General features: G+C 35.5%; 2 protein-coding genes across 5 annotated transcripts; one reads left to right on the plus strand and one right to left on the minus strand.

Moving 5' to 3' along the window:
* The first annotated feature begins 104,889 nt into the window (after window positions 1-104,889).
* LOC307188513 (uncharacterized protein) lies at window positions 104,890-368,741 on the plus strand. Of its 4 annotated transcripts, XR_013828959.1 has the most exons (11): window positions 104,890-105,008; window positions 118,640-118,739; window positions 225,512-225,633; window positions 301,143-301,241; window positions 319,871-319,899; window positions 334,684-334,735; window positions 340,133-340,266; window positions 342,806-342,890; window positions 352,488-352,632; window positions 364,861-364,962; window positions 368,566-368,741. XR_013828959.1 is itself a non-coding variant. In XM_079925746.1 (8 exons), exons 3-8 carry the CDS (start codon window positions 301,211-301,213, stop codon window positions 352,523-352,525), a joined length of 369 nt encoding a protein of 122 aa, XP_079781872.1. In that variant the 5' UTR covers window positions 104,890-105,008; window positions 118,640-118,739; window positions 301,143-301,210; the 3' UTR covers window positions 352,526-352,696. The 4 variants fall into 4 exon arrangements, 1 of the variants encoding a protein (XP_079781872.1); XR_013828960.1 differs by lacking the exon at window positions 225,512-225,633; XR_013828961.1 differs by lacking the exon at window positions 118,640-118,739 and having other exon boundaries at window positions 104,951-105,008.
* Window positions 368,742-369,383: 642 nt separating this feature from the next.
* On the minus strand, window positions 369,384-370,390 carry LOC307189173 (putative ATP-dependent RNA helicase DDX27). Its single transcript, XM_079926973.1, has one exon. It carries the CDS (start codon window positions 370,286-370,288, stop codon window positions 369,488-369,490), a length of 801 nt encoding a protein of 266 aa, XP_079783099.1. The 5' UTR covers window positions 370,289-370,390; the 3' UTR covers window positions 369,384-369,487.
* Window positions 370,391-576,071: the final 205,681 nt, after the last annotated feature.

A 576,071-nucleotide genomic window follows, 5' to 3' on the forward strand; every position in this document is an offset into this window, starting at 1 on the left:
AAATACATTTGGTATTTTATTATGAAATACAGAAACTTGATTAAAATAATAATGTTGAGGGCCAGAAATGGAAAAGAAAACCCGAGTAAAGCCTATGGGCTAGAGATCTGTAGGTCTTCTAGGTGCCAGGTGCCTGGAAGCCATTCCAAGCCTTCCAAGCCATTAATGCTAAATTAGCTGATTGTATACACTGAGGAGCCTAAGATGAGAATGAGAAGAGAAAATATATCCCCAGGAATCTTGAGCATTAAAACATAGTTACAAAATATTAGAGAAAAGTGTCATGATGTAAAAGACACACACAAAAGACAAAAATGCAAAGATTTGTATATGAGTATTTAAAATAATAGATCAATGTTTCAAAGGTTCAGATAATTATGTTTAAAATGATCAAAGATAAAGGCAGGAATAACACTCATAAAGTAAGCATAAGAGATCATAAAGCAGTAAAACAAAAATCATGTGGGTAAGTCCCATTAATTGTTCAGTATGAAAAGAATTTGAAATCATAGAAATAAAATGTATTTCTATATGCATATGGTGAAGTAGGAGGGAAAACTTTAGTTAATAGAGATTAAAGAAAATGCCCCTCTTGGGCTTCTAATACAATATATTTTTCCTTTAAAAAGATGACCCATGATTATTTGCTAATCAACTTTAATTTTCCACATCACTTATTTTTTATTTTATCCAATCAATATTGTCATTTACTTATGCCAAGGCTTAAAATAATTTAATGATGTCATATACTCTCTAATAGCACGTGTAGAAAATAAACAACTTAAAAGTACATATATACCATTAAGTCTTTGTTTTTAATGTTTTATTTTGAAATAATTATAGACTAAAGACAGTTGCAGAAAGAGTACATAAGAGTTCTATGAACCCTTCACTAAGTTTCTCCCCAATGGTGACATGTTGTATATGACTATAGTACAGTATCAGAACCAGGAAACTGCCATTGGTACAATACTGTTAACTAGACTACATCTTATTCAGTTTTCACTGGTTTTTGCATACAATCATTCCTGAGTGTGTGTGTGTGTGTGTGTGTGTGTGTGTGTGTGTGTGTGTGTAGTTGTATGCAATTTCATCCCATGCATAGACCCACGCAGTCCTCACTAGAATCAAAATGCAGAACAATTCCATCACCACAAAGGAACTTCTTCATGCTATCTGCCAATAGTCTCAAAACCCCATCCCCATCCTCATCCTCATTCTCTGGTACACATGAATCATTCAATCTATTTTCTTCTATTTTTCAATATTATTTTACAATATTTAAGAGGTAGATAAAAACAAATATCCATCTTATATAAGTGTGTATCACTTAAGTTTTCAATATCCATTTATATGCACATTTTACATTTTTAAGACAACGGATAATACATACTCATTTTTCTGTGTTTGATTTTTTTAAACCAACAATGTGTTTGGGAGATCTCTCTATTTCTATTTAATATTTTTATTTCTATTTTCTATATAATATTGTGCTTCTTTGTGTTTCTAAAAGTTTTCATTTAGTTTTAACTTTTATGTGGCATACATAAGAAATGTGCACAGATACAAATTCAGAATTCAATCATCATGATGTCAGTTTGTCATCACAAAGTGTTTAAGAAATGAAGCACCCCTCATCCCACTCAGAATCACAGTGTCCATACTTCTCTAAAGTGACAAAAACCCTGGCTTCCAGCCCATATTCTCTTGTTTTTTCTATTTTTGAATTTTTATAAATGGAATTATGCAGTATACTTTCTTGAATCCTGTTTTTTTCCATTAAAATGTCTTAAAAATTACTCTATGTTGTTAAGTGTATCTGTAATCATTTCATTGCTCTTACTGTATCAAGATTTCATTGTATGAATATATCAAAATGTGCTCATTCATTCTATTGTTGATTGAATTTGAATGGATTACAATTTTTAACTATAAGATGAAGCTCCTATGAGCATTTCTGTTCCTCTCGCTTAGGGCATGTACATATAAATTTTTACTGAATATATGACTGAGGATAAAATTATTCAGTCATAGGTTATAGACATGTTTAATTTTAATAGAAAATGTTTCTACTTCCTCTGATGGCAGACAGGCCCAAATTAGACCAACCCTCTCACAAATAATAACTAGTTATGTATTAAAAACAACAACAAAAGCCAACAAAAAAACTACACGTCTGTGAAACACGTAGTATGACCAAAACCAAGCAGATATTAATAGAAATGTTTTCTTGAAATAAGAAGTACACATTGAATGTGCTTCATGTTTTTATGGCTTTTTAATATGAGGGCAGACGTCAGTCAGCATCATACATGGCCCTCAACACCTAAACAGAAGTATGTTGGATTGAGTTACTAGAGAACAAAGATTAGGGTGGGCCCACAATTAGAGAGTAAGAAGAAAAATACTGGAATGTAAAAAGCCAGAAAGAGTGAGCATCAAATTCTATATATATATAGAAATATAAATTGGTGGAAACCAGTATAGAGGTTCCTCAAAAAATTAATAATAGAACTACCATATGATCCAGCAGTTCTATGTCTGGGTGTATCCAAAGGAAACAAAAACACTAACTCAAAAATTATCTGCACCCCATGTTCACTGCAGCAATATTCACAATAGCCAAGACATAAAAACAACCTAAGTGTCCAGTGAAAGATGAGTGGATAAAGAAAATGTGTGTGCCTCATGCACACATGTGCACATGCATGCACGCACGCACGTGCACACACACAATGGAATGTTACTCGGCCATATAAAAGCAGAAAATTCTGCCATTGTGACAGTATAGATGGACCTTGAGTGCATCAGTCTAAGTGAAATGAGTCAGATAGAGAAAGACAAATACTGTAAGATCTCGCTTACATATGTAGAGTCAAAACACACACACAAAAATAATGAACTTATAGATACAGAGAGCAGATTGGTGGTTGCCAGAGGCAGGGGGTAGGGAATAGAAAAAATGATTGAAGGTCGTCAAAATGTACAGCTTTCCAGTTATAAAATAAGTAAGTCCTTGGGATGTAATACACAGCATGTGATTATATTTAATAATACTATATTGTATATTTGAAATTTGCTAAGGAAGTAGATCTTGAAAGTTCTCATCAAAAGAAAAAAATGTAACTATATGTAGTAACGGATATTAACTAGACTATTGCAGTGATCATTTCACAATATATACATATATATTAGATAATAATGCTTTACACCTGAAACTAATACAATGTTATGTCAATTATATTTCAATGAAAAAATCTGCATATAAACTCTCCCTAATTCTCTGATTGACCATGGATCCATGCATGTACAGAGTAGATCCAAGCAGTTCATCTAAGAATAAAAGAACTAAAGATTTCAGCTGCCACCCCCCACAGGAGAGAAAGAGTGTATAGTTTAATTTCTGCCAAGTCAATTTCTGTTAAATCAAAACTATTATAAAGAATACAACAGAATTGGAAATATTTACAACATCTTATTTGCTATTTCCAGGATAAAATCCAAAATTACTAGAATACAAAACAGGAAAACAGAAAAAATTACTAGAATACAAAGAAACGTGAAAATAATCTTCATCTTGTTTGTTGCTGATATACAGGGATATATTTTTTTCTATATTGACTTTGTATACACTGAATTAATTATATTTACTTTATTCAAAAACACCATCCTGATATTTTTGCACACACATAATAATCATATACAAATATGATACTCATATCCTTTTCCCAATCATTATACCTTATTTCTTTTTTTTTCATTATACACTGTCTAGAATCACTAGCATAATGTTGAACATCAGTTGCATTACAGGCATATTTTTTTGCTTTTCAGATATTAATGGGAAAGTTTCAATAATATACCATTAAACATACTGTCCACTGTAAGTTCTTTTTAGATATTCCTTATCAAATTAAGGTAGGTCCTTTATATTCCTAATTGGCTAAGAGTTTAAAATGAATGTATTATAATTTGTCACTCTTTTTCTAAATCTACCTATATGTTCATATAATATTTCTGTTTTTCCTTAAAGTGTTGAGCTATAGTGTTATAAATTCTATTGTCATACTGCAATTGCATTTCTAAAATAAGACACTTCTGTGATAATTTTATTATATGTATGTGTGTGTATATATATAAACACACACATGCATACACACCTTTATATAAACGTAATTTACTGTTGGATGAATTTGATTTTCTAATACATTTTTAGGACTTTTGAACCTTATGTTCATGAGTGAGATTTGCTTATAAATTTCCTTTCTTATAATTTTATTGAGCTTTTGGTTTCCAGATTTTGCTGGCTTTATAGAATTACTCAGGAATTCTTTCTTTTTTTTCCTCTAGTTTTGGAAAGGTCTCTATAGTATTTCTACCTTAAATTTTAAATAGTTTTATCACTGAAAGCACTTTGGCCTAGAGTTTTCTTTGCTGGACTCTTTTTAAGTAAACTTTATTGAGACTCTTTATAAGTAAACGTTATTGATATATATTTTACATATAATTAAATGAAACCATTTTGAATATGTATTTTGATGAATTTTTACAAATGTATATACCTATATTTAATGACCCCAAAATTACCATATAGAACACTTCCATCAGCCCACGATGTTCTTCCATGACCCTTTCCATATGATAAGAAAAAGATTCTAGCTGCGAAAGAATACATACAGTACAAGCTTATTTTTTTTTGAAATTCCAGTAAAGTCAAACATAATCAAGTATTGAAAAGCCAATCAATGGCTGCCTAGGTCAGAGAGGAGAAATTGACTTAAAATACTTTAATGATGATTTCCAGTTGGAAAATATCCTCAACAACCCACTGCTAAGAAAGAATACCAAATAAAATTTGATTATATTTCAATGAGTAACTTTCAAAAGTTTACATTATAGATAAATAATTGGAAATAAATAAATGTATTGAATACTTGAGAATTCACTTCATTCCAAGCAATGTACAAGGAACTTTCATGTATAATTACTCTTAATTCTCAAAATGATTATACAACATTGATGGTATGATTTTCTCAGTAATGCATTTAATAAAAATGAGGGATTGGTAAATGACTTTTTCAAACCACACACCTAGTAAATTCCAGGACTGTGACTGAAGCCAGGGCTGTTCTGACACCTGAGCCCATGCCTTTACATGTTTACAGTAAAGTTGAATACAAATAGATATGAACCCTTGATAGCTTCTATCAGCATTCCTCCTTGGGTGAGATCCATTTTGTCTAGGAATATATTTTGATTATATTATTCCACAGAGATTCTAGAGTAACAATCTGAAAGCTTGTGCTAAATTATAATGCTAACAAGAGAGAAAAAGTGATGTGTGTGTGAGAGGGAGAGGGAAAAAGGGAGAGAGGAAGAGAAGGGAGGGAGGAAGGGAGGGAGAGAGAGAACACTAAATTACTCTGAAAGTAAGAGCTTGAGGAGATCTTGGTAGAGGGAAGAGGGAGATGGTGAGAGGACAGTATTTATTTCATCCTGAACCATGACCCACAACTATGAATCCAGATTTGGGCAGGGATCTGTGATTTGGCAGCATGGCATACATGGCCAGACAAACAGATTCTGTCTCTCTGGCTGATACCTCTCTCCCTTCTCATAGCAGGCACTGGTTAATAACTGATCTAATGAGCAAAGCCCCTACAGAAGGAAACGGTGGCAATTAGTGTAGAAACTCTTCTAACCTAACCCAGGCAAATGGCTCAAGGCAGGCACCTAGGAGAATCCCTGGCCATACTGATAACTCAAAGCATATGCCTGAGTTAGCAACTGAATTCACTGGAATTTAATTACTCAACATGATTATATACTGATGGCAAACTTGTTATTGGAAGAACTGATTATTATTAGGCAAACACTTCCATTATTCATTTATTAAAATATTGGGCTTACTTCCCAGACTAGAAGTGAATCCTCCACTTATTTTCACTTCATTACCTTTTTACTTGAATATGTTTAACTTTCTGAGGTGGTTATTTTGACTCATGTCATTCTTTAGCATGATTAAGCCATTAAAGTTCATTCAGAAAATGGATTTTTCTTCAGATCAAAAAGCAGCACTACGATGATAAAATACAGGATAGTTGTCAGTTTTGTTCTGACAGCTCAGACCATAGTGTCTTATTTGTTTGCTTATAGACCTTTACATGACTCCCAAACCGATAATTTCATATAATAGATTGGCTGCTAAAATGTTAGTCATTAGGCTTAGCCTATAAACATTTATTGAGTGAATGGATGGGTGAGGGAAATGGACTATAAGTTGTCCTCTTTATCGAATGTTTTAAACTTGAGGAGATGACACTGACCTTATCACTCATTTACTAAGAGAATAGTGTTTGCCTTAAAGCAAATATCAATAAATACCTTATCCAAAGAGAATTCTATTAAACTTTTATGAACATTTCACACCATTTTATGTCCATGTAGGTACATGAAGAAGAAAATCTTTCCTATACTAATAAACTTCCCATCTCAGCATTATTCATTCTAAACAGTAAATTCACAGTACAAGTTTCAGATACTGCAGTTCATTAGTAAATTTTAAAAAATAATATTAAAAAGGTTGCTTTTCAATTATTCCACATATTATGGTCTGTTTGGTCCACACCTATGGATTCAGGATATTTTTAAAGTTTAAAATTGTTGGGGTTGGAGTAGCACTGTACATTTAGGGATTATCAATTTTTGTTTTTATCTTACCAATGCATCATTTTTTAAAAATTTTAATATTTATTTATTTATTTACCTACTTACTTACTTACTTTTACTTACTTACTTACTTGGCTGTGCCAGGTCTTAGTTGCAGCATGCAGGATCTAGTTCCCTGACCAAGGATGAACCCCCACCCCAGGCCCCCTGCATTGGGAGTGCACAGTCTTAACCGCTGGACCACCAGGGAAGTCCCTGTATCATCAGTTTTGAAGGATCATCATTTCCTGGATAAGCCTACATGGTAACTTCTGAATCCTTTACAAGAATTAATTCAGATTTCAAAGGCAATGAAAGTCATTATGATAAAGCATTTCATGCCTTTCTGCATGTTTATTTATTTATTTATTTTTTTATTTTATTTTTTTTTGCCGTACGCGGGCCTCTCACTGCTGGGGCCCCTCCCGCCGCGGAGCACAGGCTCCGGACGCGCAGGCTCAGCGGCCATGGCCCACGGGCCCAGCCACTCCGCGGCATGTGGGATCTTCCCGGACCGGGGCACGAACCCGTGTCCCCTGCATCAGCAGGCGGACTCGCAACCACTGCGCCACCAGGGAAGTCCTCTGCATGTTTATTTTTTATGGAAAGTCACAAGGGCTTACTTTCTAAACAAGATCTAAAAAACAAAATAAATAAACAAGCAAAATATACAGTTGTAAAGATAAGAGCTCTTTACAACAAAGAGCTGTAAAAACAAAATAAATAAACAAGCAAAATATATAGTTGTAAAGATAAGAGCTCAATATGCTCTAGATTCATTAGAGATCCCTATGTGTTCATTTCAGAGTAAGGTGAAACCTGTGAAAGTTATTCAAATAAATCCATAAAAAATGGTTTGTACTGTAACATATATAAAATGTACATTTTCTCAGAATTTCCCTTGCTTTTCCCATTACTGCTCCTAATCCTGATGGAATATTAGACATAAGACATGTCTCAAGCCAGAAACATGAAATATAAACTTGTATTTATAAGATCTATACAAAATGTACCATGGAGAACTCAATCTATAAGATGAGCTATATGAAGGTATATATACACTGGTGGCAAAGCAGATGTACCTTAAAAGGGAGAGTGAGCAAATGGGGCAGACATAATAATTGAAGAGAGTTTTTGCAAAATGACAAAAATCTAAGACTATGAATTACAAAATTCTATGAAACCAAATTTGGAGTGGTGTCAAAACAAAGAAATCCACATTTAAACTCATAAAATTAAAACTGCTGAAAAGTAAAGAGAAAATCTTTAAAACAGTGAAAGGAAAAACAGACAGATTTATAGAGACACATAATAGATCAGTGACTGCCTAGATTAGAGGAGGTAGGGTGTGGGGGAATGGGGAGCAACTGCTAGTGGGTAGAGGAAATTTCATTTTCAGGGGACAAAACTACTTTAAAATTAGATTGTGGTAATAATCACACAACCCCATAAATATATTAAAAACACTATTGTACACTTTCAAATGTTGAATTATATGGTATGTGAACTACATCTCAATAAAGTTGTTAAATATAGTCTAACAGGCATAGCAGAATCTTAATTCATAGTAACTATGGATGCTATCATAAATTCATTGATACATATACACATAGATATTTGTTTTTTAATGTTTAAATTTGGTAAAAATAGACCCAGGTCCACAACTATACATATATTTGCAGGCATCTCCCTTTAATATGTTATTGTCAGCTTTAAAACCTATATATTGCATGTGAGGGCTTATATGAGCCAAAGGTGATTTGCTAAAAAACACAGGTGCTAGAACTACAGTGATAACAGCATCAAGCATTGCTGACAATGATACAGGTCTCAAATTAAAGCGAAGGTGTGAAGACAATTCATATACATACTCTTACAGAAAAAATGAGATAAGAATGGATAGAAGAAAATACTACAAAGTCAGCTTCCAGGGATATGATACTAGTATGTCACTATGTGGTTGCAGTGTCAAGTATAGGTGAAACATTTCCAACACCTACATTAAGTTGAGGCCCTGCTAAGCAAGTTGAAATGTGAAACTAGAAGGTCCTTTGAGCATTGTGAGGATGTTTATGGTGTATTAGCACCAGGTCATTTAGCACAGGTGTTCCAGTAATTGTGGAATACTGGGAATGCACAGTACACCATTTATCTTCATCATATCCCAAGGTGATACACTAGTAGCAATTTAGTACCTGCTAGAGTAATTTGGCATCTGTGGTATTTACCGAAGTGTTTGGTCTTAAAGGTTGGAAGTGTTATTTTGTACTTCCACATGTGCTGGGGAATTACTGAGTATTTGCCAATACCAAACGCACTGTAAAACCCTCTTAGTGAAAGTTGTAAAAGTAAACTTAATAAAACTTAGTGAATAAAAATATTTTATAAATGTGGTATATTAGATATTTTACACCTCTTCTCCCCATCAAAAACAGCCTTTTCTCTGAACAACAGAGAGAAGAATCATTATGGTACTTGCTTAACAATTTAACTTAAACACTTTTAAAGAAAGAAAACTTAGAATGTAACTTTTAAAAATATTTTCTTCAATGGACATTTTAGCTGTGCTGCTGACCCTGTAGGGAATCAGGTATGGTAAGATAAATAGTTCCTTCCCCTCTCTGTTTCAAAATGATCCTGAAATATGAGCAAATTATTATTCACCATAAAAGAGAACCAAATATTTCTCATCCAAAAATAAATAATAGATAGATATAGACAGTCAAATTAAATTTTTCTTTATCCTAAAATCCCTGGCAAATATGGGAGTTATGTCCTTGAGAAGGAGATCCATTGTATACCAAGTAACAAGGAATTGATGTTTCCAAAATTTTCCACAAACTACTTATAGAATGATCCTTAATTTAGTATTTCACTTAGAGATCCCTGTACTCAAAATATCTTCAACAACTTGAGATAGGATGATATAAGTATAGAAAATCAAGAAAAAATTAACAAAATTATTCAGAAGGAAGAATTAGAGAAAAATAAAACATTAGGAAATACTGGAAAGAGGAAAATAAAATTGTGATTTAGGCATATTTTGGATCCAGAAGTTCCTGACATTACTTTTACAAAAAGATTATATTAATGTACTACATACTTTCTTCCTCCTTAACACAATAATATTTTAGAGCATCAACTACATGACAAATCCACAACTTGGATGGCAATCCTCACCATCCCAAAAGGATTAAAATACACTATATGAAGGGAAGAGACACTCTAGGTTGTAGTTAAGATTAGTATGTGGCTGTAGTTTAACAAACATTTGTAAAGTAAATCATTTTTCTTTGTAAATACATGCTGAGTGTGTAACAGGTACATTTGTTGTTGTTCAGATGGACATGAAGCTACTCTAAAAAATTTAAAACTGAATATACCAAACAATATATTAGGCAAACATTAAGTAAAACATGCCATAAATACAAATCATTCTTGATTTAAAAATAATTAGGATGAAATATGTCAATTTCTCTTGACCAGAATCAATCAAATCTAATAAATAAATGTAAGTTTTGATAAAGGAAACTTACCAATATAATCAATGAGCCAATCATATATATTTCCATGTATAAACCACTCACATCCTCCTGTACTAGAGAGTAAACTAAACAATCTTTACTATGCATATAGAAAATATGCAAAAATGTTCAAAGTAGATCTAAGGAAAACATAAAACACATTTAATAAGGATTTATATATTCAGGCAACATTCCCTGATTATAAACTTGTTGTTATATAGACATTCTCCCAAAGAGGAAATCAGAACTAAACATTACAAACTACTGGGTATATAGTGAGAAATGGGTAACAGTAAAAGCTATACTCAGAGGAAAATGTATAGCCATAACACTTTAGTTATTAAAAGGCATATACTAAAAAATTAATGAATAAAAATGGTCATACTTCTTTTTATGCATAATCTGTTTTTAGATGATCTGATAAATACTCCCAATATCTTCAAGCTTTACAAATGTTTAGCATACTTGAAAAGAAATCAAGAAACACAAGTAGAAACCAAAATGAACTGCAGAAAATTGACAGAGGTAATGAATCACTGAGGCAAGTGATTATTTGAAAGTATAAAGAGGGATATTGTATAATAAGAAGAGGTCAATTTATTTTAAAAAGATAGACCGCTTCTAAATATAGATGCATTCAGTGAGAGTGATAAAAATATCCAGTAACCTAGGAATCAGTGATATGCAGGAGCTAGCCCAAGAGAGCTGACTCTTAAACTTTCAGTAATTCTGCATTTCAATTAATATCATATTGATAACATGGAAACTGGCAAGTGTTACAAATCATGGCCTCCTCCCTACTTCCCGAAAATTGATTGCTGAACATTTTCCATCACATCACCCCCAAAAAGGAAGCTCAAGGGCATCTGTGAAAAACCTACAATTGTAGTTACAAGAAATTATTTTTTAAATGGTCTTTGTTTCAAGACTGAGGGGAAAGGAGACATTCAAAAGAGTTTCGTGTTCATTAAATATAGATTTATAGATCACATGGAATAGAATGTTTACTTCAAAATAGATTTTTGACAAACCACCAAGTTAATCCAACAGAGAACAAATAGTCTCCTGGCAATGGAATTTAAACAAATGGATGCTCATATTATAAAAAAAAATTTCCATTATGAAAAAAATTAACTTGAAATGAAACTTATATGAAATGAAAAAAATAAATACTGGTCAAAAGTGACATAAAGCAGACCCATGGTGTCTTGTTTTTAGGGATGGGGAGATTTACTACAAAGGGGTATTATAGGTGAAGAAAAATATTTATTACTTAAATAGTTAACTGGTTACATGAGTGTTAGTATTGTTAATACTAACCAGGTTGTACCCTTAAAATGAAAGTATTTTACTGCATGTAATTTAGACCTTAAAGTTAACTTAAAAATTATCAAGGAGGACCATTTCTTCTGACTTGGATTAAGTAACTTGTGACAGATAAACATTCCCACTCAATAACTAGAAAAGCCAGACACAAAACATACATATTTTGTGATTCCACTCTTGTGAAACTCTGCAAAAAACCCCAAATCGATAGTGACAGGTCAGTAGTTGCCTGAGGTCAGATGTGTTGATAAAGAAACTGTCTTGGAGGGAGCTCACACAAACAGCAAGATAAACATGATTAAAAAATGGTTTAAATGTTGGTGTGCTTTCTATCTTCAATGCAAATATATTGGGGATAATATCCAAAAGATAACTAGAAAGTCATCATATGTTTGGAAAATGAAAATTACAATCATAAGTAACCTATGGACTGACAAAACATATTGGATTTTAGAAAATATTTTAACCAAATAAAAATATTATGAATTCACACTTTTAATGAAACTAAAATAGCAAAGAAAGCAAAATGTATAGCTTAACATGCATATATTAGAAAGAACACTGAAAATTTACAGGGTAATTATCCACCTCAGGAAATTTAAAAAATAAAAAAAACATACAGCTAAACATATTAGGAAGCATGAAATATAAATATGAGAACAAACTCACAGAAGAGAAAAATAAAGAAGTTCAATATAATCCAAACATGATTCTTTGAAAATTGTTAAAAATACATCAATCTCTGGCAAGAGTGAAATAAAAAAGAAAAAAAAGAGAAGAAAAGAAAAGAAAAAAACAAACACATACACACACACAAAAATCCTCTACCTGGCAAGGTTATCATTCAGAATTGGAGAAGAGATCAACAGTTTTCCAGATGAGCAAAAGCTAAAGGATTTCATCACCACTAAACTGGCCTTATAAGAAATGTTACAGGGACTTCTTTAAACTGAAAAGAAATGGCACTAAATAATAGAAGACAACTTACCAAAGTAAAATCTCATTGGAAAGGTAATGTATAATAAAGACAATGGATCAATCACTTATAAACCAAGTATTAAAGTTAAAAGATAAACATAAAATTAATTAAAACCAAAATAACTATTTAAAGAATGCATAAAATAAAAATATGTAAAAGGTAACGTGAGATAGGGAGGGTGGGAGGGAGGGAGATGCAAGAGGAAAGAGATATGGGAACATATGTATATGAATAACTGATTCACTTTGTTATAAAGCAGAAACTAACACACCATTATAAAGCAATTGTACTCCAGTAAAGATGTAAAAAAAAATATATATATATTATATATATATATAATATATATATATATAAAATATTTGGGGAGGAGTAAAAATATAAAGTTCTGTTATTTGTTCAAATTTACATTGCTATCAACCTAAAACACATCAATATATACATAGGATGTTACATGTGAACCTCACAGTAACCAAAAAGTAAAAACATATAGTAAATACCCAAAAGAAAATGAGACAGAAACCTAAATATAACAGTGAAAAAAGCCATCAAACCACAAGGGAAGAAAGAAAAAGTAAAAAGCCATCAGAAACTACAAAAATGGCCAGAAAACAATGAACAAAATCACAAAAAGAACATACCTATCGATAGTTACTTTAAATGTGTATGAACTAAATTCTCCAATCAAATGACATAGAGTGGCTGAATGAAAAAAAAAATCAGGACATCTACATGTGCCTACCAGAGACCCATTTCAGAAATAAGAACACACACAGACTGAAGAAAGGGAAAAGATAATCTATGCAAATACAAACAAACAGAAAGCTGGTGTAGCTATGCTCAATGAGACAAAATATACTGTAAAACAAAAACTGTAATAAAGACAAAGAAGGTCACTATATATTAAAAAAGAAGTCAAACCAGGAGGAATATGTAAGAGTTACAGATATATATGCATTCAACGTGGGGGCACCGAAATACATAAAGCAAAAATAAAAAGACTTAAAGGGAGAAATTGACAGCAAAATAATACTAGTAGGGAAATTTAACACCCCACTTAAACCTACAGATAGATCATCCACAGAAAATCCATAAGGAAGCATTAGCCTTAAATGATAATTTAGATCAGAAAGACTTGATATACACAAAATATTTTATCCCAAAGCAACAGAGTATACATTCTTCTCAAATGCACAAGGAACATTCTCTGGGATAGATCACATGTTAGGCCACAAAACAAGTCTCAATAAATACAAGGCTGAAATTATATCAAGTGTCTTTTCCAACCACAATGGTATAAACTAGAAATCAATTACATGAAGAAAACAGGAAAAATCACGAAAATGTGGAGATTAAATAACATGCTACTGAATAACCAATGGGTCACCAAAGAAATCAAAGGAGAAATTAAAAAATACTAAAGAAAACTGAAAATGAAAATACAACATACCAAAATCTATGGGATGCAGCAACAGCAGTGCAAAGACGAAAATTCATAGCAATAAATAAATGCCTACCTCAAAAAACAAGAAAAATGTCATGTAAACAACCTAACTGTACTCCTCAAGGAACTAGAAATAGAATAACAAAGCTTAAAGTTAGTAGAAGGAAGGAAATAACAAAGATCAGAGTGTAAGTAAATAAATAGAGACTAAAAAGACAAAAGAAAAAAAAATCAAACTAAGAGCTGGTTCTTTGACAAGATAAACAAAATTGGCAAAGCTTTAGCTAGATTCACCAAGGAATGAACAGAGAGGGTTCAAATAAATAAAACTGAAATTAAAGAGGAAAAATTACAACTCATACCACAGAAATATAAAGGATCAAAAGGACTATTATGAACAATAATACACCAATAAACAGGAGGACCTAGAAGAAAGGTACAAATACCTAGAAGAATACCATCTTCCAACACTGAACCATGAAAAAGTAGAAAATCTGAATAGATGAATTATTAGTAAGGAGATTGACTTAGTAATCACAACCTCCCAACAAACAAAAGTGTGGCAACAGACAGCTTTACTGGTGAATTCTGCCAAACATTCAAATATTTAAGATCTATCCTCAAATTTTTCCAAACATTACCCTGATACTAAAATGAAACAAGGACAACACACACACACACACAACACACACACAAAGAAAAAAGAAAAAGAATGTTACAGGCAAATAACCTTGATGAACATAAGTACAAATATCCTCAATAAAATAGTAGCAAACCAAATTCAACAACACATTAAAAGTATCATATACCATGATCAAATGGGATTTATTCCAGTGATGCAAGGGTGGTTTAACAACTAAAAATTGAAAAACGTAATACACTACATTAAAAAAATAAAAGATTAAAATCATATAATCATCTCAATAGATGGAAAAAATCATTTAAGAATATTCAAAATCCATTTATGATGAAAAATGACTCTCAACAAAGTGGGTACAGAGGGAACATACCTCAACATAAAAGAGGCCACCTACGACAAACCCACAGCTAACATACTCAACAGTGAAAAGCTGAAATATTTCCCCTAAGATCAGGAGCAAGACAAGGATGCCCACTCTTGCCACTATTAGTCAGCACAGCTTTGTAAGTCCTAACCAGAATGATTAGGCAGAAAAAAGAAATAAAATGTATCCAAATCAGAAAGATGTAAAACTGTCAGCATTAGCAGATGGCATGATACTATATATATAAAAAAAACCCTGAAGACTCCAACAAAAACCATTTGAACTAATTAGTGAAATCAGTAAAGCAGCAAGATACAAAATTAATATACAGATATCTGTGGCATTTCTCTACATTAATAACAAACTACCAGAAAGTGAAAGTAAGAAAATAAGCCTGTTTACAATTTAATCAAAAAGAACAAAATACCTAGAAATAAATTTAACCAAGGAAGTGAAAGAACTATACACTGCAAATTACAAGACACTGATGAAAAATACTGAAGATGACACAAATAAATGGAAAGCTATCCTATGGTCATGGATAGGAAGAAATAACATTGTTAACCTGTCCATAATACCCAAAGCAATCTACAAATTCAATGAAATCCCTATAAAATTGATATTGACATTTTTCACAGAAAAAGAACAAACAATCCTAAAAGTTCTATGGAAACAGAAAAGATCCTGAATAGCCAAAGCATTCTTGAGAAAAAGAACAAAGCTGGAGGTATAATGCTCCCTAATTTCAAACTTTACTAGAAAGCTATAGTAATCAAAAGAGTATGGTACTGGCATAAAAACAGATGCACAGATGCATAGAACAGAAAAGAGAGCCCAGAAATAAACCCACACACACATTCCACTTAGTTTTGGAAGTCCTAGCCACGACAATTAGAGCAGAAAAAGAAATAAAAGGAATCCTAATTGGAAAAGAAGTAAAAATGTCACTGTTTGCAGATAAGATGATACTATACATAGAAAATCCTAAAGATGCCACCAGAAAACTACTAGAGCTAATCAATGAATTTTGTAAAGTCACAGGATACAAAAGTAATGCACAAAATCTCTTGCATTCCTATACACTAACAACAAAAGATGAGAAAGAGAAACTAAGGAAACAATCCCATTTACCATTGCAATAAAAAGAAAAAGATAAAATACCTAGGAATAAACCTACCTAAAAGGCAAAAAACCTGTACACAAAAAACTGTAGATACTGATGAAAGAAATCAAAGACAACACAAACGAATGGAGAGATATACCATGCTCTTGGATTGGAAGAATCAATATTCTGAAAATGACTATACTACCCAAAGCAATCTACAGATTCAATGTAATCCCTATCAAATCACCAATGGCATTTTTCACAGAACTAGAACAAAAAATTTCACAACCTGTATGGAAACACAAAAGACCTCAAATAGCCAAAGCAATATTGAGAAAAAAAAAAACGGAGCTGGAGGAATTAGATTCCTGGATTTCACACTATACTACAAACTACAGTAATAAAGACAGTATAGTACTGGCACAAAAACAGAAATATAGATCAGTGGAACAGGATAGAAAGCCTAGAGATAAACCCACGCACATATAGTCACCTTATCTTTGATAAAGGAGGCAAGAATACACAATGGAGAAAAGACAGCCTCTTCAATAAGTGGTGTTGGGAAAACTGGACAGCTGCATGTAAAAGAATGAAATTAGAACACTGCCTAACACCATACACTCAAAATACATTAAAGACCTAAATGTAAGGCCAGACACTATAAAAATCCTAGAGGAACACATAGGCAGAACACTCTGACATAAATCGAAGCAAGACCTTTTCTGACCCACTGCTAGGTGGTCAAAAATAAACAAATGGGACCTAATGAAACTTAAAAGCTTTTGCACAGCAAAGGAAACTCTAAACAAGATGAAAAGACAACCCTCAGAATGGGAGAAAGTATCTGCAAATGAAGCAACTGACAAAGGATTAATTTCCAAAATATACAAGCAGCTCATGCAGCTCAATATCAAAAAAAACAAACAACCCAATCAACAAATGGGCAGAAGACCTAAATAGACAAATCTCTGAAGACATACAGATGGCCGACAAACACATGAAAAGATGCTCAACATCATTATTAGAGAAATGCAAATCAAAACTAGAATGAGAGGGCTTCCCTGGTGGCGCAGTGGTTGAGAGTCCGTCTGCCGATGCAGGGGACACGGGTTCATGCCCTGGTCTGGGAGGATCCCACATGCAGCGGAGCAGTTGGGCCCGTGAGCTATGGCCACTGCTCGTCCAGAGGCTGTGCTCCACAACGGGAGAGGCCACAGCAGTGAGAGGCCCGCGTACCACAAAAAAAAAAACACAAACCACCCCCCCCCCCAAAAACTAGAATGAGATATCACCTCACACCAGTCAGAATGGCCATCATCAAAAAATCTACAAACAATAAAGGCTGGAGAGGGGGTGGAGAAAAGGGAACACTCATGCACTGTTGGTGGGAATGTAAATTCATACAGCCACTATGAAAAACATTATTGAGGTTCTATTTTTAGTTTTTTAAGGAACCTCAATATGGTTTTTAAGGAACCATATGACCCAGCAATCCCACTACTGGGCATACACCTGTAGAAAACCGTAATTCAAAAAGACACATGCATCCTAATGTTCATAGCAACACTATTTACAAGAGCCAGGACATGGAATCCACCTTAATGTCCATCAACAGAGGAATGGATAAAGATGTGGTACATATATACAATGGAATATTACTCATCCATAAAAAGGAACAAAATTGGGTTATTTGTAGAGATGTGGATGGATCTAGAGAGTGTCATACAGAGTGAAGTAAGTCAGAAAGAGAAAAACAAGTATCATATATTAACACATAAATGCGGAATTTAGAAAAATGGTATATGTGATCTTATTTGGAAAGCAGAAATGGAGACACAGTCATAGAGAACAAATATATGGATACCACGGGAAAGGGGGGTGGGTGGGAGGAATTGGGGGATTGGGACTGACGCATATACACTATTGATACTATGTATAAAATAGATAACTAACAAGAACTTACTGTATAGCACAGGGAACTCTACTTAATGCACCTAAATGGGAAGAAAATCCAAAAAAGAGGGGATATATGTATATGTATAGCTGATTCATTTTGCTGCACAATAGAAACTAACACAACATTGTAAAGCAACCATACTCCAATAAAATTTAAAAAATAAAAAGCCTTGATATTAAACCAGCAAGGACAATATAAGGAAGGAAAACCCTAAGGCAAACAACTAAGTGTTGTTGCAAAAATTAAAACTAAAATATTATCAAATCAAGTCTAAAGTATGCTAAAGAAAATAAAAAAGATAAAAATCATGTGTAGGCTTGATTTATAAGAAGAACATAAGCTTTTTTAACCTTAGAAAATCAATCAATGCAAGCCACCATATTAACATCTTAAAGTGAAAATTTTAAGAAAACCTAAATAAATACAAAAAGAGAAGTTTCAGTGATGTAAGTTTCATTCACAATTTTAAAAGTAATATCATTGCCAACTAGGAATATAGTAAACACTATTTTTCTTTCCTTAATTTATTCTCGAACTTGCTATTTATTATTATTTTGATTAATTTAGGAACTGTAAAATGTATATATGCTTCCATTTTCTAATGATAACCATTAAAAATTCAGTTTGTGTGCATGTATCTGTGTGTGCCTTTGTTTGCAAACATGAAGCAAGTTATGGGATACACTGATGTTTATGATATTCCAGTAAGTGATTAAAAGGCAACTTAGATTTTAATGTATACTTATTATTAGAATTTTTACCAGTAAAAAACCAATAATATAAGCCATAATATATTTGAATATATGCTTATATGTTTAAATGAACATGAAAATATATGTGCAACAATATACACTAAGCCATTAAAAACTGGTTACAAGAGAGATTTAGTTTGAAAGTTATTTAGATGGGAAATAATTAGATTTCTCTTTACATGCATTTATATAGGCATATTGATATATGCACAGAAAACAAATATACAGCAATATATTGATATTTAGGCAATCTTGTATATTACTGCACATTAGTGCAGGACCACAAAAATAACCATGCAAAGTTAAGTCATGTGAAGAGATCTTAATAGCCAATGGAAAAAATTATAATTGTTTCATGATCTTTAAAATTGCTTGCCAACACATTAAAAACTCTTTTATTGTCAGTTATAAATGTATAGAAAAATTACAAGTAGTAACACAAATATTTATCTTATACATTGCAATTTCAAATATTAATCTTATACATTGCAATTTCAAATATTAGGAACATTGATAATTCAAGTTTTATTTCTTTGTAAAAACTTATTAAGAATAATTTGAGTAGTGCTTGCCTCCTTCTTCTCATTGTATAACTTGTGATAAAAGTGAGCATCTTTTTTAGGTCTTGGGGAATTGTGATATTCTTTCTAACTTTCTATGAGCTTCCAACATTTTATTCTTTGCACTTTGAATGTCAAGAAATGTCTCCAAGAATTATTTTAATATGAAGTTTTTCTATTGATATCACTTCCTCTGTGACGTTGTCTTCCTTTGTCACAGAAGCGCTTTCTCATTTATTCCCTTTATTAAGTTCCTCTAGCTGCATATCCAGAGCCTCTCAAATTATGGCAGGGCCAATATTTTCATGGTCACCTATTTCATCGATTGAATCCATTTACGTTCAATTCCAACTTCACTTCCAGCTTTATCCCTTTTTGTTTCTTGCTGCACTTTCACATTTGTCGGCCAATCCTTCTTTCAGTTACCCACCTCTGTAAAATGTCACATGGGTTTATCACTGAATGCAAGGAGGCAGCATGATTTGCTGTCTGTGTGTGAACTGAATAGGTGTACAGTGACCAATAACTGACAGACTTTGGAATAAGTAAGATGACTGGTCACTGGCCAAGGTGCACATCTGTTATCTATACAGTGATTTTTAGACTGAAGAGCTAGCAGCAAAATTTGTACTAAAGCATGGCTAATATGCCATAGTAACTAAACTTTTGCATATCAGAACCATGCAAGTAGTGATGACTTACAAATATATGTCTATTTATTAAGGTATAATTTTGATGTATTATATTACTTGTTTCAGCAATTACTGATAGTATTGATTTTATTTTTGATCTGTGAAATTTCAAAACGACTGAATGTTTAATAAAAAAGATGCATAATGTTTGCAAGTACAGGAAATACTGAGAGTACCTTACCCAGATCATCTCATCATTCACCTCTACATAGTCCTGAGGCTTATTATAAAACCTGAGACTCTCCAACTGAGGATTATTTTCTTGTTGTAGGAGCACACTAAGCCAGAGCAGGGCAACCTGGAAGTACAGGAATATTAATTTTTTTTTTGGAAGCATGTCTCAACAAATGACAGAAAGAGAGTTGTCCGATACACACAAATTCCCAAATGTTCTATATTCCTGGTAACTTCAGGACATGTTCTTCACTGTTTCTCAGAATTTCAAAGTGGAACTGATTTTTTTCTCTAGTGGTAACTGACTTGATAGTCACCCTCTATTGACTTCTTTCCTGTTCCTGTCTTACTTGCCCATATCTCTAACAGTGTACCTGGAATCAAATATGTAACTTGCACTCTCATCTTTGTCTTGAGGATCTCCTTCTGGAGAAACTAAGTGCAGTCAAAAAATAGAAATTAATTCTAACTAACTGCAAGGTAAGTGGGAAATATGCCCCCCAGATCATATTGAATACCAAAAAACAGTATAGTGATAAAAGACTTGTTTTGTAAAACACATTTGTAAATGCAACTGTTCTTCGTTTAAAATGATACATATATTTTTTCACCACACTGTTTATGGTGAGTTGAGCATTCTTACTTGTAAAAGAAGCTTTTATTCATTAGTATAAAAGTTCTTCAGTTGGAAGCTGATAAGTAGAGGAAGTTCTGTGAAAATATGTGAATAGTTAAGGCTCACAAAGGGTAGATGCAAGGAAAATCTGGAGATTACAGCAGAAGGCAACTTTTACACTTTTATCCTAAAGTATCCTCCAGGCAATACTGCAAATAAATTGTACCAGAAAAACATATGTTATAAGAGAAACCCTTGATATTTCTCTCTGAATTAGGTCACCATCTACTGTTTTATCATAACTTTATAAGATTTACTTCATTTCATAGCTTCAATGTTCTCTGAATACTATTTCTAGTGAATTATGGATGGGGAAGATGCTTTCAAAGTATTTTTAGCACTTGGATGAATTATTCCACTTCTTGTCCACAATCTCCAGTAATTCTGTATCACGGAATTCATAACAAGCATGGTCAAAGTGCTTCTGTGAAAAACGTCCTTCATTTAGTGTGTTTTTTTTCTTTTGATTGGAGATACATGTTGAATATAACTGTCCATAGAAACGCACAATTTAATTTCACTGTGAGAAAAAGAACCGAGCATTTGAGTAACGAGGTAGAATACATTTCCAAAAGATTGTTTAGGTTTAAAATGTTCTTGAGGGAGATCAGGTTGCAACTTTTAAAACCCACAACCTCAGGTTTTTCCAGGAAGTGCAGTAAGATTTTTTGAAACTAACTTTTGGAATGTGTTTTTATTCAATTAATAATGGCATAGCAATATAGGGAATTAACAGAGTCTTTCCTTTATCATCAGTGGCGTTTAGAAAAGAGAAACAGGTAGGCAGAAATGAAATGAACATATTATTGAAAGTTCTCATTTTCCCCAGGTCAAATCCCTGTTCTGTAATACAACAATTAACTGTCCTGACCCATGGTGTGCCCCTTCTCTGTTTGCTGTCAACTCTGCCTGTTCAATATCACCCAGTAATAAAGCTAAGTTTTTCTACTTGTTGATATTTCTTTAAAAATACATATATCTCTGCCTGTCATCTCTCTTTTGAACTTCAAATCAGTAATGCCGAATGTCTAGTGGGACAGTTTTGTCTCCATATAATCAATCTCAAAGCATTCATACTAAAATAGTTACTTTTGTGCTACTACCATCCCTCAATCTACCGCTCCCTTTTCTGATTCCTTTCTGGGTTGGTTAGCAATAACTCTATCAAAACTTTAATGCAAGTAATAAATTGTTTAAAAACTAACCTCATTCTTTTTTGTTACCCTTTAAGTCCAACAATTTACAAATTCTTTTTGAGCTTACCACTAGAGATTCTCCTGCATCTTCCTTTCTTTTCTATCTAAAATAGAAACTTACTTCAACTTACTTCAACACATCCTTCAACTTACTCCTCACACTACCGACTGTGTGACTTAAAAAATGTAAATGTTGACAGTCTTCATTGCTTCTGCATCACCTACCTTACAAACCAAATGGCATTCAAGACCTCTTCTGCTCATATATTTGCTCAGAAAACTGTATACCTTGAAAAACTCTCCATGTGGAAACAACACAAAGTTACTGAAACAATATTTTAGAAAATCACTTTTGTAAAATTATTACAGAGCTGCCAAGAAAATAAGTGACTTCCTCAGACACCAAAAATGAATATTAAGACAGATTTGTAGAGGCATATAGCAGGAAGGATGGAGCTGCCTTATGGACATCTACAAATCTCTACTGATCTGATTCATTTCTTTTGGCTGTAAAATGAACAATAAACAAAACCTTGGAAATGAGCATGAAACTAAGTTCAGTGTGGAAACTTCCCTTCCTTTATTAAGCCAGGATTTAGAGACAATACAGCTCTTTAGTTATGTTGTGACTGAGGAATTCCCAAGCTGAAGTGTAAAAATGCCAAAGGAAGGGAAGGAGGGAAGGTAGGAAGGGAAGGGGAGGGAAGGGAGGGGAGAAAGAAAGAAAGAAAAAAAGGAAGGGAGGGAGGGATGGATGGAGGGAGGGAGGGAGGGAGGAAGGAAGGAAGGAAGGAAGGAAGGAAGGAAGGAAGGAAGGAAAGTCCACACTTAAACATACTGTTGTGTTTTAAAGAGTTTTTAAAAGAGTTTAAGTTTTTTAAACAGGACTATTAAGCAGCTAAGAAAAAAAAAAAAGATTATTTATAAAGAATCCAAAATTAAGTCCGGGCAAGCAATCAAGATGACGGAGTAGTAGGAAGTGAAGCTCACCTTCTCCCACAAATACATCAAAAATATACTACATGTGGAACAAATCTGGCAGAGGACCTCAGACTGCTGAAAAGGCAAGAAAATCTCCACATAACCAGGTAGGACAAAAGAGGAAAAAAAGGGAGAAAGGAATTGGGACAGGACCGGTGCCCCTGGGAGGGAGCTGTGAAAGACGAAAGGTTCCTGCATCCTGGATGCCCCCACACCTGTGAGGAGATTGGCTGGGACAGAGGGGGGCTTCAGAGCCTTGGAGGAGAACACAGCTGCCAGTTTGTGGCAGCCAAAGTGGAGGGAAAACTGCACAGATGGTCAGTGCCACCACCCTGCACTCCTCAACCTGAGACACACGACCACCTGTGCTGGCGGGGGCTGGCAGCTGGAACTCAGGCTTCAGAGCTCAGAACTGGGGAGAGGACTGGGACTGGCTGTGTGGAAACAGCCTGAGGGGGGCTGGAATCCAATGCGACCACAGCTGAGGTTGTACATGGAGGAAAGCTGGACTGCCTTAGAGGCCAGTCACCATTTTTGGGGGGATGCACGAAGGGACAGACAGGACCTGGACTGTAGCCTTTTTCCCTGAGCCAGTACTGCCTACATGGGTCCAGGGGCAGTCATGAACCATCACTACTGCCCTGCGGTCACTAGCCACCGCAGCTGCCCACCCAGGCTCCAGGAGTGGTTGCAAGCTGCCTTGGCTCCCACTGAGTGCTCCAGGGATGTGCCTGAGCTGCCACCGCCACATGAACTGCCACCACCACCAAGAACCCCAGGACTAGGCACCAGCCGCTGCATCTGCACACCCCCATCAAGGGGATAACAACCAGCACACGCTGAGGAAAGAAGCGACAGGTATCCATACTAAAAACAGCCCTCACACCAAATATATTAAATCCACACAAGCTACATGGGGACACCCCCACATATAAATAGTCCTCTAAGACCACAGTAGATAACTGTTTCTCCTAAACTCACAGAATAAGAGAAATATAAGTAAAATGAAGCAGAGGAACCACTCCCAGTTAAAAAACCAAGAGAATTCCCCCAAAAGTACAATGAAACAGACCTCTTCAGTCTAACAGACATGGATTTCAAAAAGGAGATAATGAAAATACTGAAGGAATTAAGAAAGGCTATCTACAGAAATGCAGAGTACTGTAAAAAGAAACTAGACAGAGGAACAAAGAAAAATTAGAAAATTCATTTGCAGAGGTGAAAGCTGAGCTAAAGGCAATGAATAGCAGAATAAATAATGCAGAATAATGAATAAGTGACCTGGAAGACAGAATAATGGAAATCACCCAATCAGGACAGCAGACAGAAAGCCAAATAAAACAAAACAAAACAAAAAAAAAAATGAAAGCAATATAAGAGACCTATCAAATTATATAAAGAGTGCCAACCTATGCATAATAGGGATTCCAGAAGGGGAAGAAAGAGAAAAGGGGATCAAAAATGTATTTGAAGAAATTATGGCTGAAAACTTCCCAAACCTAAAGAAGGAATCAGATATACAGGTACAAGGAAGCAAAGAGGGTCCCAAACAGACCTACAACAAGACATATTATAATAAAAATGGCAAAAGTTAAAGAGAAGATTCTAAAGACAGCAAGAGAAAAACAAAAGAGTTAATTATAAGGGAATCCCCATAAGGCCATCTGCTTATTTTTCTGCTCTACAGAAACGCTGCAGGCCAGAAGAGAGTGGAAAGATATACTGAAAGCCCTGAAATGGAAAAATCTGCAACCTAGGATACTCTATCCAGCAAGATTATCATTTAGAATAGAAGGAGAGAGAAAGAAGTTCTCGGACAAGCAAAAACTAAAACAATACAGCAATACTAAACCTATCCTAAAAGAAATATTGAAAGGTCTTCTCTAAATAGAAAAGAAGAATCTTATAGGAAAGAGAAAATCACAATTGGAAAGCAAATCATTTAAATAAGCGAGTACATACATTTTAAAAGATCAAAAAATGTCTGTGAAAGTGATGATAACCACAATGAACAGCAAAAGGATGAGCATGAAGATATAAAAGAGGACACCAAATCATAAGATCATGTCAATAAAATCATACACATCATGAAAAAAAAACTTAAGTCCAAACTCACCTCTTAAAACAGAAGGCAAATGAAGAAACTCCTCCCCTCAAAAATCAAAACACAAAATGAAATGACATCTTCAAAATTTAGAGGAAAATAATTATCTGAAGATAAGTACAGGAAAGCTGAGAATTTAACACTAACAGAACCTCACTAAAACTTTGTTAGTTTTCTCTTGATTCATGATAAATTACCACAAAGGTAGATGTTGAAAACAACCCCTATTTATTATCTCATAGCATGGCAGGGCAGAAGTACAAGCAGGCTTGAGTGATTTCTCTGCCTGGGTCTATCAAGTTGAAATCAAGGTGTCAGAGCAGGGCTAGGCTCTATGGGAGAATCCACTTCCATGCCCATTTCTATTACTAGCAGAATTCAATTCTTTGCTATTTTAGCATTGAAGTCCCTGTTTTCTGTTGATCAGGGACCACTCTCCGCTCCTAGGCCCTTGCTTTACGGCATCCTCCTGATCAAAGCCTCCAGTGGAGAACCTCCTTCTCATATATCCCGCTCATAATTTGAATCTGAATTCCTCTCCTGCAACCAACTAAAGAAATCTCTCTGTTTTTAAAGGGCTTAAGAGTGTATAGCATAAATCACAGCAAGATCCTTTTTGACCCACCTCCTAGAGAAATGGAAATATAAACAAAAATAAACAAATGGGACCTAATGAAACTTAAAAGCTTTTGCACAGAAAAGGAAACCATAAACAAGACCAAAAGACAACCCTCAGAAAGGGAGAAAATATTTGCAAATGAAGCAACTGACAAAGGATTAATCTCCAAAATTTACAAGGAGCTCATACAGCTCAATAACAAAAAAACAAACAATCCAATCCAAAAATGGGCAGAAGACCTAAATAGACATTTCTCCAAAGAAGATATACAGACTGCCAACAAGCACATGAAAGAATGCTCAACATCATTAATCATTAGAGAAAATGCAAATCAAAACTACAATGAGATATCATCTCACACCAGTCAGAATGGCCATCATCAAAAAATCTAGAAACAATAAATGCTGGAGAGGGTGTGGAGAAAAGGGAACACTCTTGCACTGCTGGTGGGAATGTGAATTGGTACAGCCACTATGGAGAACAGTATGGAGGTTCCTTAAAAAAACTACAAATAGAACTACCATATGACCCAGCAATCCCACTACTGGGCATATACACTGAGAAAACCATAATTCAAAAAGAGTCATGTACCAAAATGTTCATTGCAGCTCTATTTACAATAGCCAGGAGATGGAAACAACCTAAGTGTCCATCATCAGATGAATGGATAAAGAAGATGTGGCACATATATACAATGGAGTATTACTCAGCCATAAAAAGAAACAAAATTGACTTATTTGTAATGAGTTATTTGTAATTGAGTTATTTGTAATGAATATTACTCAGCCATAAAAAGAAACAAAATTGTGTTATTTGTAATGAGTTATTTGTAATTGAGTTATTTGTAATGAATATTACTCAGCAATAAAAAGAAACGAAATCGAGTTATTTGTAATGAGGTGGATGGACCTAGAGTCTGTCATACAGAGTGAAGTAAGTCAGAAAGAGAAAGACAAATACCGGATGCTAACACATATATATGGAATTTAAGAACAAAAAAAAATGTCATGAAGAACCTAGGGGTAAGACAGGAATAAAGACACAGACCTACTAGAGCATGGACTTGAGGATATGGGGAGGGGGAAGGGGAGGCTGTGACAAAGTGAGAGAGCGGTATGGACAAATATACACTACCAAACGTAAAATAGATAGCTAGTGGGAAGCAGCCGCATAGCAGAGGGAGATCAGCTAGGTGGTTTGTGACCACCTAGAGGGGTGGGATAGGGAGGGTGGGAGGGAGGGCGAATGCAAGAGGGAAGAGATATGGGAACATATGTATATGTATAACTGATTCACTTTGTTATAAAGCAGAAACTAACACACCATTGTAAAGGAATTATACTCCAATAAAGATGTAAAAAAAGAAAAAAAAGGGCTTAAGAGATTATAATAGGCCTACTTGGACCACAGTAAGTCAGAGACTTAACAAACATTGTTTTATTTAATATAACACAAAATCTTCACAACCATTATATTCATAGTACTAGTGATAAAAAGCACAAGTTTAGAAAAAAAGTAAATGAACATGGTCAAGGTCACAAAGGAAGATAGTGCATGGTGGGTGTTTGAACCTAGTTAACTCCTGAACCCAGGCACACTTCCTAGAATCACACCACTTTACTCCCTTTCAATCTACAATACTTGCTTCAGACTACTTATTTACCTAATAAATAAAATAAACAGTTTACCTGAATTATTCCATAACATTGTTGCCTCAGCACACCCATTTTGTGTGGACAAGAAGTCTGCAGGGGCCTTGAAATGGCACTAGCCTCCCCTGCAAGCACATGCTCTAGATAATAGTCCTCAGTCACAATTAATCTAAGTTCCTGATAAGGACTCCAGCAATAGTCCTTGTGATAATCAGTCTCCCCCACCTCCCAGGGTCTTCCTCTTGTATGTCCCTTTGTAGCTTAGCAAAACCTGCTCTTTGGTTTGTATTGACCAATCCAGCCTTAGCCTAGGAACCCAAAGGACTCTACCCACGGACCTTAATAAAGTCCACAGGTCCTGCTGCTCTCTCTGCTTATATTCTGCCTTAACCTTCCCATGTGACCCTTCAGGCTGTGCTGTGTGTACCTCTTCCAGGACCTGTGAGTAATAAACTGCTCTGTTTCAATTCCCTGGTCTTTTGCTGAACTGCAGACACCTGGAGGCTCTACTTAACAAATGTTAATTTAACAAACTCACAATACTACAAAAGCTGCATTTTTACTCTGTATACTGAATTTTTTTTCCCCCAACACAATATCTTCCTACCTTGCTCCCCAAATTTTGTGATGCTTCTTTTCTGTCATTATCATTTTCAAGACTTGCTGAACACTTCCTTTGAGTGTTTTATGCTTCCCAAACACACGGGGCAATGCCAAGGCAACAACTGGTCTCAAAACAAGTTTGTGATGACACATTTAATCAAAAAGAACTGCCAGCTAAGAATCTTGACAACACTTACGGAGCACAGGTGTAGCATTTCTTCAAGTTTATTTACCAAAAAATATGTAGTCTCATAAAAATCTATATCCAGATGCAAAACGATTTGCCTGCACAGCTGTCTCAAACTCTAAGTCGACTAATCAGCTAAGGATTGTGTAGGGCCTCACAGACTACTTATTGTTCTTGTTCAGGTATGGGCACTTTTCAAAATGCAGGAACAGTGCAACATTCTGAGTTTCCGTAAGACAATTATATTCAGCTACTAATTAAAGTGGAATGTTGCTGATTTTTCTTTCATAACTCCACAGGTATGACATGTGCCAAGAAGGAATGAGGAAGAATAGCTCCACCATCACTGGATACCGGTTGCTGAACATTTTGAAGTATATAAACAAAGCTATTTTTAACACCGTTGGCATAGAAACCTTATGCGTATATAAAAGTGATACTTTTCTGCTTTTTCAAGGATCTTCTCAAAAATTAAAACATAATTGTTGTGAATTCTATTCTTGTCCCTGAGACATTCTAGTTTTTTTTTACTTTATATTTATGCATTTATTGAAAAATAACTGAGCAACTATTATGAGACATGCATAATAAACAACTGAAAAACAAAGTCTCTGCACTCAAACAGTTTATGATTTGGGTAATGGAGAAAAATTCCATAGTCCTCAGATTTATTGTAGAGTAGAAAATAATGCTTGTCCATCTTTGTTATGTTCAATTTATATTTAATGACTTATTTTTGGTTTTCATATCCAACTCATTGAAAGTCCCTTGCCATATTTTGAGCATCCATATCCATTTCTGGACAGCCTCTCTAGTCTAGATCCTCTTCATCTAGCATTTACATTATTTCAAGAGCCTCCTTGATGTCTTAATCTCATTGATTTCCCCCTACTACAATTCCACTCTCATAAAATTCCCACAAAGAAAATGTTATCAAACTATTTAATTGTTGTGCTTCTCAACTATAGGTAAATAAAAATCATGTTCCTATATCCCATCACACATTGAACAAATTGTTATTGAGAATCTACACTTGTAAACACATTTGCAAACATATGCTACATATTACAGTCCCAGAGACGGATAAGATGTCCAAACATGTCTCTCTGTAGCAAACTTATATCAAGTTACAGCATTATTACTTTGAAAATAAGTTGGCACAATTTGCAAATACATGAAAATATATTTCTCATTTAAAAGATAAAATATGTCCAGAAGACTCATGCATGGCAACCAAAGAGAACTGTTTATCATCCAATCCCTGTTTGGAAGTGACCAGTTTCTCTTTCTTACACAAAAATTACATCATAACTTCAGCATGACTTTAATATTGCATTTATGAAACATATACAATGAAGTTACAATGCATATGTAATACACTTCTGCCCAGAAAAGGAAATCTGATTCATATTTTTCATACCATTTAAATAATTCTGGCAACGAGAATAACTTGTTAACATGAAAACTTTTTTTTATCCAGTTCCATCAACTACTTTATTTTGTTATTGTCATGAATTACAGCTTTATACACTGTGTGCTCATTAACATAGGTTTATAATTCTCACTATTTTTTTAACATCTTTATTGGAGTATAATGGCTTTACAATGTTGTGTTAGTTTCTGCTGTATAACAAAGTGAATCAGCTTTATGTACACATATATCCCCGTTATCACCTCCCTCTTGCGTCTCCCTCCCACATTCCCTATACCACCCATCTAGGTGGTCACAAAGCACTGAGCTGATCTCCCAGTTATATGCAGCTGTTTCCCACTAGCTATTTTACAATTGGTAGTGTATATATGTCAATGCTACTCTCTCACTTCGTCTCAGCTTACCCTTCCCCCTCCCACGTCCTCAAGTTGATTCTCTACGTTTCAGTCTTTATTCCTGTCCCACCCCTAGGTTCATCAGAACCATTTTTTTGTTTTGTTTTTAGATTCCATATATATGTGTTAGCATACGGTATTTTTCTTCTGCATTTTGATTTAACTTCACTCCGTATGACAGATTCTAGGTCCATCCACCTCACTACAAATAACTCAAATTTTGTTTCTTTTTATGGCTGAATAATATTCCATTGTATATATGTGCCACATCTTCTTTATCCATTCATCTGTTGATGAACATTTAGGTTGCTTCCATGTCCTGGCTATGGTAAATAGTGATGTAATAAACACTGTGGTACATGACTCTTTGAATTATCATTTTCTCAAGGTATTCACCAAGTATTGGGATTGCTGGGTCATATGGCAGTTCTATTCTTAGTGTTTTAAGGAAACTCCATACTGTTCTCCATAGTGGTTGTATCAATTTACATTCCCACCAACAGTGCAAGAGGGTTCCCTTTTCTCCATACCCTCTCCAGCATTTATTGTTTCTACATTTTTTGATGATGGCCATTCTGACTGGTGTGAGGTGATACCTCACTGAAGTTTTGATTTGCATTTCTCTAATAATTAGTGATGTTGAGCATCCTTTCATGTGTTTGTTAGCCATCTGTGTATCTTCTTTGAAGAAATGTCTATTTAAGTCTTCTGCCCATTTTTAGATGGGGTTGTTTGTTTTTTTGATATGGAGCTGTATGAGCTGCCTGTATATTTTGGAGATTAATTATTTCTCAGCTGCTTTGTTTGCAGATATTTTCTCTCATTCTTAGGGTTGTCTCTTCATCTTGTTTATGGTTTCCTTTGTTGTGCAAAAGCTTCTAAGTTTCATTAGGTCCCATTTCTTTATTTTTGTTTTGATTTCCATCTCTCTAGGAGGTGAATTAAAAAGGATCTTGCTGTGATTTATGTAAAAGAGAGTTCTTCCTATGTTTTCCTCTAAGATTTTTATAGTGTCTGGCCTTACATTTAGGTCTTTAATCCACTTGTAGTTTACTATTGTGTATGGTGTTAGGGAGTGTTCTAATTTCATTCTTTTACATGTAGCTGTCCAGTTTACCCAGCACCATTTATTGAAGAGGCTGTCTTTTCTCCATTGTATATTCTGGTCTCCTTTATCAAAGATAAAGTAATGATATCTGTGTGGGTTTATCTCTGGGCTTTCTATGCTGTTCCATTGATCCATATTTCTGTTTTTGTGCCAGTACCATACTGTCTTGATTACTGTAGTTGTACTATAGTATGAAGTCAAGGAGCCTTGATTCCACCAGCTCTGTTTTTCTTTCTCAAGATTGCTTTGGGCATTCCAGGTCTTTTGTGTTTCCATACAAATTGTGAAATTCTTTATTCTAGTTCTGTGAAAAATGCCACTGACAGTTTCATAGCGATGGCACTGAATCTGTAGACTGCTTTGGGTAGTATAGTCATTTTCACAATGTTGATTCTTCCAGTCCAAGAACATGGTATATCTCTCCATCTGTTTGTATCATCTTTAATTTCTTCCATCAGTTCTTATAGCGTTCTGCATTTAGGTCTTTTGTCTCCTTAGGTAGGTTTATTCCTAGATATTTTATTCTTTTTGTTGCAATGGTAAATGGAAATGTTTCCTTAATTTCTCTTTCAGATTTTTCATCATTAGTGTATAGCAATGCAAGAGATTTCTGTGCATTAATTTTGTATCCTGCTACTCTACCAAATTCACCGACTAGTTCTAGTAGTCTTCTGTTAGCATCTTTAAGTTCTTCTATGTATAGTATCATGTCATCTGCGAACAGTGACAGCTTTACTTCTTCTTTTCCGATGTACCACTGTACATATATAGATCCTAAAGTAATGGCTCTTAGAAGTCTTTTAGACAATGCCAAATATGAGAAATATATTTTGTATCATGATTCAGTAAAAACATATACATATATATCCACCCAAGAGAAATTTTAAGAAAAAATAATTATGTTTACACTATTTCAGTATATTCTATTTTATTAAAAACATGATATCTGCAACAAATAAATTGATTTTATGATCTACTAATGGTAGATTAGTAGTGATATGTTAAAAAAGGTAAGTTAAAAACCTCCATAAATAGAATCTTAGTTGAGCTACTGAAATGTCACAATAAAATCAAGACTGTACCCCTGAACCAGTACTTTAGTCACAGACTTTAGTGGTTAGCTAGGGTTGCCTATATTCCTGCCAAAGTACACCCCACTATATCCTTGGACCATCAAGTACTTTCCCACATCAAGCCACTGTACATCCTGTTCCCTCGTTCCCTCTACTTGGAAGGCATTTCCCTCCTCTCTAGACTGACAGGTTCCTGCTGTTCCCTCTGGTTTCACCTCAGCTATAAACCTCTCAGAAAATATTTATTTATTACTTGGTGGCGGGGGAGGGATAAATAAAGTAATCCCTTTAATCCCACTTCCCCTAAGGAATTGTCAAAAGATGCAGTAAAATGTCACTTAAGGGAAATGTCTATGCCTGATTTTCTCTGTATTCCCAGATAAATTTGTGTTCCAATAAATAGAAAAGAATGATGAAGTAATGTACTTTGTTTTTTCTTTATTGTTTTCTACATTTACGTGTTTTACCTAACTAGGAGAAATTTTAAGACGTAGGTTTTATTCAACTTTGAAAATATCACAACACCAACACAGTGTGATATATATAGTGGGAGATCAATTAAATTTTACAGAATTTAATTGAGTTGAACTAACACAGCAGTCAGATTGTCTTACTCCATGTTCTTAAAGAACGTGAATTTCATTTTCTTTAATTTTATAAAAGCATTCTTCCCAATGCTTGTTATTCATATCCTTATAAAAGGCTCATCTTCAACATAATTATTTTTCTCCATCAGATTTATTCCCAAAATGGACAGTCATTTAACATAGGTGATCCATTTTCTGTATATTTTTTCTTTTGTCACTCTAAATGCATTATTAATTCCTTTATTTTTTGAGCGAACATTTATTGAATAATCAGCTGTGTTCCAGGTGCTTAGCTGAACACTGGAAATAAAGACTGACATTAAGAGGTCACAGTAGAGTAGGGGAGATAGATCTTTTAACAATGTAGTAATGGGAAAGTACCATAGTAGAGAATACAAAAGATAATTGTCATTATTATGACCTGCTATTTGCTAGACACTGCACATGTCTCATTACAGTCAAAGAAGTTAAGTACAAAGCCTTTTGAGAATAAAAAGGAGAAAATGATTAATTCAACTGATGAAGTTAGGAAAAGATTGAAAGTAGATTTTATTTGAGCAGAGTCTTGAAGAAAATCTTGAAATTCAGCACACAGAAAATGAATAGAGAAATCCCAAGAAGAAAGCAAAATATTCTGTAAAGACTCTGATACCCTGTGTGAGAGCCTACAAAGTAATGTCTTTGATTTCAGAAATAGTATTAAGAACCTAGGTGAAAAGACGTTCTGTACAAAAGAATATCATATTGAATCATTAAACAGTATTTATGTGTTAAATACTGGTGATTATGTATATTCTCCCTTTATAATCTGATATGTATTACAGAATTGTTTTTTTCCTCCCAATTCAGAGATGTGCAGATAACCATCCAAAAGTACAGAAATTTAAAATTAAAGATACAAACAGATTATTTTAACATAAATCATTCAGATGCCCTTGCACCAATTATTATTTTCATGACTAATTTAAATAAACATGTACACATATATGTATGTACATACATATGTATATGTATTTTTAAGAGACTGAGCAAAAGTTCAATAAAGGTATATAAGCTAAGACATCTCTTTATACTCATATACAGACAGAAGAATAAATAGACATTTTAAAATCAGGGGCCATACTGTACATGTCAATTTTTATGTACAAAAGTACTGTTAAATGTAATTGAATTTTATAGATAAAAATAACACTCAACTGAAATAGGGAAATTTGTTCCACTTCATACAAATGTTTTCATCACAATTAGGGATATTAGTAAAAGAAAATCCTCTAAGGTTAAGAAATTTGACTACAAAGAACTTACAGATATTCGAGTCTTTTTGTTTTGCTTTTCCTTTATTCCATCTTTCATTTTTAGACAGCATTGATTGATATCCTGTTACTTCAGTTGCATAAATTAGCAGTAACACCTCATTACACCTCACTTTCTATGATTTTTCAGTTATATCATATTTTTAAATGGTGGTTAAACAAACCTAAATAAATAAAACAAGAACCTTCTCTTTAGTCAGTTCAGGGTGATATAACAAAAATTACAGGCAGTGTGGTTTAAACAATAAACATTTATTTCTCACAGTTCTAGAGGCTGAAAGTCTGAAAGCAGGGTGCCAACATTAGTAGATTTCTTGGTGAAGACTCTCTTCATGGTTTACAGGAATAAACTTAGGAATAAACTCAGCCAAGAAAGCAAGAGACTTGTACAATGAAAATTACAAAACAGTGCTGAAATAAATTAAAGAAGACAAACACAAAATGGAAAGACATCTGTGTTCATGGATAAGAAGACTTAATATTGTTAAAATGTCCATACTACCCAAAGTGACCTACAGATTCAATGCTATCCCCAACAAAATCCCAATGACATTTTCTGCAGAAATAGAAAAAAAAAAATCCGAAAATTCAAATGGTACCACAAAACACCCAGAATAGCCAAAACAATCTTGAGAAGAACAACAAAGCTAGAGGCATCACACTTCCTGAATTCAAAATATATTACAAAGTTACAATAATCAAAACAATACAGTACTGGCATAAAGACAGACACAGTGACCAATAAAACAATGGAGAGTCCAGAAATAAAGCCACACATATGCAGTCAGGTGATCTTCAACAAGGCTGACAAGAATACATAATGGAGAAAGTAGAATCTCTTCAACAAATGGTGCTGGAAAAACTGAATAGCCATACACAAAAGGAAGAAGGTGGACCCTTATCTTACACCATACACAAAATTCAACTCAAAATGGATGACTGAAACTTTAGATGTAAAACTATAAAACTCCTAGAAGAAAGCATAGGGGGAAATCCTCATTGTTCTTGGTAATGATTTCCTAGATATGACATGGAAAGAACAGGCAACAAAAGCAAAAATAGACAAATGGTATTGTTTCAAACTAAAAAGCATCTGTAGAGTCCCCACCCTGCCCAGTGCAGCAGGAAACAATAGAGTGAAAAGACAACCTATATAATGGGAGAAAATATGTGCAAACCATATATCTGGTAAGGGGTTACTTTCTAAAATAAACTAGGTACTCATATAACTCAATAGCAAAAAAGTAAATAACCTAATTTTTTAAATGGGCACAATATTAAATAGGCGTTTCTTTTTTAAAAAGATATACAAATGGCCAATAGGTACATAAAAAGATGTTCAACAACACTAATCATGAAGGAAAAACAAATTTTAAAAAAAGAAATGATGTATCACTTCATACCTCTTAAGATGGTCATTATTTTAAAAATAATGTTGACAAGAGTGTGTGAAAACTACAGCCCTTGTGCATCGCTGGTGGAAATGTAAAGTGGTATAGCTGCTATGGAAACCAGTATGGGGATTCCTCAAACAATTAAAAATAGAACTACCATATGATCCAGCAATCCCACTTTGGGCTATTTACCCACAAGAATTGAAAGCAGGAGTCCAAAGAGATATTTGCACTCCCATGTTTATCTCAGCAATTATTCACAATAGCCAAGAGGTGAAAAAAAACTTAAATGTCCATTGACAGATAAATTAATAAAGAAAATGTGGCATATACATACAATGGAATATTACTGAGTCTTTGAAAGGGAGATCCTATTATATACTATAGAATGCACAAATCTTGAGGCCACATGCTAGGTGAAATAAGCCAGTCATAGAAGCACAAATATTACATGATTCCACTTATGTAAGATATGAAAAGTAGTCAAATTCTATGTGAGTAGAAAGTAGAATGGTGGTTGTCAAGGCCTGGAGAGAAGAGAAAGTGGGAGTTGCCCTGCAATGGGCATAGAGTTTCACTCATGCAAGATGAAAAAGTTCTAGAGAACTGTTATACAACAATGTGCATATAGTTAACAATATTGTACACTTGAATTTATGAATAGGTAGATTTCATGCTCGGTGTTTTATAACACAATGAAAAAAGAAAAGTTCCCTTATTGCTTATCCTTAAAAATGGTATTCATTCTCTGTCATTCTCATAGGTGTGTACTATTATATTTATTTTAGTTAAAATTTTTGAACAACCTTGCTTTATCTCTTCACTAATTGGATAAAAAATAGCTACTTGTAGTTTTTAGTACATGCTCAATTTTTCTGTTTACCTCCACCCTAGGTATTATATGTGTACTGTAGTTCATATCATTATGTGTGATACATAGTTCATACATATCATAATACAATTTTAATAATCTTAATAGTAGTAATAATACAATTTACCAACAACCCACCTTAAGAAATGGAGGTCAAACATAATTTTAAAATCACTATTTTCTCTGATCCCATCTTCCTTCCATTCCTCACATCAGTGACTATCATGATAAATATGTGCTTATCCTCTTGTTTTATAGTTTTATTACAATCCCCATGCTTCCTGAATATTGTATTTTTTAGTTGTTTTTTAAAGCATTTTATTTATTCTATTTATTTAATTAATTTATTATTATTTTTTTTTTATTTTGGTCATGTCACGTGGCATGCAGAATCTTAGTTCCCCGAACAGAGATCCAACCCGGTGCCCCTTGCAGTGGAAGCGCCAAATCTTAACCACTGGACTGCAAGGGAAGTCCCTTTAGTTGTTTTCCTTAATGTCAGGTTTATTTAAATATACAATTCTTTAAATTTAGAAAATGTATATTTTTCATGTACCCAATACAAAAAAACAACATATGGAACATTTCCATCCCCATAGAAAGTTCCATTTAGTTCTTCTGTGGTCAGTCCTCTTCTTTCCTGCAGTCTCTAGCAATTTCTTAGTTTCTTTGTGTTTTGAGATTCTAAAGCAGATTCATACTGCATAAATTTGTGACTTGCTTTGTTACCCATTATTATGCATGGGCCATTCAACCACACTGATGTATTTATCTTCATTATTGAATAATATTTCATTGTGTGAAAACACCATAATTTTGTTGCTATTCTTTAGTAAACGGATACTTGGATTTTTTCCAGTTTTTCTTCTATCAAAAGAAAATGTTCACATGAACATTATTAATTCTAGAAAAAATTTCTGTGTCATAGATTACGCGTGCCCCATATTATTCATATAAGAAAGCACATGCCTAAAGGACTATAATAATCCTATAGTCTAAGCCTTGTAAACAGTCTTTTTTGTTTCTTTTTGGTGTGGGGACACGGTATGTATCATGAATAGTGGTGTTAACACTCCCCGATTGGAAATGGGTATAGGCATTCATTTATTCACTGGTCTGTCATTTTTTTCCTTCAATGAAATGTCTAGGAGTGCCTATTGTACAAATATCACTTTTATGCATTTTTGCTTTTTTTTTGGTTTCGGTCTTTCTTTTTAGTATCAGGAATCATATTTTTATTCTCGATATTAACCTTTTGTTAGTTTGATGGATTGCAAATATGTCCTTTCAGTTTATGTCATTTCATTTTCTTTATGGCTTCTTTTAATAAACAGAAGTCAATTTTAAACTAGTCAAATCTAACAAAAATTTTCCTTCATAGTTTGCTGTTGTATGTTTTGTTTGAAAACATTTTCCTACTCCAGTTTCGTAGACAGTACTAATATCTAACATTGTTTCAAAGTTTTTTCTTTATACTAAAGCCCCTCATTTTTATGGAGTTGATACCAGTTTATTATACAGACATCCACTTTCACTTTTCCCTGTGAAAAAATATTTTCTCTACACCATTACACCATTTTAAAGTAGCTTTTTCTCCTTTCTGCAATGACACCTCTAACATTTACAAAGTGTCCCTCTATATGTGGAATATACAGTTGAATAGTCTAACCTCTCTTTGCACCGATACCACATTCCCTTAATTACTGTTGCTTTATAACAAGCCTTAAAATCTAAAGGAAAAAGTCTCATTTGCTTCTGCTTAGTTTTAGGAAGATAATGGCTATCCTTACCCCTTTACCTTCAAATAAAACTTTTATGTGTAAAAATTAGCTTGTCAAATCATGTTGTGAATATGCTTAGAACTGCTGTCAATCTATAAGAGCATCTGGAATTAGAAATTAGAATTTATAATTTGTTAACCCTCTATTTATAATACACTTCCTCCTTTAGGAGTTTTTTTAGGTGTTTCCATAAAGCTTTATATTTTCTCCATAAAATTTTGAAATTATATTTGTTATCTATATCGTGAATTATTTTATATTTAACTTGTCCTCTAGGAATTCTACCTGAATTACTAAGGTATTAAAGTCTAAAGTTATTAGTAAGTGTGTTTATTCTCCTCCTGAAGTACAGAAACATTTAAATCACATTTCGTCAGTTAACTGCCACCCTTCCAAATTCATATTTATGTCATTACTATTTATTTTTTTTATTTTTTTAAACTACACAAATTTGTTTTTTGTACCAGTATCTTGAAATATTTCTGGCATTATTTTCACTATCTATCTATGGTTTTAAAATAATTTAGCGAGAGACGCTGGGCTGGCACTGCGAGCTGGAGTGTGAGTGGCATGCCTGCACCAGGCCCACCAGAACTCTGCTCCCTCTCCACTGATGAGATCCCTATGAAGCAGTCCTGCTGACTGAAGCTCTGTCAGGGAGAGCATTGTTTCTAGAATGCAAGCTCCCACCTCTCAATTCTCTGACCAAAGATAACACTTTCCTTTGCTTCTGAACTGGACTCTGCTTCTTCTGTTGGCTTGAATGACACCAGGCAGAAGGACCCTTGTTGGGGAACAACTTGGAAAGGTTTTAGTAAATAAACAATCAAACCCAACTTAAAGAAAATTTTGGTCTCCAGCAAAACCATATCTATATAATTACACTACAACATAGACTGTGAGGACAGTCCCCAAGTTGTCAGCATCACAAGACACTCATAAGTTCCCCGTGACAGAATCTGGACCACTGAAAATCCAGAGATATGGTAGTAAAATAGATAGCTTCCTTCAAAACCTCCTCACATTTTAGAATTAAGAAGAATCAACTCAAAGACCTTCAAGATGGCGGAGGAGTAACACGTGGAAATCACCTTCCTCCCCACAAATACATCAAAAATACATCTACATGTAGAACAACTCCTACAGAACACTTACTGAACGCTGGCAGAAAACCTGACTTCCCAAAAGGCAAGAAACTCCCCACGTACCTGGGTAGGGCAAAAGAAAAAACAGAGTCAAAAGAATAGGGACGGGACCTGCACCTCTGAGAAGGAGCTGTGAAGGAGGAAAAGTTTCCACACATTAAGTAGTCCCTTCACTGGTAGAAATAGGGGGTGGGCTGGGGGGAAGCTTCAGACCCACAGGGGAGAGCACAGCAAAAGGGATGCAGAGGGCAAAGCACAGAGATTCCCACACAGAGGATTGGAGCTGACCAGCACTCACCAGCCCCAGAGGCTTGTCTGCTCACCCACCAGGGAAGGTGGGGGCTGGGAGCTGAGGCTCAGGCTTCAGAGCTCAGATACCAGGGAGAGGACTGGGGTTGGCTGCGTGAACACAGCCTGAAGGGGGCTAATGCGCCACAGCTAGCTGGGAGGGAGTCCGGGAAAAACTCTGGAACTGCCTAAGAGTCAAGAGACCACTGCTTTGGGGTGCACTAGGAGAGGGGATTCCTTCCCTGTCTGCACACAGAAGGCAGAGCACCGCCTAACCAAGCTCCAGAGACGGGTCTGAGCCAGAGCTATCAGTGCGGACACCAGAAACGAGTATAAAACGCTAATGCTGTTGCTGCAGCCACCAAGAAGCCTGTGTGCAAGCATAGGTCACGATCCACCACCCACCCCCACACCAGCCTGTGCAGCCCGCCACTGCCAGGGTCCTGTGATCCAGGGAAAACTTTCCCGGAGGAAAACACGCAGTGTGCCTCAGGCTTTTGCAACGTCATGCTGGCCTCTGCTGCCACAGGCTCGCCCCACATTTCGTACCCCTCCCTCCCCAGGGCCTGAGTGAGACTGAGCCCGCTAATCAGCCGCTACTTTAACCCCCTCCTGTCTGGGAGAAAAACAGATGCCAGAGGGCTACCTACATGCAGAGGCAGGGCCAAATCCAAAGATGAATTACAGGAGCTGTGCGACCAAAGAAGAGAAAGGGAAAGTTCTCCGTGTAGCCTCAGGAGCAGTGGATTAAATCTCCACAATCAACTTGATAGACCCTGAATCTGTGGAATACCTGAATAGACAACGATTCATCCCAAAATTGAGGCGGTTGACTTTGGGAGCAACTGTAGACTTGGGGTTTGCTGTATGCAACTGACTAGTTTCTGATTTATAAGTTTATCTTAGTTTAGTTTTTAGCACTTGTCATCATTGGTGGATTTATTTATTGGTTTCGTTGCTCACTTTTTTCTTTTTTTAATTTTCATATTAAAAATACTTTTTTATTATAATAACTTTATTTTATTTATTTCTTTTTCCCTTCTTTCTTTTTTCCCCCCCTTTTCTCTGAGCCATATGGCTGACAGGGTCCTGGTGCTCTGGCTGGCTGTCAGGCCTGTGCCTCTGAGGTGGGAGAGCCGAGTTCAGGACACTGGACCACCAGAGAACCACGTAACATCAATTGGCAAGAGCTCTCCCAGAGATCTCCGTCTCAACATTAAAACCCAGCTCCACTCAATGACCAGCAAACTCCAGGGCTGGACACCCCATGTCAAAAAACTAGCAAGAAGGAACACAACCCCACCCACTAGCAGAGAGGCTGCCTAAAATCCTAACAAGTTCAGAGACACCCCAAAACACACCATTGGACATGGTCCAGAAAGACAATATACAGCCCCACCCACCAGAACACAGGCACCAGTCCACTCCACCAGGAAGCCTACACAGCCAAACGAACCAACATTACCCACTGGGGGCAGACACCAAGAACAATGGAAACTACAAACCTGCAGCCTGAGAAAAGGAGACCCCAAACACAGTAAGTTAAATAAAATGAGAAGACAGAGAAATATGCAGAAGATAAAGGAGCAAGGTAAAAAACCTCTGGACCAAACAAATGAAGAGGAAATAGGCAGTGTACCTGAAAAAGAATTCTGAATAATGATACTAAAGAAGATCTAAAATCTTCAAAATAGAAAGGAGAAAATACAAGAAACGTTTTACAAGGACCTAGAAGAACTAAAGAGCAAATGAACAATGATGAACAAGACAATAAATGAAATTTTAAAATCTCTAAAAGGAATCAATAGCAGAATAACTGAGGCAGAAGAATGCATAAGTGACCTGAAAGATAAAATAGTGGAAATAACTATGGCAGAGCACAATAAAGAAAAAAGAATGAAAAGAACTGAGGACAGTCTCAGAGACCTCTGGGACAACATTAAATGCACCAACATTCAAATTATATGGGCCCCATAAGAAGAAGAGAAAAAGAAAGGGACTGAGAAAATATTTGAAGAGATTATAGTTGAAAACTTCCCTAATATGGGAAAGGAAATAGTTAATCAAGTCCAGGAAGCACAGAGAGTCCCATACAGGATAAATCCAAGGAGAAACACTCCAAGATACATATTAATCAAACTATCAAAAATTAAATACAAAGAAAAAATATTAAAAGCAGCAAGGGAAAAGCAAAAAATAACATACAAGGGAATCTCCATAAGGTTAACAGCTGACCTTTCAGCAGAAGCTCCGCAAGCCAGAAGGAAGTGGCAGGACATATTTAAAGTGATGAAAGGGGAAAACCGACAACCAAGATTACTCTACTCAGCAAGGATTTCATTCACATTCCACGGAGAAATTAAAACCTTTAGAGAGGTTTTAAGAGCTAAGAGAATTAGCTAAGAGAATTCAGAGCTAAGAGAGCTAAGAGAATTCAGCACTACCAAACCAGCTTTACAACAAATGCTAAAGGAACCTGGAAGCAGGAAACACAAGAGAAAGAAAAGACCTACAATAACAAACACAAAACAATTAGGAAAATGGTAATAGGAACATACGTATTGATAATTACCTTAAATGTAAATGGATTAAACGCTCTAAGCAAAAAATATACACTGGCTGGATGGATACAAAAATAAGACCCATATATATGCTGTCTACAAGAGACTGACTTCAGACCTAGGGACATACAGACTGAAAATGAGGGGATGGAAAAAGATACTCCATGCAAATGGAAATCAAAAGAAAGCTGGAGTAGCAATTCTCATGTTAGACAAAATAGATTTTAAAATAAACACTATTACAAGAGACAAAGAAGGACACTACATAGTGATCAAGGGAATATCCAAGAAGAGGATATAACAATTGTAAATATTTATGCACCCAATCAGGAGCACCTCAATACATAAGGCAAATGCTAACAGCCAAAAAAGGGGGAATTGACAGTAACAATAATACTAGGGGACTTAAACGCCCCATTTTCACCAATGGACAGATCAACCAAAATGAAAATAAATAAGGAAACACAAGCTTTAAGTGACACATAAACAAGATGGACTTAATTGATATTTATAGGACATTCCATGCAAAAACAACAGAATACACTTCCTTCTCAAGTGTTCATGGAACATTCTCCAGGATAGATCATATCTTGGGTCATGAATCAAGGCTTGGTAAATTTAAGAAAATTGAAATCATATCAAGTATCTTTTCCAAACACAATGCTATGAGACTAGATATCAATTACAGGAAAAAACTGTAAAAAATACAAACACATGGAGGCTAAAAAATACACTACTAAATAACCAAGATATCACTGAAGAAATCAAAGAGAAAATCAAAAAATACCTAGAAAAAAATGACAATGAAAACACGATGGCCCAAAACCTATGGGATGCAGCTGGGATGTAGCAAAAGCAGTTCTAAGAAGGAAGTTTATTATAGCAATACAGTCGTACCTCAAGAAACGAGAAAAATCTCAAATAAACAACCTAACCTTACACCTAAAGCAATTAGAGAATGAAGAACAAAAAAACCCCAATGTTGGCAGAAGGAAAGAAAACATAAAGATCAGATCAGAAATAAATGAAAAAGAAATAAAGGAAACTATAGCAAATATCAATAAAACTACAGCTGGTTCTTTGAGAAGATAAACAAAATTGATAAACCATTAGCCAGACCCATTAAGAAAAAAAGGGAGAAGACTCAAATCAACAGAATTAGAAATGAAAAAGGAGAAGTAACAACTGAATCTGCAGAAATACAGAGAATCATGAGAGATTAATGCAAGCAACTATATGCCAATAAAATGGACAACCTGGAAGAAATGGATAAATTCTTAGAAAAGCACTACCTTCCGAAATTGAACCAGGAAGATACAGAAAATATAAACAGACCAATCACAAGCACTGAAATTGAAACTGTGATTAAAAATCTTCCAACAAACAAAAGCCCAGGAACAGATGGCTTCACAGGAGAATTTTATCAAACATTTACAAAAGAGCCAATACCTATCCTTTTCAAACTCTTCAAAAATATAGCAGAGGGAGGAACACTCCCAAACTCATTCTACAAGGCCAAAATCACCCTGATACCGAAACCAGACAAAAATGTCACAAAAAAAGTAAACTGCAGGCCAATTATCACTGATGAACATAGATGCAAAAATTCTAAGCAAAATACTAGCAAACAGAATCCAGCAGCACATTAAAAAGATCATACGCCATGATCAAGAGGGGTTTATCCCAGGAATGCAAGGATTCTTCAACGTATACAAATCAATCATTATGATACGCCATAATAACAAACTGAAGACTAAAAACCATATGATCATCTCAATAGATGCAGAAAAAGCTTTGGAAAAACTTCAACACCCATTTATGATAAAAACTCTCCAGAAAGTAGCCATAGAGGAACCTTACCTCAACATAATAAAGGCCATATATGACAAACCCACAGCCAACATTGTTCTTAATGGTGAAAAACTGAAACACCATTTCCACTAAAATCAGGAAAAAGACAAGGTTGCCCACTCTCACCACTATTATTCAACACAGTTTTGGAAGTCCTAGACACAGCAATCAGAGAAGAAAGAGAAATAAAGGAATTCAAATAGGAAAAGAAGAAGTAAAACTGTCACTGTTTGCAGATGACATGATACTATACATAGAGAATCCTAAAGATGCTACCAAAAGACTACTAGAGCTAATCAATGAATTTGGTATAGTACCAGGATGCAAAATTAACACACAGAAATCTCTTGCATTCCTATACACTAATGATGAAAAATCTGAAAGATAAATTAAGGAAACACTCCCATTAACCACTGCAACAAAAATAATAAAATATCTAGGAATAAACCTACCTAAGGAGACAAAAGACCTGTATGCAGAAATCTATAAGACACTGATGAAAGAAATTAAAGATGATACAAACAGATAGGGAGATATACCATGTTCTTGGATTGGAAGAATCAACATCGTGAAAATGACTATACTACCCAAAGCAATCTACAGATTCAATGAAATGCCTATCAAACAACTAATGGCATTTTTCACAGAACTAGAACAAAAAATTTTCACCACTTGTATGGAAACACAAAAGACCCCAAATAGCCAAAGCTATCTTGAGAAAGAAAAAGAGAGCTGGAAAAATCAAGGCTCCCTGATACAAAGCTACAGTAATCAAGACAGTATGGTACTGGCACAAAAACAGAAATATAGATCAATGGAACAGGATAGAAAGCCCACAGATAAACCCACACACATATGGTCACCTAATCTTTGATAAAGGAGACAAGAAAATACAATGAAGTAAAGACAGCCTCTTCAATAAGTTGTGCTGGGAAAACTGGACAGCTACATGTAAAAGAATGAAATTAGAACACTCCCTAACACCATACAAAAAAATAAACTCCAAGTGGATTTAAGACCTAAATGTAAGGCCAGGCACTATAAAACTCTTAGAGGAAAACATAGGCAGAACATTTTTTTGACATAAATCACAGCAAGATACTTTTTGAGCCACCTCCTAGAGAAATGGAAATAAAAACAAAAATAAACAAAGGGGGCCTAATGAAACTTAAAAGCTTTTGCACAAGAAAGGAAACCATAAACAAGACGAAAAGACAACCCTCAGAATGGGAGAAAATATTTGCAAATGAAGCAACTGACAAAGGATAATCTCCAAAATATACAAGCAGCTCATGCTGCTCAGTATCAAAAAAACAAACAACCCAATCCAAAAATGGGCCGAAGACCTAAATAGACATTTCTCCAAAGAAGACATATAGAATGCCAACAAACACATGAAAGGATGCTCAACATCACTAATCATTAGAGAAATGCAAATCAAAACTACAATAAGGTATAACTTCACACCAGTCAGAGTGGCCATCATCAAGAAATCTACAAACAATAAATGCTGGAGAGGGTGTGGAGAAAAGGGAACCCTCTTGCACTGTTGGTGGTAATGTAAATTGATACAGCCACTACGGAGAACAGTATGGAGGTTCCTTAAGAAACTAAAAGTAGAACTACCACACGACCCAGCAATCCCACTACTGGGCATATACCCTGAGGAAACCATAGTTCAAAAAGAGTAATGTACCACAATGTTCATTGCAGCTCTATTTACAATGGCCAGGACACGGAAGCGACATAAGTGTCCATTGACAGATGAATGGATAAAGAAAATGTGGCATGTATATACAATGGAATATTACTCAGCCATAAAAAGAAACAAAATTGAGTTGTTTGTAGTGAAACATGTAAGACACATGTAATGAGGTGGATGGACCTAGAATCTGTTATACAGAGTGAAGTTAAATCAAAAAGCGAAAAAAAAAATACTGTATGCTAACACATATATGTGGAATCTTAAAAAAAAAATTGATTCTGAAGAACCTAGGAGCAGGACAGGAATAAAGATGCAGACGTAGAGAATGGACTTGAGGACACGGGGAGGGGGAAGGGTAAGCTGGGACGAAGTGAGACAGTGGCATGGACATATATACACTACCAACTGTAAAATAGATAGCTAGTGGGAAGCAGCTGCATAGCACAGGGAGATCAGCTTGGTACTTTGTGACCATCTAGAGGGGTTGGATAGGGAGGGTGGGAGGGAGGGGTATGGGCATATAAGTATACGTATAACTGATTCACTTTGTTATACAGCAGAAACTAACACACCATTGTAAAGCAATTATACTCCAATACAGATGTTTAAAAAATTAAAATAAAAATTAAAAAATAAAATAAAATAATTCAGCGACTACTGCCTAGACCTTTTATCTCATTAGAGGTTTCAAAATGGTTTTGAATCAGTCACCTATTGCTGCTTAACAAGTTACCTCAAAACCAAATGGCTTAAAACAATAACCATTTATTATTGCTCATAAGCCTCTGGTCAGTTTTAGTGATTCTGTTGAGATATGCACAACTGATCTTTGCTGGGCTAGCTCGTGTATTTGAACTCAGCTGGCAGCTTAGCTACAGCTGGCTGCTCTAAAATCACATCCAACAGGGTAGCCAGGGCTTGATCACAAGGCAGTTACAGAAGTGAGAAGGGTTACAGAAGAGAGAAGAAAAGCATGCAAAGCCTCTTGAGCTTTAGGTTTAGAACTGGCACAACATCATATTCTTTGAACTCTTATTATTCAAAGCAAGTTATATAGCTTGATTCAAAGAGTGCGGAAACAGACTCCACTTCTTGAGATGAAAGCCTGTAAGGTATCACTGCAAGTGACATGGTAGATGATTGTGGAAATGTCTGTAGCCCATCACAGTTATTATCCTTATTTTACCATTTCCTCTGAATTTATTAGTTGGAATACTTTTATTCTTTCCCTTATCAATTTGTTATTAACTTGACATACAGATGATACTGGAAAGTCAAGAAATAATGTCTAATTCTATGTGTGTGCATGTGTCTTGTTTTTGTTTGTACTTTTTTTTGTAAATGATTTAAAAAACTGAATTCGTGTCATAGCAATTTCCAATGTTGACTATAATTTCTTATCCTTCTCCTAGATTCAAAATTATTGTCAAATCCATTCCTGAAGATTCCACTCACAGCACGGTCTTCTCTTTTAAGTGTATGGTTTTTTGGTGATTTCTAGCAATATTTCCTTTTTTAATACATTCCTCACAGTGTATTTAGACAGTTATATGTTAATCTACAAATGTTTCATGCAACCCATAAGAATAGACTATACGAAAAATTCACTTGGTCAAGAAACTGAAAATTAATAAAGGGAAACCTAAATGGAGTTGGGAGGTCAGAAGGGAAAGCTGTTATGCAGATATCACTCAACATCAATACAGATTTCAACAGGAAGAGATGTACGTTGCATCTCCTGTACGAAGTGACACTATTTTATTCCCACTAGCAGAAGAAAAAGATCTTCCCTTTGCTTGGCAACAGCTTAACCAATGAGAGACTGTCACAACTCAGCCAACAAAAAGCTACTACACTTTGAACTCTCAGTTTGCTCCAATGGACATTTTGTTTATAACAGCCCCTCCCAACTTCACCTTCTCCTCTATGAAAGAGTTCCTCTTCTTGGCTTTACCAGACATGCATGTGGTTCACCATAGTGGTATGCCCTGATCTGCAGTTCTTTGCTGCTCACAAATAAATCCACTTTGCTAGTAAAAATAACTGGCCGTTTTATTGTTTTAGGTTAACGAAACACATCCTCGGGCCATTTCTGATAATAATTTAAATATGCTATTCACATAACTGCATGTGACCTGCAGCATCAATTCTATACATAAGAAGCATGTTTTATTCATATATCTTACAGATTTTAAACATTTAGTTTTTTAGTTGGTATCCCACAGATGCTACAGACTAAACCCTGTAAATAAGCTATATATATACACACACATAAATCATGAGTATCACCACATATATAATTTTAATTTTTCTGGAAGCCGCATTTTAAAAAGTAAATAGAAATGGGCAAAACTCATTTTAATAACATTTTTTATTTACCTGAAATATTATGGCATAAACAGAAAATCATTTGAGATATTTTTAACCATTTTTTAATAATAGATCCTTGAAATCAAGTGTGTTACTTTTAAACTAATATCACATCTCAATTTGTATCTACATGTTAAGTGCTCAATGGTCAGATATAGCTAGTGATGAGTGTCTTTTACAGCACAATGAAATCTAGAATAAGCATGCATTTTATATTACCATAAGGCAATAATTTCCTTCTTCACTACTGTCCCACCTTGAGAGTAGAATTACAACAGATTTGCTAAAACGCACATACACAGGCACACAAAACAAAAACAACAACAAAAAAACACTATACTTTATCCTGAAACAGAACAACTGGTCTTTTCATTTGACCTGCTGCAAAGCCACATCCTTAGGATAGGACAAGAGTTCGGGAGGGTAAGTACGTGTACTCTGCCTCAGAAGAAAGAGTGGGTAGCTTTCACATGGCTACTCATGCATAACTTCATGCTGCAGCCAGAGGAAAATTATATAGTGGAACCGTGAATGCAGACCTAAAGCTATACAATATCATCACAGCAAAGGGTTGATAAAAATCCTTAGATATTTCTGATTATTTTATCCCAAGACTATGGTAACCATGTATCTAATATAAGTTTATTTATTTCTGAGAATTACACTCAATACTATAATTTCCAGGTTTTCCTGACCATCAAGTAAACTTAAAACACTTCATAAAATTGCCTTCATTACACTGAATAATCCAGCACAGAAGTAGATGCACTTTGCTCTCCATTCAAAGGAAAGGATTTCGTTATCGACTTGGAAACATTTTAAAACATACTCTTCCATAAAATAGTTCCATAGTACGGATCATTGAAAATAGCAATGAAGTAAAGATGCCACTGTGTAACTGTAAACATTTTAGATGCAGTAGTAGGGTTAAAATCATATTTATTCAACTTGTGTGCCCAATAAAATATAAGTTTTACTATAAAAGCAAAGGGCTCTGTCTGCAGAACACTATGAACTCCTTAGCCCTGAATAGATATACCATTAACCTGTTAATACTTTTAGGAGAAAAAATGTGAATTCGAGAAAATAGTTATCCTTTACAGAGAATAAATAACATTGTACTATTGCAGACTGGACAATTTTATTCCATAATAAGTTAATAAAATAATACTAATACATGCAGTTGCCTAACATGGGATCATTCATTTGACTAAAGTCCTCTGTATATTATGAAGGATGAGAGGCAGAAGTAGGAAAAACCAACATTTATGATTATTACAGGTCAAAACTATTCTAGGTACATTAAGTGTATCTTCACTAAACTTCACTACAATATATAAAGAAATTATCCATCTTCAATGTATACATAGGGAAATATGCTGTAATTAGTTAATTCTCAAAGGTCACATAGCAAAATGTGGTGGAGCTGGGTTTCCAGGCAGATAAGTTTGCCCCTGATGCCCAGGCACTTCTATTACCACTTAATATATTTTCTTCTACATTAACTGACCTTACACTTCAACTGAACACTGGAAAAAAACTTGCAAATGGAAAGCACAGTTGGTGTTTTGGAACTGACAGTCAGCAATTTGCAGGCTAATAAATCTAAGGATCCAATTGTTTCTCTTATTGGCAGTAATGGAGCAGCCACTTTAGCTTCTGCAGTTTTGGTTAATTAGAACACTTCTCAGGTGGTAAAATTGATAGCCTTCAGCTTGGTATGCTTTAATGCCACCTGAGGCATGCTGTTATCATTCAAAAATGCAGTGCCTGCCAAGTACTACTGCTAATCCAAATAATTAGTTTAGCACTATAATCATTGGACAGTTTCTCAAATAGGATATGGAAGAAAAAAAACTTTATATACATATATATATATATACTATATATATACATATATGGGCACATTTTAAATTATTTTTACATCTGGTATTAAAGATTCACCTTTTTATCACTTTACAGATCCACAGAATTTACCAATTGTCTTTAAAGTGAGAGTTAATAATACAAATATAATAATAAAAATCAGGAAAAAATGACTACTTATGTTCTAGTCACTCTGGTCAGATACCTGGTTTATTCCTTGAGCATACTCTGGGTTGTGGTAGCCAAGGTTATTCCAGTTTTCCAGATGGGCAATCTGAACTTAAAGGTGAAAAACAACTTGCCCCCAAATCATACAAATATTAAATGTTTGGCTGAGATTCAAAACAGACAGTCTTACCCTAGACCTTACACTCTTAATAACCATATATTTTTAAGTTGTTAAAGGTTTTAAATATAGTAATTTCTCTACATAACTACCAATACATTCATTACTGATTCAAGATAAATTTTAAAAATATTATATTACGAAGTTTAAATGAACATATATTAACATTGCAAAAGAAGTAACATTTTAGATCATCTTAATAACATGTTTTAAGCCAGTTTTGATGGCATCTCATATTACACGAAGTATTTTATTTTGAAAAGCATCTTCTGTGAAGTGTCCCAATGTGTACGTTTTGTCCACCTTGAGAAAGATAACTAAATTGAGAGCTTCTTCCGTGAAGTAAGGCATTAAATATCTAAAACATACTTTACTGAATTTATAAAACTTTGAATAGTTACTACTTTTATTTAATTATGTTCTGGGATTAATTAAAACTGTAATCCTGTTGGAGTCCCTTTGGCCTGAGAAGTATTCATAAGATTTCAACATTTGTTCTCTAAAGTGGCAGCAGAAGGGTGAATTTTCAGTGCATAGAGAAAATCCTGAGAAGATGGATAAACATAGAGATGTAAACTTACAAAGTTAATTTTATTGATCAAAACTAAAATGCTACAATGGTAGATATATATATATATAAAATGTCATGATACAGATCATATATATATATATCTCATATATATGTACCATATATTTATCATATATATATATGATGTCAAACTCATAAAATGTACAAGACTAACAGTGAACCCTAATGTAAACTATGGACTTTGGGTGATAATGATGTGTCAATGTAGGTTTATTGATTGTAACAAATGTACCAGTGTGGTGTAGGATGTTAATCGTGTGTGTGTGGACAGGGGGTATATGGAAACTCTTTGTACTTTCTGCTTAATTCTGCTATCAACCTAAAACGCCTATAAAGTTTATTAGTTTAAGAAAAACTAAAATAGGAATCACAACAATAAGAATCACTTGTGTTTGGTTATGCCTCTTAATACATACATAAAGATTCAATTTCAAATGTAAATTAGTAGTGTTGCATGTCAGAACTTAACCAGGTTTAAATGTACTATACCCCTTAATGAATATTGCTAAATGTGATAATTACTTTTGTTTGGTACTGCACACTAGAGAATTCACAAAATATTCACTGACACCCAAAAAGAAAAATGACATGCACTGCTGCTTATACATGAACACACAGATAACCTGAGGGAAACATTTCATTAGTGAACAGCTCTATATATGCCAATGAACTATAGCTGTGGAAAGAAAACTGTAAATTAAAAACTCACTTGAAAAAATACTTAATTATTTCAGTACTTATTTCCCTTGATAATATTTAGAAGAGGTGAGAAGGGAGAAAGATATACAGGAAATGTGTGTGTGTGTGTGTGTGTGTGTGTGTGTGTGTGCACGTGCGCGCACACGCGTGAGCATATGAGCTTTCTCAGAGAGAGCGAGACTGTGTTAAGTGTAATAGTTGTGCTTAATTGTATTCCTAGCTACTGCTGTTCATTTTAAATTGCATACCTGGAGTTCTACAGCACTGAAAATACTGAAAGGCTCTATCTTCACAGTCACAGAATTTTTAATTAAGATAAATTATTAAACATGATCTAAATTTTTTTTGTTTTGCTTCCACTGCACATGTGAAATGATCCTTTCACTATTTGTAACTGGTAAAGGTGGGATATAAAAATTAAAAACATTTTATGGATACTCAGTAACATGACAACAGCAATTGTAAAGTGTAAATTTTTAAATAAAATTTAAGAAAAATCTTAGTAAGCCATAGAGTTTAATCAATATTCACTCTGCTATGGCTCCTTAAATTTTATTACAGGGCAATGAGATAATTGTGAAAAGTATTTAATGTCACTTCATGAGAATTTTGTCCTTTTGATTGCCAACATGATAATGCTATCAAATATTTGTTGTATGCATATTATGTGCCAGGCATTCTTCTAGTCAGTTTACAATAATATCCCATTTAATCCTCATAAGAACCATTTGAAGTAGATACCCAACTTTACAGTTTAGAAAACAGAGGCACAGAGAAAAGAAATAATTCAATTAAGGCCTCATAGCTAGTACATATTGGAGATGGAATTTAAACAAAGTAAGTTTAACACCAGAACTTGAAGTCTTAAATACAGGGGCTAAAAGAAAAATTACAATGTGAGAAGCTGGAAGCATATCATATTTTATATATTTTTTACCTCTAATGTTTTCAGTGAAAAACAAAGACATTTTGATCAACATTAAAAAATAATTTTTGTCACAAATGACATAAAAATTAACACTGCCCCGCTAGGCCTGCCTCCAAAAGGCACTTCCTACCCTAGGATATTTATCAGTTGAACGTATGAAATAAAACTGCATGTTAATATAGTTTAGTAAAACAAGCAATGATAGTTAAATCAATGTAGAATCCATGAATTACTATAAAGAAGTCACGAGGGAATTTTAAAATGCAGATTGAGAAACTTAAATAGCCTCTATCTTCATATTAAAAGAATCAGATATATGTCCCATGGGGATTGCATACAGGGAATCAAATTTTAACTTCAGAAATGCATGTTCTTTACTAAGACTGTTACTGTTACAGTACCTAACATGCTGGAAATTATAGTATGGTCATATTAATTTTTCTCATGAAAGAATTTCTATGTTGTGATATATCTTCCCAAATTTTCACTTCTAAACTTATGACTCATATTTTCACACTTGTCCTATTTACTGTCCTTTTAACTGCCCCATGATATTGTCACCTTTAGACTCTAGACTCTCCACTACTATATGATACCTAGGGCTTATTGATGTTTTTCCTTTTTTTTTTGGATTATTTCTATGCTAGCTTTTTCCAAGCTTAAAGCCTCAGAATTTCCCACAGAAGTAAAAACAAAACTTTAATTATTTGCTTACTCTAATACTCTTGTGAGACTTAAGCTGTTCCTACTGGCTTTGGTTTACACTGCAGCCTTCTTTCTATAGAAAATATTATTCCCTCATTCTCATTCTCACTCACATGTTCAAATACACACCATATCCTGATCCATCACATTGTTTTCTCTCTCCCAAGTAAGGCAACATCTTCCTCTTAAGATAAGTCTAATCTATTTCATGCTCAACCATATGTTTACATTCTATCTCAGGGCCCATAAGTATATAAGATTCTTCCCAAAGAGTAAACCATACTTCATCTGAGTTCAAAGTAGGTCTCAAAACTTTTTTTTTTTTTTTTTTCAGTGCGCGGGCCTCTCACTGTTGTGGCCTCTCCTGTTGCGGAGCACAGGCTCTGGATGCGCAGGCTCAGTAGCCATGGCTCGCGGGCCCAGCCGCTCCGTGGCATGTGGGATCTTCCCGGACCGGGGCACGAATCCATGTCCCCTGCATCGGCAGGCAGACTCTCAACCACTGCGCCACCAGGGAAGCCTTCAAATCTTTTTTAATTCTAGCCTCTTGGATGCTAAAAGCCTTAGTCTTCATTGACCTTCAGCAAGTCTCTTCGATTTATTGTCTCTTCCTGTGGAATATATTTCTTGACTTTGGAGGAGACTACTGATGACAATATGATTCATAAGAGATCTGGAGTTTCAAGATGAAGATTAACGGTGGTATTTCATTTTTACAGCTCCCTGAACCCATTACATCATTTTCCCTCTGATATCATTACAGAGCTGAATTAAAGACTGCGGCTGGAAACCAGGTGCATAATAGAACATATCTTAAAGAAATAAAACTATTTCCGAGTTCATTTCCATGTAATATTTTAATTCTTTAGTGAAAGACCTGAGAAAACTACAGCACAACAACAAAGCAACTTATATTCCTATTCTTATTCTGTAGTTGCACAAAGACACAGAGAAATTAAGTAACATGTCCTAGGCCACACAGGTATATAGATGGCCTGGCCAAGCCAAGATTTACTCCAGAGCTTCGGGAACACACACACAGTTTGACAGTGCATTCTTCAAAAGATCTCTGAATGACTAAGTCAACTTTTATCTTTTTTCAGTAGCAACTGCTTACATTGGTCTCTTTCTATATTTGTTACAATTAAAATCTGTAGCAATTTATTTAACATAAATAGCATTCTCATTGTTCTGTATGCCTTACCCTCCTCTTCCATACAAGGACAGGAACAATGTGATACTAGATAAGCAAAGTCACTGATTTCTTTAATCCATATTCCTGTATTCTATAAAGGCATAGTTCACAACTAAACCAGGTGTGCCCATATTTAGAATCTAAATGTTGATCTCTATGTATTGCTGCTTAAAACCTGATTTCCTGGCTACTAACCCTGATCCCAATTCAACTGTAGATCTTAATCCATACATTAGCCTGTCTGAGCCTCCTTTTTTCATTCCTTTGAGTCTTTGCTATTAGATTTACAGGTCTCCGAATCCATCTAAAATGACCATTAATAATAAACTGTCTACCTGAAACTTCTATTACTACATTGTTTTATGTTATCTCTTAAGATTATAATTTCGATTCTTTCTCTGGATCTCCGATTCTTAGCTTATTCTGCTCTTTTTGTCCCTGTCCTGGAGGATCTACATCACAGGCTTTAACTTCATTAAGCTGGAAATAACTGTTTCATTTTGTGACCATTTGAGACCTCAATAATATTCTCACTGTCTGAGTATATAGAAGTGGCTTGGCTACCATGTATTGGTTAGTTGATTTTAGTTTACACCCAAGTATATTTGAAGTTCTCAGCTACTTCTCCAATCCTTGACTTTCTTATATCATGTCTAAATATTTGAAATTTTTCTATTTATTTATATACACACTTGAATTTATATTTTCCAAGCACTGATGTCTTCATTTTGACAGAGTACAATGATATAATCCTCAATAACACGAGGCTTCAAGATAATATTTTGGAATATTTGCCATAGGTACAAGAGACAGTACAGTATACTTGAAACATCTTTAAGTTTATAATTTGAATTCATGTAAAATAAATGACATTCTAAATTTATCAATTTTGCAAAATATAGGAGAGTTTAATAAAATATTTTAAAAACTTCTAAAAATTAGTTTAAATGACCTATCCCTGTAGATCCACTTGGAAAATAACTCCAGGTGCACACAAAGTTTTCCACAACACTACCTTTAATATGAAAAGTTTGATGCATTTAAATTAATTCTTTTAATGAGACTAACTGCACATCTACTGACTAAGGTACATTGACAGTATTAAACGGGCTTTGGAAACACATTTTTTATTATCTGGCTACCTTTGTAGTTTCTCCAGATTCAAATCAAATTTTCTGCAGGTATTTTCAATTACCATTTAACTCATTTTACAGTGTAGTTTCTATGCGCCTCTCATTTAACCAGCAGTCATTGATTTTGTCTATTCAAACACTTCAGATGAGTTTTCTTCAGCTTAATTCTTTCAACTCTTTACAGCTCTGAAATCCTCAGAATATCCTTTGAGATATGAAGAGGAAAACAGTCTCTCCTGTGCCTCTCTAATTCGTGTCTCTCTCTTTCAAAAGAGACACTAACACATTTATGCTTGATAACAGTACTGTGGTCACAAAGATGAACGGTCTGGATAAATGAATCCCAGGGAAGATATCTGAAAAATGTGAGTGTGGTTAGCATGTAGAAGAAATAAGGTGTTGGGCACTTGAGCTTAGGATATCATAACAGACAGCTTCAAATATTGATGGGCTGCTTTTTACATAAGAACATAGGCTTATTGTGTAAAAGTTTCAGAGGGTGAAATGAAGATTAATTTGTAGAAGATCCAGAGAGGTAGGCTTAGTATAATTACATTGGAGAACAAAATGAATAAATAATGAAATAATCCACACAACAAGAAGCTTTTATTCACTGTATTTCAATTTAATTCAACAAATATTTATCCAGTTCCAACCACTGGCACAGTGTAGAATCAATTCAGATAGCTGTCTGTGCCACTACCTCTGGATCTCAAGAGCTTTTCTTTCTTTTTTTTTTTTTTTTTGCGGTACGCGGGCCTCTCACTGTTGTGGCCTCTCCCGTTGCGGAGCACAGGCTCCGGACGCACAGGCTCAGTGGCCATGGCTCACAGGCCCAGCCGCCCCGCGGCATGTGGGATCTTCCTGGACCGGGGCACGAACCCATGTCCCCTGCATCGGCAGGCGGACTCTCAACCACTGCGCCACCAGGGAAGCCCTCAAGAGCTATTTTATCTATAGGCTACTGACTGTGCAGCTTCTCAATATCTTCTGCAGGTTGGAATACTTAACATCTAACGTGAAGTTCATGTTTCTTACCACAGTGACCTCTGAGGACACTTATCTCTATTTTGTCACTCTGACCCAAAGCAGATGCACATGCATGACTCAATTTTCTTTAGTACTGAAACTAGGTTGAAATAGTTTAATAGCTCTTTACCAGAGATTCAAGGATAATAAATGGCCAGTATTAAATAGATTATGCAAATAATTAAAACTAGTAGACATGACAGAAATTAAAATACACAGCCCTGACACATCTTATTCAATTCATTACAACAGGGCTTCTCAAACTTGAATGTTCATTATAAATCATCTGGGGACCTTATTTAAATGCAGATTGCACAGTAAGTCTGAGGTAGGGCACATGGTCCTGGTCCTGGTGATGCTACAGTATAGAAAGAAAGAACACTAACAGAACATATTCAAGCCATTCCATTATTATGCAAAGCACTTTAACTCCTTACAATCATAGTCCCTCATCCCCTTTCAATTATAGTCTCTGTTATATTTGCATACCAGTCCTTTACTTATCCTTCAAGTATTAGAAAACAGTCCCCTCCACAGGAGTTCTTAAGCTTTATCTCATATTACACAGAAAATGGCTTACAGTTTCTTCAGACTCCATGATCTATCAAAATGTTTATAGACATCCCTCCCCTTTTTCTCCTACTATCATCACTGTAAACACATACGTATTTAAATCATAAATTAAAGGTAAAAAATTTAACCCACAATTGTGTTTGGGAAGGAAAAAAAAGGACATCTCAAGTTACCATAAATGAAGAGAGCTGAAAGGCAGTGGTAAACATATAATTTGATTCTGTGGTGGCCCAGGAAGCTCAAACAATGACAGTAGGAGCTAGACCATAATTTCCATTAGAACAGGGGTCCCCAACCCCCGGGCTGGACAGCAGGGTGTGAGCAGCAGGCGAGCAAGCGAAGCTTCATCTGTATTTACAGCCACTCCCCATCGCTCGCATTACCGCCTGAGCTCCACCTCCTGTCAGATCAGTGGTGGCATTGGATTCTCATAGGAGTGCGAACCCTATTGTGAACCCTACTGGCAGGGATCTAGGTGTGTGCTCCTTATGAGCATCTAATGCCTGATGATCTGAGGTGGAGCTGAGGGGTGATGCTAGCGCTGGGGAGCGGCTGCAAATACAGATTATCATCAGCAGAGAGGTTTTACTGTACAGACATCATAATAAATCAACTGCTTGCAGACTCATATCAAAACCCTATCAGTGAGTGGCAAGTGAAAACAAGCTCAGGGATCCCACTGACTCTGCATTATGATGAGTTGTAGAATTATTTCATTATACATTACAATGCAAAAATAACAGAAATAAAGTGCACAATAAATGTAATGTGCTTGAATCATCCGGAAACCACCCCCACCCCGCCCCAGTCTGTGGAAAAACTGTCTTCCATGAAACTGGTCCTTGGTACCAAAAAGGTTGGGGATCACTGCATTAGAAGATAGAAAAGATGGAATTAAACTCATGTGAAGTATATTGCTGTAACTGAAGATCCTCAACTAAAGCATTTTTAAAAGGCTGACTTGACTTTGGAAAGGAATAATTTAAAAAAAACAAAAACAAAAACAAAAACAAACACCTCCACTGGCTTAGAAAATATTGGGGAAACTTGTCACAGCTCAGAAATCCAGTGTGTCTTCAGTGTGGAATGTAAACCTGAGACTCACATAGTATGGGTCTGAATTTATATTTCTGATGAAGCAAGAGATATAGATAAATGAAACTGAATTGTTTTGGGGGTAACTAAAACTCTGGGACCACAAGAGGAATCACTGCAACAGAAAAAAAAACATTCTGTGGCTACATCTTCTCCACTTGTGTTGAAGGTATGGAGATGAAAGAAACTTTGCAATTCTAAATAAACCAAAAATGGATTAAAGGCCTAAATATAAGACTAGAAACGATAAAACTCCTAGAAAAACACAGATGAAACCCTCTTTGATATAAATCGTAGTTTATTTTCTTGGATTTGTCTCCTAAAGCAAAGGAATAAAAGCAAAACCAAACAAATGGGACTTAACTAAACTTAAAAACTTTGGCACAGCAAAGGAAACCATCAACAAAATGAAAAGACAACCTACTGAATGAGAGAAAATATTTGCAAATGATATGAAATGATATGACCAATAAGGAGTTAATATCCAACATATATAAACATCTCATACAACTCAACATCAAAAAAAATAAACCCAATAAAAAATGAGAAGACCTGAATAAGACATTTTTCAAAGAGGATATACAGATGGCAACAGACACATGAAAAAATGCTCAACATCAGAGAAGTGCAATGCTCTTAATCATCAGAGAAGTGCAAATTAAAACCACAATGAGAGATCAGCTCACACCTGTCACAATAGCTATAATCAAAAGGACCACAAATAACAAATGTTGGCGAGGATGTAAAGAAAAGGGAACCCTTGTACACTGTTGGTGGGAATGTAAATTGGTGCAGCCACTGTGCAAACAGTATGGACGTTCCTCAAAAAACTAAGAATTGCACTATCTTATGATCCAACAATTCCACTCCTGGGTATACAACTGAAAAATACAAAAACACTCATTTGAAAAGATGCATGCACCCCAATGTTCACAGCAGCATTATTTACAACTGCCAAGATATGGAAGCAACCTAAGCATCCATTGCCAGATGAATGGAAAAGAAGATACATAAATACACACAATGGAATACCACTCAGCCATAAAAATGAATGAAACTTTGCCATTTGTAACAACATTGATGCACTTGGAGGGTATTATGCTTAGTGAATAAGTCAGACAGAGAAAGACAAATACTGTATGATATCACTTACATGTGGAATCTAAAAAGTAAAACTAGTGAATATAACAAAAAAGAAACAGACTCACAGATATAGAGAACAAACTAGTGGTTATCAGTGGGGAGAGGGAAGGAGGGAAGGACAAGATAGGAGTAGGAGATTAAAAGGTACAAGCTACTATGCATTAAAAAAATAAGCTACAGGATATATTATACAGCACAGAGAATATAGCCAATATTTTACAGTAACTATAAATGGAATATCTTTAAAAATTTTGAATCACTACGTTGTACACCTGAAATATATAATATTGTACATCAACTATACCTCAATAAAAGAATTTTTTTAAAGGAACAAGCATGGAATATCATCTTTTAAATTTGTGTGTGGCAGGCCTATGAATTTGGGTCTGAGACCTGATTTAGATGAATCCTCTCATAATCATGTTCAATACTTAAAAGGGCTTCTCTCTTCCCTGGAAACTCTGAGACATAAAACATAATAAGAACCTGGAAGGACCTTCCAGAAGAAGTCTGCTACCTCAAATAACCAAAAGATTTCATCTACATAAAAGTGATGTGCAGGAAGGACAGGCTGTCACTGCACTGGGAGAGACCCCTTCAAGTGCTGCTGATCACCCACATGGCTATCAAAGTGGAAAAAACATCTGGCTTCATGCTCCTCATGTGAAGTAAGCACCTCAGGAGAACTCGACTGTGTTTCCTACTAAGGTCTTAAATCTAAGTTTCCTAGAGTAACTAAAATTGGTAGTAAACTAAACTAAAAGGAGGTATTCTACAGGCTCTTTACTATTCTCATAGACACACTGCTGTCCTATTCACAGTAGGGTTATTTTAATCGCTTTAAAAATAAAATTTTATTAGAAAATAAACATAATTTTTGCTACCTTATTTTTTGGTTCTGTGCTCCCACTTACAGCTCCCATAACCTCATCTCCAATTAACTCTAAATTATACTTCCAGTTCAAACACGGTCTGGACTAAATCCAACAGATTAATTACTGACAGAGTAAAGGTGGGAAAATATTCATTAGTAATTTTTGATAATTACAAAGTAAAAGTAATTGATATGCATATCCAAGTACTTATGCCCTAAATATGACACAAAAACATTTGACTGGAAGGATGATATAGAAAAGAAAACGGCATCCATGTAATAGACAAACAGAAATCTGGCATTTACAGATAGAGACTGAAAAAAAAAAACAGGTCTAATGTCACTAGATGAACTTTGGGATGCAAGTTTTCTCTGGACCCAGTAAAAACAGATAAACAAAGATGAACTGTGTTATTTATGGAGATTTAGTTGACCATTATAAAAGTACAACTATTGATTTATACCTGATGCAAGATTTGAAACAGAGCAATATGCATTAAACAAATTTCACTGGGTACCACATAATAACATTTTGACACTAGATGATGGCCATGAATGTCTGTGTATCACATCTGGGAAAAATTACTGGTAAGAGAACAGTTATTAAGTGACAGTACAAACTGTCACATAAATGTTACGGTACTTATGTTACTGACTGACTCTCAGGTGAAATTTATTGAGCTTCCCCCTGCCCCAAAAAAAAAACTGAACTAAAAATGTAGATTATCAGTCTTCAGAGTTAAGCTACTCCTTAGGTTTGAATTGCATAAGATTTCACAAGGAATTGCCAAATAATATTCAGAGAGTTAATCATTTGAAAACACAAGCAACAGAGCATCACAGCAATTTGTAAAATTAATGTATGACTAAGAAAAATGCTGCACAATGCTAATCAAGAATCTGATTTAACTTTTCACCACTGGTATGCCATACTCAAAGGTTATTCCACCAGGCAAATAACTACTGACTTTTAAAATTTTCAGTAATTCTACGGTAATTCTGATAGTTGCTTTTCTTTATTATGGACTTGCTGGATATTTACACGACTGAGAATTACCCAGAGGAAGGTAGAAACATCAATGGAGACGGCAATAAAATTGCCGTCGTTTACACTGATGTGTAAAATTTTACACTAATGCAGGGAGGATATCTTAAGGGCAAATACAATTTAAAAATAAGAAGCTAGGGCTTCCCTGGTGGCGCAGTGGTTGAGAATCTGCCTGCTAATGCAGGGGACACGGGTACGAGCCCTGGTCTGGGAGAATCCCACATGCCACGGAGCAACTAGGCCCTTGAGCCACAACTACTGAGCCTGCGCGTCTGGAGCCTGTGCTACGCAAAAAGAGAGGCCGCGATAGTGAGAGGCCCGCGCACCGCTTGCCACAGCTAGAGAAAGCCCTCGCACAGAAACGAAGACCCAACACAGCAAAAATAAGTAAATAAATTAATAAACTCCTACCCCCAACATCTTCTTAAAAAAAAAAAAGTCTAAAAAAATAAAAATAAAAATAAGAAGCTAATTTCTCCCTTGAATACAAGGGAAGAGATTCACCTCCTCCCCCATTTACCCCCTGCCTTTCTTACAGCAGTTACTTCAGAAAACTTAAGTTCTTCCTCTGTCTTTTTGAAATGTTATAAATCTTTTAAAAAGCCAAATAAGCCTCTTGCTAGCTATGAGACCCAGTATTATTTTTCTTAATAATCTAGGAACCATCTTTGAAATGCAATCATCAAGGATACTGCTCCTATCTCCCAGTTCCTATGGGAGTTCAGGAGCCTAACTTCAGTGGGTCCCATTCCAAGTTGCAAAAACACCTCTTTCTTGGATAAAGAAAATTGGCTTACCACCAAGTATATTTAGGATGAATTATATGTGACACACAGTGCTATTAAGTCCTCTCTCTTACTTGTGAGCTATTTATTGTTTGAGAACATGTGTGTAATGAGTTATATCTGCTTGACTATATAAAGGGGTGAAATTTCTGTCTTTGCCTCTCTTGGTGGGTTGCCTGTGATGCATACTACATTCTGATACAATACTTATTCAACAATAAAATTGTGTTTTCTCTTCTACCTTTGTGAAGAGGTTTTCTGGGTTGGGAGGAGGTCTGGGTTTTAATTGTATTTCTGCAACAGGCTTAAGCACATAATATTCAAACAAAAAAAAAATCAAAATATATCAGTGACCAGAGAAAATAGAGTAAATTTACTTGGAGTTTGATGTAATTGCAATGAATTTATGTTATCAACTGGGGGGAAATTACCTTTACAATATTGATTCTTCCAATTCATGCACATTGCTTTATTCATGTCTAAATTATAATTCTGTATTGAATGTCTAAATTATAATTCTGTACTGAAAATCATCCTTTTTTCCTATTGTCATCGTATTTTTCTCTTTTTTCAACATTCATATTGCTTATTTTTAAATTCTTTGCTAGCTCAAACATCTAGATCATCTGTGCTTCTTCATCTATTGCTTTTTGTTCTCGTGACTATCAGTCATATTTCTAATTGCTTTTGTAAAAAAATATGTTTAGGATGAATATTGATCTATAGATCAGGGTCTTTACCCTATTGATGTGATGGATTACATTACTTGGTTTTTGAGAGTTGAACTCATCCTTCATGCATGGAGTAAGTTCCACCAGCCCATGATGTATAATTATTTTTATACCTTGTTGGATATGACTTGCTAATATTTGAGGATTTTTGCATCTTACATTCAGAGATATTGGCCTGTAGTTTCTTGTGGTGCCTCTGTCTGATTTTGGAATCGGTGTTGCTGGCCTAATAAAATGAGCTAGGGAGTACTCTCTATTTTCTATTTCTGGAAGAAATCATAAGGAATTGGTAACATTCTTTCCTTAAATGTTTGGTATACTTCACCAGTATACCAAACATCTGGGTCTTCATGCTTTCTGTTTGGGAAAAGTTACTAGTTAATGATTCTTTTTTTTTTTAGTAATATAGGCCTATTGAGAGTACCTTATTTCTCCTTGTGTGAGTTGTGGTGCTGTATCTATCAAGGAATTAGTACATTTCAACTGAGATATCAAGTTTGTGGGCATAGAGATGGTCATATTATTCTTGTATTACCCTTTAGTGTCCATCAGATCAGTAGTGATGGGCCCCTTTTCATTTCCAATATTACTAATTTATGTCTTTCCTCTTTTTTTTCTTGGTTAGCTTCATTGGAGGTTTATTAGTTTTATTGATCTTTTCAAAGAACCACTGTTTGGTTTTGTTGATTTTCTCTAATGATTTCCTATTATCAATTTCCTTGATTTCTTCTTTTTGGTTTTTCTTTTCTTCTGCTTACTTTCAATTTAATTTGCTCTTCTTTTATAAAGTGGAGGCACAAATTATTTTAGAACCTTTTCTTCCTCTAATAAATTAATTGAATGCTCTAATTTTTCATCTAAGCACTGATTTTGTTTAATCTTACAAATCTTGATAAATTAACTTTTCATTTTTATTTAGTTAAAAATGTTTTAAATTTCTCTTAAGGCTTCTTCCTTATCCCATGTGTTATTTTAAAGGTTTTTACTTATTCTTTAAATATTTTGAGGTTTTCTATCTTCCTGTTCTTGATTTCTAGTATAATTCCATTGTAGTCTGAGGGCATACTTTGCAATGCTTTCTAGTCCTTTAAATTTGTTAGTGTGTTTTGTGTTCCAGATTGTGGTTTATCTTGGCAAGCGTTTTCTGTGACCTTAAGAAGCATGTGTATTCTGCTGCTTTTAGATAAAGTATTCTACAAATGTCAATAATATCCAGTAAATTCATGGTGCTGTTTAGCTCAACTATATCCTGAATTAGTACTGCCTGATGGATCTATCAATTGCTGATGTAGTGAAGTCACGAATAATAATAGTGAATTCTTCTGTTTCTCCTTACTTCTCCTTCTCTAACGGTTTTTGTCTTATGTATTTTGACACTTTCTTGTTAGACCTATACACATTAGGGATTGATATGTTTTCATGGAAAGTACCCTTTATCATTATTTAATGTCATCTTCATCCCTGATAATTTGTCTTATTCTGAAATCAGTTTTACCTGAAACTAATAGTCCAGTTTACTTTTGATTAGTGTTAGAATGGTGTATCTTTATCCCTTTGCTTTTAATCTTTGTGTCTTTATATTTTAAATGAGTTTCTTATAGACATAATTGAGTTTGTTTTTTTATCCATCCAGACAGTGACTTGTAATTTTTATATTTAGACCATTCACATTTAAAGTGATTACTGATACAGCTGAATTAATACTTATTATGTTTGTAACTGTTTTCTATTCACTGCTCTTATTTTTTATTTCTTTTTGTTTTGGCTCTTTATATGCATTCTCTGGTTTTAATTGAACACTTTACATAATTCCATTTTTTTCCTCTGTTAGCACATAATTTTTCTCCAACTCTTTTTTTTTTTCCCCTTAGTGGTACCATAGAGTTTATAATATACACCTAAAATTTAATAGTATATCACTTCACAGGTAATGCAGGTATCTTATAAAAAATTATTCTTGATTCCTTTCTCCTATGCCTTTGTAACACTGTCATACATTTCACTTATCAATAGGTTATAAAAACCAAATACATCATTGCTATTATTATTTTCAACTTAATTGTAGATAAATTAAGAATAAGAAAATAAAAGATTTTATTTTACCTTCACATATTCCTTCTCTAACACCTTCCTTTTGTTTATGTAGCTTTCAGTTTCTAAGCTATGTCATTTTCTTTCTCTCTGAGTAAGCTCTTAATATTTCTTGCAAGGCAAGTCTGCTGAAAACAAATTCTCTCAAGTTTTATTTTTCTAATATAGTCTTTATTTCTTCTTCTTTATTTCTTTCTTCTTTATTTCTTTATTTCTTCTTGAAGGATAATTTCACCTAGAACTCTAGGTTGATTTTTTTCTTTCAATACTTAAATATTTCACTCCATTCTTTTCTTGCTGGCATGGTTTCTCAGGAGAAATTTGGCAATTCTTATCTTTGTTTCTAAATAGGGTAAGGTGTTTCTTTTTACTGCCTTCCTTCAACATTTTTTGTCTTTGATTATCTACAGTTAGAATATGATATGCCTAGCTTTAGATTTTTTTGAAATTTATCTTACTTTGGGTTCTTTCAGCTTCTTGCATCTGTGGCTTGTTGTCTGTCATTGTCAAAGAAAATGATTAAGAATTAATTCTGTCAACCATTAAAAGTTCAAATATTTCTTCTGTTTCTTTCTTCCCCATGTGTTCTCACTATGCACATGTTACACATTTTGTAACTGTCCCATAGCTCCTGAATATTCTGTTGCGGTTTTTTTTCATACTTTTTTCTCTTCTCTTTTCAGTTTGGAAGTTTCTGTTGACAAATGTTCAAGCTCTATGAGTCTTGGTCATGTCCAGTCTACTGATGAAACCATCCAAGGCATTTGTCATCTTTGTTACAGCTTTCTGATTCCTAGTATTACGATTTGATTCTGCTTTTCTTTTCTTTTTTTCCCTCTTTACAGGTTATTAGCATCAAATGACATAACACATGAAGAGTTCTCAGAATAACACACAGTACAGAGTATTGTACACACTACTGTTTTCTCTTTACTTATATCACTAAACATGTTATTCCAGAATCTAGTCCAAAATTTATTTATTTTTCATCCTGTTTTGTTTTTGGATGTTTTTATCCCATAAGTTGATTTTCTCACTTAAAGTTAACATCCCAGTTGGATTCCTGAAGGGACTATTAACATTTTTTTTAACATCTTTATTGGGGTATAATTGCTTTACATTGTTGTGTTAGTTTCTACTGTATAAAAAAGTGAATTAGCTATACGTATACTTATATCCCCATATCCCCTCCCACTGGCATCTCCCTCCCGCCCTCCCTATCCCACCCATCTAGGTGGTCACAAAGCACCGAGCTGATCTCCCTGTGCTATGCAACAGCTTCCCACTAGCTATCTATTTTACATTTGGTAGTGTATATATGTCAATGCCACTCTCTCACTTCATCCCAGCTGACCCTTCCCCCCCCATGTCCTCAAGTCCATTCTCTACATCTGCGTCTTTATTCCTGTCCTGCCCCTAGGTTCCTCAGAACCAATTTTTTTTTTTAGGTTCCATGTATATGTGTTAGCATACAGTATTTGTTTTTCTCTTTCTGACTGACTTACTTCACTCCATACGACAGACTCTAGGTCCATCCACCTCACTACAAATAACTCAATTTTGTTTCCTTTTATGGCTGAGTAAATACCATTGTATATATGTGCCACATCTTTATCTGTTCATCTGTCGATGGACACTTAGGTTGCCTCCATGTCCTGGCTATTGTAAATAGTGCTGCAATGAACACTGGGGTGCATAACTCTTTTTGAATTATGGTTTTCTCAGGGTATATGCCCAGTAGTGGGATTGCTGGGTCATATGGTATTTCTATTTTTAAATTTTTAAGGAACCTCCATACTGTTCTCCATAGTGGCTGTATGAATTTACATTCCCACCAACAGTGTAGGAGGGTTCCCTTTCCTCCACACCCTCTCCAGCATTTATTGTTTGTAGATTTTTCGATGATGGCCATTCTGACCAGTGTGAGGTGATACCTCATTGTAGTTTTGATTTGCATTTCTCTAATGATTAGTGATGTTGAGCATCCTTTCATGTGTTTGTTGGCAATCTGTATATCTTCTCTGGAGAAATGTCTATTTAGGTCTTCTGCCCATTTTTGGAGTAGGTTGTTTGCTTTTTGGTATTAAGCTGTATGACCTGCTTGTAAATTTTGGAGATTAACCCTTTGTCAGTTGCTTTGCTTGCAAATATTTTCTCCCATTCTGAGGGTTGTCTTCTCATCTTGTTTATGGTTTCCTTTGTTGTGCAAAAGCTTTTAAATTTCATTAGGTCCCATTTGTTTATTTTTGTTTTTATTTCCATTTCTCTAGGAGGTGGGTCAAAAAGGATCTTGCTGTGATTTCTGTCATAGAGTGTTCTGCCTATGTTTTCCTCTAAGAGTTTGATAGTGTCTGGCCTTACATTTAGGTCTTTAATCCGTTTTGAGTTTATTTTTTTGTACGGTGTTAGGACGTGTTCTAAGTTCATTCTTTTACATATACCTGTCCAGTTTTCCCAGCACCACTTATTGAAGAGGCTGTCTTTTCTCCATTGTATATTCTTGCCTCCTTTATCAAAGATAAGGTGACCATATGGCGGAGCTCTCGCCGATTGATATTACATGGGGCCGGGAGGTCTCTGGTGGTCCAATGTCCTGAACTCGGCTCTCCTACCTCAGAAGCTCAGGTCTGACAGCTGACCACAGCACCAAGACCCCGTCAGCCACACGGCTCAGAAAAAAAGGAAAAAAAAAAAACAAAGAAAGAAAAAAATAAAATGTTATTAAAATTAAAAATTAAAAAATTATTAAAATTAAAAATGATAAAAATACAAAAGAAAAGAGCAACCAAACCCATAAACAAATCCACCAATGATAACAAGTGCTAAAAACTAAACTAAGATAAACATAAAAATCAGAAGCTGGCAAGTCACATACAGGAAACCCCAAGTCTACAGTTGCTCCCAAAGTCCACTGCCTCAATTTTGGGATGATTCGTTGTCTATTCATGTATTCCACACATGCAGGGTACATCAAGTTGACTGTGGAGATTTAATCCACTGCTCCTAAGGCTGCACGGCTAAATTTCCCTTTCTCTTCTTTGTTCGCACAGCTCCAGGGGTTCAGCTTTGGATTTGGCCCCGCCTCTGCATGTAGGTCGCCCTCTGGTGTCTGCTCTTCGCCCAGACAGGAGCAGGTTAAAGGAGCGGCTATTAGAGGGCTCTGGCCGGGCGGAAAGGAGGGGTATGGAATGTGGGGCGAGCCTGCAGCAGCAGGGGCCAGAATGATGTTGCAACAGCCTGAGGCGTGCCGTGTGTTCTCCCGGGGAAGTTGTCCCTAGATCATGGGACCCTGGCAGTGGCGGGCTGCACAGGCTCCCAGTTAGGGGGGTGCAGGGGTGTGGATAGTGACCTGTGCTTGCACACAGGCTTCCTGATGGCTGCAGCAGCAGCCATAGTGTTTTATGCCTGTCTCTGGTGTCTGCGCTGATAGCCATGGCTCATGCCCATCTCTGGAGCTTATTTAGGTGGTGCTCTGCCTTCTGTGTGCAGACAGGGAAGGAATCCCCTCTCCTCGTGCACCCCAAAACAATGTACTCTTGCCACTTCGGCCAGTGCAGAGTTTTTCCCGGACTCCCTCCCGACTAGCTGTGGCACACTATCACCCTTCAGGCTTTCTTCATGCAGCCAACCCCAGTCCTCTCCCTGGGATCTGACCTCTGAAGCCCGAGCCTCAGCTCCCAGCCCCCACCCATCCCAGCAGATGAACAAAGAAGCCTCTCAGGCTGGTGAGTGTTGGTCATCACCCATCCTCTGTGCAGAAGTCTCTCCACTTTGCCCTCTGTACCCCTATTGCTGCACTCTCCTCTGTGGCTCCGAAGCTTCCCCTCCCGCCCCCCCCCCCCCCCCCCCCCGCCGTGTCTGCCAGTGAAGGGGCTTCCTAGTGTATGGAAGTTTTCCCTCCTTCACAGCTCCCTTCCAGAGGTGCAGGTCCACTCCCTATTCTTTTGTCTGTTTTTTTTTTTCTTTTGCCCCACCCAGGTACATGGGTGGTTTCTTGCCTTTTGGGAAGTCTCAGGTCTTCTGCCAGCATTCAGTACATGTTCTGTAGCAGCTGTTCCACATGTATTCTTGATGTATTTGTGGGGAGGAAGGTGATCTCCACATCTTACTCCTCCACCTTTTTTTTTTTTTTTTTTTTTTTTTTGCGGTACGCGGGCCTTTCACTGCTGTGGCCTCTCCCGTTGCAGAGCACAGGCTCCGGACACGCAGGCTCAGTGGCCATGGCTCACGGGCCCAGCCGCTCCATGGCATTTGGGATCCTCCTGGACTGGGGCACAAACCCGTGACCCCTGCATCGGCAGGTGGACTCTCAACCACTGCGCCACCAGGGAAGCCCTCCTCCGCCATCTTGAAGGTCTTCTCACGATTTGATTCTTTCTTTAGAGTTTTCATCTCTCTGCTTACATTACCTATTTGTTCTTGTACATCTACTTTTTCCATTATAGCCCTTCACATTTTAATCACAGTTGCTTTAAATTCCTGTTGTGATAATTCCAAAATTTCTGCCATATATGTATTCAGCGCTATTGCTTATTTTGTTTCTTCAGACTGTGCCTTTTAGTATGTCTTGTAATTTTTCATTGAAAGCTGGACATGATGTATTGGTTTTAAAAAAAACTTAGGTAAATAGGTCTTTAAGTGTGATGTTTTATGTTTATCTGCCTAGAAGTTAGGCCGTGTCTAGTGTTTGCTGTAGCTATAGTAACAGACCCTAAAATTTCTCTAGTGTCCTTATTTTTGTCTTCCCTATGGTCTTTGATTTTCCAAGAGACTCCTGGTTAAATAAGGTCTGAGCTTTGCAGTTATTTCCTTTGTAATCTCTGTTATTATAAAGGAGCATTATTGATGTGATGGTAAGGTATGGAACAGGTGAAGCATTCTAAAATTCTATAATTAAATCTTAGTCTTCTAATGAGTTTATGCCACTGGGCTATGACCTTCACAAATGCTTCTCAGCTTTTTTTTATCCTCCCTTCAGTTGTAACAGGAATGTTTGGTGAAGTTGGAGCTGGGTTTTCCCTTTCCCTATATTGAAAGCAAGATGAAGCTGTAGTTGGCTATTTCCTTTCTCCCACGATAGTTGGGCCCTGGTAACAGTTTCTCTTAATGGCAGTCTGTTAGTGTTTAGGAGAACAGAAGAATCTGGGTGTATTTCAAAAGTTTATCTTTCTCCTTCTTTTCTTGAAGGATAGAGAGGATTTTTCTCCAGTCTTTACTCTGAGAGCCTGGTGGGGCTTTGGGAGGTAAAACTCATGAAAAGTGTTGGACTCCTCCTAAAGTTGGGCTTTCAGGAGTTTTCTCTTTCGAACTTCACAGGGCTCAGTTTCTAGCCATTAGTAATTACCTTTAAGTGTTCCTGCCAGTTGCTGGATCCAGCAGCTGCTCAACTTAAGATGTGATTTTCTGTATTCATCTATCTTTTCAGTTTGGGGGATAGCGATTTTCCTTGTGACTTCAATTCTCTGATGGATCCAAGAAGAGTTTTTGATTTTCAGTTTGTTCAGCTCTTTCTTGTGATGAAGGGAGTGCTGAAGTCTACATTATTTATGTGTCAGACTGAAACTGGAAGTCCTACTACATTTTAAATGCAAACTATTCAAATTATTTATCAAGTCTATTGCTAATAATAAAAGTGCTCAGCTTGTAAACCTGATTTTAATCTGTACCTGGATGTACACTACAACTTTGACTGTCTAATGGCGTTCTTTGCATCTCTCTTTCCTCTCACTGGAGTGCAGAGAGATGTTTTGATCCCCTAAACACCAAAAAGTGACATCTATAACCCAATTTCCCTCTTCTGCTGTTGCTCTCTTATGACCCTTCATCAATATTATGTAGGGAAGAGACTTCCTTGTGCAGTGGTTTCCTTCTCAGCATTCCAAACAGGAACAAGGGAAAATCGTCCCTACTTTCAGTTTTCCTCCTAACGTTTCTAATGTATTTCCCACGTTGGACTTTGGCTTAAAGACATGGGTATATACATCCATGCTCTATTTCTTTGCCCCAGCTCTGTTTCCTTTCCTTCTTGTCCATTCTTATTGGATCAGAAAAATAATGGAATTTCTCCTTCCTCTTTTGGTTTGAATGGGATATCTTATGTCCTATATTGTTTTCCCTATCCTATAGTTTATAATGACAGTGGTTTTTCAAGTATGCAAGAATGAGAAGAAGGGCTCAGGCTCAAATGAGCTAAAGTAATTAAAAACCTCTTATCTCAAAAAAAGGACATTTATTTTTTGCTGGAAACTAAAAAATAATTTTAAATGACAGCCAAAGCTAAATGGTTACATCTTTATTCTGGTATACATCAATCCATCTCTGGAAGGATTAACCATTGTTTTAACAAGTGGAAAGACCAAAGAAAAAAATTTGTAGGGTATATAATTAAATATTGAATGTATTTCATGAAAAAAAAAATATATATGCTTAGTGAATAGTCATACTTAATAGCACATTTTTCACAAATTTTCTTCTTAGTTTCTTTTTAAATTTTTTCTCTTATGAATGAACAAAGTTACATAAGGCTCAAAAATGTCAAAAATAATAAAGTTAAACAAGTCCTCATTTTAGAAGTGAGACAGCTTATTTAGAGTCAACAAGTATGGAAATAAAATAGAACGAGCCAGCCAGCTTTTAACTTCAAGTTTTAGCATTCCACTCTGAGCCATATTTTAAGAGAGGCAGAAAAAAATATTCTTTTAAAATGAATAACAGTAATCCAATGCAATCAATGGCAACAATAAAACATAATTGGCTGATCTGCAAAGTGTAAAAACCTTTGATTGCATATATGCAAGATCAGATGTAGCAAATCCATATGCCTGCAAACCAAGCAACAATTTCAACAAAGATGTTGTCTCAGTTCAAAATGAGTGTGATGTGGCTAACTGAGACATCAGTGCAAAAGTTTTTAGCAGAAGCAAGTTTTGGTCTGACTGCTTCTAGAGGCAATGGTTGAAGTAAAATCTACTTATTCCTATTCAACAAGGAACTTCTGTACACCAGGCATTGTCCTATTGACTGAGGATATAATGGTCACCAAAAGTAGACATAAGTCATGCTCTCAAGAATTTACATTTTCATATAAAGTAGAAGTAGTAACAAAATACATAAATAGATATACATTTTCAAGTGCTATAGGTACTACAAAACCAAAGTGTAATGAGAGAGTATGATATAGTTTGACCTGGTCGAAAAAATATGAAATATTTTTTGAGAAAGGGATAATTGACCTGAGATCTGAACAGCAGCAAAGAGTTAACTAGAAAAAACAAAAACTGGATAAATATGCCAGTCAGGAGAAACAGCATGGGTACAATTCCAACGCCAGGAAAACACAAGTGTAAAGGAACCAAACAAAGTCAGTTTGATTGAAGTAAAGGGGATGGGGCAGCATGGAAGAAAATGAGACCAACAAGCCCAATTATAAAAGGCTTTTGAAAATTTTGTCTCTTTTATTAAAAGGAAAGAACACCATTTGAAGTGTGTAAGTATAAAGGAGTGTTAGAAGAAAATGAAGGTATTTTGATCAAATTCATATCTCCAAAGCATGGCGCTGGGAACAATGTTGAGAAAATACATAATGAGACAATAAACACAGGTAGAGTCATTATGCAATTATGTCAGTATTTAAGAGATAATAGTAACTCTGATTAGAGGAAAGAAATGCAGAAAAGTGAATCAGTTCAAGAGATATTGAAGAGGTACAATTAATAAGACTGATTATCTTAATCACCAGGTTCTGTGGCATATTAAAAAGCTCGACAATCCTTCTGGCTTACAACAATAAATATTTTCATGCTCACAGGTTACAGATGTGCAGGTGTGCAAATCAACTACCGTTTATTTTATCCTGACTGGACTTCTCTGAGACTTAAGGGACCACAGGCTACTGGTTGGGTTCAGGTCTGCTCCATGTGCCTTTCCTCTGAGGCTTGTGATAATGATGCCTATATTTGCATAATTTCTATACATTACTGGTTGGATGACAGTGCCAGTAATGAACTTTGGGAACAATAAAAATAACTCTATTAATTGGATGGAAAACTCAAAAATTCAGTTTTGGACATGTCAAATTTTAGTTGCCTTTTAAGGAATTAAAAAGAGAACGCAAGAAAACAACTAAATATAACACTTAAGCTCAGAGAAGAGATAGATGCTTGGAATGAAAGTTAGGATGTCTTCTTTGTACAAGAGGCAATTTCATCTTAGATATGAATAAGATTTCCCAGGGATATCACATAAGGAAAAAGGGATAGAACAGAAAACTGGTATTGAGGAACTCAAGTATTTTATATTTGAAAAAGAACTGCACACCTCTAAAAAGACAGCAAATGATTTGCTAGAGAGATGAGGGAAAGTAGGAGATTGCTTTGTTATTTAAGTCAAGGAAGAAAGAGTTTCAAGTATCAAGGCTGTATCAAGATAAATAATAAAGCATGTCTACTGTATTTCCTTACATAAGAGTTTACTGCTGACTTGGGATGAACAATTTGGGTAGATAATAGGGTTTAGAATTATAGCTGTTTTAAGAGTGACTAAATAGCAAATAAATGAAGGTAATGCTTAAAGTACTTTTTAAAAGTTTTGCTAGAAGGGAAAATATATAAAAAATAGGATATCATCTTGAGATATAAGGATGGTAGAAGAAAAAATCTTTTTCTTATTTTTAAATTTTTTCAAAAGTCAAAAATCCAATGGGAAATATTCATTTCAGATAGAGTAGTTGAATATTCAGAAGACTGAGGAGGGGGTAACGTTCATGCTGGAGGCACTATGTTCCCAGGCACATGATATGATTTAGCCTTAGATAAGAGAAGTTAATTGAGGAAGAAAGATAAGATAGGAGTTAGATGAGACAGAAGAATTAGGATATTAGGAATCCCCAATTCAAACAAATTAACAAGATTAATACAGTGAGGGTAAAGAGAATTTAGTCTTGACAAGATCATGATTAACTTGATGGATCATGAAATATATGCTGGATATCAAATAATAATAGTAACAATTATTATTATTATTTTTACAGACAACGTGGATGTAGAACATCCAAGGTAATCTATAAAATAACCTGTTAAAACTAATAATTGAACTAGGTTACAGGGCCATTTTTCTCATGCTTTTAAAAGCCACCCTAGTAGCATGCTCATACAATCTTCTAGGGTTCTTTTAGCATATTAAATCTTGTATCTCAGAAGACATCCAAAGACTAAATCATCTCTAATCTAATTTTGGTTCAACATCCCTTGATCAAACACACTCAGAAATATATCCCTTGCATACTTTCCCAGCTTCTGCTGGTATCCACTAGCTAAGTCTAATTTTGGGGGGGGTTATAGTTCCTTTCATTTCTTATCACATCCTGCTTATCCTTAAATAGGACAGCTGTAACTTAACCCTGTTCACTGGGATTTGGGCAGGGAGGGAAATTGAGTACATGTTCTGAGAGATACATGTTGTCTTGGGGAGAAGTTTCTTCATCCTCTTCAACCAAGCCTTAGTGACAGCATTTAACCGGAAATATTGGGCCATTTATACAGGATCAGAGGGTTCTGAAGAACACGGACTTCTGAGACTTTTCAGTGCACCAATACAAATTTCTCATCTCCTGGATCAAGGTCCCATTCTTTCCTAAACAGGACCCTGAACTTGGCATATCAGACCTACCTCCCTGGGAGCTCAGCTAATCTATCTGATGGTTTATTCCTGGGCCAAGTCCTCAGTTTTCTCTGCTCTCCCTTGAAAGGGATGATGGACTTATAAAATGCAACTAAGGAGACTCTCTGGCTTTTGCACTTAGATTTCACTTGCCTATTAATTTCTCTCATCATTTGATCACTGTACAGGAGTGCTTACTAATAGGTACCCCAACCATCAACAGTGCTTAGTAATAGCTACCCAATACCACTGACGTTATAGTTACTATTTTTCTCATATTTTCAAATGCTGCCTACTTCATAACAACTAGCACATTTCTTCCCAGCAGTATACCATCCCAGTTCACCAAAAGTAAAAATTTTAACAATTGCACTTTTATCTTGGGTCAAGATCTGTGTTCCACCAACAGGAATCATCAGTGAGAGGTCCTTACTGCCAGTCAGGCAGCAAGTAATCCAGCCATAACACAGCACCCTATCATCTACTTTCTTGGTCCACTTCTGATATCAATTATCTTAGGTTGAGTTTCCTTGGAAGCAGACACTGATAGGAAGATTAACTTTCAAGAGGCTTATTATGGCATGTGACTAATTCCTATCTTCCTTCTTAAAGAAAAACTTTAAATAAAGTAAAGTTTAAGTAAATTCTCAGGACCACACTGATCAATACTATCAATGTAAAATCAACTTTGCCATCATGCTAAAATTAGTAGGGTGACATTACATATACCAACTTCAAAATTTTGGTTATAGAAAAGGCTTGAGTGATCTGCTCATATAATTATCTTTACAGGAAAATAAAATGCTTTTTAAGTGTCATAAATAAAATAAAATGTTCTCTGAGTAGTGTTTCACACTCTTAAAACTGTAGCTTAAGAAAAGAAATCAGAGGTGATTGTCTGTAACTATGATTTTAAATACATGAAGTATTTTTGCTGGCAAATTTTCACAAGTTGAGGGTTATAATGGCTACAATAGTGAAACTGAGAACCCTAATGTACTTTTAAGATGTTCAGCACCATTCCTGTCAACACTATAGTTTACTCTTTAAACCTGGAAAATTCATATAAGTTAATTTTTTACTTTGAATGCATTTTCTCGGTAGTTTTATTGATTTAGATTACTTATATTGTTCTTCACCTTTTGATTTTTCAGAAGTCATTTTATTCCTAAAGTAAGAGCAAACCTTGACAACTTCATATCCAAGAGAGAGCAAAAAAAAGAAACTTCTGCTGTTTAATTATTTAACCAAATTTTCACTGTTGCTACCCTCAAATCCAATAAAACTGCACTCACTATATTCATTATATACTTCCCAATTTTCAAAGGCATTTCACACTTTTACTCCTTAACATCTTTGACTTATAAACAGTGTTACATCACTTCTTTAAAAAAATCTCTTTCCTCTCTTGGATTTGATGATCCCACTCTCATTACCTCATTTGTTAGTATTTCTGTGATGTCCCTTCATCTACCCTGTCCTGTGAAGGATTATACTGCCCCAGAGGTCTGTGGCTGACCCTCCTATTCTTTTCATAATCTCTGCCTTTGAAATTTTCTGCATTCTTATGGCTTGACTGTAATAATCTGCTGCCTTAATTCTTACTCTTAATTCTGTATTGCTAAAATCTCAGCACTTATTCCAAATTTCTTTTTAGATATGTAATTTTCAGCTTGTTTAAAATATAACATATCTTCTCTTCCCAAATTTGTTCTTTCTTCTGTATTCTGTAACCAAGATAATTGCATCATCCAACTATATATGATTATATTGACTCCACTGTTTCCCACAAAATTCACATCAATTCCTATGTCATGTTCATTCTATTTATCAAAATGGGTCCAAACTATAATTTTTATACCATCAAGACTAGTTAAAAAAAATTAGAATAAATTACCCTTAGTCTAAGCTGTTATCATCTCTTACTTGGATACCTGCAAAGGGCTTCCCATTTTCTCCTTTCTCTTTCTACCACTCATTTTCTATTCTCTCTCCAGAGTGACGTTTCTAAAATGTGGAACTAATACATTAATTTCATATCACCAGTGCCTGGTACACACCAGGGGCTCAACAAATATATGTTGAATTCATTGAGACCACCACCTTCTCTTCCAGAACTCTCCAATCTATAACAGAGTAACTTCAACAGCACACAAGATAATGGTAATGAAACTGCTATCTACATGTTGTCAGGAGCTTCTGTCTTTTGGAAAGGCTAGACATCACCTTGAAGCAGACTGTATGTATTCTGCAAATATCCACTTGAATGACCCCCTTTAATTATGTAAATGTTGGGTGAGTCAGCATCCACTGACCTACAGAGAAAGATGTAGAAGAAACTTTGATGGCTTCATCAAGGACATACTGAGAGATAAAAATATTCCTGACATTCAAAGCTGGCTGTGGAGCCTGGGGGCAGGAGTGTAAAATCTGTAACATCTTTCACAGACACAGGCCTTTCTAGAGCTAAGGAAAAAAGCTCCAGAATCTGCACTCCAGGTTTGAAGATAGGGAGGCCTATCATGGTGGACCAAAGTGTCCCTGACCAGAGCGCAAAGGCAGAGAAGAGCAATAGTTGCCTGAAATAAAGCTACCCTAAAAAACTGAATCTAGACTCATGGCTGAAGTTCAACATGGAGGTCTTAAAATAGATAAGGACATTTTGTCCTCTTTTTTGTAAGCCTTGCTCAAAATTTCGATTTAGAAACTAGAATGCCTTGTGTTCTTAACTCTGTGCGGTTCAGAGCAGGCTGCCCCAAAATATGCCACTTTGATCTATAGATTATTTTATTTTGAATGAAAGTTACTTAGGAAACAGCCAGTGCAAGAAGGACATTCTGAACTTCCTTTGTCCCCCTGAAAGCAGGAAATAAATTTCCCATGTGAAAGATACCACCCCACTCCCCCACCCCCATACCAGGAGGTAGAGAGTCATCCTCATCACCAGAGATAGAGAACTTTGGGCTGAGAAGGCTATATAAACAAACCTTGTTATTCTTCACCAACTTACCACCCCAAGCCCAAACACCTTTGTCTTGTCAATTCTTCACAAATGTATTGTTTCCTCATCTTAAAGGTATATAAACAGCTTGCTTTGGTCACTTCATGGGTTCCATATCTGTCAGACCTCTGTACATACAATATTAATTTTTTGTCTATTAAACTGCATGTGTCAATTTAATTATTAGACCAGCCAAAAGAACAGAGAGGTAGGAGATATTTTCCCCTCCTGGATGGTTCCTAAGATACCCAATTAAATATCATATTACCAATAAAACATCCAAAATAATCACATAGTTTTTAATATTTTACTTTATGTTTATGGAAAATTATATGGCTTTATTTTCAAATATTAATCTTGTATTCCTGGCATAAACTGTGCATTGACATAATTATTATTTTTTCTCCATACTGCTGGATTAAAGTTTGTATAATTTTATTGAGCATCCATTTACTTATGTTCTTCTTAAGGTTACTGATTCTTCTATAAGGTTCTTCTGATTTCTTCCTAGGGTTTTGGTACTAATGATGGCATTAATTTTTTATAGTTAACATAAAATATTAATTTTACATTATTTCCTCTTCTATTTTCTGAAAGAGGGTTTCTCAATGTGATATAATAGAAAATATATATATTGGTCTCTGCCCCCAGTTCCTGGCACAGAATTCCACAAACCTTTATAAATTCCCAAGTGATAAGAGCATTAGGTACATCTTTTGTTCCTAGAAGGTGACTCTGAGTGGCTCCTGGGTGGTTCCTGGATGGAGTCTGGTCACCAAGAAGACCAAGCGTGGAACTTTCAGGCCCAACCCCCACCCTCCAGAGAGAGGAGAGGGGTTGGGAATGAAGTTTATAATTGATCATGCCTGCACAAGGAAGCCTCCATAAAATCCCAAGAGTTGGCAGTTCAGAGAGGTTTAGGGTTAATGAACACATGGGGGTGCTGGAAGAATGACACTCCTAGAGAGGATACAGAAGCTCTGTGCCCCTTAACTCATACCTTGCCCTACACATCTCTTCAACCTGGATGTTCATCTGTATCATTCATTGTATCTTTTTAATAAAGTGGTAAATGTAAGTAAATGTTTGAGTTCTATGAGATACTCTAGCAAATTAAGCAAACCCAAGGAGAAGGTCATTGGAACCCCTAATCTAGAGCTGGATGGTCAAAAGCACAAGACGATAACCTGGGTTTGCTACTGGTATCTGAAGAGAGGTGGGGCTGGAGGAGGGACAGGCAGTCTTATGGGACTTAGCCCTTACCTGTGAGATCAGATGCTATCTCTGGGTAGATAATGCCAGAATTGAGCTGAATTCTTGGATGCCCTGCTGGTGTCCCAGAATTACTCAGTGATGTAGGGAAAAACCTCCATATATTAAGTGAGCAGAAATGTCAGAAGTGAAGTGTTTTGTGTGAATAGTAACTGAGACTCTCAGGAAAGAAACACATAGTAGGGAAGAGCTGGGATTTCCCCTACTCAGGAAGGAAAAAATCTGAGTGTTTCCATTATACCCAACCTCAGCACTGATTACATTTTGGGATAAATAATTGTTGTGGGGAACTATCTTAACCTGTGGTTATTAGAAACATGAGTTTTATTTCCAAATAATTAAGGATTTTCCAGATAAGAGAGATGTAGCCAAGATGGCAAAGTACAAAATCCTGAGTTCACTTCCTCCCATACGCACACCAAATACAACTCTTTACACAGCAATTTGAGAACACCTGAAGACTAGCAGAAAATATTTTCCATAAATAAACATATAAAGGATACGTAATGAGAAGCCTAGGAAAGGTGGAGACATAGTATAGACAAGGCCCACACCCACAGTCAGACAACCCACAAAACGGGAGGATAATCACAACTGCAGAGGTTCCTTCTACCCAAAAAGTGATGGGTTTGAGCCCCACATCAGGCATCCCAGCCCAGGGTTCCTGCACCAGGAAGACAAGTCTCCAGAATGTCTGGCTTTGAAGGTCAGCAGGGCTTGCATACAGGAAAGCCAGAGGACTGGAAAAATAGAGACTTGGCACTTAAAGGGCAAGCACAAAATCTCACATGCTCTGAGTCCCAATGCCCAGGCAGTAATTTGAAAGAAGCCTGGTTCAGGCTCACTTGCTGATCTTGGAGAGCCTTCTGGAGAAGCAGGAGGAAACTGGCTCTCCTCCAGGGGACACAGATGCTGGCAGCATCAATATTTGGGAGCTCATTCTAACAAAAGTACACTGGTGCTGGAAGCACCATTTTGTAGTACTCCCTATAGCATATAATAGCCAAGGCCTTACCTACACACCAGTGGGTTGGCACCAGTCACAAGCCCCCTGACCTTGGCCCCAGAGACTGTCACACCATGACCAGGCCATGCTCACCAGCAGGCCAGGACTCTCAGCACAAGGCAGGGCCTGGCAGCCAACCAGACCAAGGGACAGTTCTGCTTAACAGAATGCCCACATTAGTCAGCCCCACCACAACAGAAGGGCCCTTACAGCCCACATAGAGGGCATCCTAGAGCATATGACTCTGGCAACCAGAGAGCATTGTGCTGTTGGGCCCCACAGAACACCTACTACATAAGGCTACTTATTCATGATCAGGAAATGTAACTGACCTAATTAATACATAGAAATAAAACAGAGAACTGAAGCAAAATGAGGCAACAGAGGAATACGCTCCAAATGAAGGAACAAAAAACCCCAGAGAAGAAATAAGTGAAGTGAAGACAAGCAATCTATTTGAAAAAGAGTTCAAGGTTTAGATCATGAACATACTCAATGAACTTGGGAAAGGAATGAATGAACATAAAGAGAAGTTTAATTAAGAGGTATAAAATATAAAGAACAAAATAGAGCTGATGAATACAATAATGAAAATTTTAAAATACAATAAAAGGAATCAACAGTAAACTAGATGATACAAAGAAACAGATCAGTGAACTAGAAGACGTAGCAGTGTGAATCATCCAAATCTATCCAGCACAGAGCTGGAGAAATCACACCCCGTGAACTTGACTATGCTACAAAGCTACAGTATTCAAAACATAATGGTTCTGGCACAAAAACAGACACATAGATCAATGGAACAGAACAGAGCACCCAGAAATAAACCTGCACACTTACGGTCAATTAATGTACATAAAAAGGAGGCAAGTCTATACAATGGAGAAAAGACAGTCTCTTCATTTAAGTGGTATTGCAAAAACTGGACAGCCACAATGTAAAAGAATGAAAGTGAAACTCAGCCATAAAAAACAAAGAAATACTGCCATTTGCAGAGACGTGGATGGACCTAGAGATTGTCATACAGAGTGAAGTAAGTCAGAAAGAGAAAAACAAATATCGTATAATATCACTTATATGTGAAATTTAGAAAAATGATACAGATGAACTTATTGGCAAAGCATAAATAGAATCATAGATGTAGAGAACAAACATATGGTTACTAAAGGGGGAAGGGCGGGGTGGGACGAACTAGGAGATTGGGATTAACATACATATACTATGTATAAAACAGATAACTAATGAGAACCTACTGTATAGCACAGGAAACTCTACTCAATGATCTGTGGTGACCTAAATGAGAAGGAAATTGAAAAAAGAGTGGATATATGTATATGTATAACTGATTCACTTTGCTGTACAGCAGAAACTAACACAACATTGTAAAGCAACTATACTCCAATAAAAATTAATTTAAAGAAAAGCAGAACACTGATATAAATCTTAGCAATTTTTGGATATGTCACCTCAGGCAAGGGGAAAAAAAGCAAAAATAAACAAATGGAATTACATCAAACTAAAAAGCTTTTTAACAGAAAAGGAAACCACCAACAAACACAGAGGTAGCCTACTAAGTGGGAGAAGATATTTTCAAATGATATATATGATAAGGGATTAATATAAAAAATATACAAAGAGCTCATACAACTCAGCGTCGAAACAGTGACAACAACAACAACTGGATTAAAAATGGGCAGAGGACCTAAATAGACATTTTTCTAAGGAAGACATATGGATGACCAACCGATGCATGAAAGGAAGCATTACTAACCATGAAGGAAATGCAAATCAAAACCACGATGAGCGACCACTTCACACCTGCTGGAATGGCTATAATCAAGACAACAAATAAGTGTTGGTGATTATGTGAAGGAAAGGAAACGTGCAGTGTTCATAGGAATATAAATTGGTGCAGCCATTAGGGAAAATAGAATGAAGGTTCCTCAAAAAATTAAAAACTGAACTGTTATAATCCAGCAATTTTACTCCTGGTTATTTATTCAAAGGAAGCCAAAATACTAATTCAAAAAAATTATATGCACTCCAATGTTCATTACAGCATTATTTACAGTAGCCAAGGTATGGGAGCAATCTAAATGTCCATCAGTAGACAAAATGAATTAAAAATTTTGCAGTGTATATATACACCGTGGAATATTACTCAGCCATAAAAAATGAAATATTGCCATTTGCCACAATATAGATGGATCTAGACAGTATTATGCTAAGTGAAATAAGTCAAAGACAGACAAATACCACATGATCTCACTTATATGCAGAATCAAAAAAGTAAAACAAAATGAAAACAGACTCAGACTCATCTTCTGAACACTGTATTTAATAAAGCTACTCCAGCTTTAAGTAACGTTTATGTAATATATTTTGGTATATTCTTTTACTTTTAACCTATATATGTCTTATGTTATTAAAAGTGGGTTACGTGTAGACAGCATACAGTTGGGTTTGCTTTTTTTAAAATATCCAATCTCATTATCACTGCCTTTATATGGTGCATTCAGACCATTTCCCTATATAATACTCATTAATACGGATGGATTAATATATATGATCTTGCTTATTTTCTACTTGTTTCACTTGTTGTTTCTTATTTACTCTTTCCTCTTTTTCTTGCCTTTCAATTATTTTGGGTTTTGTGGTTTCATTTTATGTCCACTATTAGGTTTATATGTATACCTTTGTTCATATATCTTTGTTCAAAAATAGTGGTTTCCCCAGGGTTTAAAACATGCATTTTAACTAGTGTCTTTTATTTATCTATTTATTTTTATTTTTGGCTGTGTTGGGTCTTCGTTGCTGCGGGCAGGCTTTCTCTAGTTGCAGCGAGCGGAGGCTACTCTTCATTGTGGTGCACGGGCTTCTCATGGCGGTGGCTTCTCTTGTTGTGGAGCATGGGCTCTAGGCACGTGGGCTTCAGTAGTTGTGGCTTGAGGGCTCTAGAGCACAGGCTCAGTAGTTGTGACACATAGGCTTAGCTGCTCCACGGCATGTGGGATCTTCCTGGACCAGGGCTCGAACCTGTGTCCCCTGCATTGGCAGGCGGATTCTTTTTTTTTTTTTTTTTAAATTAATTTTATTTATTTATTTTTGCTGTGTTGGGTCTTCGTTTCTGTGCGAGGGCTTTCTCCAGTTGTGGCAAGCGGGGGCCACTCTTCATTGCGGTGCGCGGGCCTCTCACTATCGTGGCCTCTCTTGTTGCAGAGCACAGGTTCCAGACGCGCAGGCTCAGTAGTTGTGGCTCACGGGCCTAGTTGCTCTGCGGCATGTGGGATCCTCCCAGACCAGGGCTCGAACCCATGTCCCCTGCATTAGCAGGCAGATTCTCAACCACTGCGCCACCAGGGAAGCCCCAATCAGTGTCTTCTTATACATACTATTATACTGCTTTACATACAGTTAAAGAAACTTCTAGCAGTATGTTTTTAATTCTTTTATCCCATCTTCTGTGCTAATATTGCCTTACTTTTTTAAACATATGATGTAAACCCACAATATATCAAAACTAGTTTTACTTTAGATAAGAAGGTGGCAAATTATGATCTATAAGCCAAATATGGCCACCCACCAGAGTTAAATAAAGTTTTATTGGAATAGAGCCATATCCATTTGTTTACCTATTTTCTATAACTGGTTTCACACTAAAGCAGTAAAGCCGAGTAGTTGCAACAGAAATCAAAGTCTAAAATATTTACTCACTATTCCTTGACAAAAACGTTTGCCAATCCCTGATTTAGACAATATAATCACTTCTAGAGTGATTAAAACTAATCACTCAGAATTTCTTTGAATTGCATCATTTCCCAGACATCTTCATTTCTTTGTGTTGATTTAAGTTCTATCCTGAACTATATTACTCTGTCTGAAATACTTTTTAAAATATTTCTTGTAGTCCTGACCTAGTATTAATGAATTTTCTCAGCTGTTTCTATTCTATTTTAAATTCCTTATTTTATCTTTGAGTTTGAAAGATATTTTCACTGGTTATAGCATTCTGGGATAATAATTTTGTTTCTTTTCTTGCAGTATTCTATGGTCATCCCATTGGCACATATTCTGACACTATGAAGACATTATCTTTCTTCTTTTTATGTACTCTCTTATTTTTTCTAGTTGCCTTCAAGTTTTCCCTTGCTTTGCTTCTTAGCAATTTGAATAAATCTTGTTTATTTTCAAGTATTTATCCTTCTTGGGTTTCTGCAAGGTTATCAGCTCTTTGGTATACTGTCTTTTATTGACTTTGCAAATTCTGAGCCATTATCTCTTTAAATATTTCTCTACACCATTATCTTTCTCTTCTCTTCCCAAGATTCCAGTGACACACACATTAAATGTTTTGATCTTTTCTCACATCTCTTGGATGCTCTGTTCTGTTTTTCACCATTGTTTTCTACTTTTGTTTCATTATGGGTAATTGTTATTGGGCTATATTTTAGCCCAATCATACATTTTTTTAAATCAAATCATACATTGATTTAAAAAAAATTTTTTATACATCTTTATTTGAGTATAGTTGCTTCACAATGCTGTTAGTTTCTGTTGTACAAAAAGTGAATCAGCCATATGCATACATATATCCCCATATCTCCTCCCTCTGGAGCCTCCCTCCCACCCTCCCTATCCCACCCCTCTAGGTGGTCACAAAGCACCCAGCTGATCTCCCTGTGCTATGCAGCTGCTTCCCACTAGCTATCTATTTTACATTTGGTAGTGTATATATGTCAATGCTACTCTCTCACTTCATCCCAGGTTCCTCCTCCTCCCACCATGTCCTCAAGTCCATTCTCTATGTCTGTGTCTTTATTCCTGCCCTGCCACTAGGTTCATCAGTACCATTTTTCTTTTTTTTAGATTCCATATATATATGTTAGCTTATGGTATTTGTTTTTCTCTTTCTGACTTACTTCACTCTGTATGACAGGCTCTAGGTCCATCCACCTCACTACAAATAACTCAATTTTGTTTCTTTATATGGCTGAGTAATATTCCATTGTATATATGTGCCACATCTTCTTTATCCATTCATCTGTCGATGGACATTTAGGTTGCTTTCATGTCCTGGCTATTGTAAATAGTGTTGTAATGAACACTGTGGTACATGACTCTTTTTGAATTATGGTTTTCTCAGGGTATATGCCCAGTAGTGGAATTGCTAGGTCATATGGTAGTTCTATTTTAGTTTCTTAAGGAACCTCCATACTGTTCTCCATAGTGGTTGTATCAATTTACATTCCCACCAACAGTGCAGGAGGGTTCCCTTTTCACCACACCCTCTCCAGCATTTATTGTTTGTAGATTTTTTGATAATGGCCATTCTGACCAGTGTGAGGTTATACCTCATTGTAGTTTTGATTTGCATTTCTCTAATAATTAGTGATGTTGAGCATCTTTTCATGTGCCTCTTGGGCATCTTTATGTCTTCTTTGGTGAAATGTCTATTTAGGTCTTCTTCCCATTTTTTAATTGGGTTGATTGTTTTTTTGATGTTGAGCTCCATGAGCTTTTGGTATATTTTGGAGATTAATCCCTTGTCTGTTGTTTCATTTGCAAATATCTTCTCCCATTGTGATGAACAGTATGATTGATGGACTCATCAGTAGACTTGATACAGCCAAGTAAAGAATTAATGTACCATAAACAAGATGAAAAGTACACTGATTCTTTACTTGGCTGTGTCAAGTCTACTGAAGAGTCCATCAAACATACTCATCATCTTTTTGTCCTGTTCTTTATAACATCTCCAATTGTATGTTTCTTATGGTCTTCCCCTCTCTGCTGAGGTTCCCCACTTGTTAGTGCAGGCTGTCTTCCTATTTTAGCAGATTTTTTAAGATAACAGTCATGGATATTTAATATTCTCTGTCTGCTAGTATTAACATACGGGTTACCTCAGTTTCATTCTGTTCATTGCTTTGTCTATTGACAGTGGATTGCTTTTTCTTGCTTTATTTCATTTGCCTTATTTTTAATTAGAGGTCAAACATGATGATTAATACAGTAAAAACGTAAATAGTAATTACCTCTGAAAATGGGCATGCCTGTTCTTGTGCTAGGTCATTAGTATGTAGGCTGGTAAAACTAGTCAGAAGCTGGGCTACATTTGGGTTTTGTTGTTGCTCTGGTTATCATTATTGCACCAATGTCTTCAAATTCTTCTAGTTTTACCTTGTGTTTAAGGCAAGGGCTAGGTTCCTAGAGAGTTTTTCTCATATTTTTGCTCCACATTCAGCTTTCACTTTGTACATGTGTCTCAGAAGAGGTCTCTCTTCACACGATTGTCCTTCTACTAGTAGTAGACTGCCATTTCTTGTTAGTGAGGAGTTTGTCTCCCAGCCAAAAAGCCTATGAGTGATTTTTCAAGCTCAGTCATAGGCATTTACAAAGGCTTTACCTGCAGGCCTCATGGGGGAAAGCTGCCCTCCCCACACAAGACACAGCCAATGCCCTGTAATGTCTGAAGGAAGTTACAGTCAACGATTCAGGACCTCCTTGTCGACCAGGCTCTTACACAAAGCTGCATTCCTAGCTCAGGGGTCTCCATTTAGAAACCTCTTTAACTGGGCCATTTGGCAAATGCCTTCCTCAGGCCTCTGTCGAGACCTCTACATTGGGGAAAGAAGGGAGATGTTAAAGACACTACTCTGACTCAGTACTTGTCCACTTCTAGCCCTTCTCTCTAGCCCTCTTCCAGCATCTAGGTTCATTAAACTCAGGCAGTGTTTGTTCAGGTTCCCCCCACCACCACAGTGAGATGACCACCATATCTGTGCTGATTCATCTTATCAGCAAGTGAGCCATTCCATATGGGGACATGGAACAGGGAGGTTTTGATGTTTTCTCCAGTTTAACCTCTTTCTATACTATTGCAGTAACTGATTAAGGACTTCACTATTACTTTCATTCTGGCTTGTTGTCTCAGTTGCCCACTCTGACTCTTGGCAGTTCAACTCTACCAGGCTCAGCTAAGCTCCTGACAGTTGCTTCAGATTTGCTAAGATGGTAATGGCAAACAGGTTTAAAAAACATTATCTCCCTGGGTCTCAGGGATTGGGCTTTTTCACAGATCCTAACCTTTCCCCAATTGTAGGAGATGTCTAATGATATGAACACAGATGGTTTCCTTCTTCTCTCCATTGAATAGAGAGGTTATTTTTAATCCTCCCTCTAGGTACAATGTGTCTTCACCTGTATACTGGAGTTTACAGGTCTTACTGCCCTTTTCCCAGTGGTTTCATTAAAAGAAAAATATATATAGTATAATTATTCTTTCCAAAAGAAATTATTTTCTTATGTATCACTTCCCTCACTGACTGGTACATTGATATTTCAGTAAATTCTGGATTTGATCTGCTTTGTGGTTATAATCATATTCCACATATCCTCATACAGGTTTTACAGGTACCAGCTTCCAAGTGACATTATGTAATATTGTAACAGTGAAACGTGCCATTCTTTGATCTACCCAATCCCAATCAACTCATCATAGAGAAGAAAAATTCCATGTTATTTTGTGACCCAGGGCATTAAAGAACAATATTTGCCACATTTTCCATGGACAATATGTCTTAATTTAGACTTGCAACAGATCCCATCAATACAACCTCCTGTTTCCCTTTCTAGCACTCTCAACCACTGACCTTTAAAAATACTGAATTCTAATAAATATTAGAATATCCACTAGTCCTTTCTATGAAAGTACAAGACTTCTCCCAACATTGGTAATGACTTTCCATGAGAATTATCATTCAATTTGTCCATTTGCTTATACCTTTATTAAATCTTCCAGGTTGATTCCAGCCATGGTCATTCTCCTTCGATAGAGATCCCTCTGGTTCTCGCTAGTATTCCTAATTTGGGTTAGCAAGTCTTTGGCATCTAATGACAAAGCTTTAGTAGTGTTATTTTGGCCACACTCAGAATTCCAAGACCAACTCCCTAAATCTTTCACAGATTATCTTAGGCTGCATGGCCAGTTCTGATTAAGCCACAATATACATTACTGCTATTGATATTTTATTGTTTTTGTGCAATTTTGGAAACTACTTGCACCCTAAAACATTATGTGCCCCATGAAACTGTCACTTAGGTATATTCAGTCCCCTAGTATATCCCCATCTGGGTGTGATATAAGGTCTCACATAAATATTCCTTACATATCTCCAGAGGGGTATTATTGGTAAAATTAGGACACCATATCACACGCAAACTCCCTTGAGGCTCTTCAGGTTCCATTTGTACCTTCTTTAAATGCATTCTGTTGACACTGACATTCTATATATTCAAAGTAGCGAATAAATTTCTGACATGCTGGGATGATAGAAGCAATCTGCTTTCTGTCACACCCAGGCAGCTGTCTTAGCAATGCATCACTCTGATTAACAGCCACACAGAGTGACAGAAGCTCTGCTGTTCAGCATTCTTCACACTCTATGATTCATTGGTAGTATTTTTCTCAGGTAATCAGAAAAATAACCAGAATGGTAAATATAGACTATAAACCATGAATCAAATGGTAGTAGGTGGCTAGTGATAAGTTGAGTTATCAAGGGTACTGTGTCACAGCTTTTCACCAAATTATCTAGGCGGAGTTTTGGGGCAAAGCCCATAAATCATCAAGAGTCCAATTCTGCTTTTCTGGAGAAAACATATCCAGAGGTTTCTCCGAGCCATCTGCCGCTACTGAACGCTAGATTTGACAGAGATAGCTAATGGTCTTCTTTTCTTGCTCTGAGGTACTCCTGTGGAAATAATTTGATTGTATTCTTTTTTTTTGGTTTGTTTTTTTTTGTTTTTTTGCTTTTTGTTTTTTTACCGGTATGCGGGCCTCTCACTGCTGTGGCCTCTCCCGTTGCGGAGCACAGGCTCCGGACGCGCAGGCTCAGCGGCCATGGCTCACGGGCCCAGCCACTCCGTGGCATGTGAGATCTTCCCGGACCGGGGCACAAACCCGTGTCCCCTGCATCGGCAAGCGAACTCTCAACCACTGTGCCACCAGGGAAGCCCTTGATTGTATTCTTACTTGAGATCATGATTCACTAATGAGCATCCTTTGTTTGCCACAATTTCCCCTATTTCTATGTATCACTTCTTTGGACCCACATACTTCCCACCATGGTGGGGTTTCTCTAGCTCAGATATATGGGTCACCCACAGGCTGAGCAATAACAGCATACTTGCTAATGCTTCTTCTCCTTCCTAACCCAGAAGGATTTCAAAGTTTGACAGGTAACAAATATGCAGACAGGTGCATACTGCTAAGAGCATTTCATAGGAAAGGTCATTCCTTCTACTAAGCCCCATTAGTGTGTTTATCAGAATTTTGGTAATCAGAATGATTCAGGTGGATTTTAGAACTCATTTATCTCTCTTTTCTGGGAATTCCAAATAGAAGATAAAGAGATTACAGGCCTAATGCTAACTCCTTCCTTTCCAGTAATGAATGGTCACAGGCATAGACAAGAATGCATGATGAATAAATAATTATTTTAATGGAATTTGTACTATTAATGTGATTGGGTTTATATCTTTGTACTTGTTATTAATAGATAAAGAGAAAAATGAGCCATATGTATGAAATACATATGCCCTTCCACAGACCAATATAATGTTCCAACAACCAATGTGAAAGAACAATTATAAATGGTTTTGAATGCAGCTAAGTGTAAGTGTTTAGTCAAGATTTATAAAGAAAACACCTATACAGTAAGGAATATTTACCCTGTTGAATTATGTGTAAAATATACATATATATGCATAATAGATATAACATAAATATATGATTATGTGTATATGTGTGCATCGATTGCTAAACATGCTTTGTGTATCTTCCATGTCTGACATTGTCTGGGAAATTGATGCCATACACATTGATACATCTGAAAATCCATTTGTTTGGAGAGATGGGGAACTTCTTAAATCAACTGATCAACTGGAAATATATGGAAAACTGGAACTAAAGACAGTAGAGTTACTGAAGGAAAGTTTTCAATCTCACTCATGACAAGGAAAACATAAATTACTAAAATGTTAGCAAAGCCATGTGCAGATGGAGAACAAGAACCAAAAATGTTTTTTACCTTTGAGTACACATCTAGAGAAATAATGTGTAATGAAGGCAAATACTTCTGAAAAATATTAATTAACTTCTTGAATATAAAAATTGTACTTTCTTATACTATCTTAAAATCCTCCTTTCTAAAACATATATTTTTCAGGCCACCTTTACCACAGCTGGAACATTCTATGTGGCCACAAGTTAAAGAAATAACTACTCAAACTTTTTCAAGGGAAACTGTAGGGTTTTTTCTATTTGTTCATTCCAACCAATATTATGTTCTCAGTATCTCAGAAAGTTTTCTTAAAGATTCACAGACCTCTTGCTACAGTGTCAATGTCAGAGATAAGATTACAGCAAGACAGACAGACTTCTCTTTATTAAAACTATCAAAATTTGGAAGAAGAAGATTAAACACTATATATAAACCTAGACAACCTGGTCACCCCCATCCACAGAATACTGGAATGCTGTTCTCTGCCCTACTTATGTCTCACTTTAATTCATAAGAGGAACATACAAAGTTCACAGAGTTCTGTATGTCATAGTTAAAAATTTACCAGAACTCTGAATAATATCACTAAAGTATTTGATCTGGTCACTAGAGAAGGAATCAAAATTGGGAAAATCATAAATCAATAGATAGGAATACAAGGTATTTTCTTGAACTCTAGAGGAGGTACATGTGCAACTCTCAGAGAAAATCCATTGTACCCACGTCCCTAGAGATCTCTCTGGAATTTTTAGAGAAAATATCTGAAAAATAAATTAACTGTTAAACCAACCCACAACTAGAACAAAGATTTTTTTGTTCTGGAAACTCAGGGTTAAGAACTCTTCATGTACAATTCTGTTTTTTATAATTTGAGATTCCCTACTGAGTTCTGCTTAACTTTAATTATTTTCTTTATTGTAACTCTTCTTCATTCACCTAGGTTCTTCTATACTGCTCCTTAAGCTGGGAATTTCCTGAACAGTTGCAGACAGTAGCTCTAATGTCCTTTCCCCAAAACTACCGAAGTTGCAAAGGTTCAGTCCTAATCCAAGTATTGCCACAGAACTTAATGTACTATGAATTTTGGTTATCACTGCAATGCACCCAAGAAATAAAGCTTCAAGGCCACTTTGCAGCTGCAGCTGAAAAAAGCCACAACTGTGATTATGACTGCATTCTAAACACTGAAGTCTGTAATCCCCCTTATTCATTTTCAAATTCAACTAACTGTGCTAATCTTTATTCTATAGATTTAAGATCAACTATATCACTTTCTATTTCTCTAGCTACATCATAATGAGAATCAGTGTTTGAGTACCATGTTGAGTAATCATTTTCTTATTAATTTCCCAATTAATAATTGCTCATCTTTGGGTGACATTTGAAGACAACCAATATTAAACATACACAGGAAAATCTTTAATATTTACTGTGTAATGGTCCTCACATAATTTCTTTTATAGCTATATTCTAAATCTAGACTTTGTTCCATTTTTCAGTTATCAATAAACATGCAATTTATGTTTCCTACTTTTGATTTACTGACAGAAAGCTGAGGTCTAGATTTAATCCTTAATTATAATTTTTCTTATTCCTTTTTTCCTGGAACTAATTTTGTTCACTTCCTATATAACTTCATCATTTATCCTTTGTCTTAAAAGACCATGTAAACCCACTGGCAACCTTTATTCTTCATCCAAGTATTGATTCCATACTTTAAAAAGGATTAGTAATAATGATGATATTAATAACAGCTAACATTTATATAGCACTTACTGTGTGTCAGGCCCTATGCTAAATATTTTAAACATATTGGTTCATGTAACCTACAAAGCAACTGTCTAAGATTGGTAAAATTATTACTTCCTTTTTTTCCTTTTTTTTTTTTTTTTTTTTTTAGATGGGAAAACTGAGACTGAGCTGTTAAGTAACATGTTCAAGGTCATGTAGCTAGTAAGTGGCAAAATAAAAAAGGTGAATCTTTTAAAAAATAATTTCACATTTACAAGTGATCATTTGATATAATTCCAACTGGTTTGCAGAACATGTATAAATTCAACCATAAATTGATTGCTTGAACACAGTACTGAGAAATTTGTCTTCTAAAATAAAAACTAATTCCTAGTAATAGACAAAGTATGTTTTGCTAGGAAAGACATACATACCATTTGATGTCATAAGACCTATGTTTTATTTATAGCCTACCAACATTTTAGATTTATGCTAGTGGGCTAGTAAGATAATCTTTGCTCATATTAAATGTAGAAATAATATTACTGGCCTACCTGGATCATAGGGTTCCTATGATGATGAAATAGAGAATAGTAAAATGTTATAATCATTCAACTCTTACATACAGTGAGTTTTACTAACAAAATAGGTTAAATGACAAACAAAGCAGTAATTAAAGCTTCAACTGTGGAAATAACATTGACCCTATTCCAGAGGATTTTTCAGGAACTGACAGTTTCTCTGTACATAGTTAGAATCTACTTTCTATTCTAAGGTAATATTAAAAATGAAAGTCTTTCCTCTAAGCACTAGATATCCTAAAGCTACCCACTTATTAAAATATGGAGATAAAACTGAATTTGTATGGGATGAATGAACTCAAGAATTTACTAGCGGGCTTCCCTGGTGGCGCAGTGGTTGAGAGTCCGCCTGCCTATGCAGGGCATACGGATTCGTGCCCCGGTCTGGGAAGATCCCACATGCCGCAGAGCGGCTGGGCCCGTGAGCCATGGCCGCTGAGCCTGTGCGTCCGGAGCCTGTGCTCCGCAACGGGAGAGGCCACAACGGTGAGAGTCCCGCGTACCGAAAAAAAAAAAAAAGAATTTACTAGCTAAAGTGGATAGGTAAGCTCAGTTTCATGATAATATCTTACTGTTAGTTAAATATTTATTGACTCTCAATTACTCATTTAAATTATTTGGGAGTAAAAAAAACAGAAAATTTTTTTTATCTTTAATCATGATATTAGTTTAAACAAATATAAAAGTACTGCTCACTGCTTACCTGAATTCTGGATATTCTTCAAATAATTATAGAACCAACTGTGCCATTGGTGAATAGTGATGGCACATATTTAACCACTGGAGGAAAATATCAGTTGAAAGACCATAGAGACCTCCCTTCACCACTGCCTTTTTCCTGAGTTACATACCCTAGGGTTTCTACCAAACATGGAACTGAGAATTTTTTTCCTTATGTGTCTACTGTAACCCAAATCATTTTTCTCAATTCACCACCACCCCATGAAATTCCTCTCATTCTGTTTGCATACCAAGTTGCCATTTCAAGAAAACAAGAAAAAAGGAATAATACTGAAGCATCACCTGAAGGGAAATGTAATCCTAACAAGAAAAATGCAGTAAGAAGAAAATATAAGAAGAAATGTAAGTGTATGCTGGAAAAAAATAGATGAACTAAAACACCTAGGGAAATAAAAGGAGGGGAAAGTATATCATAATTATATTTTGCCACCAGTGAACTTTGAACCCTGTCCTGCTCTTCAGAATACCAACCCATTTTTCCCTCCCATTCCACTTACTAGCCATTTTAGGCATTTCTGTCACTGAACTCAAATAATGTATAAATATTAATGAGATTATGATTAGTCTTATTGGTTAGTAACTTACATACATAAGGTTTCTTTAAATAATGAAAATATTTTTGTCAAGAAAACTTCAAACAGGCTTTCATTTTGTACTCTGCGACTCTGAGCAATAAATCTTGTGTAATTTATATAATAGCAGTCCTGCTTACCATGCATATGTCACAATATAATTCTCAACAAGACAAATACATGTAATTACATTCACTAAGTAACACTGAAGAGCTCCAAATCATTCACGGTGAAAGCTGTAACTGCTTAAGTAAAATTAGTTTGGCTTTTCATTGAGTTTCTATTTCCTTTCATTCAGAGACTTAGCTTTCAATACTTAGAAGGAAAAGAAAAGGGAATTTTTGCCTTATTCAAGTTTAGAGAGCAGAGGGATCAGGGAAGGCTTGGATGCTGAGCTAAATAACTGATCTCCGATGTTTTTATCTGAAATTAGGAACATTAATATAGGGAGGGTAAAAGAGAAATGACTAACTTTACTTAAAATTATGAGTAACATCAAAGTGAAGGAAATAAAATCATTGTAACATTGAGTTTATTTATTCATTTATGTCCTATCTAATTCTTGAAAATAGGGGTTTTTACACAAAAATAAGTATACGGATATAAAGTAACAGGTCACTAAAATATATATAATTATTGTATATAAGCACAAAGCTAGCCCAAAACTGGCCCCATCCTGTTTCTAACAAGATAATGAGTTGATTTTCAGAGGCAACAGAATGAAACCACAAGTCATGCAGCCAAAGCACGCTCAGAGGAGAAAATTTTGACCTCATACAACACCCTGAACCAACGTTTCTCCCCTCCATGGAACAAAAGGACCATGACATGACTGGAAACTGAACGCAGGGAATCCTTTCACAAGGGAAGGGTCTGTTGTCCAGAAAGATCCAGTATTGAAGCCCTATTACCATACTTTACCATAAATGGCCGAGTTCCCAAGCCCTGCAATGGAAACCTGCCCTGCCAGTGCTTCCGCATCTCAACCCTCTTGCCCTAAATCATGAAAGTTTGACCGAAAGTCAGATAAGGGAGACAGATTTCAGCCCTACCTCCCCATCTCCTTGCTGGTTGACCTCAAAATAAAGCTTTTCCTTTTCTCAAAAGCTGGTGCCATGGTATTGGCTTCCGTGCCTGTTGAGCAGCAAACCTTTGCTTGGTTACAGTAATAATTACCTAATTATTGAGGACTTTCTAGACACTTTACCATGTACTCTGTATGCATCATATATTTTAATCCTGACAAATCTCTTCAAGTAGGTATTGTTAACCCTATTTTACCACGTAGAAAATTCAGACCTACGGAAATGAGGTAACAAGTTCACACAGCTGCTAAATGGCACAGCTGAATTGGAGCAGAGTCTGTGTGACGTAAAATCCCACCACCACAGAAGATCAGCAGATGATGCCAGGAGTGAAGCTTCAGGCATAAACCTGCCTGGCTTATTAGGTTATAAACCATAACCTAATATCCTTTATAGCTGCCAGAAGTGAGTGACAGATTTGGCTCAGATTTTCCAAAAGGGAAGCATGGAAGCCTAGGAAGTTAGTTGCACTATTTACAGTAGATTTTTCTTTTCGTGACAAGAGTCCCATCTAAACAAATACAAGTTAACTAACTCCACAAAAGCTTTTAAAATGCTCCAGGAGGGAACAAGTAATTAGTACCAATTATCTATAAATACTTTCTTTTTTTAACGTCTAAAAGTACATTTTTTCTCAGTGGATTTGGCCTTGCTCTATAATTGAAGCATCTGTAATACTACTAATTCATTCTCCTAATCACTTTATTTTTAATGTTTTTAATCAATACAACAGCATATTCAGAAAGGTACTCTTCACAAATAAGAAAGCTAAAGGTCAGAGAAGTAAAATAACTTTAAATCACAGTTTGCCTAGCTCCTGACACATGCTCTTACTACAACACATCCGTAGCCAGAATGCTGAAACAGTACTGTGATATTGTGATTTACAGTAAGAAAAATATACTTGGTTTTCAGCCCCATTTCTGGCACAGAGCACCTAAAACTCCTGTTTCCTAAGTGATGAGAGCCAGAAAGGTGTCTTTAGTTATGTTAATGAGGATGGGGCTGGTTGCCAGGACAGAAGACCACGTGGTCAGAGGGCTTGGACTTTCAGTCTCCCCACCACCACCCCCATCTCTTGGGAGGGGAAAGGGGCTGGAGGTTTAATCAATTGCCAATGGCCAGTGATTTAATAAAAAATGTCTATGTAATGAAGTCTCCATAAAAACCCAAAAGGACTGGGTTTTGAGAATCTCAGGGTTGGTGAACACTTGGAGATTTGGGGAGAATGATGCTCTCTGAGAGGGCACAGAAGCTCTGCATTCTTTCCCACATACCTTGCCCTATGCATCTCTTTCATCTATCTGCTTCTGAATTATATTCTTCTATAATAAACCAAAGACCTAGTAAGTAAAATGTTTCTGAGTTCCACGTGCCACTCTAGCAAATTAATCGCTCCAAGGAGGGAGTTGTGGGAACCTCTGATTTATAGTTGATTGGTCAGGATGGGTGACAACCTGGGGGGCAGTCTTTAACCATTGGGATCTGATGCTATCTCTGGGACACAATGTCAGAATTGAGCTGTATTGTAGGACACCCAGCTGGTGTCAGAGCATTGCTTGTTGTGGGGAGACATTCCCACAACAGAAATTGGGGTTCAGAACATCCATTCAAGTACTATATATCATTTTTTAATAGTTTGTTTTTCATTGAATTCTAGTCGGCATACATATTTTATCTTAACTATCTGGCTTAATGTATTAGGGACAAAGAAAGCATCTAGGTTTATATTCATCATACACTTTAATGTGATTTCTTACATAAACTGATGATAACAAATGATTAAAGAAATGAGAAAAATGTATAAAGTAATAAACACGTGCATTTGCATTATATTCTGAGTTATTACTACCAATAAGATGATACTTCTGGGACATCCCTGGTGGCGCAGTAGTTAAGAATCCACCTGCCAATGCAGGGGACACAGGTTTGATCCCTGGCCTGAGAAGATCCTGCATGCCACGGAGCAATAAGCCCGCAAGCCACAACTACTGAGCTCAGGCGCTGCAACTACTGCAGCCCACATGCCTAGAGCCCGTGCTCTGCAACAAGAGAAGCCACCGCAATGAGAAGCCCACGCACTGCAATGAAGACTAGCCCCTGCTCATGGCAACTAGAGAAAGCCCACGCACAGGAACGAAGACCCAACGCAGCCATAAATAAATAAATAAATAAAATGTAAAAAAAAAAAAAAAGATGATACTTCTGCCTACGTATAAACAATAGCATCTTGTAAGAAGACCAGGTTACTATGACTAGATTGAGGACCTAAAATAAGAAAAGAAGAAAATATTTCCTCCTTTCCTTCCCTCTCCTCTTTTTATAGGAGAATTTATTCTGAAGGAAGAAGCTTTTAATATATACATTCCTCCTCTATAGCATTATGTGAAAATTTATTTCAGTTTAAAAAAATTAAAATAACACATACATCATTTTTCTTTATTCTCAACCAAAAATATAGATCACTTAGATTATAGAAATTAACCTAAATCATTAATTGAGGCATACAAATAAAAATCACTAGTGAGTTCTATAGTAGGTAAATGGATTATATGGATTTCCTATGAAGAATCTTTTGCTTGGGGAATATTAAAGTTAAAATAGTATTTGAGACATGCAAACAACTGCTCATTTCAAGCAAATGACAATCCCTCCTCTAGGCATCCATAATTCTTTTTTTTTTTCCCTGTACGCGGGCCTCTCGCTGTTGTGGCCTCTCCCGTTGCGGAGCACAGGCTCCGGATGCGCAGGCCCAGCGGCCATGGCTCACAGGTCCAGCCGCTCCGCGGCATGTGGGATCTTCCCAGACCAGGGCACGAACCCGTGTCCCCTGCATCGGCAGGCGGACTCTCAACCACTGCGCCACCAGGCAAGCCCCATAATTCTTTACTTGCACCTCTGTTAAAAACTTACTATTAAATCTCGGCCCACCTTCTATTCCTCTCTCACTTTGAATCACCAAAGATTCAGCTAATGTCTCTCAATACCACAATTCCTGATGTATTTTAAAATATTTTTACATTTTCATTTATTTTAAATTAGATGATGTATGCATGAATAGGTACACAAATAGATTAATTAAGAACAATGCTCTAGAGATATTTAAAATGATTTGGTATAATTCCTGATTATCAACAACTTTCTATTTGGGACAAAGTGCAAAGAATCCATATGTTAACTGCAAACAATTTAATTTCAGAAAGGTCTGTGTTACTTAATTTAGTTTTCTTTGTTTTGGAGGGGTTTTTTTGGCCATGCCACATGGCTTGTGGGATCTTAGTTCCCTGACCAGACCAGGAATCGAACCCGGGCCCTCGGCAGTGAAAATGCAGATTCCTAACCACTGGACCACCAGGGAATTCCCTGTTTTACTTAATTTAATACACATATGTTAGATACCTCTATTAGTGTGCACAAATTACGGCAGAATCCTTGAAGACAAACTGCAAGACTGTCCTGGGCTTGGAAGACAAAATTTCAGTTTCAGTTTCAGTTTCAGATATCAAGGTTACTGAATAAAGATGTACACATAGTAAACAAAACAAGGATATAAATGTTGCTATATATCAAGGAATTTTAAAACAATATTTTTTGTGGGCTTTTTGTTTAGAGGGATGATTTTATGGCAGAACTCTAAATGCAAGAAAAGAATGTATCCACTTGCACTTGAGCACCAATTGAAACTTGTCCTGAAATTTATGAGGGCTTAATACAAGCGCTAGAATCTTAAGGAGAAATGAGGGCAAAATCAATAAAACAAATAAACACAAGAAAAAAAACAAAACAAAAAAAACAAAGCAAGGTCGGGACTTCTCTTCGTGGTCCAGTGGTTAAGACTCCCTGCTCCCAATGCAGGGGGCCCGGGTTTGATCCCTGGCCAGAGAACTAGATCCCACTTGCCAAAACTAAAAGAGCTCACGTGCTGCAACTAAGACTCGTGAAGGCAAAAAAATAAATAAATAGTAAAAAAAAAAAAAAAAAAGACCAAAAAAACCCCACAAAGCAAACAACCAAACAACCAACAGTATCACTAAAGATGTCCTAACAAGTCATAAGCAAAAAAACAACAGCTGTTAAACTGGCTTCAGAATTTGCCTCTATAACATTAAATTCAACACTAAAGTCAAAAATAAGATGAAATAAATAAATAATGTTAATAAAATTTGATATGAATATATTACAAACCAATAATGTAAATCCAACTATATTTTTCCTGCATGAAGAAAACAAAGTTTTCTCAAATATTCAAAGGATTAGAAATAACATCACCTGCTCACTGCAGATGACAAAATTATCTTATGAATATTAAAGCCCTCTGTCAGGATATATATAAAAATTATGAATTCAAGCCTGGAAGGGACATATACCTTAACTCCTAATCAAGGACCACCCAACCTAACACTGCAAGTGCATTATAAGGGAGTGGAAAGCAGACAAAGGTCAGAAACTCTCAATATGAATCCTGGATAAGTGTGTGACCTGGGACAAATCAATCTCTCTTAGAGTGCATAAATAGACACATCTGCATATACATAAAATATGAAAAATCACTGATAATTTTTAAATTATCTAGCAGCAGTAACAGAAGTTTGTACTGCTTCTAGCAGAATCCATATAAAAATACAGGTAAGCTTCTTCCTTACACATAAATAAAAAATCTGTGTCTGGTATAGTATTGATATATTCCACTAATTGGAAAATTCTTCATTGCTTATGACAAAAATTAATCCTAAATTTACCCAGAAAGTAAAATAATTTGTCTTTGCTAAAGGAAATAAGTCTTTAACCTGAATACAATGCCCAGAATCTCACCCTTTTTTCTAGTCAAACTCTTTTTCTCTATCTCCCATCATGAACCAGTTAAGCTTGCCCCCTTGCATATCATAATCCCTTTCTTGAGCTAACTGCTCAGAACATGTTCAGTTTTGTCTTATGTTTTCTTCCCATTGTGTTCCCTGCTCCAACAGTGTGACATTCTCTGTCCTCCACTAATTTCAATTTGCTTATTCTGTACGGTACTGCTGATGATTTTAGCTATTATTGCTGTTCTATAACTCACCATTTAGCTTATTCTGTGAATGGCAAATTATATTTTATTATAATCATGATTCTAGATTTACGTACTATGCATGCTAGTAATACACAATTTTAAGCTTTATATATCTTGTATATATTTTTTACATGAACTTCAATGTCACTGAATTAAAGAACAAGGGATAGAATGATGAATTTAAATAGCAACACTAAATATTATCTCAACTAGTTTGGACGTGTTCACTAATATAAAAGTTATTTGAAAGTTCAGGCTTGCTGCTCAATGCCCAGAGAAAAATCTGTCCTTACATGCCTAATCTAACAAATATAAAACTAATAGATGTATACAATACCAGAGTAGACGACAGAAATTCAATTTATTAACTTATACAAAGCTATTGAACTTAAACGCACTGCCATTAGCATTCAAAGAGATAATGCATGTGAAGCCTGAAACGTAGTGAGCACTTAATATACACATATCAGTTATTATCTGCTTTACATCTTATTGCCCAGTTACATAAGAATCAAAGCGATTATAGTTTCTTTGAATTTCTGATTGCACATTGACCATGTTCAATATGCACTGAACACTGCAATTTCAATGCATTTAAAAACATTTATTTTCAATATTTATTAGAATATTTCAATATTTATTAAATAGACTCCTTTTCCTTTGGGTTATTTTATCTTCTCTGGCTATCTTTAATTTTCCCTCTGTGAGTACTAATGTCATTTTTTGTGGCCTAAATTTGTCTTGCTTCTACAGAGCAATCTGGCCTTAAGCTACACTCAGATAACTTGACTAGGAGAAATCCGTAAACTTTTCTTAAAACTTACTGTAAAAGTCTGTGATTTAAGAATTTACCAAATTCCCCTATTAAATGTTTGTTCTCTGTTTAAGGTCAGAGGTCAGTAAAAATTAATTCCCTCATTTTCAAATTTTAGGGAGTTGCCTCACTGTATCACCCAAGAATTGAAAACGAGCATGTATCTAGAATATTTAATGCCCCAATAAGCATGCTGGAATCTGAACCAGTATTTTTTTTATGATAGCTATGAATTTTTTCCTAATGACATACCCATGGCAATATATTTAGCAAAATTTATTTGGTTCACCTATTCATCTTTGATTCATTGCAAGTAATTAATTAAAACAGATATGTGCTTTAATTTGTGCTAGTCAATCAAGCACCATGGAAACTGACACCCAGACTGTATTTTCCCTTACAAACAAGTTTAAGGTGTCTACTTTATCTTAAATTAGTAAGCATATGGTATTTCTGAAGAATAAAATGGCAATATAAAGATTATATATAGATTTTAATTCCCTTCAAATACTTATAAAAGCAATTTTGAATTTTCTGTTGATGATTCTACACATCTAAATTAATCCAGGCTATTGTTTCTGAACATATCCAGAATATGCTGTCACTGAAGATATTTGCAGAGCTTAGTGAAGTTTGAAAATTACATAATGCAACAGTAACATTAATTTCAATAAAGGTAACCATTAACTTATTATCAATTGTTGTAATGGAAATAAAATATGAGACAAAGAACATGACTGATTTGAAGCCTTGCTATTTCCTGAGCATTTAAATATATTCAAGTTACAACCCTTCTATGAATCCTGCTTAGAATAGGAGGTAATATATATTGAGGATAAAAAGCTATAAAGAGATGTTGTAAGATATGATTCAGAACTCCTATATATATATATATATATATATATATATATACACACACATAATGCAAATTGTGACATCTGTGCAAATGTATCTTAGCATTGCCTAAAATTGAAGACACATATCATTCACTGGGGAGCAGGAAACCCATGCCAGCCCCAGCCCTGCAGCTTCTGGCTCCTCTTCTCCTGCTTCCTTGCATGGAGGTACAAAATAAGAAAGAATAAAAGAAAAGGACAAGGACTATCACTTCCAGCATGATCAAGTAGCTCCTACTGGACCCAATTCTCCTGTGTAAAGCAACTATAAACTCCAGACAAACTACAAAAAAGGAATGACTAGAAGGCAATGGAGAATAATCAAATGAAGGTACATTCAGGAGCTGAATTGACACTTGTTAATAAAGAATGGTACTGTGTGAGTATGTGGTTTTTTTCTCCTGGCTTTTAGTTTGAAGTTAGACCAACATTTTCGATGTGTGAAGTGACTATAATTCTTAGAGAAATCCTGCAGACTTCCTGACCTGAAAAACCAGAAGACATATCTCAAAGCAACTGTATTTCTAAAAACTGAGAGGAGACTTCCAGAAAGGAGAAAGCCACAGAGGAGGAGACCCAAATTATAAGCTCTACCCAAGTCTCTGGCTTGCTCCTGACCCATAAATGCATAGGGCAGACTCAAGGTAGCCTCCAATGGTTCTAAAATAACTGAACAGAGATTTGAGATGTAATAAAAGGTTTGAAATTTAAATGTAACCAAATCGATTGCCTATTAAAACAAAACCAAAAAAATCACCATTCTTAAGAATATAACCAAATGCAAATATATCAGAATCAGTGGGATACAGTCAAAATTAATCTTGTATGAGGAACCAGAAAAAATTGTTACTCATTCTTAAAGGAAAAATTATCAACAGATTTGAACCCTTAAATTATCCAGATGTTGGAATCATCATAGAAGGACTTTTAAATCAGCTTGTGTGTGTGTGTGTGTGTGTGTGTGTGTGTGTGTGTGTGTGTGTGTTGAGGGAGTGTGAAGAAGAAACACTCATACAAAAATCTAGGAAATCTCAGCAAAATAAAAAAATAAATAGAAACTCAATAGAAATTCAAGAAAAATACATATCTAAACAAAACATTCTTTGGATATGCAGAATGCAGATCATAGAGGACAGAATCAGTAATCTTAAAGGTAGATCAACAGAAATAATGCAGTCTTCAGAACACCATGACATAAGTTTGGAAGAAAAATTAATAGAGCTTCAGGAACCTGTGGGACATGTCAAAAGTATAAAGTACACGTAATATGAACTCAAGAAGGTTTGGCAAGAGAGAATGAGACAAAAAAAATTTGAAGAAATAAAGGCCAAAAAACTTTCCAAATGTATGGAAGACGTATTTTTACACTAACAAGAGGCTCAGTAAACCTGGACTAGGAATAATATAAATAAAACTAAATCCCAGCAAAGAAAAGTTAACTTGCTAAAAATCAAAGAGCAAAAGAAAATCTTAAAATTAGCTAGAGAAAATGGAATATTATACACAGGGAAAGAATAGTTCATATCACCATAGACTCCATATCAGAAACTATGGAGGCAATAATAAAGACATTTTCAGATAAAAGAGTAAGAAAATTTGTCACCAGCACTGCACCTAAAAGAAATGCTAAAACAATTTCTTGCAGTCGGAAAAAAAGAAATAGTACCAGAGGAAAATACATACCATCTGGAAAGAACAGATTAAATAATAAATATATTGATAAATATAAATTTTTCTCTTACTGTAGTTAACACACACATGACTAAAGCAAAAAATATAATGGTGTCTTTTTGGTGTATAACATTTTTAGCACGAGATAATAATTAACATACATAGAATGATGAGGTTATGGTAACACATGGATGGATCCACATGGTTGCAGGTTTTCTATATATCATGTGAGGTAGTAAAATATTAATCCTATATAGACTGTAAAGACTTAATCCCAGAGCAACTACTAACAAAAAAAATCCAATAGATAATTTCTAATGGAATTCGAAAATTCATTCAAAGAAGAACCAGAAAATCAGAAAAGGGTAGAAATAGAGGGGATATTCACAATAAAATGGTGAACCTAAATCAAATGATACCAATAATGACAGAATGTTTATGGATGAAACCCTCTAACTAAAAGGCAGAGATTAACAGAATAATTAATAAAAGCAGGACCTAACTGTATGTTAAATATGAGATGAAATTTAAATGTAAAGCTCAGATAGATTGAGAGCAGATGTATAGAAATTATATATAATACAAACCCTAAGAATAAGAAGCCTGGATTACCTATTTTAATACGAGATAAGGTAAGCGTCAAGAAAAGTCTACTGCCAGAGATAAAGCAGGATATTTAACAAAGGTAAAAGGCTAAATTCATCAGGATGATCTAACAATCATAAGTGTGTATGACCTGAGAACCAACGTTCAAAACACATGATGCAAAAACTACAGTATTAAAGAAAGAATTAGACAAAATCTCCTACTATGATTGTGGAATTAACAGTCCCCTTGAACAACTGATTGAGCTAGACAAAAAAACTAATGGAATCAGCATGCACAACCTAGATCTAATGGATAATTACAAAATACTACATATGATAATGTCAGAATACATTCTTTAAGCACTCATATTATATTCACCAAGATGGCCCAAAAACTGCGCTAGAAGTCTAAATCAACTTAATAGAATTGAAATCATATGGAATAAACTCTGTCTGATCACACTATAATTAAATTAGACATCAATAACCGTATCTAGGAAAACTAAGTATTTTCAATCAAACCCACTTCGAAAACATCCATCAAACAAACAAAAAATCAAAGTAGAAATTATAGAATAATTTCAACTTTATGGTACACAAAATACAGCATACAAAATCTGGATAGGCAGGGGAGTTCCCCAGCAGCCCAGTGGCTGGAATTCCCCAGCTTCCACTGCAGGGGACACGAGTTCGATCCCTGGTGGGGGAACTATGATGCCTTGCTGTGTGGGCAAAAAAAATTAAAAATTTGAGAGGCCACTGAAAATTATTAGAGGGAAATTTTTAAAGTGCTCATATTAAAAAAAAATTTAAAGGTCTAAAATTAATGACCCCAAATTCTGCATTGAATAAGTAACAAAAATAAAAAACGCAAAGGAAACTAAAAGTAGAAATGAGAAAAAGATAAAAGTATATATCAATAAAACAGAAATGAGGCAAGCACTGTACAAAATTAACAAAGGGGAAAGCTGTCTTTATGACTCAGAAAATCTGAGGCAGGGCTACATAAGACGCTGCGCGTCCTCCCCACCCCCACACGGCAGCTGACTGAGCTGCTGACTGCGGAGCGGTCTCCTCAAGGCGCAGGCAGACCAGCCACGAGCGGGCCGCACCGGCCCTCTGCTCCAAGCCTCCTCCAGTACCTCCACAGGGCTTACCTCAGGACGTGGGGCCCGTCAGCTGGGGATACCATTCCCAGGCGCCGAGATGCTGCGCTTGAGCCACGTGGAAGTTGCTCCCACTCCGTCAGAGGCCCTGAGGCAGAGCTGAGGCTCCGAGCCCACCGAGCCTCACACCGTCGCGGGTGGGCACTGACGGCAGGCAGGCTCCGAGGCAGGTGAGCAGAAGGGAACACGCCCTGGCGTGGAGAGCGAGGCGGGCCTCTCCAAGGAGCACGGGCCAGCCTCCGAGGGGCTCGCAGCCCGGCCAGAGGTGGGCTCTCTGGGGAAGAGGGAAGGAACGTTTCTTCCCGAAGCCTGTGTCTCCTAAGGCTTCCGGGTCACGGGTGTGTGTGTGGGGGGGGGGGGCGCGGAGGGGCCGAGGCCTGCAGCCTCACAGAAGCCCCAAGGCAGCTGTGCCAACCGAGGCCGCTGCCAGAAGCCAGAATTGGCTTTGCTTTCCTTACGTTTGGCCTCGGTGAAGGCGATGTCGAGGGCTGGAGGCTGAAGGGCAGAGGCTGGCGCCTTTCAGGGGCCTGAGTGGGCAGGACGCCAGAGTTGTTGCTGAGGCGGCCGTGGAAGCCAGGCGGCGGCTTGTGATGCGTGAGGCTCTTCAGAGGGTCGTTGGCCGGGATCTGGCTGGCCGGCTTGGACTGGAAGTAGTTACCGGCAGTATTTTCTCTGTCTCTCTGACTGAGCATCCCTTGCAGCGGTCTTCCTCCTGCACGCCTGGTTCGCTGCTCTCGGCTGCCGAGATTTGGGGGGCTGGTTTGTTTTGTGGCCCTTTTGAAACTACTGGGAGACTGGTTTTTACGATGATGGGCTCGGGAATCTTCCAGAAGTTGGTTTCCTCACCCCAGCAAGACTTGCGCCTAATCGTCTCCAGGTTGCTGTAGGACAGTCCCAGCGAATCAGTGGATGCACCTGCTCCAGGAGCTGCTGGAAAAGCAGTTATGTTCTCGCCAACAGACAGTTACGAAGCCATCGATCTTCTCTAGCTCAAATTCTGACTGTTGCAGATCTTTGACCTACGCACACACCTCCCTCTCTCTCTTTTCTCTCTCTCTCTCCCTCTCCCTCCTCTCTCTGCCCCCTCTCTCGCTCCTCCCCATATATATATATCACAAATCAAAAAGGAATTAATTATCAAAAAAACTCACAAAAAACTCTTCATGGTTAGATGTATTCACTGAGAGTTCCATCAAACATTCAATCCTGAAGTTTTTCAGATAAAGCAGAGGAGGATGGAACTCTCCCTCTCTGAGACACCTTTTGAGACCAGTTAACTCTAAATATGTATCCTGACAAAGAAATTAGAAAAAAAAAAATGCAGACATATATCCACCATGAACATAAACATAAACACAAAATCGTTAACAGTATTGTCAAATTGAATACAACAATATTTAAGAGGGTAGTACCTTATGAACAAATAGGTTCAATTCCTGGAATAGAAGGATATTTGAACGTGCTTAAATTAATCAGTTTAATTCATCATATTAACAAAGGAGGTAAAACATATTTTGATAGATGCAGAAAAAGAATTTGGTAAAATTCAACACTCCTTATTCATTAAAAAAAAAAAAATCTCAGCAAACAAGAAAGAGACTTTCAATTTGTAAGTCACCTAGGAGAAACATAAGGCTAATATATACTTGATGTTGAAATATTTAATGCTTTTCCTGTAAGATTAAAAACAAGACAATAATGCCTGCTCTCACAGTTATTTAACACTGTACTCAAGTATTTACATTTGAACCATTTGCATAAAAAATATGCAATTTTATTACCTGTGTAGGTTCTTTTAACCACCAGTGTAATCAAAATGCAAAACCCTCGGACAGTTGTCTTTCTTTTATTGATTTTAACTTGATTTGATTATGGTTAGAGAACACATTTTGTATGATTTCAGTTCTTTTAAATGCATTGAAATTTATTTTATGGCCTGGGATATGGCCAATCTTGTTGAATGTCCCAAGGGCACTTGAAAAAATTTGCAATCTTATGTTGTTAAGTGTAATATTCTATATGTGTAAAATATATTCTTTTGGATGATGGCATTGTTCAGATCCTATATGTGTCTGCTGATTTTCTAAGAGTTCCTTCCATTTTTGAGGGGGGTAGGTGGGTTGAAGTACCCAACTATAAGTTCAGATTTGTCTCTTTTTTCTTTCAGCTCTATCAGTTTTCGCTTCATGCAGTTTGAGTCTCTGTTGTTTGGTGTGTATACATTTAAAATCATTATATCATCCTTTTGGGTCTTTTAACATTGTGTATTTGAGGAGAGGGGGCTGTGTTTCCAATGGCAGTTTAATTTGGAAAGCCTTTGCAATCTTATTTTGGTCTGCTCACTTTATCTGGTACTGCTTGGACTCCTTCTGGTCTCTGTTGATGTTGCATGAGTAGGCAGAACAGGTTTTCCAGAACCGCCAGGAGTGTCTCTTGGTGGGGAAAGCATGTGTGGAAATGGTCTGTCTTATCAGTGCCCCCTGGTTGCCCTCATTCCCCAGCTGGGAGAGCTGGAGGTGGGAAACCTCTGTATGGCTTTCCTCTATTGGTTGGGAGGATACCAGACCCCTGACATAATGCTATTCCTCCATTCCTGTGGTCAACTCCCTACCTTTCTCTTACTACCTTTAGAATTCTCTTATGTTTGTTTCTTGTGTCATTTCTAGGATTTATAGTTGTGCTTGATGATGAGCAGAGGGAAAAAAATGGTTCTGCACTGTATTGTCCAGACTAGAAGTCTCTCAAAGAAATTTTTAGAAAGAAGAAAAGGGTGGAGAACTTGTATTACATGATTTCAAGTTTTATTATAAAGCTACAGTATATAAGAGGAGGTGGTGTTGGCAAAATGATAGATACTAGATCAAAAGAACAGAATGAAAAGTAAAGCAATAGAATCACCATGTAGCTTTCGTTGATTTTCCCTAAAGGTTCCAAGGTAACTAAATGGAGAATGGAAAGATTTATAAACAGTTAGTGCCTGAAGAATTGGAAAGCTGTATGAATAAAAAAGAACCTCAAACTTTACCTCATACCATACACAAAAATAAACTTAAAATGAGCCATGGATCTAAATATAAAGGCTAAAATTATAAAATTTCTATAAAAAGTTTATGATTTTAACATTGTCAAATATTTATTAGGTAGTAGTATAAAGGAAGAAGCATAAAATAACAGTAAGTTATAAATTGGAATTTATCATAGTTGAAAACATTTGATCTTTGAAGGATACCATGAAGAAAATAAATAGCAAGACACAGATTGGAACAAAATATTCTTAATAAATCTGACAAAGACTGGACCTGTATCCATAATATATAAAGAACTCTTAAAACGCAACAATAAGAAAAGAATCAATCCCATAGAAAAATTGGCAAATGATATGAACAGATGATTAACAAAAGAGTATATACAAATGTCTAATAAGCACACATACTCAGCATCATTAATCATGAGGGAATTACAATCTAAGAACACAATGTGATGCTAAGGCACAACTCTTAGAATGGTTGAAATTAAAAGGATTTAAGTTCACAGTTGGTGAAATGGGGAGCAACTTCTCATACCCTGCTGGTGGGAATATGAAATGGTACAACCACTTTGGAAATCTGTCTAGTGATTTCTTTAAAAGTTAAATATTCACGTATCACGAAATTCAGCCTTTCCACTCGTAGGTATACCCCAAAGAAATGAAAACAGTCTGCGCAAAGAACTGTATAAGAATATTCATAGTAGCTTTTATTCATACTAGTGAAAAACTGAAAACAACACATGCTCATCAACTGGTGAATGGCTAAGCAAAACGTGAAATATCCATGCAAAAGATTGTGACTCAGCAGTAAAGATGAACATACCGCTGATAAAAAATAATAAAAAAATGATGAATCTTAAAATCATTATGCCAAGTTAAAGAAGCCAAGAAATAAAAGTGTCTATGATGGCTGATTCTATTTATATATATTTTAGAAAAAGAAAACCAATCTATAGTGACAGTAACAGTGTGCAAAGATTGCAAAGTGGTACAAAGAAACACTTGGTGATGAAAATATTCTGTACCTTCATATCAGCAGTGATTTTACAAGTGTATACACATGTCAAAATGCATCAAATTGCACACTTTAGCCAAGAGTTTCTTGCCCTTCTTCCCTCCTTTTGGGACCTAGAGGAAAAAGAAGAAACTGATCACACATCACACATCACACATATAAAGATAGTACTAAATTATTTCTCTGCCTCTCAGGATATAGGCAGCTTGTCATTCTTTCCCCTACAACTATGTATGTGAAGGTATAGGACAATCAAACTGTTAAAAAAGTGTGTTTTAATTGAAAGAAGAATCACATTGGGATTGAGTACAGAGATACAAGTGTTAGTATAAATATTTTTAATTTCTACTCTATGCACGCTATGTTGTTTAAACTGTTTTCATAGGGTATATACTCAAATTATAATTTTAAATTGCAAGAATAAAAATAGAAAACAACACTTTTCATTTTCCCATCAATCAAAGATAATCACTGTCAATATTTTAGTATATATTTTCTCACAATTTCCCTTCTATTTTTTCACAGGGAACTGCTTTGATTATAAAATAATGTATGATTTACTGTAAATAATTTGAACTTTACATACTGTCATTTGGAAGAAAATAAAAATCACCAAAAATCTCATTATACTGATAAGCATCAGCAACAGTTTGGTGTTCATTCAGAGATCTCTTTTATTCATGTATATGCATACACACACCCTTCTATAATTTTTCATAAACTGAATTATACATAATTTTAATAGCTACTTCTTTTTAAAATGCATTACATATGTTTTATACAGTGAAGTTCACTAAAACACTTTATAGTAAAAAAGTCTATGCTATTAAAATGTTAGAGAAACACCAACCTTACCCAGATTGAGAGTAATTGTCAATACCTATCGTACAAAATAGAAAATTTCTTGATTTTGCAATAGAGAAAACTATGTAATAGGACTAGCATTACATAATATAGTTGTATAGGTCAGAATGATAAGTTTCAAGAAGATTATGGAAGATCAGTGACATGAAATCATCAGAAAAGGCTTTTGAGTGGGGGAAAATAGGAGAAACCTAACAGTAGGTATAAAATGGCCATTTTTTATACAGATAGTAGATAATGCCAAAAAACAGTTGAATTTGTAAAAGGGCTTCAAAAAAGCAAACTTGAATATAGGATGTATTGGCTTTTTATTTGCTGAATATCAAATTACCACACATTTAGCATCTTAAAAGAACACAGTTTTATTACCATATAATTTCTGTGGGTCAGGAGTCTGAGCACAGTTTAGCTGGATCCTTCATTCAGGGTCTCACAAGGCTGACATCAGAGTGTCAGCCTTCTCATCAGAAGGCATTACTGGGGAAAGATCTGTTTGCAAGCTGACCTTGTTTGTTAGCAGAATTCATTTCCTTGCAGTTAAAGGTCTGAAGTCAACATTTTCTTACAGGTTGTTAGCTGGAGCTCACTCTCAGAGCCTGGAGATTGCCCTTGGATTCTAGTCACATGGTTTTCTCAAAACCTGGCAGGTTATTTATTCAAATCCAGCAGGAGAATCTCTCATTTGAATTCTCCCTGACTCTTTCCATTGCTAACCTCTAGATTATCTTTATTTTATTTTATTTTATTTTTATTTATTTATTTATTTTTTGCGGTACATGGGCCTCTCACCGCTGCGGCCCTTCCCGCTGCGGAGCACAGGTTCCGAACGCGCAGACCCAGCGGCCATGGCTCACGGGCCTAGCCGGTCCGCGGCATGTGGGATTCTCCTGGACCGGGGCACGAACCCGCGTCCCCCGCATCGGCAGGCAGACTCCCAACCACTGTGCCACCAGGGAAGCCCTAGATTATCTTTTAAAGGACTCACCTGATTAGGTCAGGCCCACTCAGGAAACGCCCCTTTTGATTAACCTAAAGTCAGTATATTAGGAACTTTAATTATATCTGCAATATTGATACACCTTTAATATATAAGGTTACCAAATCACAGACGCAATATCCCATAATATTTTCAGTTTCTTCCTGAACTCAAGGGAAAGAGATTATCAGAGTTTGTACATCAGAGGATGGGAGTTTTAGTGTTCAATTTAGAATTCTATCTACCACATAGGGGAAACGTAGAAAGGAATGGAAGCCTACCTCTTCTATATTACAGAGAGAAGGAAATTAGAGATGTTTTGGGGTCACATTCTGAAATGTGTCAAAATTTGAGAGAAAAACAAAGTTTAGTTTTTCATAAATATGAAATATAGTTGTTTTATTAGTTTAACCTAATAGAGTAGTTTAATAGATAGGGAAGCTTATACTATGTCAACTACATTTATAAAGAAGTAAATAAATGTGTAAAATCTATGTTAAAAAAACTGCAAAAAATTCCTCTTTTTCTACTTTATAATTTGCAAATTCCTGAGTAAGTATTAAAAATCTCTTTATATAATGGCTCAAAACACAGGATCCAGGTCCAGAATGCCTGGTCCTGAATATTGCCTCTGCCACTTTAATGCCCTGTGACTTTGAGCAAAAAACTTAACATTTCTGTACCAGAGTTTTCATTACCTGCAAAATAGTCAATAATAATACTACATACCTTACAGTACTGTTTCCAGGATGAAATAAGTTAATTATATGAATTACTTAGAACAGTAGTTGCTGCTTATTAAGTGACATTTTAAACTTATAATTATCATCTTTTACAGCATTTTGAAAGTCCCTTTCACACTGAAATAGGATTTGGAAGAGTTGGTACAGTCATCCCTCAGTATCAGAGGTTATTGGTTTCAGGACCCCCATGGATATCAAAGTTGGTGGGGGATAAAGTCCCTTATATAAAATGGAGTAGTGCAGTTGGCCCTCTGTATCCACCTAGGTTCACCATCCATGGATTCAGTTCAATTCAAGATAGGTTGAACCTGTGAATGCACAACCTATGGATACAGAGGGCTGACTGTACTGATATACTGATTGCATAAATCATTAAATTAAGTGAAGATAAGTAACTTGTTCAAAATTACAGAGTTGAAATCAATTCTTTGACTTATGTTAATTGTGATATACTGTTTATACTTGGCAGTATTTGATACTGGTTTAAGAGATTACCAAATATTTTATATTATGACTCTCACAGACTAGATTTTCTTTTTCAATTAATAACTCACTCTGCTGAATGACAACAATTTAAGAGGAATAAGCTGGTTTATATCCAAAACTATCAATCTGCTGCTCTTACAGAGAAAAGACAATTGGCTAATATAAAATTCTAGATGTGCAGTATTTCTCCCTCATAATCCATTGGAAATTTCCCTTTTATTCAGTAATTTAGAATTACAGAAGAAAAGTCTTAGCCTAGCTTTTGGTGATAAAACTTTGCAGGCTAGGTTCTTAAAGGATATTTTCTTTAAATTTATACTTAGAATTTTGTTCACCCATGTAAAGTGTGATTTTTTTAATTCCATCTTTTTTTTTTCTGGTATAAGTTTACTGCTTTTTCTTTTTTTGACTTCAGTAATAATTTGAAGCAAATTTAATACAGAAAGACTTGTGGTTACAAGCCAGTTTCATTTTTAGATTAAAAGGCCTTTATTTAGACCTGAAACCATAAAACTCCTATAAGAAAACATAGGTAGTAATCTCTTGGACATCAGTCTAAGCAATGTGTTTTTTCTTTTTTTTTTTGGCTCTGTCTCCTCAGGCAAGGGCAAAACGAGCAAAAATAAACAATGGGAATACATTAAGCTAAAAAAATCTTTTGCACAGTGAAGGAAACCACAAACAAAATGAATTGGAGAATATATTTGCAAATTATATATCTGATAAGGGGTTAATATCCAAAATGTATAAAGAACTCATACAACTCAATGTAAAAAAAAAAAGTCTGATTAAAAAAGTCAAAGGACCTGAATAGACGTTTTTCTAAGGAAGTGATACGAAAAAAAAAAGAAGTGATACGGATGGCCAACAGACACATAGAAAGATGCTCAATATCAGTAATCAAATGCAAATGCAAATCAAAGCCATAGTGACATACACTGGTCAGAATGTCTATTATCTAAAAGACAAGAAACAATAAATGTTGGCTAGGATGTGGAGAAAAGGGAACCCTTTTGCACTGTTGGTAGGAATGTAAATTGGTGCAGCCACTATAGAAAACAGTACAGAGATTCCTCAAAAAACTAAAAATAAAAGTATCATACAATCCCGCAATTCCACTTCTGGGTATTTATCCAAAGAAAATGAAAATACTGTTCAAAAAGATATATGTACCCCTATGTTCATTGCAGCATTATTTACAATAGCCAAGATATGGAAACAACCTAAGTGTCTTTCAATAGATGAATGGATGAAGAAGATGTGACATACATATATATATATATACACACACACACACACACGCCCACATATATACATATAACGGAATATTAATACATGTATAATGGAATGTTAATCAGCCATAAATGAGAAGGAAATCTTGCTATTTGCAGCATCATGATTGGATCTAGAGGGTGTTATACTAAGTGAAATTAGAGAAAAAACACTGTATGATTTCACTTACATGTTTCACTAAAATACAAAAGAAACAAAACAGGAATAGGCTTATAGAGAGAACATACTGGTGGTTGCCAGAGTGGAGAGGGGTGCAGGACTGAAGAAATAGGTGACAGGGATTAAGAGGTACAAACTTCCCACTATAAAATAAAGTCACGAAGAAGTACAGCATAGGGAATATAGTCAATAATATTGTAACAGCTTTGTATGGTGACAGATGGTAACTAGACTTATTGTGGTAGTCATTTCATAATGTATAAAAATATCAAATATTGTACATCTGAAACTAATATAACATTATGTCAATTATAATTTATTTTAAAAATAAATAAAATGCCTTTATATTAATCAGTATGTTTCATTACTTTGAATTCACAAATGTTTAATGTGGACAGTTTTGAGAAATGCATAAATATTTAAGTCAGAAAATAAAAATAAATATTGGACTTTATAATAAATCATACCATAATCCATTTGTAATATTAAAAAACAAAATTAAACCGAATAAATTTGAAGATCTAATTGGCTTTATTCAAAGATTCATGAATTGGCAGCATCTCATGTAGTAAATAGGTCCGCAGAGAAGCTGTACAAAATGGGAGGTTTTATAGGCAGAAGGAGGGTGGGACAAGAAAGTATTGGCAAAAGAAAAGTTTGTTTCCAGCCAGGCTGTTCTTTTGGTGGAAGCGAATGTCAGGGGTCTTTATCTTGCAGATTACCTCACTAGTGTTGATCAAGAAATTTCAGATTGACTGTTTTAAAGGTCACATTTCTGGATATGCGATTAGGTCTTGGTTTGCTGTTGTGGGGAGCAAATGACTCCATTTTGTTAATTCTAACAGTAGTAAGTAATGAAAGCCACATTTATTTAACCAAAATGTTAACATATCAAATAGCAAATAATATAGAATATGATTTTACTCCTCCCTCACTGGGAAATAGTGAAACCATCTTTCACTTATGACCAAAAATAAGTGTTTGATCGAACCTGGAACCAGTTCTTACTTTGTGTGCTTCTTGTTGTCAGGAAGGAAGAAATTTTCTTCTACTCTTCTAGTTTCTTCTGGCTGGCCTAAGAACTTGGTTGACCTGAGACAGATTAACAAGAGAAAGTCAAACCAAAGTTTAATAACATTTAAACCTGGGAGAGATCCAGGAAAACTGAATAACTCACCAAAATGGCTGAAACCCTCACATTAAATATCCTATTCAGCTAAAGACAAAAGAGTATGTTGGGGTAGTGTTTTGTGACTTGAGAGGAAGGCAATTCACACGGAGATGGAGAAGCAAATGTTTGCTAGGCCATGCAGAGACAGTGACACAGAGTAGACTGATCTCTAGGGCCTGCTGAGTTTCCATCACCACACCTAGTTCCTATCTTTGCAGATATCTTTGGTGATAGCTCTATTCCAGGAACAGGCCCTTTATTTAAATTCTTTAGACAGCTAACAGGGAGGTTAAAAGAAAAACTTCCTGAGTCCTCTATTTTTTAAAATAACCTAAATTCTCATGCCAAAGAGACAGAAGTTGGGGTGGCAAATTTTGCTCCCCTACAGTATCAATATATTCTGTAGGTCCTACTATGAAAGCCATCTAGTTTAGAGTTCATAGATATAAATTGGAATGGCTGTTTCCCTGTGTTTAGGGTTTGACATCAAGCCCTCTGGTTGAAATTGCTCAAATATAAGACTTTAAATATAGCACCTGCACTGATTGTATTTCTTTGTGTTATATGTTCCTTCCATGGCTGGCCTTTAATCTAGTCTTATTCCTTCACTTGTCATCCTTGAACTACTCCAAAATTACACAATTAAGTAAAAATGGTATTTCCTGATATAAGCAATTTTTTGACCCCTCCATAGTCAATTAACTTTCTAAGTACTGGTATTTATTTTGAACTACTACAATGGTAATTGGATGAATATTAAAAAAAAATATGGAGGCCACCGATGAATGTTGCTGTTTTCCTTGCAGGTACTCAGTAATTATTTCTTGACTAAAAAATGAAGCTATTTTGCCCATCAGGATTTGCTTCATCTAAAGCCCAGTAACAAAAGTCAGTAGTATATATTTCCAAGCTTTTACTTTGAACTGATGTCTCATTAAAACTATCAGTCACAAAGGATTGCTTAATTGCATAGTAGGGCGGTCCTCAAGGTATCCAATTACATTTTCTTCAATTAACTTTTACTAGCTGATGTTTAAACTAATTTAGTGAAATTAGGTGAAGGTTAAATTACTGTAACAATCAGAGGTGTATTTAAGTGGTAAAATATAGAGAAGGAAGTTCTTGTTCTTATAAATATGCATATTAACACCACTGCCCTTAGGATGTAACATGTACCTTACCCACTTAATGCTAGTAATAAATCTCCTCCTGCCACTGCTTCAGAATGTAAAACTCCATGATGTATACTCAGCCATTTAAACAAATTAGCTTTCCGTAAACAGATTTTTAAACTATGCCCTTTATAGCTATATTGCATTTATCTGCTGATATTCCCCAATCCATATTTCTAGCTGTAACATTTTTGAAATTCATAACTAAACTTCCAGCTTCCAGTTAATTATTACTAGTTTCTAAGTCCAAAGTTTCCCTCACTATTTTCTAAGTTGAGCTTATCAGTTTCCAATACAACTTTCCTTTCTCATGAATTCTTCAGAACATGTAGTGTTGCCATTTTCTAAAACAAATTTTCCTCATTCCCGTTACTCCCCCCTCATGCAACTTACTTAATTGATACTTAAAAGCTTTAACCACAAAAAAAATGTTTCTCCATTTTATCTCTCAAAGCATTTATTAAAAATTATTTCAGGAGTAATTCAGTAATGCTCATTTTAGAATTTTACATTTTAGAAAATGTAAAAAAAAACAACAAAAAAAAGCACCAGGAAAATAAAATGGTCTCTAATCCCATAACTTGGAATTTTTTGTCTTTAAAATTTTCATATATAAACTCTGGTTTCTTACACAGTCATAAACATATTTAACAATGTATCATTAAACATGCTATACATATCATTAAACATCCAGATTTAATATTTCATATTGCCTTGTTTCCCCTGGATCACTGACCTAACCCCCAATGGATACCCTACACTCAGGAGCTTGCAATCTATTCAGGCACTGTTTGATTTCGGGACCAGGGATGGGCAAATCACTCTCTGAATGCACAGTCATGTGCCAGCCCAGGGTGGAGACAGCCACTATACTCCCCAACAGAGACACCCTAGAGCCATATATCCTAGAGCCATACACCCAGACTCTCCAGCCCCAGCTGGAGCACAGAGTTGCAGTGGTCACTGGACAGGAGGGGGAGATGGAGTGGGTTCCAGGGCACCAGGTGGCAGAGGAATGGGAGACAGAGAACCCATTCAGGGAGGTAGAAGGCAATAGGAGGTCAGATACCTGTTAACCAAGGCTCCAAGCCCCCTCTCCACCACACACTCTCTCTCTCTCTCTCTCTCTCTCCATTGTCCTATGAGACTTCATTTATGAAACACAAATTCAAGATGAAATTATTAAAAATTTCAAGACAGTGACTGTATATCATTGAAACCCAAGTGTGGAACCCTTCAGAGAATTGGGCACTATACAACTGCACTAATCATATTCCTGTGAAGCAAGCAGGAGAGCGCAAATAGATAATTAAAATGTGTTGTGATAAGCCAGTGGCAGAGTATTATGGAGACCCAGAAGAGGAATACCCATCTCAATAAGGGTATGCCTTTGTGTGTGTGTGTATTCAGATGGGCAGTGAGGGCAATTTTCTTAAGAAGTGTGACTTCTGAGCTGAATCTTAAAAATGAAAAAGAATGGGCCAACTGAAGAAGCAAGACAAAAATATTCCAAGTAGAAAGAGAAAAATCAGCAAAGACAAATTCAATAAAAGATTGTGTCTTTAGCTTGGAACAGTTCAATGTTTCTGGATAGAAATTGAAGCAGGGAGATAAAGAAAATGAGAAGGTAGAAGAAAGCAGGTCAGTGTTGGGTCTTGTGTGTCTTACGAAGGAGCTTAGATGTAATTGTGTAGAAAATTGGGAGTCACTAAAGGTTATGAAATATGGGCCTATCATGGCCCAAAATGATGACATGCATTTCATCTGACGACAGCCTAGCGGAAGAATACAAACTAGTACTCTACAGTCCTTTCCCAGTGGTACTTTAGTATTGGAATACAGAATCAGTCTGAACAAAAGTGGGGTAAGGAGAGGGAGTAAGTTAGATTCATACCTTAAATAACTAAGACATACATCCATAATGTAACAGATGTAACTGAGATTAACTGGAATTACAATGATTAAATTTATTTAAGTGTATGTGTGTGAGAGAGTAAGTGTGTGTGTTTGTGTGTGTGTGTGTGTGTGTGTATTGTGAGTTTGTCCCAAGTCTGAAGTTGAAAGTTATGGCATAAGTAAGTTTCAAATTTATATATTCCATTTATTTAGTCAGAATAAAAATCTGAAATATTCCTTATCTAATCCAAATTTTTGCATTTGTGGGCTTAATAATATTATAGTTGCTACTTAATATTTTTAACAAACATCACAAGTAATTTGGAGACAGGACCATGAACCGTATTTGAACAAACTAGCTTGGTTGTACCATGTGAGGTCAAACAGCTCTCCACCATATGGAGTGGTGGGACTGTTTGGGGCTATTTCTTGCTTGTATGTAGACCTGTCCTAAAAATGGCTGGAGAATGGTATTTTATTTCATCTGTGCTCAAGTCTTAAGTCTTGGGCCTTTTTTTTTTTAGGTTTTCTATTTCTACTTTTATTCTGCTATTGAAATACTAAGAGCTCATGAACTCATAAAAATGAAAATGATAATAACAAGTATTATTATTGAATCCTAATTCTGTGTCTTGCTCTGTGGTTGGCACTTCCTAAGCCTTATCTCCTTAAACCTTGACATCAAATCCTTGAGTTATATACATCAAACAGAAATGTAGAGAAGTTTGTAGCAGGCTCAAGGCCATAGAGCCAGGAAGTATCTGAGGTAGGATTTGAACACAGACAATCTGCCTTCAGAATACTTACCCTTAAACTCTACTATGGCCTCAAGGGAGAAGGACAAAGTGAATAGCCTGTTTTTGTCAAGATGAATCTTAAAATCAGTTATTGTGCTTATATGTAATTTGGCCCAATATACCATGATTATGAGTTCCCAGAGCCTTATAGAAGTAAAAAGGCCCTTTGCCCTGAGTCTCTCTTCCACATGTTTCTTTCAGGAACCTGGGGAGGCTGGACAAACTGGTTGGGATTTGATGATTCAGAATCACAGAAATTTCTCTTGCTTTCTATGAAGCAGCAAGAACAGAAGATTCTAAGGTAATGAAAATTTTACTGACAAATTCAGAAAACTATTTACTCATTTATGAAATAGTGTCTTGCTCTTTTGGGTTCCTGAAATTCCAGTGTGTGTATTAGGAGGCAGGGAGTGTCCCCACACCAATAAGCAATTCTCAGATACCAGCAGAGTGCCATACTATTAAACTCAATTCTGAAACTATCTAACCAGAGATAACATCAAATTCCACAGGTTGAGGGCTCAGTCCTACAAGACTTCTGCCTCTCCGACCCCAACTTCCACTGCCAGTCACAAGTCCAGGTATTACTAGTGCTTCTGACTGACCAGCTACAGATTGGAGGTTCCAAGACCTTGGGTTAGATTAATTTGCTAGAGTGGCTCACAGAACTCAGAGAAACATTTTACTTTCTAGATCACCAGTTTATTGTAAAAGTATATATGAATAACTCAGGAACAGCCAGATGGAAGAGATGCATGGAGCATGGTATATGGAAAAGAGCACGGAGCTTCCATGTTCTAATTCTGCCACTCTTCCCAAATCTCCACATGTTTACCAACCCAGAAGTTCTCTGAACCCAGTTCTTTTGGGTATCTGTAGGCTTCATTACATAGGAATCATTGATTAAATCATTGTCAATTGGCAACAGATTCAACCTCCAGCTCCTCTCCCCTCCCTGAAAGGTCAGGGTGGGTGGGACTGGAAAGTCTAACCCTCTGACCATTAGATTTGTTCTCCTGGCAACCAACCTTCAACCTTAAGTGCTGTTCAAGTGTCGTCTCATTAACATAACAAAAGACAACTTTATTGCTGTCATCACTTAGGAAATTTCAAATTTCAATTTAGGAACTCTATGCCAGAGAAGGAACAAAGACCAGCTATATATTTATTATGAATCATGATATCATACCTGCACGTATCATAGTAACGATCAGATTGGATATTATTTATCAAGGCACGTTTAAAACACTTTTTACAGAAAAATATGGAACTCAGTCAGAATTACAAATAATTTAATAATGTTAATACAGATAGGAAGTATAAAGAAAATGGTTGGATGCCTTAGGAAGGAAGCAGTTAAGAGATAACGAAGTCATCTGGGCTCTTGTCTCTGAGAATTTAGTTTCTAGTAAATATATCCAAAATATTTATCATCTATAAATTCCTGAATTTATTATTTTAAATTTGAGGTATAAAGAGTTATATCACTACTCTTATCTTAATTATTTCACTTTTCCAGTGCTTCAAAAATGTTCAAATGGATTGTATAATAATTTCAGAAATAAGCACCATATTTTTGTCTCCAGGGAACAATTATTAATATTCTGTAATATTTATGAAGTTTGAAAACATAAATATGAACACACTTCAAATTCCACAGCTGAACAATTTCTTAGTATAAGCTGGGTAACAATCAATTGCAAAAGAATAAAGGTCTGTAGTAGTAATGCATGGTGGTGAGTATATTTTGTATACACATTTTATATCTGTGAAACTCAGATCCAGGAAGGATTTTGCATGTCAGGGATGTTGCAGCTAGTTAATTTAAAATACATTATTTATAGAAACCCAGTCCATTTTTACTCATGGAGAATGCTATAACTGCTATTCTTAGCATCCCTCATTCTAATGCTTGGAAAAAGAATGGAAGCAGACAATATAAAATGAGTAATTCTGAAAGAATCAAACACAGTTCTATATGTATTTCAGCATTTCCAGTAATAGCACTTATACTGTAGTTCCCTTTTTTCAGCTACTTATAACTTTCCTGCCTAAGGAAGGCATTAAGTTAAAACTTAGGAAGCAATAGATTAGAAAAGCTGTTTTGGTTTTATATGTTTTATTTAACAGTATAGCTCAAAAATATCTACTAATATTAAGAGACCCAGGGAAGAACATTTCTATCCAAGGTAATATGCTAGTTAAGCATGTATCGTATAAACCAGGATAAATGGATAGAAAAAACACTGTACTCTGAGCATGATTTTTGAAGTGTCACCTTACATTCAAATCCATTTATACATTGAAATGCATTCAGATAGGAAATCTGAAGGAATCTTCCTTATCTAAAGAATGTTCCTTATCTAAATTCAGAGTGTATAGCCTTATTACAGCAGAGAGATTTGAGTCATAGAATCTTAGACTATTACAAAGAGCTCTGGTATTGTTGAATGCTATGAAGCAGAGATCCTGGGTTATACTTTTGATGTTGCCACCTTCTTGCTGATGTAGTTAATCAGATCACTTCACCTCTTTTTGCTTTTCCTTCCTATATGTAAATGAGGGAATGGTCTATTGATTTCACTGGTCTCCTCAATGCTATAAATATTTATCAATTTATTCATTGTAACTCACGTGCTACGTGGGTCTTAGATTCTTCTTCCCACTTGAGGTCTAGATATGATTGGCTAAAATGGAAATTTTCATGCTCTGGAATTCCAGAATTGTCCCCAAGTATTTTGAAGTGTCTTGGAAGACGGTAAAAATGATTCATATTCTCATGGTTCACTTACTTCCTTGGTTGATATGCTTTCTTGCCATTCTATATGTGCAACATCTGACCTACATAATGTCAACGTAGACTTGAAAATGAGCCAAGCCCTTGCTTTTGAGGAAAAATAAAACATAACACCACCTGTCCCCCCCACAACACGCACATAAACACACACACCACTTTAACCCAAGAAATGCAATTGTTTGTTAGATGTTATTGAAGATTTGGGAAAAGATGGGAAGGGGAATGTGATATCAGAGCAATATAAACACCTTCAAATTGAATATTAGCAACCCTGTTTCGTAAAGAGCCTTTGGCCACTGAGGACTTTTAATACCCACTTAAACTTCTGTAGCCTGGAATTCTCTGGACATTTTCATGCTTCTCTTTTCTCTCCTTTTCAGTTCTTCTTTATCTTTCTCATGAGGAAACCAAATCTCTCATTTTGTCTTGCTGAGAATTGTGACTGTTTTTTCTTGGCTCCAGCACACATACCCACCCCATGTCTCATGGCCCACCTTCCTTACTGTTACCCCATTAAAAAAATTTGCTACTGGCTTTAAATGCTCATACTTTTTTGCCACTACTATAAAAATGCCAAACACCACACTGGATGTGGGACATACCATTTTCAAAGTACAAACAATGAATTTTTGAACATGTCAAGTACTAGGAAGAAGTAGATAGGTGATTAACTGCACCTTTACTCATTGTGCTAAGAGAAGGGAATGTAGTGGAGTTATAAAGTTTTTCTCTTGGGAACCAGCACCTTGGAACATGTCTTATTGGAAAGTATGTATGACTTAAAAGTAATTATTAAAACTAATAAATAGTTTTTGTAGAAAGTGTGACTAACACTTGAAAACTTTTAAGCTGCATTCAACAAGAGATGTGTTCCTAATTTCAACCCTACCTAAATGATATACTTGTTAGAACTACACGTCACTGTGCATGAGCAACTTAGGATCCACCTTGCTCCCTTTGGTTCTTTCATTCACTTTCTGTGCAGTTGTTTCCTAAGAACTTCAGGCAGTAAATTAATGTAGAAATAGAGGTATTTGTTAGGATATAGGGACAAAGCTCTAGCACTAGAGGAATCAATGGTTGAGAAATCGATGGTTGACTGCCCAGTTATCTCTTTGGTACAGACTCTGAGTGCCTGAACTAGATACAGGTAGAGGCAGAAAGATAAAGAGGCACCCATTTTCTTTTCAGTCTAGCAGACTTTTATGGTGGTAAAACCTGTGTTCATCACTGAGAATTCTGACTTCAATACCATTGTCCTGTAGTTACTGAAAATACCACTCATATTCAGGCATTATGTCGGTTTTCAGACTTCCCTTTTGGAGTTACTAATTTGTTTCTTATTTTCAAATAGTTTGCTAAGAATTTGAGAGACAATGCCATAATTTCCTAGCAAGATGATGTTTTAGACTAGAAATAGTTTTAAACAACTTAAAAGATTATGTATTATGTTAATGGTGAAGTCAGTAATGTAGGGATAGATGATGAAATATAATAGTCATAATAATTTAAAAGGATAATGACAATAAAATACTTTAAATATCTGGGAGATATTTTTGAGATGCATTTCCAAGCCTCCATTTCTTCAGAAGAAAAAGAGGATGAGTCTTTAATAGGCTGGTGACATTATATGTTACAGGACAAAAGAAAAGTTCTTTGTTTAAAAAAATGTTTGTTTTTTAAGTATTGCTAGGGTCTGAATATTTTTCCTTAAAATTCATATGTTGAAATCCTAATCCCCAAAGATGATAGTATTAGTAGGTGGGACCTTTGGGGATGATTAGGTCATGAGAGCAAAGTTCTGGTGATTGGGATTAGTGCCCTTATAAAAGAGACCCCAGAGAGTTAGCTTGCCCTTCTGTCACTTGAGGGTACAATGAGAAGTGTGCAACCCAGAAGCGGTCCCTCACACAGCCATGTAGGTGCCTTGATATTGGACTTCCACCCTGCAAAACTGTGAGAAATAAATTTCTTTGTTTATAAGCCACCCAATCTATGATATTTCTGTTCTAACAGCCAAAATAGGTGAGATAAGTGTTATTGGATTATTAATGAATTCATTCATTCATCAATTCACTCATTCAACTTGAGTTCACCATTTGCTTCTAAGTGAAATTTTGCAAAATTAGGTCAAACTTAATGGCGTGTCAGTATTGTCAATTTTCTTGAAGCCACAAAAAGGCTATCTAAAAATTAGTTGAAGGCTGAAGGAGGCTGATCACATTCCTTGAGCTTTATAATAGTATGTGGGCACCATTTATAATTATGAATTAATGCTACTATATAGTGATAATTATAGATACAGTATGAATCAGAATGCTTTTTCACTAATTTATAGAATATTCTTCTTCTCCTGCATGGTGCTTTACTTAGTTAGGCTCAGATTTAGTGGGTGTGGATGATTTCATAGATCAGGGACCTCTACTGTTGTCAGATACCTTTTAGCAGAGAGTATTTAATTGGAAGGAAATCTTTCACTGGAATTAATACATATTTTCTGCCTGTTTTGCTTAATACTTATCTAGATGACACTTGGAATATTTTTACTGTTTCTTCTAGAATGATGATTTTCATTTTCACATAAGCATTCTAGTAGTCCCAAAGCTCATTCACATATATTATTTGAATCTATAAATAACTTATTTTACAGGTTTACTTCCTGCTTCCCAGATAAGCAAAAGCAGTGTTTTAGAAAACACTACCAAGTGACTAAAAGATGTGCATACCCTAATAATGTGTGGAAATATGCCAACATGATATGAACCTCTCAAACAGTTTGACAGATTCAAACATATTTGTAAATCAGGTCTTGGTAGGTGGCTAGAATATTGCAGTAGGCAAATTTATACTACAATATTCCAAATGTCCAACTTCCCTTTGATGTCATCATTCATACGTTCCTGTTTTGCAACTAAACCAAATAGTTCGTTCCTCAGAGGTCTAATTTAGTCAGCCATAGAGTCCTTTGTAGGTAATCAAATTACTCTTGAACACAGCATCTATTTTTCATAGGAACTAATGGTGGCCTCCATTCACAGAAATATACTAAAAGATGAATAGAGTACCTCTGAAGGGTCTCTTGGGAAGGAAGTATCTTCATGGCCCACAGGTACATACATACACACCCAAATATATATATATATATATATATATATATATATATATATATATATATGTGAACATACGAACATATTAAAAATAAATATAACATTCATGGGTATTTCCTTTAATTTTTTTTTTTTTTTTTTTGCGGTACGCGGGCCTCTCACTGTTGTGGCCTCTCCCATTGCGGAGCACAGGCTCCGGACGCGCAGGCTCAGCGGCCATGGCTCACGGGCCTAGCTGCTCCGCGGCATGTGGGATCTTCTCGGACCGGGGCACGAACCCATGTCCCCTGCATCGGCAGGCGGACCCTCAAACACTAGGCCGCCAAGGAAGCCCTCCTTTAAATTTTAAAAGAAGTAATATTAAGTATTGAGTGAGAATTTTGGCCATCTTAAAACTGTTTTTATGTTTGTCCAATTTGCCCTCAAAAAATATACCATTTAGCATTGTCTCAAGTAGTATAAAGAGACCTGTTTCACTTTCCTTTGCTAACCCATTTGCAATTATATATGTTTCTGAATTTGATAATTGATAAAATGGATGCTTATCATTTAACTTTATTTTGTTTCAATTATTAGTGATAAACATTTTCATATGTGTTCTGGATAGGCAGATAGTGGTATTTGGATCTAATGGTTAAGCACCAATGACTTGTTATATAGTTAAGCACCAATGACTTGTTTCCTTCCTTCCTTCCTTCACTCATTCATTGAACAAGAATTTATTAAATGTTCAGTGTGAGCCAGGTTGTGCTCTCTTTGCTGGATTTATAACATTGAACAATCAGGTGAAAAATCCTTGCACTCAGGAAGCATTTATTCCTGTGGAAGAGACAAGAAATAAGCACAGTAAATAACTGGAATATATATGTTAGATGGTAAAAACTGCTAAGAAATGAAGATGGAAAGAATTTAGGGTATGATGGTGACAGTGTACTTTGCAGAAGAGTAGTCAGGGAAGACCACATAGAGAAAGTGATGTATGAGATAATGTCTGTTGTAGATAATGGAGGTGGCCTCTCAGATAACTGGTGTTCCAACCTGAGAGAACAGGAAATGCAAAGGCCCTGAGTCATACACTTGCTTAGTCAATTGATTCAACAGGTTAGGAGATCAAATTGGAGAGAGTGGAGTGAAGAAAGTAAAAGTGCTAGGAGTCAATGGGATAGCAAGGAGTCTGTGGCAGCTGCCCAATCCTGGATGAAGGCAGAATGGGTGTATTTTCTGCAGAAAATTTATAACTTGTAATAAAGTTATATAAATGTAATAAAGTTATATAAAACTGACTAAAAGTAATTTTGCTTTCAGTTGTCACCATGTATCTGGCGATTATATGCAATGTCAGTGGTAAAACTTAACCTCTCCCCAGGGCAGACCATTTCCATCATTCTTACTTTGATTTGACCTTGGTGAGATCAAAAAGTTAATGGGGAAATCAGATCATGTATGTTCTTAAAAACTATGTAAAGAACCATATAAAATAGACAGTCACTGGAAGGTTTCAAGCAGAAGAGTAACATGATCTGTCTTACATTTTAAAAGGCTGGTGCTAGATATTGTATGGAGAATAGAATGAAGTGGACAAGGATAGGAATAGAAAAATCAATTTGGGACAATTGCAAAATTTTGTATTAAAGATGATAGTGGCTTGGAGTAAGGTGGCAAATGATGAAACAGGGAGAGGTGGTGTTTTTAGATCTGTTTTGTAGAATGGAATTCATAAGGTGGCTTTGAGGGGGCAATTATTTTGTGGTAACATATACATAACACAAAAATTACCATTTTAAGTATTTCTAAGTGTACAATTTATTACCATTACTACATTCTCAGTGTTTTGCAATCATCACCGCTATCCATTTCCAGAACTTTTTCATCATCAGACAGAAGTTCTGTAACCATTAAATAGTGATTCCCATCCCCCCCGACCAGTCCCTGATAATATCTACTGTGCTACATACCTCTATGAATTCGCTATTCTTGGCAGCTTATGTAAGTGGAACCATACAGTATTTGTCCTTCTGTGTCTGGTTTATTTTAGTTAGCATAATGTTTTCAAGGTTCGTTCATATTGTAGTAATACTGGAAGAGCTTTATCAGAAGTCCAGGCTCTTGTTCAACTTATCCGAAAGGCACCAAGGAAAAATAAAGACACACACACGCACACTGAGGCTGAGGAACATAGAGAACAAAGAAGCAGTTTATTTAGGGCAGAAATGAAAGTTACACACTCCATAGGAGAAAAGTGTAGGAGGGAGTGAGGAGCGCCCCCTGCAGGGTTGTTGATCCCCACTTTTTATCTTATTTTTAGCCCTTTGAATGGGTAGGGGTCTTTTTGATTAGGGGCAGAATATTCATTGGGGCTTGGGTTGAGGTATGGCCTGGATTGCACCAGGTTGCATCAACTTCTGGTCCTGTGCATTTATCTCCTGAAGCCACTGTACATGAGCTCTAAGAGCTGTTTTCCCTTAAATTTTCCCTTACTAGTCGAGGGCCACACTTGGAAGGTCGTAAAGCGTCATCAGCAACCTGTACATTTTTATATGCTGTGCACTCCAGAGTTTTCATGGTCAATTTCTTGCTCAGCTGTTACAAAGTTTCTGTTTTAGATGCCATTCCTACATGCATCATGGCCTCATTAAGTGCAAAACAAGGAGGTGGCTTTGCCTTCTGCCTAATGCCTATACATGAGGAGACTGTCCTTGGACCCAGCCCTGTCTTTCCTGCCTCAGTAACACAAATCAGAATTTATTTTTATGGCTAAATAATATCCCATTATATGTACATACCACATTTTAATTATACATTCATCTGTTGAGGGATGTTTGAGTTGTTACCACCTTTTGTCTATTGTAAATAATGTTGCTGTGGTCATTAATATAGAAGCATCTGTTTGAGTTCCTCCTTTCAATTCTTTTCTGTATATATATCCAGAAGTGGAGTTGCTGGATTATATGGTAATTCTATTTTTAACTTCTTGAAGAACTGCCAAACTGTATTCTGTGGCAGCTGTATCACTTTGCATTCCTACCAGCAATGCACAAGTGTTCTTATTTCTCTACATCCTTGCCAACACTTACTATTTTCTGTTTGTTTGTTTATTGTTTTATAATAGCTAGCATAATAGGTATGAAGTGATATCTCCCTGTGGTTTTGATCGTCACTTCACTAATGACTAATGACGTTGAGCATCTTTTCACATGCTTATTGGCCATTTATATATCTTGTTTGGGTAGATGTCTATGCATTTATTTTTCTAGGACCATAGCCCAATTTTTAAAGGAAAGAATCAGCAAAATGTAACTAATAAAACAGTATCTTCTTAAATTGTAAAAAAATAAAAATAAAAAGTGAGGTAGCTGTCATGACTATCTAATTCAGCAATGCAAATGTTTATTAAAGGGATTGAGTGGTAAAGAGATCATGTTCTCACTCAAACTTCCTAACTTTGAAGTACAACTAACACCTACAACCCTTGACTTTTGGCAATGTATTGACCTCTCTGTTTCATTGTCCTCATCTCTTATTATTAATTGTGAAGACTAAAGGAGTTAAGGTAGCTTAGAGGAGTGACCAGTACATAATAAGTAGTCAATAGTCACTATTTTTATTTCCTAGACGCTGTGCTTTTCAAACTTATTTGTTGAAGGTTTCACATCTAATATGTGACCTAGTTAACATTTTCAATAAGGTCTATTTGAACCTCAGAATTTATGCTCGGTTTGAGCTGCATTCTAAGGTTAGTAGCATAGCTATTGAGCAACCTGAAAGGCAAGAAAAGCTGAAAGAGGAAAGAAGTCAAACACCTAGAAAACCCATAAACTAGGTAATCCGTTTCTGAATAATCAGTGTGGATATAAATTGTGTTTGAGAAAAGACTTTAGCTCAGTAGATTTAGTGCTACAGCCAAGAAAAAACTTTTTGTGAAAGGCTCATTTTGGGCTTATTTGTGGAATTATATTTAAAATATGCAGTCTGAATTGTGGCAGCATTTTGCTGTTGGAGCTTGGTACGGGAAATAAATATAGTTTTCTAAGAATATCTTTGAAGGTAAAATAGTGACATGGAGGATTTAAACATCTTTGCTATAAACCACAAGTACCCTATAGCTATTCTGTTTAACAGAAATATATATATATACACACATATGTGTGTGTGTGTGTGTGTGTGTTCTTTTGGATAATCAGTTTTTCCCAACAGATTTAAATGTAATACCTGTCAAACAGCATTTAAAGCAGCTGCAGATGTTAAATTAAATGCTCTGATCTGTTCTTCTATTTATCTTGTCAGTTTCCCAGTGAGACACCTACTTAGTATTTTCTCTGTCTTCCCTATTTGAAAATTAACATATAGCTTGAGAAAAAGCTGCTCTTAGATTTAAGGTTCTGCTCTGTGTTTTGAAAAGATAATTGTTAACATTGTGGCATTTCTGTTCCAATCTTGTTTATTTAACATCAAATAAAAGATAAAAGTTTCAAAAGGGTTATCTTAATCAGAATTCTCATTAAAAAGTATTTTTATACTTTTGCAATTAAAATTAATAAATTTTATTTTCCTCTGTAGTTATAGAAACTGTCCAAAACTTACTTTAAAATGAATATTTTCATAGTAAGCATGTCTGGATTCTCCAAGCGAAGTCTTTGGTTTAATACAAACATTTATGATTTGATTCCTTTCCAGTATTTGATATATATGTATTCATCTGAGATACTACATATTAAAGTCTCTACATATATATATGAACATACATAAAATGTGCTATTTACATTTTATTTAATGCTATGTTCACTTAACTTTCTCACATCAATATCATAAGTTATAAAACATTTCAAATCCTGATTTATTTCATCATTTTAAACTAACAGTGTCCTTATAAGGGCATTTTGATTTATCCCATATATTACTATTAAAAAATAATGCTGTAATGAGAATTTTTCATGAAGATAGGAGAAATCTGTATATTATTATTTATTTGCATGTTTAATTATTGCTATGATTGAACAGTTTTTTGTATATTATCAGCCATTTCTATTATTTTCATTATATTTCTTATTCATGTCCAACATATTTCCCCCCTGGATCATTAGTTTTGTTTTATGTTGAAGTTGCTTGTATATTAAGTCCACCACACCCCATTTTGAGGACAAAATCAGGTATAAATTAAAACATAATACAGATAAAATATAGTATTACAAATTGTAACTCTTTTTATATATGTTGCATGTATTCTGTCTTAGTTTATTGTTTGCCTTCAATTCTGTTTGCAGTATTAAATGGTATACAGTTCCTTTTTATTTATATAGTTGTGACTAACATTATACATTTTTAAAAATGATTTCTTCCTTTTATTGTATATATGAAAAGGTATATCCTAAGTCAATGCCAAAGAAATAATGCCTTTCTTATGTATTAGATTTCAGTGGTTTCATTTTCATATAGTTATTACATTTCAATTCATCTTCTAGCTTCACTGGCTTAGTAATAGTTACAATAGACTCTCTCTTTTTTAAGTGTTACTTTCATAATACCACAAGGAGAGAACAGTGGGTGGGTGATCAATTGGAAAAGCTTTTTTGAGAAGGCCATTAATTAAAGGTTAATTTGATAATTAAAGAAACAATGTGTATAAAAAGTGCTTTGTGAATTTCAGAGCACTCTTTAAATGTTAGTTATCACTAATTGATGCAACTAAATATTTTTCTTTTTTTTTTTCTTCTCATATCACTAGTAATGAATGCTGGCAACACTAAATTATAATTCCCTTTCTGTAATCAGGTCAAGCAGAAAAGTTATGGAAGGGTAATGAAAAGGAATATCATGCATTTGTAGCAGGGTTTATTTTACTTACTCCCTTGGAATATGCACCTGTAGCCCAGGTTAATGGTTTTTCTTTGTTTAAATAGTTTCATCTGTCTGTCCTTTCCTTTTCCACATGTAACACTTTTTTTGAAGGGAAAAGACAACGAATTATATGGATGATTTTCCATTAAGAATGTTTATCTGTTGATATCTTACCCTGTATTTATTTACTACCTTTGTTATTGATAAACAAAGTGCAAGTTGTAGTGCATATGGGTTGAATTTAATTAAAAATAAAAAAGACATTAAATAATTAAAATATATTAACAATGAAATTTTGTCTTAAAAAGTTTATCCTTAAAAAATATATCTTTAAGGAACTTTTACATGTTTAATCTCAAAATGAATAATTTCAAGCTTTTGTTGGTATGAGTCAAAAGTCTTTTGCAACTGCATTAACATTTAAATATAAAAATTAGCCAATATTGAGACAAAGTTTCACTTTATATTAATACGATCCTGAAATAATAAAAAGGGTAGTATATTTTTTAAACTGCTTTTAAATTCCTAAAAATTGAAGCTTATATATGGCTATGTGACCTGTGGTGCCACTCAGCAACTAGGAAGTAAAACCTGTTGACAAAGATGATTTTGTGAAATTACTGTTTCCATCTTTATATGTTTATCTCCTCTTTCTCAGGGCTTACCCTCCTCCAGGAATCTCAGAGTCTAGTTAATGTCTAAGGTCTCTGTAGCTGGCAAAAGCCTCCCTCCTTAGAAAATAGCTAAAGCGTAATGAATAAAAAATTACAAGGTATAACCCCTCACCTTTAAGGTTTACTTGTGTGCTATCTTTTCAATTATCATTGGTGAAGCAATTATTTCCCCTACTGCACTCTGATATCAGGAGCATTTTCAACCTGAACAGTATGTTGCAAAATGCTTATTCCTAGACCAGGTAGGCAGATATAATAAATGGTATGCAGAAAGTTTTTTTCCTAACTCAGCAACTTGAGATAATTTGGATTTGCTAAACTTGATATTATCATACAGCAGTGTATTGTACACAGTGATATTAATTATTTAAAGCTATACATATTATCAATACAATGTCTGTCTCATTTTTCTGACTAATATTCTTGTCCCAAAGACCAGAGTCCCTGGTAAATAGGAAGTGCTCAATACGTAATTTTTTTAATAAAACACTTAGATAAACTTTTTGAAATTTTAGAAAAATGATATTACCTTATTTCTTGAAATACCCATCTTTTGTTTATTATATTCATGCTTTTAAGCTAGATTTTCTAAAGAGCCCCAGAGCATAATGATATTAATTAATAATATATAATCCTACACAGATTATCCTATACAGATAATCAGTCATTAAACACCTAATTTCCTTGGCCTACCTCTCTCAAGAGGAAAAAAAAATCATGATTGTGCCAAAACATACTCTGCAATGAGTTCATTGCCTCAGGTGGCACTTAACCATATCCATGTCTTCTTTCCTAAGTCACAGGAATGCAATTTGCTGGCATCCCAATGGAGAAGTCACAACAAGCTAGAGCTAGAAAAGCCACAAACTCATTCCTCCTCAGGAATTTGTTTGACTGCAGTATGTAAACCATGCTAACTAAAATTTTTATTTTTATTTTGTGTATAAGTGGGAAGCCTTTAAAAGAAATTTAAGGAAGATAAGAAAACAGCCAAGATTTATGTTTTAGAGAAGTAATTCAGTTTGGCTGCATTGTGGAGAACAAATTTGGGTGATGTAAGACACAAGTAAGGAGGCCAATCATTGATAAAAGAAAAAGAAATTGAGGTCCAGACAGAGGAAGTCGTATTGGGAATGGAAAGAGTGGGATGGATTTGAGAATGCCTGGGTGGTAACAGGGAAGCAAAAGCCCATAGTAAGCCCTAAGTCTTGCTTTGCTTATTATTTATACATGAGAAAGAGCACACAGCATGGGGAAGACGGTTGATGGAGTACGTGATAAAGTTTAATCTCAAAATGTTTGTAGAGTTTTCTACATTGCAGACAATAGGACAATAGTGAAAGTAAAAACACAAAATAAAGACCACACACATAATCTTACTACCTATTTTTCATGTAGATACATTTATATAAAATCATGTATACATATAAATATATTAAAAATAAAATTGTGATCATGCTATTTAGATAGGCTTATAAACAGCTCTTTTCACTTAAATTGTATCATAAACATTGTTGTAGTAAGCTCAGTCTTCCATAACAAAATACCGTGAGCTGAGTGACTTAACAGAAATTTATTGTCTCATTGTTTGGAGGCTGGAAGTCTGATATTAAGGTGCCATTATGGTCAGGTTCTGGAGAGAGTTTTATTAATGTGCTTTAGCAAGGGAGAAGTAACACCAGAGGAACGATAAAATGTTTCAAAAGGGAAGGAACCAAGGACAGTGCTTGCAAGATTTGGAGGGAGGACGGCTAGAGTTAATCACACGAGCCGTTTTGGAGTTACTCCTAGATCAGCATATCTGTATCTTGTGCCTTGGCAAGTTTAATTACTGACTAGAGTGTATTCTTATATGTATAGAAATGCCGCTCTGAGAATGTCTTTATATATGTCATATGCATAGCTATCTGATTGTTAATTCTAAATGTTCAGGTAAGTCTAATGCTTTTAAGTCTCAACTGAAATGAGTGCATCCAGTACACATGAATCATGCATTCTAAAAGCGGGGGAAAAGAGCAGTGACAAAACGGACTTCTAGATTTATGGAGAATGTATGCTACCTTGAGACCATATGTATTAAAACTTCCCAGACAATGGGAACATTTTAATCCTTTTAATAAAAGAATCTTGTCAGTGACAAATGGAGAAACAAGTTGTTATAATTAAGACATACAGAACTACCATGAGAAATCACTTCATTCCATACATGTGTCATTTGATTTATAAGAAGCCTTATTATACAAGGAACATAAGAGCCGGGTATTAAATTACCATTCTTGATTTGAAGAGAAACGGAACAATCTTGTACTCAAAATTTATGCAGATCAGGAAAACAAGAAATAGAACATCATTTTATTCCTCTTACTAAATTTCTGTTTCTGACAATTTGTTCAACAATATACTGGCAATGTTTTTTTATCTCAGATACATGCCATCAATTTACTGTCCCTGTTTTGGAAATCTGGATTAAAAATTGACTAGTACCACTTAGTCACCTGTGGCCATACTTAAAAGCCAATAATACACTGAAATAATTTTATTTTTACTTACACTAATTTCCAAAAGAGAGAACTCAAGTTCTTCTAGATACAAATGAGAATTTATCAAATAGGTTGTAAGTTTATTGCTTGTTTTAAAAGACAGGATTATTGAGCTTCTACTTTTATGTATAAATTAACTGCAGTGATAATTGCCATTCTACTTTAAACAACAGGAAAAATAGAAAAATATGTGAAACCACATTTTTTTCAGACACTGGAAAACAGGAAGCACAGGATTGTGATTTCAGATAAAAGAGAAGTAAATGATCACCTTTAGATTATTAGCTGAAGGTGGTTACCAGGCTCTAGAGAAGGGAGAGAGAACACAAAAATAGTGTCAGTTGTGTGAATTTGAGAAGACAGAGACCAGAGTTCAAGGAGGAAGAGGTAGTGAAAAGTTGGGGGGCAGAGTGCTAAAGAAAATGGCAACTCTTGACATATGCAGAGTAATTCCTTTTTTTTTTAAACATCTTTATTGGAGTATAATTGCTTTACAATGGTGTGTTAGTTTCTGCTTTATAACAAAGTGAATCAGCTATACATATACATATATCCCCATATCTGCTCCCTCTTGCTTCTCCCTCCAACCCTCCCTATCCCACCCCTCTGGGTGGTCACAAAGCACTGAGCTGATCTCCCTGTGCTATGCGGCTGCTTCCCACTAGCTGTCTATTTTAAATTTGGTAGTGTATATATGTCCGTGCCACTATTTCACTTCATCCCAGTTTACCCTTCCCCCACCCTGTGTCCTCAAGTCCATTCTCTACGTCTGCCTCTTTACTCCTGTCATGCCCCTAGCCTCTTCAGGACCTTTTTAAAATTTTTTTTTTTAGATTCCATATATATGTGCTAGCATGTACTATTTGTTTTTCTGACTTCACTCTGTATGACAGACTCTAGGTCCATCCGCCTCACTACAAATAACTCAATTTTGTTTCTTTTTATGGCTGAGTAATATTCCATTGTATATATGTGCCACATCTTCTTTACCCATTCATCTGTTGTTGGACATTTAGGTTGCTTCCATGCCTGGCTATTGTAAATAGACCTGCAATGAACATTGTGCTACATGACTTTATTTGAATTATGGTTTTCACAGGGTATATGCTCAGTAGTGGGATTGCTGGGTCATATGGTAGTTCTATTTTTAGTTTTTTAAGGAGCGTCCATACTGTTCTCCATAGTGGTTGTATCAATTTACATTCCCACCAACAGTGCAAGAGGGTTCTCTTTTCTCCACACCCTCTCCAACATTTTTTGTTTGTAGATTTTTTGATGATGGCCATTCTAACTGGTGTGAGGTGATACCTCATTGTACTTTTGATTTGCATTTCTCTAATGATTTAGTGATGTTGGGCATCCTTTATGTGTTTGTTGGCATTCTCTATATCTTCTTTGGAGAAATGTCTATTTAGGTCTTCTGCCTATTCTTGGATTGGGTGGCTTGTTTTTTGATATTGAGCTACATGAGCTGCTTGTATATTTTGGAGATTATCCTTTGTCAGCTGCTTCACTTGCAAATATTTTCTCCCATTCTGAGAGTGGTCTTTTCGTCTTGTTTATGGTTTCCTTTGTTGTGCAGAAGCTTTTAAGTTTCATTAGGTCCCATTTGTTCATTTTTGTTTTTATTTCCACTTCTCTAGGAGGTGAGTCATAAAGGATCTTACTGTGATTTATGTCACAGAGTGTTCTGCCTAAAACTCAAAGAGTTTTATAGTGTCTGGCCTTACATTTAGGTCTTTAATCCATTTGGAGTTTATTTTTGTGTATGGTGTTAGGGAGTGTGCTAATTTCATTCTTTAACATGTAGCTGTCCAGTTTTTCCAGCACCACTATTGAAGAGGCTGTCTTTTCTCCAATGTATATTTTTGCCTCCTTTACCAAAAATAAGGTGACCATATGTGCATGGGTTTATCTCTGCGCTTTCTATCCTGTTCCTTGATCTATATTTCTGTTTTTGTGCCAGTACCATAATGTCTTGATTACTGTAGCTTTGTGGTATAGTCTGAGGTCAGGGAGCCTGATTCCTCCAGCTCAGTTTTTCTTTCTCAAGATTGCTTTGGCTATTTGGGGTCTTTTGTGTTTCCATACAAATTGTGAAAATTTTTTGTTCTAGTTCTGTGAAAAATGCCATTGGTACTTTGATAGAGATGGCATTGAATCTGTAGATTGCTTTGGGTAGTAGACTCATTTTCACAATGTTGATTCTTCCAATCCAAGAACATGGTATATCTCTCCATCTATTTGTATCATCTTTAATTTCTTTCATCAGTGTCTTATAGTTTTCTGCATGCAAGTCTTTTGTCTCCTTAGGTAGATTTATTCCTAGGTATTTTATTCTTTTTGTTGCCACGGTAAATGAGAGTGTTTCCATAATTTATCTTTCAGATTCTTCATCATTACTGTATAGGAATGCAAGAGATTTCTGTGCATTAATTTTGTATCCTGCTACTTTACCAAATTCATTGATTAGCTCTAGTAGTTTTCTGCATCTTTAGGATTCTCTATGTATAGTATCATGTCATCTACAAACAGTGAGAGCTTTATTTCTTCTTTTACGATTTGGATTCCTTTTATTTCTTTTTCTTCTCTGATTGCTGTGGCTAAAACTTCCAAGACTATGTTGAATAATAGTGGTGAGAATGGGCAACCCTGTCTTGTTCCTGATCTTACTGGAAATGGTTTCAGTTTTTCACTATTGAGAACAATGTTGGCTGTGGGTTTGTCATATATGGCAGTTATTATGTTGAGGTGAATTCCCTCTATGCCTACTTTCTGGAAGGTTTTTATCATAAATGGGTATTGAATTTTGTCAAAAGCTTTTTCTGCATCTATTGAGATGATCATATAGTTTTTCTCCTTCAGTTTGTTAATATGGTGTATCACATTGATTGATTTGTGTATATTGAAGTATCCTTGCATTCCTGGAATAAACCCCACTTGATCATGGTGTATGATCGTTTTAATGTGCTGCTGGATTCTGTTTGCTAGTATTTTGTTGAGGATTTTTGTATCTATGTTCATCAGTGATATTGGCCTGTAGTTTTCTTTCTTTGTGATATCTTTTTCTGGTTTTGGTATCAGGATGATGGTGCCCTCGTAGAATGAGTTTAGGAGTGTTCCTCCTGCTGCTATATTTTGGAAGAGTTTGAGAAGGATAGGTGTTAGCCCTTTCCTAAATGTTTGATAGAATTCGCCTGTGAAGCAATCTGCTCCTGGGCTTTTGTTTCTTTGAAGAGTTTTAATCACAGTTTCAATTTCAGTGCTTGTGATTGGTTTGTATATATTTTCTATTTCTTCCTGGTTCTGTCTTGGAAGGTTGTGCTTTTCTAAGAATTTGTACATTTTATTGGCATGTATTTGATTGTAGTAATCTCTCATGATCCTTTGTATTTCTGCAGTTCAATCAATTCTGTTGATTTGAGTCTTCTCCCTTTTTTTCTTGATGAGTCTGGCTAATGGTTTATTAATTTTGTTTATCTTCTCAAAGAACCAGCTTTTAGTTTTATTGACCTTTGCTATTGTTTCCTTCATTTCTTTTTCATTCATTTCTGATCTGATCTTTAGGATTTCTTTCGTTCGGCTAACTTTGGGGTTTTTTTGTTCTTCTTTCTCTAATTGCTTTAGGTGTAAGGTTAGGTTGTTTATTTGAGATGTTTCTTGTGTCTTGAAGCAGGATTGTATTGCTATAAACTTCCCTCTTAGAACTTCTTTTGTTGCATCCCATAGATTTTGGGTCATCGTGTTTCCATTGTCATTTGTTTTTAGGTATTTTTGGATTTTCTCTTGGATTTCCTCAGTGATCTCTTAGTTATTAAGTAGTGTATTGTTTAGCCTCCCTGTGTTTATATTTTTTACACATTTTTTTTCTGGTAATTGATATCTAGTCTCATAGCGTTGTGGTCGGAAAAGATACTGGATACAATTTCAATTTTCTTAAATTTACCAAGGCTTGATATGTGACCCAAGATATGATCTATCCTGGAGAATGTTCCATGAGCACTTGAGAAGAAAGTGTATTCTGTTGTTTTTGGATGGAATGTCCTATAAATATCAATTAAGTCCATCTTGTTTAATGTATCATTTAAAGCTTGTGTTTCCTTTTTTATTTTCATTTTGGATGATCTGTCCATTAGTGAAAGTGGGGTGTTAAAGTCCCATACTATGATTGTGTTACTGTCGATTTCCCCTTTTATGGCTGTTATCATTTGCTTTATCTATTGAGGTGCTCCTATGTTGGAGCATAAATATTTACAATTGTTATATTTTCTTCTTGGATCGATCCCTTTATCATTATGTAGTGTCCTTCTTTGTCTCTTCTAACAGTCTTTGTTTTAAAGTCTATTTTGTCTGATATGAGAATTGCTACTCCAGCTTTCTTTTGATTTCCATTTGTATGGAATACCTTTTTCCATCCCACACTTTCATTCTGTATGTGTCCCTAGGTCTGAAGTGGGTCTCTTGTAGACAGCATGTATACGAGTCCTGTTTTTGTATCCATTCAGCCAGTCTGTGTCCTTTGGTTGGAGCATTTAATCCATTTACATTTAAGGTAATTACCAATATGTATATTCCTATTACCATTTTCTTAATTGTTTTGAGTTTGTTATTGCAGGTCTTTTCCTTCTCTTGTGTTTCCTGCCTAGAGAAGTTCCTTTAGCATTTGTTGTAAAGCTGGTTTGGTGATGCTGAATTCTCTTTGCTTTTGGTCGTCTGTTAAGGTTTTAATTTCTCCATTGAGTCTGAATGAGATACTTGCTGGGTAGAGTAATCTTGGTTGTAGGTTTTTCCCTTTCATCACTTTAAATATGTCCTGCCACTTCCTTCTGGCAGAGTTTCTGCTGAAAGATCAGCTTGCTGCTTTTAATATTTTTTCTTGTATTTAATTTTTAATAGTTTGATTAATATGTGTCTTTGCATGTTTCTCCTTGGATTTATCCTGTATGGGACTCTGCACTTCCTGACTTGATTAACTATTTCCTTTCCCATATTAGGGAAGTTCTCAACTATAATCTCTTCAAATATTTTCTCAGTCCCTTTCTTTTTCTCTCTTCTTCTGGGCCCCCTATAATTCAAATGTTTGTGCCTTTAACCTCAGAGAGGTCTCTGAGACTATCCTCAATTCTTTTCATTCTTTTTTCTTTATTCTGCTCTTCAGTAGTTATTCAGTAGTTATTCAGTAGTACTATTTTATCTTCCAGGTCACTTATGTGTTCTTTTACCTCAGGTATTCTGCTATCGATTCCTTCTAGAGAATTTTTAATTTCATTTATTGTGTTGTTCATGATTGTTTGTTTGCTCTTTAGTTCTTCTAGGTACTTGTTAAACGTTTCTTGTTTTTTCTCCATTCTATTTCCAAGATTTTGTATCATCTTTACTATCATTACTCTGAATTCTTTTCAGGTAGACTGCCTATTTCTTCTTCATTTGTTTGGTCTGGCGGGTTTCTACGTTGCTCCTTCATCTGCTGTGTGTTTCTCTGTCTTCTCATTTTGCTTAACGTACTGTGTTGGGGGTCTCCTTTTCGCAGCCTGCAGGTTTGTAGTTCCCGTTGTTTCTGGTTCCTGCCCCCAGTGACTAAGGTTGGTTCAGTGGGTTGTGTAGGTTTCCTGGTGGAGGTGACTAGTGCCTGTGTTCTGGCAGATGAGGATGGATCCTGTCTTAATGGTGAGCAGGTCCGTGTATGGTCGTGTGTTTTTGGGGTGTCTGTGACCCTATTATGATTTTAGGTATCCTCTCTGCTAATGGGTGGGGTTGTGTTCCTGTCTTGCTAGTTGTTTTGTATACGGTGTCCAGCACTGTAGCTTGCTGTTCATTGAGTGGAGCTGTGTCTTAGCATTGAAATGGAGAGCTTTCACTGTTTGATATTACGTGGAGATAAGAGGTCTCTGGTTAGCCCATGTCCTGAGCTCAGCTCTCCGACCCCAGAGGCACTGGCCTGACACCCAGCCGGAGCACCAAGACCCTGTCAACCCCACGGCTCCTGCATAAAGGGGAGATATACAGGAATATAGAGCAACTCCAGAGTAATTCCTTTAAATTTTTGGATAAGTACTGACTTGTACCCACATGAGCTAAAACTCCATAATGCCAGGAAAATAAATACCAGAAAGGCTGAAAAATTCCCTGTTTTCCCACGTGTTGGGAAGGATTTGTGTTCCTACCAGGTAGAAAAATACTTTTGTAAGTCCTCAGAAGTGTCACAACTTAATAATGGAGCTAAGTCAGTGGGAGAGTAAATGCTGCTCTGAGTCTATTTTAACAGCTTTGACAGGATCACACTAATCCCAAGGCATTTGTCAGTGTGCCATGACAAAGTCCAATGCACACTGAATGAATACAAGAAAATCTAGCACTGAACAATCTAAACTTCAATCTGTAATCAAATGAAAAATTCCTAGGCATGCAAAGAAACATGAAAAATAAGAATCATTACAAAGAAAAAGCAAACAACAACTATAAAACTTTATAAATATTTTGAATACTTACTTACATTACATATTTGTTATAAATATGCATGATAATACAAAGCAGGCTATGAACAAATTAGGGGGGGAAGTTAGTAAAAAATGGAAGGACAATTGCAAAGGCAACAACAACAATGAAACTTCTAGAGATGAAAAATACACCATCTGAAATGAAAAATGCCTGGGTAAAAATAATAGACTATTAGAGACTGTGGGGGAAAAGTTCAGAGACTTCGGAGATGTAAGAATAGAAACTATCCAAAATGATGCACAGAGAGAGAAATAAAGGTAGACTCAGTGACCTGTGGGAAAATTTCAAGTGGTTCAGTATGTGTATAATTTGAGTCCAGAAAATAGAAAGGAATCAAGACAAAACAAACCAGAAAGAATGACTGAAAATGCTCCAATTTTTATGAAAACTCTAACTCAACAAAGAAGCTCAACAAATCCCATGTGGGAAACAAAGAAGAAACAAAAAAATCCCAGAACGCATTCCAGGCAAAACATAATCAAATTTTAAATAATGGTAATAAAGAAAAAGATTATAAAAGCAACCTAAGAGACACATTACAGAAGAATGAAAGTTTTGCAGACTTCTTGTGAAAACTTATGCCAGTAAGAAGACAATGAAATTGCATCTCTAAAATGTTAAAAGTTGGAAAAAAATCTGTCGGACTTGCACTTGATGTTAACAGAAGTTCTTCAGGCAGAGAAAAAGACACTAAATTGGAATTTGGACCATATTTCTGCACTCCTTTTTTAGAAATTGATAGAAGAATAGATGAGTCAGTAAGGATTTAATAGACTTGGTAACACTGTGAATAAGTCAACCCACTTCACCTTTATAGAATTCTCCACTCAACAGCAGCAGAATACGTATTTTTTTTCAAGATCACATGGATAGCTCATGAAGACAGACAGTATTCTGGCCCATAAAAATAAATCTCAAGTTTAAAAATATTGAAATTATAGTGTGGTCTCTAGCCAAAATGTAGTTAAGCTAGAAATTGATAGAAAGATCTAGAAAATTTCTACATAATTCAAAATTTAAAAACATTTTTGTAAATGACATTAATTAAAGAAGAGATCTAAAGGAAGTTAGAATTATTTTGAAGAATTAAAAGGGAAACAGGAGATATCAAAGTATGTGGGCAATTGTTAAAGCAATGCATAAAAGGATGTTTATAATGCTTATCGTAGTAAAGAATAAAAGTCCAAAGTGATTGAGAATGTAGACAAAGAAAAGCAAAGTAAGCAGAATGAAAGTAATAATAAAAATGTGAACAGAAATCAATGGAATAGAAAAACAGAAAATAGAGAAAACCACTGATGCTAAGTAAGGGTTATTGGAATGGTCACTAAAATTGATAGACATCTGAACAGAGTGACAAAGAAAAATAAAGACATAAGTTACTAATAACAGGAATGAAAAATGAGATATTGCTGTATAGAATAGTGACATTAGAAAGATAATGAGTGGGATGTTATTAAAATTTTATCTCAACATATTATACAACATAGATGAAATTTAAAAATTATTTAAAAGATACAAACAACCAAGGCTTACTCAAGAATAAATAATGTGGGGCTTCCCTGGTAGCGCAGTGGTTGAGAGTCCACTTGCCAATGCAAGGTACATGGGTTCATGCCCCGGTCCAGGAAGATCCCACATGCTGCGGAGCGACTGGGCCTGTGAGCCATGGCTGCTGAGCCTGTGTGTCCAGAGCCTGTGCTCCGCAATGGGAGAGGCCACAACAGTGAGAGGCCCGCGTATCACAAAAAAAAAAAAAAAAAAGAATAAATAATGTGAAAAGACTTACATTTATAAAGAAAATGAAATTAATGAACAGTAAATTTTCCTGAAAGAAAACATCAAGTCCAGATGCCTTTACTGGTGGTTTCTCTTAAACACTTCAGGAAGAAATCATAAAAGTCTATATGAGGGCTTCCCTAGTGGCGCAGTGGTTGAGAGTCCGCCTGCCGATGCAGGGGACGCAGGATCGTGCCCCGGTCTTGTAGGATCCCACGTGCCGTGGAGCAGCTGGGCCCGTGAGCCATGGCTGCTGGGCCTGCGCATCCAGAGCCTGTGCTCCGCAATGGGAGAGGCCACAACAGTGAGAGGCCCATGTAAGGAAAAAAAATAAGTCTATATGAATTTTTCCTGAGCAAACATCCCCAACTTATTTCATGAAATCAACATTAACCTGTTACTAAAGACATTACCAAGAAAAGAATAGTATTAATCAATATACCCCAAGAATGTAGACGCCAAAATCACTAACAAATATTAGCAAATCCTCTCCAGAAATATTAAAAAAAGAAAATACTTGATGACTAAGTATGATTTATCCCAGAATTGCAAAATTCGTTTGCCATTAGAAAACCAAACAATATATTTCACTATATTAAGAAAATAAAGGGAAAACCATATGATTTTTTCAATTGGTGTATATCAAATATTTGACAGTTTTCAATACCAATTCATAACAAAAACTCTCAGCAAATTAGGACTATAAGAAAAGTTTCACAACCCAGTAAAGATTATTCATGAACAACCTACAGCTAATGCCAAACTTAACAGTGAGAAATTGAACAGTTCCCCCTTAAAATTAGGGTAAGGCAGAGATATTGTCTGTATTTTCTTTTATAATCTAGGTCTTTCCTAGTAATGAGCAGTAAAAGGGAATAAAATAAAAAAATATTAGAAAGGAAAAAATAAAACATGTAACAAATGATATGATTATCTATACAGCAATTCCTATGGAATCTACAAAAATACTACTAGAATAAGTGAATTTATCAAGGTCACAAAATACAAGGCTACTATGTAAAACTAAATTGTATTTCTATATATTAGTAACAAGCAATTGGAAATTTAATTTTAAAAATACCATATTCAAGAAAGTCATGAAATACTGAGGAACAAATTTATTCAATTCTGTGCAAGAAAACTGTAAAACCTCAGGGAGAGTAATGAAAGAAGACATAAATAAGTGGGGAGATTCATCATTTTCATGAGTCAAGAGATGTTAAGATGTCAGATTTTCCTAAACTGATCTATAGATTCAATGCAAACCTAATTAAAATTCAAGATTTATGTGAAAATTCAAAGGGATCTAGAATAGAAAATTTTCAAACAGAAATACCATATTCGAAGATTTATATTAGATGATTTTAAGACTTTCTATAAAACTGCAGTAATCAAGAAAATGTTGGGTTAGGGTAAAAAGATATATACAGATAAATGAAATAGAGACATTAGAAAAGGATTCACACATATATGGTCATTGATATTTTGTTTTGTTTTTGATGCAAGTTCTTTTATTGTTATTTTCCTCACATCCATGAAGACAATATGTGATCCAGTCTTAATTCTTCAGCCTTCCACCCCTACCCACCTACCAAAAAATAGGTGCTGTCTCTGTCTTCCCAGATAATTTAGTTAGGACTGTAATTAGCTTCCCCTTCACTCAGCCTGGAGTCAGGGAGAGTGTGGTGACAGATGATCATGAATGGAGAGATACATGGATAAGTTGAGAAGATCAGAATGGGAAGGAAACAGGAAGAGCTACTCTAGATACATCTTCCTCTTTCCATCCTAGCCTCTTGGGCATTAAGAAAAGGAATGACTGTCCATCAAGGTCAAGGTTTTACCCAGCTAGACCAGAATCTTAGCCATGAAGTAGCCCAATAAATATTTTGGATGCTTAGCCTGTTTGCTGCCTGATTTTGAAAGGGTGCTGTGTGTCTGTAGACACTGTATTGGTCCTGGTATTCTTGTCCACAAACCCTTGGGTGAGGACTTGGATTGGTGGAAAAGGGATGGAAAGGGAGGACATGCCCTCCCTGGGAGGCAATTACAGAATGTCTTAGGGGATCAGTCAACTGGGTTTTGGGGCAAACATTACCCTGGCAAGGCCAGGTCTGAGAATGGCTAACTCACAAATGATTTTATTGAGTGGTACCCTCTGGAAGATGACATCTAGGTTCCAGAGTAGTGGAGAAAGAGAGACATATAAGCACTGGGCAACCCCAGTGTGCTGGAGCTGGGTGGGTGCAAAGGCCATGGAGGGCATGGCTAGTGACTAGGATCATTTCTATGTTGAAAGTGTAATGGGCTAGTTGGAAGTAGGCAAAGCCCTGTGCCTACCTATCAAACCTCTGCCCATTATACCCTGAAGCATTTTGGAGGGGCCTGGTCCAGGGCTCAAGGTTGAGAGGGGTATGGACCCAGAATTCTCCTTCATTTTCCCTGAAACTGAAGCTGTCCAGCAGAATGGGGAGGAGGTGGAGAGGACTTAGATCCTTCTCAGAGGATAGCAAGGGCTGCAGGGGAACTGCTTCCACCCCATCCCCATGCTATCCAGAGCTAGGCTTGTGGATGGGCAGCAGACAACACCAGAATGCCCCTTTCCCTGGCACATCTTTGATGCTGAAGTTCTCAGTGGGCATTGGTTGCAACCTAGGCCACCAGTTAGATTAATACTGTAGGATGAGATTCCCAGAATCTTGGCAGTGATGATGTGTACCCCTGCCCTTTCTCTGTCTGTGTGTGGGCTGTGATTAGGCTCTTGTCAACTGACCATTGATTGCCCTTTGTTCTTTCTCTGTAACCTTGGGCATCTTGGCACAGCATCAGATAGAGGTGAAGGTATGGCAGTAAAGTGTTTCCAAAACAAATACATTATTTAAGACAGAGTACATGGCTTAGATTTAAGAGATAATCTAGGTCAGCTTCAGCTTGAAGGAGGGCCGGGTGGATCACCAGAGTGGTAATGGCTGAGCATATCATAATTCAGGTGTTGTTTCTCCCTTCTTTTGGAGGGCCAAGGTTGGTGGTGGAGGGATGGGAGTAGAGGGTGGAATTTGCCTTGGGGCCCCAGTTAAGGTTTCTGGAAGTGCCCATGCAAGGGGAGGAGAACAAACTTGGCAGGGTCTAGGCCCATAGTGGAAGAATAAGAATACAGGAACTTATGGGATTGTATGGGGAGAAAGGGCCAGAGCCAGAGATTGGCTGGTAAACTGATCTTCTGCAAATATGTCAGTGATCATCTTCTCAAGAAATAGTGCTAAAATAACTGGATGTTCATTTGAAAATAAATAAGTAAACCTCAAAACTTACCTCACACCATGTACCAAAAAAAAAAAAGAAAAAGATAAAGAAGGTTGGCATGAATTATAGGCCTAATATAAGAACTTTAAGCTATAATACTTTTCAAAAAAATATAGGAGATAATCTTTATGTCCTTGTGTTAGGGAAAGATCTTAGATATTCTGTAAAAATGAACTGTAGGGCTTCCCGGGTGGCGCAGTGGTTGAGAGTCCACTTGCCGATGCAGGGGACACAGGTTCGTGCCCCGGTCCGGGAAGATCCCACATGCCGCGGAGTGGCTAGGCCCGTGAGCCATGGCTGCTGAGCCTGCATGTCCAAGGCCTGTGTTCCACAACGGGACAGGCCACAACAGTGAGAGGCCCACGTACCGCAAAAAAAAAAAAAAAAATGAACTGTAAAAGAAAAAAGTGATAAGTTGAACACCATCAGTAATAAACTTTCTTTTTCCTATTTGAAAGATACTTAAGAAATGAAAAGGTAAACCACAAACTGGGAGACAATATTTGCCAAACAGGTATTTGATGGGGGTCTCATATCCAGAATACGTAAAGAACTCTTGCAAATAAAAATGAGAAGACAAACCATATAAATTTTTAAAAATAGGAAAAAATATCTTGAAAGGAAACTTTGTCAATAAAGATATATGAATAACAAGCACATTAAAAGATATCTAAAATGTACTCATCATTAGATAAGTACAAATAAAGTCACAGGAAGTTACTACTACACATCAACTAAATTGGCTAAAATCAAACGGATTGACAATAACAAGTGTCATAGAGGATGTGGAACAACTCATCCTCTCATACATTTGTGGTGTGAATACGATATGGTATGACCACTTTGAGTCACATTTGGCACTTCAGTTAAGTATATACTTACTGTATAACCTAGCAATCACACTCCTATGTATTTACCAAAAGGAAATGAAAATACAGATCCATACAAACTTGTACACTAATGTTCACAGCAGCTTTATTCCCAATTACCAAACAGTGGTAACAGCCAAAATGCCCACAAATAAATTAACTGTGAAAATTAACAAATTGTGGCACATACAATGAAATACTACTTGGCAATTTAAAGGAAAGAATCCTACTAATACACAAAACAACATGGGTGAATCTCAAAAGCTTTATGCTGTGTTAAAGAGGCCAAATTCAGAAGCCTACCTAATATATTACTCCACATATTTCATATTCTCGAGAAGACAGAACTGTGGTAATAGGAAAAAGATTGGTGGTTGCTCAGGCTAGCGGTGGTAGATGGGGATTGCCTTCAAAGGAGCTTGAAGGACCTTTTTGGGGTGGTGGGAGTGTTCAACACTCTGTGATGATGGTTCCTGGTCATCCACATTCATCAAAACATACTGAATTGTAAAAGTAAAATAAGTGAATTTTATTGTATGTAAGTTAACTCAATAAAGTTGATTAAACATTAAAAACTACAAAACAAAGAACAGGGCCATGTATTTATAAATGCCCAATCCTGAGTCTCATTAAGAGATACAAGCCAAGAAAGGTAGACTAAGAATTGGTGGTCCGAGAGCACTATACCATCATCAGAGTATATGAAATAATGACTGGCTTATTATTATGCTGTATTTAAATTTTGTAGATCATTCTTCATTTCTTTCTTCTACTCCTCCTCCTTCTCTTCCTACTCCTACTTTTACTTATTTTCACACACCAAGGTTTCAGTGATCTTCACTTTATTTTTGTATTGAAGTGTAGTATACATAAAGCAATATGAACAGGTATTATGAATATGGCTCAATCAATTTTCACAAAGTGAACACACATGTAACTGAGACTCAGATTATGAAATGTGGTTCACCAATATCCCAGAATCATCTCCCTCATGATCCAATTCTAGCTACTAAACTCTCCCCTGACTTCTAATAGAATTAATTCATCTTGTCTGTTTTACTTTACCTGGTTGGAATAATAAAATATGTATTTTTATGTGATATTTTGCTTGGGATATTCATACATATCTTTGCACATACTTGTAGGTTATATGTTCTCATTGATGTATGCAAGACCAGCTACGTAATTTTCAGAAACCCTTTTAAAATTTATTAAGAATTTGAGATGGTGACAACATAATAGTAAACCAAGCAAGCACAAGGCCCTTTTGAGTGAAGGGCTCTATGTGACTTCCCAGGTGGCACTCATGTGACACTGGCTCTGGCTGTACAGTATTTCATTGTGTGAATATACCATAATTTTAAAAACATTTATTGCTGATGAGCATTTGTGATGTTTTCAGTTTTTTGACTACTATTAATGCTGCCATGAATATTTTAATTCTTTTAGATAAAATTATTTCTATGTACATTTATATTGGATATATAATTGGACGTGGAATTTTAGGTATTGGAGTATGCATATATCCAGCTTTCGTACGTAATGTAAAACGGTTTACCAAAATGCTGTGCTAACTTATACTCTCACTAGCAGTGAGAAGAGTTGCAGTTGTTCTATATCCTCACCAATACTTGGCATTTTCCATTTTTTCTATTTTAGGGGAAAATTTCATAGGTAAGTATGGTATTCCATTATGGTAGCTTATTTTACAAAAATGGCTTCAGCAATTCTGCCTACATACATGCCTCTTTACGATATAACTATGGAAATAGTATGAAAAAAGTCACATATTAATATTGTATTTTTATTATGCCAAACATATATATTCTTACAGCTCCTATAATTTTTGAATGTATATTATTTCTTTGAATCTATAAATTAATGATCTCTTTATTTCATCTGAAGTATTATTTAGTAGTCTTCAAGTAAGATTGTATTTTCTTCTCATTACTAGGCATTAAGCAAGGAATCTTGCTGGATTCTGTATTTTCATTCAAACAGGATTTATGATTTTTCTTATTCTACAATGTTTACATGGGCATTTCAGATTTTCTTCTCAGATGGTAGTTAGGTTAGAGTTTACTTCCCAGGCCTTAGGTTTCTAGAAGATTTTCATTATCTCTTCAGGAGCTAACTTGCATGTTAAATCCTCTAATATTTTAAAACCTTAGAATATGTGGGAAATTCTTTTTCTAAGTATATACTGCTAACAGCAGTGGTCTCACATGAAACACTTTAGAAATTTGGACTAAAGAATCCACTTAGAATATGCTACATTTAGACCCCTATTCTGTGAATTTTATTTTAGTAATTTCACTTTCTGCCTAAAGGTGGAAAGATATCAACTGACAATGATTGGATAAAGTGGGATGGGAAGAGAGGAATCATTATGGCTGGCATTAAAAAAAAATAGTATCATATAGAAGAGAAGTAGTTGATTATAAGAGATGCCATTTACCAAGGGCTTTTATATATATATATATATATATATATATATATATATATATATATATATATATATATAATGATGATTCCTTTCAGTAGCCATGGAAGAAAGATGCTTGTATTTATACCTTACAGATGAGGAAACAGAAGTGTAGCAAGTTTAAATAATACGACCAAGTTTCCTCAGTTAATAGATAGCAAAAATAGAATATTTCCCAAGTATTATTTATTCCAAAGTTATATATTTTAAGTTTTTTAATATATAATGAGATGAAATTTCCATCAGGGTGCTGGCAAATGAACCCAATATAAAACACCAATATTCCATAAAGTCAGGGTTTACAAAATGTGTATATATTTATAATTAAAATATGGTTAATTTATAAAATAACCCAAGGATTATTTGGTTCATAAAACTTTCTAAAATCACTGATTTCATAATGAGAATGCATTTATTTATATATCTGTATCTCAAAAGAAAAAAATGTTTGGAAGATTAGGAGGTGATGTGAAATTAAATTATGACCTTGTATTTCTGTTTTTCCAAACTGTATGATGAGAGCAGTAGGCAGAATGAATGTGATTTCCAGGTGTGAGTTGAAAAGACAAACAGGTGATCTTACATTATTGAGCACAGTGAGCAGCTTATGATGACTAATGTTTTCATACAACCACCTGAAAGTACTAAAACATGAATTAAAATGTCTAGTGTTTGATTTAATGTTACATTTCAGCACTGAATGCATGACTTTAATTGGGCTGTGCTTAGTTATTGAAACTACAATCTACATCACTCAATACAAGCAAAGTTAATATAACATGTCCTTTTATTTCTTAAAATTAGTTGTGAAATGTGAGTGAAAGAATGACAACCCAAAATCTTCAAACCTTTTAGTTCCCAAAAAAATGTCATATATATAAAAGCAAATGATTGAAATAGCAGCATGGGAAGTACATTATAATCGGGATTTGTTTTCTTCAGTCATCCTCAGGGTTTTTATAAATATTTAGGGAATATCTTATGTTAGAAATTGTAACATTTGAGTGTTAGCAGGTCATCTAGTATAACATCTTACTCGTCTAGATCAATCTTAGAATGTACCAGATGGCACATTTTTCAGGGAACCTTAAACACAGCATTGCTCCAACCTCAGAAGTGCTATCATAAGAAGACCTAGCTGACTCACAACCTTCTCTAACATTATCTCCATGGACCAGAGCCTTGGCAAAAGGCCATTCAACTGTTGGACAGAACTAATCATCAAAACGTAGTTAGATACAAACCAAAATTACTCTTTGTAACTATTCTAGTCTTAGGCCATTTTGTTTGTTTTTTTAAATTAATTGTCAAACGTTCAGGAGGCAGAAACTGTAGTATTAGTTATTCTGTGATTATAATGGTTGTCAACTGGGACAACAGTTCCCTCTAGAATTATTTTAGAAATCCTTAGGGTACTTGCTATTTTTCCCAGTGATTTTGGTGCATTAATGACATTTTGTGCTTAGATGCCAAGGATATTAGACAGATGCAAAAGGCAGAATATTCCTCCTATACTTGGAAGAATTGACCCATGTTCCACACAGTTTCAGTGTCCCACTGGACATTCAATTAGATGAAGACAAACTTAATAATTATCTGAGCTCTTATCCTAATGTACATAATTACTAAATATTTTTCCTGGCTTAATATATGCTAAATTCTGCATGTAAGATAATAGACTACTATGTAGTTATAAAAATAATGATAAATTCTCTGTGGAAAAATCTCCAATATTTATTTTATATGAAAATGTTAGATATAGAACAGTATAAATACTAGACTCCATTTGGTATTAAATAAGAATGCATACTGTATATGAAAATATCATATATGTTACACACATATACACATATAAAGAAATGCTGGAAAGATACATAAGAAACTGATAACAGGGATTCCTTATGGATGGCATGGGGGAGACCTAGGCAAATAGATGATAGTGGGCCTGAAAGAAAATAATAAACAAACAAGTGTGCATATAATATTATGGAAAATCTGACTGCATTACCTATTGAAATTAAGTAAAACCACTAAGCATCAAACCTATTTTTTAAAATTTGTTTTACGTTTTGTTGTCTTACTAAGTTATCTAAAAATTACGATAAATGTCAGGGTTTTGTCAGTCTTCTCAGTAATACTGAATTCCATAAAAGCACTTTCTGTAGCATTTTGATGAAAGATGTTGACCCCCAAATGTTTCCTGATACAAGTGTTCCCTTACATGTAAAGGCAACAGAAAGGAAATACTCATAGGTATTCAGAGGCTTAAAAATATGATTTCTGAGAAAAAAAGTTAACTATCTCAGCTGTTTAAGAGATAAAGCAAAACAGGAATTTACAAAGAGGGAAGACATTATTTAGATGGAATGATTTTTTTTATTGCATCACCAATTTATACCAAGTTAATGCTAGAAAACCCAAAAAATGAGATAGAAAGACAATAAAATTAGAAATCCAAGTTGTCTGGGTTTGGTTCTTCTTGCCCTATCTACAGAAGGCGATCTAGTAAAGAATAATTCAATTTCTTCTTGTCTCAATTTCATTAATTAAAATAGATAATGACATATTTCATAGTTACGCTTTTAGAATATAGTAAGAGTTGTGAAAGGTTTTGAAAATCAGCTGGATAATCTCTTTATAGCATCTTCATGCCATCCTATGTGTCCCCACTTCCATTATATCTCTAACTCACTTTTTTTGCCTGATATTTAGTTTCAACCTGCCAAATTAGCAACATTTCCCCTACCTTGAAAAACCCATCTCAAATTCTGCCTACCCAGTTAATCATCCCTGATGATATTAGACATCATTAATGATTTGTAACTGCCTTTTTACATTATCTAAATCTTGCCATCATATTATTGTACTAGTTTATTATTAGTATATGTAATCTATTATTACTTCCCTATAATTTTCTCAATGAGAAAATAATGCCCATGAAATGTGTCATTGCTATGGCCAGAAAACATATGACATAATATCTTGAGAAAATAGTTTCAAAATTGTTTAAGGGGAATACTTTCAATTTTGTTTAAGTATATCTGTGATTGTCTTCCCAATAATTTATAGCTCAATATAATTATGATAAAACATCAGGTAAAACCAAATTGAGAGACATTCATCAAAATACTTGACCAATACTCTTCAAAAGTTATGAAATACAAGACTGAAGCATATTACAAACTGCAGAAGATTAAGAGGAAATTACAACTAAATACAATGTATCCTAGATAAAATCCTGAAACCATAATACAACATTAGCAGAAAAATTGATGACATCTGAATAAAGTCTATAGTTTAGCTACAGCATCAAAACAATGTTAATTTCATAGTTTTGATCACTGTACCTTAAGATGTTAACCTTAGGGGAATCTCGGTGAAGTGTATACAGAAATTCTAGTGTCTTTGAAACTCAACATTAAGTCTAAACCTATATCAAACTAATAAGTAAATAAATATAAAATAGTGAGTTTTAACTAAAATTTAGTAAGTTTAAAAACATAAGAAATATTAAAGATAAATATGCTTAATGTTAGTTATTATTTAATAGGTGGTGGAATTGGTGGTGAGTTTTTCTTACATCTTTAGAATTTCTATAGTTTCAAATATTAATTGGCATCGGTTACATAATAAAGATATAAAAATAGGTAAAAATCAAAATGAAAAGTATCTTGTGCAAAATTAGGCTGCACTTATGTACTCTTTTCCATTAAGAAAAGGTTGACTGAAACCAGTCTAGTATACTATCCAGTATATATTCTATCTAGTTGTTATAACGCTTGGTATTTTTTACTCTTGAAATGTCCTTTATATGATAGTGGACTATTGAAAAGTCTGGCTGGTTGGACTAAAAGCCTCTCTTTTAATTGAGAATGGGAGAAATACTAAAGGACTACATCATCATGATATTCATAATTACATTATGGTGGATATATTTATAAACACTTTTTCATTTGTTTTTATAAAAATTTGGTTTATTTCAAAGTTATCATTTCAAAGTTACTATAATTAAATAATTTTACCCTGTTGGATCTCCCTTAGTTTAATTATTCCTTGTAAGAATTTTCAAATATTCCAAATTATCCATCAAAATACCATATCTATGCCCCTCTAATTTATCCTCATCCTGAAAATTTTCATCAATATCTTATGTAAGTTTTGTGTACTTCTATACAAATGAATTATTTCTTGGTCTACTCTTGATATCTTTCATCCTTTCTTCATTTCCTGTGGATAAGGCATGCTATTTCCCTGCCATAATCATGATTTTCATTCCGTTAAGACTGCTAATATCTATAGTATGACTTTTGGCAATTTTTGTTAAATCTTCAGGTTTATATGCTTCTCTGTGCATGGATGCATAGATATAGGATACTTTGAGCTTGGCTTCTGAACTTCTTTTCAGACATTTCACTCCTAAGAATTTTCAGACATCTGTTTTGTTTATTATCATAAAATTTTAGCTCTACATAGATATTTTTTGCCATTATTAAATGTCATTTTTAGCCTCCCAGATATAGTATTCAGCACTTTACAAATCCACTAATTCTAATTTCCATAAAAATTCAAAAGATACATGCTGCTCATGTCTCTGTCCTTTTTGAGAAATCTTGTCTCATATAGATAAATCAAATCACACTTGATTTTTTTTTAATTAAGCCAACTATTCATTTCCATTATCCTCCCCAAACCCAAACCCACAACGTTTAATAAAGAAGAAATAAGAATAGTAGATATCTGTGCTCTCAACACTTCCATAGATCCCAAATATATACTCATACTACAATTACACTGTATTAAATGAACCACAGAAATCAGCAATAGTCAAGGACATTAATCTTGGTATACTCAGCCCCGCATTTCAGAGGCAAGAAGGTCTGATAGAGCACTTGAAGCAGAGGGAAACTTGTTTGTTCAGGCAATATGAAAACTGATACTTTGGATGTTTAGAGAGGTGATATTGGTGGTAATAAATAAGGCTGGAAAAATAGACATGGATGAAATATTACATTTTTTTACTCCTCAAATGTGTTAAACCTAGACTATTTTGAAATTTTAAAAATCATTGAGAACTCCAACAACTTTGATTATGTGGGCTGTATCTATATGTATTGCCATATTAGAAATTAAGGCATGGGCTTCCCTGGTGGCGCAGTGGTTGAGAATCTGCCTGCTAATGCAGGAGACACGGGTTCGAGCCCTGGTCTGGGAGGATCCCACGTGCCACGGAACAGCTAGGCCCGTGAGCCACAACTACTGAGCCTGCGCGTCTGGAGCCTGTGCTCCGCAACAAGAGAGACCGTGATAGTGAGAGGCCCGCGCACCGCCATGAAGAGAGGCCCCCGCTCGCCACAACTAGAGAAAGCCCTTGCACAGAAACAAAGACCCAACACAGCAAAAATAAATTAATTAATTAAAAACAAAATAAATTAAGGCAAAAGTTACGACTAGTTATTAATTTGAAAATAACAGTAATAAACACAGCAGAGTTAGCATAAATAATGATTTTATGAAAAAAATAGTTGTATTTTCCAAACCCCCAACTTAGTTTAAGGAATGGCATTATTTTACATTTTAAAAATCTCTTTAAAATTTCTGGCTTAATAGAAAACAACTACATGCTCATATAGTCTTCTGCATTTTATTTGTTACACTATTTTTTGGTTGATGTACTTGAAGAGAATTTGATCTCACACAGATTTGTAGTTGGGAAAGAGAAGGGTATTTTAATAGGTACTTCAAATAATTTTGGATATTCTTTGATACAAAATTTGACGAGTAGTTTCATAAGGTTAGCAGTATAAAATCTAAAATTATGTAAATTAACTTTTTGCAAGGTTACATTAAAATACATTTCTGTCTTGCATCTTGAATGAACCTAACCTTTTGCCCATGCATAATTTCATAACATTGTACATTGGTTATTTGGAAAATATTGGTTCACTGACTCATTATGCAGCTCTTTCAAATGGTGACTCATTTCACTACACAATACCTTAAAAAATGAGATTCATTAATAGCATCACCAGTCTCCTCAGAAAAGCCTTTATTATTTAAAAAGTGTGAAGCTTATGGTAAATACACATTTTCCAAAACATTTTTTTTTTTTTTTTTTTGCCTGAAAGCTCAAGTTTTATCACTGGAAACACATATTGGCAGTTGTTTTCTTTGAAGTGGTAGCTTTACTTAGTTCATTTTTGAAAGCACATCTGCCATTTTTGAGATCCTACTCAGGATTAAATAATGATAGTTTTTCTCTTAGTCATTCATCCAAGTAAAAATGACATTTCATAAAAAAGCCACATAAAAATAGCATTCCATAAAAAACAGCCATTAATTCACTACAAAACCTGTACCATTGCACAAATACCTTTTCTTGAGATAACCGTCACACTTTGGTATATAGTAGAACTGCTTTATATGAACTTCCAGTCTCATCACATAGAAAATGACATATACTCAAGGGTTGAGATTTAATAAAATTAATAATTTGTACTATTATACATCATTACATACATTCTGAAGTAAAATTTGCTGCTTTTTAATTTTTTTTTGGCAAATTCATGTGATGAAGAATTCGTAGACTACTTACTCTAGTTTGTCACTGCTATTGGCATTCATGCTAAAGCACAAGCAGTTTATACGCTGAAGTGGTTGAACCGTCATTATAAATGTCAGGGCAATGAAAAAGGCAAATACTGTCTTTGCATTATTATGAAAATAGGTTTGACTGCTCAGATCTCCTGGAAGGATATTTGAGAAATCTATGAACCACACTTTGAGGATCGCAGTTGTAAAGGAACTTTAACTTTATCCTATGAGCAGTGCAGTCCATTTAAATATTTTAAGCAGAGGAATGGTGTAGGCATAATTATATTTCAAACACTGTTTCTAAACTTTGAGAAAAAACTCTTATCATAATACTAAAATATATTCTTTTCAAATTAAATATGTAAGATTTAAATTGGTACCTGGCCAACATCTCCTAAAACAGTTTCAATAATACAACTACCCATGAAGGCACAGAAAGCTAAGACAATTCATAACACTGAAAACTAAATATGCAAGAAAACATTATTTTGTTGAACAAATGCATATAATCCAATAAATCAACTTTAAAAATATAGTAAGTTTATTTCAAGAGTGAAAGTCATAAATCCATCAGGGTGGATTCAGACACTCATAGTAAGGGATAAGTCATTATTACTATGCCTGGGGTGAAAGAACAAAAGAACAAATGGGGTTACTAAAGCTAAGTGAGACATGGAATTTTGACAGAGGGACCTCCTGGTAGTCATTGTAGCCCTACAGAGGTACAACTAATGTCAGGACAGGGAGGGAGCATGTAAGAAATATCTTGACTTCTCTCTCCTCCCACCTTCTGTTCTTTGCATATAATTTCCATGTGCTGAACCCAATCTGAAGCTGACTGTAAAGGAAGTCTGAATGAATTAATACTCCATAGGGCTTGGTCTTCATTTCACAAAGCGGGGAAGAGAAAATGAATAATGGATTCCTGGGGAAGGAGGTGACAAAAAAATTACCGGCACCATGCCCTCCTTTTTATCCTATTCTTTTCATCTTTCCCTTTAATTATGGATATTGTGCCTTAAATAGAGAATTGGTAAATTTAGAGTAGATTGGGAATTGTTTATAAGGCAGAGCAGTACAGGATTTGTAAGAGTGGTGAAATATAAGAGGTAAGATTTTTAAAATAGCTTTACTGGATTTGGGGAAATATTTAGGGTTCTTCATATGAACAGTAGGGATTGGGAGTCATATATGTAAAGAATTAGGTAATGCATAGTCTTCAACTGCATTTCCTTACCAAGAAAACTGATTACTTGGAAAAACCTGTGATTTATCAAAGTCCACAGGTCATGTGTTTGGCATATACAACCTTTGCATTTGCTTCCTGAACTAATGATGCTGATCAAGAAAAAAGTTCAAAAAGCCCAAGCTATGTAGTAAAGCCTAGACTTCCAAGGATTTGTGAATAGATGTCAATAATGATAAAAATGCATAGATTTAAGGAGACTTATAAAGGATTGTTCTCAGAACAATTGATTTATTTCTCCTTTACTGATACTATTCTCTCTGTTTACCCCCATCTCCATCCTCACTTCTCAAGTCCTATAACTTATATTTGGTTAGGCTAGAGTGGTAGAGTACTGAAGAAGTGAAGACTGGCTCATGAAGTCTTTATACAGGAATCACAGAGTCAAGAGTGGACTTGAAAATTCCTGATAATGGTAGTTATTAGGAACAAGATGAAGTCAGTAAAATCCCTTAAATTCTGCCTTCCATCAGTATCTTTCTGTGATCCTAAGTCCCTAGGGGCCATGCTACATGAGAGTCTGTTCTTGATAACTCTCACACTGACCATCCTCAAAATTGATCAAAAGAAATAGAACTGAGCATATTGAGATGGTGAGTTTCAAAAATTCAAAAATTGGGCTTCCCTGGTGGCACAGTGGTTGAGAGTCTGCCTGCCGATGCAGGGGACACGGGTTCGTGCCCCAGTCCGGGAGGATCCCACGTGCCGTGGAGCAGCTGGGCCCGTGAGCCATGGCCACTGGGCCTGCGCGTCCGGAGCCTGTGCTCCGCAACGGGAGAGGCCACAACAGTGAGAGGCCCGCGTACCACAAAAAAAAAAAAAAAAAAAAATCAAAACAAAAATTTACTTTCAAAACCAAAGTATATTCAGTTTCTCTAAATAACAAGTGAGCTTCTATGTTGCAGATTTAACCAAGCAGGATGATTTTCTAATCACAATACAAGTAAAATTTTTTATTATTGAAGAAACATGTTCAGGCATATTGTACTCCAACCTCAGATTAATCTTGCTGTAAGAATCCTATTGCAATGGCAGTTTTCATATGCTGTTAAGTATTTAATACCAATCTTCAAAAGAATGGCTCCATGCATTATCATGTTCCTTGCAGAACTTAGCTCCAGTTGACTTTTGATAAGTAAGTGAATGAAACTGATTATAAATAAAAATTCAACACTTCAAGACTCTGAAACATTAAATACTTTTCCTCTGTGTCTCTTTTGATATGATGACATTGTCAAAAATATTTTCTGTTATTATCAAACAAGGGACATTACTTTAAAAATATTTTTATATTTAAAATAACACATGGGTACTATTAAAATATTAGAATGAAACCAAAAGAAGTTAACAAGATTCCCTATCTAAAAGCATCACTTAATAATTTATCGCATCACAGTTTCAAATTTTTCTATCCCTTTTTAAATTTACTTTTAATTTTCAATTCACTTTTTTTTAAATGGTGGCCTTATTGAAAATTTTAAATCATATTCCATCACACTCATCTCAATGTGTCTGAGGTTCATATAACATTTACCTCTTGAGAAAAACTTAAAACAGAAATACCAAGTACCTGACTTTTTCCTTTGACTAGTATAGGAGATAGAATTACCAGTGATGCTTAGTAAATGTATCAGACTCACATAACCAGAATGGAAGGGGTTAATGGGCTGACAAATATCCTCTTGTTACTCACATGGCATCCCAACATGTATGTCTCAAGACTTCATGATACAGCTTTTTTGACATAAGGCTAATAAATGAGGCAGAATTTTTCATTTGGTCTTTATTTTATTTTGTGTGTGTGCATGTGCATTTGTTTTTGTTTGTTTTTGAGTATACATAGCTTTGAGTTTATCTAATGAAAAGAAAATATATTTTATAAAACAGTCATGTAGTTGGGCCTGGGAATATCTTGTTTTGGTAGTTCTAGAAAAAAAAAAACACTTGAGACACATTTTGGGGGGTTCTTTGCAGTTGAAAGACCAATTTGATCAGGGCCTAGAATATATCACAGAGCTTAGTTCCTAGAGCATCTTCTGGTCAATAGAAACTAGAGAGATAGAAAGCCATTTAGATTTATTCTAAAAGGAGACCTTTATTAGAAATGCATCCAGTTGCTTCCATGACTTGGCTATTATAAATAGTGCTGCTATGAACATTGGGGTGCATATATCTTTTCAAATTAGAAACCTAAACGTCCATCAGCAGATGAATGGATAAAGAAGATGTAGTATATATACACAACGGAATATTAGGCATGAAAAAGAATAAAATAATGCCATTTGTAGCAACATGGATTGACCTAGGTATAATCATACTAAGTGAAGTAAGTCAAGCAGAAAGAGACAAATATCATATGATATCACTTATACATGGAATCTAAACTATGATACAAATGAACTTATTTACAAAATAGAAACAGACTCACAGACATAGAAAACAAACTTATGGTTACCAAAGGGGAAAGGTTGGGGAGGGATAAATTAGGAGTTTGAGACTAGCAAATACAAACTACTGTATATAAAGAAATAAACAAGGTCTTACTGTATAGCATAGGATACTATATTCAATATCTTGTAATTAACCATAATGGAAAAGAATATGAAACTGAATATAACTAAATCACTTTGCTATACACCAGAAACTAACACAACATTGTTAATTGACTATACATCAGTTTAAAAATTTTTTTAAATAAAAGCAAAATACATTTTAAAAAGAAATGTAGTTAGTGCTTATGAATAGAGTAATCCTGCTTATATAATTTTGCAGTGGCACCATAATTGCTAGACAAGAGTCCTGTACTATTAAAAAAGAAGGAAAACTAGTAATTACACATCTCTCATCTGAACAAAAGATTTCTTGGGCTTTACCTCTTCTTTGGTTATGGGGCTGTTCTATAACTTGATATTCCCTTAGTTAGAATAAAATACCTTGAAATCCCAACACATTTGAGGGGTTGTTTTCTATCATACTGCTGTTTCCCAACACTTCTGTTCATTCACCTGAAGGGTATTTCCCAACATTCTTGCTGTCACAACACACTTGACACACTTACATCCACGAATCATTACAGCAATGATTCAATCATGCTACTCTGGAGAGCAGCGTATGTTGAAAGCAGTGAGTAATTAGGATGCACGTGGGGTTCAGTTTTGCTCTTTAGCATAAAGGGAAACACTTGCACTCACACACCAGCACATTCTACAGGTAGCACTGGCTTTGCTTTACAAGATGCCCGGAAAAATATTCGTTTTTTTGATGGTGGTCTAGAGGTACTTGTTAGTTAACTGTTTGTCATCAGCTAACTATTATCAAGTTGTTTTCCTTCGTTTTAGAAACAAAGATTACAAAAGCTAAATGGATACAAAATCACATCTTCTAAAACAACTGGGAAAACGTGCCATTCCTAGTTTATTTCTTTTTACAATAGTAACAAACTTATTTAGGTGTCTTAAAAACTGGCAGAATTATTTGTATCTTCCTTAATCATTTTGACCGCCAATAGTCTAGGGAAAGAAAAATAGAAATATAATAGGGAAATCTGCTTGGGTATACCACGCTGCTATTGCCCCTGAGGTAAGCCATACATTTTAATTAATTTTGGAGTTTTATTCTGAGCTCAGGTCTTGTTTCCCAAAAGAAGCTTCTACAGGAAAGAAATTCCATCAGTCTGATGCACATGGAAAGAGATTCAAACATAATTCAGAGCTAATTAATCACAAGGGAATAAATGCTTGAAACAATAATGAAAGGATGAAAGCTCAGTCCCTATTGGCCATCAAAATCAAACAGGGAAAGAAACCTAATCAATATAAAGAATAGAAATATGATTTGCAGTGACATATGGGTGAACAGGAAGGAGTAAGATAAACATTTTAAAACTTCAGGACACATTCTGAAGTACAAGTTAGGTTTCTCATTTTAAAAAATCTATCCTTTCAATGGAAACTTGCAAACTTGAAACTAAGAGTTTGAGGAAAATATAACTTCTCTAATAAGGAATTACTTTATGCCTTGGATGAGAAATTTCATAATAAAAATTAAAGAAACTTTAGGAGATATTTGATATGTTGAACCTGATTAACACCTGGACCCAGGGGGAAAATAAATGGTTAGATCCCTCCAATTACAGCTAAAGAATTAGTTGTCACTGTAATTTTGTTTTGAGCAAATTCAAATTTAGCTAGATTATCAGATTATTGTCATGTATGCTTCCTTTCCCAACAGGATTTTTGCCTTATGAAAATTCTATTGACAGACACGAAAATCAAAAGAGACACATCTAGAAGAGCATTTCGGTTTTGAATCAGTTGTGAGCTGCTGATGAGATGAGATAGAAATAGCTAGAATAAATTACCATAGGTGAAGAAGAATATTACATTAAAAGTTTAAAATTACCTGAAAAACTTTAAGCTCACAGTTTTAAGAATTTGACATAATGCCCTAGGGAGAATGCTGATGTGGTTGCTCTTTATTGACCTTTTTTTCTAAATTGAGACTTGATGAATTTTCTAATATAAGAAAAATAGCTCAGTTTTCTTATCTCTCTGGGATCCTTTGCTCATTTAGTTTATGAGAGAAGGAACCTACACTCTTTTTGTGGTAGAGCATTTTAATGGAAGAAGCAAAAATTAAAATTGTGACCTAGTAGCCCTAGATTCTATTCTTTGTGAAAGTTTCCTAACTATTTTAGTAAAATACTACATGGGATAATTGGGTTATTCTCTGAGGCTAAGGTAAGCATAGACCCATTTATTAATCATGGATTGTCATAAGCCTTATCTCAAGAAAATATGCCTGTGTCCAAAGGTTAAGACATTGCAATGGAAGAAAAAAAAAATCAAATAATTAAATAATTGTACATATCTTTTTTTTTTTAATTGCTGATGAGTATCAACAGTGGGATTGCCACTTTGGGAGTTGGTATTAACAGGAGATAGCCTCTCACTGAGCTGAAGCATGAGAGAGGGAAATTATTGGATACCATTAAGTCGTCAAATTAATTACTCTGAATGTCTTCCTGGGGATTTCCATAAAATATTTTCAGTAAACTGATGGGAATTTAAACTTAATATATGAGAGAAATATTGCCTGGTTCTTGGTATGGCCTGCAAATCCGAAATTCCATTATTCTAGCATCCAAAATATAAATACTTTCATTTCTACATTTCTTTTTTGGATATGAGACATTGCCACACCTCAAGCAGAGAGAGAGGACTATATAATTAGCAAGTCGATTAAAGTGTATTATAATGTTGGATACAACTTTAGTTCCTTTGGAATGTATATTAGTGAAAACAACTCAAAAAAGTTGTTAATACCATTTAATTATCAGAGAATTTTAGAGAGGCTGCACTTTTCAGTAATACCTATATCACATATTGAGATTTACCCTAATATGCATGAAATGTCCAAAAAGATGCCACAGTTTATGGACAGATTGTTCCAGGGAAGGTAAGGTCCAGGAAGCTTGGTTTGACGTAGCATATGTTAAAAAGCGTGGTCTCTCGTTGAGTGTGAAAAGGATTCCAAATAAATAGAATAAAGCTTCATAAACAAAAAACAAAAAATACATAGCCCAAAGAATTTTGAATTTCTTCCTAAATCTATATCTCAAAGAATTAATCAGTTCTTGGCACAACATTGTAAATCAACTATACTTCAATTAAAAAAAGAAATTCCTTGCAACAATAAGAAAAAGAATTATAAATTCTAATATGAAGTCTACTATCATTCAGAACAAAGCCAAGTATAAAAAAGAAGATAGTGAAAACTTTCAGGCAGAACCTATGGTTACCTAAAAAGACAGTATATACTTGGCATTTGGTTTTTCAGAAACCATAGTGAGACAAGACTACAATCAATCAATGGCTTCAGTGTTCTGAGGGGAAACTATTTCAGCCCAAAATTCTGTATCAAGCCAGCTTTGCAACCAAGTGTGTATGTTTTAGTGAAAAAACAAAAAAAATACCCACAACATTTTTAAATAGGCAGTGACTCAGAAAGTTTACCTATGGCATACTCATTCTAGCTTGGGAAGTTACTTGATAAACTGCTCAAAATTAAGAAGCAAAAGGTAGAAACATAGGCTATGGAGAGCGGTGTAAAGAATTCTGCAAAGCAAAGAATTGAAGGGCCAAGTCGTTACTGTTCAGCAGATGCAGAGATCAACCAGTATAAATTGAAGCTGAAGAAGAGCAGGCTATTGCAGGGAGATCTCTGAAACAAAAACCTTGTATTTGATTAAATGAAGTTGGAAAAATTTTTAAATAGTGCCAGAAAAAATATTGATTTAAAAATATAGAGAAACAAAACAAAACTCACTACAAGAAAGGAGAGATAAAAGAAATAATTATTAGGATTTATAGTATATAATATCTGCCAACTCAAATATTTGCCAACTCAAAACAATGGAACCTGAATTATGATTACAGAAGATAGCATAATTGTTATGAACTTTTATGACATGCAAAAATAAAAGTACAGAAAGCTATAAGAAAAGTCAAGGGAGCTTATACCATTCAACAATTTTGTTTATAGTTGTTAAAAGAAGGACATAAAAGATGGGTGCATTATTTTAAAGTTACAGAGATAACCGAAAGAGAGATTTATCTTTAAACGTGATAGTGGTTGAATGGGAGGAAGATGTGTATGAGCTAAACAATGATATATCACATCCATAAAAATCGTATCTAAAGTTGATAAAATGGGAAAATAATTGATGCAGATTATTATATAGAGTCGTGCTATCTAATGGAATAGCCACTAGTCAGTCATATGTGGCAATTCAAGCTTAAATTAATTAAAATAAATTTAAATTTCAGGTCCTAAGTCACACTAGCCATATTTCAGGTGTTCAGAAGTCACATGTGACTGGTGCCTCTCATATTAACAGTGCAAAAACATATCTATAATCATAGAATCATACATACATATATGAAGCTTAAGGACATTATGCTAAGTGAAATAAGCCAGTCACAAAAGGACAGATACCACTTATATGAGGCACTGAGAGTAGTCAAATTCATAGAGACAGAATCATCATGGTTGCCAGGGGCTGGAGAGAAGGGTGAATGGAAAGTTGTTGTTTTTATGGTTATGGGGTTTCAGTTTTGCAAGATGGAAAGAGTTCTGGAGATGGATGGTGATGATTCAATAAATGTGAATGTACTTAATGCCACCGAACAGTGCACTTAAAAATTGTGAAGATGGTACATCTTATGTGTATTTTCACACAATTTTAAAATAAAATTAAGATAAAATAAAAAACATAAGAAAAGCTAATAATAATAGGTAGCTTTCCATTGTGTATCTTAATCAGTCACGTTCCAAAAAGGAACTTTAGTCCTTGAGAGGTACATTTCAGAAAATTCTTCACTTACTAAAAATTTCAATTACTGACCTCTCCATACAGCTTTTGTTAAAATAAAGCTTTGAATGCATGGCTCACTTTGAAGTTATGTCCAGTGATTCACTTTGAATCTGAAAGAACAATCTCAACCAAATCAGTACACAGCTTTTAAAGCATTTAGAATCTTCAGTTTTTCTGCAACACATCATTGTACAAGGGTAGGGTGAAACCAGTGTGGTGATTCTCATGACCTACAATGGGGAAGAATGGATTTAGTAGTGGAAGACAAATGAGGATGACCTGAAAGGCTCTGTTCTTGATATGAGGGATATGAAGGATCATAATTTCATGGGCCTGTGTGAGATACAGTTAGCCACACTGGACAATGAGAAAGCAAAGCAAGAAAATATATTTTGGTGGAAATCTTTGAAAAAAGAAGGAATATTTGTCTCTTCAGATTACTCAAATTTGAACCTCATTGTCAGTTAAGTGACTTTTTTTTTTATGTATCTTATTCAGGATTAAAAGGAATTTATCAGTGCTTTGGCTCTGAAAATGTACATCAGCCCTATAATTAGCAATTTTATAAAAATGTATACTTTACAACTGAAAAATGTTCAGAAGTATCAGTTGATTTTCTAAGGATCACCATACTACTAAATCCTCAACCTGAAAACAAATTATATTTTAAACTATTCAAATGATATGTGTAACAGAACATTCATAATCTCTCCAAGAGAGACAATCATCCTGATTGTTCTAAAAGGAATATAATGTGTCTTTTCCTTTTAGAGAAACATACAGTGCACAGTAGCCTGAATTGCTATTGCAGTGATACTCAGTCAAATTACTTCCTCATCTACCATTAAATATTATAGATGCTATGAAATGAAGCTTGAAATGTAGGGTCAGAGACCATGCTCTCCTCTCTTTGCATCTCATTAATTCCAGTATGGCTTCAAGATAAATATTATATACTGAACAGAGAATATTGTATGCATTAGAGAATATAGTGTTGATTTGAAAAAATAGAAGTAGTGAAATCAGCCATTTTTCATCAGACTAGAGAATGCTGGATTTTTGAGAAAAATCGATAAAGAATCCACACGCTTTCCTTCAATGAGCTAATATTCTAGTGAGGGATATCAATGTAGACAACACTTAAAGCACCTTATATTAGCTGTCAAACACCTTATGTAAGTATTTTAGAAACAACTCAGGTATCAGGTGTTTTGGTCAAGGAAAGTCAAAAGTTAGATGACATTGGATATGAGTTATAGCAGTAGAGCAGGTAATTACTAGGTAGAAAAAAATAGAAAAGTCATTCCAAAAGTGGGGCGGGGGGTAATGGTATGGAAAGTAACAGAAACCAAAAAGAGCACTGTGTACTTATAAAATTAATAGTAGTTCCATATTACTGAAGTATAGCAGAACATAATAAAACAATGATAGTAATAATAATAATAGTTGTACTAATTCATACAACAAATTTTCTAGAATGCCTATCAAATGCCTTTGTTTTAGGAGCTAGATACAATTTTTTAATGAAGTATAGTTGATTTACAATGTTGTGTTAATTTCTGCTGCACAGCAAAGTGATTCAGTTATACATATACATATACTTTTTTAAAAATATTCTTTTCCATTATGGTTTATCATAGGATACTGAATATAGTTCCCTGTGCTACAAAGTAGAACCTTGTGTTTAATCCATTCTATATATAATAGCTTACATCTGCTAACCCCAACCTCCCACTCCATCTCTCCCCCAATCCCCTCCTCTTTGGCAACCACAAGTCTGTTCTCTATGTCTGTGAGTCTGTTTCTGTTTTGTAAATAAGTTCATTTGTGTCATATTTTAGATTCCACATATAAGTGATATCGTATGGTATTTGTCTGTCTCTTTCTTACTTCATTAAGTATGATACTCTCTAGTTCCATCCATGTTGCTACAAATGGCATTTTTCATTCTTTTTTATGGCTGACTAGTATTCCATTGTATATATTTATATACCACATCTTCATCCATTCATCTGTCAATGGATATTTAGGTTGTTTCCATGTCTTGGCTTTTGTGAGTAGTGCTGCTATCAACATAGGGGTGCATGTATCTTTTTGAATTATAGTTTTGTCTGGATATATACCCAGGAATGGACTTGCTGTATCATATAGCAACTCTATTTTTAGTTTTTTGAGGAACCACCATACTGTTTTCCATAGTGGCTGCATCAACTTACATTCCCACCAACGGTGTAGAAGGGTGCCCTTTTCTCTACACCCACTCCAGCATTTGTTATTTGTAGACTTTTTAATAATGGCCATTCTGACTGGTGTGAGGTGGTACCTCATTGTAGTTTTGATTTGCATTTCTCTAATAATTAACAACGGTGAACATCTTTTCATATGCCTGTTGGCCATCTGTATGTCTTCTTTGGAGAAATGTCTATTTAGTTCTTCTGCCCATTTTTCCATTGTGTTGTTTGTTTTTTTGTTGATGAGTTGTATGAGCTATTTGTATATTTTGGAAATTAAGCCCTTGTCTGTCACATCATTTGCAAATATTTTCTCCCGTTTCATAGATTGTCTTTTCATTTTGTTTAGGGTTTCTTTTGCTATGCAAAAGCTTGTAAGTTTGATTAGATCCCATTTGTTTATTTTTGCTTTTATTTCTATTGCCTTGGGAGACTGACCCAAGAAAACATTGGTACAATTTATGTCAGAAAATGTTTTGCCTATGTCCTCTTTTAGGAGTTTTATAGTGTCATGTCTTATGTTTAAGTCTTTAAGCCATTTTGAGTGTATTTTTGTGTATGGTGTGATGGTGTGTTCTAACTTCATTGATTTACATGGTGCTGTCCAGCTTTCCCAACACCCCTTGCAGAAGAGACTATCTTTTCCCCAGAGCTAGGTATAATTTATTGCATTTTTTCTTTGCTTTCTAGTTACCTGATACTGTTTAAAGCCATGTGTGTATATGTGTGTGTGTGTGTGTGTGTGTGTGTGTGTGTGCATGGTTTTAAATAGTGTGGATATCTCTATATGTATCTCATGTGATTTAATTCATGAAACAAATAATAAGAATTTATACATATATATTTTATGTATGACACATATATCTTGTCATTTAATTCATATAACAAATAGTAACATAGAACTTATTCCTATTTTAAATGTGAGAAAACTGATTTCCCAAAAAGTTAAGTAAATAAGATGTCCTACTTGGTAAGTTGTTGAGGTAGGATTCAAATATGATATGTTTGACTCATAAAATAAACATATCAGCTCTAAGAAATGAGATTGGGGAAGTGTAGACCTTACACTTAATCATTAGGTTAAGTGTTCTAGTCTCCCATGAACCCAGTGCAAGTGAAAACATGAAATATTTATATCTATAATTTTATTTTCATTCTTTGAAAAATTAAAATTTTTTGTAAAATTATGTCAATATGCTGGAGTTTCACTCCACATAAATGATAGGCAAGCTTGCATCATAAATCAAGTAACAATTTATGATTATATTCTTAGGTAACAAATTATTATCAATGTCATGTTTGAATCCTATGAGTTTCCCTTAAATGGAAGCAAAGCAACTCTACCTTGTTATTAAGACTATGGATATCTTTATTGACTTTTACAACAGGTCTAGTATTAGTAGAAAGTGTCAAAGAAAATATATGAATATTTTATAAAACTTTGGTTTTATTTTTATTACCAATGTTATTAGGTCACAAAACTCAGTGTTCCTTGTGTTCAGATCTCTTACTAATGAAAGCAAGAAGCTAACAAAGCTGTAGAACCACCTTAAGTGCATCCGTCTTGTAAATCATGTTTTTTTCCTGCTGAGTGTTTCACTGAGAAGGATGCTGAAGTGAAAAGGCTAGAATCATAAGAAACTGATAAAGCAAAAACATAAAAATAAAAATATTGCCTCTACAGCTATTTTAAAAGGTTATAATTGTATTTCCAAGCAAAAGAAATCAGACACAATTGGAGGCGTATTGATGAAACAAGTTTTCTGGTTATGGCTGAGCTGTTTTATGACTTGAAGCAATGAAAGATAGTTGAAACAGATTCTTTTAACAGTTATTCTATCAACCCTATATTAGGTATGCTTTATATTACGTATGTTGCAGCATCCCATGGGGAAAAAAAGAAAAAAGTTCAACTCTCCCTTTACTCACCATGCAACTGTGTAATTTTACTGTTAGTTTTCAATTCAGCCAGCAACTGACTTTCAACTGATACTTGCTAATATTAGCAAAGTAGAATTCCTAATTGTTGAGGCTAGTGCCTCTTTAAAGAGGTAAACATATTTTTTCTTAGAAAAACTGCCTGACTTCAAAATTTTCATCCTCTGACCACAGACATAGCCCCAGGGATGCTTTTTAATGCATGTGATTTCGCTGCTTTAATGCAGAAATAAGCCCAGATGTCTCTGTAAGTTTTATCCTTTAATATTGCAAGCATTGGCTTAGAGATCCTCAAACCATCTTATTTGTTGAAATGAAAATTGTCACCATCAGAGCCTAGGAATTTTCAAGATATTTTGTCAAGAAATGAAAACGGAATATACAGTTCTTCTCTACTAAACAAAGATTTTATTTCTTTCCACAAACACATCTTTAACTATTTGATTGGATTTATAATGGGTGTTTTGTTTTCTTTTGTTTGAGAAAAATGAAAACTCACTTTCAGAAAAAGATCAGTTTTTGCATGGCTTGGATGACTTTATTCAAGGGAATAAAATTATGCCTTAAAGTCAAAGTTTTTTAACCATAATGGATAGTTTTGAAATCTTTTTTTTTTTTTTGGTCAGGTTGTCACTCAACAAGAAGAGAATGAAGGTAGACAATTAGACAAACTTCCTAGTGCTAGATAAAATATTTCTACAAGCTGCTGTTATGACTGACATATTTAAAAGCCTTTTAAATGCATCTGTAGATAATTCTGCAAACACTTGGATACACTTCTTAAGTTTTTTGACATATACTTATGTCATTTAAGTATACATTTATGCTAAATGCAGGTAGGCTAAATTCATCTTAGTTACGCATTTACTGTTCTCAATCCCTCACCTCTTCTATACCCATGCCATTTGTCATGCAACTTTGCAGTGCCCTCCTATTGGGCTTGCCCATAACTTGCTTTGGCCAATGGGATATTGGACAGTTATAATACAAGTTTGAAGATTGCTAGCCTGTTTCCACTTGCCTTCTTACACCTTTGCAGTCTCTTTGGTTAAAAAATTACAACCTAGGGCTTCCCTGGTGGCGCAGTGGTTGGGAGTCCGCCTGCCGATGCGGGGGGCACGGGTTCGTGCCCTGGTCCGGGAGGATCCCACATGCTGCGGAGCGGCTGGGCCCGTGAGCCATGGCCGCTGATCCTGTGCGTCCGGAGCCTGTGCTCCGCAACGGGAGAGGCCGCAACGGTGAGAGGCCCGTGTATCGCAAAAAAAAAAAAAAAAAAAAATTACAACCTAGACTAGTTACTAGCCCCAGGAGGAGGATGAGAGACATATTGCTGGGCCAACTTGCATCAGCAGAGCCCAGTCTAGGTCTCCATATGCATGAGGCTTATATACCAGTTGTATACCCCTGAGGTTTTGTGAGGTTTTGTTATCAAGTATTATTGTATCAAAATATAACTGCTACAGGTTTCATAATTCTTTCTTTGCTGATATGAATAGAATCAAATGCTGTTCCACGTCAAATATGACTGCAATTATTTGAAGACAAAGAAAATTTTGCAGCATAGATTCAACAATATAGCACTTTATGTAACTCTGTTGTGCTGTGACATATCCTTTTATGGTCAAGCACATTGTGAGTACTTTTCTTAAAATAACACATTTCTGAGAGTTCAAGTTTGATATGAAAATACTACCTTTCAATCATGAAATAAGTGTTATCTTCATAGATATAGGCTAGGGCTAGGGTGCTCAAGTGAGGTAGGAGAGCACAGATTGAGTTTAAACCTTGTTTTGCCCCTTCAGCCAAGTACTGCAAAACAATTATAACATTGTGAGTCAGGAAAAAAAGTTAAATTAAAAGTGAAATGTAATGAATGAGATATATAGGCAGAGCACAGAAGATTTTTAGAGCAGTGAAGCTGTTCTATATGATACTATAATGGTGGCTACATGTCATTTTATATTTGTCAAATCCATGGAACGTACATCACCAAGAGTGAACTCTAATGTAAACTATGGACTTTGGGTGGTAATGATGTGACAATGTACGTTCATAATTATAAAAAATATATCACTGTGGTGTGTGATTTTCATAGTGTTGGAGGTTGTACCAGGTATATGGGAACTCTCTGTACTTTCCACTCAGTTTTGCTGTGAACCTAAAACTGCTCTAAAAAATGAAGTATATTAAAAAACATCATGAAGTTCAGGAATACATTTGTATTGCAAGATCAAAGATGGTTCCATAATATGAACTACCTTCTCAAGCAAAACAATGAATTTCTTATGAAATTGACTTCTGAGTTAGAATAAAATTTAACTTCTTAATTGGCACAATTTAGATACATTAATCCTTTTATATTAAGTGGCTATTAATTTTGAATAAAAATGAGATATAAAGATACAAAGGTATTTATAAATGTTTATAAAATCAATTTTAAAGAAGTGACTTTCAGTGTATTACTTTCTGGGTATAGATTTATGCACATATTGCACGGGAGAATATATTTTCATTGGTTTCTCAGAGAGGCCTAAGATCTCAAAAAAACAAAAAATATGGACTAGAATTACTCAAAAGCAGTAAGAGAATAAAGAAATACAATTTTACTTATTAAATAATATTTATTAAATAAATGTTATTAAATAACTTTATTGAAGGTGATTTGAAAACTGAGTGGGGAAAGGGAGAGAATGATTGTGAAAGGGGAGGCAGGAAGGTAACCCAAGTAAGAGGTCCTTGCATTAACTTGGGTTAATGAGGCTTGCATTAGGATTGCAGCAGGGTGTTGGAAAATGTAATTCCTGTTGTCTGCAGTATATTTCTATATCTACTGTTTAAGGGTAATGCCAAACCTGGGAAAAGAAGCAAAGTCATAGGAATCAAGCAGCAGCCAGAGTCTACCCAAATCATGACACATAGACAGTCAGATGAACACCGCCATGTTGCTGCTGCTGCTGAGTACTAAATGCCATAATTTCCACACAAGTACTAAACAATAGCATCTGCCATTGGAAATCCTACCCCTGGTTCTCCAATAAATTGAATGCTAGTATTATCACATTTTCATCTGCCCCTGCTGTTTTATTTAGATCCCTAACTCATAATTCACAGTCGAGGCTGTATATGATGAGTTAAGCTGGTTATGTGTCGAGCTGCAAAGGAAGCTTGAAAGTCACTCTGTTAAATTGATCTTCTAAGTGGGAATCAGACTCAGTTTCTTACCGAGATTTCCTAGGTGAGGAATTTACAAAATATGAGGAAGTTAATAATATTAAGAAAAGACAAATTATCATTATATCCAAAGCCATAAACACAATTCACCACTTAATTCACTTATGCATTTAACATATATTTATTGAGCTCCTGCTGTGTTTTAGGATGTGTGTCAGGAACTTGAAGAAAATAATAAGACAAGCAACTTGCTCTCTTGGAGCTTTCATTCTCCTAGAGAACAATGCAATAAAATAATAAATGAATTAAAGTTATAGACTGTCATATGATGACATACACTAAAGAGAGAAATAAATCTGGGGAAGAAGAAAAGGGGATAGAAAGTTTTGGGAAAAGATACAATTTTAAAAAGTGTAGACAGTGAGAAGTAAGTTAACATTGGAATAAAGACCAGAAAAAGTGATATAGAAGAAAGCAATTTTAATATGTGGAAGAAAATTAGAAGGTAAAGAAATCAGCAACTGCAAAAACCTCTGAGGTATAAGCATACCCAGCATGTTCAAGTAACAGCAAGATGGCCTAAGAGGTTGGTGTGGAGTGAGGACAAAATCAGTAGATGTTACCAGACAGATTAAGAGAGTGGGAGTGTGGATTTTGTGGCACTTTTTTGGACTCTGAACAAAATAGAAAGCCATTGTAGAGTCTGACAATTTTTTTGAGTAACAACCATGTGCAGGCACTGTACCATTAACGTAGAATACAAATATGATGGTTTCATGACTGTGCACTATGCTAAATTTTGTAGTTGAGAGATATGTTGTTTATGAACATAATGATTCTTATTTTTAGGGTCTGTAATGTGTTATTTTCAGGAATAATGCATATGGAAAATTGAGCAAAAATTTATTGTTAAACTACATGATACTGTCAAAATGTGCAATAAAAGTTGAGAGAATTTGAACAGTATGGTATGGAGAAGACATGGAGTATTTTATGGAGAAGGAAAGGTAGATAATGGCTTTAGATAAAGGAGAAAAAATCAGATAAAAGTTTATAAATTTTCAGCCCTCCCTCCCTCCCTCCCTCCCTTCCTTCCTTCCTTCCTTCCTTCCTCTTTTTTTTCCTTTTTAATAAGAGGCATACTGACAATCAGGAAGTTTGCCTAGAACAGGTGGGAAATTATTAGCCAGGCAACCAAAAAGAACATTTCAAAAGGAGAGGCAGGGGCTTCCCTGGTGGCACAGTGGTTGAGAGTCCGCCTGCCAATGCAGGGGAAACGGGTTCGTGCTCCGGTCCGGGAAGATCCCACGTGCTGCAGAGTGGCTGGGCCTGTGAGCCATGGCCGCCGAGCCTGCGCGTCCGGAGCCTGTGCTCCGCAACGGGAGAGGCCACAACAGTGAGAGGCCCGCGTACCGCAAAAAAAAAAAAAAAAAAAAAAAAAAAAAAAGGAAAGGCAAGGTCAGCTGTGCAGAATGCTGATGAAAGGATGATTTTAAAAGAGAGAGAAAGTCAAGTAGCCAAAGCAGTTGTCATCAGAGAAAATCACTGGTTACCTTGACAGGACATTTTCATTGTAATTGAAAAGAAAGAGGCCAGTTAGAGGGAGTTGAAGAGTGAATGAGTTATTCAACTTCTAGCAGAGCTATAGACTAAATATTAAAAATTAAAATATTAAAATTTTTGTTGAACATTTAAAATGTATTGCTGAACTAAAAGAAAAAAGAGAAAATCACTAAAGGACTCATCAAAATAAACTAAGATCAGAAACAAGACTATAAAGCAAAATCAGAGAGCAAGAATAATCTGGGAAAAATACCAATTCTGGGAACTTATATCCTTAGGGATGTACAGTGTAAATCAACAGTTGAACCTGAAAGAGGTCCCTTGCAATGGCTATAACTTCAGTGGAAATGAAGGCTAAAATAAAACAAAATCACAAGGAACATGTCTGATTTGCTCTAACTAAAGAATGGAAGTAAAAGTCCCATTTGAGAATAAGTAATTATAGTCTGTTGTCACATGCTTCTGGAGATAGAATATTTAGTATCCTTGAGGTCAGGGAAACCCCAAGTCAAGAGATTAAATGTATTATCTAATTAACCTAGCAGAATCAAACTGAGATTTCCTCCAGAGGAAAACAACTCCAAAATTAAATATGGTAAACAACATATTTAGACACCAAATCATCCAAATATTCACATACAAAATATAAAATAACCATGTATTAAATATTTAAGTAAAAGATTCATCAAATAAATGAGGTAAAAACGTTATCAAAATTAACCAGAAAGATTAAAAATTAGAGCAGAGATCTCTAGGTTAAACTTGAAATATAAAGAGTTTGGAAGATGTCACCGCCATTTATACAAGAAGGCAAAGCCGGACAAACTAAAAATCAATGACCTTTCTTGGACCCATCAGAAAACTTAGGTTTCATGGCAAACTGCACCCTGAGATCTGGAGATCCGAGTGCATCTAGAGGAATATAAGAACCAAGATTTGCTTTCCTGGAACAGAAACCACTGGAGCTATAAATTAGTAGAAACAATTAAACAGTAATTTGGATGAATTACTAGCGGCTGAGTGCATTACAAATGACATAGAAAAACGAATAATAGAGAAAAAACTCTATAGTAGTGCCAATGATGTATAAATTGGAATATATTGTCCAGGTCTATGGAAGAAAAAAGAAAGAAAAAAAACTAACCCAGAAAATTTGTTTAAAAAAGATATTTCCCAGAAGATAGAAGAATCCAGTAGAGGTGTTCATACGTTGTGTTTAAGTGAAATCAAGATGGATAAAGTGGGTTAAACAGAAATTACAGGAATCCTCACAGAAATTGACAAATCAGCTTATGCTGATAATATGGGAAGAGCCAGAGTCAAATAGGTTACCTGAAAAGGGCAGAGTTTAATAGTTCCAGGAAAAGATACATAATGTAAGACTCGAAAGATGACAGCTCGTAAGAGTTGAGAGACTTTAGACTGAGTATTTTGGCTGCAATCATAACTGATCAAAATGTGAAAACAAAGGGATGGGATATAGTTAAAAGGAGAAATTTAATGTTCCCAGAAATCTCTAAACAGCCCAATTCCCATAACAAACAGGACAGGATGCCACCAATTGACAAGACTACTGTCTGGAAGGATAGAGCTCATACTAGAGGATGCAATATATTCTGGAAAATAAAGGGAGTTTTAGAGCAAGAACATAAAGGAAAAGAAAGGCTAGCCACTTGGAACAGATGGTATAATATTAATGACAGATTATGGGTAATTGGAACACTTTGAAAGTAAAGGAACCTCAATATTTACATCCAATAATCTCGAGACAGTTACATATCTAAATCTGATTTTTTTTAAAAGTTGATAATAGAGTAGTCACAGTTACTAATGACATTTCAAAGTTATCTATTGTCAGAGAGAACCTTTAATAGTTTCAAATATATCTGCTTTTTGTAGCATAATATTGGTTTCATGTGTGTATTTTGGCTCTTGATTTCTGTAATTATTTTCCAACATAGTCACCACAGAAACTTAACACAGTGATACATAAGTGAGTGTTCTTCTGTGGCCCAGTGTGTTTTTTTTGTTTTTTTTTTTTTGCGGTACGCGGGCCTCTCACCGTCGTGGCCTCTCCCGCTGCGGAGCACAGGCTCCGGGCACGCAGGCTCAGCGGCCATGGCTCACGGACCCAGCTACTCCGCGGCATGTGGGATCTTCCCGGACCGGGGCACGAACCCGTGTCCCCTGCATCGGCAGGCGGACTCCCAACCACTGCGCCACCAGGGAAGCCCCCAGTGTGTTTTTAATCCTTATTTTAATGTGTGATTAATAAATGATCAGAGAACACAAAAAGCAAAAATGTAGAATGTGGTATTTTTGAATGTGGTATTTTACTTTTCAGAAATAGTCAAACATTGCTTTTTATTTTTATTTGTACAATAATTATTAAAATGCTTTTCACTTTGTTGTTTAAATAAATTTCTGAAGATGAACTATGAAGACTTTAGGCATTAATACACAGTTTGCTCTCTTTTTTTTTTGCGGTATGCGGGCCTCTCACTGTTGTGGCCTCTCCCGTTGCGGAGCACAGGCTCCGGACGCGCAGGCTCAGCGGCCATGGCTCACGGGCCTAGCCGCTCCGCGGCACGTGGGATCTTCCCGGACCGGGGCATGAACCCGTGTCCCCTGCATCGGCAGGCGGACTCAACCACTGCGCCACCAGGGAAGCCCTGCTCTCCTTTTCTTTAAGAAAATACATATAAATTTCTTACCCTAAAAATCTTATATTAATAAACAAATCTTAGAATTAAAATAGATATAATACAATTGACTTATTGGTATCTAAATAGAGAACTAATTATTTAGAATATAACATTGCTTCAAACAAATAGTAACTGAATTTGATTTTGTGTCCAAGTCGTATATTATTACAGATGATTAAATCCAAACTCAAAACACTCATTAAGGTAGATTTAGCAAACTGGAAAGAATTGATATCTTTTCTGTTTTCTTTTCCATCCCTCCCTCTCTCTATTTCCTCCTTTTGTCCCTTCCTTCCTCCCTATTTGCCTTCTTCCCTCCTTGTTTAAGGAAATCTGCAGCTAAACTGTCGTTTTCTTTCCTTTAACTCTGTGCCCAACCTGTAACCAAGCATGTTTCCCTGACATGAAAAGGAAAATTTTTATTTAAAACTGAAAAATACAAGGGAGGCAATGAAGGGTGTATGAATACAATGAATTTCAATACATATGGCTTGCTCCCCTATAAATTATTGAAAAACCTCTCAGAATGAGTCCCAAATCCATAGTACATATTTATTTCTCTGATGATCTAAGTCTTTTGATTTGCTTTTTTTTTTTTTTTGCCTTCTTGAATTGAGGTATAATTTTGACTATTAAAAAGCCCACTGTTAAAAGATATGCCTGAATTAATTTTACTTATGTATATATCCATGATTTTACCTATATATTGAAGATTAGATGTATAAACCAGTATGCAGGGCTATAGTTTTATCTCACTGTGGTTTTAAATTGTATTTTCTATATGCAAAATGATATTAAGCATTATCATATATACTTATTGTCCATTTGAATGTTCTCATCTGTGAAGTATCTATTCAAGTTTTTCAACCAATTATAAAATTGCATGCCAATTTTATCTTTTCTTATTGATTTGTTCTTGTTATTTGTATGTTTTGAATAAGAATTTTCAGATATTTTCTCCCATTTTGTGACTTGCCTTTTCACATTTCTATTAACCACATAGTGTAAAAAGTAATTTGTTTTTGTTTTATTGCTTGATATGTTTTATACACACTGCTCACATTTTTTTTGAGTTAATGTATTGTTCAGCTCTCAGTATTAGAACATAATGGGAAATAGATGTTATGATTCTTAATAAGTTTTTGTATATTGAATATTATATAGATAATCCAACATAGAAAGTTATATTTTTTTCATGTTTCTCATCTTTATTTTTAGCTCAGTAGTATTGTGATTTCTCCAAGGATCAAGTACAGGAAAATTATTCATAAAAGTAGGCTCTTTTACTTTAAGAATTGTATTCCTTAATCTGATGACTATATATCCATTTTACCAATCACTATTATTTCTTAAGAGTAAACTGGAGATACCTCTGAAATGAAAGTTCTGTGAGCTTTAAAGGTGTTTGTTATTGATTTAAGCAAGAGGCAGAAAATGTTTGTAAAGTACTAACAGGGGAAGTAAGGGTATCTCATAGCTGGCAAACTACTGATTTATGACTTTCATTATGCTTTTACGATTAGAACAAAGATCTGAAACTTTGTGTTTAAATTATTATTCTTCCTAAGACCAGATTTATTTGTAGATAAACTCCATAAAATAGTCATGTTAATAATCTTCCACAAAAAGAAGAATCAATACAAAATTCCCAATGAGGTTTGCTTTGTTTCTGTTACATTCTCTTTCATTTCCTTTCTTGAGAAGGCAAAATATACTAGAATAATTGAAACTAAATTATTCATGCTTTTCCTACCTCAGCTAATTTTTCAACAAAATAACTGGAATCTATAAACTATGCACATACTTCCTCTATGAATAGTGATGGGAAGCCAGAATTATTACACTTTTTAGCAATACCGTTTTTCTGGATTTTCCAGAAACTTCCTAGCAAATATAATTATTCAGCAGATATTTATTTGGTGCCTAGTAATTTTAAATTCCTATGAGAGCCATAAAGATAAAAAGATAATTTGCATCTTTATGGAAAAATACCAAGCTAAAAGAATAAGGCTGTACAAATTATAATACAGAGACTGGTATAAGAGAGATACAAATACCCATGCAAAAAAGAAAAAGTACTGTAAGAAGATATATGTAAAGATTACAATGACAACACTAAAGGGAGAAGGTGTCACAACATGTTTACAAAGCAGAGGGGATTCTTAGAGAGGAGGCAAGACTTGACTCATTTTTTAAATTGATGTTGGTTTTAGGCACTTGGTCTTAGAGGGGAAAATATTCTAGCTAAGGCAAAGGACATGTGAAAAGTCACGAGTATGAACAGGATACAAATCTTAGAATCTTAACAGTTAATTTGGTAATTTATCACTTGTTTGAGGACAAACAAGGAATGAGTTTAGAGGGATTGTCTTTGGCCAGTCTGGATCTTAGCCTGAAGAAGAATGGGGATAACAAAATAAAGGAATATAATGTGTTTATTTGGAATTTTAGTAAGATCACGATGGCCAGTAGTTGGTGAAGGTAGCATGCATAATAAATAGGTTGGTAAATTATCATAGAAGGTAAGATTTAGAGCTCATCTTCCCAACTTGTGTCCTAGGCTTTTCAAGTGGCAGAATGATCAACTCTCTCATCTGGAACTATCCTGCTGACACTGCCATTAAAACAGTTCATTTACTCCTGCACACAAGGAACAGGACCATGGAAAGTAATTTTACTAGGTGCCAGCACTCCCACCTAATTGCTACTTTCTAAAACTATTTCCCTCAGGCCATGATGGTTTTACTGGGGACCACTACACACAGGTACTTGGACAAGTGTCACATGGAGTGATGGACTTTAATAAAAAGTGTAACAAAATTATATCAAAATAATAGAAATCATGACAACAAACATAGAGAAAGGGTGACACTAATAGGGCAACTGCACTAGTGACCACAGTCTGAGAAGGAAAGGTTAGAAGAAGTGGAAGGTTGAGCTGAGGTAAGCTATAACTGACAAAATCAGCAAGACCCTGGACTTTTGCTTCTCTCTTGCTTTTATACTTGAAAGGCGATACACTCAGCTTTACCTGTTATTCATTGGTGTACCATATGAATTTGTTTCAGTGTGTTCCACTGTCACTCAGTCTAATTTGCAGAAATAGAAAAGAAGAGAGCACTCAATACAAATGCCCTTTGAAAAGGGAGTAGATTAAAAGTGCAACTTAAGGATCAAGGGAGGTACAAATCAGTACTCTTATAAAAATAGATTGAATGTCATGGAAAGTGGGGAAACCTTTCACAGAAAACCTGTGAAATAAATAAGAAATATTGCTCTAGTTGAGATATATGTACATGGAGACCTAGGTTTATTCATCTTTATATCCCAATACCTAACATAATTCCAGACACATGAAAGGTGCTCAGTAAAGATCCATTGAATGAATGAATTAGTAATGTTCTACAGTATACTGAATGAACCCCAAGCACATTCGTGTGACTGCATCGTTTTTTATTTGTTGTGGGGGAAGGGAAAGACAGAGAGAGTAGGTACTGCAAGTTTAACGAAATTGGAGGTGTCCAACCTGGTTGGACAGTTTTTGTTTTGTTTTTCTGTGAGTATTGCACATAAGTTTAAGTGGTCTTTATCAAATGGCTTTAGATTTCTAGAGAGTAAAGATATTGCTATTTTCTTAGATACAAAACATGCTATGCGTTCTGTCTTTCCTTTGCATCTCAAGACTCAGGCTGCTTCTTTCTCATCCCACACTGCCTCAGGAAACTGACCCATATTGATTGAATTGGCTGGTTCTCTTGTCTTCTGGCTTCCTATTGGATTTGGCCAAAGGGAGGCACCGTTAAGAAATGTCAGTAAGGGAAGGAGGATAAGGTCAGGGTACATGTACCTCTGGCACCTTCCCCGAAAGTCATCTAGGACTGGCTGCATTTGTTAGGGGGCTGTGTCAGCCCATCCTTTTCAGTCCCTTGTCTTTTTACGCCTAAGGGGGATACATAACCTCATTATTACTAGCCCCAAATTACTGCAATATCGTTGTGATTTCTCTACATCCTACAGAGATGTTTTATTATACTCTCTGCAAATTATTCAATTTTATTTTGACATTCACTTCTTGTCAGGCCCTCTCTATATATACATAATAATTAATATTAATCTAATACATCTAATTTGACATTAGTTGTAGGATATTCAATATATTTGTATTTCATCTGTTTTAAAACATACACAAATAGGGCCATTAAAGTTACAGTATTTTTTTTACTTTTAGAATCTCTTTTCTCATCCATTTATTTAAATTCTTCATTTGATGGCTAACAATCTATCAAAACATCCAGATACATGTAAACAATAGCATGGATTATGTGAGAATAGAAATATACCTAAATGGAAATAACTATGAAAGCAATGCCATTCACTTTCATGAATAGACATTTATAAATGAGTTTAATAGAGAGAATAAGGTGTGTAAACTATTCCAGATTCAATAAGCATATGATTCATGACACTCAAGCTCAATGTTTTCAAATTATCTATGTCTTAAAATATATGAAAAATAAATTTATTTATAAATTTATTTGTAAATAATTGTGAATTTATACAAATTTATTTATAAAAATGGAAATTATTTACTTAACAATTTTTAAGAGAAATTATCTTGGGAAATTTAGTACTTAGGCCAAAAAGTGATATTAAATCTCTTATCAAAATTATGAACCATTTCTATAACAGTATATGTGTGTATATATATATATACAGACATATAAATCATTATAAAGAAAGTCATAATTTAGATGTGTTATTCATTTTTCACATTAGAACATGTTTTACTTAGATTTTTAAAATTTAGTTAAACATTTATTTTGAGATAACTCTAAGTTATCTGTATAAATCCATATACAGTTATAAGAATTAAAACAAATATATTCCATGTATCCTTTACCTAGTTTCTCCCAGTAGTACCAAATTGAAAAAATACAGTGTAATATCACAACCAGGATATTGAAATTGATTCAATCCACATCTTATTCCAGTTTCCCTAGTTTAATTTTATGTGTGTGAGGGCATCTGAATTTAAAAATCATCATTTCCTCCAGGGTTCTTCCGTCACTTTTAAATTATACTCAGACTAAATGCAATATGAAAATTTTAGAGATGAAAGGCTATTGGAATAAAAGTCCTTGAATGAATGACAATTTATTTGAAAAAGTAAAAACATATTATTTGGGGTCCTGCAGCCAGCTACCCCATGACCTGGCTCTGCCCCACCAGTGGGGCAACATCAGCCCTGGAATGCCCCAGCACTATACCAGTTGTGCCAGGACCCAGCCCTGCCCACCAGTAGGCCAGCAGCCTCAGCACAATGCAGGGCCCGGGAGCTAACCAAACCAGAAGCTAGCTCCACCTACCAGCACACCCACAGTAGTTGACCCCACCAAAACAGAAGGGCCTATGCAGCCCACATAGGGGATACCCCTAGACCATATAGCTCTGGTGACTAGAGGGGAGTGTGCTGCTGGGCCCCAGAGGATGTATCCTATATAAGGCCACTTCTCCAATATCAGGAAGCATAACCAACTTACCTAATACATAGAAATAAAAACTGAGAATTAGGCAAAATGAAATGGCAGATGTGTAGCAAATGAAGGAAGAAGGTAAAGTCCCAGAGGAAGAACTAAGCAAAGTGCAAATAAGTAGTCTAACTGATAAAGAGTTCAAGGCCATGATCTTAAAGATGTTTAAGGAACTAAGGAGAAGAATGGATGAATACAGTGAGAACTTTAACAAACAGTTACAAAACATAAAGAAGAACCAGACAGAGCTGAATAATGCAATAACCGAAATTTAAAAATACACTAGAAAGTGTATAACAGTAGATTACATGTTACAGAGGAATGGAGCTATGAACTGGAAAACAAGATTAGTGGAAATCACTCAAGCTGAACAGAAAAAAGAATTTTTAAAAAATAAGGACACTTTAAGAGATCTCTGGGACAAAATGAAGTGTACTAACATTCACATTATAAGGGTCCCAGGAGAAGAGAGAGTGAAAGTGGTGGAGAACTTCTTTGAAGAAATAAGCTGAAAATAGTTAAAAACTTTCCTTAACCTGAGGAGGGAAACAGACACTCAGGTCCAGGAATTGCAGAAAGTCCCAAACAATATGAACCCAAAGAGATCCACCCAAGAAATGCTATATTTAAAATTCCAGAAGTTAAAGAGAGAATATTAAAAGCAACAAGGGAAAAGCAACTAGTTACATATAAGGGAACTCCTATAAAACTGTAAGCTGAATTTTCAGCAGAAATTTTGCAGGCCAGAAAGGAGTGGCATGATATATTCAAAGTGATGAAAGGAAAAATCTGTAACCAAGAATATGCTACTCAGCAAGGCTATCATTCAGATTTGAAGGAGAGATAAAGAGTTTTATAGACAAGCAGAAGCTAAAAGAGTTCAGCACCACTAAACAGGCTTTACAAGGAATGTGTAACTGAATCACTTTGCTGTACACCTGAAACTAACACAACACTGTTAATCAACTATACTCCAATATAAAATAACAATTAAAAAAATGTTAAAAAAAGGCAGAAAAGACCACAGCTAGAAATATGAAAACTACAGAAGGAAAAATCTCATTGATGAAGGCAAACGTACAGTAAAGGTAGTAGATGAACAACTTTATAAAGCTAGTATGAAGGTTGCAAGACAACTTTATAAAGCTAGTATGAAGGTTGCAAGAAGTTGCAAAGGGATACACACAAAAAATATCATCAACTTAAATTATTCATATATATATATACACACACACACACACACACACACACCCCTCATGGTAACCACAAACCAAAATTCTATAGTAGATACACACAAAAGAAGAGAAAGGAATCCAAATATAACAATAAACATAGTTATCAGATTACAAGAGAAAAGAATAAAAGAAGAAAGGAAGAGAAAAGAACTAGAAAACAACCAGAAAACAATGAGCAAAATAGCAATAAGTGCATGCCTATCACTAATTACTTTAAATGTAAATGGACTAAATGGTCTAATCAAAAAATTAGGGTCAGTGAATGGATTAAAAAACAAGACCCATATAGATGCTGCCTACAAGAGACTCATTTCAGATCTAAAGTCACATGCAGACTGAAAGTGAAAAGATAGAAAAAGGTATTTCATCCAAATGAAAAGGGAAAATGAAAGCTGGGCTAGCAATACTTATATCAGACAAAGTAGACTTTAAAACAAAGACTATAACATGAAACAAAGAAGGACATTACTTGATGATAACAGGATCAATCCAACAAGAAGATACAATAATTGTAAATATGTATGCACCCAACATAGCACTTAAATACATAAAACACATATTTAAAAAATGATACAAATGAACTTATTTACAAAACTGAGACAGACTCACAGACTTAGAGAATAAACTTATGATTACCAAGGGGGTAGTGGGGAGGGATAGACTGGGAGTTTGAAATTGACATGTACACACTGCTATATTAAAAGTAGATAACCAACAAGGACCTACTGTAAAAGAAAGAAAGAAAGAAGAAAGAAAGAAAGAGAAAGGAAGGGAGAGAGAGAGAGAGGGAGGGAGGGTGGAAGGAAGGAAGAAAGAAAGAAAACTTGCAATGACTAAAAAAAATATATGAGTACACATAAAGGGAGAAATTGACAGTAACACAGTAATAGTAGAGGACTTTAACATCTTACTTAAATCAATGTACAAATCATCTAGACCAAAAATCAATAAGGAAACACGGCCTTAAATGACACATTAGGCCAGATGGTAGACTTTATAGATATCTACAGAACACTCTATCCAAAAGCAGCAGAATACATATTCTTTTCAAGTGCACATGGAACATTCTCCAGGATAGATCACATGCTAGGCCACAAAACAAGTCTCAGTAAACTTAAAAAGACTGAAAACATATTATGCATCTTTTCCAACCACAACAGTATGAGACTGGAAATCAACTACAAGAAAGAAAAAAAAAATACAGAAAACACAAACACGTGAAGGCTAAACAATATGCTATTAAACAGCCAATGGTCACTTAAGAAATCAAGGAGGAAATCAAAGAATACCAGGAGACTAATGGAAATGGAAGCACAATGATCCAACATGTATCGACACAATAAAAGCAGTTCTAAGAGGGAAGTTTATAATGATACAAGCCTACTTCAGGAAACAAGAAAAACTCAAACAACCTAACCTTACACCTAAAGGAACTAGAAAAGAAAAGCAAACAAATCCAAAGTTAGTAGAAGGAAAGAAATCATATAGATCTAAGCAGAAATACATGAATTAGAGACTAAAACAGATAGAAAAGATCAATGAAACTAAGAGCTAGTTCTTTGAAAAGACAAAATTGTCAGACTCATCAAGAAAAAGAGAAAGGACCCAAATAAATAAAATTAGAAATGAAAGAGAAATTATAACCAACACCACAGAAATGCAAAGAATCATAAACAATTACTATGAACAATTATACACCAACAAAATAAGCAACATAAAATAAATGGATAAATTCCTAGAAACGTACAATCTCTGAAGACTGAATCAGGAAGAAATAGAAAGTGTGAATAGACCAATTATCAGTAATGATATGAGTCAGTAATAAACTCCCAACAAACAAAAGTTCAGGACCAGGTGGCCTCACAAGTTAATTCTATCAAACACTTAAGAGTTACACTATTCTTCTCAAACTATTCCAAAAAACTGAAGAGGAAGGAATGTTTCCAAACTTATTCTCTGAGGTTGGCTGACACTGATTCCAAAAGCAGACAAAAACACTACAAAAATTACAGATCTATATCACTGATGAACATAGATGTAAAAATCCTCAACAAAATACATTTGACTTTTGAACAACACAGAAATTGGGGTGCTGACCCTCAGTGCCATGGAAAATTGATGTATAACCTATAGTCAGCCTTCCATATACATGGTTGTAGTTATTTCATATCTGCAGTTTCACATCTACAGATTCAACAACCACTGATTGTGTAGGACTGTAGTATTTACTATAGAAAAAAATCCAGGTATAACTGGACCCATGCAGTTCAAACCCTTCTTGCTCAAGGATCAACACTATTAGCAAACGAATTCAACAATACATTATGACATTGATAGGAAACAAATTCACTCCCCCCATATGCTGATCACTATTGAAATTAATAACAGAAATATAAGAATCAAGGAGGACCCCAAACGGCCCTGAAACTTGGAAAACTATTCATTCATATGCCAGAATATTTTACTTGTAGTAAAGAAAAGCAGGAAATATGCTGATTTGTAGTTACTTCTCCTGAAAAAGATGGAGGAAAAATGGTAGATATACAAAACCTCACTAATGTCCCCCACATTGTGAGCCTTAAGGACTGAAGCAGACAGTAAGCCAACAGAAGCTATTGCCTGGATCGCTAGCCTTTGAAAGCAGTTTTTAAGAAGGTGAAGTGTAATGCAGCAGCAGCTATTCTAAGGCAAACAACAGTGATTAGATTGTCCTTGATTTGGAAGTACAACTATCCTGTAACAATGGAAATGAGGCTAGGCACAGGCACAACTTGTAACTGATGTGGTGCCTCGGCCAAAAAATCCAGGATGTGCAAAATTGGCTCCTACACAGTGTATACATAAGCTTTATCAAGCACAGAACTCTTGTCAGACATCTGCTGAGACCACCTATAGCTCTAACTCCCTTCATTTTAGTACAATGCTGAGATAGTAATGTAAGTTTATATCAACTAACCATTTAATCTAACATACCTTGGGTAAAATCTAATGGTAACCAGGTACACTGTGGTGTTGGCAGAGAATCTCATTTCCCTTGCTTTTGGACAGATATCAAAGTCATAAAAATCTCTGTTTATTTAAAGAGGAATAAATGTTAGAACAAAAAACAACAAAGTGCCTGGAACACTGAAAATATTGTCCATTGTAAAATCCAGAAAATGTTTTACTTAAGATGCAGTAAATAGAAATCATTTTTTAAAATTACTGGAGTTAAAAAAAAAGAAGTCTCAATGGATTTGAAGACTAGGTAGAGGGAATAATAGAAATAAAGTTGAAAGGTGAAGATGTTATTGTGAGGAAATAAGAATTAAAGAATTAATAAGTGGAAAACTTCCAGGTAATGATGATTTACAGAGAAAACTGTGGGAGTAGATGATTTAAGTACATTGGAGGTGAAGCTCAAGTAGAGTTGAGAGTAAGGAAACCAGAGACTCAGCTGTGGATAAGCTAACCTTGAGGTCACTGAAGATACTGTAAAAAGAATTAATGTCAAAAGTTAACTGAGAACCAGAACTAAGCAAGTAAATCATAGGATGACAGGTGGCAACAGTAGAGACAGGGAAGAGAGTAGTGTTAGAGACCATAAGCCCCAAGTAGTTTTCATATTGAAGTGAAGAGGAGGATGGAGATTGAATAGTCTGTCAAGTACACCATAATATGACTCACACATCATAGGTGCTCAGTATGTGGAAACTAATATTATTGCTGTGGTTTAAGTCATAAAGCAGGATATCAGGTGGTCTACTCTTCAGTAATTGATTGATATATCTGTTTTATATTTATGAAATGTATTTTGTTTTCTTTAAGGGCATTTTAATTTTATTGTGGAGATGCCACAGTAACGTAAAAAGAGTTAGTATGGACTAAATATAATACTTGGTGGTAAACCAGATCAAGTGAACATCTCATTTAGAAAGTCGTCCCACAGTACTTTCATAATGCCCCAAACACTGACTAGCAGAGCTCATATCTGAATAATACAATAGTAGGAGATTGTTAAATACATTTAAAAATACCTATAGATATTTTTTCAAGGCCAAAGGTGGGGGTAGGGTGATACTGTGCATTGCCTCAATGGCATATATCAGCTCTGCTAAAGAAAGAAAAAATTAACACAGTACAATTCAGCCTGCTGCTATACTTGCTAAGCCACCTATAGAGGTTGTAATAGGCTCTCCAGATATTCAAAGGTATTATTGAATTAATTTTAACTTATTTTACAATTTCTATTTCTTTATTGTGGTATATATGGAATATAACAATGCATGTAACTACTGTATTTTGTCTGTATTTTAAGGACGATGACTATTTTAAAGCATTCCCTATCCTATGCCCTTCAAAGAGAGGCTAAAAGTGGGTTCTTTGGTGCCAGTCTGCCTGGGTTCATATTTTGGCTTTACTTCTTACTAGCTGAAGAACCTTAAGTGATTTACTTAGCTTTGGGCTGGGGAGCGGTTAGGTTTTCTCACTTATAAAATTGAGGATATTAGGGCAATATGTAATGAATGAATGTAGGGCGCGGTCAGCTAACTGCCACGCAGCAGGAAGCTGAAGTAAGCTGAATCATCCTTCCTGTGGCCACTGCGCTTGCGCTAAGTATACTAATGAGGTTTTAAAGTAGCGACCTATCCGATGCTGGCTCACAAGTCGCACCATCGGCGAAAGCCAATCACAGAGCGACACATGTTCTTAATCCCTATATAAGCAGACTGCTATAGGATTGCGGTGTCTTCCTTCCATCTTTTCTTTAACCAAGCTGTGCTCCAATAAAGTGTGATACGAGAAGAATCTTGCGTGTGGCGACTCGTCATTCTGCTGGTCGGAGGCGGCTCGCCGCAAATGAATAACTTTTCCCCAGTATCAGGTATATACTACCAATAGTATATATATTTACTATATAGTATTAGTAGTGTAAGATGTATAGTTGCACTCAGTAAATCTTAAGATGCATTATATTATTGCTACTATTACTATTAGTAATAGTTGTGGTAGTATTTGGAAAAACAATATCAAGAAGTTGAAGAAAATTTTATCCCATATACTGAATATTAAGTGCAAGGGACTTAACAAGTATTATCTAATCTAATCCACACAATAAGCACATAAGATAGGTATTATTATTCTATTTTACAGATGTAGAAATTAAAGCTTACTGAATCTAGATGAAATTGATTCTAGATGCTATGCTTTTCCCCTTGTGTCATTTGATCTTATCTCTTTCATTGAGACTGTCACCATGAATAATTGATTTAATTCCACATAGAAAATCATGTTTTATTTGCTGTCTTTACTCATAATTCTTACCTTTGAATACCTAATTTCCATTAGGTTATGTCATGCTTTTAGCTTTTAAAGAGGGAATATAAAATAGGAATATTAACCTCAATTTTTAGTCACTTCCATCTGCCAACTAGCTAAACATAAAATTTTAAATACTATTTGATACAATCTCTGGTGTTTGGAACATCACCATATTTTTATTGTTATTTTTGTATATGGAAGCAATTGGTACTTGATTTAAAACAAATACGAACTTGAAATGACATTCCTTTCCACTTTAAGTCTCTATACTTTTTTAATTTGTTTATATAAGCTTACTATAAATTTTATAGTACTCTATTATGTTTTAGAAATGACAATTCTGAAAGTCTATATAAGATATATGCGTTCCTCAATTTAAAGTATAACCCCCACCCAGAACAGAGCCCGTGTTTCCACAGAGCTGGAACTCCAGGCTTGTGGTCTCTTCCCTCCACTGTCACTGAGCTGCTCTGGAGCACAATGGGATGGTGGCCTCACTGAGGCTGCCTGCTTTGGAGGGACGCCACCAGCTGAAGCCACGACTGTCCTTGGGACTGCGGGCCACTTACCTGAAACCTGGACCTCAAAGGCCACTTTTATTCACACAGAGAAAGGATTTTTCCATTTGAAGGTCAACATGTCAGAGTTTCTTACCAGCCTTGTATATTACTCTCTGGTGATTACAATGTGTTGACTCGAGCTCTCTGTGCTACACAGACTTCTCCTGAAGTGGGAGCCGGTTCCGGGAAGGTTGACCACTGTATATCTCTCGAAGTACAGCTGCAAAGCATCTCTGCCAAACACCAGTATATAGATGAGGAAGCAGACACTGAGGCACACAGAGGTTAAGTCACTTGCTCAAAGTGACATAGACACCATGCGGCTGAAAGTGTCTTGGTGCTCCTGCCAGGTGTCAGGCCTGAGCCTCTGAGGTGGAAGAACCAAGTTCAGAACATTGGGCCACCAGAGACCTCCCAGCCACACTTAATACCAATCAGCGAGAGCTCTCCCAGAGATCTCCATCTCAACGCTAACACCCAGCTCCACTCAACGACCAGCAAGCTCCAGTGCTGGACACCACATGCCAAAAGGCTAGCAAGACAGGAACACAGCACAACCCATTAGCAGAGAGGCTGCCTAAAGTCACACTAAGTTTACAGATACCCCAAAACACACTACCAGACGCGGTCCTGCCCACCAGAAAGACAAGATCCAGCCTCATCCATCAGAACACAGGCACCAGCCCCCTCCACCAAGAAGCCTACACAACCAACTGAGTGAACCTCACCCACTGGGGGCAGACACCAAAAACAACGGGAACTACAAACCTGCAGCCTGAGAAAACGAGACCCCAAATACAGTAAGTTAAGCAAAATGGGAAGACAGAAATATGCAGCAGATTAAAGAGCAAGGAAGAAACCCACCAGACCAAACAAATGAAGAAGAAATAGGCAGTCTACCTGAAAAAGAATTCAGATTATGATAGTAATGATGATCCAAAATCTTGGAAATACAATGGAGGAAATACAAGAAACATTTAACAAGGACTTAGAAGAACTAAACAGCAAACAAACAATGATGAACAACACAATAAGTGAAATTAAAAATTCTCTAGAAGGAATCAATAGCAGAATAACTGGGGCAGAAGAATGCATAAGTGACCTGAAAGATAAAATAGTGGAAATAACTGCCACCGAGCAGAATAAAGAAAAAGAATGAAAAGGATTGAGAACAGTATCAGAGACCTCTGGGACAATATTAAAAGCACCAACATTCAAATTATATGAGCCCCATAAGAAGAAGAGAAAAAGAAAGGGACTGAGAAAATGTTTGAAGAGATTATAGTTCAAAACTTCCTTAATATGGGAGAGGACATAGTCAAGTCCAGGAAGCACAAAGAGTCCCATACAGGATAAATCCAAGGAGAAACAGGCCAAGACACATATTAATCAAACTATCAAAAATTAAATACAAAGGAAAAATATTAAAAGCAGAAAGGGAAAAGCAACAAATAACATACAAGTGAATCCCCATAAGATTAACAGCTGATCTTTCAGCAGAAACTCTGCAAGCCAGAAGGGTAGGGCAGGACATATTTAAAGTGATGAAAGGGAAAAAACTACAACCAAGATTACTCTACCCAGCAAGGATCTCATTCAGACTTGACAGAGAAATTAAAACTTTAACAGACAAGCAAAAGCTAAGAGAATTCAGCACCACCAAACCAACTTTACAACAAATGCTAAAGGAACTTCTCTAGGCAGGAAACAAAAGAGAAGGAAAAGACCTACAATAACAGACCCAAAACAATTAAGAAAATGGTAAAAGGAACATACATATTGGTAATTACCTTAAATGTAAATGGATTAATGCTCCAACCAAAGGACACAGACTGGCTGAATGGATACAAAAACAGGACTCATATATATGCTGTCTACAAGAGACCTACCTCAGACCTAGGGACACATAAAAACTGAAAGTGTGGGGATGGAAAAAGATATTCCATGCAAATGGAAACCGAAAGAAAGCTGGAGTAACAATACTCATGTCAGAAAAAATAGACTTTAAAATAAAGACTCTTACAAGAGACAAAGAAGGACACTACATGATGATCAAGGGATCGATCCAAGAAGAAGATATAACAATTGTAAATATTTATGCACCCAACATAGGAGCACCTCAATACATAACACAAATGCTAACAGCCATAAAAGGGGAAATCCACAGTAACAAAATAATAGTAGGGGACTTTAAAACTCCACTTTCACCAATGGACAGATCATCCAAAAGGAAATACATAAGGAAACACAAACTTTAATGACACATTAAACAAGATGGACTTAATTGATATTTATAGGACATTCCATCCAAAAACAACAGAATACACTTTCTTCTCAAGTGTTTATGGGACATTCTCCAGGATAGATCATATCGTGGGTCACAAATCGAGCCATGATAAATATAACAAAATTGAAATCGTATCAAGTATCTTTTCTGATCCCAACACTATGAGACTATCAATTACAGGAAAATGTAAAAAATACAAACACATGGAGGCTAAACAATACACTACTAAATAACCAAGAGATCACTGAAGAAATCAAAGAGGAAATCAAAATATACCTAGAAACAAATGACAATGAAAACATGATGACCCAAAACCTATGGAATGCAGCAAAAGCAGATCTAAGAGGGAAGTTTATAGCAATACAATCCTACCTCAAGAAACAAGAAACATCTCAACTAAAAAACCTAACCTTACACCTAAAGCAATTAGAGAAAGAAGAACAAAAAAACCCCAAAGTTAGCACAAGGAAAGAAATCATAAAGATCAGATCAGGAATGAATGAAAAAGGAATGAAGGAAACAATAGCAAAGATCAATAAAACTAAAAGCTGGTTATTTGAGAAAATAAACAAAGTTGATAAACCATTAGCCAGACTCATCAAGAAAAAAAGGGAAAAGACTCAACAGAATTGGAAATTAAAAAGAAGTAACAACTGACACTGCAGAAGTACAACGGATCATGAGAGATTACTACAAGCAACTATATGCCAATAAAATGGACAACCTGGAAGAAATGGACAAATTCTTCGAAAAGCACAACGTTCCGAGACTGAACCAGGAAGAAATAGAAAATAAAAACAGACCAATCACAAGCACTGAAATTAAAGCTGTGATTAAAAATCTTCCAACGAACAAAAGCCCAGGACCAGATGGCTTCACAGGTGAATTCTATCAAATATTTACAGAAGAGCTAACACCTATCCTTCTCAAACTCTTCCAAAATATAGCAAAGGGAGGAACACTCCCAAACTCATTCTATGAGGCCACTATGATATGAAAACCAAAGATGTCACAAAAAAAGTAAACTACAGACCAATATCAGTGATGAACATAGATGCAAAAATCCTCAACAAAATACTAGCAAACAAAATCCAGCAGATCCCAAAGGTTAAAGCTGGAACAATTTGAGCAATAAAATAAGTAATGTAGTATTGCATTATAATCCAAATTATAAAATAAATATTCACGAGCCCATACTGCTGTAAGTAAATAAATAGGGAAGAATAGACACATCTCCCATGCAGAAATTTTCCAAATAATTTATGTAGATACTCCACTCTAAAGGAGGTGAAGTATAATTCTCCACTTTTTAAATGGGAGCTGTCCATAGTGACTTCTTCCAAAGAATACAGTATGAAAAAGGGAGGGGAAAATTAGTTTTACAAAGGAAAAATCTGACAAACACTAACTCAAGCCAGGTGATCAAAGTGAACATCAACAGTGAAAAGTCATACTGATAGTACATGCCCTCGACATATGATGAGAATGGCACTTGACCTCTGTTATCTTTTTCCCCAAAATATTACCCCAGACTAATCATGAGATAAACAGCAGACAAATCCCAATTGCAGGACATTTTACAAGTTACCAGACTATCAAGGTCATCAAAAATAAGGAAAGTCTGAGAAATTGTCAAAACCAAGAGGAACCTTAAGAGACAGGACTAATAAAGGAAATATGATTTCCTGGATGGGATTCTGAAACATAAAAATAACATCAATGAAAATCCAAGGACATTTGAATAAAATATCAAGTTTTGTTAATAATAAAGTGTTAATTTTTGTTAATTAATTATAACCAATGCACCATTCGAATGAAAGATGTTACTAATAGGGAAGAAAACTGGTTGTGGGGTATCCAGGAACTCTGTACTATCTTCACAATAATTCTAAAACTTCTGAAATAAAATGCTTACTTAAAAAACTAGTGTCCTGGGCTTCCCTGGTGGTGCACTGGTTAAGGATCCGCCTGCCAATGCAGGGGACACGGGTTCGATCCCTGGCTCGGGAAGATCCCACATGCCGTGGAGCAACTAAGTCCATGCACCACAACTACTGAGCCTGCGCTCTAGAGCCCATGAGCCACAGCTACTGAGCCTGTGTTCCACACTTACTGAAGGCTGCATGCCTAGAGCCCGTGATCCACAGCAAGAGAAGCCACCACAATGAGAAGCCCGTGCACAGCAGCGAAGAGTAGCCCCTGCTCACCACAACTAGAGAAATCCCACGTGCAGCAATGAAGACCCAATGCAGCCAAAAATACATAAATAAATAAATAAATTTATTTAAAAATATATATACCTGTGAAAATATGGAGTGGTTTCTATGAAAATTCAAGGAAGTGCTTTGGAAAAGGTTTGTTTCAAACATCCTGTAGCATTAATTTTATGAAATGATTAGGGAAAACATTTGTAAAAATCTAGGTGATTCCTCTTTCAGATATCTTTGAAAGTGCTTTTAAATTAATGTTATATTTTAAAGAAATACCAAAGTCTGTGCCATAGGTTATGTATTATAATTGCAGTTTATGTAGGGAAGATTATATAGAGTTGTAAACAGTCATCTTAAAGAAAAGAACTTACTGTACATTAAATGATGGCAATTATTTTTTTTTCTAAGTGAAGGTTTTGTTTTTGAAAAAGACATGATATCCTAGTCAATGAATTAATATGTGGCTTCAGTTTTATGCTTGTGCATGTGTGTGTGCGCTGCACGTCCATGGCTCACGGGCCTAGCTGCTCCGCGGCATGTGGGATCTTCCCGGACTGGGGCACGAACCCGTGTCCCCTGCATCGGCAGGCGGACTCTCAACCACTGTGCCACCAGGGAAGCCCCCTAAAGATTGTTTTTGATTGAATAATATCCCAGGGTTTTTACTGTACTCCCATATATTGTCAATCATAAAAATAAACATTAGTGGCAAATCATCAACCAAATAAAAAGGACATCTACTGAATGGGAGAAAATATTTGGAAATCATTTGCCTGATAAGGGGTTAATATCCAAAATATATAAAAGAACTCATACAACTGAATAGCAGCAAACAATCCAATTTAAAAATGGGCAGAAGATCTGAATAGACAGGTTTTCCAGAGAAGACATACAAATTGCCAGCAGACACATGAAAAGATGCTCAACATCACTAATCATCAGGGAAATGCAGATCAAAACCACAGATACCACCTCACACCTGTTAGAATGGCTGTAATCAAAAAACCAAGATATAACAAGTGTTGGCAAAGGTGTAGAGGAAATGGAACCTTTGTGCATTGTTGGTGGGAACGTTAATTGGTGCAGCCACTGTGGAAAATTGTATGGAGGTCTTCAGAAAATTAAAAACAGAACTACCAAATGGTTCAGCAATTCCACTTCTGAGTATTTATCTAAAGAAAATGAAAACACTAACTTGAAAAGATAACTACACTCCCATGTTCATTGCAGCATTATATACAATAGCCAAGATATGGAAACAACTTAAGTGTCCGTTAGTGGATAAATGGATAAAGAAAATGTGATATACATATACAATAGAATATTATTCAGCTGTAAATAACAGTGAAATCTTGCCATTTGTGACAACATGGATGGACCTCGAAGGCATCTTACTAAGTGAAAGTCAGTCAGGGAAAGGCCCATACCATATGATCTCTCTTATATGTGGAATCTAAACAAAACAAAACAAAGAACAAACAAGCAAAAACAACCAGGATCATAGATACATTGAACAGATTGGTTGCTAGAGACAGGTGGTTGAGGAGACAGGAGAAATGGGTCAAAAAGGTAATAAATATTTTTTTAAAAATCTAAAAGCCAAGTATGTATATTACTATGTCAATTAATAAGAAAATCAAATTTGCAACATACTTTACAGTTTAAAATAGAACACTCACACGTGTAGTTTCATGAAAATTGTGAAGTAGAGCAATGTATTGCTTCAGGATGAAAAAACCAAAATTTGGAATTACTAATTGATACATCAGAAAAAAGTCCATTTTCAATTAACATTACAATATTTCACTAATTTTGCAGTTACTTTATAAGAGAATATTCCCAATTACTCCCTTCTATCCTTTATAAGATTGCTGTCGTTCATTTCACTTATCCTTATTCTATAATTGCAAGTACCTTGTTACTATTATTTATATTATACTATTAGTTATCTAATAAATTAATAATAATATATTTTGCTTTCAAAAAATAAAATAAACATTAGTGTATTTGTTTGTCCTTAGCTTTTATATAGTACACCTTTTCCCCACTTTGTTCTTAAGTATGCTTTGAGTATGTACTCCTTATTGAATGCACAGTAATATATTGTATGAATATACTAGATTTTTTGTGTAATTTCTCCATTTTTGGAAAATGAAACCTATGGCCTTTGAATTTTCTCTCCACATTTTCTTTATCTCTGAGGATGAAGTATCTCTTGTGTTTTTGGGGAAGTATATGACCTCTTCTCATCATTTTCTTTATGTGTTCCAGTCATAAGAAGGAAGCAGTCAACAGGCTCTGAGTTGAATTTCCAGGTTCCTGGAATATATTATATAACAGTCATGCTTAGTCAGGCATTAATTGACAAATATCTATCAAGTTCACGCCTATATTTACCAAGCACTATTCTAGAAACTGACCCCCCAAAATGGCATCATCCTTAAATATGATGGCTAGGTTCCCATTTCTGTGAACCCAGTGCAGAAAGGCACTTACATGAGAAAGGAGAGTTTGTTAAGAGCTGAGTACAGTCACCAAAATGTGCTTACTACAGAAGTAAAATATATAAATATGTTTCTTCTCTGCTTTTACTTATAAAATGTTGAGCAGTGCTTAAGATCATGCATACATTTTCCCGTATGTTCTCTTCTGCATTTCATGGGGCTTTTTGTTTGTTTCACATAGTCTTCACGTGATATTATTTTGGTATGTAGTGCCAATGTAAACACGACTTTATTTTTTTCTAATACTTAACCAGTTATCCCTGTACCAGCTATTGAATAATCCAAATTTCCCCTACAAATATTTATCATCCTTGGGTTTGTTTTTAGGTTTTCTATTCTGCTTTTTTTTTTCTCTGCCTGACCATTATTATGTCTATATTATACTATCTTAATTTACGTAGCTTGTTAAAACACCAAGAATTCTTGATTATTTCAGAAAATATTTTGGAGTATGTTTTAGGTACCAAAAATAATTGTCATTATTATTTTATTATCTTCACATTAATATAAAAATTGATTTGAAAATATTGTTAATTTTGCAATATTGAGCTTCCCATCTAGATATTTAGTATGCTTTGACTTCATTCCATTCTTCTGTATCATAGTGAAGTTTAAGATTTCTCTTCTTTGGTTTTTATGCATTTCCTGCTAATGTTCTTATATATTGAAATCATTTTAATATACTTATTTTATAAAAGGAATATAGTAAACTATTGATATCCAAAGATTATATCTAAAGATTTATTTGTATAATGCCCTCTAGTTAGAATTTCTACCCAAATTTTATTCTTTCTCAATTAACATATTGGAGTACAAAGTATTCAATCATATTATCTCTAATATTGATTCTTTAGCATTCCTTTTTTCTTACCTCTTAATTATTTTTACTCCCTTGCATTTGCTGGAATTTCAAGAACAGTATGAAGTAATACTGTTGAAAACTTACATAATTTTTTTCTGATATCGATGGAAATACATCTATTGTAAGTATGGGAGATTTGTCTTATATTATAATGCCGAATTCAATCTACTAATAGTAGTTGCTTTGAGAAATACGTTGTGAAGGTTTCTAAAGTCATGTCTGAGCTCAATGGAAACTAATATCATGGTTAGTTAATAATGTCTGTCTTGTGTATGGAGGTAAAAAAGAAACAAAAATGATACATATTTTTCACCCCTGTTTTAAAATGTGTTTAACATTAATTATACACTTTAGTAGAAAAATTGAAACTAGATGCATTAAAAGCTTTGAAATGTTCCAAATATTTCCCACTTTTAAAATATATGCTAAAGAAATAGTTTTTGATGAGAAAACAGTACAAAAACTCTTTATGTTCAAGAAACCAGACCACAAACGTAACATTATCATTTTACACATTAATATCCAAAGGTGATGATCTCAGAGCAAATCTCCAACCAAGTGAACTGGCTCAGCCAGGGTCATGAGTCTCAGAGGGTCAAAGTACCCCATGGAGACAAGAGACATTATTCATGTCTAGATTTCACCTTAATCCTGACCACTGTGAAGGAAATATTATCTATCAACTAGGATAAATTAGGATCAGGGAAGAATGTTGATGCATCCTCAGAAATAAAATATAAATGCAGGCGCTCTATTTATCATCTCATCAGAAAAGAAGTAAGATAAAAAGACACAGTTATCTGTTGTACAACAAAATGCTATTAAACTTAGTGGATTAATACATCACTCATTTTATTACCTGTCTGGGTTCTTTTGGTTGATAGTGTCAGCTTGGCAGTTCTTCTGGTGGCCTCAGTTACAGTCATGAAGGTGCATGAAGGCCCCAACTGATGCTGGAGTCACCTTGAGGTGCAGCTGAGATGCTGGAATGAGTGAATCTCCCTTCCTGTTCATGTAATCACAGTGCCTCTCCTTCCCACATAGCTTTTTACATGGGTCTCTACACATGGTCTCTCCAGCAGCGTAGATGGACTTTCATCATGGAGGGTTAGAGTTTCCAAAAGCAAGAGTTCTACGTGAGGGTGAAGCAGAAGCTGTCAGTCCTCTTAAAGTCAAGGAATGGAACTGGCAAAATGCCAGTGTCCACCATATTTGTTCGTAATTGCAAGCTACAGACTGTCCTTAGAGATTGGCTACCATAGTTGACCCGGCCCCCCAAGTATTAATAGTCTTCTTTCATAAAAAATGCACTCAGACCCAGGAACCCCAAAAGCCTTATCCTACTGTGTCATAAGGCTCACTCTTTAAATGAGGTGAGGTGTGGATAACTTTCCTTGGGTATGTACATCTCCTCCTGATCCAAAGACCTGTGAACTAAAATTACAAGTTATTCTGTCCTCCACATACACAGCATAAAATTGTAAAACAGGTTCAGGAGAACTGAACAAATAACAACAGAAGAAGAGGGATGTCAAAAGGGGAGACACAAAGCAGTCCCTAGCAATGCTAAAATCCAGCCAGGTATGGGTTGACAGTTGCCCCTGCTCCATTGATTAGCTCTGTTTCTATTCCCTGGTTCTCCTAAACTAAGCTTTGCCCACTGGACTCTTAACTATTCCATTTTTGAGGAAAAATGGTCCATTGTTTACGTTTAATTAGCTCTCCTAGCCTGGTTCCTGCTTGTAGGAAGTTGGAGAGTCAAAGGTCTCTTTGCATTTTGAATGATGTTTGTACTTCTCTTTTCAAGCTGTGTAACTTCTTTGAAGTCTTTGTAGACTTTCTGTATATCAAATTATAATCCATTCCATTAGACCAAAGTCATACCACAAATCTCTTAGAGACAAACTTCCCTCTGCCTTGGGCTGAGGGTCAACGTGTTGAAGGATAATATTTTAAAAGACGTATAGGAGCCCTCTTATTTAGAAGAGTTGGTCTAAGAAGAATGCCGGTAAAATGCTTAGAAATCTTTGTGTCTAGCTGAGAGGATTTATGAGGCACCATCCTAAATCTTTCTGAGGTCTTACAAAAGAGCATTATGGCCACACCCTTGGGATTTAATCCTGAGACCATATTTTACTGACAGAGCCCTGGATCTGATCTTTTCTCTCGAGCCAGTTCTTATTTTGAGACCTGTGTGAAACAGTTTTATCCTCAAACCCAGCAGGATCTTACATGGAAATGTATTCTCTGGATTCTATTAGAAACTTGTGTTTCTCATTAGTTCATCATTCTGTATCAGATGATAGATAGACAGACAGATAGATAGCCTTATCGAAACTGATTGCACTTTCAAAATTCTGCTCAGAATTCTCCTTACCCAAATACTCAATTCCATTAGGTGTATTTTTCATTTTCCACACTATCATAAGAATCACTGTGGCTTAAATTTTCACCGCTACAAAACACTGGTCACTTTTTTCCCTTAGAAACAATTAAAAATGATGTGGGTAGATCAGCAGCCCTTACAGGATTACCTTAGAAGAGGTCATTGCACGTTCTTCATTCAAGGAGAGATTCACCTCAGATGTGGAAAAAGGGTTGCTTGTACTGGCAAAGGAGGGTCAAAATAATGTAAGGCTTCAAAATCCTCAGCTTCACTGGCAATTGCCCAAATGACACCAGAAGAAGTTTCAGGAGCTCCTTCCCAATCAAAACCTTAACTTTAACAATGGTCTCTGCAAGATCGTGACTATAATTTGTGGAATAATAAAGCGTCCTCTAGGATTAAAGTTTGTGTTTAGTTTTGAGGAGGTCAGTCCTGTGGTTGTTAGCAGACAATGGTTTCTTTGAGGGCAGTTATAGAAGCTTTTTGGATCCTTACCAAAGTATGAACAGATAATTAAAAGCCTAAGCTCATCATCTTATTTCTCCAAGTTTTTCGATGCAATTAGAAGTAACAGATTAAATGCATTATTCTCCTTATGTTCATTTATGCCGTCATTTTCACTATTGCAGCAACTTTTTGGTCACCCAAATATTCACTTTCTATAGGCAGTTGTTGCCTTATCATAGTGAAAGCCTCCATAATTTCACAGCCAAGTATTTGGACATGGGGTTTGGGTTGCTATTGGCCATCAGGGCCAAAAAGTTGGGAAGGAGAGATGGACATGTAGTGGCTAAGGACAAAGATAAGCTGGAAGCTGCTGGCATGTCTCACTCTGCCTCCAACAATGACATATTCCAAGTATAGTGTCCGCTGCTTCACTTAAACATCCTAAATATTATGGTTTTCTTTTTTTTCTTTTCTTTTTTTGACAAATGTCAACCTAGAATCAGAGTTGGTGTTCTACGTAATTTAGTTTCAGATGAGCCAAGTTATTATGATTGGAAACAATCACAATGGAACCATAAAGAGAAGTAGCACTGGCTTAGCCAAGTTGACACATGTTTAGGCAATTTGACACAGACAAGACTGTAATACTTTTATGAGCTCAAGTTGTTAGTATTTGTTAATGTTCATTGCCCTGTTTTCACATAATTATAAACAAAATTTATTTTAAGCAAAACAAACAGAAGTCCTCTATTGATATGTTCTGTGTGTTGAAGAATTAGAAAATTTGAAGGAAAAAAAAACTGTTCACTATTCAGGGGACAGACTTGGAAAATATAGAATCAGAGATTTGATAAATGAAGTTGGATCATGTAAGCACCATGTATGGGATGTAAAGCGAAGTAAGACAGGAGGATAACAAGCTGTTGGGAATTGAGAATGGAGCCCTAAAACATGGAAATTGAAATTTAAACAAAGAGGTTCTGTGACAATGACCATATGAGTGTGTGTGGGGGGGTGGAGGGGTGCACGCACTGGAATAGTGAATAAGAAACTTTGTTCCTTGGGTCATTCTTGAATATGAGACTTTGCAGTGTGTGAAAGAGAGACTGAAATACAGAGTTTTGTACATAAGCTTATTATAGAATTTACTTCATGCCAATAACTTAGATTTTAAGCATTGCATTTTAGAAAAATAATTTTGTGTTATTTTCTAAAGTTTGCAATCCTATCAATTTAAAATGAAATGAAATTATTTCTGTGTATCTAAATGGGTACCTTTAAATGATTATACAAGTTATTTTAAAATGAGTGGTACAGGGTCTTCTTAGGAAAAGCACTAGACATTTGATGGAAGAGCTGAAGAGCACAAAAGAGACAATGATTGATTTTAACTAGTCATGCTTTTAACCTGTTAGAACTTGAAGTCCAGCAGACTCTGTGATAGTCAAAGATGATTTAAGAAATAACAGACACAGGAAAGCCACAGTGAAACAGATGCTGCAAAAGCATTGCAGTGAACAAATACATCTCAAAAAGAAAGCAATCATCCTTTACTCTTTGTAATATGTTGCAATCATCCACATGATTATAAACAAGTGATAGTACCAGAAAAATAAAAAGTGATTTTTGTTGCTTGCATCTGTCAGCTTTCCTTCCCATTAGTTTTTTTTTTTTTTTCCCAGATGCACATGTGAACTTTACATCAGGTCAGTGTTCAACTAAAGCAAGAGCTTCTTGTAAGAGTGATGCTTTGATTTGCCCTTTTAACACAACTCTTAAGGGACAATTACAGGGATTTTTCTGGGAAAGATGGAGCAAAGGGATTCAGGGAATATTGGAAAGTGAAGTCTTATCAGTAGAACAACACTTTTATGTAACTGAAGTTATATCAACAAGTATTACAGTCTTAGAACTATGTATCTTTTCTATATTATTTGTTCTGTGCAGTTTTGTTTCAGTATGTGGAAATAAATGGGAGAAAATAGGATATTGTATTAGTTCGCTAGGGCTGCCATAACAAAATACTACAAACTGGGTGGCTTAAAAACAGAAATTTGTTTTTTTTAATAGTTCTGGAGGCTGGAAGTTCAAGATCAAGGTGCCAGGAAGCTTGATTTCTCCTGATGCCTCTCTCCTTAGCATGCAGGTGGTCCTCCCTCTTTAAACTTGCACACTTGGTGTTTCTTCTTCCTCTCCTCCTCCTCCTTCTCCTCCTCCTCCCCCTTCCTCCTCCTCCTCTTCCTCCATAGACTTCATGGTACATACTCTGTTTTTGATTCTCATATCAATAGCATAAGATTCATATTATTATTACTACTCTCAAATAACAAGATAAAGCTCAGAGAGATTTAGTGAATTGCCCTTTTTTATTCAGGAAGAAGGTGCCATGCCAGGATATGACCCTAGTTTTGCTGACTTTTCCACTCTCTACTAAAACTGCCTCTGGATTTTATTCAAGAAATGTTAATAAGTTGTGAATCAACGTCAGGAATTGGCAGATGGTGCCTAGCTATACATATTATTCAGCTTAATTATATTTAATTAGAATGATCAAAATGTGTGTGTAGGAATACAGATGTGTATTTAAAAACTCACTAGCTTTATTAATGTGAGACTTGAATAGTCAACTATATTGTATCTTTCAAAATCTTAATTTCTTATAAATTCCTTTTAGAAGTTTTTTTTTAATTAGAAACGATTATAAAGCTGAACTTCTACAAATACGCACTGTGTACACAATTCTAGCTAGTGTTTATAGTGAAAGACAGACATAATGTCTTTAAAATTGAATTGTCAAAAGTAATTCCCTATTTTTAAAAAACATAAGCTATAATTTAGCACAAGAAATCTAAAGAGAATACAGATCACATTGGCCCAAATATTACATGGATTTTTAACATGTGATGTACACTATACACTAGGCATTGATTTATTTTAATTGTGAATATGTTAAATGGAATCCCAGAAATCTGTGCAGTCCCTTAACTAAAGCAATGAATTCCATGAAGTTCAGCTGAAAAATAAAAGAGGAAAAATTTTCAGTCATTCTTTAATATTGGAACCAGGTAGGCCTGCTGACTATTGACCTCCAGCCTTTATCACGTACTCAGATGTCCCATAAAGGCAGAGGCAACTTGACTCCATTCTCTGTGTTCTACCTGAAGTCCTCATTCTCGTTTGTTTTTCCTTTGTGTCATGTTATAAAAGCACCTCTCAAACTTACCCTTTCAGTTAAATTATTTGTTTTAAGTCTACCTGTTTTTGTCTGATTCTAAGCTTTTTCTGACTCTTTAGCTGAACCCATCATTGTCAGTGGGCACATCTCACTTCATCTCAGTACATGGCACATGTACTGAGCACATGTACTCATGTACATGTGCACATGTACTCAGCACATGGTACAAATTACTGTATTCTTAATTACATCCAGTGGTTGAGTAAGAGGAAACTGCTATTCTTAAGTGCCTATGTTTCACCAGGCACAAACTAGTTGATTTATATACATTTAACCCTTTTAACAACTTAATGAAGTAGAATATATTATTTATGATTTAACTATTATTTTCGGAAAGTTGAAATACTGAGATAATTTAAGAAGCTTGCTCAAGGCACATACATAGCAGAACTGAGAAAAAAGTCTATACATTAAAATGTTGGGAAAAGAGCATAGACATTGTAGAAATAATAGAGCTTAGTTGAAGTATCAGCTCTGCCACTTACCATTGAAACCTTAGTTTTCTCATTTCTAAAATGAAAATATAAATTATATTTATCTTAGAGTATAGCAATAATTAAATGGAAAAAAACAGGGAAAGTTCTTATTATCTGGAACAAGTTATGCTATCAATCATCATTGCTTATTTTTTTATGGTTGCACTATTATCCCACCATTCAACACTACTGAATTACTTGAAGAATAAATAAGGTTGCTTTAGGATAATAGCAGCTGATTAAATCTGAATTTCTCAACATGTCCTTCCAGATGAGCATGGTATGAACAAACAAAACAGAAGAAATATGAAATAAAAACACATGTTTCACCACTTAGCTACACTAGAAGGCAGAGATTTTTCACAAATGCAATCATTTATAAAGAAATAACCACCAGATTTCAATAATGCATTTTGTGGGTGCAGGGAATGAGGGAGAGGAGACTTAAGAGACTCTCAAAAGAGGAGAAAAAAGTGGAGGTCTTAGACAAAGCACAGATAAAGTCACCCACAGAATCTTAAAACCAAGGTCAAAACACTGAACACACATCTGGGAGTTGGTAGTTCACAACACTAGCTACATAGAAGGGGGTTCAAAGAGACCTAAGCCAACAGTGACACTCTCAGAGAAGCATTGTTTTTTCTAGGAGAAAAGGAGCTATATAGAGGTAAGTGGTGCTTCTCATAGAAATGGCAAGGATGGGCTAGAAGACAGAATGGAATACCCCGAAATAGGCAAAAGTCAGACCAACTGTATATGAAACTCCTGTAGTAAGTAACCATAGAGAGAATGTAAATCAGATGACTAAAATTTCTCACAACAAAAGACCTTCAAAATGAAAGATGATAACTTTCCAAATCTTCAAACAAACATGAACAAATATTAAACAGGAATGGAATCAGCAATTCAAAACTTAAGAGTGAATTTGCATTTTAAAAAACACAGCATGAAATACAAGATTTGATTGAACTCAAGTAGAAAAATTTATTAAACGTTAATCTCATCATTAAAATGAAAAATAAATTACAAAATGCCCAAGAGAGGTAGATTTGAATGATAATTTAGTAAGGGCCTTTGAAGAAAGATAGGAAAAAACAGCCAGTAGAATAAAAATTAGATCCTAAAAAGGATCAGATCAAAAGTGACTGAAACGAAAGACAGGAAAAAAAGTCCAACATATATAATTGGATGATATGCAGAAGAAAAAGAAAACAAAGAACCAGAATAATGCTTAAAATTAGAATACAAGAAAAATGTTCTTACCAAAAAATCCACATGGACTTGGGAAAATTGGCCTGGAACAATCCACTGCAAGACAAAATTTAGTAAAATTATTGAGCCAAAAATCATAATATAGATGTGTATAAGTTACTTATAACATGTATAAGTTTCTGTGTACCCAGCAACCACCTATGTGGAGCAGAAACTACAGAGGATGGGGGAAGAAAAGGAAATACTCTCATAATCAAATACCAAATACTTTAACATAAGATTCCCAGTGCAATATATGTCAAGCAGTGATCTTAAATTCCTAACTAAAAATGCTAGAGAAAGATCAACAATGCAATCCAAAAGAAAACAGAATAAAGAAAATAATAAGTAGTAGATAACAGAAAAGTAGTAGATCATATTAATAAATGAAATCATGGTTTTTTGAACAGAGTTGACAAATCAGTAAATAATTTGATTAATAAAAAGAGACAACACAGATGTAGAAAATAAGAAATGACAAATGGAAAATATCCACACATAAGAAATTTTTAAAATCTTAATTTCTGCCTACTATTTAGTACATATCTATACAATAAATTTGAAGAACAACCTAGACAAACTAGATAATTCCCTAGCCAGATACAATTTACCAAAAAGAATCACAACAGAGATTGAAGCATTAAAGAGACCAATTTGCACATATATGGACACATGGAAAGTTATCAAGAGAACATCCCATTTAAAAAGCACTAGTACTAGATGGTTTTACAAGGAAATTCAACATATTTTTGGAGAACAGATAGTATTTTTTTTATACAGCAGGTTCTTATTAGTTATCTATTTTATACATATTGGTGTATATATGTCAATCACAATCGTCCAATTCATCCCACCGCCACCAACCCCACTTTCCCTGCTTCATGTACATATGTTTGTACTCTACATCTGTGTCTGTATTTCTGCCTTGCAAACCAGTTCATCTGTACCATTTTTCTAGATTCCACAAATATGCATTAATATATGATATTTGTTTTTCTCTTTCTGACTTACTTCACTCTGTATGACATCCATGTCTCTACAAATGACCCAATTTCATTCCTTTCTGGGCTGAGTAATATTCCATTGTATATATGTACCACATCTTCTTTATCCATTTGTCTGTTGATGGGCATTTGGGTTGTTTCCATGACCTGGCTATTGTAAATAGTGTTGCAATTAACATTAAGGTGCATGTGTCTTTTTGAATTATGGTTTTCTCTGGGTATATGCAAAGTAGTGGGATTGCTGGGTCATATGATAGTTCTATTTTTAGTTTTTTAAGGACGCTCCATACTGTTCTCCGTAGTAGCTGTATCAATTTTACATACCCAGCAACAGTGCAAGAGGGTTCTCTTTTCTGCACACCCTCTCCAGCATTTGTTGTTTGTAGATTTTCTGATTATGCCCATTGTAATCGGTGTGAGGTGATACCTCATTGTAGTTTTGAATTGCATTTCTCTAATGATTAGTGATGTCAAACAGCTTTTCATGTGCTTCTTGGACATCTGTATGTCTTCTTTGGAGAAATGTCTATTTAAGTCTTCTACCCATTTTTTGATTGGGTTGTTTGTTTTTTTAATATTGAGCTGCATGAGCTGTTTATATATTTTGGACATTTATCCTTTGTCCACTGATTCATTTGCAAATATTTTCTCCCATTCTGAGGGTTGTCTGTTCATCTTGTTTATGGTTTCCTTTGCTGTGCAAAAGCTTTTAGTTTCATTAGGTCCCATTTGTTTATTTTTGTTTTTATTTCCATTGTTTTAGGAGGTGGGTCAAAAAAGGTCTTGCTGTGATTTATGTCAAAGAGTGTTCTTCCTATGTTTTCCTCTAAGAGTTTCATACTGTCTGGCCTTACATTTAGGTCTTTAATCCATTTTGAGTTTATTTTTGTGTATGGTATTAGGGAGTGTTCTAATTTCATTCTTTTACATGTAGCTGTCCAGTTTTCCCAGCACCACTTATTGAAGAGACTGTCTTTTCTCCATTGTATATCCTTGCCTCCTTTGTCCTCGATTAGTTGACCATTTGTGTGTAGGTTTATCTCTGGGCTCTCTATCCTGTTCTATTGATCTATATTTTTGTTTTTGTGCCAGTACCATACTGTCTTGATTACTGTAGTTTTGTAGTATAGTCTGAAGTCAGGGAGCCTGATTCCTCTGGCTTCGTTTGTTTCCCTCAAGACTGCTTTGGCTATTCGGGGTCTTTTGTGTCTCCATACAAATTTTAAGATTTTTTTGTTCCAGTTTTGTAAAAAATTCCATTGGTAATTTGATAGGGATTGCATTAAATCTGTAGATTGCTTTGGGTAGTATAGTCATTTTCACAGTATTGATTCTTCCAATCCTAGAACATGGTATATCTCTCCATCTGTTTATATCATATTTAATTTCCTTCATCAGTGTCTTATAGTTTTCTGCATACAGGTCTTTTGTCTCCCTAGGTAGGTTTATTCCTAGGTATTTTATTCTTTTTGTTGCATCGGTAAATGGGAGTGTTTCCTTAATTTCTCCCTCAGATTTTTTATCATTAGTGTATAGGAATGCAAGAGATTTCTGTGCATTAATTTTGTATCCTACAACTTTACCAAATTATTTGATTAGCTCTAGTAGTTTTCTGGTGGCATCTTTAGGATTGTCTATGTATAGTATCATGTCATCTGCAAACAGTGACAGTTTTACTTTTTCTTTTCCAATTTGTATTCCTTTATTTCTTTTTCTTCTCTGACTGCCATGGCTAGGACTTCCAAAACTATGTTGAATAATGGTGGCGAGAGTGGACATCCTTGTCTTGTTCCTGATCTTAGAGGAGATGCTTTCAGTTTTTCACCATTGAGAATGATGTTTACTGTGGATTTGCCGTATATAGCCTTTATTATGTTGAGGTACGTTCCCTCTATGCCCACTTTCTGTAGAGTTTTTATCATAAATGGGTGTTGAATTTTATCAGAAGCTTTTTCTGCATCTGTTGAGATGATCATATGATTTTTCTCCTTCAGTTTGTTAATATGGTGTATCACATTGATTGATTTGTGTATATTGAAGAATCGTTGCGTCCCTGGGATAAATCCCACTTGATCATGATGTATTATCCTTTTATTGTGTTGTTGGAATCTGTTTGCTAGTATTTTGCTGAGGATTTTTGCTTCTATATTCATCAGTGATGTTGGTCTGTAATTTTCTTTTTTTGTAGTAACTTTGTCTGGTTTTGGTATCAGGGTTATGGTAGCCTCATAGAATGAGTTTGGGAGTGTTCCTTTCTCTCCAACTTTTTGGAAGAGTTTGAGAAGAATGGGTGTTAGCTCTTCTCTAAATGTTTGATAGAATTCACCTGTGAAGCCATCTGGTCCTGGATTTTTGTTTGTTGGAGGATTTTTAATTACAGTTTCAATTTTATTACTTGTGATTGTTCTGTTCATATTTTATGTTTCTTCCTGGTTCAGTCTTGGAAGGTTATACCTTTCTAAGAATTTGTTCATTTCTTCCAGGTTGTCCATTTTATGGGCGTAGAGGTGCTTATAGTAGTCTCTTATGATCCTTTGTATTTCTGTGGTGTCCATTGTAACTTCCCCTTTTTCATTTCTAATTTTATTGATTTGAGTCCTCTCCCTCTTTTTCTTTGTGAGTCTGGATAAAGTTTTATGAATTTTGTTTATCTTCTCAAAGAACCAGCTTTTAGTTTTATTGATCTTTGCTACTGTTTTCTTTGTTTCTATTTCATTTATTTCTGCTCTGATCTTTATGATTTCTTTCCTTCTACTAACTTTGGGTTTTGTTTGTTCTTTCTGTAGTTCCTTTAGGTGTAAGGTTAGATTGTTTATTTGAGATATTTCTTGTTTCTTGAGGTAGGATTGTATTGCTATAAACTTCCCTCTAAAACTGCTTTTGCTGTATCCCATAGGTTTTGGATTGGTCATGTTTTCATTGTCATTTGTCTCTAGGTAATTTTTGATTTCCTCTTTGAGTTCTTCAGTGATCTCTTGGTTATTTAGTAATGTATTGTTTAACCTCTGTGTGTGTGTGTTTTACATTTTTTTCCCTGTAATTTAGTTCTGATCTCATGGCGTTGTGGTCAGAAAAGATGCTTGATATGATTTCAATTTTCTTAAGTTTACCAATACTTGATTCGTGTCCCAAGATGTGATCTTTCCTGGAGAATGTTCCATGTGCACTTGAGAAGAAAGTGTAATCTGCTGTTTTCAGATGGAATGTCCTATAAATATCAACTAAATTTACCTGGTCCATTGTGTCATTTAAAGCTTGTGTTTCCTTCTTAATTTTCAGTCTGGATGATCTGTCCATTGTTGTAAGTGAGGTGTTAAATTTCCCCACTATTACTGTGTTACTGTCGGTTTCCTCTTTTATAGCTGTTAGCGTTTGCCTTATATATTGAGGTGCTCCTATGTTGGGTGCATATATATTTATAATTGTTACATCTTCTTCTGGGATTGATCCCTTGATCAATATGTAGCATCCTTCCTTGTCTCTTGTAACATTCTTTATTTTAAAGTCTATTTTGTCTGATATGAGTATTGCTACTCCAGCTTTCTTTTGATTTCCATTTACATGGAATATGTTTTTCAATCCCCTCACTTTCAGTCTGTATGTCCTAGGTCTGAAGTGGGTCTCTTGTAGAAGCATATACATAGGTCTTGTTTTTAATCCATTCAGTGAGCCTCTGTCTTTTGGTTGGAGCATTTAATCCATTCACATTTAAGGTAATTATCGATATGTATGTTCCTATTACCATTTTCTTAATTGTTTTGGGTTTGTTTTTGTTGGTTCTTTTCTACTCTTGTGTTTCCCACTTAGAGAAGTTCCTTTAGCATTTGTTGTAGAGCTGGTTTGGTGGTGCTGAATTCTCTTAGCTTTTACTTGTCTGTAAGGCTTTTGATTTCTCTGTCGAATCTGAATGAGATCCTTGCTGGCTAGAGTAATCTTGGTTGTAGGTTCTTCCCCTTCATCACTTTAAATATATCGTGCCACTCCCTTCTGGCTTGTGGAGTTTCTGCTGAGAAATCAGCTTTTAACCTATGGAAGTTACCTTGTATGTTATTTGTCATTTTCCCTTGTTGCTTTTAATAATTTTTCTTTGTTTTTAATTTTTGCCAGTTTGGGTAATATGTGTCCCAACATGTTTCTCCTTGGATTTATCCTGCCTGGGACTCTCTGCACTTCCTGGACTTGGGTGGCTATTTCCTTTCCAATGTTAGGGAAGTTTTCGACTATAATCTCTTCAGATATTTTCTTGAGTCCTTTCTCTCTCTCTTCTCTTTCTGGGACCCCCTATAATGTGAATGTTGGTATGTTTAATGTTGTCCCTGTGGTCTCTTAGGCTGTCTTCCTTTCTTTTCATTCTTTTTTTCTTTATTCTGTTCCACAGCATTGAATTCCATCACTCCGTCTTTGAGGTCACTTATCCATTCTTCTGCCTCAGTTATTCTGCTATTGATTCCTTCTAGTGTATTTTTCATTTCCATTATTGTATTATTCATATCTGTTTGTTTGTTCTTTAATTATTCTAGGTGTTTGTTCTTTAATTCTTCTAGGTCTTTGTTAAACATTTCTTGCATCTTCTTGGTCTTTGCCTCCATTCTTTTTCCGAGGTCCTGGATCATCTTCACTATCATTATTTTGAATTCTTTTTTCTGGAAGGTTGCCTATCTCCACTTCATTTCATTGTTTTTCTGGGGTTTTATCTTGGTCCTTTATCCAGTACATAGTCCTCTACCTTTTCATTTTGTCTGTCATTCTGTGAATGTGGCTTTCATTCCACAGGCTGCGGGATTGTAGTTTTTCTTTGAGAACAGATAATATTAATTCTACCTAACTTTAAAGCATAAAAAGAAGAGAAAAATTTCAAATGTATTTTATGAATGAAGTATTAAATTGATAAATAAACCTGACAAAGATAGCATGAAAATAACAGGATGGATATGATTTATGCATATTGACACAGCACCTCAAAAATAAAATAGTAGCAAATAAATCAGATTAGAGATGGTATCTTGATGTGATACTAATAAAATATTGTATGTCAATTATACATCAATAAAAATAAATATCCAAACAACAGTGCTTAGCTGATTGGGATGTTGGAAGGATTAAAAGTGTTTATGGGGCTTCCCTTGTGGCACAGTGGTTGAGAGTCCGCCTGCTGATGCAGGGGACACGGGTTCATGCCCCAGTCTGGGAAGATCCCACATGCCACGGAGCAGTTGGGTCCTTGAGCCATGGCCGCTGAGCCTGCGCGTCTGGAGCCTGTGCTCCGCAATGGGAGAGGCCACAACAGTGAGAGGCCCGCATACTGAAATAAATAAATAAATAAATAAAATAAAAGTGTTTGTGACTCTGAAGTGTTAGAAAAGTGCTTAGCTCAATAAATATTGACCATTACTGTTGAATAAACAAAACATTAAATGGGTATTTATGACACACACACACATACACACACATACACACACACAAAGAGATTATGCTAGGATTTGTGCTTATGACCATGATTTTATCAGAAGAACCAGATTTACCTTCTGGCCTTAGACAGCAGAACTGTGTGTGAAAAGAAGAAAACTTAGTTTAGTTCCCTAAATGTCCCACTATACTACTTGGAGAGTATTCAGATCCCAGTACAAGGAGTGGTAATTCAAAGAGAACCAATGGTCTTGCCTATAGAGATGATAAAGATTATTATTTGGAAAAGACATGGTAGCTAGAATTGTAAATTAGAATATCCTGAGAGGTATTTTCATAGAGATCTTTGAAGATCTAAAAAAAATTCCCCTCAAATTTTTGGCTGAAAACTAATCCACACATGTGTGATGGAAACTATGTGAGAAAGGGAAAAGAATCACTGGAGAGCAATATACTAAAATACTCTCATAGTTTACAGAGAATAGATTTGTTTCCACCTTTCAGAATGAAAAGACCTCTGAATGTATAGGTAGTGAGGTGGAGTGCTCAGATCTATTATAAACACATTTCATTTGTTTAATAAACATAGAGGAAAACACTGACTATGATGAGAAAAATGTACTGAAAATTCAAATGGAATGCTGGAGATCAAAAATACAATAGCTGAGAAAGAAAAAAACACACTGGATAGGTTAAACAGTAAATTTGAAACAACAGAAGAAAATACCAGTGAAGTTTTGAAATATTCAAAATGGAATAAGAGAGCAAAGGAATTAAAATCAGTAGGCAAACCTCAGTAAGCTGTAGGTCAATATCACATAGTCTAGCATACATTCAGTTCAAGCCGTTGAAGCCAGAAAAAAAATTGAAGAAATAATGGCCAAAATGTTCCAAATGTGAAGAAAAGTATACATGGATAGATTCAAACAGTTCAAGAAACCACAATAAATTAAGGATAAAGAAAATCACATCAAAGCTCATAATAATTAAATAGCTGAAAATCAGAGATAAAGAGAAAATATTAAAGGCAGTCAGAAATGTGACACATATAGACTGCAGATAAACAGACAAATATGTGATAAACAAATCCTTTTCTTAGAATGCTAACAAATATAGAATAGATTATGAATTGGAAAGCTACTGTTTTAGAATTAATGTAGTAAATTGTATTCTGGTAAAAATCATTGATGGGTACTAAAACCATAGAGTGGAGGGACTGATGTGGAATGGGATATTTATACAACCTCAGATAGCCCATCCCATAAATTCATTAATGACAGAAGGAAAAATTGTAACTAAGTGGTAAAGGAATCAGAAAATACTATAGCACATCTTATGGTGTGTTGGACAGACTTTTAGATGGCTACCAGTTATACTCTCCTCCTGGTAGTCATGCCTTGTCTGTTTCCATTTCTTTGGGTGTGGGCAGAAACTGCTACTCAAATCAATAGAATACAGCAATGATTGTAGAATACCACTTATAAGAGAACATTAGATAAGGCTGTAACTCATCTTGCTAGTAAACTCTTTCACTTGCTGATTTTGATGAAAGAAGCTGCTGTATTGTGAGCTGCACTACTGAGAGATCCATGGAAATATGGGAAGCCTCAGACAATTAGCCAGCAAGAAACTGAGGCCCTCAGTCCTGTGGCCTGCAAGCGTCTGAATTCTCCTAATAACCAAGTGAGATTTGAAGGAGATCCTTTTACAGTTGATCATTGAAATGATATCACAGCCTCAATTGACATCTTGACTGTAGCAAAGATTCTGAAGCAGAGGACCCAGTTCAGTCTAGTCTTCAGACCCAGTGAAACTGTCATACAATAAATGTGTGTACTTTAAGCTGCTAATTATGTGGCCCTATTGTTATACAACAGTGGGTAATTAATACAACAAGCAATCAAAATTAACCTCATGAATAAGAGATAAATAAAAATTATATGCTACCAGACGTGAGACTCTGAAAAAGACACATCATTTATGTAGTGTCCAAGCCCAAAATGCATAACTTGGATCTCTTCATAGCAGAACATCAGCAATACCCAAGTTGATGAATATTTTATAAAATTACTAGTTGTATTCTTTAATGGCACAAAAGAAAGAAAATATAAGAAACTGCTCTAGGTTGAAAGCAACTAAATAGATATAACAGCTAAATACGGTTTCTGATCCTAGACTGGATCTTATGTTAGAAAATAAATAACTATAAATCATATCTTTGTGGCAGTTGGTGAAATTGGAATATTCAATGTTAGAGTATGTAGGAGGTGTATTGATGTTAAATTTCTTAAATTTTTTACTATATCGTGTGTTATGTAATTAAATAATTTTGGTTTTAGGAAATGCATGCTGAAGTATTATAAGTTTATAAATCTACTGTATGATTTTATAAAGAAAGGATAATAAGGCAAATGTGGGAAAGTGTTAAAATTAATAATCTGCAGAAAATATTCAGTTATTTTTTACAATTTTTTGCAAATTTTCTCTTTTAAATTATTTTAAAATAAAATGGCAAAAATAATGATAAACAGGCATTCAGGTGTTTTTGGACATATTGTATTACACTGAGAAACCTAATAGAACTTAAGATTTCAAAGGACTTAACCAAGGGACTATCACACATTAAGCTCTATATATCTTTAGTTACAAATGCACAAACTATCAATGTCTTTTAGCTTCTACTAGCTTGCAGAAATCTTGACATGTAGAGTTAGTAAAAAATTCAATTTTTCTCTATTCCTAGTTTAGAGAGTATCCTAATGCATTTTATCAAAAGCTAATTAAAATTCCATGCCACTCGTAAAAAGAACATGAACACGAATTTAGCAAAGGTAGATAAATCACTGGGACACTGGGAATTGACTGCAAAGGAAAAGAACTTGAATATTGCAGCAAAACTAGGCCATCTATTCACTTCAGCAGGAATCGATCACTTATAATTTATCTGCAGGGCTGCTTGAGAAAAGAGATGGAAAGCCACTGTATCATTATCATCACCATACAATTACTTATGTGTTAATTGGTAATAAAGCGTAGTGATATGCACTGAAAAGTAGAATGGGAGAAGGATCAGAATAGGATTTGGAAAGAGAAAAATTTTAGTTATAGGCAAGACACAAATAAACGATTTTCTTACTACAACTTCTGTCTCTCTGATCCCCAGACTTGAAAAAAATGCATTCGGATTTTACTAAATTACTGTTGCTTTCTCTAGTAGTTACAGTGACATTTAAAGTTTTGAAGCATATATACACTCTACATTATTTTTATCTGAAATTTCGAAAATGTTATTTAATGACATAGCAACTTCAAAATCAAAAGTTTTTAAAAATTGGTGGAAGGCTGATCATCAAAAAATCTACAAACAATAAATGCTGGAGAGGCTGTGGAGAAAAGGGAACCCTCTTGCACTGTTGGTGGGAATGTAAATTGATACACCCACTATGGAGAACAGTATGGAGGTTCCTTAAAAACTAAAAATAGAACTACCATATGACCCAGCAATCCCACTACTGGGCATATACCCTGAGAAAACCATAATTCAAAAAGAATCATGGGGCTTCCCTGGTGGCACAGTGGTTGAGAGTCCGCCTGCCGATGCAGGGGACACGGGTTCATGCCCCGGTCCAGGAAGATCCCACATGCCGCAGAGCGGCTGGGCCCGTGAGCCATGGCCGCTGAGCCTGTGCGTCCGGAGCCTGTGCTCCGCAACGGGAGAGGCCACAACAGTGAGAGGCCTGCGTACCGCAAAAAAAAAAAAAAAAAAAAAAAGAGTCATGAACCACAATGTTCGTTGCAGCTCTGTTTACCATAGCCAGGACATGGAAGCAACCTAAGTGTCCATTGACAGATGAATGGATAAAGAAGATGTGGCACATATATACAATGGAATATTACTCAGCCATAAAAAGAAACGAAATTGAGTTATTTGTAGTGAGGTGGATGGACCTAGAGTCTGTCATACAGAGTGAAGTAATTCAGAAAGAGAAAAACAAGTACCATATGCTAACACATACATATGGAATCAAAAAAAAAATGGTTCTGAAGAACCTAGGGGCAGGACAGGAATGAAGATGCAGACGTAGAGAATGGACTTGAGGACACAGGGAGGGAGAAGGGTAAGCTGGGATGAAGTGAGAGAGTGGCATGGACATATATACACTACCAAATGTAAAATAGCTACTGAGAAGCAGCCATATAGCACAGGGAGATCAGCTCAGTGCTTTGTGACCACCTAGAGGGGAGGGAAAGGGAGGGTGGGAGGGAGATTCAAGAGGGAGGAGATATGGGGATATATGTATATGAATAGCTGATTCACTTTGTTATAAAGCAGAAACTAACACATCATTGTAAAGCAATTATACTCCAATAAAGATGTTAAAAAAAAACCCTTCAGGCTATATAATATTTTTTTTTAATATTACTGACTCTGGAGTTAGACATTAAGTGCAATCATATAATCCTATTTCTTCAATCAATAACAGAATTTTTAGAAATTTGTTATAATTATGGAGTGTTTGAACCTGTTTATCAAAGGACTGACAATTCAACCACAGTAGGAGCAATGATCTCTTGATATGTTTACTGTAGTCTAATACTGCTCAAAAATTAATCAACTCCTTTGAAAAAAAAAATGGTGGCAGACTGGATGGCTCAAGAGATGTTAGTAGGTTATGCACTATCTTTGATTTCTAGGTCACCACTTTAAATCCATTGTGCTTAATGACTATCGGCTGTTCAAAGTGAAATGAACTGGTGAGTTTAGCAGAGTTCAACAGTTCTCTAGTCACCCCTATGACTTAGCAAGCAAGTTAAGAGATTCAGGTTAGAAACATGGGTTTGAGATTTTGACTTTATAATTATCAATCACTTTTGACTTTATAATTATAAACAACTAACTGCCTTCTTTTAGCCTTAATTTCTTTACTTTTAAAATTTGCATATAAATGAGTATTTAATACATTGTCTATACTGAATTGTTTTATTAAATAAATATTTTATGTGATCGCAGAAACATTTATTGAAGGTCTACTAAGGGACAAATACTATAGTTCACATTACTTCATTTAATTTCATGTAATGCTCATAACTTGCTGTGAGGTAGTTGTTCTTAATAAAAGGAAAAAAACACCTTAAAGACATTATGCAGCTTCTCTAAGACACATGGCTATTTTTTTTTTGAAAGTAAGTCCCAAAGCTGAAAGTCATTCATTTAAGTCAGCAAGCATGACTGGCCCAACTTGCTTCTGTTCAAATATTCTCCAGAGCACTGGAGAGACAGTGGTAGACAAAATAGGCAAAGACCAGTCTCTTGGGAGCAAGACAGTCAATAAACATGTCAGTAATAACATTTTAGATGCTAATAATATTATGAAGACTATAAATATTGAATACAGAGTGAGGGGGCATGTTTTGCATAAAATGATCCAGAGAAAAATAAAGAACATGACCTTTGACCAGAGACCTGAATAATGACAAGGAACCACATGGCACAAATCTGAACTAATAGTATAAGAGCTTTCCAATCAGGGGGAAGTGTGAAGTTCTGCAACAGAAATGACTTTAATCATTTGAAGAAAAGCAAGGGGGCTTGCATGCCTGGAGAGCAGTGAGCAGGAGAGTCCCTGTAATAAACAGTGTCAAAAAGGCATTGCCTTTGAGTGTGGGGATGAGAACTGAGTGTTAAACCCTTGGAATAATGACTGGGCAGAGAAGGTATGTTGACTGGTCCTCTCAGAAGCAGACACTGAGAAGGAATTAGGAGTACAAGTGACTTACTGTAAATCATTGCATGGGAAACATAAAAGAGGGAAGAAGCAGAGTTAAGCAGAGAAAGCCTCCAGACTGATGCAGATCTTATAGAGAATGGTAGAAGAAGCAGGATTGAGCAGGGAGAGCTTCAGACTATGAACTGGATCATGATGCAGATCTGATGAAGTGTTGGCCAATCCAATGGGGAACTCCCAAGCAAAAGTTGCCCGTGAGGGATTAATGTCATGCTCGGGCATTGGCTGGGCTGCCCCGGGTGAGTGTAACCTCAGCTCAAATTGAGGAGGATCTTGAAGGCACTGTAGCTGGAGACTAATAATGTCAAGTTACTTCTTGAAGGGAGATTCAGACAGTGTGCCTCTGTAGCTGCCATAGGGGCGATATTCGGTATACTTCCGGCATACTGCCATTCTCTTTATTTGTTTATTTTATTGAAGTATAATTGATGTACAATATTCTGTTAGTTTCAGTTGTACAGCATAGTGATTCAATATCTTTATAGATTATACTCCATTTAAAGTTATTACAAAACAATGGCTGTATTTCCCTGTGCTGTACTTGCTGCTTATCTATTTTATACATAGTAGTTTGTATCCCCTAATCCGATACCCCTATCTTGCCCCTCCCACCTTCCCTTTCCCCACTGGTGTCCACTAGTTTGTTTTCTACATTTGTGAGTCTGCTTCTGTTTTGTTATATACATCCATTTGTTTTGTTTTTTAGATTCCACAGATAAGTGATAACATACAGTATTTTGTCTTTGATTTATTTCACTAAGCATAATACTCTCTAGGTCCATCCATGTTGTTGCAAATGGCAGAATTTCATTCTTTTTTATGGCTGAGTAATATTCCATTGTACATATATACCACATCTTCTTTATCCATTCTTCTGTTGATGGGCACTTGGTGTGCTTCCATATCTTGGCTATTGTAAATACTGCTGCTATGAACATTGGGGTGCATGTATCTTTTCAAATTAGTGATTTGGGGTGTTTTTGGCAGGGGGATATATACCCAGGAGTAGGGTTGCTGGATCATATGATAGTTCTATTTTTAATTTTTGGAGGAACCTCCATATTGTTTCCCATAGTGGCTGCACCAATTTACATTCCCACCGACAGTGTACACGAGTTCCCTTTTTTCCACATCCTCCCCAACATTTCTTATTTATAGACTTTTTGATGATAGCTATTCTGACAGGTGTGAGCTGATATCTCATTGTGGTTTTGATTTGCATTTCTCTGATCATTAATGATGTTGAGCATCTTTTCATGTGTTTGTTAGCCATCTGTATGTCTTCTTTGGGAAAATGTCCATTCCGGCCATCTGCCCATTTTTTAATCAGGTTATTTGTTTCTTTGATATTGAGTTGTATGAGCTGTTTATATATTTGGGGTATTAACATTTTATCAGTCATATCATTTGCAAATATTTTCTCCCATTCAGTAGGTTGTCTTTTCATTTTATTATTGGTTTTCTTTGCTTTTAAGTGCAAAAGCTTTTAAGTTTAATTTAGGTCCCATTTGTTTATTTTTGCTCTCCTCTTTAAAATTCACTCCTCAGAAGTTTATTTGGAGCGCTCTTAAATGAAGTTCTTAGCCATGCTATTCCACTGGGATTTGGGAAATAAATCTTGCCAGAGTTGAAGCCGTCCTGAGACATCGTGATCTCTAACCATCCTCAGCAGATCTCCAAGGAAGGAGTGTGCAAGAAGGCACTAGAGACCCAGCCTGGCAGCTACAACTGAGAACAGCACCTAGTCAGTTTGACCTTTGGAGGCTAATACTAATGCCAACAACATTGAAAAGGAAAAATTCAATTTCACTTGAAAATTCTATTTTTAAATGTAGAGTTCAAAATATATTTTTATATCCATATAAGCTAAATGTCCCCAATTAGGGGACTTTGGAACCACTTTACTAAATGTTAGACAAACATTTTCATTATTTTACTTTCATAACGTAATTATCAGATAGTGCTTCATGAAATATTACATAAGTATTTTGAGACTGATCAATAGCAAACTACTAATTTGAGGGCATAAAAGAGTTAAACATATAGGAACTGGTATATGTTGAGACACTGTTAGTCTGACAGTGTCCATATGTCAGAAGTAACTTATTATTATTATAATTATTATTATCTGGCACTATGCTAAAAGATTTACTAATATTATCTCCTTGAATTTCCAAACAATCCTATAATATGTCATAATATTAATAATAATATGATGATGATGATTAAAATAGTAATATTAATATTGTTCAACACTCTACATTACTCATTTAACCCCCTAACAACTCTGTATAAATACTATTATTGTTGGAAGTCAAGAATAGAGAAGGAGTTCTCTTTCCTATGTTTGTTATATAGCAAAAATAAGTCCATAAACCCTTTTTCCATCACTTAGTTACCTATATCCTTCCCACTCATTCCTTACATATACTTTTGGACTATATTTGTCACTTACTTTTAACTCATGAGGAGAAGTTAGGAGCATTAAGACAGAAAGAGAAAAAAACTACAATTAATTTAGTACTTGCCACTTCTGAAGTTTTTATTATTATCCTCATTTTACAGAAGAGGGTACTGTGACACAATGGGATTCGATTAGTGTCCCAGTAGCTAACTGTGTGTCTCCAAAGACCATGCTTTTAACCAGTATGTTATTTCTTACTTCTCAGATATACACATGAGGTTTCTCTTACTGTTCATTTTAATGTTATTGGTATAGGAAGTGGGATAGGAGCTGGTGGGTAGTTCACTGTGTGATTTTCCCTGATCTCTAAATTCAGGACACAGTGTTGATTTTTCTTTTCACTGTTGTTTATCTGGATCCATATTGGCAGTCACTGAAGTGCAAAGCCTCTGGGCTTTTAGACTGTCATGCTGGTCAGACTTTCAGTTCAGCTCTAAGGTCCTAGTCAATGTGCTAAGATTGACATGTAAATTTTTATAATCCAGTTTAGCTCTATCCATACTCCTTTGCAGTCTTTTAATTATCCCCTCTTGTCTTTCTCCTGATTTTAGAAGACAGATGACTTGGCAAAGTTTCAGAGATTACCAGTCTCCAATAGTGGAGCTTAATTCACAATCCTAAAAATAGAAGAAAGAGAAAGATAATTGAGGAAACTGAAAGTAGCCTTGAGTTTCGAGTAAAACGGCCCTGATGTTTAATTTGATCTATGCCATTTATCTGCCACGTGACTTGTGATTTGGCCAAATCCCCTCCTTCTTCTCAAAAAAAAAAAAAGAAAAGAAAAGGCTTTTTGTACAATATACTTGGCTGCTTTGAGGATTAAAAGAAATGATTTCTATAAAATGTCTAGCATATAGTAAGTGCTCATGAAATGTAAGTACCCAGAATTTGGGTGGGGTGGAGATTGATAAATAATTCTCCTGTGGATGTTTTTAAATTTTAAAAAATGATATATGATTCATTTTTCTCCTACTTTAATAGGCTGTCAGCCATGCTAGGAATGTTAAAATATGACAATAATAGGTAAATTGTAAAGAAAGAATGTTGGTTCTTTGTGGCTCTAGAACATGTAAGTTGTAAGCAAACCTGTAAATACATCCATTATTCTCTACTCAAACAGTTATTAGTTATCTATTCTCAGATCATGTGTTACAGATGGGTGAAATAAAACTGAGTACTACCCCCTCCAAAAAAAGCATTAAATGAGTGCCATTAAATACCATAATGGGGCTTCCCTGGTGGCGCAGTGGTTGAGAGTCCGCCTGCTGATGCAGGGGACACGGGTTCATGCCCCGGTCCGGGAAGATCCCACATGCTGTGGAGCGGCTGGGCCCGTGAGCCATGGCCGCTGAGGCTGCGTGTCCGGAGCCTGTGCTCCGCAACGGGAGAGGCCACAACAGTGAGAGGCCCACATACCAAAAAATATATATATATACCATAATGATATATAGAAATCAAGAATAGAACTGAATTTCATTTCAGACTCTTTAACAAGTAGAGAAATCTTCAAATTCTGAAATTAGAATTTTAAAGGGAACATTTTTTCCCACCTAGAACAAGTTAGACAATTTGTATATAAATGTTGTCGAGTTCTGAGAAAATAAACATTGTTAACCTATTAACGTTTCAAAGAAATTTAAGTAATAATGAATAAGATTGGAGATGTCCCCATTGCCAACCATCAAGCTTCAGGGTTGATAACTTTTATCCTCACCCTTTCTTGCACAAGTCATGTATCTTTCAACATGTTTAATGTTAAGAATATTCTAAGACTGATACTTGTAATATTAATGAGGCAATATTTTATTCTTTTGTAAAAGGAAATAACATTAAATAATATACTTTATCGAAAGTTCTCCAAACAATTAAGTGGACAAGTCATTACCATTAATGATGCCTTATGAAGAAACATGATTGCAGAAATATAGATTATTTTAAACTACAATACTTAATTTATCAGAAGGAAACTTAAGGCTCATGACAGATCAACACCCAGAATATCCATGGGTAAGTTAATTGCTCATTTGATGACAGGATTGATTAGGCAGAAAACAATTCTATGAAGCATAAAATTTGGGAAATGAACTTTTTAATTTAATGAGCAAAATTGCTGTATAGACTATTCATGACTGATGGTATTATTAGTTATACAAGTTCCAAGGTGAACGTCAAGTCTTATCATTTATGATAACCACAGAATATTAGTGTAGATCTTTCTTTGAAAGCCTTCTGGAAGTACTGTCACACAAGTATCCTAGGAAGAAGACATGAAATATTAAAAATAACACTAATGAGATTAATATATAATCATTCTTCTGAAAGAGCATTTCAATCAATCTTCAGAATGGAGGAAAAAGTAATACCAAACTCATTATGCTTATGGAAAATTATGAGACAGGGACCCTAAGCAGCTTGTTCAAGGTCACAAAATAAAATAGTTTCTGACATGCAAATAGAATCCAATCCATCAAAGCCCAGCCCAGAGACATGCCTACAAAGCTCCAGCCCATACGATACATAACTGTAACCTTTAACTACTGCCACTGTGTATAACTACTCCTATCTCAAAGGAAATACTTTGTGCTATCATGTTTCATCACTAATATCTTTAAGTAGAACATAATGCATTCTGTTGAAACTGGAGGATATTTCCCTTTTTTCAGCTTAGTCAATCTTATCTTAAATAAGAGATGAATTATGATATTGCAATTTTGTATGTAGAAAAAATAGTTCCACTTTTTATATACCAATGATTGATTTTATCTTTTTGAAAATCCTAGTTGTATATTGCCAAAGTTTAATGTGGTATTAAACTCCAATATTTCTTAACATATCAGGTTTTTTTCTATTATTGTGGTTTTATTCCAACATCTGCTCATCTTCTGTTAATTTGAGTTAAACTCAGATTTTCCCTTTTGTCAAGTATTTCTAATTTTTTTGACTTTAGAAGATCTCAGGATGTTCATTGTTAAAATATAATAGTCATTATTTGCCCTTTCTTAGAAGAACAATAGTTAGGCCTCATGAAAAAATGTAACAGGAGACTACTTTTATATCTAATTCATAGATTTAAATACATTGATAAAGTTGTAGATAGTATTCTTCTGTATCTCATTATACCACAAATAACAGTAAAGGACATAATTACTGTCTAAATGTCATATGGAGAGATGTACTGTCCCTTGTTTTCTATAAGACAGAGGGAGAATACACTGTGACTTACCTTGGAGCAGTCTCTGGGTTTTTTTCTGTTCTTCAACTAGGGATATTCCTGGTTACCAAATTCATCAAAGAATAGGTACTATTTCTTCAGTATTTGACCATTACACTATTTTTGTTCAGTATTATTTAAGAGCCATTCCCTTTAGTAACCCACTTATGCACATTCATACTGTACAGTTTGTTTAGAAATGTTTTGATCAAAAAGCCTTTTGATCAAAGAATAAATAAAGTTTGGGGAGGGTATGAAGCACAAAAAATACTGAACTATAAAGTGTAGGTAAAAATGAAAAGAAATTGATCTCTCTTACCATTACGGCATGATCTGTGTTGGTACAATTACTTTGGAAAACTGTTTGTTAAAACCTACTAAACCTGGCATATACATACTCTATGTACATTACATATGTGCAGCAAAAAACATGTGCAAGAATGTTTATGGAAGAATTTTCTGTAATAGTTTCAAACTATAAACTACCCAAATGTCATTCCTTGGTAAAATGGATAATTATAATGTAATATATTCACATTTTCATTTGTTGGAATACTACACAACAATGAAAAAACAACTTATTGCAACAAATAAAACATAAGTAAATCTAGCTAGCATAATTTTAAGTGAAAGAAACTAGATGTCAAAGTGAACGTTTGGTATAATTCCACTTAAATTTAATTCAAGATTAGTCAAAACTAATCTATGATGATAGAATTCAGAGAGTAGTTGGCATTGGGATGATCCATAGTAATATTTCTGGAATTCCACTCATGTTCTTTATCTTGACCTAAGTGAGAATTACATAGCTGTGGTCATTTTGAAACACACTTATTTGATTTCTAAACTTTCTGTATATAGGTCATACTTCAGTAAAGATATGGTCCCCTTTGAGATGCGGCAGTTCGACTTGGCCATTAATTTTGTTTGGGGTTTTTGTTTTTGTTTTTTCAGAGTGTGAGAAAGCAGGAACAAGATAAAAAATTTAGGTAAAATGAAATTCTCTGGTTGGTTATTTGGTTGCAGGAGATTTATAAAATGGTTTAGGGACTTACAATGCTGAATTTGAGTGTCACCTCACTCCTTACTCTAGAGTAAAACCTGTAAACAGCAACATCCTTCATTGGGGCAATAAAAATATACTGATGATGAGGGCTTCGTATCTGAGTACTTTTAAGTTCCATGGTCAACCAAATGATATTAGATGGAGTCTAACATTAACACTAATAGAAAGGAAAGAGCAAATTCACATTGCATGATATATCTTTTATCTGATCTAGTTTTCACTGAGAGCTTTCTGAAGGCCAACACTTTGTTATTACCCATCGGTAACCACAGATGGTATACCAGCAATAATGGCCGCTTAAGAATACCAGGAAAATAAAAATGTTTGCTCACTGCAGAACACAAGAAAACAGACCTCCACAGGTTAGGGCATATCAGCTGCTTTATTAAGGCCTAATTCTCCTTCCTCTGGTTTGTCTGTTCTCCTGTTCTTACTATCCCTGCTTTTCTACCTGTGGACGTCCTGCTCTTTGATAACATAGGTCATGTTTTGTTTCCTTTCATTCACTATTCTTGGGTTGTGAATGAGCTCTAACTTTAGTTTGAAGTTTCCTCTTAACCCATAAAAATAATGGTCACAAAACCGTACTTAAACGTTCTGACAAACATTCTAGCAAGTTAATTTTGTGGAATTTCTGTTGCCTTAGTTTTCACATTTCCTTTTTCTTAGCATTTCCAGGAAGGGTTGAAAATACAGTGAGCCTTTTTTATTTTTTTGTAAAAGCATATTAAAACTCTAAGTAACAGAAAATTCTGTATAATAAATATTTAAGTCAAAGTCAGCTGTATATCTGGACACTGAAAAGTTTTAAGTGACTTCATCCTGCAAAATCCATTTAACTAATCCATTGGCACTTTATTTCCTTAGTGGGGCAGAAATGACCTCAATGAGAGCTTACTCCTCTTTTCAGTCTCTCAGTTCCCCTAGGACTCTATCAATAAAAATCAAATGATCAGGACTTCTCTTTAATCTGCTTTTTTTTTTTGTATAAATTTATTTATCTTTGGCTGCACTGGGTCTTCTATGCTGCCCACAGGCTTTCTCTAGTTGTGGCGAGTTGGGGTGCTACTCGTCATTGTGATGTGTGGGCTTCTCATTGCAGTGGCTTCTCTTGTTGTGGAGCACGGGCTCTAGGTGCGCAGGCTTCAGTAGTTGTGGCACATGGGCTCAGTATTTGTGGCTCACAGGCTCTAGAGTGCAGGCTCAGTAGTCGTGGTACACGGGTTTAGTTGCTCCACGGCATGTGGGATCTTCCCGGACCAGAGCTCAAACCCGTGTCCCCTGCATTGGCAGGTGGATTCTTAACCATTGTACCACGAGGGAAGTCCTTTCATCTTAATATTTGAGGAACCGTGATCTCCTTTCTCCCCAGTCCCAGCAATAGTGCTGTCTCTTTGACTGGTTTTCTTTACTTCTATATATAAGATAACAATTACCTGTCTAGCCTATTTCTGACCAAGCTGCATCGTCATTCACACTGTCTTTCTCAAATTAGTGGGAGAGGAATTCAATATCTTTGTCTATAATTCCTTCCTGTACCTTTTTTCCTTCCTCTTGTATATGGGAAGACAGAAAGTCTCTTTTTATCTCTATTGCATCCTCCAGTGTCCTCCCTGTCCCTCAGCCCTCTGCTCCTTTCCTTAGTACTTCGCTGTAGAAAAGATGCCATATGATTTATTACAAAAGTACCATTAACTGATGTCACATCTTAATTTTTACTTGTGCACACAACACATATCATTATCTGATATTAAAAGCAACCAGTGGTAAATAAATTTTTCCTAAAACTTAGATATTTCACCATATAAATGAACATTCAGAATGCATATAGTAATACCTCTGTTGTTATATTTAACCCTAGTGGATATTAAAGTGGCTTGTTATTAGGGCAAATATTAATAAAAGAGGAAGACAAAATAACATTCTTATCTATTCAGTATGGAAAATGGTTGAACAGTATTTTCTCTTCTAAGGATGTTTTAGCTCATGGAATTATTACCTTTATTGAGATAAAAATGTATCATTCCTATTGTACATTCTATAAGAAATTTCTTTATAGAACTTACATTTTCTTGATATTAATTATATAAATTATATGCCAGACTATAATGTAAATGCCATTCAGTGACTTACAAACTATTTCATTTCAATATTTTTGTAGTTTGGACTCTATCACTAGCAGTCCACAATTAAAGACAAAATGTATTTTCAGATGGCAGTCATGCAAACAGGACTGCTGCTTTATTGAGAAAAAGTGTCAGTTTCAAGTTTTCAGGCATTATAATTTCAGCAGGAGCCCTTCAAGCATCACTGAGACCCAAATACCCATCTCTGTCTGTCCAGGACTCCAAATTAGGAGCTAGCGATGAGAGAAGCAGAGAGAATGGATTCAGGAGAGTGCACCACATCCAATTTCCAGGAAAAGCAGTAACAGTGGTACAACCTGCAGTTTTAGTCTCTCCTAGTGACAGTGGTTTCCTCAGTGGACTGGTTTTGTGACATGACTTTTGAGTTTCTGTACTTTTGTACATTTTCTGAGCTTGCCCATCAAACCATCTGTTGACTGATTTTTAAAATGTCCTTTCAGTAAATTCCTTCTTTACTTAAATCAAAAATAATATATCTTAATCATTTGCAAATTAAAGCACTTAGTGCAGTTGTTAACCACAGCCCTCATATATCTATGGATGATTAGACCAGAAAAGCTAAACCTGTAATGAATGCCTCAGAGCAGTAGAAAATAGTTATCCTGAAAGCCCAAAAGTTAATCAGGACAAGATTATAACTCTCAGCATCTGTGTGTTCACATTTACCTATATGGAAAGTATAATACTTGTAGATATTCCTACTAAAACATTTTCAAATCTATTTTGACAAGCTAGAAATATTCTCCTCCACCAATAAAACCCATGAGGGTAAAGACAGAAAAAAGTATTGAGGTGAAGAAACAAACTCTATTATTTGTGACCTGAAATAAAATCTCATGTCGCTTGACATCTAGCCTAGTGTTTTCCTACCACAGTGCACTGCCTCCCAGCTATTTTAGAGGAGAAAAGTGTTTTACTTAAATTACTGGTCTGGTGAATACTTTGGGAAGTGATCTCTGATCTCTTTCTGAAATCATGGGTATTTCTAAATCTTCAGGGAGAAGACTTGAAGTACTGAGCACTGTCTTAGAGAACAGACTTTTTATCTGTGTAAAAGCTACCCCAGTGAAGAGAATGTAAAAATTAACGGAATCAGAGGAGGGAGGACAACTACAAAAGGTAGGTCCACATTGTCCATGAATTATTAATGTTTTTAAGGTGAGGTGCGTTATTTATGGGTTTTGACAGGGTTTGGATTTTTTTAAACTCTGTACATATTTCTGTACTTGAGAAGCTAATAGTTTTGAAAAAAAAACTTTCATTTTAGCCACCAATACTACTTAAACATTACTTAAACACAGTGTTTAAAAATTGAATAACTAATATTTAAGACCCTAATGATCATGTACAGAAAAGTGAAATAAAATTATATCAGTAAATCCACACCTTAAATTTGGGGGACTAATTAAATAATATATGTAAACTTTTCTTAACCAACACCTTATGCTTCTACAGTAATTTAAATTATAGAACTGAACAGCTAGACGATTCCTTGAAAAGCAGTGTTGTCTTTCTAAGAAGTTTACTAAATAATTAGTCTATTATTTCTTAAGAAACAGCAGTAATCCAAAACAAGCACTTAAAATAATTTGCCTGTTAATTTCCACCATTTTCCAGAATGCTCAGAAATCAATAAAGGATTTTTAAAATGTGACTTTTTCAGGGTTGTGGAAAGAAAATATATTTATTGGAATATATAAATTCAGAATGAGTTAGCCATCTTAGAAAGAAGTAGATCCAAACAAATAAGGCTGACACTTCCCACCAAAAGCAAGGCTCATTCAGACAAAAGTTTATAAAGGTGCCCAGAAGAGTGTGTCTGAACATTTATTTGGTTCCATAACTCAACTCACAGTGTAACATTACTTGAAGGTGATTTTCTAATAAATAGATGAACAAGAGATACCTTATGTATGATTACATAATGTATTATGGGTGTAAGTATATGTTTTGCTAGAATTATTTTTACTAAGCAGAACATTCTATTCCTTGAACTTGTTGGAAATTGAATCTATGGCTTTATTTGATAGGAAACCCTGAAAAAACGTTTTTTATTCCTTTATGTCTGCTGTTTGGAGAAATCATGTTAGTAATACATAAGGAGCAGATAGTATGTCATGTTAACAGAGGGCACTTGCAATTTTCTGTTTTATTTTCTTTTTGCATGAACATCTGGGTGTTTCCTTTTTCAAGCTTTGCCTTCTGTAGGGAGTGAGAATGGGACTGTCTTAGAATCCTGGTGCTAAGGAACAAGACTAAATGTGGTAGTTACAATTTGAAGAAGAAAGATTTGTAATGTGTACTATAAAGTGAGTGTGTGAGCAATCAGACATTTTGTTGCAATGTCAGTGATTTTTATCAAGAAATAATTTGATTTGGTCTCCGTTTACCTTTATATTTCCCTGTCTAGACATCACACACACAAACACACACACACACACACACACACACACACACAAATGCTACAGCACATAAAATTATACTCAGTTCCTCTAACATTTCATTTTTCTATTACTTCCAGGCGTTCAGGCATGTTATTTCCTGTGTTCATTTTTATGACTTATTCCATCTGGCTACTTACTATTCATACTTCAGGCCTCAGTTAGAAGTCATTTGCACTAGGAAGCTTCCATAACTGCCGAGACTTCTCCATCCCCCATCTCAGTGGTTTAGTTAAATGCCTCTTCTATATGCTCCTATTCCCTGTATTATCTGTATCAGGTCCATTTATTGACAACGTTAAACTTGCCTGTGTACTTACCTGTATCTTTGTCTAAATTATAATTGCTCAGGAACTGTGTAGGTCATGTTTGCCTTATATTTAGAGTATCTAGCATGGTGTTTGGCACATAGAACATTCTCAGTAAATTACTGCTAAGCACATTTTTTAAAGTGGTCCTGGGAAAGAAGCCCTGTGTATGAGACTTCTCCTGGATGTTTCCAAGTTACCTTCAAAACACCAATTAAGATAGAATCAGGAAAGGACCTTCAAGATGGCAGAGGACTAAGACATGGAGATCAGCTTCCTCCCCACAAATACATCAAAAATACATCTACTTGTGGAACAGTCTTCAGAACACCTACTGAACACTGGCTGAAGACCTCAGACTTCCCAAAAGGCAAGAAAATACCCACGTACCTGGTAGGGCAAAAGAAAAAAGAAAAAACAGAGGCAAAAGAATAGGGATGGGACCTGCACCTCGAGGAGGGAGCTGTGAAGAAGGAAAAGTTTCCACACACTAGGAAGCCCCTTCACTGGTGGAGATGGGGGGTGGGCGGGGGGAGAAGCTTCGGAGCCATGGAGGAAAGCAGAGCAACAGGGGTGCAGAGGGCAAAGCAGAGAGATTCCTACACAGAGGATTGGTGCCGACCAGCACTCACTACACTGAGAGGCTTGTCTGCTCAGCTGCCGGGGCAGGTGGGGACTGGGAGCTGAGGCTCAGACTTCGGAGGTCAGATACCAGGGAGAGGACTGGGGTTGGCTGCTTGAACACAGCCTGAAGGGAACTAGTGTGCCACAGCTAGCTGGGAGGGAGTCCGGGAAAAAGTCTGGAACTGCCTAAGAGGCAAGAGACCATTGTTTCAGGGTGTGCAAGGAGAGGGGATTCAGAGCACCGCCTAAACGAGCTCCAGAGATGGGCACGTTTTGCAGCTATCAGCGTGGACACCAGAGATGGGCATGAAATGCTAAGACTGCTGCTGCAGCCACCAAGAAGCCTGTGTGTAATAACAGGTCACTAACCACACCTCCCCTCCCAGGAGCCTGTGCAGCCCACAACAGCCAGGGTCGTGTGATCCTGAGACAACTTCCTCAGGAGAACACACGGCACACTTCAGGCTGTTGCAGCACCATGCCAGCCTCTGCCACTGCAGGCTCTCCCCACATTCTGTACCCCTCCCTCCCCCCAGCCTGAGTGAGCCAGAGCCCCTTACTCAGCTGCTACTTTAACCGCATCCTATCTGGGCGGGGAACAGATGCCCTCAGGCGACCTACACACAGAGGCAGGGCCAATCCAAAGCTGAACCCAGGAGCTGTGCAAACAAAGAAGAGAAAGGGAAATTTCTCCCAGCAGCCTCAGAAGCAGCGGATTAAAGCTCCACAATCAACTTGATGTACCCTGCATCTGTGGAATACCTGAACAGACAATGAATCATCCCAAAATTGAGGTGGTAGACTTTGGGAGAAACTGTAGACTTGATGTTTGCTTTCTGCATCTCATTTGTTTCTAGTTTTATGTTTATCTTAGTTTAATATTTACAGCTTACTATCATTGGTAGATTTACTTATTGATTTGGTTGCTTTTTTTCATATATTTTTTTCGTTCCTTTTTCTCATTTGTGAGTGTGTATGTGTATGCCTCTTTGTGTGCTTTTGTCTGTATAGCTTTGCTTTTACCATTTGTCCTAGGGTCCTGTAGGTACGATTTTTTGTTTGTTTTTTGTTTTGCTTTTTGTGGTACACGGGCCTCTCACTGTTGTGGCCTCTCCTGTTGCGGCACACAGACTCCGGACGCGCAGACTCAGTGGCCATGGCTCATGGGCCCAGCTGCTCCGTGGCATGTAGGATCTTCCAGGACCAGGGCACGAACCCGTGTCCCCTGCACTGGCAGGTGGACTCTCAACCACTGCGCCACCAGGAAAGCCCTGTTTCTTTGTTTTTAGTATAGTTTTAGTGCTTGTTATAATTGGTGGATTTGTTTTTTGGTTTGGTTCCTCTTCTCTTTCTTTCTTTCTTTTTTTTATTTTTCATTTTTAATATTTTTTAATTTTTTATTTAAATAAATTTTATTATTTTTTTTCTTCTTCTTCCCTTTTCTTCTGAGTCATGAGGCTGACAGGGTCTTGGTGCTCTGGCCGGGTGTCAGGCCTATGCCTCTCAGGTGGGAGAGCTGAGTTCAGGGCGTTGGTCCACCAGAGACCTCCCAGCTCCAAGTAACACCAGACGGTGAAAGCTCTCCCAGAGATCTCCATCTCAATGCTAAGACCCACCTCCACTCAACCACCAGCAAGCTACAGTGCTGGACACCCTATACCAAACAACTAGCAAGACAGGAACACAACACCACCCCATTAGCAGAGAGGCTGCTAAAATCATACTAAGTTGACAGACACCCCAAAACACACCACTGGACACGGTCCTGCCCACCAGAAAGAAAACATCCAGCCTCATTCACCAGAACACAGGAACCAGTCCCCTCCACCAGGAAGCCTACACAGCCCACTGAACCAACATTACCACTGGGGGCAGACACCAAACACAATAGGAGCTACAAACCTGCAGCCTGAGAAAAGGAGACCCCAAATGCAGTTACTTCCACAAAATGAGAAGACAGAGAAATACAGAGCAGATGAAGGAGCAAGGTAAAAACCCAAGAAAAAACAAATGAAGAGGATATAGGCAGCCTACCTGAAAAAGAATTCAGACTAACGATAGTAAAGATGATCCAAAATCTTGGAAATAGAATGGAGAAAATACAAGAAAAGTTTTACAAGGACCTAGAAGAACTAAAGAGCAAGCAAACAATGATGAACAACACAATAAGTGAAATTTAAAATTCTCTAGAAGGAATCAGTAGCAGAATAACTGAGGCAGAAGAACAGATAAGTGACCTGGAAGATAAAACAGTGGAAATAACTACCAGAGGAGAATAAAGAAAAAAGAATGAAAATAATTGAGGACAGTCTCAGAGACCTCTGAGACAATATTAAACTCACCAACATTTGAATTATAGGGGTCCCAGAAGAAGAAGAGGAAAAGAAAGGGACTGAGAAAATATTTGAAGAGATTATAGTTGAAATCTTCCCTAATATGGGAGTCAATGAAGTCCAGGAAGCACAGAGTGTCCCATACAGGATAAATCCAAGGAGAAACACACTAGACACATATTAATCAAACTATCAAAAATTAAATACAAAGAAAAAATATTAAAAGCAGCAAGGGAAAAGCAACAAATAACATACAAGGGAATCCCCATAAGGTTAACAGCTGATTTCTCAACAGAAACTGTATAAGCCAGGAGGGTGTGGCAGGACGTATTTAAAGTGATGAAAGGGAAGAACCTACAACCAAGATTACTCTACCCAGCAAGGATCGCATTCAGATTCAACATAGAAATTAAAACCTTACAGACAAGAAAAAGCTAAGAGAATTCAGCACCACCAAACCAACTTTACAACAAATGCTAAAGGAACTTCTCTAGGCAGGACGCACAAGAGAAGAAAAGATCTACAATAACAAACTGAAAACAATTAAGAAAATGGTAATAGGAAAACACATATCGATAACTACCTTAAATGTAAATGGATTAAATGCTCCAATGAAAAGCCACAGACTAGCTGAATGGATACAAAAACAAGACCCATATATGTGTTGTCTAGAAGTGACCCACTTCAGACTTAGAGACACACACAGACTGAAAGTGAGGAGATGGAAAAAGATTCCATGCAAATGGAAATTTAAAAAAAGCTGGAGTAGCAATTCTCGTATCAGACAAAATAGACTTTAAAATAAAGACTATTACAAGAGACAAAGAAGGACACTACATAATGACCAAGGGATCAATCGAAGAAGAAGATATAACAATTGTAAATATTTATGCACCCAACATAGGGGCATCTCAATGCATAAGGCAAATGCTAACAGCCATAAAAGGGGAAATCAACACTAACACAATCATAGGGGACTTTAACACCCCACTTTCACCAATGAACAGATCATCCAAAATGAAAATAAATAAGGAAACACAAGCTTCAAATGACACATTAAACAAGGTGGACTTAATTGATATTTATAGGACATTCCATCCAAAAACAACAGAATACACTTTCTTCTCAAGTGTTCATGGAACATTCTCCATGATACATCATATCTTGAGTCACAAATGAAGCCTTGGTAAATTTAACAAAATTGAAATCGTTTCAAGTTTCATTTCAGACCACAATGTTATGAGACTAGATATCAATCACAGGAAAAAAACTGTAAAAAGTACAAACACGTGGAGGCTAAACAATACACTACCAAATGACCAAGAGATCACTGAAGAAATCAAAGAGGAAATCAAAAAATACCTAGAAACGAATGACAATGAAAACAAGACCACCCAAAACGTATGGGATGCAGTAAAAGCAGTTCTAAGAGGGAGGTTTATAGCACTACAATCCTGTCTCAAGATATAAGAAACATTGCAAATTAACAACCTAACTTTACATCTAAAGCAATTAGAGAAAGAAGAATAAAAAAAAAGAAAGTTAGCAGAAGGAATGAAATCATAAAGGTCAGATCAGAAATAAATGAAAAAAAAATGAAGGAAACAATAGCAAAGATCAATAAAACTAAAAGCTGGTTCTTTGAAAAGATAAACAAAATTTATAAACCATTAGTCAAACTCATCAAGAAAATAAGGGAGAAGACTCAAATCAACAAAATTAGAAATGAAAATTGAGAAGTAAAAACTGACATTGCAGAAATACAAAGGATCATGAGAGATTACTACAAGCAACTATATGCCAATAAAATGGACAACCTGGAGGAGATGGACAAATTCGTAGAAAAACACAACCTCCTGGACTGAACCAGGAAGAAACAGAAAATATAAACACACCAATCACAAGCCCTGAAATTGAAACTGTAATTAAAAATCTTCCAACAAACAAAAGCCCAGGACCAGATGGCTTCACAGGTGAATTCTATCAAATATTTACAGAAGAGCTAACACCTATCCTTCTCAAACTCTTCCAAAATATAGCAGAGGGAGGAACACTCCCAAACTCTTTCTACAAGGCCACCATCACCTTGATACCAAAACCAGACAAAGATGTCACAAATAAAGAAAACTACAGGCCAGTATCACTGATGAATATAGATGCAAAAATCCTCAACAAGATACTAGCAAACAGAATCCAGCAGCACACTAAAAGGATCATACACCATTATCAAGTGGGGTTTACCCCAGGGATGCCAAGATTCTTCAATATATGCAAATCAATCAATGTGATACACCATGTTAACAAATTGAAGGAGAAAAACCATATGATTATCTCAATAGATGCAGAAAAACTTTTGACAAAGTTCAATCCCCATTTATGATAAAAACCCTCCAGAAAGTAGGCCTAGAGGGATCTTACCTCAACATAATAAAGGCCATATATGACAAGCCCACAGCCAACATCATTCTCAGTGGTGCAAAAGAAACCACTTCCGCTAAGATCAGGAACGAGACAAGGTTGCCCACTCCCACCACTATTATTCAACATGGTTTTGGACGTTTTAGCCTCAGCAATCAGGGACGAAAAAGAAATAAAAGGAATCCAAATCAGAAAGGAAACAAAACTGTCATTGTTTGCAGATGACATGCTACTATACATAGAAAATCCTAAAGATACTACCAGAAAACTACTAGAGCTAATCAATGAATTTGGTAAAGTAGCAGGATACAAAATTAATGCACAGAAATCTCTTGCATTCCTATACACTAATGATAAAAAATCTGAAAGAGAAATTAAGGAAACGTTCCCATTTACCATTGCAGCAAAAAGAATAAAATACCTAGGAATAAACCTATCTAAGGAGACAAAAGACTCATATGCAGGAAACTATAAGACCCTGATGAAAGAAATTAAAGATGATACCAACAGATGGAGAGATATACCATGTTCTTGGACTGGAAGAATCAGCATTGTGAAAGTGACTATACTACCCAAAGCATCTACAGATTCAGTGCAATCCCTATCAAACTACCAATGGCTTTTTCACAGAAGTAGAACACAAAATTTCATAATTTGTATGGAAACACAGAAGACCCCAAATAGCAAAAGCAATCTTGAGAAACAAAAACAGAGCTGGAGGTATCAGGCTTCCGAACCTCATACTATAACAAAGCTACAGTAATCAAGACAGTATGATACTGGCACAGAAACAGAAATATAGTTCAGTGGAACAGGATAGAAAGCCCAGAGATAAATCCACACACATTTGGTCACCTTATCTTTGATAAAGGAGGCAAGAATATACAATGGAGAAAAGACAGCCTTTTCAATAAGTAATGCTGGGAAAACCAGACATCTACATGTAAAAGAATGAAATTAGAACAGTCCCTAACACCATACACAAAAAGAAACTCCAAATGGATTAAAAACCTAAATATAAGGCCAGACACTCTAAAACTCTTAGAGGAATACATAGGCAGAACACTCTATGACATAAATCACAGCAAGATCCTTTTTGACCCACCTCCTAGAGAAATGGAAATAAAAACAAAAACAAATGGGACCTAATGAAACTTAAAAGCTTTTGCACAGCACAGGAAACCATAAACAAGACAAAAAGACAACCCTCAGAATTGGAGAAAATATTTGCAAAGGAAGCAACTGACAAAGGATTAATCTCCAAAATATACAAGCAGCTCATACAGCTCAGTATCAAAAAAGCAAACAACCCAATCCAAAAATGGGCAGAAGACCCAAATAGAGATTTCTCCAAAGAATATATACAGATTGCCAACAACCACATGAAAGAATGCTCAACATCACTAATCAGAATTAGAATCACTAATTACAGAAATGCAAATCAAAACGACAATGACGTATCACCTGACACCGGTCAGAATGGTCATCGTCAAAAAATCTACAAACAATAAATGCTGGAGAGGGTGTGGAGGAAAGGGAACCCTCTTGCCCTTTTGGTGGAAATGTAAATTGATATAGCCACTATGGAGAACAGTATGGAGGGTCCTTAAAAAACTAAAAATAGAACTACCATACAATGCAGCAATCCCCACTACTGGGCACATACCTTGAGAAAACCATAATTCAAAAAGAGTCATGTACCACAATGTCCAATTCAGCACTATTTACAATAGCCTGGACATCGAAGCAACCTATGTGTCCATCGACACATGAATGGATAAAGAAGATGTGGCACATATATACAATGGAATATTACTCAACCATAAAAAGAAACGAAATTGAGTCATTTGTAGTGAGGTGGATGGACCTAGAGACTGCCATACAGAATGAAGTACGTCAGAAAGAGAAAAACAAATACTGTATGCTAACACATATATATGGCCTCTAAAACAAACAAACAAAAAATGGTTCTGAAGTACCTAGGGGCAGGACAGGAATAAAGTTGCAGACATAGAGAATGGACTTGACATGAGGAGGGGGAAGGGTAAGCTGAGAGGAAGTGAGAGATGGCATGGACATATATACAGTCAAATGTAAAATGGATAGCTAATTGGAAGCACCTGCGTAGCACAGGGAGCTCAGCTTGGTGTTTTGTGTCCACCTAGAAGGGTGGGGTAGGGAGGGTGGGAGGGAGACGCAAGAGGGAGGAGATACGGGGATATATGTATATGTGTAGTTGATTCACTTTGTTACATAGCAGAAAATAACACACCATTGTAAAGCAGTTATACTCTTAAAGATGTTAAAAAATAATAAAATTGATTCTAAAAAAGGTAACAATTTTTAAAAATTAAGTGGTCCTTATATCCACAGACAAAAACAGATCATAGTGAATGACAGACATTTTCTGAAATGTCACAACTGAACCAGGGAAATTGGAAGAAACAATGTTTAGTTCTGAGTTTTGAGAAGAGTATCCTTAGGATAAGTCTGAGCAGTGGACAAGTTATTAATTCAAAGGGTTGAGAAAGAAGATCATATTTTTGCTGTGTGTTCATGCAGTGTTACTGATTGGAAAACTAAAATTATCATGGATCTCAGCCCTGAGATTCCAAATTCCCTGTAACCTGAAGACATATCTCAGATTTAAGAAGGAAAATGTTAATAAAACAGCATTAGTTGAGTATCATGTTATTCAATGAGGTGAGCATTGACTCACTCACCTAATTTAATGACCTCACTCCAACCAGGAAGAGAAGGCTCAGTGAAGAACAGAGAAACTCACCAAAAGCCTCAGAGCTCCACAATTCAAACTAAGTTCTTCTAAATCAATAATATTGACGTCATGTTGTTCCCAAGGCAACAACATAATATGCTGAATTTGTCATGGTGGACCATATATTATAGAGAGATAATTATTAGACTCTTAAGTTATTTTCATTAAGTATTTCTATTCTTTCTCATGTGTCCCTAACACTTGACCAACTGTTATCTTCAACTCTTTCCCCCCAAACTTCCAACAACACTGATACCTGTTTAGGTATTTATGACATGTAATGAAGCTTGAGCAACATTACCAAGCATTTGCCCTGAAAAGAAAGTCTGTCCCTGTTGTTTCTTCTTCACTTGTAAAATCTCTTATCAGGGTCTTACATGTAAAATCTAGTCTCTGGTTTTAAACTACTATTAATATTTTCATAAGTGATCAGTGCCAGTGTGGCCTTATGAAAAAATAAACAGACATTTTTAAATAAAGCTATGTTACAAGAGAACACTTCCTCTATCATTTTTTTTTACCTCCTTGTGTTCTTCTCAATGCTACTTTTGTATCAGACCCTAATAGAATCAAGTTATTTCTCACTTTCTTTCCCTTTTGTCTTTCATTCTTTGTCTCTAGCAAATGTAGACTATGACTGAGCTGACACCCGTGCCTTATTCTTTTTTCAAAAAAGTCTCAGACCATCACGATCACAGTTGACACATATTTTTTAAGTTATCAATATTAATTTAGACAAACAATTGAAGATATATTTCTCTGATACTGGAACATAGTTATTTCACTTAATCAAAATCTTCAAAATTCTCTAAGGCATAGGAATGAAAGTGTGATACAGCTGTCTTGATTCTCAGATATTTAAGCTACAATCTGGGCAAATTAAAATCTTAATAAATAATTTAACTGACTGAACTTTTATTCTCCTAGCCAGCTTTGTATGTTTTGATGCTTGTGACAGTTTGAAAACTCATGGATCTTACCCACCAATGGAAGTGCTTCTTTTAAAAAATAGATTTTAACAGAAAACTAAAAACATTCTTCATGGCAGTTGTTTAGTAACTTTAATGAAGATTGAGGCTTTATGGAAAAGTATCACATACAATTAATTTATGTCTTTGAATATGAAGCATGTCTCCTTTAAACAGCACATTAAAAAAAAATCTGTTCTCCCAATCTGTGCATTTTAATTGCAGAGTTTAAATCACTCATATTTCTTGTAATTTCTGAAAAGAGAAGACTTAGTTCTGCCATTTTACTATTATTTTTCTATATATCTTAATGTCCTTTTCCTTATTTCCTCCATTGCTGCCTTATTTTTTGACAAATAGATTTTAATCTACTATTTTAATCCCCTTGCTATTTATTTTATTATATATTTTCAAGAATTGTTTTCTTAGTGATTTCCCTAGGGAATACAATTACCATCTTAATTTACAATTATCTAGTTAAAATTAACACCAAACTAATTTCAATAGCATATAAATTCTTTGCTCCTATACAGCTCCATATTCCACCTTCCTTTATACTGATATGATCACAAATTACATATTTATACATTTTTTATACATTTTGTGTTCATAAACATAGATCTGTATTTATTACCTTATGCAGTTGTCTTTTAAATCAGATATAAAAAATTTACACATAAAAAGGAGTTATACTGTCTTTTATATTTGCCTATTATCTATTTATCTTTTTACCTTTCCTGGTGTTCTTTATTTCTTCATGTAGATTCAAGATACTGTTGTTGTATTTTATTTCATTTTTAAGAATTCCTTTTATTATTTTCTGTAGGGCAGGTAGGGTAGCAATGAACTCTCTCAGTTTTGGTTTATTTAGAAATGTCTTGATATCTCCTTTATTTTTGAAGGAGAGTTCTGACAGATACAGAATCCTTGGTTGACAATTGTTTTCTTTTCAAAACTCTGAATGTGACATCCCACTGCCTTCTGGCCTTCAGCTGATCAGATTCTCTGATGATTAATCAGCTGTTAATGTTACTGAGGATCACTTGTATGTCTGAAATGATAATGAGACATTTCCCTTTTCCTATTTTCAAGATTTTCTCTTTGTCTTCAGTTTTTGACCATTTGATTATGATGTGTCTCAGAGTAGATCTCTTTGGGCTTATCTTATTTGAGCTTCTGGATGTATAGATGACAGTATCTTCTCCAAATTCGTAGTTTTCAGGCACTATTTTTTCAAATATTTTTCCTTTTGTATCTTCTCTCCTTGACGACTCCTATTATGTGTATGTTGGGTACTTAATGGCATCCCACAGATCTTTGACATTTTGTTCATTTTTCTTTCATTCTGCTCCTCAGATTGGATAACCACAACTGACAAATTTTCAAGTTCACTGATTCTTTCTTCTGCCAGTTCAAATCAGTTTCTGAGCTCCTCTAGTTAGTATTTCATTTTAGTTGTTGCACTTTTCAGCTCCAGAATTTCTGTCTTTATACTTTCTATCTCTTTATTGGTATTCTCTATTTGATAAGAAATCATTTCTGAATTTTCTTACTTCCTTGAACATATTTATAATAGCTCATTTAAAGTTTTTGTTTAATGAGTTCAATATCTGGGTTTCTACAGAGGCAATTTCTATTGATTCCCTATTTTTTCCATGTACATAGTCCATACTGTGTTATTACCTTGAATGTCTCATACATTTTGTTGGGGGACAAAATAAATAAAGTAGAATTGGATTACAAAATAAATATACATTAATACACATGAGTACATACTGAAATATATCTCTCTAAATGCCTGCATTAAATGCCTGCAGGGCGTTGGTGCGCCGCGGCTGGCCGGGAGAGAGTCCGGGGAGGGGTCTGGACCTGCCGAAGAGGCAAGAGACTTTTACGTCCCTCTTTGTTTCCTGGTGCACGAGGAGAGGGGATTAAGAACGCTGCTTGAGAGAGCTCCAGGGACGGGCGCGAGCCGCGGCTAAGAGTGCGGAGCCCAGAGACGGACATGGGACGCTAAGGCCGCTGCTGCCGCCGCCAGGAGGCCTGTGTGCGAACACAGGTCACTAGCCACACGCCCTTCCGGGGAGCCTGTGCAGCCCGCCACTGCCAGGGTCCCGGGATCCAGGGACGGCTCCCCCCGGAGAGTGCACGGCGCGCCTCAGGCTGCAGCGTCACGCCGGCCTCTGCCGCTGCAGGCCCGCCCCGCACTCCGTGACCCTCCCTACCCCCCGGCCTGGGTGAGCCAGAGCCTCCGAATCAGCGGCTCCTTTAACCCCGTCCTGTCTGAGCAAAGAACAGACGCCCTCCGGCGACCTACACGCACAGGCGGGGCCAAATCCAAAGCTGAGCCCCTGGGAACTGTGAGAACAAAGAAGAGAAAGGGAAATCTCTCCCAGCAGCCTCAGAAGCAGCGGATTAAAGCTCTACAATCAACTTGATGTACGCTGCATCTGAGGAATACCTGAATAGACAACGAATCATCCCAAATTAAGGAGCCCTGTGGATGAAAGGCTCTTGGTGCTGCAGCCAGGACTCAGTGCTGTGCCTCTGAGGTGGGAGAGCCAACTTCAGGACACTGGTCCACAAGAGGCCTCCCAGCTGCACATAATATCAAACAGCAAAAATCTCCGAGAGATCTCCATCTCAACGCCAGCACCCAGCTTCACTCAACGACAAGCAAGCTACAGTGCTGGACATCCTATGCCAAACAACTAGCAAGACAGGAACACAACCCCACCCATTAGCAGAGAGGCTGCCCAAAATCATAATAAGTCTACAGACACCCCAAAACACACCACCAGACGTGGACCTGCCCACCAGAAAGACAAGATCCAGCCTCATCCACCAGAACACAGGCACTAGTACCCTCCACCAGGAAGCCTACACAACCCACTGAACCAACCTTAGCCACTGGGGACAGACACAAAAAACAACAGGAACTACGAACCTTCAGCCTGCAAAAAAAAAAAAAGGAGACCCCAAACACAGTAAGATAAGCAAAATGAAAACACAGAAAAACACACAGCAGATGAAGGAGCAAGATAAAAACCCAACAGACCTAACAAATGAAGAGGAAATAGGCAGTCTACCTGAAAAAGAATTCAGAATAATGATAGTAAGGTTGATCCGAAATCTTGGAGATAGAATGGACAATAGAATGGACAAATTGCAAGAATCAGTTAACAAGGATGTAGAAGAACTAAAGATGAAACAAGCAGCGATGAACAACACAATAAATGAAATTAAAAGTACTCTAGATGGGATCAATAGCAGAATAACTGAGGCAGAAGAATGGATAAGTGACCTGGAACATAAAATAGTGGAAATAACTACTGCAGAGCAGAATAAAGAAAAAAGAATGAAAAGAACTGAGGACAGTCTCAGAGACCTCTGGGACAACATTAAACGCACCAACATTCGAATTATAGGGGTTCCAGAAGAAGAAGAGAAAAAGAAAGGGACTGAGAAAATATTTGAAGAGATTATAGTTGAAAACTTCCCTAATATGGGAAAGGAAATAGTTAATCAAGTCCAGGAAGCACAGAGAGTCCCATACAGGATAAATCCAAGGAGAAATACGCCAAGACACATATTAATCAAACTGTCAAAAATTAAATACAAAGAAAACATATTAAAAGCAGCAAGGGAAAAACAACAAATAACACACAAGGGAATCCCCATAAGGTTAACAGCTGATCTTTCAGCAGAAACTCTGCAAGCCAGAAGGGAGTGGCAGGACATATTGAAAGTGTTGAAGGAGAAAAACCTGCAACCAAGATTACTCTACCCAGCAAGGATCTCATTCAGATTTGATGGAGAAATTAAAACCTTTACAGACGAGCAAAAGCTGAGAGAGTTCAGCACCACCAAACCAGCTCTACAACTACTGCTAAAGGAACTTCTCTAGGCAAGAAACACAAAAGAAGGAAAGGACCTACAATGACGAACCCAAAACAATTAAGAAAATGGGAATAGGAACACACATATCGATAATTACCTTAAATGTAAATGGACTAAATGCTCCCACCAAAAGACACAGATTGGCTGAATGGATACAAAAACAAGACCCATATATTTGCTGTCTACAAGAGACCCACTTCAGACCTAGAGACACATACAGACTGAAAGTAAGGGGATGGAAAAAGGTATTTCATGCAAATGGAAACCAAAAGAAAGCTGGAGTAGCAATTCTCATATCAGACAAAATAGACTTTAAAACAAAGACTGTTAGAAGAGACAAAGAAGGACACTACATAATGATCAAGGGATCGATCCAAGAGGAAGATATAACAATTGTAAATATTTATGCACCCAACATAGGTGCACCTCAATACATAAGGCAAATACTGACAACCATAAAAGGGGAAATCGACAGTAACACATTCATAGTAGGGGACTTTAACACCCCACTTTCACCAATGGACAGATCATCCAAAATGAAAATAAATAAGGAAACACAAGCTTTAAATGATACATTAAACGAGATGGAGTTAATTGATATTTATAGGGCATTCCATCCAAAAACAACAGAATACACATTTTTCTCAAGTGCTCATGGAACATTCTACAGGATAGATCATATCTTGGGTCACAAATCAAGCCTTGGTAAATTTAAGAAAATTGAAATTGTATCAAGTATCTTTTCTGACCACAACGCCATGAGACTAGACATCAATTACAGTAAAAGATCTGTAAAAAATACAAACACATGGAGGCTAAACAATACACTACTTAATAATGAAGTGATCACTGAAGAAATCAAAGAGGAAATCAAAAAATATCTAGAGACAAATGACAATGGAGACACAACGACCCAAAACCTGTGGGATGCAGCAAAAGCAGTTCTAAGGGGGAAGTTTATAGCAATAGAAGCCCACCTTAAGAAGCAGGAAACATCTCGAATAAACAACCTAACCTTGCACCTCAAGCAATTAGAGAAAGAAGAACAAAAAAACCCCAAAGCTAGCAGAAGGAAAGAAATCATAAAAATCAGATCACAAGTAAATGAAAAAGAAATGAAGGAAACAATAGCAAAGATCAATAAAACTAAAAGCTGGTTCTTTGAGAAGATAAACAAAATAGATAAACCACTAGCCAGACTCATCAAGAAAAAAAGGGAGAAGACTCAAATCAATAGAATTAGAAATGAAAAAGGAGAGGTAACAACTGACACTGCAGAAATAAAAGAGATCATGAGAGATTACTACAAGCAACTCTATGCCAATAAAATGGACAATCTAGAAGAAATGGACAAATTCTTAGAAATGCACAACCTGCCAAGACTGAATCAGGAAGAAATAGAAAATATGAACAGACCAATCACAAGCACTGAAATTGAAACTGTGATTAAAAATCTTCCAACAAAGAAAAGCCCAGGACCAGATGGCTTCACAGGCGAATTCTATCAAACATTTAGAGAAGAGCTAACACCTATCCTTCTCAAACTCTTCCAAAATATAGCAGAGGGAGGAACACTCCCAAACTCCTTCTATGAGGCCACCATCACCTTGATACCAAAACCAGACAAGGATGTCACAAAGAAAGAAAACTACAGGCCAATATCACTGATGAACATAGATGCAAAAATCCTCAACAAAATACTAGCAAACAGAATCCAACAGCACATTAAAAGGATCATACACCATGATCAAGTGGGGTTTATTCCAGGAATGCAAGGATTCTTCAATATACGCAAATCTATCAATGTGATAAACCGTATTAACAAACTGAAGGAGAAAAACCATATGATCATCTCAATAGATGCAGAGAAAGCTTTTGACAAAATTCAACACCCATTTATGATAAAAACCCTGCAGAAAGTAGGCATAGAGGGAACTTTCCTCAACATAATAAAGGCCATATATGACAAGCCCACAGCAAACATCATCCTCAGTGGTGAAAAACTGAAAGCATTTCCACTAAGATCAGGAACAAGACAAGGTTGCCCACTCTCACCACTCTTATTCAACATAGTTTTGGAAGTTTTAGCCACAGCAATCAGAGAAGAAAAGGCAATAAAAGGAATCCAAATCGGAAAAGAAGAAGTAAAGCTGTCACTGTTTGCAGATGACATGATCCTATACATAGAGAACCCTAAAGATGCTACCAGAAAACTACTAGAGCTAATCAATGAATTTGGTAAAGTGGCAGGATACAAAATTAATGCACAGAAATCTCTGGCATTCCTATATGCTAATGATGAAAAATCTGAAAGTGAAATCAAGAAAACACTCCCATTTACCATTGCAACAAAAAGGATAAAATATCTAGGAATAAACCTACCTAAGGAGACAAAAGATCTGTATGCAGAAAATTATAAGACACTGATGAAAGAAATTAAAGATGATACAAATAGATGGAGAGATATACCGTGTTCTTGGATTGGAAGAATCAACATTGTGAAAATGACTCTACTACTGAAAGCAATCTATAGATTCAATGCAATCCGTATCAAACTACCACTGGCATTTTTCACAGAACTAGAACAAAAAATTTTGCAATTTGTATGGAAACACAAAAGACCCCGAATAGCCAAAGCAATCTTGAGAACAAAAGAAGGAACCTGAGGAATCAGGCTCCCAGACTTCAGACTATACTACAAAGCTACAGTTATCAAGACGGTATGGTACTGGCACAAAAACAGAAAGATAGATCAATGGAACAGGATAGAAAGCCCAGAGATAAACCCACGCACATATGGTCACTTTATCTTTGACAAAGGAGGCAGAAATGTACAGTGGAGAAAGGACAGCCTATTCAATAAGTGGTGCTGGGAAAACTGGACAGCTACATGTAAAAGTATGAAATTAGATCACTCCCTAACACCATACACAAAAATAAGCTCAAAATGGATTAAAGACCTAAATGTAAGACCAGAAACTATCAAACTCTTAGAGGAAAACATAGGCAGAACACTCTATGACATAAATCACAGCAAGGTCCTTTTTGACCCACCTCCTAGAGAAATGGAAATAAAAACAAGAGTAAACAAATGGGACCTAATGAAACTTAAAAGCTTTTGCGCAGCAAAGGAAACCATAAAGAAGACCAAAAGACAACCCTCAGAATGGGAGAAAATATTTGCAAATGAAGCAACTGACAAAGGATTGATCTCCAAAATTTATAAGCAGCTCATGCAGCTTAATAACAAAAAAACAAACAACCCAATCCAAAAATGGGCAGAAGACCTACATAGACATTTCTCCAAAGAAGATATACAGAGTGCCAACAAACACATGAAAGAATGCTCAACATCACTAATCATGAGAGAAATGCAAATCAAAACTACAATGAGATATCATCTCACACCAGTCAGAATGGCCATCATCAAGAAATCTACAAACAATAAATGCTGGAGAGGGTGTGGAGAAAAGGGAACCCTCTTACACTGTTGGTGGGAATGTAAATTGATACAGCCACTGTGGAGAACAGTATGGAGGTTCCTTAAAAAGCTACAAATAGAACTACCATATGACCCAGCAATCCCACTACTGGGCATATACCCTGAGAAAACCATAATTCAAAAAGAGTCATGTACCAAAATGTTCATTGCAGCTCTATTTACAATAGCCCAGAGATGGAAACAACCTAAGTGTCCATCATCGGATGAATGGATAAAGAAGATGTGGCACATATATACAATGGAATATTACTCAGCCATAAAAAGAGATGAAATTGAGCTATTTGTAATGAGGTGGATAGACCTAGAGTCTGTCATACAGAGTGAAGTAAGTCAGAAATAGAGAGACAAATACCGTATGCTAACACATATATATGGAATCTAAGAAAAAAAAATGTCATGAAAAACCTAGGGGTGAAACAGGAATAAAGACACAGACTTACTAGAGAATGGACTTGAGGCTATGGGGAGGGGGAAGGGTAAACGGTGACAAAGCGATAAAGAGGCATGGACATATATACACTACCAAACGTAAGGTAGATAGCTAGTGGGAAGCAGCCGCATAGCACAGGGAGATCAGCTCAGTGCTTTGGGACCGCCTGGAGGGGTGGAATAGGGAGGGTGGGAGGGAGGGAGACGCAAGCGGGAAGAGATATGGGAACATATGTATATATATAACTGATTCATTTTGTTGCGAAGCTGAAACTAACATACCATTGTAAAGCAATTATACTCCAATAAAGATGTTAAAAAAAAAAAAAAAGAAAAAATGATTTCACAATAACCTAATTTTTACTCTTATAAATTAGAAAACAAATAGCAAATCAAACCCAAGACAAGCAGAAGAAAGGAAATTATTTATATTAGAGGTAAAATAAATGAAAAAGAATAGAGAAAAAGAATAGAGAAAAACCAACAAAACCAAAGTTGAAGTTACAGATTAATTTGAGAAAACTTGATATCTTATTATCATCTGCAATCCATGAAACCATTATATATTTCTTTTTGCTTAGGTCTTTGATTCATATGTGTACTCTAATTTTCAACATCTTAAATTACACATATTTTGTTTGATTTATACCTAGGTATTTTATGTCTTTTAAGACTGTAGTAAATAGTATTTAAATTTTTTTCAATTTCCAATTTTTTATTACTAATATAAAAAGTACTTTTGTGTATTAACCCTGTATCCTACTAACTTGATAAACTAATCTATTCTAGTAGTTCAATTGTGTATTTATTGAGATTCTTTTCTGTAGAAAACACTGTCATTATGAATACAGATGTTTTTATTATTTGACTTTGTCTTGGTATTATCATGGGAACAATGAACTTTCCAGCTTTCTGCACCTTAAGTGGCAATGGAGTCCTTATTTTCATAGCTTTTGATATGGTCTTTATTTTTTTTTAAGTTTATTAGAACACAGCAGAAGGCTAGGGCAATTTTATCCTTCTATATCTATTAGCTTTCAAAATGAAAATCAAGAGGGATTATTGCAGGGATTCCATGTACTGTTCTGTGCCCCACTTCAAAAAGTATTAATGGTAGATTCTTTTTCCTTTGAATTTCCTTCCCCAAGAAGCCTTTCACGCAAGATACGCAAAAATATACTCACTGAATAGAGTCAAAAGCTGTCTTGAAGAGAATATTAGTAAGACGTGTGTTTCTAGAGACAGAAGATTTGAAGACAGCAGTGATCTCTGCTGACAGCAAATGAGAAGGGCCCTACCAGTAAAACAGTGACATTAGACAGGAAAAGAGAGCTCCCAACAAAGGAAATCTCAGTACCTGAGTTGTAAGAAGATAATAAATTAAGGCAACCTATGTGTGGTCTAGGAAGTTGAATTAGAGTGATGGGGAAATAGAAACATACAATCCCTTTCTTAATTCGGTACCTTTTACATGGCTCTTCCTCAGCGTAGGTAATATGTAAAGAAAGGAGTGTGTATGTGTGATGGAAAACCTGGTTAATAACAGAAAACCTAATCCAAGAACAGGGCCAGCTATATGGGCATGCACCTGTACAGTCACTCAGGGCTCTGTGATCAGTTTAATGCTCTTCTGTCACTTTCTGAAATTCTTATTAATTTTTAAATGAAGGAACCTTGCATTTTCATTTTATACTGGGCCCTACAAATTATCTGGACAATCTTGTACAGGACATATGAAGAGATATCAGTTTATACCTGTGAATACTAAATCAATTTCTTTCACTTTTATCAACCTGAGGACTCGATAAAAATTTCTGAGCAGTGTGTGGCGATTTTCTATACAATGGAAGAAAGAGAGGTTATACTAAGGGGGTGTAGGGAATTGCTATATAGTTATAAATAGTTTTTTTTCATATTAAGTTTCAGATGCCATTCTGCAGACAATTAGACTTAGCTATGTTCAACTTTAGGGACCGCCTTTCTCCTTTTTCTACTTCTTCTGCCATTATTTCATGCAATAAACATTTGCACTGGGCATTCCCAAAAGTAGGCATTTTTTTGATCTATACACCTGCATGTTCTTTCACTGAACACCCACAGGATCAAATGGCCTGATGTAGAATATGCCAGCTGATTATCAAGTTGATGCCATTTGAGATTTTACTCGGTTAATAAGCTATTTTCCTCAAGATCAGAATTTAAGAAATATTCTATAGTCACTCTGAAGATATGTAGCATTCAGCATGTCACTTTCAAGTTCTCAACACTTCAGTTTTCTGAGGACCTAATACTCCAACACAACTGAGAGGTTAAAATAAGCTTCCCAGAAACGTCTTCAACAACTGGCACTCTGTTTATAAAACATGGCACTCTTAATTAGCTGGCACTGTATATTTAAGCAAGTCAAATTAAGGCTACTGAGAAGGATTGAGGAGGAAGCAATCATCACACTAATCACACTACAGTAGGAGGAGCAGTAGTATAGATGTCATGCTGACTGTGATTTAAATCCTTTCCCATCACCACTACCACAGGGTACCTCCATTTCTTGTCTGTAAAACAAGGGAAGATGCACAAATGAAACAACACCTGTATTAAAAATATTAATCCCCTTATCCTTAATAGCATGCCTAAAGATTTTATGTATTTGCATAGTCATCATCACTGCTATACCTGAATATTATTTGTCAGCCCTTTCATTCTTCCTATACTTCATTTTACTATTTTTTAATGCATTAAGTATTTTTCATGTTCTATTTTCTCTAATGTAATCTCCTCAAATAACTTTTGGAGAATTTGGAGCAACAAAAACAAAGTGAATTAATTAGATAAGAGACCCTCAACTTTGTGGATGATACAAAATGCAATTTAGATATCTAACATTGACCTCTCTTTAGAATGAACAATTTTCAAAATATGGAATGTTGAAATTTAGCATTTAATAATTACAGCAAGGTAAAATGGTGTTAAATGTGTATAAGCACTTTCATTTAATGTATGCACATATTTAAACAGAAAGCCCCAAAGAATGCATACTTTAGATGTTTTGAGAAAAAAATATTTTTGTTCAGAAATGCTTAGCATCCCCAAGTATCCAGGTAATTATCTCCAACATATAATTTTTCTTAAAATAAATTACTTTTGAATTTGTTCGAAATTCTATAACACAGATACAGTTATGGGACTGAAATAATAGCCTAACAAGGTAGCTCAATCATACTAAATAACAGCTCATAAAAAAAGGCATGCTCTTGTCTCACTTTCAATTAAAATCACAGTTTGATTTCCTAATTTCATTCCTGTACCTAATATTTCCTTAGAGACAAATATCTACTATCCCCTAGGCTAATCTGCTCTTCCTCCCAACAGATTATCTGATCTCAGATGTCACTTAGTAAATATAAATATCATTTTATATATGTTTTCAAACGCTACTTAGCAGTGTTTAGTTTATCAAAAAATATTTGGAGTGGCATCAGGGATTCAGTTGCCTTCCTCTTAGGCTATATTTAGCATAATTAAAATAAAAGCAATGAAATAAAATGCAAAAACTAGCATCTTAGCCCTGAAATTTCATTAACTAACTTATCTTGATGAAGTTTTCTAACCTCTGTGTTTCTTATTTGTGAAAAGCAGGTTTTATTGATTAACAGTCAACTATGGCCTCTATTGTTTTGGGTGTGTTGACCTGAAACAAATAAACTGCCAGATATTCCTCCATCAAAGATGGGTTTATTTGGGATCAGTACAGAATTGCATCTTGGGGTCTGCAACCATGGGAAGCCATGTGCAAGTCCCCACATAGCAAGGGAAGGAGAACACTTTCTTAGAGGAGAAAAGGAAGTTGAGAGGGCTACAGTAAACAGAGTCCAAGGCTTTTCATTGGCTGAGTCCTTGCCAGGAAAGAAGAGGAATCTTTCTTCTTCATTTTGGGCTCTGCTATCATTGCAGGGCATGAGAGCACACTCTTCTGGTTTACCAACTCTATTTAATTCAGATTTCTGTTTATTAATTTTTCACTGGTAGGTGTTACCCCCAAAATATTAGGTGATAAAGTTTTTTTAGGGAGAAATGACTGAAGGCCAAGGTCACATCACAACTGCTTTTACAAATTGCAAGCTGTATGCTTCTGTGATTATAGAATACACACACACACACTATGCACCCATTTTACTACGGTTCACGAAAACCAAGTAAAGAAGCAAAGTACCTAAATGTCATATTCCCCTATTTTTGTTTTATTCCTTTCTGTGATTTGCAGACATTCCCCGTCTGAGTTTCCAAGGCCTGTTAATCACAGTTCAAGAGCAACAGTGGTCAGTTGCCCTTTCTAAATGAGCAACTTACTCCTTTAATTGACTAGAGACCTAATGAAATAGGAAGGATGAAATACATAGTAAAGAAGACTTATTTCCTCAAATGATCACCGCTTTATAAGATAACCAATCAGATTTCAAATTCAAAACCAGAGACCTCAAAATTTTTACCTTTATTCTTACTTGACAATGTAGAATTTTTCTCTTTTAATGACCCTCTTCATTTTGAAGGTTCTCTTCCCTTAGATTTCACAATTGAAACCTGTCCTAATTCTACCCAATCTTTCTGAAAAACTCTTCCTTACTCCCACTCCCGAGTCAGCTCAGCATGCTCAGAGTGTACGTGTATGTACATATATGAATATATATACACATATGCATACATATATACACATATAGGTATATATACATAAACATATGCATATGTGTGTTTGTATACATAAATATGCACTTTGAGGATGTATGATAAATATATTTAATATATATGTATGTATATATTTATATACATATGTGTATGTGTATATATATATATATATATATATATATATATATGTATACATATAATTTTTCTGAGTTCTGCCCCCAGTCTTTGTCTTCTCAACTTTCATACATTCTTTAGTCCAAATCTATATTTGCAGCACCACAATCCCTACTCAGTGAGAAGGGGTTGCCTAATTGGCAACTTATCTACGAGGTGCAACAGATGTCAAAAAAGTTAACATGACATCATCTTACCTGCACCCCTCGTCCCCCACAATGTACTTTTTCTCCTTTTCTCAATAGTCTGACCACCTATTACAATAGGATGTATTAAAACCTGTTAATTAATATCATTATTTTAGACACATCCCTCTCAGTAATTTGTCATCAACCCAATCCAATATTATTTTGCAAATATATCATGTTTCATATGGTTTCCCTTGTCCATTTCCTATCTTAATTCAACATTTTATTACCTTTGTTGGACTATTAACATAGCCTTCTTAAGATATCTCTGGTTCCAATTTCTGTCCAAACTCCATCTCCACCAGCCAATCATTCCTCAAATTAAGTTGAAGCTATCTTTATCTGACTTGAAAATCTGATCATAGTTTTGCTATAATTAAAACTCAATACGCACACATTCAGATGTCATTTAATGGTTCCCAATTCTTTTAAATTGTATCCATGGCTATTTAGTGATTCAATTGTTCTTGATTCTAGATGCACAATATATTTTAACAACTTTCTCAATAATTGACAGGAAAAGTAGAAAAATATTAGTAAGGATGCAAATTATGTTAAAAATACTCTCAAACAAATTACCCTAATTAATGTTTACAGGATAATACACCTAATATCTGGCAAGTACACATTATATTTAAATGCACACAGAACTTTGACCAAGGAAATTTTTATTACAGTCTTACATAGTATAACTTTTGACTACAAAGACATTTAATTGGAAATTAATAACAAATATAAATTTGGAATATTCGCTATTTGGAGTTAAACAACACACTTCTATATATCTCATGAGTTAAAAAAGAAACCACAAAGAAATTGAAAAATACTTTGAGTTGCTTAATTATTATATAATCAATGCAACATATCAAATTACATGACAGTGGAAACACAACATTTTTAAATTTGTGGAATGAATTTAAAGCACTGCTTAGTGTGGAAATTACAGCTTTAAATATCTGTGTAAGAAAAGAAGAAAATCTTTAATTCTGTTAAGTAGAAGAAAATAATAAAGATGAGACTAGGAATCAATGAAATAAAAAACACATGAACAATAAAGAAAATTACTAAGACAAAAGCTAGTTCTTTGAACCCTTACTAAGGTGATAATCTCATAACAAAGAATAGTGAAAGAAAGAGAGAGGAGAGACAGTGAGAGAGAAAGGAAGGAAGGAAAGGAAGGGAGGGACAGAGGAGGAAGGAAGGAGGGAAGGAAGGAAGAAATTGCATTATGAAGTGAAAGTGTGTATATCACTACAATTTTTTCAGACATTAAAAATATGAAGAAATATTATGAACAACTTTATGTCAATAAATTCTACACTTAGCTATAATAAACAAAATCTTTGAGAAACAGCTTACCAAAACTGACTAAAGGTAAAATAGAAAATGTGTTTCACCCTACATCTATTCAATACAGTAAATTCATATTTAAAAACCTTCCCACAAAGAAGTTTATTTCATTAAAAGGAAACATCTTCTCAAAAAGACATTTTGTTCTTTCCTCTTGCGGTATGTGGGCCCCTCACTGCTGTGGCCTCTCCCGCTGTGGAGCACAGGCTCCGGACGCGCAGGCCCAGCAGCCATGGCTCACGGGCCCCGCCGCTACGTAGCATGTGGGATCCTCCCGGACCAGGGCACGAACCCGCATCCCCTGCATTGGCAGGCAGACTCCCAACCACTGCGCCACCAGGGAAGCCCCCTCAAAAAGACATGTTTTTAAGACAGTTAAAAGGCAAACCGTAGACTAGAAGTAATTATTTGCATTACATGTATCAGACAGAGGACTTATATCTAGAATATATGAAGAATTCTTATAACCCAATAATAAGGAAACAACACCCCAAACTTCAATAGTTACTTCACAAAAGAATAAATACAAATGGCTAATAAGCACAAGGAAAGATGCTTAATATCAATTATTATCAGAAAAAATGCTAATTAAAATGACAATGAGATATTTCCTTACCATAAGAATTGCTAAAAGAATAAAGACTGGAATATTAAATATTGTTGAGATTGCTGAGCACCTGGAACTCTAATACATCACTGATAGAAATGTAAAGTGGTGCAACTACTTTGACAAACAGTTTGCCAGTTTATTTTAAAGTTTAAGCATTCACAAAACATGTAACCCAAGGGTTCCATTCCTACACATTTATGCAAGCTAAAGACAAACATATGCCCACAAAAAGACTTGTAAGCAATTGCTCATAACATCTTTACTGATAATAACAAAAAAACAAAAGAAAAAAAACTGGAAATAATTTAAATGTTCATCAAAAGGTGAATTGAAGATTTTGATATCATATTTGTGTGTGGATGATATCCTACCTTTACTTTATGCTTGCCTTTACTGGTGAGCTTTCCCATTCATAATTTTCTTGATTCTAGTTGTGGCCTTTTCTGCCTAAAGAAGTTCCTTTAGGATTTTTTTGTAATGCTGGTTTGGTGGTGCTGAATTCTTTTAGGTTTTGCTTGCCTTTAAAACTTGATTTCTCCATCGAATCTGAACGAGAGCCTTGCTGGGTAAAGTATTCTTGGTTGTAAGTTTCTCCCTTTCATCACTTTAAATATGTTGTGCCACTCCCTTCTGGCTTGCAGAGTTTCTGCTGAAAAATCAGCTGATTACCTTATGGGGGTTCCCTTGTATGTTATTTCTTGCTTTTCCCTTGTTGCTTTTAATATTTTTTCTTTGTCTTTAATCTTTGTCAGTTTGATTAATATGTGTCTTGGCATGTTCCTCCTTGGGTTTATCCTGTTTGGGACTCTGCACTTCCTGGACTTGAGTGAGTGTTTCCTTTCTCATGTTAGGGAAGTTTTCAGTTATAATCTCTTCAGATATTTTCTCAGACACTTTCTCTGTCTCTTCTCCTTCTGGGACCCCTGTAATTTGAATGTTGGTGCATTTAGTGTTGTCCCAGAGGTCTCTGAGACTGTCCTCATTTCTTTTCATTCTGTTTTCTTTATTCTGTTCCATGACAGTGATTTCTACCATCCTGTCTTCCAGCTCACTTATCCATTCTTCTGCCTCAGTTATTCTTCTATTGATTCCTTCTAGTGTATTTTTCATTCCCGTTATTGTATTGTTCATCTCTGTTTGTTTGTTCTTTAAATCTTCTGGCTTTTTATAAACTTGATGGCTCAGTCTTTGAGTTCACTCCTCTTTTCACATGATTCACATACTTCATTTTGACAATCTTCTGGAATTAATAGCTTGGTTAGTGGACTAAGTGTATGTGTATCTTGAACTTTGTTTCAATTTTGGACTCTGCTCTTGGATTAATAAATCTGGCCAGCTCTTTAGGTGCTGGTAAGAGATAATGCCCCAATCTAATTTATCTCCTCCATAGAAAGAGAAATAGATCTTCACTGTAAATATCATCAAAGGTAGCAAAATGGATCAGGCCAAAACTGTATAAGAAAATATTTTAAATCAAAACAAAAATCTTAGCATCCACAGGAATTTTCTTATTTATAAGACTGGAAAGTAAGGATATTAAGATTGGAGTCTTAGACTCCAATGAGGTGGGCATTTTTGAAGTCTGTTACACTGGAAGAGTCTCCTAGTTTAATGATACATGAAGCCTCTTTCTACATTAATGTGAGACTGTTGAAACAAGTGCAGGTCAGACATCACAATAGATGTGCTAGGAAGAAACTTTGGAAGCATCATTTAGAAGCAGTTGTCTGGACAGAAGTGTCCCACATATCAAACTATATTTAGATAAGATTACCTAAGAAATTAAGATTCAGCTAGGAAGTAGGCATAATGAAAATTAATGAAAGAACCATATTATTTTTATTATGTCACTGATTTTAGATGGCATATTGAGGTCATTTATGTTAATGTGAGGATTATAGGTTTGTGTTTACCAAAAATATCAAAACTGTCCATTTCTGTCCATTTTATCAGTAAGTGCTATTAAAGAGAGAATTGCACTTATGCAACCTTAGAAAGAAAATTTAAAACGTATTCACTTGGACCTTTATTTTTTTCTCTAATCCCACAAGTACACACAAGGAGATAAACAATGTGTTTAACTCCATTTCCGTGTGAGACAGTTTTTAAATTTATAAGGTTTAATTTATTTAATCATGTTCCTCGCTCAGCTTTCTCTGCTGCATACTCCCTCTAACAGTCAGTCTCTATTTATGTGGGAACAGCAAACATCAGAAATGTACTGCCTACATAAATAAAAAAGGTACTAGGTAGGTAGCACTTAGAAAACAGAAGGTTGAGAGTTCCTGAGAATTGAAGTATTTCACAATTTAAATATTCATGGAAGAGCCCTCTTGGTTTCTGTATAATTGGCGTAACCTGTTTTAACATTTATGTGATTGTCCTTGCCCTAAATTTCACTCATTAATGTTAGAGCATAGTGTTTTTGATGAGCAGGCTGCTGTTTCTGGTTAAGTTTTATCAGCTAAGATGCCATTTCATGTTTTAAGTTAAAGAAGTCACAGTCAATAATTTTATAACAGTCAGCATATCCTTCTTAACAGGAGATTAAAGAATAAATCACTTCCATTGATTAACAATGTTTTTTTGCTTTAGTAAACCAAATCTTTGGACCTTTGATTCCACTTTTAAATATTTCTGAAGTGTTAAAAAAAAAAAGCTATGTTTTGTAATTAAATTTTTTTTTTTTTTTTTTTTGCTTTTTTTTTTTTTTTTTTTGGTACGCAGGCCTCTCACTGTCGTGGCCTCTCCTGTTGCGGAGCACACGCTCCAGACGTGCAGGTTCAGTGGCCATGGCACACGGGCCCAGCCGCTCTGCAGCATGTGGGATCTTCCCGGACCAGGGCACGAACCCGTGTCCCCTGCCTCGGCAGGCGGACTCTCAACCACTGTGCCACCAGGGAAGCCCTGTAATTAAATTTTTAAATGCAGAGAATATTATCCAGCTTTACTTTAAATTTGATCCAAAGGTCTTTCAGTGGTTTTCTCTCCAGTACAACTCAGAATGGCTTTACATATAACACATATGCTTGATTTAAGGCCTATACTGGGTAAAATTCCTGCCTGTGCTATCTCTTTTCGACCATGAGTAGCTGTGAGCTAATGCCAATTTTATTTTCTATTTCCATCAACTGTCCTACCTCTCAAATGGACAAAAATAAATGGGAAAATTGAAATCTAGAAAAGTTGTATTTCTAAGTTGAGTCAACAAATACATTAACCTTTTCATGCCTAAGCAAACATTTTGTTATATTTATACAATCCTTTCTCTATATTATAGCTTTGATATTGTAGACTTGTATGTTTTATTAAGCAGATATCCATCACAGAGAGATCATCACAGGTAAGAGGTCTAAAATTAATAAATTAAGTTAAATTTACATCTTTGAAAAGAAATGAAACAAAATAATAGCATGCAAAAAGGAAAAAATTACAATAATATAGAATCACAACATAAACAGAATACCTATCTGAACAAAATTTGCTTTGCAATTAAAAAGATTGCAGACTCCAAACCATAAAAACTTAACAAATATCAATACACACCACTGGGAGATGCCAATTTCTCACCCACCTAGCAAAAGTTGAAAATTATTGCTATTACAAATGTTGAAGAGGAGGTGAAACAAGAGCATTTCATTCACTTCTGGCAGGAGTGTTAAGTCCAACCTCTTTGTGAAACAGATTGGTATTGTCAACCATTGTAGAAAATATGTATGTTCTATCAATGAGCAGTTGCACTCCTATGAGTGTATCATAGGGCAATGTTTCTCATATTTCATTAATTACTTGGGGATCTTGTTTAAATTGAGATTCAAACTTATTAATTCTGGGTGGATTCTTAGATGGCACATTTCTACCAACTGCCCAAGTGATGCTGATACTTCTACACAGATCACACATTGAGTTGCAAGGCCCTAGACAAAATAATGTACATTTTGTACAAAGATACATATAAAATATTTATGTCTGTATTTTTCATAAAAGACAAAAACTGAAATCCATACCAGTGCCCATCAAAAGTGAATTTGATAAATTATGGTGTATTCAAAGAAGTGAATACTGCACAGCAATGAAAATTAACATGTGATAACTTCACACAACTAATGGTGAAAGGGAAAAAAGCCACAATTATTTCATTTATGTTGAGGACCTTAACAGACAGTACTATATTATATGGTATAGAGATTTCATTAATGCATCATAAAACTACGTATAAATAATACAAGAAACTATTTACCATAAAATGATGATAGTGTTTACCTAAGCTAACTTTTATGTTAAAAGAAAGTATTATAACTAAAATAGTACATACAAGGACCTTCTGGAATGTTAATAATATTCATATTAAACATAATTTAAAGCAGTACATCCATGTTGTATGTTCTTTTACCTATTTGTGTTTTATTTCACAAAATTGAAAATAATATAAGAAATGCAATGTTATCAAAGAAGAAATGATAAAGCAACAAAAATAAGTTTAATTTAAAAAGAAGAATTAATATAAGGAAGAAAATGGAAAAAATTACCTAAAAATAATAATAGAGGCAACAGTTTACAATAAATATCCTAAACATCTGAATTAATAATATAAATTGATAGTTTGAGAAAATCACACAAAATGAGCAAAAAGAGAAAATGACTGAAGTGTAATTAGAAAATATTATAGACATGAAGAATAGACAACAGAAATCTAGGGTAAACTTTACCAATATCATTAACAAAATAATCTATGCATTTAACACAAATTGAACCTTAATAAAAACTATTTGGAAATGGAGAAGTAAAGTAATAAAATACTGGCAATAAGTACAGAATCAATCAAATTAAAGATGGAATTAAAAACTGAAAAAATAAAGTTAGTTGTGGTAGCAAAACAGTGTATTTATTTACTATAATACAGTTTCTGAAATATAAAATAGATAATGTAAAAGTAGTTTGTTGAGAATAGCTTGGGTAAATCTTTTCATAACTTTCTAGGAAGAAGAGGAATTTCAGGTAGATAGGGGAAAAAGGCATCTAGCATCAGTTTTGTTCTTCATCATAACAGATTTGTGACATCAGGTGTTCCTTACTCTCTGTGGTTCATTGTTCATTCGTGACTCTTCTACGTTTTTCTTTCTGTCACTAGGGAGGAGCTTAGAAATAAATGTCCCAGAATCACTTTCCATGTTTACTTCTAGGTTAGAGTCTGTCAATGAGAGGAACTTGCTTAAGAGGCAAAAGCCCTTATTTTCACTGATAGTTACAGGCACAGAGAAAGCTCTTGCAGTCACCTGAATCAGTGCTGTGGACAGCTGAAGTAGTTTGTGGCAGCTTTCCTCCTATTCTTGAAATTCACAGCAGTTTGGAAGAAAGTTACTATCATTTGCTGCTTCTGTTCTGCAGGCAGCTGGGATACTGGAGGGTGATGTCACTAAGAGTGTGGTGTTGTTAGCAACTGAGATGACCTGCTGTTGCTTCACCTCAGCCTGCTCACCTACTCATCCTTCCTGTGCTGTGTAAAACTCTAATTTCCTGTGTTAGCACTGTTTCTACTACAAACATTTACAGTAACTTCTGCTTTCCTGCCTGAACTGTGACTGGTTCGATTATTTCTTCATTCCTATAATTGAGATGCTGAGAAAAATTTTACTTAATGTTATAAAAGTAACCACTGGTAAAACTAGACTACAATTCTTCTAAATTATGGAGGAATGGGGGTTAGAGGAGATGGAAAAACGTCAGACAAAACACATGTATATTTAAGTATTTATATTTAAATTTCACATGAACATATTAAAGCAAAAAAGATGGGTAAAGATATGAGGCTAATGCCCAATAGAAAGATATCATAGATTAAAATCTTAATATTGGACACAGCTAAATACAATTCAAAATTTATTAGATAAGACCAATCAGTTTATTATATAATATTGAAGAGTAAAAATCTTCAATGATACCGTGTACCATTCTGAATATTAGTCCGTGCCATTAAAGAAGAGCACAAAACAGCAAAAATTCATTATTATGTATCAAGTTATATATAATATGTTTATTTGTTGGTATAATATATATTATTATAACATTATCTTATAAATATTAGAAGACAGATGTATCATTATTTGGAGGAAGCATGGGGACTTTTATACCTAGAAATAATGTTAAATATATGAAAATATTTTTAAAACATAAGAGCTTTTTAAGTTTGTTGGTTACCAATAAATATACAACCCAATCATTTCCCTATAAAGAAACAAGTGACATAAATATAATAGAAGAAATAGAATATAATGAAAATGATACTTTATATCCATATATTATGCATTGTGCAATATATAAACATACAATAGAAAAAATGATTCCATTAATGGTAGCATAATGGCCACAATAACATCAACACAACATGGTGGAATTATGAGATATGTGTAGTTTTTATATAAAGAAAATTGTAACTGTGCTACATTAGTGAAACCTGGAATAATAGATATATGCCTGATTTCTGGTTATGTAAGGCTATTAACTCTACTATGTATTTTATTTTTGAGAATTTAATTTAATCACAATAAAATAATAAGCAACAACAGAATTGTTATGAAGTTGAATGTTAAATTTATTTGGAATTGAAAGAATCATATAAATAGCCAGGAAAATTCTGGAAGTCGGAGGGGTATAAGGAAAATTACATTAATATTGAGTGCTGATAGGAGTATAAATTCATACAAAATTCTCTGAAGGCAATTTGGCAAAATCCATCACTTTTAAAATATAATTTAACTAATCTGGTTGTAGGGATTTAGCCTTTAACTTTTTTTTCATGAGTTCATACACACACACACACACACACACACACACACACACACACACCCCAACATTATTCCAATCTGGAAACAATGGTTACAACAAATAGGTTTATCTATACAATGAAATCACATTTAACTGTTAAAAGAACCTAGTAGATGCATTAGCATTGACATGGGAAGTACCAATATATTAAAAAGAAACAAGTTGCAGAGAATAGGTCTAGAGTGAATCGTTTCTTCTTAAAATAAATAATTTTATGTGTTTATAATATGTGTACATTAAGAACTTGGAAGTAGATACATTATACTATTAACAGTGGATGTTTATGCCTTTTGGGTTATTTATGAGCCTTACTTTCAACTGTAGGCTTTTCTGTATTATCTGAAGTTTTCAACTTTGTTTTACTTTTGTAATCAGAAAACTCAAGCCATTTTTTTAAAGAAAGATATAAGTTCCATATTAGCTGTTTCGGTTGATTACAGAAAGAATTTTATATATCCCAGATTTATTGAAGCTTGAGGTAGAGAAAATAGGAGAATGCAATTACACAGGAACTTCTATATCCTATTGTCTTGTTTACCTTGTATAGTGTATTGAAATGGAGAACTATGGTTACAATGAAAATGAATCCTGTGAGACAGTCATTTTGTGGATAGATTTATTTTTATGGTTTTCTTCATGTTTGAAGGGGGAAAAGACATAAGATGAGAATGGGAACAATAAAATATCTCATTCTGTACCTTCTTTTATTGACAGGTATAAGTAATACCTTATGTTTACATATCACCTATTTTAGAGAGTGAAGTATGTTTATGGGCACAATTCATCATCAGAACATTCCTATGCCTGCATGCAGACACCCACAAGATGACCATCTGAATAAATTCAGTCAAACAATTATCTATTAACAGCTAATTTTTTAAAAATCCCTTGTCAGTTAAATCCAGTTATTTTCTCATTTCATTAATTGGTTATCTGGTTTGATATTATAACCAGATTTTAATATTGTGCAAAGTTGTGCTATAATAGGGTAAAACTGGCACAATCTCTCTATTTTTTAAAAATATCTTTAGCATATTCAAAAATAGAGTCACATTGAAGTCCTAGTATAGGAAATTGTCCATAATTCCTCAGGCAACCTGATTGCCTAAATTTTTGAGATTCATGACATTCTGGAAGATTTACATTAGGTAAAGCATCTAAGTCTTAATCTCCCAATCATTCTTTAATTTAATACTTAATAACTATTGAGAACCTACTGTAAACTTTGGACATGCAAAAATGAACACAATCTTTCAAGGAATACAGTCTATTGGATACATGAAGAGTATATAATAAGATGAAAATGAATATGAATTGGTAATTCGAAGAAAACTACCTACCTATTAAATCAAGAATAACCTGAACAAAAAGGGTAGAAAAGGCATTGTAGTAAACAGGTAGTATCTTTTGGGAAAGAACAAAGTAGTTAAATAGCCTGACAAAATCAGTATCTGTCTGTTGGTTGGAATAGAAGTTGAGTAGACAAAGTGGCAGGTGATGCTGATGCTTAGGAGGTAGTCTTATATACCACGCTCAACCAGTATGCTTAGGGAAGCCGCTGGAACAGAGGAGTGGCTCAAACTTGAGTGAATAGAATGGAATGGTGTTAGTATCACTGGAGATTGTGATCTGACTGGAAACCATAAACCATTACCTTTGGCAATAAACATTTCTCAGAATTAATCCTGCACAAGGCAGGGCGATAAAAGATGAAATCACCGGCTCTGGACCCTAATCTCTTGGCTTTGCTGGGTCCTGGCAAACTGTGTGTCCAGTTTGTGTGATCATTAGGCAATTCATTGTTTTATTCTCTCTGTGTCTTAGGTTCCTCATCTATAAAAATATTAGTCACGATAGTGCTTCATAGAGTTATAAGAATTTAATCAATGTATGTAAAACAGAGCAGTATCTCAATAAGTGTTAATAGTTTTATTTGTCTTGTCTTATTCTTCATTTTAAAAAATGGTTTAGTCATATACCTTTCTTTACAGTAAATTCCACTTTCTTGTCAGGGAGCTCCATACACTGTCATGCTGCTTTCTTAATATTCTTTTTCTTCACTCTCTTAGAAGCGCTTTGTAATCCTATGGTTAGTATTTTGTTATTTAATCTTCCATCCCATGTGAAAGTCTCATACCACTAGTTCCTAATATTTTTTTCCATATGACTGGTGCAAATGCTTGGAGGAAAATGTGGTCAAAGCAAGACTGGTTTAGCCCATATCACAATGAATCCTTGCTAGGCAACAAAGGAGTCTTGAAGACCCATGAGGAAGGAGGGAGGGGGTTCTGACTCTAGGGACCAAGATTGTGTCAAGTCTTAGCTCACAAAGTCACAGCTAAAGGATGAGTTTATTACTGTCCTTATTTCAGTTTCAGTCCAGACTGACTCAAGAATCATTATAAACAAAGGACTTAGACAGTGGAGAATCAGGGTTAACTTTGGAAAGGGGTGGGAGGGAGTAAGATTTTTAACCATTAACTCACTTATTCAGACAAAAACTATCAAGTGCCTAGTGAGATTCTTGTATCACCATCTTTGATAATGGGGATACAGAGATGAACCTAGCATCGATTTTGCCTTAAGATTTGTATCTAGTGGGAGAAACAAACAGGAAAACAGACAACATGGATCAGTGCTCTAAGTGCTGAGATGAGGAAAATTCCCTGTTGTGGAGGCTCAGAAGACAGCCACCTAACATGACAGCATTTTCTGCAGGTAACATCTGTTGCTGAAGTAGAGCTGTTTATTGTCTACCCTTTCTTTCCTTTTGCTTTGTTTGGGTGGGCAAGTACACTGCAAGGGTGTTTGCCGCCCCAGTGAGGAGCAGAACCCTGCAGGTGTCTTTTGCTCCTTATTAAATGAGGGGTTGAAGGTGAAGCCTTCACGGTATTCCCCTCACAACCTTTGGACTGCTTAGATGAATGATGATATATAAATTGAAAACTTTGACACCTGCCTATGGTGTCAGTTTCTCAAAGTCCTGGATTCTCATTAGGTTCACTGAGATATTCAAATTTCCAACTAGGGCCCAGATGGGATATTGCAGGGAAAGAATAAGAAACAGAAACACTATATATGTAGATTATTAAACTAGCTTGTTAATATGCTAAAGTTATTGTGAGTATAATGAGCCATTACAGGTGAAATATCATTATGGTCAATAATTTTAACAAAACTTTTCTTGTCTGTCTGTAGACTAATTATTCTCCTTTTATACTCTAGTTGGAATTCTGCTTCATTTTTTTTTTTTTTAGCTTCTTCAAAAGGAAAAACACAGGAAAGAATTGCATGACAAACAATTTAACTTCAGTTAAAAACTTACATGGATAGAATTCTGCTTTAATAATAATAATAGCTACTTTTGATATTTTCCAGATTTTGTCTAAGGATCTGTATGTATATTATCCCTTTTAAAAACATAACAACCTCATCCGTCTATTTTGGAAACAATGGTTGTAAATATAGGACATCAACAAACAAAATAGATCTCTGAGCAGCCAAACTAGATGTTAAAATATTATAAACTAAATTTCATGTCATTTGTCATAAGAGCAAGGAGTCTTTCCCTGCAAGAATTCCTTTGTGTGTGTGTGTGTGTGTGTGTGTGTGTGTGTGTCTGTGTGTGTGTGTGTGTGTGTGTGTGTGTGTGTGTGTGTGTGTATATATATATATAATATGTATCTTAGTAACTTTTTTTCCTGAAATGTTCATTGGCTGAAATTCTGGAGAATTTATTTTGTAAATGTAGCTTCCCTCCTGGAGCTGAGGAGCACTCTGTTTACAAGTTAATTTTGCACATATATAGATTAGTTTTAAACCAGGCTTTCTGAGATGTGATTCATATAGAATATTAAACAAATATCTAACTATGTTATAGCAGTTATTGTCCTATAGCCTACCCCTCTAAATGTAAGGTTGTAAGGAGGACTGACAATATTTTTGCCCAGTAACTTATTATCCCACTAATTTAACTCCACTTAGGAAAAACCATGTATTTTCATTATTTATTTTATTTTATTTTTAAATTAATTTTTATTAGCGTATAGTTGATTTACAATGTTTTGTTAGTTTCTACTGTAGAGCAAAGTGAATCAGTTATACATATACATATATCCACTCTTTTTTAGATTCTTTTTCATTATTTATTTTAAATCTTTTTTCTAAGAAATTAAAATAATAGAAAATTAGAAATAATAATAGAATAAATACACATATCCTATGATTGACAGTTTCTCACATATTGTCATATTTGCTTTATATTTTAAATTAATAATGTAAATGTCAGTATTACAGATAAAGTCGAATTATATTTTGTTTCCATCCCTAGAACCATTATTCACTTCCCTTACTAGAGGTGTATTTTGTTTAATTTGCATAACATGATACAGAAATTATTAATCTATACATTGCTTTTTCCCCACTCACTGTTTTCATTTTTAAAAATCTATTCATGTTCAATACATTGTCCTAGCTCAATCTTTTATGTTCAATGTAGAATTCCATTTCATAGATATATCACATTTGATTTATCCATCCCCTTGATGAAGGGCATTTGGGCTGATTTTTTCTTCTGCATTCTGAACTCTGCTAAAAGGAAATTCCTGTCTGCATTTGTCAACATGTTTTCTAGGGAATTACATAGAATTATTGGGTTTATGATTGTGCATTTGTAGTTTTACCAAGTACTGCAAAATTGTACTCTAAAATAAATTTTACTAACTTATACTCTCACCAGGAGATTATGAGAATTCCCATTCTCCACAGTCTCACCAGCACTTTTTATTGTCAGATTGTTCTTTGTTGTTATTGCCAAACCGATAGGTGAATAAGAGTATCTGTAAGTCCATTTACATCTCAATAATTTTAAACAATTAAAAGAAATATAAAAGCGTGAAATAGTATTCTGAATCTCCTCCATTAGTGAAATAATTGGAATATGTTAGAGAGGATCTATGTGAACACATATCCTAGGAAGAATGGAACCTGTTTTTTGCCAGAGAACTTTTATTATTCTGCTATTTTAGTCTCTTTTTTGGAGACACATCTTGCTGAATAAATAAAACATTAGAATGTAAATTTTCTACTTCAAGTAACCCTGAACAAATGAAGGCCAGATTAACTAAAGACTTGGTAAGCATTAGTTTAAATTTACAAAGTTGTTTATAATTAAGAAATAATTATACTGGCTAGCCCTACTCAAACAAGCTCCCTTTGCAATGCAATGCTCCTAAAATAATTAGTAAGCATACAAAGCTTTGCATAAATTTGAGTTATTTAATTCATAACATTGGAAAAACTACTAGCTTCTCTACCGTCATTATCTTTCATTTTCCCCTGCACCCTATATTCCAAGTGTATTGAACTCTTACTTCTGCAAACCTCCCAAGAATTTTTAACAACTCAGTACCATTGTGCACATTGTTCTTACCTGTGTGGAAGGGACTGCTAAGAGTTTTCTTTTCTTCTTTGGCACATAGACACTATTTCCCTCTTTCCCACATAGTTGGATATGCCTTGTCACTGGATTCCAGACAATAGAATGTAAGCAAAAGAGACATGTCATTTCTAGGTCTCAGCCATAAATTGTCACATACATGGTCTTTCTTGCTTTTCCCTTCCCCTCTGACTGGAAACATCAAGTTCTCTCTTGAAGGATATATAAGTGGCATACTTATATATGTGGCCACCCAAATATATATAAGTGGCATACTTATATATGTGGCCACCCCAAATATATAAAATCAGATCTTTACACTATTCCAAGAGGAATAGGATATTTAGCTAACTGCACATAAATGGTTGTAGCATTGGATACTATTTGTTGCCAATCCAATTTCCATTTTTCCCCTCTATTCCTTACTTACTGTAGCCTCCAAATCACATGCCCACATCTCTAGCTCCAGAGGTGAATTCCCAAATGAATGCCCCCATCAACCAGGAACATCAGAATTAAATAGTTATGTAATTGAAAAATAAATGTTTATTTTGGTTGGAGCCATTTGGCTCTCATTTGGATCTATCTTGCTATAGGTAGCACGGCCCTAAGTAATACAACGTAAAAACCCATCCCTCCATGTTCCACCAGGGAATCCAACTTTAATAGGAAGTTGCTTAGAGTCTATGTTGACTTCTACAAGCATGGATATTTAGTATCTTCTCCACTGAGTTTTCAAGTTCTGTTTATACCTCTTTTAGAGTGTTTTCCAATTTGCATTATTATTATGTATTCATCTGCCTGAATCTCCTTTTAAACTTCTGAGTGCTTAAGAGAAGTAAACATTTTGTATTAATTTTTGTATCCATGTTGAAAAACACAGAGCTTTGTTTCAAGCAGACATAATTTAAATAAATTCAACAATTAAATAAATAAATTAGTATAGGTGGAAATACCTTACAGAATATATCATGGGATGGATCAAATGATTAAATACCATGTCAGCTTGGGTGCTCCAAGAAGCAGAATTAGAAGTGTAATAAATTTATTGGGCAAAAATCCTGTGAAGGATAAAGAGGGAGGGGAATAGCCTTCAGACCCCAGTGCAGGTCAGATACCTGTGAAAGGAGAAAGGGAACAAAGGATTGGATAGGAAGAGTCTCATATTCTTATAAAGTTCTGAAAAAGTTTCAGCCAGGCCATTGGTGTCCCTGAGCAAAGGTTGCCTGCTGGAAAATTTCAGCCTTAGGCAGGAAGGATACAGCAGTAGTACCTCCAGCACACTGGCTCAGTAATGGACTTGGAAGAGTCTGAAGGAAAGTGATAGTAGATCCAAAGGGGTAGCAGTGGGCTATTAGTCAACTAGGCTGTCATGGCAGGTTCTCTACGAGATCTGCGTGACACACTTTCATAGTAATCACAAAAATATGATATCAAAACTTGGAACTAGAAGAAAAAAATAACAGGTAATTTACCTATGAACGGTTATTAATAGTAAGCATTATTAAGCATTATTTGTTGCCTGCTTCCTTATTTTTACTCCTAAATTCCATAAATTGCCTAAGTCCATCCCTGTCTTTAGAGGAAGGTACTATTTAGATTCATCCATCATGATAATCCTATTTCTTTCACCAGTGCCTCATTTTAAATAAGTAAGGGGATCTGATTCTGGCAGATGACATAGAGGAAGTCTGTTGGTGATATTCTGACAAAGGTTTGTTCTCTCCAAAAAAATACATACTGAATGTGTTGGCCTCTTGTCTTCTGGAAGTTACTGCCTCTGGATATGACACCTAGAACTGCTCCCAGCTTGAGCATGCTAGGGAGGGAGGAGTCAGGATTATCCCAGAGAAGCCAAGCTAGAGACCTGACCTCACACATCTAGTGCCTTTCTTACTTCTGGAGCTTTTGACCTTCTGGACTCTTAAGGGAGAAACATGATCTCTTTATAATTTAAGCAAGATTCATTTGTATCTATTATTTGATACTGAAAGCATACTGTTTCAATCATTCTATACATATTTTTTAAATTATATGAAAACTAAAATACACCAATGAAGTATATAGCAATGTGACTACCACAAACTAAAACTAAAAATAATAAAATTTCAAAGAGAACATGTAGGGAAGATGTGTATGGATACTCTTCCAACTACTGCAAGTAGTCAAAGAAATGGAGTTGTAGAGGCATAATTTGACTTTGATAAATTTTTCAAAACATGATATTCAATATTGGTATAAGGCTTCAGGGAAACTAAATAATTAAATATAATTTTAAAGCAGTTTAAACTATGAGTTTATGGAAAATAAATTTGTAATAGATATTAAAAGTTCTAAAATGATCATAAACCTTAAGTCCTGTCATTTAAATTATAGATATTTATCCTAAGGAAATTATTATAAAACAATATAATCTCCCTATAATGTTGATCATTGGACTTTTTTTAATAATGGGAAAATATTTAGCTATAGTATGATTACCTAACAATGATGAATGGCTAATTAAAAGATGTTCTTCAACCAGAGTAATTGTTTCTCATAAAAGCCCACTAATACGAGTTACATGTGACACTTGTTAAAAATACAGACTCGTGGTTCCTTATTAGACTTCCTGAATCAGAATCTCTTGGGAAGTTACCAAGAATTTACATGTTTAACACTCATCTCAAGTGATTCTAATGACCAAACATGGGGTGAGAAATAATGCTCACTTTTAAAATTGTTACTATGAAGACTATGCACAGGTATTTAAAAATGTGTCATTATATTGAGAGAAAAATAAAGAAATATAGAAAATATATTGTGTGCAATATGATTACACATATCTACAAGTTTGTAGATAGACAAGGTTAAAAACAATTTGTTAAATGTGTATATATTCCAAATTAGTTTTAAAAATTTTATAATGTTAACACTTTCTTTAAAGAAGGAAATAACTGTAAATTGTATTATAAAACTGTTATATATATATGGATAATTTATCTAAATTATAAGTACGTAGAAAGAGATATATAATTTTTATGCATATAAATTTACCCCCAAATTAGATTTGTCCATAAAAGTCTCTTCATATATTATACCAAGTTTTACTCAATATTATACATACAGTTTTGATCCTTAGTTCTCAAGAATGAACATAAATAACTTTCAGAATGGAAAAAAAACATTTAAAAGGACATAGCAAATCTGCTAGAAAAAGTGACTAATAAAATGTTTATCTATTATGGAAGAGTATAATGCAATCGTGAAGTTGAAACTTTTATATACTCACAAGCCAAAAAATGTTGCAGTTTTGATAAGCTAGAAAGCAAAATATTTGCTACATTTTGGATTATTTTGAATCATGATAAGACATTGCAGAAAAGAACCAATAATACTTGCACTTACATCTAAAAAATTCTTTAAATGGGTTCTATTGTTTTTTTGTGTGAAGCTGTATATTTCCAAGAATCAATCAATCAAGAAATCATTCTTCCAATCATTTCATAGTAATGGAGTTATGATCTATTTCTGGATCTATCAACATTACTGATGGATGGCTTTGTCTTACAATCATTTCTTACTAATATCTATTGACATTTTCCCATCATTCCTTTGTTTTAAGATGGTAATACCTAAAAAAAATAGCACAAATGGATAACAGTAATATCATCATTTTAAATTTTCACTGACACCAGAAATTACCTCAGAAAGAAAAAATAAGTTATTATTATTGCAAATGAACATTTGTGGTATATTTTAATTTCTAAAATCCAGCTAATTCTTTAATAAAAAAGTAGTTTGTACAGTTTAAAAATGTTGTATAATGTATTGCACATCTGAATTTCTACCAGTTAAGTATATCTGGAAAAGTAAAAAGGTATACATTTTTTTAATCCCAAAATGATAAACGGAAGCTGTGAATACTTAAAAGAAGATGAAGCTGCCACCTGTAATATTTATGGTTTTCTCAGTATGTGCCAGGCTTTATTTTAAACACTCTGCACTTAATCCTCATTACGAGCTTGTGCAGAAGTATTGTTATATCCTTTTTATAGATGAACAAGTTAAGATAACGGTGGGTTAAGTAACTTGTCCGTGATCCTATAAAGAGTAAGTAGTGGAGGCAGGGTTCAAAATCACACAGCCTTGGGATCCCGAGCTCACACTTTTATCCACTGTACCACAGTTGTAGACTGATAAAGTTGGACGGACGTGGATTTAAATTAAAAATCCACAAACTCCTATTCAATGTGAAAATCACTTAATTTATATTTTATTTTCCAATTTTAAAATTCAAATAATATAAACATAGTGAAAGTAGCATATGGATTTCTTCTCCCCCAACTTTTGTTTCTTTAACCTGAATATAAGTGAGGACTACAGTAATTTTGAAGACCAGTGCAGTGATAACTTCTTTCCCCAAATTTATCGTTCTCATAAAAAACCAAGGAAAAGGGTTATATCAAGAATACTTGAGACTACACAATGATACATATACCTGCTCATTACAATTTCAGTATTTTTACAGAGAGAGAGAGCAGATAATATTATCTAGGGGGAAGGGTAAGCTGGGACAAAGTGAAAGAGTGGCATGGATTTATATATACTACCAAATGTAAAATAGATAGCTAGTGGGAACCAGCCGCATAGCACAGGGAGATCAGCTCGATGCTTTGTGACCACCTAGAGAAGAGGGATAGGGAGGGTGGGAGGGAGACGCAAGAGGAAGGAGATATGGGGATATATGTATATGTATAGCTGATTCACTTTGTTATAAAGCAGAAACTTACACACCATTGTAAAGCAATTATGCTCCAATAAAGATGTTAAAAAAATATGTCTGCCAATAAGAAAAATTATGCTGCTCAATAAATTAAATGACTTGCACAAAGTCACACTGATTACAGAGCTAGATTCTAATCCTTGCTCTGCCTGTATAAGCTGTATAACTGTGGACAACTCCATTTCTTCATCTTTGAAATGATTGGTTGGTATCATATAGTACACAGGATTTCTGTGAAGAGAAAATGAAGTGATGCATTTGAAACACTTGAAAGATGAAAAATATAATACAAACATTCTAATCAACCTAAATTTGTTTAAATGATAGTGGATTCTATTTAAAATATATATATGTATATATATATATATATATAGCAAAAGATCACATTAACAAATGTTACACAAGAAAACATCACATAACATATTAGTTCTCCTTCCTGTGGAGTCACAAGAACCCCAAAGTACAGAAATCACTAGTACCACCAAAACCATTAGAACTATCAGTCAGCTATCACTAGTTGGTTAACTTGTTGCTAGGTAGAGGAGAGTTATGTACTCCATAAACTATTATTTTTCAATATTGATGTTGATTAATCTTATTTGAGATTATATTTGCCCCTTGTATGCATTCATGTTTGAATGCTTAAGGAAATAGGTTTTGCTTAAATAATTCTTAGCTGTAATAGTATCCTTGGTTAAAATAAATGTGACTTCTGTGTGTTTATCATTTTGTCAAACCCTACAGTTATGGTTTGGAAATTTCCCAAAGGTTTTTAAAAAGCAAATTGAATGTGTTTCAGTGAAAAACCTCTTATTTTGTTACAAGTTAAAACATAAAATTCTTTGTGTTGACAACTAGGGAAGAATGATTTGCTTGTCATTTGAAATGGTTGAGCTATAAAGTACTGACATATGAAACTTACAACAGAAATTCAGAATGACCTTATCTTCAAATGATAAAAATGGAAACTTTGTAATAAATTTCTCCAAAGTAATACCTTAACAATGTACTTCAGTGTCTCAGCTCTATAGAGTTCTTCATAATATACTGGCTTAAATCAAGTTAACTATCAAGGACTCTTGAAATGGCTCAGTATCACTTTCTCCCAGCCAGAAGAAGGTTAAACAGAGCTGGATTACTCCATACTAGATGAAACAAAGAAATATTACATTCCCCTGCTTTTTTCATCTTTGAATCAAATCTTCTTCTCCCCTATTTCTTCTTTCTTCACAACCTCTGGACAGCCTCACTCTTCCTCCCTTCACTTCTGCAGTGCTCAGTGGATCAGATTTTCATTAATAAATGCATGAGTAATTCAATAACTACTAACTGATTTATGTTCGGGCTCATATTTTATAATCCATTATATAATCTAGTATTAGTTTACTTTTTCTAAGGCACAATCTTTTACACCCAAATATCTTCCATGCTCAAAATTATTCAATGTCTCCATAAAGAAAATTCCATTAATATATTTATTCAATAAATATATATTAAGCACCTCTATATATTAAGTAATAGGCTAGACAATTAACAGTGAGCAAAATAAACACAATCCCTGGCATCATGGATTATATTCTGAGGTGTACAGGGGAGAACAGGGGATGGAGAATGAAGTAAACAGACAAAAACAGAGTGATTTAAAATTTTAGCTAGTGTTATAAAGGAAAACATGGTGAAGATGCAGAATACTAGAAGGTGTTCTACTTTATATAGGGTAGTCAAGGAATACCTCCTAGAGGAGGGGTCCCCAACCCCCGGGCAACGGACTGGTAGCGGTCCATGGCCTGTTAGGAACCGGGCCACACAGCAGGAGGTTAGCGGCCGCTCCCCATAGCTCCCCATCGCTCACATTACCACCTGAACCATGCCCCCCACCCGCCCCCGTCCGTGGAAAAATTGTCTTCCACGAAACCGGTCCCTGATGCCAAAAAGGTTGGGGACTGCTGTCCTAGAGAGCAAGACCTTTAAACTGAGACCTGAATGATAAGAGTGAGCCATGAATCTACCAAATGAAAGTGGTTAGGAAAAAAAGAGTAATATATTGGCAAAAATCCAGAAGCATGAAAGAGTTTGCCATGTTTTGGAAACCAAAGGAAAAACAGTGTTGCTGGAGCATAATAAGCAAGGGGAAAGTGACATGAAATGAGGCCGTAGATATAGGTAGGGGCAGAAAATGCAAGCCTCATTAGAATATCTGATTTTTAGATTCTATTCTAACCATAATTTAAGAGGCAACTCTGATGTAGAATTCAAAGACCTTAAGATATGGCCACGAATACATTCTATGCCTTTTTACTTCCCTGCTTTCAGGTAATCTGGCCTGCTATATTCCTCATTGTGATTTATACCTTTTCTTCTCTAAAATGTTGCTGAGGTGGTTTCCTCTACTTGTTACAACTTTGTTACCTTAATTCTGCCTACCAGCAGCTACACTCTTCAAATCCTGGGGCAAAGTGCACCTTCTCTGTGAAGCATCTTTAAACTCTAACCAGAGAATCCCCCCCCTTCTGTCCTCCCTTCCTCTATTTCTCTTTTCCCCCTTCCCTCTTCCTTTTCTTTTTAAAGGCTTTAAAACTTAAAATATTCATATAAGACACAATAATAAAGAAAACTATATTTTCGTAGAGCTTTAGAAATTACAAAGTGATTCACATATATGCTCTAGCTATGTGGTCTATTAGCCAGATTTTAGAGATGAATAAAACAAAGGGCACACGAGTTAATAGGACTGTTTAAGTATGTTCAGCTATAAACTAATGGAGCTCTTATTCAATCCAGATACTCTGATGGTGAAGCCCATGCTCCTAACTGCCATGCATGCATAAGACTTCTGCTTTTCATTTTAAGTATCTATATGCCTAACGTTTGTATTTTTAGGCAGGTCCTTGAAATATGAGATCAAATCTTATTTGTAATTTTTTTCTTCTTCTTAGTGTTTAGCAGAGTATCATATATTGCACAATAACATTAGCTTAATTAAATGAAATAACTCATTGCCTTTCATGAATGCAAGGTGCCGACATACATCAAAGAGAAATCGTGTCTTGATTCCTTTCAAACATCAGTAATGTATGCTCAAAAAGCACTTATCTTCTCCCTAACCAGCTCCATTATTTACCCATTTTCATTCTCATAATGTCATCAGCAGCTTCAAGCTTTCAATCTACTTAGTTTTCTTTTTTACTTAAATGGCTTCCTTCTTCATAGGGAAAATAAAGGCAACTAATTATGAACTCAGTCAGCTGCTCAACCACATTTAGAAATGTGCCTGCATCTAAATGTATTGTTAACTCCTTCTCGTCTGTTTCAATTCTTTCTCTTTTCTAGTCCCAGGACAATCTCTCTACATGTGCACTGATTCCTGTATCGTCTTATCTCTTCCATGACTTTTTTTCATCAATTTCACCAACTCATAAATATATTGAGCTCCTCTCTCTCTGTGTCTACTAAATTATTCCCTTCTGTTTGCCTTTATGCCCAATATAATCACATACTAAGGCAACTTCCCCAAAATCTGATCTTATATTAAACTAAACATTTAATTATTTGAAGCATTACTCATATTACCATATTTTTCTTCCTGTGGTAGATTAATTTAACTTATGCCTGTAATGCCTTATTTTTTCTTTCTCAAGAACATAGGATATTGTCTAAAAATATAGTTAGCCAAGATGTCACCTGGCTGCTGTCTATTCCAGGTCAATAAAGCCTAGGTTAAAGGAGCCAAAGGAATCTTAGTAAAGTCAGGCATGATCAACACTAATAAAGTTAACTGGAGAAAAATAGTGACAGAATCAAAATGCAGTCAGCCTAGATTGCTGGAGGTCCTAGATCTATGAACGTGATGGATGGCATTGCAGATTGGAAGAGACATATTAAATCTTTCATGTGTATCACTAATGATCCATGAACCTGAAATGTTACATATGTGTAAACAAAGTCAATGTTTAAAAGATTTGATTGTTTTAGAAATCTATCATATATTGCTTAAATTAGGAAACATTTGATAAATTTTTCTTTGCAATTTACCCAAATAAGAAAAAATGGATAAAATTTTTTTGAGACATAAGTCATGGAGAAGAAAATTTAATCATCTCTATACCATTTTTGATCTATGTTGGCATAATTTCCAGGTCAGTTAGTCTGTAGCTCTTAACAAAGGTAACATCATGTAATTTTCTTCTTCTGGAGAATAATTTTTCTGTATTTTAAGTTATTTCACTTAGATATGAAAATAGTGTCCATATGTAACACTGGAAAGCACAAAATATGTTAAAGAGAAGTAAATCATGCATAACTTTTCACTCAGAAACAGTTATTGTTAACATGTTTCTAAATTCTTTTCTCTTGTTCTAAGCATGTGTTTTCAAACATTTAAAGCTCATCCTGTTGCACATTTTGCATTTGGATTTTATTTTTTCTAGTTAATTTAAATATGTTACTTTAATTTTAAGCTATTTTTTTACTTAATCTAAACATTACACATTCTCCATAAGCATTCTTTTCAAAGGCAGAAGAATTACACATTTACTAAAGTTCCATAACAATTATTGTATTAATACTCATTTGGAATGTTTCCAATCTGTCTTTCAAAATAATAAACATTTGCACTGTAGAACATGAAGTTTAATTTTATAGTTAATATCATTTTCTTTGTATAGATTCCCAGACATGGGACTATGAAGTATAAGTGATATTCAAGTTTTGACCATTTTAACTTTTGATGCATTGCTTTCTATTTATCCCCCAAAGAAATTCACCATCAGTGTATTAAAAAGCCTTTACCTTTGCCACAACTGATTGTTGCCATTAGTGAACCATCTATACTGAATAAATATATTCAAAATAACATTCAATTATTTATTGATTGTGTATTTTATAGATTGCTAAAATGGCTAGGAAATTTAAAAATTGTGTTCATCACTGCCATTTCAGATTTTGTTAATTTTGTTAATTTTAGGACTCCTCTTCAGGAGTCATGATTGCTAGAATGACTGGCATAGTTTGTTGTCTACTACAGCCCTTAACCTATTACAGTCCCTTATTTAGTACATACTAATCAATAAATATTTTGAATGATTTACAAGTGAATTGATTAATAAATAAATACATTGATGAATGAATAAATTCCCCTATCAGTCTGGTTGGCAAAAACATGAGACTATTTTAATCCTTGTGGAAACACAGTTCCATAAGTGGCCAGCACTAGAACATTTCAAGATATTATCAAGTGTGTATTTTTTCTAAGGAAGACATTTTCATGCCCACCTTATCTTATGATAGTTTTCATCACTTGACAAGAAATGGCAAAAACATGCTAAAGACATCAGTAAATTCCCCCTTATTCATAGTGCCCTCTGTTTTCTTTTGAGATGTTGACATCTTGAGAATCTTTCAACATCTGACAGTAGGCACTTAGGGATCCTAACGTTACTAACCATTTCAAGAGTGGCTCAGATCTCCTACCCAGCATCAATATATCTGCTGAATACCAGAATATTCTGAATAACAGAGGCAGGTTGTTACTTGATGGCCCAATTAATAAATTATTTGGAATGAGGTTTCTATACAATTCTTCCTCCATAAGGTCTTCAGACCTACTAAAATGAAACCTGCTGTGCCTTTGTTCTTTCAGCCTCTGCCATTGTTGCAATAAACAATATCACTGTTCTCTGATTTTCCTTAATATGGCTAGATTCAGAATCAGAAGTGAAGGACTCAATCATTCTAGGCCGCGATAGCATCAGAGTCAGGTCATACTCATAGCTGTCATTGGGAATTACATTAGAAAAAGAGATCTATTTTTGAGCAAATGCACTGCCTCTTGGCCTTTTCTTGACCAAAGGCAGAAGGAAGTAGGAAAGAACAAGTGGATAGACTAACTTCTGTTAGCTATAGTGGTACCAAGTTGGTGTGACCCAGGGAAACCTCTATTAAACAAGGATAACCTGGGGCATGTAAAATATTATGTTTGCCTTGAGTTAGTCAGGTTTTCTAGGAAGCAGACACTAAGACAAGATTAAACATGAAAAAATTTTTGAGAGGGAACTCCCAAGAGAGAAGAAGGGGAGGGGCCGTGAGAGCCTGAGAGGGCCATCAGAATGCAAAACACTTCACGTATGACTGACTGAAGGAAAAAAGAAAAAAGGAGAGTTCGGCAGAAGCGTCTGAGACTGCAGTGCAGTTGTAAAGTAGATTCAACAAGGTTTCCAGGTGTTTTAGAGTCAAAGTTGTCCATCACAGTAGTTCTGTGTCTCCTAGAAAGACTTAGAGTTTCCCTGCCATTCTCAACCATTGACTAGGAGAGGCACATAGGAAGCATGGTCTTGGCATGAATGTGGAGATGAATTTCAAAGCACAGCAGCTGGGACCATGAGTCAATTATACCTTCTGCAGTGAGAGATCTCAGAGGCGCATTCTCATGGCTGCTGCAAACCCTAAGGTGTGGTCTTTGCTAGATGACTAATTGTCTTCAATAGAATAAGAATGAGCAATGACAATGCATAAACTCTCCTCTTCAAGCAAAACTACAAAATGCTATAACCATCAATCAGTTTCTAATTGTGCATTAGTAAGCATACTACAGTAATATTTTTTTAGTTCTGGTCAGTATGGTCAATGTTCCTGATTTAAATTTCTTCAAAATAAAAAAAAAATCTCACATGAATTGCTTCACAACCTGTTCACTAGAGAAAACTTTTTTTGTATACCAATAAATCATGCCACTCTATTATTACCAAATGTTCTTGAACAAACATAGATAACATAGCAAAACAATTTATCTTATCACTTTCCACAACAGAAAGTTTCTGCATCTTCCTCACCTCTACACAGTTTAAATAAATTCACTAAAAGAATGACATCCTGAAGCCATTTTATATCCATGCAGTTATTCATACATCCACTTTTTAGAGTGAGTTTTATTTTATTTTTTTAAATTCACCTGAAAGATCAAATTTGAATAGCAGTTACACATGCTCCATACACAGGCAAAACCATTTTACACCTATAATGAGCACATTTTACAAGGAAAATGCCACACATTTTAGTGGCCCTAAAACATATTTAAGATCTAGTCATTGGTTACTTCAGCAAAGGTCAGTGCTATATTTTCAGCCAATTTTCAGTTTGCTTGTTATGAGACTGGGATCCTTGTTACAGGCTCACAAAAAGAAACAGAGTTGAGAAAAACTTATTTATATGTTTAGTGTAAATGAGTGCATCAGATAAAAGAAGCATATAGTCCATGTCTTATCTTTTTCTCAGTAAATTCAGTGAACAAATAACATACAGTGCTGAAGAGGTTCTGTTTGTTTCCTGCTAAAAATACTTGGCTTTCAATTGTGATGTACACAAAGGGCATAGTTGTGAAGTGCAATGTAATTTAATAAAGACCTTATTATGTCTCTGCTTGAGACATATGAGAAATGTGAGAAACTTTCTCATAACATGAGAAAGTCAAAAGAATATAGTTTTGTTCACGTGGTGTAAAACATAGAGCACATCTAGCAAAAGCTAAAGGCTAAATATTTTTATTTAGTCTTAGTTAAAAATAAAATAACTATAAGCATAAATTTTATTTTATATGTAGGATTACTGTGAACCAAAAAGCAGGGTCCATCTGTCTTTCTTCGTTTCCTCTTTCCTTCCTTTATTCCTTCCTTTTCCTTTCCTTTCCTTTCCTTTCTTTTTCTTTCTTTCCTTTCTTCTCTTCTAATTCCTTTCTAATTATTTAGTCAACCAATTATTGGTAATGTTGAAGAACTAATCTATTTTGTGACTTTAAATTCTGAGCTATTTATTAAATATCTCAATCAGATAAAAAGGAACACTTTGGAGACCATATATTATTCTGTGATCGTAGGAGTATAATAGACATAGGAATATAAAATGCAGAAACTATCCAGTTAGGGTAATGCACTTTTGAAATTTTGAAGTTACATTTTCTGTTCGTGGTTGTCATAATTACAGTTCCTTCCACTATGTTTACAATCATTGTGATAATCAGTAGTTCTACATGTTTGATTTAATCTCCCAGGAATGGAAATATCAACTCTGAAGTTTATGATAACCACAAAATTGTATAAAATGCTTGTTTTAGCAAGTGTTTGTTCAGTTAAACCACCATAAAATGTATATACTGGGTAATGGAATTGCTCCCTTTAACTGTAAGTGAGCTCACAAGCTTTTTAAGTTGATCAATACACTACTGTACAAACAAACTTAACAACTTTGTGCTAACTAACTCTAGTCTGGTAGTCTGACTTAAGTCTGCAGTCTGTTGGAAATAAAGATTGCCTCTAGCAATTGAGATCGTTTGTCTAATTATAACAAATATAATTAGAAGTGGAAAGGAAAAGAAAAAGGGCTTGATTAAACCTAATCAACTGTTCAAGGCAAGATAACTAATGTGTAAATACATTTATATCTCTAATAGAAATGATTGGTTACTAGGTGTTCAAAATTAGTGCTAGTCCAGGTAGCCGCTGTACTTGAAGAGCCTTCTTGTCTACATCTCTGTATATGCAAATCCCGCCCAACTTGCTCAAACACTTTTCACAAACTTTCTGCTGAGTCCCACCACAAGAAATAACCACTGCTTCATGTAATCAGGTGTTTCATGGTTATCTCTTACATTCTTAAAAAATCTTTTGGGATCAATCCTGAAGCACTGCAGTATTCTAAAAGCTCATTTTCTAAAGAGTATTTCTTAAAATTTTTTGATGTTTTACTTATTTCTCTCAAAGGATATGAAAGAGATCTAAATACATATTTCAAGACACCCAGTATATATATTTCCTTTCTGCTCCTAATTACATATTCTCTTAAACTAGTCTGTTGCATCTCTTTCTCAACTCTGAAATATGTCATTTCCCATCCTTTCTCTGCCACCCCCTACCATATGTCTATTCTCTCATTTTCTTCCTTCCTTTCTCTTTCCTCTTTTAATTACACAGATGATTTAGCCTTCTTTCCTCTAGAAATTGGAATTTGGGAAAATGAACGAAATTTTCCTTGGCAGGAAGGAAAAGGGATGAAGTCAGTGAATACCTTGTGCTAATGTCTTATTATCTACAGAGTCAAGATAAATGCTTATTGAGAGCCTACTATGTGTTAGGCCTTGTACCAAGTAGATGCTAAGTGAGATTTTGGAGTGGAGAAATAATTCAGGAATATATCGCAAACTGTCTTACAAGACATTGCAGAACCCTTCTATTTTCTTTTAGTATATGCCCGTCCCCATTATTAACACTTTGAGAGCAGATACTCTGTCTTACTCACACTCACATATTACAAAGTGCCAAATGCATCACTTGACACAGAGTAGGTTCTCATTAAATATTTCCATGGTTTTCATTATATGAATTACTTCTCCTACTAATGATAATTTACACCCTTTATTAGACTCCCTACCTATTAACTTAGAACTATCCATTGTGATTCAATTGTTTTAGTGTTTCTGATCTGTTAATACATCTCTTCAAATAACACACAAATAATAATACTGGAGTTTATGCTTGAGTAACAGCTTATGTCACCCACGCATAGAACTTCAAACTAAAAGAGATGAAATAACTTGTCCAAGTGTATGAATTAGAAATGAAAATGTCATTATTTTCATAAGACATATGAGTTTTCTGTTTCATGCTTCCTTCACTATCTGCTTCCTGTCTCAGAGAATGAGACAGAAAAACTGAAACACTGATACTCGAGGCAACCAGAAAACAATTTACCTTACCATCATTTCTCCAAATTCCTCAGAGATGTTGCATCCTGCATAGTAATAGTTTTATAAGTAGTAGTTACTAGCAGAACTGTTTAACGGTAGTTGCTGTGAATTATTATTTTCATGAACTCAATTGCGTCAAAGTCAAAAAACTTGTTCTTGGGAGCCAAAGAGTATGTGGCCTCATTAGAGAAGAGATGATCAGGTATATGTTAAAACCTAGAATTTAAATTGGGAGTATTATTTCTAGTTGTATATCTGAGTTCCAGATACTATCCACTTAGAAGAACTGAGTTATAGGCCAAAAACAATCTTTACTTCCTTTCTATAGACAAAAACCATACCTGAATGTATTTCATATTTTTTCAAGAATAAGTTTTAAAAAATAAAGGATATGTGGGAGCAAAGGAAAGGCAAGATCATCTAGAAAGCACAGAGTATTATTTGTGACAGAGTAATTATCTGCTGTATAATTTATGCAATTGTCAATTTTGTTTATTGTAGCCCAGACTTCATTCTCACCAGTCTCATCTCCTGCTAACATTTTAGATGGGCACATGAATACCTAGTTAGAGACATCATTGCCTAATCTCTCTTGCAGATACATGTAGCCATCTGACTAAATTTTGGACCTTCATATGTAAACTGAAGTTATATGTACAACTTTGGGAACAAGTGTTTATAAAGAAATGTTTTTTTAAAAACAAAACAAAAATAATTAATAACAACTTGAAATAAGACCTCAGAAAATAATTTTACATAAATAGGTATACAAATAAACAAAGCAGTGTTCCCATTGTTAGAGTTTGGCAATGTAGAATTTGAAGTAAAAAGCATTAAACTGGAAGAAAATAATTATATTTATAAAGTTTACCATCCATTACAAAAAGATAAGAGGATAAAAATGTGTGTGCTGAGTAATACAGCACTTGAATATATAGAGGAAGACTCTTAATAATGCATGGAGAAGTTGATAGAAGCAGAATAAAGATAGGAGAAAATAATGTACCTCTCTCAGTTCTTAATAGCTCATGTGAGCACAAACATAAATACAGATAGAGCGTACTCAAATGTTATGATTAATAAACATGTTGAAATATTTGCTATACTTTGTAAACATTTTTATCACCACCACTGAAATAATTAAAATATTGTAAATTTAATGGTTCCAAAAATTCCATGAAACAGAAATTATCTAGGCCATATATCTGCTCAAAAAAAAAGAAAAACTAGAAATATATTTTTAAAACCTTCAGCAAACCAGCATAAGGAAACCATATTTTAAAAAGATGGTCCAAGATAATTCTTGAAATTAACAGAAAGTTGAAATCAAGTTCTGACTATAGATATAACAAGAAAAAGAATATACCAAAAGCTGAAATATTAGGAAAGCTCATATCTAAAATTCTTTCAACTTTGACAGAGAATGAGAAGCAGTAAAATTAAATAAGAACTTTACTCAAACTTCATTTAAAATAAAAAAGAAAATTCATGGAAATCTATAGGAAAGAATTGATGAAAACAAAAGAAGTCTTCCTTCAGGATTTTGATCTGATACTACATTTCTTAAATTCTCCATTTCAATTATAACAATAAAATTAAAACTAGGATTAAAATCTCATTTTCAAGATAAAATATTAGACTGTCATCCATGCTTAGAAAAATTTAAGAGTTTTTATGCAATATAATAGAGATAGAACCAGCCTGACTGAAGTACTGACCAGTTTATAATCAATAAAATATAGAAGAAAGTCAGCCTGGACATGAGTGATTATGTTGTAGTACAATCCCATTCAATGTCTAGGCAATAACAAATCAACAAATGACATCGTGAAGAGTAATGACCACAAATATTTGACCTAGTAAATTGTTTCCCAAAGTTACCTGATAATAGGAAACATCTTGCTATTTGTTAAACTGATAGGTTATCAGGACTCACCTGGAGATTCAGATTCAGGGGGTTTGGGTAGTGCCCAGGAATGTGTATTTGTAACAAGCACTCTGAGGGAGTTAATCTTCAGGTAATTAATTGAAACTTTTCCCTAAGAAACCAGTGTTTCTATGTGGTTTCTTGCCTAAGTCACTTTCACTTCGCAAGGGAAATAATTAAGTACAGAGAATAGAAGGGCTTTGCTATTTCTTTACATTGTCATTTTGGGCAAGTTACAAAATCTTTGTAAACTACATCTACCTTACCTAGTTCCCAGAGTTGTTTGAAGAATTAAATAGGTAATATTATAAAGCACTTAGCAAGGTACTTGCACGTTTTAAGTGCTATTCATTGTTAGCTGTTCTTATTCTTATTCGTTTAAGCACTCAACACAGAATATTATATTTAATTCCCACAACAACTTTGTGAGACAGAAACTGTTTAATTCCCAGCATAATGGTAAATGACACAGTAGGAATTCAAGCCCAGGTCTATGTGGTTGGAGTGTCCATATTGTCTAAGTATAGTAAATGAAACAATGATAAAGCTTTATATATAAATATAAATATATATATATACACACACATACACAAAGACAAGTCACAAAAATGAAATAAAAACAAAAATTGCTCTAGCAATAAAATTAATGTTTTGCCTTTCATTAGCAAAGATATGAAAAATGCTTACTCTCAAAAGTAGGGATCAGGCATAATTGTACACTGTTAGTGACATTTAAATTAGTGCAACTTGAGGGGCAGTATCAAAGTGGTGGAGTAGGAAGACCCTGAGCGCACCGTGAATACATCAATACTACAACTATATATAGAGCAACTCTGGCTGAGAATGGCCTGAAGATTAGAAGAACTGCACTACTACAACCAAGGCTATAAAGAAAGAACTGCACAGAGTCTGCTAGGTGGGGAGGAGAAGCTATCTGGTCAGGGCCCACATCCCTAGTGGGTGACTCAGAAGAAGAGGGGGATAACACAGATTCAGGGATCCTCAATAGGGAGTGAGGAGTTTGAGCCCCGTATTAGCCACCCTGGCCCTGGGGTCTGACACCAGAAAGATGAGCCCCATTAACTTGTTTGAAAACGAGGGGGGCTTACTGAAAGTTTGTAAGAAACCAAGACTGCTCTTGAAGAGCATGTGGACAGACTTGTTTGCTCTCGATCCCAGTGCAGAAGCAGCAGGTTGAAAATTGCCTAGTACTCCAGCCAGCCTGCCAGGACCACCCCAGTGCATCCCCCAACCACCACCAGACTCCTGCTCCATCGCTTCCTGCTACAGTGCTGCTCCCTGCTAAGGCAAAGATCACCATTGCTGCTACATTTGCATGCACATGCACCTGGGGAAAAGGAAAGCCAGCTCAGAACTGCACTCGGAAAACTTGAGCCTCAACCCAACCTCTAACAAGACACATGCACACAGTTGGAAGAAAGTGAAGCCAGCTCAGAAGTGCGTCTTCAAGCCCTTGAGCCCTCGCCATACCTCCAACGAAGATGGAGACTGCCGTCATGCTGGGAGAAGCCCAATTACCTTGAGGCTCCTGCTCCAGCCCCTCAAGTCCTGGCTCTGCCCACCCCCCCATAGGGCTGTGACCACCACTGAACCAAGGAGAAGCCCTGACCTGCACCTGGCTCTGGTTCTAAACCCTCTGTTCCAGCCCTATTTCCCACAAAGACAGTGGCTGTCAGTTCACCCCAGGAGAAGATGTGGCCTGCCTGTGCTCACTTCAGATCCAGCTGTACCACAAAAGTAGACTGAATAAGGATAATTCCACACAAGGACACACCTTCAAGACTGGGATAGGTAACTGTTTTGCCTAATTTCATAGAGACAGAGAAGGTCACACAAAATGAGAACTGAATGGAATATGCTTCAAATTAAAAAAATAAGGTAAAAATGCAGATTAAAAAACTGTAATGAAATGGAGGTAAATAATTTACCTAGTAAATAGTTCAAAGCAATAGTAATAAAAATGCTCACTGAACTCAGGAAAAGAATAGAGGAATGCAGTGAGAACTTTAACAAAGAACTAGAAAATATAAAAAAGAACCAATCAGAGATGAATAATACAATAACTGAAATGAAAAATACACTGGAAGGAATTAACATATTAGGTGATACAGAAGAATGTATAATCAACCTGGAGATAGAATAGTGGAAATCACCCAATCAGAGCAGCAAAAAGGAAAAAAAAATAATGAGCATAGTTTAAGGGACCTCTGAGACAACATCAAGTGTACTAACATTCACGTTATAGAGTCCCAGAAAGAGAGAAGAGAGAGAAAGGGTTGAAAATGCATTTGATGAAATTGTGGCTAAAAAATTCCCAAACCTGAAGAAGACAATAAATACCTAGGTCCAGGAAGCACAGAGAGTCCCAAGCAAGATGAACCCAAACAGATTCACACCAAGACATATCACAATTCAAATGGCAAAAGTTAAAAATAGAGAATTTTAAAGATAGCAAGAGAAAATCAAAGAGTCACATTCAAGGGACCTCCCCAAAAGGCTAAGAGCTGATTTTTTTGCAGAAAATTTGAAGAGCAGAAGGGAGTGACATGATATATTTAAAGTGCTGAAAGGGGGAAAAAAATAAAACTATAACCTAGGATACTCTACCAAGCAAGTTTCTCTTTCAGAATTAAAGGAAAGATAAAGAGTTTCCCAGACAAGCAAAAAATAAGAGTTCATAACCACTAAACCAGCATTACAAAAATGGTTAAAGGGTCTTCTTTAAGTAAAAAAGAAAAGGCTATAACAAAGAAAAGAAAATACTAAAAGAGAAAAATCCCACTAAAAAGGCAAATATTGATATGTAACAAAGGCAGTAGATCAACCGCTTAAATAAGCTAGTATGAATGTTAAAAGACAAGTATGTTAAGTCAACTATATGTTACATAAACAGTTAAGGGATCAACAAGAAAATGTAAAATATGACATCAAAAACAAAAAACGTGGTGGGAGGGTGTAAAAAATGTGGAGGTTTTAGAATGTGTTTAAACTTAAATGACTATCAGTTGAAAAGAAGTAGATATAGTTATAGGTCAACATGTATAAACTCCATGGTAGCCACAAATCAAAAAGCTACACTAGATACACAAAAAATTAAAGAGAAACGAACACAAATCTAACACTAAAGAAAAATCATCAAACCATAAGTGAAGAAACCAAAAGGAGAAAAGAATAGAGGAATCTACAAAAACAACCATAAAACAACTAACAAAATGGCAGTAAATACATACAAAAATCAATAAATGCATACCTATCAATAATAACTTTAAATGTCATTGGACTAAATGCTCCAATCAAAAGACATAGGATGGCTGATTGGATTAAAAAACAAGACCTATCTATATGCTGCTTACAAGAGACACACTTCAAAGCCAAAGACACACACAGCTGAAAGTGAGGGGTGGAAAAAGATATTCCACACAAATGGAAACAAAAATAAAGCTAGGGCAGCAATACTCATATCAGACAAAGGAGACTTTAAACAAGAGCAATAATAAAAGACAAAAAGGGCATTATATAATGATAAAGAGATTAATCCAAAAAGAGGATATAACATTTGTAAACATACATGCACCTAATACAGGAGCATCTAAATATATAAAGCAAATATTAATATGCATAAAAGGAAAAATTGACAGTAATACAATAATAGTAGGGGAATTTAACACCCCACTTACATCAATGGACAGGTCATCCAGAGAGAAAGTCAATAAGGAAAGAGTGGCCTTAAATGACACATTAGACTAGATAGATTTAATAAATATCTATAGGACATTCCATCAAAAAAAACAGCAGTATATACATTCTTTTCAAGTGCACATGAAACTTTCTCCAGTATAGATCACATGCTAGGCCGCAAAACAACTCTCAATGAATTTAAGAGGACAGAAATTATATCAAGCGTCTTTTCTGACCACAATACTATGACACTAGAAATCATTTTGCAGGAAGAAAAATGGAAAAAATTCAAACACATGGAGACAAACAACTTGCTACTGAAAAACTAATGGGTTAATAAGAAAATCAGAAAATACCTTGAGACAAATGAAAATAAAAACACAACTTTCCAAAATCTATTCAGCAAAAGCAGTTCTAAGAGGGAAGTTTACAGCATTAGAAGCCTACCCCAAGCACAAGAAATATCTCAAAGAAACTAACTTTCTGTGTGAAATAATTAGAAAAAGAAAGCCCAAAGTTAGTGGAAGAAAGGAAATAACAAAGATCAGAGTGGAAATAAATAAAATAGAGACCAAAAAAAAAAAAAAAACTATAGAAAAGATTGATGAAACCAAAACCTGGTTTTTTGAAAAGATAACAAAGTTGATAAACCTTTAGCTAGGATCATTAAGAAAAAAAAAGAGAGTAGAACAAAATAAACAAAATTAGAATTGAAAAAGGAGAAGTTACAACTGATATCACAGAAATACAAATGATCATAAGAGAATATTATGAATAGTTATACACCAACAAATTATACAACCTAGAAGAAATGGATAAATTTCTAGAAACATACAGTCTTCCAAGGTGAATCAGGATGTACTAGATAATCTCAACAGAGCAATTACTAATATTGAAATTGAATCAATAATCAAAAAGCTCCCAATAAAATAAAGTCCAAGACTAGATAGCTTCATAGGGTAATTCTATCAAACATTTAAAGAAGACTTAATATCTATCCTTCTCAAAGTATCCCAAAAACTTGAAGAGGAGGAAACATTCCCAAACTCATTCTACCAGATCCATACTCTGAAAACTATAGGACGTTTGTGAAAGAAATTGAAGATCATACAACTAAATGGAAAGGTATCCCATGTTCATGGATTGGAAGACTTAATATTGTTAAAATATCCATACTACCCAAAACAATCTACAGATTTAATGCAATCCTGTCAAAATACCCATGACATTTTTCACAGAACTAGAATAAATGAGCCTAAGATTTGTATGGAACCAGAAAACCCCTGAATAGCCAAAGCAGTCTTGAGAAAAGAAGAACAAAGCTGGAGGCATTCTGCTTCTTGACTTCAGAATATATTACAAAGCTACAGTAATCGAAACAGTATAGTACCTGCACAAAAGAAGACACAGTAATGGAACAAAATAGACAGCCTAGAAATAAACCCACCCAAGCATGTATGGTCAGTTAATCTACAGCAAAGGAGGCAAGAAATTACAATGGGGAAAAGACAGTCTCTTCAATAAGTGGTGTTGGGAAAACTGGACAGCTACATGTAAGAGAATGAAATTAGAATATTTTCTCACACAGTATACAAAAATAAACTCAAAATGGATTTGAAAACTAAATATAAGATGTGAAATCATAAAACTCCTAGCATAAAACACAGGCAGCACAATCTTTGACATTTGGTCTTAGAAATATTTGTTTGGATGTCTCCTTAAGCAAGGGAAACAAAAGCAAAAATAAACAAATGAGACCTAATCAAACTTAAAAGCTTTTGCACTGTAAAGGAAAACATCAACAAAATGAAAAGGCAACCTACTGAATGGGAGAAGACATTTTCAAATGCTATGTGTGGTAAGGGTTTAATATCCAAAATATATATATAAAGAACACATATAACTCAACATCCAAAACAAAACAAAACAAAAAACCAAACACCCCAATTAAAAATTGGGCAGAGGACCTGAATAGGCATTTTTCCAAAGAAGACATAAAAATGGCCAACAACCACATGAAAAGATGTTCAACATCACTAATCATCAGGGACATACAAGTCAAAATCTCAATGAGATATCACCTCACACTTGTCAGAATCTCTATCAACCAAAACACATGAAATAACAAGCACTGGTGAGGATGTGGAGAAAAGGGAACCCATGTGCACTGTTGGTGGAAATGTAAATTGGTACAGCCACTATGGAAAACAGTAATGGAGGTGCCCTGGAAAATTAAAAATAGGACTACCATACAATACAGCAATTCCCCTCCTGGGTATATATGTGAGAAAACAAAAACACTAATTCAAAAAGTTACACATACCCCAATGTTCATAGCAGCATTATTTCCAATAGCCAATATATGGACACAACCTAAGTGCCCATCAATGGATAAATGAATAAAGAAGATGTGGCATATGTATATACAATGAGATATTTCTCAGCCGTAAAAAAGAATGAAATTTTGCCATTTCCAACAACATGGACAGATCTGGAGGGTATTATGCTTAGTGAAATAAGTCAGACAGAGAAGACAAACACTATGTATTTTCACTCATACGTGGAATCTAAAAAATAAAACAAACTAATATAACAAAACAGAAACAGACTCACAGATACAGAGAACAAACTAGTGGTTACCAGTAGGGTGAGAAGTATGGAGAGGGGCAAAATAGGGAAAGGGGATTAAAAGGTACAAACAACTAGATACAAAATAAATAAGTTACAAAGGTGTAATGTACAACACAGGGAATATAGCCAATATTTTATAATAACTTTATATGGAGTATAATCTGTAAAAATTTTGAATCACTGTTTTATATTTTGTAAGTCAACTATACTTTTCAAAAAGTGAAAATAAGTGCCAAGCTCTAGGTAAGGCATCCAGAACACAGTAAGGGTGGAATAACTGGGGTTTTAAGTTCAGACATATGTATGCTTGAATTTCAGCTTTGATATTAAGTTGCTTTGTAATCTTGGCCAAGACGTGCTTTCTGGTCCTTAGCTCCCTCATCTGTACAATAAGGATGTTTGACTAGAAGATCTTTTTTCTTTGACATTCTGATTGTATAAAATTATTAACCTAGAAGTCAAAAGGAGGAAAAGAAATTAATTGAATAGGCAAAATTTAAATAAATTGGTGCAGCTTTTCTGTAAGTTGATTTGACAAAATATGTAAAATGCCAGAAAATGTGCATAACCAGTGATTCAACTATTTCATCACTAGGAAATATGGATGTTTATCTGTGAGAATGTGGATGTAACAATTCTATATATAAAGGTGAAAAATTATAATCCATACATTTAACAATTGAATGGATAAGATATTTGATGTTATCTTGTGAAATAGTAGGCAGCTTTTTACAAGCCATGTTTTTGGGAATTTTTTTAAATGTTGAAAGTTCTCACATAAGGGTTGTACTTCTAGAAGAATGACAGATTAGATACACTGGGGCTTTGAGAACAGAGAAGTCTTTACACTTTGGTCCTACACAAATGTACTTTTTGTGTTATTGCTGGATTCTCAAGTGATAAGAAAAAAATGAAAGCCATGAACTGAAAAGAGAGTGATGAGAGGAGATAGGATCTATTGTATGGATGTATGGGTTGACCTTTGCATAAAGCACATTTCATTCATAGTAGTAAGTGGAAAGGCAAAGTATTTGGACACCAATGTCCATGGGTAAGTTGTTGTGGTGCCAGGTCTTTTGAGGAACATCTTTTCTGATTGCTTCTCTTTTCTCAGTGAAATAGGAGGTAATGTCATCAACAAAAAGTGAGTATCAGAGAGGTCATGGGGAATGTTTAAGCAGAGAAGAGAAGATGTTAATTCATTGAGAAAGATTGAGGAAGAATGTGAATGGATGAGAGAAATACAGCATAATTGTTGAGCAGCATTTCAGACACTGTAAAGTTATTATTATGACTTTGAAGTTAGACCATGGTACATATTTATTTGTTTAGTTCCAACCACAAATATAGCTATTAATGGCAGAGAACTGGATTTAACCGAGACTGAGGTTTTTTCACAAGATTATAAAATGGGTAACAGGAATTGAGACTATATAGCATGGGGTGATTAGAATAATTAGTCAAGTGATGTAAGCAGGTAAGAAAGTAAGTTAGGAATTCAAAAGTGTACGATAAGTGAGTCCCAGCAAAGCACCTTTATACCTCTAAGACCTGTATGTGCTTGTATAGGTAACACGGATTTGAAGGTATTAGCCGAGATGAGAAAATATCAGCATGCTGAAATAGAATCCCAAAGTAATGATTTTGCTTCTTTTCTTAAATAAGTTGAGGGTTCATAAGGGTTCCTTTTTAATACTTCATAACTTACAATATGTTGTATGTATACTATTTATTTATTAAGCTTTACATGATTAAAATTTTAAAAAATAAACGTGCATTCTAACATAATTAATGAGAATATTATGAACTCATAATTACTCAAAATAACACCTTCTCTCTAAGACCTTCTTGAACCAAGTAAAGCATCATGCTCCTCTGGTCACGCTTTATGATATTATACCATTTACTTCTACACAGAACATTTCAACATCTGATATTCTCTCATTTGCTAATTTGTTAACAAGCACATTGCCGTCTCCCCTTACTGTAGTGGAAGGTCCTTGAAGCGAGGGGAGCTCTCATTCGCTACTACATTTCCCTTGCTAGTGCCCACTTTGTTGTGGATGATCACATTTTTTGATACACTAATATTGTTAAAATGAATATGCTTAGAAGAAGATACATAAAAGGAGGCAGAAAGATATTAACAGTGTTTATAATTGGGTATAGACATCTAGGTGATTTTTATTTTCGTTACCTTCTTGTATTAAGCTTCATTCTTGAAATGAGATGGCATTTCTTCTTCAAGGTAGTTATTTTCATCTATAGTTACACAAAAGAACTGAGAAGACTCATTAGAAAAAAATTTGTAAAAAAATAAATTAAATGTTGGCATATATAGACATGTTTCATGGTCTGGGGCACTTAGAGTTTCCTGACGTAAGGTTTGAGTTTCCAAAACGTTAGTCATACCAAGTACTGATTACATATATTGCATGCCTTGTTCTTGAGACATAGTTCCAATTCAGGTTGACAGTAAACAGTTGAACCAGGGTGCAGAAATATCTGATTTACGTCCATAAGATAGTGTCTCAGTTACTTCTATAAGCATTTTGGATCCAGGCTATTCTGCTGAAGATACATACCCCAAGCTTAAGATGATGCATCCAGAGAGAATTATCTATTTTCACTTTGCAGAAATTTAAAGGTAGAAGGTTGATGTGTGTCTCAAGGGTCTCTGGCCCAGAGGAGCTAGATTAGTAATGTCAATAGCATTTCTAGCTGTGACAGAGGTCTTATTCTAAAAAAGCCACCTTAAAAAAATAAAAAATAAAAATAAAAAAAAAATAAAAATAAAAAAGCCACCTTATCTCCAGCTCAGATCTGGTGGAGTAAGAACAATTGTTGAATTCAGTAGAAGAGGACTTCATTAGAGCTCTGAGGTCAGGGGTGCCAACCGTTCTGTTAGCAGTGACATTGGGAATGGAAACAGATCTCTAGCTCACCTAGCAACAAAGTGAGAGAATCTTGACACAGTGGGTCATAGATGAGAGAATAGAAAGTGGCAGTGTCAGCAGAGACCCGGAAGATGAGCATTGCTATTGGCGGGTCAGAGTAGGACTATCAGGGAGTCTCCAACAAATGTGGAGGATGCAATTGGTAACTGGAACTAACCTAGAAGTCTGTTTACTTCCCAGAACCTCTGTTTTCTCATTTGTGAAATGAAGGTGATAGGTACTGCATTAGTTTATTGTAATTAAAAAGATATGTAAAACAACTACATAAGTTTAGAGCAATAGAAGGAAGTTCAAGTATGAAGTTCTTAAGTAACTTGGGGACACCAAGAATTAAAAATATAAAAAATAAAACTTCAGAAAAGAAGGGAAAGAATTGAATGGGAAGGTCTGTCATTTGATTAATAAACCATATTTTTCTGCTGGCAGTAATAATACACTTCAGCACCTAGATTTCACTACCATCTGCTGTTATTCTAAATGACCAAATCCCAGCTAAGTACCGTCACACAGCTGAGATGCGTTTGTGCTATATGTAGTTTTGAAGGTATTGAGATGAGAAAATAGCAGTTTCCTGAACTAGAAATCAAAAGTAATTTAAAAAATTTAACATCACTGTATGTAACACTAAATCAGGTATCCCTATAGTCAAAAAAAGCAGCTTCTTGATTTACAAATATGAACTGTTTGAAAGTTAAAAAGAAAAAAAATGCAATCTGGTCCTGGATTTGTCTTTTACAAAATGACCTTAGAAAAGGTTTGCATAGTTGAGATTTAGTTGTCAATCTCCTTATTTTACAGATATTCTATAAAATTCTACATTAAGATTCTAAGTCACTCCCATCCTCAACATTCTGTTTTGTAGAATTTTACCTTAGATTATTCAAATAAAATTTAGTCCTGGAGAGAAGGAGCATTTTGCAGGAACTTACTAGCTAAAAAATGCTACGTAAATTTGGATGAATTTCTTAGTCTCTGTCCCTCAACTTCCTTACCTGAAGCTAAAAATAATAGTAACTTCATAGGGTTGGTTTAAAGAGTTATATAATATTAGTTACTTAGAGGAATGTTGGAGAATAATGAGTTTCAGAGTAACAGTGTTGGAAATTCTCATCACATTGCTGTTGGTGGTAATTCTCTCCTGCTCTACCACTCTGATCCATGTCCATTTTCTCTGCCCTGCTCTGTGCCTGGGAAGGATGATTCCAGCTCACTTCATCAGTTGGGTCCCCTTGTCAGTTGTTTACTATTTGGTTTAGTCAATGGGAGACACTAGCAAAAGATCAGAGAGTAAGAGGAGAGAGAGAAGAGAATCTTCTCCAGATTGGCTTCCTGCCAATTGATTATGATTTCTATCAGATGGCCCCCTTCTCTAAGGTTTCAGCTCTCACTGAGGTGGAATAATAATTTATCATCCTCCTGACCCATCAGCCTTAAAAGTAGTAACAGTTTCCCATTTCTGTTCATCTTGGGTGATACAGTCTCCCTCATTTTTTCCCTGAAACCTACCAAAATCCTTCACTGAAGTCTCTTCAGTTGAACCATGTGAATTTTTTATTCTGTGTGGATCCTATTTAATAATTATACTGAATTTGTTAGAAGTTTCTATTAAGCAGTTTACTCAAAGTATATACTAAGATAATTTGTACTCTGTCGTTTTCCTCAGCATTAGAGACAAAAGTTCTGGTTTACTGAGTAAAATTTAAAGAAGAGAATAGTAAGAAAACATTAGTAGAAGTTAGGAAAAGATTATAAGTGAATTGAGAGAAGATACTAAAAATGCATGTTATGCACTAAGGACAAACATGATCGTGGTATGGAAATGTGTGTATAGGTATTAATTTGAAAGCAGAATGACTATGATGGAGATGAAAATACCCATTTCTATGCCCGTAAGTGCCTCTAAGTGTCAGGTAGATATTTTAAATACATCATCTGGTTTAATGTTTACCACACCTGCCTCCAACAAAGGTACTCTTTCCAACACATCATGCTGCCTCTTATAGTTCACTCTGGACAAGTTAAATGTCAGGAGACTGGTGAATATACCATCTTGAAAGAATTAAGAAACGGAAGGGAAAACAAGTGTCTTGGAACAGTGGTAAAAGGTGAAAATTATGGAAAATATATTATAGTCCTTTTAGTTTACCTTAATATCAAATTGACCTTCACCAGCTGTACCAGCAGGGTAAAAATGAACATCTGGCCCTTAAAGCCACAAACATTTCTCAAAGCAAAGTCAAACAGTACGTCTTTTGCTTCTCATTGCAATTTATTTACTTCTATTTTATTTATTACCACTTTCCTATAATTATATTAATATTTCTCTTTTCCAGCTAAAGTTGGTTCCTAGACTTCATCAACTACATTTTATCCTTTTTATTTCTAAAATATTGCCTGACCCATAGAAGGTATTTAAATTCATGAATGAAAAATTAATAACTAATTGCAGGTTCAATTCTGCTGGTTAAAATTAATCCATTAATCAATGCTAGCAAGGTACTCTTTTACATCAAGCTATGCATTATATGAAATATACTACCTGATAAACTGAATTTCTAAATTCATTTTACTTTGAAATGCTCTGAGTGCATTGATAGGGCACCAAAACATAAATGCAGCCTTTATATTCACACATCAGAGAGGCTTTCCTACAACTTCTTACAGTTCTCCCAGTTTCTTAAAGCCTATTATTATATAATGATGAGAAAAAATAAATGCATACATCATTTTCTTACATTTCATATAGATATTAATTTATATAAACTCTGGAAAAATTGTTTTATGTGTGTGTATGCATATGTTTGTGTGTGTGTTTTCCTTTGACATTTGGAAAATAATATATTTTGGAAAACACTGTCTTTCTAAAATAACCACCTTAAATACCTGAACGATGCCATGTTTTAATCAGAACTCTACATTCTATAAAAGTCCACTATTCAAAAATTTTCACAACAGAGAAATAATAAAGTGGTATGAGTAGTTTGTATAGAATCTATTTAGATGTTAAGTATTTATCACAACCTACTCCCCAAAAAGGATATAATATAGAAATTTTCATTAACACTTTTACTTCACTAACATTTGTCACCAAGTCCTGTTAATTCTATTTATTAATTTGCTTTTGCATCTCTTTTTACCATTCCCCAATTCCTGTAACCATTTTAATTTCCACAAAATATCCTTCGTCCTGACCATTTCCCTCTAATGCAGTTACTGCAGTATCCCCTATCCAATAGCCTGCCTCTAAGCTCCACCCTCTCTCATTTTGCAATCACACGCCAGTCTGCGTTATCTTCCTAAAATATAAATTTGGTTGTTCCATAATTTATCCCAAAGGCCTTTTCACCCTTGCTTAGAGAAAATTAAGTTCAACTTTGTGAAAATTAATTTAAGGCTATTTCCACCTGACCAGGGCTGACCTTTCAAAACTAATCTTTGCTGATTCTCTTTCTCCTGTTTCTACCATACACTCACAGACTACTCCAGGATCCATCATCCTGCCATATGACTTCCAAATCATGTAACTGTTGATATGCTTTCCTTTTCCTGGATAAGGGGCTCCTAGAACAAGGACTGTTTTCTTTACCTCTCTATCTCCAGAAAATAACATATAGCCTATCACATAGTAGAAGTACAGAACATTGATGACTTGCTATGGAAACTGTTCATTGAAAGCCAACACGCTCATAAAAATTCCATTAAATTGTCTAAGTCCTAAAACTCCTTTCAAACTTTATTACCGTTAGTCAATATTTTTTCCCTTAGAATTTTTTTCCTTTGAATAGTGACTACACGATTTTAAATAATCACATCTCCTGGACTACTTTTTATACTCCTTTTCTTGATGCTTTTCATTTGCCACTCATTAAATGAAGCTATAAAATCCGATTTTACCCTCTCTCCTTTCCTCTTCTCACTTTACATACTCTCCCCAGGCAATCCCATTCAGCTCATCGTTTCATTAAACATCTCTTTTCAGATGGACTCCAAATCCATAAATCCATCTTTGGTCATCTTCCTGTATGGGACGTAATTTCACATTACTTCCTGGATATCCAGGTTATTAAGGTGATCAAGCAACATTTTAAAAAAAAGAAAAATGGGGCTTCCCTGGTGGTGCAGTTGTTGGGAGTCCTCCTGCCGATGCAGGGGACGCGGGTTCGTGCCCTGGTCCGGGAGGATCCCGCGTGCCGCGGAGCAGCTGGGCCCATGGGCCATGGCCGCTGGGCTTGCACGTCCGGAGCCTGTGCTCCGCAATGGGAGGGGCCGCAGCAGTGAGAGGCCCGCGTACCGCAAAAAAAAAAAAAAAGAATAATGGGTCCCACTTCAAACTTTATCTGTCATTGAAATCAACATCATTTTCTTCTGAGAGAGAAAAAAACACAACTTTGGAATCAACATCGATCACTTCCTCTCCCTCACATCTCACTTCCATTACTTATTTATTTATTTGGCTGTGCCCGGTCTTAGTTGTGGCACGCAGGATCTTGAGTTGTGGCATGCTTTTATCTCTACCTTTGAAATGCCCCTCAAATATGTTCACAAATTCTAATTCTCAAAAAACTTTTCCTGATTTTAGACTCACATTACACTTCAACTGAAATATAAAAAGTTGAGATGTTCTTTAACTCCCAGTTATTGGAGTGAATCCACATTAAGCATAACCCACATTATGTTTCAACTGAAATATAAAAGTCAATATGTTCTTTAACTCCCAGTCTCACTCCATTCTCCAATGTAATTTTGGGTTCACATTCAGGATATCTGTCTATGTAAAGAGATACAAATATTCTATAACTTTTTTATAAGAAAGCGTTTATACTATATTTTATATGTAAAAATATATATTTATAAATATATATAATATGTAAATACATATTTTTACAAGAAAATGTTTACATTTTATAACTTTTTTATTAAAAATGTTCTGTTTACAAAAAAGTGTACATTTTACTTGCTTTCTTTTTTAATTAATATGTATCTTAAGGGTATACCTTAGAGAATTTCCATAACAATAAACGTTTACAGATAATTGTAATGAAAATTAAGTTACCTAGAACATATGAAGTGCACATCGTAGTGCTTAACAAAAATACTGCATTGCTTGTTTTCCTGGGTTTCACAACCTGCAGTCTATCTATATTTCCACTCTTTCTCTAATACTTCTTGAGGCTAAGTATAAATTTTTTTCTGCATATTACTTGTAGCATGAATCCCTTGATTTCATTTGATTTTTTCTCTAAGCAAGCAGTAGGACTCAATTAATTGAGATAACTCAGTATAAGTTCTAATAAAAAAGCATGGCTAGATTTATACAGTAAGAAACTTTTACTCCATACACTCAGAATCACACACTTGCTTGTCGTTTTCCTTTTTCCCTCAGCTTTATTGAGGTATAATTGACAAATAAAATTGTATATGTTGAAGGTATGCAGTGTGAGGATTTGATATACATGTATACTGTGGAATGATCCACATCCGTCAGCTCACATAGTTACCACTGGGGAAGGGGGTTGTGAGAACAGTTAAGATCTACTCTCTTAGCAAATTTCAAGTGTACAATACAGTTTATTTAACCATAGTCACCATGCTGTGCATGGTATACATGTATGCATGTTCTGATCCCCAGAAATTATTCGGCTTACAGTTGCACGTACGTGTTCTTTGACCAAATCTCCCCATTTCTCTCATCCCTTAGCCTCTGGCAACCACCATTCTACTTTCTGCCTCTATGAATTTGCCTTTTTTGCTTCCCTATATAAATGAGATTGTACACTATTTGTTTTTCTCTATCTGGCTTATTTCACTTACCCAGAGAAAAACAAATGCCTTCCATGTTTACCTATGTCATAAATGACAGGATTTCCTTCTTTTTATGGTTGAATAATATTCCATTGCATATGTATATACCACATTTTCTTTATCCATTCATCTGTTGATAGACACTTAGGTCTTTCCCACATCTTGGCTATTGTGAATAATGGTTTAATGAACACAGGAATTCAAATATCTTTTTGAGAGCCTGTCATTTCATTTCCTCTGGATATCTACCCAGCTGAATTCTAGGAGTAGGGGCAACAGAGCCAGAAAAGGAATGTCAAGAGCTGATGGATCCAAACTTTGTGATGTTGCTGTACAAGATCCAGAATAATATCTTTATTCTTTAATATTATATTTATTATTGATGAAAACAAGAAAAACTTATTCATTCAGCTGACACTGTTGAGCACATATTGTGGGCCAAACAATATGATAGACCCTGGAGATATAAAAATATATCTTCTATATGATTTTATGGAACATACAGTCTATATTTTAAATTGTACAGTATAGTCAATATATTGAATGAAAAGAATGCATATTATTATGTAATATGTATGGATAATAGTGGACAAACTCATACCTGTGAGAAATATATCAATCTGTATTCTAGGATGGGAAAAACAATATATGTGTATCTCTTTCTAGCCTGGAAATTTCTTCTCATGTTTTTACCAGTTATTTGTGTCCTTAATTAATCTTCATCTTCTCTCCACCCTTTAACCTGCCATATTTTTTTTTATTGTTGTTGTTTGCTTTATTTTTTTTTTTTTTAATTTGGGCTTCTAGAAATTAATAGTATTCAGGAATTACAGAATTACTAGCTACTCACACTTACCCTGTCCTCAAACTCACTGAAGACAAAGCCACCTTCAGCTTAAATGAGGGAGGGGGAACCTGAAAGAGGAGAGTGTTGGGATTAGAGTGTATAAAAGGAGAGAAAATATGTTTATATTGTTAGGGATCCTAGGAAATATTCCTTGTTTAAGAGTCCTTGGATCCTCCAAGCAAATGCCAACTTGTAGTATATTTTCTTACTATGGAAACACAAATTGTCCCTGTAATTAGTTGAAAATTGCACACCCTAAATCATGAGTAATTTTATGCCATTATTTTAATGTGCTGACTTGTTTTTTTCTTTTTCTTACAAGAGCTGTATAAGAGAGTATATTTGCTTTTAAGCTGTATAATTTTAAAGAATTATTACATAGAGTTACTATCACATAAGGGTTCAAATAAGAGGCATAAAATAAAGAACCTTTCCCTCCTCTCTCTGGAACACTGAGATTATATACACCACGAAATGTCTTTTTATTGTCAGGTCAGCTGGAAACTGCCCTGAGCAGATGAGAAAGCTCAAGCATTCCTCTGAGTCCTACCTGCTTAAATGACATCTGCTCCTCTCTTCACCATCAACCTGGGCCATATACAGGTCTAGGTGGTGAGGAGTCCTAGCAGCCCTTTCTCTTCTCTGGTCATAGGATCCTTTTCTTCCTCTCCAACTAGGTCTCAGTGTGGGAGGGCATATGCAGGTGGTGGCATTAAAACTCTGAGGTTTTCTTGTCCTCAGAGATGTTGTGTCTCTGTTCTCTAGATAAGAGCCAACCCAGAGGGAAAGAACCTGCTCTTGGTTCCATTTTGAATTAGGAAATTAATTTTTAATCACACTAATGCAATCAACATCTCAGTATTTTCCCAACTGTAATTAATTAATTTAAACTGTGATATGTGCTACAAAAAAAAAGAAATTCAGTAGCAAAGAAATTTAAGCAAGTGTTGTTGGGTTAAGCAAGACTTCTCTGAAAATTATTGTTCAAGACTGACATGCAATATAGAATGGTAATGCAGAACAGAAAAGTAAACCACACCGTATAAAAGGGGAAAATCCATAAATCTGGAACTAGTGTTAAGAGCTCATTTTCTTGCATCTCCTTTCCCTACACTCTGCTGAAGCTCCTACACTGTACTACTCCTTTCACTCAAGCCTAAAGCCTCATGTACTATAGAGAGCCCTTCCATATTATATTAATTTTTTTCATATTTGTTTCTACTAACATGTGAGGTTTATAACATCAAGGCAGATTTTTCTCTTATTTATCTGCAAATGCTAGAACTTTATATTTGATGCATGATACATAATATATTCTTAATATCTACTTAATATGGCATTGAATATTACTTAGCTATTTTTAACAACATGGTAACACCATTGTAACTATTCATCATTATAACTTATAAGATAATTTTTCATAATCCAAAATTATGGTGGTCAGCTACATACTAATCACCATACAGAATTACCTGACACTCATCTTCTCAAAATGATATTCATCTATCTAGAACATAAGATGTTTCACCAATTATTTATCAGTATTCTAATTATAATTGTATTATTATAAGTTGTCAAAGTCAGAAATATTAAATAAAAAGGCATAAAGATTCAGCCATATTTTTTCAAATCCACTGCTACATTTTGTAGAGTGTATATGAATTCCATTTTTAATTTCTCATTTATATTAATCAGGAAATATCATCTGTGATTGGTAGAATTTAATTTTAGTACTACTCTAAAACTACTCTAGAATCCATTAATATTTAAATCATTATAACTATTGATTTTTATTATGCAATGGAAATTTGAAATCATTTGAAAATGTCCTCCTTATCATATACTATATAGTGTTGATATATTCATTCATGCTCATGAATATAAGATTTTCCTAATAATTAAAAACTCTGTATATCATGATAAAGCATAGTTCTTTTAAAAATCCTCTTTAGAAATATAAAAAAGATACACATCTCAAAATTTCTAGTAAATGATACTTCTTTTACTTCTGTGATGCCCTTGTAAGTAATTAGATCCTACCATAGAGTAAGTTTTAGGAAGGAATGTATATTCTGTGAAACTAAATATCTTCCTTTTATCAAGGATGGTGTTGTACTAATCAGCCTAGCTAGCTCTCTGTTCTTATATTCAGAAATTTCTGAATCTGGTATCACTTGGACAGTCTTGAAACATGCAGCATCAGACTCAACTCAGAGAGTGAGAACAGACCTTTCCTCTTCAGCAGGACTTTACTTAACCCTGAGCTCAAGTACTGAATATATGTGCATCAAGTCAGCTGTGTTGCTGGTTCTACCAGAGTCTTGGTCTGGTTTTCCTAATTGCTTTGTTTCTTTTGACCATTTCTGTACCTCTAGTAACTGGCTCCTCTAATTGGAATGCTATCTCCGTACACTTGGGAATGTGCTGATTATTTGCTCTCAGTAGGAATTCTGGGATCTGGAATTCAACCTCAGATCTAGTCCAAGGCCCATATTATCATGTCTCCCTGGGCTCAACACTGAAAATGTCAGTGTCTGTAGACCAGATTTCCTCTAGGCTTCACTGACACCTCCTCCTAGCCCTTCACTGAGACCTTTTCAGATTGCATTTCCTGCCCCATCAATTATGTCTTTGCTCATTATTAAAATTCCTTGTCACTGTGTCTAAATTAGTCTATTTTGTTGAGCTCTTCCCCATTATCAAAATATTTTATAAACAGAAATAATAGATATCTAACAAGGAGGGTGAGGGGAAAGGAAAACTGTCAGTGCCAGGAAACAGAGAATTTATGAGGCCTTGAATGTTGAACAGTAATTCTGGACAATCTTCTCCACTGCACTTCACTAATAAAAGTTTTAAATTAGTCTTTCTTCCATCATGTTTGATGGCACTTAAGTTGTCTTTCTGTCTCTAGACTCATCTTTACTAACCTGAATTCCACATAACTGTCAAAATGATCTTTCTAATTAGCAAATCTGACCTTGTCACATCTTTTAAAATTCTTTCATCACTCTTATTTTTTTCAAACAAATGCCAATTTGTTGATGTGGCAATTAGCCTCCTCAATGAGCTTGCCCAACCTCCTTTTTCCTCATGACCTGCTACTGTCTTCCCACATTTTACTGTTTAGATATTCCAAACTCCCTCCACAGAGCACTTGATTGTATCTTGTGGTGTGCTGTGTCAGGCTCCTGCAGGCTCCTAATGACTCTCAAGAGCTGACTGTTAAATATTCAGAAATGTTGCCAATAATTATTAAATAATTTGGCATCTTGAAATTAGCCATTGTGGAAGTATATACACTATGGAAATAGCAAATGCCACACAGCAGGGCTTCTTCCACCTCAGATAGGCAGATGACCAGCGCTGGAAGCAGCTCATGTACTTCAGGTGTTAAAATCCTAAAGGTTGCGTGGATTTCCATGCCTTCCACTTGGAAAGGGCAAAGAGTGGAAATAAAAATGGATGGCAGAGAGAGGGCTGCAATCTTGTCTCTATATACACTAATCTTTTCTTAGTGTGTATAGAAATGCCTAGTCAAGGTCCTGAGATGGGAAAAGTTTAATTTATACCATAAATAAAAATAACAGCTATAATAGCAATCATGACTGAAAATCCTTTATGTTTGGTTATTTACATATATTTTTTAATGTAAATTATTTTGCTGTTGTGTAAAATTTTAATTAAGTTTACAATGTAGCCTTTATTAAATATTTCTAAATAAGATAATTGGTATTTGATTTGTACCTCACACTATGATATTTACACAATTTAGTATTCACAGTGATACTCATACTTTATGCATCATTGATTAAACCTGTAGTGAGTCAGATTAAAACATGATTGGTAATTGTTTTGGTCTTTAAAGACTTACACTCCTTGTGTTTCATATAGGAACTTTCAGATCCCTACTGCAAATGATATAAATTCCATACAAAATACACTTATATAATGACTGTCCACTGATCTCTCAGTGGTTTTAGATTTGTGATTGTTTTACTTAGGCAGTTGGTCTGCAATTATTTTTTAACTCTCCTGTTAGGTGGAAAGACTTGAATTAAGAGATTTTCTCCATTAGAGTAAATTATTGACAAAAATGTGTTTCTGAAACATAGCATATCTCTAACGTAGAAGGATTTCAGTGTACTAGCATAGGGTACAATCTAAAGACATCCTGGATTTCAGACCTAAAGAAAATTTTGAATAATGGATTTTGATTGCTCAATTGGAGAAAAATTCTGGGTTTAAATGTTGCGTGTTTTAACTTTATGCTGTATTTAACAAAGCAACATTATCCCTCATTATTTCTGTATCTAGTAAGCAGTTCAAGGAAATTACAACCTCTAAGCTTTTAACTTTTGCCCTCATTGACAATGTAGGTTATATGAAGTACTTGTATTGGCCTATTAGCTTAATGATGCATGATAGATAGAAGGGAAGAACGAAGTGATAACTAAGAGAAAAAAATCCAGATCTTTCAATGGGTTTTGTGTGTGTGTGTGTGCTGAAGATAAAATGTCTAGAGCTTATCCTTGAGAAGCCCTAGAACTGACGTAAAGTCCATGTGGATCCCCCAAATTGCATAGATTTTTAGTCTTTCCAAGGAATATAAATCTAATCTTTATTGGACTCTCAAAGATCATAATAAGCATCTGGGCAATTCCTGTCATCTGGTAACATATGACATGTCATGAGTGAGGGTGGAAATACATCAATACTTTGTTGTACATGTGTTTGGAGACATGCATGGGCATCCAGGCATTGACTACAGTATAGTATTTTGTCCTTCCAGTGAGACAGTTTTTGAGAAAAAAGCACTTGGTGGCTATCAGGACACAGTGCCCCTTTGACCACCAGGATTTTTCAGATGCTGGGACTTCCCTGGTGGTCCAGTGGTTAATACTCCATGTTCCCAATGCAGGGGGCATGGGTTCGATCCCTGGTCAGGGAACTAAAATCCTACATGCTGCACAGTGCAGCTAAAAAAAAAGATTTTGCAGATGCCACTCCTTCTTCCTAATATATTCTTCTTGCCTGATTTCCTTGTGACCTTCCACAAATTTACCCATTTGATTGACTTGGAATTCATTAATCAAATAAATATTAAGCACCTACCATATGCTAGGCATTCATTTAGGCACTAGGAATTCAGGGAGTTTATATTCTGTTGGAAGAAATACATTGAAACTAGTTAATTAAATGTGTGATAGAAAGAGAGAATCATCATTTAAGAACTGTTTAGACATCAACTTCTCTGGCATGCCTTCCTTGATCACCCCAGTCTGTATTCTGTTGCATTTACAGATACTCCCAGAAGATGCCATGCTTCCCTCCATTCAAGCAACAGCTCCACATTGTATCAGTATCTCTTTATGTTTGTCTCTGACAATAGACTCCAAGAATGTAGGTACCATATTTTCTCCATCTTTTTTAAAAGTGACTAGTCAAATTCCTAGGTCATGGAGTATATGATTTTAAAAAGCTATAACTTTTTGAGTCATTTACTTATTTAGGGTATTATTCTAAGCCCTTTCCATGTAAAACCCATTTTCTTTTCTTGCATAACAAATTACCACAAACTTAGTGGCTTACACACACACACACACACATTTGTTATCTCACAGTTTCTGTAGATCAGAAGTCTGGGCACAGCTTAAATGGGGTTCTCTGTTGAAGGTCTCACAAGGCTGTAATCAAGGTGTATCTTTATTTGGAGACTTAGCTAGGGAAGAAACTGCTTCCAAGCTCACTTAATTTGTTGGTAGTATTAGTTTCCTGTAGCTGCATGACTTAGGGCCCTGGCTTCTTAATGGCTGTTGGCTGGAAGCTGCCCTCAGTTCCTCGAGGCCACCCACAGGTTCCTACCATGTGACTCCATATGCGGTTTACAACATTGCTGTTTCCTTCTTTACGGTCATAAAATGATTCTCTTTTTACAGTCTGATAAGACATGTCCTCTTTAAGGAAATGTAATCATGGGAGTATCATTCCATCATTTTACCATATTCTCCTGCTTAGGAACATGCCAGAGATTCTACCCATACTCAAGGTGAAGGGATTTCATAAGGGCATGATTCATTGGGGGCTGCTCTAGAAGGTACCTGCCGTACCATGTATTCTCTCACTCAATTCTCAAAATTCTATAAGGCATATGCTCTTATTATGAAGTTAAAGGAACTAAGGGCAAGGGCACCAGCCAATAAAAAGTCAAGCCAGGTTTCAAGCCAGACAGTACTACTCCAGAATACAAACTTTTATCTTACACTATATTGACCCCACTAAATACATGCCCACTGAATTTATAAATGAAGTAGTGAGTAAACAAGTGAATGAATTAATGTTGATATAGATTTTCCCTTTACAGATAATATGAAGTGTATCTATGTACATAATAGAAATACACTCAGCACAGCATGTTGCTTAAACTAAGAAACTGAGAAAAGTTTATGTGTCTTATATGTCTGTTGGGTAGAATGGAAGAACGAATTTTCTGGGCTATTTAACTTTTATTTCACTTTTTTTCATCCTTAATTTTGATTCTTTGTAGCATTTGGATACTTCAATTTCATTATTTAAAATTCCTATGGTACTAATCTATTTTGAAGTCATTAGTAATTATTGGGTAATATTATATCATGTTATATTATACTGATAGAATGATTTATTTCTTCATTCATTCATAGTATATTTTCCCTAACTAGAATATAATTTTTGTGAGGACAGGTCTTATCTGTTTTTAAAATAGTAGGCACACAGTAGGCACTCAATAAATGACTTTGAATGATTTCACTGAATCAAATAAAATAATATACTAGAAAAATAAATTTCAATCTACTATCATTTTTCTTCTTTTGCTCTAATATTGTGGTTGCTACTGTTTGTGTTTTAAATACAAAGTATCTGGAGAATAAAATAGAATGAATTCTCAAGCTTCATTTGGCTTTAATATACAATCAAACAAAATGTATTTTGAATTTTTGTTGTTGTTTAAACATCATAAGTATTTAATTAAATTTCAAGTAGCTAGTGTTGGAAAGAGTGTCTCACTCTGCCAACATAATCCACATAGATTTAAGGGAAAGTTGTGTTTTCCCATATGGGCTTAATTCAGAAGGCCTAACTTATAAAACATTGCTCTGATTTCTGAAGACACACTCATTTCTATGATATATTTCAAACTACCTAAATGATTTTGGAAACAAGATTCCAACAGCATTTTTCTCCCTTTCACTTTCAGCTAAAAAATATCCAAATCATTTATCATGGGGTAGATCTTTCTTGTATCTTATAGCAATAAACTCGTGGCTAACATATGGTGTTATTTAGCTGTGTAACAGAAAAGATTAATCAGCTGACAAAATGTCATTATAAAGGAAATATTTTAAGCTGTGATTTTCTTTTTTCTCTCACTTGTGGGCATCCAGCCAAATTCATCTGCAGCTAGCTTAAAGAACAACATGTGGAAATGAAAATCCAAACCCTTAAATTATCAGTGGCATTTAGTATATTCGAGATGCCACACTGGAGGTCCATTGCTTGTGAAATGTAAATGTTTCCCTTTAATGAGAAATTACATTGTTGTTTTAACTGTGTGTGTGTGTGAGTGAACTTTTGGAGGGTTCATTGAAAGCATTATCATTACCAACATTATCAACAACAGCCATGTTCATTCCCTTACTGTTGCCTAACTCACGACTTATAGTAAATGATTATCCTAGATATCTTTGAAAAGAGAAGGTTTTAACCCAGGAGTGGGAGGACTCATAAGAATGACCTTAATAAAAGCTGTAGCTTCTTCTGAAAAAACACTTTAGCATTGAATTGCTTGATATGTTAGGTTGATCCTATTATTAGGGAAAATACTCACTGGCTGGAAAAATAACACCTTATTAACAATATGTATTACTGCTTCTTCAAAGTCATATAAGTACTGTCATAAATTTTTTAAAATTCATTTTAAGAGCTTTAACAAATCATAGTAGCTTTTCCCTGTTTTTTTTTATTTTATTTTAAATTAAGCCAAAAAAAGAGTAATATAAGGATTGAGGATCCACTACTGCTTTTTATATGAAACCTTTATACTTTAAAATGTTGACAACCACTGCATTATCTCATTTACTCCTCATAAGTTTCCCATTAACACCTCAAATTGAAGAAACTAACATTAATTGCATGCTTAATTTTAAATAACCACTTTACTAATGAATCTTTGAATCATTCTGGAAGGTAGGCCCTACTTAATTACAGGTCATGGATGTGAATACTGATCTGTTTTATTTTAAAACCTTTGCTTCTCAAACTGACCTGGACTGTAGTTTCCAGACAAATTTAATATTTGTCTTACCCATAAACATCTGAGGATTTTTAGCAGTTTTCCAGAATTAATGAATGCTGCTCCCATTTTTATCTGGATTCTGTCATGCCACAACTTCTTTCTTCACTCTGGTTTTATATTTATGCATTTATATATTCACTATATAAATCTAACAAAGAACTCATTCCCATAACTTTCTCAAAACTGCTGGATATGTGACAAATTATTTTGTAATGCATCTGTATAAATTAACATGCTAAGTATCCAAACTGAAATTCAGACTAGCTAACAGTATGAACTCTACTTCATTTATATTTTCAGAGCATGAATTACATTTTTTTCCAGAATAAGATAATTCTTCCTTACTGAGTTCTATCTAAAAATAATGAATACTATGTTAAACATGAAGTCACAAAGGTTGTTTACACTGGAAACTATTCATAAAATTAGTTATTTCCTTAGTTCCCAGGGATAGTAGTTAAATTGTTTATTAGCAGACACAAACAAATTAATCTGTTGGAATAAAATTAAGCACAATGTCCTTTGACATTTACATGCGTGATAAACACTGGTTTATTCTGCCAAATTTATGTTGAACGTAAAATAATACCTAGCCCAATTAAATAAATATGCATTGAATGTTTTCCAGTAACATGTTATTCCACTAAATGATAAGGTTCTAAAGATATCTAAAACACAGCTTCTGGCCTCAAAGAATATAGTGTCTTTTAGGGAGAATAAGACAAGTAATTTTTCAAGTGAGTCTTAAGGGCCTGGTATTATAGGTTCTATAAAAATGATGCAAAGTGCTATGAGAATTTAAAGGAGAAAGACCTAACATTGAGTTGGGGTGATTAAGAAGAGCTTTAAAGAATTGATACGGTTGAGACCTGTATTTAATTATGTGTCTTCATGCTGTGAAAATAGAGAGAAAGGTCATTACACTAGGGTGTATATCTTGAGCGATGACAGGAAAATGAAAGCATTCATTATGTTTGTGGAATAAGTATTCCCATTTGACTATATAACAAGTCACTCCTTCTTTCACCAATACTTAATGAGTACTTACCATGTGTTAGGCACTCTTTTAGGGACTGGGAATTTAAGAATGAACAAAACAGGCAAAAATCTTTACCTCTGAAGTTTACTTCCTTGTGATAAAAGGTAATAGACCTATAAAAACATAAATAAGTGAATGAATGATATGAAGTAGGGCTGCAAGGTCTATAAATGAACTCAGTAACAAGAAGTCTTGAATGCAGCTTGGGTTGTTGTTTTTAATTCTGTTTTAATTTAATAGTTTGAGAGCTTGTGACTAATAGTATAGACACTCTGATACGTAACAATTGGCATGTGCCTGAGTGTGATATATTCAGAAAGGGAATCAGGAGACTACTTCAAACAGTCCAGGTATAATGTCGAAGTAACATGAGTCACTAAACTCCCTGTATTGTTAATGCCAGTTAGGGCTACGTATTCTGTTAATTTCAATATAAAGAGTCCTAACTTGTCTATATTTAGATCAAGGTTTAAGTGTCATTTTGCAATTTGAATTATAATTACAAATTGTGTAATGTTTTAAAAGTCATAATAAAAGAAAAATATAGTTTTGGAATATGGCATAGTTTATATAATTAGATATTTATTTATTATAATATCCAATATTTTGAGTATTCAAACTAAATTCAGAAATGCTATGTATTTTGTGAATTCAATTTAATGTTATAAAGCAAACTTAATACATGACAGTATCAGTGTCTAAGGACAAATAGAAATAAAGCATTAATTACACTATGTCATTATCTCTAATAGATATATATAAAAGATAGGTTCATGTTAATGAAGAGTAAATATTCACATAAGAATTTTTAAAGTTTTATGGTAATTAAAATATTGAATATAAATGAAAAATGGGAAACAAAACATGAAAAATTATATATGAATGTATGAATGTGTATCTATGCCTATGTATGCAGATAAAATTATCAAATAATCTATAAATTTAATATATTCCAAAGAAATATATCCATATGGATTCCGTGAAAGTTGATAGAGCTGATTCTAAAGATCCTCATGAAATTAACATATATAATAATGCTCAAGATATTACAGCAACATGGGAATACTGAGAGAAATTTCTTCAAAATATAACAATATATAAAGCTACAATATTTAAATAAGTATGGTATTAGTGTGCAGAATAAAATCAATGCAGCAGAATTAATCATCTAGAAAAATACTAATTTACATGTAGTACATTATAATGTGTATGTATTTCAAATCAAATTACTAGAGTTAGTCAACAAATTGGGATAGGATGACTTTTGTTGTTATTGTCGAAGGGATCTAATTAGTCCATCTATTAACATTTATAGAAAAAAGTACAGATTTAAGAACTTTTTTCAGTCTATTTGTCTATAACTTAGATTCTTCTTAAAGTAGAAAAAAAGAGCACAAACTGCAGTGCAACAGTGATGAAATTAATCACCTTAAAATTATATCTGTGTGTGTGTATACACATATATATATCCAACAACAATGATCATAAATAACTTTTGAAACCATAGACTATACTGATATGTTTGTGCACATGTGTGTGTTTGCATATATATATGACCTTATCAGGCATCCAGACTCTGTAAGGATCTTTTACTAATGCTTAAAAACAACAAAATAAACACAAAATTAAATCAAATCAAAACAAAATCTACTTATTAAAATGGTAGTACACCAAAATCACAAAACATCTGAAGAAATATAATGCCAAGAAAGAGAGCCAGCAAAAACAAACACTGAAACTCTGAATCAATTAAGATGAAATTAAATTTACTTCATTTAAACAATCTGAAATGTCCACTTAGGATGCAGAAAGGTGAAAGGTGTTGTTATACAAGATAAAATTAAGTGTAACCTCTAGATGAATTGAAAGCCTATGGTGCACTGAGGGTAATCATAGTGACTAAACCTGAATAGATTGACTCAAACTTCAACACTAGAGGCTACTAAGAGAAGAGATGTGCCCATTTCCAGGGGTAACTACACAAGATACCAAGTTTATTCATAAGTTATAATAATACAAAAAAGAGGCTGAAGAAGAAAGAGAATGAGAGAAGAATACACTATTGTATTATAAAATAGGTACACAACAAGGACCTACTGTATGGCACAGGGAACTATATATTCAATATCTTGTAATAACCTATAATGGAAAAGAATCTGAAAAAGACTATATATAACTGAATCACTTTGCTGTACACCTGAAGCTAATACAACATTGTAAATCAAGTATACTTCAATAAAAATGTGTTTGTTTTGAAAGAAACAATTTTGAGAAAGAACAGAGTTGGAGGAATCATACTTCCTGATTCAAGATAGACTATAAACTTCTTCTTAAACTTACTGTTTAAGAAGAAAATGTAGAATTGATGGATAGATAGATAGAGAAGAAAGACAGGCTAGAAATATACTACACAAATATGGTCAATTGATTTTTGAACCCATTCTTTTTAGCTCACCTCTGTTTTTCACATTTTGATACTTCTATATTGCTTATCTCATGCTAGAGATTCTTAGGCAGTGATTTGGGCAAAGAAGATTTTAGAGAGAATAAAGAAACTTTGGGTAAAAGCATTCTTAGCAGGAGGCACTAAATGTCTTACAGTATAGCAGTATGTACATCACAAAAAATCTCTGGGTTGTGTGAGTAATATATTGTGACTGGAGCATAAGGTGCATCTGTGGGCATGGCATGTAAGAGGCTTGAAAAGTAGTTTGGAGCCAAATCACTAAAAGCCTTTTTGGCTTTTAACACCATGGGGAGCTACCACAGACTTCTCAGCAAATGGTCATAGGCACTGTGTTCCTGTGGTGGTGGAGGGTAGATACCAAATGTGAGTGAGTTGAAAGAACAGAAGGCAGAGAGCCCAAGGGTCAATATGTGAAATGGCCCATAGGAGAGATTATATGAGTGAAATGCAGGAACAGAAGTAGATGTTGAGAGCAAGGAGAAAGAATTTAAAAAACTTTTTTAAAATTGATGTTTCACATTACGTGATGACTCACTGAATGTGGGACTGGAGACAAGAAAACAAGAATATGACTTTCAGGTTTCTGACCTGTGCAAGATGTCTTTAATTTGGCCCAAATCCATTAATGTATTTAGCAGACACCAAAATGGCAGTCATTGGATGATGTGAATGGAGAGGGCATGTGATAATTAGATAAGTTTTGGACTTAAAAAAGTGTGATTTAGGGACAGACACATCAAATAAGCAGTTTGAAATACACATCTGACAATCAGAAAAGAGAAGTATACTGGCAATATATATTTTTAGTTTATTCAAACCAAACATTCATTCATAAAATACTTTAGGGCCAAATATGTCATTCCCTAGTTATAAATTATCTACATGTATGTATATAATCACTATATATAGAGATGTAAACAATGACTATATATACATAGTTATCTAACTGTTTTTATCAACCCTATGAAGAAGATGTTTAGGCCAGAGTAATGGAACAGATGGCCCATGGAGTGCAAAATTAGAGAAACTCAGCAGAGCTAAGGATGCTCCTTTGTTATCTCCAGTTTTAGGGTACAGAATGAAAAAGAATCAATCAAGCAAAAAGACAGTATTTTAGGAACGGTAAAAGAACGGTAAAGTTGAAGCCAAAGGTGCCTGGTTTCAATAAGAAGGAATGATTAAGAACTTTAGGTAACTTGGAAAGGTTTAGATCGAATAGAAAATGAAGAGTCTTTGGATTTTCCAATTAGATGATTATGTGTGATGTTTGGATTTTTTTCATCAATTTGTGATACTTGAGGCAATAAAATGAATTAGTAAATTGGAGCTAGAGAAATTAAAGACTGTCTGTAGAGACTATACTTTCAAGCTGTTAAATTAGAGAGAGGAGAGAAAATAAGAAACTTAATAAAGAGATTTTAGTATTACCAGGTATACCTGGGCATATTTGTAGTTTAAAAGTTGACAGAACGAAAGAAAAGAATAATGTAAGATTTTGTGGAAGGATAGATTCTAGATCAGCCAACAAACAGGATCAGAAAGAGAATTGAAAGCTTAAGAAGAGTAGGGCGTGTATGAAAGCAGAAAATACTTCAGGAGTGGTAAGGTAAAAGGAAAGTCATGGCTAATGCAAACCCAATTTCCTTTCCAATCTCAGCATTTAATTAGGAAGTCCTTAGCAGCAAAATGTTTACTTCCCATGTTTTACAGCATTTTAAAATAAGCATATGAAATAGATCCTTAGAGCTATTAGATTAAGTTTTTAACATATGTTCAAATAAGTTTGAAACTTGATTATTACTCTTATTCTTGGCAGATAAAATGAAATATTATAAAATTGTTCTTAAATCTAGTAGCAAATCTGAATCCTTCAGTTTACTATTAATTTATACCTGGGTAAGATTTACTTCAATTAAATGTTTTGTGGAACACAGTGCATAAAATAAAAATATAGTTTTTGCATAGAATAATTTATTTACATCTTTTAAAGATACACAGTTTTAACTGTAATCGAGTTGTGGGATATGAGTGAATTGTTTCAAGAAGGCTGTTCATTAAACGATTTTTGAGACTTAATTATAGAATCACATCTTTTAAATTGTAAGGAAAGGTAATTTGCATTAATTTCTTGAATTAGATGATTCAATATACTTATTTATGTAACTACCTTTTAAGAATGAGATTGAGAAAAGTCTGCCAAGCGTTGTATTTCGGTAGACTCTTAAATCACTCAACAATAACTTGCAGAGTAGGCTGACACTCTGCTAGAGAAAAAGTCATGAATTTGTGCAGTATAAGCACATTTAAAATACCTGTGTAGTAAAAAACATAAACAACCTGGAAAAATATATAAAGTAATGTTTAGCATCGGGTGCCAGGAAGTCACTAAGGACAGATCAAGGAGGCTTTCTGAACTTATTTCTACACTTTTCACAAAACAACTGATTAAGAGTGATGATACTAAAAAGTATGTGCTTTCAAATTGAACATGTAATGTAACATTTATATTAATATTAACTATTTTGTAATAACATTTTTGGGTTTATAAATTTTAAAAATCTAGTGAACCATCAGAACTCCTCTCTAGTTCACATATATTAAGAAATCTCAAAACTTATCCAATCCAAATATATAATATCCCTAATTCAATGACTCATTTGCATTCTCTGTTTATTAATTATAGCCCCACTTAAATATTGTCCACTACAGAAAATAATTCAGTACAAGATGAACTATATCTGAGAGAAAAGCAGTTCTATTTATAATAAAATTCTTTTTAAGGTAATTTATTTGTATGTTGTGCCCATATAATTTCCATGAGAATTTCCTGCAAAATTCCTGTTTAATTTTTAAAATATTCAAGACTGGCTCTACTCTTTAAAGACCAAAAACTATAATGCTGTGTGTTTGAGAAGTGCTGTATTTTAAATCATTTGAGCTACACATTTCCAGCTCCTCTTGTACATGTAGACTGAAGACAATGAAAACTCTTTCAGCATAAAAAGCCAAATGACTTTTTAAATTATGAGTGAGTTTTACATCTGTGTCTTGTATGTATGTATAGAAACCAAAATAACTATTTAATTAATTCAACCAGTCTGTCATTTTTAAAGGGAATACATAGTTAAATAATTGATATAATGTGGATTTTAAATGAAGATGCTTGCTTGAATGTTTTGGTTTCTTTTTTTTTTTTTTTTGTGGTACGCGGGCCTCTCACTGTTGTGGCCTCTCCCGTTGTGGAGCACAGGCTCCGGTCATGGCTCACGGGCCCAGCTGCTCTGCGGCATGTGGGATCTTCCCGGACCGGGGCACGAACCCGTGTCCCCTGCTTCGGCAGGTGGACTCTCAACCACTGCGCCACCAGGGAAGCCCATGTTTTGGTTTCTTAATCCATGTTTATATCATAAAACATGATGCTAATTGACATATATCTGCTATTTTCCTATATTTATTTTTCTTAATTGCCTTTTTAAAATGGAAACCATAGACACTCAAGAAAAAATAATGGCTATGTACTAAGTATATATTTAGTAGTAACATAAACAATATTATTAATCATTTAAATTCATATGGGGCAACATAGTATCATACTAGTATCTGTTTTTTTTTTTTATTTGATGAAAAAAGCAAATCAAAGAATACTTTTCATCTCCTCTATGATTAACAACAAAACCAAGTCAAAAATTAAGAAAGTGTACTTTAAGAAAAAGATATTCAAGTACTTTTTGAAGGACTTATTCTTGCTCTGTTCACTATACATACTCATACAAATTACTCAGTAATTCAATATGAAAAGTGGTTCTTCACCTGTATTAGGAACTCAGCAAATATTTGTTGAATGAACTATTTATGGAAATGAATCTACTACTTTAATTTGTGCTTTTTTTGAAGTTTTTTTCAAGTAAGAGCAATAGTAAACACAATGAAGTTCTTGTTTTGTCCAGATCACCAGCCTACAGAACAGTGATTGTTACAAATACTACATGATATATGAAAAGATGCTCAACATCACTGATCATCAGGGAAAAGCAACTCAAAACCACAATGAGATGTCACCTCATATCTGTGAGGATGGCCATCATTTTTTAAAAAAGATATAATTGGTAAGAGCATGGAGAAATTGAACCCTCGTATACTGTTGGTGGGAGTGTAAAATGGTGCAACAAAAAAATGAAAGCAGAAATACCTTATGATCCATCAATATCACTTCTACATACATATCCAAAAGAATTTAAATCAAGATCTTTAAGAGATATTTACATTCCCTGTTCATTGCACCATTATTCACAATAGCCAAGATGTGGTAACAACCTAACTGTACATTGTTGAATGAATGGATAAAGAAAATGTGGTGTATACATACAATGGAATACTATTCAGTATTAAAAAGAAAGAAATTTTGCCATATGTCATAACATGGATGAACCTTGAGGACATTATGGTAAGTGAAACAAGCTGGTCACACAAGAACAAATACTACATGATACCATTTAAGCAGTGTGTAGTATAGAGAACAATACTGCAAGTTTATGTTCAGCCTCTGGAAAATAACACCCTTCAAAATGTTTTGTAAAGCTCAAAAATCAAAGCTAATTTTCAAGGAACCCTAAGGATTTTAAATGATTTAAAAGCAGGCCACAAAAGAGAGGTCAGACATAGAAGGACAGCTTCTTGATACCACAGGCTGTAAGAGCCATGATCCTTGATGAGGGCAGTCAGAGCAGGTTTTTAACTATCAGAGACATAAGTAGAGTTGGAAACAATTGAAGACCCTGGAGACAAAAATTACTGCTGTGTCATAGATTTCTTATAATGAAGGAGGAGGGCAGTAATGTGATTCTCTGGAAACATTTAATTTTCTGACCAGAGTTCAGGCATTTGATTTTTACCATAACTGGTATAGCCTTGAAAAAAAGGAATGCACCTAAATCACAGTCCCTCTCTCCATATTACCAGGCTTCCTTTGGACACCTCCTCACCACATATTCTTTTCACTGCAAGTATTGCTCTCACATCTCTAACAGACATATCTATGATAAAGGTACTAAATCTAATTATTCTTTAAACAACTCAACTCATAACCATTCCTATTTAGCTTTTACCCAAACCACGGTCCACAAAACTCTAAGGCTTTTTCTGGGAAAACTGATCCAAATCAGCCTGTACACTTATGTATTATCTTTCTCTTCTTAATATAATATGTAAACATCAGAAGCTCAATATTTCAGATAATTGGCATATACCGCTTCTGTCTTTCTGAGATGCTGGTCATGTTTAAAACTTCCTTGGTTTTAAATTTTACCCATATAAACTATTACTCAGGCAGCAATATTGAATTCTAGGATATAGTCAGGCTCACCCACTGCACTCAAGGGAAGGAAGTAATGCAGTTGGCAACACCCAAAAGAACCACTAATTGGAATGAGTGAGGCTCAGTTTTGGAAAAGAAAGGGGCTGTTGTTAACAAAAAAGTAAGAATTGTACCGGAAAAAAAGTAGGCATTACACACAAACTGTAAATGTTCATTATTATGGTTATTAATGAGATAATAGTAAGAGAAGCCCTCATATTATTGCTAATAAAAGTGTAATCTGGAATCAGCTTTCATGGGAAGAAAATTTGCAATTTTATAAAAAACCTAAAATTATTCGTATTTCTTACCTAGTGTTTCCTTTTAAAATTATAGCTTGAATAAATAGCCTGAAATTGGGAGGGACTTCTGAAATGGCAGTATGACCTTAGTAATTACCCTACTTAATAAAAGCAATGAAAACACTGGCCAAAAAATTAGTCAAAATCAACTTTTCCAAAATTCAGATTATTAAAAATATCCAATAATCTAAGAACCTTTTAATATATAAAAACTGCTCAACCTCAGGATGAGCAGCCATGTTTGTGGCCAGCTCACAACTATGGAAGTAATGAAGACCATCAACCTTGCATTTATAAGAAGTAGTCCAGGTTAGAACTCCTCAAAAAGTCCCATCCCCAGAGCACTGTCAACTGGTTTATCTTGGAGCTCTGATGAAAATCCCCATGCTCAGTGTGTTGCTATTATTTAATCTTTCTTGGAACTTTCTCAATGAAAACAGCCTTAGCCTGGGGCATTTGTTGAAAACAATCAGCAGCAATTGTCAAACATCATAGTTACCTGAGTCTACAATATGAGTTGGGGCTAACAAGATCCTGGTCAAAAACTTAAAGAAGAAATCTGAGAAACAAGATGCCCACAGGGGGCTTTGGAAAGTTCTGCCATTTCTGAGTATATAGAAGGTCCCACACATGTGCAGGTCTTTATGCATACACAGAAAAAAGTTGAGGGAACTACAATGAGAAAATCAGTGAAATTAAAAGTCACTTATTTGAAAACATCAACAAAATTGACAAACCCTTAGCTAGAATGATGAAAAAAAAAGAATAATCAAATTGCTGAAATCAAGAATCAAAGAATTGACAGTACTGACCTTATAGAAATAAAAAGGATTTTAAGGGAATTCTATGAACAATATTATGCCAACAAATTAAACAACTTTGATGCATAAATTTCCAGAAAGATAAAACTACTGAAGCTGACTTAAGAAAAAATAGAAAAGCTGAACAAATCTGTAATAAGTAATGACTTCAAATTATAACGAAAAACTTTCCACAAAGAAAAGTTCTCCTCCCAGTGGCTTTATTGGTGAATTCTACAAACTTTTGAAGAATAATTAATCCCAATTCTTCACAGACTCTTCTAAGAAATAAAAGAAAAGGAAATATTTCCCAAACCATCAGATGAGCCAGTATTACTCTGATGTTGAAACCAGACACATCACAAAAAAACAATGCTAGAGACCAATATCCAATATGAACAAAAATGAAAAAATTCTCAACAAAATGCTAATGTTGACAAAAAACGAAAGCACAACCTAAAAGCTGAGAATTTTGTTTTATTGAGTGGACAAACTGAGGACTTAAGCCCTGGAGGCAGCCTCTCAGATACCCCTGAGGGACTGTTCCAAAGAGGTAAGGAAGGCACCTGGATATATAGTTTTTGCAACGAAAAGCAGGTAGTCAGAACATCAAAAGATTAACGTTAATCAAAGAAAACAAGTTAATGAATTTAGCGCTTTTCTATGTATGGGAAGGTGCAAGAGTCTGGGCTCCTTGAAATCATTCCTTTGATATGCACCTTAAATATCTAGGGCCCGTATTCTGCTTTTCTCCATCCTGAATCCCTCAGGGTGCACAGTCAGCTGCAGTAGCTGATGGCTTGATGGCCACAACATACTTTGTTTACTAATATGGCAGGTGACATTTTTCATCCAGATTAACAAGTCAAATTCAGCAACATATAAAAGAATTGTACACAATAACCAGGTAGGATTGTCCCAAGAATGCAAGCTAGATTGAACATCTGAAAACCAATCATTGTAATGCACTATATTTGTAAAATAAAGGATAAAATCTATATAATCATTTCCATTGATTGCAGATAAAGCACTTGACAGCCTCCAACACCATCTCATGATTGAAAAAAAAAAAATTCAACAAACTAGAGATGGAGCATCTATGAAAAATCCAGAACTGACATCCCACTTAATGGTAAAAGACTATTTTCTGCCTAAATTCTGGAATAAAATATGTTCTCACCACTACTATTCAAAATTGTACTGTAAGTAATATTTAGGGAAAGTAGATAAATAAAAGAAATAAAAGGTATTCAGATTGGAAGGGAAGATATAAAGTTATCTCTATTTGCAGATGACGTTATATTATAGATCATAACACCAAAAGAACATATCAAAAGAAAAAAACTAGGTAAATTAGACTCACCAAAATTAAAAACTTTTGTGCTGAAAACAAAACCATCAGAAAAGTTAAAAGACAACCCACAGAATGGGAGAAAATCTTTAGAAACCATAAATCTGATGAAGAACTTGTATCCAGAATATATAAAGAACTATTACAACTCAAAAGTGAAGACAAATAACTGAACTTTTTTTTAAAACTTGGCAAAAAATTGAATATTTTTTCTCCAAAGAAGATATACAAATAACCCATAAGTACATAAAAAGATGCCTGCATGGTTATTAGGGAAATGCAAATCAAAACCAAGATGAGATACAACTTCAAATTCCTTGGGTGGCTAAACCAAAAAATACAGACATAGCAAGTGATGGGGACGAAATTGAAACCTTCCAACTTTGCTGATAGAAATGTAAAATGGTGCAGCCACTTTGGAAAACAATTTGGTATTTCCTCAAAATGTTAAACGTAGAGACACTATATGATTAAACACTACCATTCCTAGGTATATACCCAAGAAAAATGAAAATATATTCCCACACAAAACCATGCACAAAAAATGTTTATGCGCATTGATAATTGCCAAAAATGGAAACAAGCCAAATATCTGTAGCTGATGAATGGGTAAACAAAAGGTGGTATAATCAAGAAGCAACAGACAAAGGATTAATCTGAAAAATATACAAACAGCTCATGAAGCTCAATATCAAAAAAACAAACAGCCCAATTAAAAACTGGGTGGAAGATCTAAATAGACATTTCACCAAAGAAGACATACAGATGGCCAAGAGTGAAAAGATGCTCAACATCACTAATTATTAGAGAAATGCAAGTCAAAACTACAATGAGGTATCACCTCACACCAGTCAGAATGGCCATCACCAAAAAATCTACAAACAATAAATGCTGGAGAGGGTGTGGAGAAAAGGGAACCCTCTTGCATTGTTGGTGGGAATGTAAATTGATACAGCCACTATGGAGAACACTATGGAGGTTCCTTAAAAAATTAAAAATAGAACTACCATATGACTAAGCAATCCCACTACCGGGCATATACCCTGAGAAAACCATAATTCAAAAGGACAGATGCACCCCAATGTTCATTGCAGCACTATTTACAATAGCCAGGACATGGAACCAACATAAATGTCCATCGACAGATGAATGGATAAAGATGTGGCACATATATACAATGGAATATTATTAAGCAGTAAAAAGGAGCAAAATTGGGTCATTTGTAGAGATGTGGATGTAAGCCAGAGTACAGAGTGAAGTAAGCCAGAAAGAGAAAAACAAATATCATATATTAATTCATGTATGTGGAATCTAGAAAAATGGTACAGATGAAACTATTTGCAGGGCAGGAATAGAGATGTAGACATAGAGAACGGATATGTGGACACAGGTGGGGAAGGGGAGGATGGGACAAATTGGGAGATCAGGATTGACATATATATGCTACCATGTGTAAAATAGATAGCTAGTGGGAACATGCTGTAAAGCACAGGAAGCTCAGCTCCGTGCTCTGATGACCTAGATGGGTAGGATGGGGAGTGGGAAGGGAGGTCCAAGAGGGAGGGGATATAGGTATACATATAGCTGATTCACTTCATTGTACAGCAGAAACTAACACAACATGGTAAAGCAATTATACTCTAATAAAAAAATAATAAAATAAGAAAAAGAAGTAGAATATTATTTAGTAATAAAAAGGGGGGGAAAGTACTGATACATGACATAACATTGATGAACCTTGAAAACATTATGCTAAGTGAAAGAAGGAAGTCACAAAAGACAACATACTGTTTGATTCCATTTAAATCAGATATCCAGAAAAAGCAAATCTGTAGAGACAGAAAGTAGACAAGTGGTTCTGAGGTAAGGGTGAGGAATGCATACTAAAGAATGCAGAATTCCTTTAGGGGGTAATGAAAATATTCCAAGATTAAATAGTGGTGATGGTACAACTCTATGAATATACTAAGACATTTTAAATAGGTGATTTTTATGGTATGCGCTAAATCTCAATTATGATATTATTTATTTTATATATATATGTGTATATATAGATAGATATATGAAACAACCTTAGAAAAATGAAAACATGGTTAAATAAATTTTAGGGCATTTAATCAATATGGCTTCTCAAAATTGAACATGTAAGAATCATCTGAGTAAATTGTTTAAAATGCATATTATTGAGTCCCTATCCCACAAATTCTGCTTCAGGTGCCTCCAGAAGATCCTATTGTAGATTGTCCCTGGACAACACTTTGAGAGATATTTCACTTGATGGAACATTAAGCAACCATTAAATTATGTTAAACATTAATTATGTTTACACAGTATTTGCAATAACTTGAGAAAAGTCTTTTGTTTTCATTTTAATTGAGGAAAGCAGAACATATGGTATAAATCTAAATTTTAAATGAAAAAAATTGGTTATCTCAATCTCAAGCTAGGTAAAAGACTTGATGCTTAGAAAAGTTAACTCTGATGGAATATATGGTGATTTTTTTCTTTGTTTTTAATTTTTCCATAATATATATGTTGTACAATCAGTATAAATTATTTTTATAATCAGAAAAAAATAAAATTGACTTTTAAAATGAGAACAAACCATGTTGAACAAGCCATTCAAAGTATGGAAGGTATTTATATAAAGCTCTTTTGTTAATTCTTCCTATTTTCTAATTTATGTAAGGAAATTTGTTTCCAAAATAATTTTTAAATATTTTGACAAAATAAAAGTTATGTAGTAAATATAATTTTTGTGATGTTCACAAATTTAGAATTAGTTTTCTGAGAAAACTGTGATTGATTTTATGAATGATATATATTTTAAATCGGAATTTCAATGTATATTACTAGACTCACAATATAATCTGTACATATTTGGATCTAATTACATGTTTCTGTATTCATTCATTAAAGTTAAAGTATGTTTATATGTTCAAACATACTGTTTTGCATTTAACAATATAGACTGGATTTTTAAATTGAATTTAAGTAAATCATATTGTATGAAAGATATATATCACTAAATACCTCTATATAAATTATACTGAAGGAATACTCTTTGTGCAGATATTCAAAAGTGATAGTGCGGGAAATGGGAAGTGGGGTATTTACTAAAGTTTGCCTGACTAAAAACAGCTTGGTTTATATTACTCTCTTACCAATATTTATATTTAAGGCTTGCAGTACACACAAGATGCTTATGCATTTTGAGGCTGACTACATTTTTATTTTGAAACATTTAATGATAAGTTGCTGTTGGCTAAATTTAATAGGTTCTTGAGAAAATGTGGTTGTATCTCCAGATTCATAATATCACCCTAAACCAGATTTAGCATTTTATTTTAGAAAGAATGGAGTCAGGAGTCACATATCTGAGACTCTTTTGAAACAGGACAGAAAAAGCCTAGAAGTAAAATGGTGATGGGAAAAGACAATGTATTTTCCTCTGCCTGTCTGCATCTGAAATAAGGGTATATTTAACCCAGAAAGGAATAGATGGACTGTATTTATAATAGTCAGAGATAAAATTTTATATTATTCAATTTTTCTATTAATTTATTTCTTTTGCTCCCAATGCCAATTTCTTTTGCTCCCAATACATATAGGTGAATTAAATGAAAAGAAAAACGATACCATGTATGTAGTGTATGATTAATGGAAAGCTATTTATTTCAAGTTTACTTTGAAGTATTTTCTAGTTTGGGTTTACCTACTGAACTCAACCTCAAGGTAAAACATAGCATTAGATTTTAATATATTTATAATTTTTGGTACAGTACATTGTCAAACAGAAGAGCCACTAAGTGTCACCTCAATAATGTCATTGGAATAGAAGTGCTAAATATATCCATCCAGTAAACAAGAGCGAGGTGGGCAAGATATAGGAAGTAAAAATCATTATACCTTAAAAATTTGACTGAATGGGTGAGAATGAATAAACTCAATTATTTCGCTTTGAAATATTGGTTTCATTTTTTAAGTTGTTTGGTGTTTTTCAAGTAAATAATTAGTAGAAATGGAATGAACTGTGCTTTTGAAAAGCTCCTCTTTGCCTTCTGTATTGAACTGTAAATTTTAATTTGATTTTGTTTTGATCTTTTCCATGTCCCTATCACTTAGAATAGTGTCAGGAACATTGATGAAAAGGTCCTTTATATTATGTTAATAAACACAGCTATGGTAGAAATGATCTATCCCATAGTTAAGTCTTCACTACCAAAAAAAGGTGAATTGGACTATAAATGTAAGAAAACAGTCTGCATTCACAAACCATATGTAATAAGGTTATCAAAAACCAAATATATATACATATATCCTTGCATAGGTAGCAGTGTTGGGTAATTATTTTGACATTAAGCAGTTGTTTTCTTGATTGACAGCTCCTTCACTGACTACTGATGTAAGCCAGGTAAGTTACTTAACTATTTTGAGCTTCTTTTTCTCATTTGTAAGATAGGAAGAACATCTTGTGATATAAGAAAATGTAAATTTAGATTCTGTTTATCTTAATTTGAAAGAAATAAATTCCCTAGGAAATACATATTTGTAAATCTGTGATAATTGCAATACTATTTATTAATACTTGTTTTAGTATGTAAATATAATCCTAGATACATTATTATATCTCAAGAGAAGTTACTTAAGCCGCAACTAACAGGTACTAAGTAATTATTTCAACCTGACCACTGTCGCTCCAATTTACAAGATGGAAATTAAGATTACAAAAGATGATCATTTTCAAGTCACAAAATTAGTTATTCAGTCAAATATAAAGCACAATTCAATCAGCAGTCTAGTATCTTTGTATAAATAAAATGAAGAAATGTCAGCATGTATCTTAGAGTCCCTTTTTATACCTAGTTGCCTTGCCAGCTATGAGCATGGCAATTTGAATTCTCATCCTCTGAATAAAGCTCCTTGCATTAAGATGCTGATTTCCCAAACCTTTGATTTATGCAATATTTGAGCTTATCCTCTAACTGTCTTATAGGCACACCTCCCCCTCATATTGAGACTAGAGGCACTAAATCCTATGACACCTATCAGAGTGGGTAAAGTATGGTGCAGACTACCACTCTTCAATTTGTCATGGGAAACATAGAAAATAGGGTATCAGATTTTACTAGATGTATGAAGTAAAAGTATTATCTTCCTAAAAATTTCAAATTATTGACATTGAAATTTCAAATTATTGATATTAATTAACTACTAATATATTCCTGTAAAGGGGTTTTACTGTGTATTATAAAGATTAATATAAAACAGACAGACTAACTGTATGAACCACAAGAGTAGTACTAAAATGATTGAATGTGAATTAGAAAGAGGTCACTTTTAGCTCAGGATGAGGATGGCCCTTGCAACAGTTAATGTTGACGAATGATTAAAGCCTTCTGAAGTAGTGAGTTATCTGTTACTGAAGAGGTTCAAATTGTTGATTGTCATGCACTTTGTAGAGAAGGTTGAACCACTGAATGAGTGCTTTGACTAGCTGATGCTCAAGAGCATTCCCACCCCTAGATTGAAATTCTGTGATCTTCACAGAATGCTAGTAGACTATAGACCACATATTGAGACTATAGGCACTAACTCCAGTACTTATAGGATGTTAGTAGTGATAATGGAAGTAAAACAATGCATGACGATTGTAAGATTGTTTAGAGTATACAAAGGAATTTTATATAATGTTTAATTCTCACACTAACCCTGCATGAGAATTATTATTGCTATCATTCCTATTATAGGTAAGGAAACTGGAGCTCAGAAAAGTTTAATGTCTTGGCTATGATCAACCCATAAGGGAAGAAGATGAGTCCTGATGCAAAACTGTCTTTCCAAATCTCTTGTCTGTTCTATTACATGATTATAATTGAGAACAAGTAATTTAAAATTTTCCTGGGTTTCCTTTGCCTAAAAAAAAAAAAAAAATCAGAGTAAAGATTTAAAAATCAGTGAGAATCCCATGGAAGTATTTTAAATACCACACTTTGGTTTAACTTCCTAAGGGAGTGTGTGTTGTATGGCATTGCCTGGTGTGGCATTATCATTAAGATAAGCCCCCCGGGAAAGGTCCCAGCCTGTTAGGATGATACGATGTGCTGTGGCATCATGCCCTAGTCCCCAGTCAGAATCCATTTCTGAAAGGGTCTTCTCATTTATGAAGACTTTCAGGGAAACCGAGAGAGCAGCAACTGCTGATCTGTCTGTTTTGCCTTGGTCACACCCATCTTCTGAATCAGGAATGCAGGGTCGTTTTAAATGTGCTGCTTCAGGGCTTCCTGTGGATAAGAATTTTTAAAACTCCTTACGAATCTCATTTTGTACTGAACTGGTTGACACCAACCACTGCAAGTTCTGCAGTCTCACCAATGGGACAAGGTGGGCTTCTTTACACCCTTTAAGAAACACTTGGCTATGCAACTCCCCACAAGTGCAGGACTAAATTCTCTGTTACCCCCTCTACTTGTCTCACTCTATCCCATTCCTCAACACTGAGGAGGAAGGATTTTTTCAAACCTAATTACATCAACTTTCAGCCTGTTTAATATGGCTGACATATGAAATACGACTTTTAATAAAGCAAAACTGGTTTGTTTTTATTTATTTATTTTTCTGTATTAGAGGACCATAATGCAAAGATGTCCCCTTCACCTTCTGGGAATATTTCATGCTATCTGACCTTGAAGAAAAGGGAATTATATTTTAATGACCCATGGCTTTGAATTTAATGGGCCAACAAGACTGCTTATGAAAGAAGCAAGATGACAGTAGGGTTATGAGTTGATTGTTTAGCCATTTTGGTTGTTGTTTTTTTTAATTTCCTCCTGAACATAGCGATAAAGTGACTGTGACTGTGAGAACTCAGGATATCACTGAAGTGGGGTCAGGATTTTCAAATAAAGTGGAGGGTCCCTGGATGCCTGGGAGCTCCTGCTGGGTAAATTATCCTAGGATTATGTTGGAAGAGTCAATGTCATAACCTAGTGAAGAAACAGGGCAAAAGAGATTGTTTCCAGAACCCTTGTAGAAGCCAAATCTTTATAAGCCTACCCCCAGCCTTCAGAAGAGAGGGAGAAAATTTCCATTGCCTCACTCAGTTGGTCATCCCTTCTCTGACTCATGAAAATATGGCTTCATCAGTAACACACTTCACCTGCAGATAGTCTACATACACAGCTCTGCCACAATGCCCCATGATAACATATATGCCCAAAAAGCAGCCTGGAGCCTTTTGAGGGTGATTGTGAACCATCCAAACACCTCTCCTTGGAATGCTGAACCAAAAACACTGGAGACTCCTGATATGAAACAATGATTCATGACACGTATGTTATACACACATCAAAGTTATACAGTTAGAAATGAAAATAGCAATAAAATGGCTTGTCAGTCTTTTTTTTGTTTGTTTTGTTTTTATTTTATTTAAGGATAGTTGATTTACAATTTCGAATTTAATTTTGTCAGGTTTTTTTTTTTTTTTTTTTTTTTTTTCTGTACGTGGGCCTCTCACTGCTGTGGCCTCTTCTTTTGCGGAGCACAGGCTCCGGACGCGCAGGCTCAGCAGCCATGGCTCGTGGGCCTAGCCGCTCCATGGCATGTGGGATCTTCCCGGACCGGGGCACGAACCCATGTCCCCTGTATCGGCAGGCGGACTCCCAACCACTGCGCCACCAGGGAAGCCCTGTCAGCATTTTATAAACTCTGAAGAATGTGAGGATCCAGGAACAATAGGGCTTAATGACATGTATTTCATTAATTCACTTGAATCTAAGTATTGAGTGCCTGCTTGATGCCAGGACTTGTTGTAGGTTCTGTGGATGGATGAATAAACAAGACATACAAGGCGCTTACACTTATAATACTAACTTCCTAGAGTTATGTTGACAGAAAATAAACAAGATAATCCAGAGAGTGCTGTAATAAAAATAAAACAGGGTGTTATACCACATAGTGACTAGAGGTAAAAGAGGGTGAACGATCTTTGGTTGGAAGAGGAGTCTTCTGTACCTAGAGTCAGAGCATTTCTGGTAGGGAAACCAGGGAGTGCAGACAAGGAACAGGTTTGCCATGTTTAAGGGAAAAAAGGAAGGCCTCTATGACTGAAGTTAGAGGACAAAGAGGAAAGTGGTAAGAAATTGGTTCAGCAAAGTAGACAGAGGCTAGATCATATAGAGCTTTGTAGGTCAGTATAAGGAATTTGGATTTCATTATGTATATAATTAGAAGCCACTGGTAGCTTTTAAGTAGGGAGTAACATAATGTAATGGATGATACGTTAGTTTTGTTTTTGTTTTTAAAAATTTTCTTGCTATAAAGAGAATAAATTTTATTAGAGAAAGAACAGAAGTAGAGAAACCAATTAGGAGGTCATTGCAGGAGTCCCTAAAAGACATAATAGTGTCTTGCATTAGGGTTTCCACAGAGTAAACAAAACGAAGAGATGGATTTGGACTATATTTTGAAAGTAGAGCCATAAGAACTTGTTTATGCTTTGGATGTCAGTTATGAAGAAAAGAAAAGAAAGGCAGATGATATGTAGATTGCATTTAAAGCCCTGGGAATAGATGAGTTTTCCTAGTGAAATAATTTAGGCCAAAATGAGGGAAGGTCTAGGACTGAGCCTTTTAACTCTCCAACATTATGCATTTAAGTGGATAAGAAGCAGGCCAAGACATTAAGAAGTATACCTCCACTGATGATGCCTGAAATTTTGGCTTTCACAATTTGAACAGCGGGCACCATTTTCTTGGCGAGATGGGGAAGACAGGTTTGACATGGGAGCAATCAAAACAAAAAAAGTCAACTTCATAGAAACAGTAGAATGGTGGTTGCCAGGGGCTAGGGGTAAGGGAAATGGGAAGATGTTCATTGAAGGGTACAAACTTTCAGTTATAAGATGAATATATTATGCAGATCTAATATATAGCATGGTGACTATAATTAATGTAATATTATATTGTATACTTCAAATTTGCTAAAAGAGTAGATCTTAAGCATTCTCACTACCAAAAAAAGGTAACTATATGAGGTGATGGATGTGTTAATTAACTTGATTGTGGTAAATATTTCACAATGCATATGCGTATCAAATTATCATGTTGTACACTTTAAATATATATAATTTTCATTTGTCAAGTATACCTCAATAAAGTTGGAGGGAAAAAAGTTCTGTTTGGTCATGTTAATTTTGAGATTCCTATTAGAGATCCAAACAGAGATGTCAAGGATGTAGTTATCAATTTGGGTATCAATTTGGAATGTGGTTCTCTCAGCCAATCACGTAGCCACAGAATGGACAGAGAAATAAAATTCATTGTGATAAATTAGAGCTTTAGCCAGATGAGAAGGTAAATAAAACTACCAATTTGTAGGGATAGTGAGAGTTATTCCCTGAATCTCTTGTCAGGAGTGTCAGAAGGAGTCACTTAACAATGAGATAAGAAAATTACATGGGTTATCACAATATCCCTTAGATGTCTGTTAATGTCTTTAATACATCATAATGAGCCTATCACAGGAGTACAAGGAATCATTTGTACTGCACCTCACATTCAGGGTTTGATATTTATTTTATACTTGCATTATTATCTGTTGATTGAAATAAACCATTAATAAATGTTCTCAGTGTACAGGGTAAAATAATTAAATGTTAGATGTGAATAAAGTTTAAAAAAAGTTCTAGCTCTAGGTATCCTTTATTTTCTAACATACTGAAATCCTTGAAAACTAAAATGGCTTAGGCCTCTCTCAACCTCTGAGAGGCCCTAACATGATGCTATTGGCAAGTGGAAATGCAGTTTAAGGATTATGCCAGGATTGATTTTTGAGGGCAGTTGCTATAGGAAGTTTTCGCATGACTTGAGTCATAACTCTAGACCTCCTCTTTATCATTCTAAGGGGATACTCAAACCCAAAAACATTTACAGAAAATGTATCATATCCTGAAATGTATCCTTCTGAAATATAAAATACCACAGAAGGGCTTCTAATTCCATTCAAGAAATATTATCAAGAGTTATAATTTCAGCCCTCTATTTCTTGAAGTTCAGGAGAGCACCAATGGCAGTGGTTGTGTTACCAAACGAAATTTGAGTCCACAGTAAAGCCAATCTACTGACACTGGGTTGTGGTGAAGGAAGGTGCGGCATTTATTATAGGTGCCAGAAAAGGAGTGTGGGGCAGCGAGTGCTCAAAAAACCTAAACTCCCTGATGGGTTTCAGGGAATAGTTTTTAAGGGCAAGGGGAGGGAGGGGAGCGGCAGGGTGTATGATCAGCTGGTGCACAATTCTCTGATTGGTTGATGGTGAGGATAGTATCACAGGGGTTAACATTATCAGTTCTTTGGTTCCAGCTGGTCCGGGGGTTACATGCTCATGGTCATCATGCAGTTAGCTTCTTCCATTTGGTGGGGGTTTTAGTATCTGTAAAATAACTCAGGAATGTACATCAGATACTGCTACCTATGTATTTCAGGAAAGAACTGAAGATTCTGTAACTGCCATATGGCTGATTCACTGTTAAAATTGTTACCAGTTCTCCTGGCCAAATTGTTATTTTTTTGTAATTTTTAAAAATTAAAGCATAGTTGTTTTACAATGTTGTGTTGGTTTCAGGTGTACTGCAAAGCAATTCAGTTATATATATATATATATATATATATATATATATATATATATATATATATAGCTTATTACAAAATATTGAGTATCGTTCCCTGTGCTATACATTAGGTCCTTGTTGTTTATCTATTTTATACATAGTAGTGTGTATATGTTAATTCCTAACTGCTAATTTATCCCTCCCCTCCCCATTTCCCCTTTGGTAACTATAAGTTTGTTTTCTGTATCTGTGGGTCTATTTCTGTTTCGTGAAGGAGTTCATTTGTATCATTTTTTTTAGATTTCACATATAAGCAATATCATATGATATTTGTCTTTCTCTGTTTGACTTACTTCACTTAGTATGATAATCTATAGGTCCATCCATATTGCTGCAATGGCATTATTTCATTCTTTTTAATGATTGAATAATATTCCATTATATATATATATATATATATATATGTATATATATATATATATATATATATATATATATATATATACACCACATCTTCTTTATCCATTCATCTGTCGTTGGACATTTAGGTTGCTTCAATGTCTTGGCTATTGTAAATAGTGCTGTGATGAACATTGGGCTGCATGTATCATTTTGAATTAGAGTTTTCTCCAGATATATGCCCAGGAGTGGGATCCCTGGATCATATGGTAATTTCATTTTTAATTTTTTAAGGAACCTCCATACTGTTCTCCATAGTGGCTCTACAAATTTACATTCCCACTGACAGTGTAAGAGAGTTCCTTATTCTCCACACCCTCTACAGCATTTCTTATTTGTAGACTTTTTAATGATGGCCATTCTGACCGGTGAGAGGTGATACCTCATTGTAGTTTTGATTTGCATTTCCTGAATAATTAACAATGTTGAGCATTGTTTTCATATGCCTGTTGGCCATCTGTATGTTTTCTTGGGAGAATTGTCTATTTAGATCTTCTGCCCATTTTTTGATTGTTTTTTTGATATTGAGCTGTATGAGTTGTTTATATATTTTGGAAATTAATCCCTTGTCAGTCACATCATTTGCAAACACTTTCTCCCTTTCCATAGGTTGTCTTCTTGTTTGGTTTATAGCTTCTTTTGCTGTGCAAAAGCTTTTAAGTTTAATTAGATCCCATTTGTTTATTTTTGCTTTTATTTCCATTACTCTAGGAGATGGATCCAAAAAAATATTGCTGTGATTTATGTCAAAGAGTGTTCTGCCTATCTTTTCCTCTAGAAGTCTTGTAGTATCTGGTCTTGCATTTAGGTCTTTAATCCATTTTGAGTTTATTTTTGCATATGGTATTAGAGAATGTTCTAATTTTATTGTTTCTTTGTAAATTTGTTTTCTTTTTTATTTTTTTAATTAATTAATTTATTTATTGGCTGTGTTGGGTCTTTGTTGCAGTGCATGGGCTTTCTTTTGTTGTGACGAGTGGGGGCTTCTCTTTGTTGTGGAGCACAGGCTCTAGGCACACGGGCTGCAGTAGTTGTGGCACACGGGCTCAGTAGTTGTGGCTCGCAGGCTCTAGAACGCAGTCTCAGTAGTTGTGGTGCACAGGCTTAGCTGCTTCGCGGCATGTGGGATCTTCCTGTTCCAGGGCTCAAACCTGTGTCCCCTGCACTGGCAGGCGGATTTTTAACCACTGCGCCACCAGGGAAGTCCTTTCTTTCTTTTTTTTTTTTTTTTTTTTTGGCTGTGTTGGGTTTTCATTGCTGCGCAGGGGTTTTCTCTAGTTGCAGCGAGAGGGGGCTACTCTTTGTTGCAGTGCATGGGCTTCTCATTGTCGTGGCTTCTCTTGTTGTGGAGCATGAGCTCTAGGCATGCGGGCTTCAGTAGTTGTGGCACAGGGGCTCAGTAGTTTTGGTGCACGGGCTTAGTTGCTCCACAGCATGTGAGATCTTCCCAGGCGAGGGATCAAACCCGTGTCCCCTGCATTGGCAGGCAGATTCTTAACCACTGCACCACCAGGGAAGCCCTCTAATTTCATTCTTTTGATGTAGCTGTGCTGTTTTCCCAGCACCACATATTGAAGAGACTGCCTTTTCTCCATTGTATATTCTTGCCTCCTTTGTTGTAGACTAATTGACCATAGGTATATGGGTTTATTTCTGGGCATTTTTAAACTGAAGTATACTGAAATATTGTTGATTTACAATGTTGTGGTAGTTACTACTGTACAGCAAAGTGATTCAGCTACACACACACACATATATATACATTCTTTTTTTTTTTTTTTTTTTTTGCGGTACACGGGCCTCTCACTGTTGTGGCCTCTCCCGTTGCGGAGTACAGGCTCCGGACGTGTAGGCTCAGTGGCCATGGCTCACGGGCCCAGCCACTCCACGGCATGTGGGATCTTCCCGGACCAGGGCACGAACCCGTATCCCCTGCATCGGCAGGCGAACTCTCAACCACTGCGCCACCAGGGAAGCCCTACATTCTTTTTTTATATATTCTTTTCCATTATGGTTTATCATAGGTTATTGAATATAGTTCTCTGTGCTATACAGTAGGACCCTGTTGTTTATCCATTCTATTTATAAAAGCTTACATCTGCTAACCCCAAACTCCCACTCTATCCTTCCCCCAAGTCCCTCCACCTTGGCAACCACCAGTCTGTTCTTTATGTTCATGATTCTGTTTCATAGAAAGGTTCATTTGTGTCATATTTTAGAGTCCACATATAAGTGATATAATATGGTATTTTTCTTTCTCTTTCTGACTTACTTCACCTAGTATGATAATCTCTAGTTGCATCCGTGTCATCACAAATGGCATTATTTCACTCTTTTCTATGGCTGAGTAGTATTCCATTGTATATATGTACCACACCTTCTTCATCCATTCAACTGTCAATGGACCTTTAGGTTGTATTTATGGACTTTCTATCCTGTTCCATTGATTTGTATGTCTGTTTTTGTTCCAGTACCATACTCTTTTGACAACTGTAGCTTTGTAGTACAGTCTGAAGTCAGGGAGCCTAATTCCTTCAGCTTTTTTTTTTTCTCAAAACTGCCTCGGCTATTCAGGATCTTTTGTGCTTCCATACAAATTAAAAAATTTTTTGTTCTAGTTCTGTCAAAAATTCCATTGGTAATTTGATAAGGATTGCATGTAATCTGTAGATTGCCTTGGGTAGTATAGTCATTTTAACAATATTGATTCTTCCAATTCAAGAACACAGTATATCTTTCCATCTGTTTTTGTTGTCTTCAATTTCTTTTATCAGCATCTTAATAGTTTTCAGAGTACAGGTCTTTTGCCTCCTTAGGTAGGTTTATTTCTAGGTATTTTATTCTTTTTGATGCAATGGTAAATGGAATTAGGATTATTTCCTTAATTTTTCTTTCTGATCTTTTGTTGTTAATGTATAGAAATGCAACAGATTTCTGTGTATTAATTTTGTACCCTGCAACTTTACCAGATTCACTGATGAGCTCTAGTAGTTTTCTAGTAGCATCTTTAGGATTTTCTATGCATAGTATGTCATCTAGAAACAGTGACAGTTTTACTTCTTCTTTTCCAATTTGGATACTTTTATTTCTTTTTCTTCTCTGATTGCTGTGGCTAGGACTTCCAAAACTATGTTGAATAAAAGCAGTGAGAGTGGGTATCCTTATCTTATTCCTGATCTTAGAGGAAATGCTTTCATATTTTCACCATTGAATATGATATTAGCTATGGATTTGTCATATATGTTGACAAATATGTTTTATTATGTTGAGTTATGTTCCCTCTATGCCCACTTTCTGGAGAGTTTTTATCATAAATGGTTATTGAATTTTATCAAAAGCTTTTTCTGCATCTAATGAGATGATCATATGGTTTTTATTCTTCAATTTGTTAATGTGGTGTATGACACTGATTGATTTGTGATATTGAAAAATCCTTGCATCTCTGGAGTAAATCCCACTTGATCATGGTGTATGATCCTTTTAATATATTGTTGGATTCGTTTTGCTAGTATATTGTTGAGGATTTTTGCATGTATTTTCATCAGTAATATTGGCCTGTAATTTTCTTTTTTTGTGGTGTCTTTGTCTGTTTTTGGAATCAGGGTGATGGTGGCCTTATAGAATGAATTCAGAAGTGTTCCTTCCTCTATAATTTTTTGGAATTGTTTCAGAAGGATACGTGTTAACACTTCTCTAAATGTTTGGTAGAGTTCACCTGTGAAGCCACTTGGTCCTGGTCTTTTGTTTGTTAGGAGACTTCTAATCATAGATTCAATTTCAGCACTTGTAATTGGTCTGTTCATATTTTCTATTTCTTCCTGGTTCAGTCTTGGGAGATTGGACCTTTCTAAGAATTTGTTCATTTCTTCTGTTCATTTTATTGGCATATATTTGCTTGTAGTAGTCTCTTATGGCCCTTTGTATTTCTGTGGTGTTGGTTGTAACTTCTTTTTCATTTCTGATTGTATTGATTTTGGCTCTCTCCTTTTTGTTTTCTTGATGAGTCTGGCTAAAGGTTTATCAATTTTGTTTATCTTTTCAAAGAACCAACTTTTAGTTTCATTGATCTTTTCTATTGTTTTCTTAGTCTCTATTTCATTTACTTTTGCTCTGATTTTTATGATTTCTTTCCTTCTATTAACTTTGGGTTTTGTTTGTTCTTCTTTCTCTAGTTACTTTAGGTATAAATTTAGGTTTGTTGTTTAATATTTTTCTTGTTGCCTGAGGTAAGCTCTTATCGGTATAAACTTCCCTCTTAGAACTGCTTTTGCTGTGTCCCATAGGTTTTGGATTGTAGTTTTTCATTTTCAAAAACACGATGATCTGAACTGTTATTTTTTTCACTACACGTTCACATCCTTTCGATCATTAATTTTTGAGCCAGGCTTTTGTGACTCAGGGAGGCCTCGGAGACTACAGCTTTTCTACAAACAAGAGGCAGGCAGAGGACATGGTAGGTGGGGGGGATCTGTCCTGGGAAGGCCCCATAGTGTCCTGCTCAGTTACAGTTGGTGATTATAAGATATCCCCATAACAACATGTAACAGAAAGGGCATATGACACTTCTATAAGGCTCAACAAAACTTGAGTGACTATATTTTGCAACTCAAGATAGACAGAAACTGACAGGGCATTGGAAAAAAGCATCCCTATCTACAAAAAATTTGTGAATTTTTATCACTTCACAACATATAATCAGAAGCTATAATAGGACCAGTTTAAATACTTCATCTTAAAAATTTCTCATCCATCAGAGAATAATGGTGGAAACATAGGGTTCTATCCAGCCCAAAGATCATAATATCCATAGTAGAGAGCAGGCTGTGGTTTAACCAAGAACAGAAAATTATTTCACTTTCCCTATTAGCACAGAGAAAGTGGGGGTCAGAAGACTAAAGGAGGAAGCAGACCTAGTGATTCTGAATAGGCACAGCCAAAACAGCTTTGGAGAGGTTGAGACCCATTCCAGCCACTGCAAGAAGCTGCAAGATTTCAGTCTTCAGGTTACATGTATTCAGAAAAGGAAGGGGGCTATTGGTAATTTTAAAAAATATATGGAAGAAGGAAGAAAGGGTAGGAGGGAGGGAGGAAGAAAACTCAGCCTCCGCAGAGTAGAAGCTAAATATGTTAGAGGCTCCATGAACATTACAAATGACCCAAAACAAGACAGCTGTGCCCAGGATGTATGATTCCCATATGGTTAGGTGCTGCCTGATATGTAAAGCACAGTGGTCCTTCTCCAGGCCATCTCTGCATAATTGAGAGAGTTGAGATGAGAATTCCATTTTAAAGTGGCTTAAAGTATCCACTGGGGAAGCATGTTGAAGGTCAGGGTCTCTTTCCATTTTAAACCCATTTGGCACCAGAATAGGACCCCCTTTTTATTCTTCCAGTTTCTCCTTATCCTTATCCTATTACAAATAAACAATTAACTGTATTCATACAAATAGCATATAGTAATAAATTCTCAGGAGGGAAAAGTAAGGCTGGGTAAGAGAACAGGAAGTACAGAGAGGAGTGTGATTTTATAATTGATGGTCATGCTCATTAATATGGTGACCTTTAAGAAGAGATCTGGGTGTGGGGGAGCAGGATATGCATGGAGCTGTCTGGAAGACAGCATGCCAAGCAAAGGGAAGAAAAATAACAAAACTCCTGAGGTGTGAAAATGCCTGGTGGATTTGAGGAATTTCCCAAAATCCAGTGCAACTAAAGCAAAACAATCAAAACAAAAAGTGGATGTTGAAAAGAGAGAAATAGTAGGGACCTAATTATGTAAGGCCTTATAACCCTTTACTCACAGCAGTACCAGAGGGTTCTGAGAAGAGGAATGTGATGATCTATCTGTTCTTTGCATAATAGAATCACTCTAGCAGCTGTGATGAAAATAAATTGTAGGGGAGTAAGTGCCAAAGCAAGACCAGTTAAAACATTATGGAAATAATCCATTTAAGAGATGATGTCTTGGACCAGGAGAGTAACTGTGAAGGTGTTTTAGAAAGAGTAAGATTATGGATACATTTTGAAAGTATATCTATTAGATTTGCTGATGGGTTGGATTTGTCATGTGACAGAAAGAGAGGGGACCAGGATGACTTCAAGTTTTTGGCCTGAGCTAGTTACTGTTTACGAAGATAGGCAAGGATCAAATGGCATGAAACCTGCAATAAATTCTTCCACAAGATTAGGGCTAGTAAAATGTTTGCCCACATGAATTTGTTTTAAAATTAGAGTTCTGGGGCTTCCCTGATGGCGCAGTGGTTGAGAGTCTGCCTGCCGATGCAGGGGACGTGGGTTCATGCCCTGGTCCGGGAAGATCCCACATGCCGCAGAGCAGCTGGGCCCGTGAGCCACGGCCACTGAGCCTGCGCGTCCGGAGCCTGTGCTCCGCAACGGGAGAGGCCACAACAGTGAGAGGCCCGCGTACCACAAAAAAAAAAAAAAATTAGAGTTCTGTAATCCATCATGTTCCTTTCTATGTCCTGGTCATTATAAACAGATTTAGGTTTAATAATAGTGTAACTTCCTTTAGGAAGAATTTATTTTTATTTATTTATTTTTTTTAAAGAAGATGTTGGGGGTAGGAGTTTATTAATTAATTAATTTATTTTTGCTGTGTTGGGTCTTCGTTTCTGTGCGAGGGCTTTCTCTAATTGTGGCAAGCGGGGGCCACTCTTCATCGCGATGCACGGGCCTCTCACTATCGCGGCCTCTCTTGTTGCGGAGCACAGGCTCCAGACGCGCAGGCTCAATAGTTGTGGCTCACGGGCCTAGTTGCTCTGCGGCATGTGGGATCCTCCCAGACCAGGGCTTGAACCCGTGTCCCCTGCATTAGCAGGAAGATTCTCAACCACTGCACCACCAGGGAAGCCCAGGAAGAATTTATATATATATATTTTTTCATTTTCCTCTTAAGTTTTGATTCCTTTTTCTGTTGTGCATTTGTTCTCGGCATACTTATAATTTTCCTCTAAGATGCCTCAAATACATTTTGAAATTAATTAGAGCAATAAAGAAAAATAAAACAATAACAATATTTCCTACAATTGTGTTCTTCCAGGAATGTCAAGGGTCTGTAATATCTCCTTGAAATTTAGTATATTTTATAAAATATATTTGAATATAACAGATGGAAAAAGGATTAAAATTTATATTTTTTCCTAAATGGCTATAAACTCATGAATAAGAGTTTTCACATTGCTAGTATAAAATAATATATTCTCATATTAATGTATTTTTATAAGTGTATTATTTTCATCCAAGCATTGATGGTTTCAGAAGTAATTTACTATAATATTTATATCAAATAGTATCTGAAAAATGTTCAAAGAAATATGTCCCTGTTATATTAGACATTATGCTAATACTTGCCCAGATTATAGGCAATGCACACAGTAATTTAGTCTCCAGGGATGTTACAGAGCATCTCCTGACATAGTACACACTGCAATTATAGCAAGGATGTCAAATGTGAGACTGTCAATTAAGCAATATTTGAAATCTATCTGAATTAAAATGTTGCTAAGCCCTATTACTCTGAAGAAGAAAAAAAGGAAGGGAAGACAATATATACCCTCAACTTATATCTTTGGGAAAATATATGCTATGTATAATATATATAAATTTATATCATATAAAATATAAATAAACATCTTTTTTCACATGAAGATCCCAGCTTAACTCTAAATTTGAGAATTAAAGATGACTTCCCACTTTGGCCACTTGGGAAGAATTCATATAGAGACTTTCAAACATTAGAGATTGAAAATTTCATGGACAATCTTAAAAATAAGTTATCAATCTATTTACACTTATAAATTTTAATGTTATCTTAACAATATTATAAAAGACACCTAACAGAAAAGTACATTTTCCATTTATGTACTGAAAGTGATTTCATTTTTTATATAATCTGCCTTGGTTTTTGTCTATATGCATAATTTATATCCTTATAATTAGTATATGTATTTTATATTCTATTTTTTCACTTAGCGTTATATTATAAGCACATTTATAAGTTCTTAAATAGCCTGTATAAATTATAATGTATTCACTGTGTAGCATTTAATTGAGTGGTTCTGTAATGCATTCAAGTTATTTTTGTTAGACATTAACATCATCTCTGTTTTGCAGATATGGAAAATGCTCAAAAGACTATATCTAGGTATCAAAAGACTATATCTAGGTATATATCTGTTTTTTCTCCTTTGACTTAAGATAGGATTTCTGAATGAAACATAATATACATATTATGGCCCGTAATACTATAATCCTTTTCCAAGTTTATATTTTTACCTCTAATTATATATATATATACACACACACATACACATACATACATATTTGCCATTTTTAACATGCCAAGTTGGACCAGAATCTTTTTTTTAAGTTTACTAATTTAATAATTATAAAACACTTTATTATTTAAATTGTTTTCTATGTGTTACTTTACTGGCAAACTAATAATATAATTTGTCATTCTAGTCTTCTTACATACTTTCAACTCTAATAATTTTGACTGCCCAATAGATATATTTGCTCATTTCCCAAATGACTAAGAATACATATGAACTTTGGTTTGATCTGTATACATCTTCATTTAGCCTTTGCCAATAAAATTTCCTAGGGCAGTTTCCTGTTCTCTCTCTGGCTGAGATTTTAATTCTTACTCTAAATTAAAATAAGCCATGATTTAAATTCCTGTGATTGAGTGATAGATATGCTGCTGGTGCTTAACAGTATTTAATTAATACTCTTTAATTAAAAGTGAAAATTTCCTTCCCACACCCTTTGAACTATAATTACATCTAGGGATTGCTACTGTGTTTGCTAAGAACTTACCCAGAAGACACAAATGGGAAATATTCTGCATAGAGCACCAGATCCTAAACTGAGACTAATATTCATTCCATTACTGAACAGGCCTTTGTAGAGTCCCTGCTGGGTGTAAGCCCAGCTTGTTTTTGCTAAATCTCTAGTGACCAGAGGCAGTTTACTTAATATCGTTATATTTCAGATTTTCCATCAGCAAATGGGGTATTTTTCTTTGCACATTATTTGAAATCTCGACATTAAAGTCATTTTATAGAAGTTAGAACAGTCTGGTTTGTGCAGCTAGAATAATATTACTTACCCTCTACCTCCATGTTGTTGTATAACATCATAGAAGATGGTACAAATTAAGTTTCTTAGTGCTACTGGGGCCACTCATAGGTAGAGTATGAGAAATGTTTTAGGCACCAACTGTAACAACATTTTTGGTTTTATTATCTGTGTATACAGTATGCTATGTCCCTGGCAACATGAGGAAATCGCTAAAGGAACAGGTAGAGATACATGTCCTACGCTGGGACAGCTGTCCAAATACAGAGCAAATTACATATGTTATCCCTAAGGAGGAAAGAGAAAAATCATGCCCACCTATGATGTCTGGGGGAGCCTACTCTAAGCTCCCACAACTTCATTAATGAAGTTATTCTATTAACAAGACTTTGGAAGACAGTGGAAAAATTCAAGCAAAAGTTAAAGTTTTAGGGATCAGGTCAGTTGGGTAATATTAGGAGGGAAGTGTGCTAAAGATTCTGGGCTTCCAACAAGTTTCTGGTTCTAAAGAACCTGGTTGGCATAAACAAAGAGAACACAACTTTTAGCATATGAGTCTTTGGAAGATATTTAGATTAAAGTTTCAATTTTTCATACGGTTTTGTGTTAGTAGGCAGAGTAACTGGGCCAGAACTAAGGAGAAAGAATACAGGCAGAAGCACATTCCTAGGGAATCATTGAAAGTAGGGGCGGGCTTCATATTTGGAGCTCTCTGGTTATTCAGGCTTCGACACTAGTTGAAGTTCAGTTAGTTTGAAGTTCTGGGTTTGGCTGGTGAGAAGTTGACTTTATAATGGAGAAGAGGCGACAGAAGATGATCCACCCCATCCCTCAGGTGAGAGGAACTAACTTCAAGTCTCAGCTGATTGGAGTTAGGATCGATGGCCCCTTGCTAGCTGACTGGCATGGCAACCTACATGTAGGGCCATGATTTAATTTTAGTTACACAGAGCTGGAGAAACAGAGCCAGGGCCAAGGCAGTGAAGGTTTCACTGTTTAGTTCTGACTGAGGTAGCTGTTTTTAGAGTAAAGTATAAATTAATAAATCTTTAACTCCATACATCACCAAGAGTACATGACATTATCTGAAGACATGTAAGGATGCTTGCAACCCTCATTGCAAAATAGAAAAATCAAGTTCATAAAGCTCATTAAATAAGCTACAATACAGCTTATAATCCTCCATTACATATAAATGAAGGCAATTACTAGTTGAGGCTATGGACTTTCCATATTCATTTTCTGGTAGTTATTATCATAATAACATAGGTAACAATTACTGAAAACTTACAATGCCATGGATGCTATTCTAAGCACTTAACACATATTAACCCTATTGTTCCTCCAATAAAACTATGACTTAGAACCTACTATCTTCTCTATTTTATAGAGGAAGGAACTCATGCACAAAGTAGTAAAGTAACTGTTCTAAGATCACACAGTTAGTAAGTTATAGGGCCAGGACATTAATCCAGAAAAAATGAATTCCCAAGCATTATGGAAACAAACTATTTTTATTTTTTAAAGCCTCTTATTTTAAATATTCACTAGAGGTAGAGTAATTAGTTTATCTACTCTAAAACCGAGGTACATCATGGCCTGTAATGGGATTATGAAAAGAGAAAAGAAGGATGCATAAACAATTGTATTAAGATGTATCTTTTTAAACAAAGTATCCGTGAAACAAAAATATGGACAAAGGAAAATACAAGTGAGTGTTTGGGAGTACATTTTTAGCTACAGAAAACTGATTTGACATTTAACTTTTTTGAAATTCAGTGAAATAACTTCTGATATTTTCCTCTTTTATATATACATATAATCCTTTGTTGCATTCATATATTACTATAAGATGTGGAAAGAAATCCTTTAGATGCCTGTTTATTTGGCTTTCCCTAAAATATATTTATCTTACATTTTTCTTTCAAATGTTATGTCTGAAGGTAGAAATTATTACACTGGTATAAGCAACTATAATTCTACAAATCTTGTAAATGTGTTCTGTGTATTTTTTGTTCTTTTTAGAAAATTCTTATTTTTTACTTTCTGATTTTGTTTCTTTCTTTATCAAGGCCTGTGCCTTCCTTTTAAGTTCACAGTTGGAAGTAAAATTCTTAGGACATTGCCTTGCATAAAATTAGCTCCTAATATATATTAGTTATTACTTGATCATTGTTGCTGTCTGCAAAAGAATGGGTAACCAGGGTAATGGCTGGAACTATTCACTAAATTGCCACTAGAGGGAGGACTAAATATGCTTTGTGCATCGTAATAATTGACACACTGTAGGCAGTTGTACATAAAGAGCTGGATGGGAAGAAGCAAAATAAGGAAATGGTAAGAGCACAATGGAGTGGAGGATGGCAGTGCCAGGAAGCAACAAAGAAGCATTGCTGGGACGAATCTGATGTGTCTTATGGGGCACGGCACTAGTTGTCAAAAACTAATAATAGAGCCACATATTAGGAATAATAGAAGATAACAAAAAACCACTTTGGCTTCTAGATATAAAAGCCTGGCCCATTTCTCTCCTTTCTGAAATTACTGTCAGACAATGTTAATGAGATTTTGAAGCTAAAAGTGCCTAATGAATAATCTGTAAACTCTAATGTTTGCTCTGTGTCAGCTTTATTCAATTATTCTTCTTTCTCCACCATTGTCCGGCAAAGTGATAGGAATTCCTAGGAGTGCTGGGCAGGATATGCCAAGTAAAGGGCACATTTTTTGAAAGCAAAAGAGACCTTTTATCAACAGAAATGTTAAAAATGACCTGTGAATTCAAATGATCAAGAAATATTTTCAAGGGGCTTCCCTGGTGGTGCAGTGGTTAAGAATCAGCCTACCAATGCAGGGGACACGGGTTCGAGCCCTGGTCCAGGAAGATCCCACATACCACAGAACAACTAAGCCTGTGTGCCACAACTACTGAGCTTGCATGCCACAGCTACTGAAGCCCGCTTGCCTAGAGCCCGTGCTCTGCAACAAGAGAAGCCACCGCAATGAGAAGCCCACGCACTGCAGTGAAGAGTAGCCCCTGCTCCCTGAAACTAGAGAAAGCCCACGTGTAGCAACGAAGATCCGACACAGACAAAAATAAATAAATAAATTTATTTAAAAAAAGAAAAGAAAAGAAATATTTTCAAGAAATGACTGGCCACTCTTATTTCCTCCACCATTCTGGACAAATTAAAAAAAGAACAAGTTGGGACTTCCCTGATGACACAGTGGTTAAGAATCCACCTGCCAGTGCAGGGGACACGGGTTCAAGCCCTGGTCTGGGAAGATCCCACATGCTGCAGAGCAACTAAGCCTGTGCACCACAACTACTGAGACTGTGCTCTAGAGCCTGCAAGCCACAACTACAGAGCCTACGTGCCACAGGTACTGAAGCCCACGTGCCTAGAGACCGTGCTCCACATCAAGAGAAGCCACCTTAATGCGAAGCCCATGCACCACAATGCAGAGTAGCCTCCGCTCGCCACAACTAGAGAAAACCCGTGTGCAGCAACAAAGACCCAACGCAGCCATAAATAAATAAATAAATTATATTTAAAAAAAAAAATTACCTTACAGTAGTGGTTCTCAAACTTGTCTGTGTATCAGAGTCACTTGGAAATCTTAGCAAATCACAGATTGCCATCCCCACTCCTACAGTTTCTGATTTAGGAAGTCTGGGGTAGGGCCTGAGAATTTTCATTTTAACAAGTTCCCAGATAATGGCAATGATGTTGCTAGTCTGTGGATCATATATTTAGTACCAGTGCCCTATAAGCTGTCCTGAGACAATCAATTCAATCAATTAAAGCAGCAGTCTGATGAAGCTCAATCATAGGCTTGACTCTAAAAATTGGCCGGGGAGCAGATTCTAATGTTAAAAAATAAATTAATTAATTAATTAAATTAAATAAAAAGGACTCAGTACACATGCTTTATAATTACAAATCAATTGTATTGTGACATAGTAGAAGTTATGCATTATATTAAGTCCACAGGGCACTAATGCCGAATTATTGGCTCCAGTGTTAGCGTTTTCCTTTCAATTATTTTCCTCTAATCTCAGAACAAGAAATATTTTTCCCCTTTTAAAATAAAAAGTCTTTGTCATTCTTCTGCCATTTCTTCATCTCTTCCACTTTCTCACCTTAAATTAAAATGATCTAAAAGTATTAGACACAATGTGTCTCATGTATTCTTCACAATCATAAGTATCACTGATATTTTTAGCCGATATTTAGTAAGTTTGTATAATCATCTTGCAAGTTGGGTGCTTGTTTTTGCATTATTTTAATAATGGGCTTTAATATTGTGTTTCTTTTTATTTTTTTTAAAATATGATTGTTACTGAGTTTCATGATTCCTCAATACACACACCCAGGGTTCAGTTTAATCTTATTTATTTCACATACTGGATTGCTGTCAGGTCCTGATTCTTCTTTTTTCAGTTAACCTATAATATTTCATCTTTCCTATTTTTCTCCAGATACTTTGCACCCTTTTGTAACATTGTTCATATTGGAATTCCTTTACCCAGTTCTTCATGAGCTTAGGAACAAGATGAGTATGAAGATGGTGACAGTGTTTCAAAAACTCTCCTTAAGTTTGATCAATCTGAAGGTGAGAAATATCTGTCATATTATTAATTAGCACCATGTAACAAACAGGATTATTTGGCAGAGTCCATTAATTTTCATCTGTTTTTTCTGACATTAAGAATATGACTGTTGCTTCTACTTTGATTGAATTGGTCCGTCAATTTACAAGTAAAATAATACACACGGAGGCAAAAGCTAATTCCAGTGCTGTCACTGGAATATATTGCCTTCAATTCCAGTTGTCTGGATAAATTCCAAGTCATGCCTTCTAAGTTTTAAATGTTAGTTCTTTAGTTCTAACAACAAAATATAATCCAAAAATACAATTTTTAATTAAAAAAATCCCAAAGCTAGAGATACTTCGAATTTTAAATATATGTATATATATATTTATCTAAATTATCTTCATTTTACTGCCTAGCAACCTGCTCAGTGCGGTACGTGAGCCTCTCACTGCTGTGGCCTCTCCCGTTGCAGAGCACAGGCTCCAGATGCGCAGGCTCAGCGGCCATGGCTCACGGGCCCAGCCGCTCCGTGGCATGTGGGATCTTCCCGGACCGGGGCACGAACCCACGTCCCCCTCATTGGTAGGCGGACTCTCAACCACTGTGCCACCAGGGAAGCCCGAATTTACTTACTTTTAATAATCTATTTTGAATTAATTTCAAACTCTCAGAAAAGTTTTAAGAACTATGCAAATCTTCCCTTATGTCCAGATTCCCTAATTGTTAACATTTTACTCTCTCTCTCTCTCTCTCCTCTCTTCTATTGACATATTGCCCATTATTTCCAAACATGCCAGTATGTATTTTCCCCAAAGACGCTCATATATAACATCTCTTCAGTCCTCCCAATCAGGAAATCAACATCAATAGCAGACTGCCATCCAGATCGCAGAACCCAATTCAAAGACACCAAATGTCAACTATGCCTCTTTTTCCTTTCTGATCCAGGAACCAGTCCAGGATCATGCATTGCATTAAGTTGTCTTGTCTCCTCAGTGTCCTTTAATCTTGAACAGTTTCTCAGTCTTTTCCTGTCTTCCACAGGTAAAAAAAAAAATACAGGCACTTCTTTTGGTAAAAGGGCAATCAACCAGGGTCCATCTGATATTTCCTTATGACCCATCTCAGGGCCACGTACCCTGGGCTGGAACACCATGGAAGTGATATGCTCTTTTCAGGGCATCCCCTCAGGAAGCACATCGGGTTGACCCATCCTATCACTGGTTATGTCAACCTTGATCACCTGGTCAACTTATTGCCTGCCAAGTTTCTCTATCATAGAGTGACTGTGTTTCCTTTTTAATTAAGTATTTTGTGGGTTGATACTATAAGACTGTGAGTATCCTGTTCCTTAACAAATCAATCCTGCAGCCTTAGTATCCACTGACAAATCCTGAACACATTACCACTATTATTGATGGCAAATAATAAAGCACATTTGACGGTCAAATATTCCCATATTTGGTGAGTGAGTTCTCTTTCAAGATAGCACCTGTGTCCTTTTGGAATGTTCTCATTTTCTTTTATCATTTCCTTATTTTTGGCACAATGTGCTCTAGGTTCATCTTGTTCTTCCTCTGACCATTCCTAGAATCATCCACTTTTATAATGAGCTCTGGTTCCTTTCAGTGGAGGCTGGTGTTTAGAAGCAAAGATCTCAGTGCTCAGTGTGCTCATTGCTACTGGAGCACCATTGCTTCTGGGCCTTCTCAGCCTATAGAGAATGATAGAGTTAAGATATATATACACATCTCTATTTCCAAATCTTTCTATGAATGTATACTAAAAAAATCTCTCCATACTTCTACCTTCAATTCCAGTCTAACACCGCATGGTTCTTTCTATATTTGTAAATCCCTTCCTGGCCCCTATTATTCTCAATATATCTACTTGTTTATACATAAAGGAGAGAGGCACTCAGCAGCCTCCCTTGACTCTATCACCACTACCACTTCCACAGCTATAAGTCCTATAACCACCTCCATTGCCATTTCCTTGGCTTTAGAGCATGTTGTAACCTCCCCCCACAGCCATCCTCCACCCTGTCTCACCACTGCTTCCTTGGCTATACTGTCACCTCTCTGTGCTCCTTACCCTCACTCTTCTTAGAGACTTGACAGCCACTATATTTTAATCTTCTATATAGCAAAGAATGCTGACTTACTGTGAAAATAACCTTACGTTGTGAGTAGCACCAAGGCAAAAGTTATCTCAGTAGATTGCACAATTAAAGATGATCTAAAGATGATTAAAGATAACTAGGGCCCAAGTGAAGGTAGAAAATGTATGGCATTTGGTTTCTGCCCCATATCAGCTCCAAAGTTAGCAATTCTCTTCTGCTACTCTGTCCAACATGCACACTTCATTGCCTGTCAACAGCATTAAACACTGCTAACTACTCCTTTCTGGAAAAACTCCTTTCTGTTAACCTTCTATGCCATGGCTTTTGATGAGTAAATACATCAGGATTTTTCCAACATAGCACAACATAGTTCTAGAAGGTGACAGCATGCTGTGGATGATAAAATGATTCCTATAATTGAATTAATTCCATAGATGCATGGACTTGAGATCAGAAAGGATAAGGGGAGACATCTTCCAAAACATCTCTGGATAGAGGAGCTCCACCCAAATGATTGTGGTTTGTGCCAGTTTAATTATATATTCATATGTATTTATATTTATGTAATTTATATATAAAGTTTTCCATCTTTAAATCTGAACCTGTCAGTGCTTATAAAATGTGCTTCTTATAAACAGCATATAGTTGGTCGGTTGGTCATTGTTTTTTGTCGGATTTGACAATCTCCATCTTTTAGTTAAGGTGCTTAGCCCATTCACATTTAATACAGTTATTCATATGTTTAGGCTTAAGTCTGTCCTCTTGGAGTTTAATTTCTGTTGGTCATAATCTTTGTTTCTTTTATCTTTTCATAACTTTTTTGTTTTTGAGAACTCCATTTTACCTCTTCTTGACTGTATAGTTATGCCACTTTGTGTGATTTATTTAGTGCTAACTCTTCATAGTATAGTATGCATCTTTAAATTATCAGCAGTTGCCTTAAAAAATATTTTACCACTTCATAAACAATGTAAGATTATTGTAACAGTACACTTTCAAATATGATCCTCCCACCCTTAAATTTTTGTTGTCAGGTATTTTGTACCTACATACACTATAAACTCTACATTATATTCTTAGTATTCTTAATTTAAACAGTTAACAGTCTTTAAATAGATATATTTACATTGAGAGAGAGAGGATTTTTTAAAAAGAGCTTCTTTATTTCCCATCACATTTACCAGGTACTTCCTGAGGTTCTCCATTCCTACCCCAAATGTTTGGTTTCTATCTGCATAATTTCCTTTTGGCTTAATTTCCTTTGGCATTTCTTTAGCATGTTTTGTAGTGTACATCTTATAGAGACAAAATCAGTTTTTGTCTGATTTTGTCTAAAAATGTCTATATGTTGCCTTAATTTTTGAAGAGTATGCTGCTTGATATGGAATTCTTGGTAGATAAGGTTTTTTTTTTCTATTTTAGCACATTAAAGATGCTGCTCTTTTGCCTTCTGGCTTCTGTTATTTCTGAGAATATTCCAGCCGTACTTCATGTTGTTGTTCCCTTATATACTATATGTTTTTATTATGCTTTCAAGATTGTGTCTTCTTCATCTGTAGCAATATGTCTCTGATGTCCCTAGGTATGGTTATCTTTGTGTATACCCTAATTGGTGTTTTCTAAGCATCTTGGATATATGATAATGTATTTTATAAGTTTTGAAAAATTCTTAGCCAATATGCATTCAAATACTTCTTTTGCTCCACTCTTTCTCCTTTCTCCTTCTGGAACTATAATTACATGCATACTAGACTGTTTCATAGTATCCCTACAGATCTCAGATGCACTGCTTATCCATTACTCATTTTCTCTCTTTGTTTCTGTTTGGGTCATTTCTGTTGACTTGTTTTCAAGTTTACTGACTATTTCCCCTGCTATGTTCAGTCTATTAATTAGCCTATCCAAAAATTTCTTTATTTTTATATTATGTTTCTTATATCTAGCATTTTAATTTGCCTCTTTTTGTAATTTCCATCTCTCTGTCCTTTTCATGGATATTGTCCACTGCTACTACTAGCTCCTTTAATATAATTATTATAGTTAGGTTCTCATGGTACTTTCCTGGTGCTTCTAATATTTGTCCATCTCTGAGTCTGTTTCTATGAACATTTTTGTCTCTTGACAAAGCATCATATTTTCTTGCCTCTTCAGATTTCTCATATTTTTAAAAATTGAATGCCAGGGCTTCCCTGGTCACGCAGTGGTTGAGAGTCCGCCTGCCGATGCAGGGGATGCAGGTTCGCGCCCCGGTCCGGGAAGATCCCACATGCCACGGAGCGGCTGGGCCCGTGAGCCATGGCCGCTGAGCCTGCGCATCCGGAGCCTGTGCTCTGCAGCCAGAGAGGCTGCTGCAGTTAGAGGCCCGCGTATCAAAAAAAAAAAAAAAAAAAAAATTGAATGCCAAAATTGTATGTAATGTAACATTAAAGGTTAAAGTAAATAATATTTGTGCCCAGAAATAAGCATGTTTCTTCTTCTATTAGATGGGTAGTTAGGTTGTGGGGGAGTGATTCAATCTGCTTTGTATTGAGCTAGGATTAGGCTTTGTGGTAGTTTTAGTTAGATTCAATTTCCTACAGACTTCAGATTGTTTGATGGCAGAATCAAAACCCTCCCCCATTCGCATAGGTCCTGGGTACCTTGAGGGCTTTCATTTCTCCTATGTTTCCCTCAGCCTTCAGCAGACTCTGTGTTCTTACACCTCAGGGAGACCTCTTTCTGTTACCTTGACCCACCCCACCTCTCCAGCAATAGACAGCTGCTGCCTCATACCCATGTAAGCATCCCATGTAAGATATGGGATGCTTGAGGGATTTCTCTAAGATCTCTTATTATGCTTTCAGACTTCATTAGGCCTTGCATTAGTTTACTACTGCTGCTGTAACAGACTACCAAAACTTAGAGGCTTAAAACAACGCAAATTTATTTTACAATTCTGGAGGTTGGAAGTCTGAGCTAAAATGAAGGTGTTGGCTGGGCTGTATTCCTTCTGGATGTATTGGGCAAGAATCTGTTTCCTAGTCCCTTTCCAGTTTCTAGGGGCCACCTGCTTTCCTTGGCTGATGGCTCCCTTTTATCTTCAAACCCAGCAACTGCATCAGTCCAAATCTCTGCTTCCACGGTCACATCTCCTCTCACATTCTGATTTTCTGCCTCCCATTTTCACTCATAAGTACCCTTATGATGATATTGGACACAACTGGTTAGTCTAGGATAATCTCTCCATGTCAGTATCCTTAACTTAATTCCATCTGCAAAGTTCCTTTTGCTATCTAAGGTAATATAATCACAGGTTCTGAAGATTAGGACTTAGATATCTTCGGGAGACCATTGTTCTGCCAACCACAGATTCCCTGTGCCTCTACTTCTGGAAGGTCTCTCTCAGGTACCTGGCTCTGCCCAAGCCATGGAAGTCCTGCTGCCATAGATTCAATTTGAGTGTCAAGGTGCCTATGGGGTTTCTCAATTCTCATGACTGTCCTTATATTTCAGTAAGCTCCACATACCTGTAACTCAGGGGGTTCTCTCTCAAATCTCCTGCCACTCTCCAGCTGTGCATGACCATGTTTCATACTCAGTGAAAAACCCAGGATGCCTGTATGGTTCTGCTCCATTACCTGTTCAGGTTTCAGGCTTCACATACAATGAGTGCCTAGACCTCACTGGGGAGTCTCTCTCATCAGCTCTCCTGTCACTCCTCCAGCCACAGGTAGTCACCACTTCATACTCTCTCAAGGCCTGGAGTACCTGTGGAGTTCTGTTGATTCTGCTCCTATCAGCCTGCTTGGCACACAGGTGCTAAGAGAGTACCTCAGTTCTCTTGCCTACCATCTTTCCTATGTGTGCTCTGTTAAGGCCTACTAGAAAGAGTTGTGGGTGTGTGCATGTTCTACTGTGTCTAGGGCTCCCAGGGATGGTTCACAGACATGGCAGCATATACGCTAGTCTTTAAAAAAGTTGATATTTTATCTTGTTCAGCAACTAGTCCCGTGAGCCACAACTACTAGCAGCATAGTCCCCTTCTTTCCTCTTCATCAATGATGAGTGCAGTATGAGTCTGTTTTTTCCTATCAAGAGCTTGTTACTTTATGAATTTTAGCTTAGTAGGTTTCTTTGATCTCACTTCTCTGATGAAATTTTTAAAACTGTGACTTTGTAGGTTTTCCTACATTATCTCATTAATAGAGTGAAAGCAATATTCTGCTGTGTTTTTTTACACACACACATTCTAAGTAGAACAGAATCGTTCCAGTTTATAATTGGAACATGGAAGGGCAGGGTGACCCCAGCTAGCATACTGGTTACAAATGGGGCTTGCCCAGGATTGTTTTAAATTCTAGTGCTATACCCATCTACATACCTGACTCAATTACTACCCAAGATTTGATCCAAGATTTTGTCTTCACAAATGGCTGCTAAATTGTTCGATGAAAGATGAAGGAAAGACTACATTTACACAATATTGATTGTGTTAGTTCACAGAATTACACCTTAAAATCAAAAGAAGGTTTTAGAAGCTTTTCTTAGGTGTACTTTAAAGCTCTTATCTTGGGTATTCTTGGTTAAAAGTTACAGATAGAAAGTTGGGCAGTATTTACAGTTGCTGAGAGTAATTGGCTCCAGATTTTTCCTAAATATGAGTAAGGAAGAACCCTGAAAGAAAGCTGGTGTGAAAGCATTATCTATCTATTGACACAAACTTTCTTTTTTTTTTTTTTTAACATCTTTATTGGAGTATAATTGCTTTACAATGGTGTGTTAGTTTCTGCTTTGTAACAAAGTGAATCAGTTATACATATACATATGTCCCCATATCTCTTCCCTCTTGCATCTCCCTCCCTCCCACCCTCCCTATCCCACCCCTCTAGGTGGTCACAAACCACCTAGCTGATCTCCCTGTGCTATGCGGCTGCTTCCCACTAGCTATCTATTTTACGTTTGGTAATGTATATATGTCCATGCCACTGTCTCACTTTGTCACAGCTTACCCTTCCCCTCCCCATATCCTCAAGTCCATGCTCTAGCAGGTCTGTGTCTTTATTCCCGTCTTACCCCTAGGTACTTCATGACCTTTTTTATTTTTCCCTTAGATTCCATATATATGTGTTAGCATACGGTATTTGCTTTTCTCTTTCTGACTTACCTCACTCTGTATGACAGACTCTAGGTCCATCCACCTCACTACAAATAACTCAATTTCATTTCTTTTTATGGCTGAGTAATATTCCATTGTATATATGTGCCACATCTTTATCCATGCATCTGTCGATGGACACTTAGGTTGCTTCCATGTCCTGGATATTGTAAATAGAGCTGCAATGAACATTGTGGTACATGACTCTTTTTGAACTATGGTTTCCTCAGGGTATATGCCCAGTAGTGGGATTGCTGGGTTGTATGGTAGTTCTATTTTTAGTTTCTTAAGGAACCTCCATCTGTTCTCCATAGTGGCTGTATCAATTTACATTCCCACCAATAGTGCAAGCGGGTTTCCTTTTCTCCACAGCATCTCCAGCATTTATTGTTTGTAGATTTTTTGATGATGGCCACTCTGACCGGTGTGAGGTGATACCTCATTGTAGCTTTGATTTGTATTTCTCTAATGAGTAGTGATGTTGAGCATCCTTTCATGTGTTTGCTGGCAATCTGTATATCTTCTTTGGAGAAATGTCCATTTAGATCTTCTGCTTATTTTTGGATTGGGTTGTTTGTGTTGTTGATATTGAGCTGCATGAACTGCTTGTACATTTTGGAGATTATCCTTTGTCAGTTGCTTCGTTTGCAAATATTTTCTCCCATTCTGAGGGTTGTCTTTTCGTCTTGTTTATGGTTTCCTTGAAGGTTTTGCAGGAAGGGGATAGGAAGTCTTTGGTCATGATATTGGGACTGTTCAGGATGTACATTGTCCTTTATCTACAGGTAAAGAACCCCTGGGGCACAGACTTCTATTGTAGATAAACAAGCACTGAGACTTCCGGTAAAGACTATATGCCATCTGAAACCAGGGATACCCTTAGCAACTGCATTGCCAGAAAATTATGGCTAGACTATACCACAGAGATGTTACAATATTGACAGGACTATGAGGCAGGGCAGTGAAAAACGCTGTCAATGAGCCACTCAGGCTTAGGAGCTATTTGCAGCATTAAAACAGAAAATGCTTCAGGGTGTGCAACTGGCTGCTGAGCAGAATCAAATGAGTTCTCAATAAAATGGAGAACACCTGTGGTGTACACATATCATATTCTGACCATCAGAAAAAAAAAATCTCCTCACATGTCTTAAAAATGTGAGAGGCTTTTGAAAAGAGCTGTATACAAAGTGACTACTTTGCAGAAAAGGAAGAACCAAGCTTGGTTAGAGAAAATAGTAATGGGACTATTTACAGTAAAACTGTTAGAAAACCTCATTTGGCAGAGAATATCTGCAGGGATCTTCCTAATCTTCCCTGATGTAATTCTCCCTCTCAGTAGAAAAGGAAAAGAAGGAGGTAGCATTTGCTGCTCTTAGGGAATAACCCATTAGGGCAGACCCAACTCCGAGCTGGAGTGTGGGAGTGGACAATCATATGTCCTAATTCAAATTCGTTATGCTTAAGGCTTCTGAGGAGTGAAGATAGTTAGGATCCTCCCTCCAATAAAAAGCTTCCAGAGCAGACACACAGCCCTGACAGCAAATTAATTCCATTAATGTGCTCCTAAGGTGGCAGATGGTCACAAACAAGATAGCTGTGACAAATCAACAAATTACCTCCTGGGACTTAGCAAATAAGCATGCCTGAAGTCGACCCAGGAAAAGTTTTAGCAATCTGACTCTCTACACTGCCAAGGACCAACTATTGGAACATGATCCCAGATACAGCTGGGGATATCTCCTAGCAGAAATGTTCGACAGAACTTGATACAAGATGCTCATGGGACTAAATTCCATGACTTGATAAAGCTGTGCTTATGGAAAGAATGGATATTACTTGGCAAACTTCACCATAATGAGAATTGAACTGTAGTGATGGGCTTGCTCAGGAAGGATAGGCAAAATGAGATATAATCAGAGATAAACCTTTATGACCACAAGTTGCCCACTCTACCTCTTAGGGCAGACTCCAGAATCAGAGGATGAGAGTATATGCTATCAAACGGTACATAATCTCAGCATGCATACATAAGGAAACTAATGTGAGCTGGAATTCAGAAGATAGAAAATGTGTGACAGAACAGTGATTCTCAAACTAACATTTATATGAATCACCTGAGGATCTTGTTAAAAACATTCTGATTCTGCATTTCTCACAAGCTCTCATGTGATGTGGGTGCTGCCCTCCAGAGACCACACTATAAATAGCATGGAAACAGAGAACTACAGTAGGAATAGTAATCCCACCCTCCTAGCTAAACCTAAACATTACATTGATGATTTTCAAAAATATTTCTTAAAGAAGGCATATCTCCAGAGTGAATGATTCACTGGTAGTTTATTTTCCGCTGCTTGTGTTCCTCTGCTGTAGTCATTGTCCTTGGAACTCCAGAAACAACCAGGCTGCCTCATCCTACCAAGGCATGGTTAGCACTCAGGATTCCCTGGGACCATAACAAGGACAGGTGTGGAGCCGAGGATGGGAATAGATGTGACTCTTACCTCACTGCTATCACTGTTAGCTTGAGGCAAAACATTACATTCTGGAAGCTGAATTAGGCAGGTTTTTGCACACAGATTCCATAGGTGAACATGATACACTAGAATATTTATCTTAACTCATTAAATTTATCAAATATTTTTACTACATAGTGACAAGTTTATTATGAAAACTTGATCAGAAAATAGCATATAAGAGATGTGGTAAGTTCCTTCAAAAAATTGGGTTTGTACAGAATGGAATGTCATTGTTGATCTTATGTGTTATATATAAGTTATTTGACGTAGATGCCAACGTGCATCTGAATGTAAAGGTGGCTGCTCCAGATGCTACTTTCAGCAGGTGTAGCAAAAAGACTACAGGTTTTCCCCAGACTGTTCCTTGAACAGGTGTCATTAGATAACATCTGCTTTTTCCTGCTCATAAACCTTTAATTGAAGTCCACTCCACACTACCAGTACAGTTATACTTATTTGGGTCAGGTTTGTTTGAGGCCCTAAAAAAAAAGACATACATCAGTTTAAGATTCAAAGCCAGCCCTGCCAAGAAATGGTAACGAGGCAACTATCATAATTGTTATCTTTAGAGAAGATGCCCTTCTTCAGAATTTTTTTTTTTTGCAATCAATTTGTAAACTGATCTTCTCTGAGAAAGCAATGGATAGGCAGCCCCATGAACTGTAATACAGGCTGGAAAATTAGTAAGCTTTTCCCACCCACTTAAAAAAATTCTCTGTAATTTAATTTAGAGCAGGATTCCAGACTTTAGGATTTATGAATTAAAACAATTAAAAAAAATAAAAATTAAAGTACTGACATAGGGTTGCTAGCTTTTACTTTGCCAATTAAGATTTTTTTTAAAAGGAAAAAGTAGTCTCAATCACTGTCTGCCATCAGTGTTAGTTTCATAAAAGAAACAATATGTTAACAGTAAAATATAGAACAACAGGAAAGATATTATTCCAAAATAAAATCTTAAGAGGTTCATGGGCACCAGAGTCAATTTGATTGATGCCCCAGCTCTATCATTTGACTAGCTTGGTCACCTGGGCATATACTTTAAACGTCTGAAATTCTATTTTCTAATTTGTGAAATGGTCACAATAATATCAACCACAGAGCATTTATTGAGATAAGATATGAAGAATGCCACTTACAGTACGTGACTCAAAGAAAACTTTCAATGACTGCTCATTTTTAATGGTAAATTTAATTGTAAATTTTAAAATTATTATTAGATGTACTTACACATTCCACTGAAAATGTTCAACTGTTATTTGTCTACCTTCCCCACTAGACTGTGAACTCTTTGAAGTAGAGATTGTGCTTTATTTCTGTATCTCTAGGGAACAGCTCAGCAAATTTCATTGTGTTGGCTGAATTAATGAACACTCCTGTACCCTAAAACACTGTGATCTACAAGGAATTAACTTATATTAAAAAGGCACCTGAAACAGAGCCAGCAGTATACTTTCTTAGGTTTCTCTGGGGATTACTCCCTGAAAAGGGATGCTCAAATCTCAGAGAATGTTCTCTGGGGCACACTCTTCATTCAAGTCAGTCTTAACTTAATCTTGTCCTTTCCTGTGATATCACAGCAGAGTAGACTTTTCTATGCTCTTATTAGAGACCTAATACAGTTTTGTACTTTATTTTATGACCACTAAAATGCTGCTCAGTATTTTTATAGAGTGTTACTTCTGATCATCCTGCTAAAGGTATCACTGTAGTCATTAAGAAAATATCTTGCTTTTAAATATTTTATAACAAAATGCGTAAGCATAAACTATTATTTCTGAGTTGTTTCTCTATAGAGATTTGAGTCTAAAATAGGATTTGTTATCTCAAAATGGCAAACTAGAAAATGGGTAAAATATTTAAAGGCCAAAGCACAGCTGCAGTGTGAATAAAATATTATTAGACATGTCCTTGATCTTTAGCTTTATTACAGATTGGAGACTTTTAATTTTTAATAAAATTCATTGCAATGACAGATAAGATAGATTGTTCCCAATGGTGGTTCACATCAAAGAAATGATATAACATGCCTGACTACCAAATGTAATGATATGATTAATTCATTGAATAATTACTTCTTTTGTTGCATATTCGTGTATTTTATTGAGAAAAAAAAAATTCCCTGAAGATCACTTCTCTATGGAGAAACATAATGAAAATAAAATGAACAAGATGTTTAAAACTTTTTAAAAAGATATTAGAAGATAATATTAGAGAACCACTCAATACTGCTGGTTAGCATATGATTTACAAGTTGAGCAAGGGATTAAATATTTGTTCAGGATAAAGGAGGGGGTAGCAAAGATTACATTGTCATTGAACTTGAAAGAACATAGAAATAAATATTGCAACAAGTCACCTTTCTGTATGGTAAAATATTTTTTCTAGCTTATTAAGAATTACAGTAGAGCCTTTCAGATTATGATGGTGTTTCCTGTTTATCTTTTGCTATTGAACCACTCACAGAAACAATAGATGAAAACACACAATTGCAATACCATTAGGAAGTAAGTGTATGGATTAATTATCTGCCGGTCCCAAAGAGAAGTATTCACTGATCAAAGTGAAGATGGAGTCCTGAAGCAGAGCAAGCACTTCAGAAAAAAACATAGTAAGCCATTTTTATTCACATTTTTTATAGCACTTTCTCATATATACACTTATTAGAGGGACAGATCCATGTATCCCTGACCAAAAGTTTATGTTGTTTGTTTGTTTGTTTTATTCTGTTTTGGTTTGTTTTGCTTTAAGATTCTTTTGTTATCTCACAGCCTCTCCCACCCCTCTGTGAAAAACACTATATGGATTTGTGGACTATGATCCCAATTAATGCAACATAGTTAAAGCAGATGAAGACAAGTAATGATAGATTATTGCCTAAAATATAAAGTAAGCAACAGAAACATGTGAGGGAGAAATAATACCTTGGTTTCTGTGCTTTATCCAGTCTTTCTAATAAGGGTTTAAAACTATACTGTCCGATATGGGAACCATAGGCCATATGTGGCAATTAAGCACTTGAAATCTGGCTAGTTAAAATTGAGATGTGTTTTAAGTATAAAATACACACCAGATTGTAAAGAGTACGTATTTTAAAAAAAAAAGTAAAATCTCATCAATGTGTTTAATATTGATTACATATTTTAGATATGTTGGGCAAAGTAAAATATTAATTTTTATATTTTTAATATTAACTTTACCTGTTTTTTTAATGTGATTACTAGAAAATTTCCATTATATATATGGCTCATATTTATGGCCTTCATATTTCTATTTGATAGCCCTGGTTTAAAAAATTCCTTCTATAGAACTTTTGAAAAAATGTAAGAATATATTTCTCCATATATAACTAGAAAACTAGGCAACAGAATCAGGATATCCCTTCTTGTTTCAATAAGGTGAGATAAATGATTCCAAATACTTGGTAGTACTTGTGAATGTCCAACTTTACCACCCTCCTAACCTCATTCTGCTTAAAAGCTGAAAGTTCTAATAGCAAAAAGTATATAGTTAGGGGGACCAGAAAACTATCATCCATCCTGTTTATTGGCGTAAATGACATCCAATCTTTGTACAATCTATGAACAGATATAGTAATCACTGAATAACAAAACATAGGCCTATGAAAATATTTTCCATTGTAAGAGACTTAAAATATTAATTGTACTATTGCGGGGGAGGTGTTTACCACAGGAGTAAGAACTACATTTTAGAAAATTTTTAATTTGTTCTCAATGAAATTCAAGTGAGTATGATTTTATGAAACAATATATCAAAATTAATTGCTTAGAAAATAGACCAAAATACAGATAGACCTGAATGTGGAAGACTGAAAAAGCTGGATGAGACGTCAAGGAAATATAATGGCTCGAATAGAAGCATTCAATACCTTTATACTCATTTCCATATTGAGCTAGCCAATGGAATGCTAAAGTCAAGGAGAAACTAGGAACAGTGCCAACCACATTCCAGAAATCCTAAACAATATCTAGACATAATACAGATGGAAACACATAAAAATCAGTCATCAAAAGCTAACTCTAAAATCTCATTTATATTAAGAACTTAGTACAGGAAAATCTGCTTAAATTCTATTAACATTCCCTAATTTTAAAAGATAAGTTTCACTCAAAAATGCTCCATGGCGGAACTTCCCTGGCAGTCCAGTGGATAAGACTCCGCTCTTCCAATGCTGGGGGTGCAGGTTCAATCTCTGGTCTGGGGACTAAGATCCCACATGCTGCATGGTACAGCCAAAAAACAAAATAAAAAAATTTTTTAAAAGAAGATTTTTATTTAAAAAATGCTCCATGGGTCATTCAAGAGGTAGTTACACATAATTTTCAAAAAGAAAGGAAGAAATCAAAATAAAACACTTAATATAAGGGTATAGTTGAGATAGGTAAGATATTATTCATGAATGGGGAATGAGATAGTGAACTAAGAAAATTATTGGTAAAATTAATTAAAGATATCTGATAAAGCAGCAAGACTGAGTTCAGAGAAGATGGGTAGAAAATTCTAATAATATATCAACCTTGGTAAGATAATTCAACAACTAAAACCAATTCCCATGCTTACTGGTAAATCATTGTATATGTTATAACTATAGTCAGTTCATTATAAATATTAAAAATACATTGAGTAATATTGCTCAAACTTGAGCAACTTCAATAACTACACACCTTAGGCCAATTTCATCTTGAAATTCCATGACTCATACAATAGTCATCTTTTTTGGTGTACAGAAAGCAGCTATCTTGTTATCTGTGAAAGGGTTCCTTTCTTTGACATCTCTAAATCAACCATGACCTAATTTATCTTTCCTCTTCCTACTTACTTTTTGGTGATTAAGCAAATAGTGGTGGAAAAAAGAGAATCAGTATAAAATTTACTAAACAAGAGTGGTAAACTCCTATGCCTTCAGAGGATACACAGGTAATATAAATGTGGGAAGTCACTAAATATAAGACAAAAGAATGTGGTCTGATCATGACAGAACTAATGTTTGCTATTCCTGTTCTAAAAAAGCAAACTGCCTCTGCATTTAATCTGGTTTTATTCCTAAACTCAAAACTCTTTTACTCAAAATTGCCTGTTAAGAGCAAAGCTAAAGAAATGCAATTATAGTTCTAAAATTCAAATCTAGGATATTATTCCCACTAAGAGATGAATCAAAACACATTTTTAAAAGTGAGGAATGTTGACTGGCAGTTAATATGGAAATCAGATAAATATTGTTACTTTGAAATAAATGTAAATATTATAAAATATAAACACATTAAAAATAATATATAATTATGATACAATTATATATAATTACATTACTATATCATATGTATTTAATTATATCATATATATAAATACATATAATTCTATGTATAATCAATGAAGACAGATAATCCCATATTATACAATAAAATCTAGAACTGTGTGCAGTATTTCCACTAACTGGAATTTCGGCCAGCATTTCATTCACTGGCTCTTCCATGTTTTAGCAGAGCTTGTGGAGATTGCCTTTAATTATTTTTTCAGCAAGCTCACAAATTTTCTTTCTTTTTTTTTTTTTTTACATTTTATGACTCAGCTCATCCTTTAATTGTTTCATTTGCATATATCTTGATTGAAAGTCATTGATGTTTCTGGCATTTGGGTGTCATTCTTCCTCAGTTTGTACTGTTATGTCTTGAAATATTTATTGCAAAGGATTTAAACTGAAGAAAATTTAAATTCATATAATGAAAAGTACTTGAGAAAATAAAGTTACTTTTAAATAAATCATGCACTCATGGAGAGGGAAGATCTGAAGTGTAAAAAGAGCATGAAAATGAAAAACAATTACCAATTAAGAACTTCAAAGAAAGTATTAAACAGAAGTCTGGATACTGTAAAACTTCAAATCAGAGGGAAAATTTCAATCTTCAGAAAATAACTAAGAGGCATCAAGAACAGATCAAGAGGAATAAAGTATAAGGAGGGCTCTCATGGCGGCCTCTAGAGTCAATTATAGGAATCCTGAGGATGAACTGACCCTTTCATTCAGTATTCCACATCAAGCTGCAAACCCATCAGAGGGAACCATGTGATCACTGTAGCCACCAGCTGACCCCACAGCCACCTTGTGCCTCCCTTGGACCCACCAAAGAATTTCTGAGCCTTCTTTATGTTTGTTCACGCTTTGTTTCCTGGTGCGCGAGGAGAAGGGATTAAGAGCGCTGCTTAAAGGAGCTCCAGAGACAGGCGCGAGCCGCGGCTAACAGCGCGGACCCCAGAGACGGGCATGAGACGCTAAGGCTGCTGCTGCCACCACCAAGAAGCCTGTGTGCGAGCGCAGGTCACTATCCACACCTCCCTTCCGGGGAGCCTGTGCAGCCCGCCACTGCCAGGGTCCCGGGATCCAGGGACAACTTCCCTGGGAGAATGCACGGCGCACCTCAGGCTGGTGCAACGTCATGCCGGCCTCTGCCGCTGCAGGCTCGCCCCGCACTCCACCGTACCCCTCCCTCCCCCCGGCCAGAGTGAGCCAGAGCCCCCGAAACAATACTCCTTTAACCCTGTCCTGTCTGAGCGAAGAACACACGCCCTCCGGCGACCTACACGGAGAGGCACTGCCAAATCCAAAGCTGAGCCCTGGGAGCTGTGCAAACGAAGAACAGAAAGGGAAATCTCTCCCAGCAGCCTCAGGAGCAGCAGATTAAAGCTCCACAAACAACCTGATGTACCCTGCATCTGTGGAATACCTGAATAGACAACGAATCATCCCAAATTGAAGAGGTGGGCTTTGAGAGCAAGATTTGTTATTTTTTCCCCTTTTCCTCTTTTTGTGAGTGTGTACGTGTATGCTTCTGTGTGAGATTTTGTCTATATAGCTTTTCTTTCACCATTTGTCCTAGGGTTCTATCTATCCGTTTTTTTTTTTTTTCTTTTTTAAAAAAATGTTTTCTTAATACTTTTATTTTAATAATGTTATTTTATTTTATCTTATTTTATTTTATCCTCTTTCTTTCTTTTCTTTCTTTCTTCCTTCCTTCCTTTCCTTCCTTCCTTCCTTCCTTCCTTCTTTCTTTTTACTTTTTCTCCCTTTTATTCTGAGCCGTGTGGATGAAAGGCTCTTGGTGCTGCAGCCAGGAGTCAGGGCTGTGCCTCTGAGGTGGGAGAGCCAACTTCAGGACACTGATCCACAAGAGACCTCCCAGCTCCACATAATATCAAAGAGCAAAAATCTCCCAGAGATCTCCATCTCAACACCAGCACCCAGCTCCACTCAACGACCAACAAGGTACAGTGCTGGACACACTATGCGAAAGAACTAGCAAGACAGGAACACAGCACCACCCCATTAGCAGAGAGGCTGCCTAAAATCATAATAACTCCACAGACACCACAAAACACACCACCAGACGTGGACCTGCCCACCAGAAAGACAAGATCCAGCCTCATCCACCAGAACACAGGCACTAGTCCCCTCCACCAGGAAGCCTACACAACCCACTGAACCAACTTTAGCCACTGGGGACACATACCAAAAACAACAGGAACTACAAACCAGCAGTCTGCAAAAAGGAGACCCCAAACACAGTAAGATAAGCAAAATGAGAAGTCAGAAAAACACACAGCAGATGAAAGAGCAAGATAAAAATTCACCAGACGTAACAAATGAAGAGGAAATAGGCAGTCTACCTGAAAAAGAATTCAGAATAATGATAGTAAAGATGATCCAAAATCTTGGAAATAGAATAGAGAAAATGCAAGAAACATTTAACAAGGACCTAGAAGAACTAAAGATGAAACAAGCAATGATGAACAACACAATAAATGAAATTAAAAATACTCTAGATGGGAGCAATAGCAGAAAAACTGAGGCAGAAGAATGGATAAGTGACCTGGAAAATAAAATAGTGAAAGTAACTACTGTAGAGCAGAATAAAGAAAAAAGAATGAAAAGAACTGAGGACAGTCTCAGAGACCTCTGGGACAACATTAAACGCACCAACATTCGAATTATAGGGGTTCCAGAAGAAGAAGAGAAAAAGAAAGGGACTGAGAAAATATTTGAAGAGATTATAGTTGAAAACTTCCCTAATATGGGAAAGGAAATACTTAATCAAGTCCAGGAAGTACAGAGAGTCCCATACAGGGTAAATCCAAGGAGAAATACGCCAAGACACATATTAATCAAACTGTCAAAAATTAAATACAAAGAAAACATATTAAAAGCAGCAAGGGAAAAACAACAAATAACACACAAGGGAATCCCCATTTCTGGTTCAGCAGAAACTCTGCAAGCCAGAAGGGACTAGCAGGACATATTTAAAGTGATGAAGGAGAAAAAACTACAAGATTACTCTACCCACCAGCTTTACAACAAATGCTAAAGGAACTTCTCTAGGCAAGAAACACAAGAGAAGGAAAAGACCTACAATAACAAACACAAAACAATTAAGAAAATGGGAATAGGAACATACATATCGATAATTACCTTAAATGTAAATGGATTAAATGCTCCCACCAAAAGACACAGACTGGCTGAATGGATACAAAAACAAGACCCATGTATATGCTGTCTACAAGAGACCCACTTCAGATCTAGAGACACATACTGACTGAAAGTAAGGGGATGGAAAAAGATATTCCATGCAAATGGAAATGAAAAGAAATCTGTAGTAGCAATTCTCATATCAGACAAAATAGACTTTAAAATAAAGACTATTAGAAGAAACAAAGAAGGACACTACATAATGATCAAGGGATCGATCCAAGAAGAAGATATAACAATTGTAAATATTTATGCACCCAACATAGCAGCACCTCAATACATAAGGCAAATACTAACAGCCATAAAAGGGGAAATCGACAGTAACGCATTCATAGTAGTGGACTTTAACACCCCACTTTCACCAATGGACAGATCATCCAAAATGAAAATAAATAAGGAAACACAAGCTTTAAATGATACTTTAAACAAGATGGACTTAATTGATATTTATAGGACATTCCATCCAAAAACAACAAAATACACATTCTTCTCAAGTGCTCATGGAACATTCTCCAGGATAGATCATATCTTGTGTCACAAGTCAAGCCTTGGTAAATTTAAGAAAATTGAAATTGTATCAAGTATCTTTTCCGAGCACAACGCTATGAGACTAGATATCAATTACAGGAAAAGATCTGTAAAAAATACAAACACATGGAGGCTAAACAATACACTACTTAATAACGAAGTGATCACTGAAGCAATCAAAGAGGAAATCAAAAAATACCTAGAAACAAATGACAATGGAGACACAACGACCCAAAACATATGGGATGCAGCAAAAGCAGTTCTAAGAGGGAAGTTTATAGCAATACAATCCTACCTTAAGAAACAGAAAACATCTCGAATAAACAACCTAACCTTGCACCTAAAGCAATTAGAGAAAGAAGAACAAAAACCCCCAAAGTTAGCAGAAGGAAAGAAATCATAAAGATCAGATCAGAAATAAATGAAAAAGAAGTGAAGGAAATGATAGCAAAGATCAATAAAACTAAAATCTGGTTCTTTGAGAAGATAAACAAAATTGATAAACCATTAGCCAGACTCATCAAGAAAAAAATGGAGAAGACTCAAATCAATAGAATTAGAAATGAAAAAGGAGAAGTAGCAACTGACACTGCAAAAATAAAAAGGATCATGAGAGATTACTACAAGCAACTCTATGCCAATAAAATGGACAGCCTGGAAGAAAAGGACAGATCCTTAGAAATGTACAACCTGCCAAGACTGAATCAGGAAGAAATAGAAAATATGAACAGACCAATCACAGGCAATGATATTGAAACTGTGATTTAAAATCTTCCAACAAACAAAAGCCCAGGACCAGATGGCTTCACAGGTGAATTCTCTCAAACATTTAGAGAAGAGCTAACACTTATCCTTCTCAAACTCTTCCAGAATATAGCAGAGGGAGGAACACTCCCAAGCTCATTCTTTGAGGCCACCATCACCCTGATACCAAAACCAGACAAAGACGTCACAAAGAAAGAAAACTACAGGCCAATATCACTGATGAACTTAGATGCAAAAATCCCCAACTAAATACTAGGAAACAGAATTCAGCAGCACATTAAAAGTATCATACACCATGATCAAGTGGGGTTTATTCGAGGAATGCAAGGATTCTTCAGTATACACAAATCAATCAACGTGATACACCATATTAACAAATTGAAGGAGAAAAACCATATGATCATCTCAATAGATGCAGAGAAAGCTTTTGACAAAATTCAACACCCATTTATGATAAAAACCCTGCAGAAAGTAGGCATAGAGGGAACTTTCCTCAACATAATAAAGGCCATATATGATATGACAAACCCGCAGCCAACATCGAGCTCAATGGTGAAAAACTGAAAGCATTTCCACTAAGATCAGGAACAAGACAAAGTTTCCCACTCTCACCACTCTTATTCAACATACTTTTGGAAGTTTTAGCCACAGCAATCAGAGAAGAAAAGGAAATAAAAGGAATCCAAATCGGAAAAGAAGAAGTAAAGCTGTCACTGTTTGCAGATGACATGATACTATACATAGAGAATCCTAAAGATGCTACCAGAAAACTACTAGAGCTAATCAATGAATTTGGTAAAGTAGCAGGATACAAAATTAATGCACAGAAATCTCTGGCATTCCTATATACTAATGATGAAAAATCTGAAAGTGAAATTAATAAAACACTTCCATTTACCATTGCAACAAAAAGAATAAAATATCTAGGAATAAACATACCTAAGGAGACAAAAGACCTGTATGCAGAAAATTATAAGACACTGATGAAAGAAATTAAAGATGATACAAATAGATGGAGAGATATACCATGTCTTGGATAGGAAGAATCAACATTGTGAAAATGACTCTACTACCCAAAGCAATCTACAGATTCAATGCAATCCCTATTAAACTACCACTGGAGTTTTTCACAGAACTAGAACAAAAAATTTCACAATTTGAATCTAAACACAAAAGACCCCGAATAGCGAAGGCAATTTTGAGAAAGAAAAATGGAGCTGGAGGAATCAGGCTCCCTGACTTTAGACTATACTACAAAGCTACAGTAATCAAGATAGTATGGTACTGGCACAAAAACAGAAATATAGATTAATGGAACAGAATAGAAAGCCCAGAGATAAACCCACGCACATATGGTCACCTTATCTTTGATAAAGGAGGCAAGAATATACAGTGGATAAAAGACAGCCTCTTCAATAAGTGGTTCTGGCAAAACTGGACAGCTAAATGTAAAAGAATGAAATTAGAACACTCCCTAACACCATACACAAAAATAAACTCAAAATGGATTAAAGACCTAAATGTAAGGCCAGACACCATCAAACTCTTAGAGGAAAACATAGGCAGAGCACTCTATGACATAAATCACAGCAAGATCCTTTTTGACCCACCTCCTAGAGAAATGGAAATAAAAACAAAAATAAACAAATGGGACCTAATGAAACTTAAAAGCTTTTGCACAGCAAAGGCAACCATAAACAAGACAAAAAGAGAGCCCTCAGAATGGGAGAAAAAATTTGCAAATGAAGCAACTGACAAAGGATTAATCTCCAAATTTTACAAGCAGCTCATGCAGCTCAGTATTAAAAAAACAAACAACCCAATCCAAAAATGGGCAGAAGACCTAAGTTGTCCTTTCTCCAAAGAAGATATACAGATTGCCAACAGACACATGAAAGAATGCTCAACATCATTAATCATTAGAGAAATGCAAATCAAAACTACAATGAAATATCTCACACTGGTCAGAATGGCCATCATCAAAAAATCTGCAAACAATAAATGCTGGAGAGGATGTGGATAAAAGGGAAACCCTCTTGTAATGTTGGTGGGAATGTAAATTGATACAGCCACTATGGAGAACAGTATGGATGTTCCTTAAAAAACTAAAAGTAGAACTACCATACGACCCAGCAATCCCACTACTGGGCATATACCCTGAGAAAGCCATAATTCAAAAAAAGTCATGTACCAAAATGTTCATTGAAGCTCTATTTACAATAGCCAGGAGATGGAAGCAACCGAAGTGTCCATTGACAGATGCATGTATAAAGAAGATATGGCACATATATACAATGGAATATTTCTCAGCCATATAAAGGCACAAAACTGAGTTATTTGTAGTGAGGTGGTTGGTGCTAGAGACTGTCATACAGAGTGAAGTAAGTCAGAAAGTGAAAAACAAATACTGTATGCTAACACATATATATGGAATCTAAAAAGAAAAAAAAAATGGTCATGAGGAACCTAGGGGCAAGACAGGAATAAAGATACAGACCTACTAGAGAATGGACCTGAGGATACGGGAAGGGGGAAGGGTAAGCTGGGACAAAGTGAGAGAGTGACATGGACATATATACACTACCAAATGTAAAATAGATAGATAGTGGGAAGCAGCCGCATAGCACAGGGAGATCAGCTTGGTGCTTTGTGACCACCTAGAGGGGTGGGTTAGGGAGGGTGAGAGGGAGGGAGATGCAAGAGGGAAGAGATATGGGGATATATGTATATGTATAACTGATTCACTTTGTTACAAAGCAGAAACTAACACACCATTGTAAAGCAATTATACTGCAATAAAGATGTTAAAAAATAATAATAATTTCTTCCTAAAATGGAACAATAGAGATACTGGCATGTGATATATCTAAAAAAAATTTATTTTTTGTTTCTTCTTGTAATTTAGTAAGTGTCTTCACTAAGGCCTCAACTTTTTCTTACTAAATTTATGCTTTACTATTTTATGACTTACATGGTTCTTACAAATTTATGAAGGCAATCACTTTTTCATTATATTTTATAATTCCTCATTGTGTATACATAGGGATATTGGTATATTTATTTTGTGAAAGTCACTTTGCCAAACTCTTTTATTATTTCTTGCTAATTGTATTGTTTTCCTCTTTGACAGTGTAGCGTACAATTTAGCAGAATACCTAATACCCTTAATAAATGGGCTTTATAATAAAATTCTGGTGTAAAGAATTTCACAGAACATTGAAGTTCTTTCTCATTCTATAACTTAGATGAAAAAACTGTGTGTTTAGGGACATAATGTTCCATATTCTTTAAGGACCAGACGTAATTAAGAACTGTGGAAGAAAGGTGGTTTTACAGATTGGATTATACCAACATCTGTAAATTAGGACTCTAATTGTGCAAATTCTCATTTCTGGGCCAATTCCACTACAACTCCAGACCATTTCTATTGCGTGCAAAAAGTTACAGAGTCATAAACCCAAGACCAGTTTTACATGGGGACATTTCCTACATTTTCTCCATTTTCTTTTCCTGGAATTTATAAATAAACTAGAATTCATTTAATAATAGCATTTGATTCTCAGCTCTCATTTAGTAAATACAATTTAGTAAATAATTGTTTTAGATGGAAATGGGCTAATTCAATGCCTTAAACTAGGAACTTTTCTTCTTTTCCTGATCCTGCAGCCTTTGTAGTTGAGGTATCTGTCACTTTGCTCTTCTACTATGGAAACAATAGTGGGTCTGTCTCATTAAAATAAAACTTTCCCATTTATTATAATGTGAACAGAACACAGATCCTGAAATGATAATACCTTACTGAGCCTGTTTCTTCATCTGTAAAATGGTATAATAATAGAAAATGGACTGGAAAATATGTGTGTTCCATAAACATTTGTACAATAATAAACAAATGCTAGCTATTTTTATTAGTCAATTTATTTATTCTCTATAAAATATTAAAACCACAATTACTGTGTTATATATTATTCATTTCCTAATTTCTGGCTTGAAATCACTGAACAATATTTAATAAATGTGCCAGTGTGCCTGGAGCTATGCTAACTAATAGGCAATTTACAGATTCATTTTTTTGCTACCTTTTTATAAGGCTTAAATTTAAGGAAAAATCATAATCCAGAACTTGCTTGGGGTTTTTAAAAATATGCAGAAATTTATTAGGAAATGTTTCCTAAGTCAGCATGAGATATTTGTAGACATGAAATTCAATTTGTTGTTAGGGACTTTAAGCCATACCTTGATTAAACAATTAATTATAGGAACTTATTAATAAATAATGGACACTTGATTAAACAATTAATTATAGGAACTTATTAATAAATAATGTACACTTACGATTCATTTATGATGCATTATATTATTTCTCCTTTGAAAAAGTGATTTTTCTTTAATTACTAATTATCACATTACACCAATAGACAGCAACACAGGAACTAATATTAAATCCTACCTAGGATATGAAAAAAGAAAGCTTGATCCATAAATTAAGAGGCTGTTTCTACATGATAGCAAGACATTTCAGCAATTATGCCAATTCAGTGAAAATCAGAAAAATAAATTATGATTCACTGAATTTCTGCATTGAATTCACAGTAGTTGCCTTACTGAATTGACACTTTTTTTTATTTGACAGAAAAATGGTAGTTATTAATAAAAGGAATGTGTGAATGTAGTAAAAACTGTGATAAGGGATATTTGAATTCCCTTTGAACATTATGAATTTGAATATGTAGCATATATTATCAGAAGAGATCTATCCTCAAGTTAAATGCTAGCATTTTACGATTGAATTCACACACACACACACACACACACACACACACACAAACACACATGTTCATGCACTTTGCTGCTTTTGCATTATGAAGAATCAGATGGAAATATTAACTCTATAACCTTTTCATTAAACAATTATGAATCATAGGATATATCAGAAAGCAAATTTATTTTGTTTGTTTCTGCCCTTAGAATTTTATCTGAATACTGCTAATGTTCTGTTTCTTGATTTAGGTGCTGGTTGCATAGGTGTATTCCATTTGTGAAAACTGAGCCAACTGTACATTTATGAGAGAAGCTTTTCTTTCGGCATGTACATTTTACTCCAATAAAAAGGTTTGTAAATGTGTCCATGTTCAAATATTAATCAAAACTGATTTAAAGTGAATCTCTTCTCCACCATTTGGGTCCTTTAATTAGTGAGAACCTGGGAAAGTGGAGGTGGTCTTTCTTCCATTTCTAATGCTTCCATTTCCTCACCCCATCTTGTTAACTAAAATAAAATTTACAGGTTCATTTTTTGCCACCTATCCATGGTCAGATGAAGAAAAGAGAAGAGGTTAAGAGGTCATATTATTCAGGTTTCTCCAGAGAAACAGAACCAATAGTATGTGTCTACATAGAGTGAGAGAAATTTATTTTAAAGAAGTATCTAACTGTATTTTGGGGACTATAAAATCTGAAAACTGCAGGGCAGGCCAGCAGGCTAGAGACACAGGGAAGAGCTGACGTTGCAGCTAGAGTTCAAAGTCATTCTGGAAGCAGAATCCCCTCTTCCTTGGGGGATACAGTGTTTTCCTTTCAAGGCCTTCAACTGATTGAATGAGACCCACCCACATTATGCAAGGTAATCGGCTGTATTCAAACTGTACCAATTTAAATGTTAATCTCATCTAAAAAGATACCTTCACAGTGATATCAAGACAGATGGACTATTAGAATATAAGGAAAGATTGCATGGAGGAAAATATGTATTATGTGTCATAACTGTTGATATAGAAGGTTGGAGGAAAAAGTTCATTATGTGTTATAGTTGTTGGTACAGAAGATTGGAAACAGTCACTGGCAGAGTAAGAGGCAGGAAGGAGTAGGAGAAGAAAGGGCAGAGAGCAATAATACTTATCCAGTGGGTAGGCCATGCACAGAAGATATAAAGTCAACTGCAGTTAATTGTAGCTGAGTTGAAAAAGATGAGCTCACATCCAAAAAGTATCACAGAAAATTCGAATGTGTTGTGCTATTAGAAGGGGAAGGGTGAAGGTAATGACATATTCATTCCAGAGATACAGGAAGACAAAAGTTAGGTAGGTACCAATTGTAAGGCCTGAAATTGGAGAGTGAGGCCTCAGACATAGGTTCAGGATTTTCATGAACAGGATGTCATCCCCTAGGAAAGATCTTTAAATGGTAAAAACCCATAAAGGACTCTAATCCTAGGAATATTGGAGTTCTGTGCTAAATCTCAAAGATTTTAAAGTATCTTATCCATAAGGTAAGTGTTTGGTAATAATTACAAAGAAAAATGTGTTTTGTTTACTTGTTCTCACAAACTAGGACATGCCTAAAGAATACAACTAATGCAAAAGCCAGCCTATCAGCAAAGGAAGGCCAATTTAATTAGCTTATCATTAGGCTAATGATTCAGATTCCCAGGATAATGACCATTATTTTCCAGATCTTCAGTTTACTAGTTGACATTCCTTTTGTTGCAAGTGAGAGAAACATACCAGAGACCAACAGAAGAAAACAATGCAAACCAAGCCAACTAGGTTTTTCATGAATCCAGGGCCTAAAAGCTATTAAGCTATTGCCAGGTCTTTCACTCTCCATTCTCTTTTCTCTGTTTCTTTTTATGGGTTGACCTCAGTCTTTCTGCAACTGAAAAAAAAAAAAAAAAAAAAAAAGAAAGAAAATATAAAAACAACCCTGTGGAAACATTAATAGTAAAAGGAAAGGTATTTCTCTAAAACACAATCTTAGGCCAATACTGGGGCCTTTAGTCAGCAAGCATATTGAGAGTTGATTATATCCTAGGGACTGGTAAGAATAAGTTTTGAATCTAGACTTCAGGACCTAATGGGTCTGTAACTTAGATGACAATAAAATTTACTCATATTTAGTTTCTTTATAGACAAAATAAGCATAGAGGTACTTTGAAAAGTTGTTAGCATTAATGAAAAAGTATACCAAGTGCCATACACTGTCTAGCACACAGCAGTGCTTCAATATATAGTAGTAACAATCGGTACCTATAACAGAATCCCTAAACCACACCAAAAGTGTTAACGGTCATAATGGTATTCACTCTCATCCCTCAACCAGTATTACAGATACTAGAACTAAGACTTACGGAGAACTTTCACTTTGTAAGGTCTTTGCAAGCGTATGCCTGTTATATGCCCTTGACCGTTTCTTTTGATAGTGCAGATACCAAAAATGGTACACAGGCTCCTTCTCACCACTGCTGTACTATTGGCTCTTCTCACTGTAGCCAATACTGATGTTTCAAAGCAGGTTTCTCCCAAGCTATTATGATTCTCATACACTGTGAAAGGAAGTCTTCCTTGTCTGTTTCATAGCTTATTCCCTTTCTTCCAACTTGAAATATGTTTCACAGAGACTGGACAGAGTTTAAGAAACTCCCACCTTTGTCAGAATCAGGAATTTTTCTCTCTACCAATAATCATTCAGTGTTCTGAACTAAGATATATGAGTCTTGATTATCTCTTATTTCTGAGTATGTTCTCTTCTTTCTCAGAGTATATCACCATTTTTAGAAAATGGTGTGGCCAATTTTATTTATGACTTTTAAGACTGGTTTCTCATAGTATAATAGCTTGTTGCTATTGTTTCCAGAAAGACAAGAAAGTCTATATGCTAACAGGTCCCTAACAGGCCTAACAGGCCCAGCTGTTGTCCAGCTACCATACCAAGTCTTGGATGGAGATGTACAGATCACATAATAGGGGCCCATTGCTAACAGAAAACAAATCAGAAGCACAGAAAGATTCCTCAAAAGAGGGAGCAGTACTTGTCTTTTTTTTTTTTTCTTTCGATACTGTCATTGGTGTTTCAGGCTCATTTATTTACTTATTTTATTAGTGTTATTTTACCCTTTTTCCAAGATTCACCAAGAATTATCATTTGCCCATATTTGCTTAGTCTTTCTTTTTTTTCTTTTGCTGAATCATATGCTATTAAGTTGCAGATATCATGACACTGGACCCCTAAATATTTCAGCACACATTCCCTAAGAACGGTGACTTTCTCCTACATAAACACAATGTCATTATCACACCTGAGAAATTCAAGTGTCTGAATGATATCTAAAGTAAAGTACAATGTATATTCAGTTTTCCCTAACTGTCCCCAAAACGTCATTCTAGAGCTGTGTTCTTATTTTTTTAGTCAGGAATGACAGTTCCTATGTTGTACTTGGTTGTCACATCTCTTTAGTCTCCCTTAGTCTACAAAGTCCTCTCATCCTTTTTCACACTCTGAATATGTCTAATTATTCCCCAGTGACTGGATTCAACAATCATTGCTGGGAGCGGGGTGGGGGGCAGCCGCGCACCTCACTCTCACTCCATCCGGAGACAGAAGTTTGTTCCAGCATCACAGTTTGGTCACTTGGTTGAAGTGGTGTCTACCAGCTCTCTCCACTAGGAAAGGAACCTCTTTCTCTTTGCAGGTAATAGTCATCTGTGAGATTACTGTGATTCCAATTTTTCAACCCACCCAATCCTTCACAGTATTTCTTGTCCAGTTTAGGCTGCAGTTGAGGGACAGGTATCACGTTTAGTTGTCGTGTCTCTTTGGTCTCAGTCTGAAACTTCCACAGCCTTTCTTGGTCTTTTGAGACACTGATATTTTTGATATTTAAAACCTAAATCAGATCATATTCCCTTGGCTTAGAACGATCTCCTTTACCTCCTTCAGGCCTCAAGAATGCTCAGGGGAGGCAGTCGACCAGTTATTCAACACCTACTGTGCACCTGCTAGATTCTAGACACGGCCCTGGCACTGGGATGTGGCAGCAGGCAACACAAACACAAAGCCGGCCCTTCTTGAACATGAAGTTCTGGGGAGAAGAGGGACACAGCCACCACATGAGCATTCAGGTAACAATGCGGGAGGTCAAGGAGGTGTAGCACCTCAGAGAACATAAGGCAGGAAGGGAAGGATGAGGCGGGGGTGTGGGGGGAAAGGAGGAACTGTATTTTTTGTTCTTTAAAAAATATTTCATTTATTTATTTATTTATTTTGGGGGGCTGCATTGGGTCTTCGTTGCTGCACACAGGCTTTTCTCTCTAGTTGCGGTGAACGGTGGCTACTCTTCATTGCGGTGCGTTGGCTTCTTATCGTGGTGGCTTCTCTTGTTGCGGAGCACAAGCTCTAGGCGCACGGGCTTCAGTAGTTGTGGCATGCAGGCTCAGTAGTTGTGGCGCAGGGCTTAGTTGCTCCACGGCACATGGGATCTTCAGGGATTGAACCCGTGTCCCTTGCATTGGCAAGCGGATTCTTTTTTTCTTTTTTTTTTTTTTTGCTGTACATGGGCCTCTCACTGTTGTGGCCTCTCCCGTTGAGGAGCACAGGCTCCAGACGCACAGGGTGAGCGGCCATGGCTCACGGGCCCAGCCGCTCCGTGGCATGTGGGATCTTCCTGGACGGGGGAACGAACCCGTGTCCCCTGCATCGGCAGGCGGACTCTCAACCACTGCGCCACCAGGGAAGCCCGCAAGCAGATTCTTAACCACTGGACCACCAGGGAAGTCCCAGGAACTGTTATAGAGTGGCCAGCAAAGTGACAGCTGGAGCAGAAACCTGTCAGCCTCATCCAGGATGAGCACCTCGATGCTGCTCAGGTGGAAGGAAGGGCAGTTGTGGAGGTGATCGATGAGCCGGCCCGGGGTGGCGATGAGGACGTCAGGTGCTGCCCGAGGGCTGCTTCCTGAGACTTCACGTCCAGGCCGCCCACAGCCAGGCAGGTGGTGATGCTGCAGAACTGGGCCAGCTGCTTCGTGACGGAGTGCACCTGGATGCCCAGTTCCCGGGTGGGAACCAGCACCAGCACGCGAGTCACCGGAGCCTGGCGGGGTTTGTAGATCAGACGCTCCAAGACGGGCAGGGCAAAGGCCGCAGTTTTACCTGTCCCTGTGGCTGCACAGGCACAGATGTCCTTCCCCAACACACCCACAGGTATGCATGCCTTCTGGATCGGTGTGGGCTCCTTGAAGCCCATGGCTGTGATGGCCTTCAGAAGAGGGCGGGAAAGGTTCATGTCCTGGAATGAGAGGTTTTCATCATACTGAGATGCATCTTCAAAAAATCCTCCTGCTTCCTGTCCTTTCTTCTTCTGCTGCTCCTTTACTTTGAGTGTATCTGCTTTGGTGAGGACGTTCTCATCAGCTGACGAGTAGTCAGTCTCTGATTCTTCATCTTCTGTGGCTTCCTCATCTTTCCCTTCAAAGCCTTCCTGCTCCTCAGGTTCAGAGCCCTCCTTTGCTTCTTTCTCCTTCTCTAACTTCCCAGACTTGGCTTCTTTATCCTCTGTTTTCCTTTGCTTTCGAACTTTCTCAGTCTTCTCATCTAATGTCGTGGCTGCCCTCTTCTTCTTGAGCTGGCTTATGACGTCAGCCATGGCCCAGCTGCCATCGTACATCCCCTCCTTCTCAGTGAAAACAAAGTCAGGGTTGAAATCGGCACTGCGGTTCTTCTGCAAGGCTTTCTGCTCAGCACAATGGGCCCCTCCTCCTCCTCCTGGTCTTCGGAGTCAGTCTGGCTCCTCTGGCACGTCATCATCTTCGCCTATGGTCCCGATTAAACCCAGCTCCGCAAGCATGTCGCCGCAGCAGCCACTTCCGGAAACCAGCGCGGCGCGCTAGGCTCAGTGCTTGTCTTTAGGCTCCCTCTCTCCTAAGACAATGTAGGTTACAAACTGCAAAGTCAAGAAGATCCAGTGCTTCCACCTTGTACTTAAGGGAGTTTGTCTTAACAGGCAGGGTCATGGCAGGAAATAGCACACCAAAGATTTTAAAAGAGTTCAGTGAAAGGTTAATTTATAGAGATGAATCTTGATTGAGGGAGAAAATACCCAAATAATAGCCAGATAGCAAAGATATTTGGTGATACAGTCTGGAAAAGTCAGCCTCCTAAAGCACATGGCATTGGAAAGAAGGCCACATAAAATACATATAGGTAAAAATGGGGATGGACCAGCACAGTCCACCCTTGTGTCATTTGTATTCCATTCTCATCCTTTTATTTAGATAAAAAGCTACCATATGCAGAACAAAGCAAACACACACTCTTGCGTGCCACTTTGTCATTGTCTTCCAACTGACTTGCCCTCCACTGGCTCTTCATCTGGTGCCACCAATGGTCATGACATCAATTTTCAGTGTCAGTATTGTCCATTCAGTCTTTCAGTTTACATACACCAAAACCCAGAAGTCCATTCTGAGGGTTTGATTCTTGAGTCCAACCCTGCTACCAATTATTTTCTCTATCAGAATTCTACCAGAAAACATATTTCATCTTCAAAAGTTTAATTAAAGAGAGTACAAGAAAGGATAATTTATAGATGTATGGACAGGGCTAACGGAACCAATGAAGAATAATAAAATGCTCCGAGATTAGCAACTTCATGGAACATTAGTATCATTATATCTGAATGGGCAAGGGGAAGAAACAATGATTTGGAGTCTGTTGAGAGCAGGAGATGTCTGTCACAAAGACTAAATCTTAGGTAGATGAATACAACCACTGACCAAACCATGACCTGGCAGAGAAGGAACAACGGAAATAAATACCCAACCTCTTTCTTTTCCCACCTTCAAATCTCTGGCAGTGCATGTCACTGACCAAAACCATATAGAAGCCAGAAATCAAGAGCACCTGGATGTTGTCTTTTGTAACATTTATTCTCACGGGTTGCAGAGCAGGGCAGAAAAGAATGGAAAGTGAATCGAGATTGCCATGCAGAGAAAACTAGCATTATCTTTAACTTGTCTCCTCTAAATTAAAAGTTAATCAATAATGTCTTCCAATTGGAAGTTGAACATAGTTATAAAGGTTTGGAACAGAAAATCTTACCACATAAGTAAATATCACCCTGGGTCCCAAAGGAACTCTGATGAGATTTTTCTTTTCTTTCCTTTTAAGTAACTAATTGCCTGATTTCCAATGCTTCTATCTCACTGAGACTCCAGAATGAAAAACAAAATGAGTAAAATATGGTTACCTATTGATTAGGCCATTAGACACATATTTCACAAGTTCCTCCTGTATAATCAACACAATGAAAGGCATTTAAAACTATATATTGAAATTATTTAATAGGAGATATTTGGTATTCCTCTAGGACAAAGAGAGAGGAATATAACATTGGAGGAAAAAAAAGTTGCGAAGGCTATTATCCAAAAATCAATCAAAATGTTCAAAATTACATAAGGGAAAAGTCTCACTTGTTTTCAGAATGACAAATCTGTGCTGCTTCAGTAATGGCTACAAAAGTCAGATGCTTGCTTTGCTCTAGTAGGGAAACATCCATCATGAGGCTTAATACCCTCATGTGTACTTTCTCAAAAGCTTTGCTAATGCCTGCTGATTTACCTGCAATACATTTTCCAGAAACTGTTGAGTAAAATGACAACATATATATTTAGTTTCACACTTCAGCCTGTCCAATTAGCAGTGTTTGCAGTACCAGCTGTGAGCCCAGGAGAGGATTTAATTTTAAGTACAGCAGTCTAGTTAACAACAACAAAACAAAACAAAACACTGAGCCATGAATTTGCCAAGTGTTAGTTTCCAATCATTTGTTTCTGAGAAATAGCTCTTTATTGCTATCATTGAAAATAGCTCAAAGAACTAGCACATGAAATTTTGTGTAGAAGAGGCATGAGGCAGGCTGCTGTGGTAGCCACCATAACTGGTAATGTGATAATTACCAGGATGTCTCTAGCAGACTCCCTACTCTCACTTAACCTTGGTTCAAACATCTGAACAATGCAAGTCCTTCCATGCTCATTTTCATTGATTATGAAATGAGATTAAACAGACTTTGAAACCAGTAAAGTCATCTAAAATACTAAAACATGGGGGAAAAAAAGGAAGAAGAAAGACGGCCTTTTATACAAAAAGAAAGCAACCTGGTAGATTTCCTCTTCTTCACTTAATATTTAGGCAAAATGTAAATACTAAGTGCTACTTGGGGAATATATTGGAAGGCAAAAGATGGTACCAGAGGCAGTACTATTCAAAGGTATGTATTAATTTAGAGATACAAAAGGAGTTTATGAAGTCTAGTCTTGGAAATATTTAAAAGGTGACCAGAAAGTCATCTATTCTGAGTAATATTGACCAAGGACAGGAAATATTTCTAACAATTTTTTTACTATCTATGGCAGAGATATAATAATAAAAAATATCTAAGTGATAGTAGATTAAAATTGTCTCTATAGATTGTTGTTCTAAAAAAGCATAAATGTTAAATCTGATAATCTTTTCCTTTAAAATTAATTTTAGGGTCCAACTACAGGAAAGAGAAAGTAGAACCACAAAAACAAAATATTTGAGAGAAAATGAATTTAAAAAGTATCAAAACCCAACTGAAATAACTATATAAATATATAATGAAACAGTTATGATAGGAAATAGTTTTATTACTGACAAAAAATTTAAAAAATTATCCAAGCCTGCAAATATGGAAGTAGGAAACCAAATAACAGATGAACCAAAGAAAAGAGAAGAAAAGAATTAATAATGATGTAGGCAGAAAGGAAAAACAATACAAGTAATTAAATCTATGGATAGAAGTTTGAAAATGAGACAAAATATACATTTTAAAAATTAAATGTTATGTGTATAGAAGTGAAAATGCATTTATGCATATATGAATGTTATATTTTACAAGACGTAGTCATATGGTTAAAACTTCTGTAAGGCTTTTCTTCCAGATAGGAGTGTCACCAGGGACTTCCCTGGTGGTCCAGTAGGTAAGAATCCACGCTCCCAATGCAGGGGGCCCAGGTTCGATACCAGTTCGGGGAACTAGATCCCACATGCATGCCACATCTATGAGTTCACATGCTGCAACAAAGATCCAGCGTGCCTTAACTAAGATGTGGCACAGCCTAAATAAATAAATATTAGAAAAAGAAGTTAGTGTGCTTAAAATTTAAAAAAAAAGTGTCACCAAATTTCCATGTATCAGCTATGATAGTAAAAGATGACAGTTATAATACAAATCCAGAAGCCTTAAAAGGGGTTCCTAAAAGTTATGTCACAATGATTGTTACCATTACAGGTAGTTTAGCAAATAAGATCTTTGGCTGCAGAGATCATATCCATATGGCCAACACTTACTTAATAAAATGTTACCCATAAATTCTCTGAATTACATTGTTATATTCTACTACAAATCTTTAAGGAAGAGTTTTATAATTACCTGAGACTGCTTCAACTCTTCCATTTATGAATTTCAGCAACTGGTACCCATTTGATGCATATAGAAACTGTTTATTCTTCCTTTTCTATTTAGGAAACATATAATAATTGCTTGCTGGGTGTCAGAATATGTACCAAATACTGGAGATACAACAGTAATAATGCATAATTTAATTAAACCCACTGACTATTGAAAAATATATCTGATAAACCTCTGTAATAATAGATTAGCAAATATGTGAAGTAACAAGGAGGCACAACTAAACTTCTTTTGGAGGTGAGAGAGATCAAGGAAGTATTTTCTGGAGTCCTGTAATGTCTACTGGTGTGGTCATGAAGGGATGGAAGTTGGGGATGGACAGCATCTCCGCAGAAGAGATTACTTATCAAAGTCTTTCAGAATTTTTTTCTAACAAGTACAATATTTTTACTAGTATTTCTAAATTTCCTTTCCCAGTATCAAATGAGATATATTTTATTGTCAAGAGCATGTCCAGTGCAGTGACCGAAACAGATGTTTTAGTTTTATTGAATCCAGCAGATCTAAACAAACTCCTGCACGAGCCTTGCTCAGCTGTGTTTTGCGGCTGGTAGCAGGTGAATTTTAACTGCTTCCTGGCTGTGTACAACAGACCTCTGACCAAATCGTTCCACTTTGGCTTACCAGTTTAGAGACCTTGAGAAACTGATTTAATCTTCCTGAAAATATTTGACTCTGGCATTAATAGTATTACTTGGCACAGAGACTTGATATGTTATTTAAATGAAATATTTAAATCATCTGGAACAGTTCAAGGCACATAGCAGGCACCCAGTAATTAAATACTAATGTTAGTATTATTGTTCTCTAAATATCAAGTCTAGAAAAATACAACTTACAGTAGACATTGACAAATATGTAAATTGTATCATTCTTGTTTCTCACTAGCTATTTAAAAGGCAATGTTGGTTAATTTAAGAGTTAATCAAATGTTCTTATATGACTCAGTTGTTTTTTTTTAATGCCCTCCAGAAAATTGTCTGTATTATAAGCAGAAATTCATTTTAACTGAAGACTACATCATAGCTGATCTTTCCTTGTGCACTTTGCAATAGTCTTTGTGCCAAAGCAATAAAATACAACATAGATATGTAAATGAAAATAAATAAATAAAATAAAAAACTAAATGCTAATTAGCCTATCAATAAAAAGTAAGCAACATACAAATGCAAACTAACCTATCAATAAAAAGTAAACAAGGGCTTCCCTGGTGGCGCAGTGGTTGAGAGTCCGCCTGCCGATTCAGGGGACATGGGTTCGTGCCCCGGTCCGGGAGGATCCCACATGCCGCGGAGCGGTGGGGCCCGTGAGCCATGGCCGCTGAGCCTGCGCATCCGGAGCCTGTGCTCCGCAACGGGAGAGGCCACAACAGTGAGAGGCCCGCATACCGAGAAAAAAACAAAAATAAATAAATAAAAAGAAAAAGTAAACAAAATACACAAAACTGGAAATAAGGGAGAGGGTATGTGGTATAATGTCCTATAAAGGGCTGAAGAAACACACTCCTAAAACCATGTATTACTAAAGGATGCAAGGTAAAATACAGGATGCCCAGTTAAATTTAAATTTCAGGTAAACAAAAATTTTTTTTGGTAAATGTATATCCAAAATATTAAATGGACATACTTACATTAAAATATCATATTTGTGCTTTACCTGAAAGTATATCTAAAATTATCTACTTAAAATTCAAATTTAACTATATTTTTACTTGCTAAATCTACCAATTCTACATACAGTACAGTACACATACAAAATTGGGTTTATTGGGTGAAAACTTAGAAGTAGAGAAGTGGTAGAGGGTACACAATTTTCTGAAGTTGCATTTATCTATAACTGAAGCCAGGCATAAGTGATCCACATGCACCATTTCCAATATTATAGTGAAATAGTCCTGCCCCTAAATATTCTACATTTATATACCTGTGGGAGGTGGAGGGGTAGGAGCAAAGAAGAGCTATGCCACTCTGTAACAAAGGAAGCTTCCAGATCAGTGAAGTGGCCTTGCTAGGGATAGTGAAATTCCAGGGCTCAGCATGTCTGTAAACCTACTCTTCTAGTGAGATAACTCAGACTTGGTAAGCTACCAAAAACCCGTAAGCCAATTTTGGAATACACACCTTTCCTGCAAAATTCTCTATTGTTTTCCTGGATTTTACTTTATTAATATATAGTTGTATGATTTCCTTATAATTATTTTAATTTTATCTGTAGTTATGTTTTTCCCTCCCAAACAAAAGAAAGACATATCAAAATAACCATGGAGTCTCATTTGTTTCCTCATTTTTGGTATCTTCAATGCAACTGACTTACTACACACAGTTCATGAATACTTTTGTGAAAAAAATCCAAAAGAACCTATAGCTAAAGTATTAGAAATAACTGAATTTAGCAAGGACACTGATACAAGGCCAGTGCGTATAACTATATTGTGTAACTATAGACAAGTAATAAAGCAATAGAAAATAAAAAATTTTTAATGATACCAATTATAGTGACATCAAAAACATAAAATGCCTAGAAATAAATCTGAAAACATGATAGGCAAGACCACAATACTAGAAATTACAAAACAATGAGAGAATTGAAAGAGTAGCTAAATAAATGGAAGGATATACCACTTTCATGGATGCAATATTATAAAGATATCAGGCATCCCCAAATTGATCTTCAGGGTCAATGAAAAACTGATCAGAATCCCAGAATTATTTTGTAGAAGTTGACAAGCTGGTTCCAAAATTGATATGAAAATGCAAGGGGCCAATGATAACCAAGGCAATCTTAATAATAACAAAGCTGGAGAATATATACTAATAGTTATCAAAATATATTACAAAACCATAGTAATTAGGACAGTGTGATATTGACATGTAGACAGATAGACCCATGGCACATTATAGAAACTCTAGAAATAGACAAATGTATATACAACCAATGAACAATTTATGACAAACACATCACTTAAATATAATTTAAAAAATGTTCTTAATAAATAGTGTCATAAATTGAATATACATTTGGAAAACAATGAATATTGACACTACCTCCTAACATATAAAAACTTAAACTTCAGATGAAGTTAATATCAAAATGTGAAAGGTGAAATAATAACATTTTTTGAAGGAAACATGGGTGACTGTCTTCACTACATTGGACTATGCAAAGAAAACATAAATAGGATACAGAAAGCACTAACCATAAAGAACAACCATCAGGAGGTGAAAAGACAAGCCACAAAGTGAAGAAAACATTTTCAGTACATATATCTGATAAAGGATCCATGCCCTTCGCTTCCTGCCTGCCCAGCCTATGGATTTCAGTCTTGCTTGGCCAGCCCCCTCAATTGCATAAGCCACATCCTACTGCTTCTGCTTCTCTGGCTGAACCTTAACTAATACAGATGTAGTTGCCTAATGCTATGTAATATATTACCACAAATGCAGAGGCTTAAGACAACATGCATGTATTTATTATCTCATGATCTCCCTGGGTCAGGGGTTCAGGCACAGCTTAAGTGGGTCTTCTGCTAGGGTCTGACGAGGCTGTAATGAAAGTGTTAGCCAGGCTGCATTCCTTTAGGGAGCTCAAGGTTCTCTTCCAAGCTCATATGGTTGTTGGGAGAATTCCATTCTTTTCAATTGTGAGACTGAGGACCCCATTTCCTTGCTAGCTGTCATCTGGGGCTGCTCTCCATAACTTGAGACCAACCTCAGGTCCTTGCTACCTTGCCGTCTCACAGGTTCTTTCACAACATAGTACCTCGCTTCTTTAAGGCCCATAAGAGAAGCTCTCTGACCTCTAGGCCCTCTTTTAAAGGGATCCCCTGATTAGGTCAGGCCCACCCAGGGTAATCTCCCTTCAGATTAATTTAGAATCAACTGATTGAGAACTTTAATTACATCTCCAAAAATCACTATATAATGTAACCTAATAATTAGGGTGGCATTCATCATAATCACAGGTTCTGCCCACATTCAAAGGAGCCATTTTAGAATTTGCTCTAGCCCCCAGTGATTCACATTCCTCACACATGGAAAATGCATTAATCTCTTCCAAAGGTTCCTAAGTGTCTCATCCAATTTTAGCATCAGCTCAAAGGTCAAAATCTCATCATCTAAATCAACCAGGTGAGCATGAGGCTCCCAAATGTAATCTCTTAAGTACAGTATCTGGGGCTCAATTCCTCTCCATCTGCACACCTATAAAACTAGAGAGACAAGTTATCAACCCCTAGTGGTGAATGTACAATGGTGAGACAGGCATAGTGTAATAGCTATAAACATTCCAGTTTTTTTTTAAAAGGAGGGAAATGGAAGGTAGAAAAGAGTCACTGGTCCACAGCAGTTCTGAAGTCCAGCCAGAGTTCCTTGATTAGGTTTCAAAGCCTTGGAATGATCCCCCATGGTTTTTAGATTCACCCTTGGGACTCTCTGTTCTGCCCACTGAGTTGTTATTCCTTTTATGTGAAAGAACATGTTTTCAACTGAGTGGTTGTATTATCCTGCTTCCTTCCAGCAGAATCTTGGGATTTTGACAGCCTCCTTTTATTGTATAAAATAAAATTTTAGTCCAATTAGTCCTTTTAGTCCAAGCTGGCAGTGTTTCTGCTGAAACAATTTTCTCAAGAACTCTGAGGATCTTGCATGGATTTTCACTGGGTTTCACTCCATTAAATAAAAGCCACACCCACAAATCTTTTTGAGATAGTCCCTTCTCTCTCATTTGCTCCTGCTGAGATGGCTGAGGGTCAAATACTCTTAAATTTCCTAGAGGCCTCTGGTTTGACTGAGGGGATCTGTGAGACACACACTTAATCTCAGTGAAAGGGCCCTTAGTGTGACTGAATATTATGACCTTTTGATCTTTCAGATTTGTACAGTCATACCCACTCAACCTTTTCTGTATGCCACAGGTTCAGCTGACATTTCTGACTTTTACCATCTTTTTATCCATCCACAGAGGCTGAGAATTTTCAAAATAATCTGGCCCTAGCTCCTTTTGTTTAAGAATTGTCCCCTCAACTTATCTTTCCTCTCATATTCTACAGTAAGCCTCAAGAAGATACCAGGCAGCAGCGTCAACACTTTGTTGGGAAATCGTCCTACCTACATAACCAGTTTCATTGTTTACAAGTTATGTTTTCCACATAACTGCAGGAGAAAATTTGGCTAAGTTTTCTGCTACTGCATAACAAGGATCCTCTTTCTTCCATCTTCCAATAACATGTTTCTTGCTTCTCTCTAAACCCTCAGCAGTACTCCTATGGTCTGTAATTCCACTAACAGCCAGTTCAAGTCTATTTACATATTCTCTATCATGCTCTTTAGAACTACTGTAGCTTTCACCCACTGCCTAGTACCAAAGCCACACCCACACTTTAGGTATTTTTTTAATAGCAGTATCTCACTTTCAGTAATAGTTATCTATTGTTGCATAACAAATTACCACAAATTTAGGAGCTTAAAACATATATTTATTACCTCACAGTTCTTATGGGTCAAGTGTCTGAGCGTGGCTTAGTTGGATCTTTTGCTGAGGGTCTCACAAACCTGAACTGAAGATGTCAGCTGGGGCTGTGGTCACATCCAATGTTTGAGGCTTGAGGTCCTCTTCCAAGTTCTTGTGGTTGTTGGCAGAATTCATTTCCTTGCAGCTATAGATCTCATGGCAGCTTGCTTCTTCAAAGCCAGCAACTGAGAGAGAGAAAGAGAATCTGCTATCTCAAGTCTCTTGTCTCTCTACACCCTTTTTTAAAGGGCTCACCTGTTATGCTAGGCCCACCCATGATAATCTCCCTTTTGATTAACTTCAAGTCAACTGATTAGTGAGCTTAATCACATCTGTTAAAATTCCTTTCCCTTTGCTATAAAACGTAACCTAATCATGGAAGTAACATCAGTCATATTTGTGTGCTCCATGCTCACTCAAGGGGAGAAAATTATACAGGGTGTGTACCCTGGAGCAGGTTGGGGGTGGATGTGGGGGAACAAGTGGGAATTTTAAGGTCATCTTAGAAGCCTGCCTACAACAGTTTGGGGAGGTGCAATGTTAGGCATGTTAAGAAAATGTTGGATGGTGCTCTTTTCAAGAAAGGAATGAATCTTTCTTCCTAGTTTTATTGGTAGTTTGGTAACTATAACCTTGTCTATGGAAGTAATTTGATTTGGATTTTTGATAGGTGGAAAGGATTCTAGTAGGATTCAGTTTTTCATTAATCCGTCATATGTACCCCTCAATACTGGAAGCATCATTCCTGTAACCTTTGTAATATTAAGTCCAGAAAGTCAAAACCAGGCAGTGAGTAGCAGAATTGGAAAATCTCCTTGTAAACATTTTTAAAGACTTGCCAGAGTTTGAACCCTTGTCATTTATAACTTAAAGAATTAGAAACTTGCTCTAAGTTTATATGAAATAATTGTATGCAATTTGAGCTAGGACTGGAGGGCATTGTTAAAATTATTACAATCATTCAACAAACCAAAGAAAGCTCTACAATTTGAGTAGAACTTAAACTCACAGAGGATTATGCTCTAACAACTGCTGGTGGGAACAAGGAGTTCCACATGCATGTAAAGGTCCACTTATGTAACTGACTCCTCATAAACTATTGTACATTACAAATTCCTGTCCTGTTGTGGAGACTAGCATTGCCAAAAGAGAGCAGAGTTAATGAAACTGACCTTAAGAATGATAAAGTTCCAAAACTGACCTTAAGAATGATAAAGTTCCAAAAGCATAAGAAGCTGAATTTACAGAAAAAACTGTTAATCATTAAGAATAGTTTCCTTTGCTAAATAGTCTTTCCAACTTCTTAGGCCTTCTTAGTTTCCCTGATCAAATTTCTCAATTAAGACATAAACATTTGCTTCAGAACCACTGTTTTGTTTTTTTTTTTGTAGATGCCCATGCTCACTCATTTCCACTCTCTGTGTGTGCGTGTGTGTGTGTGTATGCAGTAATTTCACTGAATCATCCTATACTTCTCTGTCCTAAAACATTGAAAATGTTGGGGTCATACACTTTTCAACAAAGTTGTCATAGTCTAATTCTAGAGCCCTGGTCAAGCATGGGTTGGGATGTAGCATGATATAAGCCTCCCCAGGCCCCAGAACGCACATTTAATTAGGGAGGAGGAGTAAATCCTTCATCAAGCATGGCACTCTCACAGAAGGCTGACCAGAGGAATTTGGTATAGCGCCCAAGGTGTGGTCCCCAGCAGCTCAGCAAATGGCTGGCTCTGAAACAGAGCCAGAGACAAAACTAATAAATAAGACAGCAATGGGGAATCAAGCTAAATAGTACTCTATGGCCAGGCAGGCAGAATCTGCAATGCCTGACACTAGAAATAATTACATCAACCTTAGTGCTTGGTATTCAGGGATCCGGCAGGGCTCTAATCCCCAGAGTGATACTGGCCTCAGCCAAATCAACTTCCAATTAGAAAATAAGTTGGGAGAACAAGTTAATTTACTAGAACAGGAATTCAAATTAAAGATCAGAGCAAAAACTATACCTTGTGGACTAATAACACTAATCATTGCAAAAACACATTCTAAGTTAAATATTTTCACAGCCATTATTTTATTCAGTCCTCATAAGATAGTTTGTTTGTGGTAGGCAGCTTTTGAAATGGCTCCCAATGACCTTTGTCTCATATTCTCATGGAATCCTCCCCCTTGTGTATGAGCCGGACCTAGTCACTTGCTTCTAACAAATAGAGAATGGCAAAAGGATGGGATGTCAGTTCCAAAATCAGACCATAAAACACTGTGACTTTTATCTTGCTGGTAGTCTCTTTCTGGCTCTTCTCCTGTGCTTTCTCTGATAAAGCAAGATGCCATGTTTTGAGCTGCCCTAGGGGAGGCCATGGGGAAAGGAACTAAAGGTGGATTCCAGCCAATAGCCAGTAAGGAAATGAGTCCTTCAGTCCAACAACCCATGAGACAGTTAATCCTGTCAAGAATCATGTGAATGAGCTTGGAAACACTTGAGCCTTCACTTGAGACCATGATCTCAACTTGTACTTTTTTACAGTCTTGTGAGAGACTCTGAAGCAGGGGACTCAGTTAAGCCTTGCTCAGATTCCTGACCTGCAGAAACTGTGAGATAATAAATATATGTTGTTTCAAACTGCTAAGTTTTGTGGTGGTTTGTTATGTAGCAATAGATAGCTAATAAATATGAGAGTTTAGAAGGTCAGTGAGGCCCGCCTCCTGCCTAACTTGAGCTGTTATGCTCATGGTTATGGTTTATTACAAAAAAGGATACAGGTCAAAATCGGCAATGGGAAAAGGTACATAGAATAGGTGCCAGGGAAAATCAGGTGCAGGGTTCCACTTCTCATGTTGCAGTGGAGTTCTTTAGACAGAGCTTATTTCTTCCATCAATGATGTGTGACAACAAGAACAGCATATTGCCAACCACAGAGGCTCACACAATTCTTGGTATCTAGAATTTTTCCTGTGGGGAATCCATAGACATGGCTAACTACTTGCTTGGCTGACCTTTAGCCTCCAGCACCTCCAGAGGTCAAGCTGATACTGCTTGACCTAAGGCCTCCACGACAGATCACATCATTAGCATAGACTGTCCAGTGTGGTCCAGGGTCGCCACATAAGCAAAGACACTTATCAGGTAGAACATTGCAAAGGCCTAGAGGTTCCCTCCCAGGAGCTGGGAGCAAAGGCAAAACTTCTCTTTTGGAAGGTTAATCCTTTAGTGTACACAGTATTACCTGTACTCTATATTCTTACTTTAGCTCTAAGTTTATTCCACTTCTCAGTCTTCAGACTTCTGTTAATTTTCAAAATTCACTGCAACCAACCCAGATTTCCAGAGGATAAAAGTTTTTAATGGCCTTTGTGCCAGTTTTCAATGTTTTGCCTCTCAACAACAAATCCATCCTTTACTGCCCTGCTTTGTGATACCAGAGTCAGACCCTGTAAACATTTCTCTTGCCAGCTGGCATGATGTTAAACTTTGTCAGCAGAGCTGGAGGGACACTACAGAGGAAGGGGCTTCTCCTTCTGACCCCACTGTGCTCCTCTTTTCTTGCTGCTGCAGTGCTGGTCAGCATGCAGGGCACCCAGGGGTGTTTACCACCCAGGGAGTTTCACTGATACCCCAGAGTCTGTCAGCACCCGAGCTGGATTTCTAGGGAGTTCAATGCAATTCCAGCAGGTATCCTTTTCAGAAAATTCCACCAGCAGTTTCCCAGGAAATTCAGTACAAACTTCACAGTGGGATTCCCTGCAAGTTCCACTGGCGCCACAACTGGTTTCCCAGCCAGTCTTTAAGGTGCCCTAGTGGGCTGCTTGCCTGGATGTTTCAGCAGCACCCCAGAAGGCAGCCTCCTGGAATGTTTTGTGGGCACTCCAGTGGGCAATTTCCTGTTTTCCAGTCTCAGCCCGTGGCACCTCCACTTACCTCTCAACCATCCACAAGGCCACAGCCAGTGTCACTCCTCCAGTGAGATCTAGATCTCAGCCTTGAGGGTGGTGGTGGCCTCTTCTAAATTTTTTCTTCCCTTGAGTATTCTGCATCAGCCCTAAGCGTACTGTCTGCTCCCTGTATCTGCTTTTCCTGTATTTTTTAAGAATTATCTTTAACACATAGTAGTTAATCCCCTATTATTTGGCTAATAATTCTTTAAATGAAATTTCCTATTCAAATTAATCAGTGGTGTCTGTTTCCTGACTGGGCCCCAACTGATACAGTCTTCAATTTAAAAGGATTTAAAAATAATTGTGTTATGTGTCTTCCCCATGTTTAAAAGAAAAAAAAAAAAAACTGAAAATGTTCTTTTATAGAATATTTCCTAACAAATTTGCTGAGGACATGTGAACTTGTTATGCTAAAATTCTCCCTCAAGCACTCATGTAAATTTAAGGGAAAAAAAGATATATAAAAATTCAGTCAGATAAAAAGAAGAAAATAAAACTTTTTTTTTTTTTTTTTTTGTGGTACGCGGGCCTCTCACTGCTGTGGCCTCTCCCGTTGCAGAGCACAGGCTCCGGACGCGCAGGCTCAGAGGCCATGGTTCACGGGCCCAGCCGCTCCGTGGCATGTGGGATCCTCCAGAACCGGGGCACGAACCCGTGTGCCCTGCATCTGCAGGCGGACGCTCAACCACTGCGCCACCAGGGAAGCCCAGGTAAAACTTTTATTTTCACTTTAAGGACAGCAGTGGTATAATACATATTAATGTACTTCCTACAAAGAGACAATTTTAAAGTAATTAGGCATGATGCTCCCTTGCTGCAATAATCTTCACCAGGAAGATGTTGAAAGCAAGAGTAAGATTAATTTTAAATCTAGAGAAGAGCAGCCAAAATTTGAGGTAGACTTTAAAATCTTAATTCATTATTTTTCATGCTACCTCAGGGCTATAGTTATTTTTTTTCTAAATTTATTAGGGATGGGATTCAGTGTCTGGCTCCTAGTAGGCACTCAACAAATCTATGTGAACTGCATGCCTGATGCATTTCTATCGTCTATTGGTTAATTTAGTAACTGACATATGAACCAAGATACCAGGAATCTGCTTGTTATGATTTTGACAATTTTATCCTGGCACAGACAGGATTAGAAAAAGAAAAACCACGTGGTAGTGCAGAGCGCTGCTTACTGTCAATTGTATCCTGCAAATTCATGTCTCCCATATTTCTATCTCTTCTCCTAGTTTATATTGCTGCTTGGGTAAAAACTGTCCCAGAATCAACACCTATGGATTAATGGGAAGATCCATTCAGTACATACTATGTCCTAGGTGCTTCATTTATTCTCTGATTTTACCCTCATTTCCCCGTGGGTTGACATTATTATCACCACCATTTACAGATGAAAGAAATGAGACTGAGCGAGCTTACATTACTTGCTCAAAGTCACATTCCTAATTAATAACAGAGCTAGGAATTGATGACAGCTTTTCTGACTCAAAATCTGGTACTCTTTTCCATTATACTTCACCGACTCTCTTTAAACCATAGAAATTGGAACCCAAAGCGTATTGTTTTGTTTGTCCAACCCAACAACTACCTAATAAAGAAGTATTGTCTACAACATTCCTAACTGGCAGCCTCTACTTAAACTTTCTAGTGATGAAGAAGACCATTATTTCACAAGTTCAAATTTTTATACCCTACAAATTATCAGGAAGTTCTTAGGCATATGGGTTTATAATCTTTCTTCTTACTGACTTCCACCCATTGGTTGTAACTGTGCTCTCTCAAGGTTGTAACTGGGCTCTCTGTTTTCTCCCAGAACAAGTACGATTTCTCTTCCACGCAGGCCTTCAATCAGCAGAAAGGGATACTATTTTTGTGCCTAGAATTTCCCTCTCTCCACTTTTTAAAATTAGAACTCAATCTAGAGTGGACTCTTTCATGTTCTCAATATTTGATAGTACTTATTATTGCTGCTGGGATGTATATAAGCCTTCTAATCTTTATTGCTTATCTGGAAATACTATACATTATATATTTTGGTATATACTCCTATGAATATAGATAATAAATATTGATTTAGTGGAAACCCCCACTCCTAAATTCATTCATCCAGACTCATAAAAATCAGCCTGCTTCTATACAGTTATGCTTTTGGAAAGTGCCAAGAAGATCTTCTGTGAAAATAAGTCATCATGGAACTTTAGCATAAAAGCAAACTGTGGGGTGGGGGGGTAGGACGATGATGAGGAAGAGGGACAGTCAGTGTGGGACCCAGGGAGAGAGAGCTGTTGGAGAGAAGTCCAAGCATAGTGCAGAGACAGGGCAACATTTCTAACTCTGGAATTGAAGAGCAGGGACCACATTATAGAAATAGGAATCCCGGTTGCTACTGAATCTTTGAGACTCAAGCAAGTGCCATTCCCACTGAATAAGACTGCTCTCTATAAGGCTAGCGAATAATCGTACAATCCAGTTATGAGGTCTTGGAGAAGTAGAAAGAGTCCAATGCTCTGTCCAAATGCATGGAGTTAAAATGAGAGGTTAGCATTTGTAAAACAAAACTAAACAAAATTGAAGTGTTGGGAAGAAGTTGCTTTCCCATAAGAAGAGAGAAATGTTTTACTTGCTAGCCAAAATCATAGAGGAGAAGCATGTTCGTCAAACCGCAGTGTTTTATCAAGCATTCAAACAGACATAAACCAAATAATTTCACTCATCCTAAGAATTCACTTGGTGAACAATAACACTACACAAATTAGCAAACAATTTCAGTGAAGTAACTGCAAAAGACAGAGGAAACAATCATGTTGGAGTATCAGTAAAATATCTTTGGCACTGTGAAGTGAAAACAAGGCTTATTCTAGACTAAGAACACCACATGAAAATAGGCAGTCTAATACTTTAAGTGTGGTTTTGAAGGGAAATCATAGATATTGCAACAGCCTCTAATCTCTAAACTGAAGTCAATGTGAGTTGATTCTGGGCAAAGGTTATCAAGTTAAACTGAAAGCTGGTTTCCACAGTCAGTAGTGATATGGTTTCCTGTTTGATGAGAGATATACATAAAATAGGAAGGAAAGTGGTTTCAGTAATAAATGTCTGCCAAGCAGTTACCTGAATCTTTACTTCTTCAACTCAATTCCCAGAAGCCTCTGTTCTCCCAGTAGGGATAGATAAATCAGAACATAAAGGGTTAGAGGTCCCTCACCCTACTGTGCCTACTTCATTAGCATCAGGTTTCTAAAAACCGTGACACCAGGGATGTTCCTGCCAAATGCCTCCTCTGTTTCCATAGCTAAAGTTTGTTTCCACTCACCTACCCCCTTTCTTACCATAATAACTAGAAGGAAATCTATAGGATTTCTTAAATCTTTCTCATATCCTTAAAACCAGTCTCTTAGGAAAGTGCTAGCTGGACTCAATGTTAATGTTCTTTCTCCTATAGAGCATGAACTCAGCTGGGTCGTCTCTTTTCATTCCAGTTAACCTTTCCTACTCTATCCTCTGGGCTCCTATTCTCACTAAGACTGCCTGCAGGGGAAATGCTGTCTCTCGTCACATCTTCTTACTTACTGATCTCAAAATAACTACAGAGGCATGTTCATTCTATGGCTTCGTTGATGATCACAGTGGTAAAATGGATTGGGAAAATCAAACAACAAAAATAAGGAAGTGACAAAGTTTTGAGACTTGTATAAGACCAATCATTCAGAATCTCTGAGTTATGGTTTTTGTTCCTCTCTGTGTTGGTAACTGGGACCCCTCATGGTACTGTGCCCTAAGCCTCCCCACCACCCCACCCCCACTGCAGTGTGCCCTAAGCTTTTATTCTTTAAAACCAGGCTTACATTCTGCCATTCGCCTTCTTCCAACTCCTGTCTTTACCTCTTTCCGCTCTTCTTTATGTTCCATCTATGGCTCATTTCTTTTCTTATTCTCCATATTTTCCAAAAAGTACTTATTCGCTCCCATGACCATCCTACAACCAGATGATTTCCAATTATAAATCTCCAGTCTAGATATGTCTTCTGAGCTGCAGTATCCATGTATCTACTAGACAACTCTACCTTGACATTAGTGCACACGTCAGGCCAAGCCTAGTTCTCTCCTCTCCATGCCCACAACCACTGCCTAATTATCTCTATTCTCTTTTCTCTAATTCAAGTCTCTCCCCCTATAATTCATTCTTCACATGGTAAGCAGACTGATATTGCTTCAACCATGTCTGATACGTCATTAACCTGCCAAGAAATTCTTCATTGGCTCCTATTTGCCTTTAAGATAAAATCCAGACTCTTCAGCCTGATTCACAATGGATGAATTATATGTATTGTTTCACACTTTCTCTCCCCGATCCCTGCCTGTGATGGGCCACGGGGTGTCTATTGTTTGGATAAACATTATTCTGGGTATGTCTGTGAGGGTGTTTCTGGATGAGATTAACATTTGAATCAGTGGACTGAATAAAGCAGATTGCCCTCCCCAGTGTGGATTTGCTTCATGATCCACTGGAGGCCAGGATAGAACAAAAGGAAGAGTAAGGGAGAATTCATTCTTTCTGCCTCTTTTTCGTAGCTGAGGTCTTCTGCACTTGTACTGGAATTTTCACCATCAGCTCTCCTGATTCTCAAGCCTTCAGGCTTGAACTGGAATTTACACCAGTAACTCTCTTGGGTCTCCAGCTTGCAGATGGCAGATTGTGGGATTTCTCAGCCCCCATAACTGTGTGAGGCAGTTTCTTATAATAAATCATATATATATATATATATATATATATATATATATATATATATATACGTATATATATATATATACGTATATATATATATTTACACACACACACACACACACATATATATATATATATATATTTTAATCTTACTGGCTCTGTTTCTCTGGAGAACCATGAGATAACTTCCCATTATCAAACTTTAAACTTCAACTAAACTGAACTATTTTCAGTTTCCCCAAAATATCTTATTCTCACACATGTGAGCTTGAACATGTTTTTCTTGCTATTTATGACAGGTTTTCAAATATTCACACACACACACACACACACACACACACACACACACACACACAGCCACACATCCCTCCTTGATTAGCTAATATTCTACTTAGTGTCCCCACACTCCCACTCTCCAGAAAAATATAAACCTCAGCTTATTCATTAATCTCCCCTAAGGATTGCAATTTTCTTTTGAATTTAGCATATCTTCAGTCTAAATGCCAGGTTGAGTATCAAGTAATTCATGCTTTACTCAACAAATAAGGTAATGATGATGATGATAACAACGATAACTTCTGTCATTTACTGAGTGCAAGGCTCCCTGCTAAGTAGTCTTTATACATTATTTTAATCTGCCAAGCAATTTGAAGGATATTATCCCCATTTTTTTGGATGTGGAAACTGAGATTTTAAAAGTTTAAATATCTTGCTCAAAATTTTGAAGTTAATAAATGGTAAAGGTGGAACTGAAACCTAAGTCTAGTCTCATTTTAGCTTGTGCTTTGAACCATTTTATGTACTGTCATTTTCCACCCAAAACTAAAATGGCAGCTCTTAAGCTTGCCATTTATATGATAACTCTTGCCTTTCTTTCCATATATATTCTGCTTGAATTTGGAAACAATGATAAATAATACAAAGAAAATTAGCCAATTTATCGGTATGTTTAGGGTAATTTGGGCAGGCACATGACAGGGTCTGTCATCCATTCAACATAAGCCCTGTGCAACATCTACTGCAAGACAAAATAGAAAACCTGATCTTATTCTCTTGGAATCCTGTTTCCAGTATGGTTTCCCGTGAGATTCTATCAATGAAAAGCATTTGAGGAAGACTTGGAAGGATAAAGGAGGAGGGACAAAGCATTATCCTCAGGTGGCACCTGCAAGCTGACTGCAGCTTCCCTAGGTTTCCAGGGATTTTCATGAGAATCCTCCATTTCTGTGCTACAAGAAGCTGATATTTTCAGTGGTAGCTTTCCTGAACTCTGCTTCTACAGACCTAAAAATATTGCAAAAACCTCTCCTTCCCTGTTTTAAGCCCTTCTCTCAACTCAAAACACTTAGCATGGTATCTGTATTCCCAACTAGCCCCTGATTAATATATTTTTGTGTCAATGACTTATACCTTATTTCATACCTTATTCAATTATCGAAGGAAACATTTGATAAAATTATACAAAGATAGACTCTAATGGTTTGTCTTTAAATTATTTTGTTAACAAAAGGGAAACATATCCAGGTATCCAGTTCTAAAGTCAAGAGTTTAACAGCATTCTTAGATGGGGTACTCCAATTTTTTCCAGGGTCTGAAACATCAGAATGATATGTTATGTCCCAAGGAAACCTCAGCATACTGGTATGTATAGTTGGTGCTTTGTAATTCAGTGAAGCACTCTGTGGAATAAGTATGATTTTCAGCCCCAGACTGCTCCAGGTGATGAAGGGAGTTAAGTGGGGCTCAGTGTGGAAGCTGTTTCTTCCATAGTTTTGCCATTCTCTTCTTACCATCTATGTCTTGCACATATTTCTCTTGTACTTACCAGACTTAGTTTGTTTACCTGCCTATTTCTCTTATTAGATGATAAAATACTTGAAGGCAGGGGCCTTGGGTTATTCACTGTTATGCTGCCAGCCTTACCAAGTGTCTGGTGTATAGTAGATAAGAAGTAAGTGTTTGCTAACTTGAACCGAAATCAAGTTTCTGAAAGTCAAAAGTACACACAGAGTAGCAGAAGGGATCCAGATTTTACTTAGACTTCTGATCTGCCTCACAGGCTCCTGGGAATCTTATAATAATCTTAGAATTCTGGAAAACCATCTGGCATAACATGGAACTTTCTAAAGCAGCCTTAGAGACTTCAAACTTTCCTGAGCATCCTAACTAGCAGTTCCCTGGAGTACCTTATCTGGAGATATTCAATATGTTACATACATAAAAATGGAAAGGAACTTAATAAATCAATTGTCCTAATTCATTTTGTAGATACAATGCCTTCTAAGTGGCTAAAGTGTTTTAAGAATCATGAAACAATAAGAGATTTGCTATTTAATCTTTTATATTTATCTGCAGGTAAAAAATTTATTATCAGACTTGGAAAGATATTATGTCTTTTTTGGACTACAGCAGTTAGCTCAATAATTAATTAGTCAGAAGAGTATTCAAGGTACTTAAAACCCCAGAGTACAGTAAGTTTACTCAGTTGTTGGTATATGCAATAAAACATGAGTTCATTATCATAGATAATATACTGCCTAGTGGAAAAATATATAAAAGTACTAGAAAATGAAGCCTATTATATTTCTCTATAGGCATGGGAACACTTATTATAAAGTACAGAAATTTACAAAGTCTCCTACTATATAAGGTTAATTAATTCACAGTTCTGGAGGCATTTTCAGATGATAAAGAATCCTAATAGCTTGGAGACAGTACGAGAAGTAAAAATAGACTAAAGATAGAAATCAAGGGTCCTGAGTAAAGTTACAGTTTGACCATTTACTGTCCTTCTGGTATCTGAATGGACACAATACCTTTAAATGTCATGGAATCATTAGTAAAATAAGGATGTTTAAAAACTACCTGTCTACATTACAATGCTGATGAAAGAATCAAATGAAAAATAGGTATGTGGAAATTCTTTAAAAATTGTGAAATGCCAACAAATATATAGCACCAAGACAATAAAGGAGATTTTGTTGGTACCCATACAATAAATAAAAAAGATGAGTTCTGTCATCCTTAAGTAGTTCTTCTAGAAGATTATACTTGTTTCAATGATGCTTAAAAATTATTAAAATCCCCTGTTAAGTACTTCAGATTCAGACACCTTTCTTTTAGCATTCATAATTTGAAGGTATGCTTAACTTTTGGGCAGTTAGAATATGACTTGGTCAACAATGCAAATTATCAGTTTGGTGATCAATTTTTTAGTAGGAAAAAAAGAAGGATAAATGTAAAATAATGACTTTAGTTAGTGTGTCTTCAAAGACTGTTCCAAAGAAGAAGTCGAAGTCAAAAATTATTTGAGTAATGGAAGCGTCTTTGGATCTCTAACCATTTATTCAAGATACAAATTTTGACATGTGACAATCATCTAAGGATGTAAATTCCAATGTATTTGCTTTAGAGGGTAAAGTATATTATTTGTGCATCATTAAACCTTTCTTGCATAAAACCTTTCTTGGTTTAGAGAAATCAAACTCTCAAAATGAGCAAGATGGAACAGCTGCTGGGAAGATATCATACAGATGGTTATCGTCTTAAATTGAACATCCTTTATATAGCAAAAAACAAACTTAAGACTAAAATAGAAAGAAATGTGATTATTTATATTGCATTAATACCCTTTGATTCACAAGTGAGTAGCTTCTTTAAAGTTCCAGACACTTCAATGTATTTGAATATTAGTCAAATTAACAATATGACAGAAAATAGATACAAATAATGCAATGTTGACTCAGTAATTCAACCTCTGTCATTTATCTTAAAATTACATGCGCAAACATGTCTGACAGAAAAAGTTATAAAAAGCAAAACACATTTATACAATATAAAAATGCTTAAGTAAATTGAACATTTCACATATTGTCATACTCTTTTGTCATAAGAAAATGTTAGTATAAAGATTAATATTTTTCTTAATTATAGAAAAGGCATATATATGTTTTCGGAACCTAGAAGAGGCAAGTGCTCCCTCTGCCTAGGAAAATCAGAAAGGCTTTATGAAAGTAGGTATTTTTAAATGCATTCTTGAAACATGAATTTGCCAGGCAAAGAAAAGAGAGCAACAGAACTGCAAACATGGAGAGAAAAATGTGCATGTGCGGAATTGTGGCAGCAAGAGGGAGCTTAACATTTATGTGAAACGGTGAGCAGTCGGTTTGGTTGGAGAACAGGGTTTATGAAAGGCACAGGGGGATAAATTAAAATAAGACTGAAAGATAGATTTAAATTTGACTTTAAAGGGTCTTGCTCTTTAGCATATGAAATTTGAACGTCACCTTCAGATGAAGCTAGATCTCAAGGTTTTGAAAACAACAAAGCATTTGCTGCTAGCATATTTGTAAATGATGTAGAAAAATATGGATGTAATTGATTGATGCTATATCTTGCTTGATAATGCAAGTGCTTTAATTTGACTTTTTGTTTATCTGTCTCTCATAATTAATTGGAAACTTGAAAATGCATCTTAATGTTCCTGAGATCTGTAGGCTTTGGTACAATACTTGGAATAGAGTTGTATTCAATAGACATTTGAACAATAGGTCAATAATAACTAGAAAGGATGACTCTGGCCCTTTGTCATAGTTTGGTGGTTAGTTAATTAATGTGTCAGGAACTTTGAATACAATAAGAGAATATCAGTTTAATTGTCACATAAGCCCCCAGAGATAAATATTATGTTTACTACTTTGCATATGATCAGACTAAAGATAAAAGCAGTTTGGTAAAACTTCTCTACATTTTACTGATTATAATTTGAGGAGAAGAAATTCTGCTTGACTACAAAATCACAAAACTATGCTGCTGAACTGTTTATCACTTACTTCAATGATAATATAAATGAAATAGCTATGAATTTTATAGATGAAATAAGTTGATGGGAGCAAAGGAAAGAAGAAGACACAGCAGCTAATATAGTGGATGACAAAATCAGGATTTCAAATTATTTTCACAGGCCAGGAAATGCAGCCAAAATCAACAGGATGAGAGTTAAATAGGACATATACATATATATATGCCAGCTTGTAGGTTCAGCAAACTATTTACATAAATTCAATATTTTTTTTAAAAGTCTTCTCCACTAGAACATGAGATGTGTATCACTGGAGTCTCCAATGCCTACCAGAGTACCTAGCACTTAAGATGCTCAAGAAATATTTGGTGAATGCAAGTACAGATGAAACCCATCTCAGGAATTTGCTGGCAGTCCAGTGGTTAGGACTCTGTGCTTTCACCATGAACTCATGGAAAAATACAACCATTACGTAGATGCCACTATCCCTCTGCAGTTGCTGAGATTATCAGGACCCCATACCCATAATCAGCATTAGCATTACAAATCAATTTTAACAATTATAGTTCCTATACCTGATTGAAAACTTACTTTAAGCATTTAATTGTGGTAATAAATCCAATTAGCTACTATAATTTCACAATTCTTTCTGAATATGACCTCCTTCTCAGAAAGAAAATGTAACAATCAGTAGCTCAAGGGAATGGCATTTGGGCCCATCACTTGATACTCTTGTTAGAATTATCAACTGTTTGGCACTATAGTCCTCCAATTTAATCTTTAATACCATCCATGTCTTTATGTTTGTCAGCAAAGTAATTTCCATGCATCTGAGTAAACCCTTCCTGTAAATTTTTTTTTCCTTCTATAATCTTTTAATTTCTTATTTTTCTTTTTGTTAACATAAAAACCTAAAGGTGTCACCTTTTGAAAAGGAACTATATGTTACTCAACCCTAGGAATTTAATGCTGATATTTTTCTTTCTTGACCTTTTTCTCCCAAGAATATATTTATGAATTCTATATAAAGTCTCCTTTACTATTCTAATATCCATAGAGACAGCAATAGCTGGAGAACTTCAGCATTCATTACCTATGGGATATAGAGTCTGGACTGGGTAGCAGTTTCTTCCCCCTTCTGTGAGCCTTCCCTTGACCCTCGATGAAGGATATGGTAGTGATGTTATGAAGCCACAGGTTAACGCCACATTCTGATATGGGACTAAGTGATGGCCTTATGGAATAGCCTGGTCCCTTGGAAAGTAAGACATTTTTCTCTGTCTCATTTGAATCCCTGTTGGATGCTGCCTTCTGATGTTTGTAGAATATACTTGTTTTCTGATACAGTTCTTAGTCTGAACAAAACATCTTGCTGCACTACCCAGTGCTGAAAACTGGAGAATATCTTCATCCCAGCGCAATGTATAGAATTACAGTGAATGGACACTGAGACTCCAGATAAAAAGGTTGATAAAAGATTGAGGTTGGCAAATGGGAGATGATTTACACAAGGACAGGCATGTAATGGCATGGTACAGAACCTGTGTGTTGCTATGTGTTTATTTGCCTTTACTTTGGTATTTACCTATAAAAGCATCCAGTTCTGTGCTCTTCCCCTGTACCCCAATCACACCTTCTCAAAAGACTGTGTACGTGTAGTAACTGGGATGGTCATGACATGATTGGCATTACAGAATTTAGGATTAAATTCTCACATAGGTGGCCTAGGTGCCTATTACTCAAGTGTGGGGGTTAGGGTGTTAAAGCTACACACACATTATTCTCAGTAAAACTTTTAAAGTATTTCGACACACAGTTACCAGTTGAGATCCTTAGTGATCAAAACCGTTTATAATACAAAAATTAAATACCAAGAATCATCAGGTGGATGTTGGTGCGTGTTTATGACAACAGTTGTTTGGACATTTAAAACTACTAAAACTATTCAAGGGAAGTAACCCAGAGATAGACATAAACTGAATGTACTTTTGTTAACTTGAACCAAATAGGCTGCCAGATATTTCTCCAGCAAAGATGGGTTTATTCGGGATCAGCAGAGAATTGCACTCATGGTCTGCAACCACGGCAAGCCACAAACAAGGGGCTCCCTACATGGCAAGAGGATGAGAATGCTTTTGTAGAGAGGAAAGGAAGGTGGGAGGGCTATAGTAAACACAGAGTTCATGGTTTTCCATTGGCTGAGTCCTTGACAACACTTCCTGTTGTGTTCAGCTATTGTCACAGGGTAGGGAGCTCCTTCTGGTCTCCCAACTTCATTTAGTTTAGGTTTTTCTTTGTTAATTTTTTACACTATTAACCTGAAAAATGTTTAATATTGTTTTTTTAAGTAAGTGCTAGCTTTTCCTTATGAAAAAGAAAAAGCAAATAGGATACTTGAGGAAATCAGTGGGGGTGAGGGCTTGAATGTTGATGAAAGAGTCCTTTCTAAGGGCTCTCAGACATGATGAGAACCAGTATTGCAAGCTGCTGGGTCTACCAGCCAGTGACTCTGTGGTGCTGAAGAACAGGAATGCTGAGCAGAACCTAACAGATAAATATCACTTTCATGATGACTCAGCCTTACCTGAGTACATTCTAAACCAAGAAAAACCATGATAACAGTGTATTTAATCAGTGGTGAACAGCTCAGCCTATAATCTGGATTCTGTCAGTTATACCATTATTCCAAGTCTTAGGTTTGGACTTAAAAAAAAAAAAAGTTAAAAAGATTCCAGTGTGGTAGAAAAACAGACTAGGCTAAGTAGCAAACTGAGAGCAATGTTTAGACAAAATATTCATAATCTTCAGTAATGTGTAACATAACTAATCCCTTATTTCAATCCTATCAACATAGGTGTCTGTGCTTCTCTGTAAGTAGCCAAGGAAAGAAATTGGTGACAGTACTTGATCGCTAGCTATAATTCATAGATAGTTTAGTATGGGCATTTTTTAGATTAAATCTTGCCTCTGTTCTCCCATATTCATATCAATTCATTATCTCCCATAATTTCTGCAATGATAAACTGTTCATCTTATCGTCACTGGACTTACATGAATACCAACAGTGACCATATTGACATCAAACCATGACCCAGCATCATCACTACAGGCAAGAGATGCCCCTAACGTCTATCCTGCTTCTTCCTCACATGAAGGAATGTAACAAAAGTGATCTAGTCATTCCTTTCTAAAGATGACATTCCTGAAACTCAGGTTCCAACATCTAGAATTTATATTGTGATATTAACATTGTTAGAATAACTACAACTTTAACCTAAAAACAAACATTAATGTTTATAGGCATTATATCTTCCAGAGATTCTTCACTAGGTCCACACCCAAACATGTAGAATGAGGACTTCAGGGTTGTATTTTGGCGTGTGCTATCCCTAGAACTTGTGTTCTCTAAGGGCATGCTAGCAAAATATCAGAAATGACAACTAAATGTTCTCAAAGTGTTAGTAATTTTTATCATTTTATAAAGAGACTTCTTCCAGTGGCAAGGACATGACATTCACCCTATCAATCATCTATTTCTTCCTTTCTATCTATCATCTATCTCCCTAAAAACCCATCTTAAAAAATAGACAGGGACTTCCCCGGCAGTTCAGTGGTTAAGACTCTGTGCTTCCACTGCAGGGGGCGCGGGTTTGATCCCTGGTCTGGGAAATAAAATCTCATATGCCACACAGCGCAGCAAAAAGTAAAAGTAAAAAAAAAACAAACACAAAAAACAGAAATATTAAAACAGTGAAATAAAGTCAAAACAAATATATGTGACATCTTAGACAGAATTAGGTGACAAATAATCCTCACAAACTCAAAATATGGATGAACATGATCAATACTCCCCAAGCATCGTGAGCAACTGGACAGTATTAATAACAGTGAGAACAGGAAGAGGGGAGGAACCCTGGTAAATTTGCAACATTCAACCCTAAAGGAGATCATGTATTGAGTGGGAATCTGAGAACAACTGGGAACATTTGGAAAAAGTCCTTATAAACTCCAAGTGTGGGGAAAACAGAAAAGAATAAGGAGAATCACAAAGGAGATTGTGGGGAGTTCAAACAATGCTATAGCAGTTTAGCTGTCAAAGACCCTAGCATTATTAAACAAATATGCACTTTCAAAAAATAAAATTCACCTTGAAATAAATGATATCGCAAGAGATGATCAGCACACATGTGGAAAATGTGGCCATAAGAAGAGATGAAAACAGTAACCCAAAAGTTAAAATGAACTAAAAGAATTTCAGAAAAGGTCTAAATTTGAAAGATACAGTGGAATTTGTACAGGTCCTAAGGCAATTCTCTCTGCTTTAAAAATTGTATTTTGTTGTTACTGTACTTTCTGAGATAGACCTCCTCTTTTTCACCCTCACCCTTCACAACTGGTTCTTTTCCTGAAATCTACGACATTCTTCTTCTGTCTTGCTTTCATCAAATTTACCTCAAGGATATAAAACTAGAATAAAACAATTAAAAGTTTTCATATATAAAATAGAAACATGTTAGAAGATATAATGGACTTTAAGAAGATGCTGATTTTAAGAAAAAGTAACATTTTTAAACAACCAGAGAACTTGGAATATGTATTGGGTATTAAATTTTATTAAACATTTTTGTTAATAATTAAGATATGATAAAACCCTATGGATTTGCAAACTGTCCTTTTTCTTGAGAGGCAGATTGAAGAATTTAAGAATGAAGTGCTTCAACATATCTCAGCAAAAGAAAAAAGAGGGAGGAATAAGTAAAATGTGTATAGAAAAATGTTGATAGCTTTTAAAGCTGGGTGATGGTCATGGTACTACTTATTTCCTTATGCGTGGAAATGTTCATAATTAAAAAGTAAAAAAAATGTAAAAGGAATTGCACATGAGTATGTAACAACACAGTCTATTAAACTGTTCATGACTTTGCTAAAATAATTATTTTTATGAAGTATTTCTAGGTAGCTAAGTCCCTATTTCCAACACTTCTGAGAATTTCGCCACATCAAGCACTTTTTCATGTTTCAGGTTTTTATCTTAAAATGTAAATAGAAAATTGCTTTTTTTTTTTTTTTTTTGCGGTACGCGGGCCTCTCACTGCTGTGGCCCTTCCCGCCGCGGAGCACAGGCCCCGGACGCGCAGGCCCAGCGGTCACGGCCCACAAGCCAGCCGCTTCGCGGCACGCAGGATCCTCCCGGCCCGGGGCACGAACCCGCGTCCCCCGCATCGGTAGGCGAACTCCCAACCACTGCACTACCAGGGAAGCCCGAAAATTGCATCATTTTAACAGCTAATATAGTTTATCTTATGAGAAATGTCTCAGAAGGCTTCCTTAGGTAGACACAGTAGCCAGCACCAAAACATTAAAGAAGGAGAAAGTTCTTCTCCATTAGGAAATATGAAAATTGAGAGCTTACAGGAGGAAAGCAGAGGGTGAGAAGTGGAGTGAGAAAGAGTGGAAACTGTGTCTTACGTGTAGTTACTGGGCCAGAAGGAGTCCTTCCAAACATCCACCTGGTTCTTTAGTAAAGTTTAAGAAACTCACTAAATTCTACCGTGTGATAGGTTATCTTGTGAAAGCCAGTGAAGAGACTGAATTCTGGGTCAAGGTTGATGTAGGAAAGTGCAAGAGGTGAGCAAGCAAGCCTTCTTCCAATTGCCCTGAGTCAGAGACATACCAAATATTTTCTGTGACTTTTAAAAGGCCTAAAAGACTTCTTTATCTACTACCCTTGAAAATTTAGTACCTGGGCACACAGAATTTGCCACTACTCTCATCTATGTCCATTTTACTAAGGTTTTCTAGGGCTAATTTAGTGACAAGTCTGAGAAGATGCCAGAAATTCAGTTCTTCCCAGATGACAAGCTCACCTCTCCCCTCCTCAGACCCTAAGCCTTTTCTTTTGGGCTGAATGAATGGGGCTGGCCAATTTTCACTGAAGTCTGTTTATATCAAAGGCACAAAATGCAGAGGCAAGAGAATCCCAGGAACCCTTTTCTCTTTTGCCTTGAGGAAGAATAATTAACCCCTACACTGGTGGCCACTATAGCTTCTCTTCCCTTCCCTTTATCACTCCTCTTGTATTGTTCAGAGTCACCTTTGAACTCCAGTTTTCCAGTGTCTCTATTTAGTACATCTTTGTATTGAAATCCCATGCTTTGTACAAATATAATGAAAAGTAATTTGTACGAGTCCAAAACAAAAAAAGAAAAGAAACAGGAAATGAAGAAAATAAGTAAATATAGATGTGTTGTAAAAATTATTCATACCATGAATATTATGAAATACATTATCAATTGAGAACAGATAACATGTCACTATTAGGAAGCTTTAGTAAATCTGCATGTATTATAACCCCTCAGAATATAACTGAAAACATCGGATTTAAATGAAATTTAAACAAACTCTTAATCACAATGTTAACATTTTTTTTTTTTTTGCATTAAGTCTTGTGCATTTTAACTCAAGGAAATTCTCAAATTCTCAACTCTAACTACGTCTCCCTTACTTTGAAAACAAACAGTGAAGGGGAGCAGAATTTGTCATCCCCAAATATGCCTCTTTGGGATAAGGATTATTTGGGGCTGATTATTTTTAAGAAACAGCAGACACAGGAGAAGCTCTGAAAACCAAGTAGAAGTTACCCTCTTTTTTGTAAGAGAAATTTACATTTATAAGGGAAATCTCCATTTGTAAGAGTGACTCCTCCCTATTAGACAGAAGAGGTTGACTAAATTTCTTGACTCTTATCAATAGAGAAGGCAATAACTGAAATCTGCATAACAACAACATACCTTTATTTACCTTGCTTTTCCTGATAACCTCCTGTAACTTGCTCCCACCCACCCCTCCAACATCTTTTGTCTTTAGCTGGAGATAATATTATAAGGTGGTGGCTTGAACCATTTCAGGAAGTTAGTTTTCCTGCATAATGTAACTCCCATATATACAGGAGTTATACATGTTATTAAATATCTGGTTTTCTCCGGTTAATCTGTATTTTATTAGAGGGGCGTCTCAGCCGAGAATCTTGAAGGGTAGAGGAGTTATTTTTTTTTCCTCCCCTACAACAGCAAGTAGAAAGACTGGGATTGGTGATAAAAGGAGGGAGGAATGTTACGTCCTAAATAGACAAGTGGGAAAGCAGACAATAATTTAGCAGCAGAAAAATTCATTCTGCTCAATATAAAAACACAGCAGACCATTCACTGTAGAGGCAAACAACACTTCACTTCCCATGTAATTCTAAAGGCATTTTTGAATTTAAGCCCACTGACCTTCATGATAACAATGAGCTATCAAGGAAAAGAGAAAGTAAATATTAAATTCATCTCTAATACACTTTCTTCCAAGTGCTAAAATTAAAGATTTAGATGTCAGGGATATGAAAGAATAAAAATTCATTACTTGGAAATTTGGTTGTATGAAATGTCTAACTGAAACAGGAGGGAAGGGGGCAGGGCACAACCTTTAAAAGAATGACATAGCCCGAGGACACGAAATAAACTGATTAGAACCAAACAGGTCCAAGATGGCGGATGAGTTGACTTCCACTATATGCTCATTGTAATGCATCAGCAAGCTAAATGACAAACCCACAGGTGCCATGACAGTTCCAAGGCCGACCATAAAGGTCAAAAGTGGGCAGTGGCCCAATCCCTGGAAATCCCCAGCCCTTCCCCAAAATAGCTAGAATACTCCTCCCACTCATTAGCCTATGAAATTACCCACCCCTATAAAACCTGACAACCCCATACCCTCGTGCCTTTCTCACCTTCTGAGATGGCCCACACTCTGTCTGAGGAGTGTGTTTCTCTCTAAATAAATCCACTTCTTACCTATCACTTTGTCTCTCACTGAATTCTTCCTGTGATGAGACATCAAGAACCTGAGCTTCATCAAGTCCTGAGACCAGGTGTGTGATCTCAGCTAAAAGACCGTGGGTTCAAGTCCCAGTCTGGGTTTTGGCTGGGTTTGAGTCTCAGCTCATGCATTCAAGTCCCAGTCTGAACTGCACAGTTTCATAACTTCCCAATAAATTCATTAAAATGAAGTTTCTCTGAATATACAAAGATATTAGTACATAAAAAATTCTTCCCCCTCCTTTCCTCACATATATTTGAATCCTGACTTTAATAATCTATAACTGTGTGACATTAAGAAAACATATAATCTCTGAGCCTCAGTTTTCTTATCTGTTTATCAGGAGTATGTTTGTCCTTCTGTCTCTACAAGGTTTCTCAACAAGCTATACAATATGAAATATATTTCTAATATTATTTTAACATTTATCTTTTTATCTTATTATTTTAAACATATTTGAGAATATGTGAGACCTATTGTTACCCTCATAAAAATTCCCTCACTCAACAGAATTTTTCAATCATATATTTAAATTTACCTGCAAAATACAAACATATATCATATCTATTCTTCAAAAATAATTATTTTAAAGCACATATAAGTACATGGAAACCAAGATGGCTAACTATACATGAAGTCAACAAAATAGCCAAAAGAACATCTTTACTTTTAAAAACTTTTCCCTTGGTTAAATACAAACCATTTTAACCTCCATCCTGACTTGGCAAAATCTCCACTTTCACACTTAACAGTGGCCACCAGGTGTTCTATCAGCATGGATGGGCAAAGTCAGTACTTCTGCAGTATAGGATAACCTGCTATAAATGTAAGGCAAATTTTTTCGTCTTTCATGTTGGCAGGTTGTTTTTACAACTTTGTAAGCTAAAAGACACAGACCTCTGCAGATAAATGCTGCTTGAGGCTGAACAGCTTCACTCATTCATCAGAATTTTGATGCTAGTGAACTAAGGTTGAAAATTCAGAGGAGTATTATCAATTCACAGAAACCGTGGATGAGTGGATAGGGATTAGGGAGCATTCATTTTAGCCTGCTGTTATCTTTCCCTTGTCAGACAGAACTCTGTAATGCTTGACTGTGTTTAAGTGCTAAATGTGATGGTAAAACTTGGCGATGATGACTACTTTAAGAGGATATAAATAATATCTAACAGTATTGCACAGTATGATTTTAAAAGCACTTCCACATTCATTCTCCAATTTCACCCTTACACCAATTTTATCAGAGAGGTAATAACCGTTTTTTTTTTTTTTCTTTTTTTCTTTTAAACAAATGCAGAAACTAAGACTCGGGGGTTACAAATAACTTGACAAAGTAAACAATGTCTAAAAATAGAAAGTGAGGTTCAACACACTCTCCAAGTTTGAATTAAAATGAAGGCTCTGAATTTACTGGTTGTGTGACCTTGATCAAGTGAGTGAATGCTTCAGTTGAGTATTTTTCTTGCCTTTCAATTGGGGAAATATTACATTCTACAGGGTAGTTGTTATTACTAGGTAAAATGATTTTAACATGCCCTCACAGTGTATAACATGTGATATATGCTCATCACTTGAGTTTCCTCCCTGTATTTCAAACTCCTTGTTTTTTCACAGTTACATTTAAGTCTGAGTAGAGTTAGCTTCCAGTATAATTTACCTGGCCAACCAAAAAATCATGTGATGATGTTAGAAGTATAGGGGTAGAAAATTTTTTCTTTTACCCTTCTAGGTTCCTTGGCTTGTCTAATAATGAAATTGATATAAGACAGATTAATAGAAGAAAAACAAAAGTTTAATAACATACCTACCTTCTTCATCCATGGGAGATACCCAGGAAAACTCAGTAACTCCCTGATATGTCTAAAGCCATTACCTTAAATGCCATCTTCAGCTAAGGACAGATGTTGGGGGTTGAGAGTCACTTATGGGAGGTTATCAGGAAGAGCACAGAAAAGAAGGATATGTCATACAGACTGTTATACAGATTTAAGTTGTTGCCTTCCCCACTGATAAGTTCCTAGAGGTTTAGATACCCTCTTTTTTTTGGTACAGCAAGGGAGACACCCTTACAAATTGAGATTTCCCTTATAAATGTAAATAGTTTTTACAAAAGTATAACTTCTACTCAGTTTTCAGAGCTTTACTTATGTCTTCTGTTTCTTAAAAATAATCAGCCTAAAATAATAAATATACCAAAGAGACATATTTTGGGGTGTTGGGGTGGTATGTTTTGCTCTTATTCAGCCCCACCTTTGAAACTTTAAAGACGTTTCATAATCCAGAAGCAACATTGATTGCTCCATATCTCATTGAACCTATTCTTAAGAATAGGTCATTTCAGTTAAACAGTTGTGTCTCATTTCAGGAAGCAGGTGATGCCAGTGAGCGCCCAAGATTTGTCCTGTATTGCATAAACCAGGTGGTAATAAGTGGTACTTCTATGGAAACAAAAAACAAAGCAAAACAAAGGTTAATGATTAGAGCAACTTATAAACCCAGGGTCTGAGTCCTGAGAACTACCAGTTGAGGGAAGATTTCTAGATGTCAGGCTCGAAGCATCTTCAGATGGAGGGAGAGCAGGCAGTGGCAATCTGACAGATTTTCCTGGTTTGCAGTTTGAATGTCTCTGATGATGTCATCAGGTAGACTGGTACTTTCTGAGTGGCCCACACAGCAACAGGCGCAAAGATTGTCTAAACATGAGCTCTTGTGACAATTTCTCTGAAGTTTATATCAAGTCATATAGCTTCAGTTTGCAGGACTTTAGGGGATTAAAAGGCAATTTTTGGTCTTAGTGATTCCAAGTCAAAAGAATGGGATAAAATTGAAAACATTAGTTTGGAGAGTCATAAACAGATATTTGGAGGAGACAAGAATTTAGGATCCAGACCAGTTTACAAGTAAATAATAAAATCTCAAAGACAATGAACAGTACTGAAATCTAATATCCACAAGTGTGTATTATAGTTTCTACAGGTACATAATTTCTCTCTCCAATATCACTCTCATTTCTACCAAAGAGAGACTAATTTGTTTGAAAAATAAGTCTAGATTCAATAAAGTTGGTCTGGTAATTTACATAAGTGCAGCAAGAATAGCCATTAACCATATAGGCTCTTTTAAATCTGCTTTTCTAGAACTTTTCATAAGGAGCCTCAGATTGAACTTTTAAAAGCCTCTCAAGGCCAGGAGCCATGCCAAGGACTTGCCATCAGACTTTGCCTGCAATACCTATGGATTTGGGTTAATTAATTCTCTCTTCTCAAGGTCCCCAGAATATCCTGAGGTTCTTTTACCTGCCAGGAAGTGACCTCCCTTACTCACCTGGGTAGGCTGCTGGGAACTCTGTAAGCAAGGAACCAGGCCAATATCTTTAAGGGACTTAATTGGCTCTATAATGTCAACCTTAGTTTCTTAAAGCTGTCTGGTCATATCTGAGTCTACACACATTCTCAAATCTGACATTCCAGTCAAAGCCTTGATAATATATCCAATTTTATTATCCAATTGTGTCTTATTACAAAGAGAACGGATTCTTATTGAACGTATGTGAATAACTATATTGCCATGAAAATAAGAATATTCACTAAGAGTTTCTGAATTCTGGAGAGATCAGGTAGGTAGAAAAAAGGATAAATGTTTCATCTTTATTTATAAAAGTATATCTTACCAAATTGCTGTAAGTCATAGATAGCCTAAGAGCAAAGAGAAAAAGTTTCCTTAAATCTGGAAAAATAAAACATTAAAAAAAAAGCAATATTTCAAACAAAAGTCATAAAAATTATAATAATCCTCCTCAGTTTATTCAGTCCATGTTATTAATTCTTGTGCTGCTTGAATCTTGTTTTTTCATTAATTCTGTAAATTCTTACCAGTTAAGTTTTGACACAACTTCTTTACTTAATACCTGCTTAAACATTTTGACTTTCATAATCCTGTCAACCCTTAGACTTTTACATTTTCTAAATCTAATTGTAGCCAGAGTCACAGTTTCAACAATGGGTTTTGGTTACCCAGTTCATGGGGTTCCTGTATCCCCTAATCATTTTACTCACTCTTGTGGAAAAGGCTTTGGATCCCCAGTGAGGGGTCAAGTCAAGGAACCCTGGCCCTTGTATCAATCTTTAACTTGATTAATCTCTCTAACCTTTGCCAACTGGTTGCTGGTCAGGCTTCTCATAGCAACATTTGCCCTTCCAGCTTTTAAATTTCTCCAAACTGGGGTAAATAGAGCAGACTTGTTTGGGCTCCTTATGGTGGAGGATCAGCAGGGGGTCCATTTTGACTCATCCAACCTTTGCTAGTGCTATATTAAGACCTTTGTTTTAACCCTATCAATGTCCATTTTATTCATCCCATTTCTTAATAACCATATAACGATATCCTTTGCTGAGATGAATCCCATGATTCTTTCTTTTCTGTTTCCTCTTTGTTTTGTTCCAATCCATATTCATATTATTCACCTTATTTATTAATATGAGCAGCTATTTTGCCCCTTTTCTGTTTGCTTATTTCTGTTCCCCTTAAACCTTAATTATAAAAATGAGATCACTAGGTAACATTTAATGTAATTCCTAATTTCTGCTCTACTGGATGTGCACAATGCCTTGCTTAACCTGTTGGTTCTTTTTCTGGATTAAAAAGAGTAAGGATGAAGAATTAAGTAGTTAAAGAATGACTGACTAGCTACCCCCAGCTTCCCCCTTTAGCAAATTTGCAGGCAGACCACATTGGCAAGATAGCATCCAAAGGAAGATTAGGAGAAGTCAGAAGGCCTGTATACAATAGAAAAATGATGAAGAATCTGACCTCCTATGTTAATAATTAACTGAGATCGTTTGCCATATTTCCCTTTAAAAATTGTCATGGCTGAGCAAAGTCTTTGGAGTTGGTCTTGGGACATGAGTCCAACTTCTCCCTAGATTGCCAGCTTTCTGATTAAAGTAACTTTCCTTTCTACCAACATTTACCTCTTGATTATTGACTTTTGAGTGGTGAGAAGCCGAACCTGAGTTAGGTAACCTTAATAACTGTTAAGAAAATTTCCACCTTGTTGGGAAGAGTCCCTGATTCTCCTCTTGGCTTATTCCCATTATCTTGTTGATTAACCTAATGTTTTTATTAGCATCTGTAAGACCCTTGAGGGGAAGTTGAAAAGGAAATTTGAGAAGTCTTCCTGAACTATTTTCCAGTTTTGGAACAGTAAGTTTATATAGGGTGCCCATGTGAAATAAGGCTCTTTAATCACAGCATTTACAATGACCTGGGTAGTGACCCGTGGGCTTTGTATCAACCCAAACATTCTCTTTAACTCTGCAGCACTCAAATCTAAAGACAAGGCCCTGAAATCAGTTACTCTTATAATCCACTTCAATAAATGGACAGTCTAAGAAAGTAAAAGCCCTTTATTGCTACAGGCAGTAAGAATGGTAGTGTGAAAATAGTGTCTCTAGTTTCCCATAAGAATGTGAGGTGCCTCCAGTTATAGACCCACTAATCTGTAACACCAGGCAGGCACTACTGGGATGGGATTTTTCCAGCACTAAATAATGAAGATTGAGATAACAAAGGACCCTTATGGACTGAAGCGCCTTATGACAAACTCCCTTGAGAGCATTCACAATCAGACAAAGAGAGATTCTGTCACAAGCCAGGTTGTTACATGTGCTTCTGACTAACTGGCTTATCAGATCCACAGCCTATTTGGCTGTCCACCAGATCCATGCTGGTACATGTATCCACCAGCTGGCAGAGGCCAGAGAGAATATTATCACTAATCACAAAGTGAAGCTCTTAGAACATAGAACAAGATGGCAGAGAAAAAAGAAAATAATAACCATCTCCGGCAAGAAAAGTATCAATAGAAAACAAGAGTACTCATAGAAAATTTTTACCAAAGTCTCTATACACAATTTGTTTACATGAACAAATTCATGTAAATATTTTCTACTGCTACTCTAAATTTAGAAAAAGAAAAGGACTGTCACCATTTTCACTTCCAAAAGACCCTGCAGGCAGAGATCCAGGAGACTGACATGGTAAGATTCTTACCTTCTGCCAGCTTTTGTCAGAGGTCTCAGGATCTCTCAGCTGCAGCAATCCTGGAGTGAAAAGTGTCCAACTGGTTTATAGTCCCTTTGTGGCTGCCAAAATTGTAGGGGTGGAAAAATTTTCCTCCTACATTTTTAGGTTCTTTGGCTGGTCTTGTTACCAAATGTGAGTTTGTGTGCCTGACACAGAGTGAGGCCAAACAAACTGAAACGTTTGAGTTTGGAGCAGAGGTAAGTTTATTGCAGGGCCAAGCAAGGAGAATGGGTGGCTCATGCTCAGAAAAATCCTTAACTCCCTAATGGTTTGGGGGGAGAAGTTTTTATAGGCAAAATTTGGAGTGAGGGCTGCAGGGTGTGTGACTTTCTTCTGATTGGTTGGTGGGAGGTAAAAGGGCGGTGTTTCAGGAATCTTGTGCTCAGCCTAAAGTTACCATTTTCCACCTAGGTGGGGGAAAAGAAGATGTTAGGGATGGGGAGTCAGTTATGGGAAGTTACTAAGAAAAGCACAGTAAAGAAGGATATGGTTATGCAGATTTAAGTCATTGCCTCTCAATTGATAACAGTTTCTAGAGATTTGGTTGTCTTCCTCTTCCTGGTACAGAGAGGGAGACATGGTTACAAATGCAAATTTCCCTTGTAAATGTAAATGTTTCTTACAAAAGGATAACTTCTACTCAGTTTTTCCTATGTCTGCTCTTTCTTAAAACTAATTAGCCTAAAATAATCAATATGCCAAAGAGGCATATTTTGGGGTGATATATTTTGCTCCTCTTCAGTAGCAATTTGGATTAATTGATGTGTTGCCTAAATTTTAGTCCTTTCTTTAACAGTAACTTGTTTGTCTTAAGGCAAACTATTAGCCCTCATCTATAAAGTGAAGAAGATGACCTACTAATTCCTAAGGTTTTTCAGCTCTAAAACTCCCAAAGCAATTAAAAAGAGGTGAGTTAACAGTGGTATTTTTGCTCTCCAAACACTATTGTGAGATTACTGAATTAATACTTAAAATATTTATTGATCATGGAAGACAGGACAGGTAGTCACAGTGAAAACAAGGTTAGTAGAATACTAAAATGACAGCATAACTCAAAGAAAACTTCAGACCTCCAGTTAACAGGATATCTGTCTATCTACCCCTGAAATAGACTCTGCTATCTTTCCACTAATATGTGTTTTGCTACCTAGAAACAAATAAAAATTTAAACTTGGGAAAATTCTACTCCAGTATCTGGAAGACAATAACTCTACCCATGAGGCATGTGGAAATGTGCTATTTTTTTCTTTGAATTTTATTTTATTTATTTTTTATATGGAACTATGCTGTTAAAACCATATTCTGGTTTTACCTCAGGGCAACACACTGGACTTAAAAACAGAAATTTTCAGGAAAAATAAAAGGTTGGAGGTCACTTTGTTTCTTACACATTTTCTGCCTTCTGATTTAGCTACAAAAGCTGTGCTTTAATCAGAAATATGGATAACCATGACTCTGCTAAAAAGGTGATGATTTTGAAGAGATGACAAAATTTCACTGATAAAATTTCTAAATGCTTTCAGAAACAAAAATATACTCACTGCTCCAGAGCAGAATTAGAAAGAGTATTTAGAATCTCTTTTGGAATAGAATTCCAACAAATTATGGAGATAATAGGAGCAGAAAATATGTGTGTGTTTGTGTGTACGTGTGTGTGTGAGTGTGTGTGTGTGTTATACCTATTAGATCAGCAATTGAGAGAATAAGGCTATGGAAAGAAAATAATTTCAGCTCAGAACAAAAGATTCACTTAAAATGAATAGCTGCTAAAATATGGGAATTAGGCTGGAAACTGTGGATAATAAACATTTCTTCTGCCTTAGATCTGAGAGACAGACTTAACCTTCACCCAAGTAGACATTAGAGGGTGTCCAAGGGCAGTCTATAGGTTCTGAGTCTGTATATTTCCTTCCTCACTCAAAGACAATTAAAGAATACAGAAAAAGAAATAATGAGGCTATGGAAAGAAAATAGAGCAGTAGTTATAGGAAATTTCATCCCACAGACTCAAAAGAACAAATACTTCTAAGAAATCATCTACTAAGGAATCCAGAAAAAAATTTCAAGAACTTGTTAATCTAAATAGGATGAGAGAAGGCACTGATTCAATAGAATAGTAGTAGAAAATAGTAAAGGCAAAAATAGAGAACATTTAATATTAAAATACTAGTAATATAATATTTAGTAATTATATTAAAAATATACTATATACTAATTACATATTAAAACATGTCCATTATTTTCACATTTCTGCTAATCCTGTCTGCTAACAAAGGCATCAGTCTTTGTTATCAATATGCTTAGGGGAATTTTTCTTATCAGTACAAGTGTTTAAAAAGAGAAATAAATAAACTCTATAAACATATCTGTTGTAGTTTTTGAGTTTGTTGTAAGAAGAATGGAATCCAAATATTACTAGAGCTGAATTATTTAGGTTCAAATTCCACCTTTACTCTTCTTTAGCAGAGTGATTCCTTGCAAATCATTTAATCTGTGTTCCAATTTCCTCCACTATTAAATGGGGATAATAATAGTACCTTACTGTATCAGTCAACACTGATAAAACAATGATATGTAACAAAAAAACACAAAATCTCAATGGTGTACAGTATAATAAACATTTACTGTTGACCCTTGAACAATATGGGAGTTAGGGGTGCTGACACCTCCCCCCAACTCACGTAGCCAAAAATCTCCCTCCATACCCACAGTTCTGCATTCGCAGATTCAACCAACTGTGGATTGTGTAGTGCTATAGTACATATTAATTGAAAAAAAAATCCTTATATAAGTGTACAGGTGCAGCTCAAACCTGCGTCGTTCAAGGGTCAACTGTATTTAGTTCACATTTCTGTGGTCAGCTGGGAATATGGCTGATCAGATGAGACCCAGCTAATGACAGTTCATTTGGAGTATCTCTGTTCCACATATTTATTACCCTCCTCCTGGGATCGCAGACAAGTTCCTTCTGTGTAACAGAAGCACGACAATCATGCAAGAACTTTTCAAGCTTTTGTTCACATTACACCTGCTAACATTCTATTTGTTAAAGCCAGTCACAGCACCAACCTCAAACTCAAGTCAAAAAACAGTAGAATAAATTTCACCAATAGAGGCAGAGTGAGGAGAGTAAATAATTTTCAGTAGTACTTGGGTTATAGAGAAAACTTCATTAGTTAATATGTTAAAACACTTAGTATCTGGCACAGAGAAAGTACTCAATAGTTAACTATTATTACTTTGATTATTTATATTATTATTTCCTTTTCATGCTAAACTTGGTTGATATAAAGAAAAAAATTATCAAATGAGCCCCAGTAGTTATTTTCCTCAGAAAGCACAAGAGATCTAAAAGATAGAATCTTTGGTCTGGAAAGGTTAGAAGAGGACATATACTTAGTCTACATTTTTTCCAACCTAAGTTTAAAACTATGCAGAATCAGTGACAGAAACCAGACTAGATCCAAAAAAAGGAAGGTGGAAGGTATAGAAATGAGAACATAGAACATAGCTACAATTACTCCTCTTAATAGTTGTCATACACTGAGCTTCTAGTGCACTTTTCTGATTGTAACAGCTTCACACTCTTACTATTGTATTGTTTTAGAATCTCACATCCTTTCATATATGATGGCTTTGGCATGCAGAGTCACTATTTAGTTGGTAAGGCAGGTATAATTATTTGTGATTTATACATGAGGTAATTAACATTCAGACAGCTTTTACCTTGACAAAGATCTTAGGCTAATTAGCAATGGAGCTGTTATTACAGCCTGGATGTCCTGCTTCTTAAACCAGTTCTTTCCATTAAATGCAGAACAACCTGGATCTGGCTTAATTGTGGAATAAAGTCCATCTAAAGGCCTTGCTGATTAACAAAGTTGCCACACAATTTTCATCAGTCTTCCTCACCAATCTGTTCTAGATATATAATTGTCAAGTGTTTATAAGTATTGACTTTTGAGGCAGACATTGTGGACCCAAGTTTAAAGCAAAAGTATTTAATTTTGTGGGTAATCTAGTCCAAAAAATGAGATAAAAAATTATGTTTCTCCTGAATTGTTTTCATAGATAATTAATACAGCATAATTATTTCTCCAGTTTTATAGTTATTCATTTACAGAAAACCTGGCCTAAGATTTCAGTTGGTCTCATAATTATAGTAAAAATCCTCATAGTATTAACTAATTAATCTTTCCTTTGTTCTTTAATTAATGGTGGGTTCACGTAATAGCCAAATCCATTAAGTTAATTACATATTGGATCTACTTGCTGCTCAATTAGAGTGCACGTAAACATGCAATTTGATAATTTAACTTCCAATTATAAATATTAATAAAGTAAGATATGTAACTTAATTTATAGATTAATTTGAAGTACCTTATGAAGGGAGACATTTATGTATTAAAATGTATGATTTCTAAGAGGCTAAACAATAACAATAAAAATGATATCTTTCTACACTGCATCTTTGCCTCACATCTTAAGATCAGAAGATATTTTATTTTTTACTATCTTCTTGAGTTTTCCAGTTTTAGAAACTTCACCTATTCTCTATTTCTGCCTCTCCTTATCACTCCATATTCACAAAGCCCACATATATTTAGTCAATAAATCCCATCAAGTCTGGAAGAGTCTTGCTAATGCTTGGCCTCCATTCCATCCCCATCACTGGTGCTATATTGAATCAACATCATTTCTCACAGTAAAAAGTACAGAAGCAAATATTTCTCTATTCTAGCTTAACTTCAGTGCTATCATTTAATTTTAGTCAAAATTAAATGGGATGGGGGAAAAAAAGCAAAGGGAGGGTAATTCCAAAGCAATGGCACTGTACCGATAGACTTGACATTGGGGAAAATCACAAAATATGTCAGTCTAAATATAAGGTATATTGTTTATTAATATATAATTTGCAATAAAGGAAACATTGGATTGCCTATTGAAAAAAATTAATGGAATGATTTCACTTGCCTCTAATGTCTCATTGCTTACAAATTAAGGTCAGACTCCTTAATATGGTACAAAATCTTCTCCAGAACCAGACAAACTCTCCAGCCCATTCTTCCCCAGAGGAATTCTTTTCTCCAGATATGAATCCATTCATGCCCTATTTAAATTGTTCCTAGAACTCTCTCTTCCTATTTAAGGATACCTCCTCATCTTCTAAGTTACATGCCTAATACCATTACTTCTGCGAACCCTTTTTCAAATCCTCAAGGCATAGCTAGTTAATTCCCTCTATGCAGTCATGTTGTAAATTTATCTATTTTACAACCTATGTTATACTGTTGCTGTTGAAGGGTATCTATGCCCAAGATGTTGAGTTCTTGTTTTTTATTCATGAGCTCCTGACACAGAATCCATCACATAGTAGTGTTTGATAGATAGATGATAGATAGATAGATAGACAGATATATGAATAAAGTGGTTGAGAAAAGCATATCAGCTAATAAAAATGTCATCAAATCCCCTCAAAGCTCTCACATTTGAGCTGACCTCATACTGTTTCATTTTCAGCCCTGTATTTATGAGATACCGTATACCAAGGATCAATTATATAATAATTTGCAGTACAGTATCCTATATTGAAACTTTTGTGGTTTCCCATGAACCAGAATAGTATTGTGGACAAAGAATGTGATTTGAAGTTAAAGACCATGGATTTCTCTCCACTTTGACATTTTCTTATATGTGACCTTGTAAAAGGTGACCTTATAACTTCTCTGAGCCTCAGTCCTCTCCTCAGAGAAGAGGATGATAACATGGGCTCTAACTCATGGACATTTTTATAACAGATTGTTGTAACCCCAGGGCAGGTCTGAGTCACTAATGAAGACTTATAACTCTCAGCCCCTTGCTAAGATCTCTGATTTCCTTCCTAACTTGTATGAGGTGATCACATTAAACATGCTTGACATTCAAGCTCTTAAAGCAGAAATTGTGTGGTGGGAACTGGGATGCAGTTATCAAAATTAGAATTATGGTTTATGCTATTGCTAACATCGTCCCCTGCCTTAAGTATGGGAATTCTCACCAGCAAGGCTCTGCAGGAGTCTCTTTAATACAGAAATGGTTAAATGAGATAGCTTGGGGAATGGTTTATTTTATCCTACATGGGAGTCTATAACTCTTCATCCAGAGGGAGGAAACAAAAACCAAGGTCAAAACTCAATAGCTCAGTGAGTATCTCTGTGATAACCAGAAACTTAGAAAGAGACCCCTTTTATAACCACACATCTCGAGCATCCAAAGAGCTTCACCAACCTGCTTAGCCTTTGTTGCTTCTCTTTTTTCTATCAGATGGGATAGGTTTACTATTGCACAAGTTACAAATCCTCTGACCGTATACCTCTTGAAATTCTGTATGTACCTGGTTAGGCTAGCAAAGTTCTCTATTTTGGGGATGGGGGAGTTGTTGCCTCTCTTTCTCTTCCTCTATCTCTCTTTTTGTATGTCTCTGTGTCTCTGTCTCTTTACCTGTCTCTCTCTTTCTCTTTTTGTCCTTTAAAACAAATTCCCTATACACAGGCAGTTTGAGCTTAACACTTCTATCCAGCATATGACCTTTGATACAGAAAAAGTTTATAATGACTGGTCGATATTTCCAAACAGTGGGTTCAAATCCTGACCCTGCTCTTTTACATATAACTTGTTATATAACTTGCAGTCAATGAAGTTAGTCACTCTCAAACCACAGGAGCTTACCTGAAAATGGGGGCAATAATAATCTCTTCTTCATATGGTTTTTGTGATGTCTATAAAGCCCTTAGCACAGTGTCTAGTACACAATAAACACTCCAGTAATATTATCTATTATGAATGACACTGCCCCTAATATGTGCCTGCGTATGAGGGTGTGTTGGAGCCAGCTCAATACCGGCTTAAGAGAGCCAATTGGTACATACTCAGAAATTTTACTAACAAATTGTTAAACTGTTGGTAGCTTGAAATTACCCATAGTGTGAGTAAATAGACCAAGGAAACTAACAACTGTTACAAATCAAGGTTTGTTATTATTATTATTTTTTTTGAGAGCTGGTTACCAACTTATAACTACTTATATATAATATACTGTATGAATTTGACAAAAAAAGTAATAATGTTTAACATTGTTAATATATGACACTGTGTATAAACCCCAAACTACATCTGATAGTAAGCACTTCTCGATATAGATTTCTTCTGTTATAGTTGTAGTGATGATGAAACAAGCAAAATTGTGTAAAAGAACACTGTAAACTCTAAGTTGTAAGAGCATTTCCTATTCTTATATTAGTGACAATTCAAAAAGGCACATGATTATACAATCTAAAAGAAACCAGTGATTACCTCTTTCTTCTTTCATTAGAGTTCCAAAAAAAATTTGTGTTGTGACATTCCTAAGTTTATATTGATCAATGTGCCCACAAGTTTTGTTCAGACGAGGAGGAGATTGAGCAATTGACAAAGAGGCAAGACCACAGGTCTTTCCTCTAAGGAACATGCCTTTATGTTATTTCATTCTACCTTTCCATTGTTGGGACTATGGAAAAAGCTTTTTATTAGCTAATTAGCTCACCAACTGAGACTTCTTATCTTCCTCATTTTTATATGAACCCTATAATTAGCTCACCAGGTTTCTCAGTTACCCAAACTCAGAATAATATTAATTTCCTTGGATAATTTGCATATGGTGATCTCTATCTGAAATGTCCTTTTTCTTGTCCCATCCAGGAAAATTTGCCTCACTCCTTCCCCTTATAAACTCTATAATACCCTGGACCCCTCACTATTGAATGCATTATTACATGAATTTCAATTACTTACACACCTGCTTGTCATTTTTGGGGGAGATTCTGAACACCGTAAATGTTTTAGAACGAATAAATGTTTACGAGTACCCATATTCTCTTTAAGATTCTGCTGATATCTTTCTTTTCTATACTTTATTATATAAGGATTCTAAAGATAATTGTCTTTCTGAGCAAGAACGTTGAATGGAAGGGATACTTTCTGGAAACTATTTTACTAACCCAGAAAGTTACAGTATTAAAGGACAAAAAAATAAAACCACTTGTGAAATCATCTTAGGCTTTACCCAGTTATAAAACATGCCAGTCAGTATAGGCATAATTCCCATCTGCTAATCTCTAAGCACAAAGGATTCATCAGGAATCTTGCCACAGTACCTGAAAATGGTGGGAATATCAGGATAGGTTTAATCTCTACCAGTCAGCTGATGGAGGATGGTGCAAATGAAGCCAATATCCACAGCTGGTTTCCTTTATGATCCAGTTAATTTTGCTTAAGCAATTTGACAGAGAGGTAAGATCTCACACCTTCTGATTTATATTCACTAGATAATTATGATATAGAGGAGGAAAATCAAACCTCTCAGTTAGTTATACTACATCCATTTTCCTTATTGATTACAGTGACATCTCCCATATCACCTTTAGCTTTACTAATACTTACATTCATTTTAATCAAAACCACTCATCAACAATCACTCACTGGCAGGAAATGCACAGTTGTGTTACAACCATATCACTGGGCCTTTGACTACTCTTTGAGTATATGGGGTTGGTATCCCCTGAGTTTGTAGAGAGCTGTCCATACCATGTGCATTCCCTTAAATCCCGAGTACCGAGTCTTTTCCTGTCCATCTCCCAAGGTCTCTGACTAACTATATCCTCTTTCTGTTTTTTGGAAAACTGCACCATTGTTATTAGTGCCTGACTGAGTCCTCTTTGAAGCACCTTTTAGGGGGAATAATTCTCACAGTTGCCACCTCATGCTCCTCTGAACACACACACACACACACAATTCTGCTGTAACATAACACAGCAAAGAGTGGCCAGCAGCTGGGGATCCAGGTTTTCCACAGCCTTGCATAAAAGTACAAAATGTTCTGATAATGGTGATATTGGTTGAACTCTTACACTTCAAAGTGATGCTCTCTCTAGGAATTGCAAAATATAATCAATTTCTCTCTCCTATTTTTGATCAAACTCAGGGCCTTGAAGCAATCCTAAATTTATTTTATTTATATTTTTATTGTTCTTTTTACCTCCAGAATATAAACACACAACATGAGGACAGAAACTTTGCCTATTTTGTTCATTTTCTATGCCTGGTGCCTAGAATAAAGCTTGTAAGTTGTAGGTACTCAACAGTATCTTCTGAGTGAATGAATAAAAGAATGCTATTTAATCCTCAAAACAACACTGAAGGGTAGGTACTGCTATTATCCCCCCAGTGAAGATGAAAACACTGAGTCACGGAGAGGCTCCCTAGATAAAAAAAAAAGTTCATATAGCTGGTTGGCTGTCTAGTCAGGATATGAAACCATATCAGCTAGCTGCAGAACCTGTGTTCTTAACAATCTAGAAGTATAACAAATCCTAAAGAATGCAAAGCATGTGAACATGCAAAAATATTTCATATGTATATAAAAATTCATTTCCATACTCAATGATGATTGTGAACAGATAAAGATGAAAATCATATTTTAAAGGATATCATTTTAATAAAAAGGAGAAAAGCAATTATGTTGTATCTGAGATTAAATACAGTTGCTAAGGCAAGCAAACAAAGAAACAATAATGACAAGCATGCTCTGAGCATTATGACAGCCGAGGTCTATGGAAACACAATTGCAATTACATTAGAGGGGAAAAATATTCTCTTTATTTTAATGGGTGAAAGAGTGTTATGTGATGTTAAATTTCACATGTGGAAATATGTGGAAATTCCAGAAAACACTGGAATTATCTGATAGACAACATTACCATGAGAAATATAAAAGTAATATTAAAGTACACATTAAGTATAGTCAACAAAGAATTGATTCTTCAGACTGTTGAGTTAGTGATGCAACCGGCAATTTTGACAGTGGCATAATTCAGATGAAATTTCTATGCAAATGAATAATGTGAAATAAGACGATAAAATAAGGAAAACAAAAGGAAAGCAATAATATGAGTAATCTGATATTATTGGAGTAAGGAAAAAAGATAGAAGGAATAACCAAAAATATAAATGAAAAAGTTCTTGGTCAAAAGAACTATCATAAAAAATGTAAGGAATTGTCATATCCCAGGATAAATCAATTTTAAATAAAGAACTATATTCAGGTAAATACTGGAATAATGCTTGAACCACAAATGAAAGCAGGAAGAGAATGAACACAGATTATCTATAAAAGGACACAAATAAGATTTACTTCTATATTACTTCTCTGCATCACTAAATATGAGACATATATGGAAAAAATATCTCTAATTTTGAAGGAAGAAAATGGGGGAACAAGAATATTAAATGAAATCAAGCTACATTTCACATGTGAAGCCAATAGAACAACTCTACTAGACAAGGAAATATTAAAAATATGCTCATCTTTATATAATTTTTGAAAGAAAAATGAAGATATGAACAGAGAAAGAATAATATGAGCACAAGAATGGGGAATTCATAGATTAAAAGGACTTATGACAAGCACTGAAACCTGGAAAAGTGTGATGTATGTCTGTATGAACACATATACGCTTACATACATACATAGAGACATATATATACAGATGTATATACAAATTTTTTCAAACTAATAATTAAACTTAATGTAAAGGCACAATTAATCTTGAATGGAACATATATAATATAAAATATATTTTTAAATACATATAAAATTGATATTATATCCAAAGAATATTAAAGTATGTGTGAGGGGAGGAGAGAAAAATGATGTAGGAAAAACAAAAGCCAACATGAACTACTTGTCTTAAAGAAGTGTGATAGAAAGGATACCAGCTCACCCTTGATGCTGACATTTAGAGAAACAGAGTAGAGAATACATGGTGGCATCCAGTTCAGGGCAAAAAAAAGGCAGATCAATGAAACAAGATAGAAAATACAAAAACTACTTGAGAATATAATAAACAGCTTATGATAAAGGTGACATTTTATATCACATTGGAGAAAATGATGGATGTTTTAATGAATGCTTTGGGGACAAATAGCCATTTGGAAAGAAAAGTAACATTAGATTCACATTTCACATCCTACATAATAGTAAGTGCCAGATAAATTAAAACTTTAAATATAACAAATGAAACCACTTCTGGAAGAAAATGTTATTGAAAAGAAATCTAATCTTGGTATAGTACAGCATGTCTAAGCATGACACCAGAGAGGCAAAGAAAACAACAAACACCAAGTTAAATAGACCAACACTAGGTAAATTTTAAAATGTTTTATCACCAAAAAATGTACCATTGACAAAATGCAAGCTCAACCTGTAAACATATTTGCAACATATATGACAGAAGATTATGTCTCAAAATGTGTAAGTTCTTACATTTGAATAAACATACCCAGATTGAGCAATGGACAAAATCTTGAGAAAATTGTCACAAAAGGAGGAATACAAACGTCCAAAAAGCCCAGAGAAAGGTTTTTAATTTCATAAGCAATTAAGAAACAATGACCTTTGATACTGGATTATAAGAAGAGTCATGTAATATCTAATTTCCAGTTTTTAGGAATTTTTTCCTCTTTAGATTTATAACCACCTTCAATTGTTTCCATAATTTCTTAATATCTATTACCTCAGAGAAACTTGTAAGCTTGGTGCTATGGGAAATAAGGAATTCTGAAACCATTCCTCATCCACTGGCCTGGCTATACTAAACAGAAGTAAGCAAGTCCAGGTGTCTGGAATTTGAACTGCCCCCAAGTGAAGTGAATTAAAAAAAATGAGGTTCACTGTAGTTGTTAGTCATCAAACCTCTTTCATCTTCAAACGAAACAGAGAACATGCTTTTAAATGGGAGTGAACTATTTATTCCCTTTTATTTGAGCGCCCCATCCAGACCTCAGCCATATACTTACAGAATTAAAATGTAACAAAGGAGAATAAAGACAAAAAGAACTCAACTCACATAGCACCTTCCATCATTGAATTGTCAAATATGGTAGCTATTAGCCACATGTGGCTCCTTAAATTTAAATGTACATTAACTAAGAGTAAATGAAATTAAAATTTCAGTTTTTCTGTCATGATAGCACATGTCAAATGCTCAGTTGTCAAATGTGGCTACCTTACTGGCCAACACAGAGAATCTCATCATTGCAGAAAGTTGTATTGAATGGCACCGCTATTATATAAAGCCTTTTTTGGCCTCAGGTCCAGGTGGAATTAATCACGGTAACACAAGGCTGCACTGGACCTTGGATAAATCTGTCATTTATTGAACCTACTTGTGTACATGTCTGTCTTCCTCACTAGATTCCAAGCTTCTGAAGGCAAGGGGATGTCTGATTTCTCATTATAAACCACAAGAGCCATTTCTTGAAAGGTGTTTAATAAATATTTGTTGACATAGATGTTTTCAGGAAGATTAGAGCACCAAATATCCTTTTAAGAGGGAATAAATAAGGAGGAAATGAATGAGCCCTTTGCCTCTTCACCATCCTCTTAATCTTCTATTTTTACCAATCCAGAGAGTACTAATTGACTTTGAAACACCTCTTCAGTGGGAAAATAATCTCTTCAGAAATATGTAAATGGACTCTAAGAACATTCCTTCATTTCCCCTCAATCCCTCATTCTAATTCAAAGCAGGAAAAGGGCATTTCCTCTGTCTTCATACCTCTAATTTCTGTTACGATGGAAGCACCAATCTTTGTGTCCCATGCAAAATAAGGGTAAAAAAGGCATTAAGTGCATGATTACATACCAAATATTCTTTATGGTCTATATAATCAAATACCATCTGGCAATTTGGAAAAAATTCAATCACAGTAGCAAAAGTTGAGTTCCAGAGTCAAATTCTTACCAATCCAGCAGTGCAATCAGGCCACATCCAGGCCTCTCTACAGATCCCGTGAAACGCCAAGTGATTTGAAAAAGAAAGTAAAGCTGGCCTTTATTCACTGACCCACGTGCAAATCATTTTTACCTGCGGGATAAATTCTGCCCTCTCAATGATCAAAAACACTGAAAGGCAAGAGGACCAATTTCAGCTCAAGGACAGCAAAGAAACTGATAAAATGAGGTGAGTTAAATACAAATACCTACCGAATTTGTTATGATAACTGTCTACTGATCTTAATTAAAACGTTCTCAAGATTTTGCAAAGAAATACTCCAATGACAAACAGAAAATATTCTCTGGAGAATCTGAGGGCATAACCCAAGCCAGCTGGCCTATCTCATATTTTCTTTTTTAAAAATCATGCAGACTTTCCCTTGGCTTCATATTATATATGTGCTGTTTGATTATCAAAGTAATGCTTTACATTACTTACCACAGGGGAAAATGACTTACCTGTCTCAGTTAATATAACAAGAACGTTGCATACTGTCTTTTCAATTTTAAGAAGTTGTGCTGAATTAAAGGGAGCTAACACTCTCTATCAGATTTAACATGCAGACAATTTATCTGTTCTGTTTTGGCATCTATATTTTGAGAACTCAGACACACGCAAATATGTGGATATAAATAGTAGCATTTTAAACACTGCTTTATAAGCCATAGCAGGAAAATTAGCTAAAGAAAGGAGATGCTGCTATGGAGATGTAATATATTAAAATGCTTTTATGTTACCATTAGTGGAAATGTTGGTGTTTGCACTGACTGCTTTAGAGGTCAAATTCCTTGTGTCATATGATGAGATGAAGGGATCTCAGATCCAGTGTTGTCTGTTTTTTGGGGTTTTTTGTAACAATATTTGAACCACAAAGAAAGAAAAATATAAAGTAAACATGCAGCAAAACATTGCTTGTCTACAAAATAACACAAGTCAGGTTTATTTGTGTTTTCTCAACTGTATCACTAACTGAAAGAAATAAATGGAAAAGTGTGTATTATTTTGAGGGGAAAAAGTCTGAACCAAGAATGAAAGTTATTGATGATGGCACTCTTTATAGTTCCACAAATGCTATAAATTTTAACCCTGGCTAATTAATTGAATTCCATTAATAGTCCCTAAGAGCAGATCTCTCCTTGCAGTTCTAAAGTTTCATTTTCAGTTTGTAGAACAATGTCTGGCACATAATAGGTCTCAATAAATGTTTTAAATGTGTGAATAATAGAAGTTCTGATATGTGCAATAACAATATCTATGGTTTGTTTAATTATTTACTGTTTAGTCTCAAATAGTATGTGCTAAATAAGCCAACGTTGGGAACAATGCTATACTGACTCCGCCTTGGTTTTTACTCTCAGCTGATGCGTTTTGCTTGTTCTTGACAGACAATAACAATTCAATCCTGTGTTCAAGACATTGGCTTGTATGTTACCCTAGACAAGAAAATTTACACTGATCTAGAACAAGCTTTTAATATCATTTCTCATTTCACCTGTTCCCAATTTAACCATCCTGTTACTCATACTTTAAAAGAAAGAACAGATTCTTTCTATGTGTGGTGGATCTGATTTGAGTACCAATCCCAGCATTGGACCTGTCAAGGGTAGGGACCATCAGTGCATACATTTCATATCTTATTTTTCCTAGAGTGATAATGTGTCATTCCCAAAACCCACATGCCTACTGTCTGTCTGTCTGTCTGTCTGTCTGTCTCTATCTATCTATCATCATCTATCTATCTTTGTCAGTCATCAAGCGCTTTGGAAATTAACATCATAAATATAAGATCCTGAACAAGTAACTGGTCATTTTGAGCTTAATTTTTTTTTTGTAAAGTGAATGATCTTTTTTTCCCCTCTTAGCTGGTTTCTTTTTAATCAAGACATATTTTGCACAGTTAGGAGATTTACCAAATGCCCCACATTTCATTCCATAAAGCAAATCTGAAAATGATTTTTAAGGAAACTTTTTGAAAAAGTCCAGGCCCCCCAAATAACTTATTTTTCTAGGGAACTCCTACTAATGAAAATGTCAGTTTAATGTGTAATAGTAAAAGTATTGAACTTTAAAAATTAAAATAAGAATAACACTAAAAATCACACAAACTCACCAAAAAATAATTTGTTTTATGGAAAATTCTTAAGCAGAAAGTGATTGCATGTTTAACTTAATTTTTAAATTTAAGCAGGTTATTGAACTAATTTCTGGGAAACAATTTTTTTTTTTTTTTGCATGTCAGTGGAATTAAAAAAAAACACCACCAGCTCATAAGTAGACAAACTCATTTTTTAAAAAAACAAACTGTGCTGGCTGCCACAGGAACTAGGAACAATTATAATTCCAAATTTCCTGCCTTAGCTGGCCAGCACTAACTGAGCCATCTAGTGACATTATCATGTTCTTGCTAAGGTACTGTGCTGCATTTATATAAACATAACTGTGCCAACAATGACATGAGTTATCTGTTAGTACAATGAGCAAATTTTCCAGTTACTGCACATAATTTATTTTTTCCTACTTTTGAGGAAACCATAACCCTTCCTGAGACTGGCCTACATCATCATAATTTTGTTCAACTTAGATAAATGTTCATAAATTTCCCTAATTTCGTATCAGTGTTTGAGGAAGTTGACCCCCAGGAAATTATAAGCATATAACCTGGTGATTTGACTTGTTCCATAGCTCACCAACGAGTAGGGTAGTTAACCTCAGCTTGAGACTTAAACTAATTTAGGAGCTTTTCCTCGCAGACTTGGAAGAACATAGAAAATATACAGTTTTTTCTACTGATAAATTGTTATATATACCTTAATCTTCCTTTCATCTGCTCTTCTCAACCTCAGTGGTTATCTGTTTTAATGGCTTTTGCAGAATATTTTTAGTAAAATACAAATTAAGATCTTAATTCAAGCTATTTTAACCCTTTAACTCAAAGATAATTAAAATAAAATATATCTAAAATCTAACTTATCCTGTTAAAGAGTAGATGAGGAGTATTTCTCTTGTTCTAAGGACTACCTGGTTGAAAGGGGCATTTGGTAAATCCCCAGGCTGAAATTTCAGAGCTAGAGTTTCCTCCTATTTAACATTGATAGAGTCCTTTAAGTCTGCAATAACTGACCTTTAATATATACCAGCAGTAATTCATGGACTGTGCAAGACAGAAAAGCAAGACATAAATGTAACTTCTCTCCTAAGCCTTTCTGGAATTTACAAATCTACAATGTCCTAGAAAAAGCCTTTTTTTCCTAGTATGTAGTTTGTGGATTCAAGTTGTTTTCGTATATCAAGCCTTATGTAACATGAATGTCAAAGTAATTGAGATTGAGTGCACATTTCCTCAGATTTTAGCAAGACTCACCCCCTCACTTTTTGAAATTTCTGTTTCATGTTTCTGCTCAAATAGCACCTTCTTAGAACTTCTGTAGTTACACATTAGCTGCCCCTGGCGTTATATCTTTTTACTCTTTTGGTGATCATTAGTACTTGATTAGTTTTCTAGGGCCACTATAACAAAGCACCCACAAATTAGGTGGCTTAAAACAACAGAAATATGTTGTCTCTCACTTTCAGAGACTAGAGGTGTGAATTCAAGGTACCTTCAGCGTCGTTTCTTTCTGAGGGCTCTGAGGGAGACTCTGTTCTATGTCTCTCTCTTAACCTCTGCTGATAGCTGGCAATCCTTGGCGTTCCTTGGTTTATAAATGTATCACTGCAGTATCTGCCACCATCTTCATGTGGCGTTCTCCCTGTGTGTCTCTGTGTCCAAATAACTCTCTTCTTACAAGGACACCAGTCATATTGGATTAGGGTTCATCCTTATGGTTTTTATCTTGATTATATCTGCAAAGGCTCCATTTCCAAACAAGGTCACATTCACAAGTACCAGGGGTTAGGGTTTCAATTCACCTTTTAGGGGTACACAATTCAACTCACAATGGTGCTATTCAGAAAAAATTTCCAATTCTTCCCATTCCCATTATTTGAAGCATTGTATTTCCTGGAACCTTGTTTTGGAGATATATGAACTTCTGGCCAATGTGTTATGAAATTAATATATTTACTTTCAGGACAGAAGATTTAGTTGCATTTTTAAGACATTTCTAGAACTCTCTTTTCCGTTGAACATTTTATACACCAGTGTTTGAGGTGGTGGCTGTGCAGTTGTTCTGGATTCTAACTGTAGAGGGCAGAGCTTTCCTGGTTACATGTGAGGGGCTTGTAGTATGAGCAAGAAATAATTATTTGGGTTTTGAGCTACTATGGTTTTACTAGTACTTTATTACTGTTGTTGATACACTTGCTTGATTTTTCTTCTTAGGTCCTATATAGAGGTTAATATTAAGCACTTCTTTTATTATCTTTATTTTCTGATTCCTCTACCAGAACACAATCTCAATGTGACAAAGAATTTGTCTATCTTATTCTCTATTTCATCCTAATGCTTAGAAGAGAGGTCACAGTAATAGTTAATCAACTAAAATTTGTTAGCTGGATGAATGAGTAGATAAAAGAATGAGTAGGTATGTAGTACTGAATTATAGTCTTCCTTTCTCTGTCTTTAGCATTGTACTTATGGGGTTTTATTTAATCTTTTAGCTATGTTATATTAATAATTGAATTTTAATTTTATAAAAGTCACAAACTGAGGATCAGCCTTGATAAAGCATGGATTTAGATGAAAGTCAGTCTTAGAATTGTCATACTTTTTACTTAAAAGCTGCATAACTTTGGGAAAGGTTTGATTCGCTGTAAACCATGTTCCTCCTTAGTAAGATGAAACTCACTAAAGTGCCAATTATTTAAAAATTGAGTAAAACAATCTAAGTATTTAATAAACTTTATTTTTTCTTCCTTACACTCCATTGTGCTTCTCTTTCCTTTCAAAATGCCAGAATAATGAACAGCATATAAAAATAACTAAGAATATATTTATTTCTTGGTTGCAATTATCAATAAGAAATAATACTATTTTAAAATGTTTAATTTCCTTTGAGTTATAGTTTAAATTAAACTCATTATTATAATTTCAAAAATTGTAATTCCCCATTACACAGTTTCTTCATGAGAAACTATCAGTAAAAATGAATTATTTTGTAAATTGCATTCTAACTGACAAGTCTGTCTCACAGACACATGTCACACAGACACACATCAAACGCCCACTCCTTTTATCCCTTTGTACTTAGGATTTCAGGAATGGATTTCTAAGTAGTTTGTGGCATATTCAGTTGCTTTATAAAGAAACAGCAAACCAAAGGCAAATAAGTGATTCCCTGAACCATATTTTCTTAGTTCTTTTTGTGTGTTAATGAATGTTTTACCCTAAAATGTGTGACGGAGCAAAGATAGCTGATCTTAAAAAATTAGAATTATAATTTTTTCAATGGGATCAAGATTCTTATGTGTTTAAAACATGGAGAGAGAGATGGCTAGGAGTTCAAATTCTGAATCTTCAACCAGCAACCTACTACCAATTCAGATTCCAAAGGGAAATATGTAGCAGGAAAACACACAAATGTTATTTCTACTATTTTATTTATTACTATAGTCTCAAAAACTTTATGTGGAATGTAGACATAGTGAGTTAGGCCAGATTATATGCAGTACCAAGTGTTACTTTTTTTAAAAAAATTGAAGTATAGTTGACTTACAATATTACCTTAGTTTCAGGTGTACAACATAGTTATTCTATTGTTATAGATTACACATCATACAAAGTTATTATGAAATATTCTGTATTCCCTGTGCTGTATATTACCTCCCTGTGAAGTATTTATTTTATAACTGTTAGTTTGTACCTCTTAATCCCCTTTATCTATTTTGTACCTCCCCCTTACTCTCCCCCCTTACACCACTAGTTTGTTCTCTGTATCTGTGAGTCTGCTTCTTATTTTTACTTTTAACCCTTTTTCATAACACTAGACTAGGAGCTTAGTAAATAGCCTTCTTGAAACCTTCTCCCAGACTCTTATCCTTATCCCTAGAGTTCTTATCTATCAGATTGTGAGAAATAACACACACACACACACACACACACACACACACACACACACATTCAAGGAAAAAAGTGCCAAAAGAAAGAGACCCAGTCACTCTAAAATCTAGAGTAAAACTAGCCTAAATATACATTTTTCAAAATGAACAGTGTATTAGTTTTCCATTGCTACCATAGCATATTACTACAAACTTAGTGGCATAAAACAACACAAATTTATTATCTCACAGTTCTGTAAGTCAGAAGTCCACGTGGGCTCTGTTCTGGGTTTCTCAAGGCTGAACTCAAAATGCCATCTTGCCTGGACTCTTATCAGGAGACTCTGGAAAGAGTCTGCTTCCAAGCACATTTAAGTTACTGGCAGATTCAGTTCTTTGTGGTTTCAAGGCTGAGGTCCTTTTCTCCTTGCTGGCTTTTAGCCAGAAGCCTCTTTTAGCTGTTTAAAATCACCTGCATTTCTCATTATATTGTGTCCTCCATTTTCACACTGGCAACCACAAACCAGATCCTTCTCATGATTTTAATCCCTCTGACTTCTCCTTATGCTGCATCTCTTCTGACTCCATCCTGAGAAAGTTTTTTGCTTTCAAGGGCTCATGTAATTAGATTGAGCCCAGCTAGAAAAATCCATGGTCGTCTCCTTTTCTTAAGGTCTGTAACCTTAATTACATCTGGAAAGTCCTTTTTGCCATGTCAAGTAACATATTCAAAGGTTCTGGGAATTATGGCATGGGCATTTTTGAGGAAGGCATTATTCAGCCTATAACACAGTTTAAAAATTACAAAATGAGCATTAATTTTTTGTCACATTCATATCATTCTGTTCTAGAACACTGGCTCAAATATTACTTTGGCCTTAATCAATGTCAGCCTTCCTTATCTTTAGAACTGGAGCTGGGGCAAAGCTTTTATTTCACTTTACTCGTTAAGTTTGTTAAGGTGTCAACATCCTATAGACTTTGGCAAAGGTAACCCCTAGAAGAACAATGACAGAATTTACAAACAGAGTAATAAGGCTACCATTAATACAGGCTGAGTTTGAATGATGAATTGGTGATGAAGAGTTCTATGAGATCAGAAACATATAGTAGCCAAATAAATTTGTATTTTCATTCATCATGTCCCTGTGGATTAAGGAAACAGAGGCCTTTTGTAAAAATTCATTATTAGACAACTTCAACTTCTTTCTTTTTTTTTTTTTATGGTACGCAGGCCTCTCACTGTTGTGGCCTCTCCCGTTGTGGAGCACAGGCTCCGGACGTGCAGGCTCGGCGGCCATGGCTCACGGGCCTAGCCGCTCCGCAGCACGTGGGATCTTCCCGGACCAGGGCACGAACCCGTGTCCCCTGCATCGACAGGCGGACTCTCAACCACTGTGCCACCAGGGAAACCCCAACTTCTTTCTTATATGATAATTTAAAAGTATTCTATCAAAAGTTTAAAATTCATCTATCCATTTAGTTATCATTTCATTTGTTCAATATTTTTAACATTTACTCTGTGCCAAGCTCTAGGTATAAAAAATACAATATATACCAGGAGCATATAGTCTATACGTAGATATGCTTAATAGTTAAGAGAAGTAAAATTTAAAACAATTTAATTTTTTTCTTTATCTTCCTCACCTATTTCTCTCTTATATAATTCTCTAGTGCATAAATAGAACTGACTTATGCAATCATAAAATACTGAAACTATGCATTAGGGCCAAGAGAAACTGTCTCAATGAAGCTATCAAACCAGTACCCTTTAATTACAAAAATAATTTAATATCCGAATAGGAAACAAAGATTGGTATAAATTTTAATATGAAGAAAACACAGTGCTAACCCTGAAAGTTATCCATGGCTAACTAGTCTAACCATTACAGTTTTTAATCCCAATTTCTCTTCATCCTAAGAGTTTCTTTCACATCAACTCCTCCATTTTCCAGAATGATACTGTTATTCTTTATTATTGTAAATGCAGAGTTTAATTTTTTATTTGCCTTTTTTAATCCTCTTGCTTAGCCTCCAGCTACTGAGCCATTTTAGGTTATTGTTTCTCTTTGATCTTAATAGATTCTTATACAGTTGCCCTTTATTTCAGACTATTCTTCCATTATTTCTGTTTATTAAGTGAGAAAATGTATGTAAAGCACTTGGCACAGTTCCCGATCCATAATAAATTGAAGTTTGTCATGATTGCTCTTATTTTTAATGTTATTTTAAAGGCCTGTCTTCTTGCCTTCTTTAGGAAATACTGAATGACTTACTGAGTTTTTCTTCTAGTTTCTATATTAAATACTTTACAGAAGTATGTTTTCTGGATACTGATGATGTTCCACTGTCTATTGTCACTGTCTCCTGAGATGTTTATTGGTTGTCATTTCGAAGACAGGCTTATTCACATTACTCTCCATCTTAACATCCACTATCTAAAAATCATCAATATTATTCTGCTTTTCTATATTTATATAGCATTCTCTTTTCTTTTTTGCTGCCTATTTCTTTTTCTGACAAGTGATCTGATACAAAAGTGAAACATTATATTCCTAAAAGATATTCCCAATTTAGGAATGTATTTTAGGGAATTAACTTCCAGGTAACATTGCCAGTTCCCATCTCCCATCATATATACTTTTATTTCTGATTGTTTGCTTGGAGTTGTTATTTCTCAAAAGACAGAAAAAGATAGAAATAAGAGAAGTAGAACTGTCATAACCTCCAAAAAAATGTTCGTGAAATAAAGGGATGACTTGAGTTGCTTGATGAATACACAGCTTAAATGTCTGATATAAGAGAAGAGCAACAAGAAAGGAAAAAGAATTCTTTATTTTCCATCAATCAAGACTACTTCATTTTATGAGCACAGGTACACTATTAGGCAACTAATTATTTATCTCAATCTTGCTCTTTTGTCTTAAAATATCCTGAAAATTTTCCCCAGGTTCTGGTAAAGTATTTCTTCTTGGATTTCTGAACTGTTTCCTGTATTGTTCTAACTTTTTATATTCGTCCAGTATCTTTATAAGATTTTTTTCTCCGATGAAATTTGGCAAGAAAACATACACACACATTAAGGATCACTAATGCAATGTCACATGATTTGATTGTGAATTTCCTGTTTCAAAATGCATTTTGACAATACACTTAAGCTATTAAATTATTAAACAACTTAATTATAAAAATATTCTGTTAGAAATCTGAAAAGGCTATTTGTAGAGACAGTAACATAGCTTTTTGTCCAGACTTTCTTCTAGAGCATGTGGAAGCTTAAAGTTTGTCACCCAGATGCTGAGATGGGATAGAAATGGATCACATTGTACTACAGAGATTGAAAGCCCAGGGTGTTTTAAAAGACAGCTGTTAGGGTCAAAGCCAGAGCAAATACAACAAGATAGACCATTCAGGTAAGACTCAGATCTAGAGGGGATAGAGAGGCTAAATCCAGGCATTCAGCACAAAGAAAGAAACGACTTATACCACATCACTTTAAGAATGTACAGAAGGCACAGTAAGAGGTCATGCATGGAGACCCTGTTGCAGGACCTTTTGAATTGTGAAAGTGTGTGGAGACGTAGAAGCTGAGAACCTCAAACTAGCTCAGAGGAGATCAAAACTTTGAACTTATCCTTTAGTTAAATATAATCAGTATGTCTAATCTGTATATTTAAGCTATTTTCACACCCAGTGTTAATTTTAAATATTTATAGCTGGGATAATAATCGTAATATAGAACAAAGTTGTGTATCTGATTTTTCAGATGTTACCTGTCTTTATTAATTTCTCTAAGTCTCCAGTCAGGCCTTATCCAAACGAACATTTTTTCTCCAGTCAGACCTTATCCAAACGAACGTTTCTCATATAACTCTTGGTTTATGATTTCTTATGGTGTGACTTAAGTTATCTCAGTATTGATTAGGGTAAATACAATGTATGTTAATATCTATTTAAGATATTAAATATTCTTCTATTCAGGAACTACAGACTTTAGAATAGACTGTGATTGCCCCCAAGATCAGGAGTCTGTCATCCATACTTCTGCAACCTTTAAAGTAACCATTACTTTTAAAACATGACTGCCCCTCTTGAACCATGGAAATAAATTAAACAATTATTTATGAAGTATATAGAACTTTGAACGTGCTTATTCAAATATAATCTCTTTTAATCCTAACTATAGTAATTATTACAGTCTCCATTCTATGAGTAGGAAAACTGAACCCTAAGATCACAATTTTGTTATCATTAATTATGAGTATTTATAAACATATACAAAAATAGAGGAATCACTCTTCATTTAACCATTATCCATATTCCACATTTGAAAATTGATAGTCTTACTTGCTTCAGTGTCCCTTTGTTTCTTAAGTTATTGTTAAAACATATTATTTCATAACCCCTACAAAATTAGAACAAATTTCTAAAAAAGGTGACCATTTTCTTACAGAACCAATATGTTTTTGTCACAACTAGCAAATTAAAAATAATTCACTGATATCATTATATACCCAGTCCTTAGTAAAATTTTCATGATTATCTTTTTATAGTTGGTTTGTTTGAATCAGGATATATCATTTCTCTGATACAGTGTTTGTTCTACTATATACAGAGACCTTCAAATCAATTAACCAGAAAAAACTTAATGATATGCCTATTCAGAAAAAATATTTTACATTTCAACTCTTATGTGTAACACTTTGCTAGAGAAGTAACATGGCTCTACCCTGCCAAACCTTTTACCACTAATTCTATATTCATGAAATTGCGTTGACAGCCATACCAGAGGAATAGTTCAAATGTCGCACTGCTTCTAAAAATATCACTGTAGATAATGAGACAAAAAGACATACTCCAATGTCATTAAAAACAACTCAAGATAAAGGTGAATCTAAAGAAAACTTTAAAAAAGGAGAAAGTACTTGGAAGACCAAATCAGAACATTCAAAAAAAATCAAAACATTGTAAAGAATGATTTATAATATTAAAATTATTTATCTGATTAAATAAATATTAAATAATTTTTAAATATTAAGTAGTTTTTATCTGATTGAACAAACATTAAGTAGTTAACTATCTTGATCTACTCATGAAGATATTAAGAGCATAGGTTTTGAAGACAGGCTTAAGACTATACTTGGCCCAAAACTAGCTTTGTGACTTTGGGCAAGATTATTAACCTCTAGAAACCTCGGGATTTTGTTCTTTTGTATTCCTTTTGTTTTGTTTTCAGAGGTTTTTTTTAGTTTTAATAATGGAGAAAATAACAATACTTAACTCACACAGTTTTTGATGAGAGTTGCGTGCCAAAATATCTGTAAAAGTGATGAATAGAGCTCCTGGAATAAATTCTATGCTCACTAAACTCTAGCTATTATTATGACAGTAGTAGTATTTTATGCTCTGTATTATAAATTAATCTATAAAATAAAATAAATAACCATCCAAACCAAAGACATCACAAGAAAACTGCAGACCAACATTCCTTATGATTATGAATGCTAAAATCCTCAAAATACTAGCAAGCCAAATCTGTCAACATTTAAAGGGAATTATACACCATAGCCAAGTGGGATTTATTCCAGGGGTGCAATGTTGGTTTAACATCTCAAGATCAATTAATGTAATACATAATATCAATAGAATAAAAAATAAATATCACATGATAATCTTAAAAGATGTAGGAAAAAAATTGGCAAAATTCAATATCCTTTTGTTATAAAACACTCAACAAACTAGGAATAGAGGTGAGTGCCTTCAATACAATAAATGGTGTCTATGAAGAACTTACTGCTAACATCTTACTTAATGGTGAAAGAGTAGATGCTTTTCCTTTAAGATCAGGAATAAGAGAAGGATGTCTGCTCTTGCCACTTATATATATTCAATATAATACTGGAGGCACAATATATAATACTTATATATTCAATATAATACTGGAGGCACAATAAAGTTGTGCCAAAGAATTAAGTTGGACCCTTACCTCACATCACATACAAAAATTAACCAAAGACTTAAATTTTAGAACAAAAACTATAAAACTCTTAAAGGAAAACATAGGAGTAAGTCTTCATGACCTAGGATTTGACATTCTTATATGACACCAAAAGCAACAGAAGAAAAAAGCAGATAAATTGGACTTCATCAAAATTAAAAACTTTTGTGCTTCAAATGACACCATACATGTTTACTCTTAGTGGACATGTATGTTTTTCCAAATTCACTTTTTGGCTTTTCAAGAATGCTGATACAAACAGCCTTGTGAATGTACAATTTTATGTATACCTGAAAGTACCTCTGTAGATAGATTCATGAAACTGATGTATCTCTGAGTCAGAGTATGTGCATCTTCGCTGATGTGTGCTGCAAAATTTCTCTCTAATTGGCTGTACCTGTTTCATTTCCAAATAGTTTTTTCAACTATGCATGATGATCCTACTCTTGGCAACACAAATATTTTTGTGGTCAAACTCACATTTTAATTTACATTTTTCTGATTACAGTGAGGATGGACATCATTTTTTGTTTGTTTTATTCATCTGAATTGCTTCTATTAAATTTCACATCTTTTAAAAATTTTAATGAGTTTGAATTTCTAAAGTAAAATGTAGAATGTAATACATATGTATGTGTGTGTTTTTGTGCATCTCTTATATTAAACGAGAAATTCAGGAAGGAAATATACCAAACTGTTAAACATAGTTACTTCTGAAGAAGCTAGTAGGATCTGCACACAGTAAAGTGTTAAGTGAGATGGCCGTGTTTTAAAATTTTTTAAATAAGATTTTTAAAGTAAATATTGATACCAAAATATTAAAAGAATAAATTTCACCAGAATGTTTCTAGAAATAAATTTTTTAAAGTATTGTTGCCTATTATTATTTTATTTGCATTTAAAGGACTCTTACATAAAGAGACTTAAATCTTAAGTTCTGAGAAATTTTATTATTTTACCTATTTTATTATCTGCTTCTCCCACCCCATACTCCCACTTTTTCTTTGTTCTCTCTTTCTGGTTCTCCTACTACATAGTTATTAGAACTCCTGGACCTATTTCCTTGTCTCTTAACTTTTTCTACTTTGTGCCTTTATAACTGTGTTTGGAAAGAGTACCTTGGCTCAATGTTCCAGTCCACTAACTCATTTTTCAGTATTTCCATTCTACTAGTCATCCATCTATTAAGGTGAGGTTTCTTTCAGTAAATATGGTTTTAATGTCAAAAAGAGATCTAATTGCTTATTTTGTCCTCAGCAATCTGTTCCTTTCTTATCCATTAATTTCTTCCCTGATGATATTAATTATACTTATTTCAAAGTTTACCTTCTGTTTACCCTTGGGGTTAGTTCTGTTTATTGTTTTTGTTTTACTCAAATATTTGGTGATTCTTGATCATCTATTCATGTTTATAGATGAAAGTAGAGGTTCATCAGTCTAGCTGGTTGGAATATATTTTTTCAATCTGAATGATAATTCCTGTGCTGCTGACAATCAATGCAATTTTTATTACAGGGTCCCTGACTTTGGTGTTCTTCCAGAATGCTAGAAAGTCCATCTTAGCAGATTTTCCATAGGTTATGCAAATGGTTTGTTTTCTGGCTGCATGAGTTCTCAGTCCTGGTAGTGTTGTATATAGTTCCCTCAGGGGCACATTTTTGGACTGTTGTTTCTGACAATCAGCTTCGTCTGCTATTTGATTTCAGGAATGGATGCTTCAAAATTGCTATATATTGATTGAAGAAAATACTCTTTCTAGACTTATTGTGAATGCACACACACACACACACACACACATGCACATACACACACACTTCTTAGGAATAACAGAAAAATATGACAGAATATTCACCCAATTCCATACAGATGAATATATATATACATGTATATATATATGAAATAAAACCACAAGTGTTCACTTCTCATCTGGACTCAATCCCTTTAAATATTCACCATTTTCATAAACATTAGTTATTATAATTGAATATATGTGCTAAAATATAAATTTCCTTTTATAGATAAAACATGTTCAAATGCTTGCTGTTTCCTTTCATTTGGTGTAAAAGGAAATGTTCTTTCCTTCCTTTGTTTTTTTCTCTTCCTTTATTTGTTTTCCATTTTTCCTTCTTTCTTCCTTTGTTGTCTATTCATCTCCCACAGAGAAAAAAGGGGGAAATATTTGCATTTTAAATTTAAGCAAAAATGGTGACTTGAAAATGATCCTTGTTCTCTATGTCAAATTCTTTTGTTTTGAGCAGAAATTTAAGGAACTTTCTTGGTCTCTTTGAGTTTTGTTTTCCTAAAAGGAAAGTTATGATAGAAAAGTTTTTTAGTCATAATTGTGGAATTGATAAGATTTTGTTATCCCCTCTGAATACAGTATCAAATAATAGCTTTAGATATAGCTTCATATTTTTAAAATTTTATTTATTTTTTTATATAGCAGGTTCTCATTAATTATCTATTTTATACATATTAGTGTATATATGTCAATCCCAATCTCCCAATTCATCCCACCGCCATCACCCCCACTCCAGTTTCCCCCTTTGGTGTCTATATGTTTGTTCTCTACATCTGTGTCTCTATTTATGCCTTGCAAACCGGTTCATCTGTAACATTTTTCTAGATTCCACGTATATGCGTTAATATACAATATTTGCTTTTCTCTTTTGGACTTACTTCACTCTGTATGACAGTCTCTAGGTCCATCCATATCTCTATAAATGACCCAGTTTTGTTCCTTTTTATGGCTGAGTAATATTCCATTGTATATATGTACAATATCTTCTTTATCCATTCGCCCATTGATGGGCATTTAGGTTGCTTCTATGACCTGACTATTGTAAGTAGTGCTGCAATGAACACTGAGGTGCATGTGTGTTTTTTTTGTTTTTTTGTTTGTGTGTGTGTGTGTGTGTTTGAATTATCGATTTCTCTGGGTAAATGCCCAGTAGTGGGATCGCTTGGTCATATGGTAATTCTATTTTTAGTGTTTTAAGGAACCTCCATACTGTTCTCCATAGTAGCTGTATGAATTTACATTCCCACCAACAGTGCAAGAGTGTTCCCTTTTCTCCACACCCTCTCCAGCACTTATTGTTTGTAGACATTTTGATGATGGCCATTCTGACAGGTGTGAGGTGACACCTCATTGTAGTTTTGATTTGCATTTTTCTAATGATTAGTGATGTTGAGCATCCTTTCATGTGTTTGTTGGCAATCTGTATATCTTTTTTGGAGAAATGTCTATTTAGGTCTTCTGCCCATTTTTTGATAGGCTTGTTTGTTTTTTTAATATTGAGCTGCATGAGCTGTTTATATATTTTGGAGATTAATCCTTTGTCCATTGATTCGTTTGCAAATATTTTCTCCCATTCTGAGGGTTGTCTTTTTGTCTTGTTTATGGTTTCCTTTGCTATGCAAAAGCTTTTAAGTTTAATTAAGTCCCATTTGTTTATTTTTAAAAAGATCTTGCTGTGGTTTATGTCAAAGGGTGTTTTTCCTATGTTTTCCTCTAATATTTTTATCATGTCTGGTCTTACATTTAGGTCATTAATCCATTTGGAGTTTATTTTTGTGCATTGTGTTAGGGAGTGTTCTAATTTCGTTCTTTTACATGTAGCTGTCCAGTTTTCCCAGCACCACTTATTGAAGAGACTATCTTTTCTCCTTTGTGTATCCTTGCCTTCTTTGTCATAGATTAGTTGACCATAAGTGCGTGGTTTATCTCTGGGCTTTCTGTCCTGTTACATTGATCTATATTTCTGTTTTTATGCCAGTACCATGTTGTCTTGATTACTATAGCTTTGTAGTGTAGTCTGAAGTCAGGGGATCTTATTCCTCCAGCTCCATTTTTTTCCCTCAAGATTGCGGTGGCTATTCAGGGTCTTCTGTGTCTCCATACAAATTTTCAGATTTTTTGTTCTAGTTCTGTAAAAAATGCCATTGGTAATTTGATAGGGATTGCATTGAGTCTGTAGATTGCTTTGGGTAGTATAGTCATTTTCACGATATTGATTCTTCCAATCCAAGAACATGGTATATCTCTCCATCTGCTTGTGTTATCTTTGATTTCTTTCATCAGTGTCTTATATTTTCAAATCTGTTTCAAACCTTTGATGTAAAACTAACTGTACCTTTAGATCTGTAGTATTGTACATCATCATTTTAAAAGCTTAGCTTAAAGCAGAATTACAAGGACTTTATAGGATGCTTCTCTCTTCATTCTCTTCTCTCCCGGTTTGCCTTAGTAGCAGAGTTTGAGCACATTTCAGCTGTAATCAGAAGTGTAGGAACAAACAGCCAATAAAATGTTTCCAATTTGCTCATCAGAGAACTTTGAGAACCAAGAGCTTAAAATCTTCCAAAGCCTCAGGAGTTTTTAATTCTTAAAATTAATATTTCCCCTGGCATACTGAAACACGTACATCTGCTAGACTGCATATTTTAATGAGCTAATGTCTACCATATGCCATCTGCAATCTGCACTCACCCTCCCTGTTTTGGTGTCTGTAATATTAATGGCTTAAGCAGACATTACCTTCAGCAGTCACAATCGTAAACATGTAGTTTGCTATGCAGCTCCCATTTGTCACATTGTCACTTAGGAAAGGAAAGTGATTTCCCTCTCCCCTCAGCTCTGGCAACTGGTAAAACTTATTAAAATGGCCAGAACATTTTTACTGTTCTACAGTTCCTGAGTTTCTCAGCCAATAATATTTGTATGAATACCTGCCACAATACTTGACACTTCTTGATACTTCTCACATCCATTCTTTTATCTCTGGCTCCACCGCTGCTACCTTATTTCAGGTAACCATCAACTGTCACTTGGATCACTGCAACAGTCTCCTAATTCCTCTGCCTCCAGTCTCACCTCGTTCTATTTATCCCCCACGTTGCTATCAGAGCATTCTTTATAATGCAACAATCTTATTATTGCTACTTGATCCAACTCTTCCACTGGCCTCAGAATAAGTTTGTAATTCCTCAGCATGGCATCCATGACCCTTGTCATTGAAGCATTTTGTTCTCCAACTTCATCCCTCATTATTCCCTACTTACTCTCTTCAGATTCTAAATATGCAAATCCATAAGTAGTCTCCCTCTCAAAATACTCTGTCTGATCTCTAAATCCTTGTATATGCTGTTGCTTCTGCCAAGAATTCTCTCCCCAAATTCCCACTTTTACCAAGAAATCCTGTAATCTTCAATTGATACCTTATGTGAATCCAAAGCACCCTGCCTTCACCACACTTTGCTGTAATTGTCTGCTTATATTCTCTTCTTCTATAATCCAAGGTAAACTGTTTATTAGTCAGTATTAAGCATTATTCGCCATTATTTCTCAGTCCTTAGTATAGTTTTGACTTACAGAAGGTGTTCAATAAATGTGTCAACAGGATGCTAGAGTTAAGCATATTTCTAGAGTTGTACCGTCCTTGAAAACCATCTGAATAGCTACTAAAGATTTCCTACCCAAATGCATTTCTTTACATTTTATGAATGGATTCAGTCACAAAAATATTCTTCATGATCTTATAAGACCCTATATTTTGGTCTGATATAAATAACTCCATTTTATGGAAATAATATAACATTTAACAAATGGATAAGCATCATGTGCTAATATAAAAAAATGAATATTTGAAGAACTATTGGTATCATAGTAGTGAATTTATACTATCTTCCAGGGAATGTGCTCAGTACTGGAGCTACAAACATAAATAAAAGATGGTCTTTATTCATTAATGAGTCCAGGCCAGCATGGAGATCTTTACTCACAAAATAGTCCTGATAAGTAAAATAGTGATACTGATTACAATAATGATAATTATGGTAGCTAACCTGTAATGAGGCCTCACTATGGACCAAGATCTCCTCTAAGTGTATTAGTTTACTGTATTGACTCAACATTCACAACAACCCTACAAGTTAAGTTCTATTACTTTACCCATTTCAATGACTTTTGCTACATTGGAGTGGTTTAAGGAAAGTTGTGAAATGAAAAGGTGTCTATTCAACTCTTTGAGTAAGGTTTGCTGTTAGGAATTGCAGAGAAATACAATGTTAAGCAGAAGGAGATGTGGGAATAAGGTGAGCGGCGTAATAAACTAGATGAGCTAGTAACATAGAAAACATCTGTCTGGAAATGGGATGAATAAAATTGATTTTTGGAGGCAGTGTTATTATTTTAGATGAATGATAATTGTCAAGTAATTGGGTAGTGACTGATGCACACAAAGAGAGATACGATTATTTGTAGGAAACTGGGGTGAATACTCTTGTACTACTTGTCATAAGGCCTTACATGGCATAGAAACAGATAACTGTTCTGTTCAAAGGATATTTTTTTTATAAAGTTAGCTTTTCCAACTTTTAAAAAAAATTAATTAGTTAATTTTTGGCTGCGTTGGGTCTTCGTTGCTATGCATGGGCTTTCCTTAATTGTGGCAAGTGGGGGCTACTCTTCGTTGCAGTGTGCGGGCTTCTCATTGCGGTGGCTTCTCTTGTTGCAGAGCACGGGCTCTAGGTGTGTGGTCTTCAGTAGTTGCAGCAAGCGGGCTCAGTAGTTGTGGCATGTGGGCTTAGTTGCTCAGCGGCATGTGGGATCTTCCTGGACCAGGGATCAAACCTGTGTCCCCTGCATTGGCAGGTGGATTCTTAACCACTGCGCCACCAGGGAAGTCCCCCAAAGGATATTTTAAAACAACATTTTATCTAAATGTAGGCCTATGTGAATAATAAAACTTTGAAATTTGTCCTTGAAAGTGAAATATTAATATGCGTTTATCAATTCATGACACATTTATATGCATATATACACATTAATATCTCTAAACAATATCTCCATTTTAGAATGAGTTTTCTTACATTTTGCTTTGTTAAGTAATTTCTCAGTATTGTAAAGTAAAACATATGCACACACTCACAACCATTTGAAAAAGACTGTCTGATTTCTCCTTAAATTTTCTAGCACATTTTTTAGAGGTAAGAAAGACCTAAGGAGTTTCCATGACTTGCTTGAAATGTCGGTTTGTGGTAAATTTGAATCCCCTCCAGTTTTTCACACACTAGCGTGTACCTTAACCTTTTCTCAACCATGAGTTCTCTTATTGGAAATTAAAAATATATGTGGATTCATTTATGTATACGTTGTCCTTAACAGTAAGACTTTTAAATAGAGTAAATGTGAGGCAGTCTGAGTTACTGACTAAATGAGTCATTGTTCTGCAGACTTATGAAATGGGGTGTACCTCTGAGTCACTTTCGTTTTCACCTTTGTTCTTCTGTCTGTGATGTGCTAGCAATCAGTCACATTCACTCTCCCTCATGAAAATATATTGTTGTTGCCCTTCAGCTCTCTCCTCATAGCCTGGAAGCCCCAGGAGACATTTAAAAGACAAAGATCAATCTGCTTTTAGAATGTTAGAAGATTGCATTACCCATGACACACATTGGTATCACAGCAGGATATAACGGACCTCTAAATCCTAAGGCTTAGAAGTTGGCTTTTTTCAAGAACATATGACCCAAGTCACCCTATCCATTCCCATAACAGCCTCTCTCACATAATAATCAATTTCAACCCACTGAGCATCCAAGTGAATCCACAGATATGCAATCTGTAAGTTACACCATAGAAAAGAATCTACTTGTGTCATGCTTCTGTAACCACACAGTTACACATCTTCCTGCAATTATACCCTCTTCATGGAACTAGATCGTACAGCACTGTAACTCCAGATAAGTTCAGTGGGACAAAAAATTTAAAAAATAAAAATTTCAGCAAAACAGAATCAGGTTCCCCTGGTACAAATTTATATTATTCAACTCATAACTAGTTACATATATCCTCTTGAAAAATAATAGCAAGTTTACACAGAATTTATACAGTGTAAATACATAGTTCTGCAGTGGAAAACCCTCCAGCAGCCCAGTTGCCAAAAATATAGGCTATATTGGAAAATAGGTTTGAAAGATTCAGGAGTGTCCTTAGAATACATTTTAAAGCACTAAGGCTAGCCATAGTTCATTCCAAATGTTTCTTTAAGGCCCTATCAATATAATAACTCAAAAGATGAATAAATAAAAAGTATTACATAAGTGAATAAAAATCATGTTTTAGTTGAAAAAGTTTTCTGTGAAAGAGAAAGCTAAAAAGCAATGAACTCCCTGTTCCACAAAAACAGTTTTTTTTATGTGTAGTCATGTGGTGCTCAGGTAGCCCACACAATATTGAGCATGAAGTAAATAAACATTCAAGCTGCTGCTGTCAAAAAGACAGAAAATACCATAATGCTACATATGATGTTCAGATTCCAAGAAATAACTCATAATGATATAAGCATGCATGTTATAAAGAGAGCTGCAGTATCACTCAGGCATTTCTATTCATTTGAAATGCAAGCAGAGAGAATATGCCAAGCAATTTACAGGGAAGTGAGCCCTTTTCTAGAAAGCAGTTTATTTACTGTATCATACCACCTTAATATTTTGCTTTAACAATGTCCACAAACTCTTTTGGCTGCTGATGTGACAAGCAAGAAACTTAGAGTTAAGGCATATGTTAAAGATACAGTTTCCAGAATGAACAAAAACTACTCCATATACAGCATACAGGTGATGTATTATCACCAATTTGTCAGAGAGGAGGAGCTGCAGACAGATACTAATATCTTTCATATGTCTTTTAGTCATCTATTTCGTAGGTTAATACTATCAAAAGTGTGTATCGTTTTTAATGTTTTAAAATTCATCTCTAAAGATCCTTTTGTGGTCTTTATAATGATCCCAAATAAAGAAACCAAGAATACTTTGAAATATTGAATTTCTGGATTCTCTGGACCATTCTTGATATTAGTGCCCAGAATAAGCACAAGTATAGAAGAGCAGCAACATTCTCAGAGTGCTGGCTTATTATAAAAGTCACACACGCCCATGGTAGAAATTTTTTTAAAAATATGTAAACATAATTAAGAAATTAATAGTGATCTGTATTCTCTCCATCTGGAGATGTTGGTATAAATCTTTCCCATCTTTTTTGTTATGAATATATACATTTCTATTAATTTAAAACATTAACAAAATATACTTATGACTGCACCATTCCCTTCATTAAATGCAAATATTATATATTGATGCTATTTATTTCTCAACAATATACAATCACATATATCATCTAAATTTTAAAAAATAACATGTTTATAAATGACTGTCTTCAGGCATGTGAGCAAGAAAATGGGAGATGAAGACATAGAAATTGCCAAGTATGATACCCTTGAAATATATACGCATATATTTTCCTCATATGTATATCTATGAGAAAGAGAATCTCTGACTAGATTGTTTGCAATAAAGAGAATAGTGCTTTTAGAAAGCTATGTGGGATTAATAAAATTATGTCATGCAATAAAGATTTTAGATCTAATATTATAAGTGATAAAATAAAAGTGCATCTATGTATGTCTCAATGATAGAAAATGGCAAGAGGTAGAAAATATTTGGATAAAGTAATAGACTGAAAATTCCACTTAGTATACATATAATCTGCAACTAGAAAAATAGATGTATAGAGTTCATTAAAACTTCAGGAGGCATCAATGTTCCAAAATTTCTAGGAGGGAAGTGGTGACTTGAAATTGTTAGCAAGTGCAAAAAAATGTGAAATAGAGGAGGAAACATCAACATATCTTGCTGCTGCATGAAAGAATACTGAATACTTGTGAAGATAATTAAGAATACGTGTTATTTTCCTGAATAGGTCTTCAACACTGATGAGATTGGTCTATTATAAAACTCCTTGTTGATTGTATATTGATTTGAAAGGTGTGTGCAGGGGGTGGGAGGAATAGCTTTAAAGCAGCAAAACTCTATTTTTGGAGTTAATGCTTCAGTAGACTTTAAGAAAAATCCTATAATTCTCTAAAATTCTAAACATTTTTCTTTTGTGATGAAAGGAAATTAATCTACCACTCCTTGAGTTAAATTTTTAAAAAAACAAATATCTTTACCTAGTTGAATATATAATTAAAATATGTTTAATTTATTAAGTTGAACATGATTTAACAGACAAGTTGCACCAAAAGTTTTGCTAAATCTGTACAATGCTCTTATTCACTTATTGTCGTGCTATGTTTATCTTATGTTTGAGATCTTGTTTCTTTCAAGCAAGATTTTATTCCTTCAATTTATAGACCATAAGATGGTCAAAGCATTTAAGAGCTACCAAAGAAGGGTATCTGCTTAACCATATAGCAGATTTAATTAATAAATGATCCTCAATTCACACTTAAAGAATTTTTGCCTTAACAAAAATTAAATGATTTATGAATAAATTAATCAATGCACTCTTGATTAAACATATTAGAAACTATGGAATGAAGCCACATTTAGTGTTTAAGCTTTTTCTTCAGCAGCAACAGTTTAAAACATTGAAACATCCACATAACTTCGGGGTTGTGCTTTAAGTCAGTTCAAATTCCTTACCTACTAGACACTTGCTCTCAGGAATCATCAGAGGAGTACTTCAAAGCATGGCTGGCATCACTGAATGATGATGTGGTGTAAAAGAAAGTTATGGGAATAAATATGAGGCTGACTCCGAAACACTTAGGTTGAGTGATTCCTTATTCCAGGCTTCAAACCTCCCTGATGAAGCAGTGGAAATCAATCATTTCCTCAGCACGATGCTTGACCTTCAGAAAAGGGTTGAATGATTTTCTGCAACTTTATAAAGAGGTGCAAAGAGACCTTCATTATCAGTCTGCTCAGCTTATAAGTCATGTTTTTACCTAAAGTGATCTTGAAAGAACCTTCAGAGGAACAGAGATGAGAATCTGATTAAAATAGCATCTGATTAGCCATCCTTGACTCAGTCTTCCCCAAATTTCCAAAAAATATACCAGTGAAGACACAGAAAGGGATAAAATTTCATCAAAACACTAGGAAATAATACTAAGTTTTTCACTAGATTCTTTAAGGAAATTCCACTAAATACATGAATGACCTATAGAGTTGAATAATGAAGCACAGCTCTAGGAAATTCATGATTTAGTGCCTATCAGAGAGCAAACCTGTCCCCCTTGGGCCTCCCACTATATGAATCCTGATTCAAAGGCTCAGTACAGCCTTTTCTCTATATTACACCCCAAATTATCCACTGAATTATATTTAAACATACATTCCTGAGCCCAGTAAAAGAAGTTTTAAATAAAGGTGTATAAACTTTATATATATATATATATATATATATATATATATATATACACTCCTTATACATTTTAATAAGCATCCTAGGTGATTCTTTGGCACACTAAAGTTTGAAAACCACTACTCTATATCATAAGAATTCTTCTTTAAAAAATAAAAGTTAAAAAATAGTAGTATACAGGTAATACAAACTCTGACCACAGGAATATGGCAGGAGTAACATTTCTTTGAATTTTCCCTATTTGCCACCACCATTTAGCCCTCAGATTCTGTTTATATATAGCTTTCATGAAGACTTTCTCTATTAATGTTGACATGGAGATTCAATAAGGAATCTTCTTATTTTTCAGTACTTCTAGATAAAGCCCCATCAATCTGTCATTCAAGTCCCAAGAAACAATTAGCTTTATATTAGCTTACAGAGAATAAATAAAGATTAAAAAATCATCAGAAAGCATATGCTTTGACAGAAGATATAAATTTGTCAGAGATCCAGTTTAAGATCAGGCGTAGCAATTTCTTAATATGCAAGCTAGAAAGTGAGTTTAGTGTTGGTTCTGCTCAGATTAACAAAATTAGAAGAGCCAGTTATCCCTTAACTTTGTAAAAAGCTTATTTCTCCCATTTTAGTCATGGAAAAAATATATAAAACTTCTGTATGATCCAATAGGCTTTTAAAACTATGATCTCCTATAGTCATATAATGTAAAGTCTCATCAAAAGAGCTAAGACCCTGGGCTATTCATCTGAAGACCATATCTGTATGTTAAAGAAAATAACACTTTCAAATACAGGTGCTATTTTCTTCTCACTGAAAGCATATATCAGAAAGTTCATCAAATGCAAAATACTCAGTATGACTAAGCATCAGCTAAACTGAAGATCATGTTTGCATAGCTCACCTACAACTTATCGATGCAGTCCTAATTAAATCATGCCAAACCAGTTCATAGAAATAAGGGCATCTGTAGGGACTCTGGAAAAAAATGTTACTAGGGCAATCCTCAGGGCTAAATCACCCTGATAAGGATGAGGTGCTGAATTATTTGGGAGGAAATTTCAGTAGTTAATGATGTGGAGTGGTCAGAATAACATTGTTCAGGTTAGCTCGAAGGAACACCAGTTTGTGGACAGGAAATGTAGTCAGGATAATTCAATGACAGGTTGTGCTATTCTTGATGAGAGCAACATCTCCCCTGCTTCCTCCTTCCTTTGGTTGGCACTGAAACCAAGAGGACCAGTAGGAGATCTAGAAGGAGTAAATAGATGAATAAATGTAAAGCCCAACGAACAGTAATGAAAACCAAACACCAAAACCAAAACTGTGGTAACATCATTGAAGAAATATATCAGTTTAATTCTACTTATTGTGATGTGAATATTTTTAACAAGCATCTCCAATAGTATCTTTGGATCGATCCAACTAATCATTGGAGAATCAGAACTTTTAAAATTTCTGATTTTAAAACTGGTTCACTGGGTAAGAAGATTTGTATTCATGAAAGACATGTAACTTAGATGAATTATATGTTTTCTCAGACTGGTTCAAGCGTTGTCTGAATTTAAAGCAGGCTCAAAATTGGTGCCTCTTAAATGTGAGTTGGGTTCTCTTTTACTATAGAAAGACCTCATAAATCTATGTGTGTGTGAGATTAGTAACTGGGAGTGCATAATAAGTACCTGAATGAATAAAAAGGAAATATAATCCATGGGGAGTAGGCAGAAAGGGCAGGAATACTTGTGAGCTATTAGGACAATGAAATGTGTTTAAAACAGCACAACCTCTTCACACCCCTTCAACTGTAGCTGTAACCTACAATGCACCAAAAAAACGAGGTTAAGTGGAAAGCTGTGTTTAAAAGCAAGATTCATCACTATAAATACTTTGAATGCTCTTAAATACATTTTGATGCATTTGAAGCTCCAGAGTCTGTGTGAAATGCATTACTGTGGATTTAAATTAAAGATATATGTGCATATGATAACTATTTGCTCAAGGGCTAATTACCTTTGATTTTTTAATCTTTTAATTGATGAGATCAGGAAAGCTTTCCTGGAGGTATTACAGTTGATAATTCTCTTGAAAAATCAGTAAAATTTCAACATATAGAATTGACAAATTTTAGAATATGGAAAAAAAATGCAAGCAAAGCCATGGATAAAGAATGTGGAGCTTAGAAAAGCAATTCTGAACAGGGAGGAATGTGAGGTAAGGCTAAAAATATGTATTAAGGCTTCTCTGTAAAGTGACTTAATTCAGTTAGGCAAAATAATCAAAGTTTGAGGCCACTGGAGGCATCTAGGTAACCTTCACAGATCACAGATCACAGGTACTGGCTGCCCACAGAAGGCAGTCAGCCAAACACTGTGTGATCAGGAAAACCTACCAGCCTAGTCACCTGAATGGCTTAAATGGAAGAACTCTGTAATATAGATACAGAGTTAAGAGTAGTCAAGACAGGAGGAAAAGCATCAGCACCAGAGTGAAAAGTGATATGGTACAGATTGGAAGGGGAGACTGAGAGAAGGTCCTCAGGAAATAAGCCAGCTAGAAAAGGTCAAATTAAAACGGTGACACCACCTCTCTTCTCGCTCCATCTTCTACAGCTCAGTGTAGCTCTGCTTAAAGATTCTTACTTAGCAAGATTCTGTGAAATAACCATGTTTATTTTTCTATTAGTAAAAAATTTTAGTGGCCCTCTATATAATTATTTTGTCATATCCATAAGCACTCCGGAATTAGAGTTACTATGAATTAATGATGGTTATAATACAATAATATCTGTAGTATTGGACTGACTTGATTTCTGAACACAAGTGTTGGTTTTAATTATTTTGTAAAAATTTAAAGCAATTCAATCCTTGATTATAAGCCAAATACATCTAATCAATTTGAGCCTGGGGATAGCAATCTGGGTAGGATTCTTTTTTTTTTTTTTTAATTAATTAATTTTTGGTTGCATTGGGTCTTCATTGCTGCGCATGGGCTTTCTCTACTTGCGGTGAGCAGGGGCTACTCTTCGTTGCAGTGAGTGGGCTTCTCATTGTGGTGGCTTCTCTTGCTGTGGAGCATGGGCTCTAGGCGCACAGGCTTCACTAGTTGTGGCTCGTGGGCTCAGTAGTTGTGGCACGTGCGCTCAGTAGTTGTGGCGTACAGGCTTAGTTGCTCCGTGGCATGTGGGATCTTCCCGGACCAGGGCTCGAACCCATGTCCCCTGCATTGGCAGGTGGATCCTTAACCATTGCGCCACCAAGGAAGCCCTGGGTAGGATTCTTAAGTTTCTTTTATCTCAAGAATACTTTCTTGACCTTCAGATCCCCCAAATTTTACAACTTTCTTTCCTCTCCCTCACAGGGATAATTCTGCAATGGTTTGTCTGCGTATTATATCATTCTCCAGTTTCAATCAATCACAAAAAGTCTATCTATTCTATTTCTCAACCCTCTTTTCCAACCTTACATATCTCTCTATCCTCCACCTATGTCCATAATATGGGCCATTAGCTTTTCTGCTCTTGGATTATTGTAATAGCTTCCTAACTGGTTTTACCTGTCTTCAGATTTGCTCGCCTCTAATCCAGTCTTGAAACTACAGCAAGAATTTTTTTTTCCCTAAAATTTAAATCTGATTATCCATCACCTGTTTAAAATTTGTAATAGTTTAAAGGTCTCAATATACCACAGTATACTCTGACCCCTGCATTTCTCGGGCCATACCTCTCACCGCTACCCTTTCACACTCTATCTTCCAGGCACATTTATCATTTTCACTTATCAGAGCAAGCCATGCTCTCTCACATCTCTAGGCCCTTCAAAATTTGAAGCCCTTCAGTCCTTGCTGCTCTGCCTAACTCCATCTTATTATATAGGATTCATTTAGACAACATCCTGCAGCCTTATGACACTCTGTACTTTCCACATTACAAATCTCGCCACTCTTTGTTGTAAATTGCCTCTTTGGATCTCCACTAGACTCTTAATTCCAAGAGGGCAGGATCTGTCTTATTCACTAGGGAAGTTTCATCTCCTAAACCAGTTCTTGATACATAGTAGCACTCAATAAATGTTTCTTAATTAAATTAACAAATGAGTGGGAAAACAGAAAAGTCCTTAAGGTATCCAGTGACTGTGCTGTGTTCATCATTAATCAAAATAAGTATGGGTTCCAAGAATGAGATGAAATTTCAGAATACAATGGCCTTAAGGGATAGAACACCTAGAAGATATTTAAAACACACATATACACACATACCACAGAGTAAATGACTTCAAACTGCAACAAATGCCTGAATTGCATTTGTTTGCTTCAAGTAAATTTAAAGACCTTTCAAATCTGACTATAGCTATTACATGATATTCTACATATTAAGTGAAAGATCTAAGAAAAAGGAGGCTGAAATAACTGAATGTGAATAAGAACAAACACTATCAAACGTCCTCATTAAAAAAAATCTCCTTTAAAGGTTAGCCTTGCTCTTTGCTTTAATTTTCTTTGGATTTAACAAGCCAAACAATGCAAGCTGTTGCTCAGAAAGTAAAAGCAATCACTCAAAACTCAAAATCCGTTTAAGAAGATTAAAATATTACACTTTCACCATGTATCAAAAACACCACTACTGGGTTTCCCTGGTGGCGCAGTGGTTGAGAATCCGCCTGCCGTTGCAGGGGACACGGGTTCTTGCCCCGGTCCGGGAAGATCCCGCATGCCGTGGAGCGGCTGGGCCCGTGAGCCATGGCCGCTGAGCCTGCGCGTCTGGAGCCTGTGCTCCGCAACGAAAGAGGCCACGGCAGTGAGAGGCTCGCGTACCGCAAAAAAACCCCACTACTACTACTGCTGCTGCTGCTACTACTACTACTACTGCTACCACCTCCACCATCACCATGGATCCTCCCCTGATAACTTGTCTTTGTGTCTCCAAGTCCTCATCAGTAAAGTTCTAACATGGAAGATACCAATATAATAGGTTATTTCATCAGGAATCTTGGATAGATGAGGAATTAGGAAGCTGCTCACCAATTAAAGAGTTTACACAAATTATTCCTGATACAGTATAATGAATGTTTGGCTCTGACAGCCCGTGCACATTCACCTAGATTTTCAGTGAGTCTGCTGCTACAATCATTCAGATGTTACACTCACATATTCATATTTTGCTCACTCACTTTCAAAAATTGCCATTCATTTCACATATATTTCAGTAGGCATTACCACTCAGAAGGACTGAAAACAAATCTACAGTTCTAGAAACTTAATTTTCTCCTAAAATCATCATTAAGAACCTTTTCTAATACTAGCCTTTTTATATCATCTGGTCCCACACCATGAGGATGACAGCAGGTCTGTACTGTGCATGTTAAATAATACCAGACATTATACATGTCATTTGGTTAAAACATTATGTAATCCAGGGAACAATCTCAACCTTTACCTTGTGTTTTTGAAAGCTAGTGTGTCATGTCTAGATCTTTAGTCTCTCAAAGTTCCATGGGTATTATACAACAACCTGCTGTTTATGCTAATTTGAGGTCATTGCTTCTGCTAGCTATAATTTACACTTGTTAGCAACTACATTCAGTTGTCTCCTAGGTGTTTGATTTGTAGTTAAACATTTTTCATACATTATGGTTACAGTAAAAGATAGTGACCTTAGAACCAGGTGAATTTGACCTGTGATAGAGGAAGTTATTTATTCCTAGATTAAGCAGGCATAATTTTTAAAAGCATGACAATAGAACATTACAGAATAGTTTGAAGCTTTGGGGAATGAAGGCAAGAGGGTTTTAAATCTCTGTATTTAAATAAAGGTCTCATGGCTTCTGCACCCTGATTAAATTAAGTCAATGCCTGTAAAACATACTTGCATGCTTAGCATTATCAATGTACTTTCTATTTGGCACACTATGAAATGTATCATATCAAAAACTGGCAAAATTCTAATTAACTTCGACCCATGTCAACTATGGATTAGCAATTTTGCTTCAATGACTGCATCATGAGTGGGAATGCCTAATTGCTATAATTTTTATTTTAAAATAGGTTACAGCTAAAATAACCCAGCTAAAACTAGCAAACTGTCCTTTGGAATGAGCCCTTATTTACTTAACTATTTACAAAAGCAAGCTAGAAAACAATGTGGAAATAGGTAAGACAACTGGATTCAGATTCAGAATTCAAAAACTAACTAGATTTGCTATGAACTTACATGGTCTTAAACGAGACAATTTGTATTTCAAGGCCTCAATTTCCACATCTTTAAAATAAGAGTTGGATTGAACTACCCTTAAAGTCCTTTATAGCCCTAAAATGCCCTGACTTTTAATCATTACTAAGATTGCATTTTTTAATTCAACAAGGAAATCACAATATATTCTGTTTCTTGAACATGGTTTATTTCTGCTAGAAGCTGTGCATTTGCTCAAATATTTGTCATTTTGATCTTATTTTTATGTAAATTTTATGTGCATATAGCGATTATTTTAATACAAATAAATACCTTGGGGATAAGATTCAATTGGTTTATCACATTTTTAAAAAAAATTTGTTTGAATTTAACATCCCTAAAGTTATTGCTAATCAAATGGCGTCCAGTTGACAAATTTCTAACACCTAATCCAAATAACTATCTGCCGAGGAAATTTTATTCAGAAGCAGGTTTGGAGGTTTCGTTATTGTTTTTCTTGTTGTTTTGACAATTTTTGTTGGCATGGCAATAGAAGTGCTTTTGTTTCAGGGTGACATTGACACAAATCTGCTTACATAAATTAGCATTCCAATATCACATTGACATTTGGTTGGAATAACAAGTTCATATGTCATTGTGAACTGACCCAAATAATTTCACTAAAGTCCGTGAAAAATACAAGGTACATTGTTATGTGTGTTTGCCACTCAAACGGAGTAGTGCTGGATTGACATCTATTGCCCTACATCTGATCTTGTGTTTGTGCATGTGTTGAATATTAATAGCATAGAGAGCATAGAGCAAAAACATAGGTAAAGAGAAGGAACGCAAGTTGTGTTTTATTATTTATGAAGATATGATAACTGGTACTTTTTCGAAAAGCTATCTTCAGTGGAGTTTTTACAGGATAAATATAAATCCTTTTACCTAGTTTACAAGGCCATTCCTGTCTGACCCTCGTCTGACTCTTCAACCTTTTTGTCTGCTGTTTCTTCATTTCTCATCTTATTTCAGCCACACTGATCTATTTTATTTATAGTTTTCTGAATATGTCTTGCTTTCATGCCACTGGAACTACTTACTGTCTCCTCTGCCTACTGTGCCCTCCCTTTCTTGTTCGCAGGCAAACTCCTATTCCTCTCACAATCTCAGCTCCAATACGACTTCACTCATCCACTTCTATTTAAGCAATATTTACCAAGTACCTTCATGTACAAGAGTCTGGTGTAGATGCTGGGCATTGTCTTGAAAGCTTATGATTAAATGAAATAAGCCAGCAATCACAAATAGTGTAAGAGTTCTATGAAGGGGAAATATAGTGTGTTATAAGGAGGCACAAGTAACCCGAATGGGTAGAGGCAGGGAAGGAGCGATGGATGCCGTGGTGTGCCACCAAGATATACCCATCAGGACTGAGACAGCAATCTGCTGGGAGTGTTGGCAACCAACAGCTCACAGCTGAGAGCATTTTGCGGACTTGCCCTTGGCCAAAGGGAGCTTTCTTTTCCAAATTTATATGTCCTTCCCTGGAGCAGTTCAATATAGAGTAGAAGGGTATGAAAACCTGTCCTCTTTGCATCAGTCTCTGGCCATTGCAAGTTTCTGTAGAATTGTCTGAGGCCTCTGACACAATGACATCACTGCACAATTTGTATCCAATCCTGCTTTCCCCATACTTTTTCAGATTTTGATCCTGAGAGCACTTCCCAATAAACCTCCACATGCAAATTTCCATGTCAGAGTGTTTTTACCTGGGAACCTGACCTAAGACAGAGGGAAGGGTTATGAGAGGAAATTAACATCTGGGATAAAGGTTAAAGGATGAGTTGTAGTTAACCAGGTGGAAAAAGTGGGGGAGAATTCTGTATAAAGACAGCAGCCTGTGCAAATGCCCAGATGACAAAGGGAAAACATGTTTTATTTTGTTTGCTTCTTTGACCATGAAGCTTTAATTACTTATAGTGTAAGGTGAGTAGCAAAGAGAGGTGAGGCTAGATATGATAGCAAAATCTGAATCCTGAAAGGCAACCATATAAGTCAGTTGTACCTTAGACTGACTCTGTCTGAAGTTTGAGTGCAATATTATGCAGGATTTTGTTCATCTTTACATTTCTCATATAGAATCTAGATACCCCCCACCAAAAAAAAAAATCCCACAACTTATCAAAGAATGCAGATTTTGCTGAGTATATTATAGGTTCAAGAAGGGCTTTTCATTGCATACTGCATAACAAACAGAATCACAAATCCTTCTTTGACATGTTCCCACCTGTGACAGTTTTTAAGATATATCCACAGATTCATTGGCATTCCTCCCAGCCATAGGTGAAGCTAATTTCCCTCCTCTTGAATGTGGAGGTAGTGATTTCCGTAATAATAACAGAATGTGTCAGAAGTTACACTATTTGACTTCTGAGGCTAGGGTGAAGAGCTTCTAAGTGGCAATCTGGCTAGTAGTTAAAAGGATAGCTTCTGCTTTGCTCTCCCTCTTGGATCATTTGTTGCAAGTGATCCATGTTTTGAGGATACTCAGTGAGCCCCGTAGAGAGGCCCAGCTAGAGAGGATTCACTGTGCTGGTTCCGACCTGCCTGCCATGTGAACCACCTTGGAAGCAGATACTCTAGGCTCACTCCAGCCTTTAGATGATTCCAGTTTCTCTCCCTTTCCCACCCCTCTCTATTGCCAGCCTTCAAGTCTTCCAACTAATGCTCTAGATACTATGGAGCAGAAATAAGCTCTCTCCACAGTGTGCCTGTCTGAATTCCTGATTCACAGAAACCATAAGATAATAAATGATTGTTGTTGTTTTTAAAGTGCTAAGTTTTAGGCTCTTTTGTTTCACAGTAGTAAACTGATGCACCCTCCCAAGTCCCTCTAGTCATTCAAACAATTAACTAAAAGTGCTCTTTGTTCTTGTTTGGATCTACTAAGCAGTCCTCAGTCTAGCTCCTTTAAAGACACATTCTTATTCTCATTACCCCTCTTGGCAAGGAATCTTTCAATTTACCATACTCAATTGCCATGGCGATACTCTTAGGATACTCTTAGTCGTTATGCTATGCTCCTTCCCCCACCCTGGAGAATGAAGTGCAGTTAGAGAACTTTAAGCAGAGGAATGACTATTTTTATTCAACATTGTACTGAATAGGCTAGTCAGTGACATTAGATGAAAATAAATGAGGTATACAAAAATTAAAGAAAGAGAAAAAGTGACCTTGTGTGGAGATGTAAAGCATGTCTACATAGACACTTAGAGTTTCGGTTTCAAAACCGACAATAACAATTTCTAAAATCCATTGGTAAGCAGGATTATGAGAAGAAAGAGCTATTATTATCTTGACTCCTTTCCTTTTATGTTTCTTAAAATATTAGGACAAACAGTGAATTCTTTTTAGGTAATCTTAGCTGTTGTTAGGAAATACAGGGCTAGTAGTGCCCTTTAGACTGATTTAGGAAGGAATATTTGCAGAGATGGCCCTGTTCAATGAGATGAGAGTCTCTATGAGGCCCTTGTTTAATGAGATGACAGTCTTTTGTTTATATATTTTCTATATGAACCCCACTCACCTGTATTAATTCTACCCTTGGCTGATGGCAGTAAAAGCCCCTTCCCACTGAAAGCATTTCCATTGACTTTTGGATCAAGCAACATAGAAATTTAAATTAACATGGTCACCTTCCCTCTCTAACACAAAGAAATATTGGATAGAATATAAATACAACAATAAAAATAAAGAGAAATACATAACTGAGTTTAAAAAGAGAGAGAAAAGAAATTCTCTTTAATTTTTGTTTTGAACTCACTATGTACTTTTTTGTTTGTTATCATTGACAAAAATGAAAATGAAACCAAGTTGATGTTGTAGCCACTCACAGGGAATTTAGTTAGAAGAGGGCCTTACCATTGCATGAGGTTTTAACGTTCATCTGAGGACAAGAAAGTTGTCCATGGAGCCATTTGAGGCAATGACCTGCAGCTGAGAATTTTGCATAACCCAGAAGCTTAAAAGGTCTGCCAATTCACTGACAAACAGAACTAAATCAACCACCCACCCATAAGCCAGGGAAATGACAAGGAGATGTGTCTCTACCTAGAAAAAGTTGGGTTTAGGGGAGGGGGGACCAGCCTGCACTTAAGAATAGGTGTAATGATTATATTTAGATAATTACATCGTTCAGGAATTAACTAAGAAATTAATGTAAAAATAATACCTGCATCATTGCAACCCTTAGGGAACCCAGCACAAAGAAAAATGTAAAACTATTTTTAAAATAATGATTTCTCAATGAGGGGTACACCAAAAAGGGAAATAACCATCCTAGGGCAGATTTTCCCAACACACAAATAAAAGGATTTGTGTCTTTAGAAAAACTAAGTTGAAAGAAAATTTGAGACTATGAAATAAGTATTTCAAAATTTAGGTGGCTAAAACTGGAATTGATACAAGGGAAATGAATAGACAGATGTGCAAAAGTACATCTAAAACTGAATGCTTTATATTTCTTAAAATTAAAAATTCAGTGAAAGATTTAAGTAGATAAGGCATGGTTAACTTGTGAACTGGAAAAAAAGAGGTCTGAGGACAACACACAAATAAAGAGCAAAACACAATATCCTGAAAGAGATGTCTGACAGTACTAAGCTGGATTTTAGATTGAGGCATTAACTTCTGTACAACAGAGAAGTTTTTTAGGTTATATACATCTGGTAGTTGATATTATAGTTCAGAAATTCCAAGGCAGTTAATGTAGCTTGACCTACAACCACAGGGCATGGAAAATAGACCCTACATCAGATGTACTAGGCAACTATATGAAAAATAAAATGAATAGGCATGAATACTTTTTAGGTTTTGGTATTGAAAGGATTTAGTAGCAGCTTATTACGTACAATAGTAGCTCAAGTTAAAGAAATGCATTAAACATTCTGTGCCTAACTAAAATCTGACATTTGAACAACAGTTGCTAGAAAACCTGAGACTAATTTGTCTTAATATATCAATCTTCATCAAAAGAAAAGGCTATTCTGATGCAGATGTGAGAAGTAAATTAAAATAACCATGTTATACAAACGAGTATCAGTGTATAATGCAAAATCAAGAAGCATAAAAGTAAACACAAGAAGAAGAATGGTACCACTTACTGCATTTGCCCCCAAATTTCTTATTTAAAAAAATTTTTTATTTTATATTAGGGTATAGTTGATTTACAATATTGTGTTAGTTTCAGGTGTACAGCAAAATGATTCAGATATATCTATCTATCTGTATCTATCTATCTATCTATATATATCTACTTCATATTCTTTTACCATATAGGCTATTACAGAATATTGAGTAGAGTTCCCTGTGCTACACAATAGGTCCTTGTTGATTATTTTTTTCTATATAATAATGTGTATATGTTAATCCCAGCTCCTAATTTACCACCCACAACCTTTTCCCTTTGGTAACCATAAGTTTGTTTTTTATGACTGTGAGTCTGTTCCTGTTTTGTAAATAAGTTCACTTGTATCATTTTTTTTTAAGATTCCACATATAAGTGATATCCTATGATATTTACCTTTCTCTGTATGACTTACTTCACTTAGTATGATAATCTCTAGGTAAATCCATGTTGCTGCAAATGGCATTCATTCTTTTTATGGCTGAGTAATATTCCATTGTATATATGTACCAAAACTTCTTTATCCATTCAGCTGTTGATGGACATTTAGGTTGCTTTGATGTCTTGGCTAGTGTAAATAGTGCTACTATGAACATTGGGGTACATGTATCTTTTCGAGTTATAGTTTTCTCTGGATATACGCCCAGGAGTGGGATTGCAGGATCATATGGTAGCTCTATTTTTAGTTTTGTAAGGAACCTCCATACTGTTCTCCATAGTGGTGTACCAATTCACATTCCCACCAACAGTGTAGGAGGGTTCCCTTTTCTCCACACCCTCTCCAGCATTTATTGTTTGTATACATTTTGATGATCCCCATTCTGACTGGTGTGAGGTGGTACCTCATTGTAGTTTTGATTTGCATTTCTCTAATAATTAGCAATGTTGAGCATTTTTCATGTGCCTGTTGGCCATCTGTATGTTTTCTTTGGAGAGATGTCTCTTTAGATCTTCTGCCCAATTTTTGATTCCTTTTTTTTTTTATATACATATTGAGCTGCATGTTGAGGATTTTTGCATCTATGTTCATCAGTGTATTGGCCTGTAATTTTCTTTTTTTGTGATATCTTTGTCTGGTTTTGGTATCAGGGTGATGGTGGCCTCATAGAATGAGCATGGGAGTGTTCCTCCCTCTGCAATTTTTTGGAAGAATTTGAGAAGGACAGGGCTTAGCTCTTCTCTAATTGTTTGATAGAATTTGCCTGTGAAGCCATCTGGTCCTGGATTTTTGTTGGTTGGAAGTTTTTTAATCACAGTTTTAATTTCAGTACTTGTGATCAGTCTGTTGATATTTTCTATTTCTTCCTGGTTCAGTCTTGGAAGATGGTACCTTTCTAAGATTTTGTCCATTTCTTCTAGGTTGTCGATTTTAGTGGCATATTGTTGCTTGTAGTAATCTCTTATGATCCATTGTATTTCTGTGGTGTTGGTTGTAACTTCTCATTTTTCACTTCTAATTTTATTGATTTGTGTCCTCTCCCTTTTTCTCTTGATGAGTCTGGCTAAATGTTTATCAATTTTGTTTGTCTTTTCAAAGAACCAGTTTTTAGTTTAATTGATCTTTTCTATTATTTCCTTCATCTCTATTTCATTTATTTCTGCTCTGATCTTTATGATTTCTTTCCTTCTACTCACTTTGGGTTTTGGCTGTTGTTCTTTCTCTAGCTGCTTTTGGTTTTAGGTTGTTTATTTGATTTTTCTTGTTTCCTAAGGTAAGATTTTATTGCTATAAACCTCCCTCTTAGAACTGCTTTTGCTGTGTCCCATAGGTTTTGGATTGTCGTGTTTTCATTTACATTTGTCTCTAGGTATTTTTTGATTTCCTCTTTGATTTCTTCAGTGATCCATTGGTTGTTTAGTTGCATATTGTTTAGCCTCCACATGCTTGTGTTTTTTTACAATTTTTTTTCTTGTATTTGATTTCTAATCTCATAGCCTTGTGGTAGAAAAAGATGCTTGATATGATTTCAATTTTCTTAAATTTATCGAGGCTTGTTTTATGGCTGAGCATGTGACCTATCCTGGAGAATGTTCCATATGCACTTGAAAAGAATATGTATTCTGCTGCTTTTGGATGGAATGCTCTATAACTATCAATTAAGTCCATCTGATCTAATGTGTCTTTATTTTTTTTTTGGCCATGCCAAGTGGCATGTGGGATCTTAGTTCCCTGACCAGGGATCAAACCTGCACCCTCTGCAGTGGAAGCATGGAGTCTTAACCACTGGACCACTGGGGAAGTCCCTCTAATGTGTTTCTTAAGGCCTGTGTTTCCCTCTTGATTTTCTGTCTGGATGTTCTGTCCATTGATGTAAGTGGGGGTATTAAAGTCCCCCATTATTATTGTGTTACCATCAATTTCCCCTTTTATGGCTGTTAGCATTTGCCTTATATGTTGAGGTGCTTCTATGTTGGGTGCATATATATTTACAGTTGTTATATCTTCTTCTTGGATTGATCCCTTGATCATTATGTAGTGTCATTTTTTGTCCCAAAAAAAGGTGTCAGTGAAAGCAAGTTGAATGCACTGCACAAAGGATGGAACAGTTAAGCTTAATGTAGATTTTTGTAAGCTTTAATGGACTTAGTCATTTCTACCTGTATCCATGCTCACTCTAACTCCATGTACCTCCATCAACTGTATAGATGCCTTATATGGCCTTATAGAAATAAATAATATTTGTATCCTCTATTTGCCATGTGCTTTCCTTATGCAATTATCTATTTTACTATGTTTTAATTAAAAAAAATAGATACCTCCTGATATTTCAAAGTCACTAAGGGAGAATAGATATTATCCATTAGTGCAAATTTGCAGCTATTCCATAAAGGTGATCCTCATATATTTTCTTAATTTGGTCCTGTCTGGTTTGCAGACTGCAGACTCTTCCAGGTCCTGGATTTGCAATGTTATTGATACCTAGTTCTTATACACTTCAGCAATGTAATACCTATATCTAAGGCATTATCATATAGGGAATTTTTTGTGTATTTTCAATTGTTGTGATACACCAGATTTATAAAAATCAATCTAAACTCTAGCATTATATTTACTAAAGATACACCAGATTTATAAAAATCAATCTAAACTCTAGCATTATATTTACTAAAGATATACCAGATTTATAAAAATCAATCTAAACTCTACCATATTTACTAAATTTCCCACGATAGCCACTCACCTTCACTAGCTAAATATGTGCAAAACAGTAAGTATGAAGTGATAAGCCATTCCATTAAATTATCTTTGAGGAGATAATTATCTTTAATTATTTTTGTAGAAAACCATCTGTGGTTTGACTCCATTTGGCAATTGAGGACAATGGCTTTGGTATTTAGGTGGAATAATGGATTAAATATTTCAAAAAAAAATAAAGAGTATCCCAAATAAAGTGGGAAAGTAAAAAATTGTTTTACATTTCAGGATCATCTGGAGTATACCTGTGGGTAGTTTATCCTCTGAACTCTTTCCAGGTATTATGCTTAAACTGCCTCTGGGCATCTTGGTTCCTCCATGTGGAACCGAAAATTACTTTCACACTTGTATTATCTACTTTCTCCACAATTTCTTACCTCCATCTATGATATTTGTTGAAGTTTTGAGTCTCCAGTAAAATGTCATTGACTTTTTAATTATGCTCTGACACCATGATTATTATCCCTATTTTACAGATCAGGAAACTAAGCCTCAAAATGCTAAATTGTTTGAGATCACAGTTTACAAATGAGTAACATGATCTAAAAAGAGCAAGAGTCAGACGTTTGGATTCTAACTTTGGCTCTTCCATTGTGGAGCTTTGGACAAGTCACTGATTCTCTCTGGGCTTTTTTCAGTTATCTGTGAAACAAGATTCTGGACTCTCAGAAATATTTATGTGGTTTCTTCAAGCCCTAATATATTATGAAGGTCCTTAAAGAATAATATGAATAGTGGAAATTTCAGTCATCTGAAAATGGACTTATTAATGATAAGAAGGGAGCAAGGAGCATTTAGAATTTGTAAAAGCCCTTTATTTTCATTCCCTATATTTTCACAGTTTGTCTCAGTTTCATGCAATTTTATATATTTTACTGAAGGCTACTTATTAAAAGTGTTACTAAGCAGGTGTTTTTTGTTTTGTTTTGTTTTTGCGGTACGCGGGCCTCTCACTGTTGTGGCCTCTCCCGTTGCGGAGCACAGGCTCCGGACGCGTAGGCTCAGCAGCCCAGCCGCTCCGCGGCATGTGGGATCTTCCCAGACCGGGGCACAAACCCGTGTCCCCTGCATCGGCAGGCAGACTCTCAACCACTGTGCCACCAGGGAAGCCCTAAGCATGTGTTTTAAAATAATTATATAAAACTATTCATACTTTTTAGAATGTGCAAACTCTGAAACATTTTTCTGTCAGATAATTAGTTATAATTTTGGTCAGGAAATGTGGTCTCTGTAACTAGCCATGTATAATTCTGGGCCTGTGTGAAAATGAAAGTGTAAAGATAAATAAGTATCTGTAGAATTGTATGTTGAGTTTGATCAACCTGTGTCTCTCAGTCCGTCTGTGTAGTACATGAAGTTTTCTTCAAGTAAGAAAATTAACAGGGCTAAGTATCTCAAAAACAAAACAGGATGATTAACAGAGTACTCAGAGAGTAGGGACCGTAGTCCCTAAATACTGCAGCACCCTTCCAACACAGGAAAATACACATATTTTACCCACCTTTTTTCAGAGAACAAAAGAGAAAATATTGAAGAGTAAGCACAGAATAACAGCCAAAATACCACACTGCATTAGATACATGAGTTCTTACTCTACTTTCACATCACTCCAGTTTTAATGAAATATAGTGTTCTCATGCAGTGTGATGTGTGTTGAAAGCAAAGTGAAGAAATATATGTAAATTATACACACACACATACACACACACATACAGTTGTGTGGGATTGTGTGATAGGTGGAGCGAGTCAAATTCTTTATGGGGGAGCCTGGGCAGAGGGGTACCCAGGTGTTTCTCATCACAGGACTCCCCTACGGACTGCAGTAGAGCTCCTGAAATCCTGCAAGATCAGGCTTCCTCCTGGAAGTGTGCATCCTTCTGCAGCACCTTGGGGTCCGATTCAGCCTTCCCTGAGCTGCCTCTAATGCTCAGTGCAGGCCAGGCCATCCTCTCCCTGTCTCCATCAGGACCCATACTTACTACCCACATACCCAAAGTAACCTAGTGCACCCTGCAGGGCTTCAACTGCCACCTGCTTGCTTTCCTGGGAACCCCACACTCTGCTCACTGGGACTAGGTCCAAGCCTTTCCTGCACGCATCCTCCATGGTCTTCAAAAGAAAGAAAGAGAGAGAAAAATATATACGTGTGTGTATATATTCATATATGAATATATATATATATATATATATTTCATATTCCTGGCAATTATTTGGCTATCTCCTTGTTTTCATCACCTAGAAACAGTTTCTTGTTTCTGCTTCCAAGAGCACTAGAAATCCAACATAGAAACCAGTAGACATTCATGATTATATCTATATAATGATGGGTAAGTTGCATGATATCTCTGTACCTCATCTTTCTCTTATGTAAAGTGGAGATAACAATAGTAACTTCCGCATAGGTAGGGTCATTTTGAAAATTAAAAGGAACCATACTGATGTCTTGGATGAATATCATTCAACCACTGCGTTGGGAAAACAATATCAATGTATGGACAAGATAAGATGTAGTGAAAATTTTCTATAACTTTGGAGATAGAAAAGGTAGCCTAAAAAAGACATTTTCCTAATATTTAAACTTCTTTCCATTTCTTGGATAAATTGACATTGATATGTAAATTGTTTTTCTGTAATTTTGGGTATGACTTTCTATTTGCTTACTTAGAGTTTTCCCATTTACTATCATAATTGACAATCATCTATAGTTTAATATGGAGATTTTTTCAGGATTTTTCTATCAGATTTACATTATCATTATAAATCATTAGATAGTTTTCTGTATTTCTTCATGCTCTGGAAGGACAATTATAGAATTAGAAATACTCTATTAAACTTAGAAACTTAAATTAATGTATTACCTAAACTACTTGCTCAGATACAATATCTTAATATTTCCTTAGATTAGTTCTCTATATGTATCATCTATATTTCTTTGAGCCAATTCATACAAGTATTTTGAATACAATTCACAATTTTAGATACTTATTGTATTAGGGTTCTACAGAGAAACAAACAATAGAGTGGTGTGTGTGTGCGTGTGTGTGTGAAAAGATTTATTTAAAAAAACCTGGCTCAGATGATTGTGAGGGTGGGAAATCTCAAAATCTGTAGGATAGGTTGGCAGGCTAGAAAGTCAGCAGGATTTCTATGTCATAGTGTTGACTCATAATTCTGGGAAACCTCAATTTTTGCTCTTAAGGAGTTCAAGTGATTGGGTGAGGGTCACCCACATCATCAAAGTAATTTCCTTTCCTAAGAGTCAACTTATTGTAGATGTTAAACACATCTACAGAATACCTTCACAGCAACATCACAACATTTAGATTACTGTTTGACTGAACAGCTGGGCACCATAGCCTAGCCAAATCGACACATAAAATTTAGCCAAGATACTTACACCTTGCTTTTTAGAGTCAAGTTGATACAACTCTTCTTGAGGACTGTATCTGTTAGTTTAGCCTTGGTTATGCTGGTAATAAATGTTCTGGGATCTGAGAGACTGATAAAACACGTGTTTATTCCTCACATATCCTACCCATTTTTGGGGGTTGTCTACAGCTCTGCTCCATATTGTCTTCCTTTTATGACACAGGCTGATGAAGCAACTTCTAGCTAGAACACTGCCAGTCTCAAGGCAGAAGGAAAAGAGAGATGATGAATCCTATGCTGGCTCTTAAAGTTACTACTTATGTCACTTGTATTTATAATGCATTAGCCACAGAAAGTCACTTGGCCAAGCCTATAACTTGGGGGTGGGGTGTGGATATACAATTCCCAGCCAGGCAGAGCATGGCAAGTCACATGGTTAAGTCTGACACCAATGAGACAGTGATGTATAATCCTCCCATAGGAAGGGGATGTTGTTTATGATAAGGGTAATTTTCAATATGTTATAAAAATTGTTTTCAAATGTTTAAATAGTTTGAACTTTCTATAAAATTATCCTCAGTGAATATTCACTATGCAAACAAAGACTTATAGAAAGTAATGTTAACTTCAGTGTATTTATAGTAGACTAAGATTTTTTTTAATGTTCTTTTTTTAAGGTGTGAAAGTAGTTAGTAGTTTTAAATTGGTTCTCCTACTTAATTGTTTATATACTCTGATTAATTCTATAATTAGTGAGTTTAGTAAATATGGTTTTATGGAATATAAACTATTCAAGATAAATATGTCAAATAATTATAGGTGTTGCATTCTTTCCAGCTCCCCTCCCACCTGATCCTTAGTAATTATGATAGAAATGAGCATGGAGATGTAAAAATAAGGGAAAATCTGCTTTACTACTGAAAGCTAGGGAAAGTTTCCACTGAAATTTTAGAAAATGTGCTATTTCTAATTTGGACATTTTAGGATATAACCTTGTGGGCAGCTTGGTACTCACCTTCCAAGTAAACAGTATATTCTCTTTGGAGATAAGTAAAAGGGGAACCTGTACTCCAAGGATATTTCCACAATTTTGGATGCATGAGAATTGTAGATAAGGAGAGGATATGAGAAATGTAAACAATGTTTTACTTGAGGACACTTTTGTTGCTGTAGAATATAGAATTCGAGGATATCTGAGCTGATTGAGACAAGGACTGGATCCATGTTCTCACACACAAAACCTGTAATGATGGTTATCCTTATGTGACAAAGGAATATCTACTAATAGCATAAGAAAGAAGATAGGAATAATTTTAGGAATTACTAACTGTTCTAGGAAGACTAAAGTCTAAAAAGCTATATCTAGAAGGATGACAGGTATGACAGTAGACAGTCTTCTTCCTGCAGTAGCAAAAGGTAAAATTGAAAAAAAAAAAGATGTAAACTTTATGATAGGCAATTATATACATTGCATGCCTCCTATATTTCCTGCTAAAGGATGTCACACAGACAGACAGACACACACACACACACACACACACGCACACACACACACACCCCCCATAGGAAACACCTCAAGGTAGCAACAGCCCTTGTTATGGCCCTAAAGGAAGCTGGGATCTGAATCACTGACTTGTCTCAGAGTTCAATCTTGGATCTAATGGTGCAATTCTGTTTAGACCCAGTTTCTGGTCTCATAGCCATAAATCTATTTCCACTCTTACCAGACTAGGCAGCTCATTTCTGGTGTCTGTCTAGGCAGTGGAAAGACATATTTTGGGCCCCATTCAGTATAGTCTTGCTCTCTACTTCAAGACCAGTGCCCACCTGCAATCTCAGTTTATGTGTGTTTCTTTGCTGAAGGCCCTAACCCACATGTGTTTAAAGACCTCAAGCCCAAAGGCCTGCCTTTTATGTTCCTAGCTCCCCCTGTGTTATGCACCTTCAGTTCCCATTTACTACCTTGGGTCCTCTGTCTCAGTTACATGATGATTTCCCTTTCTTGACTGCAGAAACTACTATGTATGTGTATGTTTGTGTATTAAAATACAAAATCATTGAGTATGATGCAAGAGGGGAACATTTTAAAGTATCCAGTACTCTTTATATACAGGGAGCTGCCTTTATAGAGGAAGTGTTGTGTTTCTCTCCTATTTTATTCTCTCTAATAAGTGAGCCAAAGATGACCTCTGTGAACTGGACCCGGGATTGTTTATTTCTTCACTGTAGACTGAGACCTGTTAGCTCAAATGTCTGCCAGTGCAAAACACAAAATTTTTCCCATCCAATTATTTAAAAAATAGTTCAAATGAGCAGATTTTTCCTTTGGAGTTTTCTGACACAACGACTCTGTGCCATGCTGCAGAGTGACATCACCTAGATAAGTACACCCCTCTCTGATATCCCTCTCCCTAGGAAGTTCCATTACCCCCCTCCCCTTTTGAGTTGGGACCCAATACTGAAGACTTTGGACAGACTCCTGCTTGTGAGACTTTCTCTCTTATGCAACTATATTCAAGTGTCTCCCAAAAGTGCTTACTGTATGTTTCTGCCTCTTGTGGTCGTACCTTTTCCCTTGATCATCCCCAAATTCTTTGAACCCCTCCCATTGTATATGAGGTTCCAATTTGATGCTTTTACTTTCAGATCCAAGTTTCTGTTTCCATCGTTGATTCCAGGATTTTTAAGTTGACTCCATTTGTAAGGCCCTTTCTCATTTTTTTTCCAGATAGACATTTTGTACATTTTAAGCATGTTCATGTGGTTTCATCCAAAACCAAAATAAAATGAGAGTAGATACCTATTGAAAATGTGTTATGAAGAAAAAGCATGAGGAAAGCAATCGAGTTTTATTAATAACCAAATATGATTTAAATAGCAATCTCTGATAGTAGCTGCTTGCAAATCAAATCAGTAGAACAAAATTTATTCTGGTGAAATAACTCCACATAGAGACACAAAGTTAAACTTCTCCTTTCCCTTATCCATGCAAAACACAAATTGTTAGAATTTACGTGTATAGGAATTTAATTATATGTTCAAATAAATATACATCTTTTTTTAAAAAAAGACTTCAGGCAGCACCAGATTTCTTTCCCTCCAAACAGCTGTTCAATTTTGGGGGTACAGAGCTTGTGTATTGCTTCATTATAATAAAAAGGAAATCTCAAAGAACAACTTTTAAATACTTTTGATCCCAAGATAGCACATCAAGCACAAAGCATTCTGATAATACTATAGTTCATACCATAGTTTTTACAAGCACTTGTTGCCAAGGAACAAAATTATCTTATGAAAATTTTATTAAACTGAGATTTCTACATATTAAAGGAGTGATTAGAATTATTTCTCAGGGTCATTATGGAGCTCAAATTTTATACATTATTATCTTTTTTATCTTTAGTGTCTTTTTATGACAAACACAAAATAAAATTGAGCACTTACCATGCTATGAAACATTAAATAGCATACAATCTGATAATAGAACTTCTGATTACATAGAAATAATTTGCATAAACTGTAAACTTACCATTTGGAAAGAGTATCTTAGGTTTTATATTGTAATGATAATTCAGTTTTAAAGCTTGCATCAGGGGATGTTAATTCAAATGCTTTCAGCAGGCAAGCAGGTAATATAAATGCATAAGACATTAGAGATAAATGACAATTGACTGAGGTAGTGACCATGATCAAGAATAGAGTGCATGCCTGACCTAACGGCATTAAAATTCTTTTTTTATTAGTTAATAGTGTCCTAATCCTCAAATCATCTGATATTATCATTGGCATCAGTTTGCCCCCAACATTTTCAAAATTATTTCACATAAATTATCTCAATTGAATCTTACAATCTTATAATATGCAGTTTACCCCCCATTCTCTAATAATAGACTAGAAATTTAGGTCTAGACATGTTGACTAACTTTCTATGAACTCCCTCTGAAATTATGTACATAGACCAAGTCACAGACGATATAGATACGGTTCTGAGAGACACTAGTCAGCACTAGCCTGGCAACATGAACCACACCAACATCCCTCATGGAATCAACTCTACTACTGTTAGGCCATTACCATTTTATTCAGGTTGGAAGGGAATGTGACAGTAAAATCAAAATGGAGCCAGTATTGCTAAGAGAGCTCTCTAAAATGGAGACAGGAGACCACTGAGGAAGTGTGACTTATGCACATCACAGACCGGATGGAATCTGACTTCTTGACCACTTATATTCCTAACAAAGACACCCAGAACATCTGCCAGAAACTCAAGATATTTATCAGACCCTTACCCTAAAATAACTTGTGACAGACCCTACCATACGACAACCCATGATTCCCTAAGGACAAATATTTTCTGAAGAGTCAAACACAATTTTCTGTGAGCAACTTTAACAACCTTGTGGCTTTTAGTCTTTATAAGCCCCTGACTCTTTCTCTTCCCTGGGACGCTCTTGACTTTACCCAAGTCTGTGTCTTGCAAATTGCAATTCTTAAGACCTCAAATAAAGCTCTTTTGTTCTTTACACTCTCGATGATGCTGATTATTGTTCAACAGAAAGCAAACCTAGACAGAGAAAGAAAAAAAGATAGGATGAATGGAAATTTACTCTCAAAATTTCTGTTACCAAAGCATACAGTGAGGAAACACTCCTCTGGCACACATAAATTCTGACCATGTGGAGAAGGATAAAGACATTAATATAGTTATGTTGTAACTGGCGCTGGGATTCAGAGGTCCAGAGTTTGATGATACATCTCCTCTGACCTAAGCTCCATAGAATTCTGTTGAATCCTGTTCAAGTCAATGTCTTGCCATGGATTTAGAGGTCACAACAAAGCTAATATTACATTAACTCTGAAAACTAAGGGAATGGGAATCCCAGTGAATAGGATCCAGGACCTGGGGCAGAAGCAATCCAAAGAACCACATGGCTCTGCTCCACCAATCACCTGGCACTTTTCAAGAGATCAGCTACATTAAATGAATGGGTTATGTTTTTCCTCTTAGAGGGTAACATGTAGAATGTGTAGCTTTTAATTCAAAATTTTAATGAGAAAATATTTATCAGTCCTCTTATTTCAAGTCAGTGAGCATATTCCAAAGACATTCACTGTTGTTTCTTTTCTTTTAACAATTAGGGCATATGAGAGGAAAGACAGTAACACGAACTCATGTATTCAAAAGTAAATTATAAAAATAATTTTAATTATTATGACCACTGAAAATCCCAAAACATATAATTCAACAGCAATACCCTGTTAAACCAATAACAAGAGATTTCCTATCCCACTCTGTCTTTCATAGGCAATATGTCGATTTGGCTAACAATCTTGTAAGCCCCCACAGAACACAACTTAACATAAACATTAAGAATTGATGCAATTACCACAAACCTCTCTGAGTAGACATAGTCTAAAAGAAAAATGGGATTTCTCCAGAATATGCCTTTTGCATTCACTATTGTTAATTTATTTGCTTTGTATTTTTATCTATCATAAATGTATTTAAGAACAAATAAAATCAATAAATATAACAAATTCAAATATTTCATCAGCAAGTTGTGTACATATGATGAATCAAGGAGACTTCATTTTCCATTTCAGTTGTATGGTTTGATGGTTAATAAGTAAAAGATATCTTTTTCATAGGGAAATGAGTATGATCATTGAGGAAAAAATATATGTCTATATAAAAATCACTTCATTAACATAGCATTTTCAACAGGCAATACTAAAAAACTGTTAACAATATATAAATAAATATTCATTTTTATAAATAAGCATGAGAAACATTTAGTAAAAATGTTAATTTGATTCTCTTACTACTTTCAGCCAATGGTAGGAAAAAACATGAATCTCTCTAAGCAATTTAATAATGTAAAGGTAGTTTAATAAAAACAAAAATTTCCATGAATGCATTATGCCCTATTAGTGCTAAATTTCATCTAAGTTAGTGAAATATATGTCCCAAGGAAATTCAGCAAGAATTTCTCAAATATGTAAATATTTATCATTTGTTTAAGTCCAGATAATTTCAGGAATAAAATTTCTCCTCCAATAACTTACTTTTTAAGAAAATAAAAATATTTACAAAGTAATATTTTCCAAATTGTGTTCCAAAGATCTCAGGGGCTCCGGTCAATACAGTATAATCATATACACACACAAAAATGAATTGTGAGAAGGATATGTACAAATTCATATAATACATGTATATTTTTAGTTTTTCTGTTATTTATAATATTGACCATTCCCCTACATATTTGTATTTTTTCTTTTATATGTATTAATACCTATGTTCTTATAATTGATTTTTCATAATTGTTAATTCTCTCTTCAATGTCTTGAATGAACTAGCTCTCAGTTATCTCTTTTGGCCAAGAACAAACTCATGGATAAATTTGTTTATAAAGTCTAGATTTTATTTTTTTTTCTGGTTGTTTGCTTTTTTACGCTTTTGACTAGTTGATCCCTTCTCTTTCCTAACCTTAGGCTAGCTTTGAATTTTTAAAGTTGAGAGACTTCCAAAACATAAATTTGCTCTGGTTTTTATTATTTTTCTTTAGAGAATTAAGTAATAATTTCAAAAACAAAAATCTAAGAGTACTAAAGTTTATAAATTAGAAATAAAACCCCACAGCTCTAACCTAATCTCACATCCCAAATGTAAATGCTCTTAGTATCATGTGTATCCTTCCAAAACTTCCCCTCCCCTCCATTATGTTTCTGGGAGAAATGTTTACATACTATTTGTATGTGTGTATATGTGTGTGTATGTGTGTAATTAAAGCGTCATAGCATGTATCACTATATTTGCATATATATTGTTGTTACACTCAAAAATATACTTTGGACAGCCTTTCCATATTTAGTTCATACTAATCTAATTATTTTAATGGCACCATTGTTACTTTATGCAATTGTTGGACCTGGGTTAGAATTCTATGGAAAGTTTTCCATAGTATGGAATTTCATTAGTATGAAAACAATCCCTTGGAAAGGGTTGATAAAGAATCAGTATGGTGAAGTCCCCAAGAAGGTAAGAGGAGATGGAATATGGAGCACAAGTTAGAAGATAAAAAGCAGGAAAAGTGAAAAGGAATTGTGGATGGATTTGCATACAGGTACTTTTGTATGTGTGAAAGTAGAACATTCTGTCAGTTTTTGTCTAATGTCTTCTTTTTGCTCTCTAAAGTAGAAGACATACTTTGCTACAGACAGTGATAGAAGAGTTGGTGTGATGGATCTGGATTTGTTGCTGTGTCAATTTAGCTAAGCTGGAAGTAATTTCCCAGAATTTCTTCCATTTAAGGTTTTGAGTTAAGGTTGGTTTCAAGAGAAATTTGCATGAGATTTGGAAAGTGGAAGGTAAGTGGCTGCCATTGTTCTCTGAGGGTTGGTGTTAGATATGAGGCTCTGCTGCAACTTATATGCATTGTAGTTCATTTGCTAGATTACCTTGGTTGGGCAGCAGCCAGCCTGCAACTCCTTCATCTCCTACTGGATCTCCTATTTCATCCTTCAGTTTCTCCAGGTCCTGGGAGAAGTATGTGTGCAACTCTATGGTGAAGGTTATCATTTCCTGCAGATCACCATGTCATTATTGTGGGAAACAGTGAGAGACAGATATGGGTTCTATTTTTTGCTCTGGACTTGCAGTTTGTCCTTGTTATTTCCCACTGCCCCTTCCTGTGCAGCTTTACTTCCAATTACTGACCTAGAGAAGTACAATACCTTCAGGCCCTTACCAGACTCAGAGCAAAAACCTGTAGAATTCTACACTAGGTTCAACAATTGCATGATCATAGAATCACTATAACAAGTTCCTTATTCTATATTACTCATTATGGCTCTGATTCATTCTTGAATCAAATTCTGTCAGTATAATTGGTATGCTTTGATATTTCGAGGGTGTTTTAGTTTTAACTCTTAGCAATAAGTGAGAGAAGGCCAATTCAAAATAGTTTGAAGAAGAAAAAGAGATACGTCTGGCTAACTTAACTGGGAAATGCAAAGTTGATATGACTTTAATCACATCTGGCACAAAAGATGTTAACAGATCTCTCCATTTCTTGTTTCAGTTTCCTCTTTACATTGACTACATTTTCATGCTAATTTTCTTTGTGAATGATACTTGGAATGTCTAGGTTTGTGTTGTATCAGACTAGCAACTATAGCAAGAAGCAGAGGTATTTCTTTTCCAATAGTTTCAGCAAAATTATTAGGTTTGACTTCATTGGGCCAGCTTGAGTCATGAGTTCTTCCCTAAATCAATCACTGACAGTGCTATGGAATGTATTGATTGGGTAAGCCTGGGTCATGTGCTCATCTCTGAAATTCTGAAGTGGGTCAGACCAAAAGCAATGATGTAATCTGAAAGTGGGAGGAAAGTAGTTTTCTAATGGAAAAATAAATGTAAAATTCTCAGAAAATGGGGGAACAGATACTAGGTAGGCAAAATCAACAGTATCCACTACAAGAGAATTGACAAGATTTGACATGCCAGTTTGGAGAATGGGAGATAAAACTTAGTAAGTACACAGAGAAGGCTTTATAAACCACATTAAGGGTCCAGTTACAATTGGAATCTTTAGTGTATAGTGATTTTGACTTTCAGGACCTTGGTTAGCAGCCAAGGGTTGAGGTATAAGTTCAGAGAAGGAAGATGGGCTCTAGATGAGAATCCATTTCCTTGCTTTCGTCAACATCTCCAGGCCATTCGTATTCCTTGGCTCAGGACTCCCTTCTCTCATCTTTAAAGACAGCACTGTTTCATCTCTCTGACCCTTCTTCCCCCGTCACATCTCCTCTCTCTATTTACAGCCCTGAAAGATTCTTCACTTTTGAAGATTTATATAATTAGATTGGTCCCACCAAGGTAATCTAGGATAATCTCCTCATCTGAAGGTTCATACTCTTAACTATATCTGGAAAGTTCCCTTTGACATGTAAAATAATATGTTCATAGTTTCTGGGGATTCAGATGTGAACCTCTTTGGCGGGGGCTTTATTTGGTCTATCACAACTGTCTTTTCTCAATCATTTTGTTTTAGCTGGATCTCTGATAAATTGCATATACTATGGAGATTCTTTACTGACTCTAATGTGAGAGACTTTTCTTTCAATAGTTTCTTCATTTAATATTTATGAGATATTGGATCTTACATCTGTCATTTTAGGTTTTCTTCTTCAGGTAAGTTTATAATCAAACAATATCTAATAAATAAACTAGAATATATCTTCCAATGTTTGTGATTTTCAATACTGTAATTGTTATGTCCAAGTTTCCCTTTCTCTCATTTTAAAATTTAAGTAAGATAACTAGGTGACATACCAATATATTATGCCCTAGTGTACTAAGGAATATATTTCTGCTACCTTTGCCTGTATATTAATATGACTGGTGGGGAATTCTTATATCACAGCTTTCTCCTTAAAACTTGGTACAAATTTTTACATTGTATTCTGGCTTCTAATATTAAAGAGAATACATCTAAAACCTATATCAATTTCATATTACATTTGACATGTTTCTTTTACTGCAGTGTTTGTATGATTCCTTGTCTTTAAAATTCAGTATTTTTTCCAAAATAAACATCCACTTGATGGCTTTTCATTGTGTGTATCTATCACAAATAATTTTATATGTAGACATTAGTCTTCCTTCAGGAATTGTTTTTCCTTCAATTTAAATTAATTTTTTAGATATATTTGCTTTTTTCCTTTAATTATACTAATTATTAATATCAATTATATATAAATTATGCTTTTTTTCTGATCACTTTATCTCTGTTCCTTTTCTCTGTTTTCCAGAACATTTTCATTCAACTATGCTCCACATCAATTATTTTGTTTTCAGCAGTTTCAATTTTGTATTATACTGCTTCTAATTTAGTTTTAGGGTCTATATTGATAGTCTCTGTTCTCTTAAGTTCATTTCTTAGAAATGCCAGGAACTTTTTCATCTCAATATATTTTATTATCAGCATATTTTTTATCTCTTATTTTACAGAACTTATATTTTAATTTCCTGAAGAATACAAGTTTATGCTGCCTCAAATGTTCTGATAATAGTCTATTTCCTGAAGTAAATCATCCAACGTGTGCTTTTAAAGCTAACTTTTGCATGTTTGTCAGGATAATATGTAGATGATTAATTGTGGCAGGTCAGTAACTTGACTCAACAAGTGAAATGTTTTGTATTCTTTCATCAACCGTTACCCAACAAATTAGTGAGAGATTTTAGGGGTATTTTAGGAGTTTACTGAAAGATCTTTCTATAATTTCCTGTAACACCACACTATTCTCTAGAAAGAGGAATTGTGCACGTTCTCCTAGCGCCTGCCTTTGATTTGGGTCAGTCTGAATTATCTGGAGTCTGTGGTTGGCACCATTCCATAATTTCAGCTCTGGTGAAGGTTTTTAATTTTTCTTTCTTTTCTTTCTTTTTAGTTGTTTTGATCAGTTTCTTCTGCGTCATCTATTATACTGTGATCTTTCCCAGAATTCCCTCCTTCATGTTTTTTCATAATTAAAATATTTTTATATAGCCTACCAAGACAACTCTGGGAAAACAAGCAGTCCTAGAGGAAAGAGATTGGCAAGCTGCCTTAGCAACAGCATCTGGCAATAGCAGCCACCTGGGGCCTACACTGCTCTGGTAGAGAACACATCAATGCAAACTTCACAAAGCTGAGAGTACTGTGGCTCCCTCAGCCTGGGCCTCTGGCAGTTTTTCTGAATCCCATGTTACTTCAGTGTCCTGGTAAGCCAGAATGTACTTGAAAAAGTTGTACTTACCACATCATCACATAGAAAAACCTTAGGGGCAAGAGACATACCTCTGCCCAGGAAAAAAACAAGCTGGCAGATATGCCATCAACCTTGGGTGAAGTCATTTTAAACCTACAGGGGCAACCCAGAGCAATAAACTGTGTTCCTAATCATTTACCGTCCTGCTATAATCACCTTTGCAGTGATCTATAAAACAATAAATCAGCAGAACTGGCTAAGGCAGCCACTCCTGGGGTAAGACAAGATTAATACAGAGCTTCACAAGTAAGTGGACTCATTCACAGGATGGAGACAACCCTCCTTACACACTTGAGAACATTGGACATGTAAGAAATAAGAGAGCTATACAAGTCTTGGCATAGAGCAACTAGCTGACATTACAAAAAAACAAAACAAGACAAATTTTTTTTTTTTAAGAGAGAAAACCATATTCAATCTCTCTGTTCACTTTCTAAGGGAGTATAGTATCTTTTTACCTAGGAAGCAGGACAAAAAGTGTCAAAGTGAAACTTTTATGCTGAAATTTAAACAGTTTAAACTCAAACTGGAGAAAATTTTAGCTTTTGCTGAAAATTAGATTTTATGCAGCTCTGTATAAAATTCCTATGCCTATATTCAGGCTATTGAATGCTTTTTCCATGAAATTAGCTACTGCAATAGACTTTACCATATAGGGAGATAGATTACAAATTAATCTTGGTTTTCCTGAGTAAATCGTAAAATTAGATTATGATTGTTGAAACTTTTTAGTATATTCAGTTAAATCTAGGGCGTAATTTTCTTAATTTATTTATCAGCTGAAAAATATTTATTGAGTATCTACTCTACAGTAAGAACTCTGTTAAGAGTTTGAGATAGAGAGTTGAATAAGAAATTGTTACAATAGATGGAGGTAACTGCCATAAGCTAATAATTACAAGAGAATGGAGCAATTACAAGAGAATGGAGTGGCTGGCTACCCCAGACTTTTAAGAGGGGCCTTACAAAGATAACATATGGGCTGGATATAGAAGGATACTTTGTAGTTCATGTGCAGAAAGTCATTTCAGGTTTACAGCCAGAAAGAATAGAATGAGCAAAGGAATCGATATATAAAAGGCTATGATGAGCTCAGGGAACAGTGAATTCTTCAATGATACTGAAATGTAGAGTACATGAGGAGAAATGCTATGAAATTAAAATGAAAAGGGATCTCATGCCTAATAACGGGCAACTCTGTGCATCATACTAAGGAGTGTTAATTTTGTCTGGCAGGAAAATGGTGAAAATTGAATTTTTTTAAGCTAAAGACTGTCATGAGCAGATCTTCATTTTATAGTAATGTAAAAAGGACAATAGAATACAGCGAGATTAAATTTTGGGAGAAAAATTCGTGTAATTTAAATCTCTAAGCACATATTAAAATTTTTTATCACTAGAGTCATACTTATTTAAAAATTTTGTTTTGTTTTTCAAATTCAAAAAATAATACCCCATCTTTCTATTTAACTAAATAATCTTCAAAGTGAGTTAATCATTCTATGCCCAGAGCCAACTCTAAAGCATACAGGTCAATAGAGTGTTTCAGAATGTTTCACTGTTTTAACTTGATAACCCTGATTGTTGATTCCTGTTTGTATTAGAATATTTTATAGTCCCCTTTGATGATTAAGTGTTTTGTTAAGTGTCTGGGGAAGGACTAATTTGTTTTGTGCAATTAAACTACAGAGAGTTTCCTACTTTTGAGTCCATTGGTTAAAACTTGAAAGCATACGAATGGTTCTAAAGATAAAGATAATCATCTCATCAGATGGACTCCAAGAAAACAAATCCCTTAGAAATAGTGTAGTTTTAGATTTGCTACCCTTACCCCTTCTGTTGATAATTTTCCTCTAACTCTATCTGTTTTTCATGTTTTTCCCAAGTAGTCTTTCAAACTGTAAGAAGTAATACATAATCATTATAACAATGCAAAAAAATTACACAAACCAAAAAAAATAGTCTTGTCTTACCCACCTTTAATGCCACCCCTCTGAAAATTAATGTCAACAGTTGATATCTGCCCAGTGTTTTGATATATTTTCCAATTTGCTCAGAAATGTTAGTTGAAGCATCAAAGCTGAAAACAATAGATGGAAACTACCTCTTTTTTGAAAAAAAAAAAAAAAGAAGACAAGAAAAAGAAAGCAAGAGGAAAGAGAAGAAATAAAAATTGCTAAGTGGATCTGAGCTGGATAATATGATCTTCACCTCATGTAAACAGATAGGAAGGCTTTAAAAGAGAATGTTCTTCTGAGCAGTGAGTTGTCTTTGGTGGGGAGTGCTATATTGTTTCCACTCACTTCCCCTTGTGAGAGGGCAGAGAGCTGCTTCCCTACCCTTCAAGCCAAGAGGAGAGGGCTCCTAGAGAGATTGGCAGTCCCTGTGAGAAGGGGAGCTTGGTCCAGGTCTCCCACTGGCTGCCTGATAAACTGCAGAAACAGGCCCTCACCGTCATACCAGATGGAACTCAGTGAAAGTCCTTGAGTGAGCAAGATATACATCTCCTGGAATTTAGAAGTACTCAGTCCCTGAACATCAAGAAATTGCCTCTGTCCTTCCTGGGGAATCCTTCAGGCAAAGCCTGGCTGGAACAGCTACATAATGGCAGGACAAAGGAAGAGGGCAATAGTGGAAGCAGCTTGACTCCCATCATTTGGAAGTTTACATGGACCAAGTAGTCTCTGAGAAACATAGCCTGGCTTGAGCTATCTTTACAATTGTTAAAATAAAATAAAATAGATACCAAGCCTAAGAATCCCCTGAGCAGATAAAACTATTTATGTCACATAAGCAAAATTAAATCTAGCTTATTTCATGAACGTAAGCGAAATTTAACTTAGGTTATTTCTTGTGATGCCTCTGATAATCATAAAAGAAACAAGTCATCTTCCTAAAATAGTATAACATAATCAGTTTTAACTATTTGCCTGCTGTCTGGAAACCCCCATTTTAATAACCAGCCACTGTAAAGGTTAAACAATGTCCTCTTTTTCACTTTATAAGCCATTTTATAACATCACGCCTCTAAGCTTCACGTAGATTTTGGATTTGAAGACTCCAAGTTTGCAAACAGCAAACCCTTACTAGATACTATTTTAATGATCTGATTTTAATTACTATTTCTGGAGTTTTGACAAAAGCATCCACCCAAGAAACAGTCTTGTCGTTTGAGAACCTCAGAAGTATGACACCATGATCGTACCATCAAGAGTAGAAGCTGATACAGATGTTCTAGGGAGGTGACAAAAGATCACCCAGTGATTACTTCATCTGTGTCAGAAAACTGTGCTGTGCTGTGGCAACTACAGTACTTCCAAAGAAGCTACACATCCGTGCTCAATGCAGACCCATGGTTGAATCTTCATAATACAATATGTTTCAAAAACCAAGACCCAGAAGACTAAATTCACATGAGTCCCTTTTATGAAATTCAAAATCGAGCAAAACTAAACAATATGTTGATTAGCCATACATATATATGTGATAACTCTTTTTTTTAAAAAAAAAAAAAGCAAAACAATGGCAAACATAAAATTGATATCATTATCACCTCTAGGAGAGAGGCCAGGAGACAAATAGAGGAAGTAAGTTCTATTCTACAAATAGGTAGAAGTAAGTTTATGTTATTATTATTATTATTTTTTGGCTTGGGTGGTGAGTTTGAGCGTATTCATTATATTACTAAAAATAAATAAATACAAGATCACATGAATAAAAAGGCCTTTGCACAGGCCAGTTATGTCACTATATCATAAATCAAGGATTATGATTACAGTAAGTCCTCTACATATGAACGAATTCCAGTCAGAGAGCACGTTTGTAAGTCTAATTTTTTTGTAAGTCCAACGAAGTTAGCCTGGTACCCAACTAACACATTCGGCTATATAGTACTGTAGTGTAATACTGTATAAGAACGAGCAATGTCTACAACCTTTTGTCTTGCTCCACTCTCTCAATTATTTTCACTTTTGTTTCCAACGTTATTGCTTGGCGCTTCTTGGTAGTACCAGCTACATCACTGCTGCTTTTATGCTTGCTTCTGGACATCCTGGGCTTGAAATAAAGATACTGTACTACTGTACTCTATACAGTTCTGTACAGTAAAGCACACAAAAGCACAGCCACTTGTAGAGGATGCACACACATGAAAATATACGCCAGATACATGAACTAACTTACGTGTTTGGACATACAAACACACGTTCGCATCTTTGAAAGTTAGCAACTTGAAGGTTTGTATGTAGGGGACTTACTGTAATCCATTTTTGTTTGTTGGAGATTCATAGTTAGATAGAGGGGAAAAAATCTTGCTGTAGTATCTATGTCTTCCATTGCAGCATATATATATATATATATATATTTTTAACATCTTTATTGGAGTATAATTGCTTTACAATGGTGTGTTAGTTTCTGCTTTATAACAAAGTGAATCAGTTATGCATATATATATGTTCCCATATCTCTTCCCTCTTGCGTCTCCCTCCCTCCCACCCTCCCTATCCCACCCCTCCAGGTGGTCACAAAGCACCGAGCTGATCTCCCTGTGCTATGCTGCTGCTTCCCACTAGATATCTACCTTACGTTTGGTAGTGTATATATGTCCATGCCTCTCTCTCGCTTTGTCACAGCTTACCCTTCCCCCTCCCCATATCCTCAAGTCCATTCTCCAGTAGGTCTGTGTCTTTATTCCTGTCTTATCCCAGGTTCTTCATGACATTGTTTTTTCTTAAATTCCATATATATGTGTTAGCATACGGTATTTGTCTTTCTCTTTCTGACTTACTTCACTCTGTATGACAGACTCTAGGTCTATCCACCTCATTACAAATAGCTCAATTCGTTTCTTTTTATGGCTGAGTAATATTCCATTGTATATATGTGCCACATCTTCTTTATCCATTCATCTGTCGATGGACACTTAGGTTGTTTCCATCTCCGGGCTATTATAAATAGAGCTGCAATGAACATTTTGGTACATGACTCTTTTTGAATTATGGTTTTCTCAAGGTATATGCCCAGTAGTGGGATTGCTGGGTCATATTGTAGTTCTATTTGTAGTTTTTTAACGAACCTCCATACTGTTCTCCACAGTGGCTGTATCAATTTACATTCCCACCAACAGTGCAAGAGGGTTCCCTTTTCTCCACACCCTCTCCAGCATTTATTGTTTCTAGATTTTTTGATGATGGCCATTCTGACTGGTGTGAGATGATATCTCATTGTAGTTTTGATTTTCATTTCTCTAATGATTAATGATGTTGAGCATTCTTTTATGTGTTTGTTGGCAGTCTGTATATCTTCTTTGGAGAAATGTCTATTTAGGTCTTCTGCCCATTTTTTGGATTGGGTTGTTTGTTTTTTTGTTATTGAGCTGCATGAGCTGCTTATAAATTCTGGAGATTAATCCTTTGTCAGTTGCTTCATTTGCAAATATTTTCTCCCATTCTGAGGGTTGTCTTTTGGTCTTGTTTATGGTTTCCTTTGCTGTGCAAAAGCTTTGAAGTTTCATTAGGTCCCATTTGTTTATTTTTGTTTTTACTTCCATTTCTCTGGGAGGTGGGTCAGAAAGGATCTTGCTGTGATTTATGTAATAGAGTGTTCTGCCTATGTTTTCCTCTAAGAGTTTGATAGTTTCTGGCCTTACATTTAGGTCTTTAATCCATTTTGAGCTTATTTTTGTGTATGGTGTTAGGGAGTGATCTAATCTCATACTTTTACATGTACCTGTCCAGTTATCCCAGCACCACTTATTGAAGAGGCTGTCCTTTCTCCACTGTACATTCCTGCCTCCTTTATCAAAGATAAGATGAGCATATGTGCGTGGGTTTATCTCTGGGCTTTCTATCCTGTTCCATTGATCTATCTGTTTTTGTGCCAGTACCATACTGTCTTGATTACGGTAGCTTTGTAGTATAGTCTGAAGTCAGGGAGCCTGATTCCTCCAGCTCCATTTTTCGTTCTCAAGATTGCTTTGGCTATTCAGAGTCTTTTGTGTTTCCATACAAATTGTGAAATTTTTTGTTCTAGTTCTGTGAAAAATACCAGTGGTAGTTTGATAGGGATTGCATCGAATCCGTAGATTGCTTTGGGTAGTAGAGTCATTTTCACAATGTTGATTCTTCCAATCCAAGAACATGGTATATCTCTCCATCTATTTGTATCATCTTTAATTTCTTTTATCAGGGTCTTATAATTTTCTGCATACAGGTCTTTTGTCTCCTTAGGTAGGTTTATTCCTAGATATTTTATTCTTTTTGTTGCAATGGTATTCTAGGTATTTTTTGATTTCGTTTTTGATTTCTTCAGTGATTACTTCGTTATTAAGTAGTGTATTGTTTAGCCTCCATGTGTTTGTATTTTTTACAGATCTTTTCTGTAATTGATATCTAGTCTCATAGTGTTGTGGTTGGAAAAGATACTTGATACAATTTCAATTTTCTTAAATTTACCAAGGCTTGACTTGTGACACAAGATATGATCTGTCCTGGAGAATGTTCCATGAGCACTTCAGAAGAATTCTGTTGTTTTCAGATGGAATGTCCTATAAATATCAATTAAGTCCCTCTTGTTTAATGTATCATTTAAAGCTTGTGTTTCCTTATTTATTTTCATTTTGAATGATCTGTCCATTGGTGAAAGTGGGGTGTTAAAATCCCCTACTATGAATGTGTTACTGTCGATTTCCCCTTTTATGGTTGTTAGTATTTGCCTTATGTATTGAGGTGCTCCTATGTTGGGTGCATAAATATTTACAATTGTTATATCTTCTTCTTGGATCGATCCCTTGATCATTATGTAGTATCCTTCTTTGTCTCTTCTAATAGTCTTTATTTTAAAGTCTATTTTGTCTGATATGAGAATTGCTACTCCAGCTTTCTTTCAGTTTCCGTTTACACGAAATATCTTTTTCCATCCCCTTACTTTCAGTCTGTATGTGTCTCTAGGTCTGAAGTGGGTCTCTTGTAGACAGCAAATATATGGGTCTTGTTTTTGTATCCATTCAGCCAATCTGTGTCTTTTGGTGGGAGCATTTAGTCCATTTACATTTAAGGTAATTATCCATATGTATGTTCCTATTCCCATTTTCTTAATTGTATTGGGTTCATTGTTGTAGGTCTTTTCCTTCTCTTGTGTTTCTTGCCTAGAGAAGTTCCTTTAGCAGTTGTTGTAAAGCTGGTTTGGTGGTGCTGAACTCTCTCAGTTTTTGCTTGTCTGTAAAGGTTTTAATTTCTCCATCAAATCTGAATGAGATCCTTGCTGGGTAGAGTAATCTTGGTTGCAGGTTTTTCTCCTTCAACACTTTAAATATGTCCTGCCAGTCCCTTCTGGCTTGCAGAGTTTCTGCTGAAAGATCAGCGGTTAACCTTATGGGGATCCCTTGTGTGTTATTTGTTGTTTTTCCCTTGCTGCTTTTAATATGTTTTCTTTGTATTTAATTTTTGACAGTTTGATTAATATGTGTCTTGGCATATTTCTCCTTGGAGTTATCCTGTATGGGACTCTCTGTGCTTCCTGGACTTTGTTAACTATTTCCTTTCCCGTATTAGGGAAGTTTTCAACTATAATCTCTTCAAATATTTTCTCAGTCCCTTTCTTTTCCTCTTCTTCTTCTGGAACCCCTATAATTCGAATGTTGGTGTGTTTAATGTTGTCCCAGAGGTCTCTGAGACTGTCCTCAGTTCTTTTCATTCTTTTTTCTTTATTCTGCTCTGCAGTAGTTATTTCCACTACTTTATCTTCCAGGTCACTTATCCGTTCTTCTGCCTCAGTTATTCTGCTATTGATCCCTTTTAGAGTATTTTTAATTTCATTTATTGTGTTGTTCATTGTTGCTTGTTTCCTCTTTAGTTCTTCTAGGTCCTTGTTGAATGTTTCTTGCATTTTCTCTATTCTATTTCCCAGATTTTGGATCATCTTTACTATCATTATTCTGAATTCTTTTTCAGGTAGACTGCCTATTTCCTCTTCATTCGTTAGATCTGGTGGGTTTTTATCTTGCTCCTTTATCTGCTGTGTGTTTTTCTGTCTTCTCATTTTGCTTATCTTACTGTGTTTGGGGTCTCCTTTTTGCAGGCTGCAGGTTCGTAGTTCCCATTGTTTTTGGTGTCTGTCTCCAGTGGCTAAGGTTGGTTCAGTGGGTTGTGTAGGCTTCCTGTGGAGGGGACTAGTGCCTGTGTTCTGGTGGATGAGGCTGGATCTTGTCTTTCTGGTGGGCAGGTCCATGTCTGGTGGTGTGTTTTGTGGTGTCTGTGGACTTATTATGATTTTAGGCAGCCTCTCTGCTAATGTGTGGGATTGTGTTCCTGTCTTGCTAGTTGTTTGCCATAGGATGTCCAGCACTGTAGCTTGCTGGTCGTTGAGTGAAGCTGGGTGGTGGTGTTGAGATGGAGATCTCTGGGAGATTTTCGCCATTTGGTATTATGTGGAGCTGGGAGGTCTCTTGTGGACCAGTGTCCTGAAGTTGGTTCTCCCACCTCAGAGACACAGCCCTGACTCCTGGCTGCAGCACCAAGAGCGTTTCATCCACATGGCTCAGATTAAAAGGCAGAAAAAGTAGAAAGAAAGAATTAGTAGAAGTAGAAAGAAAGAAAGGAGGGAGGGAGGGAGGAAGGAAGGAGGAAGGAAGGAAAAAAAGAAAGAAAGAAAGAAGATAAATTAAAATAAAGTAAGATAAAATATAATAAAGTTATTAAAATAAAAAAAATAATTATTAAGAAAAACAAAACAAAATAAAAAAACGGACGGATAGAACCCTAGGACAAATGGTGGAAGCAAAGCTATACAGACAAAATCTCACACAGAGGCATACACATACACACTCACAAAAAGAGGAGGAGGGGAAAAAATCATAAATCTTGCTCTCAAAGCCCACCTCCTCAATTTGGGATGATTCGTTGTCTATTCATGTATTCACAGATGTAGGGTGCATCAAGTTGATTGTGGAGCTTTAATCCGCTGCTTCTGAGGCTGCTGGGAGAGATTTCCCTTTCTCTTCTTTGTTCTCACAGCTCCCAGGGGCTCAGCTTTGGATTTGGCCCCGCCTCTGCGTGTAGGTCGCAGGAGGGCGTCTGTTCGTCGCTCAGACAGGACGGGGTTAAAGGAGCCGCTGATTCGGGGGCTCTGGCTCACTCAGGCCGTGGGGAGGGAGGGGCACGGAGTGCGGGGCGAGCCTGCGGCTGCAGAGGCCCCCGTGACGTTGCACCAGCCTGAGGCGCGCCGTGCGTTCTCCCGGGGGAGTTGTCCCTGGATCCCGGGACCCTGGCAGTGGCGGGCTGCACAGGCTCCAGGGAAGGGAGGTGTGGATAGTGTCCTGTGCTCGCACACAGGCTTCTTGGTGGCGGCAGCAACAGCCTTAGCGTCTTATGCCCGTCTCTGGGGTCCACGCTTTTAGCCGTGGCTCGCGCCCATCTCTGGAGCTCCTTCAAGCAGTGCTCTTAATCCCCTCTCCTCGCGCACCAGGAAACAAAGAGGGAAGAAAAAGTCTCTTGCCTCTTCAGCAGGTCCAGACTTTTCCCTGGACTCCCTGCTGGCTAGCCGTGGTGCACTAACCCCCTGCAGGCTGTGTTCACGCCGCCAACCCCAGTCCTCTCCCAGCGCTCCGACCGATGCCCGAGCCTCAACTCCCTGCCCCGTCCACCCTGGCGGGTGAGCAGACAAGCCTCTCGAGCTGGTGAGTGCCGGTTGGCCCTGATCCTCTGTGCGGGAATCTCTCCGCTTTGTCCTCCGCACCCCTGTTGCTGTGCTGTCCTCCGCGGCTCCGAAGCTTCCCCCCTTCACCACCCGCATCTCTGCCCACAAATGGGCTTCTAGTGTGTGGAAACCTTTCCTCCTTCACAGCTCCCTCCCACTGGTGCAGGTCCTGTCCCTATTCTTTTGTCTCTGTTTATTTGTTTTTCTTTTGCCCTACCCAGGTACGTGGCGGGGGGGGGGGGGTTCTTTCCTTTTGGGAGGACTGAGGTCTTCTGCCAGCGTTCAGTAGGTGTTCTGTAGGAGTTGTTCCACGTGTAGATATATTTCTGGTGTATCTCCATTGCAGTATTTTAAAAATTAATAACAGTTGCCAGTATATTCCAGATGTATTTTAGCAGATAGTGGTTAATAAACTTTTATATGTCTGTATCAGATATAACTAGAGACTGTGCATTGAAACACTCAGGTTCTGTGCTGCCTACCAGCTGCCCCTCAGTCAGCCTTTGCCCTCAACTTCTGCTGCTCTGAACTCAGGATTGTAGCTGGAATGCACTACTTTCACTTACTTGCCTCATCAGTTTTCCATTTGGTGCCTCATATGAGTCAAACGACTCTTCCTTCAAACCATTCTTGCTTGATCTAAGTTTTCCAGAGTTTCCTTATAAACCCTTCACTCGTTTCCAGGCTGACACAGATGTCTTCTTATTTCTTCGATCATTTATCCACATTTTGGAAAGCGGGGCAAGTGGAAACCACTGGCTAAAATCACCATATTTGTAGCAGAAGTCATTTCAATGTACTCTATTAATTTTAAAGTTTTCTTTTTTCATAAATGTGTAACTTTATAGATCCAAGAACTAATCAATTATTATTGAATTATTATTGAATAGAAGTAAGAAATATTCTGTCCTCTTTCTTCTTTGACTAAATCTATGCAAAGAGGTTTATTGAACTAAAGATATGAACTGTTCTTCTGATGTTACTGCTGTTGTCTATTCCATGGCCCTATAATTATGGAGGGTTAGCAGGCTTCCCCTAGACTCTTCTCCAATTACTTGCATTGCTTTGGGGTGGACAAGGGAAGTAGAGTCATCAGTCTGTCCTTTTGTTTACACTCAATGTGAGCCATGGTATTAATATATGAGAAAACCTTCAAATTACATTCACTTAGGGCCTTACGTTACCTGTTCCCTCTGCACTTCCCCCAGTTATTTGTTTGTCTAACTCCCTCTCCTCTTTTAAATCTTTGCTCCATTTTTACCTTCTCAATGAAATCTACTCTGGCCTCCCTATTTAACACCACAAATTGCCTTTTCATTTCCAAGGCTTACAACATCCCTTACCCTGCTTGAGTTTTCCTTTCTCCAAAGGATTTAATCACTTTCTAACATACTATATTATTTACTTATTTTTATGTTTACCATTAGTTTCTGAATCCTCCAACTAAAATGTAAGCTCCATAAAGGTAGGGATCTTTGTGTCTTTTATTCACTATCACAAGCACTTAGTTAACACCTAATAAATCACAGTAAAATAAATACATGAAGTTTGCAACATGTTCATGGCACCTTTTCCAGTTTCTAGTGATGCTTATTTTCCTTTTAATATTTTATAGTGAATACTCATTTCAGTAGGACCCTGGAGTCGGAAAGTTAGACCTTTTCGACAGATTTTTCATTTCTATGTGACCAAAATGAGTTTAAATTACCATCTTACCAAAGTGCCTCATAATTTTATTATTTCCAAGCTGGACCTAAATGATCTACAGGCCTGATAATTGTCTTTCCTTTCCATTGAAAACATACAGATTAAGCAAATTTATTGTCAAAATAGGATGTCATCTTGTTAGCGTAGATACAGAGCAAGAGATGTAAGTTGGAGGACTTTAATTGCCTGTGACCTCAAATAATAGTAGCCTGATGTTTTCAACCTTTCTCAAAAAGAGACACACAAATAAATATTTGTGCTGGTTCATTAGGGAAACCTCTTCTAGGCAGAATATTTGAAATACACTGTGGTATTCTGCTCACTGGACTCTGCATATACAAATTTCTTGAAGACCCCCACCTTGTTATCACAGAGCCTGCTTAGTTTAAGATGGCGTTGCAATCATGCATTCTAGGGTGTGTAGACAGGACATTCTTGATGACATTTTTAGTATTTTTGAATGTCTTCGGTAATGTATATAGAGGCGACCTCATGCATGGTGTCATTTCCGCTGTAGGACCATCTCCACAATTTCATTTTGGGAGGGTAATCTTAGCTTTAATTTGGGAGAGGAATCATACTATAGCATTCATATTCTTATGATATTTACCTACCTTAAAGAGCTGGTTTGAGTGTCGTATCACCTAAGCATCATAAGTACTCTAAAAATTGATCACCTAAATATAATGTTGCATTTTAATTTGGGGTTATTAACTCTATACCTAACTTATATGAGAGGAATTTTCTACCCACCATATAAGTTGGCAAATATTTGGAGAGTCTTGATTCACTTGGTCATACCAACTCCATATCATCTATTTGAATACCTTCAGTAAACAAAATTAAATTAGTGTTTGTCATTCTGAGTATATCATTAAATATAAGAAATATTTTATCAAAGAAGATTTTTATCTTATAATCATGTATCTGATGTTAACCTAGGATTTTTCTGAGCAGATGAAGTAAACGTTAATAGCTCTTAAACTTTCCCTTTTTTAAACCCAAGAGCTGTCCAAATTATTTTTAATTTCTAGTTACTAAAAACAAGTTCAAATATCTCTATATTTTAATATTTTTCATAGCATTTACTGCTTCCCATTGTGGTTTTTATAGAATTCAGGTCTCAGCTAATCTAAATGATGATTTAGAATTCATATATGAGGGTTAGGCATAGGGTACAAGAATAACTGCAGTTTCATGTGTAAATTTATGAATGAACTTTTCATGGATATTAGAGATTTAAAGTAAAAATAAAAACCCTGCAGTGACAAAATGGAGTATTTTGTTCTTGTTTAGGAAACTGAAATCCCTAAGGCTTTCTGAAGTAAGGACATTGAAAGTTTCCCAAACAGTTAAAAAATAACTTGAAAAATCAAGAATCATTTATGAAATTGAGTGGTAAGATCTAAACCAGGAGAAATGATGTAAGCACAGTATTTCTCCAAAACTGGAAATATGTAAAAGTGATCAAAGATACTTAGCAAATTACTTTTGCAATATGAACTGTGGACCTCAATAACATGACCTGAGTTATAAAAAGTGCCATGAGCAATATTATCTCTACCCCAGTGAATAAGCTGGCATCAAAGATGTCTCTAAGGTTTTGATCCCTTACTGAAAGCAGTTACCTTAACTGCTGCACTGTGCTGCTGCTTTAGGTCAAACAGCCTGAACTTCTTGCTTTCAGATATTCTAGAGTGTGAAGTCATTAATAAAAATGTAGAAGGTTATTCTCATCACGTTCCCAGTCAAACCTCATAAGAATATTATGTACAAATAAAAAATGCTTCCTGCTATTAAAGTGAAGTTGTGCATGCAACTTTTCCTATTATCATAACGTCTTATAGCAGGCTTCACATGTGGGATTATGTGCCTGTGCGCACATCTATACACGCAAAGTGTCAGAAGAGTCTGACCCAAGTTCCGAGAGTGCATGACGCCATTATTTCTAGCCTGAGGGGAGTGGTAGGAGGTAAAATATGCCCAAGGAAAAGCCAGTTTAACTACCTTTTGTTGCCTTTCAGATAAATCAAACCTAAGTTGCTGAGTCTGACTGTCTTATGAGTACCTTCTAAAAATTGCGAATAATATCCTGTAGTTGAACAGGACAAACCTGGAACATGCAATTGCCTTTATGCACTGTCTAGCCTTAAACACATAGGAACAAATCATGTGTGATTTTGTGTGACTGGCTGGCGAGGGGCAGGGGTGGTTTATTTAAACTCAAATTTCCTAGATATATGCATCTTTTGAGTCACATCACTGAATAATTTTTCTTGGTCTCTTTGGCCTGATTTGCTTCTGTGTAATTCTAGCCTTAAATTTAAAGTGAAGAAATAAGTTTAGCTGTTGATATAGAGTCCAGTTAGGTCAAGGAATTAGAAATAAGAAATTCTGGAGAAGTGGATTTAATCTCACTTCTGCAATAATTAGTTGTTTGAAAAACAGGTTACTGAAATGAACTTCACCAATCCTCACATATGGTAAAATAATACAAAGTGTGAAAAGACTTTGAAACCCTAAATACAAGATTATTTTTTAATTCATCAAACTCTTAGCATTTCAATATTCATATGTTTTTCTCTTAATATTTTTCCTGTAGCCAACAAAGGTCATTAAAGGATTTTATAAAATATAATTAATTGTTTAGAAAGATGACTAGCACATCAAAAAGTAAAATCAAAATATTTCTGACAACTACAATAGATTCTCTTAAAGGGTAAAATGGTTATAGAATGAAGTTTTTGAAAACTGAATCTCCTTTTGCTCCCCCAGGCTTGACCCATTGCTTATGAGTTGTTTCAGGCCTTCTGAGTAAATGTGAGAAGTGATAGGAAAATGGAGGGAATCCAGTGAGAAAGAGCTGGCAGAAACAAAGTGGGGGTAGTGTCATTCTGCAGAGTTATATTTTCTACAAAGTTGGGGAGTGAAATTAAAGGTATTGAAAAACAAGCCCATTTGCCAATGCCCCTCTAGTCCTACTGCCTAAAGATACAGCAACAAGACCTGCCATGCATATTTCTTATGACAGAGTATAGCATTTGGTACTGCTTGTGGATAACTGTAAACCCTCAGATGTCTGTGCTATCCAGACAACATTCAGGTACCAAAGTAGCAGAATTTAATTACCAACCTGAACTTTGTATGCTCAGCTTCAATAACCCTGGCTGGATAATTGATTTTTACCAGCACTCCTGCATTCTGTTATGGTGCTATAGACAGCCCACACTTATACTTTCCTTTTTTCGCCATCAGTTTTTTTTAAAAGCATTAATATCAGCTACTTCCATCATTCCACTGTCAATTCATCAAAGTTTAAACTAAACATTCAGGTCAGAAAATTTCTTTTATGTTTATGGTGGAAACACTGAATTATTTTGTAGTGATTGAAGGGGGTTCCTGTTCTTCCATGGAACCATTATAACTGAGGCTACATTTGGGATTGCAATGTATAGTATTTTTTTAAAAGGAGACATCATTGCATAGTAGAAGTGCATGGTGGTAGAGCTGGAGAGACTTGTGTTTGTATCCCAGTCTCTCTCTTAGTGGTTGTCCCTTATTATTCCACTGCTATAGCTTCATTAAAATGGATATATTATTCCAAATGATTTTCAGGCCTGTAAGAATCTAAAAATGAGGGCAGATTAAAAGTTTTTGTAAAAAAAAAAAAAAAAGAAAATACTATTTTGAAATACTACTTATTTATCTCTAGTTCATTTTGAAAATAATCTTTATTGACTCATTGATACTGTACAACGTTGTATGCCAAATGCATCATTTTTAACTTTTAAGACTGACCCAAATGCAGCCAACTAAAATACATATTTATTATTTCAAATAATGTGAGGAAGGTGTTTTTTACATCTCACCACTGGTGGCAACAGACCTTGAATCCAGGCCTTCCAAAGCCAAGATGGTTTTCTTCGCTTAGAACACTGCACTTCCCCAGTGGTTCAGTTTTACTGGCTGTTTTAGACAGGTATGGAATAGAAACTGAGCCAGTGTTGAGGCCAAAGACATGCCAGTCTCCAGGTCCAGAAACAGGCCAAAGAAGTTAGATACTCTAACCCTGTAGAATAAGAATAAGAGTTGACCCATATCTGATGGAAAACTACAGCTAGTCACATTATAACAAGCTGAGGGAAGAGAAAAATTTCTCTAAAATGGGCTTGTAGAAAACTGAGAAGAAACAGGGCTGGCCTTACCTCTGTAACTGAGCCTACCTGACCACAGCCCATTGACTCCTGAACTGAGTCAATAATACTAATCCTAGTTTTTGTTTAGTGGCTTCAGAATGCAAGGTCAAAATCCAAAAATCAATGGGTAGAGTAGTTTCACTTCCTCTTGACAATGTAGGAAATTAGAAATTCTAGCAACAAGAAAAGGCCAGATAATCTATGGAATCATAACTATTCTTGAACTCATCAGATAGCTGAGGTCTCAAGACATCCAAGTGGCCTGAAATCTAGGAAGAGACCATTTCCTCCAAAGAAACAGAGAGCATTGGCTTCCTTGTAGCAGAGCATATAAGCTGTATGTCAAGTGCCATTCAAGCAGATAAGAATATTTTAACTAAAATGCTTAACAATTGCTAAAGGCTGAATGCTGGGCAGGGACATTGAGAAATTGAAGTCAGTGGTACCTGGAAGGTATCCACAGTAGCAATATAAAAACAAACCCAGTTCAACTCCTGATTCGATTGGTTCACTCCACGTACAAAAGACCTAACAAAAGAAAAACATTTTTAGGTTAAGAGTAAAATAATGAAAAAACTATATCTCAAGCAAACATTAATCAAGAGGAAGCTGGAGTATCAAAGTAGACTTCAGTATCAAAGACTTAGTATCAAAGACTTTAGTATCTAAGTAGACTTAGTATCAAAGTAGACTTCAGAACAAGGAAAATTACCAGGAAAAAAAGGAAAAAATTATATAAAGGGGATCATTTTAATAAGGAGACATAAAAATCCTAAAAGTGAATTCACTGAACATTGCATCTTGAAAACACATAAAACAAAATTAACAGAAGTGAAAGTGGAAGTAAACAAACCCCACAATTATTTTTGCAGATATTAACACTCCTCTCAGTAACAGATAGAACAAGCAAAGAGAAAATCTATAAGAATATAGACCTGAAAAGCACAATCAACCAATTCACCTTATTGACATTTACAGAATTCTCCACTGAAAAAAAGCCAACTATGTATTCTTTTTAAGTGTACATGAAATATCCACCAGGTTTGAACGTAACTAGGTCAGAAAACAACCCTTAAGTTTTTAAAAAATTAAACCATGAAAAGTATGATCTCTGACAACAATAGTATTGATATTAAACTAAAAACCAATAAAAGAAAAATATCTGTAAATTTTTCATATATTTAAAATTTAAATAGCATACTTACAAATAACCCATGAGTAAAAGAAAAAGCAGCATAAGGAAATTAGAATTTTAATTGAGTAGAAATGAAAACACAGGTTATCAAAATTTGTGGGACTTAAAGCTGTGCTTAACAGAAAAATTATGGCATTAAATGCTTAAAAATATTTTTGATTGAAGTATATTTGATTTATGATGTTGTGTTAGTTTCAGGCATACAGAAAAGCAATTCAGTTATATGTACATATATTCATTTTCAGATTCTTTTCCCATATAGGTTATTACAAAATATTGAGAATAGTTCCCTGTGCTATATAGTAGGCCCTTGTTATTTACCTATTTTATATATAATCCTATGTATACATTACTCGCAAATTCCTAATTTATCCCTCCACCCGACCTTTCCCTTTGGTAACCATAAGTTTGTTTTATGTCTGTGAGTCTGTTTCTATTTGTAAATACGTTCATTTGTACTATATTTTTAGATTCCACATATAAGTGATATCATATAGTATTTGTCTTTCTCTGACTTACTTCACTTAGTATGATAATCTCTAGGTCCATCCATGTTGCTGCAAATGGCATTATTTCATTATTTTTTATGGCTGAGTAATATTCCATTGAATATATATACCACACCTTCTTTATCCATTCAATTGTCGATGGACATTTAGGTTGCTTTCATGTCTTGGCTATTGTAAATAGTGCTGCTATGAACATTGGGGTGCATGTATCTTTTCCAATTATGGTTTTCTCTGGATATATGCCCAGAAGTGGGATTGCAGGATCATATGATAGCTCTATTTTTAGTTTATTAAGGAACCTCCACACTGTTCTCCATAGTGGCTGCACCAATTTACATGCACACCAACACCCTCTTCAGCACTTATTATTTGTAGACTTTTTAATGATGGCCATTCTGACTGGTGTGAGGTGATACCTCATTGTAGTTTTGATTGGCATTTCTCTAATAATTAGCGATGTTGAGCATCTTTTCATTTGCCTGTTGGCCATCTTGATGTCTTCTTTGAAGAAATGTCTATTTAGATCTTCTCCCCATTTTTCGATTGTGTTGTTTGCTTTTGTGATATGGAGCTGTATGAGCTGTTTGTATATTTTGGAGATTAATCGCTTGTCAGTTACATCATATGCAAATATTTCCTCCCATTCTGTAGGTTGTCTTTTTGTTTTGTTTATGGTTGCTTTGCTGGGCAAAACCTTTTAAGTTTAATTTGATCACATTTGTTTATTTTTGTTTTTATTTCCATTACTCTAGGAGGTGGGTCAAAAAAGATCTTGCTGTGATTTATGACAAAGAGTGTTCTTCCTATGTTTTCCTCTAAGAGTTTTATAGTGTACGGTTTTACATTTAGATCTTTAATCCATTTTGAGATTATTTTTGTATATGGTGTTAGAGAATGTTCTAATTTCATTCTTTTACATGTAGTTGTCCAGTTTTCCCAGCATCACTTATTGAAGAGACTGTCTTTTCTCCATTGTATATTCTTACCTCCTTTGTTGTAGATTAATTGACCATAGATGTGTGGGTTTATTTCTGGGCTTTCTATCCTTTTCCATTGGTCTATATTTTTGTTTTTGTGCCAGTACTATCCTGTTTTGATGACTGTAGCTTTGTAATATAGTTTGAAGTCAAGGAGACTGATTTGTTTTTCTTTCTCAAGATTGCTTTGGCTATTTAGGGTCTTTTGTGTTTCCATACAAATTTAAATTCTTTTTATTCTATTTGTGTGAAAAATGCCATTGGTAATTTGATAGGGCTTGCATTGAATCTGTAGATTGCCTTGGGTAGTAAGTCATTTTGACAATATTGATGCTTCCAATCCAAGAATATGGTATCTTTCCATCTGTTTGTGTCATCTTTGATTGCTTTCATCAACATCTTATAGTTTTTGTAGTACAGGTCTTTTGTCTCCTTAGGTGGGTTTATTCCTAGGTATTGTATTCTTCTTGATGCAATGACAAATGGGATTGTTTCCTTAATTTCCCTTTCTGATCTTTTGTTGTTAGTGTATAGAATGCAACAGATTTCTGTGTATTAATTTTGCATCCTGCAACTTTACTGAATTCATTGATGAGCTCTAGTAGTTTTGTGGTAGTGATTTTAGGATTTGCTATGTATAGTAGGTTTTTCTATGTATAATAAAGACCAAATATGACAAACCCACAGCTAACATCATGCTCAATGATGAAAAGCTGAAAGCATTTCCTCTAAGATTAGGAAAAAGACAAGAATGTCCACTCTCACCACTTTTATTAAACATAGTTTTGGAAGTAATAGCCACAGCAATCAGAGAAGAAGATGAAATAGAAGGAATCTAAATTGAAAGGAAAAAGTAAAGCTGTCACTATTTGCAGATGACATGATACTATACATAAATGCTTTAATAGAAAAGAAGACATGTCTAAAATCAGTGAGCTTCTACATTTAGAAACTAGACTTTCAAAAGCATATTAGTACCCAACCCACTGATAAAAGAGAACAAAATCCCTCTCACACAGATAAATGTGTAACAACATGTCAAAGTAGATGAGTAAAACTAATGCTAAGAAAAACAAGGAAAATTAATTTACTTCTGATGAAATATAAATGATAGACCAATCTGAAATGAGTATGAACACAAACCCTATCTTTTTGAAAAAAGAGCTATGATTGGAGTGAAGATATATATGAAATGCAACCATTAAAATTAAAAAAAACAAATGGCAGGATTTCCTTCTCTGAATAATATTCCATTGTATGTATATGACACATCCTAGAAGATATAAAGTGAAGTAAAATAAACCAAACAGAGACAGACAAATACTTTATCATCTCACTTAAATGTGGAATCTAAAGTAGTCAAATTCATAGAAGCAGAGAATAGAATGTAGACAGGGGGAAATGGAGAGGTGACAGTCAAAAGATACAAAGTTTCAGTGAAAGATAAATAATTTCCAGAGAACATATATAAATATATTCACAGTAGTATACAGAATAGTGCCTGTACCTTATAATACTGTGTTGTATACTTAAAATTTTCTAAGAGGGTAGATCTTATGTTAAATATTCTAATAATAATAATAATAATAATAGTAATAGTAACAACTGTAATAGGGGCCGAAGGAAACTTTGGGAGGTTATGGATATGTCTATGCCCTTGATGTGGTGATGGTTTCACTGGTGTATATATATATCCCCACACTTATCAAGTTGTAAACATTTTACATGTCAGTCATACCTCAATAAAATGATTTAAAAAATTTCTTTCAATAAATGTGATAAATTGTAGCCTGGACAGAATCAAAGGGTATTTAGTGAATTTAAAGATAGTATTCAACCAGAACCAAAAAAGAAATGACAAATAGCAGATGTCTCATATGCTATAAAGAAACAAGAAGAAAATGGAATAATATTTTCAATGTCTTGAGGAAGTATGTTAACTGGAACATGACACACAGCTTAATCACTGTTTAATAATTGGACAAAATAAACACATTTTCAGATGTATCAAATTAACAGTATTTCAGTATTTAAGAAAAGGTACCAAGGTAGAAGGTGTATGATGCACTAAAAACAGACAAAAAAAAAAAAAAAAAAAAAGAGATTGCATTAGCCAGTGATAGTAAGCAAATAAGTATATAAATTAATAAATACATTTATTTTTGTTAATTTTAATAGGTAAAACCAAAATTTTAGACAATAAAAATAAGAATGAGGGAGCTCAGTTATTATATTTTAGTGGTAGTTTTTGCTTTATTATGAAGAGGAAAGATATACTGGAAATCTGTAAACTTTGGTCAAAAATTCAGTCAAACATGCTAAAAATTTACAGCAAGAAGAGAAATTCAAGCTGTTGCTTCCAAATTGTGAAAAGGGAAACCTTTAAAACTTCAGAAGGATCCAATAGATTTCAGAGAAAGATGAAAAATGCAGAGAAAAATGAGTGTAAATATTGATAAAATAAAAAGATAACTACAGAATATGAAAAAATATTTGTAAATTTTATCTGATAAAGGACTTATATCCTTTCATATAAAAAGAGCCCTTAAAACCAATAATAAAAAGATAACCCAACTTTTAAAGAATCAAAGATTTGAATTATTTACTGAAGAATATACACAAATAACCAATAATCACATGAAAAGATGCTCAACATCATTAGTTGGTGGACAAAGCATAGATTATACTGAAATTATTTTTATGCATGTGGTGGTTCACAAAGAAAATTCAAGAGCATATATAGACTAGCAAATGGAAAGAGTAAAAATTCAGGAAAATTGTTCTTATATTTTAGTCTTCTGTTTGGTCTCTTTGCTGTTGTGTTCTACTTTCTGATACTTTAGCTCAATTTATATTCCAACCCATTTACTGGAATCTTAACATTTTGCATATATTTTTCATAGTTTTCAAGAGTTGTTTCTCATTTTATTACAAAACATTTGTCACAGAATTCAGATCTTGTTTTATGGATACATCACTCTGAGAATATTACTAATTGTTTTCTTTGGCTTCATTTATCTCACTCTGAGCAATTATTATTATAACAATTAGTATTAGTATTATTGGTTGTATCTTTTTCACGTTGAAACTATGCCTCAAATTCTTTGTGAACATTTTCTCGCCTTTTTCACTTAAGAATAAACCAATAAAAGTACATAATGTGAGGTTGTCAGTTGGTGGGCTTTAGAGTAAACAAATACGTCAACCTTTTCACCATGAGACTGCCGATTCAGCATGTGAAGATCTTTCCTCTCAAGATATTCCTTCAGGTGCACATCTTCCAATTTCCTGTTGATATGTGTTGGGCATGGAAGAAATCAGTACCTCCGCACTGTCAAGAGCCCAGTGGGAGTGAAGGCCACACAATTCAGAATAAAAAGATTAATTTAATCCCATTGTCTTCAGCTCCTCCCTTTGGCCCTGCTCTCTGCTATGCATTAGTTTCCTCAGATATAGCTCCTTGCATTCAAATTCTCCTGAGGAAAAAAGTAGGAAGCAACATAGCAATGCTATTAAGAGAATGGAGACAGACTGGCTGGGTTTGAATCCATGGCACCATTACCTACTGTCTGGTTGAACTTGAGCAATTTAACCTTTCTGTGCCTCAGTTTCCTTATGTATAAAAAGATAATGTTAATACTCTACTCTTAGGTGTCTTATAGAAATAAAAATATATGTTTTGTAAAGCTACAAGAAGAGTGCCTAACACACAGTGAGTGGTATGTAAGTACCATAGTAAGTGCTGTATAAGTAACCACTCTAGACAAACTTTCAACCAGTCCCCCAGTTTTCTGGCTCATACAGGAGACCTCTCACCCAAAGGCTGTGGGTGCTGCCATGACAGCGCTTATAGAGATGCTTATTTTCATCAGTTTTCTCAGAGCTGGAATTTGTTCACCTAGTCCATACTCAACAGATTTTAACTACTTTTAATATGATTCTTAGGTAAACTCCTCTTCAGGCTTTTAAGTTGTAGCTTTTTTTGGGGGGAGGATTTCTAGGTTCAGTTGCCACTTCTCCATCTCTCCATCTGCTTTTTGTCTTCCAAAAATTTGTGGAAGTATTTTGTCTGTAGTTGTCCTCTCTCTCATTCTCACTGGGGATCAATACAATTTTTATTCATGTGCTTTCTATTAGTAGCAGCAATTAAATATTTAATCAGAAATCAGTATTATTTTTCCTTCTTTGACAAAAGCTTCTCAACATCAAGTAGGAACGATTAAGTATTTTTTCAATTTAGTAGTAGTGATTAAATATTTAATAAGAAATCAGTATTATTTTTCCTTCTTTAACAAAAGCTTCTCAACATCAAGTAGGAGCAATGGGATCTGTTTGTTCAGACATGTATGGTATGTATGTGCTCACGTGTATGTATTTGTGGGTTTTATGTCAACTGGGAAGTCTTAGGAGTTCCATCAGAGATGAACATCAGGGATGAGGAAACCTCAGTGATGGGTTCACTGGGCTCCGAAGCTCTTCTCCTCTCCTCAAATAGAGGTGCTCCTTTTTTATTGGTTTTAGATATCACTTTTCACATAAGATTATATTTGAAGAAAAAGTTATTTGAGGAAATCACTAGTTTTAACCTTTGTGGTTAACAAAAGAACACGAATAATATAAAAATACAATTTTGAGTAAAGATAGTAATGGGATATTTCCCTAGGACATAGGAAACATATATAGGGTTTATCCATGTGGAAAATACACTGGGGGTCCCCAGGAATGCAAACTACTTACTTGATGTAATTGGATACTTAAATGGGGACAAGTTCAAACCTATCAATCCATTACAGTTGATATTCAGGATGAATAAATAAAACACAGAGAGAGCAATACAGAAAAGAACCAGGATCTGAGGGAGGAGAAGGTTGGGTGTATTCTACTCTTCAAAATAGAAAGGAAGACCAGAGAACTATTTGAAACCTTCCTGTTCCCGTTAAGAAACCTAGAATAATGCCTTTAAGTACTGGTAATAGTCCTTAAAGTATTGTCATGTTGCCATATTTATAATTTTAATATGTTATACCCAGTCTATCTTCTTAGTAAAGCTTTTTATTAAAAACTTCTGGCAGCCAGTTTGGGGAATGTTACATGACACAGTGAGTGGTGGTACAAATAAAGAAAAAAGGAAGATAGATTTAGGTGCTAAAACTTGTAGTAAGAAAGGATAGGAGAGCAATTCATGCTGGTCTTGGCATGCTTTAAGAAATGAACTAAGCTCAGGATGCTTAGAACTGTGCAAATCTCCAACAGAAACTCACACTTTCCAAGAATGAGGAACCCTTTTCTCTACTATGTCAGCAAAAATAAAACAGCTGCTAGGACAAATGATCAGTAGATATTATTAAAATATTTAAAATACAAGTTTTTATTCCACTCTCTCCCTGAAAATATTGAGTCAGCATTGAATAGTAATGTGCACAGGTCAGCAGGTGCGCCTTAGATTTTAATGGATTCATTCGCAAGAGAAAACTGCACAGTGTCTGAAATTAGTTTAGCATATAACTATCCTTTTCCTCTGAGTTCTCCAGATGAAAAAGAAGAGTAAACAATAACTTGCACCTGCTGGGCCCAATAGATCCAAATTTTAAAAGCTCTTACTCATCATTTGTCATGTGATTGCTTCTATCACACTTTAGTAAGGGCAAAGAAAAGATAGATCATGGGTGGCATGTGATGTCACTGACTGCTAAGGTACTAATGTACTTGCCACATATTTTTACTGTGAAAAAAAATATGAAAATTTACATGGTAGGGAAAAATTAGATTATCAGTAAAAGTTTTCTTTAGTGAAGTGTTTTTCAAATTAGAGTTCACACTCAGTAGCTCAATAACAAAAAAACAAAGAACCCAATCCAAAAATGGGTAGAAGACCTAAATAGATATTTCTCCAAAGAAGATATACAGATTGCCAACAAACACATACAAGGATGCTCAACATCACTTATCATTAGAGAAATGCAAATCAAAACTACAATGAGGTATCACCTCACACTGGTCAGAATGGCCATCATCAAAAAGTCTACAAACAACAAATTCTGGAGAGGGTGTGGAGAAAAGGGAACCCTCTTGCACTGTTAGTGAGAATGTAAATTGATACAGCACTATGGAGAACAGTATGGAGTTCCTTAAAAAACTAAAAATAGGACTACCATACGACCCAGCAGTCCCACTAGTGGGTATATACACTGAGAAAACCATAATTCAAAAAGAGTCATATACCACAATGTTCATCGCAGCTCTATTTACAGTAGCCAGGACATGGAAGCAACCTAAGTGTCCACTGACAGATGAATGGATAAAGAAGATGTGGCACATATATACAATGGAATATTACTCAGCCATAAAAAGAAACGAAATTGAGTTATTTGTAGTGAGGTGGATGGACCTATAGATTGTCATACAGAGTGAAGTAAGTCAGAGAGAGAAAAACAAATACTGTATGCTAACACATATATATGGAATCTAAAAAGAAAAAAAATGGTTCTGAAGAACCTAGGGGCAGGACAGGAATAAAGACGCAGACATAGAGAATGGACTTGAGGACACTGGGCAGGGGGGAAGGGTGAGCTGGGACAAAGTGAGAGAGTAACATTGACATACATACACTACCAAATGTAAAATAGATAGCTAGTGGGAAGCAGCCACATAGCACAGGAAGATCAGCTTGGTGCTTTGTGACCACCTAGAGGGGTGGGATAGGGAGGGTGGGAGGGAGACGCAAGAGGGAGAAGATATGGGGATATACGTATAGCTGATTCAATTCGTTATAAAGCAGAAACTAACACACCATTGTAAAGCAATTATACTCCAATAAAGATGTTAAACAAAAGAAATAAAGAAATGACATCAAGCCATAGAAAGACACAGAGGAAACTTAAATGTATATTGCTAAGTGAAAGCAGTAAATCTGAACAAGCTGCATGCCATATGATTCCTATTATATGACTTTCAGAAAAGGAAAAACTTCAGAGACAGTAAATAGATCAGTGCTTGCCAGGGGTCTGAGAAGAGTGAGGAGGTGTTGCATAAGCACAGGAGATTTTTATGGTGGTGAAACTATTCATTATGATACTGTTATGTTGGATACATACCATTGGACTGTCATCAAAATCCATAAAATGTACAATACAAAAATTGTACCCTATTACAAATATTGGACTTTAGTTAATAACATATTTGTTCATCAATTGTGATAAACATGAATCTTAGCTCTATGTGTATGTTAAAAATGAACAATATTTCCAATAGCACTCATTAAGAATTTCACAAGGATTTAAGAGAACATCAGCTTTTCTGTGTATATGTTTTTCCAAGTGTGCTGGGTAGGAAAGGGGTATTTCTAAGTGACCTGGTAGCTTTACATTAGCGGATATAGGGATCTCCTCCAACGTAAACAACTGGTATAACATAGCCAGGCTTCAGACTAAAAATACTTGATGGCAACAGTAGTATCTGGCTGAAGGTTAGGCTGCCTTTTTCCTCTACTTACTTTGGTAGTAACAAACCCTACGTTATATTCAGGCTAGGAGTTAAAAGGTGAAAGAAATAATGGGAAAAAAAGTTGGTCATTAAACCTGGGCATGGGAGGAAGAGTATTTCAGTAGAATCCAGATGGATCACAAGCACACTGTTTTCTAGCATAAACGTACTCAAATGTTAACTGCCTTCTAGAATTGTTATGGCTATATTGATTGTGATACACGGGCCTCTCACTGTTGTGGCCTCTCCCGTTGCGGAGCACAGGCTCCGGACGCGCAGGCTCAGCAGCCATGGCTCACGGGCCCAGCCACTCCGCGGCATGTGGGATCTTCCCGGACCAGGGCACAAACCCGTGTACCCTGCATCGGCAGGCGGACTCTCAACCTCTGCGCCACCAGGGAAGCAGGGGTATATTGATTTTAAAATAGAGCCACTTGAAAACACAAATAACATGCCTGAAATAAAAGCAAGGTAAATTTTTTTCTTTATCTTGTCATGCCCTGCAGCCTTAAAACTACCAAATCAGAATCCCTTGAGAGGACGATTTTAAGAGTAAAATAGGGAGAGTGAAGCCTAAATATCACAAGAAAAAGAGATATTAAAAAATCTGAGCTAACTTTTCTGATAAATTTTAGATGTACTCTGTTTTATTATATTCACACTTACAAATTAACATCTCAGATCATATGTCTCATTTTCACCTTTTCTGTATTTCCATGAGGAATATCTGGCATTTTGTCTCATTAATATTCATGAGTCGACGTGGAAGAATGGGATTTTGAGTTGCCCGTCACTGTTAATAGTAACATTGAGGGAGGGCATTTTCCACGGCTAATGATGTCAGCTTACTTATTTTTTGGAAGACATGATTTCTAATGTTTATGTAAGAAGAAAGTTTCTTTGAAAAATAATTTTATTGGGTTAATGTTAAAATTCCTTCTACAGTGAACTATCAGATTTCTCCCAATGCCCCAAATCAGAATTAATCACTGTGTGCCCTATAACATTTTGGTCATACTTCTCTCAGGGCACTTAAAGCTCTATTTACAATGGTCTAACTTTATTCTAGTTTCTCATGAGCATAACTGTCTTACCCACTAGATTATAACTTACATAAAGGTAAGAATGAATCTTATACATCTTTTTCCACTACACAGCAGTAAGTACCTGAAATAAATATCTTTGAATGAATGAAAAATAAGTTTAATAAGAATTACATAGTATTTTACAAGACCCTATGGGGGAAAATACAGTAATATATAGAATTTATTTGTCTTACCATCCTAACATATGCACATATATAGAGCATGAAGGGATTCAGTACACTATGGAATTAGGAGAAGATATTGACCCTCAGAGATGTAAAAAAGTTGATGTACAACTGGAATATTAAATATCAGATTATGAATCTTGTTTTCCCTAAGTGAATATGAACCAAACCATGTGCAGGGAATATAACAGAAACATTAAATGTAATGATGTTGAGGATCAAGAGCATATGAAATAAAGTCATGGGTAATTGCCTTAGACTGAGAGCTATGTAGTTTTTTTCTATCTGAAAATCAGAAAATGAGTACCCAGGAGAGAAAACTTTGGAGTCCCGGGATAGATAACTGCTAGAGGGCCTAGAACCCATGAATAAATCAGTCACCAAGATTTGAACCAGCATGATCATAATTCAGCAGAGATGGAATAAATCTGACTTCCTCTGGGAAATGGGGCTAGGAGAAGGAAAGGGAGCAAAATACCATGATGCATATGACAATATCCATCGTCTCCTGGGGTGTCTCTAAATCACAAGGACCTTCAAAAAAACACTTTATTGCACCCTTAATATACAGTATGGTGATTAGGGATAATGTGACTGGGAAAAATCCCAAAACACGAGCTGAGAGTGCTAGCCTTTTTCCACAGGTGCATATAGATAGAAAATCAAGGACCATTTGCTATCAAGATCATGTGGAGTCCTCAGCTGTTGCATAAATGGGTATAGTGTGGCTGGACTGCAAATTTATGTTGACATTACCTAGTACTTTTTAGAAAAACAAATTAGCAATAATATTCTCATTAACAAGCCCAATTAAGGAATGATCTTTCAAGTCTGGAGGTGGAACTTTTATCAGTGCATAAGATTTGAAAACACTTTTTCACACAATTAATATTAGCTAGGTGATTCTTGCAATGCTTTCATTCCTAGAAAGCATTTGCACTTGATGAATGAGATCTCCCCCACTTCACCTCTGAGAACACATAAGTTAATAGTATGTAAAATCAAAACAGTCATTCAAAGCACAACTATGCAAAATTTACCTCAAAAGAGAATTGCACTAAACCCAGCTAAACTTAATAGCAAAATTAAAGGTTTGTGATGGAGGATGGGTAGAAGTGAGCATTGAAAACATAAGTAGGGAACAAATATAGAGGCAAACTTTAACATTGTCTATCCATTCTTTTTATAAATTCCTATGCTGATATCCTGAGCAACTTCTAAATCTATTAGTTATGAGATGGACACACTGGATATCAAGTTGGATGTCATTAAACCAAACATCTCAAATAAGTAGCCTGATTTGACCTGAAAACCCCATGCAGTTTTAAAAATTGAATTTATATTTATAAATGGATTTTTCACCAAAATCTGAACTTCGGGCTTCTCTTGAAATATCAGACTGGCAACACTGGGACAGCTTCTTGCATGATACGACACTATTCTTAAGAGTTATCTGCAGGGTTGTTGACCTTTTGAGATGGGGCATCCAGGTTCCAGTTTGCAAATCCCAGCATTCATGCACAAGGTCAACTTCATTCATTTACATTAACTTGGCCCATTAAGCACTGAATTTCAAATCCCTTGGACCAATCTGAACTCCTAGAGACTTTTGTGTAGTTCCTATGAACAAGGACCAATTACCAGCAATTTTATTTCCATTTAAAATTTGATTTTAATTCAGGTACATAGTGGACAGTTATTGTGTTGAAAGTGTAAAATAGTTGATGAACAATAATCCTAAGTAATTTCTCCTCTAATAATAACTTCTCACTTTGTATAGCTGTGGATTGAGTTTTATGGCAATTGTAGTCTGCTATCAACCACCCTACTGAAAATGGCACAGCAAATGGAAACACAATTTTCTACCATTAAGTACAAATATATCCCCTTCTCTCACCTCTGCTTCCCCAACTCCATTTCCTAGAGAGTGAGGGAGTGGCATTATACCTATTCTGACATTCTGTGATCAGTAGCATCCCAATAATGGATTAACAAAATGTTCCAGGATTAACAAAATGTTCCAAACCTCTGTGTCCTCCCCAAATTAAACATCTACATATCAAAAAATAAATAAATAAAATAAATCTTACATGCCAAAAAATAGAGCCATACACTTATAGAATGTTAGGGAATGTTAGCCATACACTTATAGAATGTTAACATACTTTAAAAAGTATGTTAGGGAAGGTGATCCAAGGTAATGTAGAAAAGCAATTAATTGGACAGGAGGAGAGAATTGTGTAATACCTGAGACTCATCACTCTGACGATGGATCCTCAGAGAACTAAGGCATTGTTCAAATGCTAAGATCTACATTCTCATATCAATTATATTGAATAGTTGCCAAAATTTTCACTTATGTGTACCTGGGGTCTCCATTCCCCAGATGATCAAATTAAACATGAAATTGTATCGCAGATATCATGGTTTTGCAACCAGAACCGCTAGAATGCAACAGAGCAAAAACTTAAGAACATAAACATATGAGCATTTAAAAAAGTAACTTGTGTTCATCAAAACTTGAATACAAAGCACTAATTCAATTTATACCTGAAATATTTATGCTAATATCATTATTAAATATAATTGCTTTAGGGAAATATTTTCTTTTTAGAATTTTTTTTTTTTTTGCGGTATGCGGGCCTCTCCCGTTGCAGAGCACAGGCTCCGGGTGCGCAGGCTCAGCAGCCATTGGCTCACAGGCCTAGCCGCTCTGGGGCATGTGGGATCTTCCCGGACCGGGACACGAACCTGTGTCCCCTGCATCGGCAGGCGGATTCTCAACTGCTGCGCCACCAGGGAAGCCTAGGGAAATATTTTCATTTAGATCCTATAAATGGTTAACTAGTTTATTTTTTTAAGTTTCTATGTTTAGTGGTACTACATAGCATTTATTTATGATCAGTCTTAAAGCATGCTACACAGTTGACATGTTCCATTATTTGAAAACTCATCCTTACCTTTTAAACTGAGTAAGCCAATCATGCAAACTATTGCACACAACAGTCTTCCAAGGAATTTTGTCTTGCTCAAGGGAACAGCCACTTCGTATACCACGTTACCCTGCTTGCTTGTCATACATGATTCCATGAGGGGGAAGACATCTGGCTCAAGAGTCATGAATCTACAGTTTGACAAAATCCAGATGTAAATGAAGTGAGCTCACCTAGAGCAAGGCTGTTTTCAAAACATATTATACTGCTAAAATTGTCTAATCAGATTCTCTCTGGAATGTGAAATAGAAATAGAACCAGAGAATTGTTAACTGGAGAAAAGTTGAAAAAGATTCAGAGAAGCAATGAGCCAGCAAGGACCATGAGGGCCCATGTGTAAAGAGTAGTTTTAACTAACTTCTTTGTACTTTTTTCTCCATCTATAAAAAAGGTGAATATGATAACAATATGCCTGCTTTACAGATCTCTTTTGGTAATTGACTAGGTAATACTTGTAAAGCTCTTAGCAAAGAGTGTGACATATTTTAAGTGCCCATAAAAGTTAAATGCTGCTCGCATCACATTACAGTACAAAAATAATTTTAACTCTCTGTCTCTACCGCTAGGCTACGAGCTTTATGAAAGCAGGGACGGTCTTATTCGTCTTTGTATCCTCAGTTACTAGCACAGGACCTAGCACCGTGCTTAGCACATTGCAGGTACTTCAGCAAATGTTAATTAGATAAATGAAGTAAAGATTTTTTTGCTTCCTTAACCCATCTACCTCACTTTTCCCTTTACGCCCACCCATCCGCCTCATCATATTTGAGGAACCTAGGCAAACTGGTGTATTCAAAAACAAACTGAAGTCTAGTTCAGTTTTTAGATGGCCTAAGAATCAACCTTTGACTTATTTTCTATACTACAATTACATGCACTTCAAGTAGCCCCAACCTAATCTCACCATTAATATTGTTGGGTCAGATACTCAGAGTGTGGAGGACAGATGGGGATGGGCAAGGCCTGGTGTTAATGAGACGAGAAAGAATAATCCCTACCTATCAGCTAGATTTCCAGTAAAGATTTAACAAAATGCGAAATTTCAGAATTTTAGGACTAGAAAGATCTTTAGAATTCGTCTAGGTCATGACTTTGGCTTTATAGATGGGGAAACTGAGATCTGGATAGGAGAAATAATTTACAAGACATCAGAGAACTTGAGACTTACATATGTGACTCTTGATGGCTATAATGGTCCTTCCTCTGCACCACACTGCAGAGCAGTATATGATGCATGTTCTTAGTATAAACTAATGTGATATATTTAGGCTGTTATAATAGTAGGACAAAGTATAAACTCATGGCCTTAGATTTTACTTTATTAGAGGTAAGCAGCTGCCTAGTATATCCTTTGGGAGAAAATTATCCCAGCATTAATGATGCTCTCTTTATCATTGTCTGTAAATATACTAAAGTATTTACTAACAAATATCACAGATGTCAACCAGAACGGAAAACTAATAGCTTATATTGCTTTAATTTATTTGATTTACACAGATTGTCAGAGACAACCTTTATGGGGAACATATAATAGCACTTGTCAGAATGGTTAAATGTCACTATAAAATAAACTAGCAATCCAAGTCTCTTGGGACAGTTTTGATATGTCCTAGTTCTAAGAAAGGAGGTTTTTGAAGCACCGTATTTGCAAAATGTAGCCAGTGTGGTAGGTTAATAGAATCAACAGAATTCATGTATGGAGCTAAGACTAACGGGCTAGGCAAAAATCCAAGGTAGTTACTGGAAATAAGTAACCAGATTTTAGGAACAATATGGATAAGAATGGATATTTTAGTGAAGTGTCAAAACCATAGTTACGTGATAGAATAAAAAAATCCTTTCCTTCCCCTACTCCCTCCTTTGGTTTTCATTTCTATCCCCCTCTGTTTTTCTTTTTCTTTTCCCATTTTTTGTGTCTTCGTTTTTCACAAGAACTCCAAGAATTGTCTAGCCATCTGTGGTACTTTATGCACTCTCTGGTGTCTCTTCCCTTTGTGCATCTCACAACCAAGCCTATTAGAAGATCACTAATTTTTTAAAAGAAAAATGTTTCTTTGTAACAATTTTTAATCATTTTATCATTTATGTTATGTTTTAACCCACTTGAAAGCTTTGCTCAAAGAGGCTCAGTAGTTAATTTTCTCTAGTTCTAGGGCTATTCATGAATTTTCAGAGATTGATTCTTAGATGGAACGTACCAGAGAGAAAAAGTCTGAGTCTTCCTGTGGATAATGTCTATCTCTGTTAAGATATAACAGTGATGTAATGCTGCTGTGTTTCACACTACAATTAATCATTTCTTTTTAAATGCTTGAGGTTACAGTAATTTAAGTTTTATTCTCTCCTCTTTGCTTTTTATTATGTAACTCTGTAAAAATAAATTAACAGATGAGTTAAAAGGGATTCTGCTTCTAGCCATGATGGAGTAACTGGCAGTTGTCATTCTCTTTCCACAAACAACTATAAATTTGGACAAAATATATGAGACAATGGTTTCTAAACACTGTACAACAGATATGGTAGGATAATAATCCTTGAGAGAAGGGAAACATATGAAGTAAACCCCAAGTTTATCCTCTGTTTCTGTATGAAGTAACCTTTCAAGCTATGATCCAGGGAGTCAAGCCCAACTGAAACCTTGTATCTCACTGAAGCTGCAGAGTTTGGAATAGCTGAACGTTTCAGGGCATGAAGTCATAGATGAGGAACCTGCAGGGGGTTACAAGAGGGACAAAGTCTGAATGGGTTGTTTCTAAACGTTCATGGCCAATAGCTGGGCTGCCTACATACAGAGTTAGGCTCCATGAGGCCTATCAGAGAACTCCCTGTAGGTTCACAGCTGTGGAGCTGTGAGGTAAATGGAGATAACAGAGGTTGTGGGTTCTGAGACATATTAAAATTACAGTCAAGTCATAGCGAAATAACCTCACTGAAAACATCAGGCTTCAGTTGAGACTGAAGAAAAGACATACTTTAAAAATAAGTACCATATTTTAAATAAATGGCCATAAGACTAAGGATAAAACTGAAAAAAACACTGCCATAATGAAGAATAAACCCAAGCCTGCCAGATCAAGAGCAATTTATTTGTCTGCCAGAAAAATCTAATACCTATTTAACTAAGTCAACATAACCTAAACTCGCAGCAACATATTATTTATGATATCCAGTGTACAATAAAATAATTAGTAGACAAACAAGCCAAAAAATGTGACAATCAGGAAGAACACTAGTCAACAGAAACTGATCCTATGATGATTCCAGAAATTATAATTATCAGAATATAACTTTACATCAGCTTTTATAAATATGTTCAAATATTTTAAAGAAAGATAATGAGTGAAGAGATAGGGCACATCACATTAGAATTGGAATTAATATAAATTAAAATGGAAATTTAAGTAGAGTGTAATATCTACAAACTAACATTTATAATTCTACTGAATATAAAATAATGGATTTTTCTTCTGCAGAGATCATGATGAATAAAAGGATATTTATGACTGTAACTTCTAACCTTATACTGATACCCTAGCCACTGTATTAAGAAACATAAAGAAAAATCAGAAAGATTAGGAAGGAAGAAGTAAAATTGTCTTTTTAGCAGATGTCACGGTCATTTACATAGACAATCCCAAGGAATAGACATTAAAATCCTGCTAGAATAAGCCACTTCAAAGAGATCAAGGGATACAATAGAAATATATTAAAATTAGATGTATTTCTACATTTGTAACAATTAGCAATTGAAATTTAAAAAGTCAATATCTTTTACAGCAGCATCTGAAAACATGAAATACATGATAATCCTAACAAAATATGCACAGTATCTATTCACTGAAACTACAGAAATTCTGAGAACTTTAAAAAGACATAAATAAATGTAGAGATGTACCATGCTTATAGAATGAAAGACAATATTGTTAAAATATAAGCTCTTCAATTTGAAATGCCCTCCCAAACAAAATTTCAGTAAGTTTTTTGAAAAAATTGATAAGTTCACTCTAAAATGTATATGGAAGTTCACAATGAACTTCTACCTTTACTATAAGGCTGCAGAAATCTATACAGTGTGGTATTGGCAATTGTATAAACAAATATATCAATGGAAAAAAAATAGAAAAATAGACTCTATATATGTATGATCAACTGATTTCTGTTACTCATATTGGCATGTTTAATAACTTTTGATGTTTTTAAAAATTAATAAAAATAATCTTTTAGGCAAAATTTAACTTTTAGAATAAAGAAACAAAATTTAACCTTAGATAAGGCCATTCTCAGGAAATGTTCCATTTCCCTCCTCTTAACATTATTTTTCAAAAGTCAATTCTTTTTCAAATCTTTAAAAGCAATAAAACATCTTAAGAATTGTCTACCCATTTCAAAGCCTACTTTATGGAGTTTATGTAGACATTATAAACAGTGCAAAATGGAAAAGTAAAGCAACATCAAGTGTGGCACTACGTATGCAATTGGTTAAGTCAAATATCAGCTAGAGATTTAGATTAAGTCAAAACACTGTGCTTGCTGATAAATTCCATCATTAAAAGAAGAAAATAACTCAGTTTGGGTCAACCTCTGATGTAAAATTCCAAAACAAACTAAACTTTCCTGAAATGGAATATCTACCTGAAAGATAACTCCAGGAACGAGTCTCTACCAACACAGCATCTAAAATCTAATTTCTGGACTTCCCTGGTGGTGCAGTGGTTAAGAATCCACCTGCTAATGCAGGGGACTTGGGTTCAAGTCCTGGTCTAGGAAGATCCCACATGCTGCAGAGCAACTAAGCCCGTGCACCACCACTACTGAGCTTGCGCTCTAGAGCCCACAAGCCACAACTACTGAGTCCCCACGCCACAACTACTGAAGCCTGCACACCTAGAGCCGGTGCTCGGTAACAAGAGAAGACACCGCATTGAGAAGCTCCTGCACTGCAATGAAGAGTAGCCCCCGCTCGCTGCAATTAGAGAAAGCCCCCATGCAGCAACGAAGACCCAATGCGGCCAAAAATAAATTTGAAAAAATTAAAATAAAATCTAATTTCTACTCTCCAGAAAAAATAAAGTATCACAGTGTGATGAGTCCTATTGAATATTCATCACCACCCCAATGCCTAATATAATGATCCAAAGTGGGCCTATTTTCCCTACACTAGCATATGGTTCATATGTACTACCAGGTAAAGTTGGTAGGCTTATTGTTTGGTGCTACATGCAGCTTCTGGTCCAGTGCTAGAGCAGAGTTCTTTTCATATAATATAGAAAACAAAGTTACGCTGTCCACGCCACACAAATTTTTGCTTGAGTATTGGAATGAGGGCATCCCTGTCTGCAATTATTTTTGCTTATTACTTTATTTAAACTTTAAAGGAAATTCTAGCTCAATGTGACTTCTTGAAGAAGGTATATCTAGAGTCAGAAACAGGCCCTCTCCAAGGCAGTACTGAGGAAAAATAAACGATAACTGGAGTTCTCTGACCAGGTACTTTGCCAATTCTGGGACACTAGATGCAACAGAGTTGTGGGCTAATTAAATTCTAACACCTCATGGCTTATGAGAAAGTGCATGAAGCTCTGCACAGTGAAGCAATTATATGAAGCAGCCAAGAACAATACCCAGATCCTGAGATATGGGCTATATTCCTCCTGTGTGGCTGAGTCATTTCCTACAGGTCATCTCCATTCTACTGTGGAGCCCATACAGTGAGATTTTGTTTTCATTATATAGTTTTTAGGTATATAATTTCCATTTCTTTCTTTTTTATAAATTCTGTTTATTTGATGATACAACAAAGTTGTACTTTGTTTCCTGGAAATTTTGGATATTATAGTACAAGATTATGGATACATGAGAAATAAAAATACACATGTATACAAATAACATGTACACAATTTTTTTTTTTTTTTTTCCGGTACGTGGGCCTCTCACTGTTGTGGCCTCTCCCGTTACGGAGCACAGGCTCCGGATGTGCAGGCTCAACGGCCATGGCTCACGGGCCCAGCCGCTCCGCGGCACGTGGGATCTTCCCGAACCGGGGCACGAACCCGTGTCCCCTGCATCGGCAGGCGGACTCTCAACCACTGCGCCACCAGGGAAGCCCTGTACACAAATTTTATAGCAACTTTATTCATGATAGTCCAAAAATGAAAATCACAAGACGTTTCCCATGAAGATAAGGATGATCAAATGTGTTATATTCATATAATGGAAAAATAATTAGCAATAAATAGAAGTGAATTACAGATACTTCCTGCAACATGGATGCATCTCAAATTACTACACTGAATGAAAAAAGGTACAAAAGAGGGCATACTGTATGATTCCATTTATATAAAGTTCAAGAACTATATAACATATGGTAATAGAAATCAGAAACATGGTTGACTACGTGGATGAGAGTTGACTAAAATGGGCACAAAGGATCTTTCTGGAGTGATGGATATGTTATACATTTTTATGGAGATGCTAATTGCTTTAGTATAGATATTTGTCAAAACACATTGACTTGTACACTTAAATTCTGTTTATTTCATTGCAGGTAAATTTTCCATCAGTTAAAAAAAACTGCAAAAATAAATAAAAATAATAACTGGTGTACTAGGGAAACTATTTCATTAAAAAAAATCTTATGTAAAGGAATACTTTGTAATCCATGGAAGCATTATGTCAGGCATAAGTTCCTCCTTTTCTTAGCATAAGTTTATTTTTTCATAGCGTTAATATCAGAAACCTAAAAACAAGCAAGCAAAGAAAACACGATGTTGTCTCAGTCTCCAACTCCCCATCACTACCTCCTGTTTGCACCTACCTCTGGATTTTTCCCTATATTCTTTAAGAAATGCATAAAATGGTATTGCAGAGGAGGTCATAGAGGTTGCGTTATGTATTCAATAGCAACACAAGCTCATTTTGATGATTAAGTTAAAAATTCAGTGTAATAAAAGAATGATATTAGATAGATACAAAGAGGCAACTAAAGGCAGCAGTGTCCCTAGGCCAAACTGCAGTCTTTTGTAAAATGTTTAAATAGTACTGCGTAGAGAATGATATTCACATGTATAAAAGAAGAATATATCAACAAAAAGACAAAAGAGAATATGGTTCATTTCACCTTCTACTAAACTGCTGTTTTTTTCTGCCTGGGTGAGCAATGCCAGTCAGAAGTATAACAAGGAGCATAACAGGTATTATTGTATCTGTCAGGCCACCTCAGAAATCCCTTAGCTATTCCAGACTGATTGTAGCTCTATTCTATGGCCCAATCTTCATCATTTAAGGTGGAAGTCAAAAGGTAGATTTCAGATCCTCTACCTATTCACAAGGTAGGTTATGCTCCTGACTATTAACCTCAAACATTACCATTTATTGTTAATCATACCCAGTCCCAAGAAATAAATTGCCTTCCTACAGAGGGAAAATAGAACATTTAAGATGAAAACATCTTGGGCAACTTCCACAATGCAATTGCAATAGTCATTTATAGTGATAAATCCTATGTAAAGCCAGTCAGTATAATAAATCCAGATATTGGAGGTATTATTGCTGTCATAATCACAGAATTAAGAGATAAAAGGTATATTGAGTTATCTGAAGAAAATCATCCTTGTGTAAATAACAGCAGCTGTTCAAACCCCTATGGTGACAAAATTTTTAGGCCGTAGCTCACCAGTCTTTAGACTAATATACTTTTTGTTTTGATGATTATTTTTTCAGTAAGGCTGAAAATTTACATCATTTTCAGGATCAGGTACGTAAATGGCTAGAATTGTTAAAGCTTATATTACAGAACAAGCCAAGAAATACTTCATTAAACTTAAAATAGACCACTGAAGAAGAGAGATAAGGAAACAGACTTAGACTTTGATCTTCATGCTGACTGCATAAAGAGGTGTCAGGAAATGGTGTAACCTGATTCTCTCAGTAAGCATATTTTGTGTAAATTCTGTGGGTATCCCAGGCTTACTCAACATGTTACCTGTCCTTGTGCAAAGAATATTTTGTGGGCCCTGGAATTATACCAGATTTACTATATACTGATAATGTACCATTTGATACACAAAGTTTCACCAGAATCAAGCAGTTATTTGGAAATTGGGTGACCTTGATAATAGCAAATCTCTTTGATCTGAAGCTAGTACACATTCCAGTGATAGTTCTGTCTCCTCTGGATGGAGAGCTCAGTCCTAGATCCTAAGAAATAAATATTGAAATAGTGATAGAATTGTTTATTATTGGAGGTATATATTTTAGCACCCTCAATGCTGTCACTCTACGACATAATCATCAGAGAGGGCCACTGCAAGCTTGAATGGTGGAAGGGCAGATTGGTGTTAAAGAAGAAATCTATTCATTTTGCATAGTTGGCCTGGAGAAGGAAAAATAATTTTTTTCTCTATCATCTCCTAATCCTGCCACAAAAGCATTTATTTTTTAATATGCTTACTACTTTTTTTGTATAAAATTGCTACTGCCAAAGCTTTAAACTTAAATCTATCTATATAAACATATATAGATAGATAGATAAACACATAGATAAGCAAACAATTGAATAAGTAAATAAGTGCAGTTTTTATTTGGAAGACCTTTCCTGAATGTCGCATATAAGAGTGATATCCCTAAGTTTACTAGTGTTAGTGCTTCAGCAAAAGAATATGTTTGGGGCCATCCCTAGAAAGTACGCTAACACTGACATGGTCAATGTTAGTACATCTATATTGGACCTGTACTCAACTAAGACCTACAGAATGAGGAAGGCCAATGTAATGATGCCTTCTAGTCACTGCATCATATCATCCTGATTTCTTAGATAATTTTCATTACCTGTTTTTTTCATGTTTATGTATTACCTGCCATTTACAATAGAGCAGACGCTTGCATTTTTCACCATAATGCCATACTCAAAAGATTGCTGACACATAAACACTCATTAAACATTTGTGAAGGGAAAGGGTTGTCAATGCTCAGTCAGCTCTGGAGAGGAATGGTGGGTGGGTGAGGAGAAATAGAGATAGGATATCTGTATCTGTGAGATATAGAGAGCCCTTAGCCACCCATAATTGCCTAAATATAACTTATTTATATTATTATAAGTAACGTAACTTGCCCCTCTTCCTCACCAACTGCGAGCTACAAAATCTCTGGACATATTTAGAGATTTCTCGGTCAAGAGAGATTGCACTGATGGAGGAGACGACTGTCTGTTGAAGTCCCTTGGCTGGATTTATGCAGAAGTCTAGTGAAACGGTCTTGTTTTAGAGTCAGTTCTTCTTCCTGAACTCTCTCCATACTGTAATGTACAAGTCTGATTTTTCTGGAAAAGTAGAACCGAGCATGACTACTTGAACCATAGTTAATTCTATAAGTTAATGCCATCCCGTGGAATAACTGAGGACAACTAGCTGATCTTCCCTGACAGCAACCTTCATTTATAGTAATAATGGTTGTCGCACTGTATTAAAGCTCACTTCAGAAAACCAATTGCTCTTAAGTCAGCTGAATATAAGCCTACTAAAAATAACTTAAAATCCTTTTTTCCTCTAAAAACATAGTGTAATAGGGCTCTCTGGTAAAACAGACCAGTATATATGTGTGTACACACGTACATGTACACACATATATATTGCATATGTATTGTATTGTATATTATATGCACATACCTATATACATATAAATATATACATTTAAATTTTAAGTGGTCTTTGATTATAATTTTTAATAGTTTTATAATGGCTTTTGAGGAAAGTAAAAATTTTACCAAATTAAACATACATACCAATACTGAGAAACACCTATTTTCAGGAATTGAGTCTTACAATTAAGGTAGTTTCTTGTTGCTGCAACATAGAACGTGTTGGGGATATAGCTTGAATGGCCATCTCAAGCAGAAGCTTATAGGAACTGAAATTATTAGACTCTTGAAACATAGCAGTAAATCTTCATGACCAAAAAGAAACAACATACCTGTTAGCAGTCACTCCTGATTCCTCCCTTCCCCCAGCATCTGGCAATCACTAATCTACTTCTGTCTCTATGGTTTTGTTTATCTATTCATCAGTTCATAGGCATATGAGTTGTTTCCACTTTTTGGCTATTATGAATAATGCTGCTGTGAATATTTGTGCACAAGTTTTTCTGTGGACACATATTTTCAGTTTTCTTGGGTATATGCTGAAGAGTAGAAAAGCTGAGTCATATGGTAAATCCAACTTTAAATTTTTGAGGAACTGCTAAACTTTCCTCCAAAGTGCTCAAAACATTTTACAGTACCACCAGCAATATGAGGGTTCCAATTTTGCCACATCTAATCAACACTTGTGATTGTCTCTTTTTGAATTTTTAAAAATTTGTAGCCGTCCTGGTGAGCGTGAAGTGTTATCTTATTGTCGTTTTGATTTATATTTGTCCCAACAAATAATAATGTTTAGCATCTTTTCATGCATTTATTGGCTATTGTATATCTTATTTAGAGAAATGCCTATTGAAATCTTTTGCCCAATTTTTGATTGTGCTGTCTTTTTATCATTCAGTTGTAATTGTTCTTTGCATATTTTTGATGCAAGTCCTTTATCAGATATATAATTGTCAAATATTTTCATCCAGTGGGTGTGTTGTCTTTTTACTTTCTTGAGTGCCCTTTGAAACATAGAGCTTTTAATTTGATGACAGGTGGGTCAGTGAAGACACATCTAGAATATGGTCCACTGTGGGAAAGCATGAGCAATGAAAGCACCTGATACAAAGTCTAGTTAAGAAAGACCTACTTTCACTCTTCTTCCTTTAATCATCCCAGTGTGGCATATTGCATATCTGTGCCACTAGCTTGAAGCTATTTTTAATCCATTCACCATCTTTTCTCACCTCTATAATGTCTGCTAGTAATTGGTAATACCATGTTTGACATTTTTTATATAGCTAGCTTCTGGAAATAATATGTTATGAATAAAGAAATGTATATATTCTCAGAAATTTCTAAACAACACCTTCATTGACTGATGCTGGGATGCAAGTATAAGAATTTACTTAGTTTAGTTCTTCTCTAAAATTCACAAAAAGTAAATTGTTTTACTGCTAAGGGGGTAAAATAGGATATAGGCCCACTCCTAATTCTATATAATATAAAGATTACAGTATTAGCATTCCTCTTTGTATAGTGCTTCCAGAGTTCAACACAGTATCTGGCACAGAGTGGACTTTCATCAATATGTTTGTTCTAGTGAATATGATTATATATACATTTGTAAGTATATAAATAGTATTGGGAACCTTGGACAGTATGTTTTTGAGAGTCCCCCTGAAAATATAATTTGGAATATACTGAGCATGCTATAAAATTTTAAAATTTGTAGTTTTGCAAAAATCCAATCAAAGCAAAATGAAAACCTAAGGGTCCAGCAAGAGAGAACTTTCAAACAAAGTATAGTACATCCCAGAATAAAAAACTGTGTAAATTAAGTCTTAAAAACTCTATATTTGGTTACTTCAAAACTTATTTACGAAACTCCGTGAAACCAATAACAAAAATACAAAAATGCTAGAAAAGCCATGAGAAAAATATTAAGTAATCTTAGAATGATAAGCCTTTTTGAAATATGACATGAAACTCAGAAACCTTAAATTTAATTACATAAAAATTCAATAATTTATACAAAAAAAATAGAATTCCTCCATGGGAAAGCCCAACATAAGCATTTCAAAAACAAAAATGACAAACTGGGGAGAATATTTGCAGATTTTATTAGACACAGGGATAATTTTCCATTTGTGTAAATAACTTCTTCATGTCAACAAGATACAAACAACCTACAAGAAAAAAGACAAAAGATGTGTTAAGTTCAAGGAAGAAAATATACAAATGCATCTTTTCAGAGAGGAAAATCAATATTCTCTTTAATCTTCTAGGTTTTTGGCTGTGTTGACCTGAAACAAATAGACTGCCAGAATTTCTCCAGCAAGGATGGGTTTATTTGGGATCAGCAGAGAATTGCAATTTGGTGTCTGCAACCATGGCGAGTTACGTGCAAGTCTCCACACGATAAGGGAAAGAGAACACTTTTAGGAAGATAGGAGGGCTATAGCAAACCAAGAGCCCATGGCTTTTCGTTGGCTGAGTCTTTGCCAGGAAAGGAGTCTTTCTTCTTCCTTTTGGGCTCTGCTATTGTCACAGGGCATAAGAGCTCCCTCTTCTGGTCTCTCAACTCTATTAGAGATTTCTGTTTATTAATTTTTACATTTCCTCCTTTTGATCAAGATCTTTTTCTGAAAATATCACTAATCAAGAGTCAGGTTTTCTAGTTTCAGCAGCTTTTTGTCCCTCAGAGTCAGGAAGGACCTTTCCTGGGTGTAGTGTCTCACATCCCAGGCAAAGTGCACAGATTGGAGACCTATTGAGGTCACATGCAAGTAACAAGGAGGGGTAGGAGGGAGAAATCTTGGGCACTTTTCATCTAAAGTTCATGTGTTATTAATATCATAGACATATGAGATCATCTGAAGCATATGTCATCATCAAAATTTTGGCAAAATCTTCCAACAGGCCTGGTCTGGATATCTCGGGAATGCTGTCTTATCAGATGTTGCCTGCTTCAGTTCTGATAAATCTTTACTTTCAGGACACCAGATGATGTGCAGGTCCAGTCAAGGTTTGGCACTTCCTTGAAGCATGTCATGTAATCCAAGGGTTTATTCCTTGGACTTTGGCAGCATAAGGTTTGGTTAGCAATACTTGATAGGGGCCTTTCCAGTGAGGTTTAAGAGAGTTCTTCTGGAGGTAACTTTTCCAATAGACAAAATCTTCAGGTTGAAAGGTGTAATGCTGAAAGTCTATATCTCCTGAGGGCACACTGTGAAAAGATGGCTCTACCAAAACATGGTTATTTTTAATAGAAGCAATTAGGCCTTTGAAATATTGAAGTATCTCTCCTTTTTTCAGTTGTGGGTGCATTGAGCCAAGTGCATTGTGCATTCTGTGACTATCTCAAAGGGTGAGAGTTTATGAGTTCCAAAAGGAGTGAACCTGAGATTTAGAAGGATGAACTGCAGTGCTTTTGGCCAAGGTATCTGGAGGGCCTCTACAAGTTTTGCCAGTTGGGTCTTTTTTATTTTTTAATTTTTATTGGACTATAGTTGATTTACAATGTTGTGTTAGTTTCTGCTATACAGCAGAGTGAATCAGTTATACATAAACATATACCCAGTGTTTTTTAGATTCTTTTCCCATATAGGTCATTACAGAGTATTGAATAGAGTTCCCTGTGCTATACAGCAGGTTCTTATTTGTTATCTATTTTATATATAGTAGTGTATATATGTCAATCCCAATCTCCCAGTTTATCCCTCCCCCCCTTCCCCCTGGTAACCAAAAGATTGTTTTCTACATCTGTGGCTCTGTTTCTGTTTTGTAAATAGGTTCATTTGTACCATTTTTTTAGATTCCACATATAAGCGATATCATATATTTGTCTTTCTCTGTCTGACTTACTTTACTCAATATGACAGTCTCTAGGTCCACCCATCTTGCTGCACATGGCATTATTTCATTCATTTTTAATGGCTGAGTAATATTCCATTGTATTTATGTACCACATGTTCTTTATCCATTCCTCTGTCCATGGGCATTTAGGTTGCTTCCATGTCCTGAGTATAAGTCTTAATAATACCATTAGTGCATTTGACTAAACTAGAGGATTAAAGATGGTAAGGCCAGTGGAAGTGTTGTAGAATCAGCCAAATGACACAGACCTCTTGAAGCACCTGGCCAGTAAAATAGGTTCCTCGATCACTAGGAAGATCAAGTGGAGTTCCCCAGGTAGGGATAATCTTTTCCTAAAGGACTTTAGCCACAGAAGAGGCAGTAGCCTCTCTTCCAGGGAAGTCAGCAGTACAATGTTAAAACATGCATACCATGACTAAAACATATTTATATCCAATAGAGGAGAAAGTTGTATGAAATCCATTTGCTAGACCTCAAATTGTCCATTAGGCAGTTTAAAATGCCTAGGAGCGGTCCAGTCAGGCTTCCCTGGATTGTACTTTACACAAGTAGGACAGGTGAGGTGGGCACTCTTTGTGGTCTTATTAATGTTTCTCACCAATGTTGATAAGTGAATACTATCATTTCGTCTGTAGACCAGTGGTTTAATGCATGTGCAGTGGTGAGGAATGGGAACTTTAGAGTCTCTGGTAGGACTGGGTTGTTATTTGGTCCAAACCAGAGCTTTCTCTTTTTATCAAGCCCACAATTGTTGAATTTCCAATCTTTTTTTTTCCTTTTCTGACATCAGTTGTTGGGCTTCTTTAGCCAGTTTTTCTAAATTATCATTTGAGGAAATATCCCTTTGGACCGTGCAGAGGTTTGGCTGTTGTTGGTCCCTTCAAGAGTGGCATTCCTTGCAGAAATATCAACATGATGATTTCCTTTAGCTTCCAGAAGGTCAAATTTAGAATGCCCTGGAATCTTAATAATAGCTACAGAGGCAGGTAAAAGTATTTCTTTCAATAATTCTGGAACATAGGAGCCATTTTAAATTTTATTTCCTCTGGGATTAAGGAAGCCACATTGCTTCCACACTATTCCAAAATCATGAGCTATGCCAAAAGCATATCTAATATCAGTAAAAATATTTGCAGTTTTGACCTTGGCCAAAGTACAAACCCTTGTCAGAGTGTATAATTCAGCCTGTTGGGCTGAGTAGCTATAGGTAAAGATGTTGCCTCAACAACATCAAAAGGTCCTGTAATTGCATGCCCAGCGCAATATTTGCCATTGCCCCTTTTAATTAAAAGCCATCAGTGAATAATGAGACATCAGCCTTACCCAGTGGAATTTCCTGTAGATCATCCCACAGTCGGGAGATGGTTGTCAGTGTTAAGCAGTCATGAGGTGCTTTGTCAGTGATGGAGGGGAGAAGAGTAGCAGGGTTAAGGTTATTACAACGTAAGAGTTATGTGAGGGGCAGTTAACAAAAGGACTTCATAGGAGGTGAAGCAGCTGGCTGAGAAATGTTGAATGCGATGAGAAAACAAGTGAACTTCTAATGCAAGAGGTAAAAAATGGTTAAAGGGGATCCCACAACTTTCTCAGTGACCCTTCACCAGGAGGGCACTGGCCATAATGGCTCTAAGATAAGGGGGTAATTCCATGCCACAGGGTCCAGTTGCTGGCTATTATACCCTATGGGTCAGTGGTGGTCCCTGTGTTTTGGGGTGAGTACCCCAGGAGCATTTCCTTCCTTTCATATACAGAAAGTAAAAAGGGAATCTGATAATTGGGTTGCCCAAGGGTAGTTGGGTTCATCAAACTTGAAGGCTATGTTGTCTGGTTCTCCCCATAAAATTAAGTTGGGGTTGTTATTGTTGAGTAAAATATATAGAGGTTTGTCCATAAGAGAGAAATTTAGAATCCAGTTTTGACAATAACCAACTAGCCTGAAAAAGCTTCGCAGTTGGTGCTTAGTTTGGGGTTTTGGGAAACTTAGGACACCATGAAGTCTATCTGGATCTAGGTACAGCTCTTGTTCTGATATCATATGCCCCAAATATCAAACCTGGGTTAGGGAAAACTTCAGTTTTTCTTTGGTGATCTTATGTCGCTTTAAAGCTAAAAGCTTTAGAAGTAGATGCTGTTTTCCTATGAGGAGGCTTGATTGAGAAGGAAAGCAAAAAGCAAATTATCCACAAATTGCAACAATGTAGAAACCCTCAGGAACTTTTTATCATCTAGATCAACCTTCAGGATTGGTGAAAAATAAGGTCTTTCTGTATAACCCTGAGGCATTACTGTCCAGGTGAATTGTTTCCCAAGGGAAGGCAAAGCGGTATTGGCTAGCTTCGTCAACTGGAGTACTGAATAATGCACTGTATAAATCAATTACAGTAAACAATTTACTTCCAGTGGGAATGCATGTTAGTAACGTGTGAAGGTTAGGAACAACAGGGTGTCAAGGGATAACAGTGTTGTTTATTGCTTGGAAATCCTGGACAAACCTCCGACATTAGCCATTAGGTTTCCTCACTCCTAAAATGGGAGTGATACAGGTGCAAGGAGTAATGAGGCCTTGAACCTGTAATCTTCTATTATGGGCTTTATGTCTCGAAGGGCTTCTTTACTTATAGTGTACTGATTAATTCTCAGAAGAGGTTTTTGAGAGGTCTGTTAGAATCTTGATGGGAGGTACGCTGTGAATTTTGCCAACATCAGTTGGAGATTTTGCCCATAAGGAAGGTGGTAGCTGATTCAATAGGGACAAATGATCTGTATTTCCAAAATCTGCTCTAGTACCATCGGTGATAGAACAAATAAAAGATGTCAAAGGGTCATTTAATTCACTTGGTAGGTTACTTTGATATTGTCAGTTTCTAGATTTATATCCTCCTGTTTGGAGAAAGTCCAGCATGATACTTCTCTAAGGGGTCTCAGCCTAATAAATGGATGGGACAGAGGAACTGAGGAGAAAAGGGTGTGCATCTCTCAAAGAGCCTAAATAAAAGGGAGTAGGTTTAGAGACAGAAACCTCTTGAGGTACCTTAGAGATCCCCACTATTTGAACTGTTATAGTATGCCAAGGCAGGGGCTGTTTTATAGTAGTGAGGTTGAGCATGAAGAATGTGGGAAAAGATTTACCCCCAATATTGAGGAACGTTTCTCCAAGCCAGTTAAGAGGGAAGATTGAGAAGAATCCCTGTAGGTCTTAGTAGCCCTGTCATTGAGAATTGGGAGGACATTGGAAAGACTGATTAGAGGGCAGAAGTTGCCTAAAGTGCTGAAATTTGTAATAATCTCTTTTCCAATATTTTGGCTCTTTGCAATAATAGCAGAAACTAGGAGGATTTTGGTTTCATTTAGGAAACTTTATTTTCTGGAGTTGAAGATTAAGAATGTTGGCAGTCTTTGAGGTGACTCATTTGGAGTGTGAGAGCTGGTTTGCAGATTGACTAAATCTGGAGTGGACATAGTTTCCCATTCCATGCTGGTCCTTTTTACTAGACGGAAAATGTCCTGGTTCAGCTCATTAATAAACATAGATTAAAAGCTACTCAGGTGGAATCAACATCTTAAGCAAGACCAGAATTTTCTTTAAAAATAATCTGAAGTTGATTGTTATAGTCATGAACAGGTTTGTCAGATATTCGTGTGCAAATCTGAAATTTCTTCCAATCAGTAGGCTTTGGAAAATCCCTAGGAATTGTTCAATGAAGTTGGCTATGTTTGCCTGAGCCTGATCATATAATAAGGTAGTGGGCTGGTCTCCTGGTTGTAATTCTAGAGACCTTTCAGGACTTTCCCAATTAGTGGTTTTCATTCAATGCTGGGCCTACCCTTTGGCCACAAGCATATGAACTAGCTGATATACATCAGAGAAACCAGGTTAATGAGTTTGAATGACTATATTAAATTCCTCACCAAATCTATGAGGATCGTCGGGTGCTGTGGGAAAATCTTTGACTATGGCTCACAGTTCAGCTTTAATACAGGGAGTATAAGAAATTAAGAGTTTAGGCTCTGGATTCTCAGAAGGCTTAATTTTAAAGAGACAGGTTCTGACAATTCAGAGGAAAATGGAGTGGGGAGAGTTTTGGAGAAAAGTGGGAGTTTGGCAATAAAATTTTTGTGGAGGAACTGAGGGTCTAGTGGCGACATGGGCTACACAGACAAGAAATAGGAAGATGGTGCCGGAGGCAGAATCAGGCTACAAGGAGCCAAGGGAGAGACCAGAGAGCATCAGAGGCAGAGCCTGAGGCTTCAGGAGCCATTTTATCTTTCTTCAATCATTTGTTTGCCTTAATTAATCTTAAAGTCTTACTGTGCAGAGAGGCAATTTTAAACTGCTGGTAACTTTGGGAAGCTTCAAAATACCAATCAAAATAAGCATTGCACTCAGTTTTGGAAATTTTTGAGCTATTATAGTCCAATTCGGTTTTAGGGAAATTAGTCTGGGAATTTCAAAAGTTCTCCATAATGGCCATTGATATTCTAAATAGCCTTTGGTCAGGTTGGTCCATTTTGTTAGAAATGAGCATGAGAAAAACCTTGATTTTTAAACATAAAATCAAATCCACCATAGACGCTATGGGGGACAGCCTCAAAATATTTCCATAACGGGGATCCCACTTTTTAGAGGATTTTCCCCTAGAGTAAAGAACAATTTTCAAACAGTTTAAACAGCTTACAGCACAAGTACCTCAATTCAAACAGCTTGCAAGCCAATCCCACCCAGTCTTAAGAGGATAGCTTGGTCCCAGAAGAGTCAGGCCAAAGCCTTTTTTTTTTGGCCAGTCTCCAGAAGACAGCCCTTCCAAAGACATCAGCTGAAGGCTGAAAAACCCAGCACGGTTTCAAAGAAACAACCCCTCTTCCTAAGGAATGGGTCAAGGTTAGTCAGCTTCATTAAAACTGATCTCAAAATCAGACCAAAGTGCCAACGAATACTGTCATACAGAATAAGGCCTTAACCAAAAGATGAAGCCTTTAAATAGATCCTGAATAAAGCCTGGAGACTTTTTTGTTTTCAAACACAAAAAGGGCATAATCTCAGATCCAGAAGAAAACATACCTTCAAACTCCAGGGTTAGTGACGGAAGCAGAGAACAACAATAGGCTCCATTGTGGGTACCTCACCTGTTTTGCTCAAGAGCCCCGGAGCTTCTCTAGTCCCTGTACAGGCCACTGAGATGTTGATATAAAACAAATAGACGGCCAGATATTTCTCCAGAAAAAAAATGGGCTTAATTCTGGATCAGCAGAGAATTTGGGGTCTGCAAACATACCAAGCCATGTACAAGTCCCTGCAAGGGGAGGAGAACACCTTTATGAAGGGAAAAGGAAGTTGGGAGGGCTGCCGTCCACAAAGAGCCTGTGGCTTTTCACTAGCTGAGTTCTTGCCACAAATGAAGAGCAGTCTGTCTTCTTCCTGTTGGGCTCTGCTGTCATCACAATGCATGGGAGCTCCCCTTTCTGGTCTCCCAACTCTAATTAACTGAGGTTTTTGTTTATTAATTTTTTACAACTGAGACCCCCACTCTTGTAATAAAAGACAGATTAGCAGGAGAAAAACAAACAGAAGTTTATTAACATGTATACCATCTGTACTCCTAGAAATGGCCCAAACCACAACCTTAAATACCATCTCCAGCTAAAGACAAAAGAAGATGTTGGTGGGGGGTAGCCAGTTATGGGAGGTTATCAAGAAAAGCACAGTAAACAAGGCTATGGGTTGTTATGCAGGTATGTCTTTGCCTTCTCCATTGATAAGTTTCTAAAGATTTAGTCATTCTCCTCTTCTTGGTACAGAGAGGGAGATACCCACACAAAAGGAGTTTTCCATTATAAATATAAATTCCTCTTACAAAAGGGTAACTTTTAATTGATTTTCAGAGCTTCTTGTGGATCTGCACTTCTGTAAAAATAACCAACCCAAAATAATCTTATATCAAAGAGGCATTTTGGGGGGTGCAAATTCTGCTCCCCTTCAATCTTAAACATGATAGAAAAACATTTAAGCTTATTTATATTAAGAGAAATGTAAATAAAAACTACACTGAGATGCAATTTTTCAGGTTGGCAAAAATAAAAATTTTGGAAGTATACTAATGTATTAGTGAGAGTGTGAAGAAACAGAAATTCTCCAAAGATCATTGAAAGCATATAAATTGTTAAACATTTGTAGAAAATAATAATATCTATTAAGATGATAAGTATAAATACCATTTGACCTAATAATTTTGTTTCTAAAAAATTTATCCTAAAATACTTAATAAGATCAAGAAGCTCATGAAAAAGCAGATTATAAAAAAGTATTATATCGTGATTCCATTTTAAAAATAATTATTTCTGCTCATAAAAATAAAAAAAAATACCTTAAAATGTTAAAAAAAAAAGAATTTATTCTACAGATATTTTCAGCCATGTAAGAAATTATGTATGTACAAAATTTTATATTGCAGCATTGATTATAATAATAAAAGAATAGAAGCAATATAAATATTTATTAATAGAAGATTACTTAAATAAATTATTGTACATATATCCATACAATGAATATCAATGTAGCCATTAAAAAGGCTGAGGAAGTTCTTCATAAACAGATCTGCAAAACTCTCTAAGATATATTGTTGGGTGGAAAAAAATCAAGGCACAGGACAGTGTGTATAGTATGCTGCCTTTATATGCAAGTATATTAGGGGAAGAATACATATACGTTTATTCATAGAATACCACTGGGAGCAAATACAAATATTATAACATTGGTTGTCTTTAAGGGAGAAGATATGTGTGGCTGACAAAAGAGATTTGACTTTTAGATCATATGAATGTATTATATTTAAAAGTGAGTAGATAAGATTTAGCTGCAGTAGAAGTTTACACAAGATTATCTGCAGTATAATTTCAATTTTTACCAAACAAAATGAATAATATAAATTATCTAACTTGGTAAGCTGAGAAGCCTAAATTGATGCCAGTAACAAAGAACATTCCCAATGTCCATATATTGGTTTCCAGATTCCATTCCCCAATAAAATGGAAATAGGTTTGCTTGGAAAAATAGCCAATTCTAGGACTGGCCCAGGGAAAATAAAAGATGGGTGTAGGTCATCTTGTAGTACGAGAAGGGCTCAAAAAAAAAAAAAAGAATAGAGACATATCACAGGAGTACAGGATTCAACCTGGAAGAGCACCTAATGGCCAAAATGGAATAATTAACAATGAAATAAACAATATAATGTTGGATGATAGCACAAAATATAAAATAAATATCTATGAATCTATATGACATAAACAAATGATTGAATAAATAAATAAGTGGAGAAGAGATGACTCTTCCTTACAAAAGAATTCCAAAATAATATATGTGGGAGTTCCCTGGTGGCACAGTGGTTAAGAATCCGCCTGCCAATGCAGGGGACACGGGTTCGATCCCTGGTCCAGGAAGATCCCACATGCCGCAGAGCAACTAAGCCCGTGCGCCACAACTACTGAGCCTGTGCTCTAGAGCCTGTGACCACAACTGCTGAGCCCACACACCACAACTACTGAAGCCTGCACACTTAGAACCCATGCTCCACAACAAGAAAAGCCACTGCAATTAGAAGCTCGCTCACACCACAAAGAAGAGGGGCCCCCACTTGCCGCAACTAGAGAAAGCCGGTGTGCGGCAACGAAGACCAAATGCAGCCAAAAATAATAATAATAATATATGTATCAATAGATATTCCCTCTTCCAAGAGTGGAACTTAAATCTCACCCTTACCCCCAAGAGTGGGCTAGATTTCCAAAAGGTGGATGTCTTCCAAAAGAACAGAATAGAGAAAGAAGAAATAACAACTTTTCAGTGGAGAAACCTGACAAACACAAATACTTGATGATTTAACCAAGTCATCAAGGTTGACATCATCGGTGAAGTCACACAGATATGTACTCCCTGATATCATATATAGAAGAACACTACATCTCTGGGGTAATTTTTCCCAAATTCTTTTTTTTTTTTTTTTTTTTTTTCCGTACGCGGGCCTCTCACTGTTGTGACCTCTCCCGTTGCAGAGCACAGGCTCCGGACGCGCAGGCTCAGCAGCCATGGCTCACGGGCGCTCCGCGGCATGTGGGATCTTCCCAGACCGGGGCACAAACCCGCGTCCCCTGCATCGGCAGGCGGACTCCCAATGACTGCGCCACCAGGGAAGCCCCCAAATTCTTAACTCAAGTCTAATCATGAGAAAAGTATCAGACAAATACAGACTAGGGGACATTCAACTAGATGCTACTAAGCTTCAAGACTGTGAAAGTCACGAAAACCAGGAAAGAGAGAAACTCTCATATAATAGAGGAGACTGGGAAAACATGCAACATGGTACCCTGAATTGGATTCTGAAACATAAAGTGGACATTAATGGAATATCTGGTGAAATACAAATAATGTCTGGAGTTCAGTTCATAGTAATCCACCAATTTTGGTTATTTCAAATGGAAAAAGAGGCTCAGAAGCTTCAGTTTGTATATTTCAATAGATTATTTCCTAGTCACAATTGTGCCTGGACACAACAAGGAAAAAGACCCTGATATTAGTCTTCTTTTTTCATTGCCTTCCTTTTATCCACCATTTCCACCAATTCTTCCATAGTGGCTTCCATGACTCATTTCTTTAGATGAGATGAATTGAGAAATAAGGACAGCATTGTTCAGAGGGGGCAGTTCAGGGTCTTTGAATGAAAAAAATTGCATGGAGGAAGAAAACACTTATCCTGATCAAATGTAGTGAAAATTGAGAAGTTCCTTCACCATTGGCTCCTTCCCTGTAATATCCATTCATAGATAGATAGGCATTCATATATAGATGAATTAATGCATGAGAAAGCGAAAAAATGGCCAAAATGCACTTTTAAGAAGCAGGTCACATCCATAACTATTTCTATAGGTAACATATAGGTAAAGCAAATAACATAATATACTTTAAAAATAGATAAAAAGTCCAAACCAGAAAGCCAACATTATAAAGGAATTTATATTTAAAAAAATTTAATTTTCTTTAAAGAGAATTAGTGAAATACTGAAAATTCTACATTAGGTTTATGTATACAAAGCAAATCCTCAGTGCTCTCAATCTGCTATTAGAAATAAGCCTAATGAAATTTTCATTTGAGGATTAGCTATATTATGCGTGAAGTATAATACTTTCCTCAACTGTTAATATTCCATCTATGAAAAAGTGAATTAAAATATCTCAATCTACTGATATCTTTCATATAACCTTTTCCTTGCATTATTTTTTTATGTCTTTAAAAGCATAATTACAGCCAGCTTAACACAACCAAACTACATATATATATATATGAAACTTTGGTAATATGTTTGTTTACATCAAATAACTTGGTCTTATTAGTGGCTATAAATGTAATGCAGCTATAAACACTTGTATGAATGGAATTTGTACTTCTGATAAATTAGTCACATGCACATACACAGTCACTACACTTCCATTTTTATGCATAAACGGTTCATTAAAAGGTAAATATTTTTCTCTTTCTTTCTCTCAGGATTTCTACTCTAAAATTCAGTCATGGTTGATAAGATGGTAACTAACACAAATTGTTTTTTTTTCTCTTCTGAAAATAAACTTTCAAGCTGCCTCAGACAGAGTGGTGAGTAGATGGATGCAAGAAACTGAGAAAGAAGGAGAAAAAAACCCAAAATGATCTGTGATAGCTGACAACTGTTAGCTGGCCTGGCAACCAACAGCCAGGTTGTAGTGTTCCTTCCTGAACATGGACAATTTCACAGAATATAAACAGCAGATAAGGTTATTTTGTGATCCTGATGGAACAAGACAAAAACAAGGACCCTGTGCAACCACCTTCTCGTCTCAAAACTAATGTGGGTGACTAACGCTTCTTTACCAGTGACAGCACTGCTTTATTTCTCCCACCTCTGAAATTTAAATTATTAATATATTCAGTGACCAAATAGCCTCCTTTTTGAAAATCTAGTCAAAAACAGACCCTTAAATCACCCAGTGTAAACCCAAACTCTATACAAAACTATCCTAGTTCCATCTCACTAGGATTATTATTCCCGTAGGATTCAGTTTTCCTTGCTACAGCAAGTTAGTAAACCTAAACGTTTTTGACTACAAGTGTGCTCTTGGTGGCCTTTGGGCACCAGGCTTTAATAAAACAAACACAAAAAGTATGGGAAAATTATTGGTACACAGAAGTTCTTGTTGCTGTTGTTTGGTGGGATGGGGTGGGTTGGGAGGTAATGTGTGTGTGTTGGCCATGGTAGGAAGAAAAGCAGAAGAAAGTTATGTGCAATGGGTGAAGGACAGTGAGAGGCTGAGAGGCTTTGCTTTTGCTAGTTTTGCTCTATTTTTCTTACTCGTGTTGGTATTGTCCTGATCTTCATATGGCCCCTATTTCCAATATAGCCCCTTCCTTCTGCCTTCACTGTGAATCAGAAAAAAAAAAAAAAAATAGCATCAGCACTGTTGACTGTTGTTTAGGTCCTTTAATAACACCCCTTTCTTCACCATCTAATTTCAAATCAGTTGAGAAGTAGACACAAAAGTAAGACATTTGGATATCAAAATAAGACTTTTATTACTGATAAAGGCTAGATTAGAGGTTGTGACTAAAGGGTATGACCAGACTGACTTACTAATGCTCTCTGCTCACTCTCCCAGACTAGACCTTGGGACACCTTAACTGAGGAAAAGTTTGGTTTTCAGGGCAGACATAACTACTGAGGATTTCTTCCTTGTACTGGTACAAAATTTTAAAATGAAGAAGAGAGACCAGATTCCCAGTGCTTACAAATAGTCTCCACTCAGTTGGGAAATGTGGACCATTGGTGTCACCCAATAATCTAATAGCTTATTCCAGAAGAGTTTCTTCAGAACAGGTCCCAACACATGGAAAATATGTATAATATATTATAGTGCATCCCCCTAAAACTCTTCAGTGATTTTTCTTCATCTAATCTATTGAGTTTATTCATGAAACCTGCGATCATACATGCCTGGCTATCTTCCTTGGTAGGGATAAGGAAAGCCTTGTTTCCACCTTCATGTAGCCAATTCTCCAGTATCAACCATTGCTCTTTTGTGGATATTCTTTATACCTCTTATGGCCAGTATAGATTTTGCCTCCCAGAAGGCACTAAAATGGATGAGAACATAATAATTAACTTCAATATCATGCTGTATTTGAAGTTGAAAATTCACTCTCTACTCTAATTATGTCCAGCCACACTGTCTTATAAAAGTTATCAGGCTCTGCAGTGATATAAAATGACAATATACTCCAATAATAAAATATAACAACATTAAGATGTCCCAAGGTTGAATATAAACTCCTCTCATTATTAAGTTTCTGGGAACATTTAAATTCAAATATAATGCCTCTGTGGTTAAGTGCACAGATCCTGAACCAGACTGCCTGACTTCAAATCTCAGTTCTTATACAAACTAGGTTTGTGATCCTGGCAAATTTAACTAACCTCCGTTTGCCTCAGTTTTCTCATCTGACAAATGGGAATAATAATAATATTTACTCACAGAATTGTTCTGAGAATTAAGTTAATTAATATTTATAAAGCTTTTAAAGATATCTCTGGCAGCTAAGAAGTGCTTTATAAAAATTAATTATTATTTATCATTGTACTTGTAAAGTCCCAAATTTACATTTAAGGAGAAAAAAACCCACTCCTTCCTCCACCCCCATCCCCCCGACCCCACCAATTTCTTATTCTGCTCAGTGTCAGCTAACATGGTTTTCAATCTTTAGGTGCTTGAGGAGGTCCATTTAGTGACCTCATCCTAGACATTTTTATTGGGAAGGCTTTTGCTTCTGGCTTACAGGGCTTTAGTACCTTTGAAGTTAATTCGTTCCAGCCCAGAGTCTCTGCTGTACCTCACTTTTGTCGCTTTATTGAACTATAATTTACAAACAACAAAACTCACCAATTTTAAGTGTATAATTTGATGAGTCTTGTAACCACCACCACGACAATGAAATAGTCATTTCCATCACACCAAAAAGTACCCCCATGCCTCTTTGTAGTCAGTATCTTTTGCCCAACCTCTGGGTCCTGGCAGCTGCCAATCTCCTTTCTATCACTATAGTTTTGCCTATTCTAGAATTGTATTATTAAGTCGTAATTCATTGTACGGATGTACCAACCTTTTTCACATCATTAATAAAAAGGCAAATCATAAAGCTTTCTCAGGCAATTGGGATAAAAGGACAAAGATATTCAGAAATCCTGTCTGGCTGTTCTGAGAGCTGAGGAAATCAATATCTTGTCATACCTATAACCTATAACCCTTTTGTGAAGATAAATACCTTGTCCATAATGTCTACATTTCTGCCTGTGTTCAAAGACACCCTGATCCTGTATTGTATGCCTGTCTTCTACTACTTATTCAAAAGCATTCTGCCTTGACACCTCACTGAACCGACTACGGATGCCTCCAAATATCCTTTTTTCTACAGACGCAGCTCCATTTGTCAGGAATTCCCTCCCCTCCATTGTCAGTCTGTCAAACTCCTTCCTGCTTTTCCTTTACAGCTCAGCTGAGATATCGCATTCCCTGTCCTATCTTTCCCGATCTCTCTAAGCAGAATTAATTACTTTTGTCTTGGTGTCCTCAAAGCACCTTGTATATAACTCTACTGTATCACTCATTTAATAACAATTTATGACCAAATTCAGGTACATCTCTATTATGCAAAAAGATAGTGTTGTTCAAGTTTGTTTCCCCACCTGTAAGTTCATTGATCAATACCAAAGTAGACAGTCAATAAACGTGTGTTTAATGAAAGAAAGAAAATAAATAAATGAATGAATGAAAGTGCCCTCCTGTTGATATGCACCCACCGTAAATAATATATGAATACAACTCATTGCTCTAATTGCCCGGAAATCTACTTCTTTGCACCCCATCAGTTTTTGGTAGGACAGAGAAATCTGGTAATGCTCTGATAAATCTTGCTGAATTTTAAGAAAACAACTGCTATCCACTGAAAAGTACACTTAATTATTCACAGTTCATGGAGGTTCCTGTGAGGTGACTAGCAACAAGCTCCTGGCCGTCAGACAGGAAGGATGCATTCATAATTAAAATGTGACCCATGCTGTCTCCTGCTGCCAGATTTCCTTGAGTAGTCACTAGAGATGAAATTCTAATTATGACATTTGAAGAAATAAAATTCTCTAGGGAAAGTAGCTTCCAAAGACAGACTGTGTGTCGACAGCTGTTGTGGAAATTACTTATTTTAACCTTTGCCATAAAAATTGTAAAACTGATCCAGTTCCTTCTCTGTGGCAGACGTTTGGGGAGATGAATTTGTAGGTGTGTTTGGGGGATTAGCCTAAAGCCAAAACAGCATCATTTTGTAACAGAAGTTCCATTAAAGTTTCTTAAATTTCAGTGAACTTCTGTTCAGGAAGTCCTTTTAAATTCTGATGAGCTGACTTTTGAATGTTTCTGTAGCAGATGGCTATTAGCTAAAAGAAATACACAATATTTTATTCTCACTAGATAAAACCAAATTTGAAGATGATAAGATTTTTTTTTTTTTTTTTTTTTTTTTTTGCGGTACGCGGACCTCTCACTGTTGTGGCCTCTCCCGTTGCGGAACACAGGCTCCGGACGTGCAGGCTCAGCGGCCATGGCTCACGGGCCCAGCCGCTCCACAGCATGTGGGATCCTCCCGGACCGGGGCACGAACCAGTGTCCCCTGCATCGGCAGGCGGACTCTCAACCACTATGCCACCAGGGAAGCCCAGATTTTTTAAATTAAAACCTTAGAAGCTTGGGTCATAGATTTCATATATTAAAAAAATGGAAATTCAAACTGACCTGGACTTAAAATCAAGTTTCTAGGTATAATGGTTTTTGGCTTAAAACATGCCAACAGAAGCAAGATTCTCCAAGAAACCTATATTATAGCCATTCAGAACATATTTTAAAATATTACATTTAATCAAGTCCTGTTTACTAATTATCTACATAATAATGGCACAATAAACTGAGAGTAGATGTATCCATCAATTATTCTTCTATAAATCTCTATTCAAGGATCTCTTTTTCTAGTAGGTAGCTAGTCTATGCTGAATATTCTACATTCTGAAAAAGATTTAGAAGAAGAATTTGTCAGGGTGCCTGACCTACAGGGATTTCACAACCCTGGTGGAAAGATAAAGTTAATACACACAGAGAATCACATATAGCTAAAACAGAAAAGAAACGTTTAAAAAAATACCTTGCCAAATCTCAGTATTTACAGATGATGACTCAGGATGAAGATTTTAAGTTCTTTACCCAAAGATACACCTAATTAGTAGCAAGGTTTAAGATGTGTTTCTGTAAGTTCTTCTCGTTGTGTTGTAATGCTTTATATAGTCTGTGCTTCTGCTTTTCTGACTGAACTCCAACTGATACAGAATCCAAGTTTTTATAACAGTGCAGCCTACACTCCTTCTAAAAATGCTTTTTTTCTATTTTATTGTTTTACCATATTAATAAAAGGGTAGACTTGAGTATACTAAAGAACTTAAAGTTCTCCCTTTCAAAATGACCTTCTCACCAAAATAGAGAGCCAAGATGCCTCATAAGCCTCTGCCTTGTTCAACTGTATTATCATCAACCACTAATAAATAACTCCAGACAAGTAAAGTGCTAGCTGTTTCAGAGCTTAATGAATAGCTTTATGGGCCCTTCTCGCAGCTGTCATCATTCTGACAGTTTGATTGAATACAACTCTTGCACCACACCAAGGGGAGCTGCCCACAAAGGGCACCACATATTTCTGAGTGCTTCTGGTTGCATGCTTCCAGGACAACGCTGCAGTAAAAGCGACAGCAACCTGTTACTCTAAGGGGAAAGTAAACTCTGATCTCCTAGAACCTAATGTAAATCTTCTATAAAAGATTCACATATCAAAACTCATCTCTTCGAACCACATGCCTATATAGCCCTATAGAATTAGATCATGTTCATCCTCTAAAATCTAATCAACAAATAGTTATTGAGCAATGTTTGAATTCATTCCTATGAAGCAATTAAAAATTTAAGAAGGGGACTACAGCATTAAACAACAGCTTCCTTTCGATTCAAAAGGTTATCTGTCAATCTTGTCTTGTTTTTCTCTGCATCTGTATCAGGTCTTCATCGCTCAATCTACTGGTGTCCCCACGTGCCTGCAGACTCTTTTCTGTTGCAATTTCTGTGCTAATCCTGACGTATGTAAGAAGTAGATCAGTACCCTCAATCTCCCACCATCCCTTTCCTGGTCTGCTCTGTTGTAGCTTGAATTTAACACTCACTGAGAGTCAGAATTCAATGTGCCAGCCAAGGTTGCTGGCTTACCACATTGCTCTTTAGGTATTTTCACTAGCAATGAAATTTAGGATGAATGTCCCCCCAGGTAACCCCTGAGATCTTATTTGCCCTCTAAGTCAGAGCTCGCTTTTCCTTTTGTTGCTTTAATTACGAGGCTAAAGTTCTGCCCTAGTCCTTCCTCCTAATTTCAAGCTAAGTACTCTAAGCTGAATAATTTCCAGCTATATACTGCCTGCTGCTCTAATTACTCTCTCTAAGACTATATGTTCTGCCGTGCCCAGACACATACCTTTTTAAGATGCTGTCCATTCCAATGTCCCAGCCTCCACATTGGGTCATGGTGAGAATGGAGTCATGCACATAAACTTCTTAAATCTCAAGTAGTGATCCCGCCTTTATTCTCTGCTATAGTGCTTTCTCCTAAAAGTACTACTGGTGCTGGATTTGTACCTGAGAATTTTATGACAATTTAGACATTCGTAATCAGCTAACCATTACCTCCAGTCACTATTCCTGTGTAGCTATGTACCCATGTTTTGAACTGACTCAGTCCATGACTTCATTCTACAATTGAATGGCTAAACTACTTTTTTTTTTTAATTTTTAAAAAAAATTTAAAAGATTTTGCTGCGTTGGGTCCTCGTTGCTGTGCACGGGCTTTCTAGTCTTGGCGAGCGGGGGCTACTCTTCATTGCAGTGTGTAGGCTTCTCATTGCGGTGGCTACTCTTGTTGCGGAGCACAAGCTCTAGGCGCACGGGCTTCAGTAGTTGTGGCATGCAGGCTCAGGAGTTGTGGCTCACGGACTCTAGAGCTCAGGCTCAGTAGTTGTGGTGCACAGGCTTAGTTGCTCTGTGCCATGTGGGATCATCCTGGACCAGGGATGGAACCCGTGTCCCCTGCATTGGCAGGAGGATTCTTAACCACTGCACCACCAGGGAAGTCCCTAAACTACTTTTAAAAGACACAGGAGGAAGACAGGTATGTAAGAAATCGACAGCTTGAGGTGGGTATAATCCATACAACAATACAGCACTATATTCCCCTTTTTGACTACCTATGCACAGTGCTAGGATCCACATCTGACAGAGGAGACATCCATATAGCCTATAAAGATACAAAGTTCATATTTCCCAATCCATAGCAACCTAAAGTATAAATAGGGTCATGTTACCAAAACTATTTCTCTGGCTTCATCACCATCTGCTCCATGGGAATCTAATCTACACTAAAACACTTACCTTGTGGTTCAGGAAGTCCCAGTAATCTTCTTGTTAACTGCAGTAACATGTACTGTTTCCTCCTCTTATCTAGCTGACCATGGTGCTATGCCCTGTCAATAATGATTCAAAAGGCATGAGCCCCGTTACTGACGTCTGCTGATACCAATGCCAACAAAAGTTCTAGATGTTTGTCTTGAGGTAGCCAGTGACAGAAGTTAAGAGCCTGTGTGTTGAGGATAAAAATGTCACAGCCTGTTTTGTGCTTGCTCTGGTGGTTCTTGTGTCTGCTCATCAACGCTTTCTTTTTGTTTTGGAAACATTCTCTTCCACAAAGAAATGCTCCTCCCCCAGAACTAAACATGAGTTCTGAAAGATTACATATTCTTAAAAGCATCCCTATTTCCCCATACCCCAACCGCCATCTACGTGATTAGCTTGGCATTGGGTACCAACTCAAGTTAATGTTCTACCTGTATTTTACAACTTGACACTAGATTAAGCAAGGGTCAGCTTTTCCCAAGAAATAGATGATGAGGCCCCAAAGATTTCAACGGCATATTGTCTGCCATGTGGAAGATTTCCAATTTCCAGCAGTAGAGAATGATGTAATAATAAAGAGGAGGACAGAAGAGATGTAGAGAGATCTCTGGCCTCATTAAACTTCTTTGGCAAATGTCCAGCTTCACTTCTGCCTTTCTTGCAATTACTTAATTCTTCACTGGGATCATTTGATTAACTTTCCTATGATAATTCAAATTGGGTTTGTTTCTCTTTCATCAGCAAAAAAGGAAGGAAGGAAGGTAGAGAGAAAGAAAGAAAGAGGGAGGGGAGGGAGGGAGGAAAACATGCAAAGGGTTACATGTTTCTTCTGATGTCAGGAGAAGGCAGTATCAAATCTGAGCCTCTTGTTGCTGGATGTAGAACACACGAATATCTGAACCATGGGCTCTATATCCTGAATTTATTTCATTAATGAAAACTTGGTATCGATACTGTTAAACAGTAGGCTCTCATTTTAGAGCTACTTTTTTCCCTAAACATTCTTACTCAGGTATTTTAATCCTCACCCTAGGTTTTAATTATGAATCCTTGCAAGCTGTGACATATTCAGAATCATGTACTCTATTTTCTACCATCCAAAACTGGCCCAGTGACTCAGACCAAATTTCTGTACCTTCATTCTCTCTTACCTGTCTCTCAGAAAGCTTTTCAGCTTCTAATAAAAATTCCTAGAATCTCAATTTTCTCAGTAAAAGCTGGGTTATCTGATCAGCAATATAGAACTACATGGAGTAGAATAGAATCAGGTAGGGCTTCACAGAAGAGGTGGTAGTGGAGATAGTTCATGAAGAATGAATTTAATTTTGTGCCCACAGATAAAATATGAGATTTACTAGTTGAAAAAAAGAGTTTAAAATGTGTACACTCCTTCAGTGTGTCTCAGAATCCCTCCCTAGAAGAACAAAAAAGTATATTTTAATCCTGACTGGCTAGACAAGATTCAATAAAACTTGCATCATTTCATTCACTTTGTTTGAGGTTTGTCCTAGTTTTGCAACAATAAGTTTTGCCAGGAAAAATAATAACAAAATAAAAACTCTCAATCGTCTGATTTCTGCTAAATATGTAGTTTTATTAGCATTATAGATTTCCTGTAACATTCTCTGCATATGCCGTTTCACTGTATCTTTATTTCATTTGCTAGAGCATAAAGTGGAATATATATCTGCCTGTAGCTCCAGGAATGGATGGACAAGTGAAAATAATCTGTCATTGTGTCCTTTTGTGAATGAAACATTGATATAAAACAGACAAAGTCCCCCAAAAGTAATGTGCAAATTGGGTCAGTTTACAAAATGCATTGCAAAAGAGACATCCAATGCCTTTTTGGGAAAAGAATCAAGAAATGGAAATAAGAGGATTTCATTTTTCCATCTGAGTGCAGACAATCGTAATTAGTCATCTCTCCAATGTCTTCACCTTCTTACTTGATGTCATCTGATATTCTAAATGTTTTGTCTTATTTTTCCCTAAGGGAAGTATTAAAAACATGTTAATGGAGGTGGAGTCAAGATGGTGGTGTGGGAAGACACAGAGTTAGCATCTCCCCACAACTAGGGCACCTGCCAGCAGCTGGTGGGGGACTCTGACACCCAAGGAGACAGGAGGAACCCCAAAGTGAACTGGTAGGACGTACGGGGACTCATGGCAGAGGAGAAGTGGAGGCCACACAGGATCAGTGCACCTGAGGCCAGGGAGGTCAGGAGAGGCAGGCAGCAGGGACTCTCCAGGAAGAGTGGGAGAGGAGTGGTGGGCAATTGCCTGGCCCACTCAGGCTGGGAAACCTGCTGAGCTCCCAGGCTGGTTCCCCACTCCAAAGCCCCATCCAGCCCACATGGGTCCTGCGGGCATGAGAGGGAGTCCGGGGAGATCAGGTGAGGCAGGTGGGAGGGCCCTCACAGGCCAGAGGAGCAGGAGAGGAGAGGAGGGTGTTTGCCCCGCCCACTCGAGACTAGGAAGCCTCCTGGGCTCCCAGGTGATGTCCCTGCCCTCTGAGACCAGGGGTGGGGGCCACACCTGGGCCCCTTCTGTTCCTTGAGCTTAAGCCCCACCCCCCAGATCACCCAGGGCCTTTTCCAGCCCTATGGGTCCTAAGCATTGGCCCTACCCACTGCCCAAACCTCACCTTTGCTTAGGCCCTGCCCTCCACAGCCAAGGCCTTCCCCCCCCTCCTTTTTTTTCTTCTTTTCGCTCCTCTTTTTTACTATTGTGGTACCAATGTACCTTCCGGTTGTTGATTCGTCTATATTTTTATATTCTTTCTAACATATCTGTTAGTTCCCTGGTCTAATTTTACTTTTTAGTTTGTTATTATTATTATTATTTTTTGCCACCCCACGCAGCTTGCAGGATCTTTGTTCACAAGCTGGGGGTTGGGCTGGAGCTCCTGCAGTGGGAGCTCTGAGTCCGAACCACTGCATTAACAGAGAACCTCAGACCCAAGGAATATTCATTGGAGTGAGGTCTTACTGAGTTCCTCATCTCAGCACCAAGACCCAGCTCTACCCAGTAACCTACAAACTCCAGTGTTGTAAGCCTCAGGCCAAACAACCAGTAAAACAGGAACACAATCCCACTCATAAAAATAATAATAATACAGCAGCAAAAACTGTATCACAGATGAAAGAGCAGGGTAAAAACCTACAAGGCCAAATAAATGAAGAAGAAACAGGCAAACCACCTGAAAAAGAATTCAGAGTACTGATAGTAAAGATGATCCAGAATCTCAGAAATAGGATGGAGGCAAAGATTCAGAAAATACAAGAAATGTTTAACAAAGATCTAGAACTAAAGAACAAACAGAGATGAACAACACAATAACTGAAATGAAAAATACACTAGAAGGAATCAATAACAGAATAAATGAGGGAGAAGAATGAATAAGTGAGATGGAAGACAAAATGGTGGAAATAACTGCTGAGGAGCAGTATAAAGAAAAAAAGAATGAAAAGAATTGAAGGCAATCTCAGAGACCTCTGGGACAACACTAAACTCACCAACATTTGAATTGTAGGGGTCCCAGAAGAAGAAGAGAAAGGAGAAAGGGTCTGAGAAAATATTTGAAGAGATTATAGTTGAAAACTTCCCTAACATGGGAAAGGAAATAGTCACCCAAGTCCAGGAAGCACAGAGAGTCCCATACAGGATAAACCTTAGGAAAAACACACCAAGACACATATTAATCAAAATAACAAAAAATAAATTCAAAGATAAAATATTAAAAGCATCAAGGGAAAAACAAAAATTAACATACAAAGGAATCCCCATAAGCTTATCAGCTGATTTTTCAGCAGAAACTCCTCAGGCAAGTAGGGAGTGGCAGAATATACTTCAGATGATGAAAGAGAAAAACCTACAACCAAGATTATTCTACCCAGCAAGGATTTCATTCAGATTCCATGGAGAAGTCAAAAGCTTTTCAGACAAGCAAACCTAAAAGAATTCAGCACCACCAAACCAGATTTACAACAAATGCTAAACAAACTTCTTTAGGTGGGAAACACAAGAGAAGAAAAAGATCCCCCAAAACAAACCCAAAACAATTAAGAAAATGGTAATAGGAACATACATAACAATAATAACCTTGAATGTAAATGGATTAAATGCCCCAACCAAAAGACACAGACTGACTGAATGGATACAAAAACAAGACCCATATATATGCTGTCTACAAGAGAGCCATTTCAGACATAGGGGCACATACAGACTGAAAATGAAGGGATGGACAAAGATATTCCATGCAAATGGAAATCAAAAGAAACCTGGAGTAGCAATACTCGTATCAGATAAAATAGACTTTAAAATAAAGACTGTTAACAAGAGATAAGGAGGGACACTACATAATGACCAAAGGATCAATCCAAGAAGAAGATATAACAATTACAAATGTTTGTGCAACCAATATAGGAGCACCTCAATACATAAGGCAAATGCTAACAACCATGAAAGGAGAAATCAACAGTAACACAGTAACAGTAGGGGATTTTAACACCCCATTTACACCAATGGACAGAGCATCCAAACAGAAAATAAATAAGGAAACAACAGCTTTAAATGACACAATAGACTAGATAGATTTAATTGATATTTATAGAACATTCCACACAAAAGTGGCAGAATACACTTTCGTCTCAAGTACACATGGAACATTCTCCAGGATACATCACATCTTGGGTCACAAATCAAGCCTCGGAAAATTTAAGAAAATTGAAATTCTATCAAACATCTTTTCTGAACACAACGCTATGAGATTGGAAATAAATTACAGGAAAAAAAATTGTCAAAAACACAAATACATGGAGGCTAAACAGTGTGCTACTAAATAACCAAGAGATCACTGAAGAAATCAAAGAGGAAATCAAAAAATACCAAGAAACAAATGACAATGAAAACACAACAACCCAAAACCTATGGGATGCAGCAAAAGCAGTTCTAAGAGGGAAGTTTATAACAATACTACCTACCTCAAGAAACAAGAAACATCTCAAATAAACAACCTAACCTTACACCTAAAGCAATTAGAGAAAGAAGAACGAAAACAAACCCTCAAAGTTAGCAGAAGGAAAGAAATCATAAAGATCAGAGCAGAAATAAATGAAATAGAAACAAAGAAACAATAGCAAAGATCAATAAAACTAAAAGCTGGTTCTTTGAGAAGATGAACAATATTGATAAACCATTAGCCAGACTCATCAAGAAAAAAAGGCAGACGTCTCAAATCAATTGAATTAGAAATGAAAAAGGAGAAGTAACAACTGACACTGCAGAAATGCAAAGGATCATGAGATATTACTACAAGCAACTATATACCAATAAAATGGAAAAGCTAGAAGAAATGGACAAATGCTTAGAAAAGCACAACCTTCCGAGACTGAACCAGGAAGAAATAGAACATATAAATAAACCAATCACAAGCACTGGAATTGAAACTGTGATTAAAAATCTTCCAACAAACAAAAGTCCAGGACAGGATGGCTTCACAGGTGAATTCTATCAAACATTTAGAGAAGAGCTAACACCTCTCCTTCTCAAACTCTTCCAAAAAATTTCAGAGGGAGAAACACCCCCAAATTCATTCTACAAAGCCAGCATCACCCTGACACCAAAACCAGAAAAAGATATTACAAAAAAAGAATATTATAGAACAATATCACTGATGAATATAGATGCAAAAATCCTCAACAAAATACTAACAAACAGAATCCAACAACACATTAAAAGGATCATACACTATGATCAAGTGGGATTTATCCCAGGGATGCAAGGATTCTTCAATATATGCAAATTAATCAATATGATACACCACATTAACAAATTAAGGAATAAAAACCATATGATCATCTCAACAGATGAAGAAAAAGCTTTTGACAAAATTCAACACCCAGTTACGATAAAAATTCTCCAGAAAATGGGCATAGAGGGAACCTACCTCAATATATAAAGGCCATATATGACAAACCCACAGCAAGCATCATACTCAATGGTGAAAAACTGAAAGCATTTCCACTAAGATCAGGAAGAAGACAAGGATGTCCACTCTCACCACTCCTATTCAATATAGTTTTGGAAGTCCTAGCCACAGCCATCAGAGAAGAAAAAGAAATAAAAGAAATACAAATTGGAAAAGAAGAAATAAAACTGTCACTCTTTGCAGATGACATAATACTATACATAGAAACTCCTAAAGATGCCACCAGAAAACTATGGTAATTAACCAATGATTTTGGTAAGGTTGCAGGATAAAAAATTAATACACAGAAATCTCTGGCATTCCTATACACCAACATTGAAAAATCAGAAAGAGAAATTAAGGAAACACTCCCATATACCAATGCAACAAAAAGAATAAAATACCTAGGAATAAGCTTGCCTAGTACAAAAGACTTGTACTCAGAAAACTATAACACACTAGTGAAAGAAATCAAAGATGACATAAATAGATGGAGAAATATACCATGTTCTTGGATTGGAAGAATCAATATTGTGAAAATGACTATACTACCCAAAGTAATCTACAGATTCAATGCAATCCCTATCAAACTACCTATGGCATTCTTCACAGAATTAGAAGAAAAAATTTTACAATTTGTATGGAATCACAAAAGACCCTGAATAGCCAAAGCAATCTTGAGAAAGAAAAATGGAGTTCAAAGAATCAGGCTCTCAGACTTCAAACTATACCACAAAACTACAGTAATCAAGACAGAATGGTACTGGCACAAAAACAGAAATATAGATCAATGGTACAGGATAGAATGCCCAGAGATAAACCCACATACATATGGGCACCTAATTTATGATAAAGGAGGCAAGAACATACAATGGAGAAAAGACAGCCTCTTCAACAAGTGGTGCTGGGAAAACTGGACAGGTACATGTAAAAGAATGCAATTAGAACACTACTTAACACCATACACAAAAATAAACTCTAAATGCATTAAAGACTTAAATGTAACACCAGACACTATAAAACTCTTAGAGGAAAACATAGCAAAAACACTCTTTGACATAAACCACAGCAAGATCTTTTTTGACCCACCTCCTGGAGTAACGGAAATAAAAACAAAAATAAACAAATGGGACTTAATTAAACTTAAAAGCTTTTGCACAGCAAAGGAAACCATAAACAAGACAAAAAGACAATGCTCAGACTGGGAGAAAATATTTGCAAATGAAACAACAGACAAAAGATTAATCTCCAAAATATGCAAAGAGCTCATGGAGCTCAATACCAAAAAAACAAACAATCCGGTTAAAAAATGGGCAGAAGACCTAAATAGACATTTCACCAAGGAAGATATACAGATGGCCAAGAGGCACATGAAAAGCTGCTAAACATTACTAATTATTAGAGAAATGCAAATCAAAACTACAATGAGGTATCACCTCATGCCAGTTAGAATGACCGTTATCAAAAAATCTAGAAACAATAAATGCTGGAAAGGGTGTGGTGGAAAGGGAACCCTCCTGCACTGTTGGTGGGAATGTAAATTGATACAACCGCTATGGAAAACAGTATGGAGGTTCCTTAAAAAACTAAAAATAGAACTACCATAAGACCCAACAATCCCACTACTGGGCATATACCCTAAGGAAACCATAATTCAAAACGGGACATGTACCACAATGTTCATTGAAGCAATATTTACAATAGCCAGGACATGGAAGCAACCTAAGTGTCCATTAACGGTTGTATGGATAAAGATGTGGCACATATATACAGTGGAATATTACTCAGCCATAAAAAGAAATGAAACTGAGTTGTTTGTAGTGAGGTGGATGGACCTAGAGTCTGTCATACAGAGTGAAGTATGTCAGAAAGAGAAAAACAAATACCATATGCTAATGCATATATATGGAATCTAAAAAAAAAAAAAAAAATGGTACTGATGAACTAGTTGCAGGGCAGGAATAAAGAGTTAGACATAGAGAATGGACTTGAGGACATGGGGTGGGAGGGGGAAGCTGGGGCAAAGTGAGAGAGTAGCATCTACATATATACACTATGGAATGTAAAATAGTTGGATGGTGAGAAGCAGCAGCATAGCACAGGGAGTTCAGCTTGGTTCTCTGCAATGACCTAGGGGGTTGGATATGGATGATGGAAGAGAGGCTCAAGAGGGAGGGGATATGGGGACATGTGTATGCATATGGCTGATTCTCTTTGTTGTGCAACAGAAACTAACACAGTATTGTGAAGCAATTATACTCCAATAAAGATCTATTAAAATTAAAAGAAACATGTTAATGAAACAAAACAGATAGATATTGAGGTATATGCTACTTCCCTGGTTAAAAATAAACTCTAATGGAATTCCCTCATTTGTATAGGATCATGTTTCCTCCTTAGAATGGCATATACAGTCCTTTCCAAGCTGGGCCTGTCTTCATTTTCAGCCTTTTTTCTGCTTTCAGTTCCCCAATGCACATTTTATATTTCCATGATTTGCACTTTCTCTGTTTTCTTATCCCCAGAATGCCTTTCTCCACTTTCCCTTCTAAGAAACTCTGCATTATCCTTCAGACTCCACTCATGCCTTACTTCTTCTGCATAGTCTTCCTGATGTCTCCCCCAAGGAGGTAAAATTTAACACCCATTCTGTCTGTGTTCTCACTGCACGTTGATCATACCTCTACTGCAGAATTCATGAAAATGCCTGTGGGCATCTCTCAATCATCAGCCTTTATGCTGTTTCAAGGCTGAGAAAATGTCCTCCGTTCAATCAATTCTAAATATTTCTAACCCCTATTTCAACATGTGAAATGTCCTCAGATCCTCTGGTTTGTCGGAATCAACTTGTCCTTGTTACCTTAAATAAAATCGGTGCTCTACAATGAAAAACTAAAGTCAGCATCTCCCTGGAAGGATTTTTGGGGTGGGGGTAGAGCTTATCTGTCTTCTTAGCATCTGTTCTGATTTTCTCTTTGCCTTGAGTTCTCCATCTCTTTTCTACCTTTCTCCTCCAGTTCATGCTTCCCAGTTGCAGCACTACACCCTACTAGACACTGCTCTGGCCACTTTACTCCCCAAAGCATAGTTTCAAGTCTATATGCAGTCACTTCACCAAATAATTGGGGAAAGGAATATTATATGGATTTACCACAAATGTTAACACGTCAATATTTTAGAAAACAAATTCTTCACAGTCCCTGGATCACTCCCACTGCTTCTACAGAATTTCCACTGGTCATCCTTTCCAGTGAGGTCCAACCTCTTGCCTTAATATTGTGTGTCCTCTCTTGATTTCATTATTTATCCTCCCTGGTCGAAGCACCCTCCAAGCCCCAAAACTTTTGCTGATATAGCTCTTTGGCTTCCTCCTAACTATATCGTTAGAACTATCATGCTACTGTTACAATTGTCATCAAGGTATTTTATGAAATAAAAATCTCTATGTAGTTGTTCTAAAATGAGCTTCCATATAATTTTATTACCCCAACAACAAATGTAATGAGTATCAGATGCTGTGCTAGACTCAAGGAATGTGATAGTAAATAAAACAATGATACTCCTCACAATGATTTGATAACCTTTCAGAGTTCTGTTCATTTTTGATAACTATAGTAACTGGCACATAGTAGGAGAATAATAAAAGACAGTATAGGAAGTAAGAAATGGAGTCCTCTTTTCAGGTGGTTAAAAGTAACATGGATTTTATCTGGAATCGTGTGAAATATGACTAAAGGCAGAATAGTATGGTTAATGAACTTTACAAGTCCCATCCTAACGTCCAGTTATCTGATTCTTTTATTCACCAATTCTCCTAGACAAAAATGCAACCTGATGAATATACAGCAGCTTCGGAATTAGAGGTATTTTCAGTAGTGAATTACACATTAATACAATGGAACTATGGAAAAGACAATGTCTTTAAGAAGCATTTTAAACGTCTTATTAAACAATTACTGAAATCATCATTTATTTATTTATTTTTGGCGCGTTTGGTCTTCGTTGCTGCGAGTGGGGGCGGCTCTTCGTTGCGGTGCGCGGGCTTCTCGTTGCAGTGGCTTCTCTTGTTGCAGAGCTCGGGCTCTAGGTGCACGGGCTTCAGCAGTTGTGGCACACGGGCTTAGTTACTCCGCAGCAGTAACTGCGGAGTGGGATCTTCCTGGACCAGGGATCGAACCCGTGTGTCCCGCATTGGCAGGCGGATTCTTAACCACTGCGCCACCAGGGAAGTCCCTGAAATCATTTTAAAAATTACTTTCTTTTAAGGAATTAAAAAGCACAGATAAAACTGCCTTATAAAAAGGTCATGAAAGATGGCCATATAAAACTTAAGCTGATACTTATCTAATCATAGTGTAAATCATTCCCTGAAAGCCTTTATATTTTTGAAAAGAGACCTTACTGAAAATGAATTACGTATTAAATCAACTGAGTTGATTTAAGATATTTAATAATTTCTAGTGCAGTTATATCTTTGAGAAAACACACGTAGCTTTCCGTTCTATGTGTTTTGTTAAGAGTTTTCATTATTACTGTCATCATACTAACTGGCTTTTTAGTATCTGGCAAGCTTTATAATGATTTGGGATTTTTATTTGAAACTGCAGGTATGCCTTTGTCCTTGCTGTTATTGTTCATCCAAGGGATATGGCATCAAGCTTTCCTAACGCTCCTTCATCTGAAATGTTATCATAGGACACAGGGTCAACCTACAAAAAGTTAATGAAACTTAAACCTCAGGTCCCCTCAGATAAAGGGGTCCTTCAAGGGTCCTAGCATTGGATTCATATGGTCATGTATCTTTTGCAAATTTTGCAAAAGCAGGATATTCTAACCTACTTATACCTACAGATAATAAGTCCAGTTCAAGTGCTCTTTCTTTCCATTCCAAACGTCCCTGTCTCTGGAATAACCAGAAAAATTGTAGAGTTTGGCTAAAAGGAGTTAAATCAGAGATATATTTAGTTTGGATTTGTTGGTATATATAAGTAATTCAGAGCCACTTCTGTTTATAGTTAAGGTATTACTAGCTGTTTTGTGTAGAAATGGAATCCAGAAATATTCCTACTGTCCACTGTGTCAGCTAATCCAGGTTGTATCATGAAGATCCAGGATCAAAATGATATTGCAGTATGAATATAACCTATGGTACCCAGCATCAAAGTACATGGGAGTAGAGAAAGAAAGATGGATTTAAAGGTGTGGAGCATCTGTGCAGTTGGGAGGTAGATTGTTGTTGCTTTTTTTTTTTTTTTTCCTGTGTCAGGCAATTTTTCATAGATGATGTATAATATGCCTTAGGCAAGCTGTGTGTGTATGATGTACTCACTTCTATGTTTGGTACAAGCATGCACCCAATGGGCAACAGGGGTAGCACTGAACTGATTGGCCTCTTCTTTGCGGGTTACAGCAACTGGTCAGTAAATATTTGTTATAGGAAGAACATTTTGATTGGAATGAGCCCCTCTGAGAGTCCCCAAATTAAATAATCTCGGAAGAGATAGTCAAGGACTTCCTAGTATGGTAAATGAATTCCAAGTTTTGACCATCAGTTTTGTTGTCTGACTTATAGTGAGAAGTTGAGAGACAGGAAGATACATTTGAATTGTAATAAAGAATTTCAGAAGAAAAATGCCCTGAATTATGGACTCAGTAACATATTATGGAGGACAATATTTTGGAACACATGGACCTTCTAGCAAATGTCCCCTCATACTTAAGGTTATCTGTAGAAAAGATATGATTTTCCAGAACCTTTCAGTGAGTTATAATATGAGGTCTGTGAATAGGGGAATCACTCAAATAAGTAAATATGTGTATAGTAAATCTCATTTTGCTCACCGTGGTGCTTTATGTCCTGACTGCTGACAGTGCAGTATTTTGTTGGTACATGCCCTTCTAGGAAAAGAAAAAAATAAAGTTCAACCATTAGGCTATAAATTCAAAATTAATAGAAAAATGAATTATTCATCCATATTTATAGCCTGTGTATAAGTATCTGGCCTTTGCCATTGTAACTGTTTTTCTTATGTGAATTAATAATGGATAAAAACCTACTTGCTTTCAAATGCCAGACCCTTTCGATTGGGTTTTTTTTAACTTTAGATTTTAAAAAAAGTATTAATAAGGCTGGTGTACCATACATCACTTCTGATACCCTCAGGCTGTAAGATCACAAAACTTTCATCTTTAATGCCATTAGGCTGCAACATTACTAACTCTGTAAGGTAGATTTCAGTGCAATGTCTTCCTCCTGACCAGAAGTGGTCACTGAACATAAGATTTATAGGAATATACGTTTATAGGGATATAAAATTCCCTGAAAGTTACTACTAAAAACAAACAAAAAAACAATTTTAAGATTTTTATTTTTAATACTTTATAATGGAGAGCTTTGGCTCCATCGTGCAATGGATACCACATTAGACTTCTGTAATGGAGAGCTTTGTACAGTGAAATAGCTCAGGATTCATTAACACCTCATCCTTAGGAATTCAAATCAGTATTTTAAAATAATAAAATAGTTGCAAAATTCTTCATCTGGTTAATTGCATCTGCCCCTTTATCTACCTAATAGACAAGGTGTAAAGGAAGGAGTTTGTGTTTTGGATCTGGCTAGATCCGTTTAAATCTTGGCTCTCTCACTAATTAGATGTATGGTTATGGTCAAGTAATGTCATCTCTAATACAATTTTTATCAACTGAAAAATGTGGATTATAATGGAGAACCTGGAAATAATTTATACAGATTATATATAATATAGCAATAAATTGATTATTACTAAAGACTCAGCTCAGTTCCCTCTTTTTTTAAGAGTCTACTCTATTCTTTCCAATTTTATCTCTGCCAAATAGGGGTACATACCTCCTCTCAGCCCCCTTGTAAAAGTGTTATGACTTTGTGACATTAGTTTATATTGAAGGAACTTCATAAAAATAGTTCATCATGGTTATCACAACATGTACTGATCAGTTGTTATTGAGAACACTCCTCAACAGATTACCCATATGCTCTCTATGACGACCAATAAGAGAAATTCATTTCTGATTTCTCCTCCAGAAAGAGATTCATCCTAAACGTTTGGATGGTTTTTTTTTTTTTTTAATCTTATGGACACTATGAGTTATAGTATTAATAGTGGTTCACTAATTTAAAGTCATCCATTTTTAGCAAATATGTGTAAATTTATGGTATATACACTGAATACTAATGTCATCTTCAAATCTATTTTATTTCCAAGCCTTAAGTCTCATCTGTTACTTAAATATTTTTATATTTCTTTATTTACTTAATCCTAGCCATTCTAAATCCTTTTCATAACAAAGTAGAATATAAAAAATAAATTAACAAATATGACCTTGTCTAGTTCAGAGTTGCTGTCAAGATTAAGAAACAGTGCATCTGGTGGCCCTATGTTTTGTTACTTGTCAAAAGTTAAATACTTGGTAATATATACTTTAATAGTATTTGTATTTTTATATGCACTCAATTCATTCAACTTTTCACAGGTGATTTTGCTCATTTGCTTCACTAAGTTTTGTCTGAGGGAGACTCAGTGACTTTTTAAATTCCTCTTAGAATTTAGCACACTTGTGTATTTTTAAATAGGTAAAATGGACCAATCCAAGATGACAAAAATTTAACTAAATTGTAGGTAACAAACTTATAGTCAACCAGACGTATTCAAAGTTGGATGTACTAAAGAGACAAAAACAAAACGAAATTTTAAATGCCCTTGCGTAGGGAATGTGAGAATGTACTCTCCATGATGCCAGAATCTCCATCATTTTTTTTTAATCTTAAATCTGGCTTGATTCACATATTTATGTTATCTGTTGGCCCTTAAGGGCTCTTTATATTGGCAATCTATAATATTATCGCTCACCACAGAATAAAGCTATATATAAACACATCACTTTAAAGGAGGTCATATTTTTTGATCTTCCCTCATGTGCCAATCTATTTATCTCTGGCCTCCACTCCACTGTTGTGGTTTCCATGAAGAGAGCAGGGTTTTGACATATAAAAGAGAACTGGAAAGACTCTGCTGCACTGATGTGGGTAAAGGGAGAAAAAAGGAGTGGGACAAAAAGATAGAGCCACAACTGGAGTTCCTTTCAGGGAACAGCATGGAAATTTTGAGGGTGGGGACCAGTCTCTAAGAGAAGCCTCATACATGAAATGAAGTAGCACATGAATGATGGAGGAAGATGACTAGAGAGATGAATTGCAGGTATCTTTCAAGGAGTTAATCAATGAACCCATGTGGCCCTGGAGCTTTCTGTGTGTGTGTGTGTGTGTGTGTGTGTGTGTGTGTGTGTGTGTGTGTTCTTTCTTTAGTAACAAATTCAATTATTTTAATCAATATAGAGCCATTCAGTTTTTCTATTCCATCTTGTGTCAGTTATGGTAAGTTGTGCTTTACAAAGTATTCGTTCATTTTTTTTAATATGTCCTTTTATTTTAATTACATTTGTTAACATATAGTCGTTCATAATGTTACCTTTTAATCTTTTAACATCTATTGGATCTCTAATAATATCTGCTTTTTAATTTCTCATATTGGCAATTTTTGCCCTTCCTCATTTTTCTTGATCAATGTAGTAGAGGGTTATGAATTTTGTTGATCTTTTTTTAAAGATCCAAATTTTCACTTTGTCAATTTTCTCCATTGTTTTATATTTCACAGATTTCTGCTCTCATCTTTACTATTTCTGTTCTTCGACTTTGATTTTACTTAGCTCTTCTTTTTCTAGCTTCTTAAAATAGAACTTTAGGTCATGGCTGAGTAAAATTTTCATTTTCATTAAAATAGTAAATATTTTAAGCCTTGAAGACTGAGGATAATTTCATCATCATTAATTTTGAAATTTGTTAAATTACCTTTTGATTCCTCCTTTCACCATGGTTTCTCTTGAAGTTCTAAAATTTCCAAATATCTAGGGGAGGTTCTAGATATATCATTCTTATTGATTTTAAGTTCATGTGATCACAGATGCACTGTCTCAGTTTTCAATCTTTTATAACTTTTTGAGATTGTTTCTATGGCCTAGCATATGTCATAATCTTGTTGAATGTATGCTTCTAAAGAATGTCAATTTGGTCAAAATGGTTAAAGATGTTCTGTGCCTTTACCGATATTTTATCTGACTGTTCTCTCAATTACTGAAAGAAGTGAATTAATATCCTAAAATATGATGTGCATTTATCTATTTTTTCTCTTTATATTTGTCAATATTTACTTTATATATTTTGAACCTGTGTTTTTAGGTACATACACATTTTTTATTGTTTTGTTTTTCTGCTGAATTAATCTGTTTATCATTTAGAAATATCTCTCTTTATCTCTAGTAATAGATTTTGTCTTCATCATCTGATATTATCCTTATTATTTACTTGATATTTCTTTTTGCCTCCTCTTAATTTCAATCTCTGTGTGTCTTTATACTTAAAGTACATAACTTCTAAACAGTGTATATTAGTCCTTGCTGGGTTTGTTTTTCCTTTCTACTCATATCTACCTGATAATTATAGTAAATAGTGCATTTACATTTATGTAAGTATAGATATGAATAGATTTATATAATTATAGATATGGTTGTATTTATGTTTCCCATTATAATAATTGTTTTCTGTTTGTACTATGTTTTTGTTCCTCTGTGACTCATTTCTAACTTTCTTTCATGTTAATTGAATTTTTTTTAGAATTTCCTTTTAAGTTACCTTTTCACTCTTTGCTATTAATTTTTAGTGATTTCTTTCTATAATGTTTCCCAAAGTAATTAAGGTTAACATTAGACCTCTTCATATAAAATGAAAGAACCTTGAAATCACCCACTTTGTGCTATGGTTACTATATGTATTACATCTACGTATGTTACTAAACACATAATATGTTATAATGTTGTTTTAAATAATCATATATATTTTAATTAAATAAATAGAAAAATAGTCCTTTCTGTTAACCTATATATTTACCATTTATGTTACTATTCCTTCCTGAAGAGCAAACTTTTATCTGGTATTATTTCCCTACAGCCTGAAAAACTTTCTTGAGCATTTCTTGTAAAGTAGATCTGCTGATGGCAAATTCTGTTAATTTTAATTTATCTGAAAATGTATTTATTTTACATTTATTCTTGAAAGATATTTCACAGTGTATAAAATTCTGTCTTCTGGCTGCAACTGTTTCCCATGACAAATCAGAGGTCATTTTTATTGTTATTTCCCTATATATAAGATCTGCTCTTTAGATTTTGTGTTTATCTTTGGTTTTCAGCAATTTGTCTTTCACGTGACTGGGTGGTGTAGTTTTCTTCCTTTGTACTGCTTATGGTTTAAAGTTTATATTAAATCTGTGAATTAATGTTTTTCATTAACTGGGAAAATTTGGGCCATTATTTTTCTAAATATTTTCCCTATCCTCTCTTTCCTATTTCTAGGGCTTCAATTATACATACGTTAGGCATTTGATACTGTCCCACAGATCACTGAAAATTCACTCCTTTCCCACTCTTTTAGCTCTCTCTTGTTCTGTTTGTATAATTTCTACTGATTTATTTTCAACTTCACTGACTCTTACTTCTGTAATCCCCAATCTTATGTTAAGACCTCCAAGTTTACTTCTGTTTTTTTCAGGTATTACTTTTTAGGTCTAGAATTTTAATTTGGTTATATTTTATGGTTTCTATTTCTGTGTTGAGATTGTCTGCATTTTCACTCATTACAAGCATATTTTCCTTTGCATTCTTATATGTAGTTATAGGAGCTGATATTTAAATCTTTATATGCTAGTTCCAACATCCTATGTCACATCAAGGTTGGTTTCCATTGATTGCCTTTACTTTTGAATATAGGCCATGATTTTTCATTTTTGTTTAAATGAATTGCTATTTATCCCAGCATCTTTTATTGGCTAAAATATTCTTTCTCTAGTGCGGGGATATATTATTATCATAGCATAAATTCATAGCTATAACAAGGTTCACCACAGGTATATAACTGCCAAAAAACTTGGAACTTATGTATTTCATATTTTAAAAATAAGTAAAATTAAACTACATCAATCAGATAACAAGATTTAGATTCACTTCTCTGAGAATTCATTTTAACATATTTGAGATCTAGTTCATTTGCTTAATCTCCTATGGAAATCTTTTTATTCTTTTGATCATTGGACCTAAATCTCAAAGCATTTTAAAGATTTATTTTCTCTTCAGCACTGACCTCAATCCTTTGTTTCATACTTGAATAATATTTTCTATTCAACTCCAAAATGATATCTTTCTTACAAATACATTTACAGCTTCTAGTACAATGCAGGGTTTAGGGGAGAGAGGAAGCAAAGACCATGAAGTAAACTCGGTACTATCCTTTTTATGGAAAGAAAATTATATTATGTGTCTTTCATTTTACACATGAGTAAAATTAAGTTGTTAGCTCTGATGGTGATGGTAAGAGGTAACACTCATAGAAAACTTACCATATTTGAGGTACTTCTCTAAACATATCATATTCATTAATTCATTTAAAATGTTCAACAACTGTGTGAAGTTGGTACTATAATTATCATCTCTATTTTACTGTTGATGAAACTGAGTCTTAGAAATATTAAATAATGTGGAGAAACAAAGATTTGAAATGAGGTAGTCTGAATCACCACTCTATCATTACCTAATTGCCAAGAAGAAGAGGAGGAAATGGAGAGGGAGGAAGAGAGGAAATTATTCAAAGTAGAAACAGAACTGTAGCACCAGTCTTTACAGTGTGTATTTAATTGTGCCCAAGTGCTTCCCCAAGCTGCAAAATAATTCACATGCCAGAGTGAAGGGATGGCTGATGACAAAAAGTTCAGCAAGACCATGAACATGGATATGTGGTTCACATGGGAGATAAATCTCTATGCTAGAGATTGAACCTCATATAGTCTTAAAATCAATAACTCATTCTACTTGCTATAAACCCTCACTTAGCAAGCAAATTTCTAAATGTAATATTTTCTTCTCTCTAATAATTAAGAAGAGTAAAAAAGCGTAACTTTCTAACTAAACACCTAAATTTTATATCGCAAAATAATTACCACTTATTTAAATATTTTTAAATTGTGTGTGTGTTTGTATATGTGTGTATGTGTGTACGTGGGTTTGACCAAAACACTTTGCTCAGTGCTTCCATGAAAAAAACACCATAGAGGTCCTATAGTATAATAATTTGGAAAGAAAAATTATAACAACTGGGCTCTCTTTAATCCATAAACAAATGGGTAGACATTTAATGCACATTTTAAACAGTTTTTCTCTAATATGTTGACAAAATTAACATGTATTGTCCAATTATATAATCAAAGCCTTAAAAGAGTAAAGGAAATTTCTTCTACAAAAGAATATCGCTTATGTTTTACCATAATATGTTTTTCTCCAAAGCTGTTTCCAATTTGTAATACAATGTGGTATTTTGTTTATGTGCATGAAATTGAAATTAAAAACTCATTTTAGTTTTAAATGAATAATTTTATCTTTAATTCTAGCCTTGCTGCTGGTCAAATATTTGATAATAAAATTTACTTATTTCTAGGGACAGAGCAGATAGTATGTCTCCCTGATGATTTATCTTAAGTTTTCTGAATCCATAAGTATTAATTATCTATGAAAAGAGCTGATTTTTCTGAGAAAATGTGTTCATCAATTTCACACATTTATTCTTCCCTGTAGAAATATTCACTATGGACTTTGGTTAGCCTGAGAGAAATAAAAAGGTTGAATTTCCCCACTTACGAACACCACAAGAAGGTCATTTTCACCTACCTATCTCAGAACATCTCTACAGAAACTTAAAAATGCTTAGTCCAGAAAAAACAAAAATCGAAAACAACTGATAAATTGTTATTCCTTTAAGGCAATCAACGACTTAATCTTGGAGAGTAAAAAGAAATTCTGATTTAATTTATTATGAAATCCCTACATTTGTTAGAAAGATGCAGGCCAGACCAATGTTTATGAATGTCTATTTGGAGAATACATTTAGAAATTGCCTAAATCAGTAGAAATATATTAACTTTGATCAACAAATTTTTATCAGTTCAATATTATTAAGCATAGTCAAAAATGTACTGAAGATTAATCTAATCTGCAAAACAACTGTGAAAGACAATGCTATCCATGAAAACATTAAGGAATAGTATGAGTAAGATGCTGAGTTACTCTATTCTCCTGATTTCTAGTGTACTAGGATTTGCTATTTTATTCCAGAAGAAAACCTTACGGCCTTTTGGTATTTGACTGAACTGTAGATACTAAATCTACTCTGGCATTGCTGAGACAGTCTGTTCAATCTGCATTCTCAAAGCCGTGTCTATATTAGAACAAAGAAAAGCTAAAATACATGATTAAAAAATTAAAAGGTCTGTTCCTGCCCTCGTCCGTCACGCTTACTAATGTAATGTTAAATTCAAACCTCTGAATTTGTAATTTGCCTGATTAAACAGAGAATGTCTTAAGGTTGGCAATACCTATGAAAAGATCTGCAAAACAGACCAATTATTTTAACACAATTACTAAGATAAGTGTTCAAATTATTATACTTAAGAAATAAAGTTATTTTCAAACTTTCTAAACCATATACTTTAAAAAATGAGATATAATTGACATTTAATATTATATTAGTTTCAGCTGTTCAACATAATGATCTGATATTTGCATATATTGCAAAATGATCACCACAGTAAGTCTAATTAACATCAATCACCACATATAGAGATTTTTTTCTTATAGAACTTTTAAGGTTTACTCTCTTAGCAATGTTAAAGTGTACAATACAGATTTATTTCCCCCACTCTCTTCAGTGAAGTTATGTCATATATCTGTAACAGATTCTTTAAATTTAAAAAAATTTTTAATAAATTTATGACCTCTTCACTCACTTCTACCATTCCTCCACCTCCCACCTCTGGCAACCACCAATCTGTTCTCTGTATCTATGAGCTTGCTTTTGTGGGGTTTTTGTTGTTGTTTGTTTTTTGGTTTTTGTTTTTTAACGTCCACGTATAAGTGAGATATGGTATTTGCCTTTCTCTGACTTATTTCACTTGGCATAATGCCCTCAAAGTCCATCTATGTTGTTGCAAATGGCAAGACTATGTTCTTTTTTATAGCTGAAAAATATTCTGTCATATATAATATATATATATTATACATACATCTTACACTTTATCCATTCATTCATTGATGGACACGTAGGTAGTTTCCATATTTTGGCTATTATAAATAATGCTATAATGAACATGTGAGTAATTTTATCTTTTCAAGTTAGTATTTTCGTTTTCTTCAGGAATACCCAGAAGTGGAATTGCTGGATCATATGATAGTTCTGTTTTTAATTTTTTGAGGAAACTCCTTACTCTCTTCTATAGTGGCTGCACCAATTTACATTGATACCAATAGTGCACAGGGTTCCTTTTTCTCCACATACTCATCAACAATTGTTATTTCTTGTTTTCTTTGGTAATAGCCATTCTAACAGGTATGAGGTGATATCTCATTGTAGTTTTGATTAATAATGGTGATTAATAATGTAGAGCATCTTTTCATGTACTTGTTGGCCACCTTTACAATGTCTTCTTTGGAAAAATGCCTACTCAGATCTTCTGTCTGTTCATTAATCAGATTGTTTGTTTTTTACTGTTGAGTTGTATGAATTCTTTGTATATTTTGGATATTAGCCCTTTATCAGATGTATGATTTGCAAATATTTTCTCCCATTCAGTAGGTTGGCTTTTCATTTTGTTGACAGTTTCCTTTGCTGTGCAGAAGTTTTTTTGTATGACGCAATCCCACATTTCTTTTTGCTTTAGTTGCTCTTCTTTTTGGTGTCAGATTAAAGAAATCATCATCAAGACCTATGTCAAAGAACTTACCACCTATGTTTTCTTCTAGACGTTTTATGGTTTCAGGTATTAGTGTTCAAGTCTTTAATCCATTTTAAGTTAGTTTTTGTGTATGGGGTAAGATGGTGGTACAGTTTCATTCTTTTGCATGTGGCTGTCCAGTTTTCCCAACACCATTTATTGAAGAGACTCTCCTTTCCCCATTGTATATTTTTGGCTCCTTTGTCATATATTAATAGACCATATATATGTGGATTTATTTCTGGGTTTTCTATTCTGTTCCATTGATCTATGTCTGTCTTTATGCCAATACCATACTCTTTTAATTAGTATAGCTATGTAATAAAACTTGAAATCAGTGAGTGTGATGCCTCCAGCTTTGTTGTTCTTTCTCAAGATCACTTGGGATATTTGTGTGTTCTTTTTTGTGGTTCCATACAAATTTTAGGATTATTTGCTCCATTTCTTTGAAAAATTCCATTGGAATTTTGATAGAGATGGCATTGTACCTGTATATTGGTTTGGGTAGTATGGACATTTTAACAATGTTGATTCTTCCAATCCATGAGCACAGTTATCTTTCCATTTATTTGTGTCTAATTCCTTTCTTAATGTCTTATAGTTTTCAATATAGAGGACTTTTACTTCCTTGGTTAAATTTATTTCTAGGTATTTCATTCTTTTTGAAGGAATTGTAAATGGGATTTTAAGAATTTCCCTTCTGATAGTTCACCATTAGTATATAGAAATGCAACAGAATTTTGTGTATTGATTTTGTATCCTGCAACTTTACTGAATTCATTTATTAGTTGCAACAGTTTTTGATAGAGTTTTAGGGTTTACAATATGTAATTTTATGTCATCTGCAAATAGTGACAATTTTACTTCTTTTTTTCCAATTTGGATGCCTTTTCTTCCTTTACTTGCCTTATTGCTCTGGCTAGGACTTCCAATACTATGTTGAGTAGAAGTGGGGAGAGTGGACATCCTTGTCTTTTTGTGACCTTAGAGGAAAGACTTTCGTCTCTTCATCAATGAGTATGATGTTAGTTGTGAGCTTATTATATATGGTTTTAATTATGTGGAGGTACATTCCCTCTATACCCACTTTGTTGAGAGTTTGTATCATGGATGTTGAATTTTGTCACTGCCTTTTCTGCACTTACTGAGGTAATCATATAATTTTTTCCTTCATTTTGTCAATGTGGTGTATCACATCTTTGATCCATTGATTATTCAGTAGCATATTGCTAATATCCACATATTTGTGAATTTTACAGTTTTCTTTGTGTAATTAATTTTGAGTTTCATTACATTGTCATCAGAAAAGATCTATGACATTATTTCAATCCTCTTACATTTATTAAGACTTGTTTTGTGGCTTAATGTATAATCTATCTTGGAAAATGTTCCATGTGCGCTTGAGAAGAATGTGTTTTCTGTTGCTTGTGGATGGAATTATCTGTAAACAACTGTTAAGCCCATCAGATCTGATGTGTCATTTAAGGCTAATGTTTTCTTATTGATTTTCTGTCTAAATGATCTATCCATTGATGTAAGTGGAGCATTAAAATATGCTAGTCTTTTTGTATTGCTGTCTATTTCTTCTTTTAGGTCTGTTAATATTTGTTTGATATATTTAGGTGCTCCTATATTGGGTGCATAAATACTTACAAATACTGTATCCTCTCATTGGACTGACTCTTTTTTCACTATATAACACCCATTTTTGTCTCTTGTTACAGTCTTTGTTTTAAAGTCTATTTTGTCTGATATAAATATAGCTGCTCCAGTTTTCTTTTGTTTTTTGTTTACATGGAATATCTTTCTCCATCTCTCAATTTTCAGTCTGTCTGTGTCCTTACATCTAAAGTGAGCCTCCTGTAGGCAGCATAGAGATGGGTCTTGGTTTTTTATTCATTCAGGCACACTATGCCTTTTGATGGTAGAATTTAGTCCATTTACATTTAAAGTAATTATTGATAGGCATATACTTATTTCCATTTTGTTAATTGTTTTTTGGCTATTTTTGTGTTTCCTCTCCATTCTTTTCTTCTTCTCTTGTTCTTTTCCTTTGTGATATTATGACTTTCTTTCATGGTATATTGATATTCTTTTCTCTTTACCTTGTGTGTATTTTCTATAGGTTTTGCTTTGTGGTTGTCATGAGGTTTACATAAAACAACTTACTTCTATAACAGTCTATTTTAAGTTGATAACAACTTAACTTTGATCCCTTTCTAAAGCTCAACATTTTTACTCTCCCCTCAATATTTTATCTTTTTGGTGTAATATTTTACTTTTGTATCCCTTAACCAGTTATTGTAGTCATAGTTATTTTTATGACTTTTTTCTTTTAATTTCATAATAGCTTTATAAGTGATTAATCTACCACCTTTAGCGTATATTTGCCTTTCCAGATTTATTACTTCCCTGGACACAATCTTGCCATAAATCCTGTCTCCACCAAATGATCCATAATTGGGAGAAAACAAAACCCAGAGCCTCTCCCTGAGGAACAGAAGGTTCAAACTACACAGGAGACACTTCAACTTTTGGGACCTGCACCTCAGGATTGAGCCCCAAATCATATAACTTGAAAATGAATGGGGCTTTCATTCCAAGACCAGTAAGATTGTAGTGACCTGTGAGACAGTTCTTAAGTGCTCATGTGCTCAGACTTATCCACCCCAGATCCCATCTCAGAGGTAGCCCATTGCACCTAGAATTAAAATGAAGAAGACTCAGCTGCTTGTATTAAAGTGGCAGCCTAAAGGGCAGGCAACCTATTTAACACACACATCTAGGAGGGTTCTGGAACACTCTCTGGAGACAGAGACTGGCAAGGGCCATTTTCACATTCACCCTTTGCCCTCCTCCAGAACACCAGTATCTCTCAGAAGGGAACTTTTATATGCATCTTGAGCCTTATCTCTGCAGCTGCCATCCAGGGGATGCCTCTTGAGTGCCTGGTTCTGGAGACCAGGGGAGTTTGCATTCCTGGTCCCATGGGACTGTAATAATAGTTGTCACCCAGAAAGGAGCTTGTACCCCTGTCTGGTGCCCCGATTTTTAAAGTTACTACCAGGGGACACCTCTATATTGCCTGGGTCTCATGGCCAGTGGGGCTTACGCCCATGGGTTCCACAGGACTGTAATCAATGGAGAAGAGTTCTTAAATAGCTACCACCCCCAGGGTACAGCAAAAGGCAACAGGTTGAGGAGACAGGTCTTCCTGTGTAGGAAGCTGAATAGCTAATCAGCATGACTGTGGCCTGGGGGGCAGGCTTCTAAAATTAAAGTTATATCTATAGGATAACTATAATCCTTTCCAGAGATCTTGGAGTGTGAGTGGTATCTTCACCCTCTCCCTCTGCTATGTTCTAGTGTGCCAGTGTCTCCTGGAGGGGAGTTTTACACGTGGTTGGTACCCTGGTTTTTACATCTTGCTCCCCAGTATTTTCAAATGTTGACCAGGGGACACCCCTTCATCACCTGGCAAACCAGGAGGGCTTACACTCCTGGGTCCTATGGAATTCTGGCAATTGAAGAGACAGTCTTTGGCAGGCTGCCACCCCCATGGCACTTTGCAGACAGCAGATGAGGCACATCCCCCATTCTCTCTGTGAAGGAGGCCTCTCGACTTGTCCTGGAGCTTCAGCAGGAGGGGAAGACTTCAGGTCTATGATACATCTAAGGGACTACAGAGCTGCTCTCAAGAAAGTTAGGCTGTGGATGCCATCTTGGCTCTTGCTCCAGCTTGCCAGTAGCTCCCAAAAAAAGAGCTATACACTCATCTGGAGCCTCAATTTTTGCAGCTGCCACCCAGGGAATACCGCCAGATTGCCCTGGCGAGCAGGGTTTATGTTTGTGGACTAACAGGACTGTATATACTTGTATACTTTAAAAAGATGCTGCCTGAGGGTCTGGCTTCCAAACAGCCTGAATTTAGGTCCTGAGATCCTCCCCTTAGGAACACAGACAGGTCTTGACACATCCTCAACTACTGGGAGCTATTAACAATATAATAGGCTGCTTGGACAAGCACAGCTTGGTCAAGTACCTTTGACCAGCAACATATACTTTATATACTTCCTATACCATATATTTTTGCATGTAAGTTATAATTGCCAATCAATCAACTTGTCTAAAATATTTATTTCCTTCCTTGTAAGACTGATGTTCACACATAGGTAAGGATAGAAATACTACCAGGGGAAAAAAAAAAAAAAAAAAAAAGAAATACTACCAGGAAGTACAGTAATACTGTATACTATAATACTATATATACATAATTATTGAAGCCAAATTTTTAACAAAATGATTAAATTAATTTAAAATATTCCCATGATATTATGTTCATTAGAGATGATAGTACTCAGGCCAAAAAAAGTAGTTAATTCAATGCATTCATACTTTGCTCATGTCAGTATAAATTAATGTAATGTAATACTTCTGAAAGGAATATGATAATATGTTGCAAAAAGCAAAGATTTTCATGAGTTTTGCTACAGTAATTCCTCACTAGGAAATTTCTCCTAAGGGAATAATTCAACAAAAGCAAGAAGGTATGTGCTCAAAGAATATTCAGTGCAGCATTATCTATAATAGAATAAATGTTCAATAATAGGGAAAGGCTTACTAAATTATGGTACATTAACACAATGGGATATTACACAGCTATGAAAAATGACGATTATAAAAACAAAGAGAAGACAACTGTTTGTAATACAATTTCAAGTTGCAAAAAAGAAACCATAGGTTGTAATTTATATTTGACATCAATTATGTAAAATAAGCTATTTGCAAATAACAACAGGAAAATAATAAGCAATAATGAAAAACACCTGCTACATTAGGATAGAAAGAGGGTAATTGCTTTTCATTTTTTCATTGCATTTTATTATTAGTAACAATCGTGGTCACAGCAATGAAAATATAAACAGCAATAATACATCCAAGGTGAAAACCCACATCACATTCAGAAAGCTGAAACACTTTTAAAGATTTTTAAAAATAAACTTTATTTTTTAGAGCAGCTTAAGGTTCACAGCAAAACTGAGCAGAAAGTACAGAGAGTTCTCTTATACCTATACCCTCTGCCCCCACATTTGCAGTCTCCCCCAGTATCAACATTTCCTACCAGAGTGGTACATTTATTATAATCTGTGAACCTACATTAACACATCATTATCACCCAAAGTCCATAGTTTACATTGGGGTTCACTCTTCGTGCTATATATTCTATGAATTTTAACAAATGTATAATGACATGTTTCCACCAATAAAACATTATACAGAATAGTTTCAGTGCCCCTCACATTATGCGTTCTGCATATTCAATCCTCCCCACCCCCACACCCTGCCCATCTAAGCTCTGGCAGCCATCAATCTTTTTTTCTTTTCTTTTACACTGACCAGTTTATTATGAAGGATACAACTCAGGAACAGCCAATGGAAGAGATGCATAAGACAAAGCCGCAACCACAAAAACTCTGATCGTTTCAGTGTCTCCATGCTTTTGCCTTTTCCAGAATTTCAAATAGTTGGAATCATACTGTATATAGCCTTTTCATATTGGCTACTTTCACTTAGTAATATGCATTTAATGTTCCTCTATGCCTTTTCATGGTTTTATAGCTCATTTCTTTTAGCAATGAATAATATTCCATTGTATGAATGTACCACAATTTATCTATCTATTCACTTACTGAGGGACACCTTGGTTGCTTCTAAGTTTGGGCAATTATGAATAAAGCTGCTATAAATATCCATGTGCAGGTTTTTGTGTGGATATAAGTTTTCAGCTCTTTGGGGTAAATATCAAGGAGCATGATTGTTGGATCATATGGTAAGAGTATGTTTAGTTTTGTAAGAAACCACCAAACTGTTTTCCAAAGTGTATGTACCATTTTGCATTACCACCAGCAATGAAAGAGAGTTCTTGTTGCTTCACATTCTAACCAGCATTTGGTTTTGTCAGTGTTCTGGATTTTGGCCATTCGAAGAGGTGTGAGGTGGCATCTCATTGTTTTAATGTGCAATTCCCTTAAGTCATGTGATGTGGGACATTTTTTCATATGATTATCTGCCATCTGTATGTCTCCTTTGTGAGGTGCCTGTTAAGGCCTTTGGTCCATTTTTCAATTGGATTGTTCACATTCTTGTTGAGTTTTAAGAGTTATTTGTATATTTTGGATAACAGCCCTTTACCAGATATGGCTTTTGCAAGTATTTTCCCCTAGCCTGTGGTGCATATTTTCATTCTCTTGGACAGTGTCTCTCACAGGCAAGAAATCTTTAATTTTGATGGAGTCCAAATTATCAGTTCTTTCTTTCATGGATCATGACTTTGGCATTGTATCTAAAAGTCATTGCCGGGCTTCCCAGGCGGCGCAGTGGTTGAGAGTCCGCTTGCCGATGCAGGGGACGCGGGTTAGTGCCCCGGTCCGGGAAGATCCCACGTGCCGCGGAGTGGCTGGGCCCGTGAGCCATGGCCGCTGAGCCTGCGCGTCCGGAGCCTGTGCTCTGCAACGGGAGAGGCCACAGCAGTGAGAGGCCCGCATACCGAAAAAAAATTAAAAAATAAATATATAAAAGTCATTGCCAAACCCAAGGTCATATATATTTTCTCCTATGTTATCTTATAGGAGTTTGGATTCTATAAATCACTATGAGTTAATTTTTGTAATGTGTATAAGGTCTGTGTCTGGATTCATTTGTGTGTGTGTTATGTCCAGTTGTTCTGGCACCATTTGTTGAAAAGATTATCTTTGCTCCATTGTATTTCCTTTGTTCCTTTGTCAAAGATCACTTGACTGTATTTGTGTAGGTCTATTTCTGGGCTCTATTCTGTTCCAATGGTCAGTTTGTTTATTCTTTGCCAATACCACACTGTCTTAATTACTGTAGCTTTACAGTGAGTCTTGAAGTCAAATAGGGTCAGTCCTCCAACTTTGTTCTTCTCCTTCAATGTTGTGTTGGCCATTCTGGATCTTTTGCCTCTCCATATGAAGTTTAGGATCAGTTGGTTGATGTTCACAAAATAACTTAGTGGGATTTTCACTGAGATTTCATTGAGTCTATAGATCAATTTGGGAAGAACTGACATCTTGACCCTATTGAGTCTTCCTATCCATGAGCATGAAATATCTTTCCATTCATTAGTTATTGATTTCTTTCATCAGAGTTTTGTAGTGTTCCTCATACAGATTTTGTACATATTTTATTAGCTTTACACTTAAGTATTTCATTTTTTGGAGTGCTACTGTCAATGACATTGCATTTTTCATTCCAAATTGTACTTGTTCATTGCTGGTATACAGGCAAAGCATTTGGCTTTTGTATGTTAGTCTTATATCCTCCAACCTTGCTATAATTGCTTATTAGTTCCAGGACTTTTGTTGTTGTTGTTGTTGATTCTTTGGGACTTTCTACATAAATGATCATGTTATTTGAAAACAAAGACAGTTTTATTTCTTCCTTCCCAATTTGTATTCCTTATATTTTCTTTTCTTGTCTTACTGCATTTTCTAGAACTTGTAGTACAATGTTGAAAAGCAGTGGTGAGAGGGGACATATTTGCCTTCTTCCTGATCTTACAGGGAAATATTCAAGCTTTTCATCTTTAAGTATGATGTTAGCTGTCTTTCTGTAGATATTCTTTATCAAGTTAAGGAAATTCCCTCTATTCCTAGTTTACTGGGAGTTTTTAATCATGAATAGTGTTGGAATTTGTAAAAATCTTTTTGTACATCTATTGATACAATCATGTGATTTTTCTTATTGATTGATGGATCACATGAATTGATTTTTAAATGTTGAAATAGATTTGCATATCTGGGATAAATCCCACTTAGACATGGTGTATCATTCTTTTTGTACATTGTTGGATTCAGTTTGCTAATACTTTGTTGAGGATGTTTGCATGCATGTTCATGAGAGATATTTGTCTGTAGTTTTTTTGTAATGTCTTTGTCTGGTTTTAGTATTAGGGTAATGCTGGCCTCCTAGAACAACTTAGGAAGTATTCCCTCAACTATCTTCTGAAAAAGATTGTAGAGAGTTGGTATAATTCTTTTCTTAAGCGTATTTTAGAATTTATCAGTGAGCACCTGGACCTGGTGCTTTCTATTTATAAAGTTATTAATTATTGATTCAATTCTTTATTAGATATAGGTCTATTCAGATTGTATATTTCTTCTTTTGTGTGAGGTTTGGTAGATTTTGTCTTTATAGGAATTGGTCTGTTCATCTGGGTTATAAAGAGCATAAAGCTGTTCACAGTTTGCCCATTTTTCAAATGGGTTGTTCATTTTCTTACTTTTGAGTTTAAGAGTTCTTTGTATATTTGGGATAACAGCCTTTTACTTTTAAACACTTTGAGCCAGATGTGAGCATGTGCCTTTTGCTAAATTAACCTCTGAAAGAATGTATTCACTATGGTTATCTGCTAAAGTAGTTGCCTATAGGGGAATTCCCTGGCAGTCCAATGGTTAGGGCTCCACACTTCCACTGCAGGGGCCACGGGTTAAATCCTTGGTCGGGGAACTAAGACCCCCACATGCTGCATGGCATCACCAAATAAATAAAAAATAGTTGCCTATAGAAAGGGGGCAGTTAGAAGACATGGGTTATATTACCAGTTCTGACCTAACTTAGTTGGTGAGTTTTCATAAGTCACTTACATCTGAATCAATCCCATACATGTGTGAGTTCAATTGATGGTAAGGATCACTCTAACCCACAAATTTAATAAAAGTTACAATCTAGTGAAAAATAGTTTATGGGACTCAATATTTGGCAAATGATATGTGGCGTTGCTTTCCAAGTCTTCCCTAGTTTGCCGCACCACACATGGAGATGGTTACAATGACTGTATGCCTATCAAGGGTGAAATTCTGACAGATGTTAGAAACCCAGTAGGGGCCTTAAATCTTCTTATACTGATAGCCACATATGCCTGAAGTCTCAAAACAATAATTTTATATTTTTAGTATTTCACATCAGTTTTCTACTATCAAGGTTTTAAGTATGATTTCTTAAGAAATCACTAAAGTAATATTACTACACTGGCCATAGGTTATGCAGTAATGAAGAATTAATGATAAGTAATGAATAATCATCACATATACACAATTGTTTACTACTATGTAATGGGGACCAATCTGAGAGCAAATCAATCACTAGTCCCTTATTTCACAGTGCCTAAAAAGGATTGATCAGGGCTTCCCTGGTGGCACAGTGGTTGAGAGTCCACCTGCTGATGCAGGAGACACAGGTTCGTGCCCCAGTCTGGGAATATCCCGCATGCCACGGAGTGGCTGGGCCCATGGGCCGTGGCCACTGAGCCTGTGTGTCTGGAGCCTGTTCTCCGCAACAGGAGAGGCCACAACAGTGAGAGGCCTGCGTACCACAAAAAAAAAAAAAAAAAAGGATTGATCATAACAGGCCGTACAGAGCCTAATGCATCACATATAAAAGTTTTAATACTTATAAATATAAAAATTTTAATAAAATAAAGAGTTTTGATGAAATAGTACCTTTTAGAGTTAATATCAAATCAAATCCTTATTTTAAATTCAGACTAGTTAACTAATTAATGTGGCCTAGCATGTATGTGATCTTTCCTGGAGAATGTTTCATGTGCACTTGAAAAAAATGTGTACATTGCATGGAATGTTCTATATATATCTCTTAAGTCAATCTGGTGCAATGCGTCAATTAAGTCCAGTGTTCCTTACTGATTTTCTGTCTGGGTAATCTGTCCATTGATGTAAATGAGGTGTTAAAATACTCTACTGTTATTTTATTACTGTTAATTTCTCCCTTTTTTCTGTTAACATTTAGGTTATATATTTAGGTTATATATAGGTTAGGTGCAAATGTTTATAAATGTTATATCCTCTTTTTGGATTGATACCTTTATCATTAAGTAATGTCCTTCTTTGTCTTTTTTATAGACTGTTTTAAAGTCTATTTTGTCTGACAGGAGTATTGATGCCCAAGCTTTCTTTTTGTTTGCATTTGCATGGAATATCTTTTTTGATCCCTTCGCTTTCAGTCCCTAAGTTGTTAGCTCTGAAGGGAGTCTCTTATAGGCAGCATATAGATGGGTCTTATTGTTTTCACTCGTTCAACTATCCTATATCTTTTGATTGGGCATTTAGTCCATCTCCATTTAAAATGATTATTGATAGGTATGTACTTATTGCCATTTTGTTACTGGTTTTTCTGGTTGTTTTTATAGTTCTCTGTGACCTTCCTCTTCTTTTAGTCTCTTTCCTGGTATTTTGGTGATTTTCTTTAGTATTATATTCACGTTTTTTCTTTTTGCTTTTTGAGTATATATTGTAGGATTTTGGTGTTTGGCTACCATGAGCTAGATTTTATATATATATATGTATATATATATGTGTGTGTGTGTGTGTGTGTGTGTGTGTGTGTGTAGATATACATATCTATATATACACATATATATTAGTTTTAAGCTGATAGTCATTTTTAAGTTCAAACACATTCTAAAAGCTCTTCACTTTTTACTCCTTTCTCCACATTTTATGTTTATGTTTATATTTATGTTTATGATGTCTTATTTTGCATCTTTATGTGTATCCTTTAACTGTTTATTGTAGTTATACTTGATTTTATGACTTTTGTCTTTTAACTTTCCTACTAGCTCTTTACAGTAGTCAATCTACTGCCTTTAACATATATTTGCCTTTAATCAGTGAGAATTTTTCCTTCATATATTTTCTTATTCCTTGTTACAACCTTTTCTTTTTCACTTAAAGAAGACCCTTTAACATTTCTTGTAAAACTGGTTTAGTAGTGATGAACTTTTAAACTTTTTGTTGGTCTCAGATATTCTTTATTTCTCCTTAAATTCTAAATGATAACCTTGCCAGGTAGAGTATCCTTGGTTGTAGAGGGTTTTTTTCTGCACTTTAAATATATCATGCCATCTCCTTATAGCCTGCAAAGTTTCTGCTGAAAAATCAGCTGATAGCCTTGTGGAGGGGTGCTCCCTTGTATGTGACTCTTTGTTTTTTATTTTTGTTTGTTTTTGGTGCCTTCACAATTCTCTCTTTAACTTTTACCATTTTGATTATGATATGTCTTGGTGTAGATCTCTTTGGCATCTTATTTGTGATTCTCTGTGCTTCCTGGGCCTAAATATCTGTTTCCCCAGGTTAAGGGGCTTTTCAGCCATTATTTCATCAAATATGTTTTTGAACCCTTCCTCAGCATCATTTATTTATTTTTTAAAAATTTATTTATTTATTTTTCTTGGCTGCTTTGGGTCTTCATTGCTGCACACAGGCTTCCTCTCATTGTGGCGAATGGGGGCTACTCTTCATTGCAGTGTGTAGGCTTCTCATTGCGGTGGCTTCTCTTGTTGTGGAGCACAGGCTTTAGGCATGCAGGCTTCAGTAGTTGCAGCAAGTGGGCTCAGTAGTTGTGGCATGCAGGCCCTAGACCATGCAGGCTTCAGTAGTTGCAACGTGTGGGGTCAGTAGTTGTGGCTCACAGGCTCTAGGGTACATGGGCTTCAGTAGTTGTGGCACACAGGCTCAACAGTTTTGGCTCACAGGCTCTAGAGCGCAGGCTCAGTAGTCATGGCGGATGGGCTTAGTTGCTCCGCGGCATGTGGGATCTTCCTGGACCAGGGATCGAGCCTGTGTCCTCTGCATTGGCGGGTGGATTCTTAACCACTATATCACCAGGGAAGTCCCTCAACATCATTTATTGAAGAGACTGTCCTTTCCCCATTGTATGTTCTTGGTATCTTTGTCAAAGATTAATTGACCGTAAAGGCAGGGATTTATTTCTGGCATCACTGGTGTGTTCCATTGGCCTATATATGTCTATTTTTATGCCAGTACTATGCTGTTTTTATTACAATAGCTTTGTAGTACATTTTGAAATCAGGTAGTGTGATGCCTCAAGCTTTGTTCTTTTTGTTCAAGAGTGCTCTGGCTATTCAGAGTCTTCACTGTTTCCACATGAATTTTAGGATCGTTTTTTCTATTTCTGTGAAAAATGCCACTGGAATTTTGATAGGGATTGCATTCAGTCTGTAAACTGCTTTGAGTAGTATGGACATTAATCATTAAATTACTGAAACTAGTATGATAATTCTATGAACAACTTTATCCATTAAGCTTTAAAATTGATGAGATAGGCAACTTCCTTGAGATACACATTACTAAAACTAATTCAGGAGGAAATTAAAAACTTTAATAGTTACACTGCCACTGAAAGTAATGAAAAAATAATCACTTTTCCACAGAGAAAACCTCAAGCTTAGATGGCTTTACTGGTCAGGCCTATCAAACACTCAAGAAATTATTTCAGTCATATATGATATAGTCCAGATGATAGAAAATTCCAGAGTGTTATTCCCTAAAACAATATATTTAACATGACCTCTAATGCCCAAACCAGACAAAAACAATGAGAGAAAAGAAAATTACAAGGCTACCTCACTTATAAATACCAATACAAAAACATTTAAACAAAATATTAGCACATTGAATTCAGTAATATAAAAATTAATAGTAGATCATTAGCATGACCAAGTTGAAAATTATATGACAGTAAGAAAACAACATAATTCATGGGGAAACGTAAACTTGGAAATTAAAACTGAAGAGAATGGATTATCTTAATGTGATAACAGGTATTTGGAAAACCTAGATTAAACATTATATTTAACAGTAATATAATAGAAATTTTCCTTTAAATTTTGGAGATAAAAATATTTTCTTTTACTGATTCTATTTAATATTATTCTGGAGGTTCTTTCCAGTGTAATAAGCAAAGAAAAATAAATAAAAGGTATAAAAACTTGGAAGGGAGTAGACAAAACTGTCATTTTCAGATGATAGAATTTATAGAAAGAAAATATAAAAGAATCTACTAAGAAATTATTCAAATTAATAATACTATGTAGAAGTTTGTGGATCAAAATCGGCATGAAAAAACAATTGTATTTCTATATACCAGCAACAAACATAAGATAAAAATTTTAAATGTGGCTTATTTACAATAGAATCAAAAATATTGAATACTTGGGAATATATCTGATAAAAAGGTGCATAAAATCTTTGAAAAAATTATAAAACTTTATTGTGAAGCATAAATAAATAGAGATAATATTTTCATAGGAGATTTAGTATTTTAAAGATGTCTCCTCTCCAAATTGGTCTATAGAATTAAGACACTTCCAATTAAAACACCCACAGTAATTTGTGAAACATAACAAACTGATTCTAATTTTATATGGAAATATAAAGAGCCCAAAATAGTTAAGAATATTTAGTGGATAATGTTGGAATCCCTTAGGATCCTTTTTTCTATTTTTGTGAATCCCTTGGTTCCTCAAGTTCACTTTCATTTCCACTAGCCAGCAACTGCAATTCTTAGAAGACTTTTCTTGTCCCAGTACCCATAGAACAAGAGAGTCAGGGCAGCCATTAAGCAGTGACAAAAACTGTAGTAGCATGAAAGACCAGATTCATTGCCAATGCTGACATCCATAAGACACAGTAGGCACAGTGCCAAGGGCCCACAATAATTTTAGGGGTCTGCAAAAATGTTTTAATTTCATTTTAAAATCAGAAAAATAACATTAATATAATTATATGAATATGTAATAATAAATCTGGCCTGGACTGTATTCATCTTTCTACTAATGCAGCCATAAAAATATAAATTTAAACAATTTTTAATAGAGAAAGGGGTTTATGGTGGTAAAAGTACCTAAGGCTCACAGTCATAATGTGACCTTGTTTTTTGCCCTGGGTCCCCAAAATTCTGAAGAATAAATTTTAATGCAAAGTTTTACCCTGTGTTTTCAGACTAAAGCTATCTTCTATGCACCTCTCCTTCCCCATTTTTTTCTTGTTCTGTTTCCTTACTCCTATGCCAGTTTCCCAGTCCACTTCTTCTGAACTCTAAGGCAACACTCTTTAGAAAGAAAAATCAAATGGAAACACTTGCTCTAAAAGATAACAATACAGATAAGTATAAACAATAGACTAATAAGAAAAAAACTAGAGTCCAAAGACTGACTAACATATATGTGGACATGTTTTTTAATAAAGGAGGCACTGAGAGCAGTAAGTCTATTTAATGAATATTGATAGAAATATTATGTATTTATACTTGGCCAAAGCAACCTAAAAATTATATTCAAGAGCACCAAGACTTTCCTAAAGAAGAAGAACAATGTGTGAAATTTATGCTATCAGATATCAAGACTTATTAGACTGTAGTCAGTGAGACAATATTGCATAGGCATAGGGAAAATAAACAGCCCAATAAAAGAGACCAGAAACACACTCACGCACATAAGAAAATACGGTGTCTAATGTATCTGGCACTGCAAATCAGTAGTAAAAATATGCAGTATTCAATATGTTGTTATAATTTGGTAATTAAAATGTGAAAAAATGAAACAGAATTATTGCTTCATGCCAGATTCAAGGACAATATTTTTAAAACTTGTGACAAAAGTATAGGAGAGATGTTTATGACTAGTATAGGGAAGAATTATAAAAGCTCAGTAAGTATAAACAATAAATAAAATTTGACTGCAGTAACAAATTTAAAACTTCCTACTCATAAAATAATACAACAGAGGAAATTTTAAAAAGGCAAATCTCAAAGTAGTAGCCAATAATTACAACTATTATTACTGACAGAATTGTGACCAATATATATATGAGGATATTAAAAACCATAACCTGATCATCACTTTTCTCTTCTTTTTATGGCCAATATTTAAGTTTAATCTTTTTTTGAAGCTGCATAAATTGGTTATTATTATTGTTTTGCAAACCAATTTTTGTTAGATTTTGTTTCCCATATAAGAAAATATATCAAAAGGAAAAAATCAAATAAGCTATTTGAAAAAGAGGAGGTAGGATCAAGGTTGTAAAAAAATACATATTTTACAAATGAAGCAAACAGGCATATGCAAGTGTGTATGGTTATTGCTAAATACACAATCACAAATCAAAAGCACAGTAAAATATCATTATATTTTATATTTCACTGGTAAAAAGTAAAAAGTTTGACTATACCAAGAAGTAAAGTTTTGATGCATGGAGACACTTATACACTACTAGCTGGACTTCATATTGTAAACCACTTTGGAAAACCCTTTGGCATTACCTAGTAAAGTCGAAAGTATGCATATTAAATGAAATTTTAATTGTAGGTATATTCCCTTGAGAAATTCCTCCACATTTACCAAGAAGCCATGCATTGGGAACATTGTTGATTATAACAAAACACAGAAACAAATCCACAGACGGAAGAAAAAAATTGTGGTATATTTATATAATAGAATAGGATACAGCATTTAAGATGAATATACCTAAACTATATCTCAACATGGATAAATTCACAAATATAAATACTATTTTTTTTAAAAAAATCAAGTCATAGAAGGATGTACCAATTTCCTTGACTGAACACCAGTTTCCTTAATGGAAAATAGACATAATAATACCTATCTAATAGAGTCATTGAGATTAAATGAGACTTTATTTTCAAGGCACAACATATGCTTTCAAAAGCTTATATATTTTAACTTCATATTATCAAAGGTGTAAAATATGAGAAATATTTCTATTTAAACTAATTTTAAAATTGTATTGAAGAAATGTAATAACTTTAGAATCACTTTAGAAGCATCTGCTCGTAGGTATGATTGATATGGTAATTTTTTAAATTTCTTATTCTCAGATTAATACAATCTTCTAAGTACCTATACTTTTCAAATAAGTAAGTGTACTTGAAAGAAATAAAACCATATTTCCTTTAGCAATATAACAAATATCAAACATTTTACTTATCCATGTAGATCTACTCTTTTGTTAGTCCAAATTTTGTCTCACTAAATCTTAAAGGCTACTACATACATAGTGAGTATAGGTTATGATAAAATCAGAAAATTATTATGAGTGCATCATAGTATATAAAATTTGTGAAATATAGAAAAATCTCTTTATTTAACCATATAAAGATTTGGAGAGAAGGAGTAGGTATTCATCTTCCTGTGATGATTTATGGAAAATATTGTACACATTGGAATGACTTCAAGGAATTTAGTTTTGAAAACAAAAACAGAGTTATCTGTACCACTGGAATCATGGAAAGTAGTACACATAGAAATTGCAAATCTTTTATTTTTCCTTTATTAAAAAATTTTTTATGTTGTTTTTTACAATTATGTATGTGATGCCTATAGAGGTAATCTTCTAGAGCAGTTAAGGGCATGGGCTTTGCAAGTAGAGAGGCTTGCATTTAAATCTGACTCTAGTCTCAAAACTAGAATGACTTTGAACTAGTTATCTGAATAAGTTTCTGACTTTGGAAAATAATGCTGGAGGGAAGAGGAGTTAGCATGACACCAAGCACATCATTGGTTTTTAGGCAATGATAGATATTTTTAAAAATTAAAGAAATAATTAGTCTATCTAATAATAACAGCTATATTTTCTTTGTTTATTTTCAAATTACTTAAACAAAAACAAATATAAAAAGAGTTTACCCATTTTTCACATACACCCACCCCCTGCCTCTGATAACCGCCAATCAGTTCTCTGTTATCTATAAGCTTGGTTATTTATGTACTTCTTTCTTTTTTTTTTTCCCGGTACGTGGGCCTCTCACTGTTGTGGCCTCTCCCGTTGCGGAGCACAGGCTCCGGACGCGCAGGCCCAGCGGCCATGGCGGCCATGGCTCATGGGCCCAGCCACTCCACGGCATGTGGGATCTTCCCGGACCGGGGCACGAACCCGTGTCCCCTGCATTGGCAGGCGGACTCTCAACCACTGTGCCACCAGGGAAGCCCTCTTTCTTTCTTTCTTTTCCACATAACAAGAGAGATCATTGAATATTTGTCTTTCTCAGTCTGGCATATTTCACTTAGCATAAGGCCTTCAAGCTCCATCCAAGTTGTCACAAATGGCAAGATTACATACTATTTTATGGCTGAATAATATTGCATTGTATATATATACATCACATTTTCTTTACCCATTCATCCATTGACAGACATATTGGTTGTGTCCATATCTTGGCTATTGTAAATAATGCTGCAGTGAACAAGGGGGTGCATATATCATTTCAAGTTAGTGTTTTTGTTTTCTTTGGATAAATACCCAGAAGAGGAATTACTGAATCATATGATAGTTCTATTCTTAATCTTTTGAGTAACCTCCATGCTGTTTTCCATATTGTTTGCACCAGTTTACATTCTCACCAACAGTACACAAGGGTTCCCTTTTCTTCACATTCTCAACAAGACCTGTTATTTCTTGTCTTTTTAATAATAGCCATTCTGACAGGAGTGAGATGATATCTCATTGTGATTTTGATTTGCATTTCCCTGATGATTAATAATGGAAAGCATCTTTTCATGTACCTGTTGCCCATCTGTATGTCTTCTTTGGAAAAATGTCTATTCAGATCTCCTGCCCATTTTAAAATTGGAACGTTTAGGGTTTTTTTGCTATTGAGTTGTATGAGTTCTTTATGTATTTTGGACATAGCTCCTTACCAGATACATGATTTGCAAATATTTTCTCCCATTCAGTAGGTTACTTTTTCATTTTTTTGATGATTTCCTTTGCTGTGCAGAAACTTTTTAGAACTTTGTAATTCCACTTAATTATTTTTGCTTTTCTTGCTTGTGTTTTGGGGTCAGATCAAAAAAGCTCATCATCAAGCTAAATGTCAAGGAGCTTACTACCTATGTTTTCTTCTAGGATTTTATGGTTTCTGATCTTAACATTGAAATCTTTAATCAGTTTTGAGTTAATTTCTGTGTATGGGGTAAGATAGTGGTCTAGTTCCATTCTTTTGCATATGGCTATCCCATTTTCCCAACACCATGTATTGAAGAGACTATCCTTTTCCCATTGTATATTCTTGGCTCCTTTGTCAAAAATTAATTGACCATCTATGCATGGATTTATTTCTGGGCTTTCTATTCTGTCCCATTGATCTATGTGTCTGTTTTTATGTCAATACCATACTGTTTTAATTACTATAGCTTTGTAATATGGTTTGAAATCAGGAGTGTGATGCCTCCAGCTTTGTTGTTTTTTCTCAAGATTTCTTTGGCTATTTGGGTCTTATATGGTTCCATACAAATTTTAGGATTGTTTGTTCTATTTATGTGAGAAATGCTATTGGAATTTTGATAAGGATTGTATTGAACCTGTAGATTGCTTTGGGTAGTATGGACATTTTAACAATATTCATTATTCCAATCCATAAGGATGGAATATCAGTCTATTTATTTGTGCCTTCTTTAATTTCTTTCATTAATGTCGTGTAGTTTTCACTATACCTTTCTTTAACCTCCTTGGTTAAATGTATTCCTAGATATTTTATTATTTTTGAAGCAATTGTAAATGTTATTTTTAAATTTTTATTTATTTATTTATTTTAATTTATTTTTTAAATAATTTATCATTAGTATATAGAAATTCAACATGTTTTTGCATATTGATTTTGTATCTTGCAACTTTACTTAATTTTTAGTTGTAACAGTTTTTTGATGGAGTCTTTAGGGCTTTCTATATATACTATCATGTCATCTGCAAATAGTTTCAATTTTACTTCTTTCTTCTTATTTGGATGCATTTTATTTCAATTTCTTGCCTAATTGCTCTGGCTAGGACTTTCAATACTATGTTGAAAAGAAGTGAAGAGAGTGGCCATCCTTGTCCTGTTTATGATCTTACTGGAGAGGAAGGGCTTTCAGGTTTTCACACTAAGTTTAATGTTGGCTGTGGGCTTGTCAAATATGTTCTTTATTATATTGAAAAATATTACCTCTATGCTCACTTTCTTGACAGTTTTCATCATAAATAAGTGTTGAATTTGTCAAATGCTTTTTCTGCATTGATTGAGAAAATGATATGATTTTTATCCTTCATTTTGTTAATGCAGTGTATCTCATTGACTAATTTATGAATGTTGAACAATTTTGGCATCCCTGGATTAATACCACTTGATCATGGTGTATGATCTTTTTAATGTATTATTGAATTCAGTGTGCTAATATTTTGTTGAGGATTTTTGCATCTGTGTTTATTAGGGATAATGTCATTTAATTTTCTGTTCTTGTGGTGTCCTTGTCTCTTTTGGTAACAGGATGATGCTGGACTCATAAAATGAGTTTGAAAGAGTTCCATCCTCTTCTATTATTTGGAAGAGTTTGAAAAGGATTGGTGTTAATTCTTCTTTGAATGTTTGGTAGAATTCATCAGCGAAGCAATCTGATCCTGGACTTTTGTTTGTTGGGAGGTTTGGGACTACCCATTCAGTCTCCTTAATAGTAATTGGTCTATTCAGATTTTCTATTTCATTATGATCCAGTCTTGGTAAGTTGTATCTTTCTAGGAATTTATTCATTCTCCTGAGTTTCCAATTTGTTCTCATATAAATGTTCATAGTAGTCTCATAATCTTTTGTATTTCTGTGGTATCAGTCCTAATACCTCCTCTTTCATTTCTGATTTTATTTATTTGAGTTCTCTCTCTTTTGCTCTCACTCTCACTCTTGCTCTTTTATTTGGTGAATCTAGCTAAAGGCTTGTCAATTATGTTTAGTTTTTCAAAGAACCAGATCTTAGGTTCACTGATCTTCTATTCTCTTTTTAGTCTCTATTTCATTTATTTCTGCTCTAATATTTATTATTTCCTTCCTTCTACTAACTTTGAGCTTCATTTGTTCTTCTTTTTCTAATTCCTTCTGGTGTAAAATAAGGTTGTTTGAGACTTTCTGTTTCTTGAGATAGGCTTTACACTATGAATTTCCCTCTAAGAACTGCTCTTGTTATATCCCATAGATTTCGGTATGTTACATTTCCATTTTCATTTGTCTTAAGGTGTTTTGTATTTGTTTTTTGATCCATTGGTTGTTCAGTAGCACATTACTAATCTCCATGTATTTGTGAATTTTCCAGTTTTCTCCATGTAATTAATTTCTAGTTTCATAACTTTGTTGTCAGAAAAGTTCCTTGATATTATTTCAGTCCTCTTAAATTTATTAAGACTTGTTTTGTGGTCTAATATATGATCTATCTTGGAAAAGGTTCCATGTGCACTTGAGAAGAATGTATATTTTGTTGCTTGTGGATGGAATATTCTGTAAATATCTGTTATGCCCGTCAGGTTTTATGTGTCATTTAAGGGAAATGTTTTCTTATTGATTTTCTGTCTGGATGATCTATTTATTGATGTAAGTGGATTATTAAAGTCTTCTACTGTTATCATATTGCTATTAATATTTGCTTTATATATGCAGGTACTCCTATGTTGGATGCATACATTTTTACTAATGTTATATCCTCTCATTGGATTGACTCCTTTATCATTATGTAATGCCCTTCTTTATCTCTTGTTACAGTCTTTGTTTTAAAGTCTATTTTGTCTGATATAAGTATAGCTACTCCAGCTTTCTTTTAGTTTCTATTTCCATGGAATATCTTTAGCCATCCCTTCACTTTCAGTCTGCTTGTGTCCTTACATCTAAAGTGAGTTTCTTGTAGGTGGTATATAGATGGGTCTTGTTTTTTATTTAATCTATTCATGTACATTATGTCTTTTGATGGGAGAATTTAGTCCATTTACATTTAAAGTAATTATTGATAGGCATATACTTATTTCTGTTTTATTAATTATTTTTTGGCTATTTTTGTAGTTCTCTGTTCCTTTCTTCTCTTGCTCTCTTCCTCTGTGATTTTATGACTTTTTTTTAGTTATATGCTTATATTTCTTTTTCCTTTCTTTTGTTTATATAATATAGGTTTTGCTTTGTGGTTACCATGAGGCTCACATATAACAACTTATATCTATAACAGTCTATTTTAAGTTAATAACAACTTAATTTAGATCCCATTGTAAAGCTCCACATTATTAATCTCACCCCAATAGCTATTTCTAGTGACACATTTACTATGCATAAGTCACTGTGATGAGCAATTTGTGTCCATTATCTCACTAAGTCTTGGGGAAAAAAACTGTATCAGAAAGCTACATTTATTATTTCTATTTTACAGAGACACAAAAACAAGTCTTAGATAATATTGTTAAATAAAAAACTAATTAAAAGAGCTTTCTCTCCCAAATATAATCATTCATAATATTTCAAAGTAGTTTCTTCAAAACTTCTGCTTTTCACTAAATATTTTCATGTATACATTTTTAATGTTAATTGAGTCTTCTAAATATTTTAAAATTACTTAAACTTCTTAATAATGGATATTTAAGGTTTTTGAATATTCTAGTCTCTAGAAATAATGTTGCAATGACCATCTTTGTGAATAAAACCTTATCTTTAACTCTATCAGATGATGCCCTTAGGATAATTAATGAGAGGAGTTATATTTTTCATTTTTTAAGATTTTTTTATTCAAATGGACAATTCTTTTGTCTGGAAAGTTTGTACCAATATATAATATTTAATGTATATATGTTAGAATATACATATAGGTGTATATGGAAATAGATATATAATTTTAAATTAGCTCAACATATTTGTAATATTTATTTTTTGAGATGAGATTTGTAGACACAAGCCAATCTGGTATATGTGAATGAAAATTTCAGAAATCACTGCTAACATCACCCTACAGAAAATAAGCTTTCAAATCTCTGTTGCGATAAAAACCACTGAAGCAAATAAAATTTCTCCTTTCATAGATTAGGGAAGTAAACTGGTCCAAACAGATAAACAAAAAGCATCTAAGCTAATGAAAGAGACAGATGCCAGATAAGAAGGTGAGAGTATTGAATTTAAGACTAATGTTTTTAGGCTTTAAGAAACAGATGACTAGAAATTATAAGACTTCTTTTTCAGGGCTGTCGGGGTGAAAGTGCTTATAAATAATCATTTTCTCTATTGTTAAATTAGAAACTGAGGATTACTTTGACTGACAGCCAAAGAAAAGAAAGGATACTGAAGAAAAGGGAAGTATATTGATACTAGGAAATGACTAAAAAAAAAAAAGGCTAATTTTTGAGAAAACTGTTTAAACTTCATGAAAATTAAGTAACAAGGAATAATTAATTAATCTATTGACTAAAGAATAAAGATTAAGAGCCAGCAAAGGTTATGACCACGCATAAAGCAGCACATCATTTTCTTTATTCAATACACTAAATATTTTTTGATTACCTAATGGATGCTGAGCAGTGAATTAGACCACATTCTTCCTAAGCCATTGTATTGTAGAGTACCCTATTCCTTCTTAAGGAACCCAGGGTGAATTCTTGTACTACCTGTGGAGAACACTGTGGGGTTTTTCACTGTATGATGCATTTCCTCTATGAATCTGGGTACAAGAGTTAAGGAGAAATATCTTCTCAGATACTGGAGGACTGTTTTTTTCATTCTTGGGTGGTAAGTGTCTGAGTAGATAAACTTTTCTGCCTCTTCCAAATAGACACTGAAGGCCTACTATCCTCATTTTACAGATGTGAAAACTGAGATCTAGGGTTAGTTTGGTGGTTGCTTAAAAAGAAAATCATTAATTAGAGATAGAACTGGATCAAAGGCCAAGGTTTTGACATCCAAGTCTGTATTATTCTTAGTAAACTAAACCAGTACTTTTAAAGCCCTATCTGTAAAAAAAAAAAAAAGCTATTTGAATCACTTATAGTAGATAAGCACATGGCTTTTTTTCTGGGGAAGTCATCTGGAATGAGATAGGCAGGTATAAATATCAAAAACAAATAGACCTGTTTTCATGTAGAGGGGAAATCCAAAGCAGGAGTCCATCTGTGAAATGAGTCAATGTGGTATGTGAAACCAAGAATGGGAGATACTGCAACACTGACAGCTCAGATGGACTGGAATTTCATCCATGGCACACTGCATACTGAGTCTGCAAGAATCAACATAAATTCCAGGACTGGGTAGATGGTGAAGTAGAGGTGGTTGACTTAACCAACTTGACCTCAGATTACAGTTGAGTTTAGAGGCGCAAGGTAACAAGTGATACCTTAACTATAAGACTGGGAAAGGCAATGGATGACTATGCACCATTAACAAGGAGAAGAATAAAAAATAATTTTTTGAACAAGCATACAGTTTGCATTTAAGGATTTTTTCAAAGATTCTTTTAATGCGTGAAGAATATTCAAATACATGCATATAATTTTCCTGTAGTTCATCAACAATACTGATCACTAGGGCTTCTTCAGAAGATTCTGATTGGCTATTCACTTGGCCTGAATAGCAAAATATATGAAATGGCATTGCCTAAGGGCTTTATA

The sequence above is a fragment of the Stenella coeruleoalba genome (assembly GCF_951394435.1).
Source record: "Stenella coeruleoalba genome assembly, chromosome: 7".
NCBI lineage: Eukaryota > Metazoa > Chordata > Mammalia > Artiodactyla > Delphinidae > Stenella > Stenella coeruleoalba.

Excerpts from the sequence above, each read along its gene's own strand:
- LOC307188513 (XM_079925746.1), top strand. The coding sequence starts at position 301,211 with ATGTTTGTCTCTGACAATAGACTCCAAGAAT. Across the intron at positions 334,736-340,132 it reads TATCAAAAGACTATATCTAG|ATACTTTGCACCCTTTTGTA; the intron begins GTATATATCTGT and ends ATTTTTCTCCAG. Across the intron at positions 342,891-352,487 it reads GCTCCACCCAAATGATTGTG|AAACAATAGATGAAAACACA; the intron begins GTTTGTGCCAGT and ends AACCACTCACAG.
- LOC307189173 (XM_079926973.1), bottom strand. The coding sequence starts at position 370,288 with ATGTACGATGGCAGCTGGGCCATGGCTGACGTCATAAGCCAGCTCAAG.